Source organism: Opisthocomus hoazin, chromosome 4, assembly GCF_030867145.1.
Source record: "Opisthocomus hoazin isolate bOpiHoa1 chromosome 4, bOpiHoa1.hap1, whole genome shotgun sequence".
Taxonomy (NCBI): domain Eukaryota; kingdom Metazoa; phylum Chordata; class Aves; order Opisthocomiformes; family Opisthocomidae; genus Opisthocomus; species Opisthocomus hoazin.
In genome coordinates this window covers 18,000,489-18,430,883 of record NC_134417.1, presented here as the reverse complement: position 1 = coordinate 18,430,883, position 430,395 = coordinate 18,000,489, and the positions used below count along the sequence as shown (strand labels likewise).

Below are 430,395 nucleotides of genomic sequence, written 5' to 3'. Positions count from 1 at the left end.
GCCTGCATCTAGTACTATCCAATATTTAATCAAGGACCTTGACATTTAGTATAAGCACCAAGCCTGGGCAAGGTCTAGATTCTTGATGCTATGAGATCCCAAACTGATGCCTGCAGCACGACGACAAACAGGTATTCCCGAACTTGTCATGGTTCACAGAAGCTTAAAGGCAGGACAATGTTTCTTGGATTTGTGACCCTTGTGAAAACACAAAGGCTGTCATAACATGGATACTTCTGCTTACCAGTTTTAATGTCAGTTAGCTGGAAAGGTGAGGATGACCCTGTTCCAAAATCTCTTGTTCTTCCATCCTTCCTTTCTCTCTGGAGTGACAGTTTTCTCTGGGGAGTTTCTCTGGGATTTTTTTTCTTGATCATTATTGTTCCCACACAGCGGTAAGTTGCAGCAGAAAAATACATTTTAGTTTTGCAGTGACTCCAAATGCCTCAAAAAGCTGGAGTATTCAAACTGAAGTTTGATGTCCTGAGCTAAAATATTTCCTTTGTATTTTCTTGAATAAAAAATGTAGTCAGAAAAAAAGAAAATTTCCATTAAGAAATTTGTGAGTGGGATTATTAGAAACTGTGTTTATCCATTGAGTTCATCGGCCTAAAAAAATCCCAAAGAACTGGATTACCTTGAAATAATATGACAGCTGAGTTTGGTGTATTTTTTTTCTTAGTTGAAAAGCTTATGAACTTGTCCTAGTAACTGCGAAGAAATCTCAGTCTGTGGTATTTTTAGCCTGCACTCCATGAACCGTTTATTTGCTCTTCTGCAGTGTGAGATTCTAATGTTAAAGGAGTAACAATAATAAAAGCGCAGCCCTTTTCCTGAATAGTTTATGAGATACAGCAGACGAGACAGAGGACGAGCTAATAATGCGAGTGTATTCTGGGGTCAGCTGGTGATATGATACTCTACAAGGAATGCATTTTAAGGAGCATTACAGAGAAGATGAAACATTTTGGACTGCTTTGTATGATATTCTTTTCGAAATAACTTTTCTGAATACCATAAAAATGTTTATTCCAGTGATGCAGTCACATGAGCGCAGGCTCTGCCTTGCAAATTCATCTTGGACTGACCACTGTAAGGCATAGATGACTCTAGTTTGTCGTATAAGGCAGGCAGCTTCCCTCAGCCTACTCTTGAGTAGTTTTACAGCCATCGCCTTCCACTAACATCGAGGGTACCAGGAGCTTCAGCGCTCATGGACAGTAATCAGCCTCCTGCAGAAATGCAGACATCCTTGCTGGAGTTCACTGGGTAGATGTTTAGTCCTAATGCACGTATTTGGTGTGACATTGTAGTTACAGGAACCTGTCTCTGCACAGCCTTCAGCCTGCGTAAGGAAAGTGGCAACAGCTGCTAGAAAGAGCGGTGGTTAATTCAGCATAGATCAAGTGTGAATTCTACAGCACAAAATTATGGAATTTTCCTATTTCAGGAGCGCATCCTCTGAGGAGCCAGGCAGAGGGCAGCAAAGGTCTTTGAAAGGGGTGTGACTGCATTGTTGTCACGAGCTTAGCAAGAGCTGGCTTTAAACCAGCCAGTTTCACCAGGGTATGTTGGAGTTCATTACACGTTCATTTGCCATCAGTATGAGACTGGTTGAGGAGGAGACTTAAATACTACAACACAATGTCCTTAATGATTTCTTGGACACTTTGGTAAAACACCGTATCTGCGGGCTTTCTAGTTTACTAGGTACCATGGATATTATTCACTGTGACCATGCTCTTCTGCTTCTGATCAAGATAAGAGGTCTATAATTTTCTCTGTACTTCCAGTCTTACCCACATAAGACAATGCAGTGCGCTGGGGAGGCTCCCCAATGAATTGCTGTGTGTCTTGCATTAATCGTCATTTTCTCTAGGTGAGATAGTGGCATTAGACCAGGCCCAGATGTTGGAAAAACAGAGTAATTACACAATTTGAAATGTAAGAATCGTATCCACAAGGCTTAGAAGCAGAACATCTGTTCCATTTACCCTGCTTCTCTCCTTTCCTTGTTGTTAAGTACTACCAAGAGAAAAGAGCAAACCCTGCTATAATTAAAAAAAACAACACCAAACACCCAAAACAAAACAGAAAATACTGACTGGACTAATTCTGGCTTTTGTTCATCAGTTTTAGCTTGATGATTTTTATCCAGCTTTGCAGGTGAGCTTCTGCAGGCGGGGACTCAGTCAGGACTGCAAATTACTTGCCTCTTATCTTTATGATGTGTTTGACAGGGTGCTAAACACAGAGCTGACCAAAATGATTCTCCTTGAAGACGACCATCATTTGATGGAAGAAAGGCTTGTACTCGATGAATCTGAATAGTAAAAAAAGTCTAGACTGATCAACCCGAAGTGCTCCACGAACAAAACCAGAGGACTTGTCTTTCATCCCTCCCTTTCTGAAAGGGACATTGCGCACTGACTCCTGTAGTGGGTTACACTGTGAGTGCAGATGTTGGAAAGATGATTTCCTTGTTAAGCACAGGTCACAAGGAGTGTAATCTTTTGTTATTGTTCAAACTGTTCTCATATCTGTCTGCCTGTAGCAACCTCTGTCGCTCCCCATTAACAACTTTTTGCACATTATATTACGAATACCTGCTTTGTTATCTGCACCCAGTGGCATTTTCAGGCTTCATGAAATTCTGCATTTAAGCCTGTTCATGGTTTTAACTCAGTCTCTTTGTAGACTTGTGTTATGAGGCATGCTAAAATGTCATTGCTGTTTGATCACACACTGTTATTCATAGGATCCCCATGCACAGGATGAAGCACAGAGTGTTTGAAAGCTTGAGTTAAAAAACAAAAACCAAAACCTGTTTTTGAAAACAGGATAAAAAGCTTTTCAGTTACTTTAAAACTTTTTAGACCATTGTTTTGAACAGTTAGAAGTTCATTCTGTTTATAAAAAGTTTCATTTTTGTTTCCAATTGCAGATGAGATTTTCCTGAATATAAGGCAATTTTTACAAAATGCAGTGTTTTCACTGTCCATCTGTGATTCCGGTTCTCATTTGGTCATGCAGTTCTCTCTTTTTGCATCCATAAACTGAGCATCACAAGGACATCTGGGGGTAAAACATGAATTCATTACAAGCAATTGCAAATGTGTTATACAATTGTGACCACCTCGCTTAGAGGATTTTGCCTTTAAAACAGATCAGACAGGGCATATTTGAGGAGTAATGTCTGCTGCGCTGGAGAAATATGCTTGTGACAGAATTAATGTCATTCTCTTCAGCCCGGAATATGTTATTAAAGTGGATGAGGAAAACACAAGCAGTAAAAGCAGGGTATGTGTAATGTACATATTTAACACGGTTAAATCTCTGTAGGAAGGACTAGTAGGAAAAAAAAAGTTTGGCCTTCACATCACTGCAGGCATATTTTTTTTTAAAAGCAGACAAGTGGAGAAAGCCAGCTGTGAAATGTGAGCAAACACCATTCTCTGGCCTTGCTTTGTGTCTGCTAATTGTACAGTTTCTGGAGTTATAATATGGAAATTAGCAAATACAAACTCTCATGCTGTTTTGTCTCCTGATTTCTGAAATAACAAAGCAGTCAGTGCAATCTCGTGAAGGTGGACAGGAATTATTACCAAGTGCAATAGCATAAGAAATTATCCTACTGTTTTTATAAATATTTAATAGGAAAGAGAAGGACACATTCCTCAGTAACAAAGCCTGTGAGGCTCACGGGTCAGTGAAGAGATCTTCTTCCTATTGATTACTGGATTTTTTTTTTTCTAGCTCGTGTTTTCTGGGAGCTGATTCAGCTCAAACAGGCTGTAAATCTGCAGGGTATCTTCACTTTGGAGACGTCCCAGGACTGAAGTTAGAGCCAAGGGGAGACACTTGGCTACCCACCCCGAACAAGCTTCCATGTGAGCTGTGCCTATTTCTGGAAAGTCACAGCAAATGGAAAGGGTGAGATCACTTTAGTGCAGAAACCACCTGGAAAATACCCAGCTGTCCTCTGTGCTTGCCCCTGTTGTTTCCAGCACTTCTGTGCAAGTGTCAACTGTCTCTTAGAGCAGTGGAGAGCTACTTTGGGCATGCGGCTGTTCTGGCAGGAAGGAGTGGTGTGAAAAGCAAGAAAAATTAAAGTGGGGGCAAATATCCAAGGCTAAAGGACAATATCTGAGCAATTCATTTGAAGGCTTCACAGAGGTTTTGAGGAGTGGTAAATGATCTTTCAAGTACATGTCCCGAGAATCTCTGCAAGCTGAGTGGATTTTCCAGTGGGTGAAATGGCTTACAAGGTGTTCTGAAAAAAAGTCTTTCCTGAAGCAGATAAGCATGGAAGAAGTTGCTTTCCCTGCTCCCTGCTTCTCTCCAATAGTACAACAGTCCTTCAGCCTCTGAGGGCAGCTCTTTTCTCCTCTCTCCCCAGGTCCAGAACTGCAACCTTGTGCTGTCCCATGCGTGTATGACATCCCCACTCTCTGCCATAAATCCTCACCCCAGCTGTCACATGAAACCGGGGCTGTAGAGGATCTGACAGGGCCAATACGTAAAAGTGATGGATGGTTTGGATGATGCACATTGTTTCCCATGATAGAAGATGGCTTTCCTGCTTTGTATGAGACATTGAGGCCTCTCTCAGCAGTATTAGTGCAAGCAATACAATTTCTTGCAGCACAGTATCTACAGGATGAGCAACAGTTTTAATCTCAAGCAGTATTTCTCAATCCTTTTTAACTCAACACTCTGGGCATCACTACTGTAGTGCACAAGCAATAACATGATAATTGGAACAATAAATAAAAATTAGGTCAATTTTTTTCTTCCTTTTTTTTTTTTTGGCTTGCTGAAGTTTGAGGATGTGTCCGTGTACTGCAGTTACTTCATGTGCAATTGATCGAGAAACTTCTGTCGAAAGAACTGCACTGTTTTTGGCCATATCAACTACTAATTTCTTGTATATTAATTTGTTATATAGTATCAATGTCTGCTACCCAACTCACGCTTTGATGCATAAGTAATTGTCAAATGCTGAAAGATGCTGAGTGTGCTTGCCATCTTTCTTGAAACGCACACTAGCAGAGCTGCTATAGGTGCTGGAAGTTGCTTCCTGAAGGCAGGCACTGAAAGGCAAAGCCATAAGCAGCATTGTCCAAGGGCTTTCTCCCACAGGAGATTCGGGTAAACTTGGAGGGGCACTGGTTAGACGTGTCCCTTCCGCCCTCAGGACCTGGCTGAAAAGCAACAAAGAACCAGCACAGGGGCAGATGCTGAGAGAGAGGGCAGATTAACAGGGCTTGCTGGGGCACAGTCCTGGCTGTAAGATCAATTGTGAAGGGAATCTCTTGCCATGCACAGTGTGTAACCCTCAATCTCTCTGTTCTCTTCATATTAGCACCTCACAGTGCAAGTTGCCATCACTCAACTCTCCTTGGAAGCAAGAATAAAACCTTCCCTGAACAGGGAAGAAAGGCATGAGTCAGACTTCTGGCCACTGCGCTTTACGCGTGGCTAGTTGTCACTTTGCTCCTTTAGCAAAACAGGTGGCCTCTGCTAGCAGGTTCGTGTAGTCAGTGCAATGCTTCAAAAGGCTGCTGTCCCTGCTGGACATTTAGGGGTCTGTGTGGGATGGAGGGTTACTAAGCTTCTGTGCTACTGCTTAATTTTTTTTCCCTTAATATATGTAAAATCAAATACAGAAATGTCACCTAAATCTTTCTCCAAAGTATTTTTAGAGGCTTATTTAAGTTGCAAAGTCAACCTCTCAAACCTGAAATGTTGTACAAAACAACCGTGCTTGAGAAAAAGCCTGTGAGGAATGATGTAATTGAAGATTCTGAACTGCCAGTCACCATCTCGGGTTTGGTCAGAGGACATGTTATCTTTGAGCCATCCTGACCCTCTGTAAGGCCCATGTGGCTCCTTCTGTCTCAGCCTTACCTTGGTTTCTACTTCCTGTTGCTTAACTTCTGCTTGCCACACCCTGATTAAAGATGTTCAGGAGTTGTAAATACCTGACAGCAAAGGATTTACAATGGGAAGTGTCAGGTGGAGGTAGGTAATGGGGGTTGGTATAGCTCCACTTACTCTAATCCGGCATAATGTATTGCTAGAAGTTGAGCCTTTCAGGTTTTGCATTTAAGTTCTTACCGTGGAATTTTAGGGGTATAAAGACTTGCCTGATTAACAAGTCTGCTCCATTAGACGTTTCAAATATAAATAATCCTGTAGTGCTGTGTAATTTCTTGCCTTCATAGGTAGGAATAGATACCTTTGCCCTGACAGATCTAAAATGTATTTAATAATGATACAGCACCCTGAGATACTTGATGGAGCGTGAACTAATGAAGGGAAATAATTGCTTATTTTTGGTATCCTACAAAGTAAATTGGTGCTATAGGTCAGTGCTTATATCTTGAGGGATTTTTTTGTTGGTTTTGTTGGGTTTTTTTAATGCTAGTTTAGAAGAATACTTATTGTAAACTCCTGGATGTCCTCATTATGAACATATGAACTGTTGAAAGACAAAGACAGGGTGGGGGTCATATTGGTCTTGCAATCTTTATTCATTAACTTCTTTGTTCATGGATGTACGTTATTGTACTATTCTCAGCCTTTCTTTGTTCTCTTTCTTTGCTCTTTTTCTTTGCTTCTCATTTTGCAGCCACTGGCACATACACCCGCAGCCCTTTAAAACTGCGTGTCTTTTCCATGTGCTTATTCCCTTTGAGCTTCCTCCTGTGTATGACTTTTCTGGAAGCTGTGGGTTCTGTACTGCCTTGTTGCTCTGGGCACAGATCTCCTGCCTGTCTTGCTCTGGGCACAGATCTGCCAAACTTACCTTCTGCAGTCAACCTGGTGAAGAACAGGCCAAGAGTGAAATGCTCATCTGCAATGCTCCCTGCTGGGTAAGTAAGATCTAACCATCCTGAGTAAGTCAAGGTCTATCTCAAATATTATTGTCATTTTTTGTGCTGAAAAGATGTAGCTATGTCAAGTCAGCGACATACTCCCAAAATTACTCCAAAAATTCATCCATCTATTCCCTACACAGAGGAATCATCCGGTTCCTGGTAATTTCACCCAGAGGATGTCAAGTTACTCTTTGGAAAACTCTCTGCAAGAAAAGTTCTTGCAGTACTTGGGGTCAGGGATGACTGACCCACTTCTGTTGTCTTTCCTTATTTTTATTTTGTATATTAAAGTCAAACATATTGTTTTCTTCTCGTTCTTTGTGCCACCTAAGTCCAGCTTTAATGCTCTCAGCTACTAGGCACATTCCAGCTTGTAAATGTTGCAAGTTTCTGAAGGTAATTGTACTTGAGGAGTTAGAAAGCATAGCATTGTATTGTACAATTTCTACTGTTAAATATTCTACATATGAAGCATCACTGAAAGCAATTGGCTGTTACTTTGTTCCCAGTCTATGAACAGTTCTCATGCTTTGGAGATCTGAATTCCTGACACTCCCTTTTACCGAATGTGTTACATTTTATTCTTAGTATTCAAGTAGCAATGTCCCAGAGCTGAAATTAAACATACTGCTAATCTTTCTGAAACTTACTTTCTGAAACTTACTTCACAGTGTGCTTTTATGTTTGCTAAGAATCTTTGGCTTCCTGATAGTTTTCATTAAAACTTGCTCTTCTGAGTCCATTGTTCTGGACTGCTCTTTACCGGGGTTACTATCTTTTAAGAAAGCTGAGTTTTCTGCTCAAAATATAAACCCAGCAAAGATTGCTGACAGGGTGTCCGGAAGAGGAGACATCACACAGGAACAGATCCATGCCAGTCCAAGATCCCTCAGCCTGGTTTTGTTTCCAGTACAGCTTACCCAGTGACGTCAGGTGCTTGTGTAAGTGACCATGCGTCTGGGTTTCAGACAGATGGAAAATTCTGAAAACATTGAAAAAGGAAAGGTGATGGTTACTTTTGGCAGGATAAACTGCTGGCTGGCTCGTTTGGCTTCATCCTGCTTCTGACACTTGTGATTTGATTCCAGTTAAATCTGACCGATGTTCTGAAAGAGGTGAACTAACTGACTAATGTCAAAATACTACAGCAAGTATGAAATGTCTACAACTAAGCAAAGGAATATTGACCAAACAGATAAGAGATGAATATGGTTGTATTTAGTTTATTCTTGAAATTTATGTAATTCAGCATTTCTTCTGACTTCAGCTGTCTGCATAAAATGAATTTTCTTCCATTTTTAAAAAAATTTTAAACTTGATATTTTGGTTTGAAGAAACAAATTGTTCTGATTTTATATTTTGCTGTTTTCAGCTCCGTAGTGGGCAGTTGTAGCTGACTCGCACTGGTTTTAGCGAAGCCATGGAGCCCACCTCAGCCTGCTTCCCACACATTCTGCCCATAATGTCTTGCTGATTTTGCACAGATTAGGTCATAAAAACCTACCTTTCCATGCTGTCTTCACTGTATAATGCAGGCATGTAGGTAGCTACAACAGCTGCAAAGTCTGGCCAAATGAAGGAGGTGGATTACATGACTGAGTCACTTTCTTAATGCTGCCAGGTTTGCAAAATGCTGCATCTATGTATGCACTGGAGGGCAGGGCAATTCCTTGTTCAGACTTGCACTTCATTTTTAGGGAAGACACTTTCTCGTTGCAGTGCAAGACAGAATCCCCTGGTAATTGACACACAGTGCTTTTCCCCATCAGTGTTTCAAACTGGGTATGAATCGCTGCACTACCAGAGGACAGATTTTAAATGTGTCCTGTAAACTGATTGATAACTGGTAATAATAGCCAGGATCCTGAAATTGATAATAAATGTAGAAAATAAACCAAGGCAAATTAAATCTTCACTTTGGTTACATACTAAAAAAAATCTAAAATATTTACAATTGGAATTTCATATTTAATTAATTTCTAAATATAATGAATTTTAAGATTCTGATTTTTTTGTTAGTTAATTGTAATGTCAGTTTTTAAGCATTGTCTTGGTGTCGTTAATCCTCACTTGATGAAATTGTTATTTTTTCCATTTACTGGGAAAAAAAAGCTTGACGGAACACTCAAGGCCAATTTTTCAGAAATTACATGTAACGATTTTGTCTTCTAATTGCACGCTTAGTCTGCGACTAATATTGGTTTTGCCTGTATGAACCGTGTGTACAGGCAGGCAGATCTGAATTTACAACCACATTTAAAGGTAACTTAAATGATGTTTGTGACTAAAGCACCTGGAAATTCTAACCTGTTGTAACTGACATGTAACACTCATATTCTAAATTCAGTGATTCTGAGATAAACAACTCTGTATGGTCTTTAAAGTTCCCAAGGAGGATGAAACTGAGTTTCACTCATCTCATACCCAGTGTCAACCAGGGCTCTCGCCTGGTGTCATTCCAGTCCAGATCTCCCAATACACACCAGCAGTTCCCTAACACAAGCTTCAGGACAAATACCTTGAGTACAAGCGATTCCACATTTTTGTACCGTGGTTTGCTGTAACCAGCTAGGTGTGCTTTTGGTCAGGCACCAGCTTGATGTGTATCTCAGCATGGGAAGGGTATGGGGTGCAGGAAAAGGGCAGGCAGTGATAAACAGGGAGGGACAGAGGGAGGGAAAGGAACTGAGACTTTACAGAACTCAATCTGAAGACAGAACTGGTGGAACAAGGAAGATCATCTTTTCCAAGCTCCGGTATCCTCTTTTTGATAGAGACAAGCTGATAAATCAGCTCTGAAATGCTGACAATAAGTCAAGCTTTTGTAGTCCTGATCATTTTTTTGTTAACTGTTGAATTTTGCAAACTGTGAAAGGCATGCAAGCAATTCCCTCCTGGACCAGCTCCTCTCCCTTTGCTTGGAAAGTTGGTGCACCTGAACTTTCAGTTTCATTGGGATCTTCTGATGGAGGTATTTCTTTTAAGATGCTCTTAATTGGTTAATTTTAGTTACGGCTTAAACAACTGATATGTTAACAGCAAGGGGAAGTTTTTAAGTCTTAGAAAGTTACTGACGAGGTATAGAAATATAAAGACCAACTTGATTCCTACATTCAGATCACCTTCAGTGGAATATGTCATCTTCATGAGAAACTTAATGTCAGAGTTTCTGACTTGTTATTAAAGTCAGAGAAGATCAGTAAGCCAAAAGATGCTTCTCCATTGCTGAGAAGTCCATATGTGTTACTTTTCAAAATTCTGATGCACTGGCACTGTCTAATTTGATCACGAAGTGGGTAACGTGGTGCATATGTATGTATGCTTGTAATATGGAAAGGGCATACACTCCCCATCTTTCAACACCTCCTTAAAACTATTTGTTTGCCACTTGTTTTTAGAGACTGCTGCTCCTCCCTAGGCCACCTCAGTCCCTCCCTGTACCCTGGCAGTAATTCTTCTAATGGCTTGCAGCTGACCTCTAATTCAGATCTATGCTTGAACAGTAGGCACAGATCATTGAGTGCAGTTCAGACACAGACAGGCAGTGATGCTGTAACAGGGAGCGGAAAGCCAGTATCTAACGAATTATAAGGAGAGCAAATGACCAGTGTGATCAATCGAATGTAATTCTGGTGGCACCCTAGACATGGTCTACTACCTCTTTTGTATCATCGTGGGTGTGCTGGAGCAGAGTTGAATTCTTGGACAAAGCTTTCTCCACAAAAGATTGGATTTGCTCTGTCACGCACCTGTTACTGCTTGGATACCTCTGCTGTCTCCAATGGTCAGCGCTTGTCTGTACTGAGAGGAAACCCTGGACTCAGCTGCAGCCCAACAGCACTTCATGGCTGTTGACTAGTTTCTGGCTGCACCTCCTCTTCTGGAGCACCCAGATGGAGCAGGTCTAATGAGTTGGTTTCCTTCTGCAAAGGAAGGGCTAGCTGGAGGCACACAGCCCCAGAGAGGTGCAGAGTGTGGCTGCTCAATTAACAAGGCATAAATGTTGAAGTTGGATGTGATGCAAGGTAGAATACAAAGTTTTATTTCTTTTGCTGGAGTGTTGCTGCAGCCTGTGCTTTGAAAAGAAAATCACTTCCCCCTGGGTAAATAAAAGTGGCTGCTGAAAGCCTTGTTCTCAGAAAGGCAACAGTCTCTTTCTGCTTCTAGCTATAATTACATTCATGGGAGTGATGTTCTCAGCACAAAACTGGCCATTGGGCTGGTGAATAGCAGGTGCAGTGTCTGTCTGAGATACATGGGGTTTCATCTGATCTTTTCTGGCATCTTTTCCACTCACAGCTGGCAAAAACTCACGGTAACATATATACTTGGTGGTTCGGGTGGGCCCCAGTGATCATACTGAATGGATATCAAGCAGTGAAGGATGGCATGACTACGCGCCCTGAAGATGTTTCTGGGCAGATGGTGTCGCCTTTCTTCAGGGCAATGGTCAAAGGAAAAGGTGAGAGTTTCCTGCCATAAATAGGGCACAGGAATGCTGACTTGGCAAACTAGTCTGCCTTGTTAGACCCTCTACCCTCCTGTTCAGAATGCTCCCCGTCAGATACTGTCCAAGTCCTCCATCAGCTCTGGAGAATAGCTTACTATTTGCTGTGATGACTTTTGTACTCAGCTTTCCCAAAGCTGGGAAACAGTCCAAATCTGGTTGTTGCTAGGTGACCTTTTTGCTGTGTTCAAGATGTATGTGATCCCAGCTCAGAACTCAGCAATCTTGCCTACTTCACAGAATAACCCAATTTGCTGCACATGATTTTGCTGTACAATACATGAATGCAAAGCTTGTTTATATGTTTGGTAACCACATCTATTGTGGTTGCCATACTCTTTCCATCGTGAGCAAGAGACCTAGAACACTCTCCTTCAGAAGTCTCATTGCTGTGTTTGCAACCACTCTTACATGTTTGGTGAATGCCCTTTGACTGTGAGAGTGCCCTGACACATGAAAATCCACTACTCCTTAGTGTATTGCAACAGTTTGCAGTATTTTCTTTTTCCTCCCCTGTATTTGCTATACCAAAGCAAACACAGATTGTTTAAAGCTAGGTAAAGCTTCACCATCACAGCCGCAGTTCAGGGCTCTTCAGGTAACCACTAGTGCAGTTTAACAATCTGGAGTGGTCTCCCTGCCAGAGCGGAAATGGAGCCCGAATGTCACTTATCCTTCACCTTCATCACCTCAGCCTCCAAGCATTACATTAATTGATCTCTATCTCTGTAAACTTACCCTGGCCCTGTACACCACTCTGTAGAAATTTACCCGGTTATTCCTGTCTTGAGCATGATCACTTGAGTATGGCTACTGCAGATCTTCTGAAAAGGCATCTTAAGGTGCTTTTCTTAAGACATCAAGAAATGGAGCCGTCAGCAAATCCTTAGATTGCTCTTTTCAAAGATAAACTACAATCAATATTAGGAACATGAGGTCTAGTTATAGTTTGGGTATGTCTGGCTATGATTTCTGCTTACTGATAATTTCACCCAAAGATACTTGTATCACAGTGTATTCCCTGATTTACTCCATGTATTTTATAATACATTTTTAAACAAATTGTTCATGTCTATGGGAAATATTAATATGTCAGGGAATACCCTCAGGTATTATACTGGCAAGGGGTTGCTCCTGGAAGCAGCAGAGATGCTTTGGTATAATGACTCTATGCAATCTGGGAATGGGGAAAAAAGGCCTGGAGTATCGAGTGCAAGAGGAGGCCTCTCACCTGGTGGAGTTCTTTGTGAATTTAAAAGGTATCTATCTGCTAAGAAATCAGACATTTTTCTGTCCTGGATCCGTATCTTCAGCATGCAAACTTACCTACCCCTTTCTAGGGTCGGGGTAGGTCCAGAGTGGTGTATCCAAACTTCCCAAAGAGCAGAAGAAGCCGCAAGTGGGAATTTTTTTCTTAAAGAGCTGTGCATAAACCTAGTGAAGTTGGGAACTTCTGGAATTCTACCGCTATGGGTTTGTCATTTGTCTATGATGTGATGGCACAATGATACCATGTCACTGAACTGCACAGCCAAGCTGTTCTCAGACTTTCTACAACGGATAATTAAAGAGTATGGCAGAGCTTAGTCATTTCTCCAAATCTCTAAATTTCCACGACACGAGGTGCCATGAGGCAAACTGGATATTTCAGTGTCTGTCTGGCTAAGTAAATATTGGCAAGACAATCAAAGAAAGTAGGAGGTGAGAGGGAACTTCCGTGGATTGTCAGGTTCATCCTAGACTCCAAGCCAGGATCATTTCTATCCAAATAATTTTGATGGATGTCTGTCTCCTAACTTTAAAAAAATCATCAGACAGAGATATGATGATTTACTGTTCACAGCTGAGACTATTAATTCTATCTATACTTTGCTGTTCCTGTCCTTCTATTCTGCTTCTCAAACCTTCCCAAGTTCCTTCAGTCTTTCCTCCTAAGTAGTTTTTTTACATTTTTGAACATGTCTGTCACTGTCTTCTCTTAGTTCATCTCTAGTGACATTTCTTCCTTCTCACATTCTGACTTGTTTTCTTCCACACAGTGGAGGACAGCAGATTTTATATGATATGCTCTAATGGATATTAGCTGTAAAATGTTATTTCACAGAAAGGGCTATGAGATTGTTTCAGAGCTATGAGGAAGCAGTTTAAGTGTCCTATGGTAGAAGACTATGTTTTACTTTCATGAATACATATTTATGCTGCATCTCTATTCCCATTCATGCCTCAGCTGGATAAAGAGAACATTCTATGTAACCTCTAATAACGTCTTGTCCTGTCTGTATAAGGAACACCTCAAGAAAACACTGAGAGTGAATACCAGTTACTGTGTTTGCAGGAAGACCTGTGGATCCTTCTTTCTCTCTTTTCCTTTCTATTTCAAGTGTAATTTGTGCTCTGGTTTTTTGATATCACTTCTCTGATGAGGACAAAACCTTCCATGAACTGATCAGTGCCACGGAGAATTTGTTCAGATTTGCAGGCAGTTTTGTTCATCGGGTGAGTAAATAATATGCTATTTTTTTTTCTAAAATAGGTAGAACATGAAAGTGTGGATACAAAAATGGGTCTTCACTAAATACAGAGCAACTGGCAAATGCAAACTGGGAGCTAAGAGGTGTCCTTGGGGACCTTCTTACTGCCTCCTTGGTTTTGAGGCCATTTTGAAGAACTTTTTTGTTTCTTTGCAAGTTTAGGGGACATCTCTCTGTTGACTCCTGGCTTTAAGTTTTTCAGCATTTCTGAGACTGTTAACAGAAACCTTTAAACTTAATTTGAGACTGGAGTTTGTAGTAAATTTGAACTCTGCAGTGCTGCTCCTCCCACCTCTATTTACTTCTTTCCTCTAAAAATGGGTATAATTGAATTAACTGTTCTGCTTTTTACTACTCTGCAAATTGTATGATGACAATTTTCTTTTTGATTCCTCCCTCCCAAAGAATAAAACATTCATTATGAGTCTTTCCATTACTTCATTATAGCTTACAATTCATGCATTACACAAACAACACATACATTCTCTGACAGTATCACAATTCAAGTTCTGTCAGAGATCTTTTGGTAGGTACCTCCCTCAACAGACCATAAAGGCTGACTTTGCACTTGAAGTGTCTTAAAGTGTACTTGAAGTTTTTCCCATGAATTAGACTTTGTGGTTTAGATGCTTAAAGAGGGACAAGCTGGGTGTAATGGGGACTGTGGATGGCAGAGCAAATTCCATTGACATTTGAGTTCTATGGGAAAAGGCAAACTAAAGTGCTGCTGTGGTAGTAAACCTTTTCAACAAATCTATTACATGAGGGTAGCACCATACAACTGAGTAAAAAATAGAAAAATAGATTAAATTTGTGGATGATCAAAGCCAGGAGACCTGAACGATACAGAAGAGATTCAGGGTATCATGCTGCAAGAGCTCGTAAGCACTGTGGATTAGAGTTATAAGAATGGAAGAAATTGTAATAATGCAAAATTAAATTATGAAACATTTTATGAATTAATGAGATTAATATGTGCTATGAGCTTAGAACATTTCAGTGCAAAGGTTAAGAGGAAGGGGATGGGTGTAAACTAGCAGATAACAGGATGAAAAAGGCCAACAGAATATCAGAGTGTTTCCAGCACTACCACTATTTTCCTTTTAGATCCAGTGAGGTGTTAGAGCGGGTTCTGGTGTGTAATAATCTGTGTGATCTGTTCTAGGCTCTTGGACATCTTGTGTTGTGAGTCTGGAGTGAAACAAATGTAGTGAAATGTTAGTGAGATGACCTACAAACTATCACTTAAAATTAAAGAGACTTTGCTTGTTAGGTCTGAAAGAACATAGAGGGGAGATAGAAACGCTGTTTGTTTGGCAGGGTGGAATGGCAGATGCTGCAAAGAGAGAACTATCCAAGCTAGAGGACAATACTTGAGGTGACAAATGTGTGTGTGAATACACTCAACAGACTGAAGATGTAATATTTCTTACCTTCAGAACAATTATTGGTCCTCTAGCAGTCACGAGGACTCTGATGGGGAAAATTAGATTAGCTCTGAGAGTGATATCCAGTCTACACCTTCCTTCTGTGAGCTCCACAAGTTCCACCAGTTACTTGAGGCTGCAGACTTGATAACATTTGTAGCCGCACAGTATCCAAAGGATGTCCTTATATTTTGTGTGTGTGGGAGCTAGGGTCTCCAGCCTATGCAGAAGTAAGGGCTTCTAGTGATCTGTATTAGTCAAGCAGACTTACTGGCATGAGCAGTGTGTTGTCAGTACTGCCTTGAATGGAGAAGTGTGTTAAAATTACTAGTAAAGTTTTCCCACACAATGGCAAAATTCTACTCAAAGCAATGCTATTTTTTCCTATTTTTCAATTATTATATTGTATTGTATTGTATTGTATTGTATTATATTATATTATATTATATTATATTATATTATATTATATTATATTATATTATATTATATTATATTATATTATATTATATTATATTATATTATATTATATTATATTATATTATATTATATTATATTAGTTAATTATTCCACTATCAAAATTTTCAGACAGGACAATTCAGCCTTTTGGTGTTTCTAAAAGCAGCTTTGTTACTGACAGATTGTTTACACCACCTCTTGTATGTCACTCCCACAGCTGTATGAAATCTTGCTCTGGTTGATGTGCCATCTCCCTGGTCCTCCTAAGAAAGCATTATCTTGCTATGATGTCCTGAGTTCTTTTGCAAGGAAGGAGATCAGAAGACATGTGGAGAGAGGGATACCAAGTGAACCACAGGATTTCATTGACTTTTATCTGGCTGAGATAAAGAAAGTAAGTGTTCATTCTGCCTGATCACACATTTAAGGAGTATAAGGCCAAACAGACCATTAAATAATCCAGTTTCTTACATTTCATAGGCTTCTTAATGTGAATACATTAGCTCGGGACTTACTAACTCATGCCTTCCAGAAAGGCATGCAATTTTATATTTTGCTTACATGAATGAATCACCACAAAGTATGTTAGGGTGTGAAGTCGTAAGTTGTCATCTGCTTTCCGTAAATATCCATGTGTATACTTCAATCCTGTAGTAAATAGCAGACAGTTCATGCCTGTAGGTTACATAGCTTTGGTAGACCACCTCATCTTCTACAGCAGAGTACCTCATGTTTACAATGGGATTAAATATGCATGCAGAGATAATTATCCTGATACAGCTGACACGATTCTTTATTTTTCAGTGTGTGTCCTAACACTGGCTGTTGTTGTGCCACACAACTGTGTGGTTCCTCCCTTGGAAAGGAACTGTTGGTGGAGGATCCTCCTTTTACTGGAAACTTTCTTTAGGTCCTCGTCTGAATAGATTCTCCACTCTAACGGATTCCCAGGCTATTCTGAAATCCCTCGATATCATTCCTGCAGCACCGAAAAGAGACTAGTCCTTCCACGTCCAGCCCAGTCCCTTTCAGCAGTTGCACCTCAGCAATTCAAGCTTACTTGCTCGTTTGACCAGCCTTGGAATAGGTATTTGACCTAACTTTTATGCTTTAACTTCAACTTTGTATCATCATCTACAGTCTAAAGATGGGGTCAAGCCCAAGTATGATGAAGACAATTTGGTATATGTCATAAATGATCTTTTCCTCAGTGGATCAGAGACCTCAAGCACTACATTGTACTGGGGACTTCTCTATATGGTAGTGCATCCAGACATCCAAGGTGAGAGGGACTTTTCCTGTGAAATGTTATGGGTACTACAAATGTTAATGATGGCTAAATATAATGAGTTGCAGGCACAAAAGCTGCTAGTTGAGCCTGGCTCTCACTCTCTGAAAACAGAAATAATGGCAGCAGAGGAAAAAAGCTGAGGCCCGTCCTGTGACCTGACCAAGCCAGGTGGCTGAAGGCATGTGAAGTGAGACAAAAGTTGGCTTTTTGCAGTGACAAGTGCGAGCTGCTCTGTGTGGAGAGTTTGCAGGCTGACTGATGGCAGCAGGAACAGAGATCAGAGCTCTGAGTCCTGTCTGCACCAGACATCGTTCAGGTATGAGGAGTGCTAACACAGCTTTGTTGTGTTTGCCACGCAGTCAGCATATGCTTTCTTCCCCTCCTGGCACAACACCCCTTGCTGAGCACACCAGTACTCCTAGCAACCCACTGGATCCCTTACTGGACAAATCAGCTGGACAGATCTTGGCAGGTTATGAAGGGCTGCAGGTTGCCCTAAAGAAGGCCCGTGGTCCTGACAGAGGTGGCTGCCTCTTCCTGTATCTATCTTGTTAGGAAACAGGTAGAGAGACGCAAGATAATTTGCACGGTGCAAATCCATATACTTCCTTGAAGAAAGCTGTGGCTCCTTCCTGTCTTTGCTGAGTGCTTCACGCACAAGGCTAGGCAGTGTGCATCTGTGGAATATGGGCTGCTCAGCAGTAGCCTCATGATTTCAGTAGAGCATATGCTGCACGTAACCTACTGATGGCATTAGCATCTGGGCTTTAAATAACCAGTAATATTTGTTGCAGTTTGTTCACAAAGCAGCAAACAAACCTTAGGAGAAAACAAAACCTGAATGTGGAACATCTGGAAGGGATGGAAAGACTGTAGGAAACGAAAAAGAAGTTTAAAGGGAGGATTCTTGCTGCCTGATACATAGAGGTGGTGTTTGCAGGCAAGAACTGCTGGCAGTACACATGAACTGTCCCTGTCTGAGTTAATACTGCAAAAGAGGTTGCTTATCAAATTAACGCCAATTCCATGAATGCCTCTGTCGATTCAGGCTGAGTTTCATCATCCACATCTATGCCAGGAAGAGAAAGGATATGGCCAGGGTTTAAGGAGGACTCAGGTACTCCAGGGGCTGGTGGCTCTTCCACCTGCTGTGCTTGAGCACTGAAAGCAAGGGAGACACCTGTACTCCCGCAGCCTCAGCAGGAGGCTGAAAAGGCTGTGAGTGCATATTTGCATCCAAGGTTTTAGGCTGATTGAGGTGGTGTTTGTTCATACAGCATGTTGCCATACTTGGACCAACTCTGCTCAACTCATCCCTTCCACTGGGAGTTAACATCCAAGATGTTTAAGTCAATTTTGCAAATGAGATTTAGATTTTGAGATGAAGTCAACTAAGCAATCCCTAAATACCTTCAAAACCCAGAGCTGAGTGAGCTGCCCTACATCCACCACGCATTCTTAAGATAAATGTCAGAGCTGGAATAAGAACAGTATAGTCCATTCTTATGACTCTGGACCACACTTTGGGGTTTTTTTACCTATTGATTTTTATTTCATATATTAAACTCAGGCATTAAATCACATTAAATCACAGGTTATAGACTTCATGTACTACATTGAATTAATACATTTTCCTGTTGTTCTAAGAAAAGAGACCAGTTAAAATATTTTATGCATTTTTTCCCATCTGAAATAGTGAATATTTCTTCACAGAGAAAGTGCATAAGGAGCTGGACGCTATTGTGGGTCTTTCACAGTTACTTTGCTATGAGGATCGGAGAAAACTGCCCTATACAAATGCTGTGGTTCATGAGATCCAGCGCTTCAGCAACATTGTCTCTGTCAGCATGCCCAGAGTGTCTGTGAGGGACGCCATACTGCTAGGATTCCCTGCCAAAAAGGTACAGACTTTTTTCAGCCTCTGCTCTTTCTTCAAGAGACAGACATTTAGCTTTAATTCCAGTTTTGTAACCAATTTTCCATCTATAAGCTGTTCTCCATATAACCCAGGAACATGATGCCTGGGGAAGGGTTGTCATTCGTGGCTCCAGGAATGAAATTAGTCTCTTGCTCAGCGTGTTGATGCTCAGACAGCTGGTAAGGGCCCTGCCTCTGCCCCGGTGATCAACACCATGACTGCAGAGACAGCTCTGCTCAGCTGTGGGTGGACTGAGAGGAGAAACTGGTTTGCCAAAGCATTGGTTAAGACATCCCTGCCTGACTTGGCATTGCCAGCACTCCTGGGATGGAGGAACACTTGTGAGATGATGGCTCACAGCTCTGCTGCCTCCATGAGCTAAGGGACCAGCCTGAATCTGTAACAGGCGAGAGACTGTCAGCTACAGTGAGGGAGTTCCTCCCAAATACTGCCAAAGACATGTTCACAGCCAGTAAGGCATTTTTTTAGAGTGACATAAGCTATACTGGGTGCCAGTTCTCACTGTAAAACACTAGCAAGAAACAGTAACTGGTTACTTTAATTGAAAGGGAGATGGGAGAAGCCAGCACCATTACTGGCAATTGGGACTGGCCTCACCTAACTCATTTTGTGGTGAAGATTTCACTCTGTTCTGTCTGCTTCTGACTGCCAGGTAGCTGAGGCACATGAACTGGTCTGCTGGGAGCAACCAATAAAGGAAAAGCCTGAAGTACTACTGCTGAAAGGGTTCAGAGATTGTTGTCAGTGAAGTATTGCAGTTATTTCTGGATGCACTTTTTTCTCTCTTAAGCCTGAAAGGAGGTTTCAAATGCTGGGACCTGAGTATTAACAAAAGAGTCCTACTAGAAGCGTAACTCAGATTGGTAGTAAAAGTGGTCACAATGCAGTTGCACCAACATCACTAATGCTGTTAACACCCAGTGAGGTAGCTGTAGGACTGAGAGCTGATAATTTCCAACTCAGAAGATGATCACAAACTCCAATTTTGTAGGAAAATGGTCTTCCAACCACATCATATCTGCTCATTGCAAAGAAATGGCAACATACAGCAGTTTTATCTGCCAGGCAGAAACTGGTGGATGAGGGGCTAGTAGTTGGAACTGATCAACTGAATCAATGGCAGGGAACCATCATTACGCCAAATATAGCATCTGCTCTGTATGACCCTGAGCAATGGGAGACAGCTTGACAGTTCAACCCTGGCCATTTTCTGGACAAAGAAGGAAACTTTATACATCGAGAAGCCTTCTTACCATTCTCAGCATGTAAGCGCACTGGCAGTTTGAACCAATCCAACAGATCAGATGAAGAACCCAGAAGTGTGAGACTATGGTATTTCTTCAGACAACATCTTCTGTCTCTGCTGTGTGCTGCTTTGAAAGAACAGTACTGGTTTGTATCTGCCAAGGGAGGTGCTTCTGTGCTTCAGACCCCAAAGTGTCCTTAGGACACCGTAGTGGGAATCCCACTCAAACTCCTGAATCTCCTAGGCTTATTGCATGCTGCAGCCATCCACAAGTTTTATCTGTGGTATTCTTTATATCTACGTTTTTTTGCCTGAGAAGCAATGTGTCTTGTATGTACTGGAGTTATTTGCAATCCCTTTTAAAGGAACAAGCTGAAAGCAAAGCAGAATGGATGCTGGTAAACAAATGATTAAGTTCTTGCTTACAGAACTGAAAATCCCATTGCAAATAAAGGAAATAAGATAAAAATGCATAGAGATAATACTTAGCAGTAAAGTTCCTTTAGCTTTTTCTTTCCTTTTCTTTGTCTGCTAATCTGGAAATGTGAATGTATTATTCATCTGACCTGCTCATACCACTGGTTCCAATGAGGAACCCTCGGAAATTAACATTAGGCCTCTTGCTTTGCCTGTAAAGTGACCAAGCGTTTGTTCAATTGCAAATGCCATTGCTAAGTAATTTTAATCTGTTGACTTTAACTCACTAAGAAAGCATGCACAAACAGCTGGCAGATTCTTCATGTATGACCTTGAAGCTCAACATCTTCTGTAAGAGGAAATTAATTTTCTGCCAAGTCAGGCAGGGCCAAGAAGAAATAATGGTGGTACCTCAGGGATTTTCATTGAGAGTTTCATTTGGTGTCTCCTGACCTACGACATTGGATGGGATCTTTGAGAGACAGAATTCACGAAGTTTTAGTTCTGTGTTAGTTTCGTGATCCTGGCCTTGAACAAAAAAAAAACCCTTGCTGCTTATAACAAGAATGAACAAAGTGATTATGAAACTAAAAAATTCCTAATACTCACTGTCCTTCCCTTCTTCCTTCTGCAGGGCACTGTGCGTGTTTGGGGGAGCATCTAGCGAGGACCGAGCTCTTCATTTTCTTTGCTGGCCTGCTGCAGGCATTCACTTTCTGGCTCCCGAGGGGGTGATGAAGATCAACACAGAGCCCATTTTTGGGGGTACGCTGCAGCCCCCCCGTACAGGGTTTGTGCCATTCCACGCTAGGCTGCAGCACGTCACAGACCAACATGAGACAGCCACCTTTACCTCAGTGCATTTCCTCTCAAATGTATAAGCCTTCTTCTGCTAGCCAGGATATTGATATTAGTCTATTCCAGGGCTATTTGTAAAGCGTTTGCAAGCCAAGATCCAGACTACCTGTACTTTTGGTCTGGTCCTTGTGGAAGTGCCAGACATGCTCGCAAGGATCTTAAGCATTTTCTTCTCTTGGAGAGCACTTGAAGCAAGAAGCTATGGTTCCCAGCTGAAGCCAACGTGCTGTGTCTCCTTGTCCTAGCCAAGCAGAATCATCATGACGCTCAATCCTGAGCAAACCTCAGTAAAATTCAACAGAGGAACTCAGCAAGAGCCAAGTAGGTGTCATTTCTACAAGTGCTTTGACGACCTCAAAGTAATTTGACTCTGGAAATGCACTTTTAAAGACTTATTTTGGTTTTACTGTCCTGAACTTATACACTTAAGTTTGTTGCAGATCGCAAGTGAAAAAAAACACACCACAGTACCCAAACCCAAGAAAACATATTAGAATGCAAGTACATTACTGTCTGAATTTGATGTAAGTATCTCACATGTAGAAGACAGAGTCAATCTAAAGTTGAAGGAAGAAACTTAAATTGATGTTTGCTAGCAATGTGAATGTGTGAATTGGCAGCCTGATCATTGTTTTAATGTTATGCCAGGTGGTTTGTTGTTTGTTTGGTTGGTTTTTTTAGATGAGCAATCTATGATGTAGAATGACACCCATTATCAAATATCCTGCCTCGATGAGGCATAAATGTGGGATGAGATATTCACTCTGCCAGTGGGTTTCACTGCTAACTTTGCAACAGAGGAACACAGAGACTTTTGAAGCTAGCCTCTAGGGGTTATCTGAACACTCAGATGTTCCCCATTTTCTCTGGGCCCTTTTCTTCCTTCATTACAACCCATACCTTACTTCCTGCTCTCCATTCAATCTTTTTCCAATCCTCCTTCTCCAGTTTCAGTTCCTGCTCCCACCTTTGTCCATATAAATTCTATTTCAGGATTCAGCTTCCCTTTTGGTTTCCCACTGCTTACATCCTTTCATCATTTCAAGCTTCTGTCTCTTTTTACTCTCTTCTGCACAAGGTTTAGTAGAGGAATCAGTGCTGAGCTGAAAACAATGACCAGTGAGTTTTCAGGAGGGAGCTAGGAAGATCTGATTTATTTGTTCTTCAAGGCTCCAGACCACGAAAAGAAGAACCCTGTAACTATGGAGGGTGCATTGGAGGTAACTTAGTGTAAGAAAATACATAAATGATGACGTGATGCAGGAATTCTAAAACATCTATTACTTGATGTAGCTGCTCACTGGCACTGAGACAGTTTAAGCACACAGCTGGAGGTGACAGCCAAGTTCTGCTGTTGCTTTGTTAAAGCAAAGTGCTGTAGTATTCTTGAATGTAAATCACTTTTGGAAAGGATTCAAATGTTGGAGTTGAGTAAAGCTGTCTATAAACACTGCCGTAAACTTAGGGTTGAATTTGTATGAGGACCAGAAGTGCTTTTATGTTGGAATACAAACTATTCGTAATTAAATCATTGTGGTACATCTGAACTTCCTGAATTTAAAATGGAGGAGAATGTTACTAAAAAGAAGCGAGAACTACTGAAAATCAGGCTGAGCTGGACCAGATGCTCGCATGCCTTGTAGCTCTGGCAGTGATCCACTCCAGCACAAGCCAGTATCTGTATGCTTGCTGGCCTGGAAGGGAAATCAGGACATGAAGGTGTTTTGCAAAAGCAATAGCTGTCTTAAATACTGCCTGCTGCTCCACACAGCATATCAAACACTGTTCCAGGGCCTACACACTTCTGCTCAGCCTCCTTTCCACCTTTATCTGGGCTTGTCCTCCACCCTACCCTCCCACACGTGCTCCTCTCCACTAACCCTGCTAGAGATGCTGCCTTTGCCCACTCCTCTTGTCATCTTGCCACTCACTGAAGAATGATGTGATGACAAGATGTGTGTAAAGCTGGTTGTGCTCAAGGGCTGGAACATTATGTCCATTCAGACTGCAGCTGTATTCAATACTGTTGATAGATCAGCTTCCCCATGACTAGGCAGGACTTCAGAGTGGCACAAGGTGGACATAACAGGTAATTTACTGCCCATTTCAGCCACTTGGGAACCCTGTCCACCAGATCCCTACCAGGCAGTACAAAGAAGCATATTTGATCTTGAAGAGTCTACTAAAAGCTTGGCTGAATCATAGGAGCCCCCAGCTCTTCTTTCTGGAGGCAGGCAGCTGACGGAGTTTACAGACAGTCTTGCACATCAATCTTGCTAGGCTTGAGCAGCGGAGCCAATGTGGTGTGTGTAGCCTCCTGGATGGATTTGTCCACACAGGTCAAGCAGACAGACCCTGTTTTCTGGGCTAGTGCCATAGGTCTGGAAACTTACATTACTAACTTGCACCCATGTGTTCCCATAAAGTTTTAAAGAGAGCTGATGGTGGAAGGCAAACAGAAACTCAGGAACCTGATAAAATAACCTTTGCTCCCCCACCCCCTGGGGAAGCTTGGGAGTGTTTCTGGGATGGAGAACAACTTTGTTTCACCTCCCAGAGATCATTCTCCCAGTTCTTTGTCCAGGGTTACAGACCCTCCAGCTCCTGGACTGGCTGACCTCTGCCAGCGGAGAAATTTGCAGGTTATGGGGAAAGAGCTGTAGTGATCCCAGACTGGGTGCTGGTGAGGGATGACAGTAGAGTCACCTTTGGTCGGCTCAAGTGACCTCCACAGTTCCCTGCCCACCGCCCTTTCTGTCCCGCTCCTGCCCCTCCAAGTGCTGTTTTCTCTTCTGACCATCATCTTGTCATCTCTTAGCTGCCCACTGGTTACAGCCCCATTGCACATGTCTGCATTACGCCATCAAAGAGCAGGCAGATTAAAAGGCGTATGCCCTGGTCCTGACGATTGGAGTGAGGTAACTTTTCTTATAAGTGGAGTGACTAACCCTCCACCCCACCTTTTTATTTTTTATAACCAGTGTCAACCACAGCCTTAGGTCTCTGAGTTCTGGTAGAACTGCCACCCTTAATAATATGGTTTGGAAGGGTTTGAAGCCAGGTTGCAGGTGTTTATTCCAGGGAAAGATGTGCAACTGGGTGTATTACTTTTTAAAGCATTGCAATTCCTTCAGGGAAAAGTGAGTTCATGTCACAGACCTGCAGAGGTGGCTGCTTTGTTTCATATTTGCAGGACAGCGGGAGTGTGTGAATCCAGAAAGCCTAAAATCTTTAACGTTGATGGATATGAGAGGATAGAGCTGCCTAACATTATATGGTTCTCAGATCTGCTAAGGTTACAGTTAAGGAAAATATTGCCAAGGTGTCTGATACCAGGATCCTCTGCTAATTTATTTCTTGTGCTTTTCTTTCTGTTTCAGGGTAGGGCTCTCCTGAGTAGCAATATTAGTGCCATGACCACATGGCAGGCTGTGTGCCAAACTCCAGGGAAACTATTTATCCCAGCAAAAAGAAAAAGCAGAAACTAGAAACAAAGAGAGCCTTGTGCAAAAGTTTGGTAGATTTTGCATCCATCCAAAGATGAAAAGCAAGAGTTGATGTTTTTTCCCTTCTGTTCAAACATATTGTTTGGGAACCTGGTTTGTGTCAAAGGCTCGGACTAAATTGTCCCTGTTGATGCTCCAGTGTATGAAACAGTGAATCAACACCGTGTAGTGGGGGAACTTGACATTTATGGGATTAAATTTTGAAAAATACTGTCTATTGCACCAGCATAGCACGTTTGGGGAAACTATTTCTGTACTTTTAGAGGAGGTCTAGAAAACCCTGAACAGACACGAGGCGACAGAAAAGGAAATGTTCACTGTCCCTCCAAGGGAAGGGCTGTCAGGTGTCAAATACAACAAAACGGGAGATTGCTCAGAAGAACCGTTTTGCACCGCACGTGCCTTGTTGGTAAGCTAAGACTCATCACAGGACATTTATTTGTTTTGGGTTGTTCAATACCAATGCAGTGTTCCTGGTTTGTCCTGTTATTACAAACTTTCCTAAGCCATCTGCTGTCACGCGCTATCAGAAACGGAACATGAGACTAGCTGAAATTCCATCTGACACAGCATGGTTGTGCTTAAGTTTTATGCCATTTAGTCAGAATTAAAATAGTTCGGTATTTATCTTCAGTTTGAACATTCATTGTCACAGCCTTTTATTTTCCATTTGAACAATTTGCTCTTACTTTCAGACAGTGCCCTGACCAAGTGCCTGCTGAGACATAACTCGGGAGGCTAGAAAAAGATGCTTGTCCAAGCAACTTGTAATCCTGGAGCATGAGCCAAAATGGACTTAATGTTATTCATTTGCCTTTGATTAAAAGTCTTGCTGCTGGCTCTTTTCAAAGCTTAATTTGTTCATTGCCAGATGTCTTCAGGTGAGAAAAATGCTCTGTGAACAGTAAATCAGATTTTCTTCAGTACTAGAATGGAATTTCTGGTTTAAAAAAAAAAAAAAAAGAGGTAATACACTAATTGAATTTGGGTTACCCACACTTCCTTTAATGCATTGCTAAGGAGCCTTGCATCATCAGATGTGAGATCTGCACCCAAGTCTGTACTGTCAGGGCAGCCTTGAGCTGGGATTTGTGGGTAACCCAAGATGGTGAAAACCCTCCCCATAAAATCGTTATGCTGTAAATGTCATTATCTGCCCACTTTTTTTTTAATCTTCAGTATCTCTCTTGTATTTATAATTGCGAAATGCTACACTAATAACGTTTGCAGCTGCATTAACTTGAAAAGAACAACAAACTTCAGTGTCATGAAAGAACAGATTTACAGGGATTTGGAGACAGATGAGTTTCAACATATGAAAAACACAGTTAACGAACTTGCAAAAATCACCCTGAACTCAAATATTCAGTGGAAGAAAGAGAGGTGTAGGGCTGTATATGCAGAAACACACTACAGAATAAAGCAAGGGCATTCTTTTGAGAGTAGGACTGTATAAGGAATATCGGGTTTACTTCTGGGTGTCTGTTATAGCTGATGATATAGGCCTGACAGATCAGATGAGCCATACCACGTAGTGACTGGAGGACAAGAGATGTCAACCATATGGTCTGAAGAACAGCTTTGCCGTTTCACTCAAAATATTACAGCTAAGGCAGCTTTGTGTGTAGATCAAATGGTGGGAGATATGGGTACTATGATTTGAATCAGGAAGTCATTTTTTAAGATTAGATTTGCAGATAAAAATTGTACGTAAGAAATGTCAGCTCTTTAACCTTTTTCCAATATGCATAGGTAAGTTTCATTTCATGCTTGTGCTCTGGCCCTGTCAGAATTCTCTCTAGATTGAAATCACACTGTTAGAAATTGGTCTCATTTGTTGAGGTGAATTACACTACGGTGCCTTTTTGCCTTTTAACAGTAATTCAGAACAGGAGGTCTGGTCTCAGCAGCTCTACCAAGAAGGTGCCTACTCTGAGACCAAAAATTACAAAGACAACAATTTTTGCTTGGCCTCCCTTTTTTTTTTTCCCCTCAAGTGAGTTCATACCAACTCAAAGTCATGATTTTCAACGGAACAATGAGGGATGAGTTTATGATTCTGTTGAGAGGATATAGCACAGAGCCAATGCGCAGGCAACTAGCCAGCAGCAGGAAGCTTGCTCAGGGCAACAAACACCAGTCAGGGTCTGGAGCACAGCTTTGTTTAGGAGTGCCAGTACCCAAAAGCATCCCTCACATTCTTGACTGCATTGTATACAAAGTTCCGGAGTGATTGTAGACTAATTACAAGACAGCATGCAGGATTCAGTTGCCCCACCAGTGGAGGGAGATGAGTGAACCTGTCAGAGGTATGGCTCATGTAATTCAGTTATCATTAATTATTAACAAACTGCCAATTTTTAATCTTCATTTATCCTTCCAACAGGTAAGACTTAACTTTCTGATCCTGTCTGTTAACCCACTTCCACTGCCCAGCAGGGGTATAACAGAGCTCAGGTTTAAGTGGCCAGTATTAATGTTGCTTAGTTGTTAGTGCTGCTGTGCTTGGCCAGAGAAGGCAGATGTGGGTAGCTGGTTCTCAGAGGTGTTTTGCCACAACCTGAGCAGGAATTTGTGTTATGTAGCACAATTTGTGAACAGCGGATGAAACAGCTGCCAGGTTCCACAGCTTTGAGTGGTCCTTGCAACTCATTAGTTTCTTACAGCACTCAGGAGGGCAGTGTCTAAGCAGAATCTGGGCAGTGCTGAGGCAAGGGCTGTGGCTTTGCTGCCAGGCTACAAAACAGATGAAAAGCAAAAATCTCTTTCTGCTAGTGACACCTGATGTTGAGCTTGGGCTAGACTGGCAGTGGCTGAACTTTATAAAAGGCTACGAGTGGAGGACAGAAGAAAAGGTGTCTGGCCTGGGACTGAAAGTGCTGAAAACCCCCCCCCCACAAAACAGGTTCCTGAACCTGGTGACAGCTGTTGGGTTTCAGTGGCTGAGCCTGAGGACACTGTACCAGAGAAAGACATGGAGGAGGGAGAGAGCAGTATGGCTTGTAAAGAAGGTGGATAGGAGTTTGGGGCAGATGTCAGGTGAGCAAAACACAGTGCTTGGAGTTAAGGGAGGAAAGGAATGAAACAAGGATAGACCTGGGGAAAAGACAGAGAAATGGGCATGATTGGTGGAAAGCCAGTACCTCCTCATTGAGGTTTGTCACCTGTAAGAAGCCTAATTTGGACTGGCTAACTGTGATGATAGATGTGGACTGCTGCTAATCACACATCCTACTGTGGCTAAACACCAAAGCTGACAGACCTCTTCTTCTAGTCCTGAGACATCCCTGGGGGAGGACACTTCACAAGTGCTTCTCTTTAAGGGCGTTACATTAATGGGAACCTGTTTTTTGTATCCTTATACTGCATGCTGGTGAAAACTCCCTTTGCTTGCTGTCTGTTTGGCTATCTGAGGCAATGGCAATTTCCAGCCTTCACTGCAACTGCTGCTAGCTCAGCTCCCTCCAGAGTCAGGTCTGCGTCCAGTGCTCTCACCTCCACTGTTTTTGGCTGCAATGATGTTATTTTTTCAGATCCAAGAAGCAGCCTTGGCAGATCTGCTGTCCAACTTCTCTTCAGTCTGCCAATCCACTGCTCTCAGAAGTTCAATTTCTGGCCTTCCATAAGCCTGAGTGTGCTTTAGCTTGAGGCAGCTTGACATGGTGGCTGCAAGTGTCGGGATGATTTTGTTTGATTTATATTTCTGATGAGTATTTTACTACTTCTAGTCTCTATCAAACTGAGTTTGAACCTGAACTCCGGAGCACTGTTAATCTTGCCCACCTTTGAGATGCCCCTACAGTATCCTTCATGCAGCAGCCTCCATCCTGAGATTCCTTTGGAGTATACAAAGCCAGAGCTTCAAAGATGTTATGCACATGCTCCTGAAACCTGCGTTGGTCCTGGTACTCTTGGCAGCAAGTGCTTTCAGAGCACTATCTGCTACAAATACCATTCTGGTATCTAAATACACCTACTTTACTGTGTTCAGTGCTATGGCTGCCTTTGTTTTGGCTATTTCATAATGTTCTGCAAATGTATGAAAATATTCATTTCAATTAGTCTCAGTAAAAACTCACAGGCATGGCTGGATACTCACTGAATGAGGTAAGGTGTATTTTCAGGGATGGCACAAAGTGATCTAGCATTAGGTTTGACTTGATTTAATGTCCTCTTTGACAATTTAGAAGAGTTGAAGAGTAGACCAAGCTTTGCAATGTGACATTTTAAAATTATTCTAAACTCCTTCTGGAACTCTTAGAGGAAAAAGTGTTTTACAGGTCTGGCTGAAGATAAAAATGAAGACACGAGGTAGAAAATAATACATAGAACAAACCCAGACAAATGTGGGTACAACAAAACACAGGAAAGATACGCCCAAATTATTTGGGTCATTCTCTAGCACACTCTGAGGAGCCACTGAAATCTGTATGATATGAACTGCTAAGGTAGTTCCACAGTGGTCTGCTGCTCAGGAGCAGCTCTTATTAGCTGGAGAAAAACAATTGTTTTATGTGCATAAATACATGGAAACAGATCTTATAAAAATTAGTTTAAAAATTTGGTTTTAACTGTAGATTTCTCCTTGCTGCAGAGATATCCACAGGAAATAAAGCAATCAGATTTTAGAAACATAGCAGCTGTGAACCCTATTTTTTAGCCCAAATCATAAGGATTTCAACTTTTTTATCCTTTCATGTATAAGGAATGATTCCCCCCTCTGGGGGAGAGGCAAGTCTCAGTAGGAGGCTGAGACACTACAGTGCACTTCATGAGAAACAGCTGGCGGAAAAGTGTCATATATGAAACAAATTCCAGCCCAGCAGCCCCTGCCCTGCTCAAGGGTCCAGAAAAGAAAAATTACAAGGAGTGTAGAGCAGTGGTGGGAAGAAGAAAAGCCTCTCTCTTACTGTTGGAGTAAAAGAAGTTCAGGTCTCATCCTGATCAGCATTGAGGACAAACAGGGATCAGCAAGAAGAGAAGGGAGTGTTTTGGTTAAAACAGAACCGATTTTCTTTTACTGAATCTTCCTTACAGCTAAGTTCTTCTAAGTAACTGCATTTTTCTGAAGCTGGCTGCATATTTTACAGACGTTGTCTGTTCCAGAGCTGAGAACACCTGATGTTTATAGTTACACTGAGCTAACGGTAGGAAAGGAATGCAGAAAAAGGCCCCTGTTTATAACTATGACTATAGCAGCCAAGGTCACCGACAGATCTTTTAGGTCCCGCAAGTGAGGAGTCAGAAGGGATCGTACTTGCAGGGAGGGGCGGACAGGACAGGTGACTTGATTCTGACCAACACAGTATTCCATGCCACTGGCGACCCAGATGGGACTCGAACCCACAATCCCCAGCCTGGGACTGTGGCCGACAGGCCTTTGAACATATTAAACACCGATGTCCCCACCAACGAGGTATTCCATGCTATGCACATCATACTCAGTTTAAAGCTGGGGGATCACGAGGGTCTTGCTCTCTTCGTCCATGGCTGCCTTCTGAAGAAGACCCTGCTCGTTGTTCTACCTGTGATCCTGATTCAGATTCCTATCCATACATTCCTGAGTCCAGTTCCTGCCTGCTGCCGAGGTCAGTCTGGGACCTCCTGGTGCTGCCTGGCAGCTGCTGGTGGGATGCCAGCACCCCCGCACCCAACTCCAGGAAACTCAGTGTCAGTTTTGTATATTTTACATTATTTCTCTGATTATTCATATTATTAGCATTATTACTGTTATTAGTAAAACTTCTTATATTCAATTTGTAAGTCTCTCTCCCTTTTCCTCCTTTTCACTTCCTCTGGTGGGAGGGTGGGGGTTAGTAGAGAGCATCTGTCACTCAGTTTATTGACGCCCTGCTTTAAACCATGACAGGGAGCATTTAGCAGCTCCAGTTTTCCTTTCCTAGTCTAGCAGTGTCTGAGCTGTGATGAACAATGGAGACCAGGCCTCCTGACCCAGCTCCTCTTCCCGCCACTGGAAACAGGCTTCAGGCTATGTTGGCTTCAGATAGCAACACAGCCAACACAACATCTGGAGGAAGTTACACAATTTATATATTTAAAGCAGCTAGCAGATAAATTTTAAAATAATCAAAAGATGCCATGTAAATAAGGTGTGTTATATGTGAAGTAATGCCGTATCTGTAGCTTACTCTTGCAAAAACATGTCACTGCCAGAGTCCATGGAAAAAAGCATGTATTTAGAGGAGCCTTCTGAGCCTGAGAGGGAATGAAAATAGAGTGTTTGTGACTCAGCCAAAAGCCAGTGAAGAAAGCAGTATTTTCACCCTCAGGGAACAATTAAGTCAATTTGAAAACCTTTAGTTTATTGTTGCAAACACAGGCAGCCTAAAGGAGGGATTTCCTAGTTCAGATAGTTACAGAGGTAAACTGGTATGGTATTTAGCAGTACTGAACTTCCAGAGAAATCTGTGGTGCTCCACACAATAAATATGGATTTATTTAAGTCTCCCTCCTTAAAAAATACCACTCTAAATTATGCTGACCTACCTACCTACCTTTTTTTTTTGCCATGTGTGGTGGTAGCCAGTGCAGCCACTAGCACATTTCAGTTAAGGACTCACATTTTCCCAGCCATTATTCCTTAAGACCTGTCACTCTCCAGTGTGACCTCATGAATAAGAAATTCTCAGTAAGAAATTCTCTCCAGAATGAGGCAAAAGTAGAGATGACTTAAGGATGTCATGGAGTGATGTGGATCCTCAGTCTGCTAGAGGAGGAGCAACTGACTGGCAACTTTGGCGTTCAACAAGGTACGTGTTTTGTCTTCAAGGACACAGTCCAGCACCTTGAGTCAGAATTAATCAGAAGTTAAATAGGTCATATTTTCTCTAATGCAAATGTTGCTAGTTTGCAAAAAACCCATGAATACTGTTACAGGGAAAGCCGCATCATCTGTGTGAGGGCACCATATCATCCTGGGAGAGGAGAAATCAGATAAACCATTACTGAATGAGTTTCTAATCAGGAGGATGGCTCCCAGGGAAAGAAATCAACATGCCACAGGAGATGTGTACATCCAAGTACAACACAGGCAAACAAGCCGAGAAGATGATTTATTTGTGCTCTTGCCTGTGCCTGCTGCTAATACAAGCTGTAATGGGGATAAAAGCCCTTAAATGTATGCAGAAGAAAGGAGAATGAATAGACGTCCTGCCATAGTGAGGTCCACACTGCTGTCAGGTATTGTCATCAGAGCCATGGAGACTCAGAACAGGGTCTGTTCTAAGTCAGGATCTGCCATTGCTGGCTTACAGGTAAGGCAATGAAGGAATGACCCATAGCAGACCTGGTGTTCTCTTGCAGAAGGGATGTATTTCATGCATATTTTCCTACTTTGTGTTTTTTATGATTTTTTCTCATGTTGCAGTTATCAGAATTCACCATTCTTCATCAACGACCTGGATGAAGAGTTAGAATGTACCCTCAGCAAGTTTGCTGACGACACCAAACTGGGAGGTGTGGTAGATACACCAGAAGGCTGTGCTGCCATTCAGCGTGACCTGGATAGGCTGGAAAGCTGGGCAGAGAGGAACCTGATGAGGTTCAACAAGGGCAAGTGCAGGGTCCTGCACCTGGGGAGGAACAACCTCATGCACCAGTACAGGCTTGGGGTGGACCTGCTGGAGAGCAGCTCTGCGGAGAGGGACCTGGGTGTCCTGGTGGACGACAGGTTAACCATGAGCCAGCAGTGTGTGCCCTGGCTGCCAAGAAAGCCAATGGGATCCTGGGGTGCATCAAGAAGAGTGTGGCTAGCAGGAGGAGGGAGGTTCTCCTTCCCCTCTACACTGCCCTGGTGAGGCCTCATCTGGAGTACTGTGTCCAGTTCTGGGCTCCCCAGTTCAAGAAAGATGAAGAGCTACTGGAGAGAGTCCAGCGGAGGGCTACGAGGATGGTGAGGGGACTGGAGCATCTCCCCTACGAGGAGAGGTTGAGGGAACTGGGCTTGTTCAGCCTGAAGAAGAGAAGGCTGCGAGGGGACCTTATAAATGCCTACAAATATCTGAAGGGTGGGTGTCAGGAGGATGGGGACAAGCTCTTTTCAGTGGTGCCCAGTGACAGGACAAGGGGCAATGGGCACAAACTGAAGCACAGGAAGTTGCGTCTGAACATGAGGAGGAACTTCTTCCCTCTGAGGGTGACGGAGCACTGGAACAGGCTGCCCAGGGAGGTTGTGGAGTCTCCTTCTCTGGAGATATTCAAGACCCGCCTGGACGGGGTCCTGTGCGGCCTGCTGTAGGTGACCCTGCTTTGGCAGGAGGGTTGGACTAGATGACCCACAGAGGTCCCTTCCAACCCCTACTATTCTGTGATTCTGTGATTCTGTGATTCTGTAATTCTGAGCTTCTTTGCCAACTGATGTGCACTTGGGCGACCCAAGAGAGGTGCCCATGAAGAGGCAAAACCATAGCAGGCAATGTTAAGCACAAGCCCTGTGGATGTCTACAGACCACCCTTGGAAGTCTCCGAGGTCCCACTGAATTGCAAGGAGTTTTCAGGGGTTTTATCATCAAGTGCCAGGTAAGATTTGAGAATTTTCCCCAGTTTCAGTGTTGTTCTGTGTCAACAGATCAGTGCTGGGAACAACCTGTGCTGTCATACGTTAGTACTCAAAATTCCTTCAGAGAGGTTTGTTGTATGTAGTTTGTTGCTGTGTAGCAGAGCATGAAGAGTTGACCACATCACTACACAAGATACAAGAATGAGGGAAGAAGCTTTCTTGAAAACATTGATTGCAATAATTGTACAAGGTTATAAAAAAGGCAGTTAAAAGGACATAATTTTGTCTCTGCTTTAGAACGCTTCATTTCTGTTTCCCCGAGATTAGAGTCTCAGACAGCACATGATGTTAAGGAGAATTACCTGTCTGCTTACTACCAAAGCTCCCAGGATTACCACTTCTGTTGTATACCTTCACTGGCTGTGGGCTGCTTTTTCTGTTATTACCCTCAAAAGAGACTTTGGTACAACCTTACACAGTACAGCTTGGAAAATATTGGTTAGTCTTCTCGCTGGGCTCACAGCAATTATTTCTCTATGAGTATCATGTAAAGAACAGGATTCAGAGGAATAGTGCATGACATGTTTAATTTGGGTACCATCTCCCAACCTCCTGTGAGTACCTTTGGCTCTATGCAGCTGTTTCCAGGGGAACCAGTTAAAAAACTGCTTGAAGATCATATCCTGCAGATGTAGAAAGATTTGGACAGAGGAGTCCTACAAGAGAAAGAAAATTAAAAATATGAACAGTACAAATGGAATAATGATCAATACAAAGAAATTTAAAAATACAAAGAATCCAGGTATGATCCACAGCACAAAGGACAAAAAGAAGGACAGGCTGCAAGACAGCAGCAGTTAGGCTAACAGGATGGCTCTGTGGCAAAACTACCTAAAAAGCTTGTTTATTCTGAGGAGAAGAAACTGTTTCCTGAGATTTTGCCTTCTCTGAATCTTAATTTTCTTGACAACTAAAGGGTTTTTTTTTTGTCGTTATTCAGGTTATGTGTTTCAGATGCTTCCTAATGGTGCTGTACATAATTTTAGATGCTGCTAATCAGAGTCCTGAAACTGAACCAGCCTCATGTTCCCAAAACACATCTCTTGGTAAAATTAAATAGCAGATCTTACTGACAAAATTTATCTTAGATACTTCAATAGGTTGAGAGCGCTGCTAGGATTTTAAACAGAAAGAATAAAGGCAAGGCTGGTTTGTGTTTGCTACTGGTTTATGATATTTTGCCCTGGCTCCTGAACAATCTCCCAGATCTTCACAAGAAGACTTTTGCTTGTCAAGAGCTTGCATGTTTTCAACATTCTTTGGTAAAGAAGGAACATAGAACAGCTGCAGTTTCCAAGGATACCACAGGGCTCTGCAGGATAGCACAGGATGACAGAGATGGAGGAGTGGGACTCTATAAACTTGTCCTAAACCTTTCACTGAAATACAAAAATCCCATGGAGTGTTCTGAATTCAGCAGATCGGCAAATCACTGAAAGAAACATCTGCCATTGAAAAGCTTCCAGCTGATCTTTCGCTGTCAATTCAAAGCACTTCTTAACACTGCCTGTGAGACAGGACACTTTGTTCAGACATGAAGAAACAGAGACTTATGAGATATTATGAGTACTTCTTACTGCTCTTCACATTCATTTGCTTTGGAAAATCAGAGATTCTGCAAGCTATTGTTTGCTGAAGTCATCTGGAGTTAATGACTGCATATGTTCTAACGTCTGCTGTCCTCTAAATTCACCGGTCTCTCGCCTGAAAATTCAAGCCAATCCCAGATCTGCAATTTGATGAAGACAACCTGTTCTGAGTGCTCCACAACCTCTTTTTGGCAGGAACAGAAACTGCAATGACCACTTTGCACTGGGCACTGGTCCATATTTTGACTTATCCCAGAGAAGAGGGAAGACTAATGAGGTCACATGCAAAACCACTCGGATAGTGCTTTCTCAGAGAACGCACCAAGGTCAGCACAAAGATACCATTAAGACGGAAAGGTAAAGGTAAAAACTTGTAAAACTGTATCCAACTGGAAATTCGTACTTTGTGAGCTGACATACACATCTTTGGTTTATTGACAATCACGGACTCACCCAGGCCTGTTAGCTTCATCTTGCTGCCTTGCACCTTGGCAAGAAGTATTCACTCATTTTCCCCTTCCATGAAAGTCAGCATGAAAGCAGAGGGAGATGGGCATGTAACAAGCCTGTAAGATGACAATAGAGTGCACAGTGTCCCTGCAGTCGTGCTGCTGAGCACGGCCAGTTGCTCAGGGTGATCCTGATGAGACAGCAGTGATGTCAGATGCACATTCAACAAGAGAGGGGAAACTCCCATTTTTAACATCCAGCTGCAACTTGGGATCAAAATAACTTTTGCCTTACAGGCCACCACTGTCCTTCTCCAGTACAGCCTCTTCTAAGCAGTGGCAGACGCCCTGAAAGTCCTTCAAATTCTTGATGGTGAAGAAGGACAAAACTAAACATCTCTCAGAGAAAGGTTTGATGTCGGGGAGATAACAGTGCTGGCAATTCCTGGACTCTTTTGCATGTTCTCTTCAAGTGTTTTGCAATACTTCATTGTCTTTCACGATGTTTCTGAAGAATATCAAATCTATTAGATTTGGTTTTGGTCTTCCATGAAGTCCTCCCATTATTACGTCTCCCCTTCCCTCAGCCATCCATATACTTACTACCTATAAATCTTATTAGGGCTTTAGCTGAGAGTGTTTTAGTGCATTAGAAGGAAACAATCACCTGAGAGCATAATACAATTTCTGTACAGGGTAGTTCTCTGTCTCCTGTCACTGGAGTGGTTAACTGGGAACGTATTTGTGACAGCAACAGTCCTAGGAGTTCAAGTAGGAGGGACTCTGAGGCAGAGAGGATTCAGATAAAGATTTGTGCTGCAGCTAAAATGATCAGGGAGTCTGCCAAAAGGGGTGGTCCTGCCCCTTCTGTCCTTGGCCATGTTCTCACTCTGCTTGTGCTGCATTAGTGAAACAGCAGCCAGCAGGTGAGTGTGTTCAGACTGTTGAGCTAGCAAAAAACTTACTGCAACTAAACACGAAAGGCTTTCCACCAGATCAGACAAATCAATCCACTGACTTTATGGCTCTGTGGTTGCTAGATACAATCCTGGTGAAAAGAAAAATTACGGGATGGGACTATTCATTTTCAAAGCATCTTGCTTATGGGTAGATTACAGACTGGTTATAACATGAAACTACATGAAGCAGCTTGCCCACGATCACAGAGGACGTCTGTAGCACAGCAGGGAATTGAATCAAGTCTCTAAATTCTAAGCTAATGTCTAGACCAAGGTACCAGCCTTGTTCTCACTGTGATAACAGAAAGGTGACTCACCTGAGTTCACCTGACCCATTTTTCCTGCTCATGCTCTGCACAGCTCAAGGGACACACTCCATTGCAACCCAGCTGCGTTCGCTTGGGACTACACACGGCCAGTTTGCCTGAGCTGTCCAAGTACTCCAACAGGGCTAACCCCTGGGGGTGGGGGGGTATGGGTCTAGGCGCTGATGGCTCTATGGCTAGCAGGTCACAGCTGAGTGAGGAGAGTCATGAGGACAGCAACGTTTTCTAGAAGTCAAATTTCTGTGGGTATTCTTGTCTTTCTCTTTGGATTTCTCCTATATTCCTGAACATCCAGAGGGCCCAAAGGAAGCTGCCTCCAGGACTGATACCTCTCCCTTTCACTGGCAATCTGTGGACACTGGACTTCCAAATTCACCATGAAACACTCTTGAAGGTATTGATGCTTTTTATAGTTTTATGAATAGTTCAGGTGCAGGTGCAGACTCCTAATGTATCCTTGGCTAGAAGGTAAAAGCATCTTTCTGCTCCTTCCCAGCTTCAGTCTGAACTGTGAACTTGCTGGGCAGAACTTCAGGCCCTGTGTCTCCCTGTTGGACATTAGAGAGGGTTAGCAATAAGTGGAAAGGTCCTGTAGTTGCAAATGATGCAAATCATTGAACATTCACCCCATCAAAAACAACGCCTGGAGAATACTGTTACTACAGTACAAGCTACAAACAGGGAGAAAATGGAACAGGAAGAATAAGCAAAACTGGCTCACTATAGGCAGAAAGCAAAGCTTGTTTGCTTGAGGACTGAATCCTGTAGTACTTTTTTTGGCGATGTTGCCACTGTCTGGTTACCTCTTGGCACAAAAAGGCCCTGGAAGGCTTGCTTAGACAGAAGCCTGGCATGGCCAACACAGGAGCAGCAAAGTGTGTGAGACTGCAGCACACTGGAGATGTACTGCTCCAGGCCAGTCCTTGCTGTTGGGGATAGGAATGAGTGATACTGCTTTTCGAGCGAAAGACAAAGAAAAGCTTTATTACCTGTGGTGTCAAGATTTTGAAGGCTGCGCTGAGGCAATAGCCCCTCTTCCCCAGAGTTCTGCTTGTTTTGGGAGGGTATTGCCAGTGTCAGTAATCATCAGAGCTGATGTGCGCTGCAAAACAACCAAGCAGATAGACTGAAGTCTTAATCCATTTGACTACGTAAGTAAGCAGCTGCACAGAACTGCCGCTAGGTGACATTTTATGTGCTATTTGGTACGGTAGAGTATCAACACACTAGCTTTCTGGCTTTTTTTTTTTCTTGCACAGTGCAGAGGTGCAGAAAGAATAATTAGTAATGTTACTGACATTGCTTAATGTTGTCTACACACTGCATCTGCCAGACAAGATCCACAGGACCCTTTCCTTTCCCCATGTGCTGCTGGAGAATGAGCCAGGAAGGATTCTTGCTCAGGATTCATGCCATGGCCCCATCTCCGGCTCTCCTGGGAAATGCAGCAATGTTGGTAAAAAGGAGAGTTGCTAAGCCTGGGAGGTGTGTGAGACAAGATCCATCATCGAGGCTCCCTGTTCTACTGTGTGTACAGAAGGAAACACAGGCTCTGCAGCTCTGTTGGGTACTAGATGAAATCCAGTTCAAGAATCCAAGCTCTTGTTTTTTCTTCACTCTCTATCTTACTTGGGCTATAAAGGCAAGAAACTGGACTTCCAGCTGCTGGGAAATCCATTCTTCACATTACTCTCCCTTACAGGAAACAGCCATTGATCATGCCAAGTGGCAGCAGCTAGGTGCCTGATCATATTTGCATGCATTTTCAGTATTGTCAGCATATTTCAGAATCCCTGGCTACATCTTCGTTTCCAACAATTGCAAAGGAGGCCTGCACCCACCTCCAGAGAGATGCAGTCCTGTTTATAGGTGTCTCTGAGCAACATATGTGAATTCAGGAACACAAGATTACCAGTGGATTGCTAAGAGCAAACTGCAGGAGCCAGGACACTTGGAAACTGTGCTTAGTCAAATTTTTATCCGCTTTACAAATGGCGTATTTTCACCAGTTCCCCAAAAATCCCTAGAGCAGAGATACGCCTTTTTATCTTTCAAGCGTCCATCACGTATTACAGAAGTGCTGCAACTGCTCAGAAAAATGTCACACATTACATACAGAGTTACATAAATATATATAGTTACATATGGTTTGGCATTACATATACAAATATATGCAACAGCATATGGTTTGGTGTTACATATGCATATATATATAATGCCAAAAACATGCACAGGCATGATCATTATTCATCCCTCTGCTTCATACTGTAAAATCCCTGAAACAGACTTTCAGAAATCTTTACCTTCTATCCCGTACAGTCACAGGTGAGCTAATGGTGTTCCTATCCAAAATCCTAAACCTTTGAGCAAGGTAACACTATTTTGTCTTCCCCCACTCTGTGCTATTAGGTCTTTCTCAACTACTTGGGGTCGAATAGTTCAAAACTGGTCTCTAATTTATGGGTGCCAGAGACTTGATTTGCAGAGCTACTGAGAACCCAAACTCCAGGGGCAATCAGTAGGATCTGGAGGAGCTAAGTACTTCCCCGGCAGCTCATGATACTCAACATATCTCATATGAGATACCCCAGATCAATGGCTGTGTTTTAAAAATTTGGCTTAACTGTCTTACTGTGCTAGACTTCGCAAGTACAATGATCAATGCAACGGTGAGCAAACATTACCATCTAACGGCTGCACATGTTAATTACAACTATAATTTCTACTTCAACGATGAAGGCTGTTCCTTGTGTTCCATACTGATACACTGAAAAACCTGTGCGACTGGAAAAAAAATGAACATGGAAGTATAATAAAAGCAATATTTATGATTTTGCAGTATCCATCAATCACCTCTGGTGGGCCAAAGTAAATGGAAGAAATCCTGTTGAAGTATTTCTGGGTAACATGACATGGTTGTTGCACTGATGGCTGTATAAACTGCAGATATATGAATAATAACAGCCATAAATAATAATGCAATGCATTAATAACAGTGAAAGCCTTTTAAGATTTTAATAGTGAAACATGATTCTGACCTCCTTTATTTCCTGAGAGCAGGATGAAATTTCGCCCATCCCTTTCTTGGGCAATGCCAAGGGATGCAAAACAGCCCTCACACAATAGAAACGGTCTTTGAGCTCTGGCCTAAGCGTACCACTAAGATGTGGGAGGGCCTTTCTGTAAATGTCTTATATCTTTGTGTCATCATGTGTCTTACTGTCTCCCTAGGTGGCCAGGATGTATGGAAATATATACACACTCTGGCTAGGAAAAACACCAGTGCTTTTGCTAAATGGATTTCAAGCAGTGAAGGACACCTTGACTGGGCATGGAGAATATTTTTGTGAGCAACCCATCATATCCTTTTTTAGGGATGTTTTGGGAGGCCCCTATGGTACTTTCTGTTGTGTGTACTGAAATATTTTTAGCAGAACAAGCTGTTCAGAGAATGGGATTTGGTATAATGAGCGAACCTAGTCTTAATGCCTCTTTTCAAGATGAGGTGCTCTTGGCAGCAAGATGAATGCTGTAGAACCACTGATCCATGTCCTTCTAAAAGGCTGGGCCCCAGATGTACATTCAGCACACAAAACTAATGCGTTTCCCATTTACACACTTGTATAGCCTGGGCAATTCTTAGTTACTAGGCATGTTACCAACCTATCTCAAGAAGTCTTCGTGGTAAAAGGTATAAAGTTGTAAAAATGCCATCCAGCAGGACCCAGTGTGTGTTGAGTACATGGTTCTAGGTGAAGGAGTGGAAGAGGAAAGACAGGCATGGAACTTATTTCCAACAAAAAAGATCAAATAGATGTGAAAAAAACACCATAAACACCTCTGATTCCCCATATAAATACTGCCAGGGATCCTTTCAAACTCATGGTGGTAAATCTTGGAACCACTATGGTTTCACCAGCCCTGCTTATGGAGATGCCAGTCCCACACTTCTCCCCAGTCCTTCTCCATTTTGTTGCAGGCATCATCTTTGCCAACGGGTACACGTGGAAGCAGCAGACAGTTCAGCCTAATGACTCTGAAGAACCTAGGACTGGGGAAGAAAAGCCTGGAAGCCTGGATCCAGGAGGAAGCTTGCTGCCTGACTGGGGTCTTTGCCAGAGAAATAGGTGAAATGTAGACCTTTATGTCGTCATGACATAGGCTCATTCTATTTATTTCCAGTTCTGCTTTTTCTACTCAAAGTTGCAACTTCTGCAGTAGGTTTGATGGGAGGTTTACACAGCTGATGCTTGCACAATTCATTTTTCACTTGGCTGGAACACCACACCTGACTCATTGCTTTCATGCTAATCCTTTGTGGGAGAAAGTGACAGATGAGAGACTCCTAAATTGTGCTGATTATGCACTTTTCTACAGGATGGAATCTGTCCCTCGCTCATTATAAAGGTGTGATAAAGGAAAAATCTCCCAGTTAGACTCCTGCATCTTGATTCCTGCAGGCTCAGCTATTTGTGTAATCCCATGCAAATCAAGAGCAGGCTGGATGGGACCTCAGTGTAATAGAGGGTCATAGCCCATAAAAGAAGTTAATGATGCAGCTTTCTCTGTTTGTAGACATGGATCTCTCTGTCCCACTCCCTCCTTCCATCAACAACATGATTGCTGATGTGCTTTTCCGACATTGCTTCTCTGCAGAGGCTGCCATGTGCCAGAGCCTGCTCAGAGGCTCCAAGGCCATGGCAGAAATCCACGGCACCTCCTGTCCTCGGGTGAGCAAGGACTGACCCGTTCCCTGTAACTGTATCAAAACCCAACAGTGTTCCTCAGTGAGTTGTGGCATGAAATGGACAACCTTTGCCAAAGCACTGAGAGGAAGAAGAATTCTTGAGTAAACACTGAACTCTGCTAAAACTGGCACTCACTTCTGTCCCTTTGTTTCTCAATAATGATCACTCCGCGGCCATTCCTGGCTTGCTTTAGCTACCGGCCCATCGAATCTCCTGTAATAGCTCCCCTCAGAGAGACTGATCTGACTTTACATTGGTATTGTTCAGCATGAAGTTTGCCCTGGGGCCAGAATCGGGTTTTTCCTCCTAGCTTGTGCCTTGAAGGGTTTTGTAATAGCCTTGATTTCCTGTCTTAGTTTGGGCTGCAAAAGTCATCTAGAAAAAATAGGACAAGCTAACATGGTTGTGGCTTTGAGAACTACAGCCAAGAGTTGACTTAAGATTTAGGAGGGAACAGGTCATTTGAGAAATACTTCAGTTAGAAAACATATGAAAAACTGCACTCAAGGGCATTTAAATCCCCCAAATCTGAAAGCTGCTAATGGAGAGCAGGCAATCTGAAAAGTTAACTGTATGGTAACTGTCATCTTTCACACACTCCTTCTCTCCAAGATAATTTTTTAAAAACTTCAGTGGTCATTCATTTCCTATAGTCAGACAAGCAATACATCTGGATCACAGCAACAGTTAGGCATCGTTCAGCTGCGAACTTTCAGGCTTTAAATGCACTATGAAGCCAAGATGTCATGGTGTTCCTTGTGCTTGTATTTCCATGTGCAGCTCTACAACACTTTCCCATCACCATTGAGGCACTTAAGCATTGTGTTAATGAGACTGCTGGTGGCACTAACGCAGGATCTATGAACACTTATTAAGGATGAGATCAGGAACCACCAGAAGAGCTGGTTGCCTGCAGAGCTACAGAACTTCACTGATGCATACCTAGCTCAGATGTTGAAGGTAACAAGTAATAGTCTCTTGTGCAGCTGCAACATATTTAAAACCCTTGTAATTAAGGTATTTCCAGCTGCACTCTTACTTCCTTCTCATCCTTTTCCTCCTGAGAGACTGTTGAGCTATTTCTTTCTTTGAATTCAACCTCAAAAGCAAAGCACTTTGTGAAGGTACTGAGAATGTTCCTTGGCAGTCACCACAGAGTAATGTTTTTCCACCCTAAACGGAAAGTAAGGTTATTGTATGCCGTCTTCCCTATGTGGCTGCTGTCTTACCAGCTTTATCAATGCAGTATAGACTGCAATGAAAAAGGGTCAGTTGCTGGAAATCTGCTATGCTATTAAAACAGTCTTAAATTTCATTGACTGTCTCATATCTGCAAGCAAAGGATGACACACTCTCTACATTCAGAGAGACCAACATGGTGCAAGTGATCACAGATCTCTCCATAGTGAGCTCAGACACTGCCACTATCACTTTATGCTGAGCTCTCCATGATGCTGTATCTGGAAGTACAAGGTGAGAATGTGTGTATCTGCACTTATACGTGTCGCTGTCCTTGTTCGTGGCAGGGTAACAGGCAAAATGCAGTTGACTCAGCTGCCCTAGTCCTGCAGCGTAAGGTGTCTTGGAAATTTTGAGTTTCTTCATAGAATCCACACATCAGCTGCCTTCTTGAATAGTCATTGTCAGTCCTTTCATTCTGCAGAGCGAGTCCAAGAAGAGCTGGATGCTGTCATTGGTCCATCCTATGGAATTGAATATAAGGATCCTGCCATATGCAAATGCAGTTCTACATGAGATTGTGGTTACAGCAGCAGAAATGCAGTAGGGTTTATGCGTGAGCGCACCCAGGATACCACAGCGCAAGGCTGCCCTTTACTAAGGTATGTTAATACCACTAAGCGTTGAGGACAATCCTTAGGTAAAGCAAAGCCAGGCAACGGATCTCTCTCACCAATTCAAACACCGTATGTTGTGTTTATATTTTGTCGCAGTCTGCAAAACTACCCAAAGGTGAGTTTGAACAACCTGTGAGGAACTTTTCACTGTGAATAGGATGATGGACATTATCTACATCTTATAATATGAACAAACTTGTGCTCAGTTTCCCTCTCCTTTCGCACAGATGTTACTTTTACCATTTTTCTATACAGGATTTCAAGAGTCAGATCAGTACAAAGGTACCAGTGTAATGACCCTAGGCTTCTTTTAAACTGGTACAAGCTAAATATATAAGCCACAGAAATTCTGGGAAAACGGTGTCTGGATACACAATTTGTTGTATCAGCAGAATGCTTTGAACCATACCCAACCTCATGTAGGTGGTCTTCCCAATGGATAAGACCTATGTGGCTTTGGGGGAAGATGTCTTTGAGAAAACCAAGATCAAAGTCAGGGGTCTTGGATCAGTGTGAAGTCTTCAGGTCAATGGTGGGTCCTCCCCCAAAGTTTTTGATTACTGTAATTACTGCATCCTCTGATGATGATTAAAGCTCCTTCAGAAGGAGGGAGATGCTAATAATGCTGTTTGCTAATTAACAATTGGCTCCTGGAAGGTATTAGAACTCTTATACTAATATTGACATCACCTGAGACTAAGGGGCCAGCAAAGGAAGCAGCACATTAGGTTTATCTATGAACAGGTCTCCATAGCAATTTGTATAACACATTCTTTCTGAAATATTTCCATAAACTGCTGGTCTTCAGAGCACAAAGATCCCATTTATGTTTAACTGCAACCAAACAGGAAATTCTTTACGAGTTTTTAAACTATTTCTGCTAGTACTTATTTCTAAATAATTTCTGTGTCTTCTAAGATTATGAACACAGGTTTGAGCCCATGAAATAACAGGACGGGAATTCCAGTAGTTAGGATATTTAGAATCACAGAATTATTAAGGTTGGAAAAGACCTCTAAGATCATCAAGTCCAACTGCCAACCCAACACCACCATGCCTGCTAAACCATATCCTGAAGTGCCACATCTACACATTTTTTGAACACCTCCAAGGATGGTGACTCCACCACTTCCCTGGGCAGCCTGTTCCAATGCCTGACCACTCTTTCAGTAAAGACATTTTTCCTGATATCCAATCTAAACCTCCCCTGGTGCAACTTGAGGCCATTGCCTCTCATCCTGTACTAGTTACTTGGGAGAAGAGACCAACGCCCACCTCACTACAATCGCCTTTCAGGTGGCTGTAGAAAGCAGTAAGGTCTCCCCTCAGCCTCCTCTTCTCCAGGCTAAACAACCCCAGTTCCCTCAGCATCTCCTCGTAAGACTTGTTCTCCAGACCCTTCACCAGCCTCACTGCCCTTCTCTGGACACGCTCCAGCACCTCAGTGTCCTTTTTGCAGTGAGGGGCCCAAAACTGAACGCAGTACTCCAGGTGTGGCCTCACCAGTGCCGAGTACAGGGGCATGATCACTTCCCTACTGCTTCTGGCCACACTACTCCTGATACAAGCCAGGATCCTGCTGGCCGTTTTGGCCACCTGGGCACACTGCTGGCTCATGTTCAGCCGGCTGTCAATCAGTACCACCAGGTCCTTTTCCTCCATGCAGCTTTCCAGCCACTCCTCCCCAAGCCTGTAGCATTGCATGGGGTTATTGTGACCCAGTTGCAGGACCCAGCACTTGGCCTTGTTGAACCTTATATGACTGGCCTCGGCCCATCGATCCAGTCTGTCCAGATCCCTTCGCAGAGCCTTCCCACCCTCAAGCAGATCAACATTCCCGCCCAGATTGGTGTCATCTGCAAGCCTACAACTTGGGGAGACCACTGTTCCCTGTTCTGCCATACTTCTATGATTTCAGGTATGTTGCTGAGACACCCATTGCCTTTGCTTCCAAATAGTGAAGTTAGGAATTTCAGCATCACATTACTGTGCTTTGCAAGGATAAATACACTCAGACACTATAGTAACAGGGTCTATGTTGTACCTTATGTAGGTTTAATACCTTTTTTTCATATTCCTGACTTGGCCATGGATTTTCTCTGACTCTCTACATATCACAAGTTGATGGAGAAACAGAAACTACAGCAGTCATAAATCCATGTGCTAATTCTGCCATAGAGCAGAAACTATTGGTCAGAGGTTTTCAAAATGCTACAAGAAGATAGTCTGCTCATGGGGTAACCGGGGAATGGATTCATAAAGTGTGAGGATAGACTATCTCCCCTGACCTCTGTAAACTGTCCGTTATCATCTACTAACACTCCAGGCCTTGCAGGCTCTTCACTGGTATGGTAGTTTTTCCTCTCCTCTTCCCTTTCCTGGGCCCTATCCACGTCTTGGGTGGGGCATGCTACAGAAACAGTCACCAGCCATAGCAATGAGTTGCAGATCTCGACAGATCTATTCGCAGGATGCAGTGAAGGACGCTGATGGCCGGCCTGTGTGGGGATCATCTCCAGCCCCACCTATGCAAGACTTGCGCCGTCCCTCGCTATGCACTGAAGGGAAAAGGAATGCCAGCGGCCACGCTGGGGCTTGCCTGTCACCACAGGAGGTGAGTTGGGCAGACTCCTTAAAGAGTGACTGTTTGACTGCTACAACTGTATCTACTAGACACAAATTAGCACTATGAATAAAACAGCAAGCTACTCGAACCCGCTGTCTCGCCCCAGCGGGCGTCATGTGAGGAGACGGCTCGACGCCAGGCCCACCTCATGGAGCTTCCCGCCTCTGGCGGCGGACCCGCCTCACGCCACACCCAACATGGCGGCTCTGCCCCCCCCCCCCCCGCCACACTCAAAATGGCGGCTGCCCCGCCGTGGGCGTTCCGCCAGAGTCCGCACTCAAGATGGCGACCGGGAGCCTACCTTTTCCCTTCCCCTCCGCTCTCTCGCCGGAAGCGGCGGAAGGCTGTGGAGTGCGGACTCGGCGGAGCGGAAGTCGCTGAGGTGGACGGAGGTGGCGGCAGGGAACGACGATGAACAACAAATTCGACGCGTGAGTCGGCGGCGCGGCCCTCCCCAACCTCTCCCCCCCAACGCTGCGGGGGGCTGCGCGGCCCCGCTCCCTGCCGGGCGCTCCCCGCCGCCGCTGCCTCGGCGCCGGGCGGGCGAGACGCGATGAGTCACGGGGCCGCGCACAGCCCCGTTCCTCCCCTCCGAGCCCGGCCCGGCCCTGAGGGGATGCGGGCCCGAGGGCTGGGGGCAGCGGTGCGGCGGCATAAACCTCTGCTCACGGCGGGGTATCCCCTCGCCGTGCACCTCTGTGGAGAGTCGCCGGGCCGCCTTTTGGCCCCGCTTCTCGCTCGTCTGTCCCGGCCCCCGGCAGGGGGTGGGGCGGGCGGAGAGGCCTGTGGGGCGCAGGGCGCTGGCCTGGTGTCTGCTCGCCCGAGGGGCTGCCCCTGCTGTGCGCAGGGCGTGGGGAGCTGGGCGGAGGGGAGTCGGCAGAGGTACAGCGGCAGGCCTTCGTGTTCGGTTTTAGGTACCCGGACAAGTAGCTGGGTTTTTATGTGGCAGATCAGTATCTAGTACAAACTGCTTGAGTTTGTTCTAAAAAGGCATTTTGTTGCTCACTTCAGCTTAAAAGTGCGTGCCTAAGATGCCTGCGATGGGCTTTGTCCATGCAAAGCAGTAGTACTTTTTACTGTGTGGGCTGTTAAGTATAGATTTCCAAATGCTGATGGCCCTTGTACCAAGAAGGAGCTCGGAAGTCGAGACTGCTGGGGCTTGGTATGAACCTTCTCAGCTGTGCAAAACGTTCTTTGCTGTTTATCAGATTGAAAGATGATGATAGTGGAGACCATGACCAGAATGAGGAGAATAACACACAGAAAGACAGTGAGAAGGAAAAGAATGATCGAGAGAAACCACAGAGTACGACGAAGAGGAAGGTACCGTGCATTCCATTACTAAGGCGTGATGTGGGAGTGCTAGAGAATCAGTTCCCAGTTCAGGGATAAGGAAAATACTTGTTGGTGGGCTCTGGTTGTTTAACGCACTGTTACTGTTGTAATGAAGGCAGAAGAGTTAAGCATTTGGATAATATGATAGCATTTGGATAATTTGATGTAGTTTTTGGAGGTATATAATCTGAGAGGTGGATGCTCCCTTCACAAACACAGTTAGTACTCTGCCAGGCTTTTGAACAGAAATAAGAAATGAAGCTTTATTTTCCCCAAAAATTTTTTTGGAAGATGATGTGGGGGAAGGACTGATTGACAGGGGAGTAGTGGCTTGCAGTTGGTTTAACAGGCTGTGTTCGTGCCACTGTTGAAATAGCTCTTAAGATGGGTCTCTGTATGTGTAGTGTAGCCTAGTTAAGAAGGCATATATCTGTCCTGTTTTGGTTTTTTTTTTTTCAATCTTGTGCTTAGGATAACTATTCTGTCTGAAGTAATGCAATCCTTAGAAACTTACCATAGACAAGAGGAGAGTAGAGATTTAAGCTCTTGTAACTCCTGTAACAATATCAAGTGATACAAGATAAGGGCTTTTTCGTTTGTTTTTTTCTTCAGTTTTGACTTGGGTAAGGAGTTCTCGTTAGCCTCTTTTAAGCTTGTGAGAATCTTTTTAATCAGAAATGGGTGTTTTGGAAATTAAAAATGATTGCTGTCCACTGATAGCAATAGGTTCTGCTAAAGCTGACGTAACAAGTTCTAAGACTAATCCTGCTGGAGTGTTAGGGTGTTGGTTGCTTAAGGGAGTTGGTGTCATCAAAGACTTATAATTGCTTTTGAATCATGGTTGAGTATAAATGGGTTTTGTTCTTTCCAGCAAAGAAGAGTGTCTTTTTTTTGTGAATTTGAAAAAGTTATAACTCTCCCATTGCCCTTTTTAGTTGGTCTTTTTTCCTTTGAGACAGGCACAGTTAAGGACTAAAGGAAAACTTAGTCATACTGCCTCTAATAGTTACAAGGGTTGCTTTTTTGTGATGCTCTCCTGAGCTTAAGTTATTATTACCTTAGCCATCCCTGCACTGCAAAGCTCTAATATTCTTTGAATTAGTCAGCTGCTGTTAGCCTTATTGTCCATTTCAGACAATTAGCAGAAATAGTATTTTTCTGTAAAAACGAGGATCAGTTATTTGTTTTATAGTTTGTGAGGGCAGGAACATGTGGACTTCTGATGCGGTGATTGTAATTTTTCCCATTCCCCTTTTAGAGGAGCGTATAAGGGGTAAGCAGGCTTTTCTGTTCTGCAGGCTGTTGTCCCAGGGCCAGCTGAGCACCCCTTGCAGTATAATTACACCTTCTGGTACTCCAGACGAACACCCGGGAGGCCCACCAGCTCACAGAGTTACGAACAGAACATCAAACAGATCGGCACCTTTGCCTCCGTGAGTATATATCCGTGTTGTCCTTGTGCTGCTTGGGCATGGCACGGTCACCGTGGCTGGCTTACTCCCTGTGTGCTAGGTGTATGCGCGTGCAGGCTATTCTCTTGTTGTCAGGAACAGAGCAGAGTGAGTGATTTGCCGTGACTTATGTATGAGTTCTTGAATTACCTACAGCAGGTGACATGTCTGAAGTGGTTTTCCTCTGCCCTGTGCTAGACATCTGTGCCTACAGTAATGGTGGTAGCTGGCATAACAATAGAAAATGAAAAGAACTCCCATGTAGCTTATATCTGCCAGCTGGAGCAGAACTGGACAGGTAAGCAAGAGAGGAAAGGAACAGCTTTTCTGGATGCATTGTAGGTGTGAAGCAAAGACTGTACAGTCCCGCCCCTCCTCCACTTCCCCCCTGCCCGTATTTCCACCACAAAGACTGGGTTTGGGACAGGCATCTGGCATGCTGTCTGTATGAGCAGCTGGTGGCCAGTTGTCTGTCTGGAAGTGATGGCTGAGGTGCAGTTTGGTGTTGCAGTGAAGTTCATTAAAAGGCAAACTGCTCTCCCTTTCCATTTCCACTATTTGTGATTGTTTATTCCTGGAATAAATTGAGCGTATCCTGGAAAGGCAGTATTGTGTTGTTGTATGGTACTGGCAGTGTAAAACTGTCATAAAGATCCCCAGATACATAAGCAAAACATGTCTCTGTTGTATAGAGGCACCACATACAATGCCATTCTACAAGGCTGGGAAGTCTGTTGGCTGCTTTCTTTTTTATTTTTGCTTTTTTTCAAACCTAATGTCCAGATTTTGCAGGGTCTCTTGCAAATGTTAATTTTGCCCATCAAGTATATCTCGATCTTCTGTAATGTGACAATTTTTAACAACATCCCTTTATCCCTGCTGGAGGCTGCAAAAATATGCCCGTCCAAGCAGCTGGGCTGTGTTACTGCATCTACATAGGGTAAGAGTGGGAAGAATAGATCTAAGCCAGTCATCATGGGTGGTTACTGCTCTTATTCCCCTGTGTAAGCAAGTACGTTTAGTTCAGTGAATGAAAAATGTGGCTGCTGCATGATGATCTGGCAATAACTTTTCAGTCTATTAAACCAGTGTAGACGTAACATTGATTTTTAGCTCCTTAGAGGAAAAGCTTCACACGTTCTGTTGTCTGCTCTTTGCTGCAAAGAATTTGTGGTTGCTGTTGTAGGCTGGAAGTGCTAGAGTCCAGTTAGAGTGGAGGGAGACCGGCAAGCAGATCTGATAATGTGTTTGGTTCCAAATTCTGTTTAAGGAGGAGGAAAAACAGACTTCAGAAAGAAATGTCTGAGCCTGAATCTGGGTTCAGATTTATTCTTTGCTTTTCAGTAAGAAGCTCTAAAAGCTTTTAAATGCTAACCGCTAGAGGGCATATTCACTTGGTGTAAGAATAATTTCCACACTGCATGTGGATGTGTTTGACAAAAACCGATTGCTTTTGATGCCACCACAGTCTTGGTTCATAATTTTAGTGGCTATAAAAACAAATTCCTGCATGGATGGCAGAGGTCAGAGATTGGAACAGAATTCCAAGTGCTGACCAAGTCATTAAGGTCTCTGATAAAATACTTGGGATGGTGTCTGACCCCCCCAGCTTCACTGCTGGTCTGCTTTATAGCTGTTGTCTTAGTGAGTAGAGTCTTCTTAAAGTAGGGAAACTGGTATAATTTCTTCCAGTGCCTTGCTTTGTTTTAAAGATCCAGCTTCTCTAAAATCCTTTCTTATCCAGAGAATCTCAAAGGATTAAAAAGTTATTTTTGAGAATTAGAAAAGACAATTTCCTTGCCCTCTGATCAGATTGTGTGAAGTAGACACAGGGGTGCCAGAATGGAAACTGGTCAAAGCGGTCCAAGTGTACCATGGCAGACTGTAAAAGGAAACAAGAGATATTTAATTATAAGTTCTGAATGGTGCCGTAAGATCTTAAATCAGCACCAGAATGTGTCTTTTGTCTTAAGACCTGGATACAGGAAAATTAAATACAAAAAATGTCTCATTTGGAGGCTCCTATGGTCTTCTCTATTGCAGAGAGAAGTGGTTAATGCAGGGCTGATGTGTATAGTGTAGAGAGGCTTGGCTGTAGCTGATGCACTTGACAGATATCCACTGATTGAAAGTTTGACAGTAGGATTTACATATATTTGAAACTGTTCTCCAGAGCAGCAGTTTTCTTCAGACAAACACCAAGTGACTTTGGAGACAGCTGTTGAATGTTTCACCTGGCCGTCTGGTAATGGAGCCAGTCAGAAACAGGGACCCAAGCTCTGATCCTGTTGCTGCCTTCTGGGTATCCTGATCAACACCCTTGTGACAAGAAGGTAGAACAGAAGAGGGGAAGGTGGCTCTGGCCAGCCAGTGTAGAAAGGGAAGCCTGTTCCTTAGGAATGTTGGCTGTGAACAGTTTGAACAGCCTCATTGTGTGATTCGTGTCATTGCAGGTGGAGCAGTTCTGGAGGTTTTACAGTCACATGGTACGTCCTGGGGACCTGACAGGCCATAGTGACTTCCATCTTTTCAAAGAGGGTATCAAACCCATGTGGGAGGTGAGTTGGAGCTCTCATTTCTGCCTTGATATTTTCCCAGAGTATTCTGGAGCAAACCTTCTACAGTGAAGTGACTCTTGTCATTCAGTGACACTCCAGGCTTCTCTTGGGTGCAGTCCTTTCTTCTGGCTTTCCTTTTTCTTCTGTCTCATGTAACCTAGCAGTCCTGTGACCTGCTGGCAGAGGAGAAGGTAGATGCAGACAGCTGCTAGCTGCGCTCCCCCAAAGGCTGCAGAACAGGCCTTTGCCTGTGGGTGCAGAGGATCTCTGGGCAACGTTGCCTGGAGCCCAACGAAGTGGGGACCCCAACTAAGCCGTGTGCCTCCTCATATAGACACTTGCCCCTTATAGCTTAGTCCAGTGACAGCAGTGTGGGGTATTCCTCTAGAAGGGCTGGACCTCTGTAAGTGGAATTCAACAAAGCTTATAAGAAACCAACCCTGCTTTTGCAGACAAGGAAGGAAGTGGTGTGTATGGTTAAATGCCTACAGCTGTATGTAGAGCTGGAGATGGAAGGAAGACTTAGCCCTTCCTTTGCTTTTTTATGTTTCAGGGCACTTAGTTTGCTTCTGTTCATTCCTATCCAAATCTATTAAAAAGAACAAAAAAAAATCTTTGCCCAGTAAATGATTCTTCCAGTTCCTGGCCTGCTTCCAGCAATGACCAATACCATTTGCAATATGAGGATTTTTATGTGTTGCTCTGAAGTACCTAATTATGCTGCTTGGTCCTGAGAAATTTATATGTGACCCTAGTTGGCAATTATTTTAAGTAAGGTGTTTTATAGCCAGTTACTGCAAATACAATTTATATAAAATGTTTAACCCTCTTCGGACTCCTGGTGAGCTAGCTGCTCATATAATGTGTCAACCAGAGAGTCCACAAGGTAATGATACCACAGTTTCTATAAAGCATTTGTCTAGCAGTTTTAAGATGAGGGTGGAGAGATCTGTTTTTTTACTTCTGGCCCCACTCCCTTTTATTTATAGAAGAGGACCTGGGATCTTGCTGCTGGCCTTCCCTTTGATGCTTGCTTGGTAGGGCTTTGTTTATGCTCTTCTCTCTTCCAAACTAATCCCTAGTTACTGTCATTCTTATAGGCACATGTATGCATGTATGTAGCTCTGATCCTTTTCTGGATCCATCTGCACCTTTTCTGTGTAAAGTCAGAAATGCTAAGCATAATGTTCCCTGGTGATTTACTGGGTGCTGGTCATTATTATTCTGGTAAAGGGAAATCAAATGCTTGACTGAACTGAAGTTTGTTTAACCTGAAAGAAAACTATCAATAACCGTAAAACACATACCACAGCATCTGCCTCCTGATCACTGTTCTCCTTGTAGCCTTGAACCTGCTTAAACCAACTTGTAAATATTATGAGCAAGACCACTTTCTCTTCCGACCCCCCTTAGGCATTGTGGAAAGTTAAACCCAACTCCGTGCTTAAAGATTGAAGCCTAGGCGGCTTTAATTCTGAGAGTGTGATGTTCACAGCTTGGAAATCAAGGATGCTTAATCAGAAAGTAGCTTGCATCTCATGGGAGTATGCCACATTCGTAGAACTTGTGCTGATTTGGAATCTTTGCCTTGCATGTAGCTGCTCTCATGCTTTGACTTTTGTCTGGAGCTGATGCCTTCTGCTTTCATTATAGGCTTTAGCACATTCCTGAAAGCTGGGAGTCTTGTGAATGCTGCTGTTAGGCTGGCACTTCCGTGTTTGTCAGGATTGCTTCATTAGCACTTGCTGTCTCTGAAGGCACACAAATGTTTAGTTTTATCTGAGCCCTAAAGAAGCTTTAAGGCTAAAATAACTTTGTTTCCTTAAGAAGGATTGGGCTCCCTTGCCTAGCATCTTTAAGGTGTGTCCAGCTTGGCAGAGGTGATTGCTGGTGATTTGGCCAGGGATGTCATGTATTGTGCGGTCCCCTCTGAGTTATCCTTTGTTCTTCTCTGTATCTGTCCTAGACCTCTCTTCCCTTTCACTTCCTAATTGTCGCCTGTTTGTCTTATTCTTACCTCTCTCTCTTTGGCTTTGGATGGAATTTGTTCCCCTCTCACCTTGTAAGATTTTCCAGCTACAGTGTTGTACAAGGGAATGCCACAGCGTGCTGCACAGAGGAGGAGCTGCTGTTTGACATAGATGTGTGTTCTGTGTAGCAGGGGAGTCTGTAGTAGTTTTCAGCTCTTTTTCAGGTGCAACATATGGAATCACAATATTGATGTGATGGACTGGGTGCTTAGCATAAATTTTTTCTTTAGTCTCTCCCCTCATTTTTCGTTATTTCCTTGGGTCACCGCAGTCTGGAATGACCATTCAGCTGTATGATGTGTAATAATGTCAGTGCTTCACAGAGAGCAGACTGGTCCTTTCTGTGTTAACTTGCGAGCCCATTCCTGGAAATGTGGAAGGAAAGCGTTTATCAACTTTTCACTTGCTTTTAAATATCACTGCGAACTGTTTCAAATACTTTGTATTCAAAGTAAGTGGTATATCTCTGTCTCTGTTTGTATGGAAGAGAAGCAAAATGCTTTTGCTTGAAAGTACCTCCATTCTGTCCCTTGCCCCACCCAATCAATATCTGCTGCTGTCTGTGGCTCTGCTGTCTTGTGGGAAGCAGAAAAATAGCTAGAAGAAAACAAATCGATTTCTTGCCCCTTTTCCTAGGATGATGCCAACAAAAATGGTGGCAAATGGATTATCCGTCTGCGAAAGGGCTTAGCGTCACGATGCTGGGAGAATCTCATTCTGGCAATGCTGGGAGAGCAGTTTATGGTGGGGGAAGAAATCTGTGGGGCAGTCGTGTCTGTCCGATTCCAGGTAAGCGCTTATGAGAACTGGCATGTATTTCGATTTGGCAGGGCTACAAACAGTACCATCTGCTTACCCCTCACATGCTGTTCTGTAGGAGGATATTATCTCTATATGGAACAAGACAGCCAGCGACCAGGCCACAACAGCCCGGATACGCGATACGTTACGAAGAGTGCTCAACCTACCTCCCAACACCATCATGGAATATAAAACACACACCGATAGCATCAAGTACGTGTGGTAGCAGGGGGAGGGCCTGCTGCTGGTTGCGTGCGTGCTTGAGCAATTTAATGCAGATCGCAAGAATTAAGAGAAGTGCTCATATGCGTTGGGGCTGTTTGCTGCGAACAGTAACACAGACAGCAGCAATTGTTGCCAGTGTGCGTTGAAAGCCAAATATCTGTGTCATTATTGTGCTGTTGTTAGGGACATTTGGTTCTAATAGTAAAACCTTATTTTTTTGAAATGTAAAGTCCAGGGCTTTATTAGCAATCCACCCAGCTTGTCACTTAGGAGATGGGCAGGCCAGTGTGGGACTGGGGCTTGATGTATTCAAAGAGAAGATTGCAGTGGGGGGGTACAAGATCATTTGAATAAATAGGAATTCTGGGGAATAAAGTGCGGAAGCTAACGGGGATTTATAGTGCCATTAGATTTATAAATGGTCTTGGGAAAGTGCTGTGTGAATTTACAGTGCTGTACAAATGATTTCTAATCATAATAAACGTCGTATATTAAGTCTTCCAGGCCCTGGTGACAGAGGCTCTTTAACAAGACTAGAAGATCACGGTACGCAGAGAGGACAGCTGTATTTTTAAATAAAGCTATTACAGCTTACCATACCAGGCCATTCAGGGTGACTTTTATTTCCCACAAAGTGACGAAAAACTGCATATGTAGGTATTAGTTAGAAGTGAATAATGTAGACTTTTTTTTTTCTTTTTTTCTTAAGCATATTATAAACCAATACACTGATTAGGTCATATTGGTTAAATTAACACTTGAAAAGGTGTACCCGGAAAAAGAAATGGAACAAATTAGTAAGATGTTGATAGAGCAGTGAGCTTTCTAATCTAGCCCGTAATCAGGGTGCAAGTACCTTTCATGACTTCCTGTCATTATGCTAGCTTATCCTTTCCACGTAATCACCCTGTCATCAGTGTGCTGTCAAACAGTTTGGTGAGATCAATCCTGTTTTTAGCAGACAGCTAACTTCAGTTGTGGCCAATTTTGAGTGTGGGTCACTAGCAGTAATACGGAGGTCTCGTTTGAACTGCTTGTAGGCATCTAGTGTTCCATGTGGCCCTCCCTCCTGTGCGCGTGGGAAAGAGAAGGGAAGGAGAAATTATTACTATTAAACTGAATCTTTTCCAGGCAGCGTTGGTTTCTGAAAGTTCCCACTTCTGTTGTTGAAATCTCATATTCATGGTTTTGCCAGTAACATTTCTCATGCGCTTTGTGCCAGGAGAGGGCACTGTCGACACTCTGTCCATGTAAACGAGGTAGCAAAGTGCTCATAACAGGGTATTTTACTCTTGTTCAGCAGTAGCAGAATGCAGGCTGTGGTGATGCAGCTTTGCAGTGGGAGAAGAGAGGTGTTTGACTTCTCTCAGTTTGTGTAGGGAGGGCTGTGTCCTGACCCAGCTGTCTGATGCTGTGGTGGTGGTTCGTGTAGCAAGTTCAGAATGGAAATGACGTGGCCTTTCCCTTATAAGGTATCACCATCAGCACTTCCTAGGACAGAATGCTGCTATAGCAATGTTTGTAACTGTTCTTGCTCTGGCGGGTGGCAGTCCCTGAGTGATGGTGCATCCAATATTGTCAGCTTATTTCCCTACCGGTGTAACATGCTATGCTTGCTGCCCTCTCTTCCCGCATAGCATCGACGTTTCATTTTGTGCTCCTGACCTATGGCACAAAATGAGCTTGTCCAAGAATAACAGGTGTTTGAGGAATGGAGTTTAGTAGCTCAGATTACAGCTGGGAGCAATTCTTGAATAGGGGTGGGCTGGCTTGTCTCCCATGTATTCTTCCGTGGATAGCAGGGACAGTCAGGAGTTGGTTTGATGCCGTCCTAGTGAGGTAGATCTAAGCAATTAACCTTCCGCCCTGTAGGGGATCATGAGAGCTCTTTTTTTCCATTGCCTCGCTTGAGCTGCAGCAGTCTGATTGCAGTGCTGTCCAACATTTCCTTCTAATGGCACTGGTGTAAATTCAGAGCAGAACTGCTTGTCAGTAGAGTTTCTGTGTAGTGTTGCGTGGACCGACTTCTTGTGCCTTTCTTGCCTGGTACCAGCAGGCAGCAAGCGGCAGCAGCTGCAGAGGGGTGACAGTGCCTGCTTCGTTGACAAAGAAGAGCAGGACAGCTCTTCAGTCTGACTCTGCTTGGCTATGCTTTATATCTTTAAGATTCTCTCACTAATGAAGAATCTTTTGTGTAACTAGTTCTGTCCCCCATAAAGTCTGGCTCCTTTGCCTCACCCATCTATCAAGCCCTGTTGAAATACTGTCCGTCATGAATAAACTCAGCTTACGCTGCGCATGTACCATGTGATTTATGACTCAGGAGGGCTTTCTAGCCAGCACTCTATATTCACACTCTGGCTGTGTTTTATGAAAGGCTCTAATGGAAGAGCCATGCTGTAGGCTTTGTCAGGGCTGCCTTTCTAGGGGGGCTGGAGGTATTTTTCATTTGTATGGGCTACATCTCTCCACTAGAGCTCTGCTCATGTGCAGGGTTTGATTGGCATTGATTGTGCTTTGGGGAAGGAAGCACGCTTAGCAAGAAAAGAACAGGCGTTTCTCAAAACCTTGACTTTTAGGTAGTGAATTGACCTGGATTAGCTTTTGACACACTGTAAATGAATGCTTCTGTAGAAATTGCTAGCATGCCCCTCACTGTGGAACCTGAGCCCTGTGTTTCAGGTTTTCTATATTCCTTTTGTGATGATGCGTTTCATATTAACTCATTTTTAGACACCATTTTTCATGAGTTGTCAGTGAGGCTGCAGCCCCCTTTGTTTCGGAAAGCGGTGGTGCTGCCAAGCTGCGTTTGAAAAGTATCTGTTGCTTCACAGCTATTCTAAGGAGCTATTCTGCATTCTGTCCTTTCTGCTCTCAGTGGTGGGGCTTGTGCATTTAGCTAGATAAGCAGATCTTTCATTGCAATTTTCCTGTGTTTGTCCTTTCTCTCGCTTGTGATATTGACAAGCTGCCTAAATCCCAGCGAGTGGAAGGGTCAGCCTAGTCTGTATTAATTTCCAATCTTGCGAGAAGAGCTGGAGCAGTCTCTTGGATTCTGCTTAATTCCAGGGGATTTATAGTACCTTAGACATTACAGTGCTGAGAGCCTGAAAAGAACACGTGATGTTTTGTGGGCTACCTTGTTTCAGTAGCTGGAGAGAAATCGCTTCTCTTTCTTCTGTTGGAGGTGGACTGAGAGAGGTGCACTCGGATGTAGGGAACCACTTAATAGGTTCTGCTCATCAGTGCCTTGGAGGTGACATGGTCCAGCAGTGACAGTGGGTTCTGGACAGTGGCACTCTCTGTGGTTTGGAATTAAGAAAAAAAAAATTGCCCCTTACTTTTGCTGCCTTAGGAGGTGCACTGTGCTTTTTTTGAAAGCAGAATATTGCTGGCCACAGTCTGGTCATGAACCCACTGAAAATATTCAGATATCTGTAGTGAGTGAACTGCAGTTGGGAGATGGGTGGAGGGGAAGTGATCACTGTAAAGTTTGATTTTTGAGCATTACAGCGTGAAGTGCTTGGCTATTTTGCATACACCTTTGCCCTACCTGGGGGTGTCAGCCTTTCTTTTCCAGCGTGATAACTGTGTGGTCAGTGACGATCTCCTGTGTTGAGAGCTCCCACCTGCATTACTGTCCAGGAATCCCAGGCAAACATTGCTTCATATGCCAGGAGAGACCAGACCTGTGGCCATACAGCAGGCAGCCACTGAGCGGGCTGATCTTGGAAATATTTTGGTTGCTATGTGACTTTATGGATCGTCCTGTCAGCTCTAAAGCAAGGCTGCTTTTTCTGAAAACAAAGCTTCAGTTATTTGTAAGTGCCTGCTGCAGTGAGAGCTGAGCAGGGTATAAAACTCTCCTTTCCTTTCAAAGTCACCACTGTTAACTAATGGGATGGCTCGAGTAAATGAGAAGAATAGTTGATCTTAATAGGGCTGGCACTGGGATCATTTCGCTGCAGGCAGTTGGAGGAAATCGCCTCAGACTATATTTTAGCTAGGAAATAAGCAGATAGCCTGTGGAGGGAACAAAGGTGTGCACTGTAAGAGTGCAGGGGCAAGGTTCTCAGGACAAAAAGGTGAGGAATAACCAAAAAAGTGACGAACGAGGAAGGGAAATGCCCATGGAAGTGGCAGGTGTTTGGCAAGAAGACCAGTGTTTGTGAGACAGTAAGCTGGTGGTGGGGTCCTTGTGAGAAGTCTCCGTTGTTGTTACTTCAGAGTTCAGCTAATTCTATAGCTCTGTAACATTTTTATAGCACTGGTTTCCATTTGCTTGCTAATTTCCAAGAGCTTAGAAGAACTCCTCAATGCTGCTGTCTTAGTTGTGTCATCTTTGTCTTTGATTGTATATGAAATGGTGTGGGCAGGGTTAACCTTGTCTAAAGTTAGACGGTTTGCAGATGGGACCCATACACGCTGTCTGATGCCTGTCAGTGGAAGACAGATTGCTTTGGGTCTTGTCGGCTCTGGAGAGCTGCGTTGTTTCACCCTCATTCCTTCAAGTCCGAGAGCTAGAGGAGAGTGGGGAGTTTCCAGATCCGATAGCTATCTTCTTCTGAGTCTCTGCAATACTGGATTAATTAATTAATTTATCACTCCATTCTCCAGTTCCAGTAATATTTCCAGATACTGGAAGTCTAAGAGCACTTCCGTTGACCTGGGCTTTGAAATGATGGATTCGTTGATTTGTTCTCTGTCACCGTAGTATGCTTTATTTGGAAGTGTCTGTGACTTTGTAAAAGGGTTCCTTATCTTGGTGGCCTGTCTCTTACCAAAGAAGTGACTATAACCTATTTATTTCATGTTTCTTTTCAAGGAGGTCAGTTCAGATGCATTCATTTCAAAGTCGTGATGGCTTCCCTATTTGCCTTTGCTACAGATACTGCCAGATATGTGAAAGAATTATTTGAGGCTAGAAGAATATCCTAGATTTTTTAAAGCTATTAGTTTTCAGTTCTTGACTGGCTTTGAACAAACCCCAAACACTCAGACAGAACATGGGGAGCACCCAGGAAGAGGCTGTGCTGCTCTGGATGCCATGTCTGCAGAGTGCAGTGGTGAATGGTCCGTGTGCTGGGAGGTTGCATGCAGACTGGTGGAAGGGACAGACCTTGGTGGCTGTTGTGAGGGTAGCATGCACTGTGAGCTCTCTGTCTCCTTTTTTAGCTGGGAAAGGAGATGGTAAGGAGGCAGGGCTGCACAGGGAAATACTGAAGGGGAACTACTAGGACTTAAAGATTGAGTGTGGTTGGAGAAAACAGCTAGTGCTGCTTGCACAGTAGTGATTTGGAAAGTCCCTTGAAGTGGCTATGGCTGGTTTTCTTCTTTTTGCTGGAGTCCATGATGGTGGCTCCTTTTTGTGTTTGTTTTTTTTCCCCCAGCTTACTTGATGGGGATAAAGGGAGCCCTTTCTGGGTCCTGACCCTGGGCACTGGGGGAGAAGGTGGGAAGTTTCAACAGTTGTGGGTCAGGAATGGGTGTGGAAGAACAGCTCTGGCTGGCTTTATTTAGCCTGCTAATGTTTCCATTTCCCATCTGTTCAATTGGAATAACCTAAGTGTCGGGGATCAATTCACTGAGTATCTGATCGCTGCGCCAACAGTATAGCAATAAGGTACTAAAAATGTCTATACATAAAAATAACCTCTTAGACTCTCTGGCAGTGTGCCTTTGGCACGTCACAAGTCGTAAAGATTCTGCCAGACGAAATTAACTGGCAGCCTCGTTCGGTACGAAATGGAGAGCAGTTTGCTCTGCTAGCGTAGTTTAGGTACATTAGGGCAGACACATCCTGGTGGATTTTTTTCAGTCGAGTCAGCAGATAGTTGGAGTAATTAGTATTATAATATGTATGAGAGTCTTGGCTTAAAAATTCTTGGCTGGAGGAGCTTTTCTTCTATGTCTGTGAGAAGGACTTGGCAGCTGAAGGACTACGGGCATGATGTTGTTGGGATGTTGGAACAGGGAACTCCTTGGTTTGAAAGGGGTAATAAATTATCGATTATGTTGACAAATAATCTGCCCTTGTGTCCTTTCTGCAGCGAACAGAAGTTATGAGTTTGAGGAGAACTGTGGGAGAGGAAAGAGAGAAGATGTGATTATGGGTGATGGAAATATGGTAGAAATACAAGGCATGGGGGGTCGGAGGAAGACATGGACATAGAGACTTTAGAAGGGCTGGAGATGTGCATAGTTTTCCAACCTGTATTCAGCAGCTAAGAGAGCTTCAGGTGGAGTTTCTCTTCACCCTAACTTTCTTCTAGAGGGAGGCAGTTGTACCCACAGTGTCTGGTGCCATGTGCTGACTGGATGACATATGCAGTTGTCCTTTCTCTGGAAGATTTCTTGGCCTTGATGAGCACTGTGTCTGAGGAGGCTTGAGGGAGAGGTTCCCATTTAGGGGCCTCTGTGCTGCTGCTGCCTTCCTTAGAACGAGCCACTTGTGGGTTTGTCTCCTCCAAAAAGCATACTGCTGTATGTCAAGCTGAATTGCACATCTGACCTTAGCAATCATCTGTGAGATGCGTCAGCTGGTCCTTCTGCAGACTGATTCACCCTTGATTTTGCCCTGCACTTTCCCAACTGGACATTGAGGGAAGGGTGGTGTACTAATGCACCACAGCTGTCCTGTGTGCTGTCTTGTTGCATCTCTAGCACCCTTTGCTGTCTTTCTCCCTCACATTTCCTTTGGCTTCGTGGGCTCATGTCTGAGGGTCAGCTAGAGATAGTAGCTTTGGGACTACCATGAATGACTGCTGCTCACTTGTCTGTCCTAGTCAAGATCAGGAGGATTTTGAGCTGCCGTGGATGGAGGGAGGCTGAGGAGAAAACCTAGCCTGCTGTAGACAAGGACCCTCTCAGACCAGCTCATCGCCTTGGTATTTCACAGGAGCCCGTGACCTGGGGGGCTGTGGAGAATGGGTTGCTGCTTGGAAGTTTTGTCAGGGCAGTTTCCAACTGGGAAGAACTGGAGTGTTTTGCCACTCACTAGGCTTGTACTGGTAGTGCTGAAGTCGGTGACCTTTAGGATTTCACCTTCAGTGCTTTCAAAAGAGGGGTTTGCTGTCCTGTGGTCTGGGAAGGCAGCGTCACAGATTCCAAGCTGTACACCACAGTGACAAGCTTCTTTCTTGTGCCATCTTTCTTGGGTTCCCAGTAAGACGCCCAGTATGCGGTGTACAGTCTTGTGGAGCATACGTGACAGGCACTCTGCCAGTGTACTCTTTTTTTTTTTTTTTTTGTTTGGTCTGTGACTCTGCTGGCAGAGAGCATATGACACCTGAGCTGCTTTTGCGAATGGTGGTTAGGAGCTTGACTCTGTGAGGCTCAGGTAAGTGCCAGGCTGGGGGTCCATTTTTGGCACAGGTGCTGGCTAATACAGAATTTCCATTTCTGGACTCTCCTGTCATGTTGCAGTGGCCTGATGTGGCAATGCAGAAAACAAGATGTGAGGCAGCTTCTCAGTACCAGCAACAATATCTGCAGGACGGTCTGGGTTTATGACTGACCTGGTTCCCTGTAAGGTCCCTTCAGCTCAACGGGACTCTGTGGATTCAGTGAACGGCTTGGCATGTGCTGTAGACACCAGCACTGTTTTGCTGGGCATGGAGAACTATGACGTTCTTTGATGTCTCTGATCCCAGAAGATAATAGTCATGCCCACATTACCCTCGGCATCTTTTCCCTGAGAGGGCTTTCAGTATGCTGCCTTCGTAAAACAGACAGCAATTTTTCAGTCTGCTAGCTTCGCCCGTCAGTAACATTCTCCACCAGGGAATGCAGCATTAGGCTTGTCCCTCTAACTTCTCTGAAAACATTTTCATTTCAGATAGCTGTAGTGTTTTTACTGGGTCATCATTAACAATGCAGGTTTACAATAGGAAATGAAGACTTTCTAATAACAATTGGATTCTGCTGCCTGATCAAAGAATTTCCTAATAACTAATCCGTGTGGCATTAAAAGAAGCCCCTTTTGGGGGGATTACTACATATGCAGGTATGTGGTGAAGCATGAGGCTGGTAACGGGCTGAGTTTACCAGCCAAGGAATGTGATAATCCTCCATAAAGAAGTAACATTGCCTATTTTATTAGCAATAGGAAATGGATATTCCATTTGTGACTGGGAAGGTCATACCTGTCTCTGGGTATTAATGTGGCTGTATCACCAGCAGCCAGTGGGAACGCTTCATGTCTGTGCAGAACGTTAAAGCTGCCTCGCACTGTCAGATGTTTGACTGGGTTTTAAGGATGCTTCTATCCACTAGGGCTATCAGAGAATATTGCCTTGCTCTCTGAAGACAAGTGCCTTTCAAACGCCATTGAATGTTTCTGCTCTCGTTAAAAGTTAAGAAGCGTTTGATCTGAAGTGCTGTTTTTTTTGGTTTTTGTTTCATTTTTTTTTTTTCCCTCTGGCTTGCCAGGGCCTGGGAGGAGTTTCATGGCCTGGTGAACAGCAGTGGCCGCTGATCGAACGCTCCCCCTCCCTCTGTCACACCCAGGGTAGGGCCTCATCTTTCTTCCTACGTGACTCCATGGCATACCTCTCAGCTTCCAACCCTCTTCCTGTGGGCTGGTGTGTTCTCTTGCCTTGTAGGCCTGGTGGTGGGCCCATTCTGCTACTGGCTCTTTCCCAAAGGTCAGCATCATTTTTAAAAATTTTTTTGGACCAAAGATACCAACATTGACCGTGGTCTCCATTCACTCAGTGTTTTCTGTTGTGATGCTGTATGCTATTTTGCTAATGTGTCCTTCCTCTGTACAAGGCACTTGTATCCCAGACCTGGTCCCAGGAGGCTGAGAGGTATGTCTTCAGCTTGGGTCTGTTGCCTAGGGTTGACTGTAAGCAGATAGAGAGTGGTAAATGAATGCTAAGCACATCCACGTGATGGACACTGAGAGGGGTGCCTGGAGCTTGGCATACGTGCCTTTGCTCTTGCAAGTGGGCTGGAGCAGAATAAATTAGTCTGTCAATAAAAGCTTGTTCAGGAAGGACACACAGTAGCTACTGTATTTAGAAATAATAATGCTGTGGCTAATGAGATGAAACCACCTGCTACTTCTGGTAGTGGCAACCGACCATGTGCAGAGAAAGTAGCCAAGGTGAGCTCAGGGCTGTTGCAAGCCTCGCAGCTCAGATTGTTTTTCCCCTCCAGTGCCCGCTTGCCTGATGACAGGCCCTTTCCTTAAAAAGGGCTAGCAGGAGGCCTGGCGATGAGCATTGTGTTTGGTCGTAGCCAAGTGGGATTGCTGCATTGCCAAGTGCCGGAGCAGGGGAACCCGCTGGAAGGAGTTGTTGCATTGCCCAGTTCCCACCCAGTGGTGGTCTGTAGCTGCTCTGACACAGCCGACCTCCGAGGGGCCACTGTGGAGCCCAAAACCTCCCTCCACAGCTTTGGGCAAGCAGTGTTCTCGTAGTTTGCTCTGAAGTCATGAGTGAGAATAATATCTATCTTTCCTCACAGATTTGGCTTTTTGTGAGGATCAACGGTTACAAAGTGTTACACAGGCGCCTAGTAGTGTTGTTATTGTTAGATCAGATTGAAGTTACCTTCCAGAGTAGGAAACCAGCTCACTTCATGAAATACCAGTCTCAGAAGGCAGTAAATGTGCCAAGTGTATAGGAAAACAGTGGCGGAGTTGATTTAGGTCTCAACTGTATTGGGTTACCTATGCTGAGCAGGGAAAGTAGTGATGAGCAGAGGACCTGGAGCACTCTGATAAAGGTGAAAGGAGGTGAAAAGTAGAAACCTGTCTGAAAAAGAGCTAACTAAGAGTGTGCTGTCCTCCTGAGGTAGATGGCACGAGTGAGAGTACAGTATGGGATGGAAAGCCAAAACCATTGTTGCAAATTAACTGGAATCCAGTTAATGAATCCTGAATCATGTTTCCAAATGGCAACACAGCCTACTTTGCTGTCAAGTGCAAAGGTGAGCCCCAGTCTTCTGCAGATGGTCTCCAGCATGGCTTTTGCTGTCACGTCATAGCAGAGTAACTTGTTTACCTCTCTAAAGCGTGTGTTTTACGTCCTTTGCTCCTCGAGCTCTCCAGCCCGCCTCCTGGAGGTGTTCCAGCATTCACTGTGCTGTGATGTTGCAGCTACTGCGCAGCTCTTAGCAGCAGACAGTGATAGCTCAAGGGTTTAAGCAGGATTTTACAGTCCTGCTGAGCACCTTGCTTCTGAAGCTGCTGCCTTTGCTCTTCAATACATCTCCTCTGATTTGGTGTGATATGTGCTGGGGCATCCCTAGGTGTTTGGTTTGTGCAGCTTACTGCCCTGTCCCTGTTACGGGAAGAGCTGCCAAACCTATCCTCTCAAAATAATTGTAATCTCATTTATTTCCATTTGAGTTTAAAAAACCACACCACCTTTATATTAATGCATAAATATGCTTTGCCTATTGCTGCTGCTGACAGGCTAGCAGTAGGCATTGACACAGGTTTCTGTAACCTGCCCCGTCTTCAATTGCTGCCATGTGCTGCAAGACTAAACAAATGAAGGTTGTGGACCAGCAGTCCTTCCTTCGTCAGCAGCCCCTGCAACTCACCTGGCTATACTTGTGTGAGTAAAAGCTGCCGAAGACTCTGCTATTTAAACTTGAGGGAAGCGTCCTTTTCAGATTAGATATTCTTCTAAAGTAGGAGAGATCAGAGAGCTAAACTTGTTGACAGCGTGACAAAAAGAGCCTAAATACAAGGGACAGAGGCAGGAGAAAGTTGCACTGGTGATATATTTGTGCTCCAAGCAGAATCCCTGAGGACAAATGTTTGGGAAGGAAGAGATCTTGCAAGTTGTTTAAACACCAGAATCTATCAGGGAGGTTTCCAGAGTACCGTATGCTTTGCTTGCAGAAGATGACACTTTTTTCTTCCCGATGAATGGGGATGAACCAGGATCTCCCTGTGTTCCAAGTGTTCTGGAGCAGCAGGCTGATTTATATGAAAAGTCTCTAGTTAGAAAGCAGATCTGCTTAGGAGGTTTAATGAGCATTGACTTGAATGGCATACTGGGGTGGCAACACTGGTAGCCATGGTGGGTGGAATGGGGGGGTGCTGTGATCTGAAGGAATGCACACCTTTAACCTCTCTTTTTTTCCCCTCTTTTCCAGGGATAATTCAAGCTTTCGAAACACAAAAATCACATTGTGAGAACAAGAGTGGGCACCAAGCTCCTCTCTCCGTGTTGAAAGCACTGAGAGGTCTCCACCAGTGCCCTCCGACATCTGAAGGGACTCATGGGCCACTCTCGCACTCCTCCTTGGAGGAAGGATCCACCTGAAGCCCTCCAGCAGTGGTGACAATAGAGGCTGTTTTTGTCATACACAAACTTTTTTTTAGCAGTGGACAGGAGGCCAACCTTTCAATTAGCAGTGTGCCCTTGGGGCCGCATCTTGCAGCACTTTCCTCTTTCTCTACACGGCATGCAGGATCTCTGGGATTCTGCCTCGACGTCAGAGCCTTTTGCTGAGGGACACCAGTATTATAAATCTCTCTGCGGCTGGGAGGAGCTTCCCAGTTGAGAGTCAGCCCTGTGGTTTTCAAATGCCCCCTTTCAGCTCTGCCAATAAATTATTTGGTCTCTTTGTTTCTTTCAGTCTCTCTTTTTTTGCCTCTGTCTAAAAATCAGCAGGATGGTATTTCTCTAGGCGGTGGTAAGGCACCAGGCCTGCTTCTGCCACCTCCATAAAGCACCTTCCCCTGAGCTGCCCACCTACATGAAGCAGGAAAGCACCGCAAGTGCCAGCGGTGGCCAAACTTCACCATATTTGTGGAGTTACATGGGCAGAGGACCAAGAGGTGTAACATCTTGCTTAAAAATTAGATGCCTGCTTTGTCTTTGCCCCTTCTTTGTGCTCCCTGGTTAGCAGTGCCTTACACCCAGCCCTGTTTGTTGGGGAGAGGGATGCAAGCTTCCCTTAAACTAGGACAAAGAGATGTTTGTTGTCGCTTAGTTGCCTTGACTCCGACTGTCTTGGTGGAGAGCCAGCAGTGCTACCCTGTGTTGGATCCAAGGAAAGGCTGAATGCTGAGCCATGTGTGCTTCTGGGGTGCACTGAGCTTTGCAAGTCTCTGGCCATCTGGGAAACTGGACCCCCAGTGGGTGCAGCAGAAGAGGGTGATGGCCCCGGCTGCCGCGTATAGCTGCATGAAAACCGTGACCAGAAGAGGGGCTGCGAGTGACCCTCCTGTCATCCGGGATGAGGCTAGACTGATGTGTTGTTGCCTGGAAAGCCGGCATGGCTGCAATTCGGATACCACGGAAACAATAGGAGCTAATTATTTCCTCTAATTCTGCTTGACTACAACGCTAATTGTACTCATTAACAGCTCTAGCCTTTTCCCCTTTTCCTTGGGGAATCACACAATTGCCTTTCATTTTTAATAGAGCCTTTGCATTGGGCCCGGGGGACAGGCTGCAGGCAGAGATGGGCCACATCTCCTGGCCTGTGAGCTCTCCGCAGTCCCCTGGGAGAAGGGGCTGCTTGGGCCAATTTGGTCGTGACTGCAGAACTAGTGGCCCATGTCTGGGACAATTACCGGCCTTGAAGATGGGGAGACCTTCAGCCTCATGACTCCAATTGCAAATTCCTCATGTTATTATTGAAGTCTAGACTGAAAGCAGCCAAGACTGACAGAGAAAACAGTTTAAAATATTCGGTGTTCTGAAGGGTTTATTTTCTGCATGGAGCATGTCAGTCCTAGGCTGTCTCTAGAAACGTTCAGCGTGCCGACAGGGTGGGCTGACTGCTCCCCGTGGTCAGGCAGTTTGTGCCTGCTGGCACCTGGCTGGGCAGGGAGCAGGGCAGTTCCCCAGGCTGCGGTGGCATCCTTCGCTGTGTTTCTCAAGACCCCATGGTCCTATTCTTGCTCTTGGCACTTGTTTGTCACCAGGTCTCAACCAAATGCTCTTTTCCAGGCGCAGTTTGTTTTCCCTGCTGCGATCAGGTACTACTACGGCTGCTACTTAAAATTCCTTTTAAATACAACTCTCCCCTGCTGCTCTCCGGTATTTGTTAGGGGGGATTTAGTTGTAATTACATTTTGGCAATCTAAGCAAAAATAGCCTTGCAAGGCAAGGCTGAAATACTAGCTGCAGGCTCCTTTTATCCACAGCGCATTTAGCTTCTTGCAGATGACATCACTTACGGCTTTAGTCCTGTTGTTGTGCCCAGCTGCACGTCGTGTCCACCTCTGCTATTTCATGTACTCGCCCACTTCTCGCCTCTGATGCCCCACGTCTAAGCTGGTGCTGATGAGTGCAGGCTTGCTATTAAATCTGAAAATGCTGCAGTCCTGCTGTGTTCGCCCTTAAATACGCTTTGCGAGTGAGCTGTGGAAGAGCCCTTCCCTGGGGAGCTGTTCCTCTCCTCCCGCTGCCACCATGGTTGAGATTTGGAGGAACTCAGCACTGGTTCCTCTTGCTCAGACTTGAAGGGAGCGAGCTGGCTGAGGCGTGGAGTTGGTCCTATTTAAGGCTACAACTTCTCCTGAGGTCAGAAGCAAAGCAGTGTTCGATCAGTGCCAAGCACTGGGTTTGGTGCCCCCCTTGGCTTGGAGAGGGGTGGAGCCAAAATGGTTTTTTAGCAGGGCTTTTGGGTTGTGGTCTGCAGTGTCCCGATAATAAGAGTGGTGAAAAGATAGCTGTTGGGTTGTCTGGGGGGGGAAGGAGCCTCTGTCATGCTCAGGAAAAAGGTTTCAGATCCTCTTCATTCAGGAAGCAAGCCTGGGGCTGTGGGAGCCCCAAATCTGCGGTGAGTCATGACCTTCCCTGCTTTCCTCATCCTGAAGGCTTTGTCCATCCTTAAACTTGTTCAGATCCCTCTGGGGGAACTGGCAGGGCTTTGAACCCCTTCGAGCGCTGCAGTCCAGCCCCGGGGATTTTCTTTTCCCGGGGGATGCTGGGCTGTTGTTGCAGGCTCGTGGGCCCTGGGTGTCTCTGGCTGTGGCTGGTCAAGCAGAGGCTGATGGCTGGGCTGGGCTTGGCTGGGGGGCTCGGGGAGCGGTGGGGGGGTTCCGCTGGATGTTTCTGAGCTGGAGCTAAGCAGGAAATGTGCTTCCCAGCCCCCAGAAAGAAAGGAGTCCCCAGTTTTGGAGGGGAGCACTTGTGGGATGCTTGGAGGATGATGTTGCCCTGTCTTAGCGCTTCTTGATGGGATGTGGGCGTGTGGGGCTGATACTGGGCTGGGGCTTTTCCTCTCTCACTGTACCCCACCAGCTCCGGACAGGGTGACCTGCAAGGTGTTCCCCCACCAGTTCCTGCAAGTCACATCTGCTGCCTGAGGCCTGTAGCATCCCAGCTGCTGCTTCTGGTTTTGGCCTTGTCTCTGGTGTGGGGATAAACCCCACGGACGTCCAGAGGGCAAGTAAAATCACTGCTCGGGGATGGTGGAGAGTGTGGTCTCGGTCACGTGCTCCTGGCAGGCTGGAAGAGCTCATCCCTGACTGAGCTCACATGGAAGAAGCAGGAGCTCTGCGGGGCGGGGTGAGGTGGGTGACAGTCCCTGGCCCTGTTCAGAAGCCCCTTGCCCTGGGACAGGCAGCAGGGCGAGGGGGAGCCGGGAATAGCAACAGGCAAAGACAGACCGAAGCTCATTACTTTTGCTCCTTCTGGGGGAGGGAGAATGCCCAGGGCTGAGGACGTGTCTGGTGCTGTGGTTTGGGCAGCTGACAGCAGCTCCTGGCTCTCACAGGGCTGGAGACACCTGGCCAAGGCAGCCTGTCCTTGCAGCCGCTGTGGTGCTGGGGTGGGGACCTCACTGTGGGGTGGCTGGGGGTGACAGGAGTGCTGTGCAGTGCCGTCACTCAGCAGCAAGAAGGCTGTGCCCAGGAGGAGTTACAGTGCCTCAGGACATGGTCAGCTCACCCAGATCATGGTCACAGGGCTGCCCCCCCGTGGGAGGTGACCCAGGTAGGCGGACAGGGAGGCAGGACGCAGCCTTTGCCAGGGCACTGTGGGCTTGGCGAGCTCCTCTGTGCGCCCCTGCCCAGGTCAGTGGGCACCGTCCCTGCCTGCTTCGAGGTGCCAGCCTGGAGCACCAGATCTGCCTGGTCTCGGTGCTGAGGGCATCATGCACTTTCTAGGGATGGGGCAGGAAAAGCCACCTTGCAGAGAGCACGGGCAGGCGGGCAGAGTTGGAGGGTGGCTACTGGCCATGACCAGGCTGCAGGCATTGAAGAGGTGACATCTCAGCTGCTGGGTGTTTGCCTCCCTCCTCCATCTGTGCCCGCAGTGCCCTCACCTCTAGCAGGCAGTGCCAGGAGCCAGTGCTGGGCAGTAACCAGCTGGTTTTCCCTCAACAGCAGCAGAGGCAGCCGGCGCTGGGACGGTGATGGAGACACAGCACATCCTGGAGCCAGGCGCAGGTGGTGTGAGCTGGACCATGGAGGAGCAGACCATGCCGTTCCTAGGCTGACCTCCCACATCTCCTCTGCCAGCAGGGACAAAGCTGCAGGGGCCTCAGAGGTCAGTGAGGGGCACGGGGGGATGCGGTGGCGATGGGATGGGGGAAGGGGACTGTGCTTGACAGAGATGATCACGTGGGAGAGGGAGTCCTGTAGTGATGCTCATAGAAGGGGGGGTGCCAAGGGGCACCCGTTCCTGAGGGGGTTTGGGTGCCTGGTGGTCCAGAGTCTTCCCACCCCAAGCTGCTTGCCAGGGAGCAGGGACAACAGTTCAGCTGCCCTCAAGAGGCATGGCCAGGGCATAAATGGAGGGAGGAATTATCTGCTCCCGATCCCTTCCGTGGCTCCATTGCTGCCCTGGGAGTGGGGGGCTGTATCCGTGATTCCTGCCCTGTTACCACCACTGCCATGGTGGGGGATGCCAGGGGCCCCATTTGCCCTGGGCTTGAAACTGTTAATTTACAATGGGGTAAATCTGCCAGCGCTGGTGCATGGCCAGCCAGATGCCCGACTCTGCTCCAGTTCACCTTTGTCTTGTCTCTCAGCACACTTGTGGGGTGCTGGGGCAGGCCTGCACAGGTGGCACATCCAGCCTGTCCAAGAGGGGTAACCCCGTCAGCAGGTGCGCAGGAGTGATGCCACGGAGGCTCAAGAGGCTGCTGCGGGCTTTACTTCCACGTTCAGCGCAAGCACAGCCACCCCACATCCCCCCCTCCCACATCACCACCACTGCTGAGGGGTGCAGAGCCCCGCCACCCCCCGTCCTCCTCCAGCTTGACACCAGAAGCTGCCGTGCCCGCAGGGATCTCAGCGGGCAGGCTGGTTTGGGGGCACCCAGCCCCTGGCACTGGTGATCCCAGCAGCAGGAGGGTGGTGGGAGCCTGCGGGCATCACGGCGGCAGGTACAGCTTGGGGTCCCCGGGGAAGGGCAGGGCGGGTGCCTGGTTGAAGTGAGCCATAAGGAAGATGCCAATGGTGCCGCACACGAAAAGGGAGGCCATGATCAAGAAGCAGACGCGGTCGATCACCCGTCCCACCAGGACCCACTCTTCGCTCTCCTGCCGACAACACAGGGAGCAGGGTGAGGGCTGTGCCCGCTGTCCCCATGTGGGTCCCTCTCCCCCCTGGCCCCAGCTCACGCTGGTGAAGTCGTTCTGCTCCCGCGTGGCATTGGCAATATAGTTGCAGGCGTCCACACAGGCACGGATCTCAGGACCTGTCTCCTCCAGGCTCTGGCAGAAGTCCTGGGCACCGCCGCTCTCCAGGCCACGTCCTGCGGGCAGCGGAGCCGGCACAGCAGGCACCAGTGAGCGCCTGCGCACCTGGCCATCACCCAGCCTCGCAGGGAGGTGCCAGCTCCCCGGGGGCACTCACCAATCTTCTCCAGCACAGTTTTCATCAGCCCGTCCCTCTCCTTCTGCTTCTCGAAGAGCAGCTCAGTCCGGGCTTTCCAGAGCATGTACTCGTCAGCTTTCACCATGAGCCCCAGGGAGCTGCGTCTCCGGGTGGCTCGTGGTGGCCCCGGTGTCTCCTCTGGCATGTGCATGCCCAGGTAGCGGGGAAGGAGGTGTAGGAATACCTGGGCACGGCATCACCCATGGGGACCTGACCCCACACGCAGCTCCCAGGGCACCCAGTGGGTGCAGTGGAGTCCCCTTGCATCTCCTGGAGCATCCCCATGAGGGAGGATGCTGGGTGTGTTGGCACCTGCTGTTCCCCAGTGTTTGGAGTGGCTTGGAGGGGACTGGTGGCACAGTGCAGTCCCTTGGGGACATCTGGGGAGTTCCTCTTTGTGCCAAGACTTGCATTCAGATTGAGTTGTGCCCGCCACCCTGCTCTGCAAGGGGCATGGCCTCGATCCCCAAATACCCACCCCATTCTCCATGTATAAGAGGTAGGGGGACATCAGCGGGTACCTGGCGCACTCTCTGAGACATGGAGTGAGTGTTGGGCGTTCTCAGTGAGACGTTGAGGACGATGACAGCATTCACCACAATCACCACTGTCACCACCATGAGGAAGGTGAGGTACCTGGGGAAGGGGCACGAGGCCTTACATGGGGCTGCTGAGCCACAGGTTATGGACACGTAAGGTCCTTCTCAGTGCCCTCCTGGACTGGAACCTGGAGACCAGCAGTGGGATGCAGGCACATGGTAGCCCTGTGCCAGCCCTGCTGGGGTCCTGTCCTGGGGCACTGGCTACTGCACAGCACCCTGAGACCCTGCTGGCATGGTGTGACAGCAGGGCTGGCACCCCCATCCCCATACATCACTTACTTCCCGATGAGAGGCACAGCCTGGGAGGTCTCGGGAACCTTCTGGGCAATGAGGAAGAGGAAGACGGTCTGGGCCAGGAGGACATTGATGGAGACGGTGCATTTCTGCCCACCCGCTGCCAAGGAGGGGAGAAGGCAGAGGTTGGCACAGCGCAGTGGTGTGGGCATTGCCCTCCTTTGGCAAAAAGCGCCTACCCCAAAGCTGAACTGGCCAAGTGCTGCCACGAGGCGTTAACTGTGCTGCACCTGGGAATTCACACCCCAGATATCACAGGAGTGGGTGAGAGATGGCACTGCTGGTCCCCAAGCACAGAGGGAACAAAGAGCCCTTCCTCACCTGCCGCTGCCCTGCTGGCACGTCCCCATGCCCCCCGTGGGCACCTCACCAGTGCCTACCTTTAGCAGGCAGAAAGTAGACCAGCACAGCCATGGCGGAGATGAGGACGCACGGCACGATGATGTTGATGACGTAGAAGAGCGGCTTGCGCTGGATGATGAGGTAGAAGATGACCTGCTGGTACTGGATGTCATCTGGGGTGAAGTGGTCCGAATTGATGATCTTCCGAGCGGGGCGGTGCTTGATGGCCCACTCACCGTTCTCTGCCGTGCAGCGGTGCCACGTGAGTCCCACTGCCCTGCCGGCGGTACCGGGGCTGCTAGCCCCCTGGCCGAGGGTGGGGAAGGGGAGGGCTGGTGCTCGGTGTGGGCCCCACAGTGCACCCAGGATGGGCAAGGTGCAGGGAAAGGTGCTAGAGCCGCTGGGGAGGGAGATGAGCACTGCGGAGCGTGCCAGGGTGCCTGGGCAAAATACCCCAAAAAGCTGGTGGAGGCGGCAGCTGGGCACCGCTGGGGCACCTCGAGCCCCTCGGGGGCTCCCAGGGTGAGTTATGTGTGAGGCTGGGGTCCCCCCATCTCCCTGTCCCCGGGGTGCCGTGGGGGGAAGCTGAGTGTGACGCTGGCTGACGGCGTGCTCTTCTCCCCTGCCGTCTGCGGGAGCGATAGATTTTTCCCAATCAAGATCGCAGCTCGGCCCGGTAATGAAAAAATAAATCTCGCTGCCCGAAAAGCATTTTGTTCCTTCAATATACAATTAAAATGTGATGGAAAACGTCATCGTTTGGCCGTGACAGCCACATTCCCAGCATCAATCAAGCTCTCAGGAGCGGTGCTTTCCAGGAGCGGCTGCCAGGCAGTGAGAGCCCCAAGCTGGAGGGGGGTTAGAAAAACAAATCTCTCCCACACTCCCGCTTCCACTAATAACTTAAGTATCCATGTAACGGCGGGAGCTGCTAATAGCCCCGCAGCCTTGCTGCTGGCAGCTGCCGGCGTAGCACCAGGTCCGTGGGGTGCCCCCCGCACAGGGATGCTCTTGTGCCACGGTGGCGGCTGTGGTGTTACCTGTGAAAGCCTCGGGGTCGATGAAGATCCACTCCACGGTCTGGCCTTCCTCCACCGTCAGCAGCAGGTTGATTTCGTTGGCGCTGTAGGTCTGGGACCTGGGGAAGGATTATGGGGGGGGTGGCAAAGGCTGGCATGCGCCGGGTCACGCCAGCCACCTCCAGCCCTGCTTTGGAGTGCTTGGCTTGGCCAAGGTGCCTCCTGCCACCGAGGGGGTGCCAGGGGACAGGAGGTGGCACTTGTCTGCCCTGGGGCAAAGGCGGACATCCCATGTCAGTCCCTTGCCTCCCAGCAGGACCTGCCAGAAGGCCCTGGGGCCCGCGCGTGCCCGGGTGGTGCTCACTGGAAGACCATGGTGCAGTTCTGCCAGTCGAAGGGGAAATAGGTGACATGGATGGCACAGGCGCTGCGGTAAATGGCGGGGGGCAGCCAGTAGATGCTGCCATCAGGGGACACCAGCACGTTGGTGTACAGTGTGATCTCGAACGTCCCGTCGATGCTGGGGGAAAGAGTGGGATCAGCCTCAAACCGTGCCCGGGGGACAGCTGCTACCCCCTGTGTGGTGATATGCCCCCATTGCCCCGTCACCTACTTGTTCTCCAGGACAATGTCGGGCAGCCAGACCATGGTGGAGGGCACCCGCAGCAGCTGGATGTTGTCGTATTTCTTGGGGTCCCACCGCAGGCGATAATCGGACCATTGCTAGCGGGAGGGGAGCAAAGGGGGGGGGTGTCATGGTGCTCCCCAAGGCGGGGGAGCTTGTGAGCTGCCTGTCCCGTGCTGCTCCCAAAATGGGCTCAGTTGGGGGCACCCACAAAAGGGGGTGCAGGTTATGGTGCCAGCCCTCCACGGACTGCCACCCTGAGATGCAAACGTGGCCTGGGGGGGGCCTGCCTGGAGGTAAGGGATCTCACCATCTCGATCCAGACGTTGGTGGTGAGGGTCTCCTCCCGCTCATTCTGGCAAGGAAGGAAGTGGGGAGATGGCTTTAGCGTCCTGCCCGCCTCTGCCCGCTGCCCACGTGTGGGGGCAAATCCCATCCCGCCGTGGGGGCTGGAGGGGGTCTCTCACCAGGGAGATGAGGTTGGTGAGTGTGAGCTTGAGGTGGACATCAATGATCTGGTCCCCATGCAGGGCTGGGCGCAGGTGCCGGTTGTAGTTGACCATGAGGTCCTGGAGCAGCTTCTCCTCCTGGTTCCTGCAGCCCACACCTGGGGAGGGCACATGCCATGGGGGCTCCCTGGCGTGGGGACAGCAGGGCCATCGATGTCCCCAGGACCTGCTGGCGGGGGTTTGGGAGGGGGGGCACGGGGTGTGCGTGGGGAGGGGGTGCCGACGCCTGTGTTACAGTGGGTGTGCACACATGGCTGTGCGTGCCCGACGGTGTGTTCAGTGTCACAAGCCAGGGGGTGTGCACGCCCCCCACATCCCCCACCCCACTCACCCCAGGGACCCCTCCAGGGCAGGACACGGGGACAGCAGGACACCAACATGGGGACACCCCTGTGGGACAGTGCACGGCGCTGTACACCCACGGGTGACAAACCCCCAAGGGCAAGGGTGAGGGGTGACCGGGTGCCCCCCCAGGCCTCCCCCCGGTGCGGGCACCCCTTACCTGCCAGGGCACAGAGGGCGAGGAGGAGGCCGAGGCGGCAGCGCATGGCGGTGGCGTAGGGGCTGGGGCTCTGCGCAGCCGTGTGCTGGGCCAGGCGCCCGCTGGGACGGGACAGCTGTCCCGTGCCACCGTCAGCTGTTCCCAACAGCCACGGGGGCCGGGGAGGGACAGGTGACCACCCACGCCCCCCCGCCGACGGGGTGATGCCAGTTTGCTGGGAAGCTCCTCTGGCATTTTGTGCCGGGGGGGGTGGAATTGGGTCTAGGGGCTAAATGAGCTCCGTGCCTCAGTTTCCCCATGTCCCCTCCAGAGGGGTGCATCTCCCTGCAGCGGAAACCCAGGCACCCATGGGTTATGGAAAAGGGGTGCCCCCCTGCAAGGACCCCAGCAGTGCCCTGTCCCCCCCCACATGGGGAGAGGGCAGGCAAGTCCCACCCCGTCAGCCTGGGAAGCGATGCCGTTCTTGGGGGTCCAAATTCTGCCAGGCCCTGCGGAGGGGGACCTGGGAGGGGGGGTGAGATTCCTGGCTCAGCAGAGAGGATGTGACAGCTGTCCCAGGCCACTGGTGCGGGGACATCAGCTGTGGCCCCTGAAACCAGAGCCCCGGTGTCCCACTGCGGAGCTCGGGAAGGAGACAACCCCTCAGCCCCCTGCCTCGCGCTGCAGCATGGGGTGTGCCGGGGTGGGGGGGGTGTCACTCGTGGGTCTGGCTGGGGGAGTCATGAGGACAGGGGGGGTGATGTGGGCACTGATGGCGTCTCTTCCCACTGCCGTGGATCCACAGGGGATGGTGCCATGCTGGGGGGTCCATCCCCTTCCCCAGTCCATCCTGTCCCGCATGCCCAGCCCAGTGGGGGTGGCAGGGCTGGTACCACCACATCCCTCCTGGAAAATGCCCCTTCCAGCCACAGCTGAGGACCACCATGCTCAGGACACCCAAGAGACCCCGTTCCATGGGTGGGCATCACCCTCCCTGGCACACATGCAGCACTCAGGTTAGGCACCGTGCCCAGGGGGGACACCGAGAGCAGCCACCAGCTCAGCACCCCGTGGTGAAAAGCACCCAGCTTTATTTTCCCAAGCCAAGGTGGGTGAGCAGGGAAGAACGGGGGGCTGGCACATGGACCCCACCCCCAGACCCTAGATGAAGCGCTTATTCTCCTCCCGGTAGTCGTAGGGGTCTCCGGCGAAGGGCAGCGGCGGAGGATGGTTGTAGATGCCCATGAGGAAGATCCAGAGGGTTCCCACCACCAGCGTGGGGGTGATGAGGAAGAGGCAGAGGCGGTCCAGGGTCTGAGCCACACGGTTCCAGTTGTCCTTCTCCTGGGGAAGAAGCCGGGACCCAGGCAGTGGGGGGCACAGCGGGCATAGGGAGCCCCCTCTGCCCTCCTACGTCCATGGCCCCCACCTCATTGTAGCTGTTTTTCTCCCGCATGTGCTGGACGATGAAGTTGGCATTGTCAACGATGGGTTTTATGTGCTCGTAGAGCTGTTCCTCACCTGTGTTCACGAGCGCCAAACCTGGGGGCGAGGAGGGGGTAGTGAGACGGGCTCCGAAGGGCTGCCACCCCCGAAGACCCCTGCTCCACCACTCTTGCCCGTGTCCCCATGGAGGGACCAAGGCTCACGGGCGGGGGTGACGCGGCTGGCCAGCCCATGCCGCTCTGACTGCTTCTCGAACATTAGCTCGCTGCGGGACTTGACGCTGAAGTACTCCTCCGCCTTGGCGATGTAGCCAGCCGAGCTGCAGCGCCGGATGCACGGGGCGCCCGCCGGGCTCTCGGCCGGCTGCAGCATGCCCAGCAGGCGTGGCAGTTTCTCCAGGAAGACCTGGGACACAAGAGGTGGTGTCAGGTCCCTCGGCTGCTCCCTTGGTGCAATGCTGCCTTGTCCCCACCTTCTGCCCCCAAGCCGGGTGTGCAGCTCCTTAGGGCAGCACAGATGGGATGCTCCAATGCAATGCCGGGTCTGCGCTGTCCCGTGCTCTCCGTGGGGCACGGTGCCACCCCTGCACCCACCAGGTCAGCCATCCTCAACTTCCATTTCCGCATCCCCAGCACCCCCGCGCTCACCTCTTTGACCCAGTCAGACATGATGTGGGTGCTGGGGGTGCGGAAGTGGAAGTTGAGGACCATGACGCAGATGATCACCACAGCCGTCACGAGCAGCATGATGAAAAGCAGGTACCTGTGGGGGGCACAGACCTGCGGCTGGCATTGCCACAGGGACTGGGCACAGGCAGAACTTCCCTCTGCACCCCAGGGACCCCACGATATCCCTCCTGTGCCCAGTGGCACCCAGGACTCACTTGCCGATGAGGGGGATGGCGTGGGAGGTGGCAGGCAGGCGCTGGGAGATGAGCAGGAGGAAGACAGACTGGGCCAGGAGCACCGAGATCACCAGCGTCATCTTCTCACCACCTGGAGAGGTGAGCTCAGGGCAAACCTTGCCACAGGTCCCCCTTCCAGTGCCCCCAGTGCCGGGATTTCCTTTCCAGTGTCCCACCATACAATGCCCCGTATAAGGTTTTCTGTTATTGAGGTACCCCAGGGTCACATGTGGGGTATCCTGTGCCTGAGTGTGCCCCAGCCAGGCTGCCTGGCTGGGATGATGGTGTCCTGCACAGGAATGTCTCAGTACCAGGATGTCCCTGTGCTGAGCATTGGGGTGTCCCCATGTCCCAGGACATGGAGGTGCCCCATGGGGTGACCCCCATGCCTGGCACTGGTGCCATGGGGCTCACTCACTGTCAGCGGGCAGGTAGAAGACAAGGATGGCCATGAAGGCAATGAGGATGCAGGGTGTGACGATGTTGATGACATAGAAGAGCGGCTTGCGCTTGATGATGAGGTGGAAGGTGATGTCCTGGTGCTCACTGCTCTCAGGGGGGTTGTCAGGGTGGATGTTCTTGCGGGCCGGGCGGTGGATGATTTCCCATTCACCGTTCTCTGCCAGGGCACAAGGCACAAGGCATGGCATGGGGGGCTCCCACCATGCCCATCCTCACCAGCCCCACCAGCACCTGGTCTCCCTGTCCTGGATCTGGGTAGCTCCAGGCCTGGTGGGATGGGTGCCAGGGTGCCAAATCCCCAAGTACTTGGGTGTCTCCATGGCAGAGTGCTCCAATGCCAGGGTACCCTGAGTCCCATACAGGGTGCCCCGCTGCCACAGGGCATGCCAGAGAGAACAAGCATTACCCGTGAAGCCTTCAGGGTCGATGATGATCCACTCCACCGGGTAATCCTTGCCGGTCTCTGGGTCGCTATCTGTCTTCAGGTGCATGTTGATCTCCAGGGCACTGTATGCCAGTGAGCTGGGAGGGACAGGGGGTGAGGGGCTGTGCCTGCAGCTTGGTACCCACCACCCACCTGCCCTGACCTCCAGCACGATGGAGTTGGGCCACCGAGTCACCTGCAAACCCCCAGCTTGCTACACCCCGACAGCAAGGGAAGGTCCTGGCAGCAGCGGGCACTGCGGGGGGCTGGGATCCCCACCTTGGTGCCCGCCCCTGCCCTGCCCTGCCCCAGCCAGCCCCCCACACCTGAATTTGAGGGTGCAGTTCTGCCAGTCGAAGGGGAAGAAGTCGACGTTGATGGGACAGGTGCTGCGGAAGATGGCGGGCGGCAGCCAGTAGACGTAGCCTGTGTTGTAGACAAGGACGTTGCAGTAGTAGGCGATCTCGAAGAGCCCATCGTTGCTGCACCAGGAGAGAGCCAAGGTGATGGCGGGGCTGGTGAGGGGCCGAGCGAGCCCTGGGCAAGCACCAGGCACAGCTCAGGGGGTTTGGGGAGGGAAACTGAGGCACAGCTCACTTGTTTTCCAGGACTATCTCAGGCAGCCACAGCATGTCCGGCGGCAGGCGGAGCACCTCAATGTCCCCAAAATCGGACTTGTTCCACTGCAGGCGGTAATCGGTCCAGCCCTGGAGGGGGGATCCCCGGGTCACCCCCTCACAACTCTGGGCCACCCCGTTGCCTGTGCCTTAGGGCACAACTGATGCCGTGATGCCTGTCCCTACTCACGTGCTCGAGCCATACGTTGGTGGTGAGCGTCTCGTCCACCTCTTTCTGCAATGACAGCACAGGGCAGTGAGATGCCAAGGCCGTTCCCAGCAGCCATCCCCCCAAGCCCAGGACCTCCAACCCTCACCAGCCAGGGTTTGGGGCAGTGGCCTCAGAGCCCCCCCCACCCAGCCAGCCCTGGGGGGGACACATGGCTCAGGGGCACCCCGCAGCAGGCACTGCTGGCTGGGGCTCACCAGTGAGATGAGGTTGGACAGAGTGAGGGCCAGGTAGACGTCGACGACCTGGTCGATGGAGACAACGGGGCGCACCTCCTTGTCGTAGTCCCTCTCCTCGAAGAGGTGGTGTATGAGCCGCTCCTCCTGGTTCACGCAGAGCCCGCCTGGGGATGTGGGGTCAGGCAGACTGGGGTGGGAATGGGGGGGTTGCTGGGCCCAGTGCCACCCCGCAGGGATGCGAGGCGAGGCGGGGTGGTGTAAGGATGGAGGGGACAGGAGCAGCCCAGGGTACCACATACTTGTGCTGCACGGGGGCACAGACACGGGACATGCAGGAAGGACAGACGTGCAGGGGCACACGGGCATGGGACAAGGAGATGAGCATGGACGCAGAGGGACACAAGGATACAGACCGAGCACACGCAGGGACGCACAGAGACGAGACACTGGAGTACAGGCATGGTGGCACTGTGCACGTAGGTGGATGCGGACACAGAGGCACACGCGGACATGGACCCCGTACATAGATGGAGACGGACCCAGTATGTGCAGGGGCACGTGGCCGTAGACGCTGTGTCACTGTGCACGCAGACAGGCACACAACAGGGACACGCAGACACAGTGACACTGTGCACAGACAGACGGACACACACAGAGCCCAGGCAGGGACACGGCTCCTGGTGGCACAGCCAGCACAGAAGCGCAGCGGATGTGCAGCGAGGGGATTCTGCTAGGCAATACCCAAAATGCAGCCTTGGGTGCCCAGCTTGGACCCTGCCACCATCACCCCCCACCGAGCACATCAAGGGGACCCAGAGACCCCCACCAATGGGGCAACCCCGTGCCCAAGACCCCAAGGCCCCGCTCACCTGACAGCACCAGCGCCCCGAGCAGGGCCAGCTGCCCCGGCAGGTCCCCCATGCAGCGCCCACGGTGCCCTCGTGCCGTGCCAGGCCCTGGCTCCCTCCCCGCCTGGCCTGGCCGAGCGGATGTCCGGCTGCCGGCCGGAGCAGGAGATGGATGGTGCCAGGTGCCGAGGGGGAAGGGTGCCGGCACCGGATACCCGCTCTGACCGACCCCCCTCTTCCAGCACCCCCGCGCCCGGAACAGGGGAGACGGGCAGGCGCAGATGGCCTCGCCGGCCCCGCGGGTGTCAGCCCATCACCCCGCGTCTGGGCACCCTGGCACGGGCGTTGCCGATGTCCGGTTCCCCACGAGAGGGAGGGGTTGGTACCCACCGATGCCCGAGCACGGGGGTGGCAGCTCCCCGGCACTGGCCGCTGGCCCGGGGGATGCTCAGCCCCTGCGCTGGCAGGAGGTTTCCTGTGGGTCCCCGGCGGGGCTGGCACCAAGGGTGGGCAGCGCTGATGTGCTGTGGGTGCTGCGGTGGGCAGGAGGGGGTGCCCGGGGGGGCTGGGGGGGTGTTGCCAAGCTGGGCACAGCACTGATGCCAGGGGCAGGAACCGAGGCTGGGGGGCATCGTTTTGAGGCACCGGAGGATGGGAAAGGAGTTCTGTGACCAGTTCTGTGTCCAGTTTTGCGCTCCCCAGTTCAAGAAAGACGAAGAGCTACTGGAGAGAGTCCAGCGGAGGGCTACGAGGATGGTGAGGGGACTGGAGCATCTCTCCTATGAAGAAAGGCTGAGGGAGCTGGGCTTGTTCAGCCTGAAGAAGAGAAGGCTGAGAGGGGACCTTAGAAATGCTTATAAATGTCTTAAGGGTGGGTGTCAGGAGGACGGGGCCAAACTCTTTTCAGTGGTGCCCAGCGACAGGACAAGGGGCAACGGGCACAAACTGAAGCACAGGAAGTTCCGTCTGAAGATGAGGAAGAACTTCTTCCCTCTGAGGGTGACGGAGCCCTGGAACAGGCTGCCCAGGGAGGCTGTGGAGTCTCCTTCTCTGGAGATATTCAAGACCCGCCTGGACAAGGTCCTGTGCAGCCTGCTCTGGGTGACCCTGCTTCAGCAGGGGGGTTGGACTGGGTGACCCACAGAGGTCCCTTCCAACCCCGAACATTCTGTGATTCTGTGAAGGGGGATGTGATGGGATGCCGTATCTCCCACGGAAAGTCCCCCCACCAGCTCCCACCTCGCTGGCACCACACAGCACAGCACTCGCTTCAAACTCGCCGGCTACTGGAAAATAGAGCCCTTCTTTATTGAAAAATAAACCTTTTTCTGTACAAATAAATAACAGCCCAGGTGCCTCTGGGGAAAATGCTGTGGGGGTGGGCTTGTGAGGTGGGGGTCCCAGGGGAGAGGAGGGGCATGATCCCTGGCTGAGGAGCTCCAGGTGCCCCCCCAGTGCCCCACTGCCCTGGGGAGGACAGGCAGTGGTGGTGGGAAGAGGGAAACTGAGGCACGATGGGGGACGAAAGGGTGGAAGATCCTGAGCCGGGGAGTGAGCCGTGTTTAAAGGACATGAGAGACACCCCCCCCACCACCCCCCCCCACCCCCCCATCCCCCCCCCCCGTCCCCATGCTGGCGCAGTGTCCTGGGGCACCATTAGCTTTTCAGCGCCTCGAGTGCCAGAGCGACGAGGCCGGGCATGCTGCGGGCCAGCGAGTCGCTCTCCAGCCCCACCAGGCCAGCGAAGGCCGTGGGGCGGCCCCCCACTGTGGCCCGCACCTGCGCCCGGTACAGCCCCTTGGCGTTTTTGGAGCCCAAGTCCACCAGGATCTGCAGGGAGACGACAACACCGTGAGTCCTGGGGGAGCCAGGGGCACGGCGGGATGGTGATGGGCTGGGGGGCAGCTGCCAGGGCAGGGGGCTTGGAGTGGCTGGATGGGGCACTCACCTCCTGAAAGGTCATGGCCAGGTCCGTCTCGGGCACCCGCAGCACCCAGGAGTACAGCTCCCACACGGCACCCACCCGCACCACCGACTCGTTGAGGCCAGGGCAGGCTGGAGCCCCAAGGAAGGGTGGGAGAGAGATGGATGGGGGACACAGGGATGAACCACGGGGACACCACGCTGCCGCCCACCCCAGGGAGAAGCACCCATGCTCCGGGGACGCCAGGCAAGCAGGGGCAGAGGGGCCCTGTGGAGAAGGGTCTGAGCGACGACACTCAGCTCTGGGACCGGTGTGCAAAGCTGAGGCTGGGCTTGCCACTGTCCCCATGGTGGCATGTGGCATCCCTCAGTGGCCGGGGGCTGCGAGGCGCTTACCTCTGCCTGCATCTGCCTCCTCCTCTTCCTCCTCCACCCCCGGGAGCTCCGTGGGCACCAGCTCACGTTTCGCTCTCTGTGTGGACCCTTCCACCAAGAGACGTGTGAGAACCCCAGTGGGGACATGGCCGCTGGGCACTGCCCGGGCACAGAGCCGGCCAGCAGACGGACACCCCACTGTCCCATCTCTCCCAGCCCTCCCAGCTCCCGGTGCTCACGGCTCAGCACGGGGGTCCCTGCCAGCTCTCTGGGTGCCCACTGCGACTCTGTGGCTTCAAGAGGGGTGCCAAGCTCCAGCTCTGCCCGCAGCTGGGCGAGGAAGGCTTGTCCCTGTCCCACCAGCTCCTCCACCACCTCCTCGCCCTGCTGTAGCAAAGGGGGGACAGGGTGAGTGGTGGGGCACCCACGAGGCACTGCGGACATGGCCAGATGTGTGGTGGCAGAGCGCAGGGGATGGCTGGGCTAGTGTCAGACAGGGCATTGAGGACACGCGACGTCTTTATGGCTGTGTTGGGTCAGATCCCAAGCTGCAGGGTCGGACCCGTAGCTGGCCCTGCACTAGCTGGAATGGGAGCACTGGTTTCAGCTGGGGAGGATGAGATGCCCCCTCTGTGGTGGCAGAGTGGGAGATGCCACCTCTGTGGCCGCACAGGGGATGATGGGCCCAAGGGATGTCAGGAGAGGATATGGGGGAACCGCTGGGCTTTGGTCCCTGGTGGCACTGACACCAGAGGGGCAGGGGATCCCTCCAGGCCATCCCTCCCCACATACCTGCAAGAAGAGCCACATCTCCCCGAGAGGCTGTGCCCTGTCGGGGGAGGGTGCTGGGGGGCTGCCCCCTGCCATGGCCCTCAGCGCCTCCGCCCAGTCCTGCAGCCGGGGTCCCACAGCCCCGAAGAGCTCTGCGAAGGGGGGCAGCCCCCCAGCCCCCTGCCTGCAAGCACAGCGGGGCGAGCTCAGGCAGGCGCCCGGTGGCACCCATCCCCTTGGCAGTGCCACCCCCAACCCTGAGCATCCCCAGTGGGACCTGGCTGGCCCTGGGCACCCCGGGTGGCCGTGCCCACCTCCCTCTGGGTGTGCCCTGGTTGCAGGAAGAGCAAGACCCCCCTAATTTACACTGTCCCCAAAACACCCTGTCAGCGCCCACAGACACCTTGCCCACCTCCCCAAATCCTTCAGCCCCTCCCTTGTCCCACCACGCCTCACCTGGAGGGGGGTCTCCGGGGTCGCTCTGCTGTGGGGCTGGGCTGGCCCCCTGCCACAGCTGGGTCTGTGGGGACAAGACGAGGACAGGAGGGACAAAGGATAGGGGAGCCCCATGGGGATGCCAGGGCAGGCTGCTGGTGCCACCGGCATAGGGGGGACCGATGGGATCCCCAGTGGGCACCGGCTGGCCCAGCACGGGAGGGTACCTGGGGCATCCCTGCGGACGCGGGGTGGGAAGAGTTGCCCGTAGATCTTGCCCAGGAGCTGGGGCAGGGCACGGGTGAGGAAGGAGAAGTCAAACTGATTTCGGATGAAGTCCCCAGCCCGGCGCAGGAGATCCACCAAGGTCTGGGCGTAGGAGTGCAGCTCTGCGGGCGCAGCAGCAGAGCCATAGCCCTGGCACCACACCGGCCCCACGCTGCCAGAAACAGGGTCCCTCCCAATACCCTTGCCCTGGCACGACTCACCGCATCGTCTCGTTCTGGCACGGCAGGTCTCCTCGGCCAGGCGGGCACAGGCAGCCCGGCCCTGGGGGTCCCGGCAGGACCCAGCATAGAAGGCGCAAAGGCGGGCACGCTCGGGTGGCTGCTGCTCGAGGGGCAGCTGGGCCAGCGCCAGCAGGTCGAAACAGCTCGGTTCCCGGCTGCCGGGGGCGGCTGTGAGGGCACCGGGTCTGCCATGAGGTGCTGAACCCCTCCCCGGGGTGATGAACCCCCGCAGCACCCTGGGCACCTCTGTGCCCCCCAGCACAGCCGGCAGCACTCACGGTTCATCTGGAAGCCGAGCCAGTCCGTGAAAGCAGCGACGCGGGTGTAGACGCCCGGTTTGCCCCGCTCGCCGCAGCCGTCGCCCCACGAGGTGATGCCATAGAGGACGAATCGGCGCGAGGAGGGGTCCTGGCACGCCAGCGGGCCACCCGAGTCGCCCTGGGGATGAAGGGGGGAAGCCTGTGCTTTGGTCTGGGTCGGGAACCCCACCGCGCTGCTGGGCTGTGCCAGGCTGCAGCACGTGCTCAGCGCTACGTGCCAGGAGGGGGCTTTAAGTTAGGGGGCTGGCGGAACCCCCAGCCCCGGGCGTTACCTGGCAGGAGTCAACACCCCCGGACAAGTACCCGGCACAGAACATGGCACTGGTGAGCACGTCCCTGCCCAGGGCACCCCGGCACGTCTCCTGGCTGAGCAGGGGCACTCGTGCCTCCATCACCACGTCGGCTGACGGCCCCTCTGCCGGGCAAGGCACCCATTACAGGGTCCCCCATGCCTGGGCACTCCCCCCTCTCTTTTGCACCCCCCTGACCTGGCTCAGTGCATCGGCACTGGGCACCGGAGAGGGCACCAAGAGGGGAACCCCCAGACCCCACGGGTGTCAGGGTGGCACCCACCTTCGTAGAGGGATCCCCAGCCGGCGATGTAGCAGGCGGTGCCAGGGCTGGGCTCCGCAGGGCCACCGGGAAGGCACACGGGGCTGACGGTGGGCGACAAGGCCAGCGGCACCGCCAGCTCCAGCAGCGCCAGGTCCCCGTGAAACGTCTTGGGGTTAAACTGGAAGGAGACCGGGTGGGGGATCAGTAGGCGGGGGCCATGGGACATGCACAGGGAGGTCAGGGGGGTGCCCACCTCCACCAACCTTGGGGTGAGGCAGGATACGCCGGATGGGCACTGCCCGCTCACCCGCGTCCGGCTTGCCCAGCTCGTGGTCGCCCACCACCACCGTCCACGCCAGCTCATTCTGGTTCCTAGTGACGTGGGGGCAGCTAGTTACAAGGGTGACAGAGGTGCCACCCCACACCCCCCTTTTGCAGGGACATCATCCCTATGTTCCCATGCCTCCCACCGTACCCAGCAAAGCAGTGGGCTGCGGTGAGGACCCAGGAGTGCCCCACCAGCACCCCTCCGCACATCAGCTCCCCGTGGAGCCGCACTGACACCAGCCAGGGCCAAGCCCCCCGCAGGGCCACGCTGCCACCCATGATCCGTCCTCGGAGGGCCGTGGCATTGGTCTGGGGGCCCCCACGATGCCCGCAGCTCCCTGGGGGACAAAGCTGGGGTGAGAGGGGTGGGGGTCCCGCAGACCCGCTGCCGGGACACCCCATCTCCCGGGTGGGCACAGGGTGGCCGGGCACGGCGGTACGGGATGGCCATGGTGGGTGGAGGGGGTGGCAGGCAGCCCCCCGGGGGGGTCAAGCTGCACCGGGCCAGCTGTCAAGCTTCATTGTGCTCACGGAGGCGAGCGGGCGGCGGGCGGGGGGCACCCCGCAGCCCGGCAGCTGCCGACGCTAACCTCTGCCCCCCAGCCCAGCGGGCTGCCGGGGGCTGGGAGGGCCCGCCAGTGGGGGGGGGGCTGGGGGGCACTGCGGGGCTGCCCCGGCTCACCTGGCATCGCCGCCTCTGCTGGTGCGTCTGCCATCTCTGTGGGGACAGGCTGTCATGGCATGTGGGGAACCTCCCCTCAGTGCCCCCCTGAACCCCACCACACTGAACAAGCACCCCTGTCCCACCCCAGGTGTCCTTGTCACTCCCGACGCCTCGGTGTCCCCAGTCTCTCTGTCACCTCCCCTTGCCCCACACTCCCTGCTCTCACCCCGATTCTCCATCCCCCCTCAACACCCCGTCCCCCCCAATCCGCTCATCACTCCCAGTGCCTCCATCCCCCAAATCTCCACCTCTCACCCCAGATCCCTCCATCCCCCCCCAATGTCCCCCCCACCAGAGATCCCCCATCGCCGTACCGTACCCCCACCTCCCCGCTCTCCCCACCCCAGCACCCCCAATGCCCCGTAACCCCTCCAGGCAATCCCACGTGTCCCCCTGGGGATGCCCCATTTGTTATGGCCGGGTCTCTCCTCCCCGGGGGGGGCCGGGGCAGTGCGGGTGCCCACTCACGGCACTCCTGGAGGCGGCGGCGGCAGAGCCGGGTGCTGAGCAGGGTGCAGGCGTGCTGGGCCCCCCCGGGTGGGCACAGGCGCTGGTAGGGGGCACAGGCCTGGCTCAGCGCCCAGTTGCGCTGGGGCGGGTCGGGCAGCGCCTGGGCATCCAGCAGGACCTGGCAGCTGGGGGGCACGGCGGGGGGCACGGCTGGCGCTGCAAGGAGGGCAGGGCTGTGGGCATCCCAACGTCCTCCCTGCCCACCTCTGCCCCGGCCACCCTAGGATCTGCTTTGGGCGGGTAGGAGAGGGGCATGATGGGGCTGCGGTGTTGGCATGTTTTGGTAGGGTCTCCTGGGTGCTGGGGTCTTGGGGGGGGGATCTCGGGGAAGGAGACAAAGGGTTGGGTGATTTTTTTGGTAGTGCTGCAGGTGATGTTCAGGCAGGACCTAGAGCGGATCGGGAACTGCTGGGGTAGGGTCTCCGGGTGGTGTTTTGGTAGGGTCTCTGGGTAGTGTTTTGGTAGGGTCTCCAGCAGTTAGGGATATGATTCGGGAGTCAGGGTGCCGCTTTGGTAAAGCCTGTGGGGTAAAGCCTACAGGGGAGGGGGCACAGTTTGGGTAGGGCCTTGGGGTGTCATTTCAGTAGGGTTACTAGGGGATGGGGTGGTGCTTTGGTGGTGACCCAAAGCAACACTTGGGTAGGGTCTCCAGGTACGGATCCATATTTGGGTAGGGTCTCCTGGACTTGGGGCGGTATTTGGACAGGGATCCCGGGCAGCGTTTGGACAGGGACCCTGGTCAGTGTTTGGGCAGAGTCTCCTGGGGATGGGGCCGCGGGGGCCATGGGACCATGACTCACGTGGGCAGCGGCGGGTGAGGTTGGCACAGGGGGGGAAGAGGCAGGGGGCACAGAGCCCACAGGCGCCCCGCTGCTGCTGCTGCTCGGCCAGCGCCCGCTCCAACGCCAGCAGCGCGCTCCTCAGTGCCGCCTCCAGCACCAGTGTCCCCCGGCTTGACAGCGCTGCCAGGCACACACACAGCGCTCAGACCCCCGGTGCCCCCACCACCGCCCTCCCACCACGCCCACGGGGTGTCCGCAGCCCACCCGGTGCCCACGGCCCAATATTTCCACGGTGGGAGTCAGGCGGGGCGCTAGCTGTCACCCGTTGGCATTGCCTAGGGTGACAAGCATGACTGTCACCTCCCTGGTGGGGTTGGCACGTGGGGACATGGGACACACGTGTGTGTGCCTGCTGTACGCGAAGACCCTGCGAACGCACGTGTGTGAATGCGGGCACGGATTGGGGGCGTGAGCCTGTGCAGGTGTGCCCATGCAGTGCCCGTGTCTGCGCGTCCCCGTGCGTGCCCGTGTGTCTGCAGTCCCACGCACCGCTGCTCCCCACAACCCCGCTGTCCCCACGGGTGGCCTTTGTCGCCCAGTCCAGGCAGCGGGTGCATGGGGGGCTTTGCCAGGGACCCCCAGACACCCTGCTTGCGCTTCGCCCCCTTCCTGAGAGGGAACCCAGGAGCTCCTACAGCCCTCCCCGTCCGCAGCCAGACTCTCCCGCAAAGATGCCCCCACATCCCGGTGCCCCACTGACCTCGCAGGACGCTGGCCGGCATGGGGTACAGCCCCCGGCCCAGGGGGGCCCCCCCCGCCAGCTGCAGCAGCGGCAGCAGCAGCACGGGGGGGACCAGGCGGACCCCGAGGAGGGCAGCCCACATCCTCTTCCCTCCTCGCTCCATCCCCGGGCAGGCAGAGGGGGGCAGGAGGGGGGGAACCCCTGAAATGCCAGAGGCAGGCGAGGAGGGATGGAGATATATATATATACGGTGCCCCCCGGGCGGTGGGAGGAGGGGGGGGGGGGGGGGGGCCGGGGGAGCACAAACAGGCGAGTTCATTAATGTCGCGCCAAGATGCCAGCTCGGGGCGGGGGGCGCGGGTTGGGGGGGCCGGGGCCTCAATGCCGCCTTTGTTCGACGGGGCCTCCGGGCGGGCGGCATCAGACGGGAGCTGCGCTCCGGCCCGGCCCGCGGCCCTTGATCATTTTCACGCCGAGCCCCCCCGGCCGAGCCCCCCTCCCTCCCTCCCGTGGGCCCCGGGCGGGGGGCGCGTGGAGGGGGGCGAGTGGGAACGCACCGGCGGCTGCGGGGCGTGGGAGACCCTGCCGGGGTCTTCAAAGGCGGGGAGCGGGTCTGCAGCGGGCGGGGGACCCATGGGGACGGGGGTGGTCCTCGGGGTGGGGGTTCGCTCTCTCTGTGCCAGCCCAGCCGAGGCTGAACGGGCCGCCCGGGTGCCCCCGGGGGGGGCCCGTGCCTCCACTTCTGGCCCTGTTAGGGGGTCCCCGTGCCCACCCGGGGGGGGGTGCCCGTGTCCCCACACCCTTCGCGGGACACGGGGTGTCCATGGCTCCCTCTCTCTCCTCCTTAGGGGTGCCCATGCCCCCCCCACCCGTCCCCATTAGGGGCAGGGGAGCCTCCGTGCCCGCAGCCCCCCCGCCCCGGCCCCGCTGGGCCCCGCGGGGCGCGGACAATGCCGCCTCAGTGGGGACATCAAAGGCTGGCACGGCGACAGGCCCGGCGCACATGAAAGCCGCGGCCCCGCCGGGCTCCCACCTCGGCCGCGAGGACACCGCGGGGGCCCGCTGAGCCCCCGGCCTCACCGTTTTCCCCCCCCGGCCCCGGCGCCGGTGCCAACCCCATTAACCTAATTGGCGAGGCGCTCGGCCGCCCCGGGCAGCAGTGGGACCCCGGGGCCCGGGCAGATCCCAGCCCCGGCGGCGGGGAGGGGGGGCCCCGACTGTCCGGTAATTGGCGCGGGCACCGCGGGGTGGGGCAGCGCCGGGGTCCCTGGGGTCGGTGTCGGGGTGCTCGGCCGCGGGGTGACTCCGGCCGTTGGGGGGCCGGGGGCGTGTGGCGATGCGGGGGCGCGGCCGGAGGTTTTGGGGTGCCGGGAGGGGTGGGGTGAGCCTCGGGATGGGGTTCGGTGCCGGAAGCCGGGAGACCCCGGGGGCGGGGCCGATGTGGGGTGATGCTGGGGCGGGGGGTCACTGTGGGGGTGTTGGGGTGAGGCACCCCGGGGGCTGAGGGGGGTGGCGGGGGGGGGACACCACTATGGGGTACGTTTGGGGCTGGGTGGGGGGCTGTGGGTGGGGTCAACAAAGGGGCGGGGCTAGCCGGCGAGCCGGGGCGGGGTCTATGTGGTTGGGCGGGCCTGGGGCGGGGCGCACCCAAGGGGTTGGGGCGTGGCCTACCCGGCAGGTTGGGGCGTGGCTTACGCAGCGGGGCGGTCCGGAGGCGCGGCCTATCCCGCGGGTCAGGGGCGTGGCCTGATGGGAGGGGAGGGGCTGTGGGCGGGGCCCGGCGGGTCGGGCCCGGGTCGGCGGGCGGGGCCGGCGGGGGCCGGGGCCGGGGCCGGGCGCGTTTTGGGGCCGGCGGAGGGCCGGGGCCGGACCGGGCCGGGCAGGGCCATGGCGAGCTCGGAGCGGAGCGCGTTGCTCACCTACCGCCTGTGCGGCGGCTCGGGCGAGGAGGAGCGGGGCCGGGAACGCGGCCGGGCCGCCGCCGCCGCCGCCCCCCCCCGCAAGCTGCCCACCTTCCTGGGCGTCGTGGTGCCCACGCTGCTCTCCATGTTCAGCGTCGTCCTCTTCCTGCGCCTCGGTGAGTACCGCCGCCCCCCGGGGAGACCCCCTCTCTCTCCCCCGGCCGCGGCCCGGCGCCCCCCGGGACTCACCAGCCCTGCCTGGTACCCCCAGTCCCAGCCCCGTGTCTTCCCCGGGCCCCCCACGTCCGGGGACCCCACGTCTGGAGCCCCCGTGCTCACCCCGAGCCCCCCAGTCTGGAGCCCGGTGTCCTTCCTTTGCCCTCCCAGTGCTCCCTACTAGCCTCCCAGTCTCATGTCCCAGTGCTTCCCCCTGAGCTCCCCTGGTCTGCGTCGCCACTGTCCTCCCAGTGTCCTCCCAGTGCCCTCTCCTTAGCCTCCTCCTCTGGAGTCCCAGTGCTCCTCTCCAGGGCTCACTCCAGTGTTCCCAGTCTGGGGCCCCGGCACCTTCCCAGCAGTGTCTCCTGAGACCCCCAATCTGGAGTCCCAGTGCCCTCTCAGTGCCCCCTCGCATCCCCCCTGTGCTGTGCACCCCCTTCTGACCCCTCCAGACTGGGACCCCAGGGCTCCTGCTGTACCTGGAGGATGGGTACCCCGTTAGCCACCTCAGTCCCCCCCGTATGGGACCCCAGTTTGAAGCCTCAGTGTCCCTGGGACAGGACCCCTGTGCCTTCCCAGTGCCTTGCCTAAGAGACATCACAGTGTCCTTGTGTCCTCCCATCCCCCAGTGCTGGGACCCCGCTGCTCCCCAGGCATCCCCCAGTGCCAGTGCACCCCAGTACAGCACCCCACTTCTCTCCTAGATCCCACGGGGTGTCCCGAGGGCAGGACCCTGGTGTCCCCATCGAGCACCCGGCTGTGTCCCCCCACCCCGCACTGTTCAGAGAGCACAGATTTGATCCTGATCTGCTCCCAGTTTGGGTTATGAGACTGTTTCTGGGCAACCTGGGAGGACTGGAGGGGGAGGCTGGGCACGGACCGGGGGAGGTGGCAGCCCTTTTTAGGGGGCTCTGGGGGGAGGATGCCCCGGCCCAGGGCAGGCAGGGGCCCAGGGCAGGCAGCGTCTGCCTGGGTCCGGGAACAGGGACGGCTTTTCCTCTTTCACTTTCCGCCCACGGAAAGCCGAGGGCGGGAGTTGGCTTCGTGCCCGGGGGGCCCGGCAGGCCCCGGGGGGGGCCACCAGCCCCTTCCCCTGCCCGAAGGACCCCTCGAGCTGTGGGCTGGGGGCACAGCTCTCCCCCACCATCACTCGCCCCCTTCCCACCCCCCGGCTTGGGGTCCTCGCACAGGCTCAGCACCCCCGAACCCCAGCCCCTACCCCACGGTGGGCACTGGGGTCCCCCTGCCTGCTCCGGCCCCCCCCACCCCCCCACCCGGGGGTTCGTTACCCCGGGGCTGGAAGGGAAGTGCGGGGCAGAGGGGGAGGGGAGCTGCTGGGAAGAGGAACCGTCCCACCGTGGTGGTGGAAGGGGGGGGAGGACGGGGCGTGGGTCCCCCCGGCAGCCCCTCGCTTCCCCCCACGCCTCAGACATCCCCCAGATCTCCAGGGCAAGCAGCCCTTCCTGTTTACCCCCGCGCTGCTTTCGGGGCACCCCTTTATTCACCCCCTGCCCCCCCACGTTTGGCACTCAGGTACCCTCTGGCCCTCCACCGATGGCAGGGGGTACCCCAAACCCCAGCCTGTCTCCCCGGGGGCTCCTTGCGGTGCCCGTGCCCCGGTACCCCCCTCGCCGCCCCGGGACGTGTTTGCGGCCTGGCTTGTGGCTGAGATCGGGCATCTCCCTCCCATCGCGGGCAGCCCCTTCCTGCCCGCAGAGCCGCCAGCCGGGCTCGCTGCCCGGCACCCCGGGGGCAGGGGGGGGCTGGGGTGCGGTGTCCCGGCTGGCGGGGACGCCCTGGGGCTGCTTTTGCTTCCTGCTTCGCAGCGGGCAAGCGGGGCAGCAGTGTGAACCCCGCGGGGAGCCCATCAGCTCCCGGTGCCTGAGCTGGGGTGCAAAGCAGCCCTGCCCGCTGAGGGTGGCTGCAGGGCACGGGGATCCTGGGACCCCCCGCCCCCCCACAGTGCCCCGGGGCTGGGTGGGCAGCAGGGCCCTTGCCCTGTTTGGTTTTTGGGTGTGCACCTGGGCCTGATCCTGGCGTGGCAGGGGGATGGAGATGCCCCAAGGTGGAGGGCGTGGGCTGGGCTGGCCCTGGGTGGGAGGTGGCAGCACCCTGGGGTGGGGACATCTCCACCCTGGCAGGGAAGGGGGTGGCTTGTCTGGGGGGAGCCATGGGCAGGGAGACACAGCAGCCCTGGGTGGGCTGAGCTCTGGGTGGTGGCTGTGCCCAGGGACCCTCTCCTGGGAGTGGCCCCTGCCCAGCTAACGGGCACACTGGTCTCTCCCGTGTCCTCGACAGGGTTCGTGGTGGGCCATGCCGGGTTGTACCAAGCCCTGGCCATGTTCGCCGTGGCGTACTTCATCATCGGCATGACGGTGCTGTCCGTGTGTGCCATCGCCACCAACGGGGCACTGGATGCCGGAGGAGCCTACTGTATCCTTTGCTGTGGCTGCTGCCAGGACGGGGCATGAGGGCCAAAATCGAGTGACTGCCCAGTCCCTCAGGGTGCCATGCTGGGACTGGGACCCGCTTAGCCTGGGAGGGAGGGGTAGGGGCACCCAATGATGATTTGGGCTGCTGACATCTTCCCTTGACTCGAGCAAGATATGATCAGCCGTGCCCTGGGCCCGGAGTTCGGGGGCAGCATCGGGATCATGTTTTTCCTGGCCAACGTGTGTGGCAGTGCCCTGTACGTGCTGGGGCTGGTGGAGGCGGTGGTGGACAGCTTTGGGATCCCGCCCGGTGAGTATCCCCCTGTGTGGTGGCAGGGGACAGCGGGTGTCCCTTACCCAAGTCCGGCATAACCAGCACAGCCCTCTGACTGGTGAGTTGGTGACTGTCATGCCTGGCACAACGCTGGTGGCTTTCGCCTCCTGGTGATGCCGCTTCTGAGCCCCACTGATGCTGGCTTTTCTCTGCCCAGGGCAAAAAGCAGGCACAGGCGTCCACGTCCTGCCCCAGAGCTACTGGTACGAGCTGCTCTACGGCACCGTGCTGCTGGCCCTCTGCCTCCTCGTGTGCCTTGTGGGCGCCTCCATCTATGCCAAGGCCACCTTCCTCATCTTCCTCATCGTCGCGGGTGTGCTGGGCACCATCCTCGTCAGCTTCTTTGCCACGCGGCCCGTCGGGGTGCCCATCCGTCTGCCCCACTTCAACGGCTCCGAGACCGAGAACGGCTCCTTCACCGGCTTCTCACTCGCCACCCTGAGAGACAACCTGGGCGGTGAGGAGCGGCTCTTCTGCCCGCCATACCTGCCGTGGCACTCGCGCCCCGGGGAGGGGTGACTCTGTCACCTCCACATTGGCAGGGGCTCAACGAAGGGTGGGGGGAGCTTGTGGGCACAAAACAGGTGCCGTGGGGTGGTTTCTTCTGTGGTTTGGGTATGGGGGCACCGAGGAGAGGGTGTCACACAGTCCGTCACAATCTGTGCCTGTGTGTCCTGCAGGTGGGTACGGGGTGGACTACACCACCGGGCAGATGATGAGTTTCAGCTCCGTCTTTGCAGTGATGTTCAATGGCTGCACGGGCATCATGGCAGGCTCCAACATGTCAGGTACAGGCAGAGTGTGCTGGGCTGGGTGGCACCAGGACTGAGAGCCGAGGCTGGAGGGTGCTGTGCCTGCAGGCACTAATGCTCCCCGCTCCTGCCCGCAGGGGACCTGAAGCGTCCGAGCTACTCCATCCCACGGGGCACCATCTCCGCCGTGCTCTTCACCTACCTCGTCTACAACCTGCTGGCTTTCCTCATGTGTGCCACCTGCAACAGGTATGGCAGCCCGTCCCCTCGCTGGGGTCAGCGGTGCCTGGGTGTGCCAGGTGCCAGGGCATGCTGACAGAAGCAAGGCAGGTGCCAGCATGTCCGTGTCCCTCTCCAGGACCCTCCTGCAGAAAGACTATGGCTTCCTGCGTGACATCAGTATCTTCCCGCCCCTGGTCACGGTGGGCATCTATGCTGCAACCCTCTCTGCAGCTATGAGCAACCTCATCGGGGCGTCCCGCATCCTCTACGCCCTGGCCCGGGATGACCTCTTTGGTGAGTGCCCAGAGCGTGCTGAGAGCCGCCAGAGCCCACCCGGCAGGTTGTCCCTGCCAGGGACCAGCCCTGGCAGCAGGGAACCCCCTTCTTGGTGTGGGGGGGATGTTTTACGGGTTGGTGTGCCCACTTGGGTCACTCATGTACCCTGGAGTTTGCCCCCACCCCAGCATCCAGGGTGGGGGCAGGACTCCTGGCTGGTGGCTGGGCCGGTTGGTGCCCACCGGGGTGTCCCAGCCCAGCCTCCCCACTCTGCCCGCAGGCCGGGCACTGACGCTGGCGAAGAAGACGTCGGCGAGTGGGAACCCCGTGATGGCAGTGATCCTCTCCTGGCTCGTGGTGCAGGTGAGTTTGGTGGCAATGCTCCTTTCCCAGCCCGGCCAAGTGAAGGTGGGTTGGCACCTGGGCTGGGTGTTGCGGCACCTGGCCGTCCCACTGCCCCTGGGTACCCACCCTACCCTGGGTGTCCTGTGGCTGTGCCTTCCCACCCCGAGCCCATAAATGAAGGATAAATCACAGCAAGGGGCAGGGATTTGTGCCTGGGTGGCACTGCCCGTACCCTCTCCCAGCACACCGCTGTGGCATGCCCCAGGCTAACAGGGGTGACCTGGGGATGTGCCAGGGGTGCCGTCCCGATGGGTGCCTTCACCCTGTGCTCCCTGCAGCTGGTGCTCTTCTCTGGGAAGCTCAACACCATCGCAGGGGTTGTGACCACCTTCTTCCTCCTGGTTTACGCCACCGTCAACCTGGCCTGCTTGGCACTGGAGTGGGCATCGGCCCCCAACTTCAGGTACCCGCTGGCACAGGGGAGGGAGGCTGCGCTCATATGCTGGGCAGGCACCCGTCCGTCCATCCGTCTGTCTATGATTGCCCTGCCATCCCTGTGCATGCTGGCCATCCGTGGGGCAGAGGTACTGAGCACCCCTCTCCTGGGCGTTAGGGGGGCCAAAGACACCCCTATCCCTGGGGGAGGCAGAAGGGGCCGGGTCCCGGTGTGGCACTGGCTTGGCCCAGTCCCCACGCCCTGGGACCGCTTTGCTTGAGCAGGTACAGATAAAATCCAGCGCCACCGGCTACCGCTCGCCCCCTCCCCTGAGGCTTTCCGGAGGTAATTTATAGCCTGTGCCCGACCGGCATCCCCCAGGCAGCCTGCCAAGCAGTGATGGAGCCCACTTTCCATTAGCGCTAATTAAACTAACGGGGAAAGTGGAGGGAGGGAGGGAGGGGGATCCTGGTTGGGGGGGAGGAGAAGATCTTCCAGGAAGGAGGAGTGTTCGTGTCAAGCAGCCCCAGCCTGGGGCGGTGGGCACGGGGTACCCTGGCACAGGGCTGGCCTGGCAGGGCTGCCCAAATCTATGGGGGCACGGCAGGGTGGTTGGGGGGAGCCTCATCTCCCTCCTGGGCGATGCCCGCTGCCCTGGGGGCAGGGGGCTGTGCCTCTGAAGCAGGGAGTCCCGCAGGTGGGGCAGAGGTGATGCCCGAGCAGGGCTGGGTAGCACTGCCCCGGGATCCCCCATTCCTGAGGCAGAGCTGCTGTCTGTGCCAGGCGGGGGGTTAGCCCCCCCAGCCGCTCCCCCCTGGGCACGGGTGGAGCAGGAGGGGTGCCTGGGGGGAAAGCTGCTGGGGTGGGAGGCGACGGACCCCTCGCCCGCTCCACATCTGGTGCCACCCCCGCCCCCACCATACTGAGGTCTCCATCAAGCGCGGCAGAAAAGGATTTTAATTACCTTTCAGGAAAAACAACAATTAGAGAAAATAACAGCTTCTTGCCTCCCTGCCTCTGCCTCCTGGTGCCAGGCTGAGCGGGCATCACGGGTGCCGGTGCTGCCATGCGCTGCCTGACACTGCCTGGCCCCCCGGGTGTGCCAGGGCAGCCCCAGCCCCGTAACCATCATTACCCCTGCTTGCCAGGGGCTGGCACCAAGGGACTGCCCGGTGCCCTGGGAGGTACCATCTCCCCTCTGTGCCTTCTCTCGCAGGCATTTGGGGTGCCTGACGTGCCCTGGGCTGGCACAGCGGGGTTTAATGGGGGGGGCTGGTGTGGCACCTTGGCACAGACCCCCTTGCTGTGCCCGCCTTGTGGCTGGCACAGGAGCCACGTGGTAGCGGGTGTCCCCGTCTCCCTGCTCCAGGCCCACCTTCCGGTACTTCACCTGGCACACATGCCTGCTGGGCATCGCGGGCTGCTGCGTCATGATGTTCCTCATCAGCCCCGTGTCAGCCTCGGTGAGCCTGGGCTTCCTCCTCATCCTCCTCCTCGCCCTCCACTACCTCTCACCCAGCAGCACCTGGGGCTACATCAGCCAGGCCCTCATCTTCCACCAGGTGAGCCCTGTTTGTCTCCGCTGTCCCCTCATGGGGTGGAGAGCTGGTGTCCCCAGGATGGTATCCCTGTGGCAGCTCTGTTCCGGGCAGCATGTCCTTGGAGCTGGCATGCCCATGGGTGGTTTGTTGAAGGAAGGAGGGTTCTTCACCTGCTGGCCTCCCTTCCTCCAGGTGCGGAAGTACCTGCTGATGCTGGATGTACGGAAGGACCACGTCAAGTTCTGGCGCCCGCAGGTGCTGCTGATGGTGCAGAACCCACGGGGCAGCGCCCGCCTCATCGACTTTGTCAACGACCTCAAGAAGAGTGGCCTCTACGTCCTGGGCCACGTCGAGCTGCAGGACTTGGGTGAGGGTCTGCACTGTCGCCGGCACTGGTGGCCTCTGCCCCATGCTTGGGGGCTCTCAGAGTCCTTGAGGTGATGCCGCTGCACAGATCCTGGCTGAGCAGGGTGGGCACGGTGAGGAATGTCAGCATTCTGGGCACGTGTGGCACCATGTGCTTGGCATGGTGTGGAGGACATAAGTAGCTTCTGTCTGTCCCATGCCTCCTGTGCACACATGCTTGCATACGTGTGCTGGAAGTTTGCACATGTGTGTGCTCAAGTATTCATCTCTCCATGTACACACGGGGCTCCTGCACGTGTCGGTGCTGGTGTGCACACATGGCACCCATGTTCCCGCAGTGCGGTTCCGGCGCACAGGTCAGCACCTGCGCACACCCAGCACACACGTGGGCACACACGCGGCACAGCCTTGCCACGTGCCTGTGCCTGTGTCCATCCTCGCCTCCTGCCTGCCGCTGTGCATCCATGTATTTCAGGCGTGTTTGCACGCCAGTGCGTGTTGGTTTACACACGCATGCTCCCTGGCACACGTCGTGGCTGTCCCCGTCCCCGCCCCAGCGGATGCACGGGCTCTGCTCCCCCCTCCCCGCCGTTGCCGTGGTGACTAATGGCCCGAAATTGGGGAGGGGGGGGATGGGGCTGACTGGGTATTTTTTATATATTTATGTATAATTTCATAGCTCTGGCTGGAAGCACCTGCTTCCACCCTCCCTGTCTCTGTGGGTGCTGGGGTGGGCGCAGGGGTTAGCACTGGTTTTGCAGGAGGGGTGCTGTGGGGACACCAGATTGAGCCCCCAGTATGGGGTACCCGATCCCCTGATGTTGTTCTCACTCCCCCCCCAGACACGCTGCCCTCGGACCCGCTGCAGCCCCAGCAAGACTCGTGGCTGAGCTTGGTGGACAAGCTGAACGTCAAAGCCTTCGTCAGTCTCACCCTTGCGCCCTCGGTGCGGCATGGTGTCCGGCAGCTTCTCTTCACCTCTGGCCTTGGTGAGTGGTGCCCGGGCTGGGCATGGGTGAGGGTCCACCCCACTGTGCCTGCAGGATGAGAAGTGCCAAGAGGTTGGGCGGCACCCAGACTGGCAATGCCGAAGCCGGGTTGGGGGTTGGAGGCACCTGGGTTGGGCAATGCCAAAGCCGGATTGGGCCTTGGAGGCACCCGGATGGGCAATGCCGAAGCGACGTTGGGGCTTGGAGACATCTGTGTTGGTGCTGTTGAGGGGCATCACAGAATCACAGAATGTTCGGGGTTGGAAGGGACCTCTGTGGGTCATGTAGTCCAACCCCCTGCCGAAGCAGGGTCGCCTACAGCAGGCTGCACAGGACCTTGTCCAGGCTTGCCAACACCTGGATGGGCAATGCCCAGGAGGTTGGAAGCACCCCATGTGGGCAGTACCAAAGCCAAGCTGCAGCTTGGAGGGATGTTGGGTGGGCAATACCAGAGCCAAGCTGGGGCTCGCCGGTGCCTGAAGGGCTGGAGGGGCCCTCCACCTCCGCTCAGCTGGGCTGCTGGGGTTTCTCCGGCAGGCGGGATGCGCCCCAACACCCTGGTGATGGGCTTCTACGATGACGCGGTGCCGCAGGACGGTCTAGCCCAGCACCCCGCCTTCACCAGCACCCGTGAGGAGGTGCCCCTGGGCTTCCCCCCGCTGCGGGCGCCCGCTGACCCCAAGCTGCTGTCGGCCCGGGAGTACGTGGGCATCGTGGCTGACGCCCTGAAGATGCTTCGCAACGTCCTGCTGGCCCGGCAGCTGGAGGACCTGGACAAGGCCTGGGAGCTGCGGCGGGCCGCCAGCCCCGCGCCCACCATCCACGTCTGGCCCGTGAACCTGCTGCGGCCCGACAGCGCCCGCTACGCCGACACCTGCAGCCTCTTCCTGCTGCAGATGGCCTGCGTCCTCAGCATGGCGCGGGCCTGGCGGCGGGCGCGCCTGCGCCTCTTCCTCTGCGTGGAGGCGGGCGCCATGCCCCACGCCCAGGAGGAGAAGCTGCGCCAACTCCTCAAGGACTTGCGGATCCAAGCCCAAATCCAGCTGGTGGCCTGGGATGCTGTCACCCACCTGCACTGGCAAACCCGCCGGGGACCACCGGGGGGGCCGGCGCCCGCCGGGGCGGAGGAGGAGGAGGAGGAAGGAGCGGTGAACTTCCCAGCCAACGCCACCCAAGTGTCGGATGAGTACGTCTGTGCCGCCAACAAGCTCGTCTTGGAGCAGAGCCCCGCGCCGGCCGTGCGGTTCCTCTATCTGCCGCGGCCACCGGCCGACACCAGCCTGCACCCGCTCTACCTGCGCCAGCTGGAGCTGCTCACCCGCGGGCTGGGCCCCACCGTGCTGGTGCATGGGGTCAGTGCCGTCACCAGCACCCAGCTCTAGGGCACCCCACAGGTCCCTGTCCCCCCCCCCGGCTCCATGCATCCTCCTTCGCCCAGTGCCTTCCGCCGCCCGAGCCTGGGGATGTCCCCAGCCCTGCTGTCCCCAGCCCAGCGGGCGGGGAGGGGTCGGTGCCCCACGCTGGGAGGTAGGTGCTGGAGTGGGGTGGGGGGGTGTTGTTTTTTGGGGGGTGTCTCTTGCCCAGGCTTAAAGCTGCCCTGGCAGGATCCGGGCACAGCCTTGGCAGCGCAGTGCGTTCACGGTGCCTTTACTTTGGGGGGGTGGTGGGCGATAGCAGAGTCCCGGGGAGGGGTGGGCCGAGTGCTGGGTGCCCCGGTTGGCTGCTGGGAGCCCCTTGGTTGCACCCTGCACCCCGGCTCCCTGTGCTTCCCACCTCCCGCAGCCCCCAGCCTCTCCTCCGCCGGCTCCTCCGGGCGCCCAGCCAGCAGCGGGGATTGATTAAAGGCAGCCTCGACCTTGGTGCCCCGGCTCCCCGCCATCCTCCCTGCCTTTCATTAGGAAAAATTAAATGGGAAGGGGTGGGGGAGGGGAGCCTAGACGCCTGGGTTCCCTGCGTGAGGCTGGGGGTGGGAGCAGCCGGGTGCTGGCCCTAATGGCTGCAGGGTATGGCACCCCAGACCTTCCTCAGCAGCCCGAGTGCTGCTGGGTGGGGGGGCACCCAGATGCTTTAGTCTATAGGGCCCCCCCATGGGGTCTGAGGCCCTTTTTCCCCCAGGGAGGGGGGAAATGATAGGGGGGGGGATTGACCTTACCTGGAAGCCTGGGTCCTGTGGCCTTGCTCTGGGACCTGTCTCATGGGGCATTGCCACCTCCCCATGCCCATCGTGACCTGCATGGGGGAGCTGCCATTGCCCCCTTACTCCCCCCTTATTGATTAGGGGAGGGCGGGAAATTGCCTGGGCACTGGGCAATAAATCCTTTGGGTGCCTGGCAGGTGGGCAGTGTGCCCAGCCCTGCCTGATGGATCGCTTCCTATTAGCCCCGGCTCAGGGGGACTTCTCCGGGCCAGGCTGGGCTCCGGTCGGGGGGGACGAGCGTGGCACTGCTGCCTGTGCTCGCTCTCCCCAAGCCTGGCACTGCCAGCTGGCAGCTCTGCTCGCCCAAGGGCTGGAGAAACCCAGGCAGCCGGGTGCTGCTTGCGGGGGTGGGGGGGGGAAATGTGGAGGCCTCCTTGCTCCCCAACTTTTGCAGAGGGTTGTGCCCAAATTTGCGCCCAAATCCTCACCGCAGGGGGTGGGCAGAGGGCTGGGGCTGCTTCCAGCAGTGGGAGGTGGGTGCCATGGGGTGGGCACCATGTAGCCTGCAGGGTTTATTTGCAAACAGGCGGGAGCTGGCACAGGGCAGCCGGGCACCAGCGGGACCCGGCGGCCTATAATGTTAATTATCACTGCGTAATTAAAAGCCCATAAAAAGCCTCACACTTCATTAAATTAAAGCTTCCCTGCACCGTGCCGCCGGGCTTCGGCAGAGTTAACCTTGGCCGTGCCAGGCACCAGCTCCACCGCAGCTGGGGGTCTAGAGGATGCGAGACCAGGGGTGTAGAGCCCCCCACTCCGTTGAGGGGCAATGCAGCATTGCACACGTGTGGGCACCCCCGAGCACCATTCGTCATCCCTAAGCCACATGTGCCCAAGCACGCCTGGCCGCACGCGCCGTGTCACACGCATGGAGATGCTGTGCTGGTCTGAGCTGCGCACATGGCATCGCACGGACATGCGTGCCCACGCCACCCCTGCAGACACGCCGTCACACGCGCCAGGGCGTGGGCAGGGTGCTGACACGGGCACACCCAGATGTGCACACGCAGCGTGCACAGCCGCTGCAAAGGCAGCGTGGCACGGCAGCACTGGCATGCCGGCTCCAGCGCAAAACACCCACGCAGCACACACCTACACAAATGTTATTTTCCTCCCTCCTGACACACAGACATACACAGACACACAGCCTGCGTCTTCTCCAAGCTCCCACCCATCGCTGCCGGTGCTTCGAGAGGTGATGGGCTGCGGGGAGACACCCATCTCTGCCTGCCCACTCTCTGCCTCAGTTTCCCCAAGGGCTGGGCTGTGCTAGGGATGGGGGGGAGAGGGGTGCATGGGGAGCCCCCAAACCCTCCTGAGGGATGAGTGCCTTGGGTCGGGGATGCGCTGAAGCCTGGTGGGACATAAAGTGGGGGGGGACCCCAGTACATAAGGAGGGTCACGCGTGCACTGGTGTGTGGGGGTGTGTATGTGTTACGAGGGGGATGCGTGGACCGCGAGTCTGTGTGTGCGTGCAGACGCCGGGTGCTGTGCTGGGGTGATGCGTATGCCTGCACAAGGGGTTTCCATATGTCCGTCTGCGTTGGGGTGTACATACATCCCTACGTGTGGTGCGCTGATGTGCATCCAGGGCTCAAGGTGTGTGTCTGGGGGGTGCTGAGCCAGGGGAGCACACGTGAGGTGTGCAAGGCGACACAGGTGTGTGCCCAGCACCCCTGGGCACTGCTACCAAGGGGGCCGTGGGCAGGGCCCGGCCGGGAGGCTGCGGGGGGCAGGCGGTGGCGGGTGCCCATGTCCTGGCCTGCGGGGGTGGGCAGCCAACGGGGCCTCGGCTATTTCTTGGAAATTTCGCAGCATTCATTTCAGTGCAAATAAAAGCTGTCATTGCTGGAGAAATGATACTGATCGGGGTCTGAAAAGACAGCAAATTACCCGCCTGAAAATGCACCGCTGGAAAAAAATGCATATTAAACACACAAAAAGGCACTTTGCCATCAGCCGCGCTTCCCCCGCCGCTCCAGAATAACCACACTTTACATAATTCTCCCTCTCCACCTCCGAATTAATTTCGCAGACAGAGGCAGAGGCAACCCTCTGACAATAGCGGAGGGGAGACGCGGCGGCGGCAGGGGAGAGCAGGGCGGGGGGCTGCTGGGGAGGCGGCTGGCTCCGGGCTGGGGGCACAGCGTGTAACAGGGTCCTTAGGGTTGGGGGGGCAAGGGGGACAAGGGGTTTGGGAGACTGAGGGGTTTGGAATGGTTGGGTTCATGGGTGACAGCTTTGGGTGCTGGGTGGATGTGCCCAGCTGTGGGGTGGAGCGCACCTGTGCTCCCCTCTCCTTGGGTGCTGGGGATGGGGGAGTCCCTTGGGGTGGGGTTTATGGGGTGATGCCCACCCCAACATGCACATCTTGGGCCAGGTGTTTCCTGTGAGGGGCGATCCCTCACCCTCTGCCACTGGGGTGAGCCCGCTGTGTGCCCACCCCAGAGCCTGGCACCCTCCCTGGAGGCAGGCAGGCCCTGGTAGGGTGCACGTACCCAGCGTGGCAGGGACCCCCGTGCACCCCCCCCCACCCTGCTCTCCTGCCGTAGTGCCAGACATGGGTGCACCCAAAGGACACCACGAGGCCATGCGGTTTGACACCCCTCTAAGCAAACCTCTCAGCTCCACGGGGCAGGAGGGCACCGTGCCCAGCACCCTGGCACTGCCGAGGGGAAGCGAGCAGTGGGTGCTGAGGCCGGGGGGGGTCCAGCAGTGATGGCGAGGGGGTTCGGCTGGCGGAGGGGAGGGCGGGCGGCGGAGGTTGGCACCGCACTGCTTTGCATTTTCAATGACAGACCCATGCCGGGTGCTCGGGAGAGTGGAAAAATCTTATTTGTCACCTGCTGGCGATGCGCAGGGGCTCCCGCGCCGCAGCTAATCTCGGGGAAAATGAGGATGCCGGCGGGGTGGCCCACGGGCTGGGCAAGGCAAAGCAGGGCTGGCGAGGTGGGTGCTGCCCCGGGCCCCGCTCGGGGCCCAGCCGTGGGCTGCACGATGGGCAGGACCCCCGGGGTCGCGCCAGACTGGTGGTGCTGGGTGTACTGGGACGGTGGCACGGATCCTGCCTGCTAGGGGTGTGGGGGCAGCACCTGGGGGCATCTCGGAGCAAGCACCCTGTGCCCCCAGCCCCGTCTGCAAAGGCTCAGCTCCTTTTCCTTCCATCCCAGCTCCGGGAGCAGCCTCTTGCCTCAGCAGCGCCAGCTCCGCAGGTTGGCACCGCCCGGGCATCCTCTCGGGGCACTCGGTGGAGATTCTGGGGAAGAGTCAGCGCTTGGCAGTGGGTGCAGGCACTGCCTGATCCCCCCTCCTCCAATATCTACATGCAGGTGCCTGTCCTGCGCCTGCCGTTCCCCAGCTTCTCGAGATGCCAACTCCTGCGGGACGCCGCAGCGCTCTGCGGCCGGCTCAGATTTATCCATTATTTTATATCCACACGCCTTTAATTTTTACAGCCCCGCTGGAGCAATACCCAGGGCTGTTAATAATGCCAGCCACCCCACCCCCACCCTCCCGCCTCCCATGTGCATGCATCGTGCTCCCACCAAGGTGCCAAGCGGGTCTCAGGGCTGGATAAGCGCAGGTGTGGGGAGGCCAGTGTGTGGCACCCAGAGCCGTGTCCCCACCCACCAGCCAGTCCCCCTGGGTGAGCAGCAGGGTTGGGCACCCCATGTCCACCCGCGAAGCATCCTGCGTCTGGCTGCCCTTGCACCCCACTGGGGCTGCAGGTGCCTGGCTGGTTGGGATGCCCAAGCCGGGGGTGTCTCTCTGGTGGGATTCACAGACCCCCTCTGCCCTGGAGTGTGCCCCAGGGAAGCATTGTCACAACACCTGAGTGCATGTGTGTGTGTGAGTGTGCCAGGGTATGTGGAGTGTGCCAGGGTATGTGGAATGTGCCAGGGTATGTGTGCCCATAACAGGAGCTGGATGGCAGTGCCTGTCTGAGTGTGTGTGTGGGGGCACAGCATGCGTGTCCATAGTGACACGGGTATACACGCGATGTGCAGGTGTGCCAGTACCTGTGCGTGTGCCGTTGGGCGTCTTGGTGCTGCAGCAGGCACCTTGCTGGGCCGGGCCCAGCACCCTGGCACCCCAGCATAGGAGAGTGCAGCCTCAGCTGCCCCAGGCACTGTTCCTGTGCCTGGGGACAGCCCACGGTGCCCCTGGACAAGACAGCGCGTCCCATGTCAGCTGAGCCACCCGTCCCATGCCAAGCGGGGTCCCCGTGCTGCCTGTGGCACAGCACCCAGAATGCGCTGCCTGGGGCTCCCACCTCAGCACCCAGGCAGACCCAGGGCCCCCTCCCAGCACCCAGGTGTGGGGTGGGGGGGTGAGGGTGGCAGGGTACCCTCAGCATGGCAGGCAGGACAGCCGCGCAGAGCCGGGGTACGCGGCCGCGGGCGGGGGGCTGCCACTGGGGGTGGGAATTGCTGGGCCGTAAATCTCCTTGCTGGGCCCCCCCGTGGCAGAGCGGCTCGCGATATTTATGTTGGGGATTTATCTGCAATGCAGTTTAATATTCCCGGACCTTCGCGTGTGTGCATTTGTGTGTGAGTGCATGGCACACACACCCCCCCCCCCCCCACCCCCCCGTGCCACCCCTTGTGCCACCCCCGTGCCCACCCTCTCACCCAGAGCCTCCCGGGCTCCGTCTCCCGCCCACCCACGGCCCTTCTTCCCTTGCACCCACCCTGGCAGGACGGGACGGGCCCCCCAGGGTGCCCGGGCACGGCGGGATGTGCCTGGCACAGGTCACCGGCCGTGCCCACCCGTGCCCCTCCTGGGTACCAGGCTGCCGGGGGGGTGGCAGCAGGGTCCCCGGACGGGGGGAAGCCAGGCGGAGCGGCCACTGCGAGCCTTGTGCCGGTCCCCCCGGGGTGGGGGGCCCGGGGACATCCCCCCCCGTTGCCCTACCTCCCCGCCGGCGGGGATGAGGTAAGGCTGGCGGGTGGCACAGGGCTGTTGCATTTGCATAATAATCTCGTTAATGGAGCCTGGCCTGCGGGAGAGCCGGGCTGGAGACGCCACCCCCTCCCCGCCCCGCTGCCTCCCTCCGGCCCCGCCGCTCCGCCAGCCGGTGTGCGGGGCGCGGAGCGGGACGCGGGGCGCGGAGCGGGACGGGCAACGCCGGGCCGGCCCTCCAGCAGCCTCGGGCAGCCTGCTGACACCCCCCGAGCAAGCCGGTGAGCACCCCCGAGCACCCCCCCGAGCACCAAGGCAGCATCCCCCAGCATCCCGGGCAGCATCCCCCGAGAGCGTCGGTGAGCAGACGGCGAGCGGCCCCCCCGAGCACCCGCGGACATCCCGGGCAGCCTCCCGGCGGATATTCCCGCAGCATCCCCCGAGCACCTCGGCGAGCAGCCCGGTGAGCACCCCCCGAGCAGCCCGGGCAGCGCTCTCCGACCCTACTGGCGGGCACCCCGCGACCGTGCCCCGAATATCCCGGGTTATCATCCCGGGGAGCGCTTCCCGAGCATCCCTCGAGCAGCCCTCGAACATCCCCCGAGCACCACAGGCATCCTCCCGGCGAGCACCTCCCGAGCAGCTCCCGAGCATCCCGGGCAGCATCCTCCGTGAATCCCGGGCAGCGTCCCCCGGGAACCCCCGAGCATCCCGGGCAGCATTCCGGGCGGCATCCCCCGAGCATCCTGGGTACCCCCCGGACCCTCCCGAGCCCCCCCGTGCCCGCCGTCGGCCCCGCAAACTTTCCGGCGGCGGCAGCTCCCTGGCACGGGCACCGCCGGGCTGCCGCGCCGGGGCACAACTTTGCCCAAGTTGCGGAAGGAGCGGGGGGTCGGGGGTTTGGGGGCGGTCGGGGAGGCCGCTGCGGGGATACCGGCCGCCTCCCGAGAGGTGCTTTGTCCCCAGCCTGTCCTTCTCCACCTGCAAATCCGGACGCCGTTGTGCACGGAGCCAGGCTTGGGGTCGCCTTTGAAAGCGCCCCCCCCAACCCACCCTACCCCACCCCGTCTATGCACCCCCCCCCTTCCTTTCCCCATGGGCAGACCCCCTCCTCCTCGGCACGGCACCCCTGCCCATCGGCCGCCAGCCAGCAGAGAGGGGCTGGGTGGATGGAGGGGGGCAGGAAAGCTGTGAGATATCCACAGGGTCCAGGATGTGTGTCCCCCCCCCCAGACTGGAATGAACTTTGTGCACACGTCACGCGCCGCACCACAATTTGACACAAAGCAATGCAACACGGCGCGTCGCGGCCCAACCCAACCCAACGCCACACGCCACGGCGCAGCGCGATGCAGCCCGACGCAGGGCCACGCAACCCGACCCAACTCGCACCACCCCAACCCAACGCCTTCCCCCACAAATCGGCCCAAAGCCCCCACGCTGCTCTCCCCCCTCCGTACCCCTGCCCAGATGGACCGGCAAGCCCTGTGCCCCCCCACCCCACCCCAAGCTGGGAAGGGCTCCCACAGTGCAGTGTGAGGAGGAGCTCGCTGGACCACCCTGGACATCCACCCGCCATGGGTGCTGTCGCTGGGTGGGAGTGTAGGGGTGTGTGGAGCTGTGCCAGGGGCTGAAATGCGCCTGGGACGGTGCAGGAAGAGCCCTCTCCTGTCACCAGAGGGGCTGGTAGAGGGGACAGCCAAGGGGTAGAGCTGCCATTAAGCTCCTGCCACTGGGACCAGTCCCAGTGTCACCAGTGGGGCACACAGGCAGGGATGGTGACGCAGGCGGCGATGAAAGCAAGAAGCAACTCCTCCCCTCCTTGCTCCTCCCCAAACCCCCTTCAACCACCTCCTCTGCCTTTTCCAGGAGCTTCCTGACTCACCTGGGCACCCTCCACCACCTCCTCGTGACGGGCACAGCTCCAGCATGAACCACGGGGTGCCCCAGCCTGCCCCCCATCTGCCCTGAGCCCCCCAGACCTGCACTGCCTGCGGGGAGCCCCGTCCCCAGCCATGGAGAAGACCTACTCGTTGACGGCCCACTATGACGAGTTTCAGGAGGTGAAATACGTGAGCAAGTACCAGAGCGGCACGCTGCCCAACGGCTTCGCCCTCCAGCTGGGCGCCGGGGCCAAGAAGCGCCGCGGGGGGCTGCCGCGCTGGAGCCGCCGGGAGGTCTGCCTGCTCTCGGGGCTGGTCTTCGCCGCGGGGCTCTGCGTCATCTTGACGTGTATGTTGGTCCTCAAGTACCTGGCGGCTGAAGGGGACAGCTACTGCCTGGAGGGGTGCCAGGAGAAGAAGGCCTTCCTACGGGCATCTCGCTTCCTCAGCGCCAACATGGATGCCACCATCGACCCCTGCCAGGACTTCTACTCCTTCGCCTGCGGCGGGTGGCTCCGGCGGCACGGCATTCCCGAGGACAAGCTGGTCTACGGCACCATCGGGGCCATCGCCGAACAGAACGAGGCCAAGCTGCGGGCGCTGCTGAGCAGCCCCGTGCGGCGCCGAGCCCCCGCCTCGGCCGAGAGGAAGGTCAAGGAGTTTTTCCGCTCGTGCTTGGACCGGGCTGAGATCGACCGGCTGGGCCCGCGGCCCATGCTGGAGGTGATCGGGGAGTGCGGCGGCTGGGATGCCGCCCCGGGCCGCGGGGACCTCAACGAGCTGCTCTACAAGACGCAGGGGGTCTACAGCGCTGCAGTGCTCTTCTCCCTCACCGTCAGCCTGGACGAGAGGAACACCTCCCGCTACGTCATCCGGGTGAGGGCACCTTGCCCCCGGGGCTGCCCCCCACCCAGGCCACACCGCCCGCCCCAGTGACACCCGCCTGGTGCCACTGTCCTCGTTGCGGTGGCACCAGGCGCCTGCCTGGTGTCTGGGCTTGGCTGCAGCAGGTGGTCCTCTGTGCCTGGGGACTGCCTGCTCCCCACCGTGGGACCCGCTGTTTCAGGCTGGCCTGGGGTGAGGGTGGCACCTCCAGGACAGGGTTGGGGACATGGGTGGGGGGGATGTACAGAGCGAGGCAGTGATGCCCACCTGAGTCCTGGGGACAGCCCAGCAGAGCTCCAGGGTCTCCAGAGTGCCAGCGGCCAGGTCCTTTGCCTCGGCATCCTGGCTGCCACCTGTACCCAGGTGACAAACCCTAGGAGGTGACAAACCCTAGGAGGTGACAAGGGCTGCCCGCCGGCCCCACGGCACTGGGCCAGGGTGCCAGGGCCTTTGCCCATGGCTTTGTCAGCCTTCCCCACCCCTGCCAGCCTGTGTCACTCACCCTGTGGTGCCACTGGGTGGGCTTTGTCGGGGTGGCCAAGCCTCAGGCACCCATGGTGGGTGTGGGAGTGTGGTGGTGGGCACAGCAATGGCACGGCGGGGACGCCATGGTGGGCACGGTGATGGGCATGGAGGGGACGTGGTGGATGGCACAGCAGAGCAGGCAGAGCAGTGGCATGGTGGGGACACGGGGGTGGGCGCGGAGGGGACAGGGGTGCGCGGGTGCAGCAGGGGCATGGTGGGTGACGGCACGGTGGGGACGAGGTGTCGGGGATGGCGGGGGACAGAGGGGTGGGGGTGAGCCCCTGGGTTCCCTGTGAGCTGGGGAGGCCGGGGGTCTGGGCGCGGGCGTGCGGGGCCCGGGAGGAGCGGGGCCGTGCGGGCGGCCGTGTGTACGCTAGAGGGAGCGTGTGTCACAGGGAAGGGTGCGTGGGTGCGGGGGGGTGACGGGGGGGAGAGGGGTGCGACGGCCGGGGGGTGTCAGGGCTCGGCCGGCTGCGTGTGTGGGGAGGGGGGTGATGGGAGGGGGGTGTGAGAGCGGGTGTGCGGTGGGTGTGAGTGGGATGGGGGGGTGAGGAGTGTGGGGGGGTGAGGGCTGCAGGTGTGGCAGTGCCTTTGTGGGAAACCAAAGTGTGGGGAGGTGTGATGAGGCGGGAGGGTGGAGAAAGGCTGGGGGTGCCTGTGGGTGGGCAGCGCTGCGGCTGTGCGCGTGGGGGGGGGGGGGGGGGCTGGGGGGGGTGGGACACGGAGTGGGGGTGAGCCGGAGAGAAAAGGGGGGGGGGTGTGTGCATGGAGAGGGGGTAAATCAGATGGTGCATGTGTAGGGGTGCGAGGCGGGGTGAGCATGCGCAGGTGCGTGGCATGAGGGGCAAGTTACAGGTGTGTGGGTGTGTATACACACGTGTGCAAGCGTGTTCAGCTGTGTGTGTGTGTGTGTTAGAGACTGTGCCTACAGGACAGCAGGGATGCGTGTGTGCATGTGTGTGTGAAGGCGGGGTGTCCGTGCAGCATGGCTCATCCCTGCGGCTCCCCATGGGGCAGGTGTGGGGCCACCACGGGGCAGGCATGGGGCAGAGATGGTGCCAGCACAGGGCAGGCTACAGGGCAGTCTGTGTGCCAGGCATGAATCAGGCCACGGAGCAGGGGCCTGCCCTCTGCCCAGCACCCCCAGCCCATTGTACGTCGCTCGCTGCAGCTCCAGCACCCTCTAGCAGGAGGGAAACTGAGGCATGGGACCTGCCCCTGCCAGGGGCTGACCCACCACGCTGCCAGCCCACGGCTCCCTGCAGCATGGGGGAAGCTGAGGGGTGCCTTGACCAGCACAGCCCCCCCACCCCCCCCACCCCACCCCCCGCTCACCCACTGCCCCTGTCTTCCCCCAGATCGACCAGGATGGGCTGACGCTGCCAGAACGGACCCTCTACCTGGGGCAGGACGAGGAGAGCGAGAAGGTGAGGGGAGTGGTCACACTGACGCCATGGGGACATGAGGAGGGGGACCAGCACCCGGCAGGGGAGGCAGATGGAGGGCACCCTGCTGTCTGCAGGGCTGGGGTCAGGGTGCCTGCGGGGCGGTGCAGGGTGGCACTCAGCATCCCTTCCCTCGACACAGATCCTGGCCGCATACAGGGTGTTCATGGAGCGGCTGCTCACCCTCCTGGGGGCCGAGCACGTGGAGCAGAAGGCCCAGGAAATCCTGCAGCTGGAGCAGCACCTTGCCAATGTGAGGGGGATGCCCGCCCTGGGCTTTGGGGTGCCCCTGCCCAGCCCTTGGGCACCCCAGTCACAGATCTTTGAGGACGTCCATGCCTGGTCCTAAGGGACCCCACGCAATCCTCCACTCCCAGCCCTTGGGAACCTTCATGCCTGGCCCTTGGGGTCCCAGCCCCTTGAAGACCCTGTGGCAGGTCCTCAGGGACCCCAGCTCCAACATCTTGAGAACCCCCCCGTCCCAGATCTTGGGACAACCATTCCGGCCCTTGGAGATCGCCATGTCCAATCCTTGTGAACCCACTCCAGGGCCTTGATGACTCCATGCCCAGCTCTTGGGCACCCCAGTCTCAGCCCTCGGGAACCCCTGTGTCCAGCCCTCGGGTACTCTTAACTCCTTGGGGACCCCATGACCATCCTTCAGGGCCCCACTGGCAGCAGAGGGTTCCCAGGGCAAGAGGCTGGAAGGGATGTGGGTCAGTATCCCCTCTTGCCCCATCCCTGTGCCACCCCCAAAGCTGGCAGCGGGGTGGTGACAGCCCTGCACACCCCATGCAGATCACAGTGTCCGAGTACGATGACATGCGGAGGGACGTCAGCAGCATGTACCACAAAGTGACCCTGGGCGAGCTGCAGCGCATCACCCCCACGGTGAGCATCCCCCGTGCCCAGCCTGCCACCCCACGTCCCCCATCTGCCCTGTGCCCCACACTAGTCCTTGTCCCCCTGCTCCATGCCCTTGCTGCCCCCCCAGGTAAGTCCACTTGAGGATGTTGAATCCACCCTGCACTTTTCTGGGTGGGAAAGGGTGGTGGGACGCTGGAAAGCCTGGAGGGGGTTCCCTCCACGGTGGCATGGAGAGGGGTCTCTGTGCCCCCCACCAACGAGGCCCGCCCTGGCAGCTCAAGTGGAAGCGCTTGCTGGACCGCATCTTCCACGACAACTTCTCGGAGGAGGAGGAGGTGGTGCTGCTGGCCACCGACTACATGCATAAGGTGTCCGACCTCATCCGCGTGACGCCAAGCAGGTGAGGGGGGCTGGCACCCCCTGTGCCCCAGCTCCTTCCCCAGCCCGGCAGGGGGTTGGCAATGGGGGTGGGCACAGGTTGGCTATGACGGGTCCTCCCCTCATCACCCCCATCCTGGGGAGGCCACACTGGTTACGGAGACCCCAGGAAAGCTCCTGGTAGAAGGTACTGTTGTGAGCCCCACAGCACCCCGGCCATGCCCAGCCACCCGCTGAGCCCTTCGATGCTAGAGGCCACCAGACTCATCACACAGCAGGGAGGAACAGGGTGCCAGCCCGTCCCCATGCCACCCCCATGTCCAGCCTGGTCCCCGAGCAGGGGTGTCCCCACCCTGGCACACACACCCCATCCTGCCTGTGTGCCTTGGGGACTTGCCCAGCAGGGGGGTGCCTGATCTTGCCACCCCATCGCCAGGATCCTCCACAACTACATGCTGTGGCGCATTGTGGTGGTGCTGAGCGAGCACCTCTCCACCCCCTTCCGCGATGCCATCCACGAGCTCTCCAAGGAGATGGAGGGCAACGAGAAGCAGCTCGAGCTGGGCAAGATCTGTTTGAGCCAGGCCAACAAGCACTTTGGCATGGCCCTGGGTGCTCTCTTTGTTGAGGAGCACTTCTCCTCTGCCAGCAAAGCCAAGGTAGGTGATGCTGTCTGTGGGCACAAAGCCACCGCATCCCTTCCGTCACCTTGCCAAGGTGCATACTGCCACCCAGCACCCCACTGAGGGCTGTCTGGCAGGGTGACAGGTGGCGAGGATGCAGTGCCAGAGCCTGTGGTGACCCACCATAGGTGCAGCAGCTGGTGGAGGACATCAAATACATCCTGGACCAGCGCCTGGATGAGCTGGACTGGATGGATGAGGAGACACGGAGAGCGGCCAGGGCCAAGGTAGCACCTGCAGCATGGACCCCTGTCCTTGCCCCCACCATGGCCCGGGGGCATGCAGGATGGGGGCCTGACCCCACCACTGACACCCACCCACTTTGCCCGCAGCTCCGGTACATGATGGTGATGATCGGGTACCCCGATTTCCTGCTGAAGCCAGAGGCCATCGACAAGGAGTATGAGGCAAGGGGTGGCCCAGGTCCACTTGGGAGTGTGGGCATGTGGAGGGGGGGAGATGGTCCCCAAATCTGCCTGAGGGTCTGTGGAGACCAGGATGGGGAGATGGGCAGTGCCATGCTGTCCCTGAGGTCTGGGATGGTGTCTCCTTCCGCACATCGCACTCCCCAGAGCTCAGCTCCATCCTCAGCAAGGGCTGGGGCTGCCAGCATGGCCCAGGAACCCCACAGAGATGATGGACAGGCAGCTGCCCACTTGGGCATGCAGCGTGGGACAGGACAACACGCTCATGCCACATCCAGTCCACAGCCACAACCCCACACCCTCTGTCCCCAAGGCTCACGGGGGTGGGACGACACCCCAGCCCTGCTCCCCACACTCTTGGGGCTGGCATTAGGGGATGGCATCCCCCCTGATGTGGCCGTGCCCACACAGTTCGAGGTGGATGAGAAGACCTACTTCAAGAACATTCTCAACAGCATTGCCTTCAGCATCAGGCTCTCGGTGAAGAAGATCCGGCAGGAGGTGGACAAGTCCGCGTGGGTATCCCCTTGCCTGGGGAGGGGGCATGGGGGGCACAGCACGGCCCCATCAATGCCCCTGTCCCCATGCCTGGTTGCCCCCTATAGGGTGTAGGCAGGAGGGCACCGGGCAAGACAGGAATGTCCCCCTGTCCCCAGAACTGTGCAAGGTGGTGGCTTTTTGATGCCCCCCCCCCGGTGCCCCCGGAAGCCTGGCACCGCTGTCTCTCCTTGCAGGTGGCTGCTGCCTCCCCAAGCGCTGAACGCCTACTACCTGCCCAACAAGAACCAGATGGGTGAGGCATCGCCCACCCCCCGGGGTGGGGGAGTGGGAGGGCCTGGGGGGGGGCACGGCGCAGGGTCCCTGGGTGCCCGGTGGTGCTGTGGGTGGGTACGGGGCAGGGTGTCCCCTCCCCCAGCTGCAATGCTCTCCTGTGTCCCCAGTGTTCCCTGCCGGCATCCTGCAGCCCACCCTCTACGACCCCGAGTTCCCGCAGTGAGTGTGGGGCTGGGGCATGGGTGGGGGCTGCCAGGGCAGGGGTGGGGGTGCCAGATCCTGGGGTCACCGCCATCCCCGCCCTCTGCCCTCTCGCCTCTGCTCCCCCCACAACAGGTCTCTGAACTATGGCGGGATCGGCACCATCATCGGGCACGAGCTGACCCACGGCTACGACGACTGGGGTGAGCAACCCCCGAGCCCGTGCCTGGGGTGGGCTGGGGGCAGCAGGCAGGACGCCCTGGTCTCTCGGGACCACCGATGGCGGTTGCTTCTGCAGGGGGACAGTACGACCGGCACGGGAACCTGGTGCACTGGTGGACGGAGCGGTCCTACAGCAAGTTCCTGAAGAAGGCGCAGTGTATTGTCAACCTCTACGACAACTTCACCGTCTACAACCAGCGGGTGAGACCACCCCTCTCGCCCGCCGGGCAATGGCCTGGCACTCACGGCCCCGTGGGGAGGTCCCCGCTGCTCCGCTGCTGCGGCTCTGCCCTGCCCGGCCCTGAGACCCGACAGCTCATCACACCTCAGCTGGGCAATTCCTCAGGGCACTGGGTGGGGGAAACTGAGGCACGGCTTCAGTGGCAGGGTAGGGATGGGGGGGTGCCTGCCTCAGGGGTCCATCTCCACTCACTCCGTATCTCTCGGCAGGTGAATGGCAAACACACGCTGGGGGAGAACATCGCTGACATGGGGGGGCTCAAGCTCGCCTACTATGTAAGTGTCCCCCACCCTGGGGTGTCACAGCCTCGGCAGGGCCATGGGGCAGCTGCTGATGCCATCCCCACCATGCAGGCAGTTGGACCCCTGGACCCACCTTGCTCCTTGCAGCAGGGAGTGGGCCTGATCCTGCTGGGGGGCTCTGGGGGTGGGTTCGGTGGGCGCCCAGGTCGTGCTGAGGGCACCGCTTGTTCGCCAGGCTTACCAGAAGTGGGTGCGGGAGCACGGCCCCGAGCACCCCTTGCACCACCTGAAATACACCCACGACCAGCTCTTCTTCATCGCCTTCGCCCAGGTGAGCCCCTGCCCTCCCCACATGTGGCACGCACTGGGATGAGCGGGTCATCCCATGTGGGGCCACTGGCCTCGAGGGGTGGCGCGAGAGTCCTGGGGGACTCAGGGCCCACGGCCAGGAGCCGGGCTTGGCTCCATCAGCAGCTCCTGGGCTTAGGGTATGGGGCTCAGCCCTGCAAGGAGCACCCCGCACTGCCCCGCTGCTCCTGGGACCCCACAATAACAAACATGTGCCCCCCACCCCATCACCTCCAGAGACCCCACAGTAACAAATGCACATGACTCCAAACTTCCAGAAAACCCTACAGCCAGGCAGCTCACAAGCCCAGGAGACCCTACAATAACAAACATGACCCCACGCTCTCCCAACCCACCTATACCCCATACACCGACTCCTGGGAGACCCTACAATAACAAGCACAACCAGGGCATCACTGCCCTAGTCCCCCAGCAGCCAGTGGTGGGTGCCAGGACCCCACGAGTCCCTGTGGGTGCTGGGACCCGGGGTGCCCCATTTGGCTCACCCACGGGAAACTTTCCGCCCTGCAGAACTGGTGCATCAAGCGGCGATCCCAGTCCATCTACCTGCAGGTGCTGACTGACAAGCACGCCCCGGAGCACTACAGGTACCAGCCAGCCCCGAAATTGGGGGGCATTGGGGGTGCCAGCCTACCCAGGTCTGGTGGTGCTGTGCAAAGCATGGTGGGCATCAGCATGGCAGCAGCTGGCTCAGGGTGCGCATCCCTCGGGCAGGGGATGGGGTGCTGCCCCGAGAGGGGTGTGTGGCAGTGGTGGTGGGGGGAGCAGGGGGTGCCTGGCTCTGAGCTGCCCCCCTCTCCTGGCAGGGTCCTGGGCAGCGTCTCGCAGTTCGAGGAGTTCGGACGGGTTTTCCACTGCCCCAAGAACTCGCCCATGAACCCGGCACACAAGTGCTCAGTGTGGTGAGGCCAACCCACCCTGGCAGGCTGGCACCCCCCCGGTCCCCATCCCTGCCTGTGTGCCCGTGTGCCACCCTGTGCCCACTCCTCAGCTCCACCCATCTCCCCCTCCTGCTCTCCAGGCAAAGGGGGCACCCCCGGGTGACACTGGGGGTCACCCCCCAGGACAGGCACCCGCCGGAGGGGTGGAGGAGGCGGGGAGACCCTTGGGGTGGGCATGAGCTCCTTCCCAGAGGCAGCTGCCTCCTGCCCGTCCCCTTCCTACCCCCTGCCCTGTGAAGTGGGGGGGCTCGGAGTCCCCATGGAGGAATTAGGCCATGCAGGAAACCCCCAAGCACCCGTGTACCCCCTCTTCTGTCCCCTCACCCCAGACCCTTCACCCAGCCCGGAGCCGTTCAGGGCAGGGAGAGTGAATCAGAGACGCCGTGGGGCTGCCCCATGCCAAAAGACCCCATGCCCAGTGCCCTCCCCGGCACCCCCCGTACCAGCCCCATCCCATCCCCCCATCAGCCCTGCCAGCGGGTGGGCACAGCCGGCAGGGCTCGGCGCCGGGCGATGCCAGCCTGCCCCGGGAGCGCGGGGACACGGACGCCCGCTGTATTTTTCGCTGCTGTTTCTGGTCAATAAAGCACTGGATATGCCGGGCGGGTGCAAGGGGCCGAGGCCAGGGGCCGCATGTGGACGGGCAGCACCAGGCAGCACCCGGCAGCACCCCCAGCCCTGCCCGCACGGCACGGGAACCCACACGCCGCCAGCACGCCCGTCCCACCAGCGTCGCACCCCACGTTTATTGCCCGCCGAGCACCCCGCGCGGCTGGCTTAGGGCCTCCCCCTGCCTGGGCTTCGGTGCCCCGTGGCAGCTGCATCCAGACCAGGGATGCTCCAAAAAGCCGCCATCCCCCTGCGGATGCCACAGCCGTGGGGATGGGGGGACGCGGGTCTGACAGCGCCCGTGGGGTGCCCTGGGGCCGCGGGCTCAGTGGAAGAGGGGCAGGAGAAGGGTGGGCAGGAGCAGGGCCAGGGGGGTGGTGTGGACCCCAGGGGCATTGCCCCGCTGGCGGCAGGCGGTGTAGGGCTCCAGACAGGCGGCATAGGCCATGGCGTGGGCCACGTAGGTCTGCTCCTGCACCCCGTGGAAGAGCTGAGCCATGGGGCCCTTGGCCAGGATGGCCACGTCCTCGCCGCCGTGGGTCTCCGAGGTGAGGGGCACGGCCGCTTCCTGCTTGTAGTCGAGCTGCACTGGGGAGGGGAGAGAAGGGGGTGAAGGGGTCAGCGACGGCCCCCAGCCCCGTCCCACCACCCGGCCACGGTCCCTGTGCCCTCACTGGCTGTGTCCTCATCCAAGTCGGTCCGGTTGACGCCCACGTAGCCCGGCCCGTTCCCATAGAGGATGGACGTATAGTTCTTGTCATCAGCAGCTTTGCTTGGGGCCAGACCTGGGGAGGGGGCAATGGAAGGGGGGGAGATCAGCCAAGAAACCCTTGTATCACCTCTCCGGTCGCAGCCAGGGTGCCCCGGAGCTGTCAGCGCCCAGCATAGGGCTGTGCCCCACTCTCGGCAGCTGGGCAGAGCCCTACCGAAGATGGAGGTGCCACGCAGGGTGTAGCCACCGAAGGAGAAGACATGCGAGTGGTCGGCGGTGACGACGGTGAGGGTCTGTGCCTCATCTGTCAGTGCACCCGCCCGCTCGATGGCCTCGTCAAACGCCACCGCATCCGTCAGCGCGTAATGGGCTGCACCATCGTGGTGGCCGTGGTCAATCCTGCCGCCTGCAGACAGGTGCCCGCGGTGGGCTGGGGACCACCGACAGCACCCTCAACCCCTACCCCCACCTGGACCCCCGTCTCGCCCACCCTGGGGACACCGGCCCTGACTTATCTTCCACAAAGAGGTAGAAGCCGTTGGGGTTCCTGCTCAGGATGGTGATGGCCGCCTCCGTCATCTCGGTGAGCGACGGGTCCAGGCTGGTGTTACGCAGCAGGTCGTACTTCATGTCTGCGGGTTCAAACAGACCTGGGAGGGAACACGTTGGGGACAGCCTCAGCACCCGCACGCATCCCAGTGCCTGCCAGGCCCCGGCGTGCGGGATGTTTGTTACCCATCAGATAATCCACGCTGGGGTCAGCGGCAGCAGCCAGCATCTCCGTCCTGTTCCAGACGTAGCGAGCACCCTGCGGGCAAATCCTATGGGGGGTTAGGGGGTGCCCGGCCCCATGCCCCGGGGCGGTGGGCAGAGGACCGTCCCCCCGAGGTCACCCACCGGCCGTGCCTCCAGCCACATGTCGATGAGGTTGTTGCTGTCGTTGCGCACTCCATTCTCTGTCTCGTAGGTGGGATACTCGGGGTCCGGCGTCCCCAGGGGGGTCATGTATTTCCGACCGCCCCCCAAGATCACCTGGAGGGGACGAGACGGGCGCAGCACTAGCAGAGGTGCCCCGGGGGGGTCTGCCCTTGCTCCCCTCCCCCACCCCGGCCCGCCATGCAGGGGTTCTCACGTTGATGTCGACATTGTGGACCAGCTGCCAGGCGATGTCCTTGCAGCCCTGGCTGAGGGCGTCCTCGGGCATGTCAGCATCCGCGTACCAGTTGCGATTCACCACGTGGGCGTAGGTCCCCGAGGGCGACGCGTGCTGCACCCGCGTCGTCGTCACGATGCCCACCGCTTTCCCTGCCACCCCCCGACCCATCAGGCCCCAGAAAGGGCAACCTGGGTTCCCCGGCTATCGAGCCCCGGGATGTTCAGGGCGGGCAGCCCCTGGCCTGATGCCCCTTGTCCCCGCGGGGTCCCTCCCCAGCCCCGCCGAGATCCGTGATCCCCATTACCGGCTTTGCGGGCTCGCTCCAGCACCGAGACCACCTCGTTGCCCTTCGTGGTGTTGCACTGCGAGTAGCGGGCGGCCGCGCTCAGCCCCACCGTCTGGTAGTTGCCCTTCACCCCGCAGAGGTAGGCTGTGGCCGTCCCCGCGCTGTCGGGGACCTGCCGGTCCACGTTGTACGTCTGCCGAGGACACGGGGCAGGCTCAGAGCAGGGAGCGGTTGGCAGAGGCACCCTGTGAGGTGCACCCCTCCCCCCACACCCCTTGCCATGCTCATCTGCTTGCCCAAGGACAAGTGTGGGATGGGCAGGGACCCCGTGCACCCCGTATGTGCATCCCTGGGATGCTTCTGTGCCGGCAGCCCCACGGGCATCACCCTGGCCCCATGCCCAGCATGGCAGGGACTGACCTTGGAGAGAGCCACATAGGGGAAAGCGTCCACGGCAAGGGGGGTCTCGGGGCCCAGCTTCCCCTGCTGCTGCCCCTTTAGGATGCGGGTGGCCGTGATGGTGGGGATCCCAAATCCTGGGTGAGGAGATAGGGTCCCGGTCACCCCCTGGACTGGGTGCTCTCCCTCACCCAGCTCCGCAGGGCAGCAGTGATGCCAGCCTGCCCGCCGGGTCTGCAGCGGGACTCACCATCCCCGAGGAAGATGATGAGGTTTTTGGCTTGGTTTGTCCTGGCCTGGATCTTGAAGGTGGCCTCAATGGCTGCAGCCGCCTGCTCGTTCCAGAAGGATGGATTCTCCTCCTCCACTGGGACACGGCAGCACCTGTCAGTCCCATCTTGCCAGCACCCACATCCCTGGAGCACCCGCATCTCAGCAGTGCCCGCAAACCAGGGGTGCCCGCTCCCTGGGCACACCCACTCTGGGGCCTTCTCGGACACAGACCGAGCGGGTCAGGGTGCTGTTTAGGGTGGGGAAGGGCCACATGGGCTTGCATCCACTGCCCAGCTTGGGGGTCCCGGGGCTGAGAAGGGGGCAGCAAAAAGGGACATCATGGGGGGAACTATGTGGCAGGTGGGATGTGGCCACATCCAAGGAGGGGGGAGGTTACTGGCTCTTCCCCCAGCCCCCCAGCCCCCAAGCAAGCAGGAACCTGACCCCACAGGGCAAAACTGGCTCAAGGTCCCCAGAAAAGCAGGGGTAACCCCCATTAACCCTTGCAAAGCCAGGCAGCCCCCGCTCCCCTCCCCAAACCCTCCCAGTGGCCAGGCAGGCTGGCACCCTGCCGGGTGCCTCTCTCCCCTGTCCCCATCCTTGTCCCCACCTGGGATGACAGCAGCGCTGAGTCCTGCCCAGAGGCCCAGGCAGAGGATGAGGGGTGCCAAGAGCTGCATGGTGAGGTCTGGTAGCCCAGCACCGCTGGCAGCGTCTGCAACTCTAGCAGATGTGGGGAGGGACTTTGGACCAGGATCAGCCCTTGTGGGGTGCGTGGAGGGGTTCAGCGGGTTTGTAACGCTGGGCGTTGCGCCGGGCAGCCAGCGCAAAGGCCATGGGGCTGGGCTGCAGGCACCTCCTTATTGCTGCTGGCGGACGGACAGACGGACTTGGGGCGTAGGTGCAGGGGCTGAGGCGATGGGCAGTGCCTGGCGGGCGTCATTGCCTGCCCCGGCTGCGGTGCCAGGTGGGGAGATGCCCTGGGATGCCACAGGCAGCGCTGAGCATCAGACCTGGGGCAACAGGGGCATTGGGAGCACCTGGGGTCACCCGTGCATCCAGCAACCCTGCTCCCTGCCCAGCACTTGCCTGAGCAGTAAATCCAGTGGTCCGGGCTAAAACCCTGCTCCTTGCTCAGCCCTTGCCAGGAAGGTACCAGCCCTTGTGTACTGTGCCCCAGCCTGGCAAAGCTGGGTGGGACACGGCCTCCCCTCACCCTCGTTTCATCACCTCCTTCACCCCAGTGCTTCCAGTGCTGGGTTGGGGGGGGAACTAGGAGCCACGACCACCTGGGGAAACTGAGGCACAGGGAAGTGTCTGAGGAGGTGACTGCTGCTGCAAATCCATGGAGACGAACAACCCATGTTTTATTGCATCCTGGCCACAGTTGGGACCCAGCTGCCAAGATCCTTGATGGGGTGGCTCGGGGGGGGCCGGGCAGCTTGAGCTGAAGTGGGGCTTGGCCGGGGGGTCTCAGTCCCCCACCATGCGGGCAGCCACGCAGAGAGCCAGGAGGGTGAGCAGGGGCTGTGGGGAGCACTGGGTGCCATGGGAGGCCCTGCGGGCTGCCCTGCACCCAGGCTCGGCGCCGTAGGGCTTGAGGCAGGCGGCGTAGGCCATGGCGTGGGCGATGTAGTGCTGCTCCTGCACGCCGTGGAAGAGGTGGGCCATGGGTCCCCGGGCCAGCACCACCACATCCTCCCCGCTGTGGGTCTCCGTCTCCAGGGGCACGGCTGCCTGCTGCCTGTAGTCCTTGTCCTCTGCAGGGGAGGCAGGAGAAATGGGGCTGGGGGCGGCAGGCTCCCCTACCCATCGCAGGGATGGGCGGCAGGTCCCATCACCCCGGTGTCAGGGTGATTCCTGCCCAAGTGACTCCTGAGCCACGCAGTGGCAGCAGGGCCCGTGCAGCCCCAGGGGCCATGTCTGTGGGATGCAGCCCCCAACCACCCCGCGCCCCCACCCCATCCCCAGCAGACTCTGACCTGCGGCGGGGAGGCTGGCGGCCGGGCGGCTGCCGTCACGGATGCTGTAGCCAGGACCATTGCCATAGAGGATGCTGGTGTAGGCTCGCTTGTCCTTGGCTTTCTTGGGGGCCAGCCCTGGCACCGGGAAACACACTGTGACCCTCTGTCCCAGCCAGGTACCTCTTCCCAGCTCCCTGCCTTGGCCAGCTCAGCCTCTGGTGGGAACACAAGGGGAAGGTGGGGACGGGGATGCTCGCCGCCCCTCCCCGAGACCCACCGAAGATGGAGGCACCGCGCAGAGTGTTGCCACCGAAGGTGAAGACGTGGGAGTGATCGGCTGTCACCACGGTCAAGGTGTCGGAGGGGGAGGTGAGCTCGCCTGCCCGCGCCACTGCCCGGTCCAGCATGACGGCCTCCATCAGCGCCTGCTTGGCCCGGCCGCTGTGGTGGCCGTGGTCGATCCTGCCACCTGCAGAGGGAACGCAGCCATCACCTTCTCTCTGGTCCCCTGGGGTGCCCACCCACCCCAGGACCTGCACCCCACCCCAGCCCCAGCCACGCTGCCCGCCTGGGGCTACTCATCTTCCACGAAGAGGAAGAAGCCGTTGGGGTTCCTGCGCAGGATGTGAATGGCCTTTTCCGTCATCTCCACGATGGAGGGGTCCGTGGAGGTGTTGCGGTTCAGCTCGTACTTCATGTCCTTGGGCTCAAAGAGGCCTGGAGGAGCAGAGTGTGTGTGTGGGGTCTGTGCCAAGGCTGCTTCGTGCCCCTGCCAGCACTCCTGGAGCGGGGAGGAGGAGGAGGCGTTGCTGGTGGTGCAGGCAGCGATGCTCTTACCCATCAGGTGGCTCACGGAGTCGTCCTTGATAGCATCCAGGCCCTTCTTGTCCCAGACATAGCGGGCGCCCTGCCAGCGAGAACAGAGCCAGTGCCAACAGGATGTGCCCTTCGCCCGGCATCACGTCCACTCCGTCCCGGCACGGTACCTGCTTGGCTCTCAGCCATTCAGCAATCAAGTCCAGGCCGTCCTTCCTGGTGCCGTTCTGAGCCGGGTCCTCTGGGTACTCGGGGTCTGGGGTCCGCCTGGGGGTCATGTACATCCGCCCGCCGCCCAGGATCACCTGCCGGGGAGCTCAGCAGACCCTCCCAGCGTTCCCGGTGTCCCGTCCCTCCCACGCCCGCTCCCCAGCTCACATTGATGTCTGTGTTGTGCACCAGCTGGTAGGCGATGTCCTTGCAGCCGTCCCGCAGTGCCTCCTTGGGCATGTTGGTGTCGGCGTACCAGCTCCGGCTGGCCGAGTGGGCGTAGGCTGCCCCGGGGGACGCGTGCTGCACCCGCGTCGTCGTCACGATGCCCACCGACTTGCCTGCGGCGCGGGCAAGGGTTTACAGGGAGCCTGTCCAGCCCTGCGCGGCATGGGGTGGCCATGCAAGGGTCTCCAACGTGGTTGCCCACCGCCCCATACCTGCCAGCCTGGCCCGGTGCAGGACGGAGTCCACCTCGTTGCCGAAGGCGGTGCGGCATTTGCCATAGACGGCCGCCCCGCTCAGCCCCAGCGTCTTGGCATTGGCCTTCACCCCACAGAGGTAGGCTGTGCCCGTGCCAGCACTGTCAGGCACCTGGCGGTCGATGGTGTAGGTCTGGAAGCAAGCATGGGCCGGTGGGGTTTCGGGTAGGTGCAGCAGAGCCACCCCCCCGGCGCTGCCCCACTCACCTTGGCCAGGGCCACATGGGGAAAGGTCTCCATGGCCAAGACGCTCTCCTCACCAGAGCTGCCGGCCAGTTGCCCCTTGTAGATCCGAGCCGCCGACATGGTGGACAGTCCCATGCCTGCGGGCACGGCAGAGCAGCGGGGTGGGAAGGGGTTGGGGAGGAGAGGCCCTGCACCAGCCCCATCTTCTCACCGGTCACAGCTGTGGAGCCTGGCTGGGACCCGGAGGACTCACCGTCACCCATGAAGAGGATGATGTTTTTGGCTCGCTGTGCCACCGGCTGCAATGCCAGGGCCGACTCCAGCCTCCTCCTGGCCCCTTCGTTCCAATAGCCCGGGGTCTTCTCGGCATCTGGAGGTGGGAGCAGAGCCAGGGGTCTGTTGGGGGCACTGGGCACCATGAAGGTCCCCATGGGCAACCTCTCCTGGGGACCAGGGTGGGCATCTCCACCCAAGGTGAATTCAGCTGCTCTGAGCCCCCTCCGTGGGGGCCTCAGGGGGACCAGGAGCCCTTTGGGGATCAGCCCGGTCTTTGGCAACCCCAGCATTTCCCAGAGCCCATCCGCAGAGGGGGAAACTGAGGCACAGCTTGGCAGAGAAGTTCTTCGGGATGAGGTGCCCAAGCACCTGCAGCTATCAAGCCACTTGATCCGAAGCCAACGCCGGGGGTTGAGGGGCAGCGGGGCTGGGGGGGATGGGGACAGGGGTGGGGCTTTTGTGGGGGCTGAGATAAAACCATTCAAACCACCCTGAGGTGCCTGGGAGGATGTGCCTTCGCTGGTGTCCCATGAGGAGGCGACAGGGACCCCGGAGACCCCCAGGGAAGTGGCATCAGCCCCGGTGCCCCCCACCAAGAGCTCCAACCCCCCCGTCCCACTCGTCCCCTGTCACCTGAGGCTGCTGCGGTGAGCCGGGCGAGGAGGCAGAGGAGAAGGCAGGTTCCAGGGGAGAGCGGCTGCCCCATGCTGCCCACCCCGGCTCCCTCCCCGAATGCCGCCCGCTTCCAGGGCGGGGGGACAGCCCTTTATGGCCCTTCCCTGTCTGGCTGGAGGGCTCAGCCCCGCCGCAGGCGAGACGATCGGCTGATAACATTCAGTGCCTATCTCCCAGCCCTGCCCAGGACCCTCCCAGCAGCCCCCCGGGGCCATCCCTGCCCCCCAGCAGCGAGGGGTGCCCCTGGGGACCGGGGCACCCCATGGGCTCAGCTCCCACCAGGGCGGCTGCCTGCGGGACCCCGGGGAGCGGCTGGGAGGGCGCGGGGCAAAGTGCTGTTTTCGCAGACAAGCTGAGCTCAGCGGGGCTGGATTGGCCTTGTTTCCCCCGAGACAAACATGTGGAGGGGGACGCCGGGCTGAGGGGTACGGGGAGGACATTTCGCCTTCGGCGTCAGCATCCTCAGGTCCCCTCTCCCAGAGGACGCAGTGACACGCTGCCTGTCAGCAGGTGCCCAACACGCTGGGCACAGCCAGGTACCTGCTGCGGGCAGGGAACAGCCCCGCATCCCCAGCGCCCGGTGAGGAGCGGGAGACCCAGGGAGGAACAGGCTGTTCCCACATCCAAAGGCGACATCCCTGCCAGGCCATCCGGAAGGACGCTGCCAGCAGCTCAGCCCCGGGGACCGCAGGGACCCTGATGGCTGCCATGGCTCGCCAGCTCCTGGGGAGCTGTTGACCCTTCCCAGAGCCCGATCCCATCCGGAGCCGGGCAGCTCCTGGCTCCTGCAAAGGGCAGATGTGTCCGTGCCAGGGCCACGTCTGCACCACTGATGAGGCAGGGCGAAGCAGGGCCCCCTCCCTGCCTGGCATGACGGATCCACTCCTCCTCGCCAGATGTCAGTCCCTCCACCAGCTCACGGCTGCCCATCCCAGCAGGGGTGAAGAAGTGGAGGCTGCCGGAGCAGTCTGTGCCCCCAGGGACACCCTGCACGGCATGGGTGGTGGGCATGGTGATGGGGAGCAGGTAGAGGTGCCTGGAGACTGCAGAGGGGCTGACCGGTCTGCGAGGGGCTGGACGCTCTCTTCAGCAGTAGGGAGACACAAGGACATGGTGCTGCAGGGTCCCCGAGCGGGGTTAGGCTGGAGGCCAGGGTGTGAGGGGCTGGAGCAGACACCCAGTGACTCCTGGTGAAGGTCAGACTGAGGGATTAGCTGCCGGAGCAGAAGCTGGGAGCACATGTCCACCCTATCCCCCACGCCCTCCAGCCAAGCACAGCCCGGGGCTGGGGAAGGCAGCGAGGCCGCTTGGATTTCACAACGCCCGGGAAGCGGCAGGCAGGGGAAGGCATGGGGCTGCCCAGCAGATGAGTTATTGCTGGGATTCTCGGCTGGGGGAACAAGGAAGAGACAAAATTAAACCTGTGCGAGCCCCCCATGTGGCTGCTGACCCAGCTTTTATTATATGACGCACAACCCTGCAAGAAACCCTCCTGCACGGCCCCCGGGCCGCATCCCACTGCATCCCACCTGCGATGGCGGAGCCAGCCCCTCTCCGCGCCCAGGGACACGCGTCCCCACTCAGCCCTCACCACGGGCTGGGGATGGACACCGCCGCTTAAAAAAAAGAAAAAGAAAGCACCAAGCTAAAAATATCCGAGAGTAGAAATTCTCTGCTTGGGGCAGGCTCAAGCCCCGTGCCCTGCTCCCAGCCAGAGTTAAAATCCAAACCAGAAATAAAATGGCATCGGTTATAAAACTCCAATCCCCAAACTCCTTCTGGGTCCCCTCTGTCCCCAGCGGGTGCCACTGCAGGGCCCGGGAGGTGAGCTAGCCCCACGAGCGGGGAGCACGCACAGCCCGGGGCGCTCACTTCTCCGAGCTCGGTCTCTTGAGCAGGGCGCTGTACTTGAGCGGGACGCCATCTGACGTCAGCACGACCTCCACCAGCGTGAAAATGGTGATCACCTTCAGCAAGGGAGAGAAAGATGGAGAGAAGAGGGTTTTACAAGTGGCTTTGCATCACATCAGGATTTGCTTAGAGATGCGCTGGCTTTTGCTGCCTCCACTGCGGCACCCGCTGGAAGATGGGGAACGGGGCAGGATGCCTTCAGATAGCTCTGCTGGGGTCCAGCGTGCTCGTGGGGCTGGGGCTGGACGCAACATCTTCAAGGGCAGCACCGCTGGGCTGCAAAGCCAGCCAGGGAGCCCAAACCTACCTCAATGACCCTCCCAAAACACCCTCAACGCACTCCAGCCTGATCAGGCCCTGACCTTGTTCTCTGCACAGTCTGGGAAGGAGCGTGGGTGGCTGTGCCCTTGGCTTTGGGTCCCAGCCTCCCCTAAAGCCTGCCCGTGTCTCCCTTCTCCAGCCGGAGAACGCACATCATCCCTTAACGAAGCAACTTGGCCAAGCGCCAACAGTAAGCTGCGGCGAGTAGGGATTTCCACATGACGCCGAGCATTTCCTCAGCATCCTACAAGGAGCGAACGACCCTCCCGTGCCCCCACAGCAAGAGGAGACCCAGAAAGGGAGCACGCAAGGGAGTAAAGGCCTTAGAAAACCAGTCCCTCCTGTTCAGTAAAATGCACCGCTGCCTCTGCCACCCCCCTGGTCCTCTGACTCCATCTCTTTGTGCAATTGTGCGGATTAGACGCGTAAAGCATCGATCAGCTCCATCCACGAGGCATGGTTAACGGGCTGGCTGGGACACTGGGAAGGGGCTGCCCTGGGGCCATGGCCAGGTATCTGGGGGCTTCACGTGCTGGACCCCATCCCCAAGCCCCATGCTGTAACAGGGCTCGATGGGGCCATCTGCTCGGGGCCGGCCCGCAGCAGGAGCGGGCAGAGAGCCACCGGCGTAACCTTGTCAAACCCTTCCCAGCTCATCCAGTGCCAGCCGCTCCAGATCAATCACTCAGAGGAGGAAAATCTCATTGAGACTTAAATGCATCAAAGTGGCCAGCGAGGAGCAAACCAGAGAGAAACCCTTTTGCAGACGGCTGCCCAGATAGCTGCCGGCTATGTGGCACCAGCCCTCTGCCTGCCCCTGCCTGTCATGGGGCAGCCTCCCCGCATCTGGGGGGGCCCAGTGGGGATTATCAGGGCTCTCCCTTGGCAATCCTGCCCCATCCCTTTGCTGAACTGCCGGGGAACGGCACAATTTCACACCAAACCCACCAAGCCTTAGATCCACTTCATACTCCAGCCCTGAGTAATGCCCACTGAGGTCCTGGCCATCTCCTGGAGCTCAGGGCGAGACGAGGGCAAACACTTCCCCTCCGCGCAGGGCTGGCCAGCCCAGACCCCTGCACGCTTCCCACAAATGGCCTTCCCTGACATTCCCGCTGCCGGGCTGCGCTGAGCCAAACCAGGGAGCAGAGGCCAAGCGCCCGGGCCAGGCGGGGAGCAGGGGGCTCAGTGCTGCGGGGTGTCCAGGTGACATCTCCCGCAGTTCAGCACCAGGGGACCCCAGGCAATCCGGCTCATCCCGGGGCTGGAGATTTATCAACTTGGGGATCTGCTGGCTCTGAGGACAGCTCAGAGCCTGCTCCCAGGGGAGAGCTCCAGCGTTTTCTTACGAGGTGTGGAGGGTTCGTGGAGGAGTTTCCTCTACCGACGAGTGTTTGCTTAACTAAAGTGGGCCCTGCTCACGCTGGGGCATCATTTTTCATGTGGGTCCCTGCTAGGGTGTAAGTGATACCCTCTCCTGTCGGAAAGGAGGAACCGAGGCCACTTTGGGTCACGTGCAGGGGGCTTCTCTGAGCCAAGCTGAGAAAGAAAAACTCAGCTTCAAAGGGAGGGAGGCCTGCAGAAACGCCGGCAGCAGCCAGGGAGCTCGGGCTGCTCTGACCACAACACCTGCCCTGGGTAGGAAAGTACTCTCCAGGACATGCACCTTACCAGCTGGAAGGGTCAGCTTGGCCCTGCATTGGGAGTCCTTTTCATCCAGCCCCAGGTGGATGAGTTGTGCTCATCATTGGTTGGAAATGGGGCTGAAGTGCAGACCCGGAGCGGTGCAGGGAGAGGCTGGGATTCAGCCCTCCCGTCCCCAACCAGGCAGCAGGCAGGGATCACGCCAGTCAACACAGCTGTGATTTCACAGCGACACCAGACAAAAGTTGGCAAAGAAGCACCACTTAATCAAGCCAGACAAATGCGATTGCTCCCTTTGATTGAGTTACCAAGTTAATAGATGACAGGGACACAAGAGAGAGATTTCTAGATGCTGTTAAACCATTTGACACTGCATCTCAGGAAGTCTGACTTTAAAAATTCCTCTTAATTGGGTCTCAACCCTGTCACAGGGATGGAAACCCGATGGAAGGGCTGTGCCAGCAAGGGGGCAAGGAATGCCAGGATCGGGGGAAGGGTCTAGACAGGAGCTGCCTTAGGCCTGATCTTACTTAACATCTTAATTGATGAACTGGAAGAAGGAAGTAAACAGCATGTTAATTCAATTCCTGGAGGAAACTGGATTGGGAGGCAGGGCACACAGCAGGCAGGGCAGAGTCTGAAGGCCGTGGAGGGGTCAGATGCAGGGGCAGCGATGGGATGGAGCTGGGCTGGATGGGAGAGGAGGTTGAGGCTGAGGTCGGGCTTGCTGGGGAGTGGACACAGAGGGACAGCAGGACTTGACAGCCTGTGAGGCAGCCCTGCCCCCTGGACCTGTCCCTGTGGAGATCACGGGATCCACGTGTTGCACACAGCCTCCACACCAGCCCCATGGTGTTGTGGGCCCACCCCGCGCTGGGGGTCTTACCTGGGGCACAGATTCCTGCTCCGGCTCCTCCGGCTCCCACATGAGCGTCAGCTCCGGTTTCCTCCCCACCTTCTGGAAGTGGAAGCCCAGCAAGGGCAGCGCCTGTGGGCAGGGAGCACATTGGGAACAGCCCTGACAACATCCCCCAGTCAGCTCTTCCCCTCCACTTCGCCTGCAGATGGGGACGACGCTGCTTCTGCCTGGCACGCTGCCTCTGCAGCTCTTAAACAACCGGGATGCAGCAGCCCGTGAGCCTGAGACTAGCACGTAAATCAAGGGCTGCTGCGATACACAAGCAGCCCATATATCAAGCTATATGTCCTGTTTAAAGATGTCATTGCCAGCCATATAACCAGGTTATTAAGAGAAGATGCTGTCACTAACCGCAGGTGCTGGCCGACAGTGGTGCTGTCACAGCCCCAGATATACCATCTGATCAAACAACATGAAAACCAGCCTTACTCCTGTTCCTCGACTCAGCTCCACGTTGATCTCTGTCCCCCTGAATCTGTCTTTATTCCGTTTCACTTAGACTGGATCACCCCCAACACATAGCAGGGAGAAGCTGGTCTTCAGAGACTGGGCTGCTCCAGACCTCCCCACCCCCTCGTGCCTTCCCAGGGCTGAGGGACAGAGGGGAACCCCAGGAAGGCCCCCTCCCCTCCGGCCAGCCTGGCTTGGGAGCTGCTCTGCTGGCTGCAGGGTTGCCACAGAGGGGCACCAGGACAGCCACTGCCTCCGACGATGCCAGGCTGCCACAGCCCTCTCCGGTGAGGCAGTGTTGGCACTATCTCACACCGGTGAGGTACTTACATTGCAGTAGATGCGCTTCTGGACTCCAAACTTCAGCACCAGGACATCAAAGGCCTCGTTCAGGACACCCATCACCATGGCCTCTGACTCGAGAGGACCACACTCCTGCCAAGAGACAGGGCTGTCACTACACTGGCATCCCCCATCCAGCCATCCCCAAGGGGAGCCAGTGTCTCCAGGTCCTGGAGCTCTGGCGGTGGCAGTTGCTCAGAGCGTCCCCTCACTGTTTGCCACGCATGGCAGCCATGCAGCCCTCTGCTTGGTGGCATCTAGGCTGAGCCTTCATGGGGAAATCCAGAGATGCCTTGGGGGAAGATAGCCTCAGCTCTTACCCTGATGAAGATGGCGAAGAAGAGGTCAGCGCTGAGCTCCTGCACCCTCTTGGAAGCCATCTTCCGGTCGTTGCAGTGATCTGCCTGTCTCTGGATGGCTTCCTTCTCCATCTTGACAGGGGAGCTGGCACCTGGGAAGGGGACAAGTGACAATGACGCACCCATGCTCCCTCTGGCTCGGGAGCCATCCCATGGCAGCCTGGACCCAGATGCCCAGCTTGCCCCCGTGTCCCTGCTAGTGGAAGGCACCTGCATGCCAGGGAGCTGCCCCGTGGGACGCAGGCTCCAAGCACCCGGCACCCATGGCAGGCAAGGCAGGAACGCCAGGCACAGCCACCCCGTCCCCTCGCACACCCTGAGCTGCTCCGCAAGCGGCCGGGCGGCACCCACCGAGCGAGGCCGAGAGGAGACGGTGCACGATGACGTCTGCGTAGCGGCGGATGGGCGAGGTGAAGTGCGTGTAGAAGGGCACGTTCAGGGCGTAGTGGCGAAAGAGGGTCTCGTCCTCCAGGACACCAGTGCAGAAGTAGAGAGCCATCTGAAAGGGGCGAGAAGCGAGGGAAGGGTGTGAGCAAGGATGGCAGCAGGACCCTGCACGAGGCTGGAGGGGTCTGCGTCTGTAGGACAGAGCTCCAGCAGCCGATGGTCCTTCACCTGCTGCTCAGTTTGGGCTACACAGGGACAAGGCGGGCGCTGCAGGAACTGAGCACAGAGCAAAGGGGGCAAAGCTACTGCGGGGAGCTGCCGGCTGCCAGCTGACCCTGCCTGGCCCCAAGGATTGCACCAACTTTCACATCACATACGGCTTTAAGCAGCCTCCTGCTTCTGCTCAGGCCCTGGGGCTCATTCCCCATCTCCCCATATCCCACAGGAGAGCCCAGCCTGACCCGTGCCCACTGCGGATGCTCTCCCAACAAAGGGGCTCGCACAGCAGCCCCCGTGCCAGGCTCTTTGGTTCTGGGTCTGGCCGCAGGCTCCGCTCACCCGTTGCCCCTGCGTGGAGAGCACTAGCGGCTGGGATGAGTGGCTCCTCCATTCACCAAGGAGGAGACAGCTCCGCTGTGATCCCCACTGCTCCAGCCCATGATGACAGCTGGGAAGCCGAGCGGCTGGACCGCCCGGCTACACCAACACCAGGGCCATGGCAGCCCTGCGCTGCCCAGCAGCCTCTCCAGCGCGAACCTCTCCTGGCTGCGCCGCCCCTGTTATCTCACATGTTACAGCTTTTATTTTTACATCTGTGAAACACCAGCCCTCGGGGCTGGGAAAACAACGGGGCCCGAGCCTAGGCGGGGAGGGGAGGCTGTGCGGGTCAGGGCGGTTGCGGCAGGGTCATGGCACAGTGGCGATTGAATGAACCCATTTAAAAATAAGAGCAAGTGAATTAAAAAAAACAGGAGTAGCCAGCTCTGATTACAGCACCGTCCTGGGATCCATGGTTTGGGCAGCTGTATCCTCCGCTCTCCAGCCCAGCAGCACAGCCAGCTCCTGCTGAGCAGCAACACACTGATCCGGGCAAGTAAATAGAGCATGTTAAAAAAAGCAGCATCGGTCCCGGCCTTATTATGAGACCCAAGAGCTGGGATAGGAGCTGTGGTGGCTGCCAATTTCCACAACCCAGAATTAAATTGTTTCTGATGGACTCCATGAAGTACGGTCTCCACTCAATCAGCTCAGCTCCCATCGACCAAGGCTCTGCGCAGTCGGGCAGGAGACATGCCGAGCGCTGGAGGCTGCTGCGGGAGAAGATGAGTGCCCTTGTGCAGACAGACAGCACGAAATTACAGGGGGTTTATGAGCACTCACGCCAGGCTCCTGGGCAGAAGGCAGGAAGGTCCCTGCAATGCAGGTAGAGAGCAGAGCACAGGTCAAAACCCCTGGTATGAGAAACCCACTGGGAAGCGCTCATCCTTTCCCTGTGCCCAGCAGTGCAGGGCAACCCCTGGCTTGTTTCAAGCTAGAAAAGATGCTGAAGGTCCCCCACTGCTTGCTGTTGTTTGGGGCACTTCTTCCTGACAGATGTGCTGGCCAAACCCAGCTGCTGCTGGGGCCAGCACCGTTTCTGACACCCTTGTGGCAGCTCACGACCCTCACTGAGGCTGGCATAAGCTTGGGCATCACTGCAAAAATACTCCTCTGGGCTGTGGTAAGGTTACACCCTGTAGGGAGCCCAGACCGACACGTATCTGATACTCATCCTCGCCACCATGACAGCGCTACCCAGTGAGATCAGCCTGGCATAAAGCAGATGTTTTCTCATTAACAGATTTGCACCAGTGCGTCTCACATCCCCAGGGTTTGCCACAATCCCCCAAGAACCGTGAGGAGCCTGGAAATAAATCAGCCCCATCCAACCAGGGGCAGCTTTGCTCTCATGGACAGATTGAATCCCCGAGTGACTGAGCCCCTGAAAAATGGTATGTCGCTGCTCCTTCATCTGTTACGAGGCTCCTGGCATGGCAATCCAGGCGCTCCCCCAGACACACGCATTACCAGTTGCTTCCCATCTCCCTCCTCCTCCAAGAGGCCAATGTCTTGACCACCAGCACACAGCGAAGACGGAAGAAGCAGGCTTGGCGTGGCCATGGGTTAAACCTGTGGGCGGCTTTTTTTGGCTGATTTAACTGCAGCCTTGTCCCTGGAACACCAGCTTTATCACCGGGAGCTGTGTGCAGGGATACGGGTGACTCCTCAGTGGCCTGACCAGACGGTCTCGCCAAGCCATCTGTCAGCTCAATGGCCCAGCCCTTGATACTGGCACGGGCCCCTGCGTGGCTGTGCTTCGCAGCTGCCAGCACTCAGGGCCGTCCTCTCCCCCATGAGGGACCATGACACCTGGGGACATGGGCAGGATGGGGCCGATTCTTCCATCTGCTCTAATGCTGGTGGCAGACAACAGAAAATCCTCCTCTCAGCGAAAGCTCCCTCCACCCTGCAGCTGTCTGCCCTTTCCCAGGGGCACTGACACGGCTTTAAACTACCCGTCCTCTGCATTTAGCAGCATGAAAAACGGTGGGAATCTCAACTGCTCGGGATTTTGGGGAGCTGTGAGTCCACCTCACAGCGAGTGTGGTCAGAGAGCAGAGACTGCAGAAGAACAACAGTGCTGCCTCTCACTCCTGCAGCACTGCGGTCCTTCGGATCCAAGGTCATACGGATCCACTACTGTGAGCATATCCCAGGTCAGACTAGAAAGCAGCCCTAAAGGCAGGAGGGGAGCGTCTGCTCACCTGGCCGATGGCTTTGGGCAAGGCTGAAACTCCATTTACAAACCAAACAACAGTTCAGCAAATGGCCAACTGCATAAGCTCATCCCAGGATCAAGACAGATTTCTGCTTCTTCTGGCTCATGCCCCACTTCCAATGATGATGACCCCATCACACACAGCAATACCATCCTGCTGGGGAACGCCAGCAGATGGGAACACTGCTCGTCGCCCAGCCACAGGCTGCCCTGCAGGGACAATGGGCTCAGCTGTAAATGGGTTTCTGCCTATTATGGGAGTCTGCCAGACCGCAGGTTTGCCAGGCACCAGTGGACTGCACAGCACACCTGAACACACGGGCACCTTGGTCTTCTGACAATGAAATGAGTCTAGTTCCTGCCAAAATCACGTCCCGTGGAATAGCTCCTTTAAAAGTCCCTCTTTCTTCTTCCCTAAACTCTGTGTCTGGTATCTACTCCAGAGAAGACTTCATCCCCCAAACCTTGATACCTCTTCCACATACGGATTTAATATGTATTCACAAGGCTAAATTGTTAACAAGAGCTGCTGGGAGGTATCTCAAAGCACACCCACCACCTCTCCAACCACAGTCTCAGGAGACCACAGAAGCAAAATCTCAGCAAGTCAGTGAGTCCCAAAAAGCTCATCTCCTTTGTGCCACTGCAGAACCAAGTTCCCTTCTCCTTGCTCATCCCTCCTGGCCAGCAGCTGGGTTTGCCCCATGTGCTGCTGCTGGCAAAGCCCAGGCTTGGGCCCCAGGCAGCAGGACCAGAGAGGGACCCCAAGGAATTCATGTCACCCGTGCACCTTCCAACAGAAAAGGAAGACGTGACAGAAGGGACCAGGACAAGCCAAAGTAGGACACAGGATGTGGGACAACACAGCCAGCTCCAGAGGACATTCCCTGCACTTCACAAAGCAGCACTCCTGAGCTGAACACATACACGAGTGGGTGATTTACTGAACGGCTTCAGTCCCCACTCCCACCTGCAAGCAAGCATTAAGTCACCAAACTACAGCAGGACTTCAGGCAACTGCAAATGCGTAAATGGAGCAAATAAGCTAATTAGAAGAGTGACAGTCAAATGAGTGATGTTGGGAAGATGATTCATTCCTGCAGCGATAAGCAGGCCACAGCAGAGAGTCCATTTCAGGAACGTGCCCCTTCTCCCTGTGGGATAGAACTTCCTTCAAAAGAGGCTGGGCTATGCCCAGCTGCAAATTTAGAAAGGCAGATGCTTCACAAAAGCTTTTCTTGATGGTGACAAGCACCTGAATAAGTGTCCTGAGCTGCAGACGCACCAAACACGACAATCAGTGTAAGCAGCACCAGCCTCCACTGCAGAGACCTTCACAGAAGGTCGAGAGACCTCCACAAGGTGAAGAGACCTTCCATTGCAGAGACCTTCACAGAAGGTCTCTTGGCCTGGAGAGAGACCAAGGGGTTTTCAGAGCTTCCCTGTTTCTAAGAGCATGTGTCTGTGTTCCAGAACGTGCTTATGGCCAATCCCACACCTCTACATCATCCTCACTTGATTCCTTCTTTGGACCAGCTGGGATACCATGATGTGAAGAAACAGCACAAACATGAACCAGCTGTTCACAGAGCAGGCATTCACTCCTTGTGAGTCTGCTAACATTCCCCAGGCAACTTCAAGAGTGAAATATCCCAACTGGTAATAACAGGAACAACTATGGGGTGGGTGAGGAAAGACTCAGCCTGACCCTGCTATCCAGTGAAGCTCTGTTGCCCAGACGATATCCCCACTGCCAGCTGTGTGGGGCTGAAGGCCCCCAAGGAGAAGTCGTTGGCAGCCCCGCAGCACCGCGTTCAGTGTCCATTCACTGTCTGTCCTTGTAACAACCAGCTACGGTAGCGCAAAAGGGGCAAGGTCTGACGACGAAGCTATAGCAGACAGCTACAGCCAGACGTGTCTGACAGCACAGGGCTGTTCTCACCTGCATGGGCCTGGAGAACATGTTGGTCAGCACTTCTTTCCTGGCTTCGGAGTATTTGTCAGCACCAAATGTTTCATTTAAGCTTTTCTGAAGGAGAAAAGAGAGAGAGAGCATTCAGTGTCGGCAAGCTGTGGTGGCAGGGGGACCCAAGCAGACCTCACTGGGGCAAACAGCTGCTTGCCAAAGCCAAATTCCTCCTTTCCCTGCAAAACCTCTCACAATCCAAAAAGTGGCTTACACAGCCTCTGTGGCACACACAGTCCTTCTGAGCACCAACCCACCTCCGGGGGTCAACGGCAGGGAGCACCCGAGGCACAGGGACTGCTGGCTCTGTCCCCAGACGTGCAGCGTGTGAGAGCACCTGTAACCCCTCTCCTGACCTGTGCCTGGCTCCCGTCCAGCCACAGAGAGCTTCAGCGCACGGACTAATGGGGCTCTGGGGAGATGTGGATACTGGAGGTCGCCGCCTGGGGCTCGTGGAGAGGAAGGGCTGGAGGGTTCAAAGTGCAGGAGAGAAGCTGAGTGCGCAGCCCCGCATCTGCTGACATAGCCTCAGCAGGGAAAGCCAGCCCAGCTGATGGAGGGGCATGCAGGAGGCCAGTGGGGATGGGATTAACAGAGGATTATCCACAGTCCGGTTGCAGCGAGTAAAGAAAATCCTGGAACCTGTGCTGTGCTGTTCAGCTGGAGTTCAGCCTCAGGACACGCTCAGGGGAGGATCGGTGGGATACCTCCCGCACTGGCTGCGTCTGACCTTTCCCAGCACTGCTCTCCAGCCCTTCCCAGTCCCCATTACCCAGCCTGCCCTCCTCGAGACCTTCAGCAGCCCAGACAGAAACACTCCCTTGCAGAGCTACGTTCCCTGCAGTACAGAGCAAATGCCCTGCCAGGACCTGCCAAGAGAAGGCAGAGAAAGGAAATCTGGGTGTCCCAGTGAGTGCTCCTGCACTGAAACATCCTTCCCACAGCAGAGAGGGTAGTGCTGGAGTCACTCCAGCCCTCCCTGCCCTGCTCTAAGCTCTGTGTGCAACATTGGCTCTGACCAGGACAGGCTGGGCTACTTTTGCCCAGCGCTGGTGGGGTCAACAGCAAGTGAGGGAGGTGTTTTGTTTTGGCATGGGATATTTGTCATCTCTGTTCAGTCACAGGGGGGCAGGGAATAAACCATATGCTGCCACAAACATGCCATCATGTAGCTGCACACCCTTCGCCCCCATGGCCCTGCTCCTCGCCCAGTCAGTGCACTCACGTGCAGGGTCCCTGCGCTGCTGAAGTCAATGTCGAGGCCAACTTGGTTGCAAAACTCCATGAGGTCTTTCAGCAGCTTGGTTTGGGGTGGGGGGTGGCGGCGGAGCAGGGCCTGCTCGGGGAAGGAGCGGTAGATCTGATGGGCCACGGCCATGTTCGCGAGCAGCATGAACTCTTCCACCAGCCTGCAAGGATGAGGAAAACAACAGTTAGAGAGGGCAGTCCCCTGGGAAGCCACACCAGTCCATAGCGATGGGAACCACTACGACACGGGGGGATGGGGGAGCAGCTTGTAGTTGTTGTTACAAGCAAAGATTAAATGTGAGACTGCAGCAAATACTCCCCCAAATTCTCACCCTCTAGTTCAGGTTTCCCTGGGGGCTGAGAGCAAGCCTTACACAGACAAGCAGAAGTCAGTGATAAATTGACAGCTTAAATTAGGATAAAATAATCTCCCTTTAGGTCATTTTATCTCCTGGATCGCTCAACAAGCAAAACAAACGCTGTGCGAGAGAGAGCACGGAAAACAAACACACATCGCTGTCTTCTCAGGCCAGAGAAAATTGTGGCGAACCCCGAGCCCGACCTGTGTGGCCGAGCCCAGCGCCGAGCCCTGCCCCACACCGCGCTCCCACCCGGGGCAAGCCGCAGCGCCTTCCCCCGGGCCACCAGCACGGCTCGCTGCGGGGCTGCCTCCGGCGCCCAGGCGAGGAGAGGGCTCCAGGGGCTGCTCCTCGCAACCCGCGGACGGCTGGGGGTACCCCGGGCTGGGGCGGGCCCCCCCGGTGCCTCCTTCCACCTGTGAACGCACAGACATTGAACGGAAACCTCCGGGGCTACGCGGTGCGAAGCAAAGCAACCCCAGCGCTAGAGACCATCTCCGGGCCCCCCCCGACCCCCGGCCCGGCAGATGCCACCAGCGGGCCGAGGCCGGGCGGCGGGAGCGGGGTCCCGGGGGGCGGCTCCCCGGCGGGCCGAGCCCGGCTCCGGGGCCCTGAGGCCAGCAGATGGCAACAGCGGGCCCTTCGCGGCCGCCGGGGCTGGGGGCTGCGGGGCGGCCCGGGCCCGTCTGCCGGGTGCGGGGGGCCCGCAGGGTCTCCTCCAGCCGCCGGGCCCGCAGCCGGCCCGTGGGGAAGGGCAGCCTAGGGACACGCGTGGGGCCGTGGGCTCTGGGGCAAAGAACAGGGAGACGCTCGCAGCGCCAGCAGCACGCACGGGTGAACACCGGCCATGGAGCCATAAATCACAGAATGGTAAGGGTTGGAAGGGATCTTAAAGATCATCCGGTTCCAACCCCCCTGCCATGAGCAGGGACACCTTCCACCAGACCAGGCTGCTCAGAGCTCCATCCAACCTGGCCTTGAACACTGCCAGGGAGGGGGCAGCCACAGCTTCTCTGGGCAACCTGTGCCAGTGACTCACTACCCTCATGGTGAAGAATTTCTTCCTAATATCCAATCTAAATCTGCCCTCTTTTAGTTTACAGCCATTCCCCCTTGTCCTATCACAACACACCCTTGTGAAAAGCCCCTCTCCATCCTTCCTGCAGGCCCCTTCAGGTACTGGAAGGCTGCTCTAAGGTCACCCCAGAGCCTGCTCTTCTCCAGGCTGAACAGCCCCAACTCCCTCAGCCTGTCCTCACAGCAGAGGTGCTCCAGCCCTCTGATCATCTTTGTGGTCCTTCTCTGGACCCGCTCCAACACATCCAATCTCAGTCATTAAGGTTGGAAAAGACCTCTAAGATCATCAAGTCACCCCAACACCACTATGCCTGCTAAAATATATCCCGATGTGCCACACCTACACGTTTTTTGAACACCTCCAGGGATGGTGACTCCACCACTTCCCTGGGCAGCCTGTTCCAATGCCTGACCACTCTTTCAGTGAAGACATTTTTCCTGATATCAAATCTAAACCTCCCCTGACACAACTTCAGGCCATTGCCTCTCGTCCTCTCACTCCCTGTGCCTCTCTCAAACACGGAGTGAGGTGCAAAGCTGTTTTTAAAGACAGAGCAATAAACACCCGTCAACAGCATCTCTGTCACAGGCGCAACGTTTCCATCTCGTGTCCTAGAGACCAACACTGCCAGCGAGTGCTCAAGCCATTCTTGCTCCCTTTGTACGCAAGGGTGTGAAGCCTTTACCTCTTACCTCCAGCGACACTTTGGGCTGGATGCAACTCCCACCCGATTATTAAGTTCTGCATTTTGTTTTACCATTTTGGGGCTTGGGGCTTTTAAATTTCCCTGGGGATGTCCTTGTTCTGATATTGGAAGTAGCACTGAGTGGAAGGTAATACCCAAGTACCCTCCTGCTAGGGATGCTTTTACAGCCAAAGGAGAACTAATAGCACATACTTCATAGAATCATAGAATCATTACCGTTGGAAAAGGCCTCTAAGATCATCAAGTCCAACTGTCAACCCATCACCACTGTGCCTGCTAAACCACATCCCGAAGTGCCACATCCACATGTTTTTTGAACACCTCCATGGATGGTGACTCCACCACTTCCCACTTTGCTCTGCACAACCCCATCCTCTCTCCCTTTAACACATCCATGCCTGGAGCACCAGCTCCCAGACAGTATCCAAAACAATCCCCATCAAGAGGAGGTACCTGGCACATGGTTGGATTGACCGTATGGTCAGGAGAATCTTATCAGGAAGCACCCAGGAGCTTTGCACCCACAACAGGGTGTGCAGGATGTGACCGTAGATCTTCAGAATTGAACAGCTACTTGTCTTGCTTGCTCACCCAAAGGCAGGCACAGGCTTTGGGAGATGCAGCTGCAGTTTGGGCTTCCAAGGAGCAGATAACACAGACAGGGTCGGACAGTGCTCTGTATCTGGGGGGAAGAGAAGCCCCAGGACCCGATGGGTCGGTTTGTGTCAGCTCAGGTTAACAAACCACAGTGGCCTGGGAAGGCTGCACTGCCCAGCAGGTTGATGCCAAATCACCCTGCAGGGATGGAGGGTCCTTGCCAGCTCTGGATCACCTGGGGGTCACAAAGCGACTCCCCACATGCACCCCACTGCAGCAGCCCTGCAAGCATGGAAGATGAACAGCGTGGGGCTGCTCTGTGCTGACTCCTAGACAGGTTTGTTCCAAATATCGAGATTTAGTCCCCAGGGAGAGGAAAGCAGCTTCCGGAAGGGACAGATCACAGCTGGGCTAATGCAGAGCATGTGAGAGCCTGCCAGGGTCAGAGGGAATGGGCTGGGGACAGCAAAGGAGCTGACACCTGCGCCCAGAGTTAAGCCAGGTCACCTCTTCAGCAGAGGAACAGGGTCTGTGGCTCAGGACACGAGGAGGGAGCCAAGATCTGCAATAAAGAGCTTAACGTCGCCGTCTCACTGCCCCTAAAAGGAAAACCTTATTCCCACGTGGGGCTCACGCTGAGACACGGCATGTCAGAGACTCAGGAGGAGAAGCCGGGGCTGGGACAGCCCATGAAGCTGGCACAGCGTTGGATGCTGAGGAGCAGGAGGGCACAGCAAAGCTGCTGCCTCCCTGCCCTCCCCACACTGCCTTTTAGCTGCATTTTTAACTAGTGTCCTCACCAGGGCTTCGGCTCGGAAAAAAGCAAGGCGTGCTGAGGGAGGGAGGCGCTGAGGCTGGCTGGAAGCGGCTGGGGGCCAGACCAACGCCTGGTGCTGGTGTTATTGGGAGCCATGCTGCAGCTCTGCTAACTTGTTGGCAGGTCAAATGACAAGAGGGCTTTTTTTTTTTTTCTTTTTTCTTAAAACAGCCTAGCTCGGAGTTTGGCTCGGTGAGGCTGGCAGACAGGAGTGCAAAGAAAAACAACTCATGGCTAAAAAAATGGAGACAGAAAGACTGGTCCATCTGAACGCGCGCTGAATGAATCCCATGTGAAATGCATTCTAACGCCATCGCTACAGTTTCCTCTGGATTAGCTGAGCTATCCTTGGCTCATGGCTCCATAAAATCCCATAAACAATCTGATCTGAACTTTTGCCCTTTCTGTGCTGATGTGAGGCTTCCTCCAGTGTCCCGCAGAGAGGGCTGGGGGTTAGCAGGTGGCTGTCCCTCCTGTCAGTGCCTCCAGATCCCGGCTGTCCTGCTTGCCGAGGCTGCAGGAGGGAGCATTTCCAAACCTGTTCGATGCATCATTTAACATGTGCACATGCGAGAGGGAGGAGAGGGAGAGGCAGGACGGCTTGCGAGCTCTCTAACATGTGTAAGCATCTTCTGCCGGCTCTTTCAATACCCAGACTTTGCTTATGAGTTATGGGTTTGGTGCAGGAGTTAGTGGGTGAAACTATAGCCTGCCTTATGCAAGAGGTCAGCTGGAGTGTACGGTTTTCAAAAGCATTCGTTTCTGAGTTTCAAACGTGATCAAGCCATGCCAGCTCCTCCACCCCACCAACTGCTGGGGAGGTTTCAGGCTCCTGAGATGCTCTCAAACACAGGACTTGGTGCTTTTCAAAGTATCTTAAATGATGGTCTTGTGTACTGTAGGCAAATAGCCACCTAGGAAACCATCCAGCTGAGGAGGACTGATGACATCTTGACAGCAGCCCCAAACCCAAGCTGCTGGGCTGTAACTCCTCTCACACAACTCCTACCAGAGCCAAACATCTGAGGGACAGGGCAAGAGGAGCTGTACATTCAGACCCTGCAATTGCTTTAGCAGCAGCATTACTATCTGCTCCGTAAAAGGTTAGCCAGACCTTTCCAACCTCTTGATAGCAACCTTGAAAAACTGCTTACATCCTCAGCAAGTTGGTTGGTTGACGGCAAATAAAATGTTGGCTTCTCATGCCAAATCTCTGCAGAGCGAAGCGGGGCAAGTAAAATGCCTGTTTGGCTGCTTGTCTCCATGGCAATGTGGCCAGGCTATACAGCAGCCATTGATGTGCCCACTCTCCCTGATTAACTTGACAAATGACATTAGCTAAGCAAGGTTCGCTGCAAACAGAGACAAGGAATACTTTGTTTGCAATTCAGTAAGTGCAGGAACGAGGCAGGCAGCTTGGTTAAAGCGAAGCAACATTAAAACATCTGCTGTTCGCCAGTGTGACAGACCTGCAGGCTTCAGAGCAAACGGCAGCAAGGTAGGGCTGAACAGAAGAGCACAGCTCTTCCTCCATGCCGCCTTCTTCACCTCCATCCCCTCCTGCAAGACGTAACCGCTCGGTGCATCCCAGGCATTGGAAGCGTTCTCATAGCTGAGGCGTAGACTCAAGAGATAAACCCAAAACACCACGTAGCTCTCCCATAGCCAGGTTTTTTCTTGCTATTGACAGACTGAAGAAGTTGGTCCTTTCTTCACGTATGGCTCACTGGGGAAACCTGCTCCCAAAGGGACAGAGCGGAACCTTCCTGTGCTGGAGGAACCTTCCAACATTTGGGTGAGCTGCCAGCAGGTAAATCCCAGCACCTTTCCAGCATCTCAGACTCGAGCCAAATGTGACGAAATCATTTTTGCAAAGGTTACTAAACTTCTTTCCCCTATCCCATTACAAAATCCCATCTGCTCATCTCCATTTTGTCTTGCCATCACAGCACTTGCTCCCTTCTGCACAGGCAACAAGGCTTTTGCTGTTCAAAATCCTTTCCATCTCCAGATGGGTTTACTATCCTGGCTCAGCATGGGTTTGTGCTTCAACCAGCAGTCAAGGTCTCTGGTTTCTCAACCCATATCTACGTGTCTGCCTCAGGTGTCCAGTTCCATGCTGGGTCCAAATAGGGATAGGACAGTAGGGCTCTGAAAGCACCACACTCGGCTTGTGTTTGAACCAAACAGTGCCATGGGAGGCTAGTGCTGAGAAAACGAAGCTCTGAACTCTTTGTGTGTGTCTGAGAGGGCTCTAAAGACACTGATGGATATACATCCCCTTGCTAAGGGCAGTACATCACTGAGAGCCCTCGCTCTCTGCTGGCTTGAAGGGGATTACTGCTGCAGCGCAATCTCATAACAAACAAGAGATCTACAGCCGCCTCCTGGGAATGGGACTCTAAATCCTGCTGCATTCACCAGGAGAAAGTCACCTTCCACAAAAGGCTGCGAACAGTCCCGTGCAGCTCCAATAGCAGGAGCAGTATCAGCTGAAGGAAAATGGTAAAGAAACAGCAGCACAGTTCAACCAACAAACTCACTCCAAAGTATAAAGTCCAAAGACGCTGGATGTGGTACGAATTTTTCTTCTTTTCTTTAAATCATGTACGTTTATTTTTGATTACAGTTCTTCCATGAAGCAAAGGAACTTGAGAGGTTTCTATAAAAGCTCTTCTAAAAGCAACATTAGCTAATCCTGCATCTCCTGAGAGTGCAGCCAATGACAGAATCATGCTCTTTGGCGAGTAGCTGGACCGGCACTCGCAATGGCTCTTTTCCATGCAAAATCCTGCAAGAACGGTGTACTGCCTTCCTGGTGACAGTCTGCCTATCCAAGGAACAGGAGCATCTTCAGCCATCCACTCCGGAACAGCACTGCTGCTCGAAGAGTTATGAAAATCAAATCCCCCGTTCTCCAAAATGTTGGATTGCAGTGTTATATATGAGCCTTGCAGTGTTGGTGTGGAGCTCCCTTTGCCAACAACAGTTGCCAAAAGCCCAAAAGTCTTACTTTTTTTTGAAAGAAAAAGTAGTAAAAGGCAAGAATGCTGGTGGTTCCTGGCTTGAGGAAAATCATTTGTGCTCCTTTTGCAGCTAGCGGTAGCCTTGAACAAAGTATAGCTGAATAACGGAATTACCCCACTTTCTGAGATTGCTCAATTAGCTCTCGGTTAAAACTCTTAACACTGAAACTTGATGAGAATAGCAGCTCTGAGGCAGTTTTAGATTCATTTCTTACTAAGCTAGAATGGCTTTTCCCTCTAATGAACTCCCTTTCTGGGGTATAATGAATGCCCTTTTTATTAGCTATGGTGCCTTCCTGGTAATAGATGCCTACAACACAAATGCATGGGAGGGTTTTCTGAATACAAATGTCAATTACCGGCTACTCTCACATCTTGAGGCTGGAAATGCCATGAGACCACTCTCTTTGCTTTATCCAAATTAACTGTGGTATGGTGGAAAACCGTTTTAAGCTCTCAGTACTAGAGCTGGGCTACCGAAGGCATTTGGCATGATTAGGAATTAATTGCTTAAAGCCTGATGTACTGTGCTTGCACACGGGGATTTAGACCGCTGGAAAAACGTCAACCACTTGCCTAAGTTCCTTTGAAATTATCGATGCCACTTTGCAGCCCTGTTACATAAAAGAGCTGAATTAATCCAGCAGCATGACATCAGGCCAGACGTCGGGGCGCTGAAGATGGCACAAGCAGTCACGGACCCTCTGGCACCTCTTGGTGCTCGGCTGTGTGGATGGCAAACGCTCCCCACCTGGTCTGGAGCTCCTCAACCTCACCTGTGGTTTGTATGGAAGGGATAAAGTCAATGCCTGCCCGTCCCACCACCCTCGATCCCGTCTTGATCCAAGTGGCAAAGGAAACATCAGCGAACTGAAGAGCAAGTGTTGCAGAGGACGCAGTCTCTGCGGGCTGCGCCTCTTCATTAAATGTTAATATGACTGCAGTCTGCTCCTTTTTATGCAAATTGGCGACAATCTTCAGACTCTTGGCATGAAGCTGAAGTGCCCCTCTGTGCCAAAACAGCATCTTCAGCTGCTGTGGGTCAGGGATAACAGCTTAGACCTGCACCCATGTGCTGCAGAGGCACACCTTCAGCAGGCTCCCTCGGTCCCAGCTCCAGCATTCTCCACAATTGTCTCAGGACTATCACATTTTTGAGCCCAGGGCAGAGGACTTCACCCTCAGCATCGCAGACAGAGGAAGATCTCCCTCCACACATGGCCTTTCTCAGTCAAGAGAAAGCCCTTATTCCACGGGTCCCAAAGAAGCCCGCAGAGTGCTGCTTGCTCTGTGTGGGCACGCAGCCCCCCCGCCACACCCCCCCGCCCCAGAAATGCCTCCAGCGCCTGGTGCTGCTGTACAGACCTCCCCACTCGTGCGGGATGTCAGCACCAAAGTGACAGCGCTGACTGAAAACCCTCCTTTAAAACACAACCCCTTCACCCCGCCTAAGCATTTCTCTGCAGGGAAGACATCGGCAGCGCTGGGAAAGGTTTGCAATCCCTGTGTTTAGCTCCGGCAGCCATATGGCTGGGAAACCCAGCCTGGCTTCCCACGGATCCATATCAGATCCGGTATGTTCTTCCAGGGAGCCACCGGCTCACTGAGATCTTGCCTCTCAGAGGTAGCTACGATGGCCAGGGTCCCCGCTCCCTCTCCGCAGAGCTGCAGGGGAGGGCTAGGCAGTGACCACCAACGCACACAGCTCAGCGCTGTGCTCAGCTGTCGGGTCTCAAGAGAGCAATCACTGCCTGGGCTGGCAAGCCTTGCTGTCGGGAAAGCATTAGGATGCTCCCAAGCAGGGAGCCAGCCACCTGGGGCCAGGGCTGGGACACGAGACAGATTTCTCCAGCCTGTGGGAATTCCCGGAGGGCAAAAGAGCCCAGAGCCAAGGTGGGTCTTGGACAGTGCAGAGCAGAGGGGAGATACCCGACAACCAGCGCCCCAAGCCAGACCGGCAGTCTGCATTCCTGAGACGTGCAGCCTGATAACGCCACTGGCTCTGAAAGCAGAGCTTACGACAAGACACCTGATATTAATGTCATCCCGAGTCTGGCTAAGAGGGGAATGGAAAGAATTCCTGAAGAAATGCAGACAGCCCCTCTCCTGATGGGAAAGGCTCCGGCCCCACACATCAGGCCAGCACCGCCTGTTATCAGGCTGCATTTCCCACTGAAAGCAGGAATGAAAGGTGCTTTTCCTCGCCGTTAAAAGTTTACGCAACTGATTTATGGGTCAGAAAAATTAGCAAGTCTGTTCCTGAGTGCTCCATACAGCGGCATGTCTTACATGGCCGCCGACCAGAAATGCCAAGACCCATTAGGTGGAAGCAAAGGGCAGCATGATGGAAAGCTAAAGATGCTTTTTGCCCATTTAATTAATTAGCCAGGTCTTTTTTCCATCCCCTGCAGCCTTCATTAATGTAACATTGAAGTGAAGGAATATTAACAATTCAGACAACACATTAATATTAACACAACACCTGTAAAATGCAAATGTAAGTCCATTAGGTAAACAGACGATCTTAAGCCACTGAGGCAGAAACAACATTCTGACATCTCCCAGCACGAGTATCCTGCAGAGATAATGTCCATCACTTATGCTCCATTATAAAGCCGTGGCCCCTTGTACGTAGGGCGCTCCTCATCTGTTACTAGTCCCTGACAGGATGAGAAAAACTTACATTTCCATTAAGACATTTGCCAGCTTTATATGGAAAGTGTCTTGCTAAAGCCATGTCATGAACCAGAAAGATCAAATAGGATTTTTAAAAGGATTTTATCTCTGTGCTAGCAAGGGATGGAGATAAAACCTGAAGCTGATAGCTTGTAAATATTAACCTACACTTGGGATCACTCCAGAACCTGAGCTTTCTATTACAGTGGTTTAATCGGAGACAAGTTTTCAGTAAGGGAGAAACAAACAGTTAATCACCCGGAGAACTGATAGTGCCGTAGGGAGTCACACACTGCCAGACCCAGCCTTCCTGTGCCATGTTCCCCACCAGCTAATGCTCTCCCAGACATTCCAGCTGAGGAGACGTTCACACCCCGTGTGTGTTCCTCCCTTCAGTCTTTGGCTTTGCTTTTTCCCAGCTTACCTGGCATTGAGGAGTTGCTTACATTCAAAGCAGGAGACAAACTGATGGACAAGGGGGAAATAAAGAGGAAGGTCTGAACATCCCAGACTGGAAGCATACCCTGAGATGGCCAACAACTGTGGAGAGCTTCCATCTACCAACCAGGATACGACCCAGCAACAAGCAAGCAGGAACCTGCAGAAGCTCATGAAGAGATGAACAACAAAAGCTAGCCAAAAAAGTTTAAAAGACCAAAACCTTTGAAAGTAATCTAAACAATGTGGCAGCCAAAGGCAGTGGTGGCATGGCATCTCAGCGTGCACCCCCTGATGTTCATGGAGTGAAAGCCAGGCAGTGACTTGCTAAGAAACGTCCACCTTTGCTGCAGGTCTCTGGTCCAACCTCCTGATCAATGCAGGGTAACTTCAAAGATGGATCAGACTGGCCTTTTCCAGTTGAGTTCCTGCAATCTCCAAGGTCTACTATCTCACAGCCCCTCTGGGTCCCTGTTCCAGTTCTTAGCCATGCTCCTAAGTGTTGTTTGGGTTCATAGGAAGAGACCTCTAGGAGAAGCAATCACCTGGACTGGCCAGCCTTCAGCAAGAGCCTTGCCAGAGGAGGACTGCTCCAAGAAACTGCCTGCAGATCAAGGGAATTAGAGCGACAACTGGGACGACTGGTTTCGAGAAGATTTGGGTCAGGAAAACACATTCAACATAGCAAAGTCCCCAGTGGACAACACCCACACGCAGCTGCTCCCCGGCCGTGGGATGCTCTGCTGGGGGCTCTGCTTTCTGGGCAGGGCCAGGGAGCAGGGCTCACAGCACTGTCAATCACCACTCCAGTTCAACCTCGGATTTGCAGTTGTAGCACTGAGTGTGGGCAGGTTAAGGGGAATAGTTGTATCAATACGGAGTGAGGGATTCAGCTGGCTCCGGCTGTGTTATTCTTGGTCTGAAATGATTGCGAAGCACAACACGTGAACCTTCTGGTTACCAGGACTTTCAAAGACATGGAAACCATAGGGGGAGGGGAGCGGGGTACGGGGGGCACCGACAGCAGATCGGGGTTAAAACAACCAATAAAAGTTAGCAAGGAGATGAAAGGGAGATGGGCAACACAGGGTTTGGGGGTGATGTTTTCTAAATAGGGACTACCGAAACACTCCGGATAACTTCTGTTTTCAAGCAGCCTCTTGGCAGATTAAAACGTCCCAGAAGGTTTTATATCCAGCTCCTACAATCTTAAACTAAATATTAGGTGAGAAAAACATGCTTCTAAAGAAAAGTCAGACATAGCCCTGAGTGAAAAACAATGAACAGGAGAATGAACGTATCAGGTTTGTTGAATATACAATCAACAACAACTTTCTTTCCCAACAAGAAAGCCAAAGGAATGAAATGCAGAGATGAGCAGGATGGAAAAGTTGCAGGAAATTTAGGCAGCCTCCACTCCCCATCTCCCCCAGGCATGATTCTCACCCTGCCCGGCCTCAGCGGGCAGGCTTGGAGCTGTGCTGTAAATTCCTGCGAGCGCCTTACCCCCTCTGCAGCCGGACAGATGCAAGGCACAATAGGTCTTTTCTGTCTATAACTTCTCTCTCTTGACTTTTATGTGCATCAATTCAAAAGCTACTTGATTTACTGGCGCAGGGGTTGTGAAGAGTCTGGCTTGGTCTGAGGACAGTCTGAGGTTAAAAGCAGCAATGCAATTTCACCACCCTGTCCATTACAAGAAAATGTTCAGGTCTGGATTTATAGTCATGTTCCAGCGAGCCCACACATCACGGCAGGCTGAAATTAGCCTAATTTACGCAATGGATTCGAGAAGAAATGGCTAAACATCCTACTGGAGTTCGGCACACAACAGAGAAAGCCAAGCAGCATGGGAGCGGGCGCTGGACAGCATGCTTGCTGTCGGAGAGGAGGGCGCACGGTTGTGGTGACAGAGGACTGTTCATCTCCAGCTGGAGCTACTTACAGACAGACGGTAGATGAGGATAGATGAGGTAGTTTCAATAAGACTATAACAGGTAAGGACGGGTGGCACGTGAGCTATTGCTGTAAACAAGGAAGAATCATGTCCTTAAAGCCCAGAGATGGATATGATGACTCTCCGGAGCTGGACTAGTAAGAAAGGACTTTGTTTCATACCACACTCCCTCTTCTGAGGTCATATAAAAGAGAGAACAAGCTCTGTTCACACTGAGGTCTGCAAAGCCTCACACACTGCCAGGGGAAGGCAGCAATTGCCTCAGTCCCTGGCTGTCACAGCCAGCGAGTTAACCTGCTTCCTCCTGCTAGTTCCTCCACTGACTTTTATGGGCCCCTCAGCTACACCTAAGAGCAGAGCAACCAAAGTTAAATCCACCATGATACTCTGAAACCGCTCCTTTGGGCTAGGGTTTTACTGGATCAAGCAAAGTTTGGGTAAAATGAAGACCCAGGTGTGACGATGAAGAGCTCTTGCAATGTCACCTTCCAGGCTCTGAACCGGCAGCTACAACCAGAGTTCAGCAGCACAGACCAACCTTCTGAAAAAATCTACCATCACCAAAAAGCAGACACACAGATCTGTCAGCACATTTGTGCTGCTGAAACCAACAGATCTCAGCACTGGATCATGATAAGATTTGCAACACTGTCATCTTGCAGAGCCTTGGCAGTGCCTTTTAATCCTTGGAAAAAGAGCATTTCAGGCATCAGTTCTTGCCTTTGCATATGAGTGCTGCAAAGCCAAAACAACAACCTCTTTTGGAGCACAGGGCATATCCTAAGATGCCCCAGAGCTTTCTTGTCCTACAGACATAGAGCAGTGATCTCCAAATGACAAAACAGAAATAAAACCATATATCCTCATGCTTTGGTGAGCTTCCAGTCCAGGCCTGACAGATACCTGGCTCTGGGTGCTGCATCTCTCAGACTGCTTAACCCTTGAATGAACAGGGTAGCTCTGTACATTTAGAAGAAGGAAGCACAACATTAAATCTGCCTTTTGTTTCTAAATCACCATCCTGGATAGGATGGCAATGCCAACCCACTTTCCCAGTGCCAGAATTTGTCAGTCCATGTTGGGAATCACCAGAGCAAGTCACCGCCGGCAGGGACCCTGCTGTCGGAAGCACAACAGTGGCTCCAGCCCTGGCACAGAAAGACCTCAGTGGTTGGATCTCTCATGGTGGTTTGGACCCCAACCAGTCGTATTCCTTCCAGGCAAGTCAGTTTGTCATGCCTTCATACTCAGCAGTCAGATGTGAATGACTTGGGTCCTAGACCTCTGTTTGGCCACTAGATCTACATGCTGGGTCAACTGTTTGCAAATCTCAGAGCGACAGCCTGAAACAGCTGATGTGGCTGGGGTGCACTGCAACCTCCAAGTTCAGACTGAGCAGAGAGCTCCCCTGTCCTTCCCAAGCTCTGAAAATGCTGTGAGACCACGGAAGAGCAAGTGGCCATGATGACTGCTGCCTCCCAGTATGTCCCTGACGCTCTGGTCACACAGATGGAACACATGGAAGCCACCTGGGGAAGGCAAATGCAGTGCCATGTCTTCCCTGGAGTCTGACACCAAAGTAGCTGCCCAGCTCTCTACCAAGAGTTGTTCAGTAACACCAGAGTAAAAGTTTGGGGACCTTCCTCCAACTGATCAGCCTGTTAAATCCAGACAGCTGAGAAGGCCAGTGAAGCTCCACCAGATGCCCTTCACTGACCAGGTTCAGCAGGGGACAAACCCACTCAGAACCACTGCCTGCAGCAGCAATGCGACTGTGCCAAGAGGTGTTAAGAGAAATGGGACACACACGCTAGTTAAAACAGACAATCCCAGTACCTGGGAAAGGGCAGGGATTACGTGAACCTGGGAACCCAACACAGGGGATACCACAGCTTCTGGGTCTGCCCACACTTCACATGCTCACTTACTGCTGTCTGGACAAGACAGACACCAGCAACTTCTGTGAATGCTCGTGGGAGCATGTCCCTCTGCAGCAGGAGAGGTACCAATCCCACTTCAGCCTCAGCTTGCTCCGTAACAAACCCAGACTGATCCCATATGGAAAGGAAACAGTTCAGGAGCGATGCATGGACGGGTTGAATGCCAAAGCATGGGAAATACAGCTTATGGTACGTGCAATCCAGGCACATTATACCCTCTTTGAAAGCCACTCTCCCATTGTTATTTAACATCCTGCAAGTTTCAGCCAGCAACGCAGTCTCCCATCCGCGCCCCGAACTGGCCTGGGAATGGCTGGGAAGAAGAAAGGGAGCTTGAAATGAACTGTGGAAAGATTTAAGTGCTCTAACTGCTGCCTTCCAATATAATTTTCCACTTGGGGCAGGGGAAGCGAAGGAGGAGAGCCTGACAGCAGTTTAGAGCCAGTCACAATTGTGACAGGTTCTTCTTTTCCATTTCCAACCAGCTCACAGGCAGAAGGAGCACTTCAACCTCCATTAATTATCACAGCCTTATTCCAGCCCAGGGCTCCACAGCAGCAGTGGCAAACTCTTAGGACCAGTTAGGAGCAGGTCCTGCCTCAAATTGTGCTGTTCAGCTCAGTGCAGTAAAACTCCGTCGTTCACGCAAGCAGGAGCTACTGCAGCTCTTCCTACAGTACCTTAGTTTGCAGCTGAAGGCATCTCCCACAGGCAGCACCACTACTGCCAGAGAAGACCACACAAGCGACTTTTTGTACTCCAGACTCTGAGAACAGGTTAACAGCCATTTAACAGACAGCTCTGTTGCACACCCAAGCTGTACACAAACAAAAAAAAGGAGCTTCACAGAGGAATACATCACTCCTGCCTCTGCTCTGGCTATCAGAGACGCCTGCTGTAAGTCTACCACCACGTGAAGCATTTATCAGCACTGATCATTGGATATGCAGCTTGAAAGTGTGCATGTGGTGTTTAGGGAGACACGGACAGCTTGAATACACACAGCCCTCATATAATTGGGGCAAAATTATTATGAAATAGCGCTATGTGGTTTCTCTCACTGCTTGGCTTCATTACAAACTGTCAAAGACCATTCCAAAAAAACAGCCGTAACTGAGAAGTGCCTGCACAGGGACTAAGCGTGCCCTGGCTCAGCATTCCAGCCCACGCTGCCCTGTGCCCCTTCCTGCTCCGGTGCTGACGGGGCTGATCCACCCTCAGCTGGTCTCCACCGCTGAGACCCGGCCCCAGCTCCCACCCACTCCCAGTGCCCAGCTATGGGTACTATCCCTTGGCGCTCAGTGATGAGAGACGCATCGTTCTTCTTTCCCCAGTGACACTAGACCTTTGCAGATCTGCTCCCTCTGACACTCGTGGCTTGCAAACTGCTCACAGGTATTTTTAGGATTACCCTTTGGCACTGGATAATGAAAGCAGGGTGATGCTGCTGCTGGATGCGGTCAGAGCTCTTCCCAGCCACCCCACAGTCACACCAGACGCTGGTGAGCAGCTGTCTCAGGGTTCAGGTGCTTCATGGCTCTGAGCCGAAAAGAAGCCCAGCCACAAGCTAGACAGTTGTTTTCCCCTTCACAGAATCACAGAATGGTAGGGGTTGGAAGGGTCATCTAGTCCAACCCCCCCGCCAAAGCAGGGTCACCTACAGCAGGCTGCACAGGACCTTGTCCAGGCGGGTCTTGAATATCTCCAGAGGAGACTCCATAGCCTCCCTGGGCAGCCTGTTCCAGGGCTCCGTCACCCTCAGAGCGAAGAAGTTGTTCCTCGTGTTCAGGTGGAACTTCCTATGCTTCAGTTTGTGCCCGTTGCCCCTTGTCCTGTCACTGGGCACCAGTGAAAAGAGTCTGGCCCCATCCTCCTGACACCCACCCTGCAGATATTTATAAGCATTTATAAGATCTCCTCTCAGCCTTCTCTTCTTCAGGCTGAACAAGCCCAGCTGCCTCAGCCTTTCCTCGTAGGAGAGATGCTCCAGTCCCCTCATCATCCTGGTAGCCCTTCGCTGGACTCTCTCCAGTAGCTCCTCAGCCCCTGGAACAGCTGATGGCTCCCATCATGGCAAATGTACACAGATACAGCAGGTCAGGAGCAAGGCAGTGTGCCTGCGTGTGCACAGACACGTCTTAAAGGAGGGAGCAGGACTGGCTGCAAACTCAAATTGAGAGTGATTGGGACATATTGTGCCGGGATGCTGAGGTACATGCAGCAGCAGCCGTCGGCAGCTCTGCATTCAGCCCTGAGTCACACAGGAACCAGCCTGGGGAGCAACTACCAGAATACAAATGGCAAGGAGTTTCCCATCAAAAACCCTCCAAGTGTTTATCTCCCCCACTTAGGCTTGGGAGGATCCCTGCTTCTGCTTAGACAAGCAAAGCCTCAGCAGAGCATCTCCTGGGGGACCCAAGATGCTGGAGAGGAAGTGTCCAGTGACACGAATGAATCGGGGGTGAGCAGCAGCCACCGCGGGACCGCAGGTTTGCCCTGCCAGCCTCACCCTGCTCCCCTGGCAGCACTCGTGACTGCAGGAACCACGCTCCGTTACGAGCAAGCTGTTCCTCTAACTCAGCCCTCCTGACTCCTCTGCTTAAGAAGATTTTCCTGAGTGTGGGACTTTGACTAGCCAAATGCACTCTTAAATCTGATTTCAATCCTCTAGCTGCCACTGCACCACTCCCTGCAAGCCCAGCCTGGGCCACTGAGAGCCACAGCGCAGAAAGAAAGCCCTGAACCACAACCTGCTCCAAAAACCAGGTCTGCAGCACTAACAAGCTCCCCATGCCTCGATCCTTCCCCCTGCATCCTCACGCACACACGAGTTTTTTATTCTAGCAACCCCACAGACTGCCCTAGGACTGAAAGGGAAAACATAACAGCAAGCGCACGCCTAGATGTTCATTTTGTATGTGCTGACAGTCTCACTTTAATCCTGCTTTCCACGTTTAAGGTGTTAATGGGAACCTTGATGCATTTCAGAGGGAACACACACGGATAGAAGATAGATGCGTGAGTCTAAAACCCTGCTCCCACATTCCACATCAAGTGCCAGATTTGTTTATATCCATATGATACAATCTCCATAAAAGCAATCAACCACCACCAAAAGGAGATGTTTCAATATCTGCACAGCCTTCACATGGACGAGGCATTAGTTTGCTTTTATGATGCAGAATAATATAATGGATTCCTTCCACCAGTTCCCAAATGTTGTTATTAAGTATTGCTTCTCTAATAAAATATGCTGCAACATGCAGTAGTAGTACATGATGTGGCATTTACTCAAGTCTTTCTCTATATAGGACTTGCTGGCTTTTAAACAAATCTGTCTCTTCTATGCACTACAGAAGCACAAGATGAGTAATTATGTTCTCTGCTTAATAATGTTTTTGCACTGGCCAATTTAACAGCTAATCTCCACAAACCTCTGAGATAGTCCCCCAGCAGCTACATTTGCATGTTGTAATCAAGTCTTGCTATTAAATCATACTTTGCAACAATAGCTGAGCTGTCAAGTACAAGCAGCGGCTCTTGCACTGGCACCTTGCAGGCGAAAGCCCTGGACAAACACGCACAAAGCCACACTGCTCCACCAGCTAAGAGAGCATCCCTTCACACTTTTGGGAGCTCGGGGATGACTGCACCCACCACGGATCTCGGGACAAGCATCCTTTGTCTCTCTCCACTTTCTGGAGTGGCCAGGCAGCTTGCAGGTTGTTTTCTCTGGGCCTGCATGCTGCTCTCTGCAGTGGTGCAAAGCCAGACTGGTTTGCCTGCTGTGTTCTGTCTTACTCCTCAGGCTGCTTTCTATGCCATCCTTCAAAAACTGAGCACCCCGGGTGCTGCAGAGAGATCCCCTCGTTGCAAAGGCCCCCCCTTGGCTGTGCAGGCAGAACAGCTTGTGGAGCCGTGCTGTGAATCAGAGCACTGCACCCTTCAGGGTTAACTGCAGCCCTCGAAAATACGCTGCCCAATTTTCCAGTGTCTTTGCTGTACAGTACGGCACATAGATGTGGCTGAAAGAGAGGGCAGGCCAACACTCGCTAAGTGTCCCTGTTAGTGTCAGCGTACTTTGGCTGTGGAGCCTGGCAAAGGCTGGTGTGACACCCAGCATGAAGCTGATGTTTGATCTTCCTCTGCTGGCATCTACCAGGGACTGATCCCCTGCTCTGCACTGTCCCATTCACCCTCCCAAAAACTCATCCCCAAAGAGACCCAGAAACACCAGCTGAGCTCGGCACCATACTCCTGCTCCTGCACATCCACTGAAGCAACACGTCCCTTCTCCTTCACTCTCCCACGACTCTTGATGGGGATAGGGACCGCAAAGATCTGAGCAGCCCAAGTGCATCTATCAAACGCCTGCACCAGGAGGCAATCCCTACGAACTCCCTGCAGCAAACACCACCGCACCGGTCCAGGCTGTTACCGGCAAAGAAAACTCTTACTCTGAACCAGATTCTATGTCTCTGCACTCCCCTGCTACACATTGCAAACATGCAATAAGGAGCAGAGCCCTTGTTGAAGTCTGCCTTTTGCAGCAGCCATATCACGAGGCAGAGTTTCACCACGGCGATGCAGATCAGCTGCAGCCCGGCCGCGCTGATGATGTCTTTCTGTCCTAATGATTCTTCCTACGCACTAGCACAACATTTATTTCTACCTTGCCCTGTACTTCCCATTTATCCAGAAATCTGACAAGGTCTCGTTCCTTTTAACATGGAGACAGAGGGAAAGGAGAATTTCTTGCTGGAATTGGCTCGCTCTGCACAACCAGACAGATCAATCTAGATTCAATCTGTCTCACTAATTGTTGGGGGCTGGAAGTGACCCCAGGCTGGCCCAGCTGGGAGCGTGTGAGCGAGCATGGGCAGCCTGCTCCCAGCCTCTCCTGCTTTACGCTGCAAACAAGTCACCCCAGACCTCTTGAAGTAGGGTGGACCCTGCCTGCTCCCCCGTAAACCGGACACTTGTGCCCAGCCCCACGTCACCAGGCAAATGGCACCGCAGCAGACAGTGCTGTCTAGCAGCAAGACTGCAAATGAGCACTGAGCACAAACAAAACATTAATAAGATGACTTCTCCAACAGGTACCCTGTTTTACTGCAGCAGAGCGCTCTCTCCTCTCTAGGTCCTGTTTGATCACAAAGTCTTTCCCAGGGTACTTCCAGTGGGGACAAGCCAATGTGACCTTTCTTACCTACCAGGACAACTGCACGTGTAACTGACTGCTAACCTGATTATGTTGAGATGAGTAGGGTTTGCATCAGCTCTTTTACTAAATCAAGATGTTCAGCCCGGACTGTCTGAGCAAAATGAGGTTACACCAGAGATGCAACACATACAAGGGCTCTGCCAGGGCCAGCTTTCACCAGGCGAGTGCAACAAGCAGACAGGATGCCGGTCTCTGCTTGGCTCAGTTAGCGATGGAAACCAACACCTACCAGCAGCCCAGAAGCAGGCAAGAGCTCTGCGGAATGAGGCAGGATCGAGCCGCAATCTGATCAGTGACATCACTGCAGTGTTCAAGCACCAAAGTTAACAGAGGAGCAGGAGGGCAGAGAGCAAGGAGAGAGGGGAGGGAAGTGGGGGACACCAAGCTGCTCAGCTCATCAGAGCAGTGCCAAGAGCAGCACGGCCCCACAGAAGCAGTAAATCCACACAAGACCTGACCCAGGCTAAAACCCAGGCAGGGCTCTGCACTGTGTGTGGCAGGTGATCGCGCCCAGGGCAGCAGAGCTGAACCACCTCCGCTTTTCAGTAACTGTGACTTGAGTGGCTACGATAAAAGTTCACTTCCCTCTATTCCCTTCCGTTTGATGATCACAAAGTGCTTTATAAATGCTAATAAAAACGTCCCAGAGGACTCTTGCTCTTTTCTGCTTTACAGCCGGCGGTGGAGCAGAGACAGACGACGTGACTTGTCAGAGACCATGCAAGGGGCTCCGAGTTGGGACCTGACACTAGACCTCCTGCTCTGCGTGTGATGACCTGGTGAGGTGTCCAGTGGGGTCACCAGAAAACAAGACATTTCCAGAAAGACCAACAGAGGCAGCAAAACTTCGAGGACATCGTGGCCAATAATGATACTGCTCATTTAAAGGTGCTTCTGCTCATCAGCCCCATGTTAGATGAGACAGGTGAAGGACACAAAATTTAAGATGCTCAAAGCTGATTTTAGAACCATCTCCCATTAAAATTAATGGAAACATTAATGCAAAGTACACTCAGCTCCACAAGCAGGCTCTTTCCAAGCAAGATCTTTCCATTAACTTGAAAGGAAGTTGTGCCCAAATCCTCTTACATTGCTGGGAACGTCTCAGACGATACAGGCAAAGCCAGGTTACAAATCCATTAGGCTCCAGATTGGCTAATGCATGGCAAATTGATAGAGGTGACAGTGCTAAGCTGTAACAGGACCCCCACTCAGGGTGACCTTGACACTGCGAGGAGCTGAGCACACAAAACACGCTTGCGATTCAAAGCTCCTTTTTTCGATGGAGAAGAATCAGGGAGGAGTGGAGGGAGCAGAGTCCATTGCCAGACTGATTTACTTGCTCTGAACTGTGGAAAAACAGTTGAAAAACCACCAAGATCCAGAGCAAAGCATGGCAGTAGCTGGAAAAGTAGAACTGCTCACCCTCACTGCTCGGGAGGGGGTGAGGAGAGATGCTTCCTCTCTTACCTTCTGATCTGCAACGACATCATTTCAAGCAATAAGGTACACTGAATGCCCAGCTCGGCAGAGCACTTGGAGAGGGGGCAGGACTCAAAGCAAATGTCCTGTTCTTCCAGGCCCAGCAGCTGGCAAAACCCAGCTTTGCAAAGAAGTGAGCAGGGCCAATGCAAAGCTGATCCTTTACATTAACACACAGCAGTTTGCTGGGAATTTAGGACTGGGAGAATTATTGCAGCAGCTGACCTCCTGTGCCTGGAGGGCTTCAGGTAGCTACCACTCCGTTAAATCCACTGACTCGTACAGTCTGAAACACCTTCCAGAAATGTGCTTGCCCTTGAGAGATGAAGAATTCCCTGGTCTTCTCTTGGGACATTTTGCCAATGGTTAATCTCTCCTGCCTTTCAAATGCATGCTTTATTTCTAGTCTGAATGCTTCAGCATTCAGCCAGTAGCTCTTTACGGGAGAGCAGTCCCAGCTGGCTGACAATCCAGCTTACATTGCTGATCCCCTGGGGAACGAAGGTACTTAGTGCTGAACAGACTGTTGAGGTCCTGCCCATGGCAAACTGAAAGCCCTCGCTCTCTCCAGGCAGAAAGCACAGATCAAACAGCAGGTTGGTGAGTGGGACTGGAAGGTCTATCTCCAAGCAGAACATCCGTCGTCACCGCCAGCACAACACATGCTCCAAGTACTCAGCACCCCCTTCATCATCTGTGGTCTTACTCCACTGCCTGCCACTGCATGCAATTTACCACCGTCAGTTTGGACCTAAAGCACACCCTAACAAAGCAAAAGAAGATGGCACATGCACTTGCCCGCTGGTCGCAGTGCTCCCTGCTTGTAACATCACAGAGTGGATCACAAAACCTAGACCTGTCAGAGAAATTGCTTTGTACCACGACTATAATTGAAGAACACAGAGACCAAGCCAAAATAAGGACTCCTCTCCATATTTGTTATGAAAAAGTATGCCTAAAAATCCTGCTGGGAGAGGGATGGCTAGGGAATCTGGTTATTTTCTAGCCAGATCTCAGCTCAGGAGAGGGCCTTCCTGGACGCAAAATCAATCCAGTGACTTGGGTTCAAGGTGAAATTGAGACGTGCTTCTCATGGAAGGAGGATTATTCACTCATTCCCACGCCAGATCTGTCCTCTCCCATGTACCTAGGGGCTAATGAGAGACTCCTCTGATTCAGGGCTACTAAGAAAACCCAGATCCATAGGTTAGCAATTCTAGTCCAACTATAGCTCACTGCCTTGGGTATTAGTCAGACATATATAGGCCAGGGAAACGGTGCTGAAATGCTGCTGAGGGCTTCCAAATATATTGTTTAGCAAATGGATATATAAACAGATCTCCAGGGATGACACATGGAGACAGCATCTCTGACTCAATTACAATTGCAGCTGATTTTCTCACCTACTTGACTGCCACGTAATACTCAGACGTCTAACACTGACACAAGGAGGTTTTACAGCTCCTCTCCAAGCCAACACTCTGAAAGAGGTAAGACAACAAACTCCCCTGATTCAGCCCAGGGAGAGCAGGGAGGCCCGGCACCCACCCGGGCTTAAGAGCCCAGTCCTTCCTTCCCCCTGCAGTGCGAGCACAGGCTGACTGCTCTGGTACCCCATGAGGGTTTAGAAAGAGACCTACTGGTCAATGTGGGATATTGTGTAGGCCACCAAAGAAAGCTTCAAACGTTTATTTGGAAGGGGTCAGGTCATCTTTGAATCTCACCCGCTTGCATAGGGGAAAGGCAGGTTTCCTTGATCACCTCTTCCATCTGCAGCCCCCACATCGTGCTGACACTCCAGGGAGCTGGCAGTTACTATTTCTACAGCACTGATGGATTGGCACCCTGTTATTAAGCAGCAGGGTGGCAGGACGAGGCAGGTCTGTGTCAAGAAACGCAGCTAAGCAGTACCTGGGCAGAGCCTTTTGCAAGAGCCCTTCTTCCTCACCTAGAAACAGTCACAGGGGATCCCTCCTGCAAGGAAAGGACAACTCTCCACTCCTCAAAGTCTCAAGTGACAAAGGCCATTTTGCAGCATTTGTCCCAGTGGCCTTTGGTTGTGGTATACAGAAAACTGAGCTCATACCTAAGACAGGAAGGATTACTTATCTTTTGAGGTTTTAAAGGTCAACCTCCTGACTTATTCTCCTGGACAATTTACCCTACACTGAACCAACACCAAAACCAGGAGGACTGGTTTATCTCCGCGTACAGCGATAGAATAATTCACCAGCCTTCCCAGGCCAACTCCAATGCTTACCATTCAGCAGGCGAAGGAGATACACCACCTGCTGACTTGGGTAAAGTTTAGTGCAAGTAAGTAAAACAAAAAACAAGACATGGTATCAAAAGAAAAACTCCAGCCTGCGCAGTCTTCTCTTTTGTAGAGTGTATCTTCTGGGCAGTGCTAACTCATGCCCTGGCTTGCATTTTGCTTCCAATCCAATTCTCATCCACACAGACGCCACTTCCACCAGAGCCCAGTAGTGTTTTAAGCCTGGGGGGGCAGGGCTTTTCTGTGGCCTCCAAAGACAGCTAAACCCACCCACAGCTCATCAGGAAAGCAGCACAGGGCAGCTCAGCTACCTGCAGTACCTGCAATCCAGCAAGACTTGGGCAATGCTTGCAGAGACCTAGCCATGCGTAGAGGTGCGCCCACAGAACTGCGGTGCAGCAGGCCACGCCTCATCCCAGATAAGCCACCTTGTCCAACAGGGCACCTCAAAGTGAAAATCCCACCCTGGAGAATTTGACATTGGCTGGCAGATCCATTTCTGGAAATGGAATGAATTTTATTTTGATCTGAAATTTGAACAAGGCATTTCATAAGCTTCAGGTGAATAACTGCTACTAGACACCATCCATTCAAGCCTGTGATGTCAAGGGATTACGCATATATGGATTTCCTCCATGAAATCCCAGTTTGCCAGACACAAGAAATGAGGAGATGCCACCTTCAGAGACTTCCCTGGCCACGTAGGTCAGAGAGCATATTTGCAAATCACTAACCAGAAAATCAGATGCCATCAAGGAGATGACCACTTCCTTTACGCCAATACAAGCAGTGCTGCTTCACTGGGATTCCTGCCATGAAAACGCACGTAATAAGGCAGGTCAGGCACCCAGTGACTGTGGGAGCTGTGCTGCAGCTCCTTGCACAAACAACCCACTCTGCAAGCCTCAGTTTCACATAAGGAAAAAAACATAGAATCGTTAAGGTTGGAAAGACCTCTAAGATCATAAATTTCAACCGTCAACATACTACGGTAAACCTGCCAGCTCATTGCAAAGCAACCAGGTCCATGCTAAAGTCCAACATATGAGCTGTATACCTGGGAAGTTCATCTGAAAACAAATCAATTACGCTGTGTCAGCTGCTTTACATATTTTATTCCTAGCCCTCCCAGTCAACAGCTCTCTGAGCAAAAAAGAATAAACTCCAAGCAATTCTGCTTTGTTCTATTCAGAAAAATAAACACCCCCAAACCTCCACCCAAGCTCTGTTTACACCAAATCTGCTGCAGCCCTGAATGGTAGCAACAAATGGAGTGAGCTAATGTGTTAGTGACAAATAACCCGTTCAAACAATTCAAGCATAATTATAGGCTGGCTCTCCTGATGTAACGTTGGGTACATCACTGCAGATATTACATTCCCCTTATGAAAAGATTGCACAGAGGAGCTCAGTTGGTAACCCAAACAGCATTATGTATCACTAGCCTGTCAGCATCAGGAGTGCATGCACCCTGGCATTTGAAGTCCTGGTGTTTTAAGTGATAATCCAATGTACCAGGCATCATTGATCTCTATATAAAAGGGGGCACCACTTTTCCTTTCAACTGGAGCTATTTTTCACTTCTCATCCTGAAGAGTTGTGTGGTGCTGCCCGCAAGTGGCTACACTGCACAGCAGCTCTATCTGTAGCACTCCGGGTCCCCAGAGAGAAAAAATGATCAATACTCCAACGCTGCTGTTGTAAGAGGTCTCTAAGTGCTTCCATGCGAGATGCTGCTCCTCTGGGTTTAGAAATTACTCTGAAGAGAACATGAAAGTCCCCACTGCAAATTCATAAACCTGACACAAACCCCAGCTGCAGCAAGGAATTAAAATGAAATTCATTGGCGAACCGCAAGCTGGTCTATCAGCGAAGGCGGCATCTGAGACGTGAGGAAGGGACCTACAACAGAGACCAATACCTGGAGGCTAAGGGAGCAGGAAAACCATGCTGGAGGAGAACCAGCTGGGGACAGGAGAGCTTCACAATGCCCTACAAACATGGCCCATGTAACAGGATGAATTTTGACAGGGATTTATAGCTCCTCGGTGGGTCTGGGATGGCAGGGACCCTGAGCACTACATCATCTGAGAAAGGTGATGATAATCAGAGAGTCTTGGGAGGAAGACAAGGGTATCTGAAGGGTCAGACTTGCTGTGGCTAGGTGAGCAGAGCCTTGGCGGTCTCCAGAGAAGTGTCTGGACAGCGACAGTGAACGCAGAAAAGAAATTGAATCTTCTGTTTTTTGGATACAGCCAAAAGACATTAAATTTCTTGCAAGTAGTTTCTTCCAGGGGAATCTCAAGTTGGCTTTGGCTCTTCCTGCACCTGAACTGGAAGAAGACTCTCATGATCATCTGTGACCTTTCTTGACCTAATCCTTCCTGCTGCCTGGCAGCCCACAAGAGTAGGAGCAGCCGCACCAGGCAGGCAGGCTTCAGAGCGGGCAGCCCGTGCTTCCTCAGCACAGCCGGTATCACATTCCTAGATCTGGGACTGGTGAGTGCGTGTTGTAAGATGGGATTCATGAGCCATGGTGGACGTGAATGGCCTCGATGGCCTTTTACTGCCTGGCTGGGTTTTGTAGTTGGATCCTATGCCGGGACAGAAAAACCCAGCTTGCGCAGAAGGCAGTGGCAGAAAGCCAGTCTGACCCTCCACACCCCACGTGTGCTGCAGTCACACTGTGGGACGGCTGGCAGGGTTGTCCTCTCCTGGATGTGATCACTCTGGGGCTATGTGAAGGCTGACAAGATGCTCCTGTTCCAAATGTCACCCAGCACATGTCACCGGTTGTCCCTGTGTCACGGCTCAGTGCTCCCGTCACAGGACAGCTTTCCCGGAGCAGCAGCCCAGTGCCCTGTCGATTATACCGACTGATCCCCATTAGGGAGAATTTAAGTAACCCGGCTTAAAAATAAGAAAGCAGACTGACTGCTTCTGCATGAGGTCAAGTCATTTCCTCTGGGGCCAGGAAGGACTAAAGGGCTGGGAAAGACTGGCAGTCAAGGGGAGGAAAGTGTTGGGATCTGAGCAGGGGAGAAGGGGAGAAATGATGTCCCCTGCTCTCACGCCTGTGACTGCAGGGACAGTGACAGCCTCTGTCCTCCATACGACTCCAAGTACAGCACTCGGATCACTACTGGGACTATCCAGTGCCATCGGATACCAATATATTATGGCAGGGGGTGGAGGGGCGAGCAGCTGGCGGCTCAGAACCTCTTCTGCTCTCAGTCCAAGACTCCGGAGGCTCCGCTGAGTCTGGGCTCCCCAAATCGCTCGGCAGGGTTTTATCATTTTAGAAGGAACAAACTCCAATTGATTGCCATTGTAAGAGCCTGCATGGTACTTGCACTTCTAGCCTAAGCAATAGAAATTTTAATTGCTCTGGTAATTACACTTTCAGCAATGCTGCAGTCCTTTGTTCTGTGAGCGGGAGGCCAATATCCACTGTTCTCCGGTGGCCCCGTCTGGCTGCAGCTTGGAACAGCATTTGCCACTTGGAGGGAAAGGGACACTCCTCCAGTGACCAGGGTGACACTGAGCCTCCCATGCACCGCCCCACTTACACTTATCTCCAGGGCACGGGGCACACTCCCCAGGTCAGAATGCGTTCCCAGGAACTGGGATCACCTCCGCTTCCTCCTGTTAAAGCTGCTGCTCGAGAGCTCCACACGCCTGCCCTCCCACCACAAGTGTGTCCCTTGAGCGGGTCCCAGGCCCGACATGCTGCCGAGGATGCTGGGCTCCGGGGTGCGCATTGCCAGTCTTTCCCATGCACGAGCTTGCAGGGATCCACAGTGTATCACCAGCATTTCTTCTCTGGGCTGTAAACAGCTCCAAAACATGGTGCAGACAGCAATGTTGCATTGCTTTAATTTCTAGATACATCTTTAGGAGAATGCAGAAGAGCTGTTACCCCCCTGGGTCCTGATGAGCACCACCAACGCCTGACTAGGCTCTGGAGAACACAAGGCCTTTACCCTGGGAAATTGCTACGGAAAAATTATCACGACAACTGCCATGCTATTGTATGGATAACAAATTAACCCTATGAAAGGCTCATTGCTTGAGAAGTATGGTCTCTGCTTGGCTGAGCAGGAGCTGTGTCTGGTGCTCCACTACACCATTCACATGCAATACTCGGTTGCCAGTAAAGCTGCAGTGCACATGGGCTCCTCCAAAATCACCCAGAGTACAACCAGAACCAAGCACACGTTTGGCACAAGGGCACTTCACCTGCAAGAATACATCAGCCGTAGCACAGACCTTCACGCTTCAGTTCACTGGCCAAGGATTGTCAGAGCTGTTGGGCTGCATGCACAGGGCTTAGGGGAATAAGTGTGTGCGCAGACTTAGTGAGGCTCTCCCTGGGAAATGGGATCCTGCTCCCCCCAGGCTGGTCAAGCAAACTATAAAATACAGAGCATGGGGCCCTGCAGGGAGGTATAATTGCAGTGCGGATCCATCAGACATGCACAAAGTCTGGGTTTACTTGCAATCCCACTCACCCTGCCCACACCGTATTTTTGCAACCCATGATGCCGCCTGGCATGGCTTGGGGTGGTTCGGCTCCCACGCTTGCCTGAAACGCAGGTCACAGCCATACATCTCTAAATCAACAGCTACCAACACGCCGCAGCTACTTTGTCACATGCTGGATCCCTCGCAGCTAAAAGCAAGGTTTCCAAGCAGAATTGCTGTTGGCCTTAGTGCTTAGACAAAATAGCTCCACTCCCATCCCCGGAGTTTCCTCAAACAATGGCACAAAACACCCACCAGAGCCCAGGGAGAGGAGGGTCTGTGGCAGAAAAAACTGCTGCTGATGATTTTTGAGATATACACCACACAATCGGAAACACGGGATCTATAAACATCCTTAACAAACCCCAGTAGGTCTGAGGGTTTTCTTTTCCTCCCTGCCCATTGTGTGCCACCGCCTTTTAAAACCTCAAAAGCAAATGCTCTTCCCTTGTTGATTTTATGCTTTTGCACTGAGCAGCACGTCTCCCTGTTAGCTTGCTGGTGCTGGAGGTAACAGCTTTCTTCATCCGTGCTTCCGGGGCTGGGACAGTTGGGATGGGACCATGTACTGCATTGCTAATCGCCCATCCACAGGCGGGAAGGATTCCCCAGAAATGATCTCCCTTCCTGTTTCAACATTGAGATTTCCCAGCTTAGAAAGGGGTAGGTGCTGTTTGTGGATGTCCCTCTTCCTTGACAGGACCGCGCTCATCAGCATTTCAGAGCGGATCTAGTTACAGGCTGTCCCATTCATTTACAATTTCACATACCCTCCTTTTTTAGGTTAACCTTCAATAGCTGGCAAGAAGCAGAACTATATGGGTGGAGGCAGCAGGCTATGGATTTATGACATGCTGGTATTCAGGCAAAGTAACCCGACATGAACACAGAAATATCCTGAACTGTGCTGCCGCTGTCAATTTGATAATGAGAATGTGATTTGAAATAAAAACATCTTGGGTGCCAGTTCACTACAGCAGCTAGTAAAAATAGGCAGAATACGTAGAAATTGAGGACTCTGTGCTCCAAACACACCCAAACCTTGAATATCATAAGGTACCTTATAAAAACAGTGCGTGGCGGCACTGGGGCTACAGTACCACAAACGAAAGGCCACTCTGTGAACCCATGCGTGAGCTTGAGCAGAAAGAACGGGATGCTGCATCTCTCTGTAGCTGAGCAGAAGTGAGGGCTGCCCTCTTTGAGGCTTGTGCAACCTTGGATGCTTTTACCCCCCGCCCACGTTCCCAGAGTCACCCCAGCACAAAGCTGTTCAGTACCCGAGCTGCAAACACCCCTGGACAAAGCCTGGCTGAGTTCTGCCAGAGCCCGTGGTACCCATGAGCTGGCCTTTTAGCCAAATAAAAGCAGCTTTGAAATGCCGCAGAAGAAAGGGGGCTGCAGGGCCTCGAGTATTTTAAAGGATATGGCCTTTACAGGAGCTGTTCCCAGTTTCAGGTCAAGCCTGAAGCCTGCTTTAATCTACTTTTAAGTGGTACAAGCAGTTGTGAGCCCTCTGCCAGAAGGCAGAGCAGTCTCCTTCCAAAGCACCTTCCTCTATCTGCTGTGTGCAATCTTCCCCAGGACTTACTTGTTGCTGTCCCGGTACTGATAGATATAACAGCCTTGAGGCATCCCACTCTCCTGGTCCAAGGTAAACGAGAGCTTCAGCTGCAGAAAGGAGAGGGGGTGGGGGAGAACAAAAAGAGAGGAAAAAAAAAAAGCAACATTTTAGGCTCTCAGTCATCACAGCAACTTCAAGTGAGGCTTGTGGGAGAAAGCTTAACTCACTGACACGCAAACACCGTGGCCTGGAACATACCGCGGGGTTCCAAACCTCAGGGAAAAGTCACATGCATTGCAGAAACCTCTCGCTTTTTCCACCCTTTGTTACTATAAAGTGTTTGTGGTTCTTCTGAAATGCATGGGTCATAACGGCTCACCCCTCCAAACCCACCCACACACACCACCCTTCACCAAAGCGATTGCGGTTCCCCTCAGACACTAAAGAAATGAGTCTTCTCCATCGGCAGCTGTAGTTCCCACGAGTCTTTCTCTGAAAACTTTCCCGGCTCCATCTCGTTCCTCCAGTGCATTAGAACAGAGCAGAAACCACAGAGGGAAAGGTGACAGATTTTTCCTTCTGTGCAGAGTTATTAAAGAGCTGTTAGAAGGGTTTGCAGTTTGGATCCACGTCCGGCAGGAGGCTATAATGTGACCTGGGAGCTGCTTTCTTTGCAGCTCCAAGAAGGCGTTCAGCAAGGGCTTTCAGATTTCAAACATGGTTCATTTTATTTAAGGGGGAAAAATTAATCCTCTTTCAACAAGCAACAGAACAGTTCTATGGGGAAACTTTTTTGCTGAAAATGTCTCCCATGATTTTATACGCTGAACTGCCTAGAAAAGAGCACGGGGCTGAGCCCTACAACAGCCCTGCACATCCAAGCAGCCCCTCTTTCCCCAGGGGAAGGCTGCTGGGCTCCAGACCAGGGTCCCACCATCTCCTGCAACCACGAGGTGCAGCCCCCCTGCTCTGCAAAAGGGCTGCAGACCCCGACCAGGAGCCAGCAGGCTGGGTAAGAGGGGCAGCACCTTCAGAGGAGGTAGCTGTGGTCTTCATGCGCTGAGCGCCTTGGCTTTTTTGGGGTCACAGAGATTACTAGCAGCAGGGCTGTTACCACTGCTGGGTCGTGCAAGACTCTTGAAATGATCTGGGAAGATCATTGCGAGGGCTGAAAGTCGAAGGAGGTTTGTTACGATGAGCCCAACCTTTTTAAACAGGGAAAGGAGGAGAGAGCAGTGTTGAGCCACTCCATTTGATCACAGACTCTTCTCCTCTGGGCTCGAAGGAAATTGCTAACTCAGAGCATATTCAGGAATGAACACAGAATTCAAACACCTTTCTCCCGTAGGCTGTTAAGAAACCCCGTGTGCTGAATCATTAGATGGTGCGCTGATTTTCCCTTCCCTAAAGGGTAGCAAAGTCGTACACTGGGCTCTCACTGACCCAAATAAAACCGCATACCATGAAATCATTGAAAAATTCACCATCTTGGATACTGAGTTAAGAATCGAGTACGAGGCTGAGGCCAAACCCAGCTGATCTTCCTTGACTGCTATGCCCCTAACTCTGTAAGCCCTTCTGAAACGCATGCTCCTGCGACAGCGTGTAACACACGTGTCTGTGCTTTGCATGTGTCCATGGTACAAGCATCACGATTCATATCGCCGTCCTCTTAACGCTCTCCACAACTCCCCCCTCTTGCAAACCCTGATCTCACTACAGCTTAGCAGACTCCTCAGATCCATTTTGGAGACGGGGGCCTAATGCAAGACTAGCAGGGCCTGCTGGGGACGTTTCTTCTGTCTGAGACCCATGAAGCCAGGCTGCAGCTCCAGCCTTTCCTGATGCTATGATGGTACATGGCAGCCACCCCATGGGAGCAGGAGGTTGGCAAGAAACAAGCAACCTCCCCAAGGGAGACAAGCGATCACCTGCTGTCGCACGGGCAAAAGTCACTTGTCCGTAACCAGAGTCCCCCCCAGGTGAGCTGCCCTGGTTAGGGGAACTGAAGGAGGAACTGGGAACAGCCCAAAGCCATTTTTTCTGGGCCAGGTTTTCCACAGCTTTCTTGCTAAAGTATCAGAAAGCACCTCAGAGGCAAAAGGCACAGCAGTTATCTCGGGCACAGCTCCACCTGGTCCTGCACTTTGAGGAAAGGGCACTGCACTGCAGAGTCATTAGAGAAGAAACACAAAAGAAAGTGCAAAATCAGGCAAAAGTGTGACTTTGGCCACTTTCAACAATATTTCTGATCAGGACTGACTCAGGAATGCCTGAGCCTTGTCTGCAGCTCTCAGCTCAGCGGGCTTTGGGCTTGCAGTAACCGAGCATCTCTGGTTATAGCTCACCTGGGCTCTGGGCTCCCAGCAGCACCCAAGGCTGGAGCCAGATCTGTGCAAGGAGACGAGTCCAGGGGAAGGGAAGGAAGGAAAAGGGCTGGGAAGGAAAACAGCCTTGTTTGGACATGCTGCCAGGGAAAGCTGTGGGGCAATCAGGTATGGGAAGGTGACCTTTCCACTATCTAGGGGGATGGGGTCCCATGGAACTGCCCACCCAAAGAGGAAAGATCACAGTTCCCAGAGATAACGGGTTTTCAACTTTCTGTTATTTTAACCCTTTTTTGTCTGCTCATGGTATTCCAGACAAATAAAACACACCCTGTTTGGCAGGCTTAGCTGTCTCTGCTTACCCATCAGCGCCAGCAAGGCCTGTGTAACAGGGACTATATATGGCTTGGCCACCTGGGGCAATCCTGTCAGGCAACAGGATGCTGCTGTCGCCCGCAGTGATAAGAGGACCCCACTCAGAGAAATGCCAGGGTCAGGCTGACAGACAACTAAAGCACAACCATAGCTCAAGGCAGCCATGCTGCCGCTGATGCGCAAAGCTGCTCTTGTGCAAATCTCCCCTGTTGATGCACTGTCACAGGCAGCCAGGAGGACGAAGAGGGGACCTGTGATTGTCACCCATGCCAGGAGTCCTTACAGACCCTGAATCATCGAATCATTAAGGTTGGCAAAGACCTCTAAAACCATCAAGTCCAACTGTCAACCCAACACTACCGTGCCTACTAAACCATGTCCCAAAGTGCCACATCTATATGTTTTTTGAACACCTCCACGGATGGTGACTCTGGCTGTGGCCACCAGCAACGCTCTGGCTGCCTTTGCTCATTTGGTAGCATTTGGTCTTTGCAGGGAGCACAAAGCCCACAGGTAAAACTTGTCCCAGGGCGGAAGGAGAGTGGGTAAGGCAGGTAGAGAAGCACTAGCTGAGCACTGCCAGGAGGCAAACCGGGATGCAGAGACTGTAAGCTTCCTACTAAGCTTGAAAAGGTTGTCCGCACCCACTCGATAATATGTATTTGGGTCCTCTCTGCCGCTGGAGCCACGGGAGTTCTCCGCTGACCACCCTCAGGCACAGGCTCGCTTCTGCATGACTGTGCTCAGCTGCAAATGCACTTCTGCTCCCCAGCACCTTGGTGCTTTGGAAGGTCTGCTCCACAGATCTTTCCTCTCATGCTAAAGCTGTGAGGTGCCTGCCGCCACAGATCTCTGAGAACAAAACTCAAGTGTCCTTTCTCAGCTCTCTGCACACCCTACACTGCTCTGTCTCTCTGGTCCCATCTTCTCCAGAAGCCACCCTTCCCTTTTGCCTTTGTTCACTAAGCACAAAGCCTCTCCTTACTTCTGAATTAAAGAAGGTTGCAGGGCAAGGCTGGGGGCAGGAGAGATGTCAGGAGTTGATTGACCACTTTATCGTTCCTCCTATCTGACTTCTGCTACAGCAATGTCACCAGACATCCAGAGCCTCCCAGATACACGAAGCCCTACAAAACAAGCGGGCTTTCGCAATTGTCCCTCTGGCACAGCTGTAACTCTTAACCAATTCGACAACATTGCTCCAACACCGCGTGCTGCTTTGAAGCTCCCTTATTTGTGTGTCAGTGCCCCTTGTCAGAATGCAAAGGCTTGCTGTAAAGCCAGCAAACAAACTAATACCAAGACAAAGGAAAGGGCACTGCTCTTCAAAATACCAGATTTTGTGCCTGCAGGGGCAACAGGGGACTGAGGTTTCATACAGAAACACAAGTGCAGGGTGACCCCATCACAAGCAAGACTCATCAGGTCATGGGATCTTCAGCATTAAACATATGAGATCATTTCATTTTACAAGACACTGCTGGGCTTCACTGGGAGAGGAGGGGGAGAGGAAATTTCCCAGCGCCGTAGCGCAGTGCAATTTGGCTTGCACTGTCCTCTTGGGCTGCGTAGCCCTGGAGCTCACATGCTAATAAAGATCCCTTTCCACTTCAATAGCTTTGCACATAAAGGAACGCTCGGCATGGTGCGTGCGTGAACTCAATGGGAAAGGGAGCTGGAACGTAGCCACGCTGAGAACAGAGTGCTGCCTACCAGGCGAGCCCCATCAATAATTGAGATGTCAGAGGCACAGGGAGGTGTGTGAATAAGAGCTGTCAAAAGGAGTAATTGGGATCTGTGTGGATACAGTGACGGATAGGTTTGCTCACCACCAGACACAACTGCAACACACCCAAACAGAAGAGGAACGGGGTGCTGAAATTCAAAGGGTTTGATGGGCAGGATGTCCTTGCCTCCGTGGTACCCAACGTAACAAGCAGGTCTGGGCATGTTATCTGGTGATTAGTTGATGGACCAAGAGAATGTACTCACAGCACGTGGCTGATCCTTGGTGATGTTTGGTGGCACGTACTGCAGGCTCGAGGTGAAGCTAATGCCACCTCCTTGAAGAAAGTCATCTCAAGGAGAGTCATCTCCCATCCACATCAGTCACTGGGCACAGAGGGCTGTGCGCATGTAACGCTTGTGCAACGGCTCCACTCTTCAGGTTGGCAACATCCTCCCACTCTCTATTCCTACATCCTTAAATCCAGCAGAGCATGCAGTTGACTGACAGTGGGATGTCTCCTTGCTCTTCCTTGCTCCTCCATCCACCAGACAGCAACATGCTTCATCTGCACAGAAAGGTTGCCACACACTCCCCTGACAGTGGTGAGCAAACACCGATCCAGCACACAGACACGGACAGACACAAGACACCAGCAAAAGTAGAAGGGCTCAGGGCAGCTGCCCTTCTCTACACTGACAGCTCTGTGCTGCCTGATCCCTGCAGGGACCCAATGCCCCGCTCCATACAGACAGGCCTTGGTGGGAGGCGTAGGTGAAGCTGCCTGCATCTTGGGGCTTCCTCCACCAAGGCCAGAAAGAGGCTTTTCAGAAAAGGGGGAGCAGCGCTTCACACTGTCATGGACCTTGAGGCTTTGGTGCAGCCAGCAGCCATTCTCATTTTAAAGAAGGTTTCAGATCTGCAGCAATCAGGGGCCCAGTCATGCGATAAAGCTTGGTAGATCCAAGAAGGAGAGAGCGTGAGGAGCAGCCTTCTGGCTGCTGAAACGCTGCCAGTACCTATATTGACTTGACTGGGAAAATTCTGCATGCCCCTTGATTAAAAGGTTTGGCTTGGATCCCCCTGTTCCCAGCCTTGGCTCCAATCAGCAAAGCTCCATCATTAGATGAAAAGGTTTCTCTGCACACGCACCGTATCAGAGAGGCATTATCGGTTCAGCTGAGTAACGAGGTCAAAGATTTCAGATGTTCCAATTCTGGGGCAATGTAAGGGCATGCTTCGGCCAGCCTTGGTTATAACTGTTCAAGGTAATTCCACCAATGTGGTGGGGTACTCAGGCAGAAAGAGTTCACCCAGGGCAAGGAGCAGAGGCAGAACACAGCCTCCAAGAGAAAAACCAAAGGACTGGATCTAAAGATTACACGAACAGTCTCCTGAAAGGCAAGGGTTCTCTTCTACCCTTGGCACTCAATTCAATTTTAACCCCATTTGCGTGGAAGTCCAAACAGACTGGTATCAGCTCCCCCTCAGAATAAAGGCTCCCCTCTCCAGTAAGCTCTAGAAAGCTTTTTAAGAATAAACTTAGTCATCAAGCAGGTTTTTATGCCCTGCCCAAACTTCAGTTTTGACCTGAAAAAAATAGCCCTGAAGTCCTGACACTCACTTCTAAAACCACAAAAAGCGAGCCATGCTCCAGTAACGTAATCACAGAGTTTTCTGGCACCTTGTCCCTTAAAAATACATCCATCTGCCTCCACGTAGGCCATCAAACTCAATCTTGTTCACAATGGATTTCCCAATTCCTGCGTGCTGGAAGGACTGCAGTGGTGCTGGCTGTGCTGGCTGGACGAGCCCTTACAGCAGCGCAGCCTGCAAACCTCACAGCTGTGTTTTCACTTAAAGAAGCTGCTCTTGAGACTGAAGCACTTCTTCCACAAGCTCTTCTATTTGTGCTGCAGTTCAAAACTGCTGGAGAAAGACCCTGGTAGAGACTGAAGAACATGGGTAAGGACAGGATAGGAGTAATAAAGGAGAAACCAAAAGTGCTACAGCAGAAAAAGAGAAAAGACAAGAAAACTTGCTACCAGCTCATCAAGTTACCTGTCACGTTGGGTTGGGGTGGTCCTTCCCTTTTAGCAGTGCAAACAGTGAATATTTGGCCAATCTCAGCACCTAGTTATGAGACTGCCAGCTGGAAGTTCTGAACTGGTTCTAAAGTGATCCCATCTCACCCATTGCCTCCTCAGTGAGACCCTTTCTCCTCATCCCTAAATGCACATTTTCCAGGTGAAGGTTTAAATACTCTAGGAGGTTCCTGAAGCCACCCCTGCTGCCCTGTCCCCTCAGCAGTGCCGATCCCCAGGAGACAGAGACAAGCAGAGAGGTAAAATCAGCAGTCACATAAGCCTGATCCTCGGGGAAAGGGTGCTCTGAAGGGGACATCACCGGCAGCTGCTCTTCCTGCCCCACTGTCACTACTCCTGAGACATCTCAACCCTCAAACTGAAATGCAGAGCAGGTACAGAAAGGAATCAGCAAGGAACATGCTGGATGCCCAGTATGCTCCACAGCCAGCCCACGTATGCATCCTGGAGCTCCTGGGCATGAGGGTTTGACGGAAGTGTGATGCAAGCGTGACAGTGTTGTGTTTAACAGAAACTCCTTGCCAGCCTTGCCCCGTCACAGGACAGAAGAACAACTGGGTGCAAATGGGCAGCAGAGCAAAGGGTGACTTACATCTGGGGGTGGGACCTCCTCTCCATTCCTGCTTTACTTTCCAGTCTTGAGGTCTCTCATGCAGAAGGGTTTCTCTCTTACTTGCACAATACAGCACATCATTTTGGGTTTTACTCATTCTGTACCACCCAAGCTGCACATCTCTCTAATGTCTCTTCCTTCTCACGACATTAGCCAGAAAACTTCCTCTGTTAACAGGCTACAAGATCATGTGTGTGGCTAAAGGACGATGTCAACCTGAAACCAAATCCACCCTAGGAAATGGAGATGAAACTCATTTGGGGTATTACTCTGGCCTGAATCCTTTGGCCCATTTCTATTTTACAGTCTCATAGTTTACTCAAATGTTATTCCTCTCCTCTGCTGCCTGCAACGCACAACTGCATAAAATACACGCAAAGCCACTGAATCCCTGACATGGGAAGATGGAAGATAGCAGACAGCTTTTCTCCCTTCTCAAACGAACCTCCTAGGCCAGAGGTTCCCAGCTGGGACCCAAAGTCACAATAAGCTATTACTAAACTATGCACAGGCTGCAGCAGGTGATGCTCTCCAAACATCTCTGGGATGCAGCAAGGACCCTGGGGTCTTCCCATCATGTAAGCAAAGTCACCAACACATGGTCCTAGCACAAACAACTGCTGTGTTGCCATCAAGTGGCCCCCAGAACCTCTGCTACATTCCATGGGGCAGTGGAGCAAAACCAAAAAGAAGCATGGCTGGATCCTCTGCAAAGACACACACAAATGCTGTCATCAAAATGGCAAGCTGGCATCATACCCTTGGTTTTTATTTCATAGCTGCAAGTCAAAGCTGAAGAACTTTTCTGGAAAGACGGGGCAAGAGACAACTTTCACCACTTGGCAAAATAAAAACTGCAAATGAGTTTATTTTTATACATTCACACTTGCCTGTATTGGAGGTTTGAAACACGGTACGCAATCCACAAAGAAATGGATCCAGATTTATTTAGAAAGAAGAGCTGAATACTTCCGTTCACTTTATAATTTATAAACTGGATGAGCTCATTCTCTAGATGCATGATTAGGAAACCACAGGACTAAAATACAGATTATACAATTGCAAACAGTTTATGTTGGTGGATTCTTCAGAAGCTAATGAATTGTGACACCGCACTGCATGCTCTAGACCACTAGGGAACTGTCAATGAAGTTAAAAGTATTTTCTACACATACATAATTTTAAAATAAAAGAAAAACATCCCTAGGAAATGCCACATAAAAAACTGTGACACTAAGAAGACACATGCCAAATTTCACTGCTTGGCTGTTTTACGTTACTCGGAGCCTGCCTCCCAGGCTCTCTTTAAAGCACTCCCAGCTCTTGCAGTTCTCCCAGCCCCGCCTGCGCTCTGACAAAAGACAACTTCACTGATTTCATCTGGTGAACTAACAGAGCCTTCACCAGCCTCAACAGAGATGGGAGGCTTTGGGCTGCAGAAAATTCTGGCATTTTGAAGACTGATGATGACTTAGGGACTTTACGGGGTGATGGGGGACCAGTTAGGTCCTGCCCAGTCCCAGTGGCCTCTTCTTCACCTGGGAGATCTGGAAATTCACTTGAGAAAGCATGAATTTGAGAGAGAAGGGTGATCAGGACTCTAGCAAGAGGCTAGATTGCAATCAGGAATTTGAAACAACCCCAGAGACTCGTGGAGAGGCAGGACTGACCCTTCTCAAAGCCATTCGAGTTGCCGGCAAGTCAAATCTCCCTGTCCATGAAGAAGCTGATGGCTGGAGGGCAGTGCTTGGACACCACATACCTTATCAGAAAATGAAAATTCTCCAGGAGAGACCAGAGGCCAACAGCCAGAGGCCAGCACAGTAGCACGGGGAACTGTAACTGGTGTGAATGGGAACAGGCAAGACTAGGGTCTCCTGCATGAGAAGAAAGATGGGAAATGCAGCCGCTGACACTGCACTGCCCAAGTCCATGGACACCAGCAGCCAGAGCAGAGCCCAGAGAAAGGGAGCATGACACTAGCAGCACCTACCACCAACACCCAGGACAGAAAGAGACCCTGGGCCTTATAATCCAGGGCTCGTCGGAAAGCTCACTGTACAACAGAGGATGGCAGAGCAGCAAATACATCTACCGCTTTGAAAATCCTGGCGCAAATAGACTAACCAAGTGAGTTAAAGTAACCATGAAAAAAAAGAAATACTTCTCACTGCTAACAAAGAGAGAGACTTTCAGAGTACAGCTGATGTAACATTTCTGCTAAGCTGACAAGCAGCGGGACAGACAGGCATTCTGTGCAGCCACGGCTCCTGCAGCCTGCCGGTCGGTCGCGTCCGGGACCCGAGGGGGTCTGCGAGACCGACACCAGCTTTTTCAAAATGTGGGTGGTATGGAAGTTCATGTATATGCCATCTCATTCTGATAACAAAAAGCAAAGCCTGATCAGAAAGAGATCCTTTTAAGGTGTTTCTGTCCCAAAGCAGCATGTGAGAGCCTGAACAACAAAAGAAAAGCAATCAGTGCATTCCACGCTTGCTTTAGATAAAAAGTGACACAACTGAGTTGGAAACCCCTCTAAACTTGCTGCTTGGTATGTCATTATTAGAGGGTACTACAGGTAACAGGTCATTATCCCCAACTGCTGTTATTTCAGACACCTGACAGTCATTTCTGGAAACAGGTCTCAACTTACTGACCCTCGGTTTAAGCAGCCTGGAGTTTAGCTTCACCTTGGCACTGCTGTTCTGCGAGCGCCAGTGGTCAGTAGGGAACCGCGTCGCAGCAGTCAGTGGCTCCCAGAGAGAGGGCAGATCCAGCCACTGATCAACGCACAGCTCTGCTAAGGCACCTAACGCCACGAGGGAAACACGGCACGCAGCTTGCACGCAATGCCTTTAATGGAGAACAGAAAAAGAACACTAGCAATGGTAACTGTTCATCTGATGCAAAGCAAGGAGACAAAGAGCTCTTCACAAAGGGCCAGATGGTTTCTGAGAGCTGCCCCAGCCTCACACCAGCAACAGATCCCAAAGCAGTGGTTACCTGAAGGAGGATGGGACACTGCGCTGTCTTCACATGGCTCAAGCCACGGAGAAAGGCAAGGTAAGAGCTGTAGGTGCAGAGGTGTCTGTGCATGTGGCAGGAAGAAAAACGGTTCAGTGTCTCTTACTGCATCTGACTGTAGCACAACTTTTTCTTCTCTTTCCCCAATAGCCTTGGAGAACCCTGATACACATTTTGCAAATGATCCTATTTTGTGTCTTCCCTATGACTATTTTGTGTCTTCCCGTAATGTACCCAGTCTTTGTCACTGCTATTGGGAGGATACAAAGAGCCAAGGGCAGATCAAACACAGCAAATCCTATTTTCTTAAGTTTGTTAATGCTAACTGCTTCCCCTGCTAAGCCACTAATGGAGCTGTGAGAACCCAGGAGCACAGATTAATTCAGCGCCCAGGTACTGCCTCATGCCTGGAGGGTTTTCCGTAGAGTTGCACTGGAAGACAGAGCAAAGCTTGTAATACCCTCTCTACAAGAGATAAACCCATTAAAATATGAACAGCCCCTGCGCCGACATGATAAGAGCTCTGCCAGGTAACAACAGAGATCACAACAGGATTTCTAGCTTTAGTTATACCTGCAAGCCATTAAACTGGAGCTGGGACTATGAAGATGCAGAATACCCTGATCACACCACGCTGATCTCAGTTTGCCAGCCACGCCATTCTCCCCCATCCTCTGGGGTGCTGCTGTGAAATACCTGGCAGTCCCAAAGTCCAGCCCTAGCACTACTGACTTGAGCTTTGCTCCTTCGCTGGGGAAGATCTGGACACTCTTGCAGCTTGTTACAACTTGCCAGGACTGCAGGCAGCTGTGCCATGTCCTTGGCCAAACCTCCAAACCTTCTCCCCCCTGCCCCCGTTAGCAGCACGGGATGGGAAGGCATCTCCTGCCATAAATGGTCAGCCCACTGCCTTCCGCAGAGCATCTTCTCTGCACACCACACACCATAAAACGTCACCCAGCACCCTGCCATGGCAGAGCCAGCTCCCTCGTCCCCAGGCAGGGGCCAGCTGCGTGTCACGACTGCCTCTCCCTGACTTAGCCAAATCTTGTGGCGTGCCTAAGCGCGCTTGCTTGGTGCACAAGCAGTAGATCCAAAGCTTTCCAAGGACATCCCTGCCGGTTCCCAGGGATGGCAAGAGCTGCCGCTGTGAAGCTCAACTGCCGGGCTCCCCTGGGGACAGACTGGCTGTGGCTCAGTTGAATTCCTCTGGCAGCGACCCACTCCCACTCACTCCTTCCTAGGGACCTCACAGCTCCTCTGTCACAGGGAAAGAAGGAAGCAGCAGTGGAGGGGGGCCAGGCGACCTGTCCCAGTGAGCCCGGAGCCTGCCGGCAGCGGGACGGACACCCTGCCCTCCAGCTAACCCATGCCCAGCTGCAGCCCCACCATCTTCCTCTGGCTCCAACATGGCTGTGCTCCAGCAGGGAAGCGATTTCTGCATGTAGACACTTGGGAAAGGGCTCTGGCAAGGTTCGCTCTGCAAAGGTGCACTGTAAAACGTAAAGTATTTTTGTAGGGCCAAGCTGACGTCAGAGCCCGCAACGCTGCTGTCGATCCCCGGGTTGGAGCACGGGAGGTAGGATCAGTGATCTTCTTCCAGCATTAATGCACAGCAGGCTGTTTATGACCCTCTATTCCGCACTGTTATTTAACATATGTAAGGGGCTCGACATGGTTTATGTTCGGTAGTTGTGGTTTCCAAGTAGTACTGCATTTCTTCAAAATGAAGATACACAGTATTTTAAAACTATTTTTAAAGCCAGTCATGAATCTGTAATCTTTTACATCATTCCTCCTTCCTCCTATCAAACCCAAACCATAACACACACTCACAACAGACCACCAAGCTCATGTGCGAGAGCTCAGCTGCAACAAACTCGTGTGTGCATGCACACAGACACAGAGGGAAACTCAGAGCTCTAATTCAGCTAAATTGGTACAAGCTATGTTTAAGGTTTCAAAGACATCCAGGATGTAGTCCACTGTTTAGAGTTGTGGGCACCAGCACGCCGTATGCGGAGAAGGAGAATCTAAGAGCTGAACCAAAGCATGAGGTATTTATTTAACAATCTGCCTCAGCAAGTGTAAGGAAATTAAAAGGTTTCCTGCCCCTGGGAGTTCAGCATACCAGCAACCTGATCATGTATCATCGTCAAATCTCATCGCTGCCTTCCCTTGCCGGGACCGACCCCATCCACTCCTAGGTGAAGTCACAAGGCAACTGAATCTCTGGTTCCCATTTTTAACATACTCTCCATATGGCAGAGTCGGCTGGGGCAGGAAAGTCTCAGAAAAATCTTTAGAACTCATTCTTAAAAGACAGTCTGTAAAGCACCACTCCCTAGAAATGCCTGGCTTCTGCGGAGCATGGCAGCTCTTGCAGAGCGCTCTGCTTTTTGCAGCAGTTTGGCATAAATCAGGCTTTCCAGCTTCCCAGCCTGAGGGACCTGGGGCTTTGTTGGGTTAATTTTGTCCGGTCAGTCCTGGAACTGGAGTTGTCCATACCAAAGTGGTAAGTTTTAAAGGCAGAAACCAACACCATATTTTACAGAGACAGTCAAGTTCTTAAAATCAGTTATTTATTCCAACAATATTAAAAGGAGACACACCGCTTTCTCAGTCATTTTTCCATTCGTAGTATTTTGTTTTGTTTTTTTAAACCCATGAGCCTAATCCTTAATTTCTCTATGGAAAAGCTGGAAGAAAAAGATCACAGGGACAAAGCATCAGCCTCCTAGAGCATCCACTGCGCTCGCTCACCCTTTGGAGAGGTTGCTCGGTTTACTGTTGAGATTATTTTTTTTAAATACAGTCTGGAAGTAAATAAATAAATATCTCCAGGCATCTGTATCAGCTTATGCAGGAGACCCAGACAATGCATGAGAGGCTAGAAAGAGCTAGTAAATTCTAAGGGTGTAGAACAGGAGAGGGGATTAAGCCTGGTGATTAAATTAGGCAACGCGTGAATACATTCCAATGCACAACATCACTCAAGCACTGGACAAAACATATGGCAACAATGGAAAGCGCTGCCCACGAGGTCACCTTTAATATGATTAGCCATGGACGCCTGAAAGGAGATCTCCCAAGTACCGGCGTGCTAACGCTCCTTTGTGCCGGGTGGAGAAGCACCCTCTGAAAGCCTTTGAGACTCCCTGAACCCCACACAAACGGCTGCTGTGTGTTAAGTGATGTGCCCAAGTCCATTGAAAGCGGGACACCAAAAAAAAAACAACCCCAAAAAATGAGCCTCGAGGCTGGGCAAGCGCGCTGAGAGCCGCTTTTGTTCCCTGCTCACAGGGCACCAGCGGGAGCCATCCCCAGGGTGTCCAGCCTGACAGCTGGGTCACCCCATGGGCTCTCCTGTTCCGCTTGGACTTTTCAACTCCGCTGGCCCACATTCACCGGCACGGCTCGCCTCTTTGAAGGCGAGAAAGCTCCTCATCCATCACTGACATGAAGGGAGTTAATTCACTGCTTTACAACTGGAAAGGCTTTTGCTGTGAGCAGGAGGGAGTGCAGGAAGAGTAATGAAATCCAAAAGGGAGCCAAATGATGCTTTCCTCTGCTAGATGCCAGCGCTGGCAGCTCTTGCTGCTGGCACGACCCGTGGTGGGTGAAAGGAGACTCTTTTGTGGTATGCCATTAGCTACTTCCAAGGCCTCAGTTCATGTTTACCACAGCCACTGTGTTACTTACTTCACTTGGTATTTTTTTCCAGTCCTGTTGATCGTACTGCAGAACTGACCGAGTCCGTTTGGAAGCCTTGCTCACAGAAAGCAGAAACAAATTGCTTTTCGAAAGGACTGGGTTTTTTTCATTCCCTAAAGCAAGCCTCATGCTGCTTTCCACAAACCCAACCTAAGGCTGAAATCCCCACCAAGAGCTGAAAAACAAAGGTCCCTGCTAGGCTCTGCGTGTTCGGGTTTTGCCCAGCCACGCCACTTGCCCTAGCACAGTGGCAATACCACCAGCCATGGGACCACCGAGCTACACTGCCCAGGCTGTGCTTGAGGGTATCTCACACCCCAGCACTTCTCCACATCACACAACACTGCACCTATGTCACATATAACCTCGTTACAACAACAGGGAGCAGGTTGGTTTGTCAGCTGAGAAGAAACACTCGATGACATTAAAGATAATTGCCTGTGAGTCACTCTGCATGACTACCTTGCTGTAATCAGGTGAGCCCTTCAGACTGCTGAACTCCATCCCAGAGGACCTTGGCATGCTTGGCCAAGCCCCTCACAAGGTTTCTGCAGGCCTTTAGTATTTCAGATTCCAGGCAATGACTAATCAGGGACATGTGAGGGACAAGCCCAAGCGCAAACTTCTTCCACACGCTTTGTATCTCCATGGCTGGGTGGGTGAAAGTCATGGAGACCACCCCAGGAGGAACTTGCTCTGGTCACACAGGTCCCAGCAACTAAAAAAGGCTCACTGACAAAGCAACAACAAACACGGCACAGGACTGCTGTCAGCTGAGCTCCTGCTATTGCCAGGAGAAGGAAAGGATCATCTCCTAAAGCCCTTTGCAGCTTTACATTTCCAGGATGCCATAACTGCAGCTCAAGCCTTGACACAGCACATCCCAGGGACCACACTGCCACAGCTGACACTCAGCAAGCTGTGAAATGCCTGCTCTCTCATACCAAAGAGTTACCCTGGACTGTTCAAGCAGATCTCAGAGAGAGGGATCACACGGACTGTCATGGGATCTGCCAAGACTGAAGATCAAGACAGATTCTAATGAGACAAAGCAGACCAGGCAGCTGCACGCTAAGTTCTAAACACATTTGGGGCAGCAGCTCCATGAAGGAGGGTAAGATTTTTTTTTTTATTTATTTCAGACAAATGAAAAAAAACCCTCCCCAAACATAACTCTTCCAAAATGAAAATGAATGAAGGTTGAGAGAAATGCCTGTGGTGGCACCCATTTCTTGGCTGTGTAAGCTCTTTTCAGCAAGTCCTCCTCCTTTAAATTGTATTTTGCGCCCACTGCTGTGCTACCACTATTACAAAGGCTACTTGTAGCAAAAATACTGACCCTCAGCGCTGGGTCTGAAGCAAGCTACAGACCTATCAAACAGCATGAGCAAGGATGAACTAGGCCTGGCAGCATACCAAGCCAAAGCTGTGCAAGAAACCCACCAGCCCAAACAAGTCGGTTGCAGAAGCTGCCTGCCTTTGAACAGTTTCCCAGATGATGTTACTTTGCCCATCTGCTTGGGGGTTAGGACAAGTCGTCTCTTCCCTGCAGTGCTCACCTGCAGACAGTAGCTGTGAACTCAGAAGAAAGAAGGTCATCAAGTTCACCCTGAGGAGCAGCTGTTGCTCCCTACAAAGTGGGCACACAAGGGCAGGTTTAACACATCTTCATCCCAAGAAGCATGCAGAACATCTTGTTGGTCCTGGCATGTGGAGACCAGCTGGCTTCTGTGCTGGGCCTGATCTATGTAAACTCCATTTAGATACCGTATTTCTATTTGGCCTCTCTCAGTATTCATTGTCTGCTCTAGTCTGTATCTCAAAACTCCTGGGACACCGCGCAACAGCATTCCCCCAGCATGGAGAACCTCAGAGGGTTTAATACTGTTTTGCACTCTTTTAAGAAAAGACACGCCTGTCTGCTATCTCAGCTGGTTGCAGCAGCACTACATTTGTGGTCTTTAAACTGATTTTAAGGACCTGTAGAAATGCTTGAGAATTTGAAAAGAGATAACCACTCTGCACAAGGACTTCAAGGTTGATCCCTTGCATAAAGGCAACATTCTGGGTCCACCAATACACCTACCTCTTACTCCTACCCAAACACGAGAAACTACTAACTCCCGAGCTCATTTAACCACCTATATGCTGCTCACTGGCTTATTTAAAAAAAAAAACAAACTGAAAAGCAAGGCGATGCGCACATAGTATTAACGACTATCAACCATCACTTTCAGTAATGTTTGAAAATAATAAAAAACAGAGAGCTGAAGTGAAAATTCAAAACCTCAAAGTAATTTCAACCATACATACATGAGAAGGGAAAAGTTTATACATGATGCAACAGAAAAAATGACTCATTTTCCAAAATGCCAAAGCCTGTTTTAGTTCATTCTGTCTTCTATACCTGCTAAACACATCATTGACAGAGAAATCATTTAATAACTGGCATTTTTTTTAAAATCCCATTTTAGCTATTTAAGCATTTTATTTCCTAGTATTGTGGGTCAGGTTCTACTCTAACATGCTAATCAGAAGCAAAGTGGTAGCTGGATGAACAGGGTTTCTTCTCAGAAAAGCAAGGAGAGTCTTGAGATTAAAACAGAGACCTTGAAATTGAGCTGAAACTGCAGCCTTAAAGCTAATGCAAACCCTCCTGTCGATTCACGGGACTGAGAGTTTCTCAGTTGGAGGGCTGAGCTCAGCACTGCCACGAGACACCCAATATCTGCAGCTCTGCAGTCTCCCTGGGTAAGCAGGGTCAGCCGGATCAAACCCATGATGCGGCCGGTTGAATTCAATTGTCAAGGAAGGCACAAATTAAATTTTGGTGCATTCAGGCCAGATTGTTTTTTTTTTTAAAAACCCCATACAACAGTGACTGCTTGGTTAGTTTGTATTTCGGTGACAGAAACAAGTTTTTCAAGTCCAGTTAAAGGAATTACCCACAAAAACCCCTTCACAGTGATTTTGCATGGCTGGCTTTTTCCAGGTGCCTGTCGTCTCTCAGACCACTCTAGTAGGACAAACTCTTGAGGCTACTTTCTCACTGCCTCTTGCTCAGTTTTCAAGTGACCAGCAGTTAAACAGTAGCCCATCACAAATGGGCAATGGACTGTCACCAGCTTGGTTGGTAACTAACGAGCACAAACTCAATATTTCTGCTATCAGCTAGATCCAAACTGGAGAACGTGTTGCCTTCAGAGGGCGAAGTTTAATGCTGCTGTCAGGTTTTAAGGTGTTGACAACGCAACAGCTTGTATGGGAATTAGTCCCAAGATGGGAGCAGGAAGCAACAGGGAACGGCAGCGTCTCCCACAACCGGACACAGCACTGCACAAAGGAGCACACTCCAGCAGGAGGTCTTTCTCAAATCTAAAGTACGGACGAATCTCAGAAACAAAGTGCAACATGGACCAACAACCTTATCTGAGATGTCATGCTTCATGCTCCCATTTTATGCAATTATGTATTCAGGGGAAGTCTACACTCTGAATCATACTCGTATGCTTGAACAACTTCTTTATTACCATATGAAGATGTAGAGAAGGGAAGGAGAAATGATCTAGACTACTAAAGACAGATTCAAAGTCACTTACTTTCAAAACAAAACCAAGAGGTTGCTCAACAAAATGTACCCCCAATGAATCACTGCAAACTTTAGCAGGGCATATAATTTCAGGAGACATGGGCTTGGACTTGGAATGTTTTAAGATAAACCTGAAAGTGGACTCCAGCAGGCCCTTGCTTCCTCAGACTGGGCAAGACCAGCTCCGTCCTCAGCTTGGCTGCTCAGAGCTTTGCTAAGACTCTTATAGCCTCATTTCAGAGTGCTGTGGAAACCACAGGTGTTCTCTTGAGCTTCTTTGTACTTCAGCATCCATATGCTATGGATGAGAAAATATAAAGCATCCCAGGACTCAGAAGGAATGATCATGCCCAGAGACACGTGATAAAGTGAGCTGTAGTCATGGAAAGCAAGAATTTTTTCCCCTGCTCTCACTTTGGAATTGAAATGAGAAATCACAGAACTGCAATGTCTGAATCTTTCATCTCCTTCCAAATGTTGTCTTTTGTCATTACATAATTAGCCTTTATTCCATTTACTGCTAGGTGAAACAGAACTGGCTCTGACAAAGAGCTGCTACATCTTCACCTATGGCAGACCGATCACATTTGAAGTTACATCACTCAACACGCAGTGACTCCATCTAAAGAGGATGATGGATTAGCCATGCAGTCAGGTATAATTAATACCTGAAAAAACACCTTGTCAAGTCTCTGGTCAAATACGTGGTAAACGGAATCCGAAACAAGAAGAGACTTTCTGATGACGTCTGTTCATTGACAGGGAAGAAAAACATCATCAACTGGATGGCAAGACTCTCAGAGCAAAAATTGTTTCCTCAATAGAAAATGCAAAATAAGAATTTCCTCCCAGCACTCACCCACATGTGCCTCTACACAAATACATGTTTTCCTGGGTTTTATCTGTCTTGCCATCAGAGATGCTGGAGAACCAGTTTGTTACTGCTTCATTGAGAATCAGTTTTTCCATCCTGAACCTCTTTTAATATAACCAGCAGAAGTCACTACTTCTCTCCCTACCAACCTCAAAAATACCCATGAGTGGCTTGCTCAGCAGGACCAAGCACTGAATTCTCTGTTCACCTTAGCGATTGTCTTCATGTTTGGGACACACTCCATCAAGCTAAGCCACCACCTGCTGCAGATGCCCCCTCTTTCCTCTAGAGATGCTACTTGGCCCTGCCTGAGGTCCCTGAGCCAGTGACTCCGGGCTGCCTAACACACAAGCATGGGCGTGACCCATCTGTGTCCAGCTAGTCCAGGAAACCAAGAGGTGTCTACTTCATGCGTGACTTTGGAGTACCTGCCAACACCTTCGACCCTACACTACGTGATGACCACCAGCTCACCACAATTCGACAACAGCTGATCACCAACTGAATTCAACTGATGATAGAAAAAGCTGAACAATTTGGAAAGTATGACGAGGTACTGCCCACTGCAACTCTGTCCTGTTCAAGACAGACAGACTTCCATGGGACAGCAACACACTGGCTTGGTCCTGGCACATGTAGACAAAGCCTGTAAACTGAAAGGACTGGAGAGAGAGACCACTTGTGAAACACGCTGATCGCTTCTCTGTTGCAGAGCAGTGCTGGCCACAGTTCTGCCCTTCATGCTGATGTAACTTGTCTCTCTTCTCCGTGCCCTGATAAGCACCTGCTGGGACACTAGGGTAAAAAAACTTCATAGAATCATAGGTTGGAGAAGACCTCTAAGATCATCAAGTACAACCATCCACCCAACAACACCATGCCTACTAAACCATATCCTGAAGTACCACATCTACATGTATTTTGAACACCTCCAGGGATGGGGACTCCACCACCTCCCTGGGCAGCCTACTCTAATGCCTGACCACTCTTTCAGCAAAGAAATTTTTCCTGATATCTAATCTAAACCTCCACTGATGCAACTTGAGGCCATTGCCTCTCATCCTATCGCTAGTTACCTGGGAGAAGAGACCAACACCTGCCTCACTACAACTTGACCGTAACTGATCCAGCAATAAACAGCAGACACAAAAGTGCATCAATTCTTATTCAATAGCTGTCAGTAACAAACGTGAGAGGAAGAGAACAGTCAGCGCTGGCCTAAGGCACTGGATTTGTCCTGGGAATCAGGAAAGGGCTGTGCTGCCAGCTCTGCCACTGACTCACCGCCTGAGCTCCGGCAACGGCTTCACCTCTTCATGCTGTTCCCATCGCCTGGAAGATGGAGCCGGCCTCCCCTCTGATACTTGCTCTGAGGCTGGCAGGCGAAAGAAGCTATTGCTGCGACAGAGAGCATCTCAGAATTAAAGCGTAAGAGACCCTTCCGTTTTGGAGAAGTTTCTGAGCTTGCAGGTCTATGGCAGATTTCATAAAACTCAAGGGTTAAGCTTTGTTTATTTAGAAGAAAAACACTTGTACATGACCGGAAAACTTGAATATCTGAGCTAGTGGCTGGAACACTTACTCCAGGAACAATAAAGTCATAACCCACTCTTGCATTACTGATGGTAAATTAATGCCAGAGCACCACTGTGTGGGGAGCTCCTTCCCGGCCGCGTTTGCCCAGACATCTGGCTGCGGTGGCTCCCAGCACGATGCTCTACAGCCGAGCCTGCGCTCCAGTGTCCGCCTCCCCCCTCCTGCCGGAGCCAGCTCGGCCACTTCACCACCTGCTCCTGCTGGGACACAGCTGCTCAGCTCTAAAAGAACGATCGGGGAACGGCAGGACATGTGCAAGGACATCAATCCTACTCACACCCCTGGGACGACTTTATTAAAATCCCAGGGTGAAAGATTATATTCTGAGGGCTTTCCATTCAAAATCCTAATTTAATCAAAATATTTTAAAACCTACTGGCAACGCAAACATCTCCATGCAAGCAGAGAGGTACTCAGCCAACACAGACCCCCTCCAGAACACAATCCCACGCCTCCACCCTGTGCATGCCCTTGGTGTGTACGCAAACTGCCCGACCAGAGCTGTCAGCTGGTCCTGACAACTACGATGACATTTCATATTTGTCTGAAAAGTATCGTGTTCCCCTGCAGTACTGCAGAAAAGACACTTTGAAAATCATTCCTACTTCGCTAACACACCTTTGCAAATGCATTTCGATCACTCCTGCGGGGAAGAGCAGTATCCCCCGCTAGAAAGCTGCAGCCTTGGATGCTCATTTTGATGTATTAACTGGGGCTATGCAAAAGACATAAAATCCCCAGAGCAAATTAATCTCCAAACACATCCAACATCCCCTCAGCTGCCTTATGTATCACACAGTGTAAGTAACTGTCCATAATGATCATACAGCACCTGCTGTCCCCATTCTGGGTATCAGTGGTGTCTCTTTAACCAGACATCAAAGAGAAGAAGCAGACAATGGTGGAATTGTGACAGGAAGAAAGCTCCTTGTCACTCTGCATTTCCCTTTATCTTACAGCACCATACATATGTGCAGCCCACTTGGCCTCTGCTGTCAGGTTCATGCACTGTTGCTGCAATGGCCTCTTTCACAAGGTATCATGGCAGCTTTCAGGATTTCATAAATGGGCCTTTTGGATTTTCTCTTGGGACAAAGCAAGGGCCAAAGCAGGTACACACCCCAACCTACGCTGAGGGAACCAAATCCCAGATGAATTTGGCACCGATGTCCCATCCTAGGTGATGAGCACCAGGACTTTCTCCTTGAGGCTGGCCGAAAACCCAACAAAGCAATGCTCCCCGGAGAGATGCAGCCAGGCGTCAAGGGGTTGGAGCAAAGCCATTTACTCCTCCCCAGAAAGGTGCATGCACCAAGAAGTGCAGGGGTAGCACATACAGCGGCCATGGCTAGAAAACCTAAGCATCACACCAGGGAGTACGCAAGCCGGGACGGCCTTCCTGTCCCAACAGCATTTTAAGACATACCTTCAGATCATGCTGTTAGGGAAAACGTGTGCACATTCCGTTAACTGAGGCCTATACAATACAATCGCCCTTTGCAGTCCCATCTAATCAGTTCTTCCAACGCAAAGTGCCTTCCATTCATACAAGAACATATAGTATTATGTGCATGATGACTGTTTAACCAGGGTAGAAACATTTACTACTTCCACATAGCAAGAAGAGAAGACCTGAATGCTTACTATAGAGATATGAAGCAGGAAATATGACAAAACAATTTCCCGTAATTATTTCCAGCAGTCACTCACACTGGAAAATTTTAATGGTGATAGCAATTAATCTCTGGCTCTTGAGATCTCCAATTAAACGGCATTAGCAGGAGCTACTATCTAAAAATATGTGTTTCTGTCCTATTCCATTAGTTACAACTAAATACGAAATTTCCCAACATACAATGGCACATCCTGCATGTACAATGTCCTTCTTCCTCCTTATTTTCCATGTGTGGATGGCTTGAGTCAACTTCTCAGAGCTGTTTGCATCAAGTAGGCAGATTCAATTCTGAGAGCTTCAAAAACTACGCAGAGCTGGTTAATATATCCAGCATGCCATCTGCCTGGGTGTTTTGGAGCTGGTATTCTGCACGCGTTCTGGTGTTTGGAGGCTTTGTGCTTGTTTCCCGCAAGAGCAATAGTCTATTACTTCAGGAGTCCCACCAACCTTAATCAAAGCTATTCTCAAAGATCTCTTCTTTCCTTATCCCCAGCAGCCGCTCGACAGGACCATAGGTAAGGTCTCCAGTGCAGTACAGAGCTACAACAATACAATTTTCACTAGCTTTAAGTTACTCAAAACAATAGAGACCCACAGTGAAAAGCAACCCTTGCTCAGACGACAAGACAGTGGCATGGCACGCAGACTGGGAGCAAGCAGAAGCGAGACCATTTTATGAGCAATTCAACCCTTAAATTTGCATAACATTCTCATCTTTGCCATTTTAACCCTTTTTTTCCTTCCCTTTTTGCACACACCTGCAAAGCTGAATGTCTGTTGCGCAGAAAACAAGGAGAGAAGCCACTCTAGCAAACAATTCAATGCCATTAACTGGTCGAACCCAAATGCACTTTGGGTTGTTCTTACAATGAACTTTGGTCAATGCCAACGTTTTGAGCACCCACGTGTAAGTGCCCTGGCAAAGGCAAATCACCGGCACAACAAAAGCCACCGCTCAGCTCGCAGACAGTTGTCATAGAGACAAATCAGCATCTCCAGGGTATTCTCATTTTAAATACACACAGAAATCCTTTTTAACCTGTCTTCTTGTAGGCATCTGTCCTCGTGATTCATTTATAAACTGCTGAGGCCAAAAAGAGAGCCATTTATCAGCGGGTCTCCTCTAGGCAGGCTTGAGCTAAGGAGCTTTTCTGCAAACTTGATGGTTTTTGTTGAAAGCAAGTTTCTATCTGATTCTCTGGCTAGTGTTTCTAAAAGCTGTGGTTTGAGGAAGTGATCCAGCTTCAAAGTAACCTGGCCAGGAAAAAAAAAAGAAAAGTTGTGGGTTGTGCTCACTGTGGTTTTTAAACCAGGTCAGATCCCTGCTCCAATTTACCGTGTGGGTGCACCAAGAGCTGTGAGAGGACAGCACAGGGGTGGCATTTCATGGTCCTGGGCAGGAAGGAGGCTGGGGGCATGGAGAAGACAATATTGTAAATGTCTGAACATCTTTTCTCAAAGCCACAGTACAAGGCACCTCTTACATTTACATCTAAAAGCTGCAGCTCCAAATGAGCAGGAAAAAAATACATTAATCTCTGTCTGTGTGGACAAAGTTTCATAAGCTCCTTAGCTGCTGAAGGTGCAAAGACTTTAAAGCTCTAAAACTCAGCGCTCAGCTGTCTTCTGGAGCTAGGAAGCTGGCAGGCAGCACAGGAAACCATATTCTAGGGAAAAAGCCCCAGAAGGGACCTACGGGGATAGCAAGATCACAGGTAATGACAGGTGTGTGGCTCTGGTTGCAAAGAGGGTCCTCAGACCCAAGTCCAGTGCAGCAGGATTCCCCTGCAGACCTCTGCAGAGGTCCCTCTCCAGGGCAGGGGCAAGACAGTGGCAGGCAGGTAGGTTGCCATGGCCAGGACCGCACTGAGGCAGGAATTCAAAATTACACAGCCCCAGAGAGACACACAGACTGACACTGAATCCACAAATCCTAAGCTTGCAAGACCGTGTGCTACCTCTGTAACTTGTCTCAAGGTCTTCTGTGTGACCCAGATATGTAATTCCCAAGTTGTTTTAAAAAAAAAAAAAAAAAGTTTTTCATCTGTTGAGCTACAGAGATTCCTGCTTCTAAAATTACTGCTAAAAGACAAAACCACAGGCAAGCAGATGCCACTTTCACAACAGGTCATAAAAATTCAGCAGCGGTGTTCAAACAGGAAACTTTCCCCTCGCACAGCATGGCAGCCTGACACTGCTGCATCTTACTGGAGCCATCCCATGTCAGGTGTAAGGGGCTCCTTGGCCAACCAATATTTCTGCTATTACAAAGATACACCTATGAAAGGCTTCATCTAAGCAATGTTCTTAGTTTTTGGGAATAAATCCTAAATTATGTGGCTGCTGCTGGGGAGATCAATATAATTCCAAAGGGGAAACTGAGGCACACAGAGAGAGCACCAGCCCAAGGCCACCAAAACCAGTGGCAAAACAGCACGGGAGATTCTTCCCCAATGATTTTCTTAACATCAACAGAAAGCACCAGAGCATGTCACGCTGAAAAATAGCAGGGTGGAAGTACGAAAATAAAGTCATCACTGTTCAACCAGAAGTGACCCCAAGGTAGAGTCTCTCAAACATAATGCAATGTATAGGAAGAGGGCTTACATCCCTTGGAAAAAAAAGCACAGGAGTCATCCATGCCCAGCCACCGCCTCCCTTAAGACTGTGGGATGATCGTTTCCTCCACTCACATATTTATTTGGAATCTGATAATTCATTGCCCCTAGCTTCCTGCTGGAGTTTGTCTTCCATTGTTCAAGATTTACATTACTCAACAGGAAATCGGTGACAGGTCCAGCGATTAGAAAGGTGCATTTCCCACTCAGCCCCACCCTCGCTTGCTTGCTCGGGGCTGGAAGTTGGACCCAGCACACAACTGCATCCATGGGAACTCAGGGAAGTGGGGGAGCAAAGGCAGAGGAACTCTTCTCCTTCTATTAAGGGCTACAGATTGCTTTGTCCAGCCATATGCTGCTGGCCGTGTCCACACACCTGTCCCTCACACACTGTTTGTACTCAGACCTGACAGTAACCCCCTTCTCCATGGAGAAGCTTTCTCTATGCACTGGGGAGGGTGTAGTTTATCAAAGTGCAACTATCAAGGTGGCACTTGCAAAGAGTAAGTACGGTGAAAGCATCCCTTGAACTAAAACACGCTGCCTTCTCCAAGACCATTAGCTTTGCTCCGACACTCTTGCCAGGGGAGAGAGATTCTGCACAGCACAAAGTGCCACTTGTGAGATGTAACTCAGTTTATCACATTGGTTAAGAACTAGGCTGAGTAGGAATCAGCCCTCAGCAGTGGCTTTTAACGCTGACATCACAAGGGATGCTCCAATACATTCTCTTTAGCGGCTCCTCCGTAACAGCACAGAGCAAAACAAAACTCCACTGATCTGTTACGGGGTTTCACTGGGACAGGATGCTTCCCTGGCCAAATCCTCTCATTGACAATGTCACAGCTGTTTTAAAACGTGTTTTCCTTGAGGTTAGTTTGGTAACAGGTACTCAACTCAGGCACATACGGTGACTGCTCAGCACTACACTGTAAGTGTGACTTGTGTAACACAGCTGGTGACCTTTCCAGGCCACAGCTCCCAGACACTGTGGACTGTTGTTCCAACCCTGACATCTCCACGGCTTCCCAGTTAGCTCAGCAAGTGCAAAGGCTGGGATGTTTCTTTAGCATTCAGAGTGTGTTTGGGAACAAAATCCCAGCTTATTAGCCACTGTATGATAAAGCTCACAGAAGGAAGCCTCTGTTCCAAAAGAGGTTTAAGAAAACTCTGCATAACTTCAAAGCAGGAGTTTGATTTCCGAAAATTATTTGAATATAATTTTAAGAATGATTATTTCCTTTGAGCAAGGAGAGACCTTGAGCAAATGCCTTTGCTCCACACTCACTTGCGTGTGCCTAACCAGTCCTCCAAGTTCTCCTCCAACAGATACAGGCAAGAAAGCGTCAGACACCACAATGCCCACACCACAAAGTTTATCCTGAAGTATAACCCCAGTCTCCTCTACTGAAACTCAACATACAAATGTCTCATCTTGTCCACCTCAGACATGGGAAAAGCACATTGCCTCCTCCCCACAGCAGCTTCACCAGACTAAGCCACATGCTCTGTCAGGGAAGGTCACAGATTATAGATGCTCCTTGCTGTTGTTGATCTGCAACAATTTCTCTAAAATTAGACTTACCTGCAACTGGAGACCACACTACAATGCCAAGCAAAATGGAAGGGTTACAACATACCTCTTAGTCAACATACCTCTTACAATAGTCCTGTTTGCATATCTCCGTATGCTAGCTTCTTTCTCAGCAACATCCTTATGTTGACTCATGCTCATTTTGCAAAATGAAACAATAGAGCTTCCTTACACTAAGAGATTATTTTGTCTCCTGCTCAGGAAGGCCACTGGGTTCTATAAATTACTGGAAGCTTCTATCCACAAAAATTGTCAGAAGCCACCTCAGAGCAGCTGAACCTCAAATGCACAAGTATTTTTGCTGTGATAGTCTAAAATATCTGGTTCTACTTGTAAAACAGAAATGACACATACCACAACTAATACAAGATCATTTAAATAACCCCAGACAGAAAACCTCCACACCAGCATTTCCTTCTCTGAAACACACCCAACACTCACAAGTATTAGCTCAGATAACATTTAGTCATTTTCCCTGCCCAGAGAACTGCTATGAAAGCTGTGGAAAACGTGAGTATTGTAAGCACAGAAATAAATGTGGAGGATGAGCCTTTCACAGTGAAATGTGCACTAAGGATATCTGAACTGCTTGATAGTGAATGACACAGTCATGATTTGTTTCACTGCCTAAGTTACTTACCCACTCCACCAGGTTTTTAAGGATTTTGAAAATGTTGGAAGATAGACCACTCCTTAAAAAACAAGAATTTTTTTCTTTTGATCCTACTTTACTTAGTGCTTTTGGTACGTAATTTGATGCTGCTTTGAAGAAGACATTGGCACTCAAACCTGCCTTTCTCTTCCAGCCTGACTTTCCCCTTCGAGTTTTTAAACTGATTAGGAAATCCTTAGGGAGTACAATGTGAAATGGCTTCAGTGGAGTGGGAGCCCCTTACAAGGGCTGGACTTACCTGGTCTAAGCGCAGAGCACCATCGATGAAGCGCTGTTTGCGGAGGTGCTGGGCGATTCGATGTAGATTCAGCACAGCCTGCTGTATCTCAGCTACTGAATGTTGAGGGGAGACAGGGGGAAGTTCTTCAGGTGAGAACACCTTCCCGGGGCTTTCAATCATACTCTGTGCATGGTCGTAGCTTAGCTTCACGCATGAGCAGATGACTGTCCGCCCAAACCATTCATCAAGGATCTGCAAAATCGGAAAGTGTAAATTGATCTGAGGACTTGCTTTTCCAGTGCACAAAAGCTCGGGAAGTTGTACAAAGACTGGAAAGAACGACACCAGACCTCGTCACTGACTGTGATCTTCAAGGGAAGATCTTCTCATATTGAGACCATCAAGCCTTTTGCCCGTACAGATTCTCTACTGTCTAGTAACATGTATATGCACAATATATTGTGTGCATACATACGCAACTGCTTGGTTCTCCCACCTCTACCTGATTTCCCTCGTTCATAGAGCTCAGAGAACTACAGCCTATCTGGGAGTTGAAATCAGTCAGTTGACTCAGGGGCTACTAGGTGCAGGAGTGGCAACAGGCAGATAGACACATGCAAGAAAGGATCTCCTATCTAAAACACAGCAGATTGCATTCCACCTCTTCAGTCAAAGTGTGGCCAGCAGGGCACGAGGGACTGGCCCTAAAATACTCTGTTTTCAGGAGTACTGCAGGAACCCCAATGTCTGATGAGCATTCGCGAAAGTGCCTGAGCAGGACTTTGGTGGGTCTGGAGGAGAGATGGCCAGTCATTGACCCCTTGTTTCTCTGATCATAGTCCTAGGCCCAAACTCAAGTCAGGAACCTTCCTGAGCTTCCAAATTATTTTGGAATCTGGAGGAAAATAATCTACAAATCACCCATAAAATTCTTCTATTTTAAACAAGAAGCCACGCTCATTTTAAACTCTATAACGGAATACCAATGTAGAAGTAGCAATTCAGAATTATTTTTTAAAGCACAAAGGAAAATCTATTTTCAGCTGAAAAATATAAAAGAGTCCAATAGCTCATCAAGCCAGTGAGAAAGTGCAGAGACACAAACGGCAGAAGGCTCTCCAGAAAAGTCAAGAGCATTGGCATGAGGGCTCTGGAAACGGATGCAGTTCGTGCTCAGAAGTGCTCAGAGAATGAATGGGGAATTGTACTCCTGCCTTAGCTACAAGCGCCACCTTACCCCTTCATCAGCACAACAGGACAAGGCAAATTCTGCAGGTGATAGTGTCTGGGGAGAACAGCCAGCTCTAAGACAGACTCATCAAGGACACTGCTTCAGAAAGGCAAACCCTCTCCTTAACAGGAAAGGATTGGTCTCCAAGATACCTTTTCTGCCTCCCTCCCTCATGCCCCACAGAACATATGTGCAGTATAACTCAGCAGCTCAGAGCTCTGACAGTCACAGGGCATTTAAGCCCATTTCTAATTAGAAAGTGTTCTAATAGTGGAGATGCGGCAAGTGATGCCTTGCAATGTAAAATGCTCTGACCCTTGGCTCATGGTTATTCTGTGTGCCCCTTTCTTACCCCAAGGAGAAAGAAGGAAGAGTAAATCACAAAGCTGGACAGAGATGCTGCAACAGTGCTGGCAGCACCTGCTCCGCGCTCTGCTGCATCCCGTTAAATGTGGTCCAGCTTCTTGTGGTGATGGGGGATCCATATACAGTAGGTCAGCGACATCTGATGAAATCTGCTGGACCCAAAAAAACTCCTGATATTAAGCAAGCATGATCTCTGGTGTAGAAGAGGCTGCACTGCTCTTTAAATGACCCACTTGCAGCAAGCTAAAGACTATTAGCCAGTTGGTAATAGAGATACTTCAGACTCCAGTAAGACATGGATGGTACTCAGGTACCAAAAAGGTGTTGTTCCTTGTTGAGATGATCTCAGAGCAAGGCTGAGCAGCCTTCATTTGAGTTGAGCACTTCTACAGACCCTCCAGTTGTAACAGGCAGCTCTTTCAACTTGCTGTTCAAATGTTTTCAGACACTATTTCTATTTCCTTGTTAGTTTCTCCATCTACACGTATTAATTTCTGTATCAAAGGTCATTATCAATTCTGGCCGTCACTACTATCCCACATTAAATATTTTGTGTTTGGAAAGCACTGTTCTTTTGTTTCATAAAGTAAGCGAGTCAATTCCATCATGTTAGGGTTAAGGACTGGGCCCAAACCAGAAGGGTAATTCTGAACAGAAGCACTTTCCCCAAACCCTGGGTTAGTGCTGAAAGCCGGCTCTGAGGCTACACAGTGCTTTCTGTCAGCGGCTTCCAAGAGCTCTCCCTGTCCTTTGCAGGAGGCAACAGATCGGACTTCCACTTTGCTGTCTGAAGTTGAAGCTTTCAACAAAATCTCATTTTTCTGCTTGCTTAGAAGATGCCAAATATTTCAGAACTCTGCTCACTTCCTTGTAAGATGAGAGATGAAGCATGTTGGGCCCCCAGAATGTAACCAGAACATTAAATCTCAGGCAGGCTACATTCGGGGCAAAGCATCAGGATAAGCAGCCCATTACTAGCAGACATTGAACTACTTTTATTTCTCTGTTTCCTCAATCCCTTTTTCTGTTCTTGATCTCTCAAAAGCAACCAAGCAGCGTGATGCAGAGCATCCAGTTTCCACTCCTGCAGTGGCTCTAACAGCTGTAAACTGGACAGTGACAACCCTGAGAGGTCTCTTATTAACATACCCAATAAACACCTTCTCACCAAGGTTGCCTGGATGCATTAAACACTTCACACAGGCAAGGAAAGGAGTTTTGGATGCATCTTGCCCCGTGTAGTCCAGTAATCCCTGTGTGTAATGAGCAGAGCTGCCAGACTCAGCCTTGCTGCAGCAGGCTAACTTAACCCTACCCGCTGTCCAAGTATTTCCTGGAAATGCCCTCTGTCTCTGCCTTCAGCAGCCATCCAAGCAGACTTCGGGTAACCACAGCCTTGTGTCCCTGATTTGGAAACCCCACTGGAGGAATGAGCAAGCTCTGCTTCTGCAGGGAAAGCCGCACAAGGCTGCCTGATCCATGTACCAATGGCTGATGGATGGGCAAAGCAGACCGGAGGAGCAGCATTTGGCAGTCGTGAGCTGGGACTGGGAGATTACAACGAGTAGCCCACAAGACAGGTCCGCAAGGCCTCCCCATCACAGCAAACCTGGTGCACTCAGTCCCCAGGCAGAGTACCAGTATCCAAGATATTTCTAGGGTTATACTAAGGCTCCCCCCAGCTCTGGTTGCTTTTGAGAAAAAGCTGTAGTCCCCAGCACATCATCTGATGAAAATCAGCATGGCTCAGCTGAAACCCTCCCATTAGCACTGTCCCTGGTGGAATGGGTCTCTTTGAGGGTGTGACCTAGCTGCACATGAGGCTGAGGACTTTATCCATGCAAGGCAGTGTCCATATCACGTCCCAGTTGACAACAACAGATTTGCGCCTGGATGACACATCGTTCGCATAGGTTGTTTCAGACTGAAGCAGTTTCTCTTCCTCACTGGTAGAAGAAACCAGCAGGGCTGTGCTTCAAAAATCAGCAGGCAATAACTTAGAATGGAGAGTTGCATTGTTTGTTTTCAAATATCTTTCTGTTGACTGCATTCGAACAAGAATGTGCTATGCTGTTCCTATAAACGCCCAGCTCTGCAGCTGAAGAACAGCACAGATGCAACAATATGGTTAACACCTCTGCGCTTGGAAAGTCATCTCAGATAGATAACGTCACACTATCCCACTGGAGTCCATGGAGCTATGTGGAGCACTGCTCAGGCAACATTTTCTTCAGTCTGAAAATTAGGGGATAAAAAATCCAGAACACAAAAGCAACAGAAACAAGAAAGTGCCTGTCTCCCAGATAGGGCTGAGCCTGGCATTATTTTTCTAACAGAAACAAGAATTAAAAATCCCAACAACTTATCAATAGTCACATTCCAGTGAGGAATCTCTGTGCCTTTTCCTTAGGACATGCATTAGCTCAAGACTTATTTGCTCTGGAACAGTAACAGTGGGAGCTCAGAGCAGCTCTTGCCTCTAGTAGTGCTGTCAGGCTCTCTCCACAAGCTCAAGGTTACGATACTGCTGTGCACACGCAGTGCAACAAAGTGCTCTTCAGCCTCATGATTCCCTCACTGAGGAATGTCCTGTCCTCTGGGTCAGTGTTCTCACGGCTCTCCACCACCAGCCGAGGTTCAAACGCTGTGTTGGGTCCTTTGACTCACCTCCCTTTCACCCAGTAGAGCCCGGAGAGCATGTGATCCTGTTTACACTGAGGTGAGGCTATAGTAACAGCTAGCAATAGAGGAGACACGTTCTGTCCCAACTCAGAGATAAGCTCTTACAAGAATGCCCTACTGGGCAAAAGCACTTTTCCTCTTGGAAGGAGCAAATTCTTCTCCAGCCTCCACCTGATATCAAGCGACTTTGATTAAGACTGCAGTTCTGAAAGGTCTCCTAGGAGAAACCAGATTGCCGAGATGTCTGCTTTCCAAGGGGCTGCGTGACCACGGCCCACACCACTGCTCCTGAGGAGATCAGCTCCCTGAGCAGGCGCAAGGCAGATGCTGCAGCTCCTCTGCTTTCTCACTGGCCAGACAGGGTTGGTCTGAACACTGTCTGAAAAGCAATTAATGTATATATTGCAGGGGATGAGAGACAAGATTTAATTAAAAGCTTATTTTAATTAAGACTGGACTATTAGCTGTTCAAAGACCACTCAGAGTCAATAAAGGCCCACCAAGCAGCTACTATTAGAAGGTCCCATGAGTAATCGTGCTGTCGCTATAGGAAGTGGAACGATTTTCACAGTGAACAAATAAAATCCACTTCAGTGCCAGAGCAGGGACTCGCTGGAGAAATACAGATGCTGCAACTGTATTTTGCTAAAGCACAAAACAAGAATCAGTATGCTTTAGAGCAGCATGGACAATAATAAGGAAGTAAAGTTAATCTTTGTGAATAATTACCAAATTGGCACAAGAAATAATCTCCACAGAGAGAGTTGTGCATGAACACAACACTAGTTAAAAAAAAAAAAAATTCTGAGTACAAAAAGTACTTCACATAGATCGGAGGGTCACCTGGTAGTGGCAGTCCTAAGCCCTCCTTGATTTCTGAGGGGACCCTGTGATCACTAGAGAGGAAATTGTTAGGGTTACAAAGAGTGTGGGAGAGGAACAGGTAGAGAAATGAAGACATGGGGAGAGCTGATTGGCAGCTGAAGGGAGCTTGCTGCGCTGACAGACAGCCTCCACAACTGCTCCCTGGAAATAACACATGCAGAGGACGGAGCTGTGCCTTTGCTGAAGAGCTATCGCGCTTTATTTGGATCAATGTAATGTGCAGCTCTGAAGAAAACTGAAATAGTCTGTTTACCAGAGAGGCCGCAGAGGATACTGCCCTCATCCACTGCATTGCACAACCGCCCATGAGCACAAGGCAGGCTTGGACTGCGGGTGGGAACATCTTATCCCACCCAAAGCATTAGCTGCGAGCTGCTGCTGGAGGTAAGACATTAGATGGATGGGTGACCGGGCAAGGAGCATGGAAATGCTCTGTTCCTGAGATTCATACAAATATTCTTCCTTTCCCCACCACGTTGTGAGATTATTCCAGTTGGAAGTTCTACAGAATCTCATCGGGGAAACAAGATACAGGGATAGTCCTACATCCTCCAGGACTGTTCACCGACAAGTCCTTTGCTATCCACCTGGGTGTCAGGGGATGGCATTTTTACCACTCTGTTTGCAAGAGCAGGGTCTGGCCACCAAGGGAAGACTGATTAGCAGGATGACTGCCCACTGCTTGAGGTACCTTGCCTTCTGGAGTCACCTTCCACATCACAGAGAACGTCAGCCTATCTTGCATGGGATTGAGACTGCATAACTCCTCACAGAGCAGCTTCGGAAGCATCGGGATCACCTGGAAGAGAAGAGTGACTCCGTGAGATATGGGCTTTTAGTAGAGACCTGTCTGGCCAGGCTTCCCTGACCAGTTGGTAAAAGAGAGGTTCAACAAAGCACAGAAGGAGAAAATGCGTTAAACCTTCAGGATCACTTTCTCTGTGGCAGGAGGGGCTACGTGATAGCTCTGGGACGCATCACCCATGCCAGAGCTACACTACATGGTGAACAGCACGCCGGCACAGAATGAGTAAGTAACCCAAACCCTCTGAAACGAGAGGAAGTCAGACACCGCTGAGGCCACCAACACTCACATGAGCCCCATCCCTCGATGAGACCAGAGTGACCTATCAGTCTCCCACCTGTGAATCACGCCCAGCACTCCCCTCTGAGGAACGGAGTAAGCATGCTGGAGCATCCTGCATTCTCCGCTATGCAAACACTTCACTCCGCAGCTTTTAAGGCCACAACATTTGCTCTGTTTTCCACTTCTTTCCCCCTGCCGTTTTGACAGTAGGAAGAATGAGGAAGACTCAGCACATCAGGAAATGATGTTGAAGAAACACGGTCCTGGCAGTCAGGAGCTGAAGAGCTTGGATCTGGCAACTGTGTTTCCTGCTTTGCCACTGAAGACTGTGTAACCAAGCAGGTAATGAAAGTCTGCTCCCTGCGAAGCATAAATGAAACTTCTCCCATGCATCACAGGAGTGGTGCCTGGCTGTAATAAAGACTGAGCCATGCTTTGTAACACAGACGGGAACGTGTAGATGTTGCTGAGATAAACAAAAGTACCTGGTTCACGGCCATTGAACATGGTATTAGCAAACAGAGGGAGAAAATTATTATTCTACTGCACTCAACTCTGAACAAAACGTCAGCAAACGGAAATTTCTGGCAGGGATTTTTTAACCCGTGTCCTAATTACTTACAACTAATCAATATTTCTGCTGCTGAATTACCAAACTACGAATTACTCATGCGACTACAGTAACAAAGCAAAAGCTTTGGAGCGTATTCACATTAGGGCAAACTTGAGCAGCTCTGAGTGTTTCTGCCATCCCTGAGTTATTTCCCAGGTGAAGTCAGCAGTAAAGATAATATTTAGCAGCTGTTTAACAAAGAAAACCTCATTAATAAAGTTCCACATTCCTATTTCCCTTCTCCTTATTTACCTTTGTGAAGAAGGAGTAACTGCTCTCAAAGATGACACGCGTTATTCCTCTTGTTTATTTTGAGTGGCAACATGGGCTGGTGGATTCCAGAAAAACACAGAGAGAAATTCTCTACTTGGTTGCCATAAAATATTTTCACTATTGAATTTACTTTCTGTTTCGATTGCTCTGCTGTGCCACCCTGTAAATATAGGACCAGCAGGAAGCCGACTGGCATGCAAACCCCAGCTCTTCCAAACTCTGTGACATCGATTTGATGATTTCAGAAATAAGATTTTCTACCTGCATGCCAGGGGAACAACTGTTCTTCAAAACAGTAAGAAAAAAGAAGTCTCAGGTGTCCATTTTCTCCTCATGTGCACACACTTCATATCTACCTTTTGTTTTGAAGGAAAGACTCTTAAAATATTTAATCATATTTGTGGCTTGGCACCAGATGACGGCTATAAATTAATTCTAATTGCAGTGCATATTAATGCCAAAACGTTAACTGTATGGTCTGTGACTGTCAAGGAGTCACTTGCAACATGAATCAGCAGCACTGGCTCAGCTGGAAGGTCACAAGGGCACAGATTATGATAAGCTGTTTCCCGCAACACAAAGGCCGTCAACTCTGTTATTCCAGCTGTGAACAGTACATTAACAATACTGGTACATTCATAACTCACAGATCCAGTACGTGAGCTCTGCCATGCTGCCTGGAAGGACCCACACCACAAGGTTATAAATTCAGCATAAGCGGTGCCAACCCATACCAGAAAGGAGAGAAAATAGCTTTACAGACTATCGGAAATCCCTGGCTGCCTAAGATCGCCCATGACCACCGTGAGACCCTGAAGTTCAGGTCACAGTGAACAAAGTGTTAGCAATTTAATAAAAGCTCCCATGCACTTTTCCACCCAAATTAAAAGCTGCAGTTACTAGCTTTGTTCTCTCTCCCCTGCTCTGTGATTGATCATCTGATAATGTTCTGCACTTATTGAATATTTCTGTGCCTTAGCACATCCTCTTTCCCTTCACATCTCCTGAAGCAATAACAGTCTGCTAGAAAAATGCCTACATGAAACATGAAAGCCCATTCACAAAGAATAGCCCGAACGAAACAACAGGATGCTTGTTTTAAGTGTACTTGAGCAGGATTAATATCCGATTCAAGAGGCTATAATTCTTTGGAAGGGCTTTCAATGATGTGAAACACAAGCAAATCTTTAACTTGGATCATAATTACGGCACTAAACACTCACCAAGCAATTAGCTGTAAGAAAACTACTGTTACACAGGGAAGCATTAGCCCATGTTACCCTTGTTTTACAGCAGAGAAAGTTTAGGTAAAGTAACTTAACCTTAGCCATGAAGGAAACCTCACAAGAGAACAGGAATTCAGCCAACCTTTTCCTGGGCTCCGCAAATACATGCATAACGTAAGACAATGTGACCTTGCATTTCAGGTATTTCAGTTTTATCTCCCTTACTGAATTAAAAGAAGAAACCTCTTTTCAGCATCACTACCGTCTTGCCTAACCGCCTTCCTCTGCTTTAACATCATGATTCTTCTTCACACTCTACACGGGGAATAAACCGTCACAAAGCACAGAAGTTTAAGATCTAAATACACATTTCCTTTTTCCTTAACATGCTGCGGTCACAGGCTGAAAGGATTCTTAGTAGGTGCAAGCCCAGCAGTTAGCATACAAAGATGTCACAACTGTGTCACGCTTGGAGAGCGAGATGTTTCAGGAGTGATCGCAGGGGCTGCCCAGAAGGAACTTTTGCAATAGGATTATCTCCGTCTCTTTCTGAAGGAGACGCAGGATGAGAGGAGATTTCCCTAAGTACATCTTTAATGCCTAGATTTGCAAAATATCAGGGTGGCATAGCACCGCCTCAAATAATCCAGAGGTTGCCTGGCATCTTTTAAACGCTTTGCCCTTCCCGTGACTGTCTGCCAAGAGACAGCGGCGTCTGCCAGCTGCCCCGCGGAGTGCCACGGCACGCCGCAATCCGGCTAGCTGAAACTCTGCCGAGGGACATCACCTCTAGCGTGAAGTAGTTTCCTTCGCCAATTGCTGAGGATGTGGCTATGCTGGGGATCACATCAATCAGCCTGCTTTTACTGCAGGTGGAAATAAAGTCACCTGGGCTTATACAGGGATCATAAAGTCGGAACAGGGGGGTGTATAAATGTCGTTGAATCTAGAAATGCAGTTGGAGAGATCCAGCAGGGCTAAGCGAAAAACTTTCACAATGAAAAAAAAAAGCCTACAGCCTCCAGGAAGTCCTTCCTAATGAATGTATCATAGAAACCAGGGCTGAAGAAAGGTTTGGGTGGCGAGAGATTGTCTGGTTTTCATCCCCCTCTATCAGTCAGACTAATAAAAGACATCATCTCTCCCCACAAGCCCAGCAGGGCCCAACAGATCCTGGAAAGGGCACTTCTTTCAGTGAAAGGCTGATATCCACAACGCTCGCAGCTGTGGGTCTGCATTTCAAATTAAATTACAGACAGAGGATTTCTCTCCCTGTTTCCAAGCCCTACATGTGAACTCCCCGCTGCTACCACGCACAGCTCCAGCACTGCCCGACAGCCCCCCCTCCATGCTATCGGCTCGCCCACAGCCAGCCACACGTCCCAGCACCGCAAAGCCGTGGGCAGCAAGGGAAAACCGAAGTAAGAGCAGGCACCACTGGGTCTGAGGGGTTTCCTACACATCGTTGTCCTGGGGTTATAAAACATGTGGATCTGTAACCATGGCTGGGCACATTGCTTAGCAGCTGGCTCCTCTGCATGGTGGAATCGCTTTGGACACGAGAAGACCTAACCTCCTGCTTGAGAGAGCCCTTGGTTTGGTTTTGTTTTGCCTCTTTGGCTAATAAAGTGCTTCCAGAAACCAAATGCAAGTTTCCAGCCTCGGACTCATTCCTAGGGAGCTGGGCAGCTGGATGGAGCATGCACATACTGGTATGGTAAAACTCCCCGTTCACTTTAAAATCAGAACCATCTGCCGCAGCCAGGACTGACTCACCGGGCAGGTTCAGAGCAGGTTAGCCAGGGCGGCTCTCGTCTATGACTCGCTGTAGCAGCTTTTCATGGAACAGACAGGGAAAATCAATCAGTCAACCAAAAGGGAACAAACTCCGGTTAAGAAAACTCCCTTATTTTCACAAAGTCAATGGACAGCTTTGCTCCCCTCAAACAACCCCACTCTGCTGGTGCCCTGCTTTGGCTGTCTGCTCCGGCTCGGTGCAGGGGCTTACAACCATCGCTGACTCTGGGGGCAACCCCTTCTCCCACTGCCGGTCCAATAGGGAGGGATCGTATTAACCGAGAGTTTCCATCAGCTGCTCTCCCCAGAGCTGGGAGGAGGATGCCGAGGTCCAGCAACGGGGTGGGCTCAGCAAGCCTCCTGCTTACACATGAACAGAAACTTAGAGGAAATAGGCAATTTGTTTATGAGCCAACATTTCTGCTGAAGACTTGTATCAACACTTCCATGAATTCAGATTTTGAGCAACTCTTTGTTACTCAGCCTGAGATTATCAAAATATCAACACTCTGACAACCTGCTGGTGTCAAAAGTGAACGTCTCGAAGTCCTTGGACTCAATGTGAAGATAGGCTTACAGTTCCGATCTTTGATCTCCAGTATAAAATAGGACCAATAAAATATTATAGGGATTTATGGCTGACCTCTCACTCGAGCTGCTTCACACCTAAAATAACACTATAAGATGTGCCAAAAAAAGAGGAAACTGTTTAGGTTTTCTTGCTTCTTAAAACCTGATACACTCTTATTTCCAAAACTTTTGACTTTTATTAAATAGACTGCTAGCAATTACACAATAACTCCCCTTTTGGATACATGGTTCAGGAAAACTAAATATGTGGCTTTATTTAACTTCTTTGGGAGGATTAGTGTGGTGCTAACCTCTAGCAGAATCACAGCTGTCTTAGGAAACAGCTCCATCAAAGTAAAGCATATTTTCTACAAGAGTCATGCTACCATCTTGTTTCAGACAGCCTGGCTGCTTTCCTTTGCCCATCCCCTCTCTCCTTTTCACCTCTTGCAACTAAAATAATGACCATTTCATCATCTAACTTAGTTTGCACTCTTAAAATACATTTTCTGCAGGGCAGAAGCATGGGTAAAACACTAATCCTGACTGCTGGGCCTAGGTAGTTGAAGAGCAATTGAAGATTGCCTTACGTCGGCATTGCATGCAACCAACTGCTAGTGCTGGGAGGTGAAAAGCGCTTTGAAAGAAAATTCAATTAACTTTTGAATTCAGCTAGATTTTAACAAAAAATGTCTCCTTCCTACATCTTCCTTCTCCTTAAAAAAAAAAAAATCACATGCTTTCAAACCACAGTATTTTGACCTGGAAATACTGCCACATCTTCCTGGACTACAGCTTTACTGCCCTGCAGTGACATCCCCCCCAGGCCAGCCCACGTCTCCCATAGTGAGCTACGGCCGTTGAGGCATCCATCAGGGGAGGATGCAGAGGGCTCATCATTGCAGAGATTGCAGGGTTGGGAAGAGTCCGGTGCCACAGCTGTTTGTTTCCATGGGATGTGCATCACTTCCCACTCCCGGGGAACAGCAAGTCACTGGTAACTTGGTCCCGCACCTTACTCAGTATCTACTTACTAACACCTGTGTGCTGTTGGCTTCTCTACCACCGACCCAGCTTGGGCACTTCTGCATTGCTATCACAGCTATTCCATGCAACGCATACCCAGAGAGACATAAATCCACCAGACTCACCGAGACCCCCTGAATCTGCGCCTTGCTATTTCTACCCAAGGAAAGTTACGGAACAACTACTAAAGCTTAACATGTCAGTAGCGTAAAATAAATCATTTTATCATCTGGCAAGTGTGGAGAAGACACCGTAAGCTATCAGAACAAGCATCATTACAAGACCCTCCCCCGACAGCAACCCTGGGAACATCCAGGAAGGGAGGGGAAGAATCACTCCTAAGCCTAAGCAGCAAGTAGGATATGTTTATTTATTATACAAAAGATGCCCTGTCATCCTGGAAAGGGCTGCAGAGACAAGGACTTCAGCCTGACTGAATGGGAGAGGCAGATTAATCTGCTCCTGTGAGACTGCCTCAACACTCCTCTTTATGCAGCTGATGCTTCGGGCTGACACAGGACGCTAACAGCCAAGCGCCTCGGCTTCCCCGCACGCACAGTGCCGGCAGTGTCTGATGAGCTAGGAAACATTCCTGCACATTCAGCTGAAAATGAGACAGACACAGACAAAACCTGGATGTTTCCTTTCCGATGATGTTCGTTTTTCAAATATAGAACTCAACTTTAAACTTGACTTTAATGTTTGATTCCTTTACACTGAAATCTGTACGATTTCCACCATCTTTTCATTGCACGATGAAAAGACATCAGACATCATTTCTCCAGTATTTGGGATAACCAGATAAAAGAAAAGTATATGAAATACTGTCACACCTGAGGATGTGAGCTTGCACAGCATGTTTTACACAGTACTCTACTATGCATTCACTTCTGAGAGGGATTAGCTACCACCACAAAGACAAAACTCACCACCACCACCACGGCATCTGCAAATCTCAAGCTCCCAACAGCAAAGCAGAGGAACCAGCTTGGGTCTGCCAGGCTTACCGCAGGCCAGCACGGTGCAAATGCAGCTGTGCAGCTCTGCGCCCTGAACTGCCTCTGGCTCAGCAGCGTCCCGTTCACACGGAGCTGCTCCTGAGCTGGCAAGCCCTGGCACAGCCGGATCTCTGCCCACAGACACAGGGTCATGAACTGCTGCTTTGCCTCCTGCTCTCTCCATAAGCTCCGAATTAGTCAGCAGCGATGTTAGCTCTTGTGTTTGTATCAATTTACTCATTTTTGTAAGTTTGCTGCAATAATAGCCAGATTTTGATTGCGGGCATCTGAAAATGAACCTTTAAAATTAATTTATGGTAAATGGAAGATGAAAAAAGGAAAGGTTATCCTTACCTTTTGCACTAGATAGACACTAGTTGCTCTCTTTCTCGCTACTTTATCCAGTGCTGTTTCTTCTAGTACAAAGTAGCTTACATCTGCGATGTGAACACCCACTTCGAAGTTCCCTGAAATTGCACAAGGAAGTCAGTAGGCTGCAGGTACAAATGAACTGCTGACATATTTAATTCTGACCCTTCTCTCCCAGTGCTACCGTAACCTTTTTGCCTAATGCCTAGATCTCACAAAAATGATACTTCTTTCCACCTCTTCCACCTGAGATGAAAACTGTGGTCTCTTAGGACACTACCAAATTCACAGCCCCTGTGGCTACAACATACGAGTGAATACACATATGAGTGAATCCTCAAGCACAGTGGTGGATATGTGAAAACCCTTAAATACCATGTGGATAAGTCCTTCCAACTAGGAGCTTGTAACAGCGGGCCCAGTCTTCATCCCTTTGCTGTCAAAGTAAACAAGAAATATGGGACCCCACCTTACAACCACACAGGCAATGCAGGACACCATCTCCCAGGTACGGAGCAAGCGGTCACATATGCTTTTGGGTTCTCAGAGCTGCACTTGTTTCCACTTCACCCTGGTTGAGCCCAGACTGCTGCTGGTGACCTGAGAAGTCTTTAATGACTTTGCAACAGGCTATGCAGAAGCACAGCTTCGCACAACCAGAATATTCCCACTGTTATCCTGCCTTCCCTTCAGATTAGGCGTTTCATCCTTAAGAGTCCAGTCTAGAAGTATCTTAATTCAAAAGTTAGGCTAAAGAGGAGTACTACTGAGGTTTATCATGAGGTTTTGGCAATAATTCGGATTTGGAAGTAGTGATCATGCTCAGCTTTGGAAGTAATTAGTACCGTGGTCCAAGAAATTCTGGTTTGCTAATCCTCAAAGGAGCCTATTGACCTTTGTTTTCTCTGGAAGGACTAGGCTGGATTTGAAGTGCTTATTTGTAGAATAGTTCTGAGTGCAGCGGGTTCCTAATTATAACATTTGGTTCTTTAGAGGAATTCACTAACTTCTTGGTATCTATAAATATTATTCCTTTCCCTAATTTTTTTAAAAAGGCAATGTAATAAGATATCATGCTGGTGACAATCCTGTTTGTTTATACACCTTGCAAAGAATATTACCAAAGCCCTTCTGTAGTGTCACGTTTTTGAAGGATAAATGGTTCATAGCTGCCATCATTACACAGTACATCTGCCCCAGATCTCAGCAGAGTGGGAATGGAAATGCATACAGGTGAAGAGGAAGTGTCAGAAGGTTCAAGCTCGTATTAGGAGAGACACCCAGCCCACTGTGCCCCCAGCTGGGAGTTCAGATAAGTGAGCCCCGACCCGCTCTGTGTGACTATTTGAATTCATAACAATTTTAAGTTAACTTTATTAAGCCATGTTTGCACAGCACTTTGAGTGCGTAAAGTACGATCTTGCTTTTTGAGCTGCCTTTGTACACACTCGACAGAGCACAGATGTAAAGGCAGCAGAAAAGCACATGCAAGATGAGAGTACTGGGGTTTAGATTTGTCCACATAACCTACAGTCACTGCAAGGTTTCTGCAGAGAGTCAGTATGATGGCAGCAGGGGAGAAGGCAATAATCCCATTGCACATCAAGGGACAAATTCCACCGCTCGTTAGGAAGCTGGGAGAAAAGACTGCAGAGTAAATGGTTCACCTCAGAAAGCTGCCTACAGCTGTGTTGTGATATTATCACATGCCTTGAAAGCCGCTCTACATGGATTAGGCATCCAAGCCTGAAACTACTTAGACAGTAAGTCTTAGACCAACAGTTCAACCAACAGGTTTAAGATTACATGCACTTGAAGCCAACACACTCAGAAGGTAAAAAAATATTGAATACTTTGAAGTCCATATTGTAATGTATTGACCCTGCAGGCAAATATTGATGAAAGGAAAAGGAGAGGAGGTCATTACATCATGGCTCTAATGGTACTTTAATTCAATATGTGCACTGCTACATACATGAACTTTTTGTCCTTGGTAGAAAATCGACAAACCAAGAAAGATCTCATTGCATGAGATAATAAAACATGGAGTTAGCCAACGAAAACACATTGAGCAGAGTTAAATTTCATTCAGGTTTCCCACCACAGCTTCTAAAAGCCGGGGTCAGCGTGAGCCCCCTGCTTTTGAACTTCTAATGGAAATTCTATCTAAATATTTTCTTACATACATTGACATAATGCAAACTGGCAGCTCTTGGGTTTGTCTTGCTCAAGTATAAGTCACCCTATCTCTCTCACCCCCCAAAAATTCAGACCAAGAGAACTTGAAGATACAGGACAGCAATCAACCAATTGGATTTCTCTCAAATCACTGTTTTTGAATGTGTCAGACAAAATACCAGCCTAAGCCAGCACAGAAATACCTGCCTACTGCTCTCTCCTGGTTTATTTGCTAATTAAAATGAAAGAGTTTTGTGGATAGAGAAATACTATGCCCTAGGATTCTCTTCCAGGTCCACAAACAGTGTTTCTAGTCTCATTAATTTTTACGACAAGGTCACAAAAGGAACACTTCACGTTGTAAGTTTTGTGTTATTTTCCAAGGAAAAAGGAAAATGGGGCCTGAATGAAAGGAAAAGAGAGTTAAACAGCACTCATTTATTGAAAAAGTCTTGTCAGAGAGCAGAGAAAAGGGGGAAAGCATGAACACCACATGGACCACACACCACAGGCTGCTACACATGGTCTACTCCACCTTCATTTTGATGAAGAAATCTACTTCTCCAGCAAACAGAGGCTTCAAGTCTTGGCATGTAGCTCTCCATCATGATATACTTCATACCCTACATTTCTTACACAAATGAGTACTTTACAAACCACAGACTTGTTTCACCCCAAATTTAAAATTCTCCTACAGTGAAGCTAAAGCTGCTCAACAACCCCTAAAGCTAAGATATAAACTACCAGTTTAAGGATGTTTTTTAAAGGAATTTACATAAGAATGTACAGGAGATTAAGCCAGACACTTCATATGCTGATATTAAAGCAAGAGCTGAAGGAAGCATCTATTGCAATGATAAATGCTAAAGGCACTTGGATGGCTTCTTTCTCTGGGATTTTTTCATTTAAAATCATTTCATCTGAAAGTGGGTGCAAAATTGTCATCCCATTCAAACTCCACCACTACAAAGCTGCTATGTGGGAGACATTTAGCAACAGGGAATGCAGTTTAGAATCAAGCAACACATGTTTTATTAACCAGCTGTACCCTATTAGCCCCTCTCTGCAAATACAGAGACACAGCAACAGAGATGGGTGGGAGACAGGAGGATTATTTGAAATTATTCTGTGGCATTACAAAACCCAATAATGAGGCCTTCTGCGAACAGGAGCTTTCCTCCCAAGGTCTGCAAGTAGAAACAGGGAAAGGGCTGGGCGCTCGGCCACCAAAGCTCCTCTTGGGCCAATGCTCTGTGCAAGAGGGACAGGATTTGTTGCCACCTTACAGCAAACAACACAGTTCTGCTGCCCCTGCGGCACTGCACACAGAGAAGGCAACTTCCCTTTTTTGTTTACCATCGTGCAGGCTGCTACAATGGCGGAATACAATGTACCTGTATTTCTCCAACTTTCTAGACGCCTGGATCCCCTCGCAGCTTACCGTATCACTCGCAGTGTGACAGAGCTACGAGTGGCAGGTCTGCCCCAGCACGATGCTGCACTAGGCACACAGCAGGTTTGGAGAAGGTTCGGCTCCTTGATCTTACAGTCTGGTTGGTTTGAACCCACTCCAAACCTTGTGTGTGTTACACTGATACAATGCTAATATCAAAGCAGAATTGGTGGCCCCTCACAGAAGAACAAAGAACAAGCTGTTCCTTTTCTTTTTTTCCATTTTTTCACTGATGATCTCATTCTCTACGACAAAATAGTTCAAAGAACTTTTTTCCTTCTTTATTGAGGAAAATTATAAACAAAAAGGATTAGCAAGAAAGAGCTGGAACAGAAGGAAAAGGCCCTTTCAGGCTGTAAATGCTCCATAAAAAGTGCCAACCCAGCAAGTCGTACCAAGTATTTGCCCCAGGAATTAGCAAGTTGAGTTGAACGCATTTGAACAGTGTGCAAGGGAACATTCTGGCAGCAAATCCCTCTTCCCTACTGACAGCAACCCTGGTCAGTCCTAGACCAAATGCAGAGACACAGACCAAGAAAGTTCACTTCACACCTTAGCATACCTGCATTTTAGCACCATGCAACTTAGAAATGCAACTCTTCAAGGATAATTCTCTAGTGTGCACACACACTCCCCTTTATTTCCATCTCACCTTCAAGCATCATCATTCTCAACAGAGAAGACAAACACTGGCAAGAGTGTTGAGTAAACTTCAAATCTAATACCAGGCTTGCTCTGTTAACCACCATTTCTCACACTGCCTTCACCCCTCTGTCAGGGAGATGAAGAAGACTTCAAAGCAGATTGCAAAGTGTTTGCTGCAGCCAGAAAACAGCCAACCACCTACCTGCTGCCAGCAATTACAGGTAGTCAGCTGTTCCCTTCCTAGATCAAACTCCTGCAGCAAATACTTACAGCTCTTTCCCATTCCCCTGCCCTGGGGGTACCATGCTGCTGCTCTTATCTGCAAAGCAATATTTAGCACCTTGCAAAAGTATGAAAAACTTGTATAAAAAGAGACAAATGTGGCCTTTCACCTACACGCATGGTTTGTTGCTATTAGCAGTGCTGCAGTAGAGCATGGGTCTTCATCAAGGCTACGTGATCGTGGGCAAACAGGCAAGGACAGCGTCTGCAACGAAGGGTCTCACTTACAGGAGAGACAGCCAGAGGGGCTGCAGACAGCAACAGGGGTGGACACAAAACAAATATAAGTTGCACCAAGGCAGAAAATGGCACTGAGACTTGGGGAAGCTGCTGGAAGTAGCTAGAGGTCATCACAGATCTTTAACACACGTTTTTAAATGGAGGACCTGATCCAAACTCAGACTTCTGTTTCTCTTTGGCACGTGTTTGTACACCCATGGCTCAAGTGTTACAGAAGTGTCCCTCTCAAGACAGAGAGAGGAGAAAAGAGAATGACCGAGTGGGAGAAAAGAGCAAGTGTGAAAGCAAAAAAAGAGCAAGATGGAGAACAGGAGGAGAAGAGTTTAATGTAAAAATAAAAGTGGAACCATGGAAAGAGCAAGTGGTTTTTCTGCTCTGGAGCCTGAAGACAGAGGTGGGTGGCTTTAATTCTCAGCTGAGGCTACTTTTCCACCACATGAAGCCAAGCTATTGTTCAGAAAATCAGACAGTGTGTTTTATTTTACTTGTTTTAAAATAACAAGCAAAGTGCTTAAATTTTACTTGTGTGCCCTAGGGCCATTTTGGTTTTTGAAAGCGCAGCGCAACAGAGCATAAATCCATTAACTTGTTTACCAGCAAACCAAATTTTTTAAATTATCACATGGTAGTCCTTTAACCAACCAAAATGTAACTAATTACACTTTTTTTTAAGCAAGTAATAGCTTTTGCCTTCTCTAAAGGTCTCTTCCCGGACACAACCTCACGAAAAGACTCTGGCAAAGGAATCAGAATCCTGGATCTCAAGAGAGCGAGACAAGTCCCTGGGGTGCAGAGCAGCAACTTCTCCATCCAAGCGTAACTATGACTTCAGTAAATGTTTCAACAACTTCAAAAGAGGAAAAACTGCCCAAACAAACAACAAGCACCTCTAAAGGGTAATGACCCACAAAACACTACGTACTACTGGGCATTACCTTTAGCAGATGTCTCCACCCAAGCCCCCCTGCCACTGGTTCACATGAGAAATGTCCCACAGAAACAGCCTCCTCCCCCCACCAGCCACAGAGCAACTTTGAGGCCACCAGGAACAGCCTGGCCAAGGTTTCAAGAGATTTAAACTCTTCTTTGAACTATGCTTAGTCACTTTCTTCTGGGTTTGTAGCACCTGGAGAGGTGGCCAAGGTCAGGCCCCTGGCTTCCACGGGACGAAGAGAGAGGGAGCCGGCACATGCAGCACGTCCACTCCAAGTGCCTGCATCAGGCTGGACACAGCAAAAGGGCTGGGCCTTTGCTTTGCTTCTTAAATCACAATTAAACCCATTGCTTCCTCTTTAGCCTTTACAGATCCCACTTACGCCCTTCAGGAGATAGGCTGATGTAAGAACAATAAAAGCTCTGACTTATCTCATTTAACTGCATAAACTCAGGAGTTGCGAGATGGACTGAATCCTCAACGTTAGCAGAACTGAGATTGACACCAGTTATTCCAGAGTGAGAGACAGGGTGAGATCACAGGGGAAAAGAAAAAAATAAAAATAGAACCATCTACAAATGTTAACGCTTCCCATACTGAAAGTCTTGGCACTTCATGGATTTTTGGAAGTATCTGAGAAACCACTGATAGGAGTGGTGATGTTGCAAAGTCATGCTTCCAGTGATCCTGAGTGAACCAGCAAATATTCAGAGCATTTCATAAAAATAAAGTATAGAAGGTTTTTTTGTTATTTTTTCTTCAAGTTAAAAAGTCAATGCGGAACATCAAGGAGTCTAAAATCCAGAATAATTCCGGCCTGCGTTGTAGTGACTTTTAAAGCATTGTTTTACTCAGGTCTCAACTACCATGACCTTTGGCCATTTTGTCTCTGGCATCAACTGAATGTTCTGAAGATGACTATGACTTTATGTATCAATTTGGGATTGGCTCCAGGTAAGGTACAAAACAAAACTCATGTGTTCATTGAGTGCAACGAAGGACAAGTGAAGATCAAAAGCAGAAAAACATACTAGGAAAGGAACCCTTCCTAAGCAGGATACTTTCCCGAGTTTTCCAAGTCATCAGCAATTCTTTAAACAGTTTCAGAATTATGAGGAGACTTTATCTGTTACTAAATTAAATGCTGGGAGGAGGTCTTCCACGTGAATTGCATACAGTTTTTGTTTGTGGCAGCTAATAAATTCAGCAATGTCCTAAAACCACTTAATAGCATTAAAAAGATACTTTTTATACATCAACATCATAACATGGCATTTCACGCGTCATGCATGACAGAGCCCTGAGTTTCACACACAAACCAGCACAACACAAATCAGTTAAGCACTGTTTCAAATACTTTGGCTAAGGTTAGCATTTAAAGCTGCTGCAAAGAAGGTGCCTCCCCATGCTGTCCCAGCTCTGAAGAGTATGCTCAGAGTTGGCTCTTGGTCAGCATGAGGCTTTCCCAGGCTCTCAGCAAAGCGGGAGGGTCAATCCTCCCACAGCAACACGGGATAGATCGTTGTGCTGGTGATGTTCTCCCAACTTCCAGCTCCCATGAGCTCGAAACATCTAAGCTGGTGATCAACCAGAAGTCAGGTCTCCAGATGTCACAGATCATATCACGTTACAGAGGCACAGAAACATAACACAAGAGTGTTGTGTCCTGTGGGTTGCCAGTGAACCCAGGTCAGCTCTTCATAACCTTGTGACAAGAGATGCTGCCATCCAGAATGCACCTACTGCCTACATTGTTCCTGAAAACTACCTTCAAACCTGATGTAATAACTCCAGAGGAGAATGAAAGAGCTCTTCTGCGCAAGTGGTACCACTGCACCATTAAGTTAAATTATACAAGGGAGCAATTCTCCTGAGGGAAAAAACACTAAATACTCAAAAGGACAGAATTTACACAGCATGTACAAGATAAAACATTTAATTGCAGACTGAAGGACACAGGGAATGATATCCAACAGAATAAGCATACTGCATAAAGATTTCTTCACATTGCTGAGCAAGATACAAGCAGGAAAATACAGATGAAAGCAGGGCACAAGTATTTTAACAGTAAAAGTCAGGCCAGAGCACAGGACAGCTGGGGACAGACAGTATAATGGTGGAAAATGAAGACAACATGCCATTTCTTTGATAGATCAAACATGCCCAGCATTGGCAGACTAAGATCAGACACAACAGTTCCTTATGCAGCAATGCCTATGTCCCACTTTCTGCCCAGGCAGGTTTTCTCCCCATTGCTGTGCTTGTACCTGTTTACACTGCAAAGGGCCATGAGTAAGCTGGTTGCCCCTGTGCCTGCACAAGGGCCTAGCAGACTTTGTGAGGTGCCAAAAAATCAAGTTCCACTTAGAGGTTTTATAAATTGTACTGATTTCTTTGCAAGACTCCAGTGTAATGAGCAAAGTCAAGAGGAGTTACAAACCTCAAACACATCAGATTTATCCACTGAATTCCAGTACTTGCTATATAGCCATCTCTGGGAGAACTACTTATGACTTAGACCCAACATGAACCTCTGCTACTTGGAGTCTATCCCAAACACTTGGCAGATGGATCTTCAACCCTTCACCAAGACAAGACGTCAAAAAGGACACCGAGTCAGTGACTGTGCTGCTGTGAACTCAGATTCCTGGCTCCGAAAGCACTCTTTGCTGGTAGGGAGAAGTTACAAAGGCAGACTGCACTTAGCTCTCTCATGCAGTCTCTTAACAGCGAGGTTTCCAGCCAACATGATGAAGGTAAAAGGACAATTTCTGGTATTCATGTCATGAATTGTTTTTATCACCATTCCAACACCCATTCAAGAGGCTAACTCTATCAGAAAATCAGCAGTCTTTGAATTTAAAGAGAAGGGAAGTGGCACCCAGCAGCTTTCAAGATGAACTGCAATCATTTTGGGTGTAGGATGTCATCCTGTTCCTGAAATGAAGGTTTAGAGTGGGGAGGGACCAGCCTCTCTCTACTGCTAGGTCAGTCCCTGTTGTGATATCTCTACCGAACACAGTAATCCAAGGCTGAGCGAGCGTTCCCAGGCATTCAAAGAGGCCTTGGGATTTAGTGCTAGGCCAAACACATACAAGGTACTTCCACTGAACAGCCTTGACATTTCCACTTCTTTGAGAACTGAAGGCAGCCGCTGAGATTTCACTTTCAGCCATTCAACTTTTTTGTTTATTTTTGGAAAGAGTTCAGAAATATTTCCATCTGCACCTGGTTTTACTATTTCTGTATAACTAGCATAATATTCAACAATCAAGAAATACTGTCATGAATTGCACTGTAAGAAGATGTTTTTCCTGTTCAGCTGGGTTCTGCAACTCCTGCATTGAAATAAATCAAACATTAAAACAATACCCCAGTGATTCTGAGGGATCCTGCCATTGAAGAAAGTTGACAACAAAGAATATGTACAGCAGTAACTTCTTTGCTGCCTGCATGCAACAGAAGATATGACTGTAGTTAACCACGAGGGAATTTATTCCTAGCTGTTTGTACCCTTTTAAAGTTTACTGTCCTCACATTATCTCCTGGTTCTTATCTGCTAAATTTACTGAAAAATCCTGTTTTCTTTAGCTCTATCTGGTCATCACCTATCATTTGCGGTTATTCTCTAAAGACTCTCCTGGTCCCTGAGGTCCTTTTTAGCGAACGGAAGTCCTAGACAAAGTGCTTTTAAATCTACTTGTACAGGAATTTCTGGATCCTCTCCCCATTACCCAGCTCCTTAAAGGTATTTCTGTTTTTTTTCTTCAGTATACAATTGGACACTGTTGTTTTCCAGTCCGTATCCACAAATGCTGACAACATCCCCTGGGACACAAAATCCCACACCTCTGCTTCTTGGGGGAATTGTCCCAGGTCCTGAATTTATGAACTGAAACAATCCGGAACGCGACTTCGCCCACAGCTTCTCTCCTCCCTGGGGGAAAGTAAATTCACTTTTATGAGTAGTTCTACTGGTATTTGCATGTCTGTTTGCATGTTCTGCAGCCATGGTCTTCATTACATTGGTCCTTCATAGACAATCTGCCTTTCTTACTGTTTTAATCCCATGTATTTTTCCCCTAGAGCTTTCTTGGGGTAGTGTCAGAAATAAAGCTTTTGGGATAAGGATGCAATCTTTATAAAATATCTATACTTGATACAAAAATCCAGTGCAAAAAATATGAATTACCAATAACAAATCCTGCCCATTTTTGCTTAACCAAGCTTTTAACCAATCTTATCTCGAGTACCTTTCCAATATACGCAAGAAATGCTTTAACAAATTATATTCCAGCAATCAATGCTCCAACCAAATCCAAACTTTCTTAATTTCCACCCCAATACCTTATCACCCAGTTTAATGCACTTGATTAGGCTCAGTCTAATTCCCCATTCAACTACCATCAGGTTGGAGCAAGCTGCCCTATTTTCACTCAAGCTGAGGGGAGCCCTATGCTATCAAGTTGTCTCACCGATTTCAAGAGATGTTCGGTGGAGAAGAGGTGACCTAATCCAGCCCTCTGATTCCATTCAACCCTGCACTTGGAAATTGGAAGTGATGTGTGTTTCCGCACACAACCCTATGTTACTTTAAAAGAAGAGGCAAAATATACTGTACATGCTGCAGTTCCCCCGTGTTACAGGGGATTACATTATGGGACACAGCAGGGATCTGGATTTGGCACAGACCTGAGTAAATTTTGAATATTTCAAAGAATCTGCAACCACAAACCCTTGACAGAAAGAAAGGATATGTACCTGTTTCTAATCACTGCAATATTTCTTTTCCACTTTCCTAGTGACACAGCAAAAACCTACCAGACTAATCAGCAAGTAACAGGATTCCCAAGCTAATTATGTCCAATACCAAAGGAAAAACTGACCAAATGTTATACACAATCCCACTCCTTGTATGTCATCTTTATTTTTCCCATATTTGACTCCCGCAATAAATTTAAGCAAATTGCAGTTTATGGTGATTTGCGTTTGACTCATATCTATGTCAGGTTTCTATCATGTTCCCTCTAAGCTGAGTCTGGTATCTGTCCATCTTAAACATCTTACAAAGAAGGAAGCATAGTAATTTCATAATGCAACTGTTGATTCAACACTAGTCCATTCTTCAGTGTTTATCTTAAGCAAGTCAGCCCAACATGACTCCAATTACAAATTCTTCCTATAACCTGCACTGCAGGAACCAAATGGATTAGCCGAAAGGTCCTGTACCATGTGTCACTAGAGCAAATTTCACCCTACAGTCCTTAAGTGGCCAGAGGGACAAAGCTGAATAGAAGAAGGAATATACATGTTTTAAAATGCAAAATACAAGTCCACACAACTTTGCAAAATTAGAACAACCCAAGCGTTTGCAACCTACATTAGGAAAGAACAAGGATGGAAGGAGAGGAAGAGCAGGAGGTCACCTGACATAGCAGTGAACCGCAGAGCTACCAGGGCTCTACAGGTGTTTTTCAGGTACAAGACACTGGAGCTCACGCACTAGGGATGCCTACTAAGGTATTCACAAGGTCTAAGAAAAGCTGCCCCAGTGTCCATAGGCCTGCAGTAGACAAGGAATAATTTTACCAGCATTTGGCAAAACATTGGTTGGTTTTACCAAAATGTGTGAAATAGGATCCTTGAACAGAGACGTAAGTCCTTACTCTGCAGACACGTTTCTGAAAACTGCAGCCCACAGTGGACTGACGGGTGTCTGCTAAAGAGAAAGCCCATGCTGCACTCTTCCCAGATTTGGGGCACTCAGAGAAGCTCTCTTCTTTGCTATAACCCGTTTTCATGACACTCACAGAAACACAATTGGTTTGAGGTCTTTATCCCACTCCCCTTAGGTATATTTGATTTAAATTCACCAACAGGTTGAACAGATTTAAAGGGAAGGGAAAAACAGGGAGCAGCACACTGCAGAAGACTCATTTGCTTAGTCCATCAGGCAAACAGAAGATTCAATCTATATACAACCTTGCTCCAAAATGCAGACAACCAATGTCACTAAGGACCGAAACCCAGGGCAAACAGCCTGTACCATATGTTTCTATTCTGCAGTATAACAAATCCTCCTAGAACAAGATTTAAACTACTTAAACTTGAAATGCTTTTTCAAAGACTGTAGGGATACAGGAACGAAAGAACAACAGTTAGAACCATGTTAGTCATCAATAAACACACAAAAAGAATTACAGAAGCTCTGTCAGTATGGCCTAAGGTACTGCTTTGAAAGCAGCATCACAAGGCCTGCACACGGGTAAGACAACCCCTCAGAAATGCACCCCAATCATTTCTGCTGCCTCCTTTCCCATCACAGCCTGACATTTCAGTAGATGGAACTGTCTGCCTTTAAATTTGTCAAATTTCATTTCTATTCCTACCAGTAAGCAGCCTTCACACACAACTGCATCAATTGTGTACATTACCAGAAATACAAACACCCGGTGCCGACGATTCCCAGAAGAGGTTTGGCAAGTGTGGGAAACTTGCCTGGTGCCACCGGGACATGCAGGTCACCTGGCGTGTTCTTACACAATGAGATCAGAATAAATCTTTCAACATCTGCACCCTGGGTGAAAACATCCAGGCTTGAAAGTGGTACAGATGTTTTCTGCGAACGTCTGCAACAGGCATACGAAGCGAGAAAGGCTCTGTTGTAGGCTCCTGGCTGCAGTAACTCGCTAGAAGGTGTGCAGAAAGGATCACAAAAGAGTATTGACTGAAATGAACTTGCTCAAAACCTCAAGCTACCCTGAAACAATTCTATGAAGGCTGTGGAAACTAGGTGCCGTCCAGATCCATCTTTGACTCCAAGATTATGCTGAGTCATCTAAATGGAGTACAGTTAGTTCATATTTCTGAAGCTGTTACATAAATAATCCTATTTTCCTTCTGTATTAGACCTGATGTCTTTTAAAATATACACCCACAAATGCGAACAGCAAGCTTACCTCCCTACTGCTATCATTAAACAACAACGAGAAGCACGACTGCTGATCAAAAGCAGACTTCAGTATAAAATCCTCTCATAACCAAACTGGCCCACTTAAGACATATATGCCTGAAAAGTTTCCAACTGCTGCAATATTCTACTGTGAGTTCCATTAAAAATACAGCTATTCCCACAACCACCTCACGCTTCCTTTGCTAGTGACACTCTGCTACCGGGTAGCTCTTCGCGATAGGTTTATGGATTACTTCTGCCAAAGTAGAAGTAGGTAGCACGGATGAGTCCTCCATCCAGCAATAGGAACTGATGAGGGTTACACTGAGGAGTTTTAAAACTAAGTAAAGGTGCAAAACAGTCCCTTATGTCTCTGCTTGTTGCCTAAGATACTTCAAGTCAAAGAAAACACCTCAGTCTTGAATGAATTAGCAACAAATGCTTGAGGACAAAGACAATTTCATTCTTCAAAATCTTCTGAAATGCACTGATTTAGCCATCTGATAGAAGTGGTGCCAGTAATGAGTGGCTTCTTTTTTCTTGTAGTTATTAGGGGTGCTATACACCAACAGAGAGACATTTTCTGAATTGGGTTCTGCATTCTCTGTTGATTTTTGGAGATCTCCTGACATCATGAGGATGCCAGATATGTGGTTTGCTCATGTTGGGGTTTTTCAGTGTTGAGGTGTTTTTGTGGTTTTTTTTTTTTTTTTAAGTGTTATACATATGGGCAAAAAAGATGGAAAAAATAATAATTTCTTGTAACCACGTTTACATTTGGAACAAAAGCCGTGTTAACTCCTAACACAACTTCGCCCTCATGAGAGATGCAGCCTTGCCAGCCCTGGATAAGTTCTTCACCTCCAAAACAACTGTTTGCCATAATAATTGCAGCTAGCATAGCAACTTTTAAAGCCAGAAATCCTCAGTGTACCACCAAAATATATCAAGAGACTTTACTAAGCACAAGATTGAGGTTCCCATAAGGGCTCTCTCTAACACAGAAGAGTTAGGAATGGCTGTAACTTTGCAAGCAAGTGAACACAAAGAAGTGAACCTGAAGGACTCCAAGCACTGCTTTTGGACCTTCCTAAATTTGCAAAATCCTGAAAAATTTTAAGTCAAAGTACAGCTATTTTAAAAAATTTCACAGATGCTGATGGATTTATACCCCTGCTTTTGCCAGCCACATTTCATGGGCCTATAATAGTAATCTATGTAGTGCTCTAGTATTCAGTGGACCACAGGTTGAAAATCACCGAGTAAGGCTATCAGCTCACAGGGGGCCAAAAAAGTAACGAATCCACAGAGATTTGATTTGTATACAAGAAAATGTCCCAGGAACTTGTGATACAAGATGGATCTAGATGTCTCCTGCCAAGCGCAAAGGACAGGTCTGAGGGCTTAAGTCCCCAGTGCTGGAAGCTGAAGAGAAGAGTCTCCCCAGTTGGGTAGAGCCCAGTCCCTTCCAGGAACAGGTTGATGGTAACGAATTTGCTCTAAATGCTAATTCCCCATCATCATGCAAAATAAGGACTGCAGTGAAGAGTACATATGTCATGTGATATAAATACACACCTCTGTTACTTTCTCCTGCTATGAACAGAGGCTATGTGATGCTCATACCCTGGTTGAGGATTTGGCACCTTGTATCCTGGGCAACAAGCTCTGCAGCTGTATCTCTGAGGTGACACCTTAGAAAGGGGCACAGGATACAGCTAATATTGCCAACTGCATGTAAAACATATAGCCCTTATTGGAGGCTCACAAAATAATGTTTTGATTGGGTTCTTCAGATCAGGAAGCATTTGAAAAAATTAACTTTTGGAATTTAACATTTCAATACAGAACCATAGTTGGCAGAGCAAAAGGTTCATGAAACGCTGGATCAAGTTTGTGCCTCGAACAGCAGCACATTGGGAGGATAATGGAGAAGCGTCCAGCAGTACTGTTCTTAGTTGCTTTTATTACTCATCCTCACTAAAAAGATTCTGCAAGCATCTCCTTGCACGACATCAGGACCCTTAAAAATGGAGATGATTCCAGCTACCAGACCGGACATCTCTGCTTCAGAGATATCTCATGTTTTAAACAAACATTGCAGCACAGCGACAACACTGAGATTTCCTTCCTCTGCCTGCTTGGGGACCCACAGTGAGCCGGCCAGCCAGCCACGGTGCCTGCTTGAAGGATGCAGAGGAGTTTCCCCACAGTTTTTGTGCCACTCGCTCCCACTCAGCTTCTCAGCTGCCTCCTAACTGATCACAGCTCAGCACAGATCAGCAGGCCCTGGCTCCTGTCTGTACTTCCTTCTGAGCCACAAGGTCTCCTCAGAATAAACACCACAGGTTTCAAAATAAAACAATGGGTATGTCCATGCCGGTTCTTTCCACACTGACTTAAAATCTGTTCCCTGGGATATCCACCAGTATCAAAACTGGCTTTTCCAGGGGGTGACTTTCCTTGGCCTGAGGCTGAGGCAGTGCTGTGATGGAGTGTGGGCACCATGCTCAAGGTGGATCGGAGGCTGACAGGGGAGGCAGAGCGCATGATGCCCATGACAGGCACAGATACAGGCAGCTCCAGCTCAGAGCATCTTCTCATTCAGAGGAGCCCAAGGTGGAACAAGCCCGCTGGAGGATGCACGGCTTCAGCCAAAAGGTAGAGATCTGGCACACAAAGGGTTGCTGCGAGCAGGCTCCCACTTAACGAAATGATACGTGGGGGCGAACAAAGGCCTTCGGGCTGGGACAGTCACCAGCAGGTCCATTCGCTCGTCTGCCTCTTGGATCTTCTCCTCGGATGCTCATTCAGAGGAAAACTGAGTGCACACAATGATCCTGAGAAGGATGTGAAACTTCCAAAAGCACTTAATCCACACTGGATTTCCCATCCCATAAACTTTGGATACAAGCCAAACCAATTTTTACTTTTACTCTCAGGAAGACCGCCATGCCCTGCCCCCTACTCTCCCAGTTTCTTCGTGTCTCTTCTAAAACAGACTGGTGAAGTTTATTCTGAGGAACTGAAAGAAGAGAAAGGTTCCTGTGCCTTCCACTTTCGTTTTATTTGAAAAACCAAGCTTTGCAAACCTTCACTACGCAGAGTGACCCTGTAGTCTGATCCACTTTACCTTTCCTTCCCAACTACCTGATTTTCCGGGGAAAAGGAAGTATTATCTGTGACTGCAGAAGCATCCTCTGTCCCCTCTGGTAAGTGCATCAGAGATCACCTTTGAAACAACAGGGTATCCTCAGAGTGAGAACCATGCCTGCTCCCGTGTTATATATAGGTAAAGACCACCCCTGAAAGCATGGCTTTGACATGAATCCTTTCACATAGTCCTTCATCTTCACAGAAGATCAGGAAAGGGCAGGGGAAACCTTCATCTGGAGGCTCCAGGAAGCCAGCACAGACCTGACACAGCCCCTGGGAGAAGGACGAGTCAGAAATAAACAGGCCAAAAGGACTTGGGTGTTTGCTTCCTCCCCCACACACAGGCAGCTCCCTCTGCCTCATACCTGCACAGAGAAGAGCAAAAAGCAACAAAGCAGGGAAGACTGGCAAAGCACAGCAGCATGAACGAAGTTTACTCAAAGGCAACTTCCAAAAAAAAAAAAAAAAAATTTTCCACATGTGTTTTTTTTTTCCTCAGTTGGATTGCACGAGAAGAACTTGTTCCAAAGAGGCTTGATCAGGGCATGGGCCAGCACCGCAGTCACCCACCTCTGCATCACAAGGGGATGTGTAGAATCATAGAATCAATTGGAAAAGATCTCTAAGATCATCAAGTCCAACCATCCACCCAACAACACCATGCCTGCTAAACCATATCCTGAAGTGCCACATCTACACGTTTTTTGAACACTTCCAGGATGGTGACTCCATCACTTCCCTGGGCAGCCTGTTCCAATGCCTGACCACTCTTTCAGTAAAGAAATTTTCCTAATATCTAATCTAAACCTCCCCTGACACAACTTGAGGTCATTGCCTCTAGTCCTATCACTAGTTACCTGGAAGCAGAGACCAACACCTGCCTCACTACAACCTCCTTTCAGGTAGTTGTAGAGAGCAATAGGCCCCCCATCAGCCTCCTCTTCTCCAGACTAAGCAGCCCCAGTCCTCCCAGCCGCTCCTTGTAAGACTTGTTCTCCAGACCCTTCACCAGCCTCGTTGCCCTTCTCTGGACACGCTCCAGCACCTCAATGTCCTTTTTGCAGTGAGGGGCCCAAACCTGAACACAGTACTCGAGGTGCGGCCTCACCAGTGCCGAGTACAGGGGCACAATCACCTGCCTACTCCTGCTGGCCACACTACTCCTGACACAAGCTAGGATGCCGTTTGCCTTCTTGGCCACCTGGGCTACTGCTGGCTCATGTTCAGCCGGCTGTTGAGCAGGACCCCAAGGTCCTCTTCTGCCAGGCGGCTTTCCAGCTGCTCCTCCCCATGCCTGTAGCATTGCATGGGTTTGTTGTGACCAAAGTGCAGGACCCAGCATTTGGCTTTGTTGAAACTCATACAGTTGGCCTTGGCCCATCGATCCAGTCTGTCCAGATCCCTCTGCAGAGCCTTTCTACCCTCAAGCAGATTGACACTCCCGCCCAGGTTGGTGTCATCTGCTCACTTACTGAGGGAGCACTCAATCCCCTCATCCAGATCATTGATAAAGATGTTAAACAAGACCAGACCCAAAAGTGAGCCCTGCGGAACACCACTCGTGACTGGCCGCCAGCTGGATTTAACTCCATTCACCACCACTCTCTGCCCTTGGCCATTCAGCCAGTTCTTTATCCAGCGAAGAGTACACCCACCCAAATCAGGGGCAGCTAGTTTCTCCACCAGGCTACAGAGCTGCTGCAGTCAACACCTAGAACCCTCTTGGGTGGACCTTACAGGCAGAGGATCGCTCCTGTATTGGTATGTCTCCTCTCTTGTAGACCATAGCAAGAGGCCTCATGCAGGATTTTCTGCAGCTGGGGTTGGAGAGTCAAGGCAGACTTCAGAGGGCAGACACATCCCTGATCAGTGGGTATATCAACAAGTGCCAAGTACAAGCGACAGCCCTGCAATGGCTTTGCAGGCTTTCTGGGAAAGAAGAATTCTTGTTCAAACATATATTTTCCTTGAACAATTTCTCCAAATGGCGAGTAAAAGAAAAATGCGGATGTATGCACCACAAACCAGCTCAGTGAATGGTTTCCTGCAGCATCTAAAAGCCCACGCGTATGTGATCAATAGAGGCTCAGAAGCCAGAGTTTCAACACCTCAGATCTGAGGGGCTGTAGGATCACAACACTGTCATAAATCTACAGATGATTCAGATGACAAAGTGGAAGGAAGGAGAACAGAGTTCAGCTTACGATCTCTCAAGAAGACCGTTTACATTTTCTGTGAAACAGAACAGGAATTTTTCCTTACTTATGCCTTGAAACTGCTAGTGTACAATATGCTGGAAATAATCTTATTGTCTCAAATTTTCTTTCATCTCATTTTTTTTTATTAGTTTTACAGCCCTGTGATACTATTCTGTACCTGGGTCTAAATGACATGACGATTCATTGGCCACACTGCACAGAATGAAATCAACCCAAAAAACAGGCAATGAAGTCTTTGATATAATCATATTGAGATGATTAACAAGAACAAGAAAAACTAAACACACGCACAAAGAAAAATCACTTTATCTTCTTTATTAGTGGTGGATGGGCTAATCAAATCATGTAGTATTTCTAACGAAGCCTGTTACTGGATCTCATCAAACTAAATGAGCAGAACTTGGATGGCAAAGTAAGCTTCCAAGAGGGGAAGTTCCGTAAGTCAGAATCATCAAGATTTGGCTTCTGGAGCTTTACTTTCTGTTCTGTTGGCTTACAGCATAGTCAAAGTACAAATAAGGCAGAACAGAAAGCTTAAAAGGCAACGAGAAGAATAACACAGCTTACAAGGCACACTCTGTTCATCTAACAATTCCCAGCATCCCATAAACATCAAAAAGCAATTCAGCCAGTGACCTTCAAAAAACTGGACTCCTTTACCCAGGGACTGCGTATTCAAGGTCAAAGTTTCACTGGACTTTAGTATGCAAGAGTGACATACCAGCTATTCAGCTGTAACTCCTGTAATGACAGGAGACAGCTGAGATCTGCTCAAATCAAATTACAGCTCCGATTATGCAAAATACTATGGTTCTACACTTCCTGACACTAAGACTACTTCAGAGTGCAGCTTGAAGATATCTGCTCTAAGATTTCTGAAAACAGGCAATTAAAACAACAAGAGAAAAACCGGTTTATTACTCTAGTCATATTTGGTAAAGAATACTTCATGACAAATTATACATACGAATGTGTCAGCAGCTGAATATAAACACCAAGAAGTATTTTGTAAAATATATCTCGTACCATCAGGGAGTTGTTTACAGGACAAAGCATCATCAAGATCCTTGGCAGCTGATGGGTCAATGGTGAAAATGCATTCTTTCCTATCCAAGGAAAAAAAGAAGAAAAGAAAAAATTATCTTACAGTCATGAAGAAAGTATCAAAACACAGAGATCATCGGAGACATCCAGACAGCCACCATGTTTTCAGAAGACTGTTGAAACATCTTCCAATCTAACCTGAAAGTCTAAATCTAATCTGAAAAAAAAAAAAAAAAAGAAGTTTTAGACAAGTGAATCTCCTTGGGTTTTTTTTCATTTTTCTTTCTGGTTTAACTGCTTGCTCTTAGCGGTTTTCATCTCATTACTGATTTTCCTCCACAAAACCTCAACAATTCAGTCCATCAAGTTCACTCCAAAGAAACAAGCAGGAAAAAGCCTTGATGCCTTGCAGCTAGAGTAAAAATAGATTGTTCCTAATTGCAAAGCTAAATGGAACACAAATTCCCCCACCCCCACGCATAAAAGCAGATATCACAGCATCTGAAACTCCAGGAGCACAGCTAGCACAGAGCAGCAGATACAGTGAAACGTCTACAAACCGAGCTGAATGTTCAGAACAATGAGTGAGGGTTTTGGTCTCAGCAAAGATACCCAAGGGGTGCAGTACTTCATAACATCTACGTTGCCTGTTGTGCACCAAAGGGAAAGGTAGGTTCAACAGGAAACACTACGGAAGCTGTAGAATGAAAGAGCTCCAAATCAGCTAATTTTATCTACCAAATCAAGTTGGTGCTTAGGAAAAGTTGAACACCCATTCACACACGCTGCACGAGGTGGTACCTGGAATACGCAGCCCTGCCCTGGAAGGCTTACACACCTATGTCCTGTAATGGTGGGTGGCTGGGACATCGGGAACATACCAAGACAGACCACAGATATGGTCTAGGGCCACGCAGATGAGACTGACTCAGGAATCATCATGTCTAATAGAGCAGAGCCTGGCACCAGCGAGACGCAAAACCTGAAGCACTCAACAAATAAAACTTCCTCAATTCCTGCTTTAGGGCCTCCCTTCAGCCTGGGCTGCCCCACAGCAACTTCTTGCCCAGGCCCCAGGACTATAGCAGGGTTCACCTGCTTTTTTTTTTTTGCTTTTATCTTAACCTTTAGAAAAAGTTCAGCCCCTCCCTAGTTAAAGCAAGCACAAGGGTATAGGCTGAGGCTGCCAAAGAAGAGAGCAGACTGCTGCTTTTCTTCTTTTCTCTTTGCTGCAGAAAAACTCATATCATGATGGCAACTCCCTTCTAGAGATGGATAATGAAAACACATATTATTTCTCTTACAGCATAACCACCGGTATACTCCTGGGGTAGGAGAGGTGGGAGGGGAAAAATTACAGTGCACTTTTAAAGGAGCAAGCGTCATGCAGAATTAGCAAGTCCTAGTCTTTTAGCATGGGTGCTCACACAGTGAGAGCACTGTCTCTATCGTCGCAGGCCTACTGCTTTGGTACTTCAATGCTCTGGGTGGTAGCTGTCGGTGTCAGACAGCTGGCAGCATGTATTTATATAATTCCACCAGGCACGCTAAATAGAGATTTTCAAAGACATAAAAATCAGTAAAGCACTTCACTGCCTTCCGAGACTTTGAAAATCTTTTAGAATACACTAGCTTTCAGATTGGATAGCAAAGCTGCCTTAATCCCCAGACGCACATTAGTTTCTGATCCTTTGCATGCATCTAAACAAATTAGAGATCGCAACACTGAAAGATATAAAATCTTTTAAGCTACACTGGGACTTTGATCTGTTGCTGCCGAGCCGAGCTATCCAGCACTGGGAATCTACCAATTTTTAAAGGCTTGCAGACCTTACTTCCATAAATACATATTCCCTGAAGTTTCACCTAAGGATGGAATTCCAGGATACCTCCACGCCAAGGTACTGTGCAACTCTTCCGGGAGCCGTGCATATGCAGATACAGACGCCTATACTACAAGCAGTATGGAGGCTTGCATGCACGCCAGCGTGAGTGTAGCCGTACACCAGGTCCCACTAACTCCCAGGGTATAAAGGCAACAGCATCCTGGCACTGTGACTCCCTTCCCGCCACATCGAGTAAATCTTCCTTTAAGTCACTTCATTTAACAGAGCAAACGGCACTGAACGGACACTAAATGGCTTGCTTTAGCTGACAAGTGAGCAAGAAAAAGGTTTAAGAGCTTCTTCAAAGAGAATGTGGGTTCCTGTGTCAGGGGAATAGATAGCTTATCCCAGATGTTCAGGGCCTGCAACCACAAGCGTCTGCCACCCATCGTGAATTGTAGCTCCAGGCAGTTTAAAAATTAGCAGATTGGTTTCAACGAAGTGCGTATTTGCAGTCTGTCCTGGAAAGAAGCGAGCACAAATACACGAGTGCCAAATTCTGAATGCATTTATACAATGGTAGCAACTAACGGGCTGCTTTGCGGAGATGTATTTGGCCAGTCAAATCTACCGCAGAGGTCAGCGGTTGCCCCAGTTCAGAGAGCCCAAACCTGCAGGGCAGCCCCCAGCCTCCCCAGTAAGCCCTTCACGCCCAGCTCGCTGCCCTTCGGGACACGCTGGCCAGGCTCCGAGCAGCCTCTTGGCATGCCAACTGCAGGCACAGACATGGCTCGCCCATCTGAGACACTTAAGCTCACAGATGCAAAGCTGAAGAGGGGTCGAGACACACAGCGATTTAGCATTTCTCACCAGCATTTCTATGTGCAGCACAGCTGGGATATGTTTTACCACCAGGCTTAGATCCGCTTCTCCTTTAAAACTACTCAAGGGACTTGGACTTGTAGCTTGTCACAGGCAGTTTATTCTGGGCACAGACTGCAAGGTGAGGTAAGAAAGTCACTGAGCGAGTAATACAGGGAATGATACTCCCTGGCATAAGCGCTCTGCAGTAGTGTTGCAGAGCCAACGGCCAGGTAGTCAATGGGACAAGGGAAGCCGATCTGCAGGCAGAGCTCAAAGTTCATAGCAGTGAGGTAACCCTGGCACACAGCAGTACACCTAGCTGAAGTTTGCCAAGTGAATTCCGCTCACCAGTAACTGCATTACTGAGCTTGATGAATTTTATTTCTGGTTTTCAGTTTTCATTACTGGAGAAATTTCAGACGGCTATAGGAACCGGGGCTGGCACGTGGGAAAGAAAACAATCCATGGAGTGATGGGACCGCAGCACTGAGCCCAAGGGCAGCACCCCGCACACTTGCTGCTCCAGGGCAAGGTCTCAGGGGAAGGCATGTTCCCAGCTATCTCCTCCTGCTTTTCCTCCAGCCCTACCGGTATTGCCTTTTATCTCCAGCACACTGCAGAGAGCTGCCTCTCATCCCAGAGAGAATCAGCGCAAGGCAATGAAAAGCAAGGGGAGGAAAGGCTGGGTGTGGGTAGCGCAGCCGGCCCCTGCTCTGCAAGCTGTCCCCTCCCTTGGCATCTACACCAGCCACTCCTGGACAAACCCCCAGGGAGGACCCTGGAGGCAGCTGACAAAAACCATCTGGGTGAAGAAATAAGATTGCTCCCAGCTATGTGGCAAGTCCATGAAGAGGAAGGAGCCGTTCAAATTCCTCCCCTGACCATACCGTCTGGCTGTACAATACCCCAAAGGCTGTGGCACAAAGGATCTCACAGAGATCAGACCACATTTCTGACCGTAATTAATAACAAAACCAACCTGCAGTGGGTTGTATGACTGAACTCAAGGCAACAGTACTTTTTATGCACCTGCTAACAAAGACATTGCTTAAGCACAAGCAAATATCCTGACTTCATGTATGCATATTTGCATTGACCACAGGTAAATACAAATTGGCAGCTGCCTCCAGTTCTGGAAGGCTGCCAAGGTGACCTTGTGGGTTAAGGAGCTTGATCATACCCCTCTCCTCCTTCTTTAAAAGCCCTGAAGCAGCCATCTCTCATTGTCATTACACCTAATAAAAATCTGTTTTATTCATTTAAAATTGTCAAAACATACTTTGTAAAAGTAATGAGATGTTCCAAGTCCACTCGTTCCAACAGACACGCAACTTGGTTAGTTAAGGGAAATCAGTTTAGGAGATAGACACGCACAGAGTTAAGAGACTTTCTGGTCTTCATGCTGGAAAGGACTAGAGATAAACACGTGTCTTTAAGAACCCCCCAGACTCCTCACACTGATCAAAAATGAACATTTTGGTGTGGAAATTTCCACTTTTTTACAGCAGTCTCTTTGTTCAAAACATATCTTTAATGCAGGTTTGCAGAGGTGGACCTGCTCTGACACAGAGTTTCTGTTGATGGAAGAATAAAATCTTGTCTCCCTCCTCCTCGTGGCCAGAAGTTTGATGCATCAGCGCGAGGCAGCGCCTACGAGAGCTCTGGAGCATCAGGGGAACAGCTCACACTGAGCGTGGCAGACCTGCCAGGAAGCGCCAGGAAAGCACGTGCCACACACAGACTGCCCAGACCCTGCCAGCCCCAGGCAGTGCCCGGGAGCCCTGATCCAGCCACCTCCAGCCCCGAGGCAGTGACAAGACCACGGCTAAAGCCAAAGCTTGCACCCTGGCTCCGTCTGCCATCCTGCAAATCAACCAACTGGGAGAAAAAAAAATGCAGAATAGAGCGCTTAGTTTATTAGACAGTAACGACAGTGTGCACATATACAGGCTGGTATATCAATCCTAATTTAAGGAAAGCTAATTAACTGCAGTTTTTCTTTGCACAGCTTAAGGAAGCCTAATTAAAGTGGACAAGCGTATCTGCAGAGCATTTAGTCTTTTTACCTTTAATGGAGCCTAAAATAAATGGCTAGTGCAGTGGTTGAGGTAAGATAAGTAGTCTGTTGGCGAGCTGGAATTACCGTTATGGTAATTAAAATGATCACAGATCACAGGACTGCAACAGCAGTTTGTTTTTCTTTGTGCAAATACGTACGTCTACGCAAGGGTATTCGCAAGAACCAGCAGACAAAATACTGTACAGCTGGTACTGCAAGGTTGGGCACAGTATTTTAATTTTTGCCAGCTAAACTGTTCAGAATTCAACATTTCAGAGTTAGCCATAAAATATAAACACCTACGACAAGGAGATTACAAGTCCCAGTGGTCAGGGCTCCATCCTCACTCAAGTGGAAGGCTACTTGGATCAAGATGAAGCATTGCATTTGTAAGCCATGGGTTCAGGCTGTATTAGAGGCAAGGTTTCTGGCATGGCCAGCTATTGGGCAAAGTTTGGGTGTTACCAGTGTGATTTTATGTAAAGGCAGCTTGGTGCTGCTAGTGGAGAAAAGCACTGGTTTGTACACAGAAGACAAAGCAGCACCATGTAGCCATGCAAATCCTCCTACAACAACTAGACAGCCTGCCACTCTAACAAATGCCAACAATCGTGAAGTAACCATTCAGAGAAACACACGTACCTACTAGAGCATCAGCAAACCCTCGATGAAGCAAGATTTTGTCCTTACTGACTGAAGCAACCATTCGCAGAAGACAGAGTCCTGAAGAAACAAGCATGAACCAGCTACTCAGGAACCAGGGAAAGCAGAGGATGGAGGGGGGACATCCCAGGCACCACCAGCACAAGTCAGCTGGGCAGTCTAACCACGTCCACGCTCCTGCGTGCTGCAGATCATCACCACTCCTGGCTCTGGCTGCAGCCACCACCAACTTGAATCACTCGGATTGAAGCCCCAACTTTACCATTTGCCTGAAGCTGGGCTGCTCAGGGCTGAGGTCACGGACAGAATTTAGACTGCCAAGTCTTACACGACAGTGTGAGCTGGGCTCCTCTGCAAGCAGACCAGAGCAGCTAAGGAAGGGGCTGAGCAGGGAACCACCAAAGGTCTCCCAACAGGAGATCCACGCAAAGGGCCTTAGGTAGGATTAAGGCACCTGAACTTAATTACTTTATTTACCCTGACTCTCTCCCAGGGATGACTTTCAGACCAAGACAGACTCCAGCCATGATTACTGGTCATTCACGAAGACCAACACATCCAAAACAACTCCAAAAGAGAACAAAGAACACACCAGAAGCCACAGCACCCACTAGCCTGGAAAGTGTGGCCGAAACCTGCTGCCTGTGAATTCCCAGCACGCAACCAGTGCACGACTGAAGATTCAAGCAGCTCAGTGGCTGCCCGCACGCTGACCCACCTGCCCTGCCCCAGGCTCAGTGCTCACAGCCCACAGTCCCTCCAGCCATCCAATGGCTCCTGAAGCACCAAGCTAAACCTTTTGCAGAAGCATTAGCCTATTTCTAAAGAGCAGACTGCTGCAGCTGGAGGTGAGACAGTAATGACCATAATTTTGTTTATTAAAGTTTAGGCATTGTGAGCCTTCTTTAAACTTGAGTATGTCAGTGCTAAGACATTTACAGTACGAGTGACTGCATGTCTAGACACTTGCAATGCATTTACATTCTTCTAGGGACTCTTTAGATTGTCCTGTTCTCTCTACTTTGTGAGTACATACAATAGCCTGGTGGGAGTGAAAGCTCAGCCTCCTGGTTTACCTTTATTAACTTCAGCTCAAAGCTGGCATTTTAAAATTAAACACAGCAAAGGCACTTTTAGAATCTTTAAGCTCTTCGTGTCATTTCTAAGACCCTGCTGAGCTCCATCTTGGAAAAGCTAAACAGACATCATTTCTCAGAGCTGGAAACTGTTGTTTTAATTCGGGAACAGCCATCCTAGAGCTGTCAACTTACTCCAGTGAACACTACTAACATTTTTTCACACAACAGTCCAATTGTTATGGCAACCACAAAAATCAATCTTGTTCCTCAATCACAAGTAAACCCAGCTCTACCACGGTGTCTGCGCAGGTTTGTTACAAAGTGCCAATAAGCACGGGAACAATTCCACTGATGTTCATCACTCAAACGGGGATGAAGTACTCTTTCTCTGAAAGAAATTTCAGAGAACAATCAGTGCCTAAACATTTTAGAGAATTCAACATCTCACTCCTAAAGACACCCATTACGTGTAGTGTCTACCACATTTGCTACACTTGATGCTGGCAGATTTTAGTTAAAAACCCAGAGTGGCTGCTTTCAAGATAGGTTTTTAAAAGGAATATATATTTAAAATATGCCTGCAATAGAAGTATGCTGACAAATCTCTGCTCGCACTCCAAACGTCCTTTAACACACCGACATAGATACTTGATGCACCACAAAACTCTTTTTGCATGGTGCATAGATTTCAAAATGAACCAAAATTATAAAGTAATTGGAAGCAGAAACTGCCCCCTCCAAACACAAATTGTTATTAAGCCCCACCAAAATCCAGCACAGCATAAAATGCACCGAAAGCCCAACTTTGTACATCAAGCAGGTACTCTTCTTTTTAATTTCTCTGTGTTTATGTTTTAGCTAATGTCTTGTTCTGGTTCAGAAAACAGACCTTGGTCCAAGAGAGCAGCTGACAATGCCTCCTGACGTATTACACACCTACAACAATAAACATTTACATTTTCATCAAGGACTGCTCAACAGATTGCCGAACCAGAATCTATTACTCCTTCTATATATTTATGGCCTCCAAGTAAGGGGGAAGAAGGAAAAAAGAGCACTGCAGTCTTATAACGTACCTAAATGGCTTGAGAAGCTAACATACATACAAACAAGATCAGAGACTCTGAGAGACCAAGCACCAGCAGTATTTCCTACAAGTCATGCTGTAATTGTGCCACAAATATAATGAGGTCTCTGCACCACCACTATCCCACGCAAGAAGGTGGAGTGTAATTGAAAATGCACTTGCATTATATAAACTACTTTAATCATAGACGCACAGAGCTAGAAATGGAAGAGACATTAGGTCATCCAACGCCCATAGGTCAGAGCCGGAATACTCATGACAATACATTTGCAAGGACTTTCTCCAGCATAGTATTAAGTACCTTTAGTGATGGAGTTTCCAATACTTTCTTTAGCAGTCTAAGCTACAGTCTATTTTAGGTAGGACAGGAAAGGTTTCCTCTTTGTTTTACCTTGCTTGTCCTCATAACACCCCTTTCTATACTCCCTCCACCTTAAATGATAGTTAAAATATGTGGACCAAAATGAAAAAAAGAGAATCAACTACTACATCTTTCAGAAACACTTTGGCAAGTACACATTGAACAGTTAATCTTTCCTTGTAAATCAAGCCCTCATCTCCCAGAATATTTTTGTTAGTCTTTTCCAGACTGCTCCACTTCTTATCCACGCTGTGATAACTCCAAGCACAACTCTGCCTTACACAAAATACCTGCATGTTCGCCATCTATATTATGATTTTTTTTTTCCATTTTAGAGAGTGAGGATCTAAGAATAACCTGGGAACAAGGATCCAATCACCCAAAAACTTCAGGGCAGATGGACAGTTTCAAAGTATGCTTTGGACCACTTGGCTCCCAGCGTTCAGGATCAGAATGGAGCCACGAGGAAAACGTTGTTCCTTCTAATGACCAGCCTGTCCTAGTGAACCATCACCAGCCCTGAAATAGCGTGGTGGGGATATAGCGCCTCACCTACTGAAGAGGTTCTGGGTTTCTTCATCTACAGCATCAGAGACAAATACCTGGGTTGACACCAGGACCTGGATCCTTCATCTGCTACGTACCTTTGTGCTCTCTGCCCCATAGTGAGAGAAGGGCACCAGCAAAGCACCGATAGCAAGGAAAGTGGCAGTATGAGGCACACCTGAACTGCGTCACTTAACATCTGCAAACACGAGAGGACAGGGCACTTTCTTCTGCTCATCAAAAGGCCACCTTGTGATCCAGTGGAATCCAGTAAGAAACAGACAAATTCTCAAATTGATTTATGATTTTATTCTCATCTCTGTCTGTTAAGCTCTCCATTTCTCTCCATAAAATAGGCAGCCAGGCAGGAACAAGACTGTATGTATAACAACCTAGTTGCAGAATTTATTACTGTTTTCCACAACTAAACAAATTATTTACTAAGCAAGCTTCGTTTTGGTGGCCTACAAGATCAGCACACAATAATCCTGTGCAACTACACACCACCAATTCCGCTTGAAGCTGCACTTCCAATGACCACATGCGCCTTCCTGTAAGGAAAAACCCCAGTGAAGTTGCCAGTGTGTCTATGTAGACCAGCCACTGGTAACAACAGCATCTAAGAGCAAAGACCATGCATCATTTTGCACAAAACAGTGTCATCACAATTGCCATAGCTACAGTGTAGCAGAAAATGTTATGAAAACAGAGAGGAGGGCCTGAAGAAGCCAACCAGAAGCAAGGAGCTGAATCGCATCACTCTTACAGGAGCACCGTGTTTATTCAGAGTTTTACTTACTCAGCTAATGGATGAGGATGGAGCTAACATGAGCTCTCCTCACTGGTCCAAGAAAGGTATTGTTCCCCAGACTGCCTGGACAGCAGAAGTACCCAGAGCAGGCACGGCCATCATCACCAACTTCTGGAATCAATCCTGTTAGAGAGGAACTAGATCTGATATCCTTAGATATCACTGAGTAATCCTTTGTATGTCTTGTACCTCCCTATGAAGAACATTAAATTAGTCATAGAACAGCTCAGTGAGAGGGCAGAGATCATAATCAGGCCCTGTTTGTGTGTCTACTCCACACGAATATAACAGTCAGGACTGTAGCAATGTTGCTTATACATTTGGTAAACAAGTCATTTCTCAGTTTCCATCAGAAACCAGAGCATTTTTACATATCCTATTATAGCTGAGTAAGTCTTGCTCTACTTAACACTAGCTTTTTGTAGTGGAAAATCTCCAGGAAACAAGTTGTTTAACAATGTTTTATCTGACTTGCACTCATTTCTAACTAAAGTTGTCCACCTGCCCTGGAAAGACATCTGTTTCAGAGGCTGACTGCTTTCCTCTGACACCCCTTGCACAGCTCAAGGCTGCCATTTTTACCATCGCTTCTAATTTTATCAGCCATAAATAATCTCCTCGGGCATCTACACCACAGAGCACACTGTCAAACCTTTACTATAAGCACTGCTAATCCCTGTTACCAGCTGTAACACTCCTCAAGAAAGAAATGAATAGCAGGCAGAACTGCAGTGGAGGTACTGTCCTGCTGCCAGTGCTTTCCAGCTACAAACAGTGTTAAGACCAGAGCTTCCCTTCACAGTGGACACAGGGACACAGCAGAGCACCTCCACTCCTTCCTCCCTTATCAACCAAAGGAAGCATGCTTCTTTTCTGAATGGGCAGCCAAAATCACAATTTAGCCTTCAATAACTTGGATAGCTTTAGGTCAGTTGCAATTGAGGTCACATGCTGAAATACCAAGATGCAAATTTTAGCTGAAAGCTTCATTGCACTCTCAGTGCTCTTTGCCTGCAGGAGCAAAGTTCATTAACTGTGCCCTGCAAGGGAAACAAGTGAGCATTAATTGTCTCCTACCAGTGCAGTGGATCCTTGCTGTCCCCCAGTCTGATGCTCTCCAGGCCTTTTAGCAGTCAGAAGTAGCACTCACGCTCCTCAAGGGAGGAATGGACAGTTGTGCTGCCATTCAGAGGAACCTCAGCAGAGAAATGGGCTGATGGGAATCTCATGAAGCTCAAAGGGAAAAGCAAAATCCTGCACATGGGGCGGAATAAACCCATGTACAAGTACAAGCTGGGGACCAACCAGCTGGAAAGCAGCTTCTCAGAAAAGGACCCAAGGTCCTGATAGACAAGATGAACGTGAACCAAAAACATGCCTTTGCAGCAAAGGCAGCCAAGGGCCTCCTGGGCTGCTTTAGGAAGTGCTGTCAGCAGGTCACGAGGTGCAGTTCTTCGATCCTTCCCCTGTACTTGGCACTGGTGAGACCACAGCTGGAGTGCTGCATCCAGTTCTGGGCTCCCCAGTACCAGGAAGAGATCAACATACTGGCGCAAGTTTGCTGAAGGCCCTCGATGATGATTAAGGAATTGAAGCATCCAGCCTACAAAGAGAGGCTGAGAGACAGGATTGTTCAGACTCGAGAAGCTAAGGCTCAGGCAGGGAGATCTTATCTGTGTGAAGATATACCTGATGGCAGGGAGTAAAGTAGCCAAAGCCAGACTCTTCTCAGTGGTATCCAGTGACAGGACAAGAGGCAATAGGCACAAAATACAGCAGAGTCCATTTAAAGGTAAAAATCCCCCACCTTTTTACTGTTAGGGTGATTGAACTCCAGAACATGTTGCTCAGAGAGGTTGTAAAATCTCCATCTTTGGAGACATCCAAAACCCAACGGGACACAACCCTGAGCAGCCTGCTGTAGTTGACCCTGCTATGAGCAAGGAGGTTGGAGTAGATCTCCAGAGGTAACTTCCAACCCCAACCATCTGCTGATTATTAGGAGTTCAGAGCTGCTCAGTTGAAGTCAGTCAGTTTCTGCTCCTCAGACCACAACCATCTTGTAGATATTTCAGAGTTTCTTGCCACAGCACCCTTTCTCTGCTCAGTATTTTTAGCTCATTGTTTTGTATTTTGCCAGCTGAGAAACTGCAGTTTGTAATTTTACCTTCAGCTTCATATTTCTTCTTAAAAGTGAATACAATGTCCTGTTTATAATAATAAAATCACTAGTTGGCAGGATGACATCAAATGGAAAAAGAGAAAGCAACTGGAAAATTTAGAGCAAGCAATTTTGAGTGCCAAGTTTCACATTTGTAATCGTCCAGCGGAGGTCAACAGGCTCACTTATTATTCGGCAAATGGTAAAGAAATAGATATCCTCAAGCTCTTCCATGTTAGACTATATAAACCTTCTCTACTCGAAAAGGCTCTAGAGCTTTCCAAAAGAGTGATGTTATACATTTTCCACAGTCACACCAACAATGGGAGACAAGCAAAAGGCAGAACTGCTTTGCAAAGAGCGGCCTTTTTTCTCTCTCCAATATTTAGGTTTTTGCTTCCCACTATGATCGGACTTTCCTGGCTTTAGTTTCTTGTCCCAGTTAAGCAGTAAAGGAAACAAAAAGATATGAATGAAATTAGAAACATTTGGAATGAGACTTAGAAATAGCTTTTGGGTTTCTTAGATTCCTGGCTACACACCTCTTCAAATGGCCTCCTCCTCCAGCCCCCGTCTCCTGCACCCACCTCTGAAATTTGCATTTCCTCCTGCGCCCTGACCCCTCTGCTGTTCAGGGGCTATATTTTGTCCCGCACCTTCGAAACACTACATGCAAAGCAAAGCAAACACGGAAATGAAAATTACATGTTGAAACACTGGAAAAGACCGGAAAACGGTTGAAACTTTGCACCCATCAAGGTTTGTCTCTATGACACTAATCCTCCAATGTTTCTCTAAAAGCAGAAACCAAACACTTCTCAAACTTCTAACGAAAAAATATCAATTCCACTCAACCTGAATAATAAAATGAGAAAGCTGGTCCTATCTGTATGATCACATCTAAAGCCTCTGCAAGGGAAGTTTCCTCAACCATGCTATTCTGATACTTTATAAAACTTCATGCTCTCTATAAAACACAACTGCAGTAAGCAATGCCAACACCTAGTACTTGCCTGGTGCTTTTCATCAGAAGTTTTTTGGTGCTCTTTACAAACAAGTAAGCTGGGAGTGCCAGTGAAATACTTGCCTAATTTTACACATAGATAAACCCATGCAGACAAAAAGCGGATGACAATGGCAAAACTGCACTAGTGGCAGAGCAGAGAGTTAAATCAGCTAAAAGATTTCAAAGCCATCCACGAGGTCTGGATCTTTTCTGCCTTAAGTAATATTAAAATATTATGTAAACCTTTCTTTGTGAGCCATTACTGGAGAAATGAGAAAAAAAAAAGATCTCTTGGAAGCAATTCTGCACAGGCTATGTAGGTGAGATCACAGTTGCTATCCAAACAGACCATGCATGGCAAGAACAGGCTTCCTGTAAAGCTGAAAGACTTGCAGGAGGATCAAGGAACATATTTACAAGATGGCATGGACAAACTATCCTTCCCTCCTCTTGCCCAGCCTCAGCAGCTTGGTGAAACACATTGTCTCACTTTCAGCTAAAACCACACTCACAAATGCCTCCGGTGCAGAACCTCTACCTCCGTGCTCTATACACTGACTCACGAATAGACCGACCACACTCGGGACTCCGGTTAGCAGAACACAGAAGTTGCCTTTTGAGGAGGAGAGGGTTGTGTCCCATGGTGAAAGGAAACAATGAAAAGTTACCTCAGGAAGAGAAAACACCCGAAAACCCAAGACTTTGCTCCGGTCTCGGTTCCAAACCCCATGCATGACACTAGAAAATTCACAGCACTGTGTTACAGAACTGGAAAGGATTTACTGGAGATAAAGTATTACAACCTGAACTCTAATATGTGTTTACCCTCATCCCATGAGCAATGTGTAAACTGAATTAGGATGAGCTGAAACAGACATGTTAACACTTCTGAATAGGAGAAAAGATAAGGCTTTATTTCTCTGTAATTTATGTTATATGGTACTCTCAGAGTACTGTACAGTAATCTGGGAAGCCTGAGAGATCAACATGCACAAAGTACAGCAAAGATTGGCACTCACAGAGGCAAGTGCCATTGAATGTGGTGTGAACTCCCCTGGAAAACAGGGCACAACTCCCTTGTGCACCCAGACCAGACACCCAGGTTCAGGTGTCTTCCTCTGGATGCCAGCCGTGGCCAGTGTGTCCCAGCAGTTTGTACCACCCCGCAGACCACAACACACTTACTGATGACAATATGAAAGCTAATATTTAATACCAAGCTAACGCCGAGCTACCTTGGGACTTGTCAAGAACAGTTTCTCAAGGTCTGACGGGTGAGACCAGAAGAGATGGCAGACAGGTCTCCAACTGCAGGACTCCACTCAGCTATAATTCATGCTACATTTACTAATAAAACTTGTCTTTTTCTGGGTAGACAAACCTCTCACTGTGAGGAAACAAAAAATGAAGACTCATTTGTATTTCACTTTCCATAACTAGAAGTCTCATGTTATCTCCATATACGTTTAGATCACAGACTAGTTGGTCAGCGGTGTAGCAGTTGACATTAAAAGGATTAGTAGATTAAGCTCAAATAATTGTCTTAAAAACCTTGACTGTTAAATGTTTATATTTGAGGGGATCAAAAAGAAATCTACTTTGTAGTGTGGTCAGGAAGGGGCAGAGAGGGATTTAAATGGCTTAATTGCAAAACTGTTATCACCTTGATAAGTCCCAGTGTAATAATTCAGCAATAAAAGCAAGAAATGCACTTGGAATTTGTTTCCAAAACTGATTGTCTGACTGGAGACAAGTCAAGCTCTTTATTTGCTTAAAAGAATTTGGTCAGAAGAAACAGAATGCTACTGAAATGTAGTCAAGAATATAAAAATAAGCACTTTCCAGTGACTCCTGAACTGCAGCATTCAGTATCTTGGAGTTTTTTTAAAGCTACTTGAAGCCTACAGTCTGGATCTGGTATCCGAGTGTTACCACTAGTCAATCAGGAGTGTGAATCTCCATTGTATGACAATGAAAACCCAGTAAAGCTGAAGCAGTAAGGAGGTTGCAGGCTACAGTGCAGGGTTAGGTCCAAACTAACATCTGGAGTCCAGGTACAGATACAAATGGCTGCAGTTTCACTGCTCAAATCACTAATGTCCATGCCAGTTGCACAGATGAACTAAGAGAGAGAGCAGCTTGACACATACATGAAGGCGCTTGTACCAGTCTTGAGGAATCAGGCTCACGGGGCTGTTTCACCTCAGCAATATGCAAGAAAGCAATGACTCTGCCAACGGAGACAGGATGCTTCGGCATAACCAAGGGTGGGAGTGGAACACACCACACCATCTTAATAATGCCATTCTTGTTTTGCTTTCTTGTACCTTCCTTTATTGCAAAGTGAGGTTTTAAATAAATTTCTTTTGTCTTTATACCTTTCCTAGTAAAGATGTCTCAGAAATCTAACACTTTGAAGTGCAGCAAACCCACTAGTTTTGGGTAATCCAGCAGTGTCCAAGTGTCTACCACCCAACGGAGCGTGGAGTTCCTGAAAGCTGACGGGAGCATCACTAAGTTGCAGGGATGGCTAAGGTGAGGTAGGTGGACAGCACAGAGCTGCCAGGCTGCAGGGAGGGACTGCGTCTGCCAGGTGCTAATCTGATCAAGAGCCGTCATAAACTCCACAGGACACCGGTTCTTCAAAACAGAGAAAAATGTTGAGACTAGACAGGAAAACGCAGGACAGCCTCTACCTATGCTTAAGTTTCAAAGTAACAATGTCCAAGATCATTTGATCTGCCAGGCATTCAGAAAATCTCTGCTATAAAACTACCACTAAAATACGTAATACATTCCAGACAAAAACATAAAGCTTTCAGGTTAGGTGCCAAACACCAAATTTTCAGTTTTCAATAGCTCTTTTGGCCTCTTTGCCTCACAAAATACTTCTCCAAATTACTGATCTTCTGGGTTCGTAGGTACTTTCAGAAGGTGTTTCTTCTCATGCTAGCACAGGTAACTTGTAGTATGGTACATGTAATACAGTTAGTGCCTTTTCAAAGCGTGATGAAAGCAAAACAAAACACAATAACCCTGCACCAACCAAAGACGCAGAGTCAGACCCTGCTTTTTGTTGTTACCTTAAATCTCTTCTTTTGGCCAGCTCTCCTGGTGAGATAACCCAGGGCAGGCTCTGGGGAAGACATTCCAGGGCTTCAGGGGAAAAGTCAGAGAAATCCACACCGTACTCCGTCAGGATCCCTTCTGTTTCCGGCTCAATCTCCCCGGCCTGCCCCAGACTTTTGGCCAGCTGCCTGCAAAAAGAAAGAAAGGGATGCTTTTTTAAAGTGTATAATTACTACTGTCATGTCGTTACTGTCCCCGCAGAGAGGCTGCTGAGCCCTCAAACGTTCTCTTTCACCCATTCACTTCTCCCTGAGTTTTGGCAGAGGACTTCGCAGGAATTCAGACCATACCATGACTTACGTCTGACGGAGATGCAAAACACTAGCCAGATGGTACCCTGGGCTGTTTTGTGCATCTCATTTTAAGGAGACATTTCATATTATTAGGTTTTTGCAGAGGTAAGAAAGTGTCAAATTTTAGACAAAAATACATTCAACAAGGATAAGAAAAGCACAGCCCTTTGCACAGGCAGCTCCAACTTTACACATGGCTGGTTCCCTTGAGATCCCCCTTCCTCTCCTCACTACCGAAAAATATGACTCACTCTCCACTCCGAAACAGAGAACAGGTTCCCCCCAGACAGCTCCGCAGAAGACAGCTCCCAGGGAGCTCAGCGCACTGCTCTCCATCCCAAAGGATACGGCCTCTGTCTGGCAAACCGACGCCCTGTGAAGACCTTGTAGGGTGTGAGAACCCTTACTGCCTTCCTTACAGGAGTCACACACACCAACATGCCCGCAGATTGACTTTCCAACCATTTGCTAGGCTCTTCCCAGGACCTAAACATTCCCAGTAGTTTGTCCCTCCTGCTCCAGCTAAGCAGAAGCCACCGAGCCAGGAGTGAACTGGAGAGGAGCCAACAATCTAGAAGCAATTCGCAGACAGGGGAAACTGTCCCCCACATGCTAATAGTCTTTGATGAAGTATTCAGCACATGTGTGGATGAGGCTGTTGCTCTATTATGCTCAGAGAAAGTTTCCATCTGCTCCAGTGCAAACCCCAGCATGCATTTGTCCAAGAGCTCTGGTGTCAAACCAGCGTTCGGCTCTGGACACGGCACGCAAACTGGGACTCCCAAGGAGTAGGACATTTGTTCCCTCCCTACCTGGTTACAAATACTACACGAGAATCTGTGTCCCATGGTGGCTCCCCTTGTCCCCTCTCTCACCCCCAGACTGCTCTACAGTATATACAGTACATAGAGGTAAATTTGTAAGTTTTTTTTTTTAACGTACTGCCATTAGAGCAAATGGCACATTACAGCCAATAGAGATAATGCTCCCGACCCAAGGAAATTGCAACTGAAATTAAGGCAAATCTATCAAATTATGACACAAAAGAGAGGGGTAATAACACAGTGCAAAACCAGCCACTCTAATAAGTGTTTTTCCACTGCATAAAATACACAATCATTATATTGATCCTTCTGCTTTAATTCCAATGAGTGAGAACAGGCACTAATTACTTTCCTAAATGGGGGCCAAAACAGTGCACTTGTCATTTGGACGAGCAAGACACTCTCAGGGCTTCAAATGTGCCATAAACCCACAGAACAAACCCCATCCGCATAGCACAAGCGAGCCCATCTTCTTTATGGGAGCACAGCCATCTCCCCTCACAATGGGAAGGGCTGCGTAATAAACCTGTCACATTGTGTAATACGCTGGAAAGGATCGCGCGCTTCGTGGCGTGCTAAATTGTAGAGTTCACATTGCCTAGCTTTAAAATAAAAATGAAAACAAGGATAAAAGATATTTTCCTCTATTGTTTCAATTTCATGTACAAACTGTATGGCAGAAATACGCGCGCGTTTGGCATCGAGGCTGAGCTCTCTGTTCCTGCAGCTTGGTCCCAGTCTGATCCTTATTTTAATGTAAATAAATGAGGCATCAGTTTTATCTCCTCCTCTCTCAGCAGTAACAATAAACCAGAGAAATTACCACTTCATTACCAACATCTAGCACGGAGCTGGGAGACTGGGCAAGGACAAGCCCATGGGTCCACAGGACCACCAGCACCACTCAGGATGGACTGAGGAAAAAAAAAAGAAAAAAAAAAGAAAAAAAAAAGAAAAAAAAAAGAAAAAAAAAAGAAAAAAAAAAGAAAAAAAAAAGAAAAAAAAAAGAAAAAAAAAAGAAAAAAAAAAGAAAAAAAAAAGAAAAAAAGGAAAAAAAAAAAGAAAAAAAAAAGGAAAAAAAAAAAAAAAGAAGAAAGAGAGAAGGTGTTGCCCTACCAAAAAGAAATGGCAAGAGCTTGAGTCTCAGGTGCTCGTTCTCTTGGAAGGGCCGAGCTGGGAAGTGCACCAGGAGGGCGGCTGGACATCTGCACAGCAAGTCATGGAAAGCACCTCTGAATGCCAGAGTGCTTTCCAGCTCAGTCTTGAAACCCATGTTCCCTTGATCCGTTTAATGAAATTAGATTATAAACCATAAGGGGTTTACCCAGAGGTTTGATATAGGACTAATATTTTTTTAATAGTAATTAACATTTGATTTACAGTGTTCCAGGGAACATTTCCCAAGTACCTTGAAATAAAAAGTGCACAACTGACTTTAATTGGGGCCTTGTTACAGTCACGCAGACATGATGACTTGCATCAGAGCAAAATCTGACAGGACAGCATGTGATCAAAGGTAACGCATATAGGATCACCGATGGCCTTGGAGTAAAAGCCAGGCTGTAAAAATCACTCATGGGGCTCCACGGCCACCAAAGGTAGCAAGAATAGTTCAAGAGGCTTATAAACAACCACAGGCACAGGGCCCAGCAGCAGCCAGACGCTCGCTCCCAGGGAGTCGTGGTGTCTGTGACACCCCAGGCTTGCGTGTATCTTTTTTTTTTTAAATGTTAAAAGGTAAAAAAAAAAAATATATAAAGGTTACAGACGTAAAACATTTCTGTGACGTGGATAGGGGAGCATTAGAGCATGCTGGAGGCTTCCTTGAATACCCTTGGACTGATGTCAGTGACAGCGGCAGCGTGCACCGACGGGAGCGTGCCATGGCCAGGGCGTTGGGCAGCACCCAGCACAGGGTACTGCTCCACAGCAGCCACGGCTGCAAGCTCATGACCTGCTCCGAGCTGCCGACTCACCGGAGCTTCACCTCCCAGGCGTGTGTGCCTGGGGCAGAGCCACTCTTATGCTGCCATCTTCCCTTCGGGGTGACACTGATCACGTCTAGTTGGCCACCCATTTCTACAAACATTCGGGCCCTCTCCGCTCCCCAGACTCAGCTGAAACCAGCCAACATGTTCAAAGGTTACACGATAAGAACTCTCCAGAAAGACAAAGCATAATTACACAAAGCTTGTTTCGTTTGGAAAGATGGGCAGGCTCCCAGATGGGAGTGAATAACTTCCCTGGGGACTTAACCTTACTCAGTCTCTCCTGGAGCAGACTTGTCCATAGTCATCCTACATGGAGGGTTTGTTTCAGCAGCAGCAGAACATCCTACACACCAATAAGCCACTGCTCCTAGAGGAAGCTTGTACAGGAGCAAGGGAGGGGACAGCAAGGAAGACCACCCGGCTGCTCCCACCGCTCAGGGCCTGGAGCTCACAGGCAGAGCTGCTCAGGCTTGGTAAAGCCCAGAGGTCCCAGTGGAGACAGTGAGATGGCTGCAGGGCTGAGCATCATGGAGACAGAGAGCTGTGTCATGAGAACCCAAGTGCCTGGGAGCACAGTTCAGCCCCACGCCACACACGGGGCCACTGGCCGTGGGAGCGCAGGAGCAGCACAGTGACCCCCACACCGGTGCCGCTATCCCACACCGGCGGGGCCATTCCACACTGCAGGGCGGGTCAGCGATCCGCTCTGCTGAGGGAACGCAGCTTCCCTGAGATACAGTCCCACCTGCAAAGAGATGTTTTTCCAAAAGAGCTACATTGCTCGGGGATCGGACCTTCCCTCGAGCCTTACAGTGAGCTACCCAAGGTATCTGGTCATTTACCCTCACACCAAATACATTTGTGAATTAAAAAAATTGAATAAAATGCCAGAGATGAAAGGAATTTAAGCCACTTGGATGGCTTTGGAAAGAGTGTCAAGTGAAAGAACATCCTGCAACGTTTCATTTTATTGCAAATGCCATGACAAATCTTGTCACCTTAACAGACCAGCATCTAAGGCCCTGAACTAGAATAGCCACAAGCCCCCAGGCAACACAGGGATTCTGTGTTTCACTACTGCTTTTTTTTTTTTAATAGTCTCATCAATCCCCATATGTGAGGGCAAAAAGATTCCACCTTAACCATCTCCAAAAGTGCAGAGGCATCTGGACTAACACTCCGAACAGTCCTGGACTCCAACATTGAAAAAGGTTCTATTACAGTACTTGTAATATTTATCTGGAAAAGAAGAATATTTTGGAGCTATTTTTCTTTACCTGCTGCCTGAAGCACGTACATTTAAATGGCATTTCACTGCCATGGTCAAATCACTTCACACGCAGGAGGAGCACAGCAGCACGAACTCAGTGCATCCCCAGCAGGACATGGAGACACGAGGTCCTCCCTGCTCCTTCCCAGCACAGTCGGGGTGACAGGGTGGCCTTCAGAGGGGACAGTGTCTCACTGGTGACCACCAGGTGGCAATCTCGACACAGAAACGCACCACCCCCCCCAAGGGGACCTCCAGGGACTGACAGGTTGCCCCTCTGCAGGTGACCACCCTGGGTGGTCAGTGCCACCGTCAAACTCTTGGCCAGGGCATCTCACTGCTCCAGCCACTTGCTGTCACGGTGAAGACCAGAATATGCTGTGAACTGTGCCTGGAAACCCGGCACTGAACTTCCCAAGGAAAAAGGAAAGCTGAGGAAGGTGTGTGACCAGCCTGGGGGAGTTCAGCTGCAGGACGGAGAGCACCTGGAAACACCAAAGGTGTCCGGGGGAAATGACTGCCAACTACAGAGGGACTTTTCCTTGTCATACTTCCAGCAGACTTCGACGGTGCAGTGATGACCTGCAGGCTCTTTAGTCCAGACACCTTCAAAACCATGGTGGTGCTGCCAAAGGGGTATCATGAAGTCTGTGGGCCGAACTCAGGCGTGCACAAGAAAGCTTAAAAATCTAAGCATGCCATGAGCTGCAGATCAACTGCTCATTTCTCCTTCAGCTGGGCCATGACTACTCACACGGCTTATAAACAAGCTTATAGGCTAGCCCAAATGCAAACAGGAACTTCTGGGGCCTTCAAGAGTTTTCCTTGTCTTTCAGTGTTTAAATGAGCACATATTTATAGTTAAAAACAAAATAAGTCACCGAGGTTTTATGCTCCCATCTCCACAAGGCACTTACTGAAGTGCAACCAAGTCCCAGAGGAAGCAGCTATGTGCGAAGACAATCATGGACATTTTCTTTCCTGACAACACCCTTTACATCTTGGAAAACTAAGAGCCAGATGAGAATATACAATGTTGTCAGAAGCACAGATTAAAGACACAAACATTAGCCAGTGAAAAAACGCATTAGCCCATCCTCCCAATTTCCCCCACTTCTGCTAAAAAGGGGGGGTTGTGCATGACAAGAAGCCAAGAGCACAATCACCCTCCAGTCTTTTCTCTATTGGAGTCAAAGACGACAAAGAAAAACTCTGCCAATAAGAAACTTAGTCATAGCGCAGTTCACAGCACAGCCAGCCCCTAGTTGAGTGGGGCTCAAAGGGAGGCCACTTCAGTTCACGCACTGCAGTTTAGCTGGGAAATACTGAGTGACTTAAGGGATCATGTGGCTCTCAAGGAGTACACGTGAAACTTGCTGTTACTGGGCACACAAAGCACCCACAACTGATAACAAACTTCAACCTCAGGGAAACAGGGACTTCAGTTTAGTTTACCCTTTAGTTCTAGGGCTGACAGATCTGTGAAAACATACTTACTCTTAAGAAAAAAAAAAAAAAAAAGTTTTACATAAGTTTTAAACTTTACCAGGAGTCTGAGCCAAGCACTCCAAAACCCATGGTGCTGACACTACTGTACGTCAGTTGTGCTACCCCATCAGACCAGCTTTGCAAGGGGAAGAGAAAGGTTGGGCTTTATGCCCAACTCCCACTACGGCACATGCTCCAGATTACATCCAGATCTCCCCCATCTGCAAAATTTGACCACAGCATTACAGGTCAGAGTTACCTACTCTGTATGACCAACTAAACCAGAATTACTCAGTTTTTGCCAAGATAACTGAATAGATGTATCAATGTCCACGATTTCTTACTGAGATCCACTCAATAGGAAACAATGTGGCCACTCCAAGGAGGCGCTTCGCACGCTGCAGCTATTCCCAAGAAAGGATGAAAATGCTGAAAACTATAAGGTCTTCCTCAAGGAAAGGCAAAATGAACTTGCCATCTGGATCCAGCCCAGCATAGGTCATTTGAGTAGCCCTGGCTTAAAATCTTCTCCTTCACGGTGGTGCCCGCAGTTTGAACTCTGGACAGCAATGGCTTCACAGTGTGTCCTGAAAAGCACTGAGTGCAACACCCTTCTCATCTGCTTCAGGAGTGAATGAATCTTCTCTTGATTTCTAGTATCCCTCCCTGAAGCAATGCAAATTTAAAACCACAAAAATCTGTGACTTTCTTCTACTTCTTACCAGTAAAGGCTTAAAAAACAAAGACGAGCCTCACAGCTACTGATCTTCTTCCTTTGGCAGAAATGAAATGCCTACATACTTTGTACTCTTCTTGTGCAAAGGAAGGAAAGGCTGAAAGACTGACAGCACCCTACGGTGCTTGTGCTGGTCAGGCTAAGTACCTGTGTATGCTCCCTCTAGACTGCAAGCTCTTCTGAGCAAAGACCGTAGGCTCATTGACGCTGTGATGTGCCAGCACACCGAAGCAAGCACCAAAAGAAACTAACATTCTGTAGCCATGAGACAAACGAGCGATGAGCTATCCTTACCCTCATCACCGTTTATCCACCAAATACCAGAGGGATACAAGACCCTTTTGTTAACAGATTCCTGTGCCTATCGCATGTATCAAATCAAGGGGAACCAAGAACTCCAACCAGAAATCTCAGCCATCTCTACTTCCAATGGCAGCCACATACCCTGTTGCAAAGTTGCTGTCTTCTTTCCAGTCCACTATGCGACAGATGAAGAGCATATTTGAATAGTCCTCAGGCCTGGTCACAAAGTCTGGAGGGCAATCAGCCAAGGACACGTAGGCCCTGGGCACTCTGTGGTCCACAGGTGAGAACATGGCACACCTCCTGAAGAGTTCACTGTTCTTGTCTGCCAGAAGCTTGATGAAGCCTGTAGCTGCTCGGGAATGCTTCTTTTCCAAAATACAGACCACCTGGAAGAGGCAAAGGTTTCTATAGTTAATACCTTCAGAGAAACTTATTTTCTTTAACAGAATAGGGATACACAGAAGCTTAGCAGAATATCTGGAAAAATGACAAGACGTATATCACGTTTTCCCTGTGTGTGTATACGTGCGTGTGCATTTTTTAACCAAGTACCTATTTACGATGTATTTTCCTTGCCATCTTGCTCATGGCTACAGAAGAGCTAAGTGCCTTCCAAGTGCTAGCTCTCTACAGCAATTTTCTTGATTACAGAACAAAACCAGACAAGAAGCAGATGCTTCCAAATGCAGGGAATTAGCCACCACATACAAGCAACTCCTGTAAAATCTTTCATTTGTATCCTCAGCCTGTGATTTCAACATTCAGCGCGGAACAAGCCAGTCCAAAAACGGTGCCGCTGGCGGATCCAACACTAACCACAGGAAAGGATGTGCTGTGGGGAATTTGGCAGTTCTCTCCTCCTCTTTGTGCTTTCTGAAGTTAGGGGTTATTTTACCTTTATACAAGATGGCTTTGAAAAGAATAATAAATTACAATATCACTAAATAATTGTTCCAGAGAGGTGTTCATCGAGGCTATATTTTTGTAGACCATAATAAATCATTGGGTAACAGAAATATTATAGTCGATTTCCTAAGCTTATACAGAAGAATCCTTCCAGAAGGTTTCAGGAGCTGCACCTCTGTGCGATTTTGAGCACTGCAATTGCCACGCTGGATGAGACCAGAGGGCAGCCCAGCCCAGAAGAGGGACCAGACCAGAAGCTGCAAGGGAAAGCAGAAGACGTGGAAGAGACCCGACCCAGCCTGACCCAATAGTCCTTTTCAGGTCTCTTAACATTCAGAGATTGGCTCAAATCTTGAACCAACAGCACTAGCAGTCTTTCCAATGTCTGTAAGAATTAATTCTGACAACTTTGGATATCCTGACACTCACATTAGTATTCAATCTTTTTCCTGAATCTTGCTAAGTAATTTTGCATAACAAACAAAGGGAATTTAAACTAGGATAATTGGTAAAAATAACAAGACACTTGATTTTTATCAGATCAGACAATTATTCTCTTTGAAATGGGGAATGACATTCAAAGATCAACAGATGGAGACTACTGGGAGGCCAGGGCCAGTCTCCTTCAGCCTTTGGGAGCACACACGTACTCGCCTGTCACTCTCCACGGAGTTACCTTGGCTGTCCTCTGGAGAAACTTATCCGGCAGGAGCCTGGGATCGTTCACCTTGGGTCCATCTTCTTGCTTTGTCCTGTGCACACCACCAATCCCAGCAGCCTTCGCTGCAACAAACACACACAACAGTTACTGTAGCACACAACAAATTCATGTCGGGCCTTTGCTGTAAACTACAACACAAGGTGCATGTAAGTGGACTTATTTGAAAGGAAAAAGATCTCTGAAGTATCAGAACAGCCAAGCATGAAGCATTTACTATTTCTCCAGACTACCACAGGGAGCAGATGTATGTTTCACTTACCATGCAGGTCTGCTAAAAACAACAGAAATCAAAATAAATCCCAACTTTACAAGTAGAACTATACCAGCCATAATAAACAAAATGGTGGAAAACACATTCTGTTCATTTAATACTAAGAACTACATTCATTTCCTGGCATTTCTTAGTTGAAGTCATTAACATTATATAAGTAGTCCTTTAAATACATACATCATTTGATATTTAATTTCCTTTAAAAATGTTATGCAAGGCATAAAATGCACGTTAATCTTTGAAACTGAAACCGTATCTACTAAGCTGACTCTCTTCAGTTGTGGACCAGGGTTATGAAAAAGTCTTATGAATCACTAAATACGACAACCAGCTCCCTCCTCCTGAAATCTCTTGACCAGATATCAATTAATATTTAAATCAACTGTCAACTAATTTCTAGTTTGTGATTTTCAGATATTCAAGTACCTCAGTTTGGAAGTATCTGCTATAGATGGCTGGCACACCGAATGCGTTTAGTGTTTACAAACATCCCAAGTGACCTTTGCCATGGAGAAGGCTGGGATCATTCCTCCCCGAGCTGCATCCCTACTGGGAGCCTGTGGTTACTGCTCTGACAGTTTTTTGGATGGAAACATCCACTTGCTCTTGTCTGGAAGGCTGGTGGGAGATGGCTGCCTTTATCCACTGGTATGGCAGTTGTATCCATCTCATGCACGTGTGCTAAAATTAGGCCCTGAGGGTTCAAAAGAAATTTTGCTTTCTGAAAGAGACCGTGACACCAACCGCAAGTTTCAAGGGACGTAGCTGTCACCATTTGCCTTAGAAGACATGAGATAAAGCAACTTTTCACTGCAGACCATGCTGCAGCAGGCTGATGGCACGCACACACGCCAGAAAGCCCCACGTAGAGCGGCGGTGACACGCAGACCCTGGCCCCCAGACGACACCCCTCTACCCCGCAGGGACCCTCGATGGCGGCTGCTGGTGGCAAGATGAATGGACAGGGCCGGGCTGCGGGAGGGGGGCAGCAGCTGCCAGCAGTGCCGGGGCGCTGGGGACTGGCGCTGGGGGGGCCGGGGCGGCAGCGGGGAGCAGCCGCTTGCCCCGAGGGGAACGGCTGGGCACCATCGACACCAGGGCACCGTCACAGATGGTCGTGCCGCCACGGACGGCCTGGGTTGCCTTCGGGCAGCATTACCCCAGCAGTCGTTTGACAATGACAGCTACCGCTCTAATGACAAACTCTGGTTCTCATATGCTGCTAATTATCCCCAGCTTCACCTTCTGATACAAAGCTCTTCAGACTTCGCCTCTTCCCAGAGATCATATTTTTCGGAAGAATCTAAGTGACTTTAATTTTATTTTATCTTTACTGACTTGCTAGCAAGGCTGAGAGGAGAATGGACAGATATTCAGTGGTTTAAATACCAATCTACTTTCCTAAAAAAAGCAGCAGTAGTAGCAGCTGCACATCCAAAAGCAGCAGCAGTAGCAAACCCACTTCTCTTCTACTGAAATAAACTCAGATTTGCCACCATCAGGGTTACTAAGGGATAAAACCACCCAGAGTTGCATGGTGACAAACAAGTTGTGGAAAAAAGTTGCTCAGATAATTATGAACAGTTTAAAAAGTGGAGATACCCAAGTCACACACCACATTTGCTTACCTCCTCCAATACCTTTGCCAGCATACAAGGCAATCAGTTAGTAAGGAATAAAAGCAAGGAGCTGTTTTGCTTTCTTAAAAGTTTTTAAGCCACAAGTTAATAGTCATAGTTTGTGGTGTGCCAACCATAAAGACAGCTCGGACAAAGAGCAGAATGACATGGGACAAAGAAACACTGGCAGGGGCCGAGGCCAAGGGGAGGTTGGTAGCCTTCCAAGGGCCATGCCTTCAGGCACACCTGCCACAAGCCCAGGGCTTTACTGGAGTGAACTCTCCTACACTGAATGGCATGTACTGGTTGGAAGAGAAACCAGATCGAAACATGCTGGGTAAAAAAGCAAGAGCAGCATTCGCTGCTCTTCCAGCACAGCAGAACAACAAGAGTGACTCAAGGTCCAGCAGGCAAGAATGAGAGAAGCACCAGGAGCCACACGAGGAACATGTCCTTGTTGGCACTGCCTTCATTCCACCTATCCTTCCAACACCTATTTCTCCAAAAAGTCGTGCTTTTTTTTTTTCATGGAAGCAGTTTTCCCTGTCAAAAAAGGAGCCAGCAGTGAAGTCCTCCGCACGTATCACACACACGCATGCAAAAGCACAGAAGCACCCAGAGGGAGCTGTCACAGGGAGCGCAGCAAATGCCTAGGATGAACAACATGCAGGGCTGGGCCATTACCCCCCATCTTGATGAAGCTGAGCCCCATGTGAACCCAGTACAGATACCAGAAAGCATCTAAATTCTCACTGTGGCATATGGTAGAACTTGCCTTTTTCCTTCACAAATGAAGCCTGGCTGGACAGTATCTCCTTCTTCAGGGGTCTCTCCAGTTTCAGCATCCCTCCCCAAAAATCCTGGGATTATTAGAGACTCCAGTAGACAGAGCTACAACTATACCCTCAACAGAAAGAAAGAAGGAAGCAAATCCCAGCCATCTGCTTATTCTTATCCATCTTCAACTTCAGTATCTAAAAGGTCATCACATACATTTGCTAATGGAGAATGCTCCTGAAACAAGGGACAGGGAAGAAGACAGACAAGGAACTCTGTACTCCTGGGGCCAAGAGATGTGGACTTCTCTATAGCCTGTAGCTGCTCCTTCTGAAGTCAAAATTCTGTTGGTACCAGGACTACATCTAATGCTCAGAGGTCCACAATAGCCAAGCACCAACAAAGAGGGTTCCCTGTGACAAACCCAGCTCAGAAAGGACAACTACCCAGATCCAGCATCCACCTGGCTCAGCTGTCAAACTACTGCGCAGAAACCTCAGTCTCAACAGCAACAATCTGCCATAAGAGTCTGGCACGTGAGTCCCCTAAATACACTTCTGCTAGTCCCTCTCCTTCATCGCACATCCCCCTTCCCCCCAGTGAAGCTGGAACTCGGTGGGTGGGCAGAGACGGGAGGCATCAGGGCCCCATGGAGACTGGTGAGCTGGAAGATCTGAGCCTGGAGATACAACAGGGCAGAGCCACAGAGGCAATACTTAAGGAGAGTTAACTTGGGAGAGGAGCAGGATTTTTAGCAGGGGAGGTGGGAAGAAACTCTTTGCATTAAGCCAAACTAAAAATGAATTATTCTGACCCCTTTACTGCAGTGGTTATCCAATGACCATTCAATATTTCCACCCTGGGCAAAGACATGTTTTCTGAGAAAGATTTACTATGTTAGCTTGGGCAGTATTTCATAAGCTTATCTTACAGTGAAAACACACTTCAGCAGCTAGGATCCAGTGAAACTGCATTATAATCTCACTGTTTTCCTTTCAGCGATTATCTGACAAACCAAAACTGTAACAGTCTTACTTAAAAAAAATTAGGCACTGGATACAAAAAAGCAACTCAAATTATTTATGTTATTACCAACAAAGTAGATCCAGGACACTTGGAATTTGCCTCCCTCTGTAAGAGATCAGTTTAGGCAGCTTCAATGCACACTTAGATTTGCCTGACAGGCATTCCTAGGTCAAACATTAGTTTTTTAAAGCCCCTCAATTTCCTTTTACAATGAAATTAGCGTGAACATTAAAAGGGGGTCAAAGCAGACCAAAAGTCATCAGACTAAAATTCTGATTACTTGTGACAGATCCAAAATTATTTTCACTAGGTTTGTATTGGTCACTGTGGAAATATGCAATTCTGTCCAAAAAGAATACAATTAAAGATGCAATATCCACTTGCAAACGAAAATATATCGCAGTTTCAGATCTCAAAAACAACTCACTGGAAAAAAAATTCTCCCTCCGTGGATGGAAAGAAACAAGTTCGTAAAAAAAAAAAAAAAAAAAGTTCAATGTTTGCTACTTCAGCTAGAAAAAAAAAAATCTGCTTGAGAAGCGAGTTGGCTTACTCTACATGCGTATACCTAAGAATCCCATCAGAAGGCATTATTGATATGAATATATTGATATTAATATATTGAAATGAATTTTCAAAAAGAAAATACTGCTTTTCAGCTTGGTGCTCTGATACCAGCACATCTGTAAACCTTTCAACAGCAAAGTCTACTAGTTACTTATGTAGTAACAACACTTTGGTACTCTGATGTCTGCTTCAATAAACAGTTTTCAGCATGTTATGTTTTAGTACCAAATACATAAGGGAAGCGGTATAAAACAAACCAGTTTATTATAAATATCTCAAGGACTGTGTGTCACACTCCAGAAGGACGTGTTTTCGGAAGTTCTGTCTGTCTCAACACAAGAGGCACACGGAAATGCAAACTCCCTTCAACCAGAAAGCGACACATTCAAACACACGCGCCGATTCGCCCTGGGTTACGCTATTCTGCTACGATCCTCAGTTTTAGGGACAACGAGAAGGAAACATGCTGCTGTTTGGAAGACAGTAGAAGGGCCCTTCACATTCTGTCACCAATGTTTATTGGCACAGAACAAGATTTTCCTCCAGAACACAACCCTGATGGTAGGAACAAGTGGTTCGCATTACACTTGGTCCTCCCTTTCACCAAGTAAACCAAAATGTAATTTTTCATGGATCAAAACAAAGGGATCTGGTTTCTTAGACACATCTGTCCCTAGCTGGATGATTTCACTTCCTACAAAGTTTTTCAGGTACCTACAAAGGGTAGGAGCTCTGAAGCTTCTCCTGACCTTGGCAGATTCCTCCCTCATTGAGTCCACAGTACAGAGGTCCAAGCGAGCGCTCTCAGAAGTCTCACCTTGCAGACCAAAGAGCCTCTCCTCCCTACCCAAAAGGGAGGGAGGAAGCAAAGTGCCATTTCACTTGGTACCAGGTACTATGCAAAACTAAAATTTATTTTAAACAGGCTATAAGAAGGCTCACTTGGGAAAATATTGTGCAAGAAGCAGTGTTTTGCAAGTATTTATATCTTCACGCACAGAGCTTCCCACCTGTGACTGAGGGAAGACAGGTAGTTCACCGTGATGAGACTGTTAAGCCAACAGCTTTGGAATTTAACACTTGCAGCCTGTCCAAAATCAGCGTAACAGCTCCCGTGTGCAATGCAAGAGGGCTCTGCAGGTAAGAAGCAAAGCTGCTCCAAACCATGAAGCGCTCCCGAGTTGTCTCATCACAGAGCTGTGCATCAAATGAACGGGACTCACTTCCTTACAGACGTATATTTTGAACACTCATTTAAACAGACTCACCCTGCCACAGCTGTTTATGTCTAAACACCTGAACTCACACACCTGCGTGCCCAACGGCACACTGAAGACGTGGACCAGGAGACTCAGATCATTAGTAAGAAGATTTTTGAAGATGCACGGGTGGGAGGAGACCCTCAGAGAGGGAGAGGAAAGGCATAATAACGGACGTGTACAGCAGAGAGACGAGCGTCTGCAATAACACAGAGCAAAGGCAACATGAAGAGGTGAGTATAGCTGGCTTCCTCACACACACAACACAGCCAAGCATATAACTATTTACTTATATTTAGCCACCTCCAGGAGGAAGGATGGAGGGGATGGCAGAATGATGAGGCAGGAGTGTCACTTTTCCTTAGAACCTTCCAAGCCTGATCTGCAACAAAGATTCAACACCATCTGGGGAAGCTGCCTTCTAGCCAAACAGATCAAATCATAGCTGTCTCAGTAACCACGTATTATTACTACAACCACAGCACAGGTAATCGGGACAGAATCACAGAATAGTAGGGGTTGGAAGGGACCTCTGTGGGTCATCTAGTCCAACCCCCCTGCCGAAGCAGGGTCACCTACAGCAGGCTGCACAGGACCTTGTCCAGGCAGGGCTTGAATATCTCCAGAGAAGGAGACTCCACAACCTCCCTGGGCAGCCTGTTCCAGTGCTCCATCACCCTCAGAGGGACGAAGTTCTTCCTCATGTTCAGACGGAACTTCCTGTGCCTCAGTTTGTGCCCGTTGCCCCTTGTCCTGTCACTGGGCACCACTGAAAAGAGCTTGGCCCCATCCTCCTGACACCCACCCTTCAGATATTTGTAGGCATTTATAAGGTCCCCTCGCAGCCTTCGCTTCTTCAGGCTGAACAAGCCCAGTTCCCTCAACCTCTCCTCGTAGGGGAGATGCTCCAGTCCCCTCACCATCCTCGTAGCCCTCCGCTGGACTCTCTCCAGTAGCTCTTCATCTTTCTTGAACTGGGGAGCCCAGAACTGGACACAGTACTGCAGATGAGGCCTCACCAGGGCAGTGTAGAGGGGAAAGAGAACCTCCCTCGTCCTGCTGGCCACACTCTTCTTGATGCACCCCAGGATCCCATTGGCTTTCTTGCCAGCCAGGGCACACTGCTGGCTCATGGTTAACCTGTCGTCCACCAGGACACCCAGGTCCCTCTCCGCAGAGCTGCTCTCCAGCAGGTCCACCCCAAGCCTGTACTGGTGCATGGGGTTGTTCCTCCCCAGGTGCAGGACCCTGCACTTGCCCATGTTGAGCTTCATCAGGTTCCTCTGTGTCCAGCTCTCCAGCCTGTCCAGGTCTTGCTGAATGGCAGCACAGCCTTCTGGTGCATCCACCGCTCCTCCCAGTTTGGTGTCATCAGCAAACTTGCTGAGGGTACATTCTAACTCTTCATCCAGGTCGTTGATGAAGAAGTTAAACAAGACTGGGCCCAGTACTGACCCCTGAGGGACACCACTAGTTACCAGCCTCCAACTAGACTCAGCGCCGCTGATGACAGTCCTCTGAGTTCTGCCATTCAGCCAGTTCTCAATCCACCTCACTGTCCACTCATCCAGCCCACACTTCCTGAGCTTGCCTATGAGGATGTTATGGGAGACAGCATCAGAAGCCTTGCTGAAGTCGAGGTAGACTACGTCCACTGCTCTCCCCTCATCTACCCAGCCAGTCATGCCATCGTTGAAAGCTATCAGATTGGTCAGGCATGATTTCCCCTTGGTGAATCCATGCTGACTACTCCTGATAACCTTCTTTTCTTCCACTTGCTTCATGATGGCCTCCAGGATAAGCTGCTCCATCACCTTTCCCGGGATGGAGGTGAGGCTGACCGGCCTGTAGTTCCCTGGGTCCTCCTTCTTGCCCTTTTTGAAGATTGGAGTGACATTGGCCTTTCTCCAGTCCTTGGGCACCTCTCCTGTCCTCCAGGACCTCTCAAAGATGATGGAGAGTGGCTCAGCAATGACATCCGCCAGCTCCCTCAGCACTCGTGGGTGCATTCCATCGGGGCCCATGGATTTGTGGACATCCAGATCACTTAAGCGATCCCTCACACAGTCCTCTTCGACCAAGGGAAAGTCGTCCTCTTTGTAGGCTTCTTCTCTTACCTCCGGGGCCTGGGATTCCTGAGGGCCAGTCTTAGCACTGAAGACTGAAGCAAAGAAGGCATTCAATAGCTCTGCCTTCTCCACATCCTCCGTCACCAGGACACCCGCCTCATTCAGCAGTGGCCCCACATTGTCCCTAGCCTTCCTTTTGCTGCTGATGTAGTTGAAGAAGCCCTTCTTGTTGTTTTTGACATCCCTTGCCAGCTTCAATTCCAGGTGAGCCTTGGCCTTCCTCGTCGCATCCCTGCACGCTCTCACCACGTTTCTGTACTCTTCCCAAGTGGCCTGTCCCTCTTTCCACATTCCATGGACCTTTCTCTTCTGCCTGATCTCCGCTAGAAGCTCCTTGTTTAACCATGCAGGTCTCCTGCCTCCTTTGCTAAATTTCTTTCTCAGGGGGATGCACTGCTCCTGAGCATGGAAGAAGTGTTGTTTAAAGAGCGACCAGCACTCATGGACCCCTCTGCCTTCGAGAGCCCTGGCCCACGGGATTCCTCCCAGTAGCTCCTTGAAGAGGGCAAAGTCAGCCCTCCTGAGGTCCAGGGTTTTGATCCTGCTTATCGCCCTGCTTCCTCCACGCAGGATCCTGAACTCGACCATTTCATGGTCACTGCAGCCGAGTCTACCTCCAACCTTCACATCCTCCACCAGTCCCTCCTTGTTTGTTAACACGAGGTCCAGCAGCACGCCTTTCCTTGTTGGTTCCTCCACCACTTGCATCAGAAAGTTATCATCAATGCTCTGTAGGAACCTCCTGGATTGTGGCTGCCTAGCTGTATGGTCTTCCCAGCTGATGTCAGGGTGGCTGAAGTCCCCCATGAGAACCAGGGCCTATGACTGTGAGGCTGCTTGCAGCTGCCTGTAGAAGGGCTCATCAACCTCCTCCTCTTGGTCAGGTGGCCTGTAGTATACACCCACCGTAACGTCACCCTTATGAGCCTGTCCCTTAATTCTAACCCACAAGCTTTCAACTCGTTCCTCATTTGCCCCTGGGCCAAGCTCAATGCATCCAGTTGCTCCCTCACATATAGAGCAACTCCCCCACCTCTCCTTGTTGGTCTGTCTTTCCTAAAGAGTCTGTAGCCATCTATGACAGCATGCCAGTCATGTGAGTTGTCCCACCACGTTTCTGTGATGGCGACCAAGTCATAGCCGTTCTGCTGTATAATGGCTTCCAGCTCCTCCTGTTTATTGCCCATGCTACGTGCATTGGTGTAAACACACTTGAGCTGGGCTGTCAATCTCACCCTTGGCCTTGGCACTCCAAGCCTAGGCTCATCCCTAGTGAGCTGGGCAATATCCCCTTCCCCCTTCGAACCTAGTTTAAAGCCCTCTCAATGAGCCCCGCCAGCTCGTGGCCAAGAATTCTTTTTCCCCTTTGTGATAGCTGAGTTCCACTTGTTGCCAGCAGGCCCAGTGCTGTGTACACCTCCCCATGATCAAAGAAGCCAAAATTTGACTGATGGCACCAGTCCCTGAGCCACCTGTTAACCAGGTGAGTTTTCCTGCCCCTTTCAGTGCTGTCCCCTGCCACTGATGGGATGGAGGAAAACACCACCTGCGCCCCTGATCCCTCAACCAATCGCCCCAGTGCCCTGAAGTCCCTTTTGATGGCCTTGGGACTTCTTTCTGCTATCTCGTCCCCACCACCCTGCATTACCAAGAGGGGGTAGTAATCAGAAGGCCGCACCAGACCAGGGAGTTTCTTCGCAACATCCCTAACCCGGGCCCCAGGGAGGCAGCAGACTTCCCTGTGGGATGGGTCCGGTCGGCAGATCAGGCCCTCTGTTCCCCTCAGAAGGGAATCACCTATGACAATGACCCTCCTTTTTTTCTTAGTTGAGGCAGTTGTAATACATGGGGCTGTCTGACTCTTTCTAGGCAACCCCCTGGATGGAGCCTCACCTTCACCCACATCCTCTGTGGCCGGTCCCTCACATTCCAGAGCCCCATATCTGTTGCTTAAGGGCAACTGGGCAGGTGAGGGAGGCCGGGGGGAGATTCGCTTGCCCCCCCGAGCAGGGACCTGTTTCCATTCCCCCCCATCTCTTAGGCCCCCTCTTTCTGCTCGGTGGCAAGAGGGTTGGGGGTTCTCTGCTTTCTGTGGAGCCGCCTCCTGCTGCCTCGGCCTCAGGGAGGGCAGGGTGCGGCTCCACCAGTCGATCTCCCTCTCACACTCCCGGATGCTCCTCAGCCTCTCCACTTCCTCCTTCAGCTCTGCCACCAGGCTGAGCAGGTCATTCACCTGCTCGCACCGAACACAGCCGTTGTCTCTGCTGACCTCCGGTACGAGCGCCAGGCTCAGGCACTCCCTGCAGCCAGAGACCTGGACACCCGCGTTCTTGCGTGGGGCCTCCGTCTGGGTCCCCACACTCCTTCGAGCAACAGCTTTACCACGGGTGGTAACCATGGCTAGAATATCTCCTGGAAGAGCAATGCCCACTACTTGAGTTGCCAGAAGGGGCGGCTGTACCCTGTCAGTCGCCTTCCCCGCTCCTGAGACTCTTTTGTCCTTGAGAAGCTGCCAGTCAACAGGGGGATTGGAAGCTTTATTGCAACAGAATTAAACCTCAAAAAAAACAGTTAGTGTTGCAGTCTACATAAATACAGTTTATTACATTAATGGCAAGTAAAATTAAACTGTTACAAAAACATTTCCACTGAGTGTTTTGTCTATCTACCTAATGTTCTTCCTTCCTGCATGTGTGTTTGTACCCAAAGTGTGTGTGTCCAGTTCTACTATTGCATGGAAAATATGTTAGCTGAATGAATCCTAATCTGATTCATCCTGGAAACCTTGCTGCTAACAATGACCATACTCCAATACATTTATCGTCACACCCACCATTCAGTCTCAGGATCATGCCCTCCCACATACTTGACCTAAACTTGCAACTCAAAAGAAGAAACACAGGTGAATTCAGGAACATACCGCAATATGCTGAACTTAATCTAATTCCTGTTACCTAATTGCATAATTTTTTTTTCCCTTACTTAAGAAGTCATGTGGGGGTCAAGATAACTTACTAGGGAAGAACACTGTAAGAGGCTTTCCCAGCATTAACTTCCATCGCAGGCTTCAGTTGTGCAACAAAAGAATAAGTGGAGCTTATTCGGCCCGTAGCGTTCAGCCAAAGCAACTGTAAAGCCGAATTTGTTCAATACCAGTAAGAACACTTTTGTTATGTTGCTATACTGTTTATTCTTCAAGAAATCTATGCTCTCATTTAAGAAAAGTTATAGCAACAACCAAAAGAGCTAGATCCAGAGACCCGCAAACGTGAACTCAGAATAAACTAAGAGAGCTGTCTCAAGCAGCTGAAACAGCTCCAGCGTCTCTGCTGGTTTTCCAGGCTTCAGCAGACTGAAACCGATCTGATTTTTGACAGTTCCACCTCAAGGATATCTATTAAAAGCTGTGTAACTGAGAAGATTTCCTGGTGAGCTTTCACTCTGTTGTGGCCTAGAAATGTTAACAGCTACGCAGTGGAGATGATCTATCTCCAGAAAGCTGCAGGCTAGGAAAGAAGCAGGAAGACTCCTTAAAAGCACTCAGAGTAAACAGGAGCCTCTGAAGAGGATGGAGAAGAACATACACTCCTTCCAGCAGCCAGTGATGTTGGTGGGCTCCAAATCTGTTGGATTTCATGGCAGCTAAACTGAAAGACAGGGGCACCTGAGCAGAGCAGAGGGACAGCATGTGGTCCAGATTCTCCTGTCCCCATCAGCCTTGGCCAAGGAGAGGAACAGAAGTATCTCCCTAAACTCTGCCTATGCCAATACAAGACACTGCTAACTGCAGAAGGGCTCCAGGCGCCAGCGGAAGACACAGAAGGCAGGTAGGCACCTAGCCAAGCTTAGAAGAAGCGAGAGAGCACACAAAAGCACAAGAGGGGGCATCGAAGTGCATGAGAAGGTGCAGAAGTGCAAAACAGAAACTAAACTCTAGATTATAAATACATTTTTCTCCTTTGATAGAAGGATCCAAAAACCTTTCTAAGCACCAACTCCAGAGCATCATCTTGAGATAAGAATGGCTTCATGCATTATCACACAACTGTACTGTGAAGGTACCATACGCCACCACTTCTGTTGAGCCAAGTAATCCCGAAATACTCAATAACAGCCTCCAGTCAGTAGCAGTGTGGACACCAAGCAATTTTAGATTATAACTTCTGACCTTACTACGGCTCTTAGAGACTGACAGTCACATTTGACTTGAAAAGAGATCGACCAGCATCCACCTGGCCAATGCTGCACAGACAGGCAGACAGAAGCAAGTTCTGCAGCAGCTCCAACCCAAATTCTGTTGACTCTACCTATTAACCATCAGCTATTCAATTCAATTTTCCATCACCCAATTGGCTGAGTTAGCTGTCAGTTTACTCAGCCTGTAAATGAGCTATTTCTATTCAAACTTCACTACTGCAAGGCAGTGAGCAAGCCTCGGACATTCACGTATTCAAACTCTGATTTGCAGATATGTAGGTGTAAGTGGAAATCCTGAACAAACACAACTATCTAATTGCTGCCAGGGCAGCCAGTCTACCACCTCAATGACTTCTGTGAGCCACCCCGTGGGAAGCAGGATATTCTGCATATCTGGTAAAATAAGATCTCTCGTGAGAAGAGTTGAAAAAAGCTGAGCAAACTAGTTTGACAAGGATAGCTTTTGGCATAGTGACACAGATTTACAAACTTTTATTTGAATATCCTTTCGCTAAGAAAGGCTGAGGCACTTTTATGAGCACAGCTGCCATTCTCAAGAGTACAAGTAGCTGCTACTGTTTGATTGCTGACGTTTCTTTATCAGAGTAATCTGATTCCAATATTTAACGAGACAGCTCACATTTGTATGAAACTCATGTGACACGCAAGTCTGTGTAGGGATACAGCATTATAAAGTATTCTGTGCAGAACATTTTGCACTTTCCCTGAGTTGGGAGGACACAGAGAAGTTTCTATTTTTTACTACATATTGAAATGGAGTTTAAGGAAAATCCTTCTACTGTAGTGACAAGTCACAGAAATAATGTATTCCAGCTCAGTACTAAGTGATAAGATAAAAGTCACATTAACTCTGTCGCAGTAGTCCATATGAATGAGGATTAAGGAAAAGAATTACAGACCTGGCAAAGGTCATGTCGACTGGCGGATGACTTCTCTGGATAGCACTGACACAGTGTAAGTTGAGGTCTCAGGGTAAAATACAGAGGACTTGCATGTCAATGCCAAACACCACAGAGAATCAATCTTTTCTGTGTATTGTTCAGATTAGTGCCAGGATGCTATTGTCTTGTTCTTTGCCTGTATTTCAACAGGGCACAGAAACCCCAGAGAGGGTTGTGGGACACTAGTAAGGGAGCCAAGGAACTTTCTTCTGGTGCTCACTCTTACTGTCTTTCAAAAAAAAAAAAAAACAAAACAACAACAAACAAATAGAGAGGAAAAAAACAACAAAAAAATAGAGAGAAAGTTTGTTCAGCATGTAGAGATATTTACACCTTGGAAATACAGCTGAAAATGCAAGAGGAAAGAGATATTCAACTTTGCTAAAAAAGACCTACCTCCAATGACCAAAACTTCACATTAAGACAATGTAACTTTGGAACAGGACACTATTGCTCTTTGTGTAGAACAGCATGCTGGAGAAGAAAACGGCTCATCGCTTCTTAGAATGGAGACTTTCCTGAAGGTAATCTTTAACCCGACGTCTTTGCAAGAAGAGTTCAGAAAAGCAGAGCAAACTCGTTTGACCAGGACAGCTTCTGGCAGAATGACACCAGTTATGAACTTTTATTTAAATATCCTTGAGCAAAGCAAGACTGACGCACTTTTATGAGCACAAGAACTTTCAGAAAGTGCATGTGAGATTCAGACTGAATGTGATGGTCTCTTCACTTGTGTGGACTTCCCTCTTGCTTATCCCATCCCTTCTGGGGTCTTAGGAAGAGAAAGGCAGGAAGCACAGCTCTCACAGCTGCAGCACTTTGCTAAGAGATCCAACATCTGAGTTTCAGCCTGCAGCCCCATGCATAATAATTTCTACCAGTTTCCTTTAAGCCCCACAGAGGCATAGGAAGCCCAACGTACAATGACTCCAGGGAAATTCAGTCCACGCAAATCTGGGCCGTAATCAGTGTACACAACGTTTCATGCTTCAGAGCTTCTGACAGCCAAGGGCCAACCCAAAATTCTTTGCCCTAGTGCGTAACTAGAGATGGAGGGGGTGTCTGTGCTCTGAGGAGGAACAGAGCCACAATGAGGGATGGGACACAGGCCAGGTCAGAAAAGATATCACAACAGCCTGCACTCCCAGCATGACCCAGAGTGCTCTTATTTGAATGACACGTCTACTTCTGTTCTTCATGGTTCATTCTGACCATCAGCAACAGAACAAATGAGCCAGCAGCAAGGATATTGCGTAATTCTACTCCTCCGTCAGAACGAACAAAAGCCATCTTGCGACTGAGAGGCAGCAATCTGCAGAGCCTGTGTACATGCACAAAGATTTGAGCACCGAGCAACATGGCTCTGTTTTTTCACCCCAGAATGAGTAACATTTACTTTTGATTCTACTAGGGTAGCTATGGGTATTTTTCACCCCCAGAAACCTGGTGGTGTTTTTGTTTAGTTTGAATTTTGTTTAGGTCATATATACCTGGATCTTTTTATACATGTACGCATATACACACATATATGTACGCATATATATACACATACATAAAGTGTACACGAGAACATGACAGATTGTTTCTTGATTTTACTGTTGTTAAACATGATACCCTTGATGGCACCTTTGTCCAGCTTGAAACCTTCGCCTGAAGGTTAGGGAATAAATGTCTGCCCTATGTTAGGGAATAAAAGGAGAAACTCCACTACAAGTGTTCATTTAAGGGTTGCACTGGCTCCAGATTATTTCTTCTAGTCCCTCCTGTGCATAAGGCTGTGCAATGAGTCTGCGTAATAAACCCTGCAAAGCAATGCTCTCAGGGAAAGTAAGTATAGCGCTGGTTTTGGGTCATCACCAAGAAATCCCCCATGGGATCTCATCTCCCATCCACCTCTCTGTTTTGCTGCAGTAGCTGTTTCCAGCAGAAGGGATGTAACATACAAGACAAAACTCCTATGCAGTTAGCTTGAAAGGAACGTTCAACAGGCAGCATCAGCCCAGCAGCAATCCCAGGGGAGGCCCACGTTACACAGGGACCGGCACTTCCACCCACCATGGTCCAACCCTGCAAAGCACTCTGCCTCCCAGTGCCAGTCCCATGATCCAGTGGATGGCCTTAGCTAAGTTCTGCCTTGAGAAAGTGTATGTTTGGTCCTTTAAAAAAGCATTTTGAGCCACACCTGTTAAGTCTGCATTTGGCAGGATCCTTTCTTTTTTCATGACAGTTATCACTGATGCTAGAATAACTTTAGCTGCTTTCCAGGCAAGACTTAAAATCTGGATAAGTGATGATATGAGAAATTGTATGAAAGGCAGGAAACAAGCCAAAGCAATCATCAACTGCTCAAAAACACCTTCAGAAAAAGCAGCATCATAAACTTTATATGTATAAAAAAAAAGGAGGGCACTAAAAAGCAGAGCAAGAAGAAACTAGAGAAAAATCCGTATGGGTTATACGGCCAAAGAAGCTGAAGCAACTATTAAAAGAGGTGATAGCAAAATACAAACTCAGCAAAAATCTAACTAGCACATTCACATCAGCCACAAGAGTTGTTAAGGACGAACACAGAAAGGCCTTGAAAACAAAAGAAAACAGCTGGCTTAGGCAACTGCAATGGAAAAGTAGGTTGGATTTCAATTATGTAGACAATAAGCTGATCTAACATCTGCCTACAAGTATTCTCCAAAGATAGAATTAAATGGCAAAAAAACCACTCAGACGGCACACATTTTAAGGGATGACTTGACAACCTCCAACACAGGCCACTCCAGAGCATCTCGAGGAACTATGACGCATCAAGAAAAGTAACTCTCATCAAGTCTTTGCACTAAAGCACAGTCATACAGGTAAAGTAAAATACTGGCCCAAGACTGTATTTATTTCAGATGCTGGTGTTGAACTACAATGTATTTCTCTATATTTTAATTTGGCATTGCTACCAGAAGCAAATGCATCAGACACAACATGTGATTCAGAAGCATTTCAGGATATTTAGAACAGTCGATTCAAAGCGGCAGCTCAACAGTGTGCACCAAGACTGCAAAAAAGATGGGGTTAATGAATAGCTGTGTAAAAGACCTGCAGATAAGACGAGTAGCTCCCAATTCAAGACCTACGCTGGAAGGTAACGGAACAAGAAGGAAGTTGGTTCACATACTTTGGCAGTAACTCACAGACAGCGGAGGTACCCAGAAGGAAACGGCATCACGAACTGGTGAGGTGGCAGCTCCATTCATGAGCTGAAACCAATGTTTTGTCATAAACTACAACACTTCCACTCCAATGTTATTTCCAGTTTTATTAGCAGATGGGTGTGAAAAAATTGAAGTCTACCAACAATATAGGCAGAGGTCTGTGCATCTTCAAAAGCAGGAAAACAGGAGGTATGAAATAGAACAGCTTTAAAACCACCACTAAGATTTGTCAGAGACCAACAACTACTTATGTCCTAATTTACTGCCATCTTTTCTGGACAACCAGGGCATGTGTCAGGAATGCAACAGAATGTCCTGGCAAACTTCTCACGAGCAGTTGAAGGCACATGTTAAATGTGTTAATTGTCAGAATCCTTTCAACACACAGCTCTTCAGGAAGGGATTTAGTACTAGAAAGGACATGCAAAGAGCCGCATAAGCATAGTTTGGGACAGGGGAGCCTATTTTATTTTGCCCTGAGCAACACTTGATGGTTTGGATGGAATTCAGATCCAGAATAAAACAGGTTTGCCTTCAAAACAGATCGCATAATTGGCTTTAGGTTTTAGTGCAATTTTCTTTTTAAATGGACCAAATTTTTAAGTTGCTCATAACTCAACTGTTTGAAAACAGCAACCAACCTAACTGCCCCCAAGGAAATATATTCGTATCCCCAAACCGAGATACATAGATTGGCCAGCCAAGCTGGCGATGAAGAAAACTGCTGCAGCAGTATCTTGAATCAAACAGCAACCAGCAATCCCCAGACAGCCCTGAGAATTGCAAATCTAAAGGTGTGACTTCTGTTCCACAGATTTTCTTTGCACTGATCAAAACTACATAAAACCCAGTCCTTAATATCCATTCAAAACTATGAAGGCAGTTTAGCAGAAAGGGACAGAAGCGATAAGGCATTAAGCTTTATGCCTGTATTTTATATCTTGCAGCAAAGCAAGGCAACAAAGTAATACTTCAACACTTTGTTCAAATAAAGGCTTAAATCAGCAATCTGATCTACTCACCCTTTTCACCAGTATCGAGGGAAAGTTTCTTAATGTCATCAGCCAACGTATCCTGGAACTGGTCTTGTCCATGCTCTGCATCATTATCATCAAACTGAGCTTCTATAATAACATCCGGACTTTCAGCATCGCCTTTCGCTGTCTCTTGAGGAACGCAAGTCCCCAACATATCCTCAGGGACATCTGATTCATGCGTGGCTTCTGTTTCTTTGTCACTACCATCTGGCTTTATTACCTGAAGGACCAAGGGATTAAAAAAAAAAGAGGCAAGCTAAGTCACTGGACTGAAAAAAGAAAACATTATCTTTCCTTTTTCATCTGCATCCCCAAGGAGCTGACAATGAATTATGGGTGGCTGGTGGCACACTGCAATTGCCGTGTAATTAGCCACAGATATTGCACAATGGGAAGAGGTACCTCACTAGGATAAAGTCAGGAACAGCATGGCTTTTGCAATACCTCAACTGTGACAATAATGTATCCAAAGTGTATCTAGAGCATAACCATACTGTTCCTGCCAAGCCTCTAATCGGCTCTCCAGAAGCTGGGAGTAAGCACAGAGAGGGAGGAGGATACACTGCAATTTAATGAGTCGCTTAGACCATTGTTCACCAAGATACACTAATCATCCTGGGAAGCCCCAGAACTCACGCAGTTCCAGTGAATGCTGGGATCATGTCAAAGCACATCTCCGGCAGAGCTCCCCAACACACAATTAGGAACAGACTGACAAAGTACAGACCAGAGAACATGGTGCCCTGTGACGCGCCGAGGAACTGGACCGTGGCAGCTTGGTAAGGCACCAAGGTTTATGTTTATTTTAGGCTCTAGTCTTTTTGTTAAAAGCACTCAATTATTGCTGTTCTTATACAAATCTCCTAATTAAATTACCAAGAGGAATGAACTAAATTAGAGTACAAATTACTTAACCATTAACTAACTGGTAATTCAGATAAGTCACTCTGAGCAGTGCTACAGATTTGGCCCCACTTTAGTGCAGCAATGGCACATGGAGAGGAGAAACTATACGTGTAATCCTCTCAAACAAAATCACGAATAACACTTGTACCAAGAAAGTAGATGCTAGACCTGCACTGCATGTGACAGAGGCAGGAACTGCTCCATCTCAGGCTACAATGATCAAAATGGCTCATACCCTGGATACAGATGCCTTTGCTAGCACCCTTCATGCTACCAACAGTGAGTTGCAAGCACCTACCTGACCCTGGAACCTAGATGTAGGTTTTAGTTTCAAAAGTGTTTAAGTTTCACTCGAGCTGTGGTACTTCAGTGTCAGATTCAAATCAGCATGGAATAAGAAATAACCTTCTAAACATGAAAATCACAAGGAAACCAGGTGACCCCATTCCAGTGCCCTCCTGGCGACTGAGCTCCTCCCCAGCTGGCGCTGGTGTTCGCCAGGCAGGTAACTCCCTGGAGATGCTCCTCCAAGGTCCCCAGTCCTCAGCATCACTAGCCCAGTACACGATCGCAGCAATTCATGCCACCAGCAAGCCAAGTGAAGGGCGCTTTAAAAAAGGCAATTAAAAAATCTTCCTGGTAACATACTTTATATCTTAGATACAGTCACTAGAAATAAGCATAAGTAGTCTCAACAGGTCCTAGCTGAAGACAACCGTTCCAAGTAAGAAAAATACAATCCAAAAAGCTCCACAAATTATTGTTTAGTAACTAAAAAGCAAACAGATCAAATCAGACCTGCACAGGAAGACTCCCAATCTTACATATACAAAGCTACAGTCACGCTTTCAAGCAATACCCATTTTTTGGCAATCTTTTCACAATACCTAACATAAATAAAATCAATTTTAAAACAGGGTTGAATTCAAGTCTTAAAAAAAAGAACACAGATGACATTACTTTGAACTCTTGTTACCTTTTTTGACTTTGCTTTCCATCTTTAATTTTATTTTTTAATATGTATATAATTGTTACCATAGCAGATTTTGACTCAAACATTAAATTATGACAAAAAGGGAAACAGTTTGGCAAAGGTGGGAAAATGGCCGTTTATTAAACCTGGCTGCGTTTGGTACATAAAATACCGACAACACAATGGTCTGGGCAAGAACAGTCTATTAGATTAGAGAGCTGACAAGGCTCCACACGCTAGTGACTCTGCCAATGTGCCTATCCAAAAAGAAAACTAGTGTCAACAGTAATGTTTGGACCCCACCGTGGTCAGATGTGAATGTGTTCAGCTCTTAAATTTCAATTGCACCAGATGTGTGCAAGTGTGCAATTGCAGCAGGAGTTCATTTGCTTCAACCCTTTCAGGCTTTGCCTGAATTTGTCTCTCTCCAAGTCGTTCTTTGGAGAGTGAAAGATGTGTTTTGGGTGCTAAATTACAAAGCTTTTTATACCTAACGCAGCAAACAAAACCAAATATATCTGAATAATAGGAAGTGCTTCTCTAAAGATGCAGCACAGAAAAGCTTCTGCTTGAAGACTTTAAGTTGCATTAAAGAAGGCAATAGATACAGATTTCTTTTTAAATGCTATACACTAAAATTACCGTGCTTCCCCCAAGCTAGAGGATACACACCGCTGTCGTTAGCTAGCATGATACTCCAGCTGTGACTACCTAAGCCCCCAGTCACACATTTCCTTATGGATTTGCAAATGGATTTTTAAGTAAAGTTTTCCAGAGTCCACAAAATCACAACCTCCACGCAGTGTAGAGCAGCAAAATGTCCAGATGCTAGCAAGCATGGGTGATGGGATTTGTTTTCTTTTTAAGGCCAAGACAGATCATTTAGGCTGACCTCATACATAACAGAGCAGGGAATTTCACCCAAGATTTCTTACATCACACCAAAAATTTAGGGAAGCTGTACATCACAAGACTGGAAAGCTTCATAAGACTTTACAAAATCAGGAGCTCAATGGATACAATTACTCCATTTAAGATGACCAGAGCTGCTGGCCAACATGAGCTCATCACAGAGATTCCAAAAAGCAGGAGTCTTCTGTATATGAGCAACAGCAAATTTGACCGTGACAGAATAAGCATTTCTTACGTGCAGCATCTTGGAAACCAGAAACTGATGACACTGCACTCTCCTACTTCTTATTATGCTACTGAAGCTCATACATGACATAACACATACAGCTTGAACACATCAGTACTTAGAGATGCAGAATATATCAAATACACAATTGGCTAAGTCTTTCAAGTAGTCATACGTGCAGTACAGAGCATCGTTCTTTGCCAACGTAGCTGACTCTGCATGGACCCAGAAGGAGGGGATTCCCCCGTGCTGCATATGCAGGAAATGCATGACCCTACTACCACACACACATCCCCCAATGCGTGGTTAAAGCCCCTTAAAGGACCTTAACTTTCTGACCTGGGAAGTCAAATGTCAACCTTATGGTTATACTATTTTCATATGCTATTTAATAACAAAAATCTTTTAATAAGCATCTTCACGAAAGTCAGTTGCTTATTTGAATGTCTGGTCCCTAAGATAATGGCTGAACAAGTTTTCCTCCAACTTTAAACAAACATGTATCACCGAACAAGCATCAAGTTTCGCCCCACAGTGATTGCTTTGTAAAGTCGTAACTGATGAACACAACATCTTTGAATGACAATCCTTTTTCAACCATAAACATAAAAAAAAAATATCAGCTAGTGGACAAGTACACCCTGGCATGGATACGTACAATCCGGACAGCAGAGCGACTACTTCGCTGCATCCAGCTCAGTCTTGAAGTAGCCATCAAACGAACAATTGTCCTTACTCAGGAGGAATCTGTTCCAACAGAGAACTGAACTGCGAATCTGTGCATCTGAAAGCACAAAGGCTACCTCCTAAGCAGCAGGAGAAACTGCTTCGTCTGCCAGAAGCCATCTTATATCTGCCCTGTTAGCTGCAAGCTTTTCACACTTTCCACCTAAACCTCACATCCGCACATGGACAAAGCCCAGGCCTGTTTACTCTCAGATCAGGTATGGCTTTTCTGTTGCTGCCTCCTCAATGGCAACAGTTACCAAGTCACACATTAGTCTATAATCTCAAACTACTGAACCAGACCAGTGATTTTCAATCATCTTTGAGCTGTTAACGCCCAGGCTTCTTCCAATAAATGCACCAAGCCCCTAAAGTGTTTAAGCCTGATATTAATAGGTTTGCTTTTCTTCCTGGTTCATCTTCGATCCTTACAAGCAATCCATGAATCCTCACAGATCTGAAAATGAGACATGGATGACTACCGGACTAGACACACCTGGATGGATGCACCTTGCATGGCTAAGGTCACTGTTTTCAACAACAGGAGCTTGTGCAAAGAGACCTCTGTCACTGAAAGCGTCTTGCAGGTAAGGAAGGGGGATCATCTTCCCCACAGTTGTTTTGGACACAGATTCAATATAAATGAAATTCTTCACCTCACTCAAAATGCTGGTATTAAAAAGAAGGACTAAAATATTGAATTCTACACATTTCCACTAGAGGATACTAATCTTGGGATTCTTTAGGTCAAACTTGCCCACCATGCTCCAGGACATCACTATTAATTCAAGCAGAGAGCATCTTAAACTCTTCTTGATATGCTCGGGTTGTGCTGCCCTTTTTTCCACAGAACTGCTTCAGAAATTCAAAGAAAGCATTTGCTTCCGCTTAAAAAAGAAACAACAGATACATGACTCATTCTAAAAAAAAAAAAAAAAAAGCGTTTTGATAATGAAGGAGTACATTTATGACATTTATCACATTAGCCAAATTTGGTCAGCTAGACCCCTTGGGAGGTATCGTTCCTGCCGCTCCACAACTCACCAAAGCCCCCAGAGGAGGTCTTGCAATGACCACGCAGTAGGAAACCCACAAGTACACAGAACAATCCGCTGGGAATTAGGTTTTTGATGGGATTCCACAGAGGTCTGCAGTGGGCCAAGCATTCCCAATAATCTGAAACTAAATACTAAGTCACTGGTAATAAAACTCGCAGATGACAAAGACTTGCAGAGCAGTGAAGTCCAATTGGTGAAGAAGGCTGATCTGAATCCAGAATGTTTGAGAATAGCCAAAAGTAAACTCAAATATCTAAGAATATGCAACACATGCCTGTGAATGGGTCTGCCTTGGAAATCGCTGACTCTGAAAAGAATGTCAAAGATTTCTAGGGAACAAAAATCTCGGCAATAGGATCCTTAGTATTATAAACAGCAAAAGCAAGTTTAGCTCTGTAATACTCCACTGGTGAGAGATGTCAGACTTGTGCAACATATATTTTCAGAAGGATACCAGGGACAAATGGAGATGGTATAGCACAATACCTCTTCTCCCTAAGTCAGTCAAAACCCAACAAAATGCCTCACAGTGAGTAATCAAACCCAAAATGTGAAACTTATCCAAAAGACTTTAGAAGTGACAAAGCCATTAATGGTAATTCTCTTCACTGGGGCGAACAGGGGATGCACAAAGAGGCTCCTCACGCCGCTACCGAAAGGTGCTGTAGATTCACCAACAAGTGGAAGCTGAAGACAGATTCATAGCATACCGGGAGCTCACATTAAACAGGGAGGACTAAACGTGGGAACAGCTATGAGGGAAACGATGTCTTCAGCCCAAGCCTACCTCCTAAGGTCTGCAAACCAAAGTAAGATGCCTTTCTTCCAAAAAATACTTTTGTCAAACACAAGTTGTGCTTTAGCTATAGACGAGTTATTATGCTCAATACTGGGTAGAGAGACAAAGTTTAGATTGCTTGTTGGTCCTCTCTGCAGTTGAGCCTTAGTTAAGCAACACGTTTGAGAAACAGAAACAGGTTGAAAGCCATTATTTCAAAAGGAAGACAGCTGAAAACAGGGGCTTTGGACCAAATTACCGTCTCACCGTCAAAAAGACCGTTGCTACCACAACACTAATACAAACACCACATTTCATACCAATACTGCAGACACCTGCATCTATTAGTCTCCCAGCTTTTGCCATATTAAACAGGCTTCACTTTAAAGCTGGTTCCCTAATGTTCACTCACAAGGGAGTAGGAACAGAGCCTGGCTAACATGAGGATGCTGTCACAGCTCATACACACACGCAAGAGCCAAGCCACCATAAATATTACAAGGAAGAGCTTTGCTTTTCTGAAAAGAGCAACCAAACAAAGGCTGGCTCACTGTAGCTCCTTCTTGGCTAAAGAAAGGATGGTACTTCCAATAAGAGAAAAACCACCTGTCCCAATCCCCCTTGCTTCTCTCTGTAATCCCATAGGCACCAAACAGCTCTGGCAGAGACGGTAACTCAGTAAAGGCAACACGCCCCAGCAGGAGCAGTTACGGCACCACTTTTAAAACAACAGTAGGGTTAGAGTGGGGGGTTTTATTGTGGATTGGTGTTTTGTTTTTTTGTGGGCTTTTTGGGTTTTTGTTTTGGTTTGGTTTTGTTTTGTGGTGTGTTTTTTTTTACAGTCTTTCAATTCTAAATCACTGGAACACTTGCTAACAGCCCGCAGGATAGCTATTTTATATTCAACAGCATATTATAGTTTACATTCCAGGCATCGCATTGGATGCAATAACCATGCAAACATCCAAACCAAAATCTCTCCCTCTTGATTAGGAAAAGGCTACTTGCTCCTCCCCATTGGGCTCTGTTGTTCCCAGATGTCACACGCAGCTTTGTCACAGCAGTTGCTACAAAGTCATCCTGCTTCTGGATACAAAGGGGTAAATGATCTGAGTATGCAAAGGCTTCTTGGAAACAGCGACTTTTCAGAGCTGTTCTCTGACTCGCTCCCACTGCAGGAGGTGAAAGGTGGGAGAGAAACAAATGAAATCTAATGCATGCATTTTCAAAACAAAATAGACACACACCCATCAAATCCACTGAATCCCCAACCCATCTCCTCTGCCCTTACCTCTTTGCTCAGACTAACCTCCAGCAAAGTGAGTTTTTAGAGTAGAGTTAATTCAAGTAATCAGACTGATCACCCAGGTTTAGTCCAGCCCAAGCAGACAGAGCAGGCAGTCCCAGACCCAGGCTTGTCACGCAGTGGCACAAGTAACAGAATTAGCTGCAGAAAAATAACATATCACCAAACAGCCACCTCTTCTCACTACTTCGTCCTGCTTCCACCAATAAATCTTATACCTGAACAGTTCACTCACCTTCTCCCTGTTCTTCAGGCTGTACTTAAACAGGTTACACTGTGTCCCCTCCAAGTCCAGCTCAAGCCCTTCTTCTACCACCTTGCACAAATATCCAGAATAACAAGTGGAAAAACATCAACAGTGAAAATTGTCAGGACTGACCTTTCTGAATCCTAAAGCCAAAACACGAACTGTCTCCTCACCATTTATCTCCACTCCGTATCTGGCCTCTGACCTATCACTTGCCTCTGAGAGCTCCCTGCTCATGCTGCCCTGGCCCTCGTCCCACACCTACAGCCTGCTTCCAAACCCATGTATCAACACTTCATTATCACTGAGCAGGAGACAGTTGCCTCTGCCCCCATCCCTCCTCAAGCCTCCTCCTGCCTTCACCCCCTTCCCACCACTTCTCTGCGGTCACCCCAGACTCAGCTCTCCCAAGCCTAGCTCCTGCACTGCTGCCTGTGGGACACACACTCCTAGCATCAGCACCACACTCACTCAGGTTCATTTCATCTGGTTCCCCTGACAGGAGTAGTTAAACAGCTCCATCTGGATGCTCCTGCCTTTTGTACCCTCTAACCACCACTGAGAAGCAGGAAAAGAAAAAGTTGCCAGAAGCAGCTGCTGCCTGCGCAGCACAGATATCAGTGGCACCACCGGCACGAGTCATACCACTCCAAAACTCCAAAAAGGAGCCACTTTGCAGCCTGCAGAGGAAGTATCTGAGCTCAAAGAGGGCCCCTTGCACCACGTTGCTTTGAAAGCAGAGCTGGAAAAGGCTCATAGGCCCCTGGCAGGTCTGTACAACCTTTCCCAAGGATTGATTACTTGGGAATACCTCTGAGAGATATCTCTCCGGGCTTGAGGGGATTCACACTTCAGGGCTGCTCTGTGATATTGAGACATACTGACGGTAACAGTGTCAAGGAGACATGGAGAAACACAGTGTCCCCATGCTCACTTGCACAGAACTCTGTACGATCTCCTTTGCAGACAAGCCTACCTGGTAAGGACTCCCAACAGCATTACAAAGAGCCGTGTATTGTTATAGCCAGATCAACAAACTTGTTCCACACTTTCCACTCCTGCTGCCACCCCCAGGACTTGATTTTGTGCTAAAAAAACAGCCTCTATTTTCAGAATAGCTGCTGCTATTGCACTGACCTTCCCACACAAGTTCCCCAAAACATAGTAGTCCCTGGAGCAGAAGTGATACAGCCGACACCTCGTGTCCCAGCCACGGTTCCCCAGCCCACAGGCTGTTCTTCTATGCAGCCATATGTTGTCACACTTAAAGCAGCGATGAATACTTAGCCATAGCCCATCATACGTACAACGAATCTCCCTAGGGAAAAAATTTTCATCCCGGGGAGGTGCAAAAGATCTAGTTCAGCATCCAACCTTTAACAACGCACAGGAATTAACCTTCTTCTACAAGCTCACAAAATCTGACGAGGCACACACAGTTCCTCCATCTCCTACAAGGAAACTCTTTTCACAAAAGAGGCCCTTAGAACTGGCAGCCTCCCTGCTGGACCCCGGTGAAATGTTCCTTGTACCTTGGGTCTTTGTATTGCCTGCTCCTCGCAAGACCTCCCACTTTGGTGCATCTCATGAGCTGTGTGTTGCACTCCAGGCCACAGTGAACTGGAAACAAGAGTATAATGCACAGGGCCTAGCTATGAGGTTGCCAGAACATATTGGTTTGAAACATCACAGAAAATATTCAGCTCCATATTTTCAACAGTAGCCAGGAAGAAAATGCATGGAACAATTTTGAGAACTGTTTTTCAAAAGTCATTTAAATCAAATTATGCCCCATCCACACTGGCAACAAAACCCTCTCTACTAACTGGAACTGGTTTTCTTTTCTTTGCGTGTGTGTTCTTTTCTTTTTGGTTTAACTTTTTTTTTTTTTAAACTGGCTCCCAGACATCTTTTTCTGGTAATGTGGACAGGCACTGCAACACTACAGGAATGGGTGCCAGGACAAAACCTATGATGCACAGTCCGTAGAATAAATCACTCAAGAGGGGTGGATTAGAGGAAAAGAGCAACGTAAGGTTACGTCTTCAAAGGTATGATTCTCCGAAATCACTGCATTTTCAAACTACTGCGGAAAGATATTCAGTTTGTATCTGATCTAAACAAGCAGACAGGTTTTTGCATTAACTGCAACTTCAAGACTATACCACGAATCAATATATATTTTAAAAGATATAATTATTACACAGTGCTTGCATGTAATCAGAAAAGAATCTACTTGTGCTGAGTGTGTGTCATTTGAAAGCTGCAATGCCAAGCAAATCCACACCGTTGGCTCGCACAGACCCAAAGTATTATCCATTACTGCCTTTTTTTTTTTAAACAATACAAGTATGTATGAAAAACATATTTCCTGGAAACAGTGATACCCTTTGAAGACTTATTCAACGTTTCATAAACCGAACAAGCCTGCACCCGCACGTGCCCGTAAGAGGAAAGGGGGTTGACAATGCCAACTAATCAAAATGTGCTGGAAGGGCGATCCAAGAGATTTGCATACCTATACCTCCCAAGGCTGTATAGGTTTCAAACTTTGTTCAGAACTGTGTAAAAATAATTTCCCATGTGTCTACAAAAATCTCTTACTGGTGATCAGCACTTTAACACATGAAGGATGAAAACAAACAAATCAACCAAGAGTTAACACGTTGCGGCTCGTGCCTTAAGCCCCTCACTTTTCTTCTTCCTTTTGATGGGGCTCCAAGTGCCAGCTCTCAGGGGTCTCAGCCCTGCACATGTTTTGACACACTTTCAGAGCCCAGAATGGTACACCTGGGACAAAGCACACACTGTTCAGGAAGTGTACGGGGGCCAAGAAAAGCAATAGAAATTTCCACAGTTAACTTGCATTACTGGTTGCCAATAAGCCTCTTATTATGAAAACCCATAATTGGAAACTGTCATATTACAGAACAATTTATGGAAGTTTTCAGAGTATATATGCCCCAGTGGGAACTTCCTTTGACTGGTGTGTTCCATCAGCCCAGGTCCGCTTATTTATTCACACAGTGGGAGAAGAACATCAGGAACCCAAACAAGTCATCGCTGAAGCGTCACCCAGACTCCCACTCTAGGAGTGCTTCAAATAGTTATTAGCTCCTTAGTCTTTCCAGTCATCCACCTTTATGGATGCGTTCAGTCAACAGCTGGGTCGCCCTATCTTTATTCCATTTTATCTTCTGCAGAAACATTCCTGCACTTACTTTGTAACCAGCTGCTCCTTTGAGGACACAGAAGGCAAAATGCAGCTGCTCTGGGCTGAGTGCATCCCACTATGCCTGCCTCAATCCCATCACATGAGCTTGGCAAAATTAGATACTACTCCTACAGGAGTAGGTCTCTACCCTGTCACACCGGAGAAACTGGCACCTACATTAATTCCTAAATCAGATTTCAGTTGTATTAAAATATGGCTCCAACCAAGAACAACAGGCTCCTCCAATGCCAGCACAACACTATTGAAGTAAACTACACAAATCCAGCCAGCTCTCCCTTTGCAGACAGTCATGTCTGGGTGTGAAGGTAAAGGGATTTTCAAACAGGTGCTGGAGATGCATCCCAGGAAACTTAGAGGCTTTTAGCAACAGAAGACTAGAAGCCCACCTTAACACTGTATTTTCCATACACGAGCCAGCAGGCACCATCTGCAGAGAGTGGTTTCTCACTACGAGCAGCTCCATCCTCTAGGAAATGGGTTGAGACTTCAACTGACCACCAGGTTCACTGTATTTTGGCAAGCTGCGCTGCCAGTGCAAGTCATGCACACCAAGACCACTGTGAATTCAGTATCCTCCCGCTGGGACGGACACAGAAAAGCTCTGTGCTTCGGGGGGAAGCTGTGGCAGAACAGCGACAGCCGCGGCTGAAAAGAACCACCCGCAGAGGAAAGGAATTGGAAGAGATAATCCCTGCAAGCATGGTTAATTGGGAAAAGAAAATCAGATGATTCACTGGGGATAAAAGGCAACAGCTTCCTCTACTGTTGACAGCTTTGTGTCCCTTAAAGTCACCACTGAAGAGAAGACAAGCTATGAGCCAAACATACTCCTTTCACACTTGATACCAGCAAATTCTGACTCTGGACAGCATCTCACTGCAACATAAAGCACCAAGTGTCTGTGGAGGAGAGGAGGGAGATGACAGCAGTATGTTTTGCTCAAAAATTCCTGAATACACAGTCTGGGTTTTCAAACTGGGAACATTCCCCACCTGTGACCCAAACCTGCTACAAATCCATTTATTTGGGTTTCCTGACTTAAAGACGGTTTCACTCCAATGCGCAGGGGAGCCTTTGAATGCCTAGCTAGAAAGTGCAGGTGGGACTGCCTTCATATTAAATCACTATCACAGCCAGGAAATCCCAGACTTCCGTATCTGTTTTGGACTCTCAACAGGTTCCTTACAAAGCACATAAGGAAAATAATCCTGCTCTCAGTCATCCACGACTTTTGGTAAATCATTCAAATGATCTTGCCTGGTTTGCACTACCTGACACTCTGTAGGCAGATCTACATATTTTGTCCTGAAGGTGTTACAGCTGAATTTCACACACCTACCAAGGCAGAGTCCAAGTGTGAAAAGAAGGCTGAAAATAGCAAAGCAGCTGTGGTAAAGCCACACACACAAATACTTGCTTCATGGGTATCAAAGCAAGAGCACATCAAAGAAAAACACATTAAGGCAGCTGGGGAGGCAGGTGTCCCAGGAGAAAGCAAGAGGGGTATTTCTCCACTCAGAAAATGGGGATGATAATTTGATTTACATGCAGATGTGAGGATTAATGTTTCCAAATACTCCACATAGGTTCAAAGCGTTACTGAACTCTTGGAGGCTTATCAGAAACACTAACACACCAGTTAGCTTTCCATGAATGGAGGGGAGGCTTTCTCTCTGCTTCCCACCCAGAGACTAAGGCTTAATCACACAGACGGTGTTCAGGGTTTCACAACCGTAGATCAGACTTTCACAGCAGGTACTCACGTAACCAAAGGGCAGCATTAGTTTATTTACAGCTGCTAGCTGAAATTAAGACAGGATGGAAACAAACGTCCCACAGTTCCAAAAACAAAAAACAGGTTTTTTGTCATTGGGAGAAATCAAATTCTTACTTCTGCACACAAAGCTAACAGGCTTCTCACTAATCACAGCAATTATTGAATTCCTATTTAAAGATGACCTGAGACATCTTTCTATTGTATTGCATTTGGGAATATCATTAGAACAGCAAAACAGAAGCAAAATCATTAATGACTCCTATAGTCATAACCATAGCATAGCTACCTCTTCTTAAGTTTCAGGCCCTTACTAATAAGAATTTTTGGCAATTTGGTTATTCATGCCTATCCAAAATTAGTTCATACCTTGGTCAAAATATTTAAAACCAGAATTTCAACTAGTTCAGAACGAAATTATCTGATTCTGAAATGTTTAGGTAATTGTCTATTATAAAACTAAATTTTTAATACAAACTTCTTCACTGAACTCACCTCCAGCAGCAAAACCAGTTCACCAAGCTGCTCTGCATAAACACAGTTCTGCTATGACTTTTTCTTGTTGTGTAGCTTCATCTATACACAAGCAGCAGCAACAATACCGAGGAACTAATCTCTTTCTAAAAGTGAGTCATGAACCTGCCACAACAGCAGACACACTAGAAAGGCGTACGAACATTCATGTCTCCAGGGAATTGGTATGTCTGTCTTTTCCTGCTGGAAGACCAGGAAATGCCCATTCATGGCACAGGTTCCACACACCACTGTCTCTGACAAAATGTGTCCTTTCCCAGGATTATCTGTTTTCTAGTCATGCTCAGTTGCTTCAGTCAGAACCAGGGACGTATCTTACCGACGGCTCTACTGAAATGTATACAACATTGTTAATGCTCCACAAAACTTCTAAGAAGTTTTTATTAAAGACAAAAAGCATTAATAGGAGGGAATAGATGAGAACAAGAAGGTTATACGCAGACTACCTTTGATAGGAGCCCACCTTAATGGAAATTCAAGTAAACTTGCTTGAGTTTGCATTTACAACTAGGGGCCCAAGGTGTAGTAAAGACGCTTCTTGAAACAGATGCTCAGCATTTTGCTGAGGACACGTATTGCTGCAGTGTTTTCTCTCCCCTTAGTGAAAACAATCAATATCACCAGGTTTCCTCTTGAAATGGTGGCAGGGAAACAACTGCTGGCATTTGCGTCATATGCATCTGCTCGTATTACTTAGTGACGAATCCTATTAAAAAGCAAGCACCTCACGCAAAACATCTATAGCTCAGTTTGCTTGCATTTACCTTTAGCAACATGGTACGCTTCATTAAATTTTGAAGCAGTTTTTACTAGAAGCGTAAAATGCATCAGCATCCTTCACCAGGCTTCTCAGCTTATTTTCATGACGTCAATATTCAGGTTGATTTAATCCAGTGAAAATATACATTGATTAAACATGGTCTCAGAGCATCTCCTGCAGCACTGAAAAGCGCAGTAAATAGGAATGACATTTTTACTTCTTTCCTTCAGAAAAGATTCCTTCAGAATAAGATTTACCATTACCATAAACAAGGTATATCTCACCTTTGCGAGCAGCAATTTAAAAAGCCTCTCCCTGCAGTGAGCACTGGGTAGGACTGGCCACCACAGAGCTCCCCGCTTCTTGATGCCAGGTACTCTCTGGCCTGTTTTTCCTGCCTGGCAATGGACGCTGTTTGTCAAAAGCTTTTCTACAGAATGAATCAGAAGTTAAGCTCAATTGTTATAATTCAATTTAAAATTTAATGCAGGGCAAGGGACTAACACAGGGTAACTTCTGTTGTACTACTTCTCTACAAGCTGCGTATCACTAACAAGAGATTTCAGTGTATGCTTTTCCTCTGTAAACTCAACTTAGAGCAGTACAGGTTTTCTTTCCCTCTCTCAAAATTCATTAAAATGCCTTATTCGAGCTGAGATTTTGTATACAAGTTTTCTGCCAAGAACAAATTTTTACAATTGAGTTTTAAGCTCCTTTAAAAAAAAAATCCAGAAATTTATGATGGAAATACTGACAGTGCCCATAATCACAAGTACAGAAACATTACTGAGATTGGTAGTTTGTACCCCATCCAAAAAGAAAAGAAAAGTTGGTGTCTCAACCAAATTCCACTTTTGTTCTGTAACAATGGCCAGTTACGAGCTCAGTAAAACAGGTGCAAACAAAAAAATACCAAGGATTTAAACACTGATGATGGCAGCATAACGCTGTCACCTCGGTCATTAAATTCTGATTGTGCAAAAGGTTTTTTAGAAAGTCTTGAATTACTTTATAACTCATTTCCCCTGGTCAAACTCCTCTCCTAGTGGTCATCACAGGCTAACTTGGCAAATCTTTGAATTGTGCTTCCAAATCCTAATAGCTCGGCCATTCCCAGAAATGATTAATATAAGGATTTATATTCAGCTTTGTCAGTTTTATCTCCCGGCTCAGTCTGATGAAGCCCACCACTATACAGGTGCAGCTCAGTCACACAGAAGCCAGCCATTCCCTGCGGATAGACCTCAGCTCTGCCCTGCGACTTGTCATGAATTCTCCCCTCTGCCTCGGGATAAACTTTGTGTCCCAGTAAGAAATGGATGGATGCACACTGTAACAAACTGAACCTCACATGCTACGCAAAAGCAGTGATGACCTCCCAGCGACATTGCCTGGAAGAGCTATACCTCAAATAGAAAGAATCAATGTCCACCTGTAGCAATATATTCCTCTTAATATTCCGAACACACTTCCAATTCTCTTAACAAATACACAGTAAACACCGTAATGCAAAGCAGAATTACAAGAAATATTATGCACTTCGTTGTGTTAAAGAGGTACAAAGCCGAGGGGCTAACAGGCCACATGGGGAAGCCCCACAGCGTCAAGTGTTAACCCCATTCAACACTCTTGCAAAACGAATCTGAGAACAGCAAAATTCAGAAGCACGGATCAAAACCATGTGACTGTGAACTAGCCTTGACACCTGTTTATGTCACTAATAAAATATTCAATATATGAAGAACACTGGGTCTCCAAAAGTGCCTCAACCGGCGCTGAAATGTGTTAGTCATCCAACAAGAACTCTCACTTTAACACTGGAAATTACAGAACAAGGAAATCAAATCCAACGTTTACAAGTTGGCCAGCTCCAGCGCTAAGTCTGGACTGTGCTACCTGCAAACAGTCATCACTAAAAACTACAGATTGCCAGTCCTTTTTACTAGGAAGGGAGTATCAATCCCTTGCAGTACATTGGGTACAATTACTGGACTCGGAGACAGGCAGCTACACTGGGCTTTCAATCTGAACAAGCCCAGTAAATTCAAACCTGCTTCATATAGATCCGCTGAACTCAAAGAAATCTTCACTTGCTCAACCTTCCCCTCTGGGTAAAAGTAAGTATGGGATGACATTTAACAATCTTCCTTACCTGGAAGAAGTTATTTCAAGAATATCTACAAAAGTAAACTGTAACAGACTAAATGCATTAATGATAAATTGTTTAAGCAACATGACAAAAGAAAAAAGGCAAATTCACACTCAGAAGAAAAGCAGCCTTTTCTGGAAAACTGAGAAGAAAGTAAACTTGTGTTCATTACAATTATTTATGTATCATTTCATTCAGCTGCTTCCATAACAACTCCTGTCACGTAACTTCAGAGAAGTATATTCTTGAAAATCCACAAGTGACCGGACTAAATCTCAGCTCCACTTCAACGCAGGGAAGTTTGGAAAGCAGCCTCTGGAAACAGCACCACCGCCCTGCAACTTGCCAACTGAGTTTTTGTTTATCTTTTAAAAAAAAATTAAAAATTTAGCCCTTTTATATACACACACTTTCAAGATAACAGGATTTTCTTCACAGCTTTAAGTTAGGCACTGAAGTACGTTGTTATGATTAGTTTTATCACATTGAATCCAAACGCCCTGGATTATTAATCAACTGTTCTGACAGGTCTCCAATAATGAAACATGCCGTGAAGCTAACAATGACTGACCATTCATCTTAAGCAGAAAAGGAAGACGGGCAAGTTCTCAGATGCTACCCAGGCAGCACATAGCTTTAGGAAACCCCTTCCATCTGCTTTCTCACGAGCAAAACCAGTGTATTTGTTGGCGTTGACACGGCAAACTTCCCACTTGCCTGCTCCCATTCTACTTGTACATGACAGCTACCACATCAAAGACTATTAGTACCCAAAGCATTGGCATTGTCTCGAGAGCTGAGGACAGGTGAAAAGCAAGTTAATGCCCTCTCAAGTAAACATTAAGTCCTTCACTTCCTTTTTGCTTAATACCTGCTTAAATTCTCTGCTTTGTTTTGAAATGTCTGTTCACCCTTCAAGCTAATTTGCTCTTTTTACCATGTATGATGCTACGCCTATGCTGTCACACCATTATCAGAAGAAAAAAACATTTCACACAATTTCACACATTTCATTTGTTCTCAGGCTGCTGAGGATCCAAATTCAAATCCCACTTCTCCACTGGGACCCAACGTCACCACTTTCACCTCCACAGCTTGACTACGCTGGGCACTGGCCTTGGGGATGGAGGATGCATAGACAGAAAGTAAATGCAGGAGAAAACACACGGGTAGAGATCAGCCATGTGAAGCGTTGAAGAGTGCACACACTCTCCCACCTCAGTCTACCCATTCTCACCCACAGACTACTGAATAAAGTACTTTATAACCCTTGGGCCCACAACTACACAGCACTGCGAGAAGTCAAGTGACACCAGGAGGCTGCACATTAGGCACTGGGAGCAACTGCAGTTCTTGCTTAAGCAATTACAAGCTGGCAAATACTTGCTCCATACCCTGCAACACCTCCCTGCACACACGCCCAGGTTGGTGGCAACAGCAGCTCCACGGGCACTCTGCTGGGGCAGCACCCCTGAAACGCTGGCCCCCCTTCACTGCCCTTTCTGAAGTTGAAGCTTTTGCTTCGTGTAGCAGATGATTAAATGGCTTTTACAGTCCCTGATCCAACAAATTAAAAGGGATACAAGTCCAAAAACATCCGGTGATAAGCGTTTGTTTGCGGTGAAACAATTAAACGGAAGGATTTGTCTTGTTAAACACACAGAAGGTTATCGATAACCTACCCTTTCACACCATGTCTTCCAGCTCCAGGGAGGGACCGGTTCCCACTCCCTAACAACGCACCTGTGCTGCCAGCCATGAGCAGACACGGCCAGTCACCTCCAACGGGGAGCACCTTCCGACCTACTGAGAAAGGCTCCCAAAGAACAACGGCTATCTGCAACACAAACTTGACTTCAAACCAAGTACATGATGAAACCTGCTTCCTTGTAAAATCTTATTAGGACTCCACCATAATAAAAACTAAGCAAGTTATTCAATTCTTAACTAATAATTTTCTTTCTAATTTGACTACATTGTAAAGATGTCTTATAACCTCCCAGAAGTTATTTTACTGCATTATGCAGTCCTATGAGTACAATTAAAGTGTTCTACCCAGGCTCTACAATATGAACGGTTTCCATAATTTCTTAAGAGGCCATTGCTTTCTTTGCCCAGCACAGTCCATACACCCCCAATTTATCAACCCTTAGTCTAGGCTAGTTAAAAACAAAGCAAATACTTCAAAAACTGGATGAAAACCAGTTTCACTTCTCACACCATTGAACTGTATTCCTCTTATTTTATCCTCATCATGACTTTATGAGCTGCTCCCACCAAATTCCACTTCAAATGACAATGAAGAAAGCTACGAATTTGTAATTGAAAAATGCAACTTAAACATTTAATAGTTTCAAATCTGCTAACAATATAAAACAATGAGCCAGAATCAGCAAGCTCTAAAGTACTGAGACCTGACCTAAAGGAAAACTAGAAAGTTGCTATGGTGCTTCAAAATTAGGGGTCAAGGTAAATTAACACACAAATCAGGCTCACTACAGACACTGTTTTCACCTGTACAAATATTTCGCAGCAAGTCATATAAAACATACGGATATTGCAGCAGAGGCACTGTCAAACAAGCATGCTACAGCCCCTCAACATAAAAAGCAATCTGTCTAATGATAAAACACAGAACTTTTAGAAGTATAAGTCAGTCCAACATATTAGCTCGAAACCTTGCAAGCTACAGTTCATGTTACTATGCATTACTTGGGAATTTAAACCACTCTTGTTCCTTTCGAACAGTCAAAAGTTGCCACACAAATACCAACGTACTCTTGACCTCCACAGGGAGCGGCTCATTCCTGTCTAACAAGCCAACAACCACTTCAGATGAAGCTTCCCCATCGCTGGCCTAACACGCTCATCTATCATATCAGTACTGTCACCTGCACTTGTATGACTTACTAGATTCTAAAGGTATTCACTTCTAATGAGTATTAGCTTTTCCAAAGCAACTCCCAAAAGTTTAAACACATCCTAAAGACTCTGGGTCTTTCGGGTTTTTTTCCTCCCCTCATAGCCAAGTGGAAGCACACGTGTGAAGTTTTCATCCTGGAGTCCCCAGCTGCAATACTTCATCCTAAGAGAAAATTCTTCAGATATGTCCTTCTGCAGGTACAACCACCAACGTAAAATGAAACCATTTCAACACACAGCATTTTTAATTTGAGAAGAATTACTGAATAGACTTACCAAATTTTGTCCATTAAACACTGACTTAAAAATAAACCTCCAAAGTCAGTTTTCTGCCCAGAACAAGTTTTACTGTAGACGCGCACTCAACTCTCTAAGCTTGGAACACAGAAAGTTTGACTAACCTCCACTTTAACTATAGTGTTCACACAAGTACAAATATCCTGCAAGGTGTTAAGACACAAATTGAACCTTCTTCAGTGAAAGTTTTAAAAAATCATCCTTGTCTGTCTGTATTCACTGTCATTTATCAAAGGCACATGAACTGGGTTTTTCAGTTCTGAACTCATTTATTTATACTGTATTTACTTCCACACAGTAAGAATATTAGGAAGACTGACTGAAAAATCTCACAGGTTTGGGATAAAAAAATTTTCACAACCATGTATCACAGATAATTGGGACACGCACACCTTTTTTATCTTTATTGTGAAGGTTATGTATATCTGGTAAAGAAACGAAGCAAGTTTCCCCTGGTGTATCTTGAGAAAGAGCAGAGGTTTTGCTCAGCCCACATTATTTTTCACTTCAGAGCTGAGCGGATGCAATGCAGGTAGGAATATATTTATTCTGATGCCATTCTGACTAACCCTGGAAAACAGACTTGAAAAAATTTAAAAGATGGCAGCAACTAATAACACAGCACCTGTGGCAAATTTAAAATTCGGTGTTTGTGTTTTTCATCATTTTTTTAATATCATAATCCTATCACGCACAGCACATCCGGCCATGGACTCAGCTGGAAAAACCCTTTACACTAAAAATGGTCAACCCAGTTTAAACAAAGAGCATTGCCTTGGGTTTCTTGCCAGTCAGGACATAGGAACCATGCTACACACCTCCCCATATCTGCAAAGGGGAAGAGATTTTCATTAATAGACACAAGGGCATAGAGCTGCTCATCAGTGACAAGAACGTGCTCTCATCCTGGTCCTCAACCTCACCCAAGCGACACGGATCAACCTGCGCACCCGGCTACATCAACATAGGAAGTTAAGGCTGCGGCACGGCGCAGGGCACGGCTCTCGGCACGAGGATGGGTGGGAGGCAGCATGCCCAACCTACCGAGCAGCAGCGGTGTTGAGGCACATCGATGAAGACAAAAGGATCCGGATGTGAAATACCCCAAGGAAGAGTATTTGACAAATACTTAGCACTTTCTAAAGTAACTGATCCTTAGCTGGTGAAACCACAGTGTTTAATCGGAGAGGGTGATAGGCAAGTGTTGGGAGCTTTATTTCCTAATACCACAAAAGCCCTGCACAAAGAGTTGTGTATATTTTGCTGTCTGTCATTTTGTACAACGCCCTTCCCTCAAGCACTGGTCCTCAGAATGCATTAGACGTTGTTAGAGGAGATTAGTTTAACCGCAGATTTTTTTATTTTTTGTTTTTTTCTTTCATTCACAAAGCACTTAACAGAAATCAGTGCTTGGGATCTGGAGCTCTGAAGCACAATCTAACAGTTTATTTACGATCATAGCAATTAATTGCTCAAAGGCAAGCCTCAGGCCCAGGATCATTCGCATGTCACCGAATTTGGCTGCTGCACTGATGTGCCACCCACCCATTCCCAAGAAACCAGTGTTGTTAACTTGCTTAAGTGGCTTTGCTAGCGCGGGAGGGCGGACAGCTGAATAACTGACCACTGGATAATGCTGACTCCTTCAGTGACAAAAAGACAATGGTGAAGGAGAAAGAAAAAAAAAAAAAAAATCAATTTTGACGTGTGGTAGTGGTTTTGTTAGCAAAAAGTCTGCCCAAGGTCTCAGTCAGCTCATGGGAAATTACTGTGCAGATGGAGACACTGCCCTGACAAGGTCAGCCTTCCCCTCCCAGCCTTTCCTTTACTTGACAGTGACGGCTGCCACCACACCTAGTCTTTGGGCTCCATTATATCTTAGCCACTGATAGGAGCCACCCCATGGGAAAGTAGGATGGTGGGACTAAAATGATGTCAGGTACCATGAAGAGCATTTTCCTTTTTAGATTTAGAAACTTTTGAACCTTATAAGAGGGAGCCATCCGCTTCTGAGCTTTTTTTCCCCTCTACACACGAATTTTAACAATGCATATCCTGCCAGGAAACGTTACCATGCATTAGTGATAAAGCATTACATAAAAAGGTAAATTAAGTTTCCAAGACGCAAATCTGAGCTGATAAACCTATTACATCCACAGTTCAACAACTGTGCAGAGAAGAAAAAAGAATAAACAGTTTTAGAGAAAGCTTCGGGAACTGGGGGGAAAAAACAGGAAGAGTCGATAAAGTAACGCTGTGCTGTCAAAACACTGCTCGGACTACGCATAAAGCATAGCTACCCAACGAAATCCGATGAAACTAATGGCCATCCATTAACCTTGGGTATGTCTACATGGTACAACACAGACCCAAAGAGGTGAGCTCAAGCACCAGAAGGCTTGCCAACACAGCACTCCCCCATGGCATTAGACCCCCTGCTCAGCTAGATAAATAAACTAGAGCCAGACAAGCCATTTATTCTCACATAGGGGTGGCAGCGGCGGTGATGCTGCACAGCTCTGCAGTACGGGAGGCAGCAACCCTGCTCTCGGCCAAGTGACACAGCCGGGTGCAGTCACTGGAAAGGGTCGCCAGAATGTTCCCTCTGGATGCCGCTCGAATAGGGAGATACTGAAAGAAATCAGCAGGGAGGCCATACGCTGCCTCTCAAACACCGGCAAGCCAACTATACATTTATTATGACACAAAACTGGGATGAGTGGAGGATACACTGGAAGGCTGCGCTGCCATTCAGCGAGACTTGGACAGGCTGCAGACTCGGGTGCAGAGGAACCTGATGAAGTTCAACAAGGGCAAGTGCAGGGTCCTGCACCTGAGAAGGAACAACCCCATGCACCAGTACAGGCTCGGGGCTGATCTGCTGGAGAGCAGCTCTGTGGAGAGGGACCTGGGAGTGCTGGGGGACGACAAGTTGACCATGAGCCAGAAGTGTGCCGTGGCTGCCAAGAAGGCCAATGGTCTCCTGGGGTGCATTAAGAAGAGAGCGGGCAGCAGGTCAAGGGAGGTTCTCCTCCCCCTCTACTCTGCCCTAGTGAGGCCCCATCTGGAGTACTCTGTCCAGTTCTGGGCTCCCCACTTCAAGAAAGATGAGGAGCTGCTGGAGAGAGTCCAGTGAAGGGCTACGAGGATGGTGAGGGGACTGGAGCATCTGTCCTACGAGGAGAGGCTGAGGGAGCTGGGCTTGTTCAGTCTGAAGAAGAGAAGGCTGAGAGGGGACCTTATAAATGCTTATAAATATCTCAAGGGTGGGTGTCAGGAGGATGGGGCCAAGCTCTTTTCAGTGGTGCCCAGTGACAGGACAACGGGCAATGGGCACAAACTGAAGCATAGGAAGTTCCAGCTGAACATGAGGAAGAACTTCCTCCCTCTGAGGGTGATGGAGCACTGGAACAGGCTGCCCAGGGAGGCTATGGATTCTCCTTCTCTGGAGATATTCAAGCCCTGCCTGGATAAGGTCCTGTGCAGCCTGCTGTAGGTGACCCTGCTTCGGCAGGGGGGTTGGACTGGGTGACCCACAGAGGTCCCTTCCAACCGCGAACATTCTGTGATTCTGTGATTTAAGGGACAAGTACAACTGCAAGACGATGGCTGAACGGAAAGGCATTTGCAATGCTCCACAGTTGCTGGGCTGCTCTGCCAAGAGCATGAGCCTAAAGGTCAGGGGACAATACCTGGTTAGAAAGAGACTGCATTGAACCAGGCAGCAAGCTCCTCCCAAGGCCATGGGGTTGTGAAGCGCATGGGTCCCACAGGATCGTCAAACATGGCTGGGGTCTGCCCAGATTTGTTGTGGATGGGACCCTTTAGAGAGGACGCTTGTCACTGGACAAGCTCTCTTCCTCGCATCGAACAGAGAAGAGCTACAAGTCCAAACCTAAGCCAGACCATCACAGCAGCTGTAGTTACTACAAAGGGCTACAGCTGTAGACCTGATCTGCACAGAAAACAAACAAACAAACAAAAAAAATCAGGCAATCTGACATCAAAAGGGGTGATAAAACCCTGGAGGAAATTCACTTTACTGGAAAAAATCAAGTAGAGCATAAAGGTGAGTTACCTGGCTACTGTACTTAAGGCTTTTACCAGAACTCCCCACCCCCCTGAACAGTCATTAGGTCAGGAAGAAAGCGAAGCTCTCAAGGTAGCCCTCCCACTTCACACAGCTCCTTGGGACTTTCCCCATACAGCACCAACCTCGTAAACACGATGCCACAAGGGATTTAAAGAGACCACAGGAAAAGAGATGCCAATTTCTATAGAGCTTACAAACCAAAGTAGCCAACGTTCCTTCCAACAAACAAGCAAAAAGGAAGGAGAACAAGAACAGAAGGATGTCCTGGCAGCTAGCTAATTAGCAAAAGCATTACAGCCAGGACTTCCAAGCACCAACAAGAACTAAGCAGGATATACGCCTTCATGCAGGATTTTTTTTTTAGACATAACAGTGAACGATGTCTGGGGAATTCTTCGCCAGTCACTTTTTGCAACCAAAATAAACAAGTGCTAATTAGATCATGTCAAGTCTTCATTTTCACATTTCCAAAGCCGCTCGATTAAAAGTATGTGTTTTGGCACTGCTCTCTGTTTCAAAATAATTTCGACAAAGCTAAAAACAAAGAAATGCTTCAACCCCAGGAGGTGATACAGCTGAAGATGGATGAATCATTAGCATACTGGAAATCTAAAAAACTCATAAGAGACATAGACAGACCTACTTTCATGAAGCAATTATTGCCTGACATGACAGAACACAGAAAATAAAAATAAACCAACAGAAACAGCAAGAAAGCAAGGAAACACAAATGTGACTCCCTTTTTCAGCAGAGTTAGATCAGCACTTTGTCCTGCAGTACCTTCCTGGAGTCGTTATCAACACTTTATAAAAAAGCCTCCAGTAGTCAGTAGTTAAGGCTGAGACGAAAAGTGCAGATAGAATCTGGGACCTTCAAAAACCCATACCAGTTGTCTTCTCAGTGAGCACATGCTAAGAAATGATGTCAAGCACACAACTGGTGAAGCAGTGAGGAATTTGTGGGACAAGGTAATCAGGAGGAATTTTAATTTGTCTTTCAGTGTTTTGAGCAGCACCTCGTCAATAAGTTGACTGAAAGCATCACTTGCAATTCTTCAAGATGTTGCAGAAAGAGATGCTGTCCCAGTTACCGGTTCCAGGGCATTGATTTGTATGTTAATTGAGTGAAGGATAATACCGAGTAGCAAGCAAGTAAGACTTCCTGTGTCCACAGTATTAAGAAAATTGCTGTTGATGCATATAAATCACTGGCCACCTTCCACTGCATGACAGTGCACCAAGAATAAACTCATTCCTTGTTCTTGTGATGTGCCTAGCAGTTAGGACATTGGCTTCGGGAAGTTGAGGAGAAAGGAATCCCCTCATAGCAAATAATGTCATGAAGCTAGGAGAGGAGGGAGTGTGAGGCCAGGAGATCTCCCCAACCTGGCTGCACTTTGCCTCATCTGGAGGAAGACATAGGAACAGTGCTTGCGATAAGGCACAACCACCCCAGCCCTTTGAAGCCGGTGGCACGCTGGCTCAAAACCTAACAAATAGACTTCAGACAACCTTATCTTAGATAGTTACAAATTACCCTGTGTCAACAACAAATTTAAGGCATCCCATCCTTGATGACAAGTATCTTCCACATCTCCAAGAACCATGTGGTTATAAATGAGGTCCCACATCTTGCCCTAAAGAACCCTGTCATAGAAAAATCCCTGTCACTCCTCCAGCTGCTGTAATTCTTCATTTACATAAATCACCTCTATTTCAGATTCCTTGTCCCTCTGATTTATGGCTTCAAGAAAAATAAACATGAGTTAAGGAAATAAGGGAAAAGAGTTAATGAGCCAACCTTAATAGCTTTGACCACAGTAAATACTGCAGCCAGTTGTTGTTTCTCCGCCAGCCAATAACAAGAACACACATGCAAATAGATAGGTAGCACTTTTCCTTTTCTTCAGAACTGAGGATGCAATCCAAAACCACCTCACTTAGTGACTTTCAAGTTTGATTAACAGCTTTTTAATGTCATAGTAGCTCTTTTTGTCTCCAGCTATCAAGCTAAATTAGGGGCACGATCGCCCTAAAGAAAAACACAGTACAACCTTCATTGTACAGATATTAGCCCAGATGGGACTTTTATTATCAGTACACTTTATTTAAACTTATTTCTAATTATGTGGATCTGAAAGAAACCCAGACTATTGAATCTCTGGACAGTCTTTCAAGAAAGCATTTATAAAAAGTTCAGTGAGTTTAACGTGCGTGACATTCCAAAAACCAATCCCATCACAACAGGTATCCTGACTCTCTCTCAGAAGGTGCGGGCTCCAAATACTCATGTGATATCATCAAATAAGTCTCCAAACTGGCAAAAAACAAACAGTTCTAAGAAATACTAGTTCCACAGGAACCAAAGACTAAGAAAAGTCCAAAATGATAGTGGTTATATAAGAGACTGGATTAAGAATAATCTACTGTGATGCGTGCATATTTACAGAAGACTTTGAAGAACAGACTTTAAAACAATCGCTTGAAGAAAAGTTAGTTGTTAAAGGAAACAATTTGCTGTACTAGGTTGTATTCATGTGACCAAGAAAAAAAAATGAGCAGGAACAGAGATCAGGTATTGAATGTTGGCATGACTCCTTTTCTAAAGTAAGATCAGATGCCCTCACAAGCACTTCCTTCCATTCGAGACGTAGCTCTTCCAGGAACATGCGCTGAAATTTAGTGGTATCTCACAGAGCCTGAAGTCACCCCCACGACAAGGGGATTATCTGCCATTACTCCGCTGGGGATATAACAACTGACTACACGCGAGATGAATGATTATTTAATGTTTGACTGTTCACCTAAGGGTAACGTTTTTATCTTATTCTGCATCTGTGCAACCAAACCACATCTGCAATGTAATTGTGCGCTGGGAGGACAGGATGCAGGCAGTCAACAAAAAGAAGTTTGCCTTCCTACCTAACTAAACAATTAGCCTTCTAATATCACTTTGACCCAGCACAGAAGGAGGAAGAATGAAAAGGACATTGGATTGCTCAAAAACTCTGTACCTTTCTTGTGATTTTATTATTTGTGATCCTGGTTTTGGCTTTCCGATCAGACACAGAGGCAGGTATTGACAGGAAAGGTGCTTCTCAGGAAGGTAAGGTTGCTTGCGACATCCAAAAAGCTGGTATTTCTGCCTCCTTTTTTTACACATCCAGGAGGAGGCAAGGGATGAACGCACCACTGGGTCACAACAATCTCACACAACCCAGACCATTATAATCATTTTACCATTATATACCATAAAAAACATGCCAGGTCTTGCTATTAAAACTCAATTGTGTTAAAAAGTCAGTTGATTCACTTCAAGTAATATTTTATTAACAAAATGTGAAAGCAGCATGTGCAAGAAGAGCAAATTTAATGCCACATATGTCTCAGCAAGCAACACTTTCTGTTTTCTCAGCTTTTTTGCTATCAATCTACTGTACTGCTATCCCGTACCCAGCCAGTTTGGAGATAAGCAAAGCCTAGAAAGAGCCATGCCAGCTCACAGCGAAGGTCCACCAGGCCCGGCAGTGTGGAACAACATGTGGCCATTCAGAGAACAGCACAATCAGAACGTAAGCTTGTAATGAAGCTTCTCCAGGTTCCACCAATTTGTGGTTTGGGGATTTTCCAAGATGGGGTGGGGAGTGCACACACATAGGTGCGACCATCAACTTAACAGCCCTCATCGTAAAGTCTACAGCAAAACAAATTAACCCAATTACCCTTCCTCCCTACAGCATCCATCAACCTTTCAGATTTGCTAGAGCTCTGCTTTTCTGGACATCTTCCTAGCTGGCTTCTCAGGCTTCCCACTTTACTCCTGGATGTCATGAATTACACTTGAACGCTTTCAGCGTGCCAGAACACTTACTATTTCAATAATGACTTCTCCAGAACTTTTTTTTTTTTTATTATGAATGTCATGTTTCCAAACAACATTCTTGATTGTTAGACTCAAACAGTATGGCTCTGATAACCTTCCAAGAACCCCATCTCCTCCTGAGTTACCGTCACCCTTACACTAGCTGGGAGATTTTGAGAAGAAACTGATTCTCCAAAGAATTTGGTTGAAATGAATCACTATTCACCAGGGCAAATCCAAAGCTAGCGTCCCCTCCGGACAACTAACAGTTCGTAGGTTTTCACCAACAGTTGGAGGCAGTGACTTGCCAGGATTCGCAGCTCTGCTCAAACTATACACAGTGATATTTGTGACATCTGCTTGAATCAAATTGTTCCTTCTCTGCGTTTGTTCATAATTATGCCAACAACAGTCACAGACGGGAAAAGTGAACTGTAGTTTATGTCTTCTGTACAGAAAGTGTTTAAATATTTATATCTGACTCTAGAAGAGGCAGCTCCAAGATCTCCTGCTGCACTATTGTATATGACACCTCAGTGCTGAACCAAACGTGCTTTCATGAGCTATAAACAATTACTATTTTTACCACTTTCAGACACTTCATGACTAAAATGCTGGACCCATTATCCTATTATCCAGCGGCACACACCGTATGTAAATGAACAGTTCTATACCCTTGGCCTTGGAGACCTTCTGACAAGATCAAAAGAACCAGCTGAAAACAGTGCAAAGCAGCACTTTAAGCTGAGGAGGAAATGATTCAAGAAACAACAACAACAAAAGATACTGCTTGCTGGTACTGATTTCTGAGAAAATGGCAGGTTAATCTGTCATTACTTTCTGTACATTATTTTATGTACATATATAGTATATGTTGCTATTGTTTAAACATACCACTGCCGCAAGCAGATGCAGAACTGGAGATCTCTCCTGTGTATTGTAGCAAGCAATGGGGGATTGAACCCCAGAATTCCTTTGAGGCCGTTTTGAGCAGCAAAATGTCCTCATCTGGGTACTATTTTCAGACTAAGACTAAAATTTCAGCCATAGCATGCAACGCGCGAGACGGTTGTCATGAAAAACATTCCACGTTATAAACTACTACTCTAAAAGCACCAGAGATTGGGCCAGGAATCCAAGCACCAAGTGATATCAAATGACTTATTATGCTGTTTCCTTCCACCAAAGAAATTACATCTTGCAAGAAAAAACACAGCAGATATCTGAAATTAAACAAATTCTGTCTGGCAATTAAGCAGACGGTAAAAGACCAAAAGGAGGCTGGGAGGAAAGATGGGTTAGGTTTATCCTTTATACTAACACGCTGCTTCCCTCCTTGATGAGCCTAAGATATATTGCTGTAATCATCATATCAACATTTTTTTCCCTTCCAGTAATTATGCCACTGTATAATTGAAGCTCCTGAAATTGATGTAAGCACAAGTCCATAAAATATAATAAGAACCCACGGGTGGAAGTTAAAGTAGTGAAAATCAGTCAAGAAATAAAGCATCATTTTTCTTCTTTATCAGAATAATTGACAAGGACTGAGGCAAATCCTCTGTCACTGGCTATTTTTTATCAAGACGGTCTTCCAGAAGATAAAGGCACAGACTCAGGAAAGCCCTACAGCTTGAAGCAAGTCGGGGACAGTCTAGCTGACTGCAACGATACCCTGACTTCATTCGCTCAGAGTAGGTTAAGTACCTGGAAAAACAGTCTAAGTCAAATACCTTACTTTGCAAAAGCTAAATATTTGAAAGTTACCATAGCACCTCAATATTCCCAAGATGTAACACAAGAGGACAGGAGACGAACTTCTCAAATACAGCCTCCAAATGCGGTCGCTGCAACACGCTGCTCGACCCTGGCAGGAAGCCGATGGCCACCTTCTTCAGGAGTGCAAGATAACAAATTTCGGGAATGAAATGTCTCTCCCTCCAGCCAGCGGTGCCACAAGGAAATTGTTGGCTCCTGATCAGAACTAATAGTAAGCACAGAAATATGAACAGACAAACTGACCATCGCTGAACAGCAAGCAGCTCTCCCAGAGGATGTATGAACAAACAGAGCTTTAAGACCAGACAGAATCAGCACAGGGAGGACCATCCAAGCAGTTGATGCACACTCTGGGAAGGACATGATGTTGAGAAATTCAAGCCTGACAAGTTTCCCACCACTGAGCCAGGAAGTGGAGGGCTGGACGAAGAAAATATTGCTGTCCCTCTCAAGAAGGTATTACATAAAGTATAGCTATGAATCTAGACTATTTCAACATCCCCTTACGTTTCATTGCGACATTTATACCTGTGTGTCAGGTACCACCATTACAGGCTCAGCAGAACACAGTATATGCCTGGAGCAACTGCTCTCTAGCTGGTGTTTTTCTCTCCCAGGCAATTGACTCGCAAAGACTGACTCCTTGGCTACAAGGCAGCTCCTAACTTTCTCAAGTATTCAAGCAAACAAAGATTTCCCTATCCAAAATCCATAGTTTTACTAGTCACAGGTTGTCCCCCTTCCTCCCATTTACATGTATAAATTGAACCGAGGTTCCAGTGAAGTCAAGTCCTGCCATCGCTGGGATGCAGCATTACACTGCGACTTTGCAGGAAGAGGTCCGTGGCAGGAATCACCCGCACTACCAACGGGAAGATCTTCCCCCAGAGCATGAAGAGACCATTCAGGGTGCCTGAAACTCGAAGGCACTGACCCACCAGGCTGCTTTAACAGCAGCCTTACCGTGCGCAAGGCACTGGTTTACCATCAAAAAACCCAGCTCGGTGGAGCACAGACTAATGGGTTGGGAACAGTGAACCATAAAAACGATCAGCACGCACATCTCAATCCTAACAAACTAATATGTACAGAGCCTGTAAAGTCTCCTCTGAGAGCATCAGTTATACCATACATCTGACCTACTTTTTTCAAGTAAATAATTGAAGCTCTTCAGCTTGTTCCAAAGGCCCAATGGGAAGGAGAAAACCCTCAAGACACCTATGTGGCAGCTTTGCAGCAGCATGAGACTAAACAAATGGAAAAACCTAAAATAGGTTGCGACAGTTTATCATTAATCAGTATGAATTACCTGGCAGAATGCAGTATCCTTCAGTGCAACTTAGTGGCACCTTTCCCAAAAAACTAATACAAACATGAGCACATAGCAAGAGATTCGGGGAACAGGGGAAAAGGGATGTCATCGCTGATTAAGTTGCTGATGGTAAGAAACCAAAAAATGAGACTACATAGGGCAGCACCTGTGTGGCTGAAAAACACAACTGGCATGTTCCAGCTACTTCATTTGGCAAGGTTAAATCCACCACAGAAGAATCATAATCACACTACAAAATGCCAGTCTTCTGAATTGCCTCCTTGCAGCCAGACACCACTTCTCCACCAGTTCTATTTATTTCAGCATTTGCCCAGGACAGGGAGAGTGTTCTGAACCCTTCCTCTTGTATTCATAAAAGAACATTACTGTTAAACATATGAGGGCATGAGGATGTAAGAGAGGCGTTATCTTTTGTTTAGAGCCAGATATAAATCAAAAACTGCGGACAAAGCTTCCAGCTCAGGCAACCTCTATCAAGCCTACAAAGATGCCCTTGTATTGGCAGGTCCTGGCAAAGGATCTAAGTGCCCAAACTATTCGATTTTTCCAACTATATGAAATGGTCTAATACAAACCATAACTTATGTATATGGATTTGGTGATCCAAACATATATTAATCGTCACAGCTTTAGTGAACTCTGATTTGGACTCTTGAACAGCTATCAAAGAAATTTTGCTTTGACCCTCAAAATTGGTTTTCAGAGGTTACAAAGATTGCAGCAGAGCTCTTTCCTATATTTGTATATGGATATACCTGTAATGTCTTAGATCCCACTTACAACTGCTTTTTTGCATAAGGTAGTTTCACACTTACATGTGTCAATAAATACTAAAGTCATTTATTCATTTTATGTGTATTTAAAAAGAAGAGACAAGTTCTAATATGTTTCAAACCATCATTTCAACTACTATTAGATTTAAACAGAGAAGGCAGAAGGTTCAGCGAATGACCAGACTGAAGACCTTGCATATGCAAGACTAAAATCACATAACTTCGAACAAAGACAGGCAGAGAAGGCAGCTAGAATGAGTGAAAAACACCAGGCCAAGGTAGCCCAGACCAGTCCCCATCCTGCTGGAATCGCCCGCATTATTACTTTTGTCCCAAAGATATACAACAGTGTTTAAATTCTCAATAAGAATTAAAAAAAATGTGTTTGGAAAACAATTTGTGACAGTTCTGTCATGCTTATGTGTAAAAACGTGTATTATAATTGCTAATGGTAGGTTACATCTCCCAGCAACTAAACGAGTAAGAACTTCCCTTGCATGGAGGTATTAAAAGATAAACCCGCAAACAAGACAAAATTATCCAGGTGTTTGAAAGGACTTTGAACTTGATCAGTGAAAGGAAAAACCCCAGAGAGAGTAATCTTAGTGAAATTCTTAGACGTGAAAATCGGATTGTCCCATATTTGCATTGCTCCAGTCACTGCACACATTCTTCATTCATGTAAAGAAGAGTATTACCACAAAATCTGGAGCTGTGACAAGATAAGCTTTTCATGGACTGTGGACCAACAAATTAGCAAGAGTTAATCATTATTAAAGCTTTGTGAAGAGCACTTGTTAAACTTCTAAGCAATTGCAAACACCTACACAGAGCTATCTAATGCCACAGCACGAAGACAGTTAAATAACAGACATCAAAAGCCACCTCTGACAACCACGCTTTGAACTAGCCTTGTCATCAGATTTCTCCATATAGTGATAAAGAAGGCCATTCCATGCAGAGTGAGGTTTAAATGTTTTAGGTATTGCTTCTTCCCAACATTGCAATGGATAAAGTTCATCTACATCAGCACAAACTGCAATTTAGCTAATCTGACTAGTAGGAAATCGTCTATTCTCTGTCTCAGGTCCTAAGTTTAGTGAAGAAAACAGTAAAAAGCTCTTTCTGTCAAATCACAGAAAAACATACTGAACTGACCTTCCATTGCTCCTTGGGAAGCAGTTTCACTACCACGATGTCACCGTTCAGGGCTCTGTTGCGAGCAACCACTCCATCAATAAAGATATCGCGAGTCCCATCCTAGTGAAAGAGGAAGAAAAATAAATGCCAGACCAAAACATATTAAATTACAGTTGTCATGAGGTTTAAAACACTGCCACCAAAAAAGACACACCCTGGTGAGACAAACATCCTGCAGTTGTGCACAGAAATGAAATCGGTTCACCATACGCCCTTCAACATGCAGTATCCTTCAGCAGATAGCCTCCTTTGTACGTATGTGCCAGCATAGTAGCTCCACACTATTTATTCAAGACAGAGCCAAGCCCTCGAGATGTATTGTCTGCAAGCTCTGCTCAGTTCCTCTACAGTTACTCTTGGGAATGGGTAGAGAGTTTTCTGCAGTCACAGTTCTTCTCGCGGTAAGCTCCCAACTCAAGCACTCCAAGCTATTGTTCAGAACATGTTTACAAGACTGTCTCCGCAAAGTGCCCCATGTAGAGCTGCCTGCTGCTCTCCTGGTGAGACAAGAAAGCAGGGACATGCTGCTCCGGGATCAGCAGGTCAGTCTGTGAAGGTGGCCTGGAGAGAGGTGCTGGGGATGCAGTCTCTCTTTTCAAATGAGTTAACACCATCTATTCTGCATTTGGCACAACTAATGCTAGAATAGATTCCAAAAAAATGGTGACTACAGATGCCAACTGCAAGCCAGAAGATCGTTTACTGTAACAGACATGTTAGGACACCTTCTCTCAATACTCTGGGTTAACATCCTTGCACAAGAGCCTCTACTAATTGTACGCGCTATGATTATCCACCCCAGACATGTTTGGCATTTGGCTAATCTAGATTTAGTTTGGAAGATTTTCTTCATGGGAGTGAATAAAGATGAAGTTTCCTGAAGATGCCAACACAAAGGTTTTCGTTTTCAAAGGACTGTCAGTTTTGTCCCTTTTTTTTTGGCTAGTTACTGACTGTGCTCTTGTTGCTTTCATTTCTGTTTCCCCATAATTCAGAATCTGAAAAATTGCATGTGTCTGTTTACAGTGCCATGAACGCTTCAGACAATGTGAGCATTTAGTATCAACACGAGCAGTCAACATTGTTTTTGTAGACAGCTACCTTTGCATAGTTTTGAGGTAAAAAAGAGGATGAGTTTCTTAAGATTTTAATGCTTATGAGGCTGTTTTTTTATTGAAAGATGGTGAAGTACTAATCTAAAGCTTAACATCAGTCGCTTCTCAGATACACTCCTGAGTCTCCTACGCTTGAGTAAATCCAATCAGAACTACCAGCATGCTCAGTCTCCAAGAAAAACTCATTTTATAACCTGAAAACACGAAGCCCTAGTATCACGCAAATATCTTACTCTGCTTAGATACCAAAACAATAGAACGGCAGAACTCTGCCATGATGTGAAACTAAGGCCATCCTCCAAGAGACCAAATTACTCTTAGAAAGAAAAGCAGCAGCAGCTCAACAGCTGTGTGAAAGCTGCCTCCCATGACAAGATGCAGAAAAATTGCAAAGCCTCTTGGACTAACATAATTCAAATTGGAAACTGTTCTTTTCAGAAAGCCAGATTTTTTACACATGGTCTTATTCCTCATTTCTCCCCACCCTCTCCCTTTTGCCCCAACTCTTTACCTAATTCACCAAATACATAACAAGAAAAGTTCAAAGTCACTTTTTCAAGAAAATGCCTGGGGTTTTTTTGTCTGTACCTGTAGTCACTCTGTGCTGCAGGACACAGGCTGACACTCACGATAATTTGTTTGTTCTACACTTTTTTCCTTCTCTCCTGTGTACAAGAAAACGCAAAGCAGACCCTTTGCCCCATCCTCTGTAGAGATGCCTGATGTGTCACACCACCTGGTTCAAGCTGCATCTCCATACTCTGCAAGAGTCTTGAATTGCAGCCACTCACTCTCATGCCAAAGAATATACCCCTATATATACACACACACACTTATATATGTGTATAAACACCTATTTTACAGCAGTGAATTTCAATGCCTGCAACAACACTGTAACTAGGAAATTGCCATCAGTTTTGGTTTTGCCTCCAAAAAGAAATATTTCTATATCTTGAGCTCCAGGCTCATGATTGTTGGGCCAGCTTAGCACTTCCGAGAACACTTGTGCGTCCCACTTTTTCCTTCAGCATCCCCTGTTCTGCACAGTTGGCACTTCAGATTACTAATGCAATTAAAATGGCAGAACACAATCACTTGCAAAGCCTCAGCTGCCTCCGAGGTGCATGTACTGTATTGGCCACAATGGCTTCAAGACTTCTGCAGCCTTCTCCAGGAAGCACGGAGCACTTACTGCTCTGTGGTCACCTGTGAGTGTCACCAGCATCACTCTCTATCCCCTCTGACAAGAGGGAGATCTGCAGTGCTTTCATCTGCTCTGGAAGTGTCTTCCACAAGCACAGTACAGCCACAGTTGCTCCACCACTTGTGCTCCACAGTACCATTCTTCACACCGACAACGCCATCATTTCAAACCACAGTACTGTGTGCAGGGAAGACACAAGATGCGAGGCAGAGATTTAAATGCTCAGGTCCATTCTCTGGGTAGCTTTCAAGAGAAAGACCCTGGGCCTTCCCCTCAACTCTTCATGCAACAACGAGACAAGCAGACAGCACATTTGCAGCATGAAACACCCTGGGACTTCTGCTGTTAGAAGGTGAACAGCTGTTGGAATTGAACTCCATGAAGTCATAGCCAAGTCAGCTGAAAAGAAAGGGGTACAGTGCCCTAGTCAACAGCAGGAGAGAAAGGGTGATTTTTCACAGCTGCAGCTCTTGCAGCATCTGGCAATGGTGGGAGGTCCTGCAGAACATGAAGGCTGCAAACCCACCATTATGGCAAATAATGTTATACAAAGGATAAGCATCCTAAAACATCTGTCTTAAAGTAAGGACTGTGTCCACACTAGCCAGAGTCCTCTTCATCCAGGTGTTGATTCTGCTTGTTATCAGGGACAAAGCTGGTTCTGGTATTCAGCTTCACACAGGGCAGAAAAGCAGAAAGGTAGCTTAGATAACAACCTTGGCTATCCCTTTGTAATGTACATCTTCCTGCATGCCGAACAGCGAGCAATCGATTGCACAAGGCAACAGCTGGACACTGGGGGTGATTAGGGGTAAAGCTTCTCATCCGATTAAGCTCATGTGAGTAGCTGGATTTCTCACTTAACCTTGCATTTTGTAATTTTAGAGAATATGTTTAACACCTTATACTTACCACATCTGCGAGGATACCTGTAAAGCAAGGATCACAGTTCGTTTCGCTCCCATGCACAGTGCTGCTCTACTGACATACCGGAGAGCCGCTCTGTACTTCTTCCTCTAGTTAATCTTAATCTACTTTGTGCACCCCTGACCTTCTTCCACCCCTGTAATGCCAGCCTTCTCGAACAAAGTGGGCTCCAAAACATTATCCCAAATCAACAACATGAATGGACAACACCAGGAATTTCAAGGCTTTCAATCCAAGCCCCGAAACAGTGGCGCTGTCAGTAGCAGGGACAACAACAGAGTCAGTGTTTTGCTGTCTCAGGGCAGTCTTTGCCTTCTCTCCCCCGCATCAACAAAACATTTCAACATGAAACTCTCTCTCACTGATGGTAACATTTTGACCAAGTCAGTTCCAGATAAAAAGCCTTGGCTGTGCCAGCTGTGAGATCACCTTCCCTACTGGAAGCCCCTGAAACTGCAAGGGTCTTTCTTTTCTGTCAAAATAAGCGAAGAAGAGAGAAGAGGCGCAAGCCAGTCCCTTGCGACAGAAGCACATCCCAAGCCAAACAAGATACAGCTCGTGCAAAAGCGGGCACATGAAAAGGAATCATGCGTATTATTTCTGGAATGACTTTTCAAACTAGCTCATGCAGCAGATCGAAAATGGAGAGCATATTTGTTTAGGCAAGATTAACTTAAATCAGTGGAAAATCTATAAAACGTCTGCGGCCATAAACCAAGGGTTTCCAATTACCCTATCTGGTGGTCCTCAAACCTGACTTCAGCTGCCTTCTGTGGGACCCAGCAGTATCCCCAATTTCAGCACAAGCTAAGTAAGTAGTTCTTTTGAGGTATGAATAAGCAGGATTTGTTTGGGAATATTTGATTTAAAAGATAATCCAGATCATGTTCATTTATTCCAACTCATTCACCTCTGAGTGACCTTTCATGCACAGCATAACTCCTGTCTTAATACACCTTTACTTATGAACTTTAAAGCATTATAAAATTACACTTACTGGAGATGGAATGAAGGCTTCATGGTATTTCTTAGGATTTATTCTCAAGGGTCCCTTAAAAAAATAGAAAAAGGAGAAAGATTATGCCTGAATCTTATTAATTTTATATCACATCAGTTAAATTAGAGAGCTGTGGGTAATGTATCTACTGTGAAACATGAGAGATACATCTAAACTTCCATTATACATTTCAAGTCTTGACAACTTAGCATCCGAGCAATTTCAAGCCAAAAGGCAGTTTCATGATAGGCTTAAGCTGATCTACTGCAGTCTGTCATCAGAGAGATGTTCAATCATTAGTTGTTGCTGCTACTGGGTGAACTGAGGATCCAAGCCCTCCTGTTCCCTTCACACATTTTCCGCTGAGCATCCACCAACTTCATTAGCAAACACACAATAGAAACAAATTGTTTTGCTCTGTTTTGGAAAAGCAGAATGTTGGTTTTGCTTATTTTGGAGGACAGGAGGAAAGAGGAAAAGCTGACCTGCTTAGCTTGCATGGCAGCAGATATCAGCCTTATGGGGCTCTGGCTGCTTAGGCTGCTCCTGCAAATAGACAGTAGCAGTAACTCTGTGATAAAGAACATTTCCAAAGAAGAATCAAAAGGATTTTCCAAAAACAAACATTTAAAGTCTACAGGATTAAATTCTGTTTAAACACATTTAGAGTCAAACGATCTTAAATACATTTGAAACTCCATGGTCTATGCTTTGTTATCTGCCAAACAAAAGCTCAAGTCACCTGCAACAAATCCGTATCACCCCTCCAAAGTAAACCAGCCAGTTTTGCTGCTGGTGTTCAAGTCCATCCAGGAGAAAGGGAGAGCCAGCCAAGGACATACAGGCTATTCATCAGGGCCGTTCCCGTCCCAAGAGGGTCCTGGGAATTGTGACAGGTGACTGCAGCTAAAACTGACAGCATTTGATTCTTACGGAAATACAACCAGGTATCTGCCTTCAGACAGGCTTCTGCTTTGGGCTGAAACTTTGAAACTTTCTCCACTTGTGTATTTGAAATCACACTGGCCAATTTGTTATATGAACAGATTCCATCTGTTTGCACTTCTGTGTTAAGCAATCATAGGAACCTCTCACAGGAATTGCTTCCTTAAAAATTCACTGCAGCGTATTATCTTTTTATGTATTCTGGGAAACACTCAGACGATAGGAAAATAAAGCTGATTACATGTGAAAGTTTTGCTGCCTTGAAGAAGAATTTGCAGATTTATGAATTTTTCCACTGTTTTTATTTGCTTTAAAATATCAGCACCATATAGTCTATATTCTTTAGGTATTATTTGAATACTTTGCTGTGATGTCTTATTTTGTGCCTTATGTAACTAGCATTTGCGAGTCACAAGCCACATGGCAGGCACAACCCAGGACAACGGCACGAAAACAAAGACGACCCACTGGGAGCACCCCTGGGGATACTTTCTGCTTCGGCAAAGCGAGAGCTAACACGCTGTCATCAGCCTCTGTTAGCACTGGTACCCACTGCTGGAAAACTCTCAATGGTCTTTTTTTCTCCCCTTATTTCCCAGAATCAGCCATCAAAAACAACATGCTGTCAGTAAAAGAAGCTGCTACAGAGAGAAAAGAAAAAAATGAAAAGCGATGGTTGCTCTGCTTGACAACGAGTCAAAATTCCCATACCAGCATCTACCCACCAGCACAAAGCAGATGAGGGGACATCCTGTGTTACTCCGCAGAACCCCCTTGAATAGTTTGGGACAGCTGTCAATCAGCCAGGTGCAAATGCCCATTATGCGTGTGAAAAATCAGGTTTCGTGTCCATGGCCCAGAAGGCGCCAGAGCGGCTACACGCACATGGATGCCCAGCTCCAGCAAACACACAGAGGATCAAAGTCTTACCACGTTTACCGTGCAGTGGGTTTCCCTACATTTTATATGCACTACCTAATTATGATTAGCATTAGAATTCTTACATCAACTAGAATTAAAATACTTCAGCTCTTTCTTTTAAGCAAGGAACTCCCTAAATTCATCTTAGAAAGCAGATGGGCCCTATTATCTGTGCCTATGAAAATCCTATTTACAATGTTGTACATTTCACGCTGTGATATCATATCTGGAACCAGTCACTCTCCCCATCTGCAATGAACAACTGTTCTCATATGTGTATTGGGGGTGAGGATCTGGCTGCAGAGTCTCAGCATGTCACACTAATGTTGTATTATTTTGCAATAGCTTGCAAATAATAGCTGCTATATTTATCAGTGGTTTTATGTCAGTAGGGCCTTTGTTTTGAAAGGGAAGAAAAAGGTTTGCAGGAAGGTTTCTAAAACACTTTCTGATGATTCAACTCAGCTTCACACACGCTTGCCAAAAAAGTTTCTAACCTTATTGAGCTTCCCCAGTAAGATACAGAAGGGTCATGATTTCTCAAGTTGCTCTGCTAGAACCAGGGCAGACAATACTCCGACTAAACTTCAAGCATCTCACAACAAGCAGTTTGCAACAGCTATCATAACACATATGTCTAGATTCGTTTGTATGTACCAAACACCAAACAAAGGTCAAGGTTCAAGTATCTGCTTGCTAACAAGGCCTCCTTTGAGAAAACAATCCACAAAAACCAGGGAAACCCCAACCTTCATACCCACAAAAGAAGAGCTTTCCAAGGAAAAACACCCTCTGAACAGCAAAGCCGGCTCTGCGCCTCTGTATGCTGCACACTCTCGCTCCGCCTGACCCCAGCAGCCCTGCAGGGAGGGTCTGGGAGATGCTGGAGGCGTGGAGCAGACACGAGTTTCTGGCTGGTGCTTCACAAGATGATCATGGTCCTTTGGGTCAACGTTCCTTCATACACAACATGACTTCATCTGTTGTGTATAGCCAGCACCATCCGCTTACGTAACTACGCAGAAGGTATGCAATCTTGTCTGCCCTCAGACCGGCTGATGTGATTCCAACCAACCTGATCTTCACGGCAGACAGTTTTCTGGCCGAGGAAATCGGAAGCCTACGCACTCTCAAGCACCTGACCTCAGATCCCCTGTCTTGTGGAAGGACGCTTCCACACACGCCGCATGTTTAAACGAACCCAGGAATCCCGCAGGGCACACTTCTCCATGCTACTTCTCAAAAACGGAGTTATGTCAGATACAGTAGCAGAAGCCATTAAGATTAACATTACTGACAGACGTCAGCACCTATAAAGATAACACTTCTGTTCTTCCTGATCCAGGACTGCTTAACCTTCATGGCACTTGTGTTTTATCTGAGCGATCTCCATGTCTGCCAGTAGTTTCCATGGGCTGGGCTTTCAGGAGCATTTAGTTGCGTAGCTGCATTGCCAGGGTCCAGCAACATCCTCAGAGTTCAGCGCAGGGTCTCTTCTCTCCAACAGATTTCTCAAGTTCTCACACAGACCCAGTGTTTCCAGGATGCTCCAGGGAACGGTCTCTGCTCAGTCATGCTTCCATCTGGCTTGCACTCAGGTTTGCTCAGGACCATCAGATTCAGACCAACAGGTTTGTTCTCCTCTTCCACAGACTCTTCTGGGGCTTTTTTTCAGTTTAGCATGCCAGACCAATGCCCTGCTTTGGGGGATTAACACAACAGGTATTTGTTCACTACGGCTCTTGACGTTGTATAGAACAGTGCTGAATATTTGTCCATTAACTAAAGCTTCTTTCAGGATCTCACCTATCCTGGCTGAGACTGCAGTGATGAAGGGTCTTGATGAGATCATAAGGATGAATGAGCTGAAGACGAGAGATACTGAGCTGGGATGACCATGATCTGACACTCAGCCCTAAATGATTAAATCCAGCTTCTACAGCCTCAACTGTTTCCCTGAGATGTGGAAGTGGATGAAACAAAAACAGATACAGCCTAAGAAAGACCGTATGACTTTTCAGTTACGCAGCACATGACCTGGAGTAGACACTACGCATTTACAAGAATTAGAGATTCTTTTGCCAGAGAGCATGCAATCAAAGGTCCTCCGGGACTCAGCATTTCAGTGGGATTCTCAGGTAGTAGTCATAGTCTGATGTGCCTCATCTGCAGCTGTACTCGACCTCATAGGCAGTCTACACATGCTGCACTTAATGCTATCAGGCTGTGTTACCAAAAACGGGTGCCAGAAACACTCCCGAAGGTAAGGCAGAAGCTTTAGTTGCTGCTGTACGCCACTGCAGCCACGGGGGGAAGTCACAGCCCCAGGCTCCTGTATCTTCCCCCACCATTTGCTTCCTGTTGTGGACGTCCATGACAGACTTTGAAAAGCGACGGGCCTAAGGTCTGGGTAGCCCAGTGGACCACTCTGATCATCAGCAGGGATACGCCGCATAGTCGTTTTTCTGAAAGCGAAGAGCTCAAATTGCTTTTCAGGATGGAATCATGCAATCTTATACATGGAATCCCCATCACACCTCCAGAAATCATGTCATTATATTATCATACAAGAATTAATACACAATTATAACAACAAATCAGACAAAAAGTGAGGTGATGCCATTTGCAGCATCAATGTATTGATGAAAGTAAGCATCACAACCTCAGCAGCACTACAACACTAAATAACTGGCAATGCACCAGTGTGTGTTTGGGTAAGCGATGCCTCAGCTGCACGTCTGTCATGCTCTCGCTGACTTCCACCAGCCTTTTTTCCCCAGCCAGTCTGATCTCACTGGGATGCCATGTGTGTCCTGAAGAACCCTACACCATGTTGAGGACTGTACTACAACAGTGGTTCTAGGATGCTATCCTCTTCTCCTACTCCTCAGCAAACCTCAGCCATGCCTGCCTGCAAAACTCCTCCTGAGATCCAGCTACCCACACACACGGCAGGCCCACCCCCACATTTTGCTAGTTATGCAGAGAAGAACTGCTGCCTAATTATGGTTGCGGTTTTACTGCTCCAAATGGAAACACAAAGTCTGATCTTTGATCTTCAGAATCTGTAAAATAGGAACACGCTTACTGCTAACTGTTGAAGGCAAATAACCATACACACATGCGCAAATGATTTTCTGTATCTTGATGCGCTCTTCAGCCCCATCTACCATCTGTGCCTTACTTCAGTAAACCACTGTCATCAGTGGCTGGGTCAGCCCTATGACCTTAGGTGAGCGCAAAGAAAATTACGCAAGCAAATCAAGGGTCCACGACCACTGCCTGGCCATTTGATACTAATTTAACCTGTCACATCATAGTTTATAACAAGTTATTGCAATGCCCTGGTAGGCACAGCCCTGTGAGACCCCAGGGACCACAGCCCTACCTGCACCATCACTGTCCCTTTTTTTGATGGGAGTGACACTTCTGGGAAGTGTTGACAGATTGAAAAAAGAATAGATCTGGAAGCGGAGGCATCTGCACCTCATTGCCAAGGACTAATGAACATCTTTGTGAGGAATTTCAGCAAGAAGTATCTTGCTAAGGACATTCATTTTTACTTACACTAACAAAGACACAAGCTGCCAGCACCTGCTGTGTTTTTGAGCATCATTTGTAAAAGGAAGTGTCTCCACAATGACTATCATGGCTAGCAGACCATCCAACCAGAACTCAGCAATTCATCACAAGTGTGGATCAGAAATTTTTCAGCACATGCAATCAAATCAAAAACTATACTTCAGCTGAATGTAAAAGTTTTCATTCCACTTCTAGAACCTTCTGAGAAAGGGAAAAAGTCTTCCTCTAGCATCTACAAGTGGCACATCAACTCCCTGTCATGCAACCAACTGACATTGATTTCCAACAACTGCCTGTGATTTCCACAGACTTCTCACAAAAGCACGGACGTTCCGTGTTCCAGGCACCTGAATTAGCTCTCCCCTTTTCAGTCCTGCTGAAACATCTTCTTTTGACATGTAGGCTTCAAATATACTCTTCTTCCTCCCTCGAGTGGGTTTATTTCGATTCTTTCTATCACCTGATGTTGGGACAGCAGCATAGGATCCTCCTGCAAACAAAAATTTATAAGTGTTACCCTGCCCACCAAACTTGTCCATGTATCTTAACAGCAGCTGTACAGAGGCTTTGTATTCAAAGTTGAACTTCTGAGAACAGTTTGTCTAGAAATACTGGCACCCAACTTTAGAGCACCGAAAAGCCTGGAATAATCATATTTTATAAATAATCAACAGTCTTTTACAGCTCATTTTAGAGTTAAGAGCACTCATCCCAGCCCATCTTTTAATAGTGCTGAGCACATGCTTCAAGGCAGCTTATTCCTGAAGCGTGTACACACTCTGCTTTGATACCTCTGGGAGTTCCCAGTTGTCTAGGATTTATTCTGCTGTCTGAATTGTTCATTGTTTCTGTCTGCGATTCAGAGAGTTGCCTCTTCCTATCGAAGTTCTGGGGAGTTCTTGCAGATTCAGAGTTGTTTCTGGTCCTTGCAAACCCTCTCTTTTCTGCACCTGAAATCAAACACAGGTTTGAAATAACAAGGGAGGGAAGAGGAACCCCATTGCCAGCATGCGGTCCTGGTGAAACTCATGGTCTGCAGTACTTCAGTACAAGTCACAACCGTGAGTCATGCTCTTTATCCAACAGAAACGATGTCTTCATTAGTTCATTTGTAATCTGTTGGCTTTCTGCACCTCTTAATCCACCACCAACTTATTTTAGCATAAATAAAACTCTGGAAATTACGATATTAAAGTTGGATACAACCCTTCCAAAATCCTGGGAAATTCATTAGAGCATATAAAACGCAAAATTGTTAAAGTGTTTCCAAAGCCTCCACCCCATTAAGCCCCAAAGTAGTGAGAAAATATAACTTCCCTACAACTTAATTAAGGAGTTCAGGAATCATGGAGAAAAAAAAAAATTCTCAACAACCCACTCTGGAGTAATTAACTTTTGAGCTACCAGAGGCAGCACAGTACACAAGGACAGCACAAAGCAATGCCAAGGCTCCGAAAGTCCAGCCTGCTCAGAATAGGCCATGATCATACGAAAATATTCTGCAAAGACTCACCCCTTCCTTCCCTGCCATCACATCAGCCCCTCCCCTACAGCCAGGAGAGCAAGCAGCAGCTTCCAAAGCGTATGCCAACGCTGTTCCACGGATCAGCACATTGGAATGCAACCCAGCGCCGCACAGCTGCCCTCTTGGCCCTCCACCTGGATACTGAACATGTCATCACAGCTTTGCCTTCCAGCCCCTCCTGGCTACGCTCCCTGGGTCCAAGCTCGTACCTGCAAGTCAGAAAACGCGCAATGCCAACTTATTTGCTACGGGGCTATCCAAGTTACAAGGCAAATTTTTTATGTATGGTATCCTTCACAAACAAAATTGCAGATTGCTTCATAGAATTAAACTGAAGCAGCGAGAAAAAAAAATGTTTAAAAAGCTGTACTTACGCAGAAATGTTTAAAAATACAGTACAATAGGAGAAAGCTGCTACTTTACCCAGTCATAGACAAAAACCCAACTTCCATATATAATAACAGGCAAATCACCCTCCTAACCCAGGAGAGGAGACACCAAGACAGGCAGAGGGACAGCTCAAGGTGCCGGCTCAGACCAACCCAGGAAGAGATTAAATGCCGCAGCAGTGTCTCCAAACAGGACGCCAAAATGAAGAGAGGGCCCCTGTGTTTGGTGACGACAAGGATAAGGGCAACGTAGTTTGGCTTCTTTCTACCTGATCCAGTTTTTCATACCCTGCGCATGCTCTCGGGGAGGAGGCTGTCCAAGGGAGGTTGCAGCTGCAACATGGCAAGAGCGCAGCTGCAAATTCAGGTTTCAACCAACACGAACAAGGCAATACTACCTGTATGGACCACATGATGAGATGGAACGAAAATTAACTATTTTGCAAATGCCATATGAACTGATTTTCAAATGCCCTTAAGGGTCAGGAGATTAAGTTCAAAAACAGACACCAAACCTAGAAGTATGGACTTACAGAGGTCTGAGCAGAACAGCTTTTGAAATGGCAACACAGTGTGCTCTGGACAGGGTTTTCAGATACATTTTGGTGAAGAAATCTGACTTAAGCTGCAACAGGTGGGATCTTAGGAACACTATTAGAAAACCAAGGCACTAGGCTGATCACCCACAGAGGTCACACAATCTGCTTCGTTGGAGGTTCTTAAGAATAGGTGAGAGATGGCTGCCAGAGTTGGTCTAAAAAGAGTAGTTTTTTCCTTGAGGTAGTAAAATGGATTACATGAGCTTGTAAGGTCCTCTAAAGCCCTCGTTTCTATGACAGCAAGTCACAGAAAATACTACTATGAATTAAAGAACTTGGGATAAAAAGGAGTCTAAATCTCAACATGTAATTAAGAAGGAGCTGAAAAAAACAGAGCAGAAAATTAAAATGCAGGGGGGAAAAAAAGAGGAAAAAAAGTCTCGTGAGTTGGGAAGTGAGCCAAGAACCAGAATTAAGCACTGCAGAGCAAAGCTGCCCAGCACTTGCCGTGGCCATGGGTTCAGAAAGGGGGCCACCACTGCCAAAACTAATGCACAGCAGCAGCAAAGGCTGGAGCAGCACCTTTCTGCGCCGAAAGGCAGACACGCAGAGAGGCACTTGAACGTTTTCAACACTTCAGCCTTCGGCTCGCTCTCCCATCCGCTCAGACTCGGACACAAACTCAAAGAAAAAAATCCACTCAAATGGATAAACTCTTGCTTCGACACAGCTGGCTTGCAAGCCAGTTTACACACAGCCACTCTGAGTAAGTATTTGACCCCGCTGGCCGTTATGTTTATGGCTAAACAAAATCACCCCTGTTACAAAGCCAGAGACAACTGTCACAATTAGCATTCAACCGGAACACACTGAATTCTGCACGACTCTAATTTCTTGTATTTCTCCTTTCAAAAGAGAGCTAACTACAGGTTGCCATCTGTTTCAACTAGATTTAATATTTGCTTCTGTAACGCACCTGTCCCCTAAAACTGGAAGTTAGAAACTTCTCATGATGGCCCTTCCTGCCATCCCTCCTGCCCAGTATTAACATTCTGATGGATAGAGAGACTTCATTCCACAAAGCAAACTGTAACTTGACAACTCCATAGATAGCAGGGGATATATTGAGACTATTCTTTCTGAAATAATTGCTATCATTAACTCATTTATACTCTATTCCAGCACCAGGTATGTCAGAAGTCTGACTCTTGCTGTGGCGTTACTCTTGTGTGGTATGTAAGATACACCAAAATCTTTTAATGTAAGGTGTCAGACAAAGTAATAACACATTCTAAGCATTAAAATAATCAATGACTAAATAAATTAATAAATAAATACAATAAAAAATTAAATACAACTTCAGTAGAAGGGAGGCTAAGGTGCAGCAACCGAGAGCTGAGGTTGATTGATAGATCCTAACCGGAGGGCTGAAGCAACCACAACACACCAAACGTCTGCATGTGCAGAAGCACTCAAGCAATTCAAATGCGAGACACAGACGTATTCACAACATGCAGCAAACGCAGCATGTTTGGGTATGCTTATATGCTTATCTGGCTGCACAGATAATGTAGGGCTGCTCTCCATGGATGCAGCCACCACTTGCCTGTGGTTTCTAGATGTTCTGCCATTTCCAATGGGAAAAACTACAGGAGTAACAGTTTGAGGAAAGGTGGTTGACTGTCGTTGCTTGAAGTCCTCTGCAGGGAGACAGGCTGAAACAACCCCAACGGCTGTATCAGGCAAGGAGGCTGCCCGCAAAGGTGACAGAGGGACACCTAACCAGACGAGAAATTCCACATCCAGAGCCAGGAACTGCCCCAAACCTGCCAAGGGGAAGCACCTGTGGGAAGCAGAAACACACAACTCCCACCTTCGCAGCTAGAGAGAAAAGAAAAAAAAAAATAAATAAAAAATAAAAACAGGTGGCATTTGTGGGCTTTCAGAACAGTCCACAATCAGCGACTCACTTTTATTCCCAACTGGGATAACCAGGAAAAGGAGCGGAAAGGATGGAGCTGGGGGCAGTCCGGCATCCCATGCACAGGCAGCAGCGGTTAGGTGAGCTCCACTGGAGGGACAGCGCTGGAGCTCAATCCAGAACCCAAACCACCACACTTCATCTCTGTCACAACAACAACGACATCACGCAATGGCACATTTTGGTCTTTAAGCATAAGTACCTATTAATCTTTTCTTATTTTGGAAAAAAAGTGCACACAGGCAGCTTCCCAGAATAATTGATCTGGCTTACAGTAAGAAAGGTGGCTAGCTGTTTTAAATCAGCTTATTTTGACATAATTTTTAAACAATCACTCTATAGTTCAGGTTTTGAAAAGCATTGCATTTAATTAAATTTACATCTATTAGTCAGTTGATCAACTAGATGGTCAACTAAATCAACTAAAAATGTTCAACTAAACATGAAGTTAGCAACGCCAGAAAGTCTTTAGTTTTACATTAAAATTTACATATTGCACTACACAAGAAAGAACCAAGACTCTAAATTTTATTTACCAAAAATAAAACATTTCCAACTGCCCTCTAACACCTGACAGGCTATTTGATTACTGCCAGCACAGAAGGAAAGTATTTCTCACTGAATTTTCATCAGCACGTCCATGACCTCCTTGGATACCTCCCATTCAGGCTCCAGCAAGAATCAGGTTTTACTTGAGAGATCTAAGTGAATTCCAAGATAAGGACATCTTGGTATAGCTTTCGCCCTTCCTGTCAAAGGGCATCTGCCTCATCACTAGGCATTTTTACCTAACTAAACTTCCAGCTTTGTGACCACCTACATTATCTACGTTTAACACAGCTACTCGGAGTGGGCAGGACTTTGAGAGCATCACCACTGTGCTGGTAACACCTCTGCAGGTTTAGGAGTCACACCCCACTGACAACTGTCTCGAAATGCAGTGGTTCTTTTTATGTCTTAAAAAAAAAAGGGATTATGCTGAAAGCTTTGGACAGAACAATATTGTTGTAAACTTTTTCAACACAAAACACTTCCATCTACTACTTACCTTTATCAGGCCATGACAGGGCATCAACACTTCCGCTAACTCTGCTATTGCTAAGAGGATTTTCCATTGCTTCCCAGCATCAGATAATGATCTAGATACGCAAAGGAATCTTTCACATACGCCCGCTTTACAGTTAGCATAAGCATGAGAAGAACTGATAACATGGGATAGAACAATTTGTTATCAGTTAATGAGACACCCTCAGCCCACGGTTACTAAATATTTGTCCGTATTTCTACAATGTTTCATTTCATTGCTGACACATTTGAATGACTTAAACCAATTTCCTTCAAACCTTCCAAGAGGCTCCCTGACATTTAATTCTTCAAGACAACCCAGTTATGCACGTAGTAAAACACTAAGGATACACCCATGAGCTAGAAGGCATGGCAGCTACCAAATGAAGGGCCACCCAATATTGCTCCAAAACCAAGAATTAACCAACTAAAGGCAGTGAGAACTACCCTAGTGCCAACCCCTGCTTAGTCCTACACTCACGTTTAAGTCAGACTATGTTAAACATGGCAAGAAAGCTAAATAAAGCATGTTCCTGCTCATCCTTACTAGAGATTCAAGAATTTGACCCCAACCATGCAGCAGCCCAAGGCATCACCTCACACATCTACAAGTTCAAGTTGGCCCTTGGCTCCTGGCTGAGTCTGCAAGCAAATTTTAGAAACCAGGTTTGGTTTTTTAGCAAACAAATACTCTCCATGACCTGCCAAGAAGTCCTACCTGCAACTTTATGAGCCACTATGGATGCTGATGTGTAACAGGCTATATTAATAGTCTCAATACAAGAGTTCAGCTGATGGAAACACTGCCTTGTCTTGCAAAGATGTCTAGGACTTGAAAAAATCCCAAACCCTTCCTAGCCCTGGAACAACCCACCCCAGGTACTTCTGTGAATCCAATTCTGCCAGCTTTGATGAGCTTGGGGGACGCAGTTTCTGGCTGGTAACTCCAGGAAGGCACAGACTTAGTGTTGACACTGTTGTACCAGGCAACTATTCGTTTAATTCTCCAAAGTCAAATAAACCCTACAAGCAAAAGCATGCTTTGCCAGTACAAACTGCATTAACTTCAAGGCAGTTTTGCTAGGATCCCCATGCATTTCCCTTTCATATGCTTAAACAGGCAATTTAAAAGCTATTTTATATTTTCTGCTGCTCAAAGAAGCCTCTAAAATAATTTCCTCTCAAATTTTAAAAGCCAAAATACGTTTGTTAGATTATTTTTAATTTCCAGTACACAAGTGACAGCCAGTACATGCCATATTATGTAAGTGACTAACTCAAAAACTCCAAGCACTTAAATGACTACTACAATATCCAGGATCCAATTACCATACACAGGCAAAAACAACAGGCAAAACCAACAAACATCATTGAAGTGATCTCAAATGTGAGTTATGTCAACAAAAACACTGGTCATAGACAGGCCAGAAGTAACTAGCTATTTACGTTTTACAAAATATTTTGCAGATTTAAGAGATTAAATGTCCCATTAATGGCAACAACCAAGTACTTTTTTGTTCTATTTTGTTTCAAAAGGAAAAACACGAAGACAGCTGTTGGTATAGCTGCTCAGGGAAAGAGCTCTGTACCAGGACAAAAAAAAGACACTCTTTGGAAGATAATTCAAACAAAACTCTGTGCTGAAGCCCCAACAACACAAACATGACCGAAACCCATCCACCACGCTCCCCGTTAGCTCAGCTCCGCTCCAGCCTGTGCTAGGAACAGCCGTGCTTCAACACTGCTCTCAACATGAATTAAATGAGGTCAGAGCTCCCCAATAGCCTTGGACCAGAACCACCACCATGCATTTCACAGTATCTTGGAGCAAACCGGTTAAATAAAGTAGATGGCTCAAGATTAAAGACAAAGCAATAGGGAGAAATGAGGGTGTCATGGGAAGGAATTCATTAGAGATGTAGGAGTGGAAAGGCAAGGCTTTGAGATACGTTATCAGTTCAGTGAGGTTTCATTGCAGCAAAGAGACTCCCAGCAGATAAACCTCATAAGCAGTATTTCAAATGCTCAATCTGGGGTGTAAGAGAAAGTCTAAGAGCACATTCTCCTTATCATGAGCGAATAAAGAGAGATCCCTCTACTCTGATGAAATGTAAACTCAAAGAATCCTGAACTTGAGGTTCTGCAGCACACTCCCGTGCTCAGTCCACGCCTGACCACAGAACTAAAGGGAGGTTCCTACAATGCTGCTGAGAGTCCTCCTCAAAACTGACCAAGGATGTGAAGGATTTGAAGTTATTTTAATGGATGAAAAGTAGGGCAAACTTCCGGGAAAGGGAATATCTTGGAGGAAGTGAAAAAGGGCAGCGATACGACAGCACTGCAGGGATTTAGGCAGATGGCAGATTGCATAATTAAGCTTAAAGTTAATTAAACAGTCATTCAAAGAAGAAAAACAATGCAGACCTACATCTACATGCACAGACTCAGCCAAAATGTAAATCCTATGCAAATGTCCCGAACTGAGTGGATGATGTATTGAAATTCAGCTGCCAGAACTAGCTCCCATGCCCACCAGACTCCACCAATTGACCCATTACGATGGGCCACCAGGGCCCAGCCATGGCATAAATCTGAGCTGTAACTTTCCACTGTCAAGACAAATCAAAACAAAACGAGAAGACAGTGCTTAAAGTGACAGCCTGTCCACACAGCTCTTGAATGTGGTTTCAGAAGTGATTCAAAGCAACCGGTCCCTCTAGCAACAGCCCAGCCGATTACCAGCAACCCCGTACTACGTAACACAGCTCCGTCTGTGCCAGCCAGCAGCCTGTCTACCAGTGCAACTGTGTGTGTGCACCAGGACATGGTCCGGCTGGGAGCCATCTGTGCACCCGGGAACAAATCTGGAGACCTCTCTAGCCCTGCCTCTTTGGAGAAGGTGACTGTCTAAACATTTTTGGCAGAAAGTCTACCAAAACCTGCACAGAAGAGTTGAACACCCAAGAGAAAAAAAGCACAAAGTGAATTCTTGCTACATGGGGAACAAGCTGGCTGTGGAAAGGCAGCCTGCTCCCCAGCTGGTGACTCCCGGGTGGGGAAACACAGGCTGTCATGGTTTGTGAGTGAGTTCACAGGGCCACGAGCTGCTTCTGGACGTGACCATGCCACCGTAGCTGATTGTAAAAATTCAGACATTCAGCATTCTTACGAAATGCCACTGATGAAGAAACATCCCCTCTTAGAGACGGGGGTAGCAAAAAAAAATTATGTGGCATGACCATGGACACCCAGGAAAGTTAGGAGCAGAGACAGACGTTCATTTCCCGACCCACAGAAATGAGGTGGAAAGCACATGTTGCCACTGCTCTTTTGCTTTAAGCTGCACATATGTATTTCAAACTCTCGTGCTGCACGCCCCTAGATTTCAATATGGAACTAGGGACAATGAAAATGTTCTTGCTGACCTTGGCTTTCTGAAAGGGCCTATGCTTTGAAAAACTGAAAGGAAGAAAAATGCACAATGGGTTCTTTCTGCTGTGGAAACTGCTCCTGACCGCCAAGATCATGTGCCCACGACACCATGCTTCCTCTTCCAAAACACTTCCAAGCATCTTGATGCCTGCAGGAACTCAGTAATTGCATTTTATTCAATTCCTCAGCAGGGTTTGTGTTGTAGGAATACTACCTGAGTCCAAGAGCCAAAGATACCATTCCAGGCTCTGAACTAAGGGCTGGTGACAAAACTCATTTAGTAGCAATAGACTAAAAGTTTATCAAAATAGTTACTGTGCTCCAGCTGTGTGCAGCAGCACAGCGGCGTTGTCAGGGAGGGGATACAGCTCTTCTGGTTTTCAGGACTCTCTGTGAACCTGCTCCACCCTGCTCATGACCTCCTAACTACCTACTCCGCCTGATGACTGCACTCCTCCAGGCTTCCACTCCTGCCTCGGGATGTGGGTCAGGGCTGCTTCCACTGCCCCCTCGTCATTCCATCCTCCACATCACTTTTTGCTCTTTGTTTTATCCAGCAACTACGCTGTGAAAAGCCCTCAACACTTCAAGGAAAACATTTTAAAACATAATATTGTGGAAATTCTCTCTTTGATTTCTCTGGGCTTCAGTAGCGCAAGGGAAGCAAGTTGCTCGAAGATCAGAGGAAGTCAAGAGGCTTTGAAAGGCAAAATATCTGACGGGAGGTTCTAACGCACTAGAAGACGACATTAAAGCTGAAGAAATGAAAGAACTGCTTTCAGATTCATGCATATCCCGAGGTTACCAAATGTGCTGCAGAATAAGACAACTTGCTGATGAACCATTCCCCATACTGCTCATTCAGTGCAGTAGGTACGTAATTCACAACCCTCGGCACCCTTAGTAATGGGGGGGGAAATGCCTAAAAACATACAAACTGAACAAAACCACATTATTGCTGCAGGCTTGTATCTGTAGAGAGCCTGAAATATTCTCCAAGGCATGACCTGCCCCATACATCTGTAGGCTGCAGCTGCTGGTGTTGACATTTTCCTTCAGCACCCTGGAAATCTTTATTTTTGTCACAGAAGACATTATTTTACGCAACAGATCCCAACATTTTGTTTTCCACCCTGCCCCAGCCAAGTTTCAATGCTCCGTGGCTTGGATTTCCCCACAAGAGGGAGTTGGGGACGTGCAGCCCACAGTGTGCCACGGAGCTGGTGGCAGGGCGCAGGGGTGGGAGGCCAAGGGGTGCCCACCAGCACAGGGACAGGGAGGCAGGAGCCAAGGCTGCAGAGCGGGGCAGCGCTGACAGCCCTGCAGCAGCTATGGCCTGCAGAGGAATCACAATTAGCCACTGCAGGTAGCTGCAAAGCATCCATCCCACCTACCTGGGTACCCACGGTGGAGGAGACACTCCCGACATTATCTGCACAACAGGCCAGAGCTGACTGGGGTGCGCAGGCTGGCTGACCTCATGGACAGCAGAGGACAGAGGGCTTTTTCATCTTAATTCCTGCATGAACTACAGCATATTTTGGGGGTAGAATTTGTTATCAGGGCTCTTGAGCATGCCAGTAACAGCCTACACACCACAAGCCTTGGTAAAACTGTTCCAATGGTCATTTACCCTCACTGCTGCATCGTGCTGTATTTCTAGCCTGGATTTGTTTAGCCTTATATGCATTACATCATAATCTGCTCAACTGAGTAGCCTATTACTGAACATCTGTTCCCCATGTAGGCAATTTACTGAAAGCTCCCTTCCCCCAAGCACCTCTTTGATAAGTAAAGCAGGGTTCCTCAAATCATTCACTCACGATCCCAGCGTTTTAATCTTCCTTGTGGCTGTCCTCTGAGTATTCATCAATTCATCACCATCCGCCCCAAACAGAGGGCATCACCACAGGATACAATACACCAGAAGCTGCTGCTGCTGCCGTGCCAGACACACGCAGTCCATACTCCATCTTCCAATTCCCATGCTCATACATTACCCTTTTGGCTATGTTTCACAGGAGGGGGATGTTCAGCTGATTAATCCATCAAAAGCTCAAAACTTTTTTCCAAGCTGTTGCTTCCCACTCTGAGTTGCTTGTACTGCTAGCATGGCTCTACACCGGCCCAATAAACAGGTTTTGTTTTGCCTGCTCCCAGTCCACCAAATGATCCAGACGGCTGCCAGTAACTGCCCCCATTACTCAATACTCCCTGCTGTCTCTAAGTCATCCAAAGCTACTTGCAATGCTACTTGTATGTTTTCTTCCTGATGACTGACAAAAGTATTAAACAGCACAGGGTCAGAACACGACACTGCAGGAACCAGACACACCTGTTGGTAGCAATTCTCTATTGCTGCATTTAATTAGTTCAGCTAAGTGGCTTTTAAACCATTACACACGCACTGCGATTTTATTATGCTAACACACTCGCATCCATACTCCCACACCTTTATCATCAAACTCCTAATCTCACAAGAAACTGACACTGAGGGAGCTCAATAGAACCCTTGTCGCATAAATTGATGACAAGTCACATTAAAGAAAAGTTTCAAAACTAATTAAAAAATTAATTCAGTTCTTCCATTAGCTGATTATTTTCCTGGGACCAACATCACACTGACAAGCATAGTTACCTGAGCTACATAACAGGGGCCTAACCTCCGACACCAGAGCTAAAGAGAAGAAAAAAACATAGTTTGAAAAAAAAAAAACCAACCACCAATAGCAGGTTAACAGCAATGAGTGTTTCCACTGATGAACATTTTCACATCAGCACTAGCAGGCGAGGGAAGCTACTGCATGGAGATTCAAGCTTTGCTGCCCAGTGCGGGGGCTCCTGCTGCAGAACTGGCTCCACTGCACCCCGGTGTGCTCAGGGCTCTGGTAAAGGGCATGGAAGACAGTTATTTGATCACATACAAAACCCACAGTCCCTGCAAGGGCAGGATCTCATCTCCCCAAGAGAGGATACATCAGATATTAACTCACATACTATAGCTGATGTTAGCCAAAAACATTAGTTGCACAAGATTCAGGAATGCAACACTTTTTTTCCTATCAAAAGCCAGAGAGAAATTTATGTTTGTGATGACGTTGCTAAACCATTAGAGAAAGGAGCATTCTATTTTTCATGTGTTTCTCAGATGGGGCCATACAGTAAATCCAGTCTTCCCTCCTCTCCCATATCTTCTCACTATGATTAACGTCACCTAAGGAACATTACATTGGACCTGGCAAGATTAGCTACATTTTAAAGATTTCCACAGCAACCAACATTCTCCATTTATTGAGCTGATTCTGTGGCCTTTACTAGATCACTGGCTCATATTTACTGGTGCCAGATAGGGAGATAACAGCATTCTTAAGTACTGAATTTCACCACATAAGAACTGAAAAACTCACCGCTAAAAAGCAGCATTCTCTTAAATTTGCCTCACAGGAAGGGAAAAGCAGAAGCTGTGGTTCTTCCTCCAAAGGTCCCCCAGAGAAACAAATGCAAACACAAAATTCACTGCAGTGTATGATGGAAAAGACAAAACCCCTAAGATTTCGCCATCTTGTTACGGCTGGTATTTCTTGACCAGCTGTGCCCATTAAACACGCAGGAGAGCCATTCCAGGACATTTCCTTCGCGTATCCCAAACCTCCTAAACATCAGGGTGGCAGCCACAAACACACCACCACCATCCAACAGCAACAATTGTTTTTAAAGCTGTGATGCTAAACACCAGCCTGCTTGCCAGCGACACTCCTTCGTGGAAGCTGCCCAAGTCGGTTAAGCATCACAGGCTGGGCATATAAATGCCAAGTGCCAGACAGATGATAAATCAGAAAGGACGGTGGAAATCTTACGCCGTTTCAGATGAGGCATGTTGTTACCCAAGAATTGTCTGTTTCTACTCAGGGGGCATGCTGACCCTGACAGATGGGCAAGATACCTCTACCACATCATAAACCCCTGAAGCTTTTAGTGAGAGGAGCCTCAAGAGGGCACCTAGCGAGGCCGGTGTGGGTGTTCTTCCCAAGGAAGGTGTCTGCAGATACAGACTGAGGTTATATACCCAGCCCTGCAAAATCTGAACCTTTTCCATAGCAATCAGCCTTCACCCAAGCTTTCAGCACCAATAAAGCCACCTCCCTCCCAGGTACTCTAGCTCCCGAGATCCTCTGAAATCAGGCGTGGCTGGGAGATGGTGTTCCCAAAGACCATACTGCACCCCATGTTTGGAGGACAGTTCTCTTCTGCAGATGTCGATTTTTTAGGCTTTCCAGCAGACTCAGGAATGTGCTATCAAACAGCAATGTTCCCTCAAAAACAGGCCGAGACAAGCACATGCTCAAAAGCAACTGAAACTGTGCTGTCCCAAATAAAATACGGAGCTTGGTCTAAACTACTTACTGATAAAGCCATGCATCACAAATATTTAAGATGAAGTTCCACTTAGCAGCCATGCAAATCCCAACTACCAGCATGTGACAGACAGATGACGCAGGAGGAGTCAGTACTTCTGTCCTCAAGGAAAAGGGGGGGCTTAAGCCCTTTTATGACAGAAACATCAGTCAGTCTGAAAAGAGATTTTGATGACTAACTCTAGATTGAAGTGGGAAAACTCTTAGAGCCTTTGATCAAAAGGAGAAAACAACTCAGAGGACTTATAAAAAACCTTCTGTTAAGGAAGTTTAACCAAATTTTAGCACCCAAAGAACCTAGAGGATTGGAGATTTAGGGAAAAATACCAGCAGGGAAATTGTATTAGATGAAAAACTACAAGCATCACAATTTAAAGTGGTATGTTAGGATTATTTTCTGTCTCATTGGGGTTTGTTTGAGAAGAAACTTCAGAACAAGAGGCTTTACAGCAATTCTCCTTGCAGAGATTATAGCTGCACAGAAAGAAGTAACAATCTGTGGAATGCACCTATATGCAGCTTTGTCTTCCCAAATCCAAGAGCACCGACACCACAGAGCGAATCCAACGTGCAGTTTCATGACTATGCCACATGTTTCAGACACGGGACAACGGAGTTTTGTTCACACTCAGCTCTCTCAACTGCCAAGTTTCCAACATTCAGGAAAAGCAGTCACTATATGGAACACCAGAAGAGACCGCCGTGGACCTAATCATCTGCTATGAAATAATTCCTATCCCCCAAGCCTCATCTTGCGGTATTACAGTACAGAACGACAACCCTCAGTGCTTCTCACAGACAACAAGACACCAGCAGCAGTGAGCTCCAGGGCCCAGGGACGCTTGCTTGGGGCTCCACAAACCGCTCCGCTTTCCCCCACGGCCACAGGAACTGCTGCACCACTGGAAGGACATTAACAAGGACCAGCCCCTCGCTGCCCACAGCCTGCCCCACAGCACTCAGAAGGGTTTCTCAGCCGTCCACGTTTGCCTTCAATTTTAGTACTGTCAGTTTTAAGGTCATCGCAAACCTGACCGCAGCTAATCCTGAGCTGAAGAGCTGCTAAACAGAGGACAATGAAATGAAGCAATATAAAGAGCGATGCTTGACTTTGAGATTAGCTCAAAGAGCCTTTTGGAAAGCCTACAACAGCCTGAACAGAGTTAATTTGTGAGGAAATGTCACCACCGAAACGATGATATGGCTCACCGCTATGACAGCAGCAATTCTTGCCATCACAGTTTCATAAGCCTTTATTTAAACTGATCAAACCAGACACCTGCCTATGAAAAGTAATATGACTTATATCAGCATCAAGAGAGAAAGACAAGCTTTGAAGTGAGAAAATATTAATCTGGGACTTGATGTGTGAGTTCTTATACCTAAGCGCTTGCATGCTGTAAAACCTTCATTTCACTTAAACAAGAGTGCTAAAGTATACTCAAATTGAACAGCAGAAAAGACATTTCTCTGAATCAAATTACATTTTTCCCCCCTATTTCTTTCCTCCCCAAGAAACTGTTTTCATGTCCCTGCAAGTGTTCTGAAGAGTAACCAGTCTCAGCTATGCAGGAGCGTGGCTGGGAGGCATGTGAGGGAAAGAGGAGGAAGCGTGTCACTCCTAAGCAAATAATTTTCCAATAATCTTCTCCACAGTGTGAGTTTTCCACCTGGGCAGTCAAACATGAGGGTCAAAATTTTCTGCTCCAGGTCTTTACACTAAACAAACAACCGGTTTTCAAAGGGTTTGTGAAACCCCACTCCCAGAGCAAGAGGGAACTGTGGGTGCTTGCTTTTGAAAGCCAGGTTATTTTTATTTTAGACTAAAATCCATGTACACACTTCTTTTCATGGCTACAAACTGTAAGCCCTTCAGACTCTTCACCTCTGTTAGCTGCTCTTCCCTACTCTCCAAAAGCTAAAGGGTAAAAGGTAGCAAAGTCTATTATGACATCCTAGCATAACAAACAGTGTTACGGTGAGGCATCCAAAAAACACCCTCCTAAAAATCAAGTTCATCAACAAATTTTAGCATAATCTGCATGGGTTAAATCTCTAACTATGATCTGTCTTGCAAGAACTCATGAAAGTTTACCAACTTTAGCACATAATCTACTGTCACAGCCTCAAAAACACCGCAAACCCTGCAAAAAGCATATTACTCGCCACTCTTGAAGTGATAGGGCAGTTTTGTAAGACTGATTTAGTTAAACACTTACTTGATTTCCAATCCAGGAGTTGTGATAGGCCTGAGGCCCGTCTTACCCAGCTGAGAAATCGATCTCTTTTCTACTTGTTACAGAGAATTTAATACGGTGACATTTATGAGTAGCAGTAGCTCATAAGATCAGGCTATCCAAGTATTTCACCATAAATATCATTCAGAGGAAGTTTTAACCCATTACACTGCATGATCAGATTTAAACTACGTGACTTCAGTTGCTTGTTGATGCTGCGGTCTGGGCTTGTTTTTTCAATAAAGAATTTTATTTATCTCTATAAGTGGGCTTTTTGTCTTGAACATTGCATTTATGAGACACATTCACTTTACTACTGCAAGATGTGGTCTCTCTGTTACTAACAGCAAAATTTACAAGAACCAACACTCAGTATCAGGAATTAGACATTACACAGGCATCTCAGCCCCTGAGTATTAGATGGACTTGGAACTTCCACAAAGGCAAACCAGCACTCCAGATCCAAACAGGCAACGAACACAGAGGAAAGCATCACTCTGCCCTGAGTTAGACTAGAGCCAGCAGTCTTATTAACTTGGACTCTACACCACAGAAATCGGGCTCTCCTAGTCTTGAGCTGATCCTGGAAGCAGCGCACCCACATTCAGAGAGCCTAGGCCAGGGGATTAGGTCCTGCCAGCACCAAGCTGGCTCCATATGAAGTCATTTGCACATGCCGGATGGCTTACTTGTAAACCAGGGCAAAGCCACCCACAGGTAACTAAGGGCTGACTAACTCGGACAGAGTCGAACAGGCTCACGTTAACTCACTCACGACTAAAACACCACATTCAATTCCGCAGTAATTGTAGCAAATGGACCAAACAGCTCATTAGTGTGAACTCACCTTGGACTTGACCTGGAGACAAGTGACTGTTTTTCCTGGCATTTACTGCCAGCACATCCTCACTAAACTGCTCAGTCAGCAAGTGTCCAGCTGCTGTATCTGTATTGGTAGGACATCTGCCTCGTTTCTTATGCTTCTTCCTCCACGTGTCCTCCTCGTCCCTTTCATCAGAACCAGACGACTTCTGCAGAGCTGCACGGTGTCTCAGGCTGTTCGATACTCTCACAACCAGGGCATCATTCATATTTAACAAGTCAGTCACAGCTCCACGTTGATGTACACAGTAGTCTTCCTCCACCTCCAACTCTCCTTCTGGGCTAACGATGGCATTTTTTTTATGAGGACATCTGTTCAGTGCAGTCTGGGGTTTATCGTTCTCAAATCCTCCAGGCACGGGCTGCTCCAGGTGAGATGTTCTGACCGGTGAATAGCTGTGCACATTCAACCCATTCCTGGCTGTGTTCTCCTTCACTGGGCCTCTCCTCAGAGGCAGGTCCAGATCTGAGCCGGGGTCATTGGAAGCGCTCTCTCCTAGCTGCATCTTCTGCGCAATGTGATTTAAATAGGACTGGAATCGGCCGCTGTGGTGCTTTTGCACAAGCCTCGCATAAGCGTTCTTCTGGGGAGCAGCAGGCTTGCTCACACCCTCTTTGGCACCTTGGACAGAAGCAGTACTTCTCACATACCCCGGCTGATCCATAGTGCAGTAAAAGGCCCAGACTTCAAAGAGTTATAAATAGACACAGGGGAAAAAAGGGTTATTTTCTTGAAACAAAGTGTCAAATAACGGATCACACTACAAGACAGAAAAATGTACTAAATGTGCATGTATTGACCTTTACAGAAATTCTGGGTTGGTGAGCCACTCCACCAAGGGAAGGGGTTTCGTGATGTACTCAACATCTGCCCTATACTGAATCCCCATCAGCGACCCAGGAGTGACCACGGCCCGTAATCCATACCTGACCACACACCACACGGAAGAGGGATTTCTGTCCCGAGGCTGACACCCCATATGTAAAGAATTCCCTTAATCCGCTCTTCCTTGCCTTTGAAAAAGCCAGGTAAATTAAGGCAGTAACTGACAGACCGTATCAGATGCATCAGTTTAGCCGTTATCAGAAGTGAAATCTTGTCATGTCCAGCTCATAGTCTTCAAGAATAACTGCATCCTTACTGAAGAGCTTCAGCGTTGCAGTAAAAAGCACATATTGCCGGTTCCCTCTCCCCCACAGTGCCTGACACTTCTGGATTATATAGGACATTTGCTTCAAATACCAAGACCAACCATTTCAGCTTGTCTTTCTAGCCGTAAACTCACTCCCAGTGCAGCTGACACACAATAAATTCCCTAGCACTACTCATTGTCTTGCAAGAGCTCATAGCTCTTAGTGATTGAGACATGCTGGCTGCCACTCCACCCAGCGCCAGCTGCTGTAGACGGTGTTATGCCTCCACCTTTGCGCCACAAGTGTGCAACTTAAGTAGATCAAGCATCTTTCAATCCTGTTGCAGCTGCTTTAGCTTTTATGTTTTCAGAGCAAAACAATCTAGTAAATTGTCTTCAGCTACCCTTAAGGTAAATTATAGGTAAGAACTGGACATAGCAACAATTTTTGCTGTATGTAACAAAGAGGAAAATAAAAATATATGGATAATGCAGCCCAGGACAACTGCTGTCTTCTGCGGGTTTTCATGAAAATGTCTGTTTTTCCTTCAAGACATGTTTGAAGCTGAACAGCTGAACTTCACCGAGCTGGTATGTTGAGAACTTCAGGGCTCACTGTCACCTCTTCCATGCCAGAACTGAGGGGCACTGGACTCTGAGCTAAAATAAGGTCACTGTCCATTAAACCTCTCTCTTCGCTTCTCTAAACACTGAGGTGTTGGCAGAATAGAACACAGAGCTTGGCAGAAGACCAATTTATATTCCCTTCCCTACTACCACCAGGCTTGGGATTTTTCTTCGCCCTTACCCAGCCCTCTTCTCCCTTTTGCTGCAGCTGCACAGAGGATCAGCACCCAGGCACCCTCCTCCGTGCACACGCTGCCTGGGAACAGGGCATCATCCGGCAGGGACCACAGACTGCCGCGCTGCCTCCTCCTCAGCGTGCCAGCTCTGACCCTTTCGGAGAAACAACGTGTGTTGCAGTGAGATTTACTTAAGTAATTGAGCACGGATGTGAACAGGCTTCACAATACAAAGCAAAAATTAAAAATCCCTGAACAAATAGGAAAAATTCTTTGTGTGGTTTGTGATTCTTGTTCCTAAGATTTTCCATTGGTGCTGGCCAATAGCTAAACTCTTCAAGTAGACTGACCTGCTACAGCGCTATTACAAAACCCTCACTCGGGTAGGTCTACAGCGAGCTTTAACGTCACCTTCTCCCGCTGCCAATTCAATAGAAGGAGATAACATTTGTACAAGCCAGCGAGACTGCTCTCCAAACACCGGTTCCGGGACGCGGCGGTTTGCCATCTTTATTTACAAGCAGAGAATAAACACTCGCCCCTCACCTCCGCGGTAATCCCTGCAACTTTAATCACGTTAATCAGCAGTCAGCAAGGGGAGCACGGACAGAGAACAGGGACCCACGAGCCCCCACGCACCGCAGTTGCGTTATCAGCTTCCCGCGGGCAGCCGGGCACCGACAGCCGCCGTGGAGCAGCGCCCGGCTGCCGGTACCACCGCCCTGCCCGCTCCGGGACGGGGGAAACGCCGGGACAGGCGGCCGCGCCGAGGACCGGGGCCGGCTCAGCCGGGCCCCGGGTTAAAGCGGCCCCCGTTACCCTACGCCCCCCGGGGCGCCCCAGCCAACGCACCGCGGCGAAGGCAGGGACACCCGACCGGCAGCGGGGCCGCACGGCCCCTCCCGCGCCCCCGGGGCCGCCCGCGCCGCAGACCCCGCCCGCGACCCCCCTCGGGAACGCAGCCCGGGCCGCCGCCGCCCTTCTGCGGGGCCCGAGGCAGGAGCGACCGCGACCCCCCCCCCCCGTCAACTGCCGCGGGGCTGACAGGGCCCGGGGGCTGACAGGGCCCGAGAACCACCGGGACCGACCGGGGAGACGCTCCCTCCTCCGGTGAGCGGCCCGTGGAGGGGGCACCGCACCGCGCCCAGCCCAGCCCAGCCCAGCCCAGCCCAGCCCAGCCCAGCCCAGCCCAGCCCAGCCCAGCCCCGCCACTCACCGGCCGAGCCGCTCCCCCCGCCGAGCCGCTCCGCGCCGTTTAAATGTCCCGACGCCCCCACCGTCCGCTTCCGGGTCAGAGGCGGCCTACGGGCCGCGGCAGGGCCCAGAAGACCTCACCCGCGAAGCGCTCGCTGCGCTCCCTGACAGGGCAGCGCCGGCCTGCCGCACCCCCAGGCCGGGGCAGGAACCCCGGGCGGCCTCTAGTGACACCGGGCCTGGGCAGGGACCTCGAGAAGGGCTCTGGGAGGGAGGCGGCGTGGGGAGGCCCTTGGGTTTCCGCAGCCTGCCCGGGGACCGGGAGACCGCAGGCAGGGCTGAGGCTGGGCCTGTGCCCGCCCTGCCCTGCTCGGTCGCAGCGGGTGGGGGTGGGAGACCGCTAGGCCGGGGCTGCTCCCGGGGGAGGCCGGGCCGCAGGACAGACGTGGAGCTGGTGGAGCGGGGCCAGGGGAGGCCACGGCGATGATCCGAGGGCTGGAGCACCTCCGCTGTGAGGACAGGCTGGGAGAGCTGGGGCTGCTCGGCCTGGGGAAGAGAGGGCTGCGGGGAGACCTTAGAGCAGCTGCCAGTGCCTGGAGGGGCTGCGAGAGAGCTGGAGAGGGGCTGTGACAAGGGCATCAAGTGACAGGACAAGGGGTGATGGCTTCAAACACAAAGAGGGGAGATTTAGATCAGATACAAGAAAGAAATTCTTCACACTGAGGGTGGTGAGGCGCTGGCACAGGCTTCCCAGAGAAGCTGTGGCTGGCCCCTGCCTGGCAGCGTTCAAGGCCAGGCTGGACGGGGCTCTGAACATCCTGCTCTCTGGAAGGGTCCCTGCCCACGGCAGGGGGGGGGTGGAACGAGATGGTCTGTGAGGTCCCTTCCAAACCAAACGGCTCTGTGATTCTGTGATCTGATGGGGTGCCCGCAGCACCCTGCCGGGAGGTGGGAGATGGAAGGTGCTGTCACGGCAGCAGGGAGCCAACCCAGACTGTCCCCAGCCTGCGGGGTTTGCAGGCACCTGGGTCGCTGGGGTTTGCAGACCACCCCTTCCAGCCAGGGCCAGCTGAGGCCTGTGTGATGGGCTGGTCCGGTTCGCTGCCAGCACTCCTGCTTCACCCAAGGTTTCTAGCCAGACAGGTGAAAAAAGCACAGTTTAGCTGATGTAATATTGTAAAGAGCTGAGACTGGTTTTGTGCCGTTGGGAACCCTCAGAGCTTTGCAGGCACCTGCAGCACGGGGAAGCCTCTTTCAAGACCTGCATCGCCTCCCCTTCACCACGGAGGAGAGCAGGCTCGCCGGCTCCTGTTCCCTGAGCTCCTCACATTCCCCTCGCACTGGAGGTTGGGCACCAGGCAACCTGCCGATCCCCCAGCCCACCCACGCCGCAGCAGCCGAGTAATGACCCGCTCATGGTGCTGAGCGACAGTGGCCTGATCTCCACCAAGATAGGTCAGAGCCTGCGCGTCAGAGGGTGATGTTGAAGCATGAGACCAGAGTCAGGAGCTGGGACTTTTACATGCTGCTCTTTCTATGACTGCAGACCTCCCACAGGGCTTTACGGCAGAGTCAGAGCTGGGGTCTGGCTGGCTGGGAGTAGGTGGTCTGGTCACGCTCGTGTTACCTGCAGACTCAGGCTGGGTTTGCCAAAGAACTTCAGCCAGAAGAAAAAGCGGAGAGCAATAAACTGGCCTCATGGCACCCCCAGTCACCCCCATTTGAGCTGTCTCCTGGCGCAGCCCCTCAGGGCAGGGAGGAAGGGTCCGAAGGGGCCTGAGCCGGTGTCTCCAAGCGGGGCTCTGGTGGGGAAAGGCTCTGTTCAGTCTTCGGCAGGAACATGGGTCTGAGCAGGCCAACCATGCTGCCACTTCACTTAGTATGGGGAAGACGCCTGCCCCACGGTGCTCGTTCCTCCTCCTGCATCCTGCAGGTCAGTGTCCACAGTGCCTGGCACTGGTCAGCTGCAGAGGCCACGAGGCCACGTCCACCCAGTGCGTGGCGTCACCTGTGGCTGCCAGCCCTTCTAGACACAAACCAGCCCCACAGCCGTGCTCCCAGCTGGCGGTGCTGAGCCTCTACGAAGCCATGGCCAGCCTCCCGAGACAAAGCTGCTGAGATGAAACATCCCACGGCAGCCATGGCAGGCACAGACCGCTCCAGCGCTGGCCCTCGGGTCGGTCGAGGGAGCCGCTGTGAGAACACACCAGGCTTTTGCTGTGGGACCAAGGGCAGCAAGCACGGACAGTCACATCTCCCCGAGCGCCGGGATGCCGACAGGCTCTGCCCGCACTCTGCCAGCACTGCAGCCAGCGCGTCAGCTGCCTCCATGCTGGCAGCTCTGGCCACCTCAAGGAGGGGAGCGAGGACTCAGCTCTGCCCTGGCACAGCTGAGAGGCAGTGAGCTGCCCCACGGCATAGCCTGGACAGCGAGGAAGGGAGCAGCCCTCCTCCATGCGACCAGAGCCACCAGTCACACAGCAGCTGGTCCCTCCCAGCCCTAAAGACAGAGGGTGGACGCCATTTCTGCTGGAGCTGGCCCCAGGGGGATCATGGCAGGGTGGGATCACCCTTTTGGTGGAAGGGTGACCATGAGCCAGCAGTGTGCCCTGGCTGCCAAGAAAGCAAATGGGATCCTGGGATGCATTAGGAGGAGTGTGGCCAGTAGGTCAAGGGAGGTTCTCCTTCCCCTCTACACTGCCCTAGTGAGGCCCCATCTGGAGTACTGTGTCCAGTTCTGGGCTCCCTACTTCAAGAAAGATGAGGAGTTGCTGGAGAGAGTCCAGAGGAGGGCTACCAGGATGATGAGGGGCCTGGAGCATCTGTCCTACAAGGAAAGGCTGAGGGAGCTGGGCTTGTTCAGCCTGGAGAAGAGAAGGCTGAGAGGAGATCTTATAAATGCCTATAAATATCTGAAGGGTGGGTGTCAGGAGGATGGGGCCATACTCTTTTCAGTGGTGCCCAGCAACAGGACAAGGGGCAATGGGCACAAACTGAAGCACAGGAAGTTCTGTCTGAAGATGAGGAAGAACTTCTTCCCTCTGAGGGTGACGGAGCCCTGGCCCAGGCTGCCCAGGGAGGTTGTGGAGTCTCCTTCTCTGGAGATATTCAAGACCCGCCTGGACAAGGTCCTGTGCAGCCTGCTGTACGCGACCCTGCTTCGGCAGGGGGGTTGGACCAGATGATCCACAGAGGTCCCTTCCAACCCCGAACATTCAGTGATTCTGTGATTCTGTGGTGCATGCTCCCCTGTTCCCCCTTGCTCCCCCGGCTGCTGCCAAGGCGAGGTGGTTGGTATCTGCTCTGCCAAGGCATGGCGGTGGCACGTCCCCAGCTGCGCAGGGCTGGCCCACGCCGTGGCAAGGAGCTCACCCACTGGGAAGAGGGAGAGATGGGGCAGGGGGGACGCGGGAACCCCCAGCGCCGCTGTCCCCCTCCCTGTGCCAGCCAAGTGGGAACAGCAGCTCTTCCCCATGCCGCTGAGTCACGCTGTGTCTCTGCTCTTCTTCACCCCCATGGAGATGAAGCCAAGCCTGGAGCTTGGCTGGGCTCCCTCCTGCACCAGGTGGTCCCACCAGCTGCAGCGGCTTCAGCGTGCCCAATAGATGGGGGGAGGAAGCAGGCGGGATTCGCTGTTTGTTAGCACTGCTGCCGGCATCGGGGCCTGTGGTTTCGCAGTGATATCATGCGTGGTGAGAGGGATACAGCTCCACAGCTGGACGCCTCCATCATCCTTGCCTCCTGCCTCCAGCTGGGCCCCTGCTGCACAAGGGGCCACGAGCCCCAGCAGATTGGCAGAGCGTTTCTCAGGCTCCTCTCCTGGCAGCAGCCAGGCAACTGGAAATCTGGTCTGGTCCATGGGGCAGAGCCTGCATTTGTGCCCCCTCTTGCTCTGCCCCATCACTGGCCCAGACAAAAGAGAGATACAGCAAATACATGTCGCCCTCCCGGTGCCTCACGTGCACAGAGCAGATCCCTGTGTGGCTGGGGCCACCTGCGTGCCCGTCTTTCGCACCCTTTGAAAGAGGACACGTGCAAACATGGCAGCAAGCCAGTGCCTCGTGCAGGATCTCACCAAACGCAGTCCCTCCCAGGAGAAGGCTGGACTGCTTGAACCTCGCCTTTGGCTCCATCTTCCATCCATGCCGTCGTTGTGGCTGCCGAGCAGAAAGGAGAAGTCACCTCGCAGCTGCTCCCACGACCCTCCGTGGCGACTCATGGGCTTTCTCAGAGGGAGTGGGTCCACAGGCAGATTTTTCCCCTGAGCTCTTTTTTCCTGGGGTCCTGTAGCAGCAAGCCCAGCCTGGTGCCCCAGCTTGCTTTCCCACAGCGCGGGATTATCTCACCGTCTTCCCCCGGGCAGTAACTGGTAGCTGCTCCCCGACGTTGGAGGCTGGAACGTGTTGTGGCACCTCGGCCGAGGCGAGAGCACCGCGTGGCTCCTTGGCCGGGAGTGTCTCGCTTACGAAGGTTTTGGCTCCTCTGCTTGCGGTTTCAGCGAGGAGTAAGGGCCCGCCCGGCGCTCGTTTACATCAGTGTTAATCAGGAGTGACTGGCCAAAGGGATGAAGCCGCCCCAAGATGACTCAAGGAGGGGAACCCTGGATGGGAGCAGAGCGCTTCCTCCGATGCCTCCGTCCGCTTCCCACAGCCCACCCGGCACGAACAGATACTGCTGGTGGCAACATCACCCCTGCCAGCCCGAGTGTCACCTCTCGTTCATACGGAATGTTGCAGGTTGCAGGCTGTGCTGGTGGGGTGGAGGTCAGTGGAGTGCTCTGCCTCTGCCTCCCTGCTGTTGTCCAGAGGCTCGACCCGCATGGCACAAGGATACGCTCGAAGGCAGAGCGGGCTGCGGGTTTGCAATGGAGCCTCTGAGCACTCTTGGAAGTGTCTTGATTGCAGCAGCAGCACACAGAGTTAGGCCAGAGTCTCACTCGCCTTGACATTGCTCAGGCACCAGGAGCCGTCTGGGCACTTGACCTGAGGACACAAGCCATGCTTGGGGGTAGAGGGGAGGGAGACAGATTTATTACCATAAATAAGGTAAAAAACATCTCTCTCCACAGTAGATACCCATCTGCTAACTGTGTCACAACACATGTGGTCTTGCCCCACCTGTCCTTCAGCTTCTCCAGTCTTCTCCTGAGCCCTCCAAACCTCTGGTTGGGAAACACGACACCCAAGATCAGGACTGATGGGTTCCCATCTCCCTCAGACACGGCAGCCCCTGGAGGAATGCCTGCAGCTCACCCTGGGCAGGGGGGAAGGTCACATTTGGCTGTGTTTGTCCAGCAAAGGGAAGGGAGAACCAGACCCCAGCAAAGAGCGACAGGCAGCTGAGACAGAGGTGAAGGAGGCAGCGGAGGCAAGAGGTAGGGTGCTGTGGTAGGATGTTGAAGCAGCAGGGTTAGTGCCTTGCTCCTGATTTAGCTGGGATCTCCTGGATTTGTCTGCTGGATACCTTCAAGTCTCTTCCTCCCCAGTTATAGATGGTCAAATCCCTTTTACAACCTGGCCCTTGGTTACACTGGACCCTCCTGCCCTGCCAGTGGCAGGACTGAGCCTCCCAAAGGTGCTCAAAGGGGTTTCGGATGATAAAGGTCTGAGGTCCCAGAGCGCTGGGGCACGTGATGGGACATAACTCCATGGGTCACTTCAGGAAACCCAGGCAGGCAGCTGCCCTGCACCTACCGAGCTTGTGGGCAGTGGGACCAGTGGACGGGGTGGGACAGGGGATGTGCAGTGAATTCAAGCCCTGTCTGATGCCCCCAGGGAGGTGCAAAAGGCACCTTCGAGGCAGGCAGGGACTAATGGACACCCTGCTCCTCAGTCTCAGGATTAGGGACTCCCCCCATGGCTGCCACCGCATCCCCCACCCCAGGCATGCGGGACAGGGTCTGAACATACCCCGTGGGGCTGGAGGCGGGTGGGGACAGCACGCCGAGGGCAAGCGAGGGCTGATGCTCCAGCAGAGACCGCGGGGCCAGCAGGCACGTCCTGGCAGCTCGGCGAAGGCGAGTGGGGTCCGCTGCCAGCCCCACTGCCGGCTGGCAGGCGGAGCAGTGAATGAGAGCGTAACTTATCAGTATTACCTCATGTGAAAGCCCTGTGCCTTTGTATCTCAAGCAAACACTGGCCATTATACCCCAGCGGGCCGGCATTGTTATTCTGTCTGGTTGCAAAAGGTTAGGGCTGTGGAGGCCCGCACGTCCACAGCGGCTGCCAGTGGGGTGGCAGCGGGGCCACCGCGACGCCCCGCAGCCGGCAGCGCTCCCCGGCCGCAGGAGCGGCAGCCCCAGCTGCTCCCAGGCGCAGCTGAGGCCCGACCGGGCCATTATCTGCTCCACAAGGCTGCCCCGCCATCCACGGCACCTGAATCTGCCCCTTCCCTCGCCAGACCCTTGCCCTGGCTGGGGCCACCCTGTGCTGCTCAGCCTGGCACCCACACCAATCCTCCCAAGGAGAGAGCCAGGCTCCCTCCCCGAAAAGAAAAAAAGGGCAGAAAGCCCAAATTTGGCTTCAACAGGATCACAGCCCTGGCAGGAGGTCGAGGGCTCGACCACCAGCATCCCCGAGGCCAGCACGGATTCAGATCCCTGCATCCCAGAGCTCCCCTGGGGTTTTCCACACCCAGGATTCTTCAGGGAAAGGCCTGGGAAGCCCAAAGGTTTTGCCGCAAAGGACCGATGGCAAAAGGGACTTCCCACCACCCGGTGCTGGGTTCCCGGGAAGCCAGCTCAGAGGGGCTGGGGGTGTTTGGGGCTGGCAGGGGGGCTGCGAGGGAGCTGCTGACAGCATCTTCAAGGGTGACGGGGTTTTGCCAGCCAAGCCAGGCGGAAGAGGCTCCTGCCAAGCCGGGGCGTGCGTCGCTGCCGGAGCCACGGGGCTAGTGAGGACCTGCTCGCCCGGCGCGGCCGTGCATGGAGCACGTTAGGGCACAGACCCCCCCGGGGTGTGTGGGGTGACGCGGACCGGTGTTGTAGTCCGGCTCCGGCACCGCAATAGGGTCCCCCTCCGGGGTACGGTCTGGGGGTCCATCCCCGCTAGCCTGCTGGATCCTGGGATCTGCACAAGGCCTGGCTCCCTGTGGGGACAAATGTGGTGAGGATAACTCATCCTTCGGCCTTTCCGGGCCATCACCTCTCTGGGCAACACCTCTCCCCAAAGGGATGCTCAGCGCCAGAACTGACAAGCCTGGGCTGGTGTTGGAACCTCCAGGCTGCGGGTGAAATATTTCCAGACCCCGTTTCCTGGGGAGAAGGCATCTGAGAAAGGGAGGACAAAGACGACCGTGACGCTTAACTTGGAAAATCCCAACAACCTGCCCCTGCGTTAGCTGCGGAGCCGATGCTGCCGGCGGCTGGAGGCGATGCCATTCATATCCTCCAAGGGCTGACACAGAGGGAGGCTCCCGGCGTGGACTTGCCCATCCGTCAGCACGGCTTCGTTTTCTTGACGTCCGACACAAGTCTGAGAAGTCGTGTTCCCGCTCCCACCGGCCCAGCCCCGGAGCACTGCTGTCCCAGTGCAGCCCCAAGGGAAAGAAATACCCCGAAAGTCAGGAGGAGACTGGAGCATCCCAGTGAGCCAGGGAAGATGGAAAACCCCAAAAGGCAAACCCCGAAGCAAGCCCCTGGGGGGAAAACACACTGCGCCTGCCAGGATACCAGCACCTCACTGGGAAAGACCCGGGAGTCTCTGCCTGGGACTTCCCCATCTCCCCTCACCCTTGCCAGCCTGGGAGGTTTGGGAAGGGACAGAGATGCCCTCTCGGTCTCCATGCCCTTGCTGCGTCTGCAGCCCAGTCCTCGCCTGCCGCGTCAGGGCGGCTCTGCGGGGCCTCTCCCCATCATGGTCCTGGTTTGGGAAAACAGGATACTGATCCTGTGTGTGTCCTGGGCCAAAGCCCTCTTCCAGACCCAAAGGAGACAGGGAAAAATGCAAAATCCTGTAGTGGTTCCTGTAACGCCTCAGTCAGCAGCAACATCCAAAATAAACACCGGGGATGTCCAAACAGGCCAAAATCTCCGTCAGCATTTCAGACACGGGGACACAGAGGTGCAGCAGGTGCTGGTGCTGCCACAGCACCCCAGGAGCATCGCACCCCGGCGTGCGGGGCCACCTCGCCCCCATGATGGCCCCATGGCTGCCCGGGCCCTGGGGCTGTTGGTGGCCACGCCTGAGCCCCCCGGCCGATGCTCCTGCCCTCGGGGCTATAGGGTTGTTCCCCAGAAAAGCTTGCTTCAGAGCATCCTCAGGAGGAACATCGCCGGCTGTGTCCTGCCTCAGCAGTGGGACCAGATGGTCCCCTGCCACCGCATGCACCGGGGGCTGCTAAAGTGTTCCTGCAGCCAAAACTGAAATCCCCCTCCAAAACAGCTGCTTGCTGTGCCTGCTGTCACCAGACCCCTAGAGAGGTACTCTAAAACCTGTAAAAAAAACATAAACTGTAAAAAGCTCCTGTTGTGGCCCCTCAAACTCTTGATGGTGTTTTTTTGGCCAACACCAGTGCCCATCTTGCTTCTGGAGACTGGTAGTTGGTGGCTGCGCCAGAGGGGAATTAGTGTCTCCATCCTTTTACCTGCTCCGTCCTTGTAGCTGCTCCGCTCCCCTGGCCGTGCCCCAGGCGGGTGCAGTGCGGGCAGGAGGGGCAGAGAGCAGCAACGTTTTGGGGCTTGTTCCAAAGCCACCGATGGGCTTTGGGATGGTGCTTCACCAACAGCCCCTGGGGTTGGCTACAGGTTGCAGGAGAGCGTCAGCCACTCCGGCATCTCCACCACATGCACGCAGCCTTCTGAGGTCTCTTTTTGCAAAGGGACAACCTGCCCTTGCATGGCATTAGCTGGAAATCCTTGCGCTACAGTTATCCAGTGCTCTGTCGGGAAGTGCTCCCTGGCCCGTGGCAGCAGAAGAGACACAAATCTGGGCAGCGATTTCCCCAAATCAATACAGACACACTCCCTAATAAAGACTAAGAAAAAGGGGGTAGATAGCTGACTGCTCCCTGCAGCGGTGCAACAGCTTGCTTCAGGCTGGAGTCTACGTTTCTGTCCTGTAAACTGCCTTGGGGCCGTCCCTGGAAGGTGCCAGGAACCTGGCTCCTGACTGCAGCAGAGAGAGACGGGGCCCGCGCGCTGCCTGGCAGGACCCAGCCTCACCCGCAGGCATCGCTCACCCCCGCCTTGTGATGGGGCCAAAACACGCCGTGCTGCTGTCACACGTACCCCCGTGGCCCGTCTCCTCCCACCCTCCAAATCACGCTGGTACTGGTCACACTTGGATGAATCCCTCTCCGTCCTCAGGCGCAGGGACCCGTGTGCCCTCACACACACACACCCGCTCCGCTCCCTTCCCCGCTCCCTACACACCAACAGTCCCCTCGAGCCCCCTTCTCAGGGGTCACCCCCACTTTGGTAGGACTTGACGGTATCTCCCCTTTCTTAGCCCTACAGCAGCGATGGTCTCTGCTTTCGAGCAGTTTCCAGCACATGCAGCTTCCCACCCCACGCGGGAGTGGGGCATTCTGAATGCGTCCTGGTGCTGAGTGGTGCCCAGCGGGACCCAAAGGGATGAGCGGCTTCAATCCGGGCTGGATGGAGCCAGCTCCGCTGTCACCGTACGGACACCTCCGAAGAGCCCTGAGCCTGCTCTTACACGGGAAAGGGACCCGGGGACATTACGTGACGTGAAGAGCAGTCAAATATGAATTTTTACGCTTTCTTTGGTCACCCTGAGCCACCCCCCTCAGCGAACGTGCCGCAGCTGGTCTCCCCGCAGCCCCTGGTTTGAACGCTTCGGTTCCTCAGGGCAGCCCCGGGCCCCCCCTCTCCCCCCAGCTCTCTTTGGGGCCCTGGGTGCGATGGGGAGGGGTCCGCCGAGGGTCTCCATCCCTCCTCCTCCCGCTGTGCAGGATCCCCTTTCAGAGAATCACAGAATGTCAGGGGTTGGAAGGGACCTCTGTGGGTCATCCAGTCCAACCCCCTGCCGAAGCAGGGTCACCTACAGCAGGCTGCACAGGACCTTGTCCAGGCAGGGCTTGAATATCTCCAGAGAGGAAATATTTACTCTCCAGCACCCGGGGAAGCCCCCAGTGAGCGCAGCCTCTCCACCCCATGCTCTCAGCTTCCACACATGCCCCGAGTCTGCCAGTTCTGAGCCTGGGCGAGAATCCTGCAGGGCCCTGAGCTGTCTCTGTAAGGGTTAAACGCTTTCAGGCCCCCATCACACACGCAGAAGGGTCTTAACCCCTTCCTACCCATCTCTTCTCCCCCCTCTGAGCTTTTGCCACCCGGTGGGTCCGATCTGGTTTGAGTTAAGGGAAAGGCTTTGTGCGAGCCCGGCTCTGACTCCAGCAACTTTCAGCAGAAAAGGCAGAGTAATTTGAATAACAAGACTAATTGGATTTATAAAGCACAGCCCCCCCCCAAACCCGAGGCTCTGCACAGTGTGACAAAGAAAACACGCTAATGAAAACCATGCTGATGAAAGCCGAGGGCGCGGGAAGAGCCTCCTGTGGGCAGGCGCTGGCTGAGACCTGACCGCGTTGTGGCATTTGTGGCAACGCTCTGACACTCCGGGGTGAGGGGCTGGCAGAGAAGCTCCCGACCCCACGTCCCGCAGCGTGGGGGGGGCTGGTGGCAAGGAAGGCAGCCCTTCCTCCCCACGCTGTGACATTTCCCTCCAGCCCTGCGCCCCATCTCCTTGCCCCTCCCGGGTACCCCCCCGGAGAAGCCGCAGGGCAGAGCTGCGTGACCTGCATGACAGGAGCCAGCACAACCGGGATGCTGACGGTGGGACCCTGTGTCGGCTGCAGTGCTGCTGGTGACCTAGGGCACCCCAACAGCCCCAGGGTGCCGAGACCCAGGGTTCAGCTCCCCGTTCCCCTGCACAAGCCCTGCTGAAGGGGGTAGCATGGCAGAGCCCCCCCACCCCCCTTCCCCGCCTGGCAGCCTGGGGAGGCTGCATGTCACATCTCAGCAGGCTTTGGGGAGGTGCGAGAGCTGAACCCTGAGAGAAGGGGCCTCTCTCTGCTCCTCGCCTGCACCCACAGCTCCCTGGCACCCAGGGTCGGCTCTGATCCTGACTCCATCGCCGCACTCTGCCTGCACGCAGACGAATGCCCAAGCACAACTTTACACTCCAAGAAGTCCAAGTTGTCTCCACCTGGCAGGCACAATGGAAAAACCACCGAGACCTTCTCCTTCCAGCTCCTGTTCACATGGAGCTGAAAAGCCAACCTCCTTTGAAGTGTCCCGTGCCCAGTAGCCCAGGCTGTGGAGGAGGAAACTTCTCCCTGCTCCCGCGCAGGGAAACCACGGACCCCCGAAGAGCCACGGCCCCCATCAGGGGCAGCTCCCCAGCGATTTGGGGAGCAGCAGAGCCCAGAAAGACCGAGTGAAGGAGCAGGACGAAGGGACCAGCCTGGAGCTGACCCCGGGGAGAGGGGAAAGAGCAGAGAGTGTTTCCCTGGTCCCAGGGAAGGGATCTGAGGTGCAAATCCAGCCTGGTGCAATCCAGCCCTGCATGTTTCCGCAAAGGGGAGGGTCTTTCCTCTGGCCTGATCCCAGTAAGCACATCTCCCCTGGCCCGGGTGCCAAGGATGGTCCCCAGCTCCATCAGCAAAAAGCAACCGGAGCCCCAGAGCTGCCCGGTGCCGGGCACATCATCAACAGCACAAATCCTGCCCTCCCAGCTGCTGAAGTGGAGGGGTGAGGGCAGGGGGGACCCCCATCACCATGTCCCCAGAGCCCCTGCGAGCTGCTGGGGTTAGTCCTGGGATCACACACCTCTCCCACACCCTCCAGCTCCGGGAGGAGGAGGCCAGGCTGCACAGCCCTGCGGTGGGTCAGCCCTTGGAGTCCTGTCCCGGAGAGGGACCCTGTGACACTGGCTGTGCCCCGCAGGACATCCCCAGGGTGGTATGTGAAAAGCCCCATCTCCGGGGCCAGGGACACCATCCAGCCCCTGAGGAGAGTGGAGGGAGCAGGTTCCTCCCCTCTGAGCCGAGGGACCCACCTGGCTGCCCCCCATGTCCCCAGTGTCCCTGCCAGGGAGGGCAGTGTCCCCTCCTCCTGCCAGGCAGGGACCTGGGAGAGAAGCTGGGGGACAGACAGGTTCAGATTTAATCCCGGGTGTGGAAAAAAAAAGTGCTTTTTATGCTCATTCCCGTCTTTCGGGCTTCACCCCCCCCGCCAGGACCCCCCGCAGCCGTGACAGCCACCCCAGCCTCGCTGGTGTCCTTCTGCGGGGGGTCACAGGGAAGTGGGGGGCAGCGGAAGGGCAGTGGGGCGGCTGGGCAGGGGGAGGGCAGACAGCTTGCAGAGGGGTCCGGGGGTGGCTTGAGGGGGGGCCATGAAGCCAAATGCCCCCTGCTCTCGCTTTCTGCTCTCCAGCTCCCCGAGCCGGTTGCCTTGGGCTGGTGTGTCATTCGTTCCTGCCAGGGGAGAGGGGACACCCCCCACCCCCCCCTTTAAATTCCTGCTATTGTGGAGTGGGAGGCCGGGTTGGACCTGGTTGTTTAGATGACATCACCGAGCAGGTTGGGTTATAAAATGAATGAAGCAGAAAGCCCAAGTTCACAAGCTCGGCACTTCGCAGGCGGCAGGAGGGACCTCGGGGCTCCGCTCTGAACTTTGACTCTCGAGGGTCCCGGCCTGTCCCCAGGGCTCCCCTCGGCTCCCGCTGCCCCCCGGCCGCCTCTCGCTCAGCCTCGCAGGATGCAGATCTCACCCTTGCTGGCTGGTGGACTTTTACTCGCTCTGCTCTCCGTCAGGCTGGAGGCGAAGCCGGCATCTCAGCTCCCACAGAAGGTACGGCTGGAGCTGACCCACATCTCCCCCTCCTCTCCCCATCCTGCCGAGGGTCCTAAGGGCGCAGGGGGGGAGACGTGGGGTGACTTCGGGATGGCAGAGTCAACGCAAAGCAGGGTCCTCCTTTCCCATGGGCATTTTTTAGGTGCTGGAGGACCCTCAGCTTCTCCAGGCTGTCCCGGGCGTGCGTGTCCCGGGGACGTCAGCCCCAAACCGGGGGCTGGAGGGGGACGCTCTGTGCCCTGTGCCCCGTGGGATGGGGGCCGGGGAGGGCGGGAGGCTGCTCCCCGGTGTCACCCCGGGGGTCCCCGTCTGCAGTGGACACCGGGGAAGGGGAGTGGATCTGGAGCGGGGCAGGCAGCAGGTGCACGGCGGGGCAGGGTGCGAGGCCAGAGCCTCCAAAACGGGCTGGGCAGGGGCAACCGCGGTGTTCCCCCAGGGAAGGGGCACCCCAAATGTGGGTGCTCCGGGGGGGTGGGTGTCCCGGGGATGCTGAGGAGGGATGCACCAGAGGCCACCAACGCTGGGTGGCACTGCCCCTGGACAGAGATGGGGACAGGGACGGAGGGGTGCCCCAGGACAGCGGTGGGACAGGACTGGGGGTGTCCCTGTGAGGAACTGGGGTGCGGGCTGCAGAAAAAGGGGTGATGGGGGGAGGGGGAGATGAACCTAGGGGGAGCAACCCCAGGGCTTGGTGAGCAGGGAGACAGATGGGGGGACCTGGGAGATGGGGGGGGGGGGGGGGGCAGTGCAGGGCGGGGCTGAGGGCAGGAACAGCCCCCCGGAATCTGAAAGGTGGCAGGGGACGCAGTGAATGAAGGGGGCTGAAAGCTGGCAGGGGACGTGGTGACAGGCAGGGGTCACAGCGTCCCCTGCCAGCTTTCAGCCCCCCTTCAGATTATTGGGGTGGGGGTGCAGCACCCTTCTTTTTGGGGGGGGGGTGCAGTGACCCCAGCCGGTGGGGGGGGTGGGTGGCAGGGGGATGCTCCCACCCCTGGGCGGGCAGCACGGATCTGGGGAGGGGGAAACACAAACGTCGATGGCTCTGACCCTCTGTCCCCTCTCCCCTCCACAGGCCTCCCGCGGCTCGGCACCGGCGGCGGGCCCGCCCGAGGCGGCGGAGCGGGAGAAGGAGCGGGAGAAGGAGCGAAGCGGCGGCGGCGGCGGCGGGGGTTCGGGCCCGCGGGAGGCCCGGGAGGCTCGGGGGGAAACTCGGCCGCGGGCGGGCTGGGCTCGGCTGCTTCAGGACCCGCCGGGCCGCCGCCACAAAGGGCTCCACAAGAAGGGACTGGGCAAGGGCTGCTTCGGCCTCAAGCTGGACCGCATCGGCGCCATGAGCGGCCTCGGCTGCTGAGGGACCCCTGGCGGTGAGGGCGCCGCGCGCGGCCCGGAGGGCGCCTCGCTCCGGAACGGGGAGGGGGGGCGGGCACCAGCAGCGGGGACGCTGTCTGCAGGGGCCCGCAGGGTCTTACCCACCTCTCCAGAAGATCAGAGACCCTCGTAGTGTCTTGCCTGCTTCTGCAGGAGATCAGAGACCCCCTTAGGGTCTTGCCCGCCTCTGCAGAGGATCAGAGACCCTCGTAGTGTCTTGCCCACCTCTTCAGGGCATCAGAGACCCCCTTAGGGTCTTGCCCACCTCTGCAGGGGATCAGGGACCCAGTGTTAGTTTGTCGCTCCCACAGCAGCTCAGGCGAGATTCCCCTTTCCATGATTCCCCTTTCCACAGGCTCCGGTGCAGCCGTACATTCCCAGTTGCTCTGACCACCCTGTGCTTGACAGATGGCGGTGACCTGTGGACCTGCCTTAGGAGGGAAGGGTACCCTCCACATGCCCGTGGTGTGAGGATTAGCGAGGCACCTATCTCAGCCATGCTCCAATTCTTTCAATTTAAGGAAAAATAATACGCAGGTTCCCCAGGTGTCTCCTGGTTGTGGTGACAGCCAAGGGTAGTGCTTTCCCAACTTGGGCTTTGCATCTGAGCAAGTTACGGGAAGCCGGGAGAAGTTCTTCCCACAGCGCTCCACGGCCGCTGCGCTGAGGGACCCATGGACAAGAGAAGCATCGCTTCCTCGCAGTGATGGGTTTGGGAGAAGCCCGGCAGCCCCTCCCTGGCAGCTCTCCCCGAGGGTGCTGGGGCAGCCAGGCACCATCCCGGCCTGGTCGCTGCCGGCAGCTCGCACGCTGCCGAACCCACGCTCGGGGAAGCTCTTGCCCACGGCCCTGATCTGCTCAGAGGGACCTGCCTTGGCCCAACAGCAATGTCACCAGGCCCAGGCATCCTGCTGCTGATGGGCACTGCTCGTCTGCTCCCTCGAGTCGCAGCTCCTCAGTATTCCCAAGGAATGGCCCCGCTCAGGGCTTGGAGAAGCGCACGCATGCTGCGCAGCCAGCTCGCACCCATCCTCTCTCATTAAATTCTCATCAGGAAAAAAAGATTTCTGCTGGTCCCAGGGCCGGGAGGAGCAGCACGCTTCCCTCAGCCTCTCCCCGAAATACCAAATAGGCAGAAAGCAAAGGGTGAGCTTCTTCCTTGCTTTAGCAGAAGCAAAAAAGCTCAGAGAGGTCTGCTGTGGACCTCAGCATCCCCCAGCCCCACGCCAGGATGATTCTCGCGGGGTTTCAGCTTGGGACGGGTATGGGCTGCGGTATGGCAAGCACTAACAGGCACTTTGTTCTCGTTCCTCGCAGGGCTTTGAATTCGTAGTCCATTTTCTCCTGCCGTGGCCAGGCAGGGCCATCCCCCAGGCAACGCCTAGAAGAGCAGAGACACCCTTCCCCAGAACGGACAAAAGATGTGGCTGTGTTTTTCTTTTTGGTACGAGGAGTCATGGCACCAGCTGTTTTGGTTTTGTTATTTTTTAAAAAAGTGCTCTCTATCTTATATATATTATATACACAAACCCTCACCAAGAAAAGGGACAGTGCTTTTCCAAGAGACTGATGAAGCCAGCTGTATAACATTGCTGTTTGTAAATTCATGTCATGCATAAATGTATTTATGTTGTAAAGCTATTTATATATTGTTTATAAAGAGATATTTATAAAAAATTATTTATGTAACTAAATGAAAAGTCAAGCATTGTAACATTTTTTTGTCCTAAGTAGTTGAAAAACTTAAAAAAAAAAAATCATTCCATGTGGCATTTTGCAACCTGTCTTTATTTATCAAATTCACATCCAATTTAAATGTGAGATCGACTGATTTTAACAGAGTTGAAGAAGAAATTGTTCAGATGCTTTAGAAAAGTCAGAAGCGAGAGAAAGGCCAGCAGATATTTTAAGCTTTGATCCCACATGCCCAATCCTGCGATGCTCTGACGGACCAAACCCTGCCCTGCACAGCGGGCAGCTCCAAGCCTCTGCAGAACCCGACTGAGCTCCCTGCGAGCGCTCCCTGCGAGAGCACGCGGCCTCGGGCAACTCACCTGTCGCCCAGAGCCTGGACAGCACCCCTGGAAATAAACCCATCGTGTTCAACAGCCGAGATCCAGACTGACAGACAGCAGCACGACAAGGGCAGCACTCGGCCTAGACGCGTTTTAACCGCTTCCAGCTTGCGGGTTTGGGCCCAAATTTCACCCCGTAAATTGTAGCTCTATCACTGGGCGCCGTACGGAGACGCAGGCCCTGCCAACAGCGACAAAGAGCCCGCGCTGGATCCGGCCCCCGGCTGCGCGAGCGGGAACAGAGCTTTATGCCAGAGGCGCTGTTATTCTTAGGATCCAGCTGCTCACTAAGTGTCTTGTTGATCTTCCCATTCGCCAAACCTTCGCCGCTAAGCTGTAAAGTCCCTTCCTCCAGCAGAGATTTATTTAACTGTGCCTGGGACAATACATAGACAGACCAAAATATACTGAGGGCTGCCCGGTGAGGATTCACGGACACAGCTGTTGCTACAGCTTCTTGCTATGTAAAGTGCATGAAATAAATCGTTAAAATGAGTCGGAGCTCTAAAGGAAACAGCAAGCGAGGGGGCAGGGAGCACAGCAAACACACAAACTTCTGCATGAAGGCTCTTTGGTCTCATTCTTCAAAGAGACCTTATAAAAGAGAGAAAAAAAAAAAAAAAAAGATAGTGGCAGGCGCCCAGCCCAGCCGTGACGGGAGTCACAAATTACGCCCTGACCATTGTAGCGGGCTGGGAAACAACGAGCATTATGTTCTGCTGGGCTCCGGTGCCTAGGACAGGGCAAAAAGTCACCAAGACCTAGAGGCAAAGAGATCCTTTACCTTAGCAACCACCAGGAAACCATAGAAACCTCCAGCCACATTCTCCCCAGCTATTAGAGATCATTAGGTTTACAGAACAAGAGGATTCATCCAGACACCCGACAGCTCAATCACCAGGTTAGGAGCGCGCATGTGACGTTTCTAGCCTCATATGAGCAAAGCCTCCGTCAGAGAGAGGTACCCACCTTGCGGTGCCCACAGAGTACAGCTGGACAGGGAGCGGCAGCTGATGGACCACGCAAGACGGTGCCTACGGGGAACAAAATCAAGACCCTGGGAAGCCAGGCTGGGAGGGCGGGAGGCAGGAGGGGCAGCTGGCAGCTCGGTGCTCTGCCTCAGGGTCAGCACGGAGCCCTCTGTAGGTAAGGACAACCCACCGTCAGGGCTCTGTAAGGCAAATCCAACACCCACCAAGCTCACCCTACCGGCTCTGCACACCTTCAGAGGGAAGGAGGGGCTGTGCCTGGAGCTCCCGAAGAGATGTCTGTTAGAGAGGACTGTCCACTGCCGCCCCGCAAACCTAAGGGACAGTAAGGAATCACTTACTGTGCAGACCTTGCACACCGGGTCTGAACAGCGGTGTAAGAAGTCGGTGCCGCGGGTCCCCTTCGGGGTCCTGGTCCTTGAGCATGAAGCCAGAGCAGTGACCACAGCAGAGCATCAGGCTGGGACCAAGGTGGGGCCAACTCCCCTTCCAGCTTTGGCTTTTTGCTGCAGAGCCAGAGCTGGAATAAAACCGAGTGGTCCTGGTGACAAGAGGGCATCTCCTCAACAGAGCAGAGGGAACTCGGTCTCAGGAATCCAGCCCCCAAAATTTGACAACTCATGAGGCACAACACGAGCTCAGGTTGAAGGAGATCCCAGGGATCACAGTCTGGATTCCTGTTTCTCTGCAGCGTAGTCCGAGAAGAAAAGCGCAGCCCCGCAGCACGCGTTCATTCCATCCACTGGACTTCCTGGAAAAGAGCAAGCCCAAGGAAAAGGACAAAGCTGCATTGCAAAGGGACACTAGTTTGGCTGAAGGAGAGCGATCAGAGCAAGAGCTCCCTGTGCAAAGGGAGGGATAACAGCTTGGCTCCTTGCTTTGCTGCTCCCGCTCCGACCAGGGAGAAGCCACCCCGTCCCTCAGCATGCCGGTTTCCCACCTGCAGGACTGGAACATCGCTCCCACGTCGGGGTACGAGCTGATGTGCAAGAGAGAAGGTAGCACCCAGGGGCGAAAGAGCACTTGGGAAAACTTTCAGATCCACTCAACCCTAGCACCCACGCGGCACAGCCAGGCCAGTGGGTTTGATGGGCTGAGAGCGAGCGTTGCACGCAGAGGTCAGTTTTCAGGGCGCTGACAAGCACCTTCCTCGGTTTGGCGGACAGGCCAGAATGGGAAACGGAAACAGCTCATTTGAGCACCTGATTGAGGCCACAACTGGGTCTCCCTGGCAGGGGCTCAGTAGGAAACAAGGCCAGCAGGAAAAGAGGGGTCACAGGAATCTAATTAGGAGGGGAGGAGGCATCTCGTGCAGCAGAAACAAATAGATCTCACGTCATTGCCTCCCTTGTGGGCCAGCTAGGTCAAATCTTCACGACATCCAGTAAAAGGATCCAGGGTCAGCACTGGAAAACTCCCTTGCCACATCCCAGCCCGGAGACGGCACAACTGAACTGCAAGAGCTGTCCTGGATGCAAGCCTCAGCCTCGGGGGGTGGCACCCGACATCTCAACAGCGGGCTCGGAGAATGGCCTTTACCGGAGGTGGACACACACGCCTGAATTGAGGGTGGCAGGAGTCCCAAGCTCCTCCGTCCAAACACGGGTCAAACCAGCGCCCACGGGACCTACACGTTTCCTGCTCCACCAGCTGAACGAGCAGCAGCCACATTCAGCTCCCAAGTGGGAGCGCTTGCGAGGCGACATAGGAACAGCCTTGATTTTCCCCCTCCAAGAGCAATTCCTAGCAAGAGGTGAGCCACCAGCCCCCAGCCTGAAAAAGCACACTGCTCCCTAGTATAAAAGGACGAGAGCCTTCTCCAGCGCTGATGTACAAGTGCCTTTCAAAGCCCAAATAGGCTGGAGCAGACCTTGGAGCTCCCACAGCAGGGACAGAGTTGCCCTCTAACGGGTGGGAAATCAGTGCTGTTGCCCCAGCCCACATTGCATGTTTTTCCCTGGTACCACTCATGCAGCTTTTCCAAGGTATTTATTGCTGAAGGGTTACAAAGCCCAGCTCAGGTGACAGCAAATCCCAAACCAATGAAGAAAAAGCCCAGAGCCCCAGAGCAGGAGAGCAGTGGAATTTTCCAGCTGCAAAGGGACCTGAGGCATTGAGTAGGGACTGCCGGGGACAAAAGCACACGTGCCCCTGCCACTCGCTCTAGGACTTCTCCAAGCATGGGCTATGTCCCTCAGAACGCAGAAAGACAAAGCGAGAGAGCATCACAGGGCAGCTTCCAGAGGGAGCCTGTGCTTGACACAAGTGCAAGTTGAAAATGAGAAGGGAATTGAATCCAGGTCCCTTCCTGTCAGTCAGCAACTAACCTTGTCAGAAGAGATGGCAGCACTAACCGAATCAGGCAATTCATTAGGCTGGGGCACACAGCGAAAGCCCACGCTCTCTGGAGCAGAACTACAGTGAAAATCCAGGGTAATGAGTTGCAAACTTCCTTTGTAAATGACACTTCTGCAATGACTCTGGCAGGCTGGGAAAAGAACTAATAGGAAAATCATTAGGTAGCATCGCTTTGATATTGTTGAAAACGGCACAGGCTATTTTTCCTGCCCCCTCCATAACTAACCTGGCATATTACCCATAATACTCCAGACTGATATTCCCACAGTGGACCACCTTATTTGCATCAGGGGAAAAGAAGGGTATGGTACGCGGGAGGAAGATGACTTCTAGAAAAGCTTGAAAAGCTTTAAGATTCTCCCCCTCCTGTACACACGCATCTTCTTCAATTCCATCAGCAACGAGCCTCTGCCCAGCCAGACCACAGCACTTCACAAACCTCTGCCACAAAGTCAGCACACATGAGAGAGGCTGTCCCAGCAAACGCAGCTGCAGAGCAGCTGATTTGCCCAAGGTTGCTTTCTGCAGCTGTAGCAGAGCTGGAATAGAACACAGCTCCGCACTTTGCCTTTTCATTACACCACTGTCCTTGTCCTTGATTTACTTTATGCGAAACCAGGCAACAGCCTGCGCCTCCCTAGATGCAGAACAGCTCTGAGGAGCAATGTCTACCCACCTGGCTTATCTGCCAGCAAGGAGAGGTGTCCTGTCACAGTAGTGATGTAAAAGGAATAGCATCACAGCTGGCAGGTGATCCTGCAGGAACTGGTGCTCTCGCACAGCTGTGAAGGTGACAATGAAACACCAAGACGTTACTTACTGCATCAGTGCAAATCAGCCTTTGGACTGTGCTGATCATGAGACAGCGACTGGAACATCAGGGCTGGTGAGAAAAACAGCATCTTCAGGAAGAGTCTGCAGGGCTAGACAGCACTGCTTCCAAACTTCATACCAACGAAGACACAGCCCTGTGGTCAGCCGAGCTCAAAATACTCACAAAAAGGCTGATCTCTGACAGAGCGAGGCTTCACTTGCCCACCCCAGTCGGCTCTTCTGGAAACACAGAGGCACCGTGTGTGCACCAGCATTTAAAAAAAAAAATGCCCTAATGATACAGAGATTCACAAGTCTCTACAGGAGACCTGGAGCTGGGCAAGGGTGTCCTATCTTCTACTAAAATGACACCAAGCAAGGACTACTGGCACAAATTCTTTTGTGCTCAGTGGGGAAATACACATTTCAGGAATGTTAAATGACCTTACGGCATCCCATTACCACCTAGAACTTGCAGAATGTATGTTCATTCGCTAGAGCAGGGACACCTTCCCTTCTTGACAAGAAAAAGCCACGGTCACAGCTATCACACTCATGCAATTTGCAGCGTGCAGCAAATACATCACGGACTCTCGCGAGGTCTCCGCACTGTGGGAGAAGAAGCGCCCGTGCCTGTGTATTTGGAGACAGGCAGCAAAGTGCTGCTCTGCCTGATCCTGCGCCTGGGTCACTGACCAGGGACGGGGGTACCGCCGCAGTGCCACTGAGCAGCAGGGCGCAGCCGATCAGGCTAGGGGGTAAACAGACCCTCCCTTCACAGTACACCTCTCCAGCTTCAATCACTTACCTCTGGTAGCTCTGTGGTAGGGCCACACTTGATGAAATATCAGCAAAATGTCAACAGTCCCTGAGAGACACCGACCTTCGCCACGGAGCAGAATGAAACAATGACACATTTCTAAAAACTCTGCCGAGAAATTCAATCAGACTGTCAGGTTAAAAATCCATAATAAAAATACAAGGTTGAGGTTACAAGTAGGAACTGAGATCACTCTAATCTTTAATTTACCTTTCCTGATGCCCCTGGGTTTCTCTCTCTCAGATTACACAAAAATACGGTAGTCAGATTCAGGTTTTGGCTCCCTTGCACTAGGCTAGATGCTATACAGGACCTGGGGGGGGACACACACACACAAAATCAACAGGAAACTTTGTATGGGAGTAGGTGCTAGAGACCTGGCTAGCTGGGTCTACATGCTTGCGAGGCAGGTTCTTTAATTGCTCCATTTCCTCATTACTCAGAATAACAGAGAGCAATGCTGTTTCTCAGATACTGAAGTAACAAACAGCAGCACCAACACATGCAGGAATGCATAAGCTTTGACTGTTTTACCTCAGCAGGAGGTGGGCTTTCTGTGGTTTTCAAAATTAGAGGCCTCTCTAAACAGGTCAGATGCACTCGTACAAACCCATACAGAACTGAAAGTGTAGGGAAGTCTGTTTCACCCATAATTACATTCTAATACAGCTGTCAAAGTTGATGGCACTTTCCCTTCTGCTTCCCTGCAATGAGTAAGCCCAGCTTCCTTTTTGCACACATGGACCAACGCATTTTCCCTTCATAAGATAAGCAGAACATTAAAACCAAAACCACCCATTAGGTTCTGTATCATTTTCCATTCTTCCAGGAACAGAAAACTGTTCAGCAGAATTCATTTTTCAGGGTTGGTGGGAGAATGGCCATCTCTTGCCACCACCCTCTTCTATGGGAAGAAAAGCTTCACTTTCCCCAGCTTCACTCTGGAGAGCAGCTCTGCAGGTCCTACTCCTGCACACGATCCACAGAGACAGACCTACAAGCCTCCATGCAGCTCCACAAGCACCCATGGGATTTCAGAAGTCTGCACAAGGCTGATCGCAGAATGGGCCTCAAATCTGAACAACAGAAGGGTCTGTTGGGACCAGCAATTTTCCCTCCTGCTCTCAACAGAAGACTAAACTAGCCTTCAACTTCTCTAACGAGGTGAGGAGGGAAGTAAAAGAACCATAGAGTTTGAGCAAAAACTTTTTTTCTGTAAAAAGATTGACATCAGCATTGCTTTATCATGTTCCAGAATTGCCTGATGTTAGCTGGTATCAACTGAGTCACAGCAGGAACGCCAGGGACATTTGTTAGCATGAGGCACAGCTTTAGGGCTAGGGCAGTCTACCAGCACTGCAATCAGCTGAGATACTCTCTTCCATTTTCCAGCTCAGTGCTCAATTCCATATTAAACAAGCACCAGTACAAGCGGAGCTGCAGAACACGAAGCTAGACAATAAAGCCCTGAAGAGCAGAGGGAAGGCGGCTCCATCTACTCTGTCTCCCTCAGGGTGGAGGAGGCAAACAGAAGTTCAATAGCTCAAACTCTGTCCTGCTGCAATCTTGAAGTGAGCTGCAGCTGGAGCAGCCCACTGCTGTCATAAAATAAAGTAGGGCAGGATGCTCTCCCCACATCAGGGAGCAGTGTCCAGCAGCGCTCAGACAAGCTGCGTTAGCTGTCTCCAGCAGGCACATGCAATACATGGGAGTTCACATCAAATTCACCTCTGCTCCCACCTCCCTCTTGTCCCCATAGCACAGTTAAGCTCCCCAGGCTCTCCTCGCTTGAAATTGTCCACAATTCAGCCCTCACCAGCCCCTAATTCACACAGCTCCACTCCGAGTTGCTGCCCTCCCTGTAAACACAGGGACTCAATGCAGTCTTTATCTGTTGTCCTTCTCAAACAGCATAACACCTCCTGCATCCTTCCCTGTTAACAACTGTGCCTTCTGCTTCATTCCTGGAATAGCTTCTAACTCTTTCCTTCAAGCCAGATTCATTAACCAGCTGCTGCAGAGCTGTTTGCCTCCCCCAGGTACTCTGTGCATGTCATTTGTTAATGACTCATCTCAGACTGGGCTCATTGCAAAGATGCCCCCCTCCTTTTGCAGCACCAAGCGCGTTGCTGGCACACCAGGAAAGCCAAACATGCAAACAGCTCAGTTTCCTCCAATACCCCGTTCCCTTCTCCGTCCTCTATTGCCGTCAAGTACGGGACAGCTCCTTATTCAAAGTGCTATTTCCTGCCTTGCTTCTTTGCTGATCAAAGGCAATGTGTACCGAAGCATAAATAAGATCTTCACCCCCAGCCAGGCTTTGAGAACAGCAAAAACGTAAGAACAAACTTGAAAACTTCCAACACACTAAAGAAGCTCCAGCAAACTAATGTGACTCCTGTAACTGGCAGGGAATAAACACCAAGTATGCCAAATTCACATCTATTTCTCCAGCAGACTGGCTTGCCGAGGAGCTAAAACGATTTCCAAAGGCATTTGCATTCCTCCTGCCTCTTCACACGACTGATATTAAAAATGGGAAGGAAAGAAAAGAGCTAGTGAGGACCACGGAACCTCTCCTCGCTAGTCAAATCTAGTGAGGAACTGGATGACCAGTACACTGCAGCTGCCCACGTGGGAAGCCAGAAACAGACACAGTCCATCTCCATCACACAGATCTATCAGACTTGGGTACACAAAGTCCACCTACACCTCCTGAGAAGCTGTCAGTTAAACACCGGGAGAAGCTAGTACAGAAACTAGTACTGCCACTGCTTGGGAAACAGTTCCCTTGAGACATAAGGGAAGGCTTCGTGCTCTGGGCTTATTCACTTAACATCCTTCCCTGGGAATTTTTTGGCTAGTGTTTCTAGGGGGAGAGCAAGCTGGCAAAGAATCAGAAACCAAAGGACCTGAACCAGAGGCAACTGGATGGGGGGTATTTAGATCCACCTCTCAAGATTAAAAGCTGGTGTGCCTGCACTGCAGGAGAAGAAAAGGAGAGGAATTTACTTTCATAAGTGTACAACAAGTCCTGTGACTGAGGACTGAAAACACGCAGACGGCAAAGAATTCTGGTAGCAGTAAGAGGAAGGCACGTGCATTGCACACGCAAGTGCAGGCTGACAGCTGGCTGCAGGACTGGAGCATTGTTACCATCCTCTGCTTAAACAGCTCCCCTGCCCGCTCACGGAGAGCCCTTCTCTTTACAGCATGGAGTGAAGCAAAACGCAGGGGCCAAAATACAAAGCAGCACTCTGCTAGACCCAGAGGAAGGAGTTGGCTGGCCTAAGACAGAGCACAACTACAAACCTTCCACAACCAGGCATCAAAGGTGTTCAGGCTCAGGACACTGGGCTCGGCTACCGGTTTTGCCACAGATTCTTCTGTACAAATTTGGACAAAGACCAACTACTGATAACACGGGAAGAGCGCTTCCCTGCCTCCCGGATGCCTCAGGGAGATTAGTCAGACCTTCTGATAACATAACAACAAGAATCAAGTAAATGCTCAAGTGAACAAGTGCTGTTGGACTAAGCCTAAAGCAGCCTCAAAGCCAAGACTCCAGACTCTGACATTAAATCGGAATTTTTAATTTTTTTCTAAAATGTGCTTTTTTGTGTGAATTGCTGTTTCAATGGCAACCCCATCCTCCCCCTTGAAGAAAAAACCCCACACCTTGCCAAACTAGGTGCAAAACACCTGAAGTTAGTCTGTAACAAATAAAAAAAACCCCACAAAACAAAGGCTGAAATGCTTTAGAATCACAACAATGTACAAAAAAAGGGAGGAAAATACAACCTGAAAGTGTTCAAAATTCAGAAAGACTAGTCAAGTCCATTGCTTCAGCAAGGGCAAGGGGATGCGACCCCTGCCAGTGGGTCCTGGGCCACCAGCCTGCCACGACGCTAAACGGGCTCTTCTTCCACGCAAACCACTGTCGCTAGCATCCGCGGAAGAGCGAATGCATTACCCTTTGAATATCAACGGGGGAAACAACTCACAAGCAGCTCTGGGAGGTCACATCACATTCAGAAGGAACACAGTTTCTAATATGCCCCTAACCACCTGCAAGAAGGAAGGCTTGAAAGAGCAGCCTGCTTCCTCCTTATTGTATTGATGCCTCAGAGATGCAGAACAGTGCTTTAAATCTGTGAGAGATTAAAGGGCTTAGTAAGGGCAGTAAACAGACAGTTAAGTAAACAGCCCAGCACTGGATCTCATCTTCACAGAGCGAGGTAGTGTGAATTTCACCCCAGTTTAAAATAGACAGGGGTAGCAAAAAGGCTGAAGACTTCCCTGTAAAGCAGTTCCTGGCCTAGAAACCTTTCCGCACTCCCTCTGGGAATGAAAAGATCTGTGTTGATGGCTTCCTCGCTCCCAGCCTGGCTTTGGTAGCCACACTTCAACCCTGGGATTCAGACACTTGCGACCGAAGTTCTCCCAAGATCTGATTTAGTACAGCAGCTTCCTTGAGGTTAAGCAGCAATGAGACTGGCTGGGAGGGAGCAAAACTGTCCACAGACATATATATATATGTGTTGGTTTTTTTTTCTTTTTCCCCCTGCCCCTTTGGGTTAGTCCCTCTCTTTGGAAATCCCTCTTTAAAGGGCCAGAAGAGGAACACCCTGGAAATTAATAGGGGCTGCACAGTGTAACTGAGCCAGGTGCTGCCAACTGGGAGCTGTATTCAAACATGGTTTTTATCTGCCAGCCTGGAAGGGACTGGCCCAGAACCCACTGAAAAAGGAGATGCAGGCCCTTTTTTGCGCCTCCTGTTGTCATTCCTAGCCGAATGACATTTAGATGGTATGTTCTAGTGACGGCTGGAGACCAGCCCTTTGACTTTGGACATCTTCTTTGTGGGCTGCCTTTGTTCTGTGTGTGGAGGGCACTCTCGCTCTACCAGCTGCTGTTCCATCTCCTGTGCCGACGACGAGGCTGTAGCTTTTAATGTTTTCTTTATGTTTGTGACCTGGCCAAGAAGAGACAGTGAATCAGCACCTGCTTCTTCCTCCCCTTGCAGTAGAAACTCTGTTCATAAACATACTGAAAAACTCCTGGAGTACAGAGTGGAGATTATAAAACAAACTCTCCCACTAGACACATTCTCTGCACTTGAGTTTATTAAAGACAATATTTTATCCTCACTTATAGCCAGAGTTGTTAATATTTCCAGTCTGGGTCCAGTACAGAATAACTAGAGACTACTTTTTTGTTTTCTAAGAGACAACGGCACAATACTGTACCATGTTTCTGGCTGGCTGGAGGGACCTACTACTGCCTTGGTGCCGAAGGCAGCCATCCTACCACTGTTGGCCAGAAGCCAGAAGGAGAATGGGGACTGTGAAAGAAACAAACTTGCACTTAGGCCAGCACATGAAAAGGTAAAATGCCGTTTGGTCTAGCTGGCTGGCTGAGCCATAGGTACTTGCTAGAAGCAGGAACAGAAATTGGTTTTGTGGGAGGCAGCAGTAGTGTTTCTGCTGCTCTGGCTGAAAAGGAGAGATACAGCACCAAGCACCATACTCCGTCTCCTCTGGAACCCTGTAGGGCTCACCAGAAATACAGTGAGCAAATCTTAAAAAAACCCAAACAAATAAATAAAAGAAAAAAAATCCCATAGGCTAAAACAAGTTTGGGAGTCAGGTGTGCCAACTCCAGGCCAAAGGCATCTGGTAAGCCAAATGCGCTACGGATGCCAATCAAGCTGCCAAGCACATGCTGCTTCAGAGGCAAACATAAACCTGCAGGGATGCAGCACTCTGCAAGAAATAAACCCTGAGCAAGTGTCTCAGGAGGACCATTTGCACCTTTACAGCTGTATTAGCCAAGATTCGTTCTCACACGTAAATACACATCAGCGCAGGGGCTAAAATCGCGTGCCCGTGCTGCCATCTACTGCCACGCTGCAACTGCGACAGGGCCCAGGCCACCCTGCTGAGGAGAGCACGTCGGAGCCCTGCCTGGGTGCTCAGCTTCACCCCAGGAGAAAGACCCCGAAGCAAGCTGCTGAGGGCACATTTTGCAAAAGCAATGAGACTCGAGAGGTTCTTTGTTTAATTACACTTTCAGGTTTACAACGAAGTCAACTTTTTTTTCCTTCCTGCCTGCCTTGTACAAAAGGAACAGAATTCCATCAAAGCCCCGTGTTAAAAGCACATTTTTCCTAATAAATCCATTCAGGAAACTACAGCTAGTGCAGCCACCTAGCCTAAATTCATAAAACTTTATAAAGCAAGGTTCCAGCCTGCTCAGAGTGGGCAAATATTATATTTGTGGTGTTACTACCACATGGAAGCAGATGTGTTTTATCCCTACCCCAAACTAGCACGTCTGATTTGCATGCTTGCTAGCCTACTTCAGAGAAGCCACAATCATTAACCAGGCATTACCAGATGATTTTCTTCAGTAAACAAACATCTATCAAAAAGCATAGAGCGGTCTGAAGTAACTCTGTACCCACCTCCATCTCGACCTGCTGTTGAGTTCGGTGATGGTTTTCTTTGTATTGGTTGGCTCTAAGTACTTGCTGCTCAATTCCTAAAAGAACCGCTTCACAACCATCACACCTGCGAGATACAAACAAGGTCAAACAGTGTTTATGAGTTCTCTTGTGGGGCAGCTCAATCAGGCAATCTGAAAAGTCAATCTCCTGAACTTCTGGCTGAGCATATGAAATTTATACTTCCCGCTTAAATATTAGTTTCAAAAAGCTGGCAAAAAAAAAAAATTGCTGTTTACTCAATGTATTTTACAGCATTCTTTAGCTAGTCCATGTTACTTTTACCTGCCCATCAAAAAGTAAGCACAGGTTCATTGCACTTTCGACTTCCTTTTCAATTAGAATCACTGCTTAAACAAGGATGCAATGCATTTTTCAAACGTAAGTAAAATTTTAAAATTAAACAAGAAAGCCAGATTGAGAGCATCCCCTTGCCCGTTAAGTGTTCAAAAGACAAGAGCACTCCTCCAGCACTGGAGAGGACAGAAAGGGAATTGGCAGTGGGTTCACTGTTACCTTCCAAACAATGCTGAAAGGTCCTGGAAGCTGCCAGAGCCCTCCCGATGAGATGGGAATAAGGGAGTTAGAGAAGCAAAAATCTGCCCCCACCTCAGGACAGCATACTTGCCCAGCAGTTTAATTACTTTTCATGCACCATACCATAGCAACTAGGAAGCAATTCCCAGTCAGCTCAAACTGCCACAGGCTCCACAGTCTACAGGGGAATTTCTCTGGGTGGGAAGAGAAACCTACAAAAAGATGAGAAGCAGCTTCCTGGCAAAGGTACAAAAGATAGTACCAATATGGCTGCACGCAGCCTGCATTTGCAGGAACAAAGAGAAGGCAAACAAAGGCATCTGAAACTTCAAACTTGAAGAGACAACCCCTCCAAAGCACTGTGAGTCTCTAGAACTCGCCCACGCAGTTCTCATCACAGTGAAAAAGGCTAAGAAGTAATGGCCAGTTCTGCTTTCGTTAACAAGCGTAACAGCAGAAAGGGGAGAAGTTTGCACCGTAAGGCTACAAGTCCCATTTGGACTGTCTGTTTGAAAGGGCCCTTGACTCCTCCCTCACTAGGGTTCTGCTGTGTAAAAGCTACAGTGAGAGCAGAATCTCAAGACCTAGTGTAGTTTGTCTTGATATGTAACACAAACTGAATCCTAGACGGAATCTCGGAAAACTTGTCCAACAGACTACTCCTCCAAGTGCCCACTTACACCATAAGACTCCCGAACAATGGCACATGGTGAAATTGAGCCAGCACTTGAAACTTTCAGGAACAGGAAAAAGACAGGCCAAGCTATGTACACTGAACACGGAAAGCGGAGAGACTGCCTCACCATTCCTGGAGTGTTTTGACAATGTTACTGATGTCCTTCTTCTGAATGTCTCTGCCGATACAAAAGTCCACCTCTAGCACCTGATTTCGTTGATCCAGCTTCCCCTGGATAATATCTGTATAAACTGCTTCAATAATGAGATCTTCCAGCTCTCTCAGATTCCTCATATCCAGGTCCTTCAGCAACACAGAATAGGGAATGCACTAAAAACAGCAAGTCCAAGAATAAGTTAACTGTCCTAGAGCCAAAATGAACAGCTAGGTCTCAGAAGGTCAAGACCCAAATGTTTATTGTATCCTGCACTTCAGCCTGCAAGTACAGCAGTGACAGCGCGTGGCAGAACAAACACTTGCTGCTAGGCTGCGTAATATTCTGACACAAATTTGCTAATTCCTGAAGCTTTGACATAGCATGTTCTGGAGGAAACAAGGTAATGGGATTGTAGAAGAAATTAAGAGAGTTGATTAGTTTTCTCCAGAAGAACACGTGAGTGTTTCTAAGAATGGCTCTCCATCTCCAGCAGTGAATGAAGCCATACAAAGTTTCGGCATTTTCAAAAACAAACAAAAAGACTGCTGTCATACACATGGCACTTTACCTTCATTCTGGAAGCCAGGCTTACAATCGTCAAGTGTTTCAGCTTGTTTTTCTGAGTTGCTGTTAAATCAGGCAGGTTATCTTTGTTTGCTGTTAATGTTAAAAAAGACACGATTCAGGACTTTCCTTCAAAAATTATATAATTCAGACTGCAAAACTTCAGGCCAGTTACACTACACTAAACCCCGAAAGGCTGAACTCCTCCAGTTACTGTGGGTGCCAGTGAGCAGGGAGCGCTGCCACTGATGACAGATTAGCACATGCAGGGAGACACAGGAAAAGTTAAAAAAACAAGTTGGCAATTCCATTCTTCTCTGTTTCTTTAATAATCCTGGTTTTGGAATTAGAACGTAATTCACATTTACACAAGTGGTGTCCTGCCAAAACAGTTGATCAATGCTTTGTTTCTACCACCAAGTCATTTTTATTTCATTAACGAGCTGACAGAAAAAAATCTTTCCCTTTTCCTGATCTGGTTGTAAATACAGCTGGTTTTATTTCTCTGAAGAGCTGCAGAATTTAGGGTTGAAAGTGTAAAGTACTAGGCTGAGGAAGAGAGGAGAAATTATTAATCTAGATACTTACATGGCCTCACTGTCATTGTATTATATTCATGTGCCTCATGAATATTTAAAAACAGAAGTGAAACTGGCAGCTTTCCAAAGCAAAGAAACCCTTTAAAATATCTGCTTTAATGGAAATTAGCGTTTCAGGCCCACTGAAGTTCTCCCATCCATCCCACCTCATTCAATGCTCTACGTTTTGACCACTATCCCCCCTTTCTCTTTCTTTACTAGGAAAGGAAGGATGAACTGCACTGTCATATGCTGGGACACAAGAGCCCTGCACTGCAAACACGTCCTCTAATCAGTCACAGAATTCATGAGGCTCGTGTTGCTCCACAGCCACTGGAATTTCCAGTCCTTGCACTTACTGATGCCACTTCTCCTTACAGGAACTAGATAGCTCATCCACTGCAGTGACAGCCAGCACTATGACAGAATCATTTGTCACTCTGTAATGGTCTGGATTAGGCTGCTACCCACAAATGAAGTATTCAATTGTAGCCGAATGGAAGCATAAGCACCAGAGATAAAAGCACATCTCGACAGATACTAAGATGATTCACACATAGTCCTTCCGAAGCTGTACAAAAGTCATTATTTCAATTTGTATTCTAGCTAAGAAATGCTTCATTTTGTTTCAGCAATGCCATCACAGAATAAAAAGTTATCCCATAAAGCATATAGGTTTTTATAAATAATGTAGAACAATTTTGTCTAAGTTTTCTGCAGCTTCCATAACCAGTGTCATCTAAATTTCAAAACAGATGTCTGACATTGCACTCCGCAGAGCAAAGTGGCCTGTGAATGTCAATGAATACGGTTACAGACCAATCCAATCTATTGTTGCAGTGCAATCCCAACCAGTAAAACACTACGGTCTCTAGCCTGGCTATAGCCCTTCCTCCACATTTTAGCAATTAAAAAGCACATATGAGCCAGAGACCCCCTATGAACAATTCTCCTCCCACAAAAATCCTGTTCTTGGAGACTTTCACTCAGCCATGCTACACCAGGTGCCACAGAACACAAAGAAGTGCCTCTGACAATTCTAAGGGGCAACCCAGTCTCGTAGTCTGCAAACAGGCAGCAGTCTCTTACCTACATAGTCTGGGTATGTTCCATACGCAAACAGGTTCAGCAACTGGAAATAAGCAGCATTAGACCCTTCAGCAAGCTGAATGGGAAGAAAACAAAAGAAATTCCATGTAACATGGTTAACAGCCACCATGATACCGGTGAGCAACTTCTCCAGAGAACATTCTAAGTCTACACAGGACAAGCAGTGCCCAGAAAAGCAATTACAGCCCAGTCTTAGAGCTGGACCCTTTCTAAAGCCTCACAAGCAGCAGCAAATTTCAGCAGTTTCAGAGTCAAGATGATCCAGCCATTCCTGTGCACCAACTTAACTACAGTTTGGACTGTCAACTGCTTTGTGAGGCACCTTAGGAGGTAAAAGAAAAAGGCGACTCTTAATTTCAGCTGACATCCTACAGGGCCAGCTCTTCTCATCGTGTGACAAGCATCCAGACAATGCTGTTGGCTGGTTAAGCATCCTTGCTATTACTGGGAAAGCTAAGACAGCTTACCTGCAGAGCCACAAAAAATTCAAAGGAAAGCAAGCTAGAACTTTTTAAGCCAAGTGCATTTGAAAGTAACAGCATATGTAAACACTTCACTGGAGTAACTGCAGCACCAAGCAGTGATTTTTATTGAGTGGTTTTTTTTAATGCCATTTGCTGCACACAGATCCAGGAAAAAAACATACTTGAGATTTGATGCTAAATAACCATAGAGGCATTTTTCAGCATATCTAACAGCCCGTCTGGAAAGCCAAACTTGCTGTGCATCACATTACCCCAGCTGCAGAGATACTCAACCTAGATTTCCTTACTGTAGTAGAGGGGGGTGCTGGCGAGGTATTCTCAGTAAAAGCTCTGGAACTTACTTTATACCTTGGTTTGAAATGGTTTGGATTTGGTTACCACCCAGGCCTGATACACTAGACATCTGTTCACAAAGACTTTTGGAGAACGCTGAAGTTATGCTTTCCAGGACAACGAAGGAGTAAAAAGGGATTTTTTCACTGTTGGCTGGCGAGGTGCCGCCTTAAAATTGTTACTGTGCTGCTGCCAGGTTTTTGCTGTATTAGCAATCACATTAAGATAGCAAAACTTTATAGAGATATTTTTTAACATCTAATATACACAGGCAAAGCAATGTCAATCTCTCATATGCAAACATCTCAGAACAAAAGGTAAGTCGCACCAGGCCCTCCCTGGCACAGAAATTTCACATGCAGGCTGTCTGTGGAAGCTTCTGGGGATCCATTACACTGGGAGTGCAGAAGGGGCATTAGGACAGAAACTCATCTCTTACCTCTTGCACATTTGTTAACTCCAATAGCTCTCCGAAGACATAAACCCCAGGAGCCTCCAGCACTTGATTTATAAGAGCAGTCAGAGCTGAGCCACTTGTACCTTTGGCTAGTAAAATAAACTGCTCTAGAAGATTACAGGACGGTTTCTGTTCTCCTGCCATTCTAGGTTTTCAATCTGTCAACAAAAGAACATGATATTAATACATCGTTTCTCCTCTGCTGAATTTTGTCTGGCCGTGGATCAGAAAGTACGCTCTGCATCGTAACGTTTTGGTGTCAGCAGAGCCAGGCTTTTCTTCAGCATTCAGAGAGCAGGCCAGAAGGACCGCAGGTTTGAATGTTGATTTATCTGGGAAGCAAAAACGATTCACACAGTATCTGGGCAAAATATCTGCCCTCAAAGCATCTACCCCTGCTAGCAGGAAAGGAGTTCCATGCTGTTTCCAGACTTCTCCTTCTACTGATGCTGCCAAATAACGGCAACTGCAAAGATCTTTATTATTACGTCTACTAGAGGCCACCTCAGACTTCCTCCTTCCTCACTACACAGCTTCCAAACAGCAAGTAACTTCATTCTCTGTGAAGAACTGATCCACCTTGTAGGCCCGCACTTCGTACCTTTTCCTTTGACATTTGGCTATGGATAATGCGTGCATACATAATTCCTGTTGCTTTCTTAGCCTGAAAGGCAAAAAGAACTGTGGCCTGCAAGTAGCTTACCAGTCTACATGGTACGGTTAAAGTGTTTTGGGTTAACTGGAAAGCTTAAGTGACAAAAACACCCTTTCTACAAAGGCTCTATTTAAGTCCCCCTAAAGAGAGGTCTTTGTCTTCAGCTGTTGCCTGACATTTCTGGTGTGCATTTTGTCTCCCAGCATAACATGTTGCTTTTGAAATGTAAAACACTGTTTATTAACAAGTTCAACAAAATAAGTTATTTGTTTACAAACAACTAAGAAAAAAACTTCCGAAGCATACTATTCAGACACCAAACAAAGAACTCTGCAAATAAGGGGGGTTTTGTGTTATGTTTGTATCAGACAATTCTAAAGTATAGCACGTAACCCTCATTCTGGTGAAGAAAACCAGACACCGGAGAACCTGTCTCACTCTGTGTGACCGCTGGGCCCGCATCTGCCCTCGTGGGGTGGCACGGTCACACAGGTGTTTGCACTGCTCTACCACACCTGACCAAGCAAAGACTTGCGAAGGCAAGGCAGCCAGCTCCCTTTATTAGTCAGCATCTAAAAATATGCTTTACTCCACGCTACTACACCTGTAGGGACAAATGGTCCCAATCTGATCGGGCAATCTTTGCACTCTCCACACAAAGATTTCTCGGTTCTCTGCGTAAAGTCTCTTTGCGATTCTTTTTACCACAGGCACGTGTGCACCTTGACTGAGCGGCACCTGAGTTGTGCCTCAGAAATCCCTACAGTAACGATCAATGGGGCTTCCTAATGCACCTGAGGGTACATCAGCGCTACTCTCCCAGCTCACAGACAAGGAAACCGCCACAAAACAAATGGTTTTCTCAGGAGAGCAGAGGAAGTGACTGAGCTGGGGACGAAATCCAGCTTTCACAGTTCCCAAGCCCCCGTCCTCCCTCAGATGCAACTACAACGCACGCTGGCGTACGAAGTTACAACAGACTGGTTAGTCCATGCCCTGCTAGGAAAGGAACGCCAGCTCTTTGCCCCTTTCCAAGTTACCGTTCGGACAATCGCAACCCGTCCGCGCATCCGTGTCACCGGGACCGCCTCGCTGCTCACCCCACGGCCGACTGGCCCTGGCCAGCGGTGACTGAAACACAAATGGAAAGACACCTTAACGGAGCTACAGCAACCCATCCCCGGCGATAAACCGGGCTTCTCCCCGCCAGGCGCGCCCCACTGCAGCCGTTCGAGGGACCTGGAGGGGGTTCGGGGCGGGAAGCGGCCCGCAGAGCCCGCGGGAGGGAGGGGGGCTGCAGGGCACCCAGACGGCCAAGCCCCCAGGCCCCACCGAGCCCCGCCACGGGGGGCGATTTCCCCGCGGTCCCGCCGCGGGGCCCTCTCGCCCCTCACCGCCGCCCCGGTCCCCGCTCGCTGCTCGGGGAGCAGCACGCCCGGCAGCATGGAAGGGACAGGGTCGGTGCGCGGAGGGGAGGCCGGGCGGCACCTCCCTCCCCCAGCGTTACCTCTCCGCTCACGGCCTCTCCGCCCGGCCTCCCGCCCTGCGGCTCCCGGCGCCGTGCTCGCCTCGCCTCACGCCGCCATGATGGCGGCGCCGGTGTCCCGCGCGCGGTTCCTTCCCCCGGAACGCGCGGCCGCGCCCGGAACGTTCCGCCCGAGCCCCGCGCCCCGGCCTCCCTCGGCTCCCGGGGGCGAGGTGGGCTGGGCCCCCCGGAGCGGGGCCACCCTGCCCAGCTACGGCACCGCAGCCGCCGGAGCAAAGCGGCCTCGCCGCATCCCGAGCATCGCTCGGAGCCCGGCGAGGGAAGTTTCTGCCCCTCTCTTTCAGGGACGTGAGGGTCCGCGTCAGGGTCGCGGGGTTTTCGCGCTCCAAAATGGCCGCTGCAAAGGGCTGCTGCTGTACGGCCATGCCGGCCTGTGCCACACGTGCAGGTCCCGCTCCTCTTTGGGATCCCTGCCTACACCACAGCCCTCAGAGGGGATTAAATCTCCCATTTTATAGAATCAGAGAATGGTTTAGGTTGGAAGGGACCTTAAAGATCATGTGGTTCCAACCTCCCTGCCATGAGCAGGGACATCTCCACCAGACCAGGGTGCTCAGAGCTCCATCCAACCTGGCCTTGGACACTGCCATGGAGGGGGCATCCACCGCTTCTCTGGGAAACCTGGGCCAGTGCCTCACCACCCTCATGGTGAAGAATTTCTTCCTAATATCCAATCTAAGTCTGCCCTCTTTTAGCTTAGAGTCTTTCCCCCTTGTCCTATCACTACACACCCTTGTGAAAAGTCCCTCTCCATCCTTCCTGCAGGCCCCTTCAGGTACTGGAAGGCTGCTGTAAGGTGACCCTGGAGCCTTCTCTTCTCCAGGCTGAACAGCCCCAGCTCCCTCAGCCTGTCCTCACAGCAGAGGTGCTCCAGCCCTCTGACCATTTTTGTGGCCCTCCTCTGGACCCGCTCCAACACATCCACGTCCTTCTTTTGTTGGGGGCTCCAGAGCTGGACACAGTGCTCCAGGTGGGCTCTCACGAGAGTGGAGTAAAGGGGCAGAATCACCTCCCTCGACCTGCTGGACACACTTCTCTTGATGCAGCCCAGGATACGGTTGGCTTTCTGGGCTGCAAGCACACATTGCCGGCTCATGTAGAACTTCTCATTTATGGTAAGAACAGGGCAATGCCTGAGAAGCTGAGGTGGAGCCATTAACGGCAACAAAGTGTTGAATGGTTGCGTGGGGCAGGGTGATGGAGCTGAGCCCCTCAGGCCCATCCTCCTGGGGCGCGAATGGAAAAATGCCAAGAGATGGGGTGAAAGATCACAAGGTGCCAGAAGTGATTCTAAACTCCATAGGAAAATGACAAACCAAAGGGCAGAGCTCAGTCTGTGATGTGGGGGAGCAGGGAGGGAGCTGCAGGGGTTAAGATCCTCTCCCGGACACAGATTGGGAGCCAAAAGACTCTCAAGAGGGTAGAAGAGCAGCGGCAGAAACAAGAGGGCTTTTGGGGTTGTTACCCTTCCCAAGATCTGTGCGCTCATCTGTGCCACACTGTGAATAAAGTGTGCTTCTGTTAAAAGTCCTTTAGCCAAGAGAAAAGTGCTTCTGGCTTTCAGTCAGCTAGTCCCTGGAGATCAAACCGTGGACTGGCATTGTCAGGAGGGGGGAGCTTTCAGGGAGTGAACATCAGAAACTATTAGGAAAACTGATGGGGCTTAGCCTGCGCCTCAGAGCCATGCACAGCGTGTCCCCAGGGTCCCATCTTCTAGAGAAGGGGTGTCAGACAAGTGCAGAGATGCAGGTGTTGGGATGCTGTTGTGACACTCTGGGCTTCACAGCAAATTGGATGTAAAAAAACTAGGCTCTGTGCAGCAAGGGAACTCAGCCAGGGCTATAACAAGCCATTCAGTAATTTACTTAAGTCACACTTAGATCTCATCTGCATAGGGAGGGAGAATTACCTCTTTAATCACATCCTAAACAGGCCCTCCACCACGGTTCGTGTCACCCTGCAGACACGCTGGAACAGTTGCCTTGGGCAAGCAGTGCGTGGCCTCGTTTGTCTCAACTCTTTAAAGCTAAAATCCCAGGATGAACTAGAAATGAAAATATATGATTGTGAGCTATTTCCCATGGATCTTTTCTGCAACCTTTTGCTGGAGCCTGCAGGTAAAAATAAGCTGCATTAGCCGCGTGTAGGTCAGCCAGGAGGGTCTGTTAGTCAGGCTGTCCTGACACCTCCCGACTGCGGACAGCCAGCCTGGCTGATTGACGTGGACTTTGGAGGACAGCATCAGCTAAGCTCAGCTTTTGGGAGGGATTTCTTTTTTTTAACAGAAAAATACAAGGATGCGCAGCTGTCTCATCCCCTTTTAAACTGCTATTGCAACCTCTTGCTCCACCCACGCAGCTTTGTGCATGCAGGGAGATGTTAATCCATTTTATCTTTTAATGTTGGCATTATCTCTTCACTCACCCCATCTCTTCCCCTTGTGATTCTGCAGTCCATGTCCCTTTTAGGCAGCAGATAATGCACCTTATTTCCCTGCATTGCCTGAGAAAAGAAACTATAAATCGAGAGTAATCTCCTCAAGCAGGGGGGTTGTAGAGCTCCAGAGAGAGAGAGTTTGAGAACATGGTTCAACAAGGCCAAGTGCAAGGTCCTGCACATGGGTCAGGGCAATGCCAAGAACAAATACAGGCTGAGCGGAGACTGGAGTGAGAGCAGCCCTGAGGAGAAGGGCCTGGGGGTGCTGGTTGACAAGAAGCTCCACATGACCCCACAGTTTGCACTCCCAGTCCAGAAGGCCAACCATATCCCAGGCTGCATCAAAAGCCGCATGGCCAGGAGGTTGACGGAGGGGATTCTGCCCCTCTGCTCCACTCTGGTGATACCCCACCGGGAGTCCTGCGTCCAGCTCTGGGGCTCTCAGCACAGGAGACACATGGACCTGTTGGAACGGGGCCAGGGGAGGCCACAAAAATGGTCAGAGGGCTGGAGCACCTCTCCGATGAGGAAAGCCTGAGAGAGTTGGGGCTGTTCAGCCTGGAGAAGAGAAGGCTGCGGGGAGACCTCAGAGCAGCCTTCCAGTGTCTGAAGGGGCCTACAAGAAAGCTTGGAGAGGGGCCTTTTTCAAGGGCCTGCAGTGATAGGAAAAGGTGTAATGGCTTAAAACTGAAAGAGGTGAGATTTAGATTAGAAATAAGCAAGAATTTCTTTACTGTGAGAGTGCTGAGGCGCTAGCACAGCTTGCCCGGAGAAGCTGTGGGTGCCCCCTACTTCCCCAAGGCCAGGTTGGACAGGGCTTTGAGCACCCTGGCCTAGTGGAAGGGTCCCTGCTCATGGCAGGGGGTGGGGGTGGAACTAGATGATCTGTAAGGTCCCTTCCAACCGAAACCATCCTGTGATTCCATGTTTTCTCTCAGTCGGAAGCCAAGGCATGAGGCTGCAAAGTCACCTGTCAGGGACAGAGACCAGGAAGGGTGTGATTAACAGCACAGAGTGACACCCCTCTGTCCTGCAGCTTCCATCACACCCGGTTTGGTGTCTGGTTCTTCAGGCTCTTCAGTGCCCTGTGCCTCTTGCTGTTCATCCCACCGGCATCTGCCTCCTGCACGCCAGGCCGGCGGCACCAGCTTTGCCCCTTGAAGGTGTGCACCTCCCGGGGTGTGATTCTGGAGCTGGTTCTTCCTCTCCTAAAGTCCCAATCCTGATGTGTCATTGGTGAGAAAATTACCCCCTGGCCTCACCAAGGAGAGGACCGACAGTGGAAGTGGGTGCTTTTGTGTTTTGTATCTTTTTCCTTACCTTTCATAAATAAGGTGGTTTAAATCAAAAACTGTTGTGAAAAGAGGTACGTTAGGACAACACAGGACCTTACCAATAACCCACATAATATACATTATATTCAGAAATCATACACTAGGCTAGATCTAGCTACCAGGGTTATGATCTGGTTCCTAAATTGTCTGTAATAATTTTACCTCCCAGCCAACTTAAAGCAAAACAAACTGTTGGCACCATGGCCACGTTTGAGCAGGAGCAGGGGCATCTGCACATGATCAAGCAGTCAGTAGCTGTAGGGGTAAGCTGGGCTGCGTAAATGTTAACACGGTCCTGGATGAAGTTTCATTCCTCGTCTATATGTGCTTTCACCATGCTTCATGCATTTATTCTCTCTCCTTCCAGGCTTCTGACCCCTGCAGCTGCCAGCACACATCTCCAGAGCACGAGGTAATGGGAGCTCCCATGCCCTGGTGAAGAAGCTGTCAGGCTCTCCGCATTTCCCAGGATCCAGAGACAAAGCTGCTCGCTGGACTCTGACCTCACACCTTGGCCAAGCCAGGAGTGATGTGTGTGTCTGGGTGGCTGCAGTTGTACAACCCCTCCCATCACGTGTGGGTTGGGACAAAGCCCCAGCTTATGAAACGATCTCCCAGTTTCACTGATCTGGAGAAACACCAGCTTGTTTATCTGCAGCTTCAGAGAATCGCATGGCAACACGCGCTGGCAAAGCAGAAAGCAGGCTGGAGGTGCCTTCTCGTCTGTGATGGCAGCTCAGAAACTGTCACACCTGCCAGAGATGTGAAAGCAAAGGTGAAGTTTTCAGTACAAAGTGGCACCAACGAATAGCGAGTCTTGCAGCAACCTTCTTGCAATTGGATTGGAAAGCTGACGTGCTCCAGGACGTTCTTTGTGTTAACGCAACCGAAGGATTGTGAGAGAGACATCCCAGGATTTCTGTCACTCTCAGTTATGGTGCCACGTGTTCCACTGCTCCTCGTGCCCGGAGCAGTTGTAAGACCTCCACAGTTCAGCCATGAGCTCTTTTGTAATTTTCAGAAGTTCCAAAATGAGAGATGCCAGGCCTGTGCTTACCTGCACAGCAAGGTGGATTTGGGAATGCTGAGATTTGGCGAGAAAACACAAAGGCCTCAACTCTCATTTCTGGAAACACTCCTACCCCTGTGTTAGAGAAGCCCTTCAACAACACAAGAGTTCCTCACTGCAAGATCCATTTGGTCTTTGGCTCTTTCGTCTCTGAGGAGCCTGAAGAGAGGCGGGATTGAGTTCCTTATGACTTGTGTAAACCGGCACATCATACTTCCGCCTGGCAGGCTTTTCCCCCACGCACAACCATTTGTTTGCAGCTTCTTCAGGTCTGCTTTTTTTCTTGTTCGCCTTTTCTCCCCGTCAGTCTTGTCTCCTCGGTGATCTTTCGTCCCTCTCCCTTAGATAGCATGCAATTACACAGCCTGTCTAAAACCCAGGAAGGACCCTTAATAAAAGATAAGATATATATTAGCATAGCGTGCCCCTGGCGCTCTGCCCAGATTCAAAATCATCTGTTCATACACTTTTAAACTGATGGTGTGGAACTGAGCACAGATCACATACATCAGGGAAATAAATGCTACCTGTTTTTATTATTAAGATCTCTTATTGGTTATGCTGGCAGCGGCCTTGTCCTAATGCATTAAATGTGACTGTTATTAATGTCCATGTTCTCCTCATTTGTACAGTGGCTGATTTGGAGGCAAGCAGAGCTGTGACTCTATTGATGGCACCACTGATTGTTCACTGGTCCTGTTCCGAGCCTACGGTACAACTGCTGCCTTTATTTTTCCTCATGACTTATTAATGCTTCGTATTAGCTGCGCTCAAGATTGTTAATGGAGGAGTTAATCTGTCCCGCTCATATTAAAGAATAGCCTGGCTTCTGGGATGTGCCAACGAACCAGAGGCTTTCCCCCACAACCTACTTTGTTACGCAAACACAAAGGCCAAATTTCTGCAGCACAAAGGCGGCTGCTTTCGTTCCAGGGAAAACACAGTATTTATTTCAAATCTTCTCCGCAACGCTGACCCTACCAGCTCCAGCCTCGGCAGAGGGCAGTCGCCCCGGGCCTGAACGCAGCAAGCACCCCGGTCCCCAGCACCGCCCAAATTCACGGCTGGAGCCCAGCTTGGGCCGCCGTCGGGCAGCCCGCGGGACGGATTCTCCGGCAGCCCCGCCCGCTGTGCGAGGAGCAGCGCCAGCCGGGCTCCAGCCGCTCGGGCACGGGCTGGCCTGGGGCGGGGGGCTGACCAGGCCTGCGGCGGCTCCTCCACCCCTCGACTGCACCTCCGGGAGGAGAGGCCGCCCCTCGCCCGGCCCGGTCCCGGCCCGCGGCCCAGCCTCACAACACCGGCGCGGAGCGGCCGGGCACGGTTTGTCCTGCGGCGACTCCCGTCCGCCGGCGACGTCAGGTGCGGCCGGAGCGGACACCTCAGCGACCGCTGCGCAGCCGCCCTTGAACGAGGGAGGAGAGCGGGCAGGCGGATGCTCCGTCTGATTGGCCAGCCGCGCCGTCTTTCCTGCTCTAGAAGGCGGGGCGGCGAGGGGGCGGCGGCGGATGATTGGACGGGGCGTCGGGCTGGGGGCGTGGCGGCGCGAGGCGGCTCGGGTCGGTTGCGCCGGGCAGTGGCGGGTGCGAGGGAGTGAGGGGGGAGGGGCGGCGGGGGGGTCCTGAGGCGCCGCTGTCACCGCCGCCTTCCCGCCCAGGCCCGCGCAGCCAGGCCAGGCCAGCCCGGCCCAGCCCCGTCCGCCCGCGGCGCGGCGCGGCAGGACCATGTCGGCCACGGACGAGCGGGCCAAGGAGATCCTGCGGGGCTTCAAGCTGTATCCTCCCGACGGGGGCCGTGAGGCGGGCGGGACCCGGCCGGGAAGGAAGTGGGCGGGGGGGGGGGGGGGGGGGGTACGGGGACCGTCGCCCCCCTGTGGTGAGGGCGCGCGCGCGGCCCTCGGGGCGGAAAGGGTGGTTGTCATGGAAACGCCTCCCCCAGCTGGGCTGTTCCCAGCGGCGCCCTCCCCCTCCGGTGGCGGGGGGGGAGGGGGGGTGTCCCTTCCCCTGGACGCGGCTGAACCCCCGCGGGTGGGACCGGCCCGGAGCCGGGGAAGGAGCCCCCGTAGCGCGGGGGGCTGCTCTCAGGTGCGGGGTGGGGCGGCGGCCCCGCCGTCTCCCAGCCCGCCGGAGCTGTCCTTCGAGCGGCCGCTGAGGGGAGGAGAGGGGCTGGGCGGGAAGGACGGCTTACGGGGGGCGGGTGAGGCAGCTCGGCACCCCCGGTCCCGGGAGGATCCGATCCCTTCCCCTCCGGCCTGCACTCAGGCTCCTCTGCTTGGGAAGGAAACACCTGGTCTGCGGGTCCAAAAGCCGCTCAGTGTCTTGTTCCTTTTCATACCGTGAGGTGCTGGCACACCTTGTGTTGGGCATGGTTGGTCGTACAATGTCTTTCATTGCTAACCGCTGATGTACTCTAGGTGTCAATGCCTTTCTGTGCTGCTCATTGTGAAGTTTTTCACGTTGTGGCTTTCAGAAAGCATTCTCATTTCGAGTTTGTGTTACCTGAATATGAATATAATGCTGATGAAATGAGATAGATCTGAGCTTGGAAGAGAAGTGAGATCCTGCGTGCACCCTTCCAACCCAGGATTTCAGTGGAGAAAGGCTCAACCTAAAGGCCCACGTGCAAACTAAGAGTGGGGGAAATAAGCCACATGTAAAATAAAGCTACTGTATTTTGCTACAGGAGGTTCTGCTAAGCTTGGAAAACAAATGCAGGCTTGCTAGCTTGACCTGTAGACACCAGGAAATTGTTGTGGGTTGGTTTGTTCTTTTTTACAATGAAAAGGACAAAAGTGAACAGAATACCCTCTTGGTCTAATACTGTTACTTCTAAAGGGTTTTTTTTTGTCCAGCAAGATGTTCATAATCCCTGTGCCAGCTGTAGCATGATCTAATTTTCTAGGTTGGATTTAGACAGATAGCTGCTACCAAACTGTAAGCAGATGCTTTTCTTAACTTTTGAATCATTGTCCCCGCCCCCAGCTCTGAGTACTGCATCTGCTTCCTTTGCTTCTGCGCTAGCACTATTGACAGTTCTTTTTGTTTATGAAGATGTAGTATTTTAGCTGTCAAAACATGATTTAAAAACCTTTTGTGCTGATAATTAGGAGAAGAATACACTTCTGACAAGACCAGACTAAGCTGTTGGTAGAAATGAGGAGTGCATGGAAAGTTAAGCCTAGGGAACAGGCTTTTAAGTGCTTTTTGCATGTGTTTGTATATAGTCTTTGCTGGGTAGCAGAATTTACATGAAGGCCTTTGTCCAATTTTGGATGAAATAATCCATTGTGTTGTTTGTTGGCTGAAGTAGAAAATGCTTTTTGCCCTTTGAGAGGCAGGGTATTAGACAAGCCTAAGGTAAACTTCTATTATCTCAAGCAACCATGACATGGAGCTTTAGTAGAAATACTCTGCAGTTCGGGTTGAAGTACCTCAAGTTTAGTCTTCCTTTGCTTGTCCTCGCAAAACACTGGTATCTATTTTACTTCTGACAAGACAGCTTTAGGAAAAAGCCTTGCTACGCTTCTCCAAAAAATAGGTTAGAGTACTTCAACAGCTCAGGTCACGATCTTCCATAGGAACCAGGCATAAAGTCTGAGAAACAGGAAGGTTTCCCCAAACAGTTCACAGTTGGGACTTTGGGCAAGTTAAAATAGCTGAAAAACACCTATGTATGCCTTTAGTAAACCAGAAGAGACATCCCTCATTTATGAGAGGAAGTCTTGAGCTACTGCACCATCCACACAGGCTGCCCACTCGTGGTCTCACAGGATCCACACTCATGCCCAGATGTGACTGTGCTCTCTGCAAGGCAGCCATCAGCTCAGACTGCCACTTCCTTTTCTGAGACCAAGCATGTATTCTAGAGAGCATTGCATTTTAGAGTGCTTTATCTTCTACCCTCTCTACTGCTGTGTGCGCAAATTTAATTTACAGAATAGAAAGGAAGAGAAACATGTTCTGAAAAGCTGTTAGGTTTATACTTTAAGTGCTTGAAAACTTTTTTCTCCGCTCCCACGAGGAAGGGAGTTCAACTCCACCAACTTAAGCACAACCTGCAGACTTGGCACTTCAAACTGAACTCAATTTTAGCCCAAGAAACTAGCACAATATTACACATAGGGTCTGTATGTATTAGATTCCTTGTGCAGCAAGATCAGTTGATAGGGTAGAAAGCATCATTGAGGAAGCAGGCTTCCAAAATACTTGCTTGCTTTAACACAAGAACAGGCACTGTAGCTGGAAATCCAGTTCAACTGAGTAATCAAAGTTTCCTCAAACAAATTCTGCTTACTTGTGGTTCCTGAGAAGAGGTTAATTACAAGCTTCCCAACTGATTGGGACATGCTGCTGTGGAAATTAAATTACAGCCCAAATCCACCGTCTAGCTTGAATGCAGAGATATGCTTTCCTTCCTCTGTGACACTAGTGCAGAAACATGTTGTGGCTAGTGTCCTGAAATTCAAGCCAGAAGCATTTACTCCCTCTTCTCATGGATTTTGCCATTTTAAAAAGATCAAAACCAAAGCAGAAATAGTTGATGCTTGCAGGCAAATGAGGATATTCGTTATACTTTAACACTTGTCCTAAGAATATTTATGGCACCAGATTAAATTGAACACCAACAGTCCAGTAAGTATGTTGCAGTAAATAATTAAAAGCAGCCAGTAAAAGCTTTTATAGTTCATCACTTCTTCAAAGACAATATTTGTTAACAGAGGTTGCAAGTATGTTCATCAGCTCCCTGTTTTGAAGGCACTCGGCTGAACAGCAGTTGTTACACCGAACAGTTTCTACAGGTGGTCTACTACTGAAAATGCAGACTGGTTGTTTGACTATAAGCAATATCAGTTCAGTTGGTAACTGAAAATTCATTCCTCTGGAATATTAGCCAAGCCTTACTTCTGCAAATATTTATGCACAGCTGGTCCTATTATCTCAAATGCATGAAATTTGATTATGCCTTTTTCCTCCAGAAGGTGGGATAGTTACTCTGTCAAGCTACAGAATAGCATTTTACTTGACCCTCACTTACCCTTTCAACACATTCTTCAGGTTTCATGCTGTTATTTTATCTTTAGAGCTAGCATGTATTGTTAAATGTATGTATTTAGCATCCTTTTTCATAAAAAAGGAACATCAATAGTCTCTTTCCCCAACAGTCAAAACTCTGAGGTTTTTTTTGATGGCTTCCCCCCACCAGCCCCCTTGATAAACAGGCAATCCACAAATTATCTTTTGTGATATGAACTAACACTTTTTTTATGTACTATGTTCACTAGAATGAGGACACAGTAGACAGTTATCCTATTTAATTTGGTTTGCCAGCATTTGGAAAGCTTATGTGCTTTGCTTTCTTACATAGGATCCATGCTGTAGATTAGAAATATCCAGTCATGGTTTGCAGCAACAGATTCACATCCAACTCTTGAGGGACCACAGTTCAGCTTCTTTGTGTACTTCTTCCTGTAATGTTTCAGCTAGAACAGCAAGGAAGAGAAAACCCAAACAAGTCAGTAGGGTCTCACAGCTTAGTTAAGGTGCTAAGTGTAGCCTCTCAAAGTATGAGTAAGCACATCCGTTTTCTATTTTAAATCTTAAAAGTCAAACAAGATATCACCTATTTTATTTGCTTCTGTACAGAGGAGTCTCATCAGAATTGGATCTCCACAGTGTTAATTGTCCTATAGATATTTGTCAGTTTAGGACAAGTTTCTCCATGAACTTCCATTTAAGGCTATACAGTATATCTTAGTGTACTTCAGAAGTCTCCTGAAAGAAATTAATATGGTGAACGTAAGCATGAAGAGACAATATTAACTGTAGGTCAGGATAATTGTGGAGTTATGAAACTAATATTTGTGGTCAATATAAACATATACCTGTAGCTCAGGCACTCCAACATTTGTAGGCATTAATTTATATGTTAAAAGCTGTCCTACTTGCTGGAATCCTCAAAGTTCCATGTGCAACATCCTCGTAACTCCCAGAGCTTCTGCCAGTCCTCCTCTGACCATTGTTTCTCTGTCTAGGAAATCATTTGAGCAGAACATTAATCTCTTAAAGACAGATAGAGGTGTAACGAAAACAGTTATACCAGAAACCATGAAGAGCTTCTATGAACTTTATATTACACTGCAGAGACATCTATTTACAACTAGTGCCTTGTTGCTGCTGTACGCATAGGAACTGTAGTCAATAACAATCTTGCCTATCAATTCCTAGAATAGTCACTGAAGTTTTGAACTAGTTTGGTGCAGCATTCAAAAGTTGAAGAATCCAAATGGAAGCTCCATCAAATTGAGTTTCCAATTTATTTGTTAGGCCAGTAGATCTTTAGCTGCTTATTCACTTAAAATGCTTATCTGTTGCAGTGTTTACAAAACTAACAAGGTATCAACTTTAATTGGCTTAAAAATTCCCCTTTCTTTTGAGGTTTCCTCTGTGTGCTTCCTCAGATCTCAGTTTGTTTAAGCTTCTTGCAATTGAATAAAGATGAATCGCCAAATTCATGGGTTGAGAGGAGACGCTGGCCAGCTGAAAGAGGGAACAGGGCTGCCCAGTGTACTCTGTAGAAAGCCAAAGCAGAGCTTGTAGGTAGCTTGCACCAATGCAATTTTGAAACTCTAGAAAACATGAGTTTTCACTCCTCCATCCATGTTTCTGGTTTCCAAGAACTGGAATGTTCTTCCATCTAATGTATATAGCTCATTATTATATCATACAAAAATTTGGTCTTTTGTTGTTCTTGAACTTTCATTACCACTTTCCTGTCTGCAACCCTTAGTACTTTACAAGCAAGTCATCCACATTCCCAGTTAGTCTGACTGCAGAACGAGTTGCCATCCTGACAGCATCAGGAGATCTTTGTTTCAAAGAGGCCAGATTTTCACACAGAAGCTTCAGCCAAGTTGTGCTTGGTAGTTAAGCAAGCATCACTGTGGTCAAGGTACCTTTACCATATCAGAATTGTTTCCAGCATTGACAGTTCTGCAATATGCAGTGATCTATAGTTCTGTCATGCTGCACACAGGCTCATGTTTCATATGCATGAGTCATGAGGCATACTTGCAAGTGAAGCAGGAGCAATTTTACCAGGTTTGGTTTTACCTGCCTGGTTCCTCAGTGAACACCAAAAACTGTGTGTCCTCCCCTTGTTAACATTCATTGAAAAAAGTGTAAATATTTAGTTACAAAGTTAATGCAAACCCCTGTTTAAGCATATCAGAATGAGCTAGTCAGTTTTCTGCATTTCAGACTTAATGCAATCCACTCATAGTGCTGGAAGTGTTGTTTTGTGCCCTTGACAGTGGACAGGGCATCGAAAGCTCCACCATAAGAAACAAATGGGTTGCCAGGTGCTGCATCTAACTAGCACTAACTGATAAGTTGACACTGAAGTGTGGGTTTTTCCTTTTAGTCAGCAATACTAGTTTAGCACCTTGTGGTTAGAATTTTATTTCTAAGATTTATCCTTTCATCTCTCCAAAGCTTACCCATCCAGCATTTCACTGGAATTACGGTTTCAGTATTTTTGATTGCTTGCTTAGTGCTGACCTAATAAGGTACCTAAAATAATGCAGTTGTCATTAGCAAAACTGTTTCTCCTTACTTCCTTTATTTCATATTAAGATAATACCAGTTACTCTTTGCATCCTTTGCAGGGATCAAAATGCTTAGAAGTCATTGGTGCCTTATGCTTCAGCCATTGTTAACGTATATCAGTTTCCACACAGCAGAAGACAGTCATTGAATCCATCAAGTGAAAACTGATAGAGCTTCTTTCCCTCCCATGCATCTTCACAGCCAACATGTAGGAAAAAAGCCAAGCTTACATAGATGTAAACAAGTAGGGAAAGCATCTAAAAATCCTCAAATTCAACAGATTCTGGATAGAGTAGGTGTGTTATTTTTTTTTTTTTTATATACAGACATCTGATGTGTCTCCAATAACAATTTTGTTAGCTAAAGCAGTCTTAGCATGGAAGCTGATTCAACATGCTCTTATACATGTTTACCTCTGAATTTGAGTTGATCTGGAAAGTATGTTGAGCAAAAATTTTACATGAAATTAGTAAGCTAGCAGGCCACTGTACTGTGACTTCTGCCTTTTGACTTCCACAATATAAGCCTCTTCTATTTCCCTGCCTCTAAGCTGGGAAATTAAGGCAACTTCAAATTTGAGCTCAGACTCTCCATTAAAGATAAGCCAATGCTTTGTTTACATCTAGATAGTCAAATCTGTATAGAAGTCTGAGGTATGCTAGGTTCCCAGATAACAGGTAACAAGCAGAAGACTTCCTGACCTATTAAGGTCCACCTGGCAATACTGATTTTTGTCTTCTGCATATTAGTATAGCAAAATTTATCAAAAGTTCATTCTGTAAGCACAGGAAAGGTGACTTCTGCACATCTGCTGCTCATGCACCTTAAGGAGCAGATCATGTATTTACACTTGAAGTGCAAGAAACTACAGTACTGAGCACTAAATACTAAAAACCATTCTCAGGGGCTGCCTTTTTATCCTGAGACTGCATCAGGAGCACCCACACAAAGGAGAGACTGGGCATCTGTGTAGCATCACTCCCAGAGCACTGTTAAGGAATAGATGGCAGGTTTTGAGGAAAGACCCCCACCTACAGACACCCAGTGTGCATTACTGTAAAGTTTCCAAAGCCATCTGACATCACATCCAAGTAGACATAGGACTGTTGGGGAGACTCTGTCCCTAAGACACCTGACAGTAACTGAGGTTCTCATGAATGACAGTAGGAATCACATCTCGGCTACATATTGCTAAATCCCAGTTGACAGCCAGGATTTTCAGTTATTGTGAACTTGAGACTCCATTGTCAGATTTCTCCTGAACCAAGTTCTCACTGTGACGCAAATGTTAGGTACAGGAGAGAGTGAATGGAAACAGTATCAGATTAATTCAGCCACGAGTGAACCTTTTAGTTGATTATGTTCATGACAGGAATATCAGGCTACATTATTCTGGAAGAATGGCAGGCTTAGGTAAAAAGCAAGAAAAATAATTTTTTATTTTCAGTCAGCCTTTGGGATAACAGTGCACAAAAGCATAATGGTATTAAATTCATCCACTCCTGTATTGAAAGGATTGCTTAACTACCTAGAAGCAATATCATCTTCCATTAGAGAGAATGGGAGTGCAGGACACTTTACTTCTTAGTAATTCTATAGATCAGTATTTATATGGGTCAGTCTGTATGTTATACTGTGTATATAAGCTTCTTCTGCTCTGTAGTGAGTCGGAAGCTCACTTGGTACTTGGGACAGCTAATTACAACCATCTCTTCCTATTTATTATATGAAGAAAATGGGGGGGGGGGATCTTACACTTCAGTCACCAGTGAATGTATACCTCACCTAAGCAGACTGCCAGCCTGCATGCCTCTTCCCTCCCTCACTTCAGGTGACTTGATTTAAGCCTTTCCAAAAGGAAGGTTACATTTGCTTGGAACCAAGAAATCCATATGATGTTTTGTTAGGAGTGTCAGAAACTTCTAATCAGGGACAGCCTGCTGGGCAAGGAGAGAGTTAACATCAAGGCACTTTGGTTTGGCAAAATCAGAGGAAATTCTATTTTACAAGACAGTGAAAAACCAGCTGTTTGCATTGCTTTAAATAAAAATTCTTTCTGTTTATGGGAAAATTATAGAGACCCTCACCAAGGAGGAACCCATTTTCTGTTCATCTGTTGACATGGATTGTTGCTAGCTCTGTGCTTAAAGGGAGTTCTGCAACATCCCTAACCCATCTTGAAGGAAGAGGTTTGCAGAGGTGGTAGGAGAACCCTTGACCCCATTAGTGTACCACCATGTGATGGAAGAGACCAACCCATCTGGAAACTGGACACCAAGAAATACCTGCTGACCTTTAATACAGGGGGATCTTCTGGAGATTTAGACATTTGACTTCCAGTTTAAGTCTGCTCTGAAGACTTCAGTGCATTAGAATGCTTGCCTGTCAGTCACAGTCCAACTTAAGACTTGATTGCTTCTCTAGTAAAGATACTTTCTTTCCCAGAAGCTGAGATGAGGAGGAAAAAGAGTCCTTCTGATTGTTTTTTCTCTTGAACCTAATTAGCCTTTAAGTAACATTTGAAAAAGCTCTGTCCAGGAAGTGGTATGGGTTTGTTGCTTCTAAGGAAAGAGGACATCTGAAAAATACCTGCCCTTACATTCTTCCTGATGTGTTCTTCTGTCACAGCAGCTGTGCAGAGCACAGATTACCATCCCCAGCTGCTTGTTACCTCATTTTCAGATTTACTAGCTGAGCTGCTCAGAGGAGCACTACAGCCTCCTGTTTCAGTCAGAATGAGGCATGGCAGCTTAAACAGCTTAAGCAGTAGGTTAAGGAGCAGAGACCTGTGCTGATGAAGTAGATCAGGTTAGCAGTTTTACAAACAGCTCAGCTGTTAGATTTGAGGGAGAAAGTAAGAAGCAGCTGGGGAAGGCTGTCAACAGCAGTCCTGCCTTCAACCACCGCTGCTGTCAGATGTCATGCCCACAGCCTCAGTCTTACATCAGACAAGCTTGTTCTCAGTGCAGCCTCATGCTGTCTTCTCCAGCAGTCAGCACCCACTTGCCTGAGATTTCACATCACCGTGCTTGGTTACGCTTGCAGCACCAATTCTAATGTCCTAGCTTAGCATTATTAGTTTAGTATTTTAACTTCACATTTTTCTTAAGAGAAACACATTTTACATTATATTGGTAAGGCAGTCATCTTCTCTTTCCCCTTGTTCCATGCAAGGGTTCTTTGGCATTAGTGTGCTCTGTGACAGCTTACTTCCCAGCAACCAGGCAAAGTCACAAACAGGGTCTGGCACCACATAGCAAGTGCCCTTGGAGGCTCAGTTCTCCTGCAGCTCTCGTGAGCCAGACATAGGAAATCATTGGCTGAAAATCACATCCAGCCTTAGAGAGCAAGTGCACATTCTTTTTAAAATACTCTTTCCAGAAAGATGGAGAGAAGCCAATAGGTTTCTCAATCCAGTTTGGGCTGTTCATTTATGACACCTTCATTAATCCATAAGGAATCATTACACTTACACTGTTGCCATAAAAATGCAGTATTTAAACAGCTCCAGGAAGGAATTGTTTTATGTGCTTCCCCCTGTAATTCCTTCAAAGGGCACTGCATTATGTTATTATAACGCTGACCTTAATCTCAGCTTCTACAGAAAAACATTTAGCTTCTTAGAAAGACAAAATGGTTCCCTAGTCCTATTGGCATCTTCCATTCTGCTATTAGAATAAGTTCCTTAGCACTTTAAACAAACAAAAAAGTTATAAACGTATTTTAAGGTAGCCTGAACTGAAGTACAGGTTGCAAAATAAAAACAAATATTTACCAAGGAAAGTTGTAGACTTACTTCTTCAAAGCTCTGGTCTGTTCCTTACAGAAGATCAAAGCTCCCTTCTCACCACTGGCAGCCCCACCATGACCTCCTTCTCCCTGTCCATACCAAGTAGAGGTGAGGTATTAACCAGGCAGCTGTAGAACAAGCCCCTGCTCCCAAAAGACCTCTAGCCATACAGTTCCCATCAAGGCCCGCTTTCTCATTTAAATGCAGCCCTGCTAGAGGCCAGGTGAAAGTGTTTCACGGTTCATGACAGTCTCCTGCATTTATTTCATTGATAAAACAGTAGTTCCTTATTTTCCTGCTTAATAACATTATTTGTATAAGTACAGTTTTGCCAGTTCTGAAATAGTAAACGCAGTGAATTAGGCAGAGGCATGTTTGAAAAGGTGCAAATTCAAGTAAATAAAGACTATAGTTTAATGTAGGCACACCTGTAAAGGGTCCAGAGAATGCTAATTATGGAATTTCTTGAGCTTTGTGTCTATAACTTCACAGCATTGACATTGACCTTAAAAAATTATTTAACAAATAGCTACAAGCTTATTAAAATAATAAAATTAAAATCTTAGTATAGATGTAACTATAGATTTTATTGACAATGAAAACTATAGGAGCTGCTTGGAAGTAACAGGGGTCATCACTTTTTTGTCATTTCAGTGGAGATTTCATTACTGTATCCTCGAGTAATGTTTTTTGTCTGAATTCCCGTGCATGTTAAAGTAGAGGGATGGTGGTCTGGACACAGACCCTCCATCTTTGAGAGATCCCTAGTGACATAATGAGGGTTCACATCATTATAGTTCACATTACTATATCCGTAGAGGCTAATGAAAGTACAACATTCAGAACCAAATATTAGTATTTTACCTATTCTAAACTAATTTGGAATTGAATTTTTTGCTTGCAATTTTAGTGTGTTGCTGTAGTGCTTTTCCAAACAACTTACTCGCTTTTCAGACAGCCATACTGTCTAACACTGTGTAAAATGTTGGGATGATTAAATTGTCGAATCACTAATCCGCACTGCAAATTTAAGCACTTCTCATATTCTAGGAGATTCCTAAAAAAGCACAGCAATTCTGATATGGAGTCCTTGTTTTTTGAGAGTTCTGCTTCAATCTGCGTAAATCCCCCTTTATTCTTGCTCTCTGCCTCTGCTTTCAGCAGCCTCTGGTCCATTTACAAGATTAGTTTCCTCATGCAACTGCCAATCATTCCCTCCTGACTGTGTTTTCAATTTTATTTTGATTCTCCACTTGGTCTGTATGCTCTAAGTTTTCCTCCCTTCCTCAAAAGAGACAAGATAATGAAGTTGTTTTCCTTGAATAATCTTAGTCTTGTCAGTTTTAAGTGGAAAACCAAAAATTGTTTTATCTATATTGCAGCATGGGGTCCTGCCATTAAGTTAATTTACTGCTTTCACTTTGTTAAATAACTTACTCACGTCCCATGTAGCAGCTATTGATTTTTATATCCAATGTTTTTAATACCACGTATCCTAAAATGAGTTGTCAACTTCTTGTTTGTATAGCAGCCTCCTATCATGTCAGCGGAAATTGTTCATGGCTCTGAAAAATAGCAGTGCCATGTCAGCAGGGGAAGGTCAGCTTTTTAAAAGAGACTGTAAAATGGTTCTTTCAATGACTCGTGTAGTGCTCCGGAGATGTAACTAGTGGCTCAGATCCGTGACCTATTTTTCTCTTGTCCCTTGGAGAACTGCATCTGATTCTCACTGTGGTCTTGTCCTGTGAGTTTAGAGGGCCAGTCACATTCATCTAATCACATCCTTACTTACTCCCTTGGCTAGCTGTTGAGAGTGTTCGAAATCATTTTTTGCCAGTTCATCCCTGGAAAAACAGGGTAGCTGGCAGTGAAGATGCTCTTCGTGTTTAGTTGTGGAGGCCCTGGCTGTAAGGGTTGTACTGTTTGTCAGGCTAAAGTATGCCCATTTCTCATGCGTGTACAGCCCGACTTAAAAAAAAAAAAACCACGCCAAAACCCGACATATTTGTAGCTCCAGTGAAATTCAGGCCAGTACTGTCCACATGGATTGTGTATCCAAGGAGCCATTTAAGCTAATGCCAGGAAAAGGGTGTCTTGTTCCCCTGCTGTGCCACATCAGGAAATAGGACATTGGCATTTGTCATTGTGGACTTTATGAAAGTGCTTGTCATAGCTGTTTCTCTGACTGATTTGAATTTTTATTTTGTTTATTAGGTGAAGAGTGTTAGTGCCAGGGCTAAATACTGTTTTACTATGAAATCTCATTAAGATTACATCCTCTTGTGATTCTCTAATTACATTTCAAGGATACTGAGTTGCTTTCCCGGAGAACCTGTGGTGGTCCCTAGATGCATCCCTGGTTACAGAACAACACTGGATTGAAACAGTGAGGGATATGCTGTGTATGAGATATTTTGGGGCAGCTTTAAAGGTGCAGAGGTTCAAAAAAGCCTGAAGTCCTTTGAGCAAACCGTCTTTAGTAGAACGGAATGACGTCTGCCCTACCAACATTCAGGCTAGTGCAGATATGCTGAGTATTGCTATGAGATTGAACACAACAGTACAACTGTGTTCATCTGGTATTACTTCTGCTGCGATAGTTTTCACTCATGTCATAAACACAAATCCTTATAGACTAATTAGCAGATGTACTGCAGCAGCAGCACTTGTTTCACCTTTTCCCTGAAGGCTGCAATTGGTATGTGCTTTGAAAGCTATGTAAAGCCTATCTTTTCAGGATTTCATTCATTTTTGTAATTTTGTAGCATTACATGTGAGAGAGGACATATGAGCACACCTGGATAAGGAAGTTGAATTGTCTAGCCTGTTTCCCTGAATAGCATACAGAGCTGTAATCCCACCCTGAGGGAATACACACCATCTTTATGCCAACTGGCTTGGGCAATATGGAGCTTGTCGGTGCCAGGAGTTTTTGAACGGATGTAGCTACACTATGTAAATGCACTGCACTGAGATAAAGCAGTATCTGTACTTTTCCTCCCCAGTGTCAAAGAACAGGTGGCTATGCTGTTGCAAAAAGCTCTGATCTAGATAAAACCATAGGGTTTATATGCTTAAAATTTACTCCAGCTTAACTATTTCTGCTTGATTTCCCCACTGTGCATACCTTTATCCCAGGATGAGCATGTCCAGTTCCAAATCACAGAAGTCACTTCAAAGCCTTGGAATTGGAGTCTCTTGATGCAGAATAAAAACACCCAGGCAAGGGTTAAATAAGGGATAGTTAGCTCAACTCTAAATTCACTCTATGCCTTAATCTGGATTGGCTCCTATGCACTGCCAAACTCCTAATTAATTCAATTGCTGGTGAAAGGTTACTGCTTGAAAAATCACATTGTGTTGATAAAGTGTTGAGGAACAAATTCTCTTTTGGTAGAGCAAGGGGGTTTTAGGCAGAAGCAGTGTGTGAATGCAAGAGAAATTCAGTGCTTGACCTTTTATTCGTACCTTCTCTGAGACTGCCAACAAGAATCTCTAAGTGCTCCCGTTACCGTTGATTTTAGCAGTGTGAACACCTGCCTATTAACAATTAGAATAAAACTCACAAGCTCATTTCCTGGAAGATATGAGCTATCAGACATAATGACTGCAGGCTTTATTGATCTGATGGGGATTTGGAGTGCTAACAGACAATCTAAAGTTTCCATGGCCAGATAAAAATCTCCGAGTCCCTGAAGTCCTTTGCACAAATGAATTCTTTCTCTTCTATAGACCTCTCTGAAATCAAGATGTGTCTCTGTGAAGACTGAACTACAGATTTTCCCTAAAAGTTTTTACAAACAGTCTTTTCAATAGTGATTTTTTTGCTTTGTTCTTTATAGGTGGATACCTCACTTGACAGTAACTCTGAAATCTCCCCTGGCCTAGTTTCTGTTCTCAACAGCACAAGTTAAAGTATGCTCTAGAAGACAGTTTTAGTTCTGCTCTTTCCTGATTCCCTGGAAGAGAAGAAGCTAAGCAACATCAACTTTATCAGAAGTATAGAAAGTCAAGGGCAACACTTTCTCTCTAGGGACAACTATCTGTCCCTCATACGAAAGAGGTGGGTGAACAGCTCTTGATATGAAAGATGCCTACTTTCATGTACCAGACATTCTCGAATTATGTAAGATTGCTGGAGAAAAACAAACTACCAGCTGAGAGTTCTTTAAATTTATGGCTTTTGAAGACTTTTGTGGCAGCTGCTGTTGCTTGGATATCCAGAGTTAAGGATATCTGCTCTCCTGCGCGTGGAGGAGTGTTTTATGGGCCAGCTCAGAACAGGATCTCTCCCCAGTCATAATGCAGCATGCTTGTAGCTTCTTCCAGTCTTTGGGCAGTTAACCAGAAGTAAGAAATCTTTCAAATGTACAAAATCTGTACTCCTAGGCTCTGCCGTGGCCAATCTTTCTGCTGTTGAAGATTTAAAAAATTTACAGTCCCTCCCAGTTGCTAGATGTGATGTTCAAGGACCTGTGTCACAGTCCTTGCTAATATGGCTCTACATGCTGACTTGTCATGTCATATACACAAATTCTACTTTGCTCTTTTTTTCTCCTAACAGCTTATTGTCCACCGATAGCACCGTTTTGGTGTGGGGTTCTCCTTGGGTGTTTTGAAGTATCTAGGAGACCAAGCCCAGGGAGCCTGAGTCTTTTGGAAGTCGGAGCAAAGTTGTGGAGCTTTTGTTCTCTTCAGGAAGTACCCACAGACTGCACCTTTCCCACACGCTGTGTAGAGGAGAGAGGGATATGTTTCAAGAAGACAAAACTGTATGTGTACCACATTCATTAATGGATCCATCTAGTACCCTCTTAAAGAGGTGGAGGCAAACCTGCTTATCAGAGGTCTTAGGATATACAGAAGCAGTTCTTCAGGCTAACATCATCACTGCCATCTTTTATAGATAAGCCATCAAGTTAACAGACCTTGTTGTGTCCAAACAAAATCACAGGTGTTGAGTGAATTACTGTACAGAAGCAGGTGGATATCACTTTGTCATCTCTTTCTATTGACATCTAATCAGTGTCTGAACCATAAGGAAGATTGGCTCGGCAGAATAAATGTTCTTGTAAGTCCCAGGGAGGCCTTAACAGACCTGATCCCATATAGCTGATCTCTGAGCCTCTGTATTCACTGCTGTGGGTTCAGATTTCTTCATGCTGCTTGCTACTGAGAGAAAAAATTAGTATTCAGCAACATTGGTTAGGAATGCTTTGCTAATAAGTTAAATTATTTATTTTGTGTAGTTTTTATCAGCTACACAAATGTTTGTGGACATAGTGCTGAACTTCAGAAGAAAAAGTATCCCAATAGTCTTTGCAGATATGCATATGTGATCTAGTTTTTCTTGCAGATCTGAAGAAGTGCTTTAATTTTAGTCCAAAGAGGATGACTGAAGAAAGCTTTATTTAAAACAGGTGATACAGAATAACCTTACTGTTCAAGCTGTCAAATTCTGGAATTTACATTTAAGGAACTCTGGAATCTCAGGAGTTCTGCGGGAAGCCTCAGATTGCTTTCAAGACTGGTTATTTTTCTTCGTAGGTGGAAGCATTTCTTCTTGTAAAGGCTTTATTGTTTTAGTTATAGCTCCAACAAATAGAATCCTTGTCTTATCATTTTAATGGGATGAATTAATTTGCTGTATTAGACAAAAAAATTAACAGGAAGCAATATTCCCAGTGATACCTTGAATAAAGACTAAGTATAAAACTTGATCTTAAATTTATAGGTAGCACTGGGTAACAGTTATCCTGGAAACTAAGAGGGTTTCAGACTTAAAGCGTAGCTAAGTCAACTAGGGTTAAAAAAAAAAAGTGTTCTGTTTTTAAGACCTGTCTCCTTTAGGTTGACAAATTACATGAGTCTGTCACTTGGCGTACTTGCTGCACCTTTTTCATCATGGAACTGAAGTAGGATTGTAAAGATACTTGGTCTTGGAATTAGCTCTTTTTAATGATTTAGAGTTTGAATGGCCAAGTTGTTTAATTCAACTGAAAAGAATACTGGGAATAAACTGTTGCAGACAACTGCTGATTTTGCTATGCAGATTTCCACTATCTCACATGTTACTGTGTTCTCCTTTTCTCTGCTCTATGTCAGCAGGGGTACTTTGGTACAGAGGAGGGAGATGGCTGCTTCTGTGGCAAATAACCTGTTTCTTTCTCGCTTCTATTAGCACATGCATCTGTGTGAGAACATTTTCATGGAAGGCAGCTTACTTCTCTTACTGACAGTTCTCCACAGAACAGTGTTTCTCCAAAGGATAATTAAGGGGCATACAGTTCAGTCTAGGAGGACTCACATGTATCTCCCCCTTATTTTGCAGAATTTGTGGGTCTGCAACTGCTACAAGTTTTTGGTTTGTTTGGGTGTTTTTAATGAAGACCGAGAAAAAGGATTCCACTAAATGATGGAATATATGTTTCTTCTGGGCGGAATATTTTTCACCAGGAGAGACTACAGTAAAATTCTTGAGTAAACAGTATCCGTCTGAGAGAGGTAACCGAGCTAGCAGGACTGTTTCTTTTGTGAGCACTCTAATCACCTGCTTAATGTTAATTTATGACAGTACAGGAATGAGTAATAGGAGGCTTTGCAAACATAGATGTCCAGGTAGTACGTGCATCCTTTATGCGTGAACTACGTGGTGCTGAACTACATGGGCAGCAGTCCGAAGGATGGTAGCATGAAGAACCAGATGGTGTTAGACTGCTAGACATTCAATGATGCTACCATACCATGCCATACCATGCCATTTTCATCCTTGGAAATGGAACAAATAGAGGTTCTCTAAAGCGAGCAAGCCCAGTTGAGCTGCTTGGACTACAGGCACAAAGAATCCAGAAGAATTTTTGCAGTGTTTGGGATAGCAGCACTGTACAATAGTGCGTTTTGACTTTAGAGCTCTATTGGATTAATAAATGTAAGGAAGCCTTTATGCAAAATGTTACTGTAATTGCAGGCTCATGTTCTGATTGCCTCTTCGGGGGAGATGCATCCTCAATAGCATCTTCGTTTGTCTTACAATGGAAAAAGATAGAAAATAAGCAATTAAAGCAGACTTATTTAAATGAAAGGCTGTTCGGATGCCACACATCTGAGCATTCAGCTATGCAGTTCTAGCTAAGATTGTTGGTTAATTTTTCTGTTAAAAAAACCTCTTAATTTATTGCTGCTATATGTACCTGCTTTGTAGTATGGCCAGACTACTGACAGGAGATAAATTCTCTTTTTGTTTCAACTGTGATCTTCTTTTCTCCCTTCCTGTTTCTCACCCTAAAGCAGCCTCTTAAGAATGTGAACATAGAAATGAGAGGTTAATTACTTCCATTATGTTCTTGGGATCCTTGTTATACCAATGAATCTTATAAAGAAATACTACAAAATCTATTACTGGTCAGTTCAAAAATAGATGGACTTTGCTCTGATTGTGTATCAGTTGACATTCTGGTAGGGAATAGTGTGTTTACTGAGCTTTATGAAAATGGAAAACAAACGTCTTGTTCCCTACCTTGTGGTCTAAGTGCCAGCTAGGCATGGGGAAACCCACCATTAAATTCAAGTCTCCCAGGAACATAAGATGCCCTAGGGAAAATCAGCAGACATCTTTTATATAGTGATAAAGAAATATGTTTTCAAAAGGAAGTGGTTTGGTTTTATCCTGTAATACCTACTCATAACAACAGTCTAATATTAGTGGAAGATTAACATTATTCAGTCATTTAAATGTCAAATCTTTATGGCAAACCAGCATAGATTCTGAGTTAAATCGCAAAGACTCTTGCTTTCTTGTTGTGTGTGTGTATGTTGCTTAATCTCCCTGGCCAGTATAGAAGATGTTGTGATCTCCTCGTTAAAGACGCCACACTGAGAAGATTGTAGTAGAGGAATAAATAGAACAAGTGTTAGGAAGCCAAGCAGCTCATCTTTGTTGAACTAAAATGCACTTCACACAAACTGGCTTCCCCACAAGCTTGTTTCTTCTAACTTTAAGTCAGCTTCAGTTACCATTTTGCTGGATATCTAACAAGCTCATTTGAGGCTTTTGTAAGTACATCTGCCTTCTTTCCTGAAATGTTGTTTTACCTGCTTGTAAAACTAAGTAACCAATATTTTGTAGAAGAAGTTATTCCTGTGGTAGAGAGAGCTAGCAGACAAGGGCAGTGGCTCCCAAAAGTGTGGAGGAGCTCAAAACCTCACAGGTGAGGCTCAGTCGGGAGCTTGAACACTTGAAGGTCTGCTAGATCTGGGCTGGCTGCGCGCAAACCTGTCTCATCATCATTAGCCTGCATTCCTGGCCTATGGTGCTGAGGTGTGCAGTGCTAAACCACCGGAGTTGTTCTGGGTAGGGGCTGCCAGACCCGTCCAGGCTGATGATCTCCATCTGGGTGCCAGCTGTGCAGTCACAGTGTGCATCTTTGCTGACAGGTCTGCTGTTTCTCCTGATAATTGGCCTGTGTGGAGCCGGGTACGTTCAGACGTCCTTCACAAACAGCGGAGATTCATCTATACAAATATAAAAGTTTCGCATGGGATTTTGTGAAAGCAAAAATGGCAGCCTGATGTTTAGGAGTTCAACTACAGGTAGATATCTAAGATTTGAAAGATTTCCCACTAAAATGTTAGACTGTATGTGTTAATAGAATGCATAAAAACAATACAACTATGAGTGAAAAAATGAATTCTTGCCTATTCCCGGCTGGATCTGGTGAGGCTGGAACTACTGGAAACCTTTTCAAGCAAAGTTAAGTTAGAAAAAGCTGCTGGAACTTACTGCTTTTTTTCCAGAAGTTTTTTATTCCAGGACTGCTCAGACCACGTTCTGCCCTGATCCCAACAGATTCTGAAAGAATGCAATGAAAAAAGGAAACAAGGCAAAATGCAACAGGGTGGGCACTTCCCCATAGGGGCTGCCTGCTTGCAATCCAACTCTGGGAAGCTTCTTTGGATCTGGAAACAGCTGGTCCCAAAATACAGTTCTGTTACCAAACAGTGTAAGGGAATATCTCAACGTGGATCATTCATGGATCCTTGTAATAGGGCGGGGCGGGTGGGATTCATTTTGGAAGCACAACTCTGCCTAGCACGGTGAGTTTATTTTTAGTATTTTAACCAGCCAGTTTCAAGACTTGACATTTTCTCTGATGTTTAAACTAATGGCTCACCACTATCTGCTTGTGTTGAAGGAGTCTGATGCTGAGAGTGCTGATGTAGTGATGGTGGTGTCAGGCTGTTTGGACTCGAACAAAATATGTTTACAGTGGTTCAGTTAAGAGTCCTTGAGTCAGTAATGTCATTCTGCACAAAATGGATGGTCACTTTGTACAAAATGGTGCCTGCCTATCCCTGCCAAGCAATGAACAGCCATAGCATTTGGCCTAAGACTTTGTCCTTTCAGACTATCTGCTGACTACGTTTTGCAAAATTATTGCTACAGTTCCCAGAGCTGGCAATTTTGAGCACAATTTGAATACATGAAAGAGTGGTGTGTTTCCACTCATTCATTGGGCTCCCTTTTATACCTAATGGAATTTTGTGGAAGGAAGCCTTGTATATAAAAGCTTGTTAGAAACTACGTATCAGGGGCATCTCTAATTTTTAGAGTGGGGCAGATTTTTTAACTTAGCTGACTACTTGTCTTAAATGAACAAAGAAGCAACCTGTGAAATTAAGTATGACCCATATATGGACTTTGTTGAAGCACTTTGAGCTCACAATATGCTTCAGTGTCCAGTGTTAAAAAAGAAAAAGGAAATTAAGCGTTTTCATGGGAACTCTGAGTTAGAATGAACCAAGGAAGGAACAAATGCGGTACTTCCCCCCATGACTCTCCTATTTTATATTTCTGGTGGTTTTAAGTTGTCTTAATGACTAATAATATTATTGATAAGTTTCAGAGGTTTACTCATTTTTCTAGCTAGAAGCATTTTGCTTCTATAGGCAGAGCTAATACATCTATTTTTTGTCCCGCTTTAATATGTCTTTTTAGACACTAAAAAGTACTTCTAATTCTGCAACCAGTCATCTTTATTTCCTTCCTGCCCCCCACTTCCATTAGTAATGCTTGGCAGTGATTCAGAACCACCCTGCTTTCTAGTTAGGGTGAATGAGAAACCACCAAAACCAAGAAAAACATGGAGTGAAGGGAACCACTGGCACCCGCTCCGTAGCATGATTGCAGCAATCTGTGCTATGCAGAGTCACTCCAAGTTGGAGTCAGAGTTTCCGTTAGCCAGCGAGCACAGTCCCTGACTGTCTAAGCAGAGAGGCCGTATTGTCTGTAGAAGCACGAGACTCGAAGCCAAACACCTGAAATGTCTTTCCTCTTTTACTGATTCGTTGTGTGGCTGTGGGCAAGTCTTCATGCTTATTTCTGTCTCTAGAGTATGCAGTTACTAAAAAGCTACTTTGAGAACATTAGTTGAAGTTTTTGAAGCACAACATAGTACTAGGAATTGTTTAAGTTATTAGTCACTGAACTGTAGTTTAATGTATATTCAGTGGGACGTCCTGTCTTTCTAGTTAAATTACAGGATTCGTCTCCTGTCTGGGGTACCCCAAGGTAGATGATAGTGACGGTGTGGAGCTGTGCAAACTGCTGGTGCAGTGAATGAGTTCATGCCAAAGCCCCATCTCCTATCAGTTTCCAATCTGCAGATCTGTTCTTAGAAGTACATGATATATTAATACCTCCAGTAAATTACATATTCTTCTAAAATACGTGGATCTGATAAATCTATGGATTATTGGAAGTAGTCTTTGGAGCTCAGTAGGCTGATGTGCTAGAGAGCTGTGTAAGAAGAGATGTGAGGTGAAGGGAAAAAAAGTTAAATGTTAATGGGAGGAAAAAGCACATAGTCACCACATAAGTACAGGCAGTTAGAAGTCATCTAGGCTTTTGTGTTGTCAGTTGCTTATTTTACCAGGGGGACACTTTCAGACCGAGGTGTTGCTTAGAGTTCAGAGGATAGATAAACCGAACAGCAGGGGAACCTGCTGATGCTCAGCCATGCCATTTTCAATAAACATCACTTCGCTCAATAGAGAAATTATTGCGAAGGCCTTCAAGGAACAAAGGCATCGACCGGCCACAAACAGTGCTGTATAAAACTGCCTTTTTAAAGCCTTTGAAGTTTTTTTTTTCCCCACTCTTCACACAGGGCTACAGGTCATTCAGGTGAAACTACATGAAAACGCCAGCTAAGCAGGCATGTTTATTCCATTTAAAAATTTGGTCAAAGAAGTCTTTGTTCCTCTGCTCAGGTCTGTGCCCTGTCAGTATGGGGAAGTGTGAAGATCCTTTCAGACATGTGAAAAAAAATCCACTCGTACAGTGTTGCAAAAATGACATGAAATCAAGCCAAGCTTTCTTTTACAAGCAAGCCAATATAACGCCTATTTTAAAACAACTGAATAATGATATAAAATAAAAAGTCATATCAAAGTTCAAAATACTTCATTCCATTAAAGCTAATTTCGTTGTAGGACTGTCGTGACATCCTGCATTTCAGCTTTGTAAAGAACAATAATGATTTACAGGGAGGTAAATTCCTCTGAGAGCTTCTGGTTACAACCTCATCTATGAAAATGAAGTTATTCACCAGAACCCCTTGATAGATTATTTGCATGGAACTCATTCTAGTTCACTTATTGCTGAGAACCTTGAAATATTATCATAACAGTTCAGCTGTGTTGGGATGATTGAATGTTCTGAAGTATTTAAGACGAAATGAAGTTGTTTCAGTTGCTGAATCACTTTCAGCATTCACTTACAGGAGAGAAAATTGTTTGCTGTGCTAAAATTAAAAAGTGGGCAAACTTACTCCAAATTGTATGGGGTGTAAAGCATTTACCTTAAGTATTCTGGATAAAAAATCTCTGTGCAACCAGATTTGAATTGCGGGAATGTTCTTTTAATTGCCTCTCCCTCATCATAGTGTTTCTTGGAGTGGCTTCTCGAGCTGTCCTGCCAGCTGCCTCTCCTTTTGACACAGGTGAGGCATCTTCTGTAAGCAGGTCCCAGTATTTTATGTTTCATTGTCTTTTTAGTTTCCCTTGTGTACGTGGTGTCTCTATTAGCTTTCTGCTTAGTTACATTGTTTTGTTCTTTCCACTGAGCTACAAGCAACCCACTTTACAACTGTGTTCTGATAAAGCCCTGTGGATTTTAAAGGTCATATTCTTTTCTCGGATTAATACATCATTTCCATTGATTCACCTGCTGTTTCTGCAAACTCAGAGTATTACTGATGCCATTAATTATGTTAATATTCAAAGGGTTCTTAGCATGAGCTCAAGCTTTCCTAACATGCTAATTTTTGAGATCCATTTGAAATGCAGGGAAGATGGGGAGGAGTTGAGTGTTACCGCACTGGAAAAGAGAAAATAATTTTCTTTGTGCAGTTCATGCTTCTGAGATGGTCCCACAAGCAATGATGAGTTTTTCTAAGTTATTGATTGTTTTACTACCTAGGATGTAAAGCAATCTGCAGATGTGATAGCACGTTGTTTTTCCTGCTGAGGCATTGGTATAAAGGAATTCTGTCAAGCCTATTCAGACAAGCCAAAGAAAAGCCTAAAAAACAGGTAGGAGAAAGCAGCATAAACCCACTACATTGCTTCAGTTTGCTTTTATTTTGGTACTGTTACCTGGTTCTAGGAACCATTTTCACATCTGTTTCTAGAGAAAGCAAAACACGTTTCTAATAGTAGCAAACAAAGCACTTCGACAGATCTGGCCTAGCAAGCAGCTTGCTCCCTCTGACAGGAGAACCTGAACCATAAGCTGGCAATTTGCGTGTGTAGATTTGATTTGGAGCTTATTCCCACTTTAAACAACATTGTATTCTATGTACCACAAGTGTATTTTGTTTTTTGCCTCAACTTTCATTGTTAGGGATCTTGAATCTTAGGTGGTTTTTTTGGGAGCTTAGAAGTGGTTATTCTTTTTAGGTTGAGCATCGTTCCTAGAAAAGTGCCTAGCACACGCTCTGGACGCATTGTCTACGTGGCCTTTGCTGGTACATTGGGGTAACAAGGTAGACTTCTTATCTACTGCAGGCAGGAACTGCTGGGGAATGTCACATACTGTTGTTTTTCATCAAAGGTTGCTTGCAAATGCCTAAATTGGTTCCTGTCACTCAGCAGTGACAAAAATTGCTGGAATTTGTAAGAGGGTTAGGCTTCTACAAGACTAAACTCATCTGGACAGAGAGGTAAATCTTGAAACAAGAGTGTCTACATCAGTCCCTAGTTCAGCTGTTTGCAAACCACTGCAATTTATTCTTTTTTTACTTTTTTCACTCCTGATCACCCTTAGCTTCATCTCAGTAGGTCTGTAACACTTTCCTTCAAAATGTACATCCATTTGTTTCTTACTCCTTTGGTTTGAGGAAGAGAGGAAAAGTCTGTGAAATGGAAGCCTGGCTTAGTTTGCAATATTGCTGTGTATGACTGAAGGAACAAAACACATTCTCCCACCCTGCCTGCCCGTACTGGACACTTCTCTTCCCAGAGTGTAGGAGCTCTCCATCTTCACTGGTTTTGCACAAGTACCTGCTTTTGTTAAGCCTACTACGGGTGTCACCTGTTCTGATTTAAATATTTAAGATTTGGAGAGATTTCACTATGAATATTTTCAGACAGTAAATTGACAAGAGTGAAAATTAAACATAAAGTAACCGAAAGCAAACTCTGCCTTACTCTGCTACGTGACATCACTAGGATGCTGTGGAGTAGAGATGTATGTTAATTGTTCATTTTGATGAAAACAGTGAATAATAATTGTATTCTTCAACTTGAACTGTTTGAAAGGCACAGATATTAAGCTGCATGGCCTGCGTACAATTTTAATAGGCAAATATTGGACATGGTTTTACTGCATTTCCAAAGTATGCAGAGTTAAACAGCTTCTGTATTTCTGTAGTTTGATTAACATCTCTTTGCAGCTGATCTGACTGTGGATTGACCTATGCTGCATTTTTGTTGTAGACTTTTGCAGTGAGCCTCAACGTGAGCCCTACTAAGATAATACATATTACAAGGTTCAAGCAGGAAACACTTTCATGGTAGGAACATAGCTCAGCTTCAAAATGGTTACCCAAGGTGCAGGGAGAATGTGACACATAGCAATGAATACTGTAGCTTAACAAGACCAACCTTACTGTATAGCTGAAATGATCTGAGGTCTGCTTAATATAATATATGTTGCAATATTAACTTCTGCCCTATTAGCATAATTTTCTGTTACAATTAAGGTAAGGTTGACATGGTATTCAGTGACGTGTGACTGTCTTTCCAAGTGTGGGTCAAGAACAGCTTAATCCAGGACTGTATGATAGATGTTAGATGAAGATATGTTGTGGTGATACAAGATTCATATAGACGGCATCTGCAAGCAAAGATGTAAGGCAGAAAGTGAAAAGGGAAGTACAAAGTATACAAGTATATGATATTGTGTTAATTTTTTTGCTATGATGCTATAGGTGTTAAATATATCCCTCTGATTACATAATTTGCTGTGAAATTACTTTGTTGGTTGCTGAGGATTTTTGCTGCATTTTGTCATGTGTTTCACATTAATCTCTGGATCTCCCTGGCTTCTGTTGCACAGCAGTTTGTTCTGTGCAGGAGACTTTAAAAGCAGGCTCTTTTTACAGTGAGTACAGGAGTGTCAGGAGTGCTTTGAAGGGATAATTGGCTTCCTTCCATTTGAGTATTTAATAGAGCACCTTTTCAGTCCCCAGCACCTCCCATCATTTGGAGAAGCACAGTAACCCATATCTTCTGCATCACTCCAGGAAAGTTGGTTTATAATAGTAGAGTTTTAAAATATACTGGCTCCTGTAAGAGCTGTCATAGCACGCTTTCTGACTAATCTGGAACCCAAGACAGCATACTGCTGTCTGAAAGCAGAAGTTGACAGTGCTATACCCAAAGGCTCCAATAATGTTTGAGGAATTGTTTCCAGTTTGTGTGTTTGTTTTGGTACTTCTATTACTAGACAGAAAGGATGGGCGCTCATTCAGTTTCTTCAGATATGATTTTGCACTGAATTTCAGCCTTAGGCTAGGAGGAAAGACTCCTTTTAACACACTGCCAACATGTACTTCTGGTTTATTAAACACCAAAGACAGCAGCATTTCTCTTGAGTGCAAACAGAGTGAACTCAGGGACCTGATTCAGCAGAATGCCTGTGCTTAAATTTAAGCACACGATTAAGTGTTCTATGGAGGAGGGATTTGGGAGTTGTAATAAAAAGTGAGATTAGAGATTGCAAAGATTAGAGGACAAATGGCATGAGAAGAGTAGAAGCATAAGGCTGTTTGGGTGGTCTACTTCATAATCCTGTAGTGTAGCACTTATTTTGCGTAACTTATTTTGGTCCTTACTCTTCTGACTGGATTGAAACAACGGAGATGCAAATATTCTTCCGGGAAAATATGTCTGATAAAAATATAATCCCTAAAAGTTGATCTTTACTTACCTGTAACATTCTGTAAAGAACATGCTCACCCATGTCCTGAGTGCCTGGTTGTGTCTGCCTTTCATGACAGACAATGTAAAATCAGGAGTGAAAGTTGGGTAGCCCAGATCAGAAGCTTTTCTGAGTCTGCAGCAGAGATGTAAATCTGAATTGTTCGGGGCTTTCAGCTCCACCTTCCTCACCCTCTCTCTGTCATTTATCCCATAGGACAATTCTTATTAACACATGATTGCTGAGATCCTGTTTGCACCTGGCATGTAGTAAACTGTTCTTGATGTTGGATTTCATATACAAAAAAAAAAAAAAAATTGGCAAAGATGATGAAAGACCTTCCCTTCCAGGAGTGTTTATGAACATTAGGCTGGCTTTTATTGTGAAAGACAAGAGTGCAGCAGTTCCTAAGGTTGTAGACAGCAAGAAATAAAATGAAAAATGGACCATTTTAATGGAAGAAATGACACCTGCTGTTTGCTGCAGCCTTTGAGACACTCAGGAAGTGCTAAACATTGCAACATACGAATAATCAGGGAGATTGGGGCAGAACTTCTTTAACTCCATACTAACATAATGATTAATTTTGTTTTTATTCATTCTCTTCCTTTAAGGTTATTCTTAATTATCAGTGTGGCAATACATAGGAATCTTTTGCAATGGTATGTATGTTTTGATTTGTTTGAATGATGTGATCTCTATGACAGATACAATAAAGAAACAATTTCTCTTCTGAGATCAGAGTTATTCAAGACAACAAAACTTGGATTTAGAAATGCAAAACTACATCCCTTCATCAGGTAAAGCAAAGTAGGCCTGTGAGGAAGCTAATTCATGTCATGTATATACAGCAAGTCGAATTCCAACTACTACAAAGCTTTCATGTAAGACTTTGCTGACCCAATGGGTGGTGGAATATAAATAGATCAACAGTACACCCTTCCTTCTGCTGTTCTACCTAATCCTTCCTTGTGTTCAGGATTGAAGAGTATTTGATCTATGGAGTCTTAAATCAGACATTGTTCCCTACAAAAAAACCCCAAAATTCAGGAGAATGAAAATTTAACGGTGTAAGAGTGTTCTTGTGATTTTAGACTGAGAAGCTGAATTAGGAATATACTATTGTTCTTCCTTTTTTTCATAGATATTAACTTCACAGAACTGTAACTGCCTGGCTTGCTACTTTACTCTCCTTAGCTACCCCTGCCAGGTGGCTTGACATTAGCCCCTTCAAAAAGAGTAATTGTGTTAAACCTATAGTAATTTACTTTCTCTTTTCCAAAAATACTTAAAATGCGCTCTTCATCCTGCCTGCAGGTCTCCACTGCTGCTCAGAAGATGGAGCAGTTTTTATTTTTAGTAACAATATCTCTCATGCTGGGGTGGAAGAATCTTAAACCAATTAAACACATTAGAAGATAACAGTGTGTGTGGGTTTGGTTCAAGATCTCCATTTTCTTCACTCTGGGGTATGCCGTAGTACCAGCCTTTCTATCCAAGATGACAGAAATAATATGATAAGCTGCTAACTAGGTAAGCAGTACAGCTGCTGCCTTGTCAGGTGTTCCCTTGCCAAAAAATCACTTACAATGGGTTTTGCCTTTTTTAACTCCATTACAGTTAAGTTTTATAAATTGTCTCGATTTTGATTTAGGAAATTGTTTTAGATGCCTGTTTCTTTTTAAACAATTTTTAAAAGTATTACTCTCTGGAACATGAAGTGCTTTTTCCAATAGAAGAGGATTGTGTGTGTGCACTTTTAAGATTTGCTTATTCGTTCTTCCCTTTTAATAATGCTTGTTTACTGAGAAAAATGTGTGAACTGGCGAGAGTATTCTGATCTCTTAAAATATATCTGGATCTACGTATTTTTAACTCTGTGTATACACTCTGAATAGCAGGTTGATTTCATTTTTTAACTTGCAGAAGTTGGGAAAGCATGTCCTGAACCTGCACATGCATCTGTCTAGGCCAGAAAGCCTTGGCTACGCTGACCCTAAATGTTTATTCATTTGATATGGAATTTAAATGGGTTAGCAATGTCCAATTGTTTAAATACAAGATACTTTCTGGAAACTGGCATGCGTTGCTGACCTGTGTGCTCTCATCAGTAGGGATACAGTGTTGAGCTTTTTATTTATTCAACTTTAATTTGGCAGTTGGAATACAAAGCATGAAGCAGGCTGTCCTGTATGGATTTACTCTTACAGTGGAACATCAATATAGAATAAAGTCTGATAGCACTTCGTAGAGGTCTAACACTCCAAATGTTGACATATCTAGCATTGTTCAGCATGGCAATGTAACTTGTATCATCTCTCTTGGACTTGACTGAGAGATAAATCCTTGTAGAGAGAAGTGACAGAGGTCAGTAGTCTACAGTAGTTTTTTTTCTCACCAGAAATAGTAGGTCACTATCACTCTATATATTTCAAGTAAGGATAATAATTAAGCCGTGAGGCTACAGATACTCTTTGAAGTGCAATTCTGAAGTAATACGTCTGAAAATGGTAAATGTGGTTTCTGAGTACTCCAAAAATTGATAAGGGAAGAGGGACAGGAAGGCAAGGCAAGGCATGGCAGGGAAAAAGCACGATAGTCCCTTAGAGTACTGGTGTAGCACTTGGAAAGCTGGATCAGTTCCTGTGCAGTGCTGGGTTTGCTCTTCTGGTTAGTGTTTCAGCTCCGGTTCAGAGGTCCTTGTATGCTTCTTAGTTTGGGATGACACAGCCTGTGGCCGCACCTGTGAGCTCATAATTCCCACTGATATTGGTAGTGAACAAGTAGCAAGTAAATGCTTCTAAAGGGGATCATTTTTTTAAACGTAATACAGGTTTTTGATAATCAAGTGCCCAATTTACTGGATTACTGTACAGCTAATAGTCAAGAGTGTTTGCATTGCAGGGTATTGTGAAGATAAATGAATTTGTCAGTGAGATGCTCAGATTGTCTCATTTGTTATTTTTCCCTCGTACATGGCGTTTGATAGATTGCACACTGCTTTCTATGCAAATAGCTTCACCCTGGCTAGTTTCTATGTTTGTCTGTGGGAAGATGTATCGAAAAATGTTGGAATTTTTTTGACATTTTTAATTACGGTTGGGGCAGTTCCATCCTGTGGGTTGTATTGGCTGGGGATTTTGAATTTTCCAGCCAGCACCACATGAAGTGCCCAGCCCTCCTGCAGGTTCTTCTTGCTGTGCTCCTGCTCATTTTCTCTCTCTGACTCGCCTGCCTGCAGCCCCTGTGTCCCTTGGTTTGCTAGCTGGGGAGAAATCTCCACTTTTCAGCTTTCTGCCAGGATATGGAGGTGGCATATGGGGCCCTCCATGGATGATGCTTTCTGTTTTCTCCCCCTTTCCCTCCTGCCTTAATCCCATAACAAGTGGTAGATATTGCGGGTTATAGAACAAGTCTAGAAGGACTTGAGCAGGCTGCCCTGCACTCCCTCTTCCCATGCTCCAAGTTGTTGCTAAGTTTTGGAAGCTGTAAGGCCATGCCTGCATAAACAGACCCTGCGCATGCATTCCCACCTTTCTCCTCCCCCTTGCCCTTTCAGTGGGACGTGGAAAATCTGGCTAGCCTTCAGGAAGGGAAAGGCTCCTCACATCTGTGCTGAAGCAGCCATCTTCCCTTCCCTGCTCCACACACGCAATTTTAAAACAGATGTAACCCTGTAATGCAAAATTTGCTAAAGCATCTGTTTCTTCCCTGGAGCTCTGGAGAAAAATTGATCGATGTGACAAGTTTATCTGAGTCTGCCTGGAGACTGCATATGTTAGAGGATGAGTTCACTGTGCATATCTCTGACAGCTCCTGTTTATACCTACGTCAAGGTCCATATTGTCCTTCTGATGTTACTCTACCTCCCCAGTCAGTTCCTTGAGCAGTTGGTCTCTCCCCTTCTCCCAAATAGTTTCCAGTATCTTGTCTAGGAAGCACTGAGTATGAAGGGTTGCACTGCCATAAACCAGCGAAAGGAAACACCTGGAAAGGTGTTGGCTTGCATGGTCCTATCTCAGAGATCCTGCTCTATTTAGGCTGCTTCTGTGTACGCCGGTGACTCCTGAGAGCCACCCTGAGAGCGGAGCAGGAGGCTGCTGCGGTGCCTCGGGCTCGCTGACAGCTGTGTCCCTGTTCAAAATGGCACCGGGCAGGTGTGCAGGCTCCTTGTCCTCCTGTGTCAGTGTCTGAGTTATGTTATGGGAGAGATTTTTCAAAGGTGTCCTTAAAATCATTATTAATTGTCCCTTTGAAAATGTGAGTATTTCATATTTGCCTATAACTTTAATGACTAATTCACTGATCTGGGCTGTTTGAAAGCTGGCACAGCCTCACTTGTTGAGAGTGAAAAGAGAGTATCTCTCTTTGCTTAGCACTCAGCAGCTGAAGAATTCCCATGAGTGGCAGTTACCAGGTCAACAGCAATAGAACAACCCTTGATCCTAATATTCTGTAAATTAGGAAAACAAGATTGATCAGGTGTTATTCTTTTTCTAATGCTATATGGGAAGCACTTCTTTTTCCAGCATTTTTCAAATGCTGGAGAACAGCAATTGTTTGTGTAGAATTATCTGTTATTGTTAACCATGTTCTTGCTTTGCTGCAGCACAGTGACATTGCCTTTATCCTTTAGAAGCAGTGTAAAATGATAAATGAGGTTAACAAGCTTCAGTCTAAAGTGAAAACTAAATCTGTGACTGTACAACTCTTGTTGCATTCATTCTGGTCAAGGGTTGGTTTGCTCATTCATTTGCTGGGAAAAAGTGTTTCTTTTCCTTGGTCTCCTGAGAATCGGAAAACGATTGAAACTCAGCTGGAGTAGCCTATTTTAGGACTTAGCAAAGAATACTAGGCACAGCATTTTTTCCTTAATTGCTTCCCAATCAGAAATTGGATGAACCTTCGGGATGCAGAAACAGGAAAAGTCCTCTGGCAAGGAACAGAAGATCTGTCTGTACCTGGAGTGGAGCATGAAGGTACTGTGTGGTCTTACTGTGCATTTTGGGGCTGGGTGGTGCTGCACGACTAGGTCACCAGAGCTGCGAGCGTACCCCTGCTTTGAAGGACAGATGTCCTGGCTGTGACTTCACACCTTCAGAGGCTTCCACCACAACAACCTGGGGACACATGGAGAAGGGTGAGAGTGGATCAGTGGCTGGCAAAGGGGAGGAGTTAAACAGTGCTAAGCAGGGAGCTCAGCTGGGTGAGGGATGAGTGGCCAACCTTTGCTAGGTTGTGTTTGTTCCAAAATTAAAAGTGTAAAAATATATTGACTTTTCTCAGTATAGCAACAGGGTTTAGTCAAGGTAGAGGGCAAATGGAGAACCAGTGGGGAAGCAGCATACACAGTTATTACCTTTCCTGGCCACAACTGTCTAATATTCTCCTGCACTAAATTTGACCTCTGCTTTAAAATGCTTACATGGCACATTTGCTTTGCTCTGCTCTCCCTCTACCATTCCTAGGAAGGCCTGTTGTCCTTCCAGTTCTGCCCTCGCTGAGTAGCAGAAGACTTCACTTCCCCTTGCTCTTCCCCATTTGTGACAAAGCTCGGTGATTGGTAACATCCCTTGCCAAGAGCTTTGCTTTGGCTCTGTGAGGAGTTTGACCTCACTGAATTAATTTTGAAGTCTCTTCTGTTATGTGAGTACCATAGCTGGTCTCCAGTAAGTGGACTGAACTTGATCAATTAATTATGCTGGTGACATTCATGTATTTTTGGTTAAACATCAAGGGCTGAGTCTGCCCATCACTACCAGGTCTTAACCTCTCCCATAGATTAGAAAACCTGTTGTGTCTGAAGGAGGCAACCAGCATATAAAGATCCTCCTGTGCCCAGAGAGCATACAGAGGATCTGTGACAAAACCGCTGTGAGTCCAGTAGTCTTCCAGCATATACTGGCTTCTAAGCCAGCTGAAGGCACAAGAGAAATAAGTTGCCTTCTCCTCATTTGGTCCCCAGTCAAGATTCATCTGCTTTATGACAAGAGCTCATTAACAGGACCAGTAGGTTGTCTCAGCTTAAAAGGGGGGTGATGCCAGGAGCCGAGGGTGCAGGTCAGAGCTAGAGGAAAGCAAAGCTGTGCCTCAGTGATGACCAAGAGCATTTCCAAGCTTTGTCTCCTTCAGTTCAGAACGTGTACTCCCGTTCTCATACTGGCACTAACAACAAACAGTTCTGCCGATAGGCCTTAATAGATATTTACTCATGCCTATCACACAAGATACCTATATTAAAGAAAAACGTTCCAGCAATTGAAATACAACTTTCAAAAGAAATGTAGTCATTCATCAGTTTAATACTATATTTCTTAAACTGCGGGTAGTGATGCTGTGCCTTGTTGAAATGTCTGTGTAACAGGAGACCCAGGAGAAATGAGGAGTCAGACTTTAGAAAGCCGAAGCAAATCAGCCAGGAATATTCCCAGTTTTCCCAGATTTCATGCTGCAAAAGCTTCTGCTTGGATGCATGACTGGTCTTTGAATCCTCTCCGCTCTGTCTCAACAGCCTGTTGCGCTGCCTTGGGTCAATGCAAACTGCAGAAGGGTGTGCTTTGGGGTGGAGCGGACAGCTGGAGCTGTGTCTCGTGAGGGTTAGTTGTGTAGCCCCGCATCCCTCCTGCCATCTTTCTCACTTTGGCAAATCATATCACCTCACCGCGTCTCAGATTTTCCTCACACATAGAGCAGGAACCCTCACCTCCATCGGAGGAGCTTGGGGAATTAATTAAAGCATATTCTGGCATGAGATTAATGCCCGTTGTACAAGGAATTGTTAAGAACTTATCTGGTGTGCAGTTCAGTCATCTGTCTAGAGGACGGATGACTGCAAACTGGAGCAGGGGCAGAGAAGAGCTATTGGGAGAAACCACCGAAAAGATTACGGATGGGACGATGGTCTTCCTTAGGAGAAGAGAGGAAAAAAGCCATTCTTGTATGGCTTAGCAAGAAAAGAAGGCTGAGATGGATAGATTATTGTCAATAAATAGGCTAAGAAAGGGGAGAGGTATCCAACAAAGGAGGATAATCTGACTATGAATTAAAAGATGGTGTGAGGAAATGTGATTCTGGTACAGTCCTGCAACAGGAACAGTGAGGGCAAACAGTCAGAATAATTGTTTTAAAATGAAGGCCACGTGTGTCTCAAAGTCATCATGCAGTACTTGTGTGTGTGTGTTCTGTGGCTACTGAGGGCAAATCATGGTCTAGACATAGCAAACAAAGAATCAGATATATAGCAGAGTGAATAAAATGTATTTCCTTTAAACAGGGCTTCTATTTAAGTATAGGTTTCTTTAAAAAATGAGCTCTTAAGTTTCAAATCATAATACTTTATTAATACCTAAACTTACTATTACCACTTAGATTAAATAAAAATAATATTAATGTTGTATTGGATTGCTACCAAAGGCTTAACATTAAACTGCTGAAAGTAGTGAAAATCACTGCCTGAGCACCTGAAACTGGAATTACCCATCTAAACCAGCTTTTGACAGCAGAAGCTTTTCCATGTACCCAGTTAGCTCAATTCAGTGACAGTGCATTCAAAACTGGGAGGCAATATGGGAGAGGCAAATCTGTAACATTTTGTTTCTTCCAATATATAAGCAAAGTGTGGAGTAGGCTGCTGAGGTCTGCCGCTTGTAGAATGCCCAGGGTTTTTCCCAGTCACCACAGCCAGCTTTCATTCAGGAAATAAATATAATCCTTTCATTATCTAATAAAATATATAGTTTAAAAAATAAAATAAATTTGGCTAAGACAGCTTTCTTTCTTTCTTACGTGTCCCAAATATTTATGGTAGCTTTATTAAACTGTATGAAAACATAATGATACAGATATTTTAATTGCTTTTCAGTTTGTAACTAAACGTGGTTGGACCCAAAATGACTTGCTGAGTTAATAAAAAATGTGTCATTCATCACTTTCTAATCGAATCAGAATTAAGTATCTGACTAAATATATGTTAGCTGTATAAGTGCTTAAATAAATGTGCAGGTATAGGTTATCCTCAAGTTAACAAAAAGTAGTACTAAATTTAGGAGAAAGTCTATGCTTACCTGCATTTCAGCATGTTTTAGACTGGTCCTAACTGATGAGAATCAAACTTTTTTCTCTTCTATTTTTTTCATGGAAGAAAAGAGGTAAAAGAGTAAAATGAGTTTAAAATAAATAATTTCAATTAAAATTTTCTACTTCATAGTATAAATATAATTTTAAGTCTCTTAGATCAGGGGTTTAAAGACTACGTAGTCCTGCTTTTATTAAAAGTAACCTCTTATTTTGTAGTTTGACAATATTAAAGCAAACATTCTCAGCAGTCTGTCTTGGGGATGAAAGAAATATAATTACTAAATTGCAGAATAGTTTTAAGAAGTCATTTTACGCTTAACTGCAAAGGGATGTTTATTCACAACAGGCTGTAGTCTGTACTTGTGAGGGCAGTAATGGATGGTGCCATGTAGATTTCTATGTTGAAAAAAAAAGACTAAAAATAATTAGAGAGCTTTTACATTTAAAACTCTTCCCTTACACTTTTAACTTTCTTTTTTACATTTTTTTTTTCTTTTTAAACAAACAGTGGGCTGTGTACTTCTCCATGGGATAGGACAGTAGCTTACATTCCCTAACCCTTCATCTCTCAAGATTGGTTTCATATCAAGGTCCCACTCCGTTAAACTGTTCTACGTTAGATGGATTTGCCTGGGGTTTGGTAGACTCTTCCTTTTATTAAACAGCAGCCTGCTGTCTGCTCGTGGACCTTTTGATACACTTTCCATTTAGGAAGAGTTTGGCTCACAAAGCACATGCCAGCTGTATTCCCTCTCCTCTTTATTTCTAATAAATTTACATGAAACATTTTCTAATACACAGGAAGGATTATGTACAATCACACCACTGAAGCATGACAGGCGTGGGAGATTTTTAGTATATTGACTCCCCCCAGTATTCTCCTGATTAGGACCTTTCAGCATATTAATCAATGCTCCCACACTGTCCCTTCTCTTACTCCTCCACCCTAAAAAAAGCCTTATGAAATATCCACCAGGTACAGTGTGCCACTTGCTGTTGGTGGCAGCAAGAGCCAATACCTTGGGTTGCCAGATTGCTCTCTCTTAAACTCTGTAGTTTGGTACTGACTTTACTGCCTCTGTGGGCCTCAATGTTTGGGGAACAGACATTTTGTATGCTTTTACAGGATGACTTCCCAGAGCTGTGTGAGATGGCTGAACCAGTGCTGGGCTGAGGAACAGCCGGTTGTGGTTTGCTGGGGATGCGCAGTCTGAAAGGGGCAAAGCGAGAAGGGCTAACACGCTGGGTGTACTAAGCAGCCCTTCGGCTGCTTGTGATCTTCAGCACGCTTCCTAAAGCAAAAATTTAAGTTGCATCTCATATTTTGACTTGAAGAATTCTGAAGAATTCATGAACAGCTGAGAACCAGGAGTCTGAGAGATCAGTGTTGTATCCTTGGTTCTATCACAAGTTTCATTCCTGGCTCTGAGCAAGGCAGTTAACCTGTTTGCACCTTGGAGTTCCCTCCTGCAAATGTAAAAACAAAAAGTCCTTTGTGTTTGCATTTCTCCCACTGCTATGGTCTTGTATTAGCACTGATCAATATTTCAAAGTATATTATAATAGCACCTGAAGCAGCTGAGTTTGTTTTATTGTGTCCCAATAATACTTTTCTATCTGTTTCACAGCTCGAGTTCCTAAAAAAATCCTGAAATGCAAAGCAGTGTCTCGGGAGTTAAACTTTTCCTCAGCAGAACAAATGGAAAAATTCCGACTGGAACAGAAAGTGTATTTCAGAGGGCAGTGTCTAGAAGGTATGTGTCTGCCCTATGTGCAGTCCCGCTGCAGCGCAGGGAGCGACCCCCAGCACGGTGGGGATTAGAGAAACTAAAATGGGTTGAACGTGGTGATTTTAATTTTTCAGAGTAGCACTGAAGCACTCGTCAGGACTAATGGGCCACAGTATTAGGGATAGCATTTCATAAGTGTATTAACACTTCATTATGTAAGCGAAAAATCTGGGTAATCGTGCTTCGGGGCATAAATCCACCGCAGGCTGCCTGTGGCGAGGAAGCAAGTTGTTTGAGAGTCACCCATTGCGGGGATTCACCCATCTTCCCCAGAAGCACTGAAGCACTGGGGAGTGCTGGCCACCACCCGACTGGAGGCCGGACTGAAGGAGCCCCTGGTTTTCCTTGGTTACAGCAGTGCCACCGACTGTCCTCCTCGTGACTCCATAGCTGCACATCTGATCTCCCTCACTGCAGTATTACTCTTAATCTGGGGTGGAGGAGGGGGAGATAAAGCATTGAGCTCCTTGTCTTTTGGGCAACCAGTTGTACACTTAGTCTCACTGGGTCCGGGGGATGTCTGCAAGAGGGGGAGTGTGGTTTCCCTGTTCCCAATTAGGTGTGATGAAATTTCCACTGAATGCTAAGGAAGTGGTGTGCCTTTATCCTTACCATCAGCTAGTTTAGAAAGGGAGTATCTGCTTTAAGAGGAGGGCAGGGTTCAGTGCAATTTAAGCCGTACAAAGTAATTTAAATGTGAAATGTTGGCAGCACAGCAGGACAGTTTAGGGAGTTCCCCAGCCTGTCAGGTGAAAAGCAAAAGGGCCATTTGTGGATTTTATCTTCTTTCAAACGCCTCTGGATCTTCTTTTTACTTTGCAGAATGGTTCTTTGAATTCGGTTTTGTGATTCCTAACTCCACAAACACTTGGCAGTCCTTGATAGAGGCAGCACCTGAATCACAGATGATGCCAGCTAACGTTTTAACGTGAGTGCCTTGGGCTTACAGAATCGGAGAGCAGGCAAAAAAAAAAAGCAGCCTGTGGCATTTCCTTGGGGGCCACAGTGGGAATGAAGAGAGGGAGCTGCTACCAACTCTGAATCACCCTCACTACTGTTGGCTGTTGAGAGATTAAAGGGGCTAAGCCAGCCTCATTACCTTCTTTCCCATAGGTCCAATCTGCATTAATACAGCAATAAAAGTTTGGAGGAAGTGGAACTGATCCTTTATTAGAGTTGCTTAGTTTTTTGAAAGGTGAGCCGTGAAAAGATTTTAAAATGCTTTGCAGCTTAATACCCCTTACATCCGGAGGAAAAAAAAGAGATGTTTGTGCCATTTTCAAATCCAACTGTTGATCACTGACTCTTGTCTAAGGTGGTTGCTCTTCATGCAGTAGATGACCTATGGGAGGTGGTCTAGCATTTGTGTCATCACTGTGCCATTTTGCCAAGCTTTGTGGCTTTCATACTGGATTATAAACTCTGCGTTTAGTCATATGGAGTTGTATCTGGGGATAAAATACCCTTCACAGGTAGGAAACAGTCATTTTGCAGTCACCTGCAATGGGATTCACACACCTGCGTCAGAAACGTCTACTCCTGGCCGCTGTTTGCACATTGACTTCTGAGTGGGTCAGCAATCCCTAGGACTTGTGTCAGAATAATGCGTGCTGGGCATCGCTCTGAGTGTGGGCAGCAAGGCAGAAGCTTTGAGGGGACGACGGAAAAGGCTCCTTGAGGGAGGCCCCCAGGAAGCCGTAATCCCTGACAAAAAGCCACCCTCCCTGCAGTGCTAGATGGGTGCTGGCAAGCACGAGGAGCGCGTTGCCAGCAGAGACAGAAGGCTGTGGGAATCCTCCTGCCAACAAGAGGCGGCCAGTCTCACCGCAAGGTCACTGTGTCTTCTGGAAGACCTTCCCCTCCAGCATTTTCCCTCTCGCTCGCTGTCTGGAGGAAAGCCAGTCACGTAGAGAAGGCACCGGGATGGGAACTACCACCACTGATTTCTATTCACAGCACGCTTCAAAGAGAGAGCGGACTCAGAAGAGAGCGTCCGTGACCAAACAGTGCTCCCTGGCACAATCCGCTCAGAACCTCGTAGGTGCTACACCGGTCCTCGGCTCCCAGAGGTGGTGGCTTCCACTCAGTACAGGAGGAGCCAGATTTGGGAATCAAAGAAACAAAGACATCTGACAAGTCGGTTTTGACCATCTCGGGAAATCAAGGCATTTTCAGGACTGGTACTTGTGAGAGTCCAGTTCTCAAGTGACCTGGAAGATTTTCCAGTGTCCCTTTCTTTCCCTGGAGTCTGTCCACCTGTTGTGGGCAGCCCAGATCTCTCTCCTATTCACAGAGGTGTTCTAAAGTCATTCTTGAGGCTTTTCAGTAGAATCACCAGCCCAAAGAAGTCCAAAAGTTTTTTGTGGCCCAAAGAAAACAGCTTTTTTCAGCTGCCAAGACTTGAAGAGCTCCTCACTTTCTGATATTCGCAAAGACCTCATGTTTGTCTTGGTGTTTCCATAGCAGGAGAGAATGGAGATGTGGCATTTGGTGCTAGCCAAGGCACTCTGCGCAAAGGATTTCCAGCATGACTGAGTATCAGACTGAGAACATGCCCTGACATTGCAGTTCAAGCCACAAGTTCACACCACAGCAAAAACCTTACGTTCTTGCCAGGTTGAGCTTTGCCAGTGTTGCAGTGGAGATGGAACTGCTGCTTTGATTTTCAAGAGCCGGGTTTAGCCCTGATCAGATCACGCTGCTCCGGTGTCCCAGTGTGGTAGTGGCTCCAAAGTTCTTACTCTTGTCTATCAAAATCTCAAAGTCAGCAACTCAAATTGTCCGAGCGTTCGTCACACCCAAATCTACACTCCCGTGGCAGTTTGTATAAAATATGCTTGTGCATTTGCATTTAAGCACTTCTTGAGGGAAATGACATGTTCAGTTGGTTGAAGTAGCTTGCTCAGCACTAGAGGACAGAGATGGGGAATAAAAAAAGAATTCCCATCGGTTTTCACAGCTCACTGCAAGAGAGAGAGGCCTGAAGGTTCTGGGACTGCTGGTTTATTTTTAGCAGTAGCGGTAGCAGAAGTTTGCTGTTTGCAAGCACTCTGCAGCCTGCGTGGTACAGAGCCCAGAAAGGGGGGTAGGGGAGGGGTGGGGGAGCTGCTCCACAGAGGGATGCGGTGGAGACCCTTCAGCCCCGGCGCCCCCAGATCGGGGGACGGTGCTCACTGCGTGTGGCTCCGAAGCACCGCTTGTGCTGCAGGGGTTGAGACGCCAGCCCAGGCTTGTGAGAGCATGGAGAGGAGCAGTCGTTTTCTACTGTTCAGGCACTCTGCTAACATGTCTTCTTTCCCTCTTTTCCTCCCACAGTGGTAATGTTATTATAGAAACCAAATTCTATGATGATGATCTTCTCGTAAGCACTTCCAGAGTGAGACTTTTCTACGTTTGAGACGGGGCTTTTTGGAGCTGTTTTAGTTTTCCTCCGTACAGTTCTTGGTGCAGAACCCCCCGACTATCCAGTGGAAGACACTCCTGTAGGCGGTGACCCTGGGGACCAGCTCAGCCTGGGTTGTGATTTGCCCATCAGTTATTTTGCTTTCTCCTCTGACAAGACCAGACCAGACCTTCAGAGGCAGGACCAGCTGCTCAGCGACGCACTGGGGAACAGAGGCTGTCTCTGAACACGGGCAGACGACGGTCACGCAGAACCGATACTGTAAATTATGTTAGTCTCATCCTTTGTACTTCTCTGGATCCTGCTCTGATTTCCTGTTTCCACTCACACCAAACTCGCAACACCTTTCATTTTGGGGTGATTAAGTTAACCTTTCCATTTTTCTCATGTTGTAGGTTTTTATCCTTTCACTGGATTTCTGTGTAACTGGTCCACACATCCTCTTAACCCGAACTTGTAAAATAGACTGTGATATCGCCTAATGTAATTAAAACAAATTTCTCAATTAAAACATTCCTACCGTCCAAAGAAGGGAAGAAATGTTAGGTCTGTGCGTTTTCCTTTCTGTTGTAAAATTGCCTCACAGTGGATACGAACTCCTGTCCCTCAGGCCAGCAGGAGAGCAGGGCTTCCACGGCCCCCGTATCCTGGTTGAATCTCTCTGCCTCCAGCTGACCACGCAGGAGAGGTTTCCTGACTGCTCTGACCAGGGTTTCTCCTTGGCCTCATTCCTGTCCGTTAATCCCTTGGGGCAGTTTGTCCTATTTGCCCAGTCACCAGTTTCCCGAGCAGCGCTGCGTGCCGTTCTGCTTTTCTACATTCCCGGGGACACTCAAACCCCTTTGGAAAACCTGTGTTCCCCTGAGCCTGCCGGCATCCGCCCTGTGCTGGGCCGAGCTCCCTGAGGCGCAGCTGGGCCTGCGGCTGCCGGCACCAACGACTCCCCGGTGTGTGTGGCTGTAACGATGCACGGCGGCAGCTTTGCTACGACAGGCTGCCGAGCCCTGCCGCTGCTCTTTCCCCTGGGTGTTTATATCAGCTCTGGCACATGTGAGTCCTGGGAAGCGGGCATCTCCACCGAGGGCAGCTTTCCGAGCGCCTGACGCGGTGGTCAGCCTGTCCTGTGGCTGGGGCTGGGATAGGCAGGAGAGACGCAGGGAGATGAAACGCGTCATTTCAGATCCTGCATGCAGCCAGTGGGTCCGTACGGGAGGGAGCTGCTATCGTACGTTTTTTTTAGGTGAATTTGGAGTGTTAGTCCCTATGAGAAGAGCTTTACCCACTGCAGCAGCCGTGTCACAGAATCACAGAATGTTCAGGGTTGGAAGGGACCTGTGGGTCACCCAGTCCAACCCCCCTGCCTAAGCAGGGTCACCTACAGCAGGCTGCACAGGACCTTGTCCAGGCGGGGCTTGAATATCTCCAGAGAAGGAGACTCCACAGCCTCCCTGGGCAGCCTGTTCCAGGGCTCCGTCACCCTCAGAGGGCAGAAGTTCCTCCTCATGTTCAGACGGAACTTCCTGTGCTTCAGTTTGTGCCTGTTGCCCCTTGTCCTGTCGCTGGGCACCACTGAAAAGTGTTTGGCCCCGTCCTGCTGACACCCACCCTTGAGATATTTGTAAGCATTTATAAGGTCCCCTCGCAGCCCTCTCTTCTCCAGGCTGACGGACGCCAGCCGGCTGGCCTCACAGCGAAGCCTCCTCAGCCGCGTCACCCGTCCTAGGCCAGGCTCTGCACGGAGACATCGCCCCACACCGCCTTCCCCACCCGGCGTGCCCGGCACCCGGCCGTGCGGCCGTCTCCAGCCGAGGCCACACAAAACGCAGCCGAAGAGGGACACGGTGACAGGTGAAGGCTCTCGCCAGCGGGTCCCTCTGTCCCGGGACAGACGCTCTGCGGCCGGGGAGCAGGGTTCTCTGCCCCCGCCACCCCGAGCTGCCGCCCCGCGGCGGGGGGACGCTCCCGGCCCCGCCGAGCCCGACCCGGATCCCTGTTATCCTTCACGGCACCCCGAGCTCTGGACCTCGCACCCCGTGATCGGTACGGGCTAGGAGGGCCCGCCCTGCGGGGGGTCGGGCGGCCACCCAGCCGGCGGGGTGAGCTGCCCTGGGGGGACACGGCTCCCGAGGGGGCTCGGAGGACCCTCCGGAGACCCTTCCCTGCCCCGGTTCGCCCAGTTGGAGCGGGCCGGCCCAGCGGCGGGTCACTGCCGCCCTCACGCGGCGGCGCGGAGAACAGCCGGCAGCTCCCAGTGCCCCCAGTGCGGGGCGCAGCCTCCCTTAAAGCACCGACGGGGCAAACCCGCGGGGGAGCAGGGGCCGGGCCGGCCAGCAGAAAGGCCCCGGGGAGCGCACAGCACGCCCTGACCGGGCACCAAAATCCGGGCGAAGGGCCCCGGGGTGCTCGTCTCAGGCAGGAGGACCTGGGGTGCCCTCCCCGCGGGGCCGACAGCGATGTGGGGGCCAGGGAGAAGGGCCAGGAGACACAGGCGGGCGATGTGCTGAGCCCAGCACGCCCCGTCCCCAAGGCCGAGCGTGGTGCGCGCAGCTCTCTGCTCCCTGGCACGGGGCCGTTGGCACCAGGGTAGCGAAGGCTCCAGCAAAGGGAGACGTGGGGCTGGAAAGGGCGAGAGCGGAGCAGGAGGTCGGGGGGGGGGTGGGGGTGGGGTGGGGTTCATCACCACTGCCACCAGCCGTCCCTGTGCCCGGGGTGGCCCTGGACGGGGCCTGAGGACAGCCCCATGCCACCCTCTGTGCAAAGAAAGAGGGAGCGGGGAACAGCGCAGCAATTTCCCCTTTTGTTTACAAAAAAGGGTCCCACCTGGAACATCCCGGCCTCGGCAGGGCAGCTTCGCCCAGCTGGCACGGAGAGGTTTGGGGTGACACGTCTAAAAAGCCAGCTCCATCCCCACGGCCCTTCAGCGTGTCTTTGCCTGGGAGCCCTCCAAGCTGGAGCGTCGCGCAGTCACGGGGTACAAGCAGCGAGGCAGCAGGGGAGGAGGGTGATGCACAGCACGCATTTGGCTTTAGGGGAGCGCTCTGTGTGGTTTTGGGGTCCGTCACACCCCAGAGGCTCCCTGAAGCACAGGCCTGGCTTACGGCAATGTAAACCACCCCTCAACGGCACGCAGGGCCGGCTGCGCAGCGGGACCCTGCCCCTGGGTGCACTGGGCTCTTGCCTGCGTGCTGTGACAGGGGGACGGGGCCAGCTCCTCCCCACCCCGCAGCAAGCCCTGGGCTCTCCCACCCTCGCTGCCCATCGCCAGCACCTCATCAGGGTACCGGGCATCGTCCCCAGCCACCGCGGGGGCTCTCAGCTGCCTGACCCCCCCAGAACAGCGGAGCAAGGCTCCCGCTGGCGCTGCCCCAGATCTGCCCTGCCCGATAACGCTCAGGCGGGAAGCAGAGCCGCCCTAACGCGGTTAATTAGCCGAGACAGGAAGGTTACGGGCGATCAAAAGGCGCACAGACAGCCCAGGGCCACGTTATGTTCGGTGCCTGCTTCGCTACTCTTGCCTTCCTGCGGGCGCAGGCAGCGGTGGGCAGCGCGTGGCAGCCTGCGGGGGTCTCGTCCCCCTCCCCAGTGGCACTGGGAGGGGAACAAGAGGGCTGGGAAGGTTTGGGTCCCTCTGTCCCCTTTTGGGGGCAGAGATCCCTCTCCAGGGTCACCAGGACAGCGCGGGCAGAGACCAAGGCCGGTGTCGAGCTGCTCGGCCACAGAGACCTCGGGGCTGCCAGGTGACTTCGGCGCAGACCCACCCGTCCCCAGACAGGAGGGCAGCGGGCAGAGGCAGGAGGCCCTGTTTTCAGTCCCAAGTGCCCAACTCCTTCTGCCCTTGGGAGCCCTCGGCCGCCAGCCCCGCGGTGCCACGGCGCCTGGGTGCAGTCCCTGTTGGGGCTCAGCACCCGCCTCGCCCCACCGCACGCCCGACATCTGCATCTACAGCAGCGCTCCCCACCGGCACCCCCAGCCTCGGTGGGGGCCAGCGATGGCCACGGACCCTCTTGCAGAGCACCCCATCCTTACGGCGCCCAGCCCTGTGCCAGAAGCCCACCTGCTCTCCCAGCACCCCAGGGCCAGGCACCCAGAAGTGACAATGACCTGCGAGGGGACGAGCTGGGGACGTGGAGCGAGGGAAGGAGGGGACAGCAGGATGCCCTCCCACTGTCCAGAAAGCCGAGCTGGAACGGGCTGGCTGGCGTTGCCCAGGTGTGCAAAAGGGGCAGGGTGACGAGCGGTGGGAAAGGAACCCGCTGACGCCAGCCATGGAAGATGGACACCAAGAGGCCGCCGGGGATGCGGGAGGAAGCTGCGGGGGTGATGCGAAGACCCCGAAGGCGAGGTCCTTAAGGAGCCGGGGTCACCTGGCTGATGACAAAGAAGCAAAAGCGGCTGGAGGAGAGCATGGGGGGGCAGGGGGGTGTCGGGTTGGCTTCCCCGCCCCGCAGCACTAGATGGTGCTGCAAGACAGCGGTAAGGCGCGGCCGGGAGGACCCCGGGAGAGCCACACAGGGCAGGGCCCCCCGCTGCCAGGGGGGCTGGGCGGGCCAGCCGGGATGGGACGCGGCACCCAGGAGGGGAGCAGCCCTTCGGCCGGGCTGCGCGCGCCGGGCCCGGACCCCCCCGGGGGTCTGCTCCGGCTGCGGGTCGAGGGGGTCCCCCCGTCAGCCCTACCCCTGCCAAGCCGGGGGATGCGGGAGGACGCAGAATGCTCACTCCTTCCCACGGCAGAGCCCCACAGCCCCGCTCCCGCCCGCTGCTCAGCCCCCCAGAGCTGCAGCCTCTGTCCCCCCGCCCGTCCCCGGGACAGGCCCCTGCGCTGGGGGTGTCCCCAGGGAAGCAGCACCCCCCCACCACGGGGGATGATGAGCAGGGCCCCAGGACGGGGAGCCAGCCCCTGCGCTGGCTGGGGTTCGGCTCACCAGGGGTCCGGGCTCTGCACCCATTCCCACATCCAGCCCCCCCCAGGCAATCTGGAGCCACTTCCCTCTCCGCCTGTGGGCCCGGAGGCTGGCAGTGTCCCCAGGGAGAGGGTGGCTCATGTCCTCCTCTCATCAACGGAGCATCCAGGTCTCCAGCTTCAGACACCAGCAGCGTCACCCTCGCACCTCCTGCCCTAAGCCATCAGAGGGGTGCTGGTTCCCAGCTCCCTGACAGACCAGGGCCAGGAGCCCGCTCTGCCTGCGGCAAGAGAGGGGGGCAGAGAGGTGCCCAGCGCCCGGCGCACCCCCGTCCCCAAAGCCAGCGGGAAGACCCCCATCCCCGGCTGGCACACAGGGAGAGGCTGAGCCCGCTGCTCACAGCAGCCCCTCACCTTCAGGCCTCCCTCCTGGGCAGGAAAAGACACATGCGAAGACCCTGTCCCAGCAGATGTACAGCCTGAGGTCTCCATCCCTGTGGATTCTCCAGGGGCTAATAGGGTTGAACTTCCACACTGCCAGCTTGTGCTGCACCTCCTCAGCAAAGGGACATGAGAGGGTCTCCAGGTCCCCGTCTGCCCCGACGCGCAGCACTCGCTTCTTCCTCCCAAGTCTCTCCTGGATCACACCTAGGGTGGCACTACAGGGGGGTCCCCAAGCCCACCGCCCCCAGCTGTCCCTCCAGGGCTCCCCAGCCAGCCATGAGCAGGAGGCATGGCCCTCCTTGGGGCACACAAAGCCCAGGGTTCCCCCCCAGCCCTTCCTCCGGCTCTGCCGCCCTTCGGAGAGGATCAGCTCAGCCAGAGCAGCCGTCGGTGTGAGGAAGGATGGAGAATTCCTGGCATCTGCACAGGAGGAGCCACAGGCACCCCAGCCCTGCTCCCTCTCCAAGGCTGCTACCCCAGAGGGGTCAAGGATTGGGGTGGTGGCCCCAAGGAGACATGGCAGTAGGGGTTAGCATCCAGCTGGGTTTCAGGTCTCAAGGACCTCCACTGGGCTGGGGACTGCTGTGTCCCCCCTGACTGCCAAGTCAGGGTCGAGGACTGGAGCTGCCCTGGCTCACCGAGGTGGACAGGCGATGGGGCACATGGCAGCTGGGGACCAGACAGGAACTAGATCTTCCACATCAGCTCCTCAGCATGGGCTGGGCTTTCCTGTCCACACCAGACAGCTCTCGGGGCAAGCACACAAACATCCCTGCACCATTTAGGAGGTCTGCCTCCGCTACATGAGATTAGCCAAGACTGGCCAAGGGGTCCGGGCTTCCCCAGCCCACTCCCGAGAGGTCTGCTCTCCTGGGACACCTCACACCCTGAGCCGGGTGGCAAGCGCTCCGCCAGAGACCAGCTCTTCACATCTATGTTCCAACAGCAACACCAAAAGTGCTTAGGTGTTTGTGATCTTCAAGCGTCATGCCCACAAGGCAGTTTCACTCAGACTGTTAAGCAGCTGCCAGTTATTTGCCCAGATGCAAACCACACCAGTAACCCCAGCCTGTGCCTAGTTTGGAGCCCAAGTCCCACATCCCTCTCAGGCAGGTTCTCCATCAAGCCCTCAAGGTTCTCGAAATTTCATGAAGGTTGTCAAGATGCAACAAAAAGCATTTTGGATGAGGCTACTGAAAGCTATAGCTGATGCAGCTTGAGCTGATGGAACAGGTCCTACCCTTCTACAGGCAGGAGGTCAGGACTGGAGACAGATCTGCTGGTCCAGACCCAGTCTGGATGCCCGCACAGCATGGGCCCAGCCCCACTGGTTACACTGGCTGCGACCCTTGGCAGCACAGCTCCACTGATGTGCCACATTTCAGGCCGACCGTGTGGAAGTCGCTCTCAGTTCACCTGGCTGTTCAGCCACATGTAGGACACCATCGCTCCAGCTGAGGCCCAGCACAGCAGAGTCCTCGGGAAGAGCTGCCCTTGGTTGCAGTGGCCACCTGTACGCATCCGCACAGCCCAAGTCCTTCCAGGCTCATTCGAGGCACCCTGCAGCTCTCCGGACAGCTACATTTGGGAGCTACCCGGGCTATCTTCAGTGGTTAGCAGCCAGCAAGCACACCCCAGAACAACTTGAGATGTTCACCTCCATTGTCTCCAGGACCAGCATGATCAGCAGTCCAACCACAAAGCAAGTCACCCACCACGCGTGGGTCACATCTGCAGGCAAGGGGCAGCACAAGCAGTACTTATGCTCTGCAGGTTACAGCTGAACATGTGACTCGAAGCCCTGGGTGAGGGACCCAGCACCACCGTGCCCTGCCTGAAGGCACACCATGGTCACATGCTCTTCACCTCCCATCCTGTGGCACCAGCCCCCGACAGAGCCTGGCTCTGGTCACCAGGCAGTGGTGGAGATCATCTTCTGTGCACCAGAGGCAGGCGGTGCTCTCCAGGTCCCACCAGGCATCTGCTGGCATAAGGCCGGCTCACCAGGGAGACCATTTCTAAGATCCTCAGAGGTGCCTTCAGCTGGCACAACTCCTGCAAGCCATCTCCTGCTGAGGGGGACCTGCTGCTCCCAGTCCCCATGCCAAGATATCATCCATGTGAGCAATCATTGTAGCTTCTTGGATGCATCCAGAAGGCCCCGTGGGGCACGTGGGTGCAAAAGAAGACAAGGAGCCACCTTCAAGACCACATCCCCTCTGGGACCTTGCTGGCAGTAGGCTCCTTCAAGGGGTCATCATCCCCCTACAGCCCAGCTCCAAACACCAGCAGAGCCCCAGCACTGACGAGCCTTTATAGCCCTTTGGGGGGAGTGGCTGCCTCTGATTGGCTGGGCCAGCTGACAGGTGGCAGCTCCAGATTGGCTCGGAGCGGTCTCCCTCCCCCTGCGATTGGTGAGCTGCTGCTGCCAAGGGGGGACAGCAGCAGGGACAGGTGGCGGCACGTGGTTGGCTGGGGGGGAAGCGCCGGGTGGCGGGCTGGGATTGGTCAGGCCCGGGTGTTGCTTGATTGTGGTTGGTGGTGGCAGCAGGAGGGGGGGGAGGGGGAGAGAGGGACAGGTGGCAGCATGCGATTGGCTGGCAGGCTGTGCCGGTGCGTGGGGATTGGCTGGGGCTGTGGCTGGGCAGCGGGGCAGGGGAGGCGGTCCCAGTGGCAGCCCATGCACCGAGCTGTGTCCGGCCTCAGCCCCCAGTGCCAGCACCGGCCTGCCCCCCCCCCACGCTGGGAGCCTGGCCAGGGGCACGGGGTGGCGGGGGGCTGCCAGACACCCCCGGACCCAGCCGTGGCTGCAGCCCGGTACCCGCAGGCAGCAGAAACGGGGTGCAGAAACACGGGGGCTGCCCTGCGCTGCTGGAGGCGAGGGAGCAGAGCCTGCCCTCCCCATCGCCAGCGGCCGTGGGGCTGACCGCGTGGGGCTGGGGTCCCCCCGCCTGCCTGCTGCCCTGCCCATCGCCACCCCCCAGCTCCACCCCGAGGACCCCGCTACCCACTGCCCCCAGCTTTCGGGGGGCTGCAGGCTGTAGGACAGGTCCCGCTCTGCAATGGGGGACAGCAAGACCGCCATTCCCCCCCAAAAACGTCCTCCCGTGGGTACAGAGCTGGGCCCCTGGGTCTCCGCGTCTCTGCGACACCGGAGCCTGCTGTCACCAGCTCCTCAGCTGCAGAAACTTCTCTCAATAACCTGCAGGCGCCGGGCCAAACCGCACGTCTTTGTGGCCCGTCGTGGTGCACGGCCCCTCGAGGCAGCACCCAGCCGTACGGTGACGCTCCGCAGCGCCGTTTGCCGCTCCCAGCATCATCACGTCCCGCTAGGGACATCAGAGCACCCACTGATCAAACCCAGCGCTGGCCTCCAGCACCCCGGCACCCAGGCGGGGCTGGATACGGCCTGTGAACCGAGGCAGTAAATCTGATAAGCTATCAGCTAGCACGGCGATTAGTTGGATAATTAAGGACAGGGAGCCAGATCTTGAGCTGCTTTGCCACCGGTGTAAATACAGAGTAAATGACCTGGCTGCTCCCGGGGATCAGGAGGAACTGTGCCCCTCACAGCCAGCGCACTAAATGCACGATGTTCCCTCTTTTTTTTTTTTTTTTTTTAAAAAAAGGAAAATAAAAATCACCCCCCTGCATCTGAGCGCTAACAGCCAGATTGCAGCGCGAGAGGAGGAACCGAGACCATCTGGCGAGGCTTCGGCGCAGCCCGGCTCGGCAAGAACAGGGGCTCACTCGAGCTGGGGCGAGGGTTTGGGAGGCGCAGACGCAAGGCAGGTTCCTGGGAACGGGCTCCGCACGCCCAGCTGCGCTGGTCCCAGCTCCAACGCCCTAGAGAAGGGAGGAAAAATTAGCTGAAGGCAGGTGAGGAGCAAAGCAGTGACAGCATTTTCAGTTGGGTTGAAGCAGACGAAGCCCAGCCTGCCTCCCGCAGTCCCATCACCAGACCTCTGCCAAGCGGGCACCCCACAAAGCGCTGGGCAGCTGGCACATCCCTCGGGGACCAACCTGGGATGAATTCCATCCCTGCCAAACACCGCCTGCTCCAGCACACGCGTCCCACCACGCCCCAGCCACACTGCGAACACATCCCAAAGGAAGGGGAGCCACTGGCACGGCCTCAGACCCCCAGCTGCAGGGTCACCCACCCACCGCAGACCTTGCAAGGACGTTGGGGGTGGGTTTCTCATCCCCCCCGTGTCCCACTGGGGGAACAGCAGGATGGCCGAGCGCCCCATGCCCACACCCCAGCTCACTGCCACGCAGCCCCGATCTCCAACGGTTTCCTAGTCTGACCCATCCCCCCAGCTGCCCCGGAGCAGGGGCAGCCGTGCTCACCCTGCCCACAGCCCCACGCCACAGGCAACACCCCCCAGACCCCCCCCAGCAACCCCCTGCATCACCCTACCCCCTCTTCAACTGTCCAAAGCAAAGAAAGAAAGGAAGGAAGGAAAGAAGGGGAGAAAGAAATAAAAAAATTAAAACAAATGAAAACTAAAAACAAAAAGCAGCAGTTGGGAGGCAGCCTTGTTAGGACAACTCAGCAAAATAAAATTCCGGTTTATTGTTGGACAACATTGTTTCACACATACATCAAACAGGCCAAAAAAAAAAGAAAAAAAAATAAAAATAAACAGCAACTTCATAGACAGAAAAAAAAAAAAAAGAAAACCTTTTTATCTTTGGCCTTGCCACCTCATACAAACCACGATCTATGGTACAGCTAAAGTACATACACAAAAAAAGTTACTGGAATGCTCAGAATAAGATTGTAAATTTTTTTTTTTTTGCATTTTTGTCTTTTTTTTTAATTTTTTTACAAGGTTTTGTTTTATTCTCCTTTGAGATAATGGTTTGGGCCTGGTCACACCACAAGTAAAGTCAGAGATAGGTAACAAGAGAGATATACACTTCAAAGCCCCCCTTTTGGTCAATCCGAGATCACTTAAAAATGGCGGACCTCCTAACAATATGTACAAAAATATAAAATGTAAATAAAAAATACAAACAAATTCTCCTTTAAAGTACTTTTAAGAAAGAAAGCAGGGCCTTGAAGTTTTGGTGCTTGGGGGGATGGGGGAAGGGGGGGTTTCTCTCCCCGCTAACGGGCGAAATCGTTTCGTATGTTCGTTGAGTGGCAGCGCCGCGCCGGGGGGCCGGGGACGGGGTTCACTCTACTTGGTGAGGATGACCACGGCGGAGGGGGGAGGAAGGGGATGCGTGTGTGTGTGGAGGGGGTTGTGACGGGAGGGAAGGAAGGGGGGGGGGGGTCCCAAGGGTGAAGAGGACGCGCTGGCCTTTTTTGTTGGTTTGTTTTCCTTATTTTAAAAAAAATAATAATAATTTGCTGCCTAGTCATCTTCATCGGTTTTCTGCTTCTTGGGATCGACGTCGTCATCCTGGGGGGAAAGCAAAGCCATCAGGAGAGGGGACAGCGAGCAGGGCTGCCGGGGCACTGCCAAGAGGCCCCCAAGGTAGGCAGAGAGGCGAGGGAGCTTCAGGTCCCTCTCCCACCCCCAGGGACAAGGGTAGAGCAGCACAAGTGTTTTCCCCCCCCATGTGCAAAAAATACTCTCTTGCAGCCAGCTCGGGGAGTGTCCCCGAGCACCCCCACCCTGGGGCTCCCCAACCCAGGGCCTGTGGCTCCGCGCAGCCGGAGCGGACACCCCACTAAGGAGGCCAGCGTATGAACAGAACTGGGCCGCGTCCCCAGAGAGGCACAGCCAGCACGCGGGCAGGGCGCTCCAGCCCCGGAACCCCACTCAGCCCCTCCGACACTCCCTCGAGCCCTCCGGGGACACGGGTGGCTCCGAGGGGCTGGCTGCTCTTCCTACCTCGTCGTCCTCAGCTGCCCGTTTGCCTGTGGCTCCCTCAGTTTCATCATCTTCGTCACCATCCTCTTCCTCACCTGCGCAGAGAAGGGGAGGAACATCAGATCTTCTGGGAGGGTTCCAGTACCCGCACCTCCCCTCTGGGTTTAGTTCTGGCTCAGCCCCACGCTGTGATGCCCAGCGTCCCCTGCTCAGGACAGCAGATGCCCAAGGACACGGGGGCTTTCAGGGCGTCACCCAACCGACATGACCCACCCAAGGGGAAACAAGGATTGGCAGCATCGAGCCTGGCTCACTCTGCATTTATAGCACAGGCAACAGGATGGCAAAACCAGGACCTACCACGAGCACTGAAATAATGGAAAAAAAAAAAAAAAAAAAGGAAAAACCCAAAAATAGAGAGAGGAAAAAACTCCTTCTAGTGGCTGCTCCCCTAACCGTTCCGGATTACTTCTGCTTCCCTTCGCAGCTATTAGTCCATCTTTAATGAGTTAAGAGAGCCAGAACGCATTAGTTCTGAGTCAGAACACTTTCTAATTATCAGAACGGCAAACAAATGCTATCAACTTCTCTTGCAGCTGGAGAGGAGGATGAGCAGGGAGCTCTGGGCTTTGACCCACTTTGAGCTCAAATAGGCCAGTGGATCAGAACAACCAAGTCCATTGCCTTCGGCCAGTTTTGGGGGGTCAGGAGCAAGATCGGAGGCCCCAGAGGGGGAACAATCGCTCGGCTGCCAAGACAAGTCTCTTGTGTAACAGGAGACCCTACTAAAACTTAGAGTGTTAAGGCCAGTAAGCTGGCTTTAAACCACTGCCACGAGCCACACGTACAGACAGCCAGGGGGATTAAGGTCAGCCCATCCTCCCCTCTCCTCTCCCCGGCGTGGCCCATGCGGCGCAAAGGGTCAAGCTTAGCTCCCGACGATGGATCAACACCCTGGCAGCCATCACACACACCGTGCTGGCCGGTGGGTCAGGTGACAACACCAAGCTGATTGGGAGCATTTTTAGTTCTTTGAGCTGCTTTAAGCAAAGCAAATAATGAGATGGGATGGGAAGAAGGGTGAGAAAAATACACCCTCAAGCTCCCCTCTGCTGTCAAACTCCAGGACAGAGTTTGGCTGCAAGTGTTGGAAAAAAGAGCTGATGCAAGCTGCACTCGCTGCCTTTGAACAGCCCTCCTGCTGCGTCCAGCTGCTCAGGTGCAGCTCTCAGGCAGGGATCACCCGAGGGCAGCAGGCACTGGTGGACAAAGCCGTGTGGGATCCCAGCGAGGCATTCACACCTCCAAGCGCTGTGTGCCAAATCGTGCCTGCGCTTGGCGAGCTGGGAAGAGTGGGGCTGGCACTGCGGGACTGAAGCTCCCAGGGCCTGTGATGGCAGTATCCAAGCAACACTTCCACCCCACACACACGCGCCTGGGGCACACGCATCCCCTCCTGCCCGAGGGGAGCGGGGAGAGGCGAGTGTTTCACCCCAAAGCAGGGCTGGAGGTAGATGGGCTCAGGACAGCACGTGGGAGCACTGAGCTCTGCCCCCAAGGGTTAAAATCCTAAGTGTGAACAGGTCTCAACAGGTGCTGGTCTAACAGTCATTATATTTCCAGCCCTGTCCTTGTCTCCCAAAACTAACCAACAGGTTAGTAGGTCAGCACACGAACCGAAAATTCACAGGGGATTAACCTAGTAACAGCTAATCAAGGGCCCCGAGTTCATCTCAACATCACAAGAATGGTTTTCTCCCAGCCTTAACGAGTGATAAAAATAAACAACGTTATTCATCCAAGTAGATCTCAAGAAAAAAAAGAAATAATAGCGGGGAGGGCGAGAAGCGATTCGGCAAGTCACTGCTGCGTTTCTGGTTGCTGCTGCCAAAACCCACTTCCAGGCTGGGTCAGGCCAGGAGGCCAGGGGAGGGGGGCACACGGGACTCTGCAGACAGGGAAGGTTCAAAGCAAGCACATCCGCTCCCCTTGGAGGAGCGGGGAAGAGCCACAGGTTCCACTGCCCGCTTCCACATGGCATCCAGCCCAGGAAAGGGCTGGGAGAGGGGATCGCATCGGCCTCTGAGCGTGCTGCTCCATGAACAAGGATGGCGACCCATCCCCTGTGCCAAGGGACAGCCACCCAGGGCTGTCCCCATCCCACTGGCCGGCACTTGTGCCTGCGGCAGCCGTTGCAATCACAAGAGTCAAGGGCAGGTTTTCCCGCTCGCACGGAAGGGCTAATGCGCTTATTCAGCGCCACGGCGCGGTGCTGTCTGGCCAGAGGGAGGGAGGAAGGAAGGAATCTGCCCTCAGCCTGCTGGAAGGGGTTCAAGGGTGACTTCACTCCCAGCATTGGTGGCCCGGGCAAGCGAGGAGGGACTGAGCCCGACTGGCTGGGCCTCAGCCGTGAGGGAGATACTGCTCCCGGGAGGGAACCTGCCGTCCAGGGCAGGACGCAGCCCTGGGATGGGGCCGGGGGGAACAAAGAAAGTTACCATCACCCTCTTCCTCCTCGTCCTCTTCCTCACCACCTTCCTCTTCCTCTTCGTCTACTTCGTTGTCAGCCTCCTGCTCTCCGTTTTCCTCGTTCTCCTTGGCAAGACAAAACATCACTTAAAAATATGCACCGGGGAAGGGAGAAGGGGGAAGAGACATTCAGCAGAAGTAAGCACGTGTCCCCACCTTTCCTGCCTAAAGCAAAGCACCAGCCCACCGGAGCCCCAGGTGGGTGTCCCGCTCCCTGCCTGCCTCCACACGACGCGGGCAGCCCAGGCACGAAAGATCAAGTCTCCAGTAACTCGGGGCTGCAGCTTTGAGGCCGAGACAAAGACTGCAAAGGCTCTTGTGACACATTGAAATGCAGCAGAGTGAATTTCCCCTAGCAAGTTAAAAATAGGAAACCAACCGGTTTGCTTGTACACAATGTGTTTCCCCGCTCAGCTGATTGTAACGCTCTAAGTCTAGGGTTTGGGGTGTCCCCCCCCTCCCTTTTCCAGGGCCTGGGAAGGAGGTGGCACCAAACACAACCTCAGACAGCTTTCGGGGAGGGGATCCAAGCGCAGCCCTTCCCTTCCACACACACGAACTGCCCACAGGCCCAGGAGCACCCGCTGAACCTGCAGCCCCAAAGGCTCAAGCACTCTGCGCAGCACAGCGCTGCCATTTAGAGGGGTCCCCTCTCGGGCAGGGCTGGGGACAAGCTCGCAGCAAAAGCAAGAAGGGGGAGGAAAATAAAAAGGCGTTGGCGTAAGGACTGCCTCTCCCTGCAGGTCTTAGCCATACTCACAGCGTTGCCATTGGCCGGTGCATCTCTGCCATTTTCTGTTTCTTCAACAACTTCCTTCTTCTCTTTTAGATCCTGGAAGGAGCAGAAAAGCAGAGAAGTCACCCCAATTGCAGGTGCCCAGCTCAGAGAAGCTGCCGATCAGGTGTGAAAAGCAGAGTCAGAGAGCACGAGGTGGTTTTTCCTCTTCACACCGATTTGCTCTGCAATTTGGTCACCACATTCTGGCTCCTCCTTGGGAATGGGAGAGCGTGGGGGTGAATCTCAGTCCAAGTCAGCCTCACCAGAGAAGCAGCTATCTAAAAGAGAGACTGCTCTGTTTCACCTCTGAGCTCCCAAACACACAGAGCTGGCCGCCTGCATACACTCAACAGCAGTGGAGCTGGCCGATTGCCCATCTTAGCACAGTCCACGCAAGCTCCTGCAATGCCACGGCGAGCCGGCAGCCCCGTCCAACATACAGGCTCCCCCGCCCCACGGCTGCGGACGTCCACGGCTGCTCCATACCTTCGCAGCAGGAACAAATCCCAGGGACTCATTAGCAGAGACTGCGGTCTCTGCCCCGCCTGGGGAAAATCATACGGCAAATATTACACGCCTGGTCTTTCTCGCAGCAGCAGAGAGGAGACTCCAGGATCGCGGCTTTAAGTGTAACAGGATGGGGTGGGGGATGAAGTCTATTTTCACACCGCTCCAAGAGCTGTGCCTGGCTAGTTCGGTTCAAATCTCCACCACCAGCAGCGCGAGAGGAGAGCGGGAGCTTGTGTGGTTTTGCTATTGATCACTGTCAAAACGTCATGCCAAGTCACTCAGCAAACAGGCTGAGAGGATCCAACTTTATGTTCCCGCATAAAGAACACTTGGATTTAACACTGGTATCTCTGCTCGCATCCTCTCCCCTTCTGTTCCTCCATCAGCTGGAGCGAGATCCTTCAGTGCAAGGAGCGCTACCCCAGCCAAGGGAAGCCGAGAGGCCCTTCCCTGGGACCAAGCGGCACAGCCAGCTTCAGCAGTGACCACAAGGTGTTTGGAAGCTGCTGGCCGCAGCCCACTTCACTGCCACAGCGGTGGCTTTGCCCCCTGCCCACCCATCTTTTGGCGCTGCCTGGCAGCCCCACAGCAAGCGGGGACTTTCACTCCCGCCAAGCTGTGGCTGATTCCTTGTGAGAATGATTCCTTGTAAGAAGACCGGTGGTGAGAGCATGGCCTGGCCCTGCTAGCATGACCATTGTTCCAGGGGGAGGGGAGGGGTTTCTACTACCCTGCAGGCTGCTTCCGTGAGACAGCGCCGGGGTTTGAGACCACCGTGTTATTCAAACCTCTCAGACCCAGATGAGCACGCACAGACGCTGTTACCGGGGCTGCGGGCACACCAAGGAAAGGCTTTCTTCGGAAGCAAGCTCTGGGGTGACTGGGCCTCACCTAATCAAACCAGCACCCCAAGAGCCTGGGGTGAAACAAACCACAAGCCCCCTCCTCCTTCCACCGCTCACGCAGGAATCATCCCAGGCTGTCTCCGGCACAGTTTTACCCGGTTGGCGGCTCCCGCCAAGGCCGATTGCAACCACGTAGCCTCCCGTGCACCACCGCAATCCACAGCAGCTGCCTGACGCCAGGCACGAGGCGCTTCCCAAGCTGAAGGCCAAGCTGACTGAGCGAGCGCTCAGAGTTTCCACACCTCGCTAAGCCCGCCGGTCCTTTTCCAAAGAACTCCTTCATGAAAGGTTAAGCGACTCTCGCGGTGAAGCAACAACCTGTCCGCAGAGCTTTTCCCGGGATGAACAACCTTCCCTGTGCTGCTGCAGGCACACTCAGACTAACGAGCACCGGGCCAGGCGGTCCGTGCAGCAGCGGGGAGCTCCCCAGGCCCAGCCCGCGGCGGGATGGCTCCAGCCCCAGTGCTTCCCGAGCCCCTCACCGCAGGCGTGGCGGGGCTGCCTGCCCGTGGCACAGCCATGGGGTTTAGTCACGCATCACCGGCCCGGGGAAGCTCTGCCGGCATCCCGGCGTGATCCCAGTCCTCACCGCCTCCCCGCCCCGGGACGGCGGAGTAGCCGCCGCCGCAGCCCGCGCCTCCCGCCGGCAGGGGGCTCCCCCCGCCCCCCCCCCCGCGCCGCCACGCGCCCGGCCGCCGTTCAAACCGCGCGCCACTCTCCGCGCCCCTCTCATTGGCCGGCCGCCAGCGCGCCGGACCGGCGCCCCGCGGGCTGCCGGGAAATGTAGTCCCCGGCGGACTCCCGCTCCCAGGGGGCGGCGCGGGCAGGGCCGCACGTGGTGGGCGCCCCCGCGGCACGGCGGCCGGGGGCGGCGCTCGGCGCGGAGCCACCTCCCGGGCGGGGCGGGACCCCCCCACCCCGCTCCCCGCCTCCCGGACGGCGAGGCGGGACGAGGGCGAACGGCTCCGGTGCCTCCGCGCTCCCCGCCGGCCACTGGCTGTAAGGCGGGGGGGGGGGGGGGGGGTGTCACCTTGCCGCCGTGCGCGCCTCCGCCCGCCCCGCAGCAGGGACCCCCGTCGGGTGTGGGTGTCCCCCCGCGGAGGGCGAGCCGCGGCCCGCTTAAAGGGCAGGGGAAGGTTAACGGCAATCTCGGCCCCGTTCCTCCGGTAGGGATGGGGATCGATCCGTCTCGCCGCTCGCCGGCTCCGTGAGAGCCGCAGGCAGCGGAGACCGAACCGCGGCCCCCGAGCGGAGGCCTGGGCAGCGGGGGGGGGGGGGGGCCGTGCGGCTGCGGGAGCGGGAAACAGAAGTGAAATCGAAATCTGCCAGAAACGGCGTTTTGTTGGTTTTTTTTTTGTTTTTTTGTAAACCCAGCTCCGCAACAGATTCCCCCCCCCGCCCCTTCCAGCCCCGCTTCCCCCGGGAGCGGCACGACCCGGTGCCGGCCGGGGCGCAGCTTGAGAAGCCCCCGGGCACGGCCGCCCCATCCCCCGCCGCCTTCCCACGCACCCACCCGGGTCCGGACCGGTCGTCGTGCTTCCCCCCCATCGCAACTTTCCCGGCCGAGGCGGGAGGACCCGGCCGCGGCCCCGGGCTGGACGGGGCGCACCGCGGAGCGGGTTCCTGGCGCCCCCGGGGGACGCTCCGCCGCAGCTCGCAGACAAAGGCGGGCGCCGGGACCCGCAGCGGGGATTCCCGGGAGAGCCTTTCACGGCCGGTACCGGCGCTCCCCATCACCGACTCTCAAAGTTATCCGGCTGCGGGGGGCCTCGGCCCGCAGCACCAGCGCGGCTCCGAAAATAGCAACTGCCCCCCCCCTCCGGGGGCGACTCCGAAATAGCAACCCCCTCCCACGCGGGGCAGCCCACACACAGCAACTGTCCCCCCTACCCCTCCCGAGGGGGCAACTCCAAAACAGCCAGTGTTACCCCTCGGGGGGGGGGGGGGGGTGTTAAAACCGACACAGCAATTACCTTCCCCCCGCAACAACCGGGCGCAACTCCGAAAGATCAACCGCCAGCTCCCCCCCCCCCCCCCCGGTTTTCGGAAGCGACTCCGCAACAGCCGCTGCCCCACAGCCCTCTGGTGCACGCTCCGGAGCTCCCCCCCCCGCAGGGACGGGACCGAGCGGGACCCAAGTTCGACGGGGCTGTCAAGCTCCCGCAGCGGATTGAATGAGGCGAGCGCTGCCCGCCGCCGCCATCCCCCCGCCGGGGACGGCTGCCGACGCACGATCGCGCTCCCACCCCCCACCCCCCCCGCCGCAACACACCAAGCCCCGCCGCGGCGGGACGGCCCCGCAGCCGCGGCGGAAAGGCGGGAATGAGAGGGCCGCGGACCCGGCGGCACCGGCGAGCACGTTTCCTGCACGCTGTAGACAAAGAAACGGCGCAGGCTGGCTCCGCACGGCCCCGCACCGAGCCCCGCCGCGAACTTCAACCGGCGGGGATGGGAGGTGGGAAAGCGCGGGGGGAGGGGAAAGGGAAGGAGATAAATCCCGAAAAACGCAAAAAGGGAAAAAGATAAAAAAAAAAAAAAAAAGAAAAAAGAAAAAATTCGGTTTTTTGGGGAGAAAAAAAACCCCACGCGGGCGGAACAAAGCGGGGCGCGGCGCGGGGCGGCGGCTCACCTTGGCGGAGATCTCGGCGCTGGTGTCCACGGCCGCGTCGGACATGGCGGGGGCGTGCGGGGCTGTGGCGGGGCTGTGGCGGCGCGGGCGGCGGCGCGTGCAGAACAATGCCAAGATGGCTTTGCGCGAGCCAGTGGGGACTCACGCGGCGCCACGGGCCCTCTTATAGAGCCGGGGGCGGCGCGCGCGCTGCCCCGCGCCGCGCCCATTGGCCGCCCGCGCCGCGGCCGCCGGCGCCCATTGGTCGCGGCGCAAACAATGGGCACGGCCGCTTAAAGCGGCAGGAGCCGGCGCCGCCGCCACTGCGGCGATGAGTTCGGGCCCGGTCTCAGCGTCGGCGAGGAGCGGGGAGGCGGGCAGCGGGGCCCCGCCCCCTCCCCTCCCCTCGCGCTGCCTCCGCCCCCGCCGCCTCCGCTCCGCCCCGCCGCGCCGTGTGAGGCGGCGGCGGGAGCGCGCTCGCCGTCCCCGTGTGCCGTCTCCCCCCCCCCGTCTTCCCCAGCCCGCACGCCCGCGGAGGGGAAGAAAAAAAAATAATAAGAGTTAAAAATAATAATAACAGTGACGCGGGAGAACTGGCGCAACCCCCGTCCCCCCGCCCAGCAATCCGCTCCCCCGAGGCCTTCCCCAGCGCCCGGGGAACGGTGTCCGCCCGGGTCGGCCAGTGGTGCCGGAGCAGGCGGGTGGTACCGGGGAGCCCCGTCCCCCCCGGTCGCGGCCGGGGTAACCCCCACCCCCCGCCCCTTCCCCTCTCCCGCACAACCCGCGCCGTATTTTCAGCGCGGCGGAAACTTTTGCCACAACAACAACTGCCACCCGCGGGGGGAGCGGGGGAGGGGCGGCCCGCCGGGGGTGCCGTCGCGCAGAAATGCGGGATTCCCACCCATTTGCTTATTTTACAATAATAATGAAAAAAAAAACACCACAAAAATCACGCAAAACACCAGGCCGCCTCACTGCCGCTCCCCCCCCCCCCCCCCCCCCGCACGCACGCTCAAGGCTTGGTACGCACCGGGAGCTTCTCCGCGCTCCCGCTCCGCAGCCCACCGTGCCCTCCCTGCCCCCCATTCCGGGCACCGGGGTCACCCCTGCCCCCCCCCCCCCCCCCCCCCCGCCGCGGGATAACGGGGCACCGGCGCGGTGAGCGAGGGGGGCTCTGCCACACTCAAGATGGCGCCGAGAGCCCTTCATGTGGCAACCACACGGTTTTGCCACCCCCCGGGAGCTGCTCCGCAGCCCTCAACGGCCCCGCGGGCGAGGCGGCGCCGCCCGTCAGCGGCCCCCGGTGCGGACGGCGGGAAGGCAGAGGCGAGGGGGCGAGGGAAAGCACGCCCAGCCAGAGCAGCGCCTCTGCCGCACTCAACATGGCCGCCAAGCCCAGGCAACAGTCGGCAGAGCTTGTCCTCGGAGGGCGGGATATAGGGATCGGGCGATGCGGATTGGTCGACAGCGCTGAGCGAACGCTGTGCTGACGCTTTGCGGCTTCTTATTGGCTGAAGAGCATGTCTGTCTAAAGCGGAGTGGGTTTGAAAACCCGGAGCGGGCGCGGGGCGGAGCGCTGGGCGCGGAGCTGGGGCCACATGACTGGGGGGTGGGGGTGCCGGGCACCCTGCATGGACGCCACCAACGTGGGGGGCTGCCGGGGGCTGAGGGTGCGCCTCTGCCGGCAGCTGGGAGCCGGGGTGCCCCCTGGGCTCCCCACCACAGCTCCAGGAGAGCTGTGGAGCAGCCATGGCAGCCAGGCGTCACGGCGCGAGGCATCCTGGCGTGAGGCGTCATGGCGCCGGCCTCCCTCACGCCATCCCCACATGCGCCCGGCAGCTGGATGCCGAGCCCACAGGCGCCGCTTCCGGAACAAAACATCCCTCCTTGCAAAACATGGCAGCACCACAAACAGGCTGGTCAGTGCCTGCTTGCACCACGGAGGACTTTTCTCCTCAGCCTTGGCGCCCAGCCCTGGTTGGGAGCAGCCCTGAGGCGGCGACAGGGGGGCCGGCGCCTCATGGCTGTGGCGGGAGCGGGAAGCACGGCGGCGGCTGAGCCCTTGTGTCGGCCGCTGACCCTCCGACCGACCTTGCGCTGGCGGCCAGCTGCGAGCCCAGGAGCCGAGCGCTGGGGGGAGGGAAGCTCTCGCGGCCTCGCAGGGACGGAGCTTTCCTCACGTCGGATGTCCCGCTCTGACCCAGCGGCGGGGCGAGAAGGGGGAAGGACACGGCTGTGGAAACCGGGATTTCTGGTCGCTGCTGGCTATGCCTCTCGCTCGGTGCGTCGGAGGCAAGGGCGGCTGCTGTCTGCTCCTGGCTGCGGGTTCGGGGCAGGTTGCTGGCGGGGCTGGGGGGCAGGAGCGTCCTCTGCCACTGCCGAGCCGGGGGCTGCCAGCCTCGGACGCCTCTGAGTGCGTCCGAAAGAGGAAAGAAGAAAATAAAAAAAATCACCACCACCCAAGCCCAGCCCTAAAATAAAGCACTTCTGCTGCAACTTGGCTTTAATGTGTGCCTGCTCCTCAAACCAGGGATGTTTCTTTGGGCTTGGGGTTCCCACCTTTCACGAACGGCTTAAAAAAAAAAAGGAAAAAGAGATGTGGGATATTTTGGGAAGAAAATTAGGAATCCTCAGGGGATGGTCACACCAGGATCCCGCAGAAGACAGGGCGGGGGGAGGAAAAAAAACCAACAACCACAGCCAAGCCCGGAGTGGAAGAAAAACTGCCTTAAACCACTCTGCGTCGGAAATCCATGTATAGCCCTTGCTGCCATCCCTCGGCGCAGCAGGACAGCCCGGCTGGTGAGTGCCCCTGCGCGTAAGGCGGGGAGAAACGGGCTCAGCCCGGCGTTTTATGCCTCAGCAGTCCAAAAAGAAACAACAACAACAAAAACTGTTGCCTGTAAAAGGCAGCTGCTGCTTCACCTCTTCTCCACCCCCGCCGCCGGCCGGGGCTGGGGAGTGGCTCCGCAGGGAGCAGCGAGAGGAGGAGGAGGGTGGAAGGGGACTTTGGAAAGTGCCCGGGCATCGCGGACAGAAGTTTCCAGGGCCGAGCTCTGCCCGGGACCTCGCTCCGTCTGCGGCGGGCGATCGCTTTGGCAAAGGAGTCGAAGTGCCGGAGGAGGCGGGTGGGAGCTTTCCCTCCTCGCCGGCCGTTTCCCTAGCTCAGCAAGTAGCAGCCTCTCTAATCCCCGGCGAAGATCCTGCTGCTGGACCGATTATTTCATCGCGGCAAGCTGCTCCTCGGAGGAAATTCTCATTATGCTCGACGGAGAGGCAGGGGAGGGGCGACTGTCACTCAGCCGCTCTGGAAAAAACAGAGGGATGAGCCTGCAGCATCCCTGGGCTCTGGCGCACGAGACGTGGTAGTGTTTCTAGGTCAGGCTGGTGATGCGGGACGCGAAGCTGGCGGAGATGACATCCTGGCTGTGTCACCTTCTGTTCCTCGATGGGCGAGGGGTTGCACGCGGGCGCCGTGGCTGCGTGGACGTTTGCTCTGTGGGGCCTGGAGGAGCACTGCTGGGGGGGGCCGGAGGGCGATGGGGAGGTGGGAAGGAGCTTCGTGTGTGCTCACAGAGGGTAGTGGGGGTGTGTAGAGCACTGAGGATAGTTCACGGGTCCGAAAAACATCTTTGTGAGACCGTGGGGGGCCAAGGCTGAGACCTCGCCACCAGCCCAGGGAAGGGCCAACGAGGCCGCCCTTGTCCCCACGTCCCGGGCTGCTGCTGCTCCTCCGTCCGTCCCCATGAACCACGTAAACAGGAGGGAGCAGGTCCCTGTGGCGCACTTTAATTAAGAGATGGAGACATGGGCTTCGCCTTTCCCCAGAGGATTGCAAAAGGCCCAGGCGGGCCCCACACTTCAGCTCACGGCCATCCCTGCTCTGACACGCGCTTTGCCCTCTGCGTTACAAAACAGGGCTCTGACTCACCGGCTTTTCCCTCGCCGAGCCCGGAGATGTTTGCAGGGATCCCTCAGAGGGATGCTGGGAGTCTGGCTGCTCTGCACCCTGCTGCCGGCACCCAGCCCGGGATGTGGCACCGTCCCACCAGCGTCCCCCTCTGCGTGGAGCCCCAGGGTGAGGGCAGCTTTCTAGGGTTATCCTCCATGACTGGAGGATATGGGAAAGTGAGTGTGAACTCTCCAGGCCCCCTGACCCCAGCAGGCAATGACACCGTGGTCCTTTGATGTCCAAGATGCTCGCTGGCTTCTCCACAGCTCCAGGAAGCCACCTCCCTGTCCGGCTGAGAGATGGTGGCAAGGGAGCACCCTCTTCTGCCTTGGTCGGCTGGGCGCTGGCAGGAGGCAGGGCCAGGCTGAGGGCAGCAATGCACCCCAGCGCTGCTGCTAGCCCTGCTCCTGCCTGTGGGCATGGTGGGGATGTGACAGGGGGCACGAGGGAAGCCCCTGATTTGGGACACTGGCTTTTCCAGGGAGCCCACAACAGTGGGAGGGGAGCTAGCATCACCTCCCCAGCTGCCGAGGGCTGGCACCGGTGATGCCATGGCCTGGGAGCCAGCGCTCAGATCCCGGTCCTTCCCTGCCTGCCCGCCGGGACAACTCCAGCTCGCTCCTGGCAAGCTGCCGGGGCCCCACGGCCGGGTTTAAAGGCAGCAAAGCTGATTATTGCCTTTCTCTCATGAGAAGGGTGAGGAGGGCATTGGGGCAGCTTGCCCCAGAGGCAGGGGGAAGAGACCTGTGCCCCAGGGCGTGGGCTTGGTGAACCTGGAAAACAGTCCTTCCTCTCTTTTAATTAGTTTTCTGTTTTTCCCCCGGTTTGAAGGCTGGTTGTGACTGAGTGAACAACACCATGGATTAGACTCTGGGCAAGGGCCTATTACATGGAGATTACACACCCACACCCTGCCCCGGGCCTGGGCCTTGGGCCAGGGACATGGTTTTGCTCCTCGGGGCTCCCATCCCACTGCTCAAAGTGATGTGTGGAAGAGATTTAAAAGGAGAGCGAGAGAGGAAGGTGGGAGGGAGGAGGCGAGGCCAGATTCTCTTCCCTCCCTGCCTCTCCCGGTGCTTTGCAAACGCGAGGTCTTTGCAATGTCCTCAGGAGGAGGGAAAACACCCCCCTGCACGTGCCTGAGGCTGGACGTGTGTCGGGGCAGGGATTGCTGCACAGTGTGGCCAGCCCCGGGCACAGGATCCCGATCGTGTCCAGCTCTCCATCCCCCTTCCTCCCGCTGTCCCCAACAGGACACCCCCAGAGCCACCCCACAGGGCTCCACACCGGGCTGGGGCCACCCTCCCGTCCCAAGCTGGCCACGGGGTGCCGATGGCTGTCACCCCGCAGGGACAGCTGCGTGGAGAGCCACCGCTCCTTCGTCTCGTCCCTCCTTGCTGCCCCGACGCACCTGGGAGAAGACGGACACACAATGCACACACACACACACACACTCACAAAACCAACCCCAAATCTGGATCCGTATCAGAGAGAATTAATTACTGCCTCATGCATATTCAGATGAGAAACTCAGCTGAACCTGGCGGCAGTTCGGCGCCTGGAGCGGCCCTGGAAAGGAGAATTCCTCTGGAGAGATATAAATCACCACTCCCCTCTATTGCTTCCCCTGTGGAGCGCTACCTCCTGGGGAAGACTGAACCTTGATTTTCTTTTTTTCCTCCTTCTTTTTCGTTTTCAATCTGCGCGGGGCCCCTGTAATTACAATGGGCTGCTTTAGGGCTTGAGTTATTTATTGGGTAACAGCGACACACCTACCCGGCTCCAGCCGCCTGCCTGCCCGCGTGTCGCGGCTTGTCCTGCCTACCCAGCATGCCGTGCCGTGCCGTGCCGTGCCGTGCCGTGCCGTGCCGTGCTGCTTTAGCTCGAGACGGTGCGGGCAGCAGCAGCAAACAGGGACCACCAGCCTTAAGCAACCCACTGAAGACACATCCGTGGTGGTGTAGCCCCTGTGAGCAGGGGCGAGAGCCATACTCGTGTTTTATTGCAAAGCACCCCCTCGCACACGCGTTTGTGTGCCGCTGCGGCGGGTGGTGGGTGCCTCTGAAGCTCACACCGGTTGTGAAATCTTTGGCCCTGTTTTACAGGTGGGGAAAGCGAGGCATGGAGCGGGGAGGTGACTTGCCTGGAGTCATCCCAGGAGATTGGAAGAACCCACACCTCTGGCCAATGTGCAGCTGGGCGAGAAGATGCCGGCCATAGCACTTGGCTCAATGCTTTGGCTGGTGGGACCTGTCCCCCGTGCCTCTGCTTTGCTTCCAGCAGGGTCCTCTGCCCAGCCCCAGCTCTGCATCCCCCTGCCCAGCCCCGCTCCCCCCACATGCAGGCTTGTGCATTCGGAGGAGACAAGCGCTCAGGGCTGAAGACCACATGGCTGGAGGGAATTAAATAATTGATGGACCAGAAGTCTCAAGCAGCTACCGAATCTCCAGGGGCAGCACTCG

General features: G+C 49.9%; 13 protein-coding genes and 1 pseudogene across 26 annotated transcripts; 6 read left to right on the top strand and 8 right to left on the bottom strand.

The window, feature by feature from the left end:
- Positions 1–9,684: 9,684 nt before the first annotated feature.
- LOC104326444 (cytochrome P450 2J6-like) lies at positions 9,685–21,509 on the top strand (annotated as a pseudogene).
- Positions 21,510–46,536: 25,027 nt separating this feature from the next.
- On the top strand, positions 46,537–66,196 carry EIF4E2 (eukaryotic translation initiation factor 4E family member 2). 3 transcript variants are annotated; one of them, XM_075418175.1, is made up of 8 exons: positions 46,537–46,624; positions 47,402–47,516; positions 48,827–48,961; positions 51,433–51,537; positions 54,204–54,356; positions 54,445–54,581; positions 63,024–63,102; positions 65,709–66,196. In XM_075418175.1, exons 1-7 carry the CDS (start codon positions 46,605–46,607, stop codon positions 63,067–63,069), a joined length of 711 nt encoding a protein of 236 aa, XP_075274290.1. In that variant the 5' UTR covers positions 46,537–46,604; the 3' UTR covers positions 63,070–63,102; positions 65,709–66,196. The 3 variants fall into 3 exon arrangements, with proteins under 3 accessions (XP_075274290.1, XP_075274292.1, XP_075274291.1); XM_075418177.1 differs by lacking the exon at positions 51,433–51,537; XM_075418176.1 differs by lacking the exon at positions 63,024–63,102.
- A 4,532-nt stretch (positions 66,197–70,728) lies between these two features.
- Positions 70,729–75,524, bottom strand: CHRNG (cholinergic receptor nicotinic gamma subunit). Its single transcript, XM_075418174.1, is given in 13 exon segments — positions 70,729–71,060; positions 71,142–71,275; positions 71,377–71,581; positions 71,919–72,033; positions 72,279–72,393; positions 72,674–72,877; positions 73,676–73,773; positions 74,019–74,174; positions 74,268–74,377; positions 74,590–74,634; positions 74,747–74,886; positions 75,291–75,474; positions 75,477–75,524. Coding segments are annotated over 13 exon segments (1,722 nt in total). The 3' UTR covers positions 70,729–70,892.
- Positions 75,525–76,355: 831 nt separating this feature from the next.
- CHRND (cholinergic receptor nicotinic delta subunit) lies at positions 76,356–80,522 on the bottom strand. The gene is made up of 12 exons (XM_009931227.2): positions 80,400–80,522; positions 79,549–79,694; positions 79,313–79,357; positions 79,103–79,212; positions 78,832–78,987; positions 78,488–78,603; positions 78,038–78,238; positions 77,599–77,710; positions 77,363–77,477; positions 76,919–77,120; positions 76,699–76,811; positions 76,356–76,613 (listed from the first exon to the last, which is right to left on the bottom strand). The coding sequence occupies exons 1-12, from the start codon at positions 80,449–80,451 to the stop codon at positions 76,431–76,433; spliced, it is 1,551 nt and encodes a 516-aa protein (XP_009929529.2). The 5' UTR covers positions 80,452–80,522; the 3' UTR covers positions 76,356–76,430.
- A 1,512-nt stretch (positions 80,523–82,034) lies between these two features.
- PRSS56 (serine protease 56) lies at positions 82,035–88,391 on the bottom strand. The gene is made up of 17 exons (XM_075417356.1): positions 88,370–88,391; positions 87,628–87,789; positions 86,772–86,983; positions 86,276–86,309; positions 85,742–85,931; positions 85,530–85,638; positions 85,285–85,444; positions 84,984–85,126; positions 84,670–84,829; positions 84,371–84,559; positions 84,110–84,271; positions 83,904–83,967; positions 83,469–83,631; positions 82,916–83,063; positions 82,698–82,784; positions 82,327–82,433; positions 82,035–82,208 (listed from the first exon to the last, which is right to left on the bottom strand). The coding sequence occupies exons 1-17, from the start codon at positions 88,389–88,391 to the stop codon at positions 82,035–82,037; spliced, it is 2,286 nt and encodes a 761-aa protein (XP_075273471.1).
- Positions 88,392–90,184: 1,793 nt separating this feature from the next.
- Positions 90,185–102,137, top strand: SLC12A9 (solute carrier family 12 member 9). Its single transcript, XM_075418173.1, has 13 exons — positions 90,185–90,428; positions 92,767–92,901; positions 93,073–93,210; positions 93,392–93,691; positions 93,915–94,022; positions 94,124–94,235; positions 94,345–94,502; positions 94,765–94,847; positions 95,168–95,292; positions 96,635–96,827; positions 96,999–97,173; positions 98,015–98,161; positions 98,699–102,137. Exons 1-13 carry the CDS (start codon positions 90,239–90,241, stop codon positions 99,541–99,543), a joined length of 2,709 nt encoding a protein of 902 aa, XP_075274288.1. The 5' UTR covers positions 90,185–90,238; the 3' UTR covers positions 99,544–102,137.
- A 3,287-nt stretch (positions 102,138–105,424) lies between these two features.
- Positions 105,425–115,934, top strand: ECEL1 (endothelin converting enzyme like 1). 3 transcript variants are annotated; one of them, XM_075417354.1, is made up of 18 exons: positions 105,425–105,541; positions 107,130–108,019; positions 109,912–109,980; positions 110,141–110,251; positions 110,797–110,889; positions 111,141–111,265; positions 111,680–111,902; positions 112,055–112,153; positions 112,259–112,333; positions 112,763–112,866; positions 113,086–113,144; positions 113,293–113,344; positions 113,462–113,529; positions 113,625–113,749; positions 113,999–114,064; positions 114,267–114,362; positions 114,911–114,987; positions 115,207–115,934. In XM_075417354.1, exons 2-18 carry the CDS (start codon positions 107,276–107,278, stop codon positions 115,304–115,306), a joined length of 2,286 nt encoding a protein of 761 aa, XP_075273469.1. In that variant the 5' UTR covers positions 105,425–105,541; positions 107,130–107,275; the 3' UTR covers positions 115,307–115,934. The 3 variants fall into 3 exon arrangements, with proteins under 3 accessions (XP_075273469.1, XP_075273468.1, XP_075273470.1); XM_075417353.1 differs by lacking the exon at positions 105,425–105,541 and adding an exon at positions 105,550–105,723; XM_075417355.1 differs by lacking the exons at positions 105,425–105,541; positions 110,141–110,251 and adding an exon at positions 105,550–105,723.
- Positions 115,935–116,275: 341 nt separating this feature from the next.
- LOC104326467 (intestinal-type alkaline phosphatase-like) lies at positions 116,276–119,456 on the bottom strand. Its single transcript, XM_075417352.1, has 11 exons — positions 119,387–119,456; positions 118,754–118,870; positions 118,525–118,640; positions 118,123–118,297; positions 117,795–117,967; positions 117,560–117,694; positions 117,398–117,470; positions 117,180–117,312; positions 116,877–117,070; positions 116,625–116,735; positions 116,276–116,538 (listed from the first exon to the last, which is right to left on the bottom strand). The coding sequence occupies exons 1-11, from the start codon at positions 119,454–119,456 to the stop codon at positions 116,276–116,278; spliced, it is 1,560 nt and encodes a 519-aa protein (XP_075273467.1).
- A 730-nt stretch (positions 119,457–120,186) lies between these two features.
- LOC104326466 (intestinal-type alkaline phosphatase-like) lies at positions 120,187–123,136 on the bottom strand. The gene is made up of 10 exons (XM_075418172.1): positions 122,688–123,136; positions 122,456–122,571; positions 122,207–122,381; positions 121,935–122,107; positions 121,727–121,861; positions 121,578–121,647; positions 121,325–121,457; positions 121,018–121,211; positions 120,759–120,875; positions 120,187–120,536 (listed from the first exon to the last, which is right to left on the bottom strand). Exons 1-10 carry the CDS (start codon positions 122,998–123,000, stop codon positions 120,250–120,252), a joined length of 1,713 nt encoding a protein of 570 aa, XP_075274287.1. The 5' UTR covers positions 123,001–123,136; the 3' UTR covers positions 120,187–120,249.
- Positions 123,137–125,039: 1,903 nt separating this feature from the next.
- DIS3L2 (DIS3 like 3'-5' exoribonuclease 2) lies at positions 125,040–325,745 on the bottom strand. 2 transcript variants are annotated; one of them, XM_075418170.1, is made up of 22 exons: positions 325,682–325,745; positions 322,495–323,214; positions 306,856–307,014; positions 306,412–306,554; positions 300,617–300,670; positions 296,332–296,433; positions 264,516–264,750; positions 247,445–247,551; positions 246,001–246,248; positions 238,909–239,082; positions 223,345–223,424; positions 204,245–204,357; positions 196,992–197,099; positions 191,155–191,388; positions 164,441–164,520; positions 135,728–135,911; positions 134,479–134,565; positions 129,683–129,830; positions 129,293–129,423; positions 128,961–129,065; positions 128,148–128,249; positions 125,040–125,352 (listed from the first exon to the last, which is right to left on the bottom strand). In XM_075418170.1, the coding sequence occupies exons 2-22, from the start codon at positions 323,192–323,194 to the stop codon at positions 125,254–125,256; spliced, it is 3,393 nt and encodes a 1,130-aa protein (XP_075274285.1). In that variant the 5' UTR covers positions 323,195–323,214; positions 325,682–325,745; the 3' UTR covers positions 125,040–125,253. The 2 variants fall into 2 exon arrangements, with proteins under 2 accessions (XP_075274285.1, XP_075274286.1); XM_075418171.1 differs by lacking the exons at positions 322,495–323,214; positions 325,682–325,745 and adding an exon at positions 307,578–307,731.
- A 12,508-nt stretch (positions 325,746–338,253) lies between these two features.
- Positions 338,254–341,623, top strand: NPPC (natriuretic peptide C). Its single transcript, XM_075418169.1, has 3 exons — positions 338,254–338,470; positions 339,546–339,837; positions 341,159–341,623. The coding sequence occupies exons 1-2, from the start codon at positions 338,378–338,380 to the stop codon at positions 339,822–339,824; spliced, it is 372 nt and encodes a 123-aa protein (XP_075274284.1). The 5' UTR covers positions 338,254–338,377; the 3' UTR covers positions 339,825–339,837; positions 341,159–341,623.
- COPS7B (COP9 signalosome subunit 7B) lies at positions 341,609–360,563 on the bottom strand. 8 transcript variants are annotated; one of them, XR_012763659.1, is made up of 8 exons: positions 360,461–360,563; positions 358,281–358,456; positions 357,003–357,078; positions 355,340–355,428; positions 354,742–354,944; positions 353,363–353,468; positions 345,940–351,871; positions 341,609–343,656 (listed from the first exon to the last, which is right to left on the bottom strand). XR_012763659.1 is itself a non-coding variant. In XM_075418165.1 (8 exons), exons 3-8 carry the CDS (start codon positions 358,440–358,442, stop codon positions 351,713–351,715), a joined length of 795 nt encoding a protein of 264 aa, XP_075274280.1. In that variant the 5' UTR covers positions 358,443–358,456; positions 359,994–360,084; positions 360,461–360,563; the 3' UTR covers positions 341,609–351,712. The 8 variants fall into 8 exon arrangements, 4 of the variants coding, with proteins under 4 accessions (XP_075274280.1, XP_075274279.1, XP_075274281.1 ...); XR_012763656.1 differs by having other exon boundaries at positions 341,609–346,045; positions 346,885–351,871; XR_012763657.1 differs by having other exon boundaries at positions 341,609–347,004; positions 347,107–351,871.
- A 6,382-nt stretch (positions 360,564–366,945) lies between these two features.
- Positions 366,946–406,011, top strand: PDE6D (phosphodiesterase 6D). Of its 2 annotated transcripts, XM_075418162.1 has the most exons (5): positions 366,954–367,109; positions 397,101–397,189; positions 401,915–402,040; positions 402,899–403,004; positions 405,392–405,994. In XM_075418162.1, the coding sequence occupies exons 1-5, from the start codon at positions 367,060–367,062 to the stop codon at positions 405,471–405,473; spliced, it is 453 nt and encodes a 150-aa protein (XP_075274277.1). In that variant the 5' UTR covers positions 366,954–367,059; the 3' UTR covers positions 405,474–405,994. The 2 variants fall into 2 exon arrangements, with proteins under 2 accessions (XP_075274278.1, XP_075274277.1); XM_075418163.1 differs by lacking the exon at positions 402,899–403,004 and having other exon boundaries at positions 366,946–367,109; positions 405,392–406,011.
- Positions 406,012–415,365: 9,354 nt separating this feature from the next.
- On the bottom strand, positions 415,366–424,211 carry PTMA (prothymosin alpha). The gene is given in 6 exon segments (XM_075418161.1): positions 415,366–416,237; positions 416,673–416,746; positions 419,150–419,243; positions 419,941–420,012; positions 424,003–424,080; positions 424,083–424,211. Coding segments are annotated over 6 exon segments (495 nt in total). The 3' UTR covers positions 415,366–416,189.
- Between the last annotated feature and the right edge of the window lie 6,184 nt (positions 424,212–430,395).

Excerpts from the sequence above, each read along its gene's own strand:
- DIS3L2 (XM_075418170.1), bottom strand. The coding sequence starts at position 323,194 with ATGGATCAGCCGGGGTATGTGAGAAGTACTGCTTCTGTCCAAGGTGCC. Across the intron at positions 296,434-300,616 it reads AAGCCTTCATTCCATCTCCA|GATGGGACTCGCGATATCTT; the intron begins GTAAGTGTAATT and ends CTCTTTCACTAG. Across the intron at positions 247,552-264,515 it reads CCTCGATACTGGTGAAAAGG|CGAAGGCTGCTGGGATTGGT; the intron begins GTGAGTAGATCA and ends TGTTTGTTGCAG.
- PRSS56 (XM_075417356.1), bottom strand. The coding sequence starts at position 88,391 with ATGCCGGCCAGCGTCCTGCGAG. Across the intron at positions 86,984-87,627 it reads CCTCACCCGCCGCTGCCCAC|CGCCAGCCGTGCCCCCCGCC; the intron begins GTGAGTCATGGT and ends CCCTCCTTGCAG. Across the intron at positions 85,932-86,275 it reads AGCAGAGGCGGCGATGCCAG|GGAGCTGCGGGCATCGTGGG; the intron begins GTGAGCCGGGGC and ends TTTGTCCCCCAG.
- COPS7B (XM_075418165.1), bottom strand. The coding sequence starts at position 358,442 with ATGGCAGGAGAACAGAAACCGTCCTGTAATCTTCTAGAGCAGTTTATT. Across the intron at positions 357,079-358,280 it reads AGTTAACAAATGTGCAAGAG|CTTGCTGAAGGGTCTAATGC; the intron begins GTAAGAGATGAG and ends CTTCCCATTCAG. Across the intron at positions 354,945-355,339 it reads GCCTGGCTTCCAGAATGAAG|TGCATTCCCTATTCTGTGTT; the intron begins GTAAAGTGCCAT and ends TGCTGTTTTTAG.
- ECEL1 (XM_075417354.1), top strand. The coding sequence starts at position 107,276 with ATGGAGAAGACCTACTCGTTGACGGCCCACTATGACGAGTTTCAGGAG. Across the intron at positions 109,981-110,140 it reads AGGACGAGGAGAGCGAGAAG|ATCCTGGCCGCATACAGGGT; the intron begins GTGAGGGGAGTG and ends CCCTCGACACAG. Across the intron at positions 111,903-112,054 it reads CCTCTGCCAGCAAAGCCAAG|GTGCAGCAGCTGGTGGAGGA; the intron begins GTAGGTGATGCT and ends GACCCACCATAG.
- EIF4E2 (XM_075418175.1), top strand. The coding sequence starts at position 46,605 with ATGAACAACAAATTCGACGC. Across the intron at positions 47,517-48,826 it reads AGAGTACGACGAAGAGGAAG|GCTGTTGTCCCAGGGCCAGC; the intron begins GTACCGTGCATT and ends TCTGTTCTGCAG. Across the intron at positions 48,962-51,432 it reads AGATCGGCACCTTTGCCTCC|GTGGAGCAGTTCTGGAGGTT; the intron begins GTGAGTATATAT and ends GTGTCATTGCAG.
- PDE6D (XM_075418162.1), top strand. The coding sequence starts at position 367,060 with ATGTCGGCCACGGACGAGCGGGCCAAGGAGATCCTGCGGGGCTTCAAG. Across the intron at positions 367,110-397,100 it reads ATCCTGCGGGGCTTCAAGCT|AAATTGGATGAACCTTCGGG; the intron begins GTATCCTCCCGA and ends CTTCCCAATCAG. Across the intron at positions 397,190-401,914 it reads ACCTGGAGTGGAGCATGAAG|CTCGAGTTCCTAAAAAAATC; the intron begins GTACTGTGTGGT and ends TCTGTTTCACAG.
- LOC104326467 (XM_075417352.1), bottom strand. The coding sequence starts at position 119,456 with ATGCAGCTCTTGGCACCCCTCATCCTCTGCCTGGGCCTCTGGGCAGGA. Across the intron at positions 118,641-118,753 it reads CATCATCTTCCTCGGGGATG|GATTTGGGATCCCCACCATC; the intron begins GTGAGTCCCGCT and ends CTCCTCACCCAG. Across the intron at positions 117,968-118,122 it reads GGAGCGAGCCCGCAAAGCCG|GGAAAGCGGTGGGCATCGTG; the intron begins GTAATGGGGATC and ends GGGGGGTGGCAG.
- LOC104326466 (XM_075418172.1), bottom strand. The coding sequence starts at position 123,000 with ATGCTGGGGTTGCCAAAGACCGGGCTGATCCCCAAAGGGCTCCTGGTC. Across the intron at positions 121,648-121,726 it reads AATGGCTGAGAGCCAAGCAG|GGCGCCCGCTATGTCTGGGA; the intron begins GTACCGTGCCGG and ends TCTCGCTGGCAG. Across the intron at positions 120,537-120,758 it reads CGCCAGCCTCCCCGCCGCAG|AGGACAAGGACTACAGGCAG; the intron begins GTCAGAGTCTGC and ends CCTCCCCTGCAG.
- NPPC (XM_075418169.1), top strand. The coding sequence starts at position 338,378 with ATGCAGATCTCACCCTTGCTGGCTGGTGGACTTTTACTCGCTCTGCTC. Across the intron at positions 338,471-339,545 it reads CATCTCAGCTCCCACAGAAG|GCCTCCCGCGGCTCGGCACC; the intron begins GTACGGCTGGAG and ends TCCCCTCCACAG.
- SLC12A9 (XM_075418173.1), top strand. The coding sequence starts at position 90,239 with ATGGCGAGCTCGGAGCGGAGCGCGTTGCTCACCTACCGCCTGTGCGGC. Across the intron at positions 94,023-94,123 it reads GGCAGGCTCCAACATGTCAG|GGGACCTGAAGCGTCCGAGC; the intron begins GTACAGGCAGAG and ends TCCTGCCCGCAG. Across the intron at positions 96,828-96,998 it reads AGGCCCTCATCTTCCACCAG|GTGCGGAAGTACCTGCTGAT; the intron begins GTGAGCCCTGTT and ends CCCTTCCTCCAG.
- CHRND (XM_009931227.2), bottom strand. The coding sequence starts at position 80,451 with ATGGGGGACCTGCCGGGGCAGCTGGCCCTGCTCGGGGCGCTGGTGCTG. Across the intron at positions 79,213-79,312 it reads CCAACGTATGGCTCGAGCAC|GGCTGGACCGATTACCGCCT; the intron begins GTGAGTAGGGAC and ends TCCCCCCTCCAG. Across the intron at positions 78,988-79,102 it reads GAGATAGTCCTGGAAAACAA|CAACGATGGGCTCTTCGAGA; the intron begins GTGAGCTGTGCC and ends CTCCTGGTGCAG.